The sequence below is a fragment of the Crinia signifera genome, chromosome 2, assembly GCF_055691185.1.
Source record: "Crinia signifera chromosome 2, ASM5569118v1, whole genome shotgun sequence".
NCBI lineage: Eukaryota > Metazoa > Chordata > Amphibia > Anura > Myobatrachidae > Crinia > Crinia signifera.
In genome coordinates this window covers 94154773-94731488 of record NC_139218.1, presented here as the reverse complement: position 1 = coordinate 94731488, position 576716 = coordinate 94154773, and the positions used below count along the sequence as shown (strand labels likewise).

Genomic DNA, 576716 nt, shown 5'->3' with positions numbered 1-576716 from the left:
TCACTCTCTGTCACTATCTCTCTCTATCTCTCTATCTCTCACTATCTATCACTCTATGACACTGCAGCAGCAGCACTGACAGGTATATCTATATATAAAAAAAAACCTGCGCCCCCAAAAAGTTGCTGATCAGTTAATTTATACTGATCAGCACAAAAGGGGGGGCAGCAGTCAGTTATATAAAAAATATATAGCACAATCTGTCACTATCTCTCTATCTCTCTCTCTCTATCTCTCTCTATCTCTCTCTATCTATAGCTCTATCACACTGCAGCAGCACAAAATATAGCACTAGGCCTCTCTATCTCTCTCTATCTCTCTCTATCTCTTTCAGTTATATAAAAAATATATAGCACAATCTGTCACTATCTCTCTCTCTATCTCTCTCTCTCTATCTCTCTCTATCTCTCTCTATCTCTCTATCTATAGCTCTATCACACTGCAGCAGCACAAAATATAGCACTAGGCCTCTCTATCTCTCTCTATCTCTCTCTATCTCTCTCTCTCTAACTCTCTCTCTATCTAAAAAATCGCAGCAGCACAAGATGTCACAGGATGTCACAAGATGTCACAAGCATAAGCAATATCAATGATCAGGTAAGTATTTTGGATGGGTTCTGGTCAGTATAGGCGGCAGCTGGGCACGGTGACCGCACTGCACGCTATTCCAGACCGGAATGGCGTCTGCAGTGCAGTCACCGTTAGTTTAAACCCCCCTCCATGGCTGTGATTGGTCCGTCGGTCCGACGAACCAATCACGGCCTTTGGGGGCGGGAGGGGTGAGGTGGGGTGACACCAGTGTCACCCTTACACCCCGCGGTGATTGGTGCTGTACTTTACAGCACCAATCACCTCCGATCCCGTGTCACCGGCGAACGTTATTCGCCGGTGACACAGAAAACGCTGTGAATGGCTGTTCACAATGAACAGCCAATCACAGCGATCGCCGACGGGGGGGCGGCATCGCTGCCCCCCCTGGGCATGCACAGACATGTCTGCTGTCAGGGACAGCAGACATCGTCCCTCTGTCACTGCGTCTCTAGACGCAGTGACAGTTTTAAGCCATGACGTATATATACGTCAACGGTCGGGAAGTACTTCCCGGCCATGACGTATATATACGTCAAATGTCGTGAAGGGGTTAACCTTATATAAAATTGGATACAACCAACGCCCGTGAGTGCCGCCTGTCTGTTATAGGGGTCATACACTCCTGGGACAGCCGCCTGCATATTACTTTGAGGAAGGCACCGGGGCACCTTGAACTTTCGACGAGAGTGCCGGACAAATCCATCCCCTATATATATATATTTAGTGAGTGCGGGGCCGTTTCGATGTTTAATTCACATCGTCATGCCTGATGACGATGTGAATTAAACATGTGATGTGAATTAAACATCGAAACGTTGCAAGACCTGTTTTCTACCTGTCTGATTATTTCTGAGTGCCGCACCTGACTGCCACTATATATATATATATATATATATATATATATATATATATATAGAGAGAGAGAGAGAGACTGGATGATGCGGCACTCCGCTTGTCTGTGCAGCTGAAAGCAGTAAAGATGCGGTGCCCCCCGTGATTTGGCCCGGAAGGTGTCCGGGGTAGATAGGTTCTTGGTAACGGCGGCACTCAATACAAAAAAAGGGACCAGACAACTGGATCGTGACCCAACGTTTCAAGGCTGGTGCAGCCTCTTTATCAAGGTGCAGTAAGTCTTACTGCACCTTGATAAAGAGGCTGCACCAGCCTTGAAACGTTGGGTCACGATCCAGTTGTCTGGTCCCTTTTTTTGTATTGAGTGCCGCCGTTACCAAGAACCTATATATATATATATATATATATATATATATATATATATATCCTGATGCCAGGATCACACTCTCCACCAATATTAGAAAAACAACCTGATTGGGTGTCAGCTCAGACCAATCCATCCAGAATATAGAGAAATAAATGAGTCCACTTGCCAGACTTGCTTGGAAAATGAAATTTAAGGGATCATTCCACCATACCAAAAGACAATAAAGTGCTCAGTGCATGACAGCAGGCCATGTGCCGACATTTTGGTCTGCCTTCAGACCTTCCTCAAAGTCCCCACTACCTCCTAGTAAAGTACCTAACTATATGCGCTGAGTTTGAGCTTTATAAGCTATCACCATCATTATATATCTGCCTCCAAACAACCTCACCAAACTGGCTGTAATGCACTAAACAAAAGAAACACACGGGCGCCATACCTGTCAGCCTCCATATAACCCAAGGCAATCCCATACTTATATCAGGCCACTTGTGCTCTAGCTGTATACATCTACAGCTGCGCCATCCATTGCACCCTGCATCCCGAAGTGTGTTTTAGCTAGCGGAAGTGATGTCACAGACTCACTTCCGACTTCCGGGTCTGTGTAATGCAAAACCCGGAAGCTTGCATTCCACTCTGTGCTCATCAAATTACTAATGGGATTTAGATCTTCCAGCCTACTTTTAGTGCGTAACTTTCTAAATTTATTTATTTATTTTAAGTTTCTTATATAGCGCAGCAGATTCCGTTGCATTTTAGAAATGTTGACAACACTGAAAGAACAAACTGGATAAAACAGACAGACATAGAGGTTGGAGGTTCCTGCTGCAAGCTTACAATCTATGAGGAAATAGGAGGGAAACACAAGGACTGACACCAGTAATAGCATACAGTAGCAGTCCCACCAAGTTGCAATTCCAGAAGGGAAGCTATATAATACATGAGTGTCTCTGAGGGTTAGGTGGGTGATACTTAAATGTGATGGGCTAGCCTGAATAGGTGAGTTTTCAGGGAATGCTTAAAAGTTTGGAGGCTAGTAGATAGTCTTATTGTGCGTGGAAGGGCATTCCATAGGGTGGGTGCAGCTCTTTGAAAGTCCTGTAACAGTGAGTGGGAGCTAGTGATCCATGCAAAAGAGAGATGCAGATCTTGGGCCTTATTTTGGTTCATTCTTTCTGACAAAATCCTTCTTAGATGGACAAAACCATGTGCACTGCAGGGGGGGCAGATGTAACATGTGCAGAGAGAATTAGATTTGTGAGTAATTTTGTTTCTGTGCAGGAAAAATACTGACTGCTTTATTTTTACACTGCAATATAGATCTCACTTTGAAGTAAAACCCCACCCAAATCTAATTCTCTCTGCACATGTTACATCTGCCCCCCCTGCAGTGCACATGGTTTTGTCCATCTAAGAAGGATTTTGTCAGAAAGAATGAACCAAAATAAGGCCCCTTGTGCAGAGCGGAGAGAGTGAGTTGGGAGATATTTTGTGATAAGTGAAGAGATATAGGTTGGTGTGGTTTGGTTATTTGCTTTTTATGTGAGTAGAAGTATTTTGTATTGACTACGGTAGAGTACGGCAACCAATGGAGGGTCTGGCAGAGCTTGAGGGGTAGGGTAGTTTGTCACGTTGTCAACAGTTAAGGAGATATCAGGATGGTAACTACTCCTGGCTGGAGGTAATAGAATTAATTCAAGTCTTGAAAATGTTAGTTTGAGGTAGCAAGAAGATATTCAAGATGAGATGGCAGAGAGGCATTCCGAGACACGGGCCAAAACCACTGGTTGATAGATAGATTTTAGTGTCATCAACATACAAGTGGTACTGGAATCCAAAAGAGATGATTAGTCTAAATAATTAATTGGTGTTTGAGGCACCCATATATGTATGGTTACTACCCAAAGTATATTATGCCGGATTAACTAGGCTCACATTCAGCACTTACAAAAATAGTGTCACAAAAACAAAAATAATAATAAAGATATAAACTATAATAAGATAAAAAGAGATGCTCAGACCATCCTTTTAAATCATAACTTAAAGGCCATTAGAGAAAAACAGACAAATAATTATTTTCATTTAAGCCCCTGGGGGCCACTGTGTCAAGTTGAAGAATCCATTTAGCCTCCTTTCTCGACAGGATTAATCACCTGTTTCCTTCTTCCAACAATGTGGGAACCAAATCAATAATCCTATAATTTAGTGTGGAGATCTGTTGTTTACATCTCAAAAAATTGTATGCCACTGGATTGTCTGTGAAATTATGTTCATATGCCAACCTAATTGATAACCAATGTTGTTTTATCCTCTCACGAATCGTGCAAATAGTCTTTCCCACGTAAAACAATCCGCATGGACACCTCAAGAAATATATCACATGACATGTCAACTGCTGGCGTATGGATATTTTTCTTCCTGTGTGACGGTGATAGAAGGAGGAGCCACTGATCATCCCTCGACAGGTGGTGCAACTCCGGCATTTGTAGCACCCCGATCTGTGCATGGTTCTGTGAAACTCAACAGGCTGGAACTGGTCTATTTGATTTGTGATTTTTGGTCATTTTAATGGTGCAAATTGAAAATTTGCACCCTATGACATTTGCAATTTTGAATTTTTCTATGACAAAATATCTGGATGTAAGTTTAAATGAGCGATTTTTTTAGACAGGTCAAAACATGCAATTTTACCGAAATTCGCACAATACTATTTGTGCGATTTTCAGAAAACATGTTACAGTTTTTACGTTATTTGCCAAAAAGTCACACATTACCAAAAATCGCACCCTATTACATCTCGCCTATGCTGTTGACATACTAAGTGTTTTCAAGACACTGTGGGATTTATTTACTAAGATGGGAGTTCTACTGAAGATGGAATATTGCTACTGTATTTTAAACCAATCAGATTATATTATCTTCTAGAAGGTGCTAAATAAATAAGAAGTTACTATGGTTACTCATAGTAATATCATTTCTTCAATAGAACTTAGAAAAATAAAAAAAAACTGTCTATCTATGATTTGGACCTGATTGGATGGAGTGTATCATTACACCTGGAATCAATGATAAGCACATGCACCTGCATTCTACACAAAATCAGTGCCTTTATGCCTCATACTGTATCTTATTACATTTAACAGTTATATAGGAATCATACTCATATTTTTTGAAGATCAAAATTGAAATGTGTCCATGTGTGTCAGATTCTATATATAAACTATTTCATACAGTAGCTTTTAATCTTTTAAAGCTTTTTTTACCGCAATTGAATTATTCAATAGGCTTCAGCTGCAAAGTGTATAACTGAATATCATAGTGTACTGCTATATAAAAAAATAAAGTCAAAAACAAAATATACCATGTATATAATTTGCAAATGTTAGCTAACTATGCTTAAGGAGTCGGTTACTCTGGATTTTATGTGAAGTGGCAGCAGGATACTTTGACCGTTTTAATGGGACAATACTAAATTTATCATAATGAGGTGCAGCTTTTCTATGGTAGACATATACACTTAGGCCACGTCAGATATACTGTATATTTAAAAAGAATATGGTATATTTAAGAATGCATTTTGCTATAATACTTTGAAAAAACAGGTAATTATAAGAAAGCAGAAGCGCACAAAGAAATTCACTCGGAAAGACACAATCACTATCTAATGGACAAAACCATATGCACTGCAGGTGGGGCTGATGTAACATGTGCCAAGAGAGTTAGATGTGGGTGTTTTATTGTTTCTGTGCAGGGTAAATACTGGCTGCTGTATTTTTACACCGCAATATAGATATCAGTTTGAAGTACACCCCCCACCCCAAATCTAACTTTCTCTGCTCATGTTACATCAGCCCCACCTGCAGTGCATATGGTTTTGTCTGTGAGTGATTGTGCCTTTCTGAGTGAATCAGAATATCCCCCCCTTTTAGGTAAAAAAATGTTTGTGGACAATCTAGAATTATTTAGACACTCACTGCATCATCATCATCATCAATGTTATAGGAATATTATCCGTCATGCTTGTGTGGCTGTTGGCCTGTGTTTGCCATACAGTAAGTTGGCTGCTACAGTCAATGGTGGTCCTAGCACTAGTCAGTATTAGCAGCAGGATCCTAGTTAGAGATAAGGTTACAAAAAATTATCCAATCTTAATCTAATGGGGCCAATACATCTGCAGGCTGATTTCCTTCTCTAGAGATACCGATCTGCGATCAAAGATGGGGAATTGTCCACTAATTGCATGTGAAATATCCTGATCGCTGATCACCACATTTTTTGGACTGGATTGTAAAATTCAGGATTTTTATTCATCATAATGACCTGTAATGTTTATCTTATATAGGTAATATAATCTTTTACAAAACATTTTTTATTTGAATTTATATAAAAAATGTGAGACGCTGGCAATTTAAATGTATATTTTGCACATCTCTCACAGAGATGTTGGCACTCACATGGGTTAACTGATCCCTGTGCCCAAATTTTTGGGCAGAATAAATACTAATAGTAGATTTAGTGAGTATAAAATAACAATCTTGCAAAAACTCTGCTCTCTTAATACCTCCAGAATGTCGTTTTTCTGTGTAAAAATATACAGTGATTTTACAGTACTACTTCAGTTGTTCCATTATTTGCATTTTTGATCAACTTTGCTCACCCTATGAGGTCTAACAGTGGAGATACCATATTTCGGCCCATCACCGTGATGGCTGATCCTGCTGGGGAAGAATAAATCAACATGGAGCTTAATGCGGTGAAACTGCACAAAAAAAGGAAGGTTATTATAATAAAAAATAGTAATAGAATAGAATTATCCCAATTGCTTATGAATGAACCCACAGTATGCACCCCAGACAATTAAGACAGCCCATGCATCCAGTAAAGGTTTTTCTTTAGAAACTGAAACTTCTTGTCTGTTGCGACAAGCTAATGTAAGTGCAATGTCTGATTTACAATTTACAGAAGGCATCTATTACAAAGATAACAGTTGTTTGGGTTTCTATAGCTTATGAAGAAGGGGTGCAGACAGTGGAGAGTTGTGAGGCTCTTACACTGTCTACAAGTCCTGGCGCTGTTAAAAATGTAAAAATAAAATTTGTAATACATTTAGATTAATCAGTCCACTGCTGCTGCAGGTGTTTAGTGAGTCTGCTGAGAACTCAAAATATAGGCAAAAAGAATATTTGGATAAACACTGCGCGCTGCTAAGTGGATAGTTTAGTTGTGTGAACCTCGATGGATAGAATTAACGCTGGACACACTGTAAATTAAGTATACTTTATATATAAAAAACATGTAGTCAATATCACACAGCAAAATGCAAGTACATACAAAAATAATTAGTAAATATTAAAATATTAGAGCATGCCAAATAGCGTTAATAAGACACTTAGGATTAGTGGTTAGTATGGAAATCTCCATGCAGGTCAGAATAATGGTTAATCAGGGGTTAATTCCAGTCACTGATAAGGCAGTATTTTGTAACTCAGACAGGTAGTTGGGGAAAAGCAGGTGGGTTGTTAATATACATGAAGCCAATTAGCAAGTAGATGGCAAATGCAAAAGTTGTTTTAGGCATACATGTGTCTCCAGCAATAAATGATGATATATCTAACACTTCGCTTTTTATAGTTGTTGTTTGTGAGGATCGGGGAGCCGGGCACATCAACGGCTCTACCCGATGGTGAGGGTGATGAGCATCATGAAATGAGGGTCCCCAAATCAGTCCAGTCTCAGTGGACGGGAAACAAGCTGTGAGTATGTTTTACTGCTGACCTCAAAAGTAAAGTTCCTGCTGAAGGTTAGGCAGCTCCGGGTAAGAGAGCGCAGCAGGACGGCTGTAGTATGAAACCACAGAGATTATCCTCAGGCGGAAGTGACGCAGACGCATTTAGTTTCTATGGCAACTAGAAACTTTTTCATGACTTATGTTTTCTCTCTGTACATGTTACATCTGCCCCGCCTGCAGTACACATGGTTTTGCCCATTTTGAGAACAAATTTGTACTGTGATCAGATCTGAATAAGGGCCTTAGTATGAATGAGGCTTAAGACCTAATGACCATAAAGAATAAAGGATCACAGCTATTAAATCTGTGTGATAAAATGCATACAGAATGCAGGTAGCAAGGTCACAGTACAACAATAGAACTAGGGACAGCTATTAAAACCAAGCAATTTCAGCAAGAAAAAAAAAATAAAAAAGCAGTTTTGTTACCTTTTGATAGCATTTCTGCCAATGTTTTGTCTAGAAATCTCAGGATCAATGAAGCATTTTAAACAAGAATTGTATGTTTGTATAGAATTTTGCTATGTCTCCTTTTCAAATAATTTTTTAGTCTTTTCTGTGCAATATGAACAAAAGAATAGTTACAGTATGTATCTGACCAACTTTCTTCCAACCATCCAACTAACCAAATGTCCTACTTGTAATAAATTATAATGTTTTTATTATGAAATATTACCCATATAGTAACTAGGGATGAGCGCATTCAGATCCCAGAGATCCGAACGCACCCGAACCTACCTGATCTGAGGCGCATCGAGCTGGTCACTTCCATCCCACCATTTTTCCATGCAGAAAACTAGGCCGGACGTCATCTTCCTGCTGTCGGATTCTCGTGCAACCTGGATTCCTTTTAAAGTACTTGTACCCTATCTTCAGTTCACATGTGAAATTCAGACATCATGGATTTTTCCATGCTGTCTTCAGAGGGGAAAGTTGTTGGGGGCTGCAAGGGGGGACAAATTAATGGGAACAAACTAATGGGGGAACTAACAGGGTAACTAAAATGCTGCCTAATTTAATGGGTGCTGCTTAATGGGGACAACTACTGATGGGGAAAATGAAAGGATACAGTACATCTCCTAAGGAAAAACTACTGAGCAGGAAACTTTTAACAGCCAGGGTACAACTACTAAGGTGGAACTACTGTGGTGGAAACTATACTAAGGAGGAACTACTATTGTAAAGCACAATGGAATCTGCTGTGCTATATAAGAAACTGTAAATAAATAAATAAACTACTGAAGTTACAACTACTAAGGGGGCATTACTAAGGGTACTATTATGGGGCACTACTATATGGGATTTTTTACATTTTTTACTGCAAGGCTGCCCAGTATCAGTCCACCTGTGTTGCCCAGTATCCCATATCAGTCCAGGAAGCTGCCCATCGCCTTTTTGTTAATTAAAACATATTAAGGTGGGGTTTTTTAACTGCAAGGGCTGCTAAGTCTGCTGTATTAATCCTGGGGTGCTGCCATTATTTTATTAAATTAATAAAACATTTTTTGTTTTTACTGTAGGAGTGTCACCATGTGTGCCGTATAATTTCATGTGTGCTGTATCAGTCCAGGGGCTCCGCTATCTGTGCTGTATAATTCCATGTATGCTGTATCTGGTCAGGGGTGATACCATCTGTGCAGTATAATTCCTGGGGTGATCCAAGTCTGACATATAATTCCTGGGGTGAGCCAAGCCTGCAGTATAATTCATGTGGTGCTGCCAAGTGTGCTGTATCAGTCCAGGGGTGATGCTAAGTGTGCCATATCAGTCCAGGGGTGATGCTAAGTGTGCTGTATCATCAGGGGGCGTGGCCACGGCAGGACGTGAGTGAGGGCATGCATCCAGGCTCCCCCGAGCACGCCGCTGCCATGAAATAACCTCTCACGGGCAAACAAGCTCCGATGGCCGAGTAAAAAATTAGCCACCCACCTGCAAGCACTGCCGGCTAGCTGCAAGCTGACAACATGCTGACAACACCAGTGGAGAGGCTGTGGAGAGAGCGTCCGGTCCGGACCATGTGAGAGACGGCTTCCGGAGTCGTGACGCAGCACCAGGGGGTCCATCCGGAGTGCGCCTCCAGCAGTGTCTGCCCGAAAAAACAGGCGGTGGGGCCACGACCACGGCAAGGTGCCCGTCCTGAATCCCCCGCGAGCGGTTGGTGAGAGCAGCCGTGTCTGGGGAGCTCCAGAGAGGCCGGAAAGCAAGCCTCCAGGGAAGAAAGCCTTTCTTTGGGCAGTGAGTGAGTCTTGGTCCCCAAAATTTTCCGGCCGGTCCAGTGGGCAGCGAACCGCTCAAACAACTGCTACCCCGCCTGAGCCTGGGTGAGAGACAGGCTGACAGACAGGCTGTGGCCATTTCACAGCGGAGCCACACTACTCCTGAAGAGGCCCAGAGAGCCCTTCTTTGGGCAGTGAGTGAGTCTTGGTCCCCAGAATATCCCGGCCAGTCCAGTGGGCAGCGAACCGCTCAAACAACTGCTACCCTGCCTGAGCCTGGGTGAGAGACAGGCTGACAGACAGACTGTGGCCATTTTGTCCTGAAGAGGCCCGATCCGTGACCAACGCGAGGCATCTGTTGGCCACAGCAAGGTTGAAAAATTGGTGGGTGAGTCCTGCTGGGCAAGGCCTGAGTGACTGATATTCCGTATGCTTTTTTCTTTTTTTTTGGTAAAATCATATGCACACGATAAGGACCCCAAACACAATCTGAGGGGAATTTTTTTGTGACACAAGAGACATTGAATAGCCTTGAACACTGTGCCTGATATGTGCCAAGCTAGCATTACCCAGCTGAAGCTAGGCCTGGGGTACACCTATATGAGAATCTGAGGAAGACTGGTGAAGGTGCACTGGTGTATTAAGCCAGATCCCGGGTGTGAGAAGGGTTCTTGGCTGGTTCACAGAGTATTGAACTTGGAACTGTTGTCTCTGGCCACTAGGTGCTATCTGTAAGTGGCCGGGGTCAAGCCGGGACAAATTAAAAGAAAGGCAATAAGTCGGTGGACTGCCTAAGATTCTCAGGGCCAGTGGGGCAACTCTTTTTTTTACCTCATATAAGAAGGGGTGCCACCGGTCCATATTATGAGTAAAGCAGGCAAGAGCTCAGCTGTGGCAAGATTAGAAAAATATGCCAGGTCTTAAGCAGGCAATAGCTCTCAGCCCAGCACCCCGTCATCTATTCCTACTAAGGAGAATAAAAATCCGCCACCCCCTGAGGTAACGCTGCAGCAAGTTCTCGAGGCAATAAACACCTGTAAACCCGCCTCCTTGAGCAAATTAATAAAGTGCAGTCAGACATCACATTATTAAGGAATGATGCTCAAAAAACCTGTGAGAGGGTAACAGAGACAGAGACCCATATTGCGGCGGTGGAAGATATAATTGGCCCATTACAGCCTCAGGTCAACTCTATGAACGGCCAAATGACTGATATCCGACAAAAAATGTCAGACATGGAAGGGAGGCTCAGGCGGAATAATATTCGTTTCATTGGGTTTGAGGAGCGGGTAGAGGGCATTGCCCCCAAGAAATTTTTGGAGGACTGGCTAATACAAATTTTTGGCATCAAGGCCTTTACAGCACAATTTGCAATAGAGAGAGCCCACCAAATCCCTGGCCGGGCTCCCCCTCCGGGTGGTCCATCCCGCACATTGATAGCAAAGTTTCTTCACTATAAAGACCGGGACAGTGTGTTAAGACTGGCCAGGGACAAGGAGGACTTTGCCTTCAATGGAAGAAGGATCTCTGCCTTCCCGGACCTTCCCCTAGAGGTCCAGAAGGATCGGGCAAAATTTCGGGAAGTAAAAGCACGCCTCAGGGAGTTGGAGATGAAGTATTCTATGCTCTATCCGTCAAAGTTGAGAATTCTGGCGGACGGAGCTACGGAATTTTTCCTCACTCCTGGGGAGGCGGCGAGATGGCTTGATGCCACATATCCTGAAAGAAAACAGCTCTGCAAGTTAAGATGCCTAAAATGGACGGGCATTGGTTCCTGCATTGTTGAACAGTTTCTATGCCTGCCTTTGTGTTTATGCCAAATGTAATTTTGAGAGCTGAATGCCCTAGGTGGCATATATATATACTGAACATACAGGGTTGCTGTCAAGCGGGGGTATGTTACCATCGGGGAGGAAGTGTGTGGTAATTTTTTCTCCTCTTGTGTTATTTTTTTTCTTTATTTCCCCGTTAGATTTTGTGTACAGATTCTGTGCTAGGCGGCGGGGGGGTGCTCGGGGGGGGGGGGGATGGGGGTAGGCCTCTTTGGTGGACATTAGTTAATTGCTCCAGGGAAAAATACTGGTAGTGTTAGTGTAAAAGGGGGGGGGGGGTATATGTGGAAGGGGGGTAGGGTTATAGGTATGTCATGGGATTTGGCTATACAAGGCGGGTGGGGGGGTATTTGTACGTGTATATGTGTATATGTGTTTATGTATTTGTCCAGACAAGTTCACATGAAAAACAAGCTAATAGCTCCCTGTGGTCGATACCTGAGGGGCCCCAACTCCCAGCTAAGATCAATCCACCCATTGAACCTTTCCCAAGGAGTGTGGGATAGGGGTAAAAATTTTCCTGTTTTCATTATGGTACAGCCCAAATGGTCAGGTTTCTAACTTGGAATGTCAGAGATTTAAATTGTAAGGTGAAAAGAGCACTTGTCCTGAAACAATGTAAGAACATGGATGCAGACATTATATGTCTACAAAAGACCCACCTGTCTATTGAACATCTTGGTTCCCTAAAACGGCCCTGGATTGGCCACAGTTTTCATGCTCCTTTCTCCACTTCCTCTCGCGGGGTGGCCATGTTGGTTAAGAAGTCTGTGGTCTTTGAAGTAGGGACTGTAAAAACGGACACTGGGGGAAGGTATATATTTGTGGAATGTGCTATTGATCATGTACAGTTCTGTATACTGACAGTGTATGTCCCGCCCCCGTTCTCATATGATGTGGTGAGAAGGTTGGTGGAATTCGCAGCTGACTATCCGGATAATGTGATAATATGCTTGGGTGACTTTAATAAGGTGCTGCAGCCACGTCTGGATAGATGGATGAGGTCGGAGAAAGAAATCCTTGCTGAAGGTCACAAATTTCTGGATTTTATAGAGGAGATAGGGTGGAAAGACCCCTGGCGAATGCGAAATCCAGACCTCCAGCAGTTTTCCTGCTATTCGTTCTTCTTATAAAGTGTTCTCCAGGATAGATCTTATCCTGGTTTCTGATAGGGCCCTTACTATGGTCAGGGACGTCCAATATAGGGCACGTGGGATATCGGACCATTCACCAGTCACCATGGAGGTAGATCTGGAGATACAGCTGGGGTTTAGATACTGGAAAATGCAGGCATACTGGCTAACTCAAATAGGAGAACCGGAGGAGGTGGGGGGAAGGATAGAGGAGTTCTTTGAGGAGAATGAAGGGTACTCCTCAAACATTGTGGTGTGGGATACCTTTAAGGCCTATCTATGAGGGGTGTTTATTAAAAGGATAGCCTGTCTGAAGCTTTCAAGCCGCGAGAAGGCGAGCGAATTGGAGGCTAAGATGATTAATTTTGAAAATATTTTTCTTTCCAACAAGACAGATATAGCTAGGTCTGCATGGCAGGCTGCCCAAAAAGAGTGGGTAGAGTACCTTCAGGAGGTTACATGCCATCGGCTGACCTCGGGGTCCCAGAGGTGGTATGCCAACTCAGATCGAACTGGGAAATTCCTGGCACACATAATGAAACAGGAAAGCCCGTCCAATATTATTTCAGTAATTAAGTTAGAATCAGGACTAGAGGTGACCAAAACCCCCGAAATAACTGAATGCTTCTCTGCGCACTTTGAGGAGGTTTATAAGTCCAAATTAAGGTGTAGTAATGAAGCCATTGGTGACTATTTAGCGAGTATGAAACTTCCAAAACCCCCCTCTGCTTCATGTGATATTCTGGAGGCTCCTTTGACAATGGAGGAAGTAAGAGTTGCTATCAACTCATCAAGGTCTTCCAGAATATAGAGCTAGAGGAGTGCATTCCTCAGTCAATGACAGAGGCGGCAATAATTATGATCCCTGAGAGTGGTAAAGACCCGACCCATGTAGACTCCTATAGGCCCATATCATTAATAACATCGGACACCAAGATATATGCTAAAATATTGGCAACTAGACTCCAGAGAGTAATAGACCAAATAGTCCACCCCGACCAAACGGGCTTTATGGCAGGAAAGTCGACCATGATTAATCTTTGCAGGGCGTATACATACCTCCAGGGGGTGGGGCTGAGGGGGTTGGATGCAGTGCTCGCGTCATTTGACGCGAGCAAGGCATTCGACGGTCGAATGGCCGTCCTTATGGAGGGTACTACAGGCCTTCGGGTTTGGGGAGAAGTTTATTAAACGGGTTTCAGTGCTTTATCAGAAGCCTAGGGCCAGAGTGACCATCAATGGGTGTCCTCTCCCCCTGGCGTGTGTCTTGAGAACAGCCCTGGGGGAGGTGAATGGGGGTGGGGTTCCCAATAGAAATTTAGTATCGCTCTATGCGGATGATTTAATGGTGGGTCTGGAAGAGCCTGGTGAGCTACCGGGGGGGGGGGGGGGGTTTGAGATGTATACAGGAGTTTGGGGGATATTCTGGCCTTACAATGAACTGGGATAAATCCAACTACATACAGATAGGAAAAGAAGGGGGGCTAGATCAAGGGATCGGGGTGCAACTTAACAAGGTGGATAAATTTAAATACCTGGGTATATGGCTTACTAGGAACTCAGCAGATTTTATTGCTGAGAATTTAACCCCGTTCATTAAAGAACTCAAGTCCAAATGCCGCAGCTGGTCCAGGCTTTTGCTGTCACAAATAGGCCGTGTAAATCTGGTAAAAATGGCAGTATTGCCCAAATTTCTGTATACACTGCAAAATGCCCTGGTGTTTATCGGGGACGAGCACTTTAGGAAAATAAAAAGTGTGGTTTCCACATTCATTTGGAAGGATAAACAGCCCAGAGTTAGAATGGACATCCTCTGCCGGGATAGAGATAAAGGAGGCTTGGCCCTTCCGGATTTTAAAACGTATTACACGGCCGCACAGATGGTTCATCTGTGTGCATGGATTAGGCTCGGAGAGGAATCAGCAGAGCTACGAGACCTTGTGGAGTGTTTGGACCCAAACTACACCCCTCTCCAGAGACTCCTTGCTGGGGGTCTCCGGAGGGACCTACCCTCGATAGTCAGCCAGGCCATCAAAGTATGGGGATGGGCATGTAAATTAACAAAGGCAGTAGGGCTGGATCCAGACACTTCCATTCTCTCCTTGCCTGGTAGGAGGGATTTGAAGGAGCAACAGGGGGGATAATATGGAAACTATTTGGCATTTGTTCAATAGGTCAATGGTGTCAAGACGGGGTGTTAAAATCATTCTCCCAGGTGCAAGCGGAGTATGGGGTACCAAAGGAATCCTTTTTTAGATACCTCCAAACAAGAAGCGCCATGACCCAATCTGGGAAGTTTGCATCTTGGACGGTGGAGGAAGCTCCATGTAAAAAATTTGTCAAACAATTAGTAAGGGGCAAGCGCCTCTCTAAAACGTATCACTATCTATATGCATTCATTCAAGCAGATGAACTTGGGGCTCTCCGGGCTAAATGGACCGAAGATATTCCCCAGCTAGACGAAAATAGGTGGAGGAAGGCCCTGGCAGGTCCCCGGCAAGCGACCAATTTGATGCAGACGCAACAGGTCCAATTCAACATCCTGCACAGGACCTATATAACACCGGTCAAAAAGAAAAAATATGCAGGGGCAGTGTCCGACAGTTGCCCAAAATGTGGAGAGGCGGCGGCCTCATTTGACCACTTGCTGTGGAGCTGCCAGGCAGTCAGTAGATTCTGGGAAGAAATTATTAAAACCCTGGCCCAAATAGGAGCCCCACGAGAAGCCCTAAATAAACCTAATTTAATCTTAGGGATAGGGGAAGATGGGGCAACAAGTCAGGAAATGAATCAACTGGTAAAGAACCTAGCAGCACTTGCAAAGGTCATAATAGCCCGTCGGTGGATGTCCCCCCTTGCCCCGCTTCATGGGGAATGGGTGAATCTAGTCAATCAGACCAGTGAAAATGAGAAATTTGTGTATGCATCCCGGGGAACGATTACTAAGTACCATGGCATATGGGGTTATTGGAATAGGTCAAATAATCATAGAGTTTTAAATAGGGAGAGACTGAATTTCTAGGCACGATAGAACATGTTAGTAGATGTAGACACAGTGACCTCAAAATAGAGAGGCCCTATATTATTTCCCTAGAGAGTAGGGATCTTACTTCACAAAATCTTTAGAGATGATAGCCACAAGTTTTAAGGTAACGGAAATTAGGTTCGGTTAGCAATCACCAACACTAAAAAAAAAAAAAAAAAAATGTAATATATTAATAATAAATGACACGCCTTAAAAGGAGCGAATAATTGGTTGGTTAGCAATCTCTAATATTACAGAAAATGGAGTAAGGGCACTTCGCGTTATCTCTATGAGTATAAAAAAACAAGAAGAGTTCCCTATATGGCCGGGTACGAAAAAGTCTAGAGGGGTGAAGGGAAATTAGACCAGGGGCAATGGAGTAGGGGATCGGTGTAATGGGTGGGGGAGGGGTGGAAGACGCGGTTCGGTATGGGAGGCACCTCGGGCTAGGTAAGGGGTTACAGGAAATGTGAACTTGTCTATGTATATGTTTTTGTTGATGTCCATGTAATTGTATTCTCTACAGCGAAAGCTAGACTGCTAGCCAGTTATATATATTTGTGATTTTTTTCTTTTTTAAGCGCTGTACAATGTTTCATGTTGTCTTTGTGTGAAATTGAAAAAATAAATAAAGACTCAATTAAAAAAAAAAGTGTGCCGCATCAGTCCAGAGGGGAGCCAAGTGTGCCGTACAATTAATGGGGTGCTGCTAAATATACTGTATCAATCTAGGGGTGCTGTAATTTTTTTTAAATTAAATAAAAATGTTTTTCTTTTTACTGCTGGAGTGTGGCAGGGCATGCTGGGCCATGTAGTTCCACAACAGCTGGAGGGCCATGAGTTTGACACCACTGACCTAGACCAAAGAGATTTTATAAATGTGAATGTAATAGTTGCATGACATGTGAACATGTTGAGCACAAAAGTAAACAATTTTCTCTTTCTCAGATAAAACTGTCAATCAATTTATGTGATTTATGTGCTGACATGCAATTGTGGAATACAATATATTGGTTGTACAAGAGCATACTATAGGAAAAATATTTTTAAGGGTGTGAGAACAAATAGCAAACCGAGACATATATTAATTAACATGTCCAAAAGGTAATCTCAAAGTGACGGTTGTAGAACAAATAAAAACAAGTATAAGGGACATTGATGGATATCAACAACTATGCCTTTTGGATTCTTAAATTGGGTAAACTAACACCAAGTGGTCTGAATGATACCATCAAATTGAATAACATATGATAGTCTGGGATCTGGGGGTTGTATCCGACACTCTAGGTCAGGGTGGGCAAACCTGTCCTCAAGATCTACCAACAGTACTTGTTTTTCATGCAACCTGTGGATCTATAATAGGAATGAATGCAGCATGTTTGAAACATGACAGTTAGTAATGACTACAGATGTGTACCAGCTAGGTGATTTGGGTCATGTGACAGTTAGTAATGACTACAGATGTGCACCAGCTAGGTGATTTGGAAAACGTGGACTCTTGGTAGATCTCGAGGACCAATTTGGCACCCATGCTCCGGACAGTAGGGACGGGCATAGGTCAGTTTGCAATCGATGGGAACAATCGGTGTTAACAATAATGAATAGCATCGATGATGACAGATAATCTGCTCTGAAACTATCAATGGATTTGCCCATCAATGGTCACCCTTTCTTTCCTAAATACATTGTTGCATGCCAATCAGAGCCCAGGGGCATGGCTTCGTGACACCGTCTGGGGGGCCTTCCTTAAAAATGGAGAAAAAAAACAGATTCTGTTGCTTCTTAATCATCGATGAGAGGAAACCATGTGGTTCTTCCCCATCAATGATAAAAAATTTCTATATTTGTCATATGTCGATGTCCATCTCTACTGGACAGGGCAACCCACTGAAGAGGAGGCAGAGGTTACTGCATGGAGATGGTATTGTCCAGTGTTCAGGGATTTCATCTTTGCCCAATCCCTTTTTGTTGTCTCAATTTCTCTCAGCAGGGCAGCATATTCTAAACTCCCAGCTGTGATATTGAACAATAGAAGCTAAGCACTGATATTAAAATCCAGATTGTCTTAAGAAAAATAAAGGCATTATACTGGAATCTTTCATTTATTTAGTTAATTGTTATTGCATTTGCTTGCTTCTATCTTTTTTATATATTGGCTCTTTAAACCACACCCATGTTAGATATTTGGCTGAGGAAAGCTTAACAGCCTCGCAATAGTGTGGCTGACTATGGCCATAGCCCTTGCAGTAGCATGTTCAAAGTTTTATCTGTGTCCTCATAGTGGCACGACCGAGTATGACCACTACCTTGCAGTGATGCATTACTAATCTGACCCACATCCTTGCAGTGGCACAACTAACTATGACATGTGTCCTTGCAGTGGCTTGTCTGAGTATCACCCACATCCTTGCAGTGGTGAGTCCCAGTATGACTCGGACTAGTCCACCTGAGTATGACCCACATCCTTGCAGTTGTGCATCTGTGTATGACATGTAACCTTGCAGTGGCAAGTGTGAGTATGATCCATGTCTGAGTATGACCCACATCTTCATAGTGGCACAGCTGACTATGACCTGTGTTCTTGCTGTGGTGTGTCCGAGTATGACCCATGTTCTCACTGTGGTGTGTCTGAGTACAACCCATGTCCTCGCAGTGGCATGGCCAACTACTAACTGGTATGTAGTGCTGAGGGATCTGACCAGCTGAGGGATCTGCTCATCCAACACAGAGGCTTGGCTAACCATTAGGGTGTATAGTCTGGGCCCATGTATAAATATATGCCATGCATTATAATTTACCACACTATGGAGCCTGATACACAGAGGAGGGATGGTTCCCCACTGCAAGAGTGCTACCCACTCGCTCCCCCCTGTTCACTGGTGAGCCAGTCCAACCCTGTATTATTAGATTTATATTTTCACAAGCATTTCTTGTATTCATTTTTTTTTCATTATATACAGTACAATTTTTGAACAAATATGTATACCAACAGGGTTCCCCCTTCATTAGTGTAATTCCAAATGGATTTTTTTTTGCAATATTTTTACAGTTGATCGATTTGTATAATTTAGCCTTACAATCCCTTTATTATTATAACTATGCTCATTAACTGAAGCAGATTTTTTTGCTTAATAAATGAATGCTACTTAAATACATCTGGCAGACTCACTGGGAACACAGTGATTCCTTCTGTTTTCTGGCTATTACATTTACCCCATTGTGTCACTACCAAGAGGCAGCTATGTCTGAACATAATTATGTCACAATTTGCAATCTGGGTTCACAAAGTACCATTTTATTATGTTATTGAGAGCTTGACAACTAGAGAAATAAATAACTCAATTTTATTATTAAGTAAATGACCTTTGGATTTAAAAAGAGTTGAAGAGAGAGTATGATTGAGTATCAGTGTAAAACAATAATCTAGAAAAAATATTTGTAAGTAAAAGAAAGGTAAATAATTGATATTGTAAAAGTGGTTTTAAATGGACCTGGTTGCAAATATGCTATTATATCAAAACAGTGTAACAGTACACTAATAATAACATAAGACCATTGCAAGGTTTCCAGCTGCCCTAGGCAACATTTCATCCACTGCCTTGTTCCTGAAAATATTAATATGCCACACTGTAGTTCCCCCATTTATAATATGCCATATACAGCACTGTCCCAAATTCATAAACTATATACAATATGCCACATAACAGAGCTCCAAAATCATAATGTACCTCATAACACTTCCCCAAATCATAATCTGTCCCCCATATTTATTGTGTTCTACATAGTGTAAATATGCCATACAATGCCCCTATACCTATTTATGTTACACATCTGTGCTCCAATATATGTCAGCACCCATTAATCCCCCCCCACACAAACACTCTTACCCAGCAAGCAATTATTAACCCACACCTGCAAACCCTCCAATATATGTCAGCACCCATTAATCCCCCCCCCACACACACACTTTTACCCAGCCAGCAATTATTATCCCACACCTGCAAACCCTGCCAGCATTCATGACATCCTTACATACAGTACACACAGGGATGCGGACAGGTCAGCCCGGCCCTGGTAAAATGAAGGGGCGTGACCACTGGGAATGGGGATGTGGCCACCGGGGGTGTAGCCAGGCCCTTGTGAAGAAAACATTTTTAGTTTGTTCAGGCAGTCAATGAGGTGCAGGTGGGTGCAGGGGCGGATCCAGGATAAAATGACAGGGGGGGGGGGGGGCACCATGATAAAAACACCATATACAACTTCTACACATTATGCAACAAAATACTAGACCCCATTATACTTGCCCCTTACACATGATGCCAAATGGAATGAGCCAAAATTCACATAATGCCACACGGATTGAGCCAAAATTCAAATAATGCCACATGGATTGTGTCAAAATTCACATCAAGCCACACAGATTGAGCCAAAATTCACATAATGCCACATGGATTGAGCCAAAATTCAAATAGTGCCACATGGATTGTGTCAAAATTCACATAATGCCACACGGATTGAGCCAAAGTTTACATAATAACACACGGATTAAGCCAAAATTCACATAATGCCAAATGGATTGAGCCAAAATAAACATAATGCCATATGGATTGTGTCAAAATTCACATAATGTCACATGGATTGAGCCAAAATTCACATAATGTCACATGGATTGAGCCAAAATTCACATAATGCCACACGGTTCGAGACAAAATTCACATAATGCCACACATATTGAGCAAAAATTCACATAATGCCACATGGATTGTGACAAAATTCACATAATGCCACACGGATTGAGCCAAAATTCACATAATGCCACACGGATTGAGCCATAATTCACATAATGCCACACAGATTAAGCCAAAATTCACAATACGTTTCATAAACAGGAACATTGTCCACCAAAGGCGCGCATTAAACATTTACACCATAATGTCAATTACATGTTAAGTTACACGCCATTATGTCCATTATGTATTATGTCAAACACCATAATGCCTATTAAAAATTATGCTACATAAGTGCTGCTTATCTACATGCTTATTGCCAAGGGTTCCATGCTCATTGCCAGAGGTTCCATGCTCATTGCATGTGGGATTACATGCTCATTGCCAAGGGGAATACATGCTCGCGGTAAATGGGGGGCAGCCACCAGGCAGAAGTGATAGCCACTGACAGTGGCAGAGCCTGGCTGTATTCAGAGCACTGCAGGTCCCGGCTATTTAACTGGCTATATCTTCGGAACCAACTGATCCATTTACATGAGACAAGTATCATATTGAAGAACTTTTGAGTGGGCTTTGAATGATTTTGGTCCAGTGAAACTGGAACGTTTGGTTCCAGAGTAATCTGCCCTCAAAGAACAAGAACAGCCATGAAATTACATTTCAAAAATAAAAAAAATAGTTTACACGTAATATCTCTGGAACCAATTAACCGATACGGACCAGCCTGGTATCATATTGAAGGCCCAGCGATTTGGAATTGAATGAGATCAACCATAAGCTTCTGTGATGCCAGGGGGGAACTAGCAGCTGTCGGAACTGGGTGGGGGTCGAAATTGACGGGTCCCATATTATCCTATGAGGGAAAAAATGTTACAGCTTTGCCAGGCGATATCTCTGGTTCCCGGGGGCTAGAGACACGGGGCTGGGCTCGTTGGAAAGCCCTGGTCCTCAGCAAATGAAACGACAGGGGGGGCACGTGTCTGGGTGCCCCCCCCCCCCTGAATCCGCCACTGGGTGGGTGGGATTGCACACCACACGCAGGAAGATAGAGGACAGGCTGCCACTTCAGAAACCACATTCCCCTGCTCAGCACACAGCACTGAGCAGCTAACTGCCTGACTACCTTCCTCAATAACTGCCTGACTCCCTGTATTGGGGGGGGGGGGCATCTGAGCAGGACCAGGGACCTCCATCACACCGATTCCAGGGAAAAAGACACTCAATAAATCCAACATCACAAGCTCACTCAATAAAACCACAGAAAATCACAGCACACAATATATCCAAGAGACTACAAGAGAAAGAAGGGGCAGCCACCATTGCTGCACACTTGAGTCTACAAAACTGACTGATGAGAATGCAGTGCCAGGGGCTTGGGGAAGACATCTTTTTTATTTTGTTATTATTATAGACTCAGTGGCTGGCACTTGTGGGCAGCTGCCTAAAGCTGCCTAATGGTTGCATCATCCCAGCATAGGTTAATATATAAACATGCAAAGAAGATATTGATAATTATATAGGCAGTGTTGCTAGTCACATGAAGTAATGCATACACACTGAACGACATTGGTTAATAATATCGTTCTTCAATGTCGCAGGGTTGATAACAATGCGCAGGAGTGTGCACTGCTAACAGTATTGAGCATACATACTACACAATTTGGTACTTGTGTAGTTTCCCGGTGGCAGCACTGCAGACAGTATGCAGACTGCTATGGGGAGGCTCAGGGCATCTAGATTTAGTCGGGTATGGGGGTACATAGGGGTGCAGCGTGAAAAACACTATTTACCTGTCGACAATGACACTTGTCGATGTAACAGCTTTCGACCTTGTTTATTCAACTATCCATGCCAGCCCGAAGCGTGGCGAGTGCAGCATGTCCCACAAGTTGGTGCGCTACGCGTCCTCCCGACCTTTTCATACCCCCACTATCCATCGGCGTGAGCCCGAAACATGACAAGCACACGCGGATTACTTCACATGTATTCCGCTGCGCTCGCCACGCTTCAGGCTCGGTGGTTCGCTGCGCTTGCCACACTTTATAAAAACAACTTTACGCCGACGTGGATAGTGGGGGTATGAAAAGGTCTGGAGGACGCGTAACGGGTCCGCTCACTATGCTTCGAGCTGGCACAGATGGTTGAATAAACAAGGTTGACAGCTGTTACGTCGACAAGTGTCATTGTCAACAGGTAAATAGTGTTTTTCATGCTGCACTCCTATGTACCCCCATACCCGACTAGATCTAGACACCCCAAGCCTCCCCATAGCAGTCCGTATACTGTCTAGTGGTTTTCTGGAAATAGGGCAACGCCCAGTGTTTTGTGCGACCAGGTGTGTTGATGCCTGCTTGAGGTGGGTGACATGAAATCAGCACCCCCCTGAATTAGGAGGACGGAGTTTAAATTAAAATGTACCTATAATCTTTAATTTCTTCTTTTGAAGATTTAACAATAGGAGAAGTTGTCCCTAACAGTTCTGAACATTCTGAGCATGTAATAATCTTTGGTGAAATAGGGACATTTTGTTTTAAACCTGGTACTGCATCTTTATCTACATTGACAATTTAAAGGAATATTCTTGCTGCTGGACTAACGTTATTAGGAGCATATTTGATTGATTTGCTGAAGATTTTCCTTGAGGGAGTATTATTTTGTAGCTGTGTCCCTGTATGAACATTAGAAACAACGAGTCCTACAAAAATTGAACAGCTAAAATCTAATTCTAGACACGTTACCTTGTTATTTGGTACAAACATAAACCTTTTTTGCAGGAAAATAAAGTTTCTACAGAGTAACATTTTCAAAAAGACAAATTGATTATATTTCTGAAAACTCGAAAAAAAATTGGACTTCACTACAGTATATCTGTTCTTCAACATTGTTCTGGCTTTTTCTCCCTGTGCACTTGGATTGCAGATGCCTTGTCGAATGATAAGTTAACATGATCTCTTTAAGGGTTGTGTTTAATTTGTATCTAAAAAGTATTCCTCCAGAATTTTTAATATCATTTGTTGCATATTTTTTAGTCAATTGTTAAACATATACTCGACATACAAAGAGGAGCTACAGTACTGTAGAATTTATGACAACTCTTTTCTCTAAAAAAAATTCTGCAGATGCTTTCATTCATTTTATACTATTCATTGTAATAACATGTAAAGTTTCATTAATAATATGAAGAATGTTATTCAACTCACCAAAAATTGTTGTTTCTCATCACAATAGGAAAAGCCTATTAAAAACTGAAAACATTAATTTGTGCTAATGTGCAGTATCAAATAAGCTTGTGTAAAAATGTAATCCTGTGGAGTTAATGTACGTACAAACTAGACTATATATATTACACAATATGCACAATAATGACCATTGCTAACAATATTTTCATGCATATTGTCTAGTGTATTTACACTATAGGGGTAACAATGTACACTCCTTCAGGTCGTTAGCAATATGTTCCATCATCTCTACGTTCAGGATGATGGTTATGGTATAGGGCGTCAACAATGTCTAGGTTGCCAGTCACTAGGTCGACCATTAATGGGTAGACAGTGACTAGGTTAACACCTATAATGGTCGTCATACCACAGGTCAACATTGACAGATGATCAACACAAGCTTAAGGTCGACATGGACATGGTTGATACTCAAACGGTCAACACTGGTTTTTCATGGTTTTTGGTGTCATTGTAGGCATATGAAGACATGGACATTGTATAAGTGTTCCGCTCTCCATGCTTCGGGCACACAATCAGATTCTCACTCTATGCCCACTTTGATATTAAAGTATGAAACAAGGTGGTCTAAACCAAAAAAAGTTAAACTTATGTTGATCTTTTGAGTGTAGACCATGTCCATGTCGAATTTAAGCTTGTGTGGACTTTCTGTCATTGTCAACCTAAGGTATGTAGTGGCCTCTGGGAAGCATATGTGACCTAACATTGCAAGGGTGACCCAGTCAGGACATATAAATATACATGTGATATATGTGCTGGCTGCCTTACCCAGGTAATACTGCCAAATGACAAAGCACTGTCTATCATCTTCTATAAACCTGTCTCTTAGCCAATGTCAGAGAATGGACATATTTTTTTTTTTTTTAAATTCTTTATTTTGGCAAGGAGAGAGAAGTACAGATTCACATAGACATATAGATAGAACACAGTGAGAAGGCACATGTTAAATGAATCTGGCTCGTAGAAAGGCAACAAAACAGGCAAAGATCTCCTTACATTTTTTAACGTTTTACAGAAAAAAAGAACAGTAATTAACCAGAGATAGACATAACAAGGCAAAAAAGAAAAGAAAGGGGGGGTGTGGGAGGGAGGGGGGGGGATGTGTGTAACTCCTGTAGGGAGAGTAGAGTAGCGAGTGTTCTCTTTATAATCATGGACCAGTGGGATAACTGCAAGGCCGAAGGGGGTTTAATTTGGGAGGACAGAATTCCAGCTAGGGAGGGAAGATCCTGGAGATTAAAGGAGCGGGGGGGGGGGGGGTTGGGGTTGTCTGATATCCAGGCTAGCCATGGGCTCCAGATCTTATCGAATTTGTGGGGGCAGTCATGTAGGTAATAAGTAATTTTTTCCATGTGTGCTACAAATCCGACATAGTTAATTAAGGCGGGAAGGGGCGGGGTGTTGGGGGACTTCCAATTCTTAGCTATTAATGATTTTGCTGCAGTCAGAATATGAGAGAAAAGTTTGTTCAAGGACGGATCTAAATTGGGAAAAGGGCGAGATAGAAGGTAAGACCAAGGGTCTAGGGGTAGGCTAATGCCAGACAGGGATACAAATATTCTCGAGACCCTTTCCCAAAAAGGAGTGATCATAGGGCAGTTCCACCATATGTGGAGTAGGGAACCCCGTTGGCCACAGCCCCGCCAACACGCAGGAGTCGAGGAGGGAAACATCTTGGATAGTCTCTCGGGGGTGTAATACCACCTGTAGTACAATTTGTAGGAGGTTTCTTTTAATCTGGTGGAAATGGAGCATCTTGCGATATTGTCTCTTATCTCCGCCCAGCAAGATTCGTCAGGGGGGGGGGGCCAAGGTCTTTTTCCCATTCCTGCTCGTGGCGAGGGGGCGCGACCGACGAGGTATCCACTAAAATAGAGTATGCGGAGGAGATCATGCCTCGTTTCAGTGGACTGTCTATGCATAGTTTCTCAAAAGGGGTGAGGTCTCTGCATGTTTCTTGTTGGGGGAGCGAGAGCAGGAAATGACGGATTTGGAAGAATTCAAAAAGGGGAGGGGATAGAGAGCAGAATTTCTGTTTAATTTCATCAAGGGATGCCCAGGATGTATCGCTTCTAAGGGCATGTACTCTATATATCCCCGCTGATCTCCACTGTCGGAATTGGGCGGGTGAGAGGCCAGGGGGGAAAGCTGGGTTATCCCAGAGAGGCGTGAGGGGGGAGTGGGGGGAGGATAGTTTATATTTCTGGAGGGATTTGATCCATAAGGTGTGATGGAATCTAAGGGGAGGGAGAGAGTTAATCAGGGAGGTTGGTGGGAGCTTATGTAGACCCCATAAAGAGGCCAAAGAGTTGAGCTTTAAGTAGGCCCTTTCCAGATCTAGCCAGGCTAGATTGCCTTGTTGTGCGAAGGAGGAAGCTATTTGGCTTAGGTGGGAGGCTAGGAAATAGAGTTTGACATCTGGGAGTCCCCTTCCTCCCTCCGATCTCGGTCGCCTGAGGACATGGAATGCCAGTCTTGGGGGTTTATCTTTCCAGATAAATTTTCTTATAGAGATTTGAATGTCTTTAAGAACAGAGTCTGGGACTTTGACGGGTAAGGTTTGAAAAAGGTAGAGGAGTTGGGGCATTAAGGTCATTTTTACCGCGATGATCCTACCGAGCCACGAGATGATGAAGGACTTCCATTTAGCTAGGTCAGATTTAAGCTTATGAATTAGTCGAGGGAAATTCTCTGCATATAGGGAATTGTAGTTAGAGGTGATATATACTCCTAGGTATTTAATCTTAGATTCCTGCCATGTGAAATTATAGGAGGAGAGTAGAGCTTGTTTCAGGTTATTAGGGGTATGTAGGAGCATTGCTTCTGATTTGGAGTAGTTAATTTTGTATCCGGAGACATTTCCATATTCCGCTATTATATCAAACAGGGTTGGGAGGGATTGCTGGGGGTTGGTAAGGGTCAAAAGGACGTCGTCTGCGAACAGTGAGATTTTGTAATTATGTGGGCCTATCTGAACACCATGTATGTTAGGAGAAGATCTAATCAGGGCTGCTAGGGGTTCAATAACCATGGCAAATATCAGGGGAGATAGGGGGCAACCTTGCCGGGTTCCGTTGGATAGGGGGAAGGGCGGAGAGATAGTGCCGTTCGTCATGACTCTAGCTATAGGAGAGGTATATAGAGCTGAGACTCCCGTCAGGAACTCATCTGTTAGGCCAAATGCCCTGAGCGTCTGCATAAGAAAAGGCCAGGAGATACGGTCGAAAGCCTTCTCAGCGTCTAGGGCTAGAATAATGGAGGGTGTGTGTCTATTATTAAGAATTTGGATGAGATCTATAGTTCTTCTGGTGTTGTCCCTGGCCTGACGGCCGGGGATGAAGCCAACCTGGTCATAGTGGATCAGGCCAGGGAGAACGCCGTTAAGTCGATTTGCAAGGATTTTAGCATAGAGTTTTATATCTAGGTTGAGTAACGAAATTGGCCTATAGCTGGCACAACTTCGTGGGTCTTTGCCTGGTTTGTGTATCACAATGATCCTGGCTTCAAGCATTGTGCTGGGAAATGAGGAGCCATGTATAACAGAATTGTACACAGATCTGAGATGTGGGAGTAGTATGTGGGCAAATTTTTTATAGTAGGCTGCGGTGAACCCATCTGGGCCGGGGGCTTTGGAAGACTTTAGTCCTTTTATAGCACTAGAAATTTCCTCCTCTGTAATGTCACTATTTAAGTCTGCAGCTGCTTGTGCCGATAATTTTGGGAGGTGGGCGCGGCTGAGAAAGTCGGAGATCTGGGCGTCAGGGGGTGTCTGAGCAGCTGGCTCCTCCTTAAGGTTGTATAGTGAGGCATAGAATTCCTGGAACTCTTTATTTATACCCTCTGGACTAAAAGAGGAACCCCCCGATTTCGTATTAATAGCAAGGATGTTGTTTTGGGTGAGCTTTAAACGGAGTCTAGAGGCTAGCATTTTATCTGCTTTGTCCCCTTTTTCATAAAAGGATTGATTAAGTCTTTTTAGGGTGTTAGCTGTGCGTTCAGAGAGGAGGGTCTCTGTGTCTAGTTTAGCTTTTTGTAAAAGTTCTAAATTAGACTGAGTGGGGGATAGCTTGTGTTGACGTTCTAGTTGCTGTAGTTTTAATGAGAGGGATAGGAAATTCGATTGACGGGTTTTTTTGAGCTTAGAGGCGTAGCTAATTAGATGTCCCCTCAGAACAGCTTTATGGGCCTCCCAGAGCGTAGTAGAGGACGTTTCAGGTAAATTATTGTGGAGGAAGTATTCTGTGAGGTGGGTGCGTATTAATTCAGAAAATTCTAGGGAGTGCAGGAGAGTGTCATTCAGTCTCCAGGAGGTAGGAGGGGGGCGTGGAACGAAAGAGTTTAGTTCTGCTGAGATCGGGCAGTGGTCTGTCCAGACCATGGGGTCTATGTTCGTAGAATTGAGTTGGTAGGACAGTCCTCGGCTAAGTAGGATCATATCAATCCTGGAATAAGAGTTGTGGACATTTGAATAAAACGTGTAATCTCGGGTCAGGGGTTCAAGCAGTCTGTAGGAGTCAAATAGGAGGTGGTTTTTCAGGAGCGAAGTTAGAGCTAAGGAGGCCGGGGATGTAGTTCTACGAGGCAGAGGTGTTGTGGGGGGGGATCTGTCTATTGAGGGGTCTAAAACCTCGTTAAAATCGCCTGCTACTATAAGTTCACCTTTGCTATACCTGGTCAGTAGAGAGTCTAATTTTTTAAAAAAGCTAGATTGGTTTTGGTTAGGGGCATAGACATTGACCAGGGTACAGAGGGTTTGATTAAGTTTACCCACCAATATGAGCCATCTGCCTTCTTTGTCTACATGGGATTCGACCAAGTCGAAGGTAATGTGGGACGCTAATAGTATAGAGACGCCTCTCTTCTTTTGTTTAGAGTCACAGGCATGGAACGTTAGTGGGAAGTGTCTAGATTTTAGTTCTGGGTGGAGGGACTTTTTAAAATGGGTCTCTTGCAAGAAGACTACATCACTTTTAGAATTTTTAATAGTAATGAAAAGTTTAGTGCGTTTTGTGGGGGAATTTAGACCCTTAACATTTAAGGAGAGAATCTTAAGAGTCATGGATTATGTAGGGGGGAAGATTCGCTTGAAGAAGAGGAATCGAATCCAGCCATGCAGAACCGATTTAGGGGGGTCAACACGTGAAGTGTTACAGAGTCGGCCCAATATTGTAGACAGAGTGACAGGACACTAGTAGGGCTTACAATGGGGTACACACATTTATCTTGGGGTGGTGGGGGTGGTTGGAGAGGAGGAGGGGGGAGTTGGAGACCAGAAGGGACTAATACTGGTCCAAGATATCGGTCAGGAAAGGGAAGGACAAATTGTAATAACGACCGATTGCGGGGACAATGCCCGCTAGAGGGGGCATGGCCTGGGTCGTCCATCAGCTAACTGGTGGAACAAGGGCTAGGGGGGTGTCAACCTGGGTCAGGTATTTAAAACAGAAAACGGTAAAGTCTACTAACGCATAGGGGTGTTCTAACACTTTCCTACTACAGGGGGAGCGTTGAGGCTATGCCCTGAGGTAGTGCGGATGAAACATTGTAACTAATTGTATCACATGAAATTCACGGGACAAAGTGGGTAAAGATCAACCAAACAATAAACCAATACTTAGCACAAAAAGAAGAATTAACACTTTACCAGTCCCGGCGAGGGGTTCACCACAAGGGTGAGCAATGTCGTGAAAAACAGATACAAACATGTATTGTTCAAGTCGGGGAGTGCACCGACGAAGTTTTCCTGGAATCTGGTATCTTCGTCCAGTCTCGGTTTAGGGGTCGTCTTGGGGTGGTTAGAGGATCGGATGGAGAAGATGCTTGAAGACGTGGAAGCGGAGTGGACACTGGGGCTGGAAAGGGGCAGTCCAACGTGGATAGGAGTTGTCTGGCTTCTTCCATTGTTTTAGCCGACAGGAGGCGATTTTGATGCCAGACCAGGATACGGAAGGGAAATCCCCATCTGTAGCGAATCCCCTTCTCCCGGAGAGCTGTGGTTATTGGCTTAAAGTCTTTCCTTTTGAGTAGGGTAGCTGGGGCTAGGTCTTGATATATTTGGAGAGAGTGGCCCTGGAACTGGAGGTTCGGGTTTTTCCTAGATTCTCTCAGGATATCTTCTTTAGTGGTAAAGTAATGGCAACGAAGTATGACATCTCTGGGCTGGGAGGATTCCTGAGAGCGAGGCCGCAGAGCTCTGTGTGCCCTATCCAGTAGGAGCTGGTCTTCAGGAGTTGCCGGGGAGATATAGGTGAAGAATTTTTTAAGGTAATCGCTCAGGGAGGTAAGCTCAACCTCTTCAGGGATACCTCTGATGCGCAGATTATTACGTCTGGCTCTATTGTCTTGGTCCTCTTGATGGTCTTTAATATCTTGAACTTCACGTTTTAGTATTTGAAGCTCGTCGACCTGTTCTTGTTGGGCGTCTACTATTTCGTCTACTTTAGTTTCCAGGTGGTCGGTTCTTGAGCCCAGGTCGTTTATATCAGCTTTCATGGAGTTGATTGCCGAACGAACCTCAGATTGGACCGCTTGTACGGATTTTCTGGTCTCCTGGATCTCCCGGAAGAGGGAGTGCAGATCTTTTCTGGTTAAGGGGGAGTGGTCGGACTCTTCTGAATCCGAGGCTTCTAGTAGAGAGGTTGTAGAGCCCGATGCGGGTTTCCCTGAGGTGAAGGCAAATTTTTTAAGGTTTTGGGAGGGATCTGTCCCTGAGGGCTTTTTGTTACTTTTAGGCATCCTGGCTGGGACGAAGATAAGGGGGCGTCGGTGCACTGACACGGGTGATGTAGTTTAACGGGTAGGTGCGTTAGAGGCGCGTGACTGAATGACCCAGGGGGAAGCCCCAGATGTATGCTACATCTTCAGATAGGTTTGATCATATGAGGAGTGAAAATATTTAATGGAGACGCGGGTGAGATACTGCGTAGTGGGAATCCAGACAAGGTGACGTAGGGGGGTCAGACTTATGAAGAGCGGAGGCTAGGAGGTCCCGAAGCGTATCACGGGGGGCTGCGGTGGTTTTTATAAGGTCAAAGCCGTCTGCAGGGGTTCGGCGGAGGCAGTGAAGTGTGCGTGGTCCTGACCGTTGTAACTTTTACCCCATAAGCATATGGGACTTTCCATACAGCAGAGAGCCAGTGGGGGAGTGGTATTATCCACCTTTGTAGAAGGTAGATAGGAATTACCAGAGAAAAGTCATTCGAGTAAGCCAAAGCATTCAGGGAGCAAGCAGAGCAGCTTCTCCCTGCCACATCCAAGATGGCCGCCGCACTGTACAGGCCTTTGGAGGTATGGAGGTGGGGGAGGCAATCAGGGGCCGTTCAGGGCTTTTGGGGCACTCACCCAGGTCTTCTATAGGGCTGGGAGGCTGTGTAGGGAAGAGGCCACTCGCTCAGGAGTCCAGGGGTGCCTCCGTTTTCTCCGTCGCGCGTCGCGCCCGCTCTGGAGCTCGAATCGCGGGTACGCGAATCACGCGAGGCCGCGGCTTCAGTCGCGATGTAGGCCCCAGTCCGCAAATGGCTGTAAACAGCTGTCCCGCCTCCGCTGCCACCCGCTGACCACCGGGGACGTCTTCAGGGGCACCAGGGAGCCTCTCACATCCGCCCTGGATGCCAGATAAGGGGGTAAAAAGGGTTTTTGGTGAGTTTTTCTGCAGGAGCACTGGCAATGTGCTGCTGCTCACTATGGCGTCCAGGCCACGCCCCCCAGAGAATGGACATATTGAAGATTATATACAAGCAAAGTGCTGTCTCCCATGCTTTGGCAGCTGACAGGTGAGTTAAATTTATAGTGGCTGTGCACGTGTATTTTTTATTTTTTTTTCAATTCTTTTTATTGTAAATTTTTCATATTTCTCAAAACAACATATATACGCATTTCAGTGTTTACATTAAACATTATGTTCCATTCTATCAGATTATACATTATTTTCATTGCATGAATGTAAACTTACATATACATATTCATTTGCATACATATATCTCAGAGAGAGCAAGAAAAGAGGTATTGTTTTACTTCTCTATTTATTCTTCTTTCCTTTTTGTATTTCTAGCTCTATGGGTCTTATATATTTATTTTCTTTTTTTTTAATCATATTTTCCTTCCTTCCGGCCTCTGCGCACATTCTGAAGATTCTCTATTTTATTATAATTGGGGGATTAATGTGTTTTCTTTTCTTTACTATATTTATATAGTGTAAATGTAAATCTGTGAATTATATTTTGGGGCCGTGTTTTTCTTTTCTATGTGTATAAGGTGTCTTACTTAATTACCATTGGCACTCTTTGTGTTTTTATTTACCAGTGTTTGTGTACTATACTATTAGGCCCATAGTGTTTGTGTTGTTTTTTTTTTTTTTTTGTGCACGTGTATTACTGGATATACATCACATGTATATGCTGATCAGAACCCCCTGCAATGTGAGGAGAAGAATAGGAAAATATTTATTCTAGAAGTGGGGTGGAGTATTAGGTAGACAGTCAATAGGTTGGTTGACACCAAAAGGTCAACATGTAATAGGGTCAAATAGTTGACAAGACCAAAAGGTCAACAAGAAAAATATCAACATGGGCAAAAGTGTAACCCGTACCCTTGCATGGCTCACTTCATTCACCATGCTTCAGGCCTGGTGTCCCGCTTTGCTTGGCACACTTTACCTTTGTCACAGGAGTGGTTTTTTGGGGGCCCAGATGGAAGTCTTGAGAAATCACCAGATTGGAACTTGAAATTTAGCAGGTCTTGCTTGTGCATAAATGGAGGAAGTGTGAAGAACTAGTAAAGATATTGATGCCACTCAGGACAGGGTTATGGAATCTAATATGTCTGAGGTCTTCACCAGGAACCCCCACAGGTAAGTATGGTTGCAGCACCCTGCCTTGGATCTCTACCTGGACACGACACTGGAATGAATTGTTGTAGGTGGACAAACTGAATAGAAGAAATGCAAGTCCAAATAGCTCTAATGTGAATGAAGAATACAAATTCCAGGATAATAATTAAAATAAATAGTTTAGAGCTGAAGACTGGAAAATATAATTCCAGAGGAGTAACCAACTGAGCAGACTGCAGTTGAAGAGTTAAAAATATAATTTTCAGAGAAAAGTAACCAGACTGAGTGGACTGGAATTAAAGACAGGGGAATATAATTTCCAGAAAAGTAACTGGACTAATCATGCTGGAGTTGAAAACTGGAGAATGTAATTTCTCCAATTTTCAACTATATATATATATATATATATATATATATATATAATTTTTATGTAAAAGTCCGCACTCTAGTAGGTATCCGGTTGATTGGGGGGTGCTCCTACAAATGACTGAACATCAAAAAATATATTGGAGGAAAACGGCCCTCACCACTTTGATAAAATTTCAAACGGTTTTTATTCCATAAAGGTAGGTAAATGCTGACATACCGACGTAACGTTTCGGTCCAAACTGGACCATCATCAGGATATACTGCAGGCAAAACAAATTTCCATCAGACAACCAACCTGGCATCCATCCTCAGAAGAGGATAAACGTGTATCCTCCTAGTGATGCAGGTGTCGGGGTGTCTCCACGCAAAATTAACAATGATGACAATGCCGGCCGCGGCATTGAAACGTTGCTTCTGAAAGCTTTCAGTAAACTTATGAAGCTTACTGTCTGACTGAAGTATCTTTGGAGTGCTGCACTGTAAACTGTCTGATATATATATATATATAAGCGAAATCCAACGAGCGGCACCCGGCGGGTTTGGAATAAAGTAGCACCAACAAAGAAGCCTTTTGCAAGCTTTCAGGAATTTATTTCCCTTCGTCAGGCAGCATGCACAGGAGATAACAAGTATGTACAAAAGCTCACGTTAAATACCTAAACCATGTGCATGTGGGCGTTTCAGCAATCACGGACTGGCCAGTAATTCCGGGGAATTAACCCTACGTCATCAAGTCACGTCCTGCCTCTCGGTAAAAAACAGCGATCATAGACAGAATATTCATATATAAAAAAAACAGAGCAATATTAGCGGAACATTTCAACCATACAATATAGTGCAGCATTCAATCAAATTTCATACAATCATCATATACAGGATTTACAAAAAGATATTCCAATTTAATTGGTCATTTAACCCTTTGGGTTTGACAGTGTTAAGCAGAAAAATCCATTTGGATTCTAACTGCAATAGCAGTTTATTCCTATCTCCTCTTCTGCTACTGGGATGGACATGGTCATTAATAATATGTCTAAAATTTGATAGATTATGGTTAGCAGACAAAAAGTGTCATGCAAATGGTTGGTCAGAAGTTTTTTTTTCCCTCAAAGCTGCACATATCAAATGGCGATGCATAGCCATTCTTTCCTTAAATGTCCTCATGGTCTTGCCAATATAGCAAAGACCACAAGGACATTTGACTATGTAAATAACAAATGAGCTATTGGGCACCATCTGATATTAAACTTTTATACGGATGAAAAAACCATTTAGTAGCAATCATATGACTACATGTTGTACACCCTGTACATTTATAACAACCCGGACTCTTAGTCTGAATTGCCGGATTGCATTGGAGCAAGGGAGTCACATCAGATTTCACTACCCAATCCCTTAAATTTTTACCTCGTTTATAAATAGTCAGTTAGTAATTTTTGTATGTTTCAGGGATTTCAGGTCTCTATCTGTCTGTATCATGGGCCACAAATCTCTAGTACGTTTTTGAATGGTTTTCTGTGCAACATTGTAATGTTGTACCCAGTGTAAAGTATCTTTTTTAGTTTTTGTTACTGAACGCATTAATGCTTGTTGTCTCGATACATTATGAACTTTCGTTCTGGCTGATTTGAGAATATTTTCTGAATAACCCCTCTCAAGGGGTTATTCAGAAAATATTCTTAAATCAGCCAGAACGAAAGTTAATAATGTATCGAGACAACAAGCATTAATGTTAACCATTCAAAAACGTACTAGAGATTTGTGGCCCATGATACAGACAGATAGAGACCTGAAATCCCTGAAACATACAAAAATTATGACTAGTTATAAACAAGGTAAACATTTAAGGGATTGGGTAGCGAAATCTGATGTGACTCCCTTGCTCCAATAAAATCCGGCAATTCAAACTAAGAGTCCGGGTTGTTATAAATGTACAGTGTGTACAAAATGTAGTCATATGATTGCCACTAAACGTTTTTTTCATCCGTATACAGGAAAAAAGTTTAATATCAGACATGTGTTAGGTTGCAATAGCTCATTTGTTATTTACATGGTCAAATGTCCTTGTGGTCTTTGCTATATTGGCAAACCATGAGGACATTTAAGGAAAGAATGGCTATGCATCGTCATTCGATACGTGCGGCTTTGAGGGAAAAAAAACTTCTGACCAACCATTGGCACGACACTTTTTAACCATAATCTAGCAAACTTTAGACATATTATTATTGACCATGTCCCTCCCAGTAACAGAAGAGGAGATAGAAATAAACTGCTATTGCAGTTAGAATCCAAATGGATTTTTCTGCTTGACACTGTCAAACCCAAAGGGTTAAATGACCAATTAAATTGGAATATCTTTTTGTAAATCCTGTATATGATGATTGTATGAAATTTGATTGAATTCTGCACTACAGATGAGCCCACATACATCGTGGCTGCGATCTGTGTAGAGCGCGCCATGTAACTCGCGCTAGGTCCTTGCGTTATAAGTCACGTTATAATTGTAAGGTGCAATACTACTTTCTGTCCACCAGATGTCTCTTTTCCTAAACTGTTAAGCGCATGCCTCAAATAAACAAAGGACCCTTCTGTGATTTTGTCTTTACTCTGTACTGTTTTGGATTTTCTTTGCAGAATTAGCTTTATTATCTACAGTTTACTACTTAATTATTCCCACTGAGCTCATTTTATGCCTGTATCAAAGCACCTCCCCAGCCACGCTACTGCCCATTCACGCTATTGACTCCTGTTATTTAGAGATTTAGTCTTTAATTTGTGTACAAAATCCTCTGCTTTTATTTTTAGAAGCAGCTTTATTATCTTTAACAGTATTCCTGGTTTCGTTGTTATAAAATGGAAAGAAACATTTACTCCAATGTATTACTTGATCCCTACTCCACGGGATCTCATAAATAAGACTTGCACCTCCCCAGCCACGCTACTGCCCATTCACGCTATTGACTCCTGTTATTTAGTGATTTAGTCTTTAATTTGTGTACAAAATCCTCGGCTTTTATTCTCAGAATCAGCTTTATTATCTTTAACCGTATTCCTGGTTTTGTTGTTATAAAATGGAAAGAAACATTTAATCCAATGTATTACTTGCTCCCTGCTCTACAGGATCTCATAAATACAGTATGGCTTCCACATGATCTCCAGTCCCATTATGCTGTATACACTAGGATAAAGGCCCTGGTGTCAGATTATTTCGCAGATGGCTGTGGCCTAGTGGGTATGGTAGGGGACTTAAAATGTGTGAGTCATGGGTTCAATCCATAGGACACACAATACTTTTTTTTTTTTTTTTTTATTTATTATTTTTGTATTTAATAAATCGATTTGATGTGTCACTTCTTCCCTTTATAGGAAAAAAAAATCTCTTTCACAGTATTCAATGCCACAGTATGCTGAGGCGCTATTCACACGGTCATGGCAGCTTAGTACTGTACAATACAGTTTGCAACTCAATGCAGGCTTCTGCACCTCCCCCACAATTACTCATTAGTATTCATTGCCACTGAGCTCATTTTATGCCAGTATCAAAGCACCTCCCCAGCCACGCTACTGCCCATTCACGCTATTGACTCCTGTTATCTAGTGATTTTGTCTTTAATTTGTGTACAAAATCCTCGGCTTTTATTCTCAGAAGCAGCTTTATTATCTGTAACAGTATTCCTGGTTTCGTTGTTATAAAATGGAAAGAAACATTTACTCCAATGTATTACTTGATCCCTACTCCACGGGAGCTCATAAATAATAATTGCACCTCCCTAGCCACGCTACTGCCCATTCACGCTATTGACTCCTGTTATTTAGTGATTTAGTCTTTAATTTGTGTACAAAATCCTCGGCTTTTATTCTCAGAATCAGCTTTATTATCTTTAACCGTATTCCTGGTTTCGTTGTTATAAAATGGAAAGAAACATTTAATCCAATGTATTACTTGCTCCTTGCTCTACATGATCTCATAAATACAGTATGGCTTCCACATGATCTCCAGTCCCATTATGCTGTATACACTAGGATAAAGGCCCTGGTGTCTGATTATTACGCAGATGGCTGTGGCCTAGTGGGTATGGTAGGGGACTTATAATGTGTGAGTCATGGGTTCAATCCATAGGACACACAATACTTTTTTTTTTTTATTTATTATTTTTGTATTTAATAAATCGATTTGATGTGTCACTTCTTCCCTTTATAGGAAAAAAAAAATCTCTTTCACAGTATTCAATGCCACAGTATGCTGAGGCGCTATTCACACGGTCATGGCAGCTTAGAACTGTACAATACAGTTTGCAACTCAATGCAGGCTTCTGCACCTCCCCCACAATTACTCATTAGTATTCATTGCCACTGAGCTCATTTTATGCCTGTATCAAAGCACCTCCCCAGCCATGCTACTGCCCATTCACGCTATTGACTCCTGTTATCTAGTGATTTTGTCTTTAATTTGTGTACAAAATCCTCGGCTTTTATTCTCAGAAGCAGCTTTATTATCTTTAACAGTATTCCTGGTTTCGTTGTTATAAAATGGAAAGAAACATTTACTCCAATGTATTACTTGATCCCTACTCCACGGGATCTCATAAATAAGACTTGCACTTCCCCAGCCATGCTACTGCCCATTCACGCTATTGACTCCTGTTATTTAGTGATTTAGTCTTTAATTTGTGTACAAAATCCTCGGCTTTTATTCTCAGAATCAGCTATTATATTTGTCAGTATTCCGGGTTTCGTTGTTTTAAAATGGAAAGATGCCACCCCATACTACCCCCCCCCCAGTATCCACACCACCCCATAGCGTTGCAAGCACAGCATTGCTCTACTATCCACACCAACCCGAAACATGGCGAGCAGCGTCGGAACACGTCCCCCCGACCTTTTCATATCCTTACTATCCATGTCAGTGTGGAGTTGATTTTATATAATGTGGCAAGCACAGCGAGCCACTGAGCCCGAAGCGTGGCGAGCGGATGCGGAAAACATGTAAAGTAATCCGCGTCTGCTCGACACGCTTCGGGCTCGGTGGCTCGCTGTGCTTGCCACATTATATAAAATCAACTCCACACTGACATGGATAGTGGGGTTATAAAAAGGTCGGGAGGACACGTTCTTGAGCTGCTCACCACGCTTCGGGATGGCGTGGATACTGGTGTGGTTTTAGGAACACATACACAGCATCCATACAACACATCTGAGACAGTAATGTGGACACGTTCAACTGTAAATTTAGTAAGAACTGATTAAGATAATTCATACGGAATAAATATCAACAGCAAAAAGAATGATTAATTATAAGAACGATCACAAAAACATAAATAATTTCATGAAAAATATAATTAAAAAGAAGCAGAAAAAAAGAGAAGCGCTAATTGGCAAGAGGCTCAATGCATACATAATGCACTGGAAAGGCTTGTCTTTAGCCACACTTTTCCTCCACATGAACTCCTCAAGGTAGGAGGTCAAATGCTGCCTTGCAGTGCCACGGTGTGTTGCATGCAGCAGGCATGCAGTGTCTGTGACGGGGCGGCAGCATCTCATGGCCGCACGTCCTCTCCGTCACAACGCCAGACGGCCGGGTTGCCCGGCAACCACAGATGCCTGGGATCCGGCGGCAGGAATAGCGCGTCAGCACGGCGCCTAGCAACCCGGGATGCTGGAGGGCTCAGGCAGCCGGACGCTGCAGCTCCGTTGCCTGGCAACGGTGGACGCCGCCGGGGGCAACGGCGGAAGTGTCCAACTAGGGTGCTGTAATTGGAGGAATCCACCTATCTGGCAGCAGCTGATTCCAATCCGGCTGGGCGGGCTTGGCTGCAGAGTTCCTTTATAAGGAGGCCAGCCCAGCATACCCTCGCCGGTTATAGCACCTGTCAAAGTGGTTTCTCCTGTCTCTCTGCTGTTCCGGCGCCTGGGGAGTTCTGCCTGAAGCTTCCTCTGCTGTGGCCCCTTTCTGGTCCCCGTGAGTACCCCTTTTAGGGGTCAGTCCTGTTATTTTGAATCTGTGACCCATCCTTGGGATTATCTTTATTTTTGTGCAATCCTCTGTGGTTTCTAAGAGGTGCCTTGGGCAATTGCCACGTTTCAGTTACCCTTGTATGGTGTCGTTCCTTCGCCACCTTATTTCGTGTCTTATGTGTGGTGTGCCTTTTTGTGTGGTATAATTTACTGTGTATGCGACTGGGTCTCTGGTGGTTTAGCGACTAGGTCGCTGGTGCTTAGCAGCGTAGCTAGTTTGGCAAGTTGCCTTTTTTTTAAAATATCAGTTAGGTCCCGTAGCTAGATCTCCTCTTGGCCGTACCCTTAGGAGGTCCCGGTTCCTTGTACCATCATAACTCCTGGCTGCACCGGAGCCAGGGTGGGCTTAACTTGCCCTTCCAAACGTGGCGGCTACAGGCGAAGCCTAGCTCCTGCAGGAACCGGTTACCTAGCTTTGGGGGTCAACAGAGGTAGAGTAGGGTCTCGCTGTGGCTGTCCTAAACATCAGTCCCGGCTAAGGGTTAACTCCCGAAACCATAACATTATAACCGGCTGAAAAAACATAGCCAAGGAGGGTGTACTTAGTATTTGGGGATTTAATTCCGTTAGGATTATCTGCCCCTTAGCTCCCTATTTAGGCTTCAGATCATGAATCCTACTCCGCCCAATCCAGCCCAGGCCTTTGCCAATCAGCTACAGAACCTTACCCAGATGGTGCAGGAACTGTCTTTGCGAGTAAAGTCTCAGGAGGAGCTGGCTCAGGGTCCCTCAGTAACTGTTCCCGAGCCTAAGATTAATCTCCCTGACCGATTTTCCGGTAACCGGAAAGATTTCTTTAATTTTAAAGAAAGCTGTAAGCTTTATCTTCACCTCAGGCCTAAGTCATCTGGTTCCGCGCAACAACAGGTGGTATTGAACATCTCGTTACTACAGGGGGATCCACAAACCTGGGCCTTTGGTCTTAAACCCGATTATCCGGCCCTTCGGTCGGTGGATGCCTTTTTTAAGTCCTTAGGGTTACTGTACGATGACCCTAATAGAGAGGCCTCAGCCGAAAGTCATCTGCGGGCCTTAAAGCAAGGAAGGAATCCGGCGGAAGCATACTGCATGGAATTCTGCCGATGGTCCAACGACTGCGGTTGGAACGACCCGGCCTTGCACAGCCAGTTCAGGCAGGGATTGTCGGAAGTGATAGCTTGATTCAATACCCCTCTCCAGACACTCTCGATAAGCTTATGGAGCTTTCCATAAAGATTGACCGTCGTCTCTGTGAGCGGAAGTCAGAGAGAAGCTCCACTCTCCAACTGAACTCTCTCGGTTATATGCCATCCGAAGAAGAGGAAGAGCCCATGCAGATAGGGGCTTTTCGGATTCCTCCAGATGAGAGAGCCCGCATGATGTCGGCTGGGCTTTGTCTCTATTCCGGCAGCAAGGGTCATATGTTGCGTACTTGCCCGAACAAGCCGGGAAACGCACGGACCAAGTGAATTGTGAGGGGGTTCATCTTGGTCTTCAGCTCATTTCCTCTCGTAATGCACTATTGGTACCAGCCTGTCTTAAGGTAGATAAAACCGAAACCTCCGTATCCATCTTTATTGATAGTGGGGCAGCTGGGAACTTTTTGGATGTTTCTTTTGCCTCTAGACTGGGGATTCCCCAGTTAGATCTGGATAGGATGCTCATTATGCGGGGCCTGGATGGCGGTCCTCTTCCCAGTGGAGTAATCACATGCCAGACCCCACCGTTGCAACTTCGTGTGGGAATTTTTCATGAGGAGAGTATCTCCTTTTACTTAACTTCTTGTTCCCTTGTCCCGGTGGTTCTGGGATACCCCTGGCTCAAGAACCACAATCCCCACATCGCAAACTGGAGAGATCATACGTTGGGGTGATCAGTGTTTTGGGTCCTGCGTAAAGTGCCCCATTCGGGCGGTGGCAGTTTCTTTGGAAGGGATTCCCACTAATTATTTAGACTTTGTCAATGTTTTCTCCAAAGGATAGGCAGATGTGTTACCGCCTCACCGTCCGTACGACTGTGCCATTGAACTTCTGCCGGAGGTACAATACCCGAAGGCCAGACTCTACTCTTTGTCTGGTCCCGAGACTCGTTCCATGAACGAATACATTCAAGAGAATATGGCCAAAGGGTTCATCAGACCATCTAAATCTCCTCTGAGCGCGGGGTTCTTTTTTGTCTCTAAAAAAGATGGGTCACTGAGGCCCTGTATTGATTACAGGGCCCTCAATAAGATTACCGTGAAAAACACATATCCCTTACCATTGATCTCAGTTCTGTTTGACCAGCTGCGCTCCGCCAAGATATTTTCCGAAATTGATCTTCGGGGAGCATACAACCTCATACGTATTAGAGCCGGGGACGAGTGGAAGACAGCCTTTAGTACCCAAACAGGGCACTATGAATATCTCGTGATGCCCTTTGGGTTATCCAATGCACCAGCTGTCTTCCAAGATTTTATTAATGATGGGACTTTCTGGGGAGGTTTGCGGTCGTCTACTTAGACGATATTATGATTTATTCCAGTACTCTGGAGGAACATCGCTCCCAGGTTCGACAAGTCCTGCAAAAACTCTACGAAAATCATCTCTTCGCCAAACTGAAAAAATGCGAATTTGAAGTTCCCGAGGTATCCTTTTTAGGGTATATTATTTCTTCAGATGGTTTTTTCGCATGGAACCCAAAAAATTGCAGGCAGTCTTGGAATGGGTACGGCCCTCCAATTTGAAGGCCATTCAGCGGTTTTTGCGGTTCGCAAATTATTACAAACGGTTCATCCGGTCTTTCTCTGATGTAGTCGCTCCCATCGTGGCCCTCACTAAGAAGGGAGCGGATCCTTCCAATTGGTCCCCGCAAGCTAACCAGGCGTTTGCGGCACTAAAAATTGCTTTTGTGGCTCCCATCCTCAGACATCCAGATCCGGAGCAACCTTTTATCATTGAGGTTGACGCCTCGGAGGTAGGAGCGGGTGCTGTGCTATCTCAGAAGGGTTCCAACTCCTCATTTCTCTTCCCATGTGCCTACATGTCCAGAAAATTCTCATCAGCAGAGGCCAACTATGATGTGGGTAATCGGGAAATGCTGGCCATTAAGTGGAGACACTGGTTGGAGGGAGCTAGCCACCAGATACTGGTGATCACCGACCATAAAAACCTGCAATACCTTGAATCGGCTAAGCGTTTAAATGCCCGACAGGCCCGGTGGGCATTATTTTTTACACACTTTACTGTATTTACTTTACTGTATAAAGCCATACTGTATTTATGAGATCCTGTAGAGCAGGGAGCAAGTAATACATTGGATTAAATGTTTCTTTCCATTTTATAACAACGAAACTAGGAATACGGTTAAAGATAATAAAGCTGATTCTGAGAATAAAAGCCAAGGATTTTGTACACAAATTAAAGACTAAATCACTAAATAACAGGAGTCAATAGTGTGAATGGGCAGTAGCGTGGCTGGGGAGGTGCAAGTCTTATTTATGAGATCCCGTGGAGTAGGGATCAAGTAATACATTGGAGTAAATGTTTCTTTCCATTTTATAACAACGAAACCAGGAATACTGTTAAAAATAATAAAGCTGCTTCTGAGAATAAAAGCCGAGGATTTTGTACACAAATTAAAGACAAAATCACTAGATAACAGGAGTCAATAGCGTGAATGGGCAGTAGCGTGGCTGGGGAGGTGCTTTGATACAGGCATAAAATGAGCTCAGTGGCAATGAATACTAATGAGTAATTGTGGGGGAGGTGCAGAAGCCTGCATTGAGTTGCAAACTGTATTGTACAGTTCTAAGCTGCCATGACCGTGTGAATAGCGCCTCAGCATACTGTGGCATTGAATACTGTGAAAGAGATTTTTTTTTTCCTATAAAGGGAAGAAGTGACAAATCAAATAGATTTATTAAATACAAAAATAATAAATACATTAAAAAAAAAGTATTGTGTGTCCTATGGATTGAACCCATGACTCACACATTATATGTCTCCTACCATACCCACTAGGCCACAGCCATCTGCGAAATAATCAGACACCAGGGCCTTTATCCTAGTGTACATAGCATAATGTGACTGGGGACCATGTGGAAGCCATACTGTATTTATGATATCCTGTAGAGCAAGGAGCAAGTAATACATTGGATTAAATGTTTCTTTCCATTTTATAAGAACAAAACCAGGAATACTGTTAAAGATAATAAAGCTGCTTCTGAGAATAAAAGCCAAGGATTCTGTACACAAATTAAAGACTAAATCACTAAATAACAGGAGTCAGGAGTCAATAGCGTAAATGGGCAGTAGCGGGAGGTGCAAGTCATATTTATGAGATCCCGTGGAGTAGGGATCAAGTAATACATTGGATTAAATGTTTCTTTCCATTTTATAACAACAAAACCAGGAATACGGTTAAAGATAATAAAGCTGATTCTGAGAATAAAAGCCAAGGATTTTGTACACAAATTAAAGACTAAATCACTAAATAACAGGAGTCAATAGCGTGAATGGGCAGTAGCGTGGCTGGGGAGGTGCTTTGATACAGGCATAAAATGAGCTCTGTGGGAATCAACACTAATGAGTGATTGTGAGGGCATATTATTAAGTCATGTTAATGAGATAATTTCTGAGTGGTACAGTGGATTTCATGTAGCTTTTCATTTTATAAAAACAAAACTTGGAATGCTTTCTGAGATAACAATGCTGTATCTGTGATATATAGGGTATAGGGTAGGAGCTTGGCTTTGTATTTTGTAGAAGAGATTTTTTTTTTAATGGGAAGAATGCGATTGAACAGCATCTCACTTATCACTGTCTACTGCCAAAGCATAGTATTCAGCACTGTAGTCTTAACGTGGAGCATTTGCCACCCAGTGGTTAAACTGCGTATTACATGGTGTGGGACTTAACGCAGAGATAACGTTATATAGAACTCGCGATGTAGGAGCTTAAAAAGCGCGCTATGAGCAACGATGTATGAGGCCACATCTGTATATTGTATGGTTGAAATGTTCTGCTAATATTGCTCTGTTTTTTTATATATGAATATTCTGTCTATGATCGCTGTTTTTTACACTTTGTGGTGATATGTCCGTATATATTGTAATAATAGCGTGTACGTTTCCTTGGCAACCGAGAGGCAGGACGTGACTTGATGACGTAGGGTTAATTCCCCGGAAGTCACTACTGGCATTTTCATGATTGCTGATTGCCCACATGCACACGGTTTAGGTATTTAAGGTGAGCTTTTGTATGCTGCCTGACAAAGGGAAATAAATTCCCGAAAGCTTGCAAAAGGCTTCTGTGTTGGTGTTACTTTATTCCAAACCCGCTGGGTGCCCCTCGTTGGATTTCGCTTGTATGACTTTGGAGCTGGGCACCGCGGTAGCTGCTAACTGATGTAAAGGAGGGTGCCGGTCGATTGGATTCGTATATATATATATATCCAAATGTTCTGGCACTCTCTGAAATCAGCAGATAACTGCTCCCATTGCCATCCGCAAAGTAGGACTACACGAACCGTGTCTTCTCATACAAGACAGAATTGTCGGCGGCACTCAGGAAAAGAAATACACAACACACAGCCTGGTCTTTGCCAACGTTTCAATGCTGGTGTATTTTCGTCAGGGCTTGTCTTGGTGTTTGGACACAGGAGAGCACAAACCTAAAGGAGCTGATAAGGTCACTTGTTGGATCGAATCCCCTTTTTTGTTTTGATTGGATCTAATTCTTACTTTAATCACAAGGGGACCATTACTCACTTTGGAGTTTACCCCTATGTTTCTACATGTGAAAATCATTTTAAGTGGAAATACATCATCAAATTAAAGTATTGTAGATTACAGCATATCTATTAAAGGTATATATGGAGTCATAAGAAAAATAAGGCACCGATTAAACACGGGTAGCCCTAAAGTACCAACTACAGTAAAAGGACTTAAGGCCCCTATTTGGACCAGTCACAATTGAAATATTGAAATGTCAGTACAGCTTTGTGATAAAAAAAAGATCCTTAAAGATCTACTGTATATAAACACCCCTGATGAAGTCTCATAAAGAGACGAAACGCATTGGGTTTCTATTGTGATCCATAATCGAAAGAAATTCTGATACAAGATTCAATCTCAAGACAAAGTGAAAACAGATCACTCTATACCAAATGCCCAAACTTTGGGCTTTCTAGCTAAAGTGTGCAGAAAGCAAACAAGTATAATCAGGTAATGTTAAACCCAAACATTGTGATAACAACCACGGGCCTTATTTAAGGCAATTGCCTATACCACCGATATTGTTCGGATTTTGGGGTTGATGTATTGGGGTAATAGTTGCACTGCCCATATGGGACTTGTGTGTGGCAAGGGTCTTGTTGTGATCTTTGGGTATAATTACCTTGAATATGGGCAAACATACACTCAAAAAATGAAAACTGCCTCACATGCATGCCCGCTATTTGTGTCATAAATGAATCATGCATCTCTCTTTCAGATGCCAAATATCTGGCAATTCTTGCATCTTCATGAGCATTCAATTCACTATCCGCCTCACGCAGATGATTCACAATAATCAATGTCATTGCTCTGACCGATTTTTCTGTTCTTTTTGGTTTTGGTTTTGTTTTTGGAACGTCATAGACTGTGAAAGGGATAAAAAATGTATTATACAATGAGAATATATAAACATTGCAGAGGTAGAAAACATGTGTTTGTGGCCTTCCACCACCTTCACACTAGCTATACCTCAACATTACCCATTATATTTTCTACCCAGTTTCTCAAACATGTGTTTTTGGCCTTCCACCACCTTCACACTAGCTATACCTCAACATTACCCATTATATTTTCTACCCAGTTTCTCAAACAGTTTAAGGCATTTTAAAGTCATTGCGTGGGATGTAATAGTATTCTAGGCTGCCGTTCAACTACATACATCCCAGCATGTCTTAACATAGTTTTTCTATTAAGTACGGACTACTGCTGCAACTGTGGCAGAGCATGCTAGGATGTGTAGTTCTAAAGGAGCTTGAGGGGCAATCATTTTGACACCACTGCTAGGTGTGTGTTGTGTGTGTGAACATTTAATACTTACTATTAGAGCACAAAATAGTAGGCTTGGGTGCCTGTGACATCTCCACCTGAGAATCCACTACCTCCTCATTTGTGCTGCAGATGGAATCGTCGTTGACGGTTGACTCTTCCAAACTTCCATTCAGATATATGCAGCGGGGATGGTGGTCCACATTGTGAGCTGGGAAGGCTGTGCTGTGTTTCCTCATGGTCCATCTCTACTGACATCTGGCTATTGGCACAGCTGGTTGATGATAGTGCGATGGGATTGGTTAGGGTAGTTTTTCCAAAAACACTGTAGCATAGCTCATAATATGGCCAATCAATATGTCATGTGCCACTTTTCTTGCGATTATGGTTATGTGTTTTTGTAAATTGTTTGCGTAGTGCCTTCAGTTTGTTGACCACATGTTGCATTTTTTGTTATACCTTTTTCTGCCAGCATAAAGGATATGTTCATGTATGCAACAGAATCCTTTACTGTTCCCATCATCTTCCTTCTAATTTCTTCCTCTCCCCAAATATTAAGCAGCTATTATATCTCTGTGTCTATTGGAGGGAAGCTGCTGTGATGCCTGCTTGTGCCCAGAGTTTGAAAGAAGATCCTGGGATGGCACCATGCGCTCAACATCTCCCAGCATGTCTCCCATGGATTACATCATCTTCATGTGCCCCAGAAGAGCCAGCAATGGCCTCTGAGGGTTACCTGGATATAAAAACCCAGGTATTGTCCATTTCCACTGCACTCAGACACATGTCATTCCTGTGTAACTTTTTTTGTAGCTACCTAGTTAAAATTCCCTGGACTCTCCACCCACGTTTTTTTTAAAGGATCCAATTCCACTACCAAAAAGCCCCAGTTGATGCGTGTCTCCACGCATAAACCCTGATAATATTTGCTAGTGGAAAAGGGGTATTAAAGCAGATTAAATATTACCTTTGCCAAGTCAGAATTTACCCTTAGTTTGGTGTATAAATTTGATATACTGTATTTCCAAATACATTGGACAAGCAAATCACAAATGTTCCTACATCAAAGACTCGTAAAAATATGTCTGTGTATGAATTTTTTTTTAAAGAACAACAATGAACAGTATACAAGTGATATAATTGAAATGAAGCTAAGCTTTTGTTTAGCAGCTGTTTGTACTTGTAAACAGTGAGACATTGAAAAGCTTAGCTGCCTGGCATTGTAATGAATAAGCACTAAAGTAACTAGATTATACATGCAGGTGTTCTTTTGAATCTTTTTTTAGAACACTCACAACAAATGTTTTTATATATTGTTTCCTTATTATATGAACAATATTTTAAAAAATCTGTGAAAAAAGTTTTCAAATATAAATTTAAGGGGTGTACATCCAGACACAGGCACAGCCAATTTTGGCTAAGTCGATTTTTGCTAAGCTCATGGCCAAGTTTGTCTAAGCACATGTGTAATTTAACTAAGCCCATGGTTGATTTTGAATAGGCAGATTTGCCAATAAGCCAAATACACAGCTTAGTCAAATAGCCTTGCCTGCACTGTCCAACCTGCCAGGCGACAGCGATGCTGCTTAGCCACATGTCGCTATCGTCAGCAGTGTACACACGGTTCAATTCTGGCTAACTTTCTATGCGATTTTGACTATCTTGTCAAAATCTCCTGGCCAAATCTCACCATGGGCCTAATTCTGGTTTACTTGCAAAAGCAAATGATCTTTCCAATGGACAAAATCATATGCACTGCTGATGAGGCAGAGAGAGTTAGATGTGAGTATTATTTTGTTTCTGTGCAGAGTAAATACTGGCTGCTTATTTTTACACTGCAATATAGATATCAGTCTAAAGGATAAACCCCACCCAAATCTAACTCTCTCTGCACATGTTACATCTGCCCCACCTGGAGTGCACATGGTTTTGTCCATTAGAGAGAGAATTTGCTTTTGCAAGTGAACCAAAATCAGGCCCCATGTGAACATGGCTTAACACTTCTACAAAAATCAACTTTTCCAATTTTGGGATTGTGGTGCGAGTGTGTTCAGTACTCTGAGTATGCCTTTTTTCCCCTAGTGGGGACAGCAGTCCCACATGATGGGTGGACTTTGTGTGTTTCATTGACATGGCATTTTAAGACTCGTTTATATAGAATTGGCCTGTTCATATGTTATTTGAAGTGAATTTGTATTTAGTAAAGGAGCTCCACTGATTAGCTGGCTTTTTTGTCTCTCCCATTCTTTTTTATTTATTTAATAAAGTTGAACAGTTTCACAACATTGCAAAGAAAAGGGTGATCTAAATAATTGCGCAAAGGGTGTCTGGCAAGGACCAAAAGAGCATCAGTGGTCTTTCCTTGACCTCTAAATTTGCAATATGCATAACAAAAAATGGCAACTGGGTCAAAGGCGCCCCCTACTATTCACATATACAATAATATAAACACTTGCGAATATGTCCATTATAATAAAAGAGTCAAAATCTTTCCTCCTTCTACTTCCAACCTCTCATCAGACTCCTTCAAAGTGATCCTCGTGATTTTCCAGTGAGGAATAACATGGTGAAGTACATTTTAATGAACGCAAAACTTAAAAAACAATTAGATCTACAAATCCACAAACAGTAATGAAAGAACACAATCCTAAATCAGCATACAGAAGGTAGCACTCTGAGTCGATATAAATGAGTAAAAAACTTGTGGATTTATTAAGTGGGCAACATTTCAGGCTGTGCCACTTTCTCAAGCCAAAACTTGTTTGACCAACTGCACTAAGAAGTGGGTGAAAGAAAAATAGTGTTTTAATGCAAAGACATAGTTGCAATGGTGACAGCTGTCACCATTGCAACTATGTCTTTTGCATTAAAACATGATTTTTCTTTCACCAACTGCTGAGTGCTGGCTCCAATTCCTTTTCCTGAAGGGGTAAGTGCTTTTATATATATATATATATATATATATATATATATATATATATATATATATATTAGGGCGGAGTGAAAAAACTGAAATTGAGAAATTCAAAATCGGCTAGTGTGGGAAAGTTGTGACTTGACCTGAATAAGAAACGTGCAAAAGCTTTTTGATCTGAGTCAACATCTTCTGTTCTGGCAAGAGGCCTAAAGTTTCACTTTTTTGGTGAAAATAACGAAACCTATGAAGATGCTCCAATCTAGTTATAATTATGTCAGGATGTCTTAGAGTGGTTCATTAATGTACTTTAGCATAGTAAAAAACAGTACGAGCTTGTCCTAGTGCAAAGTGAATGACTGGCGGGAGAAAAAATCCCTAATAATTGACCCATTTTCATGGTCACAATTGTGAATATTGTGTGTTTTCTCCGGAACGTGTTTATAATAGAAGACGCACAAATACTCTAAATGGAATTTCAGTGACACTGTGTGAAATATAACACTGCATAATGGCCCTTAATCAGACCTGATTGCAGTACAAATTTGTTTTCAAAATGGGCAAAACAAATGCTGCATTGCAGGTGGGGCAGATGTAACGTGTGGAGAGAGTTAAATTTGGGTGGGGTGTGTTGAAACTGAAATCTAAATTGTAGTGTAAAAATAATGCAGCAGGTATTTACCCTGCACAGAAACAAAATAACTCAACACAAATCTAAAGGTGGCCATACATCTACAGATCGATTGTCAGATCTGGCTGGTTGGAACAAATACCTGGTAATATCTGAATGACAGTTTTTGGCAGTTTTCCAGCATTTCAAAGCAAAGTATCAGCATTTCAAAGCATCCATTACCAGTATTTTGTTCCAAACTGACAGATCGGACAATAAATCTGTAGATGTATGGCCACATTAGCTGCATTACAGCATATAATTATGCCAAAGATAAGCCAATATATTAACAGCCCTGGAGAACTGCAGATATCCAACTTCAATGCAGCAGTCCACATCCGACCTGTTAATTACAATTTCCAGTCATATTTCTCAGGTTCTCTCTGACACTAGCGGCTTGTCTCTATCATGCCCAGAACCAGAGATATCAGCCTTCAAGCAGCCGGTCCCTGCTCCAGCTCCAAACGTCTGGTGTAGTTTTATATTTTTGTCAATGGATTGCTCTGGCTCCTGATCTCTGATACCCAAGTTCCCAGCACCTCCTGAAAGTTGGGACTCTAGGTTTTTATACTAGGTTAAGAATTTTTTTTCCAGATAATGGCGATATCTGCAGTCAAACAAGCTGCCCTTCCACCGGTAAATGACGAATATTAAGCCCACTCCATTATCCAACCGTCCCCTGTGTATAAAACACCCCCTACCTCCCTGGAAGTCATTTACAAGGGACCCTTCATACAGCTCAGTGCCCCTTTCCACACGTTAGTGTTCACCCTCCCACCACCTGTGCAGTAAAGGAGTAATTAGCAGAAGTTACTGCTCCAGGTCCTACATGTTGAATGGAAGATAGAGCACCCCCTGCCACCCGTGGGACATCAAAGCTGCTGCTGATACCACCCCCCACCCCTAGGAGGGGAGAATTGGTAAGGGCCCCAGTGCATTGCTTTGCCCAGGTGCCCACACTGCTGTTAAGACGGCCCTGCTGCCTAGAAATGAACACAGTGATTGGCATATATGTACTGCTGGACACCACTCATAGAATGATTAACCTGTTATTTTTTGAATCAATGTTCTTGTTTTTTTCCCCCTAAACATTAGATGTATTTGTTTATTTATTTATTTATTTATTTATTTACAGTTTCTTATATAGCTCAGCAGATTCCGTTGCGCTTTACAATAGTAGACAGTGATAAAACAATCTGGGTAATGACAGACAGACTTGGGGGTTAGAGGGCCCTGCTGCAAGCTTACAATTTATTACATCATAATACACTTCAACATATTTAACAGTTAATATATTGGCTTATCTCTGGCATAATTATATGCTGTAATGCAGCCCAATCATGTTCCCAGTATAGGGGATGCAACACTGTTTTTCTGTCAATAAACAGAAGTGATATGTAAAATGATACATTAGACAGTTTACACTGTTACTTGTAATACTTATTGTAACAGTTACTGTTTTTCAATAACAGACTGCAACAGTTATTTCTTATTTATATACACAGGATTGTCTATCATTGTATATGCACTGCAAAGAGAACAGCATAAATCCAATTTCATGTAGTTCAGTGACACTGTGTGAAATATAACACTGCATAGTGGCCCTTAATCAGACCTGATCCCAGTACAAATTTGTTCTCAAAATGGGCAAAACAAATGCTGTATTGCAGGTGGGGCATCTGATTAAGGGCTATTATGCAGTGTTATATTTCACACAGTGTCACCGAAATTCCATTTAGAGTATTTGTGCTTCTACTATTATAAACACGTTCAGGAGAAAACACACAATATTCACATTTGTGACCATGAAAATGGGTCAATTATTAGGGATTTTTTCTCCCACCAAAGTCATTCACTTTGCACTAGGACAATCTCGTACTCTCTTTTACTATGCTAAAGTATATTAATGAACCACTCTAAGACATCCTGACATAATTTTAACTAGATCGAAGCATCTTCATAGTTTTCGTCATTTTCACCAAAAAAGTGAAACTTCAGGCCTCTTGCCAGAACAGAAGATGTTGACTCAGATCAAAAAGCTTTTGCACGTTTCTTATTCAAGTTAAGTCACAACTTTTCCACACTAGCCGATTTTGAATTTCTCAATTTCAGTTTTTTCACTCCGCCCTAATATATATATATATATATATATATATATATATATATATATATATATATATATATATATACATACATACTGTACGCTATATATATACCCACAATAGTGTTTTAAGGTGCCCTATAGTATTGGATGGTGATTCCTATCTCTCCTTAATTCATAAATCCATAAACAATAAAATTATTTTTACTTTAAACATAAAACATTTATTAAAACATAATTTAAAACAGGTTTTCTGTGTCAAAATTCTTGTCAACGATGTACTTTTCTCAAGATTATGGATGAAACATGTACCCGACGTGTTTCGACTGGTTATGAGACTTCATCAGGGGTGTAAATGTTTTATACAAATCTACAAAAAGTATAACACAATGGTAAGTATTCACAAACGGATAGACAGTTTCATATATAAACATATTCATACAATGGCTTCAGTTGACATAGATGGGGAACAAACAAATAAACTACATTATTAACCAATAATTTTCATAAAATCTTGAGGATGGTCAACCTTTTTACCTTCTTTTAAGATAGTATAGGTGCAAAATTTGTACTTTACCTTTAATAAACTTTACAAGGGTTCAACTAGTGATATTGAGTAGGCCTTCTTAGTTAGCACTAGGGTTGAATGGATAATCCGTTCTGTACTGGGTCATCCACCTATTTGGATGAAACCCTATAATTATATATAATATATATCATCTATCCAAATAGAGTTGCCTTCGTCTACTCTAAAATAGCAGCCAAAAAATATCTGGAATCTGTAAAAAAAAAAACTTCCTTATGACATGGTTTTTCAGGAAATATCAGTACTAAGTTAAATTTAAAAGTATATATTGTCCTTTAGATCTCTGAGTCTTCCATGGCTGAATAGTAAATGGACAGTCTACCAAAATAACTTTATTTCAACAATTTATTTCAGCATTTCTAAATTTGCATGTAATTAAAAAATTCCAAACAAATTCTCTTTTGAAACCAATTAATACAGGAGAAAAAGGCTTTCCTGAGGCTAAATGCTTCTGTTATATTATTTATTTGTCCCATATCATAGCAACATTTGTTTCATTAAAAAGCATTCCTGAGTAGGGCCGCAAACAAATGAGGATAGAGAGATAAAGTACCAATTAACTCCTATCTGTTAGTTTCAAATACAGCCTGTAAAATGACAGGGGCACTAAAATATATGATCAATTGAATGACAAAACAAGTATAAATTATATGTGAGAAATGCATTTGATATGGATTGATTTAGATATTTATTTAAATCATATTTGCTAAATGTGAGCTGTCTGGGTTCACTTTAAGTCCAAATATGTGTACAATAAGTGAATAATCATTATGAACATATTGACTGCACACCTGGCTTTTAAAACAAAAAGTCCTCATGGAATTACAATTTATTCCTCCTAAGAAACTCTTCAGTCAACATCAGAGACATGAGTAAGAACCTAAGGATAATTCCCAAGCTGTGATAGCTCTATTACTTTCAGCAACTTGATTGATCTGCATTACATATTTCCTTTGCTATGACCTGGTGTTTTTAAAATTCTATTCTCAAACATTAGACAAAACAGTACCTTGGAGTGATCCCATTGTTGATATAAAAGAGTTTAATTAACTGCATTAGACTATGTGGTATACATGCTAACATGTGGTTGTAACCTACAGTACATTATGCGTGAAGAACTACCCGGGAACTAAAAACCCGGTTTATGGAGCACCATTGGAATATCACAAACAAAATCCTGACACATAGTGTATCAAAACATTATTTAGAAACCCATAATAGCAACCCGAGTTGTCTGCAGATCATAGGGATAGAACATTTACCAATAACTGAAGGAGGAGACAATTACTGTACAAGAGATTGTGCATCCAACATATTTTCTGGATGTTCAAATCGACTGTCTCTATCCAAAAGGTTTGTATGAAACCATAGAACTTAACATTGCTCTGTAAAAAATATGTTTTTTTCCCTATGGTCTCATACTTCTACTACGATTAACTTGATTGCCCATCCAAAAGAGAGGTTTTTTTTTTTTTGCTGGAATATATATCCGTTGCAATATTAAAATGAGCAAAGGTAAAATGAAATAAAGTTAAATAGTCAATATATATACACATACGGATTTACTAAAGTCTAAATGTATACTTAATAAACCTGACCTGATTGAGATGGTTGCCTATTGCTTGTATGGAAGCTATCTGCACTACTATAGGTTTATCAAATTACATTCAGTCCAGTGATGCCATTTATGTAATTATTTATTTATTTACTCATTTATTTTGACTAACTGAATATATTGAGAGTTGATGGATAGATACAATGCTGGAATATATATATATATATATATATATATATATATATAATGATCCAAATAAAGCACGTCACTCCGGGTCTTGTATAAACAAAGCGTGGTTAACTGGTGCCTACGGCGTTTTGGGCCAAGCCCGTCTTCAGGACATACTCAGTACTGAGAATGTCCTAAAGACGGGCTTGGCCCGAAACGCCGTAGGCACCAGTAAACCACGCTTTGTTTATACAAGACCCGGAGTGATGTGCTTTATTTGGATTATTGTATGTGGTCAGGGATAACCCTGACAACCGGACGAGCACCCGGGCAAGCTCCTGACAGTTCTTTGTCGGGCAGTGCCGGATCACGTGAAAAGATATATATATATATATATATATATATATATATATATATATAAGGAGCTGTAGTCCGGCACACACAAGGAACGCAACAGCGCTACGAATATCTGTACTTTACTGGGTGCCCTCACTAGGTACGCAATGTTCACCCCTTATGCCTGATGAAAATGTCCAAATAAAGGACATTGAAACGTTGCCATAAAGATTTTAGTACAGCATCGTTCTTCTCGCCGAGAGTGCCGCACCCCCAACCTGCCGTATATATATACACACACTTCCACAATAAAAGTAATGTGCGTATCGTAATTAAGTGATTTTTGTGCTCATTAAATCAATCTTTAGATTAGTGATCTCGTGGAATACCAGTCTGCTACCCGGACTGCAAGTTGGACACCCTCCAGGTGTCTCCCCACGAGTATCAAGTGTTTAATCAAATCACAAGTGCTGTGTGGTTACATAAGAAAGAAAACTCCAATTAAAATAAAACAATTGGGAGTTTATTAAAGTGCATATAGTGAATAAAATAAAACAGGCTTACATGAATAAAGTGTTGGGTATAAACAGGCTGCTCTCTACGCGTTTCGTCTCTTACACCCTATAGGTATGGGTTGGACTTCATCATGATGAAATTTGATGAAATATCGAGGTTCTAGGATCAGTAAAAACAGTAGATGTTAACAAAAACTGACAATTTACATTTATTGCACTTCAAGCTGCCATTAGTCAAAGTCAACCAATTCTAATTTTTAAGAGGAATCAGATCGGACTTAGCAACTAAATCTTTGACGTTGCTACTTTTCTTATAACAAAGCATCTGTCTATTCTGGCAAAATGTCCCATAACATCATCAGCTTGTAGTATATGCCAATGCTGGAGTACAAGTTCAGATTCTATGGAATTTTAATGTTCATTTTTTGTTGCTACTTATCGAGATTGTTTTAACAAAAAAATGATTTCCTTTTTCAGAATACATTTTTCTGTATACTGTATGCATGCAAATTGTTTTTCTTATGTCTACCTTATATTACTATTTTGTTTATATTTATATATATATGATGATCAGATTTTAAATAACGTTTTTAATATATAATCCACAGTGTGTAGCTAATTATGCATATATGCAGTAAATAGTGGCCATATTGGCCATGGTATAAATGTAGAGAACCAGCAGATGGGAAGATACCTTTGAAAAAGCTGGTTATACTCCAGAGAAACGCATCAAGCTGTGGCACCCCAATCTTGGGATATTGGATTACAATTTACCAATCCTTTACATGGATACTTGAACCAGGATTGAAATTGGGCAAACAGAGGAATACTCCAGAGGACATTCATCCAGCTGGCACCACTCCACAGGCTAACATTCCAGCATCAATGATTCAGGACTCCCACTAATTGTGAGTGGTATACCAGGACTGTCCAAATTTAAGTATACCTTAGTGCTATTTACAAAATCTACAAGGTCCCTTATATGAACAGGATTCCATGTGATTTAATGGGTGACCACTTCCCAAAAAGCCACACCATTGGTTCTAAGTGTTACTTTTAACTTTTCATTATCAATTTATTTTAACCATTTTTATATGATGTATTAATAAATGTAATTAACTTCCTTTTACACACTGTGGTATTATTTGTTGTATTTCCTAAAAGAGCGTAGTTTATTCTGTCACGGGATCTTTTTTCTCCTATTCTCTGCATTACCTGGTCTCGAAGCTTACACCTCCATGCTGACAAATTGCAATTGTAAGCAAACCAGTGATTGTAGGAACAGTGGATGACATTTTATAGGATGAGAGATTCAGAGAGTGAGAGATTTTGTAAGTAATCTCAATTTTTTTTTAAAGTGGCAATCATTTACACTTCAAAATCAAACTGAAATGAGCCACAAAATCAGGAGCCGCAAAATTCGTTGAGAACCGCCTTGTCTCAATTATTGAAACAGCTAGCGCTGGCACATTTCCTGTTTGTTTAATCATTTATTTTGGGTCTGACAACCCAGTGCCAGCCGCTATTGATAGCGCACCACTCCACCCCCATTGTTATATCTACACCGGAGGAGACCCATAAGTAGAATTTCCTTCAACAGGTCACCTATGGATTTTGGCAGACCCCTGGACCCCGACGCCGGACTCCTGGACCCCAGAGCCAGACCCCTGGACCCTGGAACCGAACCCATGGACCCTGGAGTCCGGTCCCAGGGACCTACCTACGGGCTCAACATAGGTGAGTATCAGTATGAGAGGGCTTTGAATGTATTAAAGTTTTATTTTTCATGTGTCAGTGTGTGTGTGTGGTTTCGGCTGTGAGGTGGGACCCCACGCCATTTTTTTATTTATTTATTTTCTTTTATTTTTTACACATTGCAGCCTGCACGGATCTGATTGATCCATGCAGACTGGCTATACGAATTTGTATTAGTGACCGTATATACGGGCGCTAATAGGAATGGATACGCCATCAGAGGTTTACAAAGCAGTCATATTTGACTGCTTTGTAAATTGCCCTCTGGAACATGATTTTGCATACGGCTGAAACAGCTGTATGCAGTTGTATTCATTTGTATTAAGAATACGAATACAAAATATTGTATTCGTATTCTTAGTAAATTTCCCCCTATGGGTCGGAATCAAGTTAAGTGAAGTGCTGGTATGCCACTGTCTGTGATAAAGTTATATTTTAAAACTAATCTCAGGATTATTTCTTCATCAATCATGTTATTGTACTATTGAACCAGGGAATGTTATTGTTTTATAATTTTCTGCTGCTCCAATAGAGGTGAATCTAATCAAAGGAAATAACAATCTACCGATTACCTATTACCACTTATATTGAGAATGTTACTGATTAATTTAAAACTCTTGATAAGAGTTTTTTATTATTATTATTATTATTATTATTATTATTATTATTATTAGTAGTATTATTATTATTATCATTATCATTATTATTTTGGTATCATTTCTTTCAAATGTAATTTTGAATCTGACACCTACTATATATTCTGAGGTCACTCTTAAAAGGTTAATGAAACTGTAATGACATTTAAACTAAAGTAAGCATTCTGATTGCAGCATGGAAATGATTAAGGCACTAAAACCTTCCTTATATCTGATTGTCTCATGTTAGTTTCTTGATTTTGTTTATTATCACAATTTGATTGCTGTGTGACTTTTTTCTTTAGGTGAATACACATATCTGATAGAGTTCATTTACAAAGTGCAATGCTATTTAAAATTCAAACTGTAAATTCTATACATATTTGATGCATACATGCCAAACTTAAATAGCACATTGCTAAACCAACAACTAGGCTTTGCTTAAATACACACCTGTTATCTACAGTAGAAGGCCACTTTTGTACAGAATATGGTGGGATTCTCTAAACTAAATATGCGGTAAAAAACCCATTATCTGGGTGTTTACCGCATTTTGATATGCAGCAAAACCCCCACAGTGGCAATACCCCACAGAAGCCTATGGGCTTCTTAAGGCACCCATGCTGCCCCGAATGGACCCCTGCTGCCTCACGCGGACCCCCCCCCCCTCACCTGTGTCCGGGCAGCACAGCGCTGTGCTGCCTGGACCTGTGACCTCCTCCTCCCTGCACTGAAAATCCTCTTCCTTGTGCAGGGAGGAGAGCCCATCCACAGAAACAGCACCAGCGTCTCCCGGGTAAGGGATGGAGGGGGGAGCCCCCGGGACCCACTGTATCACCGCAAAGGACAGAGCTGTCCTTTGCCATAATTATCGCATATGGTAGAGCATATTCGTTAATTATGTCAGCGGTACCAGGGCCGGCAACAGAAATCTTGGGGCCCTGTACACTGATATCTCTGGGGTCCCTGACTCCCCCCCGACGACCCCCCACCCCCCCTCCACCCCGACCGACCCCCCCCATGTAATCCCAAACTGACACAAACCTCTTCTGCACAACTTCTTCTTCCCCAAGTTCCAACTGTGTAGTTGAGTCAGTGGAATGAATCTCCGCAGCGCAGGACCACAGCAGGCACTAGGCACAGCAGGCAGCAGGAGGCAGGCCAGCAGCAGACTCCAAAACCAACCTCAATATGCGGAACACAGGTTGCACATGTGCAGTAACATCCTTACTGTGCGCAGTGCATTCAGAAGACAGCCGACTCAGGCTCAGCCTCTGAGCGCTGAGCGGCTGTCTGTGACCTGGACGGCAGACCTCATCTGTCAATCAGCGCCCGGCACGCTGCGGCAGCCCGGCCCCGCAGCCGACAGGATGAGACTTGGGGACGGACGGCGCTGCGCGCTGCTATCTAGATGCTGACACGGCGGACACTGTACAGTAAGTGTCAATCAGGGGCAGCCGACAGAGAGACCCGGCGCAGCGGCGCGCACAGCGGCACAAGTATAAAGTATTAAGCTGAGCCAAACAGGGGTGACACACAGATGGGCTCCGGCCAGGCTCTGGGGCCCTTCAGATCGCCGGGGCCCATCACACATGTCCCCCTTGACCCTCCCTGTCGCCGGCCCTGAGCGGTACCCGGTGATGTGCGGCGGACGCAGGGCGCGGATGTTAGAGCATCCCGCCCTTAGTGCCTAATTCAGACTTGATCGCAAAGCACGATTTCTCTAAAATTGACAAAACCATATTGCAGTGTAGGTGGAGCAAATGTAACAAGTGCAGAAAGATGTAACTACCAGCCTTGTGGTTTATTATTGTCTAAGATTAGCTTTTCAGATTGTTATTGTGTATGATTCTGTACGCTCCTGTTTTCACAATTTTTAACACTGCTTTATTTCTCAACTTTACTGTAAATCCATATAACTAGGGGTGTGCACTGGGCATTTTTTGTGTTTTGTTTTCTGGTTTTGGATCTCCTGTCATGTTTTGGATCTGGATTGGTTTTGATTTTTTTATATATATATTTTTTTTAAATAAAAAAATTTAAAACTATAAAAACAGCTAAAATCATAGCATGTGGGTGTTTTTTTGTTTCTACGCTATTTTTATCCTCAATAACATTAATTTCCACTAATTTCCATTCTATTCTGTACACCACATACCTCACAATTTTATTTTTAGGCCAATTGATTGAACCGAGGTAGCTGGATAACTATGCAAAGCAGCACAAACACCTGGCATATCTAGCAGTGGCACTGCAATGACAGACAGGATAGCAGTTTTAAAAACTAGGCCCCAAAGAGCACATAATGTAAAAAAAGAGATGCAAGATGGAGTTTTCCTTGGGCCTGCCCTTATGTTGTATAGTAAACAGGACAGGCACATTGTCTTTAACAAACCAATCATTTCAGCGACAGGGTCTGCCACACAACTGTGACTGAAATGATTAGTTGTTTGTGCCCTCACAAAAAATAAACAATTAATATCTCCCTGTACAAACTGGCTCTACAGAGGCAAGTTGTCATCCAAATCCTCAAATTCCTCACCTCCTTCAGTATGTACATCCTCATCCTCACATATTATCAATTCGTCCCCGCTGGACTCCACAATTGCAGATCACTCTGTAGTCTCTAAACGCAGTTGCTGTTCTTCGCTGAATAATTGATCATTCATTTTGATGAACATCATCTTCTCCACATTTTGTTGAAGCAAACTCCCACGCCGCTTACTGACCAGGTTCCTGGCTGCACTAAACTCTTTCAGAGTACACACTGGAGGGGGAACAACTCAGGTAAAATAGAGCCAGTTTGTACAGAGGCTTCCAAATTGCCTCTCTTTCCTGCCAGTACAGATACCCTGCATGCCCTGTATCACCGTCAGTGGGTCAGTTAGGAAATCTGAGTTTTTTCTTCACAGCCACCATTGTGGGAGAAAATGAAAGAGCAGCTGTTGCCATTTCCCATACTGCTTAAGACAACAATCTCCTAACCAGCAGGTATGTTTCCAGACTTGTGTCTACTGGAAACAGACACACAACATAGACTTTAAAGCAAGGACCAAGCACGGTGGCCAAAGTGTAGTGGTCTGATTTTAACAGAACACCCTTGAATCCTGGCTTCATCCCCCAAGACCTACATATTTAACGGAAACACAACTTTTTTGCTCCTCCTTCACTTTCTCAAGATGCTTCTGCAACCTGATGAAGGGAATGACCTGACTCAAGCTGATAGTGTCTTAACTGACTTCACGTGTGCCAAGTTCAAATGGTTGGAGAACCTTGCACAAAATGGAAATCATTCTCCATTGCACTTGAGTCAGGCGCATCTCCCCTCCTTTGCCTGCCTGTATAGGCTTGAATGGGCTTTTGCTGCTCCTCCATTCTCAGGCAACCCGAGGCCCTAATGTTTTACACATTGTGATCCAGATGGAGCAGCTCTCTTTATTGTGGGTCCTGGCAATTCTATCGCCAATTGCCAGGACTCGCCATCAGACGGAAGGTTCAGTTCTGTCTGATCCCAGTGCCACCTCCTGTCACTTCCCCACCGCTCCCCCGTCAGTGCTCGCAGCCCCCCACACCCCCTAACCCTGTCCATCTCCCTGAAGCGGAGACGGGCAGGGATCACACTCCCCGCCGCCAAGTGATGGGATGCGCGTGCATGTGAGACGCTTGCACATCCCCATCGGATTGAGCACCTCTCCACTGGCTCTGGCAAGATCTGGTGCTCAATGAGAGGTGCTCCATCTGTAAATTAAATTCACTCCTGGCACAGGAGTCACAGGAGTCATACACTGGACTGTACTGATATAGCACTGTGCCATTTGAGCACTGAGTAGAGCAGGTCAAATCACCTCGCTAAGCCTCACCCCCTTACCCACTCAGCACATCACAGACACTAATGGGCTATATAGAGTAAGTATATCCTCTCTCTACCGCTCTCCATAACCGGAGAGAAATGGCCTTATATAGGATATGGGTCACGTGAGAATCCAACAGCGGGATGATGAGGTTTTGCCTCATTCCGGCTTCTGAGATTAGGCAGGAAGACCTGAATGTACTAGGATCTGTGCTCAGATCGCAGAGTCCAGGAGGGTTTGGATGACAAAAATCCAAACGCACTTATCCCTACATTTTACAGACACATACAACTATTTACTTTCCTGCACAGACCCCCCCCCCCCCACCACCACCACCATCGGAGTAGCGCCAAATTCACCCCCTTTTGATCAGACTTAAATTAGGCCTCAAGTGGGATCGTGATCACTTGTCTTTTCTCAGAAGCAGGTCAAAGAAAGAGAAACTGTAGAGTAGTAAATAGATTTCTTTTTTTCACAGGGCCTCTTAACTTCCCATTATACCTCATGTAGTTTGTACAGGTATACTCTTGCTTTCCTGTCTCTCTCGATATTAACAGTACAATACCAATACCTAGGTAGCAATTTTTCAAACTGCCAATGGCACTGATTGATTTTGCATCAGGTATGTTTGTTAAACTTGTCCATGTGGAAAACAGACTAAATCAGAAATGTTGTATGCCATAGGGGCATATCCAATTGGATACAAGATTAAGGACCAGATTCAATTGAATACAAGATTTAGGACCAATAAGTGATCAAATGGAGAGTAATAAACAATCAGCCAATCAGCTCCTAAGTGACATGTTACAGGCTGGGTTTGAAAAATGACAGATAGGGGCTGATTGGCCGGCTGTTTATCACTCTCCACTTAATTAGTTTTTGAAGCTTGATACATCTAGCCCTTTAGTAGTAGAATTTAGCAAGCATATCACTCCTAAATTCTGATTACTTTGGCTATGCAACCCCCTGATATTCTATCCAACCAATTGAAAACATTTGTGTATTTTAAGAACCCACTGGAAATGTAAAAAATGGAGGAAATCAGCCTGTACCCTCAAAAGTTCAATTCAACATTAATTAACCCTTTGATTGCCAATATTGCTGTGAGAAATGCTTAAATATCCGCTAAAAATGCCAGCATTGCTCACAGCGACTGTTCTTTTTCTGGGTGCTATATTTAACTAAACTTCAAGTAATTGACTTTCCTGTATATGTATTTATTATACAAACAAATACAGTCTCCGTGAGCAATGCTGGCAATTTTTAGCAGATGTTTTGAGGATCTCTCACAACAATGTTTGCACTCAAAGGGTTAACATATTATCTATTACTATCTCAAAGATTTGTGCTTTTAAATGTTATTATATGACCTATACGCACTTCTGGTTATGCATTCCATCCTAAAGAGTTCCATGAAGATAGAACACATAACTGGAGGTACAAATACACACTTCTGGTCATCGTGGACAGAGACGCATAGCATTTTTTGTTGACATTGTGGAGGTGTGGGTAACTACCTCAGCTTTTTATCGCTTTCTTTCCACTATTTATTTTTAGGTGTCTCAAGATAGTAATCAGAGAAATCTTCGGTTTCAACTTTATACAGATCATTAGGACACTGTGTATTATGTATTTTTGCCTAATCTGTGACTTTGTGACTAAATTGTTCACCAATAGAGACTGTGCACATTTTCTATCCACATCACTATATTATGGAGGTGGTCCTATTGGGATTGTTTATTGTACTGCACACAGTGCTATTTTTCAGCAGGAACTAGCAGGAACTCAGTTCCTGAACCTCTCATTAAATATGACATCATCAGTCACTGAAAATGTACTTTTCATAAGATAAGTTATAGTTTAAAGTCACCTCTGAGTGCCTTTGTTTCTAAATAAAATATATACATCTCTCTCTCTTTCTATTACGTATATATATATATATATATATATATAATTTTTTTTATTATTATTATTTTTTCTATTTAATTGATCCAATCCCAGACCTGGAGTTCCTGGACCTATTTTTCCAGAAACATAGTACTGACTGTACATATATGGTTCCTAAAGTTAATTTGCTTGTAATTATTGAATATGTAATATTACATGGTAGTTCACCATTTATACAGTCAACACTACAGAAAAGAAAAGCAAATTGATCTTATTTTAGTACAATTTCAAGTTTTAAAGGAAGCTTGAAATTAAGCAAACATAAAACCTTATTTTTTTTTATTTTGAAATATATATACAGTATATTAAATCTGTTCTATGATACCTGGGCCATAAATTATATAAATTATATAGAGCTAACTATGAATATTTATGCATTCAGAATAGCATATATTCCCCTGACCTTATTCAAATAGGCTGCAGAGGTAGACAAATCACTGAAGAAAAAATACATTATATCAAAAGTTATCTGTTCTTGAATGCAAATGATCATTTAAATGAGCCAATTTAAATACTCTTTAAAACATTCTAGTACTATGTAATGTTAAATATAGATATGACCATTTTATTCACCTTTGCAGACTTAAAAAAATGCTAAAGTAGCAATTTTTAAGAAAATTTTAAGGCCAGAATATACATTTTTTGAACATATCACATAATTTAAAGATTTACTTAAACATAATTAGCAATTTCCTATCTACAGTACAGGCAGAATAAGTCTAATGGTGTGTACACACGCTTCGATTTACTATAGATTCGATGTTTGATTCCATTTTCCATTAGATTTGGCATTAGATCGTTCCCTTCAATTTGGAATTAGATCTGTACTTTTGCATTTGATTCGGTATTGATTTCACAGTGTAGATTGTATTTGATATAGTCTTGCCTGCACCATTTATTTTTCTCTTCGATTTAGACCAGAGCGTGCATCACATCGAATGCGGATCGAACGTGCCTATAAATTCATTTATGATCCATTTGAAACTATTATAAAAATAACAAATCTGACATTTTCTGGATTGAAGCTTAACCCTTTGAGTGCCAATTAAAATTGTCAAAATAGGTGTGAAAATTGCCAAGCAGACATTTGTATTCATCATAATGACCTGGAATGTTTACTTTAGATAGGAAATTATAAACTTTTTTTTTACACAACATTTTGTATTTGAATTTAGCAAATGTGAGTGATGCTGGCATTTTTAGCGGATATTTTGCACATCTCTCATAGAGATGTTGGCACTCAGAGGGTTAAGTTAAAATAGTGTTTAAAAATATGAGTACTTGTGGGGGAAAAAAATCCAGGAACACTCATGTTGTTTGTAATTAAAAGTAAGTGTTTAGAAAATCAGAGGGTAGTGCTAAAAGCATAAGATTTGTGAGTTTCAAAATATGCACTATTAAGGAATTAAATGTATTTAATTTCATATGTAAAGTAACTCTATTTCTGAATATGTACTTAATTCAGAAAGGTGCAGGTAAATTTGATTAACTATTTTCATTGCTACTTTACTACTGTACTGTATTGGGTAAACCAACAAATATATACAGAACTGAAGAATACATGATTTTAACTAGTTTTGTCAAATATTAATTCTAGATTTTAGCAGAGAAACAACTACATGCAAGGCCTTTTACTTTTACATTTAAAGACCATGGTAAAAGATTCAAGATAAGCTTCATTTAAATATGTGCTCTCTCCTATTTTATGTAACGTTGTGTACTAATTTTCAAAGCTCACATATTTTATGCTAGTTATACACTATTCAATTATCTGACCGGCACACATTTATCTGGCTGATTAGGCAAATAATTAATCAATGTCCAGTATGAGTGAGTCAAATCTGAATATATCACTCGATTGGTCATATTGAAATATTCAGTATGTTTGTTGCAATATTTTGAAATTGCTCATCAGCTGCACTGCCATGGATGACCTATGGACTTATGGACATTTCCGATGTTCCTTTAAGGGTGAGGAATGGGAAAATGTCTCTTCCACAAATAAAGTATGCAGATGTATATTTCGCAGCATATGATATCTGCTGGATGCCAGCCTATCAGATGAAATAGTGTATTCCCAGCAATAGTCAATCTATGCAATTTTTATTAAAAAGATATTTATTGGGTTTTTGTTTTTGTATTTTTTTTGCATACATACATACATACAGTACATAAAAAAGATACATGTACGGTATACATACAGTACATGCATATAAACATATTTCTTATTTAGATATGTTTCTTTCTACTCTACTTATTTTCTATCTTCACTTAAACTAACCAAACAAAACAAGTTACTCTACTCTACTAGAGACTTTTTTTAGAGGTGCACACAGTGTATATACAATAGTTTACTAAGCACTTGTCATCATCGGTGGCAGAAACCAAAACAAATGAGAAGTGTGGTTGCAATAGCTGGGTCAGTAAAAACAATAAAACCCCAGTTTGTTTACATACTTGCATTAGAATATTTTTTCCCAGTTATATTATACTACAGTACATAGATATTCATTGACTGTGTATTATTACAGACAATACATTATGCAATGGCATAGAAGCCCGATCCTTACAAATTGTATTTTCCATGCATGTGATCAAGGAAGACTATGCACACAGTAAGTGTAACTAAAAATAAAATGCTGTGTTTCTTGAATATAACTATTTGTCTTACTATTGTTTCCTTTTCCCTGGATCTTCTGGGACTTTAAGAGTAATTTATGAACACAGTGAAAATGGCTTCATGTGGCATTTCTGAAGCTATGGATATGGGTAATGGCACATTCCTGTAATGTGTACCTCTGTGCAGTGCACCAAGATGTTTTCCTCAGATGGTATCTCTGAGGGCAGGATGTGGGTGACGTGGATGTTTCTGTGCAGGGTTTTTCATACTACTACACAAGTATTTGATTTCCAATATATGCATTTGGTCCTTGTATGGCTCGCCTCCTACAGTGTAACCTTCGTAGTGCGCCCACCATGGCTGCCTCATCTGGTGCACTTGTGGATGGGATGAAAAAATACATGGACCTGAGTATTAACGGAAATCACTAATTTTGGCTAATTTTTTTTAGGGGTAATCTATTCCACCCAGGGTAATCCTATGCAGAGCACCTAAAATGGCTGCCGCACCTGGTACCTTGCCAGGGTGGAGTACACAACCCATGGAAGTTATTATCCAAAATGCTGCACCAATCCTGCATTATGCTTACTGTGTGCTCATGGGTTTATTTTGTCTGTGACTTGTCCGTTACTGTATTACCTACATCCTCTGTATTATGTGCATTGTGTTTAATGTCTGTAAAGCGCCTTGAGTGTTGAAGAAAGTGCGCTATATAAATTAAACTTACTTACTAAAAACTTTTCAGTAGGTAATTGTGCAGATTTAAGCTTAGCTACACCATCAATAATATACAGTATTTCAAGTCCAACACACCATCTACTTACTGTTGTCCAATAGAGCTGAAATTGCTATTTTGTTTGGATGATATATCCATTGTCATTTTCATTTGCCTTCTTCAATACAATTAACAACATAAAATGCATTTATATTGGATTACTTACTACTTTTCTATGTATTTATCATTGACTTTGATAATAGTGCATTATTATAATTTACTTTTTATTCTAGTTTACTATATCATGAAATGTCTGTGGTTGATGACTTTGAACATGTCCACAACAGTGGAATTAATATTGAGTAAATGTATAATAATATCTCATGTGATTACATAATCAGTAAAAATGATAGAAGAATAATAGCAAGTGCTTTAATGCATAATCTTATCTGAGCCTGGACTGATCACATACTTTTTTTTTAATATCATATCTTTTAAATGTCTTTTGAAATCATGAATTTTAAAACGTAGACACCCTATTACAATCATTTAAAGTTTGCAGACCACTTATGGGAAATAATAGAGTAGTGATTTCTGTAGACTTGTTTGCATAAAAAGGCACAAGTGACTCTAATCCTGGCAGCATATCATTATTCATTTCTGCATCAAGAAACTCTATTACACTTTTTATCATACAAACTGCTTTTGCTTTGTCATACTGATTTCCAGAATCCTTGACACTCACATTGCTTCCATGATCATGAGGCTGATTGGCATTTGGAACTGATGTGCATAATACTAGCGCATCAATGCAATTCAGTATTTCAGTCTAAAAAATTGCTGGTGTTAAAAAGATCACTTTATTAGATGACACAGAATACATGTAAACATATTACAAGTTGAAAAGTAAGTAACCAATTAACCCGTGTATCAAGATTGCCATTAAAATATGGACCAATAGCAATCCAAATTGCCCATGATTCATGTTGATGAAGAAAGGATGAAACTTTCAGAATGCAAATTGCCCATTTTTATATTTCTTGACTCATTTATTTTTCACACAGTAGACAGTAAACACACAAAGGAAACAATTTTTTTTATTTTTTTATTATTAAATCTGCAGAACTACCCCCTCTAAGAAATAATTATAGGGTAGCAATGACCAGTGGTAGTTTATTTTTGGGGACCAGTGTTTTGAGAATAGGGACACAGATTTGGTGGACCTGGAAATCCATCTGTATTCAAGAAAGTTATGATGATAAAAAGAAAAGCCTTACTTACATTACCACAATAAACAGGAATAAAAAGAGATTTATCGACTAAATAAAGAGACAATGTTGTTCATTCCTCCCTGCAAGCACTACAAACATAACTAGCATCTTGGGATTTCTTATTTACTGGTCAAGCATCTGTAAATAGATTGAAGAAATAACTGAAACCATCAAAAACAATTGTAAACAATATCTGCTAAATCAACCAAATAACACATATACTGCTGCAAATCTATTTCTACAAATTCCTTCTGATAAAGTAGTTTTACGTTTCTGTAATCCAGTAAGTGCATCTACACATGCTGTAAGAACATTTATACACTCTCATCACTCTCTTTCTCTCTCTCTCTCTCTCTCTCTCTCTTTCTCTCTCTCTCTCTCTCTCTCTCTCTCTCTCTCTCTCAGGGCCTTATTCTAGCTCACTCTTTCTGACAAAATCCTTCTTAGATGGACAAAACCATTTGCACTGCAGGTGGGGCAGATGTAACATGTGCAGAGAGAATTAGATTTGGGTGAGTTATTTTGTTTCTGTGCAGGGTAAATACTGGCTGCTTTATTTTTACACTGCAATATAGATCTCACCTTGAAGTAAAACCCCACCCAAATCTAATTCTCTCGGCAAAAGTAACATCTGCCCCACCTGCAGTGCACATGGTTTTGTCCATCTAAGAAGGATTTTGTCAGAAAGAGTGAACTAGAATAAGGCCCTCAGTATGGCACACTCTGGACACTTTTTCAGAAGAAATAAGCAGACACAGCAATAGTCTAATCAACATTTAATTTCTTATTCAGAAATATCGTCAGTATAACAATAAATATATCACAAATCTTAGTAGTAGTAGTACGTTTATTTATAAGGCGCCACAAAGTGTCCGCAGCACCGTACATAGCAAACAAAAAAAACAAATTTCAAGGTAACGTACAGGGTGTGTTGATAAAATACAGCATAAATAGGGTATAGCTGGTAGAACTAAAATCAGCATTATTTCTGAAGTAGGTGTCGAAATTGTCGAGGAGATTGAAGATGAAGTAGAGGAAGGGAAGAACAGGGCAGGAGCACTGGTGAGGTAAAGAGGTAGGGAGAGTACGTGAGGAAGGAGGGCCCTACTCATAAGAGTTAACAGACTAAAAGGAGGTGGGTGGACAAACGAAAAACAATAGGATAAGTAGGAATGGGTGGAGTGGTAGGGTAGGCAGGATAGGAGGATCTTACCTTATATCCCAAACAAAACCAATGACAAGTGTGGAGCAGCACCCCGGACCGTGCACCACTCCAACCAGAGGGTAACGTCAGCACCACCGACCCACGCTGTCAATGCTAGACACGTTGCCAAGGAAACCGCGCCATGCAATGATGACAGTGTCTAGCGGTGCTATCCCTGATCCACCCCAACTCCGGCATGTTGCCACGGAGACCGGGATACACAATCTTGAAAAATGAACACAATACCCCATAAAACTGTGAACATATAAACAATATATATATGGGATGCAGTTAAAATCCCGGCTGTCGGGATCCCGGCATTCAGAATCCCGACGCCGGAATCCCGACCGCCGAAATCCCGACAATTTCTCCCTCCGTGGGTGTCCACGACACCCCTGGAGGGAGAATAAATTAGTGTGCCGAGTGTAGCGAGGCACCGGGCCCGCTGCGTGGCGAGCGCAGTGAACCTGCAAGGGGGGGCGATCCACGTCCCCCCCTTGTCGGGATTTCGGCGGTCGGGATTCCGGCGTCGGGATTTTGAATGCTGGGATCCCGACCGCCGGGATTTCATACTGAATCCATATATATATAGATAGATAGAGAGAGTGAGAGGGAGTATGAGAGAGAGAGAGTACACATTTTTAAACCAGTGAGGGCACTCACCACTGTAGTCAGCAAAAAAACTTTATTAAATCAAAGCAGGTATAGCCTTGGAAGGCCGATTTCAAGACAAGCAACAAGTATACAACAATCAAATGTTCAAGCAGGGAGAATACTGCTGCCACCATGTAAAATGTATATATACCCTTACCAATCATCTGCAATTACCAATTAATCAATCAGTAGGACCAGGTGAATTCTAATCTCCAACACAAAAACAAAGGGTGATCGATCGCACTGGAAATGGGTCAATGGGTTGAGGTTACCTTTCTATCAGTATGAAAGGAAATCATTCAATATAATTTCAAGGTGTGCTACCGCCAGAAACTAAAAGAGCAAATATAAGGAAACAACAGCTTGCCTTTTTGCAGTGCACAATGATGGAACAAAGAGAAAAATAAACTAAAATATAACTTTTAATAGGGATATCTAAAATTACTGCAAAGGTGTAAAACCAAACATATAACACAAGAAACAATTCTAAAAAGGAAATGAATTTCCTAACGTGGCGGGGGTGAACACGTGTGGTCTTTTAATGATCAGTATTTTAAAGAATGTGGGGTGTGCATTGTATTGTGGAGGTGGTGAATGTTTGATAACACTTCACAGATTGGGAACCTTGTCCCTAAATTCACCTCAAACTTAAAAATAAATGTATTGTAGAGAGACTAGATGCGGGCAGCATCCTGTCTGCCACCTGTCTCCCTGTGATACAATGTAATACAGTAGACGTATTGAGGGAAATTTACTAAGATGTGAGATCGTATTTTTTACATGGGATGTTGCTATGGGCAACCAATCAGAAACTACTTCTTTTTTTTTTTAGCACCTTGTAGAAGATAATAGATAGCATCCGATTGGTTGCCCATAGCAACTTCCCATGTGAAATACAACTCACATCTTAGTAAATTTCCCCCATTATGTCTAATATACTGTCTGAGGTTCAGAAGGACAACGTCCTACGTTCATTGTAGATATTTACCTAGTATCTTAAGCTTCATGCTGCAACCCATAACAGCGTGTGCCGTTACCAAGTAATGACCATCAGAATGCTGCAGTTCACAGTAACAGGGAGCGCACCGCTGGTACTATATACACTATATACATGTATTATCTGATTATTATGTGTATATTTCTCAGTGTGTAATTGGGATACAAAATGTTTTTTTTTTCCTAACCAGAATACCCCTCCCTTTTGGCACCCGAGTGACATCAAAATCTGATTGAGCAGCTTGCCAACAAATGTGTTGTGTAGTTGAGAGAGGCATAGATGGGTCAGCATTAGGAGGGATTGCTGACTCCAGAGTGCCATTGGAGAAGCTAGGGGTATCTACAGGTAAGCTGGCTCTCAGATGTTGTACGTCATTATCATGTGGCCTTACACTGGGCTATTAGATCCAGACATATTTGTTATTGTTTATGGGATTGGTTTGGGGGTGTGGTGCCCCCTGTGTTGGTATGGCTGGGTTGCTTGAGGTCAGCACACCCTAATACTTTATTAACACTTATTTTTCCTATCACATTGTATATATTTTGTATTTTAATCACACCTTTCACCTCCTAACATAGCACTTATGTACGTTTTTATTAACTCTCACTCATTTTCATGTGTGCTGCCCTGGAGTGATCAGCCTGTGCCGGTACGTTGGGGGCCTACACCCCAGAACAATACCCAGTATTAGGGATCTCCAATGACACAAAGATGCCTTGATGTATGGCCTGGGGGCTTAGCCCTATATCTGCAGATATATGCAACCAAGATCTCTGTATTATCTGATTATTACAGATGGGGCTCAGGACATCTTTGCAGGGTTGGCGTTTCTAACGCCAGCCCCGCCATCCTGCCATTCCCACCTGGGGGCGCGCACACAGGAGACGCTCGCTCACCCCTGGCAACAGAGCCTGCCTCTGGTCCCTGCCACCTCCCCCGCCGTTGCCGCAGGTACCCCTCGCCGCCCCGAGCGACCCCCTAACCCTGTCCATCTCCCTGAAGCAGAGGCAGGCAGGGACACGCAGCATCCCTGCCGAGAGACTGGGATGCACGTGTGTTTGAGACGCATGCGCGTCCCAGTTCAGTGTAGCCCCTGTCCGCCGGCGCTCACCAGCGGGGAGGGTCTGGCGAGCCCCGGCCAAGGATGGCAGGGGCTACATCTGTATGTGTATATTTCTCACTCAGTGTGCAATTGGGATACAAAATGTTTTTTCCTAACCAGAATTATACCTCCCTTTTGGCACCTGAGTGACATCACAATCTGATTGAGCAGCTTAACAAAAAATTGACAAAAGCTACTTGCGCTCAAAATATTGCAGCTGGGAAAACCAAAAAAGTGGGATACCAGACCCAAATATATACACCATGAACCAAAGAAATATAGATCTCCACAGCGCTATCTCCGGATTTTCTCAAATTCCCTTATTTCAAATCTCCAAGTAAGGGAGGGGGAGGAATTCTCCAACCGTGTAAAGAGAAATAAGATGACACAATATTCTGAATTAACACAAGCTGGAAATCCTGCTGTGATATCACACTACTAATCCCAGATTGACTCACCTAGTCAAACTAGGAGACGTTCCCGTAGCAGTTTCTTTACAGGTTACCAATTGTAAAACATATACACAAAAACTCACTAGGGGACAAGACCCTATTTTCATCAAAAGGTATCTCTTTATTGTTCCATCTTCCAAAAAACGACCATGTGTAGTTTTCTCATTCCGGGTGGGAAAGGAGCATCCAGTGTGTTGGAAGGGTGGAGGTCCTGGTTTTAAAGAATAAATTGACTTTGTTGGATTAACTACACATGGTCGTTTTTTGGAAGATGGAACAATAAAAAGATACCTTTTGATTAAAATAGGGTCTTGTCCCCTGGTGAGTTTTCGTGTATATGTTTTACAATTGGTGACCTGTAAAGAAACTGCTACGGGAACGTCTCCTAGATTGACTAGGTGAGTCAATCTGGGATTCGTAGTGTGATATCACAGCAGGATTTCCAGCTTGTGTTAATTCAGAATACTGTGTCATCTTATTTCTCTTTACACGGTTGGAGAATTCCTCCCCCTCGCTTACTTGGAGATTTGAAATAAGGGAATTTGAGAAAATCCGGAGATAGCGCTGTGGAGATCCATATTTCTTTGGTTCATGATTGAGCAGCTTGCCAACAAATGTGTTGTTTACTATATACACATTCAATTTAAGCTAAACAAAGTATACACATTAACCCAGTGTTCCCCCCGCTCACGTTTCACAAATAATTTAGATTCCGCCCCCCCATCCCTTTTTTCATTCTTTCCAAGTCCCCCGATGTCCTCCGCGGCCTTCAAGATCTTCAGCATTCCCAGAAGTGCATTGTGCGGGTGTGCAGGTGACATCACTGGTGCACCTGCAAACTCATGCAATGCACCACTGGGAAGGCTAAAGAAGCTCCGGAAGGCAGCCGTGGACACCGGAGGACACCGTGGACGCCGGGGACCATCAAGGGGACCAGGTAAGTGTGTAAAATATATATATATATTCCAAAAAAAATTCCTTATCCGAAATGCTTGTCCTGAGCATTTCAGATAAGGGATACTCAAACTGTATTATTATTATCCTTTGTTTATATGGTGCCATAAGGGTTCCGCAGCGCCCAATTACAGAGTATACATAATCAAAACAGCTACTTACAGTTGACAATACAGGACAAGTACAGGGTAAATGATTATAGGAACTTCAGCCGACTACTGCAACATAAGTATCCAGCAAACAGCATGCTTTGGTGCAGTCAAAGACTACTGAAGTAAGAAAATATAAGCACAAACCTCACAACTGTCACGATTACAGCGGGACAGTCCCGATTTTCGGGTCCTGTCCCGCTGTCCCACCCGCGGCAGGCATTGTCCCGCTGCGGGGGGTGGCAGTTGGGAGACCCCCCAATCTAATAGAATAGACGCTGTGCGCATGCGCACAGCATCTATTCTCGTATAAAAATGAGGTTGTGGCTAATTAGCATAAGCCACACCCTCATTTGCATACACCCCGCCCCCTTTTCGCAGGGCGAGTGTCCCTATTTCCCCAACACAGAAGTTGGGAGGTATGTAAGCACATGAGGTAAGAGGTCCCTGCTTGTGACAGCTTACATTCTCCATTAGAGAATAAGTCCTTTAATAGAGTAACAATGTGTAATTATAGTCTGGAACCTGACCCCTACACAAGGAGGTGCCCAAGATCACTTCTAATTGCTCACAGAAATTGTTGTGATTTACTTAATACAATTAAGATTTTTAGAGTTGAAGAGAACATTTCACAGTGATTGGTTCTTCTTTATTTAACTCAGTAAAAGTTAAACTATTACATCAACAATGGAGAGTTACTGTTAGGTCTGAGTTAAAATGATGTATTTTAAGGAAATGCACATACAGATGTGTCCACGTACATCTTGGTTTTACTGCACCGTGTATGGCGCAATATGGCACACCTTGGACTCTGCAAAGGTCACGCTTTGTGATTTTTCTAAAAAATTGCTTCTCTAATCTATTACTTTATACAAGTTCTACTGCGTCAGAAATTTTTTAGACTCTATCTACTTGCTACACTTGCAAAAACAGCTAAGCCGTGTTTTACATGTTGTGACAAATTGAGAAAAAAAGCCAAGATGTATGTGGACACATCTGTATTGAATGTCATAGCATGGTGTACAAAAATAATAAATTAAAAATTCTACTTTTTTCCCTGATTTTTTTACTCTACTTTGAAATCTAAATCCTGCTGTCTTTGAGTTCTGAGTTTGATATGTTTTAGAGTCATGAAAGAAATAAGGATTTAGATGTTTGCAAATGGATAAGGCAAAACATAACATTTACATTGGAAATGAAGGCCAAAAGGATATTGATTTTCCTATTCTCTGGATGTTTAAGAATGCCTCAGCTTTTAAGTCTAGTTGCCTCAATTAGCAAAGGATAATGAGTAGTATTTGTCCTTTTGGGAAACTATACTGAAAATGCTTAATCAATTTACAAAATTAATTAGGTGCACCACCTAGATAGATTTGCTTTATATTTTTATTAATTTTACTGACATTATTCATGAATGGGATTTTTTTAGGCTAACTATTAATAAACAATGCAAAAATTTCTGTTTCTACATATACGAATCCTAATAACTGTTTTAGATGTAGTGTACAGATGGGTGGGCATCACAAACGTTTAAAGAGACACTACTTTTACCCTTGACACTATGGGGGCATTCAATCTGGGGGTCATGGCTGTCGAGCTTGCTCAAACAAGAACAAGCAGGCAGAATTCAATTTCCCACCTGCCAGGGAGCGAGAAGGGGCCATGGCCGTGAGCTTGCCAATTCCTGGCCATTCTCGGCAGAACCAGGCCGACTGCTTGTGAAGTCGGGCTCATTCTGCGAGATCCCCTGCACAATGCTGTCGAGGAAGACAGCAATGAATAGGGCCCGGCGGCTATCTCCCCCGACAGGAAATGCTCGCCGGTGATTGAATATCCCCCTATAAATTATCACTTAGAATTTCCAATATATAAAACAGTCAAATATATAAATGTTCACAATAATTATTATTTCACAATGATTAGTATGAAGTATATACCCTAGGATTACATTATTGTAATTTCAAAATCTCCCCATTGGAAGTCTTCTTATATAATTCTAAATGTATTATAGATTTTTTCCTTTACTTATATATTCACAATTATTCATGAATAAAAGTGTTATCAAATGCTTGCTGTAAGTGATGGGATGTAAAACATGCAATATACAATGCATGAAATCTCACGCTCATAATTTGATATTTCTAGCAGAATTTTGAACAGGAGTTTTGGAAGAGACCTCAATTAACACATCATGTTTGCCCAGAAATACACCACTTCCCTTCTTTACAACTGTATGATGCATTTCTTGCCTCAGCACAAAGCCTAATATTGGAAGACAAATGTGATACAAACTGTTTACCAGATTTTCCTACCATATAGCTATTAGCAGTAAAGCAAATGTTGTCTCTAAGTATGTGTTGCTTAAACCATTTTGGTCATGCCCTCTTGCTTGTACTGTATGGTAACCATAAGCAGGACTGCCATCAGAAATTGTGGGGCCCAAAATAGGCAGGGCCCCCTTTCCCCTTCTTGAATCCCCGGCTTCCCCAATGAGACCTCTGGTGCCAGCAGCACTGGTGGCACTACTCAACTTTTACATTGCTTCAAGGGAAATGTAAACTATGTTTATGACAAAGTATACTTTATAGACTCAAGTCCTGGGCCCCCTTTCTGTCTGGGCCTGGGACTTGAGTCCCTGAAGACCCCCCTGATGGCTGCCCTGACCATAAGCCAGCAGCTACTTACAACTGTCTTTACACTACAGTACTCATATATTTCTGTGTCCATAGATAGGCCAATGTTTATATTGTGCACAGAAATAGGGACCTTCATTTGCATCTGATCGACACTTTTCATTTGCATGGAAAAAATATGGTTAGTAAAGTATAAACATTTCAAATAACAAATTCTTATTATGCTTCTAATGTTTGCCATTTGCATTTTATTTTATCTCCCCCGACAGCTGACTTATTGATGGACATCTCTGATGAAACCAACTAGAACAAACAGAGAAACACTACAAGATTTTTGTTTTCAGTATCAACATGTGATTGCTTTTGTGTTAAGAGGAGAACCAGGTCCACTACACAGTCTGTCTCACAGTATGGATTACTACACATCACACAATCTTCTAGAAGATGATAGCAAAACGCCAGGGTTTCTCAATACACTTCATCTTCACTCTTAGATGTGGAAGAAAGCTATATACTTACTTAGTATTTGAACTATAGTAAATATTTATTCATAAAAACAATTCAGCCAACTTGACTGGCTTACATTCATGCATCTTTGCCCTTGAACTAGAGTACAATTGCATTGGCTATTAACCCATATGCTTATACCTGCAAAACTCATACATGGATTTGGGCTATCATGTTAATGATTTAGTTTCTACATTTGTGCTATATTTGAGCTATTAATCTTTTGTTTGAACTTGCAGAAACACTGTTAGGTAATAATAACGTCTACATGGTCAGAAATTGAGGTGTTCATGTATAGTATAATTCAGTTATTCAAGTTTGGATTTATTTGTAGGTTTTGTTTTCATATTTTATAATACTTTGCTAATAACCCATATATTTATGCTTGTAAACCCTTGATGGTTTTGGGCGGTTATGCTAATGTTTGAATTTACATACCATAGATAAATATGAGCTGCTAATTATTTACTTGAGCCTGTATGAACATTGTTGGATTTCAGCATGCATTATATGTCCACTTTGATGGACTGATATATATTAATTTAATTAAAATTATTAAGTACAGATGTGTGGATCTGATATTGGATTTTGGGAATGATTCATAGGTGGATGCTATTCACATAGTCGGAACTTTGTGTGCCGTAGCTGTGCACAAGTACGCAAATGCCTCAAGGAAAACAAACAAGAAAGAGCAATCCCCTTGAGTGCATGAACTAAAAACTGCAATCAATCTATAAACATGAGTGATCAACTCATATGAATGTACAAAATTTGAAACACATAGAGCATGCTTGTGCTGTGAGCAGTTCCACATAAAATAAAGGTTCCTATAATAAAAACCATCTGTCACCCAAATTTCTTTCTCAGACATGAAATTATCCATCTTGAAAAAAAGCAAAATTAAAAAAATAGGTTGTATTGCTGTTATATACTTGTTAAAACCATTCACGTACTGATAGAAAATGTCCTCATAGCATAGCATACAATACACGGGGAATGGACAAAACCTATATAAGCCATGTACAGTTTCAGAAAACAGCGTGAGAATCAGAAAGTGAGAGACTGTGGGAGAGTTTTCCCATTTTCCCATTTTTTTAAGCGCCAATCAATTATATCACAAAATGAACCTGTTTTTCAGAGTAAATGATTGTCGCTGTAAAAAAAATGGGGAATTTCTCCCAAAAGTTCAACCCTAAGGACAAATGTGTGAAAGTGAGTCATTATGAGTCAACGGAAAATTAGGACACCTGTTGAGTTACCCAGGACAATTGTATCCACACTAGAGACATAGCAGACTCCCCAAATCCCATACACACATTGTAAATAAACTGGGGGGGGGGGGGGGGGTAAAGATAAATACAATGGCAGGTGCAGCCAGATTCTAGTTGAGGATTATCTGCATTGGAGAGAGAAAATCAGTAGACAATCAGTTATAATTAGTCAATCTTTCTGTGTTTCTTTAATCAGTTCTGCTTAGTATTGATAAATCAAGTATTTGGAGAGATCCAGCTATAATTGCTCAGAAATATTGGCATCAAAAAGCAGTATTCTGTTGCATTAACTATAAATATATTAATATTCTAATTTAAAGGCTGCAGCCTGTAGGCTGAATTAGGGATGCGCACCAGCCATTTTTTGGGTTTGGGTCTGGATCTTCTTCAGGTTTTGGGTCTGGATGTGTTTTGCCAAAACCACCCTTCCGGGTTTTGGCTCTGGATATTTTCTCCTACACTATTATTAACCTCAATAACCTTAATTCCCAATCATTTCCAGTCTATCCAGAACACCTCACACCTCATAATATTGTTTTTAGGTCAAAAGGTTGCACAGAGGTGGCTGGATGACTATGCTAAGCGACACAAGTGGGTGGCACAAACACTGGACTGATACAGTACACTTTGCATCACCCCTGGACTGATACAGCACACTTAGTAGCACCCCAGGACTGACATGGCACACTTAGCGGGATGCGGTCAATATGTCAACGGTCGGAATCCCGACGGTTGAAATACCAACACCGGAATAAAATATTGTGCAGAGTGTAGCAAGGCACCGGGCCCACTGCGTGGCAAACGATTCACGGCCCCCCTTGTCGGCATTGCGGCAGTCGGGATTCTGGCATTGGTAATTCAACCGCCGGGATTCCAACCACCAGCATATCATACCGGACCCCACTAAGCATCACCCCTGGACTGATACAGCACACATGGAATTATACGGCACACACGGTGACACGTGCAGTAAAAAGAAAAAAAGTTTTTTACTCTTTTAATAGAAAAATTGCAGCATCCCTGTATTGATACAGCAGACTTAGAAACACCCCATAAATTATACAGCAGACTTGGTTCACCCCAAGAATTATATGGCACAGATGTGGCACCCCTGACTTTATACAGCACACATGGTGGCACACATGGAATTATACGGCACAGATGGTGGGATCCCTGGACTGATACTGCACACATGGAATTATACGGCACACATGGTGACACTTGTGCAGTAAAAAGAAAACCTTTTTTTTTATTCTTTTAATAAAAAATTGCAGCATCCCTGGATTTATACAGCAGACTTAGAAGCACCCCATGAATTACGGCACACTTGGATCACCCCTGGACTGATACTGCACCCCTGGACTGATATGGCATGCTGGACAGCCCTTGCAGTAAAAAAAAAAACACTTTTTTTTTAATTAAAGAAAGGGAGGCAGCTCCCCTGGACTAATACAGGACACTGGGCAACACAGCTGGACTTATACGGCACACGGGGTGGCACAGCTGGACTGATATGGGACACTGGGCAGCACAGCTGGACTGATATCAGACAGTCCTGCAGTAAAAATAAAAAACATTTTTATTTCAGAGAGCCCCTTAGTTGTCCCCCACAGCAGTCCCATATAGCAGTCCCTCTTAGTAGTTCCCCCATACTAGTACCCTTAGTAATGCCCCCTTAGTAGTTGTACCTTCATAAGTTCCCCTTAGTATAGTTTCCTCACAGTAGTTAATCCTTAGTAGTTGTACCCTGGCCAGTAATAGCTTCCAGCTCAGTAGTTCCCCTTAGTAGTTGTACAATTCCTCCACCAGTAGTTATCCCTTATAACTTGTACCCTGGTCTCTACTATTTTCCAGCTAAGTAGTTCCTCCTTAGAAGATGTACCCTTTCATTTTCCCTGTCAGTAGTTGTTCCCATTAAGCAGCCCCCATTAAGTTAGGCAGCCTATTAGTTGCCCCCCAATAGTTTGTCCCCCATTTGTTTCTTCCTGCAGCCCCATAGCTTTCCCCTCTGCAGACAGCACAGACACATCCATGCTCTCTGATCTTCACATGCAAACTGAAAATGGTGCCAGAAGCCAGGACTTATATCAGAATCAGCTTTATTATGCAGGTATACTCTCGTATACTAGGATTTTGATTTGGATTGCTGTGCAACAGCTGGTTAGGTAACAGTGAAATAGAGACAGTAGAGATATACATAACACATACATGTATACGCTAGATGTATGCTGGGGATTATAGACACAGGGAACATGTATACGCTGTGCTGCACAGTGCCTAGGCAGCCATCAGCGGCTCCGCTGGGCATTGCAGCAGCCAGGTAGGTAACAGATAAGCAGAGACAGTACAATTATCATACAGGGAACTCATACCAGCTGAGCTGCACAGCACCAGGCAGCCTCCAGTGGCGCCATGTGGTACCTTGACAGCCAGGTAGGAAACAATATAAGCAGAGACATTACAGTTATCACACAGGGAAAACTTACCCGCTGAGCAGCTCAGCGTCAAGGCAGCCATCAGTTGTACCAGTGGTCACTGCAACAGCCAGGAAGGTAACCCTAAAGTAGGGACAGTACAGTTATCACACATGGAACACATACCTGCTGAGCTGCACAGTGCCTAGGCAGCCATCAGTGGCATCATTGGTCATTGCAACAGCCAGGTAGATAACAAATATGCAGAAACAGTACAGTTATATGTTGTTGAGCAGTGTACGAAACAGGGGAGACACAGGGTTACATATGGCTGAGTGGCACAGTTCCTAGGCAGCCACATTGCGGCACCATCTTGGTCATGCTGGAGCTGCAGCTAAGGGGGGGCCAGCATACAGGGAAAGGGGGGGTCAGACGACGCTGTGAGGCAGGGGGCCAGGAGTTGGAGCTTGGGCTCTTCCTGGGCTGAGGTCCACTGTTGCTGCCCCGGTTCGGCCTCATTTTTGGCTCAGAAAAATGGCAGGATGGAAGCAAACAGCTCAGATGCCCCTAGGATCAGGTAAGTTCGGGTGCATTTGGATCTATAGAATCCAAATACGTTTATCCCTAGGCTAAATTGAGATTAATGGGAGTCTACAACATTACTCTCTAACAGTGAGCGAGCAGTTACAACAGAAAATATTACTTCAATCTACTGAACTGGGGAGTCCCAAGAGTCAATTGGGGGGGTATTCAATCTGTGCCGATGTTTCCTATGGCCTAATGCTTGACCAACCGGCGTCTAGTGCAAACATTATGAGTGCATCACCAACCATCCAACCACCTCAACACACACAATGCACAATGCACGGCACCATTTGAACTTCCACCATCAGAAACCAGGCCATGGACACAGGGAGCAGTTTTCACAGAAACCATATACAGAAAAAAAGAAAAAACAAATGACATTAATATAACAAGATAGATTAAAATAGCAACAAAGTTTCATTATGAACATAATCAAAAGGATGATAATAAAATACAGAACAATTAAGGGAGCGAGGGTTCTCACTATTTATATTAAAAGTATAATCATAAACTGTATCACAAAAAACATTGCAAACCAAGTTGCTCATTTAGCCCTCTTGGAGCAATTGTATTCAGTGAAAAAATCCATCTGGATTCAACTTTCAGGAGTATTTTCCCCATATTACTACCTCTCAAAGGCGCAGGCACATGGTCAATTTTCTTAGACTTTATACTGTGCCCCATTACAACACAGTGCCTGGTCAGGGGTTGGTCATTTGGTCACAGTGCCATTCTTCAGTCTGTCCTAATGATTGGAATTACAAACATATGAACATAACATATAGATACAGATAGCTACCTAGACAGCAAACTAACAAGGTCTTTCATTATTAACAGAGAGTGTTTCAGGGATCCTAACAAGTACCCTAAGGAAGAAAATATGCTAAACTAGCTCATGTCCCATGCCTCAAATACCAGATGCCCTCCTAAGTGCACATATGTTGCTTTTCTGTATTTAGCACTCCATCTTGCCAAAGTATTACAGTAAATATTCTTCTATTATTGTTGTCCCTGCAAAGAATACTACTAGGAACCACCACCTCCAATTATCTGCTTGCTTTTTAACTATTCCCTAAGAAGACATACTGTAAGCTAATATTATACTGTCCATCGCCAGACTCAGATGTCCCCAAAGCTTGATTAAATGTAGTCATACATGAGGTTATTTTTCTTTCACCCCTTCTTCACACAGTGACTTCACCTTTATGCTTATTTTAGATGTCAACCCTACCTGGATTTGTGACCTTTTAGAAATATTGGGACATTCTATTAATTTGCTTATTCTGTCATGCAATGTTGATAGACCCATCACAGGCTCTCTGCTTTAGTCTTATCTCAGTGGTTGGCTTATTGCGAGGTTTCCATAAAAGTACACTCTATGTACATTTTGTTTTGCAAATTGAGTGGAGATTTAATTTATTGTATTTACCAATATTTGCTGCAATAGTTAAACATTTAACTATTTAATTGTTAAATAGTTAACATTTTTCTAAATCCAATCTGAATCATCTGTGTATACTATAAAAAGACCATGCAAAAATATCACACAAATGCACAGTATTTTACTACTACTACAACTACTACTCCTAAAATTATTATTAATAATAATAATAATACTAATAATAATAAATATATAAATGATCTAGGCCCTTGTGTAAAGACACCATTGCAACAACTGCTGTATAAAGACAAATACATTTATTTTTTGCTTTTTGCTAAAAGGTATTCATAGTATGAGAAAAGGATACTCTAGGTTTTAGAATATCCATATGCGAACTACAGACAGTTTCTACCATAGTTATTTGATGTAGGATATGTGTTTTGTATATATTCAGTGTGAAGGGCTATAAATACCACACTATTGAAAATATGAACAAAAACAGAAACATTTCAACATACTTCCCAGAGATATTATGACAGCCTTTATATCGATTGTTTGAGTCATTTCTGTCACTACTGACTCTGAGCAAATACTTTACCCACAGGACATTCAGCATAGCAGACAAAAATTTGCTGAGACAGAATCATACCCATAGGAAAAAAATCATCAGTGAAGTACTGTTTTTTACTTGAACGTGTAAAGTTATATAGAGAATACTTTACGGATCAAGTTATTTTTTATATTATGATTATTATTATTATTATTATTATTATTATTATTATTATTATTATTATTATTATTATATTATTATTATTCTTTCAGATGTATCAGTTGTAATTTATTGTTTTATTTAATGTGTACAATTTGTATGTCTTACTTTTTGAGAGTTCAATAAAAAAATCTGAACAGTAAATTGTCAAATATTTGAATTTTCAACCTTCTTCTGCACACTAAATGAAGCAATACATGTACACTGGCCTAAGTCATAATGATAACATCAAACACACAGGTTCAACAATACAGTAAAAGCCTTGTGGCATTTTAATGCATATGACTAATACAAGTAGTGACTGCAGTAATGAGTTAATGTTATGGGCAGCAACGTAGCAAATAAATACACAGATCTCTTCCTGGAATAAAAGTTACATTTTCCTCTATGTTATTACCCCTCGGTGTACTCACATCAAAATGCATTATTTGAATTAATTCAGATAAGTAGCTTCCATCGAAAGAAGAACATCAATAGTTTCAATTCGGACCAATTTGTTAACTTAGAATGAAGAGTACTAACAAACTGTCAAATAAAAGGCTATTATACAGTATGAACATATGATCAACGTCTGTGTAAGTGGTATAAAATATATTATTGGTTTGAAGATTGCCACTAGCTCATGAATGTTATATCAGTGTTATTTTTTATTTCCTAAGAAGTAATACAATTATGTAAAAGAAAAAACTACATAAAAAAATTGATAATTGAATTACATGTTCCTGTATGATACAATTTCTTTTAACTCTGCGCTACTGTTTGTCATTTTGACAGCATCATTAATTGTGACAGTAAATGTGTGGTATATACAATATAATGTTAATGTAAATTTCTTCATGTTGGGAAAATCTCCGGTTAGGCGAACACTTTAGGGATATACAAAATAAATAGATGGTTGAAAATAGAAATAACACAAGCATGACTGAGAATTTTCAGTCATTACCCATGCAGTATGGATTATTTTAGTTTCATGATCATAAGGCATTTGTCAGAGATAGAAAAAGGAGTTCACATACAATCATATTGAAAATATGGTGGTTAGATAATTGGACGCGAGTTTAGATGTTTATGAATAAGCACAGACATTTAGAGAATTCAAAATCAAAATAAAGTGCAGAGATAGATAATCCAGTGACATTATATATAGCTGTTTAAATTAGGGATGTGCACCGGACACTTTTCGGGTTTCAGGTTTTGGGTTCTGATTACCTTGAGGTTTTGGGATCTAATGGGTTTTGGCAAAACACCTCCTAAGTGTTTTGTGTTTGGATTTTTTGAGTTTTGGGTTCTGATTTTTTTGGTAAAAAAGCATAAAAACTGCTAAAATCTCAGAATTTGGGTTTTTTCTTGCTCCTACGCTATATTAACCTCATTAACATTAATTTTCACTCATTTCCAGTCTATTCTGAACACCTCACAATATTGTTTTTAGGGCAAAAGGTTGCACCGAGGTAGCTGGATGACTATGCTAAGCCACACAAGTGTGCGGCACAAACACGTGGCACATGTAAGAGTGGCACTGCAGCGGTAGATACAGCAGTACTAGGCACCAGACAGGTAGATAAGGCAGTACTAGGCACAAGACAGGTAGATACGTCAGCAATACTAATATGTGCACCAGCAGAATTTATAATAATTATTTTCATGATTAGGTACTGCTTGGCACTCAGTGGCACACGTCAGTGCACCAGCAGCATGGAATTATTTTTTACAGCCCCACGCAGCACAAGTATTATTTTTTTATTAAATTATATATAGTATGTAGCAGCCTAGTATGTAGTTGTACTACTAGGTAGGTACACTTATGCAGTAACACTGCCAGTGGCAAAAGTGGACTGAGTAAATAATACAGACAACCTCTATCCACAGTATTCAGTGCAGGCAGCACCAGTGGACTACATATAATTAAATTAATTAAGTATTAATAATAATATAGTAGCCTAGTAGGTAGAGAAACTAATCTACTAGGTAGGTAGGTAGGCAGTAGCACTGCCAGTGGTCACCACAAAAGGTAGTTACACACCACCAGTAGCTTTATGCAGTGCACCATCAGAATTTATAATAATTAATTTTATTATATTAGGTACTGCTTGGCAGTGGCACTCAGTGGCACACTTCAGTGCACTAGCAGCATGGAATTATTTTTTACAGTCACACGAAGCACAGGTATTATTTTTTAATTAAATTATATATAGCAGCCTAGTATGTACTAGGTAGGTACACTTAGGCAGTATCACTGCCAGTGGCAACAGTGGACTGAGTAACTAAATAATACTGGCAGATTCAGTGAAGGCAGCACCAGTGGACTATATATATAATATAATTAATTATTAATATAATATATAATATTACAGCAAAGCACCAGAGGTAGGCCCCAGCACAGAGGAGACAGTAGTACTACAAGTACACAGTTAGACTGTCCTCCTTGCTAGGAAGAGCCCACCCTAAGCAGAGAGAACAGAGTACACAGCAGCACTGAGGGAGACAGCTCCAGCGAATAAAATAATTACAGCACAGCACACCAGAGGTAGACCGCACAGAGGAGACAGTAGTACTACAAATACACAGTTAGACTACACAGCAGCACTAAGAGACAGCCCCAGCGAATAAAAAATATTGCATTCAAGGTCAAGCTCAAGGTCAAGTTTAAGCCCCAGCAGCAGCACCAACACACCCTCTCCCAACCCACTACTAGACTGGAGTGAAGATGGTGGGTGCAGCAGCCGCTATTTTAAGCCTCGTGAAATCCGGCGCCAGGAGATGACGCTCTGACCACGCGGACAGACTCGAGTCAGGCGGGAATCTCCGAGCGCTGCTCGGAACCGGGCTCGGAATGATGACATCCGTGGGGGCTCGGATCTCTGTAATCTGAGTCTGCACATCTCTAGTTTAAATAAACATCCTCTACATTAGTATCATATTATTGGTTTTAACTTTGTGATAATGCTTATCTTAGATTTTATATTTATTTGAAATTTATTCTATTTTGAGGAAAAGCTATTTTGATGGAAAACAAAACCATATAAACATATAAACAAAACACAGGGTTTCTATACAATTTTATTAACTCAGCTGTGTCATACTGTATGCTGTCAGAGTCGAAAAATATTGTAAGCACACATAAACTCATATAGCACATAATTTATACATAGTCTCCACGCACATTGGCAATGATTTGCTGACACTCAGTTAAAATACAATATCAGATTGCTTACACGGCCATTGTGAACATACAGTGTAGTGTTCTTTAGGATTTTATTTGTTTGCAATGTGAATACCTTATGTATGCCTACCTGTAAGCACGAACAATAGAGAGTTGTGTGTTGAGTCAATAGATCCTGGACTGTTATTGCTACACTATAGGTCAGAACAAATAAGAACACAATATAACATAAAAAATCCCAAGGATAGGAAAATGCCTGATTGTGTACTCAAACAACACAAGCCAGAATATTGTTTGCTTAAACCGTTAAATGATTTAAGCAAGACCACCAAAAGGTGACATTCAATATTATACAGACCAGGCATTGATATGCAGTATGATTTAATAGTGAAACTGTAGGAGGATGGGATTGCATAAGACACCAAGTGTGGGTTAAAGAAGAAGGGCAACTAAAATGGTGCAATGTTTGAGCTGAATAATGATCCCCAGTGTACTGGATATGTCCCACCCCTGGACCAATGGAAGAAGAGCATACATTCCCTATTGTACTACCTTTTGAACTATTGTAAAAAAAGAGCACAATCCTGGCCCAGGTTTCAGTCACCTTTCTCGGAGGTCATCTTGCTAGATGACTGATGCCTGTATTCAGGACGCTTACGTAAACGTATGCAGAGGCAGAACTCTGGGAGGCAATGGAGTCATCAATAAAGATCAAAAAAATTAAATTACTTGATGTGATGCTCTTCAGGAAATGTAATCTTTAAAAAAAAATATTGATCAATTCAAATTTACTTACTAGCACTACCTTTATAACAGTTATTTAATCACTATTTTCTCTTCTTCCAAACTTCCTTAAAAACTAGTTTTATTTATCTAAACTGCTTGTATAATAACCCAGAAGTTGGGAGAGCTGGGTGTTCTAGTAATTAGATAATAAAACATCATTTGTACAATTAAAACAAATTTTAAGACAAATCTCAATGTGTTTTTAGCAAATATTTAATAAATCTTTAAATATATTATTTAAAAAAAATACTTTGACATCTTGTGCACCACATCAAGCAACTTACGGTACTATTTGTTTTTAGTTAAATTTATATAAAAATAGTAAGACTGAGAGCAGCCCACCTCCAGCAGAAGTTTGAAAACCTGCTGGTCTGGATATTCCATTCATTCCAGCTGCTGATGAAGACGTGAGAACATATTGAAACGCATTTCGCTATTTTATCCTGTTCCAGCTACTCCATCATTGATACCTAACCAGATATAGCATCTTGTCCGGACTAGTTATACCACCATTTTGGATCCAATATCCTCAGCCTATTTTGCAGCCAACAAAAAAGCTAGGTATTCATATACCATAAGGACTGCCTTCCCTATATACCATCTGAGTCAATCCAGGATCCTACTGGGCAATTTTCCAGGATTTATTCAGAACATCTACACCAGTCTAAGGAGATTACAATATTCAAAATTCCAAGTCTGGTAACTATACAATCTTTGGTACCACGGAAACATTGTTTATTCTTCCAATGGAGTCAACATATTAAGCTGGAACACTTTTTACTGATTGATTTTTATTCATTCCCTCCTTTTACACATATACATTGTGTCTACTACTAATTTAGTTTGTACTAGAGAATTCTCTACATCTATAATTATTGTGTACTGTAGATTGTCGCAAAACTCTCTAGATATTTTAAAAGCATTAAAAAAATGTGAAAGCTCCCAACATTCTCATCTGTGGTCTATCACTTCCATTTCTTCAGAAATTGTATAATTTTACTGTGGTTCTGAAGTCCTGGATTTTTGAAAACACAAATGTTTTTCTGGTACTTGTGTACTATCACGGCGCCCATCGCATCGCAGACCATAAGGCATGCAATGGTATGCGATGCGATGCGATTGGCACCCGATGGTATACAATTTAAAATTGTATACCATTGTATATGGCATACAATGCCATACAATGTGATGCGATGCGACGTTAAATTGTATAAGCACCCTAATGGGGGCTTACAATGTTAAATGCACCCCCACTATGAACGTGAACCCGAAGCGTGGCGAGCGAAGCGAGCCCGCGAGGGGTGGCGGTACGCATCCTCCGACCTTTTCATACCCCCACTATCCACGTCGGCATGGAGTTGACTTTATATAGTGTGGCGAGCGCAGCAAGCCACCGAGCCCGAAGCATGGCGAGCGCAGTGAGCCCCGCGAGGGGCCGCGCATCACTTCACAGGTATTACGCGTCCCCTCGCCACACTTCGGGCTCGGTGGCTCGCTGCGCTCGCCACACTATATAAAATCAACTCCACGCCAACGTGGATAGTGGGGGTATGAAAGGGTCAGAGGACGCATACCGCCGCCCCTCGCGGGCTCACTGCGCTCGCCACGCTTCGGGTTCACGTTCATAGTGGGGGTGGCGTGGGGGTGCATTTAACATTGTAAGCCCCCATTAGGGTGCTTATACAATTTTAAATTGCATCACATCGCAGTGCATCGGGTGTATGCGATGCGATGCGATTAAAAGTTGTGCGACCAAATATCTAGTCACAATTACCGTTTTTCTCTTTATAATCAGCTTGGTGTTTTAGTCAACATTCTACTTCCAAAGGGGTCTTTTGAAATGTTTTAATGGCAAAATGTATAAAAAAATATATATACTGATGTTTCTGGAACCTGTCTAGTATTTGGTTAATTTAAGACAATATCCAACTGACCAAAACATTTTACACAGTTTCAGAGAAAATATTGGTAGAAAATTTCACTGGAAAAATAGATTTCTTTTCAACTTAAGATTGTATATGGAGATACATTATATCCTAAAACATCATCTCAGTGACATAAAACAGGCCCTCTTATCATGCAAGATCACATGAGAATCTTCTAACGTAGGTATCTTTTTGATTTTGGTGTGGATAGGGAAATTTGTAGGAAATATTAAATTTGCAAGACGAAAGGATTCCGGCAATTAAGATGTACAGTATTCACTGCTTTAAATGAAATCATTATTGTCCACCTAATCATCTAAAAGGTATCAGAAATATCAATGACTTATTTATTATATTAATTTGTGTATTAATTCCAAGGGCAATATGCTGTAGTTAAATTAACATCTCAATCATAAACTATATAATATTTCCCAAATTATTAATTCAAAAATCAACTCAAAAGCAACAAGCTGGCAGGGTGTGCAAGCTTTGGAAGAAAAGCTACATAAATAAAAATATTATTGCTGCCTTTAAACAGCATGATCAAGATGGTGCCACTGATGGCTGCCTAGGAGATGTGCAGATCAGCCAAATATGTTCCGTGTGTGATAACTGTACTGTCGCTGCTTGTATTGTAACCTATCCTGCTGTTGCAGCGACCAATGGCGCCACTGATGGCTGCCTATGCCCTGTGCAGCTTGGCAGGCATGTGTTCCCCACAGCCTAGTCCCTGCATTTTCTGGTGTGAGGGGGAGAGAAGACCACCCCTTCTCCTGCCCCCCCCCCCCCCTTTAACCAACCTGGATATATCTTCGGAACCAACTGACCCATTTACATGACACCAGTATCATATTGAACTTTTGAGTGGGCTTCGAATGATTTCGGTCCTGTGAAACTGGGCTATTTGGTTCCAGAGAAACCTGCCCTTAAACAACATGAACAGCCATGAAATTACATTTCAGAAATGAAAAAAATCAGTTTACCGGCAATATCTCTGAAAACAATTAACCCATATGAACCAGCCTGGTATAAGATTGAAGGCCCAGTGATTTGGGTTTGACTGAGATCAACCTCAAGCTTCTGTGATGCCAGAGGGGGAACTGGCAGCCATTGAAACTGGGTGGGGGACGGAATTAGCGGGTCCCATGTTATCCTATTGGGAAAATATTCCAAATTTGCCCGGCAGTATCTCTGGTTCCCGAGGAGCTAGCGAGTGGGCCTGGAGCTGCAGCTCCATCAGGCCCATTGTTAATCTGGCCCTGGTAGTATATCAGATTATATGCCCCTGTGGGCTGTCATACATTGTCAAAACTGAATGCCCATTCAAGGAGTATCAGCTCACAGGTTGGCCATTAGAAATGCTATTTCCAAGGGCCATAGCAACCAACCGGTCGCACAACACTTTTGTAACCACCTGCAACCACTGGCATCTTTGATATATCGTATGATCGATCACTTACCCCCGTCTAAATCGATCCAACTGGAAACCAAGTGGATTTTTCACTTGGGAACATTGGCTCCCCGTGGTCTAAATGAGCACCTTGGATTGGGGACTTTTCTATAATATACTCTATATTATGAACATAAAGGCCAAATATGTAGGATTGCGCTTTGATGTCAGCATATTGTTGGTAAATATATAATTATAATTATACGTAGAATATTATATATACTATTAGGCGGATCATTCATCATGTATATGTGTGCTTTTCCGTTATTGACTATTGCTACTTGCTCCCCCAGTGTTTATGCTTGTATCTATGGTGACGGGTGCAATACGATCTCTTCTTGGGAGGTAATTTTTCTGCATCTGCAGTCTGGGCACTTGCTGGCTGGATCTCAGAGAACACACACACTCAGGAGCTAAATAGGGAATATTTTCAAATATAACGATATGCAACGGGAATTTATACACTGAAAAGGTGGTTGAATGAATTAATGTGTCTATTGGAACTTTGAATATCTATATGTACTGAGACGGCTATATATACCCTATTGAGTCTCCAATACACAGGTGCGACAGTACCTAAAGACATTTGTATCTTTTTATAATAAAATAAGGTATTTACCACTGTAGAGGACTTAGTCCAGTCTTTTCTTCAACCAGTAGAACAACAACAAAATGCCTAAATGGGCGTTTAATGTTTAGAAGAAAAAACCCCTGATGAAGTCTCCAAGAGAGACGAAACGCGTTGGGTTCTGTCTTAAAGCTCTGTAAAAATAAAAATAAAATTAATTCCACAAGAAACAAGAAGCTTCGAGTGTATATTGTTTTTATATTCATTTATTCATTTTACATATGGATCATTGTTTAAGATACCACAAGGTATAGGGCGCTGAAGACACTATTGTTGGTGTTTATATATATATATATATATATATATATATACTGCAGCTTCAGCCTGGCACTCAGTAGGTGGTCCAGAAACAGGCAGAGGCACTCGGTGGACTTTAAGAAATAGCTCTTATAATATAAGGTAAAAAACCGACGTTTCGGGGTACTTAGACCCCTTTTTTCAAGGTGTACAAAAACTTGAATAAGAGCCGGCACTCCACTCACTCACCTGACGACTTAGGGTCTCGAAATGTAGTGTTCATTAAAATAAGTTTTTTTCACCAAACAAGTCCTTGGAGTGGCGTGTTGGGAGCTGCCGGCCGCAAGGTGTGTGATAGCTCCATACTGCAGTATATATATATATATATATATATATATATAAATAAAATTATAATATAATAATATATATATATATATATATATATATATATATATATATATATGATATAAATAGAGATTTTAGTGACTTCAAAAGACAGAAATTGACTGACTGCAGACATATTACAGAGATAAATGGAAAATCATTGGAGAGGTAGAATCATAGTGCAGATTTGTGATAGGGGAAGAGAAGATGGCAATGATGATGGCAAAAGAGAGAGTAAAGATGATAGAGCTGCTCTAGCCGATAAGACAAAGCTGTTTGTTTACTAATATTTTCACTACTGGTCTAGGCTCTAAGGCCTAGTGTGTGTTGTAAACTTAAAATTTAAACCCCACTCTTTAATAAAAAAAAAAAAATCTGTTTGTAAAAGATTCATAGGTAAACCTGCACAAATGCTAGATATATGTGCAGCACTTTACACTAGAGATGTGCAGGCTCAGTTTCCAGAAAACTGAGCCCCAATTAACTCCAGGGATACGCGGGAATCTGAGAAAGTGCTTGGCCCAAATTACCAATTGAGGCAAAAGTCATCATCCCAGGATCATATCTTGGATTCTGGATTCTAGTGGCTGGTGTTTTGGATTCTAAATATGTCCTTTCTGCTGTGATTTGGCATCATTTCATACAGAACTGCTAGAAGGAGACTGCAGCTACTAGACTGACTGTTAAATCTAACAGTCCTTTACTTGTAAGTGCAGCATAAGCCATCAGTATTGTTGCACAGCAAAGACATCCTGTTGCTCTCTGCTGATGCTGAAGCTTTAAAGCAAGGAGTTACGGTTTGACATGTCCCTAGTTAACAAATGGCTGAGCTAGAAGGATGTACGTACTTAGAAAAACATTATTTTTTATTATTTAAATTGCACACACCTGTTGTGCCATGTACTTGAATTGGAGCCAGAGCGCGCATGTACATAGCTTAAATTCACTTCAGTGGGATCATGCTCTGATAAAAACACTTGTAGCAAGATTTTTGCGGTTAAATAAGATCCTAGAAGAGAAGATATTGTCAGAGATAGTAACTTTGGTCACACAATGGTTTATCATTGCCTGTTTGAAGTGTACATGCTAAATTCATTATTATTCAGGTTTTCCAGCTTACTTATTGTCCCTTTTAAAATGTAACTAATTGAAATCTCTGTGCTGTTAACCATTCTTGGATCCCACTGAATTCAACATTATATCTATGGGAAAGGGGTTTGTATTGCATTCAGACTAGACTGAATCATTGCAGACATATTGAAAAGTTTAAGGGCAGTGTAAGGTATATTTAGGTTAGAACAAGGTTAAGTCATATGCTGTAGAATAATATATGCAGAAATCACAAAATAGAGATTATAATAATGCTGTTAGAAAGTCGTTCTTATTAAAATTTATTTCTAAAGAACAATATATATTGAATTATAAAAAATGTATATATAATTGAGACTTAAACAAACGTATGACCTCCACACAATTGCATCAGTAATCTTATAAAGGCTTATGTATTTGTAATACACCTTAAGGATACAATACTTACATTTTAGTTTTAATATAACATTTTAGTTCTAATACAAAATATAACAAAACTACCGTAGTTCCCAGCCAAACAAAATGATGGAACAACATAAAAGTTAATGTCAGCACTGACAGCTGTTGTTCTATTGCTTGCAAACTTGTGCCCACCATCATGCAAAAAAATAGCAGTCAAAATCAGTGTAAAGGTGGCCAAACACCTTCAGATCTATTGTCAGATCTGGCTGGTTGGAACAAAAATCGGTACTTATATGTTAGTTGGGTGCCCACGATAGTTAGTATGCTCATACCCCACTATCCATGTTGGCATGGAGTTGATTTTATATAGTGTGGAGAGCGCAGCGAGCCACTGAGCCCGAAGAGTGGTGAGCGTACGCGGAAAACTAAGCAAATAGCTTAGTGGGCACCCAACTAACATATAAGTACACACAAATCTGGTAATTTCTGAATGACAGCTTTTCAGTTTTCCAGCATTTCCAAGCAAATGGTCAACTGTCATCTGCTCTCATCCATAACCAGGTTTTAGTTCCAACCAGCCAGATCTGACTATAAATCTGTAGGTATATGGCCAGCTTTAGTCTTTTATTATATAGCATGCTAAAATAAAGGCAAAATAAAATGAACAATTATAGAAAATATTGTAAACGAATGAGTCCAGAGTTTCCCAAACTCCATCATTACGGTCCAGGTTTTAAGATTATGTATACTTGAGCACAGATGATTTAGGGCCCGAATCAGACCTAATTGCTCATCTGCAAATTTGAAAGAAAACCCACCATTTGCAAATTTGCTAGTGCACAGGTTCTTAAACTTGGTCCTCACAAAATTGAAATATTTAGCTCCTCCTGTGGATCTTTTAAAATGTGTCAGTGAGTAATGAGTGTACCTTTCAGGTGACCTGGAAAACATGAACTGCGTGGGGTCCTGAGGACCGAGTTTGAGTTTCACTGTGCTAGTGAATAGCAAAATTATTGTTATCCGGTATCCTGTTGCACATTCATATGCAATTTACAAACCATCAAATGATTTTTCCACTCTTTGCAAATGTGATTAAGGGCCAGATGTATCAAGCTTCAAAAGTGATAAAATGGAGAGTGATAAACAGCCAGCCAATCAGCTCCAACCTGTTATTTTTCAAACCCAGCCTTTAACATGGCAGATAGGAGCTGATTGTCTGGCTATTTATCACTCTCCATTTTATCACTTTTGACGCTTGATACATCTGGCCCTAAGTCTGATCCTTACACAACTCTACGACTCAGACAGGCTGATCGAGGCTGGTCGCACACCCTCACACTGTCACACACCCTCCCTTAAATTGTCTAAGCACGCCTGCATTTTTCAGACACTCCCAGGAATGGCAGATTTCCACCCCTTAATGCCATCTTCATTTCAGTCAAATTATGAGGTAATTGTGATTATGTCCTTTCACTTTTTAGGCTATTTTAGTTCGTGCATGTATGCTACAATCCGTAAAATGCACAGTCAGTTGATAATCGAATAGATTGGAGAATCAGTTCCCTTAATTAGTATCATTAGTCAGTTTGATAAAACCACCTGGACTTAAACATGGATATACTTAAAACCTGGACTGTAATGGCAGAGTGTGAGAAACTAGGCAGGTCTCAATTAGATTGACCAAACCATACAATTTGATATTAGGCGCTGATCTATTATTCAGTACTGCTGCTGGGCCATAAGGGGGATTACCAAACCCCTTTGTGGAACAATAATGCAAAAAAGAAAAAGAGTGGACAAGCGCTGTACTGAATATATCGATATAAATTTATTAAAATATAAAAAAAGTATTATATAATCATCATTTCAAATATAACAAATGGCCATTTTCAGACAAACAAGACTTACACACATATAGGACAAACACACCCCTTGGCGGTGAACTGGTTAGGTAATTTCATGCAGTTAGATTTTTCCGTTATCCGATATATCGGTTAGTTGGGTTAGTTCTTATATAGTAACACAGTCCCCACTATATGTGCACATTGGTTAGTGGTATAATAAACTTGTAATCCAGGAAGGAATAATGGCTTACTCTCACTTGTGGGTTCTCCGACCATATAATTTTTCCGGGGGGGACATTGGCAAGCCAGAACACGCAAATCCACTTGAACCTCTCGGATAAGACCGGAAAAATTATATGGTCGGAGAACCCACAAGTGAGAGTAAGCCATTATTCCTTCCTGGATTACAAGTTTATTATACCACTAACCAATGTGCACATATAGTGGGGACTGTGTTACTATATAAGAACTAACCCAACTAACCGATATATCGGATAACGGAAAAATCTAACTGCATGAAATTACCTAACCAGTTCACCGCCAAGGGGTGTGTTTGTCCTATATGTGTGTAAGTCTTGTTTGTCTGAAAATGGCCATTTGTTATATTTGAAATGATGATTATATAATACTTTTTTTATATTTTAATAAATTTATATCGATATATTCAGTACAGCGCTTGTCCACTCTTTTTCTTTTTTGCTCAATTAGATTGAACTGATCACTGACACTTGCAAGCAGTTCCCATACATGTTTAAACTCACTTTTTATTTAAGCCTTTCACTGTATAATATGAGGCGTCAATCAGAGGAAAGCTACTGATATATTTATAATATGTGTGTAAAACTTTACAGAATTGTAACCAGAAGGTCTACATAAATAAATTATTCAAGATGCTATCTTGCTAATTGAAGGAAACTGCACCTTTTGATATAAATACCATCCTGTTCTTCTAATAATCTTTATTTACAGTATGTTGCTAACCTAGATTTAATAGTTAGAAATGAAATTTATTTACCATATTGAATTGACTGGGTGACATACATTCTACCTGATTTCTTTAGAGCAGTTTACCCATTCTGGTCTGTAACCTTATTTCTTTTCCTTGGGGCTTACATGCCTCATTCCAAAGCAAATGCTCTGGCAAGGAATTATTTATAGACAGTCATATCTTTAATATGATATATTGAGTTTCTGACAAGACATTTCATTGCCCTTAGGATTTATGCATGGGTCAGGTAGCAAATAAATAACAGACATGATCAGGAATCAGGAAGCCGGAAAACACTAGACCAAGTGCAAGTAATAAAACACCCTGTAACGTTCCATGCGCTTGGACATATGATTGTGTGTAATGTCTACCTATTGCACTAGACCAGTGGTAGCCAACCCTAGCCCTCGAGAGCTACTAACAGTGCACATTTTCAGACAACCAAGCTGCTGCACAGCTGCACTCATTAATAACTGACACATTTTAAAAGATACACAGATGGAGCTAATTAGCTCACTTGTGATTCTGTGAGGAGACCTGCAAAACATGCACTGTTGGTAGCTCTCGAGGACTAGGGTTGGCTACCCCAGCACCAGAGCATAATCATGGTGGCCTATCCCATGAATCAGACTTTCCCTATTTCTGACATTACATTTTAGGGTTTTGGGATATATCTACCTGAGTACAAATGTTTGAATCAAATTGACTAAGGTACTTATTAAGTCACCTGTGTGCAAGCATGTTTATCCTTAAAAGCCGGGCTGTAATGGTGGAATTTGAGAAATTGCTAATAACCAGTGAAACACCACACAGGTGTACCAGGCTACAAGATTATGGCACATAAAGGGACACAGTCAAAGCACAATATAATAATCAATAATGGATTGATTGTCTCCATGTCAAGCAGATTAAGAGAAACCTAATTTAAAACAGTAATAAAGTGAATGAAAAGATTAGACCCTTAGGACTAAATTTACTAAAATGGGAGTTCTATTGAGGATGGTTGGACCTATGATTAAGCCTTAAGCGAACCATATGTATGGATTAGGCGGGCACGGTTCGCATGGCTAGTATGACCGCCCCGACCTTTCAGAATTGGCTGCTGTGTGTGTGTGCGCGCATCAGGCAGGGATAGTGTGGTAGCTATGACTAGCGGAAATCCAGGGTTGATGATAGGGAATTGAATCCCATTAATGGATATACCTCTGAACAAAATATTTCCTGCATACCAGGATCACTTATTTTATCAATAGACCTGAGAGCCTGCTCTAAACAATCCTATTAGTGGCAGTACATACTGTATAATGGATAATTACCATTCAATTGACCTGATGGGATGAATAGTGGAATGGTATCAGCACAGGCTGTTTTGTGATATAGAAACATATAATTTGACGGCCCATCTAGTCTGCCCCCTTTTTTTAAACATGTTACCTCAAACCATATTTGATCCTTATTTTTTTGTAAGGATATCAATTTGCCTATCCCAAGCATGTTTAAATTATACTACTGTATTTGCGTCTACTACCTCTGATGGAAGGCTATTCCACTTATCTACTACTCTTTCTGTGAAGTAATTCTTCCTCAAATGTCCCCTGAATCTTCCTCCCTCTAGTTTCAGTGCATGTCCTCTTGTTCTGCGGCTCCTCTTCCTGTGAAGAATGTCTCCCACCTGTACCTTGTTCAAGCCCTTGATATATTTGAAAGTTTCTATCATATCCCCCCTTTCCCTTCTCTGTTCCAAAATATACATATTAAGATCTTTTAATCTTTACTGGTACATTTTGTGATGTAGGCCATGCACCATTTTAGTTGCCTTTCTTTCTACAGTCTCTATTGTATTTATATCCTGGAGATATGGCCTCCAGAACTGAACACAGTACTCTAGGTGAGGTCGTACCAATGACCTATACAGTGGCATTATTACTTCTATCTTTCTACTGCTGATACCTTTCCCTATGCAACCAAGCATCTGACTTGCCTTCTTCATTGCTTTGTTATATTGCCTACCTGCCTTTAAGTCCCCTGAAATAGTGACACCTAGATCCCTCTCTTCCTCAGTAGTTTCCATTATAGTGCCATCTCCTATATATTTAGCCAGATCTGTCAATCATTGTGTATATAATGCTGGGTGAAGTTACAAACTCCGCCCCCCTCCCAGTGTTACACACACACAGAACCCCTCCACACAGATCAGGCCAGCCCTTCCACCCAGAGCCTATCCTAGGGCCGGCTCAGATTGACAGTGGATGTCTGGACACCTCCAGTCCTCACCACCACACAAAAACACCAGTGGCGGCAGCAGCAGATTGTCTCTAATTGGTCCGATCCTGTGCCCTTTCTCTAGCAAGCTCCCTCACTGTGTACTGCTTGCTGAATGATGATATTTAAGGGCCGTGGCCACAGGATCTGTGAATAGGCCACGCCCCTAACTTGCCGGGTCCCGGCCATAAGTGTGCTGTCCTACCTTTTGCCTTTTCTGCTTCTGGCTGACTCCTGCAGCCACTCGACCTGGAGGTAAACTGCATACCCTCCAGCGTGTGGCGCCTCCCTCCCAAGTTCTTATACACACACACACACACACACACCATGTCACTTTCAGACAATACGCAGTGTGTATTGCCAGAAAGTGACATGGTGTTGTGTGTGTAGGAACTGGGGGAGGTACCTTCACGCTGTGTGTGGTACCTTCCTGTGTAGACTGTTATATAGGGTTACCCTTGTTTGATTCTCCTCTGCCTCTCTAGCAGTAGTCCGGTGCAGGAGGGGGTAGGTACATACATGCACTTTGCATACCTCGCAACTTCTGTAGATTGAAAACAGGGGCCGAAAAGGGAGAATGGCCTATGCTTATTAGGGCGCAGTGTATGCTAATCAGGTCACTGCTGGCCCCGGGTGGGATGCGGGACCGGACAAAAAAATGGGATGGTCCCACAAAAAATGGGACATTTGTTTGTCTCCCCTCCCCAGGGCACTGATGGTTTATTTTCTCTTTGGGGATATTTTACTTTAGCAGCCTCATCTTCCATAATATAGGCTGCTGTGAACACTTGGCTGCCTGCTACCCTCATGTCCACCCCACATGTACCCGCAGGCTGCTACAGTATCAGTCAACCATTTCCCACAACTCTGACATGAAACCCCACCCCACTACACGAGCAACAACAGACACAAGGACATATTTACTCTACCACCAACACATACAGATGGGGCCAGCCTCCCTCTTGCTGGTGAATCGCCAGATTGGCTCGGCTGGCGTTCCGCCAGCGATGAGGTGCTCCATCTGACTGAGACGCTTGTGCGTCTCACACGCACACGCGTCTCAGTTTCCGGGCGGCGGGGCGACGGGAACCCTGTCCGTCTCCGCTTCAGGGAGACAGACAGGGTTAGGTGGGAGAGCGGGGAGGCGGTGGGGACCCTGGGTGACTGCTGGCAAGCCGGTGGGAACCCGGGGGAAGCGCAGTCGGAAGTGGACGCACGTGCATCTCGTGCGTGAGTGTCCCCTTTCACAGAACAGATGGCGGCTGGCAGGGGATGGCGGCTGGCGATTCTTCCGCCATCGCCTGCAAGAACGAGGCCCACTCCATCTGTACCAGGTAACATGCCATACCACCATACGACCAACCACTAACCTCTCCATCATGCAGTAAAGACACACACCTCGCCCTACCCAACCCACACCACTATGGATTACAGCACCCACAAATACCCTTCCTAACCCACTGTACCCTTTCATTGGCTCCTTCAACAGTCCCAACACCCCCAACCCAACTACAGCACACCCACCTCCCCCACCCACATGGGTACCTGCATCTAACCAAACTACACCACCCACACGACCCAACCCCACAACTGCAACTCCACCACAAACAGTATCCCCAAACCCACCACTCACACACCCACACCACTTTAAAAAAACAGATTGCCAATTTAAAGTTACAATGGCACAGCACAGGCAGGCTATCAGGGCAGCAGTACTTAAAGGAACTAGTGAGCAGCCTGTGGCATGTCATTATGCGGCCATGGGTCACTCACCAACTGCCATTTAACACAAAATTATAGATCATATCCCTCCTTTGACTTGAGGTGGTAATAGATCCAAATTGCTTCTCCAGAGGGAAGCAAAATGGATCTATACCCTTGATAAAATGAGTCCGAAGGGTCTCAATGAAACCTTATGGCTTAATTGTTTTCTGTGAGATTATCATCTAGATGTGAACATGTCCTGCTTCATTGGTCAGTTTATTTATGTGATATCATATCTATTAATAATCTTGATGCTTACATGTTTTTGACAGCATGCCCAGAAAATTAACAGATTTTTTACCAGTTTTCTGGAATGCTGCCAGTAGCCCCCCCCCCCCAAAGAAAATAATAATAAATATAATGCTGCAGCTTACAATAAAAACTATATCACAGTGCTATATCTGCAAATAGAGATTCAAAAACATTGGAGATTTACATAAACATCACATCTACATCAAATTACTGGGTGAAGCAATTCTTAGTGATAATTTGTGCAGTGTGAAAGGGTCAACCCGGGTTTTAAATCTTTACTCTTTACTAGGGCCAGCAACCTGGAATTTAAGACCCAGGTTGACCCATTCACACTGAAGAAATACCTGTGTAATTAAGCAAATTACAGGGTTGACATTTTGAAACCGGTAATTTCATGCCCAGTGTGAAAGGAGGACAAACTGCACCCGGCAAAATGACCTGGCATTCAAAATGCTGGTTAATTGCTGGGTCACATTTTATAAAAATATTATAAATAAGCCCTTTTGTAATTATTGGATTTCTATATTCTACAAAAGTTGATGCTAGAGAAAATGTTTAATCACTCAAAAGCATTGCTTTGTTCTGATTTATTTTTTTAATATTTAACTAATATACAGTTTAGTTTTCAAGTGCTGTGATTATGTTGCATTATTATAAGCAATTTAACATACAGTACTATATGGCATAAAAGTTGAATATTTTCATTTACTTATTTCTTTATTTTTGCAATTATTATTATACCTTAGAGTTATATTTTTATTGAAATTAATTTATAATTATGAAGGCGGTACATTAATCTTTGCCTACACATATAAAATGATAATCATTTTGGAACATTCATAACATGTCTCTAGGCTTTCTAAATGCAGCATTTCCTGGTATTATTCTCGACTTGATATTTTTTCATTAAATATTAATTTCCTTTCTGCTACTAAGATTTTAATTTTCTTATTTATCCTTCTTCCTGCATCCTATTAACATTTCCAATCTTCTAATTACTTTATCTGGTTTTTAGTAATTTTGTCTTATTAGCACTTCAAAAATCAGGCTGATAGTCCTTAATATATTGGCAAATTGCTTGAGTACTTAATTTGCTAATAAAATCTCTTTCACAGTAAGAAATCTTTGGCCTTTGAAATCGCTAATGAAGATTATATTGAGAAAAAAAACTATGCCAATATACTTACGAATAATCTTTATATGGCGTTTTAAAGTTTGTTCTGGGTATTTATAAAAAAAGTATCTTATTTGTAAAAAAGTGGTTTTTTTTTTTGTACAGTCGATATGAATTTAATAAAGAGGGATTCCCTTAAGAACAAACCTCTTTATCTAATTCTCCATCAATTGGTACCGCAGCTATCCATCAACATTTAAAGCTGACACATGAAAATGGTTTATATAAGTTGCAGAATCAATAGAAAAGTGCTGCAGTCTGTTATTTAATTCTTCTGGCAAGTATCTTGAGAAACTGTAACATAACAAGTTGTTTAGATACAATTATTGTATTTTTATAAGCAAGATTTAAAGAAAAAGAAAAATGCATTCAAATAAAGGAAATATTAAGAATAAACTGCGTTCCAAGACATTTAATTTTTTGCATCCAAAATCACAAAATATATTTGCAAATCCATCTGCACAATGGAACTTGGCAAGGACTAAATCCATGGTTGCTGCACTTCATACAAAAATCCAGACTGAGTCTTCACACAAATGCACAAGTCTCCCAAATGTAATTAATCAACCGTCTATTGGTGCATTCTAGTCACATTGCGACTAAGACACATTTTCAGCCAAAAAAGGCACCTGGTGCTAGCAGAGTTGCACATCAAGTTTAACCCCCAGTCATGCCAAACAACCCTTCCAGTTTAACCTGGCAGTAGGAAGGGTTGTTTGGCATGACTGCAGCAATAGCATATGAGGACACATTTATATATCAAACAATAGAATGGTGAAAGTCCTGAGTAAACAGTTTGAGTCTTTACAAACCATTAAACACTGGTTGGATAAGCATTCCTATATTTAAGTCATACTTTAATGACACTTTTTGTTTTTTTCTTGGCATGGTAACCTGGATATAAATAAATGTATCACCATTATAGACATATACTTCCCTGTTCAGTGGGTTGGATTCTTGCCTGGTTGCCTCATTCGCTCAGACCATCCTCAGTATTTGTACTGTACTTCCCACTGTTAATTTTACCCTTAGGGTGTGAAACAGACTGAATATACACTTTTTCTGCTCCGCTCTTCTCTGACTCCCCTCTAGAGCTACTCTCATTATCACTTGTTCAATTTCTATTACATGTTTCTGTATATCAGTATTGCTGTTACCAATTCCAAACATATCACAATGAAATTTTACCAAGTTCAATTTTTTAAATTTCAGGACAATTTAATCTGTTTTAAGGTGCCCATACATGGTGCGACAGGGCAGTGTGATGAGATGTGCACTCCTGTGCACATCCCATTGCAGAGCACATACAGTCTGTGCAGCCCATGCATTTAGTACTAGATTGCATCATATCTAGTGCAAAAAGCATGGTGCTATAACACATTGTATGCTTTTTGTACTAGATGCCATGCAGTCTAGTACATAAAGCGCAGAGTTCATTGCACCATGTATGGGCACCTTAAGAACTTTAATTTACAGTATATTACATCCCTACTAAAGAGTTAATTTAGTCCTAAATCAATGACTCTATATTGAGAACACTTACCATATATACTCGAGTATAAGCCTACTTTTTCAGAACATTTTTATGCTAAAAAAGACCCCCTCGGCTTATACTCGAGTGAGGGTCCCACTTGAGTCAATACGTTTTTCCAGTTTTTTGTTGTATAATTAGGTGCCTCGGCTTATATTCGGGTCGACTTATACTCGAGTATATACGGTATGTCCTTTGAAATTGTTTGTGATTATAACACTAACAGGTAAGGGTCATGTTGTTGCCATACCACTCTTTATCTCTTTTTGAATACCACGCCTTTCTCACTTCTAACTTGGACCAAGTGGTTCCTTGTGAATTGGCCTGGGAGCAAGATGTGGGCACCTACCTAAATTAACACATAGTAAAATCCATCAATGGATTGCCAACTTGTTTCTTAGTATTGGCTTCAGAAAATACATACAAGCTGTACACCTGCTGTGGAACTTGCCAGCCTCTAAGTCTTGTATCCTCAGATGTCCAAACTCTTTACTAGAAGTGTGGCCACAAAGGTCCCTTTTTTCATATCTAGTGTGAGAGTGTGGCATTTGAACCATATTGGAAATATGTATTATCTGTTACTATAGGAGTTACTTTAATTCACCTTCCTCTCATTTAATGTATCATCCTTTAATATAATGCCCTATTCATTCTTATAAATCAGTGGAGAATCTTATTGGTCACAGCTACAGCTGAACTGTAGGAGCACTTTGAATGGCAAAGGCACTCTATGTGATATTTAAGCCTTTACAACCAACACTGCTCGTAACAATTTTTTGTAAATATCTGTTAAAACCTCAAAGCGTTATGAATGATTAAGCGTATTACATCTGCTTATTTGCCTTATCGCACTGTCACTCCTTGCTTCAGCAATTGTGTTGCTTCTTCTATACAGCAAAAGACTGCAACTATTATTTTTTACTAATACTGAGCACTGACTGAACCTGCATTAACTCTATGTGACCACTTTGCACTTTTATAAAAGACTGCTACCTAACTAACCTGGTTAAACAAGATGGCATCTCCTACTTACCAGTTACAATTGTTATCAGAAGATCTAATCCCCATATTCCTTAACCCACATTTACATTTTTTCATTTTTCTCAGTACCGGCAGATATATATTGAATTCCTTTATGAAATTGTTGAATGTTTTTTATCTTTATTTTTATATGCTGCTGATACGTTAAACATATGTATGTTCTTGTTATTTATTACATTTATGGGTAATTGTTTTCTAGAACGGTGCCCAGATTTCCTACGTACGCTAACGTAGGGAAATTGCATGGGCCATTTAGCGGCATGCGATGCGATGTTTTAATGTAATTTTTTCAATGCTCTGTGTGCCCCACTGTATTACCTATACAATGATATCATTGTATGTCCTAGAAAGAGTTTTTATGCACCCCCCCCCACACTATTCATGCCACCCCGCAGCGTGGCGAGCCCAGCGAGCCCCGCCCTCCGGCCCTTTAATACCCCACTATCCATGTCGGCGTGGATTTGACTCTATATATTGTGGCAAGCGCAGCAAGCCACCGAGCCCAAAGTGTGGCGAGCAAAGCGAGTCCCGTGAGTGGATGCAGATTACTTTACATGTATTCCGCGTCCGCTTGCCACGCTTCGGGCTTGGTGGCTCGCTGCGCTCGCAAAACTATATAAAATCAACTCCACACTGACGTGGATAGTGGGGGCATGATAAAGTCAGAGGACACGTTCCGCTGCGCTCGCCATGCTTTGGGGTGGCGTGGATAGTGGGGGGGGGGGTGCATAAATCCTATTTTTAGGACATACAATCATATTATTGTATACCTAATGTAATGGCATCGCACACCCTATAAAATCGCATGCGATCGCATGTGATTTTGCAGCAGGTGCGATGTGATGCGATACCCTGGGGCACACAGAGCAATAAATTACATTAAAAAATGCGATGAGATTTTACTACGCAGAATAGCCCACTAAGCAAATAGCTTAGTGGGCGCCATTCTTGGAAACAAGTACCGATTTATGTCTATTAATGAATTTCTGATTGGTTACCCCTAGCGCTGTCCTTACTTTATTTTGTTTGTCTTTTTCTGAGAGTGAGTGATCTCATTTTTGGATAGCAGCTGGAGTAATACTAATTACCTTTAGCACTCGATCTGTCTCCCTTTTTTGGACACAAAGGTATCTATTTTCATATCTAGTGTGAGAGTGTGACCTTTGAACCATATTGGAAATATGTATTATCTGTTATTATAGGAGTTACTTTAATTCACCTTCCTCTCATTTAATTTAGCATCCGTTAAAATAATGCCATATTTAATCTTATAAATCATTGGAGAACCTTATTGGGCACATTTACACAATTGTAATGCTACTAAGACTCAACTGGGTTAGGACTGAAATGATTAGAAAACTTTCTTAATTAAATTTGACATACAGTATTACATGAACAGGTCAAATATTTTCCCAAAGTTTGTGACGATTGGTGTCCCCACCACAGTACTCTGCTACCTGGTTCTCCATAACTCTTATTTCTCAGACCCTTTGATGCTTTGTTTAACATACTGTAGCAAAGACTGGTCTATCCTGGCTACAATGTTGTCATCACACTCTTCCCATGTTTTCATTTATTTCTTTTGTAGCACTTTATATATTATATATCCCCCTCAATGTGTGATTTAGCATTTCATGGTTAAAATAATGGGGGATAATGTATGATAGAACTGTTGTTTTGTAAAATGTTAAATGATTGTACCTGAAACTGATATTTTTCACTTTCTACTACAGTGTAAGATTGGAACAATGATTGCATCTATCGCTCATAAGAAACAATACATTTAAAAAAAAATCTTCTCAGCTCCTTGAAGGTTGACTCAAAGTCCAGTTGGCACAGTAGCATATCATACACAGTAGAATTAGCAACAGTAAAGATACCCCATGCTTCATTTCTAGGTGCAGCCTAGGACAACAAAGTTGGCTTTGTAGCGAGGAAGACTTACAATGTTTTTAGATTCTTGAGGAAGACCCACTTGTTTTAAAAAAAATGTTGTGTATTCTAAGTTGTGTCTAATTGTCATTCATGGCTGCGTAGTAGTTTTCAATGGCTGATTTCCACTCTTCCCAGTTAATGTTTGACTTTACTTCTTAAATGTGTCTTGCACATTTTACAGTATAATTGTGGCAAATGTGACTTACAGTATTTGCCATAAATAGCTTGCCTGTAGATGATGCGGACACTGCATACATACAGACATACTATTAGTAGGATCACATGGTGAATACTCTAGTGTGAATGAGAGGCATCTTGCTGTGAACAGTCTTAATCACTGCTAATTCCTGTGACCTGTTTATGGGTAAGATCATTGCTGACATATATGTATGTCACATAGTCCTGGATGGATAGCGGATGCTAAGTTATACTTAAAATCATCAACAGAGGAGCATGCACACTCCAAGTGAGACATGGCCACCTGCATTCATAGCTGCGCACTGAGAAGGGAAGACAGTCAGCCACAGCAGCTGCTCCCAGAAGAATATATTACAGTGGGTGACCGCCATACCAGCTTGCTTGGAAACCCACTGCCATCCTAGAAAACTAGCATCACCAGAACCAATAAGTGAAATCCAGGCTTGAGCACAGAAGATCTATGCTTATACCTGTACTAACCATTATAATAAAAGTAGCAAAAAAGATAATTTTGTCACACTGGTTATCTTCTTCATCACCATCTATAATGGAAGTTCAGAGTAAATTGTTGCAATTATTACATTATGATAGGAAAATAGCTTCCACTCAGTCAGAAAAAGGGGTAATCTCATTCTATAGACCTCCACCCTGATGTTCAGAACCATATTTTTTGAAATATTTCAGCCCTCCGAATGGTTCCTTACGAAACAATTGCTATCGGAAGCATTGATGGCTTCTACTACAAGCTGACCCATTGTTGTGTGTAGAAATATTCTTAACTAATTTGCTATTTATCTGGGCCTCACTGGTCATCATCTTTTCTATCCCCCTCCCTCCCTTCCCTCTCTTTTTCTTCCCCTACATGTTTGTCTCTGTGTTTGTCTCTGTCTTTATGTTTATATGTTTCCCTCTTTGGATGCCAACTGGCTTAATTAATAATATTTTATAAGATGATATGTTTTACAAGTCTGCTTTGTAGCCTCTATATATACTACAATGTACTAATGACTATGATTGTACAGTTGACATGTTGTTAATTTGACGGGTATGTTTCCCCTTAGATTTCAGTGTTTAGAACTGGCGCTTTATTGTCTACTTATATTAGTCTATATTACATGAAAACCCAATAAAAAGAATAAAAAAAATATAAAATTACAAATGAAATAATTTTATAAAACAAGGTGCAATAATCCAAATAAGAAGAAACCACTAATGGGTTGAGAGACTAAAAGCAATGAGCCTTTGGACCACGGGACACAGCTCTAGATGAGGAAAGAAGGGTGAAAATTATACAGAGAAGCCTGCTTCAGGACCAGCCCGGGACACTCCCCGAATCACGCTTACTCTTGCCAGTTCCTTCTCTGCTGGTAACAGTCACCTTTGTTGCTTTTAGTTCCTTGGCCCAATAGTGGATCCTTCTTACTTGGATTATTGCACCTTGTTTTATGAAATTATTTCATTTGTGATTTTTGTTATATTTTACTGTGTTATTCTATGTAATAAAACCTGTTTTACTTTATGCGAATCCTCCATCTATTTTCCATTCTTCATTTACCTGCTTCACTATATGCAAATCCTTAATTTATTTTCTGGGTACACCTATGGAATAAGCGAAGCTTCATCTGCACAGTGAATATAAAGTTACCTTAAAAGACATCTGATACGCAAGCGCTGGTTAAGTGTATACCTATTTCCTTTTTGTTTATATGCTTTCTTGGAGAAGGGAAAAGGACCTTCACAGGTCACCAATTAGCAGCTGCATGCACATGATTTGACATTCCACCTTCTGTATTTGAAATTATTAGTCTGTGTTAAATGCCATTCCTTTTTTGGGAAGACATCTACAGTGTATTTCTGTTTCCATATTTTTACAATTAACAAATCTCAACACTTTTATTTTTAGGCCTATTTCTACACAATTTTTGTAATCCGCTATTGTTACAGAATTCTTATGTTTTGGCTTTAGGAAAAATCCTTGCAATGTCTTTTGAAAGTGTCATGAAGTAGCCATTTCTGCTCATTGACTACACATCCATCAATCCACACAAAACTGGACACACTAGTTCCAGTGGTGCTCTCAGTGCTAACTTTGGTAAGGATAACTTGTTTACTTATGCTTTGTGTAACTTTAAACTGGTCTTTCTAGGGTTTTTACAGCCAAAAACGTTACCATCTGTCTAATAGTTTATGTACATTTTTGTATCATAGGTGGCCCAGACACAACACTCCTCAGTGTCTAGAATGTACAAGTCTTGGCAGTGCAGTTATCGTCTCTATAGGACAGGCATGTCCAACCTGTGGCCCTCCAGCTGTTGTGAAACTACACATCCCAGCATGCCTTGCAATTGTTTTAGCATTCCCTAATAGCAATACTATGGCAAGGCATGCTGGGATGTGTTGTTTCACAACATCTGGAGGGCCACAGGTATTCTGAGGGTATCTAAATCTGGCACAAATAGTTCATTTTAATGTCTGTAACAATTTAATTATCCTTGATCCTGAAGCACACAGTATTTGTTGTGACTATGTATCCACTTCCCTTTGAGACTTACAGGATCACATGATTTGGTGACGTAACCATTTCAAACATTTCAAACATTTAAGCTGAAGTGCCTTGTATCTCCTGAGTGCATGTACCAGAAATCTTTGTGGTGATTGCTGCATACATTCAGGGGGTGATTCTGGATGGTTCCAAATCAAACTCCTTCTTTAATGGACAAAACCATGTGCACTGCAAGTGGGGCTGATGTAACGTGCAGAGAGAGTTACATTTGGGTGGGGTGTGTACAAAATGAAATCTAAATTGCAGTGTAAGAATAAGAAATAAAATCACTCACCCAAATCTATCTGCACATGTTACATCAGCCCCACCTGCAGTGCACATGGCTTTGTCCATTAAAGAATGAGTTTGATTTTGCAAACTAACCAGAATAGCCCCCTCAGTGCTGACTCATTATTTCTATCTATCACACTTGCATGATGGAGAACCATATGTTTCACTTGCTCTGCATTCAGAGACCTTATATTATATTGTGTGACGCTTGAAGCATTTGTATTTGTATTTTGGGGGTTTTATGGACTTTGATAAAAATAATTCTTGGCTCAACAGGAATTCACTCTCAAAACTGCAGCAGCTTTACCTATACAATCCCCATTGATAGTTTGCCAGCACGGGACTCCAAAGCTACAAATTAAATATATGCAGGTTAAGATTTACCTGGATTTGCTTGGATCTCAAAACCGCATCTTATTTGCTATCCTGCTGACTTGCTTTGGATAGCCAATAAGAATGATCTGGATAAATCAAATCTTGCACTGATTTGGCATTAAGAACCAAGTAAATCTGAACCTGCATATCTCTTGTATAACACAAAGTTAAAACAGTAAATACAATACAGCAGATTCTGTAGAACAGTGATGGCACAGGAGAATTCTCCCACATACAGTATACATAGAGTGATGGTGACACAGTGATAAGTGCTGGATGGGATGTAGTGTAAATCCCGGCGGTCGGGATCCCGGCGTTCAGAATCCCGACGCTGGAATCCCAATCGCCGAAATCCCAACACTTTCTCCCTCCGGGGGTGTCCATGACACCCCCGGAGGGAGAATAAATTAGTGTGCCGAGCACAGCGAGGCACCGGGCCCGCTGCGTGGCGAGCGCAGTGAGCCCGCAAGGGGGTGGGGGCGATCCACGCCCCCCCTTGTCGGGATTTTGGCGATCGGGATTCCAGCGTCGGGATTCTGAATGCCGGGATCCCGACCGCCGGGATTTAATACTGAATCCGTGCTGGATCTCACCTGTATTGGAAGCAGTCTCTCTGGGCATATCCATCCTCTATGGAGGACAAATCTGAAGACACACAAAGCCACTTACCGCCCTAGCAGTGTGGGCAATGGTGGCAGTGGAATCAGTCACACCCCCTGCAGCAGCTCTTTCCAATGTCCCTGCCTTGGTGACACCAGCAATCCCAGAAGGCAGGGACTTCTGCTGCTCCAACAATTCTATGGGTAGATCTTACAAGATCTTGCTGCGTTCCCCCCTCAGGTTCCAGCGCCCCAAGCTGCAGTCTTATCAGCCTATTGGTTAATCAGGCCCTGATGTTGACACATTACAGTGTCAACATGCATATTTACATTATGAATGTGAATAATATGACTCAAATATGACTACATACAGTATGTACCAGCATTGCTGCTCATGTCCAAAAAATGCTGCAAAAATAGAAATAGTAGAAGGAGGGGGAGACAGTTATTTTGTTTAAGCCTAACCTTAAAAACCTTACCATGTGTCTGCATGATGCTAAAGTATGAGCAGGATCTGCTGTAATAGGCAAAAACACTTAATAATACTTTTAAAGCACCCACACAAAGAATCTTATATGACTGATAAGTGGTATTCATGAGTCATCAGAGGAATTTTGTTGGATAGAAAAATGTGAATTAACTCCATGACTCACAAATTCTAAAACCAGAATTTATTCTAAGTGGATTTTTGGAGATTCAAAAAACAGTTATTTTGTTGAAGCCTAACCTTAAAAACCTTACCATGTGTCTGCATGATGCTAAAGTATGAGCATGATCTGCTGTAATAGGCAAAAACTATAAAAGAAAACCGACTAAACAAATGATATCAATAAAAAAATGACTAAACTTGCCAAGCAACATAAAAAAATACATCAATAAACACAAAATGTCTGTAACAAATTTGAAAAACACTTAATAATACTTTTAAAGCACCCACACAAAGATTCTTATATGACTGATAAGTGGTATTCATGAGTCATCAAAGGAATTTTGTTGGATAGAAAAATGTGAATTAACTCCATGACTCACAAATTCTAAAACCAGATTTATTCTAAGTGGATTTTTGGAGATTCAAAAATGTCTCAAAGTGATTGCAATAGTGTGGCAATGATCTGCTCTTTTTCTTTCAAATAAAATACTGCTAAAAATAATAAAATAAACTACTGTATAATTACTCCTATAATTACCATTCTTTTAATTTTAGGTTCAGCTTAGCAGTTGTGCTTCGAAGAGATGTAAATAAAAAGTATAAACAGATAACTAGAAGAATACATGAAGAGATATAGAGATTTTGTGCCTATAATAACAGATTTAACACACCACAGAATCTTACCACATTTTAGGGCATGCAGCCACTAGCAGAAGAATAATTCAATGGTCAATCACCATTGAATGATTTCATCTGCCTTTGGAAATTAAAGTCAGTCTAAACTGACTTTTATTTCTTTGACAGACTGCCAAAAATGGGGCCTAGATTCCCAGGGGAACGCCCATAAAATACTGAGTGGTCCCCTGCTCTGGACATAATTAGCTCCACCTGTGGATCTTTTAAACTGTGTTTGAATAATGATTGCACCTGCTGGGTGACCTGGAAAATGTGCACTGTTGGGGGTACTTGAGGACCAGGGTTGGGAACCACAGACATAGGGAATCCAGAAACTAAAGCTATAGATGTAGCCAGGTTAAGCTTATCCCTGATGTGTATTCATGGCTATATGCATCTCGGGAGCCAGTAGCTGCATCCAGCTGTGACTATTCGTACCTGAGATCGCGTAGTGCAAAGTTTATCATTGGTGTGCACCCCAAGAGAACAATTGCAGGTGGGAGTAGCCAAATCTCAGGTGATCATGGCTAAATCTGTATATGTGAAACAAGAAGTTATACGTCTTGCTTTGGCCGAAACTACATGAGATTTAGGAGCTTAAAAATCAAGTAATAAACACTTAGTACATTTCCCCTAAATATCAGCTACTTGCAATAGTTAATGACTTGTGCTAGAGGAACTACGTTCCCCCCAGCATACTGTATTTAATTGTTTGTGGCATTCTGAGGGTCATTGCAAGAGTTGGTGTTCATTGATCAGAAAAGACCTTTATTCCAAGGCCAAATTAATTGGTTTTACAAAAACTCTCAGTCCAGTTATCAATAAATCATTTTGTAAAAGACATCCCTTTTCTAACACAGACAACATACTGTAAGTTACAATCAAATAAAGAGAATTAGTTATGATTTATTATAACAAGGCATTCTATTTTGATGATTTGAAAGCTATTTCTTAACAACTCACAGATAATAGAAAATAATGTGAGAATGTGTCTGTTACATTACAAGATAGTATATTCTAATATTCATTTTAATTTAGACTCACCATAATAATGCATTTATGAAAGGCGGTTCTGTGGTCTGTTTGTTGGAAATGTTTTTATTATAATAGTCAGAAAAGAATAACCTCATATCCAAATAAGAGGGTCGTTTAATGGAAGTTAAAATATTGCCCATAGCAACCAATCAAAATCTACTTATTATCCATTTAGAAACCTCTAGAAATTATTAGATAGAGTCTGATTGGTTGGCAATAGCAACAACCCATCTTTAATAGAACCCATCTTAGTTATTAAACCCCTAAATCTCTCTGCACATTTTACATCTGCCCCACCTGCAGTGCACATGGTTTTGACCAGTACTTTTTCTCACTTCTGAGAAAAATAAATATGTCAGACTACAATTATGAATCCAGCATCTGCCTGCATTATGCCCAATGTTGACTTACAATGGTTTCCACCAACCCTTTCTTCTAGTGCCTAATGTACAATGCACCCAGCAGACCCTCAATTATGGGCTTTATCAGCCAATGCCCTTCTGAGCCAATGCTCATTTCTGTTCTGCTGCTATTAATCAAACTTCTCTATATAATCCACTACTAAGCCTGTACGAAGCAAAAGCTTTGAAAGCTAGTCTGAGAGAGAATTGATACAATATATTTATAGGAATATTAGAAGTCACTTTCATGTTTTATATGGTAGCCTCTAATTTTGTTTTTATGTCTGACTATACCAACATAACATTCAAGGTAAAATAGACTTTATTCAGGTTCATTCGCTTGCCCGCGTGCATTCGCGCGGGCCCAATGTTTTGTTTTTGTACATGTGCATGTGCTGGGTATTAGCAAATGAGAACACCCAGCATTTCATGATGTCAGCTGCCTGCCCACTTCCCTCAGAATGTGCACGAAGATCTAAGGTTGTTCTGAGCAACCTGAGGGGTAGATTCATTATAGCTGCGCCTATCGCTCCGCTATAACAGTTCCTGCTTCGCCTCATTAGCGAGGCGAAGCAGGAGGGGACACCGACAAGATCTATTAAGATCTTGCCACCGGAGTGGGGGAGCGCTAACTCCCCCCTCCGGCGATGTCCCTCCTGGAGACAGCGCATCAGTTAATACTGATGCACCTGGAAAAATGTGGGGTGATATTTCACACCTCAGCGCTACCCTTGATGGGACACCAAAGTGACGAAAAAATATACGGATATAATTGGAAGAAATGAAAAAAATGAAAATAAATAAAAAATAATAAATAAATACTTCCCCTTTTCTGAGTTCAAGTATGCTTCTTATTTTTGATAGGACGATTCTGTCTTGTATACTCCAAATATATTTGGAGTATACAAGACAGAATCAACCTATCAAAAATAAGAAGCATACTTGAACTCAGAAAAGGGGAAGTATTTATTTATTATTTTTTATTTATTTTAATTTTTTTCATTTCTTCCAATTATATCCGTATATTTTTTCGTCACTTTGGTGTCCCATCAAGGGTAGCGCTGAGGTGTGATATATCACCCCACATTTTTCCAAGTTCACATTTTGGGCCTCAAGGTTGGACCCTATCGATATATCACTGGCTGCAACTTTTAGGAGCGCCTGAGATAGAAACCCCGAACCACAAAAATACTGATGCACCGTCTCCTTCCCCCCCGGCCGGCTCACTGCGCATGTGCAGGATCTTGCTAGTCTCGCGAGATCCCAGCGCAGCTTAACTCCAGCAGCAGGGACAGCGCTGTCCCTGCTGTAGGTATAGGGCATCTCCGCCTGAAGCTGGCGAAGTCGACAGCTGAAGGCGGCGGAACGGTCAGCGATGCTGACCGTTCATAAATCTGGCAGGAGGCAGGGGCGCAGTGCAAAATATCGCCCCTGCGCTATGCCTCCGGCCACACACCGCCGGCGTTAGAGTAAATGCTCGGCGGGTATGATAGATCAGGGGAAGCGCTATCCCCTGCTATAACGCACGGGGATAGCGCAGATTCCCCTGATCGCCATATAATAAATCTACCGCTTAGATCTGCGAGCATATTCCACTTGATTCGATGGTCAGCGACCATCGAATGATGTGGGTGTTCCCCCACAGACTGCGAATGGATGTTTATATAAAACATCCATTCGCAGCCAGTGCAAATGTACACGCTTTCCGAATGGTGGGCCATTCGCAAGGCGGGATCTGGTTGACTCGCAAGGAGGCAAATTTGCATCCGAGCGAATCAACCAGAATAACCCCCAATATTAATTCTAGACAGTATTTTTTTGTATACAAATCATGCCTGAAGCATAGAAAATGCTTCAATACTGCCTAAACCTTTGTGTGTCAAGTGTATTTGTCAATATAGGTGTGAAAATTGGCAAACAAACAATTTTATTCACTATAATGACCTATATTGTTTACCTTAAATAGGAAAAAATAATCTTCTTTTACACAACATTTTTTATTTGAATTTATATAACAAGTGTGAGTGGCCCTGGTATTTTTAGCAGGTATTTTAACATCTCTCAAGCCCCTTTCACATTGCAGTTTTAACACGGCATATTGCCGATTTTTAACTGCTTTAAAACTGGTACAGCTGCAATATGAAAGCTCCACAATCAATTTACCATTTACAAAATACCGGTATTTTGAAACGTGTTAAAAGCAGGATCCTACACGTTTCTGAGCCATTTTCCCTGCAGTCTGAACATCTCAGAAACGGTATTTGCTACAAATGCTAACCACACATGATCCCCGCCCACAAGCAGGAAAAAAAACATTTAAAATTACATTGTATGGCTTTCTATGGGTGAAACGGGTTGAATCTGGAGGTACAAAAATGGTATTGAAACTGCAATATACCATTACAACATGCAATATGAAAGGGGTTTAACTGGCTTTTGACCCGTTTTAAGACGTTTACAAAAACGGGTTAAAAGCAGGTTTTTGCAATGTGAAACCACCTTCAGAAGATTTCAGCACTCAAAGGGTTTAAACTATTTATTTTCTTTTGCTTTTTAATTTAAAATGATCATTTGTTTATCAATTTGGTCAAACTATTATATACTTTGGGAAGCTACATAATTTATGCATTGCCTTATCACGCCACCTCATTGTCTTCTTCATTACACATTTAAATAAACATTATCTATTTCACTAGGTATTTTGACTGCTGTTTTTCTCTAAAAATAATTAAGGTGATTGGTAAAGTGTTTAAAAGCAGAGGAAAATAGGCCCCCTGCCCCCACAGTGAGTCATTTCAACAATAAAATCTTCAAGGCTATGGGTGGATGTGAACATTGCAATTTCTTAGGAAATGTATAGTCATGGTTGCTGGCTAAATGGCTTAATCAAATACAGCGTTTTTATCTTAATTTGCTACATAGCTATTCAACTATTTAGTGCCAGAAGGCAGACTGAATTGACAGCATTTTAAAACAGACTTGTTTTTCCGTTTACGGATTAGTTCAGTTTATCTATTTGTGCCTTATGTTCTAAAGTTACCGTATGTGACCATTACCATTTACAGTAAGTACGGGAAAACCAATGATTAAGGAAAAAAATGTCAATCCTTGTGCATTTGTATTACATTAAGGTCATCAAGTAAGCAAAAAGCTTGTTTCTTAATGATGCTACAGTATAGTTGTGAATTGTAAAAGCCTGAAGGAAAACAAAGCTTTTGATGAATAGTAAGACAAGAAGTTAACAGCAAAGTATGTGGAAAATAGTTGATCACTTAAAAATGCTTTTAAATCATATGGCCACTATACATCCACATGCTGCCATGCCAATCAGGTACTCAAATCCCATGACAGTATGCGTCTTGCTCTGTACTCGATTCAGTCCTGCTTGCGGGGGTGCAAGTGTACGGAGCCCAACGAGCAGGTAAACGCTGCCCATTGCCCAGCCGAGCTTACTCCACCCCCGTCCCTGTGCACAACTGAAAATGCATTTGCAGCCATGCACACAGGGGGAAAATCACTCACCGGGAAATGATTTCCCCCCTGTTCACAGGTGCCGAGTAAGTCTAGATGTATTTAATGCTGTTAGGAGAAGGAAGCCATTGATGATGCCAGCGGCACTCCCTCCCAACGGTTGGTTATACCGGCACTTTCTGGGGCATTCCCAGAAAACATTGGGTTACCGCTCTAAAACACCTGCAGGGTGTCAATCACCCCATGAGCAGCCAACAAAGGCTACCTTTCATACAGATGGCTTACGTATGCACACAGCGTACTGTGAATGTCTGCGGTCATCCGATAATTGCTCGTGCTGCGAATTCTTATCAAAGTGAACCAGTCTGAATCGGGCCCAATTTGTAATTTGCTGCTAATAAGTGGACTTTTCAGCTGCTCTGTATCTAGTATGTGCATGAACCACATATAGCAGCAGCTGCCTAACTGTGAAAGTGAGGGACCCCTGTCCCCCCTCCCCCATTATTCTGGCCCTCACTCTTTGTGATGTGGCTGCATTATTTCACTGTTATAGTACATTTGTAAGTGTAAGCCAGACTGGGAAATTGTATTAACACTAGCTCTACACTACCTGGGCGGGATGTTGTAACATCCGCTGCCCATTATCGCCGAGCATCGCATTATTAATAATGGCATATGCTGTAACATATGCGGTTATTAACACGAGACGGCTCTTGCGATAAGAGCTGTCCCTTGCGATGCGGTGCCGGTGCTGGACTTCCGGGTCTGTGACCCGGGAGTCCATCTGCGCATGCGCAGAGCGCCGGAGCCTGCCGCAGGGCATGCTGTGAGGGATCTGTGATGGGTTTTTTAATGCATTTCTGTGTTAGAGAATTGCCCCCCCCCAACTTTTCAGCTGGGCGTATGTGAACCAGTTCATAAGCGAAAAGCAGATACAGCATGAGATTCTACTGTGTCAGTGAAAGCCCAGCTGGATCCTATGTGGCCATGCTAATAAATGTCAATGTGATACACTACATTCCATATACTGTACATGAGTAAGCTCTGATTGATTTTTAATAAAATGTACAGTGTACTGTATATTGTAAATGTATCCTTAAATATTTAGTAAAGTATTGTTGTTATCTTATTTGTACAGATGGCTCTTATGTGTACAGGTGGCTCTTTTAACCAGAGTGGAGTCTGAATAAGACTATAGTTTTCTCCAGAGAAAGACTTTCTCCAATTTAATAACTGGTTCTATCTCCAACTGTATCAAAAATTTTCTCGGGGTAATGTTGTACTGTGCTGAGCTATGGTGGAAGTTGCTTGAAGCAATGCATAAAGCAACAAATGAGCCAGTAATGATCCTACTGGATTGAAAACTTTCCTACACCTCAGGCTGGCATTATGCAGTGATAGATAAATCTCCTACCAACAACAGAAATAACTGTAGTTTATAGTCTTCGCAGCCAATGTTTTTATTTTGTTCGGAACTTTTAGGTTTATTTTATAATTCTGGGCGCATTTATATTTGAATTCTATTGTTTAAGGATTGCTGGGTTTTATATATTTATACTTTATATAGGATGCCAGTATAAAAACATACACATGATGGCTTGAACTATAGCATTGGAGGATCTGTGACTTTGGAGGATCTGTGACATTGAAGCCTATCTGAACCATTCATCCCAGCACTTCAGTAGTGGCTCATGTCCACAATAAACATATCTGTCAGTAGTACCAAAGGAAGAGGACTCCTGGTTGAAATGGTGAGGGTATTGTCCTGCTTGAACTGCAGAGTCTGGGCAGGGACCGGCAGCAGCGGAACACCAAGCCTTTTTCAATGCCTGCTTGAGTCGGGCGGCTATTATCACAGGACATCCACCACCCGCCCCGTATTTGTCCCAGCATCCGCAAATAAAAGTCAGTTTCCAGTCCACTGACTTTAATTTGTGAAGGTGACCATAAAATTGTGTTATTGTTACACATCCCCTCACATGTTAACTAGGGGAATCATGGTGGGGGGGGGGGCGGTTTGCTTGGACAGTCCGCAGGTGGCATCTCTGGTGCTCGGTAAGCTGTGATCCTCCTGTAACTAAATGCTCATTGCAAGTAAGACACTGTAGCCATGGATTCAGTACTGAATCCCGGTGGTCGGGATCCCGGCGTTCAGAATCCCGACTCCGGAATCCCGACAGCCGAAATGACGTGGACGTGGGACGTGGATCGCCCCCCCCCCCCCCCCCCTTGCGGGCTCGCTGCGCTTGCCACGCAGCGGGCCCGGTGCCTCGCTACGCTCGGCACACTAATTTATTCTCCCTCCAGGGGTGTCGTGGACACCCACGGAGGGAGAATGTGTCAGGATTTCGGCGGTTGGGATTCCGGCGTTGGGATTCTGAACGCCGGGATTTTAACTGCATCCCGTAGCCATTGTAACACTGTACTGCATGGAAGTTGCAAGCTGTGACATGCCCCTGAATCAATGCAACACATCTACATTTGAGTCATTTCTCCAACTACTTTTCAAAGAAACCTTTCCTCAGTGTGACTTAGATGCATGCGCCTTGTAAAAAAAGTGGTCCACTTCATACAAATTGACATTGCGTCTATCTCTGAATAAGGCAGTGTAACTCCTCTAACTATGGGCCTGATTCTAACCTGTCCACCCTCCCCCCACGACGGACTGATGTTGAATTACTTATGCAAAACATCCGTTCGCAAGGCAGAGGGGATATTGGCTAGGGAGCCCGACGGGCAGCGTTATGTTGCTCACTAAGCAATAAAATACTTCTGCTTGCCTGACGGACTAGGGGGTAGATGTACAACCTGGCTCTCCCACACAAAATCCTGTTAAATACTCTTTTCATCCATGGTAGCCCCTGTTCCAGGCACCCAGGATCTGCGCAACATCCCCTGTGCCTCCTGCTGCGGCCGGGTGCGGTCTCCCTCCGTACATGTTGTGCTCTCCATACCTGTGGCCTGGCGATCCCGCTGGTGGGCCTGCCGACGCCACAAACCAGGCACCTGCACTATCCCACTGGATAGAGGTGTGCGCAGCAGCTGTGATGGACCTGCAGTTCATCTTTAGGGGCTGCCATCCTCTGCTCTGTGCTTGGGGCTTTGTCCGGGGTCTTCAGGCTGCTGTCTGATATTCTCGGCTGGGTCCTGTGATAGGGGAGCAGCGCGTGGCCATCTTGGGGCCTCCTAACTGCAGGTCTCTGCTTGGTGAGTGTGGACCAGCAGCCGCAGGGACCTGTCTGCTTATACACCGCGTGACCTTCAGAACGATGGACTGAGGTTAGTCCTCCTTATACCGGAGACCTCTATATATGCCTGACAGTGAGTTATATTTGTTTTGCTGTTGGGGCCTCCTGACTGCACTGCAAGGCTCCTACACAAGATAGACCTACTGCATGCTGAGTTAACCTCTGCTACATCTGCTCCTGTACAGGAAGCTGAAGAGGTTGCAACTGTCACAACTATGAAACGATTATATATCCGGGATACCTACAGGTGTATGTGTCTTCCTATACATATGGAGCTGAGGCAGTTGCAGATGCCACATATAGATAATACAACTATGACACAAATGTTTATTCATCTATGGTCCATTAGGAGGAACCTGATGCTAGTGATGAGCATGCTACACTCCCCTGTCCCAATTCTAATACTCCTTATAATCCTGCCACAGATGCTGCATATGAGACTAGCTACAATATGGGATGGAGGCGCTTTCTGGCGGTGCGCCTCCTGCGGGCTTCCTGCTACCATATTCTCGAAGCGTGTGGCATGCCTTCCACTCCACAACATCACTGTCATTACTGCTGGACACAGGGTTACTCTGAAATCCTGTACACAAGGGACCTATTGCTATATATTCCATATCACTAAGCGGGAGACTGGTGATTTTATATTACATTTTTGGGAGGTTCCGGGCTGGCCGGACTGGAACTACTATGCACCTGTTTCAGGCAGCGGTCCTGTTCACAAAAGTTTTAGGTTAACTGGACAGATGCTATACCTTTTTCAGTGTTGGAAAAGCTTTCATTTCAATCTCTTTATTACACTTTGTTGAATGCCGCTGACCGTTACAGATATATGACTATAACTGTCTGTTACTAAACGTTTTACATATAATAGACCTTTTATTTTGTTGCTTAATACTATTATATCTTGTCTTATATTCACTTTATATTATCTGTCTGCTGATATTACGTTATCCTGTTACTATATATGACTATACAATATACTGTGTACAATAATCCAACTACACATGCTTCTGGCGGGAGAGCCAGCATCAACTTGGTTTAAGGCCATTAGTCTTTTGTCCCCATACAAGGGTGGGGGGTGGGGGGGTATAGATGGATAGTTAGTGAATTGGGGGGGGGGTAAAGTTTAGGGATCCAAGTATACCGCATTGGGGATTGGTCATACAGGGTGGGGGGTTAAGGGATGGTTTACTTCCGAGGGTTCTTATTTTTTATTTTATTTGTTTTTTGTTGTAGACACTTCAGTGGCAATATATTCTTTTGATGTTCCCCTCCGATTTGGTATGTAGTTATTATCACTATAATTTGTAATGAGTGAATTTGTGCATTACTCCTCTATACCATATGCTCCTGTTCCACCACACTAGATTTTTACACTAATGGAACCTTGGGTTATTCCTAATATAGCCCCATACGTGGGAAGTACTATGTATATCCTGTGATTAATGTATGCTGCTTTATCATTCTTTACGATGTACCATGTCACTCGCTTGATACATAGCATATGCTTGTTTATTGATCTGTCTACATATTTGGATATTGGTTCCATTGAAAAACACAATAAAAATTATTGAATTAAAAAAAAAATACATCTGCTTCAACCAGAATCAGGCCCTATACTTTCATACAATATAAAATGTGTACTTCATATACAGTATAATGAATACATATGTAATACTGTATATGTAATATAATATATTATATATATATATTAGGGCGGAGTGAAAAAACTGAAATTGAGAAATTCAAAATCGGCTAGTGTGGAAAAGTTGTGACTTGACTTGAATAAGAAACGTGCAAAAGCATTTTGATCTGAGTCAACATCTTCTGTTCTGGCAAGAGGCCTGAAGTTTCACTTTTTTGGTGAAAATGACGAAAACTATGAAGATGCTCCGATCTAGTTAAAATTATGTCAGGATGTCTTAGAGTGGTTCATTAATATACTTTAGCATAGTAAAAGAGAGTACGAGATTGGGTACTTATGTAGTATCTGGGCTGCCGATTTCTAAATCGGGTCGGATCGGGAGATCGCATCGCATCGCATGCGACCATGCGATTCGATGCGATGCGATGCGATGACCCGATTTTTCCATAGGAATCAATGTTAAAATGGACTGAGTCCATTTTAACATGGAATTCAATGGGAAAAATGGGTCCTTTTCATACCCCTACTATCCAAGTGGGCATGGAGTTGGATATAAACCTGTGGCGAGCGTAGCGAGCCACCGAGCCCGAAGCGTGGCGAGCGAAGCGAGCCCCGCGAGGGGACGAATACCGTCCCCTCGCGGGGCTCGCTTCGCTCGCCACGCTTCGGGCTCGGTGGCTCGCTACGCTCGCCACAGGTTTATATCCAACTCCATGCCCACTTGGATAGTAGGGGTATGAAAAGGACCCATTTTTCCATAGGAATCATTTTAACATTGATTCCTATGGAAAAATCGGGTCATCGCATCCGATATCGGATGCGATGCGATGCGATGCGATGCGATATCGCATCGCATCGCATCTGATTGTATGCCTTAACTTAAGGCATACAATCAAAAAATCGGCAGCCCAGATACTACATAAGTACCCGAGATTGTCCTAGTGCAAAGTGAATGACTTTGGTGGGAGAAAAAATCCCTAATAATTGACCCATTTTCATGGTCACAATTGTGAATATTGTGTGTTTTCTCCTGAACGTGTTTATAATAGAAGAAGCACAAATACTCTAAATGGAATTTCGGTGACACTGTGTGAAATATAACACTTCATAATAGCCCTTAATCAGAGCTGATCCCAGTACAAATTTGTTCTCAAAATGGGCAAAACAAATGCTGCATTGCAGGTGGGGCAGATGTAACGTGCTGAGAGAGTTAAATTTGGGTGGGGTGTGTTGAAACTGAAATCTAAATTACAGTGTAAAAATAATGCAGCCGGTATTTACCTTGCACAGAAACAAAATCACACAAATCTAAAGGTGGCCATACATCTACAGATCGATTGTCAGATTGGGCCGGTTGGAACAAACAGCTGGTAATATCTGAATGACAGTTTTTCAGCATTTCAAAGCAAATGGTCAACTGTCATTTGCTCTCATCTTTTACCAGGATTTTGTTCCAACCAGACAGATCGGACAATAAATCTCTAGCTGTATGGCCACCTTAAATCTCTCTGCACATGTTACATCTGCCCCACTTGCAGTCAAGCATTTTTTTGCCCATTTTGAGAACAAATTTGTACTGCGATCAGGTCTGATTAAGGCCCACTATGCAGTGTTATATTTCACAGTGTCACTGAAATACATGAAATTGGATTTATGCTGCTCTCTTTGCAGTGCATATACAAAGATAGACAATCCTGTGTATATAAATAAGAAATAACTGTTGCAGTCTGTTATTGAAAAACAGTAACTGTTACAATAAGTTTTACAAGTAAGTGTAAACTGTCTAATGTATCATTTTACATATCACTTCTGTTTATTGGCAGAAAAACAGTGTTGCATCCCCTATACTGGGAACATGATTGGGCTGCATTACAGCATATAATATGCCAAAGATAAGCCAATATATTAACTGTTAAATACGTTGAAGTGTATTATGATGTAATAAATTGTCATTACCCAGTTTGTTTTATCACTGTCTACTATTGTAAAGCGCAACGGAATCTGCTGAGCTATATAAGAAACTGTAAATAAATAAATAAACAAATACATCTAATGTTTAGGGGAAAAAAAACAAGAACATTGATTCAAAAAATAACAGGTTAATCATTCTATGAGTGTCCAGCAGTACATATATGCCAATCACTGTGTTCATTTCTAGGTAGCAGGGCCGTCTTAACAGCAGTGTGGGCACCTGGGCAAAGCAATGCACTGGGGCCCTTACCCATTCTCCCCTCCTAGGGGTGGGGGCTGGTATCAGCAGCAGCTTTGATGTCCCACGGGTGGCAGGGGGTGCTCTATCTTCCATTCAACATGTAGGACCTGGAGCAGTAACTTCTGCTAATTACTCCTTTACTGCACAGGTGGTGGGAGGGTGAACACTAACGTGTGGAAGGGGGCACTGAGCTGTATGAAGGGTCCCTTGTAAATGACTTCCAGGGAGGTAGGGGGTGTTTTATACACAGGGGACGGTTGGATAATGGAGTGGGCTTAATATTCGTCATTTTCCGGGGGAAGGGCAGCTTGTTTGACTAAAGATATCGCCATTATCTGGAAATAGATTTCTTAGCCTAGGATAAAAAACTAGAGTCCCAACTTTCAGGAGGTGCTGGGAACTTGGGTATCAGAGATCAGGAGCCAGAGCAATCCATTGACAAAAATATAAAACTACACCAGACGTTTGGAGCTGGAGCAGGGACCGGCTGCTTGAAGGCTGATATCTCTGGTTCTGGGCATGATAGAGACAAGCCGCTAGTGTCAGAGAGAACCTGAGAAATATGACTGGAAATTGTAATTAACAGGTCGGATGTGGACTGCTGCTTTGAAGTTGGATATCTGCAGTTCCCCAGGGCCGATTTTCAAAACTCTGGTATCCCTGGAAAAAGGGGATCCTCAGCTATCAACATAGAGCCCTTATACGCCTGGGGCCCCTAGGCAAGCGCCCATTAAGCCCATACAAAAAGACGGCCCTGCTAGGCAGGATTGATCAGTAATACTTATTACAGCATAATGCACTTTATTGTATTTAACTGTTAATATATTGGCTTATCTTTGGCATAATTATATGCTGTAATGCAGCTGCAGGTGGGGCAGATGTAACATGTGCAGAGGGCATTAATGTGGCCATACATCTACAGATTTATTGTCCGATCTGTCTGTTTGGAACAAAATACTGGTAATGGATGAGAGCACTTTGCTTTGAAATGCTGGAAAACTGCCAAAAACTGTCATTCAGATATTACCAGGTATTTTTTCCAACCAGCCAGATCTGACAATTGATCTGTAGATGTATGGCCACCTTTAGATTTGTGTTGAGTTATTTTGTTTCTGTGCAGGGTAAATACCTGCTGCATTATTTTTACACTGCAATTTAGATTTCAGTTTCAACACACCCCACCCAAATTTAACTCTCTCAGCACGTTACATCTGCCCCACCTGCAATGCAGCATTTGTTTTGCCCATTTTGAGAACAAATTTGTACTTTGATCAGGTCTGATTAAGGGCTATTATGCAGTGTTATATTTCACACAGTGTCACTGAAATTCCATTTAGAGTATTTGTGCTTCTTCTATTATAAACACGTTCAGGAGAAAACACACAATATTCACAATTGTGACCATGAAAATGGGTCAATTATTAGGGATTTTTTCTCCCGCCAGTCAGTCACTTTGCACTAGGACAATATCGTACTCTCTTTTACTATGCTTAAGTATATTAATGAACCACTCTAAGACATCCTGACATAATTATAACTAGATTGGAGCATCTTTATAGGTTTCGTTATTTTCACCTAAAAAGTGAAACTTTAGGCCTCTTGCCAGAACAGAAGATGTTGACTCAGATCAAAAAGCTTTTGCACGTTTCTTATTCAGGTCAAGTCACAACTTTCCCACACTAGCCGATTTTGAATTTCTCAATTTCAGTTTTTTCACTCCGCCCTAATATATATATACAATTATTATTATTATCATTATTATTATTATTATTATTATTATTATTACTATTATGATTATTATGATTATTATTATTACTAAAATATATTTTTGCAACATTTGTAAAGAGTAAACTAACTACTTTATAACTCACACATACATCATAGATTATCATAATCAACTACCACTTCAATATCATGGGGTAAATTTACTACGAATCGTGTTTGTCTAAGATTGATCACATGCTGAGATCCGCTAGGTTATATGAGAGTTTTTCAAGATCAAGCATTCATATTTACCATGAATCAATTTATTTCAGTAGTCTACACAATTGTGTTTGGTCATTTGCAAGTTCAATTGTACTGGTTAAAAAGCAGTAAACCTTCCTGTGAAGCTCCATGTTGTGCAGACACGTGCACCGATCAGGATTCGGCATGAAAAGCCGGCGGTCGGGATCCCGTCGTTCAAAATCTCGACGCTGGAATCCCGAACGCCGAAATCAAGACAAGGGGGGATGTGGATCGCCCCCCCTTGCGGGCTCGCTGTGCTCGCCATGCAGCGGGCCTGGTGCCTCGCTACGCTCGGCACACTAATTTATTCTCCCTCCGAGGGTGTCGTGGACACCCACGGGGGGAGAAAGTGTCGGGATTTTGGCGTTCGGGATTCCGGCGTCGGGATTTTGAACGCCGGGATCCCGACCGCCGGGATTTAAACTGCATCCCCACCGATCAGTATTATTTTAGCAGTGCTTCTGTGTGTTACACTGAAAGAGGGGGTTAAATTGGAAAAAATTCCACACTTCTAAAGTCTCACATGGGGTTTTCTGCATATCAAAACTGATTGGATAAGAGTCAATAATCTCTCAGCAAATCAGTGGTTGGCATCTATGGCATTACCTATCACCCCCCCTCCCACACACACACACATCTGGTGATGTGATCTGGTGATGGTCAATGTAATTACAATATGGGTGTGGGTCAGCACTGGCAAATTTGAAAATTTCTCGTTGACAATTACATGCATACATATATTGTACCAACGTATTTACCGCACAAAACTAGAAATGGTCGGTGGTGTCTGGTTGGTGGTGCACCCAAAGAGAGTTCCGCAACAAAACTGAAAGAGTATTTTGTCACGAGGGTGACGAAGGGAGAACAAAAAAATTTTGGGGGGCACACTTGTATAATGAAATAAATTGGATGTATTGAAATTAAACTTTTATTTGGTAACTATGCTAAAATATCAGTACGCGTAACAACACATAATTCCATCATACATAATAAACATAATAAGTACAATATCGTAGTCAAAAATTAATTCTCTGTTAGCGAAAATGATTAAAGTGAGTACACTATGTGAGATAATCAAATGAAATCCTTCAATAAATTAAGTGGTTTGGTAAATTTACAGACCAACAAAAAAAAATTCACAAAAGTGTACTTGACGCATGACACTAAATCCCCTACATCGATAGTTAATGCGGTATGGTCCCAGTTGATTGCTCCCTTGGCCAAGTGATTTCTGCTATCCGGTGTATTACAGCTCCGGGTATTCCCCATCGGTCACCCCTACGAGTACTTGCCCTGCCAATCACTGCTTAGCTTCTGAGTTCGGAATGAGAATCAGGTGTACCAGTGATGTATGGCAGTAATTGTACCATTGGATGAGAGCGCACCTTGGTCGTGAGAAGGCTTATATGTGCTTCTGCTTTTTTATGCAAAATAGCACCTACTCCTATGTTGCCATTGGCATTGCAGAGAGATTGGGGGTACTGCAACAAATGAGAGAGCAGCGTAGATAGAGTAGATATAAAGATGGGTGTCGTAAAACCCCCCTTCTACTATTCACCATCTGTCATTGGACATCGAATGGTGATTGAGAGTGATAAGGGTGTCACAGGAATGTCATCAGAAAAAGATAAAAAAGAATAAATTTAAGATGAGGAATGTACCCAAGTCTCCAAACCGGAGTAGTGTAACTGGTCTCAGTACTGATGCCACTGAGTGCCAGATTGCACCAAAGGGAAAATATTTTTCAAATAAAGATGCATGAGATCCAATTGAAACATGCATATATGTGAATACCTATTTGAAATACCTGTGTGGGTATAAGAGTAGTACTATGATAAATCAATATCCTGCCCAATTGACAAGTGTAGAACATAAAGTTTATAAATGCTGCCACATTCACAATTGTAGTTACAATGTATCAAAACAAGTACAGGCACGGAGTATGGTAAATGAAAAAAAATCACAAATGTAGCACAAATGTATCCTTTCTTATTGCATACAAAAAAACAGGTCTAGGCTATATCCAGGGCTATTTTTCAGTAGGCTCCAGCAGGAACTGAGGCCCTTATTCTAGTTCACTCTTTATGACAAAATATTTCTTACATGGACAAAACCATTTTCACTGCAGGTGAGGCAGGTGTTACTTGTGCAGAGATAATTAGATTTGGGTGGGGTTTTACACCTGCCTCACCTGCATTGCACATGGTTTTGTCCATCTAGGAAATATTTTGTCAGAAAGAGTGAACTAGAATAAGGGCCTCAGTTCCTGCTGGAGCCTACTGAAAAATAGCCCTGGCTATATCCATAGGTGATCGAAAAGCTGGTTGCTCGGCGGCAAAGCTATTTTCATAAAATGCTAAACTATTTCAATAAACAGCTGGTTGCCTGATGGCAGCACTACTAATATCAACACAGATGTCAGAGTGATATACTGTACAGCAAATGATACAAGAAGGATTAATCTAGTGAAGATATCACATTTTGGGCTGCACACGCGGGGAATGAATGAGGCAGCTGCTGGATGAACAACCGCTAACATGTAAGTAGCAGCAACACAGGCAGCCGGGGAGGCTTTCACTGTTGCCGGCGCCCGCTCTGTGAGATGTCTAAGCTGACCGTTATTGGCGGATCGTGGCTGCTGTACACACTCACTGGTACAGCGGGAGACCGGGTGAAGCACCCTCCACTCGGCGTATATGCTGCAGATACCTGGGGCATCTACTGACACGTGTTTCACATAATGGCTTGTTCACAGTGACACACACACATATATATATATATATATATATAGAAAGAAAAAAGATTTTTATGTAGTAAAGTGCAAAAAATAAGGGACACATCATGGAGGGTATGGGTCAATACATGGATACAGTCCAGTTACAATGTTACCACAATCCAGAAAAAAAGCATGATGGTCCACTTTCAAGCCACTGATGCCCGACGGCCGTTTCGGTGTGGGCACCGTCGTCAGGAGCATAAATGGCTATCAGTTTGGACGCATATAAATAGCATGGTCAATCAATCAAAATCGAACACACCTGTGTATAACCAGCGCACAAAGCACCTGTGCATGTCCATTCCGTCAGCCATGTACAAAGTGAGCAGAGTCCGTGACCGGAAGTGACGTCACACGGGTGCGGATTGAAAGTCCTTCCCCGTGTTCGTTTCCTCGGAAACAAGACGCAGATACCGGAGAGAACCTCAAGCCTGGATCTACGGCGTCAGACAGGGTACAACCCCAGAGCTGGCGTCCGTTACCATGGCAAGGTCTTTCTGTAACGCATATCTCAAAACCTCTACTTGATGTCAGCGATCCTGACAAAATGCCTGGGCACGCTGACAAAGGAGGGAGTATGCTGGCAAATAGCTATTCCGGGCAAAGTTACACTATAAAGTACAGAATAGTGGCAAGTGATGCTAGTGTATTAGTGTGCGCTGGTTAGGTGCGCAAATCACAAAACATAACAGCCATATATTATATGCGGCATACATATGATCGCAAAGACTGGCAGCCATGAATAAATATCAAAAAAAGGAAAATAGATAGACAAAAAAGAAAAGAAGAAAACATGTGAAAAAAGCACAAACATCATATATTTAGAGAAAACAATTGAGGGAATATTCCTCATTAAGTCCATCAGGGGATATACAGCCAAGTTGGCGTATCCAGAAGCTTTCTCTTCTTAGTAGTAAATTCCCACGGTCGCCCCCTCTTCTCAACGGGGGTACATGATCCACGGGCATAAAATGGAAATCCTTCATGGTATGTTTAGAAAGATGGAAATGCTTTGCAACAGGTGGAGTCGTAGCATCGATGGTGGTTGTAGCTTTTTTCAAAGAGGATCGATGCATCGCAATACGTTCCTTCAGAGTCCTTATCGTTTTGCCGATGTATACCAGATTGCATGTGCAAATAATTGCATACACCACAAAGCGACTATCACAGGTGAGATGATAACAAATGGGGTATGGGGTTGAAGTTCTAGGATCAACAAAAACATCAGAGGTTAGTAAAAATTGGCAGTTGACACATTTGCCACATTTAAAGCTCCCATTTTTGGGTACAAGCCATTTGGTCATTTTCACAGGTGCCAGATCAGATTTGGCAATCAGGTCTTTCACATTTCTACTTTTCTTGTAGCAAAACATTGGATAATTCACACAATATTGCCCTATTACAGAGTCTGCCTGTAGAATGTGCCAATGATTTATAACTACATCACGTATTCTTTTAGAAGCTATAGAATACGTGCTAATGAAGGTTAACCTGTCTGGTTGGTCCAATCTGGTCTTAGAAGAAAGAGCCTGTTCTTGCGAGATCTCCTCACAATGACCAATGGCTTCACTAATCTCATCCCTAGAATATAATATTTATTCATGGCTGCCAGTCTTTGCGATCATATGTATGCCGCATATAATATATGGCTGTTATGTTTTGTGATTTGCGCACCTAACCAGCGCACACTAATACACTAGCATCACTTGCCACTATTCTGTACTTTATAGTGTAACTTTGCCCGGAATGGCTATTTGCCAGCATACTCCCTCCTTTGTCAGCGTGCCCAGGCATTTTGTCAGGATCGCTGACATCAAGTAGAGGTTTTGAGATATGCGTTACAGAGAGACCTTGCCATGGTAACGGACGCCAGCTCTGGGGTTGTACCCTGTCTGACGCCGTAGATCCAGGCTTGAGGTTCTCTCCGGTATCTGCGTCTTGTTTCCGAGGAAACGAACACGGGGAAGGACTTTCAATCCGCACCCGTGTGACGTCACTTCCGGTCACGGACGCTGCTCACTTTGTACATGGCTGACGGAATGGACATGCAAAGGTGCTTTGTGCGCTGGTTATACACAGGTGTGTTAGATTTTGATTGATTGACCATGCTATTTATATGCGTCCAAACTGATAGCCATTTATGCTCCTGACGACGGTGACCACACCGAAACGGCCGTCGGGCATCAGTGGCTTGAAAGTGGACCATCATGCTTTTTTTCTGGATTGTGGTAACATTGTAACTGGACTGTATCCATGTATTGACCCATACCCTCCATGATGTGTCCCTTATTTTTTGCACTTTACTACATAAAAATCTTTTTTCCTTGTTGGAATGGATGTGCTGGCTTCCTCGTTTTTCTAACTTATTTTTATGTGGCCCCTGCACTCTAAATGCTGCTTCACTAAAGTGTGCGAATTGCTTGGACTCTATATATATATATATATATATATATATATATATATATATATATATATATATGAATAGGGGTACCCACACTTTTGTAATTTAGTAATTCTGCATGTTGGTTTGATGGTCTATTGATTTCTATTTGCATGTTATGCTTTTTTATTTCTATTCCTATCAATCTTTTGCACCTGTGTTTGGCTTCAGAGAATGATAACTTGACCAAATTCGAAGGGGTAAATATACTAAAGCTTCTAAAAATGAAAAGAGGTGATGTTGCCTACCCATAGCAACCAATCAGATGTTGTCTAGGATTTATCTATTTTTAGGATGCAATTAAAAAAAATGAAAGGCAGATTCTGACTGGCTGTTATGGGCAACATCACCACTTTGCATTTTTTAAACTCTGATATTGTTAATATAGTTCACACGGAACAATATTGTTGCCCATATCCTTCAACGACATCACCGTGTGACAGATTAACATGCAGCCAAAATCGACCTGCATGTTTTGATGATGCGGGCGTGTGTGTTTTGAAAGGGGGTGTGTTAACGATGTGCAGAAGTGTGCATCATTAATGATATGGAGCATATACACAAACCATTTGTTTTAAAGCTATGACTCAGAAAGGCTCTGAGTAATTTATATATATTTTTAAATTGGGTAGTGTGTATGGGGATCTAATACGTTTTCCCACAGGTTTATTTAATATAGAACTTGATCTGGCAATCATATACTTGAAAGTGGTAAGAAGAAATATTTGGTTTTAATTTAATCAGCGCTCAGAGGAGGGTTCAGATAAAACAATTTCCTTTGTGTTAAAGTGTGCATATGATGGTAGAAACAGAACAACAAATATAAGGTTTAAAGTCAGTTATCAATAATGAAAAACTTACATTTTGAGGAAAACAATTGAGTTCAAGGACACCTTGGATTCTGATGATTAAAATAGCATATAAAGAAGTCCAACATTTCCAGGAATATGAGAAAGTAATCAGTGCAATCAACAAGGCCTACTTGAATACAGAATAATAAATATTATATGATAATACTATTTCTTTTAAAGGTGACCTTGTATCTCAGCAGAGGGATTAATCAGCCATCCACACCTGAAATTGGCACTATTGTCTCTGACAGTAAGCACTTGAAGACATCTTAAGAGAACAGCAAGTCACTAATTTCACATGTAAGAATCTATTTGTATGTAATGATCAGTTAAATAAGATCAGTGAAGCTGATTCTGGGGTCGGGTGCTCAACCTAGATCATTTTGATTTCTAGAATCATATTATACCAAAAGCACATTTGACAGTAATTTTGTAATTTGCTATAAGGACAGAACGTGACACACAAAATATACTCTAGCCCAGGCATGTCCAAACTATGGCCCTCCAGCTGTTGTGAAATTACAAGTCCCATCATGCCTTGCTACAGTTTTGCTACTAGGGAAAGCTCAAACTATTGCAAGGCATGCTGGGATGTGTAGTTTCACAACAGCTGGAGGGCCATAGTTTGGACATGCCTGCTCAAGCCATTAAAAACCTTATCTTAATAGGAAGTTTTTTTCTGTGTTATATTCATTATAGATGCTGCATTAAATACATTAGAAATATTTTATAATATTTATATTATTTTAAAATTATTCTAGGCAAAAATGAACCATAAGGCCATGGGATCTATCGAGTAACTATGAGTAATAGTGTCGACATATATTAGGTGGACTACGGAAGGGCTAGGGCTTAGGCCGACGCCTGAATTAGGTTGATATTGCTAGTGTTAACAGGGTCAAAAGGTTGACACAAGCATTAGGTCGACAATGGAAAGATCAAAAGGTTGACATGCAGTTTTCACGTTTTTTTGTCCTGATTGTCAATATAGTCAACATGGACACAGTCTAAGTATACCACATCTTCTGGCATAGTCAGCTACATGCTTCAGTCACATGCTCGCCATGCTTCAGTCACAGTGCCTCGATGTGCTCGGCACACTACTGAATTCTCCCTCCACACCATAGTGGATGGTAGGGTATGAAATACCGTCTGTCGGCTCAAGTCAGCTAAAAATAAAGTGAAAACTGATGTCGACATTTTGACTGTCGATCTTCCCATTGTGGACCGAATGCTTGTGTGAACCTCCCAACCTTTTCCATGTTGACCTAATTGAGATGTCAGCCTAAGCACTGTTGACCTTCAGTGGTCGAACTATGTATGTCGAGCTTCATAGGGTCGACCTATTGACTGTATCCTATCTATTCACTGTCCCTTCATTTCTATGTTAATTTTCACCTACTTGCTTGTGCAGCAAAAGCAATCTTTACATAGACAACGCCATCACCACCACAAACAACCCCTCAACCTTCTGCTGTGTACTCGCTCTCACCCTCTCACCTCTGGTTTGCTCTTATTTGCCAGATGGTGGTATGTGCTACTTGTATAACCGCTGCGCTGCGCATGCGTGGGATGTGTGATGTCCAGAGATGGTCACTGATGAAAGGGAACCTCTGCCGGCGGTGCCGCAGGGGTAATCAGCTGGTCGCAGGAGCAAGCTCCTGCGACCAGCGATTAGAACGGGGCTAGAAACGGGCGATTTATTGCAGAGGCTCACTCCCATCACTGGCAATATGGTCGCCAGTGACCATATTTCCAGCGATTCAGCCCCTATCACCCCCGTGTGTACACAGCTGAAGTCAGCAGCAGATGAAAACTCACTAACTTCCAAAAAGCTGACCTTGAGCAACATATTTATATGCAGGGATATTTTAGCAATATATTTATTTAAAAAATGGGAAACTGAATACCACAATTTTATATACAGCGCTATATGCAAAGCATCTAATAGATCTTTAGCTGATAACCTGGGATATTGCTGAGGCAGGCAGCATGACCTGGGTATTGGCTGGTTTTAATGGCTTGACACCTGTTACAATTCCGAGATCACAACTTGGGATATTCTGTATATGACCTATGTAGGCTTCAATGTGAATGTTGTGATGGGTAATTCAACTAAAATAATCTGGTTGGGGGCACTTGCAGCAGATGCTATCTTCATGCTGCAGACCAGACAGCTTGGAAGGCACAGGTTCAGTGTGAAATTGGTCAATATGGTAACAACCTGGTTTTAAGGTGCAGTGTGCAGTGCAAGGTCAGTGTGAAAGGGCTATGGAGAGCTGTGACATGGATTGATGCCATGTTTAGCAGGATTTTTGTGTGAAAGGAGTATAAGTAATATTTGATGAAAGATAAAAAATAATGCTTAACCCACCTGATTTAGCATTTATTGATGCTGTTTTAAATTAATAAGTCAAAGCCAGACAAATCTCTAAATACTGGGGAAAGGCTGCCCCTTTGTTTTGAATTATATATAAGGAGGTTTACTTAAAGTTAGTTAAGGAAAAGTGCACATTGTTTTGTTAATATTATATGCACACAATAAAAATATAGAAGTGTACAATATCAGAATTTTATGACTACATTTATATTTTTTATGTTAAAAATAGCTTTTCAGTTAATTTTACTAGTACTACCTTAAGTACTGTACACTTAAGTGTACTTGTGGATGGGATGAGAAATACATGGACCTGAGTCTACACTGAAATCACCCATTTTGTGTAATTCCTTTTAGGGGTAATCTATTCCACCCAGGGTAATCCTACGGAGTGCACCTAAAAAGGCTGCCTCACCTGGTACCTTACTTATTCGGGAAAGGGGAGATTGGGAAATTGGAGTATAACCGCACTGGTATGTATGTAGAAAAAGCAGTTGTTGGAAGCCGTGAAAAACTGACTTAGACCTTGGGCAGCAAGGTATGTGTATCCCAGTAAATTGTAGGTTGGTCAGCCTGTTTAGTGTCAAGTTTGGGACAGTCAGTGGTGCACCCCGGAGTTAGAAGAGCAAATGTATTTTACTTGCCAAGGGAGGAAAAAGAGAAAAATAAAACTCTGGGTGGGGGCACCCTTATTCACAGTTTTAAAATACACAAAACTTTAGTGGGTATATTTTAAAATAAATGTTTCTTACTAATATTTGTACTGACACTTTGAGTTTAAGCGCTGCAAAAATATATTTCAAAATCGGAGGCAATTTTTGCCACTTGAAAAAGAGGAGAGAAAGACAGTTTTTTTCACTTGTGTAGTGTGATCCTCATTTCTCCTATGATTTCACCATGATATTGGTATATAGGAATATTTAGGATTTAAATCATTGGATCATTTTTTGTGAAAAACCTGTGATCTCACTGTAGGCAGATTATTGCACTAAACAGAAAAAAACTTTCTTTGCTGTAATTTGCATATGAGCTCCCCAGGGGGCAGTGTAGTGACACAGTATTGCGTATACCTGGTATTGGTCAAATAATAATTGCGCAAGGGTGACCAGGTGATAGATAAAGAAAAATACACTGGACTAAGCCAGTGGTTACCTTAAGGACCTATCAGTCTGTGACAGTTACTGATATGAAGTCCGCCGCTGTCTCCTATGGTGCTGCCTCCTGTCTGAGCTCCTGCCTGGCTGGTCACGTGTGTACACCACGTGGTCCGGCAACCCTGACGTACGTTTCGCTGTTGCGCTTGTTCACAGGGGGTGTGACTCACACCCCCCCCTGTGAACAAGCGCGACAGCGAAACGTACGTCAGGGTTGCCGGACCACGTGGTGTACACACATGACCGGCCAGGCAGGAGCTTAAGTGGTTACCTTAAGGACCTATCAGTCTGTGACAGTTACTGATATGAAGTCCGCCACTGTGTCTCATATGCTGCTGCCTCCTGTCTGAGCTCCTGCCTGGCCGGTCACGTGTGTACACCACGTGGTCCGGCAACCCTGAGGTACATTTTGCTGTCGCCCTTGTTCACAGGGGGGTGTAAACAAGGACGACAGCGAAACGTACATCAGGGTTGCCGGACCACGTGGTGTACACACGTGACCAGCCAGGCAGGAACTCAGACAGGAGGCAGCACCGTAGGAGACACAGCAGCGAAATTCATATCAGTAACTGTCACAGACTGATAGGTCATTAAGGTAACCACTGGCTTAGTCCAGTGGATTTTTCTTTATCTATCACCCGGTCACCCTTGCACAATTATTATTTTACCAATACCAGGTATACGCAATACTGTGTCACCACACTGCCCCCTGGGGAGCTCATATGCAAATTACAGCAAAGAAAGTTTTCTTCTGTTTAGTGCAATAATCTGCCTACAGTGAGATCACAGGTTTTTCACAAAAATGATCCAATGATTTAAATCCTAAATATTCCTATATACCAATATCATGGTGAAATCATAGGAGAAATGAGGATCACACTACGCAAGTAAAAAAACCTGTCTTTCTCCACTCTATTTCAAGTAGCAAAAATTGACTCAGATTTTGAAATATATTTTTGCAGCACTTAAACTCAAAGTGTCAGTACAAATATTAGTAAGAAACATTTATTTTAAAATATACCCACTAAAGTTTTGTGTATTTTAAAACTGTGAATAAGGGTGCCCCCACCCAGAGTTTTATTTTTCTCTTTTTCCTCCCTTGGCAAGTAAAATACATTTGCTCTTCTAACTCCGGGGTGCACCACTGACTGTCCCAAACTTGACACTAAACAGGCTGACCAACCTACAATTTACTGGGATACACATACCTTGCTGCCCAAGGTCTAAGTCAGTTTTTCACGGCTTCCAACAACTGCTTTTTCTACATACATACCAGTGCGGTTATACTCCAATTTCCCAATCTCCCCTTTCCCGAATAAGTAAGGTACCAGGTGAGGCAGCCTTTTTAGGTGCACTCCGTAGGATTACCCTGGGTGGAATAGATTACCCCTAGAAGAAATTACACAAAATGGCAAGTAAAATTCACCTGGTACCTTGTAAAGGTGGAGTACACAACCCATGGAAGTTATTATCCAAAATGTGACAATAGAAGGAAAGAAAAATAATGTCTTTGGTTGGTGCACCTAAGAATTGCGTACAATAAAATGTAACTTTTATTAAAGTCTTTATATTAAAAGGTTGAAAAATATGATGACACACAAACATACATATATACACAAGACTAGTGAATATAAAAAGGATGTTAATCCTCACTCAGTATGCCCCCAATACACAATTTCCCTGGTAAATTGAAAAATTTAATGTAAAGGGGGAAATTTACTAAAGGAAATTTGTAAAAAATAGGTGTATTTGTATCCAGAAATTAGCACATCAATACGAATACGAATTGCCGTATTTTCGGGATAGTAAATGTCAAAAATAAGTGTATTTCTGGATACAAATACACCTATTTTTTTTACAAATTTCCTTTAGTAAATTTCCCCCAACTTGTCAATTCATAGGTGTGTATGCAAAATCTCTTAAAACCCAATTTGCGGTTATTACTTCACATACTGTGAATAGGATTTGTGGCTGATTAAAACTTCACTGGCAAAATAGTTACCCTTATTAATAATAAATCTGCTATGAGGTAGGGTTTTAAACTGTAATATAACCTATTAAATATTTATAGGGATCGGGGAGGCTGGGTGGTTAGTCCAGATACGCAGAGTTAACCTATGGTGCTGGGTGTGGATAGTGGTTCCGTCACCCGCCCAATGGTTTAACCACTGCTGCTGCTCCGGACTACAGTATCCCTGCCGCCAGAGAACGTCTGAGGTGTGTGCCCGTGCACAGCCTCAGGGATACAAGCTGCTTTTTGCTGAAGTGGGGTGACAGACGTCAGACACTGCACTTCTCAGCAGAGGGTTCCGTGTACAGCGGAGACCCGTGAATCATAAATCAAAAATATATTGGTATATGGGGGGGGGGTATCAGGGGACACTGGTGTGTAAATTTGAATGGTGATTCCTAGTCGTATACTGTTGCTGGTGTATTCATTCGTATTTGTAAATACAAATACGAATGTCCCTTCAATACGAATATGATTAATAGTATTTTTGGCATAGCAAATACAAGTACGCCCAAAAAATCGTATTTTACTATGAAAATACTATTTTTTTTAAAGAGTTTAGCTTAGTAAATTCCCCCACAGTGTGGGTTGAATACAGTGTTGCTTGAATACAGTGCAGGTGGGATAAAGTGCAGGTTGGATACAGTGTGAGTCACATACAGTGTGTGTCTCATTGTAGGTCAGATATAGTGCATGCTGGATACAGTGTTGCTCAGATACAGTGCAGGTTGGATACAATGCAGGTCAGATAGTGTGCATGTCAGATACAGTGTGGGTTGGATACATCAATAGCGCACTTACTGTGACATGTCAAATGCCACTTGGGATGTCAGCTCAGCAGTAGCATCTGGGTGGACACAGCAGGAGTAAGGATATGTGTAGACAAGAAAACAGCAGCAGCAAGGAGCCAGCAGATTCAAAGCCCCATTGGAAAACAATGGGTCAACCGCTAACTGACTAAGAACAGTCAATCAGCAGTGAGCCCATTAATTTCAAAGACACGTTGAAATTTGGTGCATGAATTCTAAACCCACAATATCCGACTGTGGAAAGGTGATGTTTTGCCTCACTCATCTCTAATAAAAACTGTGTTTTACAAACATTACATTTCTAATAATTTCTAACCCTTTGAGTGCTAACATCACTGTGAGATATGTACATACTGTATTTGCTAAAAATGCCAGCATTGCTCACATTTGTTATGTAAAAAAAAATGTTGTGTAAAAATAGATTATATTTCCTATATTATGTAAATATTGCAGTTTATTATAAAGAATAAAAATGTTAGCTTGCCAATTTTTACACCTATTTTAACTAATTAATTTGACACTCAATGGGTTAAAAAATATTAGTATTCACCATTAATAAGGTAAGGGAAATGTAAAGTGTTTGGATACATTTTTGGCACAATCAAAATTCTCATCCTGGACAAACTAAATTATGACATTGAGATTAAATGATTTTAACAATTCCTTAAATCAATCTTGTCAGATAATGGCCCATGGGGCAATGCATTCCAAAATGGAATGCTTCTGTCTTATTTTGCTTCCAGGTAATTGTTTGGATGCACAATTTGAGAACAGAACACAAATTACGGAATACATTATAGAGGGGGGATATATAGAATAAAGGTCACACAGTGGGGAGAATATAGAGCAAGAGGATCACACAGGGGGATATATGAAGTATAAGAATTGTACAGAGAGGGAGACCCGTCATTGGGGAGATTGGGATTACCTTAGCCAAGTCCTGGAAAATGCTGTGGTGGATGCATCTTGGCATGGGGTGGTGTTTTTCCAGGTCCTCCATCGTCCAGTATCTTTCCCATACCTCCTGCTCCCTCCTCCACACAACAAGAGCAGGATTCAGTATTGAATCCCGGCGGTCGGGATCCCAGCGTTCAGAATCCCGGCGGTCGGGATCCCGGTGTTCAGAATCCCGACGCCGGAATCCCGACAGCCGAAATGCCGACAAGGGTGGGACGTGGATCGCCCCCCCCCCCTTGCGGACTCGCTGCGCTCGCCACGCAGCGGGCCCGGTGCCTTGCTACGCTCGGCACACTAATTTATTCTCCCTCCAGGGGTGTCGTGGACACCCACGGAGGGAGAATGTGTCGGCATTTCGGCGGACGGGATTCCGGCGTCGGGATTCTAAATGCTGGGATCCCAACCGCCAGGATTCTAACTGCATCCCCAAGAGCAAGACCCCCAGTAAAGCACTTCATCCTGTTAGCAACTGCTTGGATGCAACAGGTAGCAGAGAGACATAGCTTTCTGCAGCAAAACATGGAGATCCAATGCCAAAATCTAGTGTCTTTTGCCTCCAATTTTGATCCAAGCCCTGCAGGAAGATTTGCTCCTAACGCCTAAATTCATGTACTGTATGTTCTTTTTGTGAAAACTGAACCAATCATCTCTAGTGTATTACTTTTTATTTGAGGTGAACATCACAGAGGAAACAATAAAACCTTATATTAATCACCCTTAATTAATATTATTAATTATCTTAATATTTCCAGTGAACAATGAACAAGGACTGAAAGTATATTGACCCCAATTTGGATGGAGTGGTATACATTTTGTTTAGCTTTGATGGTTGTTGCTTAATTACACGTGATCAGGGCCAGCACGCTGGAAAGATGGTTATTTAGAGCAATTGGCTAAAGAGGGTGCTGGCAGTCGTATAACTGCCATGGGTGCCTTTTCACTGCTTGGTAATAACTCCCATGAGACTGTACTGGAAGGTCAAAGGAGCATGTGCTTAGCTCTGATTGAAGGAGCATGCTCCTTTGACCCATGGATATCAGCAGCAGCCTCACAGTAGTGACTCACTTTGAGGCTATGGCTACTCTGTGGGCTGCTACCTTAGCTTCCTGCTATGAGTACACTGTGGCACTATGTGAGGTCACTAGAATTTAGAATGATGTACATATGTTTTTGCACTGTGTGTGGAGTGGGGGGGTGCAGCCCTGTGGCATACTGTGTGGGCATTAGAATGTGTCAGAATGTGTGAGGTCAGCAGTATGGAATAATATATGGGCATTGCAGTGTGGAACAATGTGTTGTGGCTATAGCATGGCATAATTTGTAGGGACTGCAGTGTCATATAATGTTTGGGCACTACAGTGTGGCATAATGTGATAATTCATAGCCATCAGTTACTCTTTTTTTAATTGCAATAGAAAAAATTTGAATAAAAAAGTTATTTTAAGAAAAAACATCCCATTCATTTAGAAGGAAACTTATATAACTTCTTCTACCTTGGCATAATGTGTAATTGGTAATGTGTGTAACAGGCACTACTTTGTGGTGTATTGTGAAAAAAGAACACTTATGTGAGGTGAGATGTGCATTATGGACACTACTGTATTTTGTACTGCGAATAATGAACACCACTGTGTAATGGGAATAATGAAAACTTCTGTGCAGTGTAATGGGAATAATGGACTCTACTGTGCAATGTTATATGAATAACAGACACTAGTATGAGTGAATTGGTACTACAGTATTCTGTGGCCGTGACTTGTAACTGTAAAGCCACACCCTATATAATCCATTAAGGGGTGTCTTTATATATTAACTTATCAAAAAAATGATCTCAGGCAGGCCCTGGATATGAGTATTGTGGTTCTCAATATGTATAGTATAATTATTTTAGCTTGGAACAGCATCGGTCATCAGTGGCGTAGCTACGTTTTGGGCGCCCCCCCACCATTAGGGGGGACGCCCAAACCCACCCCCCGCCGCCGCCCCGTCAAGCACCCCCCACTGCCCCGCCGCCCCGCCACCCATGCTAACCCCCTCCCCCTCCCAATCCCCCGCAGTCTTACCTATCGCGCTGGTCCCGGCGGCTCCGATCTTCTGCTGAGGACCACCACAAAATGGCCACTCCCATACAGCAGACAGTTTCAGAGAACTGTGTGCTATATGGGGGTGGCCATTTTGTGGTGGTCCTCATCAGAAGAACGGAGCCGCTGGGACCAGCGAGATACGTAAGTCTGCGGGGGATTGGGGGGGGGGGGGTGTGTAACTATAGCACCGCAGCCCCCGGCGCCTCCACGGCGCGGTGGCGGGGGCTGCGGTGCTATAGTTACGCCGCTGTCGGTCATCTAATACCTGTTACTGGTAAGGAAGGGCAACTTTCCTGTATCAGTATAAACAATGAGACTCCATGCTGCCTCCATGTGCACTTTAATAAAGCAGTACTTTGCTCAGTGAACTTTAAGCAATGTTCTAAACAGCTCAATTTAAATATATCACAGTGGCATAACTCGCCAAAGGAAATGGAGACTTTTGCCACCAGGCATCATCCATCAAGGGGGCACAGAGAGCAGGCACTAGCAAGAAACCCTGGCCACCGTAGCAAGAAACCCCCGATCGCCGTCCTTTTCCCTCGCCATTCTGAAAGGATCTCCTGCGGCTGAAACTCACTGTGGATCTCTATAACGAATCCGATACGCAATGCTGCCCTCCCTACTGCACACTGCAGTGCACACTGACAGCTTATGTCATTCATTTGCCTGCTGCAGAGCTAGTCTGAAAAGCAGAGCGATGGGTCAGCTGTCCAATGATATGTGAAACTGCAGCCTGAGGCACATTTATTGGCAGGCTACCTTGAGGAAGGAGGCATGATTCCTGAAGCATTGCTCCCTCTCTATGTACTGTATCACAGCAGCCACTTACAGCTACAGAGTACAAGTAAGACTGGCTGACTTTTTTAGGTTTAGCATTAACTATATACAGGTATAGCTTCCAATCCCCATGCGAATGGGAAAAACAAACGGCACTCAGAGACGGTCCAATATAACAAACGTGTATTGAGGAATAAATGTAACGTTTCGGGGTATCAGCCCCGTCCTCAGACAATTCCTACAGCAAAAGTGTGCCCCCATTACCCCACATACATACCTGACCTCGCCGGCTCCCCGGGTCCAGTCGCGCCGTCACCCCATTCCCGGAAGTCGCCACTGACTACATCCTGTCCAGGATGCTGCTAGCGTTGCCAGGCATGTGTTCCACCTGACAGGAAGCATACAGATGGTAATTCACTAGAGAACAGGGGAGACTGATCATGGAGCCACAGGGAGCTCCAGCAGCCAGACAATGTAGCATCCCCACTGTCCCAGCAAAGTGAATCACCTATTAAGTCAGCTAGCAAAGATATACTGGCGATGAACCAGTCCACACTATAAGACATCTTACATATGTCTGCACATACAGACCGTCATCGCCGTATTTCACCACCGCAGCCGCTGTCAGGGGTCACCTAATGCAGACAAATGGAGATAAAATACACATCAATTATCAACAAGCAATATATACATAAACATATAAAAGAGCACCAAACATGAATATATACAGTGATGAGATGCATCTATGCACAAAACAGGGTCAAATATACATATAAAGTATCACATTATATTATATCCTATCTACAGATGGGGCAGGCTTCTTCTTTGCTGGCGGATCGCCAGAACGTCACTGCTGGCGATCCGCCAGCAGCCTGGCTCACCATCTGACTGAGACGCGCGTGCGTCTCACGCGCACCTCAATCTCCGTCGGCGGGGTGACGAGAACCCTGTCCGTCTCCGCTTCAGGGAGACGGACAGGGTTAGGGGGGTGCTGGCAGGCGGCGGGGACCCCGGGCCACCGCCGACAAGCCGGCGGTGACCCGGGGAAAGCGCTGGAAGCGCCGTCGGAAGACGCTCGCTATAGAGATGGCGCTGGCGGGGGATGGCAGCTGGCGTCGCCATCGCCATCCCCTGCAAAGATGGGACCTGCCCCATCTGTACATCAAGCTATTCCAATTTAGTTTTTCATTAAGGTCTCCAGGCCATATAGTGCCAAGACGGAAAATCCATCTAGACTCAAGGAGTAGGAGATTTTTGGCCCTATTACCCCCACGCATGGACTTCGGTATGTGGTCAATCATATAGTATTTCAATGAACTAAGGGATTGACCCTTAGTTTTAAAATGACGGGCCACCGGCTGATCCACCTCTCTGCCACCCAAAGACAGATTGATGGCAGATCGGTGCAGGCCCATTCTTTCACGAAATGACCTGGTGGTCTGCCCAATATAATATAGGCCACACGGGCAAACTATAATGTAGATAACATGGGTAGACCTACAGTTTAAGACATGCCTAATGTCAAATTGTTTATCCAAGTGGGGATGTTTAAAAGTACGACAGGTCAGCATATAAGTACACGTGGTGCATGAGAAACAACTATAGCACCCATGAGGCTTAAAGGTGACATTACTGGGCCTTACTACACCCCTACAAGTAATGTCACGTTGCATTAATCTATCCTTTAAGTTTGAGCCTCTCTTAAAGGCAGCCAATGGTCTTAAGGGTCGCAAGCCAGGTAAATCCCGGTCTGTCTTAATAATGGGCCACAGAGCGTTTGTGGCATGTCGTATCACTGGGCTAGCAGTGGAAAAAGTGCTAGTCCAGGGTAGTATGGTAGCTACTTCCCTATTTTTGGCAGTGAAGAGTTGGGCTCTAGGTAAACTAAGCACATGTTGTTTCTGTGTATTAAGAGTTTGGAGGTCATACCCCCTTACTTTAAATTTGTCAATCAGCTGATCTAAACATGACTCCAAACCTTCTCGGTTGCTTATAATCCGAGTAATCCGCATCATTTGCGACATGGGGAGTCCCCGTTTCAAGGCTGGTGCGTGATGGCTGGATGCCATCAAGAAAGTATTTCTTTCGATATCTTTGAAATAAACATCTGTACAGATCTTACCAGAATTAATCATGATTGACACATCCAAAAAATGTGACACCTCTGCACTCCATGAGGCAGTATACCTGATGATAGACTCAGTAGAATTAACATGACCAATCAGTTCTTGGAGCCTTTCGACACCACCCGTCCACAGAATAAAAATGTCATCTATGTAACTGGTGTATGTCAAACGGTACCGACTGGTTTTAGTACTCCCAAAAAACATTTTTTCCTCCTCGGCGAACATAAAAATATTTGCGAACGAGGGGGCCACGGCAGACCCCATGGCACTCCCCGTGTAACTCTCTGCACAAGTAACATCTGCCCCCCTGCAGTGCACATGGTTTTGTCCATCTAAGAAGGATTTTGTCAGAAAGAGTGAACTAGAATAAGGCCCTCTGTGACCAGATACTTAATTATGAAGGCTTTTATCGATTTAATAAAAGCGGTGATTTCCTACCTTTCATTGAGACCATTGGGTAATTGAGTATTTAATGTAAGTATCCAGTATGTTTCTCCTCTGAGGAGGGTGCTATCTCTATCTCCGCCTATTTTTCCAACTGATACAATTTAATACCAAAAACCTTCATCCCGTAGTGTCGCAATTATGCAGGGCTTTGAAGTGTCTAGGCACACTATGATTTGCAACCCTGTGCCTAATATTTTGCATATGCTCCAATATGCGGGTTTTTAATGTATGTTTAGTCTTCCTGACATATTTTGAGCCACAGGGACAAATTAATAGATAAACGACATATATTGAGACATAGTTAATAAATTGTTTAATACTATACAGTGTGGATTTGGTCTTACAATAGTGGGATCATGGCATAAAAAAATCAGATAATACTAGAAAAATAGAAAGCTCTACCCATTTTGAGACAGCCAATAATAGTGGAGAAAGAGGGACCAGCTCCAATAGATATCGTAATTCAAATAATAGAAATCGCAATCCAGAAAATAACTGGAGACAGGTACATATGTAGCCTGCTACATCTTTGCAGGGGCTGGTGATTCTATCGCCAGCCCCCGCCAGTGGCCGGCTACCGCCAGGGGCAGGCGTGCCCAAGACGCTTGCGCGCCCCGTGGCAATGGAGCCTGTCGCCAGTCCCCTCCGCCTCTGCCAATTCCCCTCGCAGCCCCGACCCCCCGAACTGGGCAGCATCTCCCTGATGAGAAAAAAAATGAGAACCCCATATTAGTATCAGAAAATAGGGGAATTTTCAACCTCTCTAAAAAAATCTACCGAAATTACGGTTTTAAAAAAGTGTCTTTCCTTTGCCCTGTCAGCAGGTCCCTCCAAATTCGATCTGTACATAGATTTGAATCTCTTTATTAGAAAACTTACCTTAAAACTTAACTTTTTGAGAAAATCGGATGCCCCAATAAAAAACTGGGAAACTAGTCAAGACACTCAGTCAAAAAAAATCAAAGCACTATCCGATTGAGTCCAAAGGGCCATACATAGACTTATTTGCAGAAATGGCAAAAAAGGATATTGATAATCTTAATATTAAACAAAAAGATTATAAGAGAAATCTCACTAAAAAAGAAGCAGAGGCTCTAAAAACGTATCCACAGATACTGAGATCGTAATTAAAAATACAGACAGGGGGGGGTTGTTATAATGGACTGTAGTTATTATGTGGAGGAAGCAAACAAGCTTTAAGGAGACACTAAATCGTATCGGAAATGAAATACCGATCCCATTATTTAGAAGTATTGCTCAAAAGAGGATTAGATTCTAAAGTACTCACCCTAGATGAGTTTAAATATAAGCATAATACCTCGCCAAACCTGGCAACCTTTTATCATCTCCCGAAAATACATAAGGGGCTCGAGAAGCCCCCTGGTCAACCGATTGTTGCAGGGATTTGCTCATTAACCTCTAGGGTTTCAGAGTTTGTAGACTCAATAGTAAAAAATATATGTCCCTAATTTGAAATCCCATGTTAGGGACTCAACACATATGTTGCAAATGTTAAAAAACTTTGAATGGACAGATGGCATAAAATAGGCTACCATCGATGTCCAATCTCTATATACTGCAATTCCACATGAAGGTGGAATAGCAGCAGTTAGGTCTGTTTTATCATGCAACCCTGAGATTTCTAATTTGACTAAGGAATTTATATGTGATTGTTTAGAGTTTGTACTTACTCATAACTATTTTGAGTTTTTAAGAGATTAGTTTTTACAAGTATGGGGAACGGTGATGGGCATGATTTGTGCCCCAAGCCTCGCCAATCTATATATGGGAGAGTGGGAAACCTTACTTTTGGAGAGCCAGTGGAGTTCTAAAATATATTTTTTGGGGCAATTTATTGATGATATTATATTGATTTGGAGAGGTGATGAGGTTGAATTTATCATTTTATGGAAGATTTGAATGATAATTCTTTTTTTTATTTCAAATTTACATCAAATTTCCAAAGTAAAAATGCAGAATTTCTTGACTTAGTTTTCAGTGTGGAGAACTACCCGATAGTATCATATATCGAGACTCAAACATGTTTAAAGAGTGTCGACAGCAATAGTTACTTGGAGTATGAAAAATTTAATTTCATACCCTGGAAAGACAACATCCCGTTCTCTTAATTCCTGCCTCTATGCAGGAATTGTACAAATCTGGAGTTGTTTGATACACAGGCACATACCTACGTCCAGAGATTTAGAGAACGTGGATATCTGACACAAATTGTTCAGTCTACTTTAAATAGAGAAAAAAATTTAGATTGTGGCATCTAAATTTCTTTCTTTGAAAAAGCCCCCGAGTTGGGCGAAACACGTCAGAATTGGACCCAGGGAACTCTTTGGAAGTGCCGATACAGCCTGAGTACTTTGTTACAATTGTGGACACATCCATCCAGGCCTCGATATTCACGACCACTTCCCACTTCAATACGCTGACTTCAAGCCGCAGCATTCAGCGTCTGTCCATAGCAAGCAGCAGCGGGTGTGAGAGACCCGTCGGCCGGCACCAACACGCTGCTCTCCCCCTCTCTCCTCCCAGCGGGACACTCCACGCCAACTACCAGCGGGATATTCCAACGCCGTTATCACCATCGGAACACTAAGGGTGAGATCCATGTGCCAAATGCACACAAATATACACAACCCTGTAAGAAAGTGACTTTTCCTTTGGCGAGGGCTGAATCCCTTATAATCTAACTGCCTATGGGCATTTGACTATCCTTCACAAATAGCGGGCTAAAGTCGGCTCCTCTGATAATATATAAAATACTCATTAGAGGATTATACAAATACGTATTGGAAGCTACGTGGCCTTCCACAATTATTTCAAAGGCCAAAGTGTGTGCTTTTTATTGTGTTTTTAATTATATATACATTTTTTACATATTTTTCATTGTGTGTATATATATATTTTTTCAAATATGTTATTATACACAAATTGATACAAATGTACTAGTACTTATATTGCTATAGGTGGCCGCCTATTATAATATTATTGTTGTATTATATTTAATAAATTGCAAAAAAAAAATTTACTTTGGAAATATAAACAGTCTCCATTGTTTCTGATTATTTGAACTCATCCATGGCATAAGAGAGATTACCATTATTACAAAAAATTAGCGCAGTCTCCCATTCCTTTTGGAATTAAGTATCTATTGAAATAAGATCCAATCTTGGGACCACATCTTAGTGATGTACCGGATTGTTTATACTAAAGCAAAAACTAGAAGTTCTTGTGTATCTAGAAGTCAGTTGGAACCTAAATTGTCAATGCCGAATACATCCTCTTTTCTTAGTTTAAAAGGCTGCTTTGCATGTGGCAGATGCAAAGTCTGCCCATTTATACAAAAAACTTCCTCTATTGTAGGACAAAGTCCACACTCACATAATATTAAACAATGTATTAACTGTGTCTCAATATATGCCATTTATCTATTAATTTGTCCCTGTGGATCCAAATATGTCGGGAAGACTAACCCTACATTAAAGACCCGCATTTTGGAGCATATGCGAAATATTAGGCACGGGTTACAAATCATAGTGTGCCTAGACACTTCAAAGCCCTGCATAATTGCGACCCTACGGGAATGAAGGTTATTGGTGTTGAAATTGTACCAGTTGGAAAAAGTGTTGGAGATAGAGATTGCGCCCTCCTCCGATGAGAAACATACTGGATACTTACTTTAAATACTCAATTACCCAACGGTCTCAATGAAGGGTACAAAATCACCCCTTTTATTAATCGATAAAAGCCTTTATAATTAAGTATCTTGTCACCAAGTGTGGTTACCAAATATTCTTTATATATCTATTTTGAGATTTGTTATAATTTCTGTGTATAAATAGGTATGCTCTGATAATGCTTGTCCTTTTAACCTCTGAATTTTGATATATATATATATATATATATATATATATATATATATATACAGGATACAAATAAGCGGCACTCGGAGACTCAAATACAGGTGAAGAGGTGGAAGTTTTATTCCATGTGCCCAAAGGGCACATGGAATAAAACTTCCACCTCTTCACCTGTATTTGAGTCTCAGGGTGCCGCTTATTTGTATCCTGTATATCTTCAGAGGACCTACTCCCTCTAGTCTGAGGGCACCGGAGCAAGGATTCCCAGGCTTACTTCTGCTAAGACCAGAGTGCCGGTCATATTGGATTGTGTATATATATATATCAAATATCGACTTGGTTAACATTTATATGTGTTGAATATTTACTACATGCCTTTAGCTAAATGTTAATTTATAGCGGAAGGTACTATATGTTTTGTTTTTTTAATATCATTTAATGTGGTGTGCTACTAAAAAGGGATATAGTTATGGTTTTTGTGAAATGTAGCTATAAAGTCATATGTAATCAGTTGCCATCTTTTATTATGAGTTATGTAATTTAATGTGTGTTTCCGTATCTGATGCGGCTAATAGATGTATTGTTTCCCTTATTGCCCTTTATGCCGACTTGAAGACAGTCGCTGATTATAGTGAAAGCAGCTCATTTGCCATTCAGTTCATTCTGATGTGGCTAATAGACGTACTGTTTCCCTCATTGCCCCATATGTTGACTTGAAATCAGTCATCGGCAATAGTGAAAGCAGCTCATTCGCTGTTCACTAGGATATATTCCAAGCAGCTAGTCATCACAGGTTACATCCTCTGACGAAGTTGTAGATGAAATGCGTTAGAGTGGATCCTGGCGATGCTAGCTGTTATGGTGCCCAGCTCCCCTCACTGGCGTCTGTTCCTGATGGTATCCGACACGCTGCTTGTGGCGGGGGATCATTATTCTGACCAGTGCCCCGAACGGTGGTAGGATTGTGCTTGGGAATACATATTGTATCTTGTGGTAATCAGCCCACAGCTGTTTTTCACTGGGTACGAGTCTGACCTGGCCCTACCTATTTGGTTTATTCTGCAATAAATGTGTGGTTTTACACTATGGAGCGCTCCTCTGTTCTTGTATTTTAACATATATATATATATATTATAAGGGCACGGTAGTGCCCTTATATTAAGGCTGAATCCAACGAACGGATTTTTCCCATAGGGAACTTTTCGGATGGGGGCATGGTGTTTGAGGGACTGCACCTCAAAAGTGACTGGGCGTACTGAGCTGAAATTTGGCATGTATGTGTAGAATCGTCAACCGGTGCTGCTTGCCAAATTTCAGGTCGAAATATAAAAAAATGACCAATTGGGAGCGATCTAAACTTCCAACTGCCAGTTTTTTCCTGACACTCGCGAAATGACACTTTGTCACCCATGTTAGTCTATGAGGGGTTTTTTGGGAAGGCATAACTCAGGGTAGAGGAACAATTGAGACTTGGGGTTTGTTTTATTAGGTAGATATTGTCCCAGTGGAGTGCCTTTTGGTGTTGAGGATTTTCAGATAGGTACAGTTTTTTTATAATTTAGTGAAACGTCCCCCATTATAAAGATAGGAGAGCTCAACTTGTTGCGCAGCCGCAGAAGCCATCAGCTGGGGGAGTACGCAGAGTGCCTTCACTTGGGTGTACCAAGATGGCCGACTCCTGCTCACGAACAGAAATTCTTTTGTGTAAGTGGAATTTGCGGTGTTTATGTTATACATGGGAGTGTGGGTGGGTGTAAGGATGGGTGCTGGGTGATCTTTAGCCCTGACATGGCTGTAATTATATAGTTTGGTAAGGTCCGTGCCGTGCCAGATATGGCTGTAAGCTGAGGGAGTGACGTCATTAATTTATTCACTGCACTGCCGGGAAATTCAAAACTGCTGGATGCTCCAGGCACATTACACTTGGGGCCGCATTTATCAAGGGGGAGAAAAACTTTGTGATAAACAGGCAGTACCGTGACATGACAATATCATCCCACTGCAGCGCTGAACAAGAACCAGGCAGGAGGACCCAAGAGGCAGCTGATCCCCTCTCCCACTGCCGCTCAGCACTCCCGACAGGAGGCAGCCCCCACTGCGGCGCCTATCCACTGACACCCCCCCCCCGCCCCCGCAGCAGGTCCCGGCAGCCTGCCTCCGTCCCCACTGCGGCGCTGATCCACTGACCCCCCGCAGCAGGTCCTGGCAGCCTGTGTCCGTCCCCACTGCGGCGCTGATCTGCAGACCCCCCCCCCCCCCCCGCAGCAGGTCCCGGCAGCCTGTCTCCGTCCCCACTGCGGCGCTGAGGAAGAACCAGGACCCCCCTGCAGCAGGTCCCGGCAGCCTGGTACCTATCCCACTGCGGCGCAGATCCACTGACCCCCGCAGCAGGTCCTGGCAGCCTGGTCCCAGTCAATCACTGCGGCACTGAGGAAGAACCAGGACCCCCGGAGGCAGCTGGTTTATGTCCCCCACAGCAGAAGCAGTCACCCGGCTGCCCATTGAAGAACCGGGACCCTGGAGGCAGCTGGTCTCTGTCCCCCAGCTGCTTCCACCGATCACCAGGAGCCTGACAGGAGCAGCTACAAAGCAGGAGCCATAAGATCCTCTGCTCCCTCTGTACAGGTTAATAATGACACTGCATATATGTTTTTATTTATATATATATATATATATGTATGTATGTATGGATGTATGTTTGTGTATGTATAGGTATATGTAATATGTATGTCTAGGTATATGTAATATGTATGTATAGGTATATGTATGTATAGGTATATGTAGGTATATGTATGTATAGGTATATGTATGTATAGGTATATGTATGTATAGGTATATGTTATATGTATGTATAGGTGTATATATATATATATATATATATATATATATATATACATACATACATACAGATGGAGCGCCTCTCTTCTTTGGCCCGGGATTGTCAGCATGTCTCCGCTGGTGAGCACCGGCCAGGTCCATGCCCGTCTCCACTTCAGGAAGATGGGCAAGGACAGGGGGGACGGCGGGGTGTATATATATATATATATATATATATATATATATACACACATCTATACAGCTATATATATGTATCTGCATATTTATCTATATGTCTATATTTATGCATATTTATTTATATTTTTTAGATGTATATTTATATATGTGTTATATATTAGGTATATCTATCTATATGTATAAATGTAGTGGTCGCAGTGCTGCTGCTAACAATGCTTCTTTCCTCAATCGCTGTGCAGGGTGCTCCCGGGTCTCTTCCTAACGCCAACGTGCACCCAGGTGGGTTGTGCCTGGGTCCCTTCCCTGCCTTGACGTGCCTGCGTTTGGTGTCCCTTCCTGCCGCTGTTGGACTCGCTGGAGCCAGCCAGGTAAATAGGATTTTAATTAATGCTCAGTATGTTGAACTTCAATGCTCCTATTTTTTTCACAAGTCCACCCCACCCTGCATCACCCAACTTCACTAAAGTCCACCCCACCCTGCATCACCCACTTTCACTAAAGTCCTCCCCACCCTGCATCACCCAACTTCACTAAAGTCCTCCCCGCCCTGCATCCCTCCTCCCTCCCTGCATCCTTCCTCCCTCCCTGCATCCTCCGCCACCCTGCGTCCCCCCTCCCTGCATCCTACGCCACTCTGTATTCCCCCTCCCTGCATCCTCCACCACCCCGCATCCTACACCATCCTGCGTCCATCTTCTCTGCATCCTACGCCACTCTGTATTCCCCCTCCCTGCATCCTCCACCACCCCCCATCCTACACCACCCTGCGTCCCCTCTCCCTGCATGCATCCTACGCCACTCTGCATCCCCCCCCTGCATCCTCAACCATCCTACATCCCTCATCCTACACCACCCTGCGTCCACCCTCCCTGCATCCTACGCCACTCTGTATTCCCCCTCCCTGCATCCTCCACCACCCCGCATCCTACACCACCCTGCGTCCCCCCTCTCTGCATCCTACGCCACTCTGTATTCCCCCTCCCTGCATCCTACGCCACTCAGCATCCTACGCCACTCTGCGTCCCCCCTCCCTGCATCCTACGCCACTCTGCATCCCCCCTCCCTGCATCCTCCACCACCCCGAATCCTACAACACCCTGTGTCCCCCCTCCCTGCATCCTACGCCACTCTGTATTCCCCCACCCTGCATCCTCTGCCATCCCTCATCCTACACCACCCTGCGTCCCCCCTCCCTGCATCCTACGCCACTCTGTATTCCCCCTCCCTGCATCCTCCACCACCCCGCATCCTACACCACCCTGCGTCCATCCTCTCTGGATCCTACGCCACTTGGTATTCCCCCTCCCTGCATCCTCCACCACCCCGCATCCTACACCACCCTGCGTCCCCCCTCCCTGCATCCCACGCCACTCTGTATTCCCCCTCCCTGCATCCTCCACCACCCCTCATCCTACACCACCCTGCGTCCCCCCTCCCTGCATCCTACGCCACTCTGTATTCCCCTTCCCTGCATCCTCCACCACCCCGCATCCTACACCACCCTGCGTCCCCCCTCTCTGCATCCTACGCCACTCTTTATTCCACCTCCCTGCATCCTTACGCCACCCAGCATCCTATGCCACTCTGCGTCCCCCCTCCCTGCATCCTACGCCACTCTGCATCCCCCCTCCCTGCATCCTCCATCACCCCGCATCCTACACCACCCTGCATCCCCCCTCTCTGCATCCTACGCCACTCTGTATTCCCCCTCCCTGCATCCTCTGCAATCCGTTATCCTACACCACCCTGCGTCCACCCTCCCTGCATCCTACACCACCCTGCGTCCCCCCTCTCTGCATCCTACGCCACTCTGTATTCCCCCTCCCTGCATCCTATGCCATCCCTCATCCTACACCACCCTGCGTCCCCCCTCCCTGCATCCTACGCCACTCTGTATTCCCCCTCCCTGCATCCTCCACCACCCCGCATCCTACACCACCCTGCGTCCATCGTCTCTGAATCCTACGCCACTCGGTATTCCCCCTCCCTGCATCCTCCACCACCCCACATCCTACACCACCCTGCGTCCCCCCTCCCTGCATCCCACGCCACTCTGTATTCCCCCTCCCTGCATCCTACACCACCCTGCGTCCCCCCTCACTGCATCCTACGCCACTCTGTATTCCCCCTCCCTGCATCCTCCACCACCCCGCATCCTACACCACCCTGCGTCCCCCATCTCTGCATCCTACGCCACTCTGTATTCCCCCTCCCTGCATCCTCTGCCATCCCTCATCCTACACCACCCTGCGTCCACCCTCCCTGCATCCTACGCCACTCTGTATTCCCCTTCCCTGCATCCTCCACCACCCCGCATCCTACACCACCCTGCGTCCCCCCTCTCTGCATCCTATGTCAATCTGTATTCCCCCTCCCTGCATCCTACGCCACCCAGCATCCTACGCCACTCTGCGTCCCCCCTCCCTGCATCCTACGCCACTCTGCATCCCCCTCCCTGCATCCTCGACCACCCCGCATCCTACACCACCCTGCGTCCCCCCTCTCTGCATCCTACGCCACACTGTATTCCCCCTCCCTGCATCCTCTGCCATCCCTCATCCTACACCACCCTGCGTCCACCCTCCCTGCATCCTACGCCACTCTGTATTCCCCCTCCCTGCATCCTACGCCACCCAGCATCCTACGCCACTCTGCGTCCCCCCTCCCTGCATCCTACACCACTTTGCAACTCCCCTGCCTGCATCCTCCACCACCCCGCATCCTACACCACCCTGCGCCCCCCCTCCCTGCATCCTACACCACTCTGTATTCCCACTCCCTGCATCCTCCACCACCCCGCATCCTACACCATCCTGCTTTTATCCTCTCTGCATCCTACACCACTCTGTATTCCCCCTCCCTGCATCCTACACCACTCCGCATCCTACACCACCCTGCGTCCACCCTCCCTGCATCCTACGCCACTCTGTATTCCCCCTCCCTGCATCCTCCACCACCCGCATCCTACACCACCCTGCGTCCCCCCTCTCTGCATCCTACGCCACTCTGTATCCCCCTCCCTGCATCCTCCACCAGCCCGCATCCTACACCACCCTGCATCCCCCCTCCCTACATCCTACGCCACTCTGCATCCCCCTTCCCTGCATTCTCCACCACCCCGCATCCTACACCACCCTGCATCCCCTCACTGCATCCTACGCCACTCTGTATTCCCCCTCCCTGAATCCTCCACCACCCCGCATCCTACACCACCCTGCGTCCCCCCTCTCTGCATCCTACGCCACTCTGTATTCCCCCTCCCTGCATCCTCTGCCATCCCTCATCCTATGCCACTCCGCATCCCCCTCCCTGCATCCTCCACCACCCCGCATCCTACACCACCCTGCATCCCCTCACTGCATCCTACGCCACTCTGAATTCCCCCTCCCTGAATCCTCCACCACCCCGCATCCTACACCACCCTGCGTCCCCCCTCTCTGCATCCTACGCCACTCTGTATTCCCCCTCCCTGCATCCTCTGCCATCCCTCATCCTATGCCACTCTGCATCCCCCTCCCTGCATCCTCCACCACCCCGCATCCTACACCACCCTGCATCCCCTCACTGCATCCTACGCCACTCTGTATTCCCCCTCCCTGCATCCCCCACCACCCCGCATCCTACACCACCCTGCGTCCCCCATCTCTGCATCCTACGCCACTCTGTATTCCTCCTCCCTGCATCCTCTGCCATCCCTCTTAATACACCACCCTCTCCCTGCATGCATCCTACGCCACTCTGCATCCCCCTCCCTGCATCCTACATCCCTCATCATACACCACCCTGCGTCCACCCTCCCTGCATCCTACACCACTCTGTATCCCCCTCCCGGCATCCTACGCCACCCAGCATCCTACGGCACTCTTCGTCCCCCCTCCCTGCATCCTACGCCACTCTGTATTCCCCCTCCCTGCATCCTCCACCACCCCGCATCCTACACCACCCTGTGTCCATCCTCTCTGCATCCTACGCCACTCGGTATTCCCCCTCCCTGCATCCTCCACCACCCCGCATCCTACACCACCCTGCGTCCCCCCTCCCTGCATCCCACGCCACTCTGTATTCCCCCTCCCTGCATCCTCCACCACCCCGCATCCTACACCACCCTGCGTCCCCCCTCCCTGCATTCTACGCCACTCTGTATTCCCCCTCCCTGCATCCTCCACCACCCCGCATCCAATGCCACTCTGCATCCCCCCTCCTTGCATCCTCCACCACCTCACATTCTACACCTCTCTGCAACCTACGCCACTCTGTATTCCCCCTCCCTGCATCCTCTGCCATCCTTCATCCTACACCACCCTGCGTCCACCCTCCCTGCATCCTACGGCACTCTGTATTCCCCCTCCCTGCATCCTACGGCACTCTTCATCCCCCCTCCCTGCATCCTACGGCACTCTTCATCCCCCCTCCCTGCATCCTACGCCACTCTGCATCCCCCCTCCCTGCATCCTCCACCACCCCGCATCCTACACCACCCTGCGTCCCCCCTCCCTGCATTCTACGCCACTCTGTATTCCCCCTCCCTGCATCCTCCACCACCCCACATCCTACACCACCCTGTGTCCCCCTCCCTGCATCCTACACCACCTAGCATCCTACGTCCCCCTCTCTGCATCCTACGCCACTCTGCATCCCCCCTCCCTGCATCCTCCACCACCCCGCATTCTACACCACCCTGCATCCCCTCACTGCATCTTACGCCACTCTGTATTCCCCCTCCCTGAATCCTGCACCACCCCGCATCCTACACCACCCTGCGTCCCCCCTCCCTGCATTCTACGCCACTCTGTATTCCCCCTCCCTGCATCCTCCACCACCCCGCATCCTATGCCACTCTGCATCCCCCTTCCCTGCATCCTTCACATCCTCCACCACCTCACATCCTACACCTCTCTGCATCCTACGCCACTCTGTACCCTCCCTGCATCCTCCACCACCCCGCATCCTACACCACCCTGCGTCCCCCCTCTCTGCATCCCACGCCACTCTGTATCCCCCTCCCTGCATCCTACGCCACCTAGCATCCTATGGCACTCTTCGTCCCCCCTCCCTGCATCCTACGCCACTCTGCATCCCCCCTCCCTGCATCCTACGCCACTCTGTATTCCCCCTCCCTGCATCCTCCACCACCCTGCATCCTACACCACCCTGCGTCCATCCTCTCTGCATCCTACACCACTCTGTATTCCCCCTCCCTGCATCCTCCACCACCCCGCATCCTACACCACCCTGTGTCCCCCATCTCTGCATCCATGCCACTCTGTATTCCCCCTCCCTGCATCCTCTGCCATCCCTCATCCTACACCACCCTGCGTCCCCTCTCCCTGCATGCATCCTACGCCACTCTGCATCCCCCCTCCCTGCATCCTCCACCACCCCGCATCCTACACCACCCTGCGTCCCCCCTCCCTGCATTCTACGCCACTCTGTATTCCCCCTCCCTGCATCCTCCATTACCCCACATCCTACACCACCCTGTGTCCCCCCTCTCTGCATCCTACGCCACTCTGTATCCCCCTCCCTGCATCCTACACCACCTAGCATCCTACGTCCCCCTCTCTGCATCCTACGCCACTCTGCATCCCCCCTTCCTGCATCCTCCACCACCCCGCATTCTACACCACCCTGCATCCCCTCACTGCATCTTACGCCACTCTGTATTCCCCCTCCCTGAATCCTGCACCACCCCGCATCCTGCACCACCATGCGTCCCCCCTCCCTGCATTCTACGCCACTCTGTATTCCCCCTCCCTGCATCCTCCACCACCCCGCATCCTATGCCACTCTGCATCCCCCTTCCCTGCATCCTTCACATCCTCCACCACCTCACATCCTACACCTCTCTGCATCCTACGCCACTCTGTACCCTCCCTGCATCCTCCACCACCCCGCATCCTACACCACCCTGCGTCCCCCCTCTCTGCATCCCACGCCACTCTGTATCCCCCTCCCTGCATCCTACGCCACCTAGCATCCTATGGCACTCTTCGTCCCCCCTCCCTGCATCCTACGCCACTCTGCATCCCCCCTCCCTGCATCCTACGCCACTCTGTATTCCCCCTCCCTGCATCCTCCACCACCCTGCATCCTACACCACCCTGCGTCCATCCTCTCTGCATCCTACACCACTCTGTATTCCCCCTCCCTGCATCCTCCACCACCCCGCATCCTACACCACCCTGTGTCCCCCATCTCCGCATCCATGCCACTCTGTATTCCCCCTCCCTGCATCCTCTGCCATCCCTCATCCTACACCACCCTGTGTCCCCTCTCCCTGCATGCATCCTACGCCACTCTGCATCCCCCCTCCCTGCATCCTCCACCACCCTGCATCCTACACCACCCTGCATCCCCTCACTGCATCCTACGCCACTCTGTATTCCCCCTCCCTGAATCCTCCACCACATCGCATCCTACACCACCCTGCGTCCCCCCTCCCTGCATTCTACGCCACTCTGTATTCCCCCTCCCTGCATCCTCCACCACCCCGCATCCTATGCCAGTCTGCATCCCCCCTCCCTGCATCCTCCACATCCTCCACCACCTCACATCCTACACCTCTCTGCATCCTACACCACTCTGTATTCCCCCTCCCTGCATCCTCTGCAATCCCTCATCCTACACCACCCTGCGTCCACCCTTCTTGCATCCTACGGCACTCTGTATTCCCCCTCCCTGCATCCTCCACCACCCCGCATCCTATGCCACTCTGCATCCCCCCTCCCTGCATCCTCCACATCCTCCACCACCTCACATCCTACACCTCTCTGCATCCTACGCCACTCTGTATTCCCCCTCCCTGCATCCTCCACCACCCCACATCCTACACCACCCTGTGTCCCCCCTCTCTGCATCCTACGCCACTCTGTATCCCCCTCCCTGCATCCTACACCACCTAGCATCCTACGTCCCCCTCTCTGCATCCTACGCCACTCTGCATCCCCCCTCCCTGCATCCTCCACCACCCCGCATTCTACACCACCCTGCATCCCCTCACTGCATCTTACGCCACTCTGTATTCCCCCTCCCTGAATCCTGCACCACCCCGCATCCTACACCACCCTGCGTCCCCCCTCCCTGCATTCTACGCCACTCTGTATTCCCCCTCCCTGCATCCTCCACCACCCCGCATCCTATGCCACTCTGCATCCCCCTTCCCTGCATCCTTCACATCCTCCACCACCTCACATCCTACACCTCTCTGTACCCTCCCTGCATCCTCCACCACCCCGCATCCTACACCACCCTGCGTCCCCCCTCTCTGCATCCCACGCCACTCTGTATCCCCCTCCCTGCATCCTACGCCACCTAGCATCCTATGGCACTCTTCGTCCCCCCTCCCTGCATCCTACGCCACTCTGCATCCCCACTCCCTGCATCCTACGCCACTCTGTATTCCCCCTCCCTGCATCCTCCACCACCCTGCATCCTACACCACCCTGCGTCCATCCTCTCTGGATCCTACGCCACTTGGTATTCCCCCTCCCTGCATCCTCCACCACCCCGCATCCTACACCACCCTGCGTCCCCCCTCCCTGCATCCCACGCCACTCTGTATTCCCCCTCCCTGCATCCTCCACCACCCCTCATCCTACACCACCCTGCGTCCCCCCTCCCTGCATCCTACGCCACTCTGTATTCCCCCTCCCTGCATCCTCCACCACCCTGCATCCTACACCACCCTGCGTCCATCCTCTCTGCATCCTACACCACTCTGTATTCCCCCTCCCTGCATCCTCCACCACCCCGCATCCTACACCACCCTGTGTCCCCCATCTCCGCATCCATGCCACTCTGTATTCCCCCTCCCTGCATCCTCTGCCATCCCTCATCCTACACCACCCTGTGTCCCCTCTCCCTGCATGCATCCTACGCCACTCTGCATCCCCCCTCCCTGCATCCTCCACCACCCTGCATCCTACACCACCCTGCATCCCCTCACTGCATCCTACGCCACTCTGTGTTCCCCCTCCCTGAATCCTCCACCACATCGCATCCTACACCACCCTGCGTCCCCCCTCCCTGCATTCTACGCCACTCTGTATTCCCCCTCCCTGCATCCTCCACCACCCCGCATCCTATGCCAGTCTGCATCCCCCCTCCCTGCATCCTCCACATCCTCCACCACCTCACATCCTACACCTCTCTGCATCCTACACCACTCTGTATTCCCCCTCCCTGCATCCTCTGCAATCCCTCATCCTACACCACCCTGCGTCCACCCTTCTTGCATCCTACGGCACTCTGTATTCCCCCTCCCTGCATCCTCCACCACCCCGCATCCTATGCCACTCTGCATCCCCCCTCCCTGCATCCTCCACATCCTCCACCACCTCACATCCTACACCTCTCTGCATCCTACGCCACTCTGTATTCCCCCTCCCTGCATCCTCCACCACCCCACATCCTACACCACCCTGTGTCCCCCCTCTCTGCATCCTACGCCACTCTGTATCCCCCTCCCTGCATCCTACACCACCTAGCATCCTACGTCCCCCTCTCTGCATCCTACGCCACTCTGCATCCCCCCTCCCTGCATCCTCCACCACCCCGCATTCTACACCACCCTGCATCCCCTCACTGCATCTTACGCCACTCTGTATTCCCCCTCCCTGAATCCTGCACCACCCCGCATCCTACACCACCCTGCGTCCCCCCTCCCTGCATTCTACGCCACTCTGTATTCCCCCTCCCTGCATCCTCCACCACCCCGCATCCTATGCCACTCTGCATCCCCCTTCCCTGCATCCTTCACATCCTCCACCACCTCACATCCTACACCTCTCTGTACCCTCCCTGCATCCTCCACCACCCCGCATCCTACACCACCCTGCGTCCCCCCTCTCTGCATCCCACGCCACTCTGTATCCCCCTCCCTGCATCCTACGCCACCTAGCATCCTATGGCACTCTTCGTCCCCCCTCCCTGCATCCTACGCCACTCTGCATCCCCCCTCCCTGCATCCTACGCCACTCTGTATTCCCCCTCCCTGCATCCTCCACCACCCTGCATCCTACACCACCCTGCGTCCATCCTCTCTGCATCCTACACCACTCTGTATTCCCCCTCCCTGCATCCTCCACCACCCCGCATCCTACACCACCCTGTGTCCCCATCTCTGCATCCATGCCACTCTGTATTCCCCCTCCCTGCATCCTCTGTCATCCCTCATCCTACACCACCCTGCGTCCCCTCTCCCTGCATGCATCCTACGCCACTCTGCATCCCCCCTCCCTGCATCCTCCACCACCCTGCATCCTACACCACCCTCTATCCCCTCACTGCATCCTACGCCACTCTGTATTCCCCCTCCCTGAATCCTCCACCACCTCGCATCCTACACCACCCTGCGTCCCCCCTCCCTGCATTCTACGCCACTCTGTATTAGGTTAGTAACTACTACACACACACAATCGCCCACAGCCTTACTCTAACTATACACCCCCTCCCCTGCAAGCCTAACTATCTATACACCCCTGTTCCCCCGCAAGCCTAACTATCTATACACCCCCGTTCCCCCGCAAGCCTATCTATCTATACACCCCCGTTCCCCCCGCAAGCCTATCTATACACCCCCGTTCCCCTGCAGCCTAAATATCTATACACCTCCCTCCCCTGCACCCCTGCAAGCCTAACTATCTATACACCCCCTCCACCGCAAGCCTAACTATCTATACACCCCTCCCCCGCAAGCCTAACTATCTATACACCCCCTCCCCCCACTGTATAGCAGGACACCCCAGGCCGCTCCCCCCTGGGTAGCGGGACAACCCAGACCGCTCCCCCCTGGGTAGCGGGACACCCCAGGCTGCTCCCCCCTGGGTAGCGGGACACCCCATGCCGCTCCCCCCTGGGTAGCGGGACACCCCAGGCCGCTCCCCCCCCCGGGTAGCGGACACCCCAGGCCACACACCTTGGAACACTACGCCGCAGCCTATAACCCTAACCATACAAACCCTCCCTTGCAGCCTATTACCCTAACCATACACACCCCGCAGCCTATAACCCTAACCACACAGAAACCCAGCAGCCTATAACCCTAACCATACACCCCGCAGCCTATAACCCTAACCATACACACACCCCGCAGCCTAAAACCCTAACCATACACACACACCCCGCAGCCTATTCCAATAACCATACACACACCTCGCAGCCTATAACCGTAACCATGCTCACCACGCAGCCTATAACCGTAACCATACACACACCCCGCAGCCTATAACCCTAACCATACACACACCCCGCAGCCTATTCCAATAACCATACACACACCCCGCAGCCTATAACCCTAACCATACACACACCCTGCAGCCCATAACCCTAACTATACACGCCGCGCAGCTTATAACCTAACCATACACATACTCCGCAGCCTATAACCGTAACCATGCATACCCCGCAGCCTATGACCCTAACCATACACACACCCTGCAGCCTATAACCCTGCAGCCTATAACCCTAAACATATCCCCCCCCGCAGTCTATAACTCTAACCATACACTTAGCTTATAACCCTAATCATACACACCGCACAGCCTATAACCCTAACCATACAAACACACACCCTGCAGCCTATAAACCTAACCATACACACACACACACACTGCAGCCTATAACCCTAACCATACACACCCTCTGCAGCCTATAACCCTAAACATACTCCTCCCCCCTCCCCGCAGCCTATAACTCTAACCATACACCGCGCAGCCTTTAACCCTAACCATACACACCGCGCAGCCTATAACCCTAACCATACACAAACCTGCAGCCTATAACCCTAACCATAAACACACCCCACAGCCTATAACCCTAAACATACTCCTCCCCCCCACCCCGCAGCCTATAACTCTAACCATACACCGCGCAGCCTATAACCCTAACCATACACACACCCCGCAGCCTATAACCCTAACCATACACACACCCCACAGCCTATTATCCTAACCATACACACACCCTGCAGCCTATAACCCTAACCATACACACACACCGAAGCCTATAACCCTAACCATACACATACACACCCTGCAGCCTATTATCCTAACCATACACACACCCTGCAGCCTATAACCCTAACCATACACACACCCCGCAGCCTATAATCCTAACCATACACATACACCCCGCAGCCTACAACCCTAACTATACACACACTCCCCGCAGCCTATAACCCTAAACATACACACACCCCGCAGCCTATAACCCTAACCATACACACACCGCAGCCTATAACCCTAACCATACACACACCGCAGCCTATAACCCTAACCATACACAAACCCCGCAGCCTATAACCCTAACCATACACACACCCCGCAGCCTATAACCCTAACCATGCACACCCCACAGCCTATAACCCAAACCATACACACACACACCGCAGCCTGTAACCCTAACCATATACACACCCCCGCAGCCTATAACACTAACCATACACACACACCGCAGCCTATAACCCTAACCATATACACCCCGCAGCCTACAACCCTAACCATACACACACCCCGCAGCCTATAACCCTAACCATACACACACCCTGCAGCCTATAACCCTAACCATACACACACCCCGCAGCCTATAACCCTAACCATACACACACACCCCACAGCCTATAACCCTAACCATACACACACCCCACAGCCTATAACCGTAATCACACACACCACAGCCTATAACCCTAACCATACACACACACACACCCCGCAGCCTATAACCCTAACTATACACGCCGCGCAGCTTATATCCCTAACCATACACATATTCCGCAGCCTATAACCGTAACCATACACACCCCACAGCCTATAACCGTAACCATACACACCCCACAGCCTATAACCCTAACCATACATGTACACCCTGCAGCCTATAACCCTAAACATACACCCCCCCCCCCACAGCCTATTACCCTAACCATACACACTCCGCAGCCTATAACCCTAACCATACACACACCCTGCAGCCTATAACCATAACCATGCACACCCCCTGCAGCCTATAACCCTAACCATGCATACCCCGCAGCCTATAACCCTAACCATACACACACCCTGCAGCCTATAACCCTGCAGCCTATAACCCTAAACATATCCCCCCCCCACAGCCTATAACTCTAACCATACACTTAGCTTATAACCCTAACCATACACACCGCACAGCCTATAACCCTAACCATACAAACACACACCCCGCAGCCTATAAACCTAACCACACACACACACACACACACACACTGCAGCTTATAACCCTAACCATACACACCCCTTGCAGCCTATAACCCTAAACATACTCCCCAACCCCTGCAGCCTATAACTCTAACCGGTACTTATGTAGTATCTGGGCTGCCGATTTTTTGATTGTATGCCTTAAGTTAAGGCATACAATCAGATGCGATGCGATGCGATATCGCATCGCATCGCATACGATGCGATGCGATGCGATGACCCGATTTTTCCATAGGATTCAATGTTAAAATGGACTGAGTCCATTTTAACATGGAATTCAATGGGAAAAAGGGGTCCTTTTCATACCCCTACTATCCAAGTGGGCATGGAGTTGGATATAAACCTGTGGCGAGCGTAGCGAGCCACCGAGCCCGAAGCGTGGCGAGCGAAGCGAGCCCCGCGAGGGGACGGTATTCTGTGTCCCCTCGCGGGGCTCGCTACGCTCGCCACGCTTCGGGCTCGGTGGCTCGCTACGCTCGCCACAGGTTTATATCCAACTCCATGCCCACTTGGATAGTAGGGGTATGAAAAGGACCCCTTTTTCCCATTGAATTCCATGTTAAAATGGACTCAGTCCATTTTAACATTGAATCCTATGGAAAAATCGGGTCCATCGCATCGCATCGCATCGCATGCGATCTGGTCGGGTGCGATGCGATGCGATGGACCCGATTTCAAAATCGGCAGCCCAGTTACTACATAAGTACCCTCTAACCATACACACCGCACAGCCTTTAACCCTAACCATACACTCACCCCGCAGCCTTTAACCCTAACCATACACACACCCCGCAGCCTATAACCCTAACCATACACACACCCTGCAGCCTATAACCCTGCAGCCTTTAACCCTAAACATATCCCCCCCCCGCAGCCTATAACTCTAACCATACACTTAGCTTATAACCCTAACCATACACACCGCACAGCCTATAACCCTAACCATACAAACACAAACCCTGCAGCCTATAAGCCTAACCACACACACACACACACTGCAGCTTATAACCCTAACCATACACACCCCCTGCAGCCTATAACCCTAAACATACTCCCCACCCCCTGCAGCCTATAACTCTAACCATACACACCGCACAGCCTATAACCCTAACCATACAAACACAAACCCTGCAGCCTATAAGCCTAACCACACACACACACACACTGCAGCTTATAACCCTAACCATACACACCCCCTGCAGCCTATAACCCTAAACATACTCCCCACCCCCTGCAGCCTATAACTCTAACCATACACACCGCACAGCCTTTAACCCTAACCATACACACACCCCGCAGCCTTTAACCCTAACCATACACACACCCCGCAGCCTATAACCCTAACCATACACACACCCCGCAGCCTATAACCCTAACCATACACACCCCGCAGCCTATAACCCTAACCATACACACACCCCACAGCCTATAACCCTAACCATACACACACCCCGCAGCCTATAACCCTAACCATACACACACACACCCCACAGCCTATAACCCTAACCATACACACACCCCGCAGCCTATAACCCTAACAATACACATACCCCGCAGCCTATAACCCTAACCATACACACACCCCGCAGCCTATAACCCTAACCATACACACACACCCTGCCTATAACCCTAACCATACACACACACCCCGCAGCCTATAACCCTAACCATACACATGCATACACCTCGCAGCCTATAACCCTAACCATACATACCCGCAGCCGATAACTGTAACCATACACCCACCCCACTGCCTATAACCCTAACCATACACACACACCCCGCAGCCTATAACCCTAACCATACACACCCCGCAGCCTATAACCCTAACCATACACACACCCCGCAGCCTATAACCCTAACCATACACAAACATCCTGCAGCCTATAACCCTAACCATACATACACCCCGCAGCCTATAACCCTAACCACACACACCCTGCAGCCTATAACCCTAACCATACACACACCCCGCAGCCTATAACCCTAACCATACATACACCCCGCAGCCTATAACCCTAACCACACACACCCTGCAGCCTATAACCCTAACCATACACATACACCCCGCAGCCTATAACCCTAACCATACACACCCGCAGCCTATAACTGTAACCATACACCCACCCAACTGCCTATAACCCTAACCATACACACACACCCCGCAGCCTATAACCCTAACCATACACACCCCGCAGCCTATAACCCTAACCATACACACACCCCGCAGCCTATAACCCTAACCATACACACACATCCTGCAGCCTATAACCCTAACCATACATACACCCCGCAGCCTATAACCCTAACCACACACCCTGCAGCCTATAACCCTAACCAAACACACCCCGCAGCCTATAACTGTAACCATACACCCACCCCACTGCCTATAACCCTAACCATACACACACCCCGCAGCCTATAACCTTAACCACACAGAAACCCCGCAGCCTATAACCCTAACCATACACACACCCTGCAGCCTATAACACTAACCATACACACACATCCTGCAGCCTATAACCCTAACCATACATACACCCCGCAGCCTATAACCCTAACCACACACACCCCGCAGCCTATAACCGTAACCATACACCCACCCCACTGCCTATAACCCTAACCATACATACACCCCGCAGCCTATAACCCTAACTATACACCCACCCCACTGCCTATAACGCTAACCATACACACACACCCAGCAGCCAATAACCCTAACCATACACACCCGCAGCCTATAACCCTAACCATACACACACCCCGCAGCCTATAACCCTAACCATACACACCCCCTGCAGCCTATAACCCTAACCATACACACACCTCGCAGCCTATAACCCTAACCATACACACACCCCGCAGCCTATAACCCTAACCATACACACACACCCAGCAGCCAATAACCCTAACCATACACACACACCCAGCAGCCTATAACCCTAACCATACACACACCCCGCAGCCTATGACCCTAACCATACACCCACTCCACTGCCTATAACCCTAACCATACACACACACCCAGCAGCCAATAACCCTAACCACACACACACACCCCGCTGCCTATAACCCTAACCATACACACCCCACAGCCTATGACCCTAACCATACACCCCCCCTGCAGCCTATTATCCTAACCATACGCAGCCTATAACCCCTTCAGTGACCCCATGTGTACGCTGTCCCCCCTCCCTTCAGTGACCCCATGTGTACACTGTCCCCCCCCCCATCCCTTCAGTGACCTCATGTGTACACTGTCCCCCCCCCCATCCCTTCAGTGACCTCATGTGTACACTGTCCCCCTCTCACTGGCCCATTGTGTCTCACTGGCCCTTGCGGCTTTCTCCCCCCTCACCTCCTGCCCGTACCTCTCACCCGGCCGACCAGTGACCGGCAGCTTTCATCTGCTCTGGGGCTTCTCACCCGCCGAACTCCCCTCCCCATCCTGCATAAACACAAACTTGGTCCCTCGCTACAGCTTCCTCCCTACTACTGCCTGCTCTGTCAGACCTCATCTAAACCCCCCTCCTACTCCCGCACCCTCGGCGATGCACAAGTGCTGATTCCTCAGCCGGCGGGCACCTGCTGTGGGCTCTGATCATGACCCAGCTGTTTTCCGCCGACTCCATCATCATCCTGCCTGAGCATCAAGTGAGGTCTGCTGCTGCTGCCGCTACATTCATTTCTATTAATTCATTGAGCACCTTAAGTTACATTGTTTTACCATTAATTACATGTGATTTATGTATATTTTTGTATATATTATGTGTTTATAAAATATTTTTGATATTTCAATTGAACTGAGACTTGTGTTATTATTGAAAAGGGGGACCTATATTACATTTAGTTTTTAACTTTAATCAAAGGTATAATTGCTAATGCTGTGACAGCTTTCCAATTGTTGTCTTTTATTTCTTACAAGCTGGTTTGCTTGTTGTCATATGCGGCTTTCTTTGGCTATTAACTGTTTTATTCAATATAGCACCAGAGGTATGGTGTGATTCACTACCTCCCTTTTTTTAGACTAAAATAGGTCACATTTCTCTTAGCAGAATTTGATCATAACCAAAAAACAAATGTGATCATTGCACAAAACCAAAATAGCTCCGGGAGGGCTGCTGCGCATGCACAGTCGTGTGTAGCTCCTCCCATGGTCCTTTGCAGGTAGGACTATGGGAGGAGGCCCATGTGCAGCAGCCCTCTGCAGGGAGCCTGGTCACCCCATTGACACTCCCCTTAAATCTGGCGATCCAGTCTGGAGACCGCACCACTGCCATGCCAGAAGAAGGAGGCCTGGCTCTGTGTTCCTGCTCAGCATCTGCGGACATCGGGGAAGAGGGGAGCGGCTGCCTGGAACTCGCTGCTGGAGGGGAAACCATCAAGTCAGACAGAAGGAGCAGATTGGTCGCCATCCCCGGGAGGAACCCTCAACCTGGTAAAGTTCCATAACCTGGTAGGGTCAGCGTGTCATGTATAGGTAGGTATCATTGACTCTGGCACCTGTATCCTAACCCTGTGCACACACACATATATGTAGCCTAACCCTATCAATACATACATTCTCACACACCCGCAGCTGACCTGGTAGGGTCAGCGTGTCATGTATATCTAGGGATAGGCATTATTGACTCTGTGTGTGTGTGTGTGTGTGTGTGCAGGGTTATAACACAGTAGCCAAACACACCCACCCATAGTCTATCATATATGCACACACACATGTAGCCTAACCCTGTCCATACACATACCCTAACCCTATCCATACACACTCACACGTAGCCTAACACTATCCATACACATAGTCTAACACCATCCACACACACATGTAGCCTACCCTATCTACACACACGCCCATCCGCACACTCCATACATACACACACACACCTGCAGCCTAACCCTATCCATACACACACATAGCCTAACCTTATCCATTCATACACCCATAGCCTAACCCTGTACATACACACACACACTCGCAGCCTAACCCTATCCATACATTTGTAATTTGATCTCTGCCCCAAGCAAGGGGCGTGGTCTCATTAAAATGGGCATGGCCTCACCAGAGAAGACTACCTTACACCCCAGTTTTTGGCCCTGCATCAACAGAACTTTGCCACCACAGGAAGAACATTTTTTCACCATATGAAGCCCCATACAGTAATGTCCCCTGCACCATATGCCCCACACTGCAATGCCCGTGATACATTATGCCCTACAGTATAGCTTCTACACCCTGGGTGTCATGCTCATTGCCAGGGGTTTCATGAGATGGGTGTCTTCATTGCCAGGGCTTTCATGCTCTGGGATGGGTGTCATACTCATTGCCCGGGGTTTGTAATGCTTGTAGCCAGTGGTAATGCTCATTGCCAAGGGTGTGTATTTTTAAACATTTTTAAAAATCCAATGTTGATTCTTACAGTGAAAATTTCTGAATTAAAAAAAATAAATTGAAAAAAAGCTATGAAATTCCAAAGACAAAAAACCTTACGGTTTCACATGTCCCATTAAGGCTTCTTACACATGATCTGGCATTTCTGAAACCTGTTTTAACTCTTCCACTCAAATGCCAAAAAGCAATGAAATTCCGATCATTAAGGCTGACGCCTTAATGGACGTGTTCCTTGTGCAATACAGATATGGTACGCCATCACAGCCTGTGGGTAAGTGCAGATTCAGCACTCTCACAGAGTGAGATTGCTGTCACTCACACAATGGTGGAGCTGCTAATTCACAGATTTGTGTGCTCATTGGAATACACACATGCAGTCTATGCAACTGAAGGTCTGAGCAGTTATGTGAGCACTCATCGGGTACTTATTCATCCGAATAAGTACCCGCAATCATCTAACACTGTCTATCCCACTGAGTTATTAGAACTATACCACTGGGGTCCAACATCTCACACTCACTACCTACTATCCATTTCATTTAGTATTCACATGCAGATACCACAAACATCTTGCATAATTGCAAAAACTATAATACTCCAACTACTATGTATCTACACTTTCTTCTCCTACAGTATATGCCTCCATGTAGCACTGTCTTCCCCAATCCTTACTGCTGTGTGTTCTCCTATCTATGCTAGTCTGTAATCCCTCATCCACGCCAATGTGTATTGACCACCTGTGCTGCCCTGTCTTTCCACATCAATGCCACTCTGTTTCCTTCTATCTGCGCCACTGGCTTCCCCTCTATTAGTGATACTGTGTCCCCCTCCATCCAGGCTGCTCTGTCCCCTCATCCATGCCACAGTTTCCTTCCATCTGTACTGCTGTCTCCTCTCTCCATCTGTGCTCCTGTTTTCCCTTCATCATCTTTGCTCTGCCACCCATCCACACTCCTCTGTCTACCCACCATCCCGGCTATGGTCTTTTTTCCTATCTGGGCCACCTTTAATTGTTCCACTGTTTCCCACCTAATCGCATCACTCTGTCTTATCTCCCCCAATCTGTGCCACTGTTTTCCACCCATCTGCTTTGTTATTCCCCCATCAGTGCTGCTTAGCCTTCCCATTATCTACGAATTTCTATTCCTCCCCATCCACATGACACTGTCTCCTCCCCCAATCAACACCACTTTTACCCCATCCGCTCAGCTCTCTTTTGCTCAGACCTTCAGTTGCATAGACTGCATGTGTGTATTCCAATGAGCACACAAATCTGTGAATTAGCAGCTCCACCATTGTGTGAGTGACAGCAATCTCACTCTGTGAGAGTGCTGAATCTGCACTTACCCACAGGCTGTGATGGCGTACCATATCTGTATTGCACAAGGAACACGTCCATTAAGGCGTCAGCCTTAATGATCGGAATTTCATTGCTTTTTGGCATTTGAGTGGAAGAGTTAAAACAGGTTTCAGAAATGCCAGATCATGTGTAAGAAGCCTTAATGGGACATGTGAAACCGTAAGGTTTTTTGTCTTTGGAATATATATATGTGTGTGTGTGTGTGTGTTTGTGTGTGTATATATATATATATATATATATATATATATACATACATACATAATATATATATATATTTTAATTAGATGGCATATATGATAACAACAAATGCTGTGTGTGCATTTGGGGAGGGGGGCACCACTATCTATAAAGCCTCTGATCGCCTCATATGAACTTACGTCACTGATATATCATATTACAAGAGCAGTCCCAACATCCACCATGGTCATGATTGGTATAAGCCATAAATATAGCTAAACCAATTAGTATATTAAGAGAACACTGAAGAGTTTATTTAATTGAAAGAGAAGGTAAGTCTTGGACTGAAATGTGATAAAACATTTAAACATGTCTTACAGTATATGATGAGCTAACAATTAAAGTACATGGTTGCAAAACCAAACTATTTTGAAGTATAGTAGTGATCATGTGTGCTACCTACATATATGTACTTCTCTTTTTTGGGTGGAGTCTAATTTTTCGTTTGTAATGCTTCATAGTCATTTCATTCCTTCAAGACCAAGCCCATGACTACAACAAGCTGCACAATTTGTTCATTGAAGTCATCAATAACATTTTAACAATAATTAACTAAAATTATGCAGCTATCTATCCAGATTCCAGGAATCCTACATTTATGTATTCTGAGAATATGGTCTAATAACAAAGGTACATATTTTAGATTTTAGTTTAATTATTTATATCACAACACAATGTATTAGCAAAGTCTCTGGCATGCTAGAACAATATAAAGTCCCCTAACATTAGTTAGGCGGTAAATGATAAAGCGAAGGTGATTCTTAGGTAATATTTTTAGGATTTCTGGTCGTTTGTATTAATATTACCTAAGAATCACCTTCGCTTTATCATTTACCGCCTGGAAGAATTTTGTCTCATTTTATAATTGGTATGTGAACGATCAATTTTGTTCCAAATATGCTTTGAACACACCTTATTTGTCCTCGTTCTCCACACCCTGCTCTCCTTACTCTCCTTTTTTAAATTCATTCTTTATATTATAAAAAAAGATTTATTCTATTGTTCTTATGAAATGTTCATTGTACTTATATGTATGCATTATGATTCACAGCGTGATCATCTTGTTCAACTGTCGCATCGTGCCCCTGATGAAGTCATGCAAATGACGAAACGCGTTGGTATTATGGGCGTATTGAAACACTTGTTGTGATTGTACATCATTTGTCTAAAAAGATATAATTTATATTGTGATTCACTGTAATTGTATCAAACCTTTATTGTACACTGCTATGCCCTTAGGGCAGTTTTATATTAAATTGTTTTACCATACTTGAAAGATTCTGTTCAATCAGGAAACCCCCCTTTTTTTCATATATATATATATATATATATATATATATATATATATATATATATATATATATATTTTTTTTTTTTTTTCAGACATCGGTGTCCAATGTATCAGGCCATCAATCATTAAAACATTATCATGGCTTTGTTGTTTTTTGTATAAATGTGGCTGTCCATTGTACACAGGGAAGGATAGAGCTTTACCTGGTGGCCGTTAGTCTCTGCAGCCACAGTGTGGGGTGTGTTGCTGAGTTGACTGAGCAGGCGGGTGGCTGACATCCGCCCCATGCACCGGTGTCATCAGCAAATCACCATGGTAATGCCCATGAAGTGCTGGGTGTGACCATGGGCGCGATGATGGCAAGCCCTCCCACGCAGCAGTTTATGTTTATGTGCAGTCGTGAAACATTGTTCACCTTTGCGAATTTGCAACAGTAGGTGAAAACTTGAATGACGTTCTATGTTGCATGAAATGCTATTATCAAAACATTTACTTTTGTACATACTGTAACATGAGCAGTTGAAGAAACATAACCTATTATTCACACATTTATTTTTATAATAATAATAATAATAATAATAATAAACATCATCATCATTTAAATTGAGCAAAAAAACACATTTATATTTTCAGATTATGCTGGGTGAATATTATGTTGTGTATTAACCCTTTGATTTCCAAGTGAATTTGTCATAATCGATGTGAAAATTGCCAAGAAAACATTTTTATTCATCATAAAGACCTGTAATGTTTATCGGTACTTGTGTACAATCACGGCTCCCACGATGTCGCATAGTAAAAAATCGCATCGCATGCGATCGCATCGCATGCAATCACATCACATGCGATTTTTAACAGAACTGCATCCAAATGCATTGAAATTAGTATCAAACATGTTCAATGGCCCCCAAATGTCATTTTTCAGGCTGTACCACCCCCACTATCAACGCGAACCCGAAGCGCGGCGAGCGCAGCGAGCCCGCGAGGGGCGGCGGTACGCGTCCTACGACCTTTTCATACCCCCATGCATTTCTGTTAAAAATCGCAAGCGATTTTTAAAAATGCTTAAAAACAGCAAAAATTGCATCCCAACGCATGCCACTACATATGGCATGCGATGGGAGCCCTGAAAGTACACAAGTACCTGTTTATCTTATAAAGCAAACATAATATTTTTAAATACATTTTTTATTTTAATTTATATAACAAATGTGAGCGACGCTGGTATTTTTAGCAGATATTTTTGCGCATCTTTCACAAAGATGTTGGTACTCAAAGGGTAAATTTTCAACACTTTTATGGAGCTAATCTGATCCAATGACTAAAATAAATAAAAATAAATAAGTAATTGTTATATATCTACATAAAAATACAATAACAAGGAGAAATTGTAAAAAAAAATTGTAGACAGTTATTTTTTTTATTCATTTTAGCTAGTTGCCCTCTATATATTCACAGAAATAGAGATGACCAGGAATTCAGTTCATCCAAGATATAATTTTACTTAATTTATTTCTTAAAATGACAAATTGATTGTGTTATGTAGGCAATGCATCCTGGATATTTTTACAAATGAGTAACTAAAAATACATGAATTGTGGAAATATAATTTAGCACACTGCTTTATTCTTGTAGTTGTTCTTTAAGTAATGTATAGTACAGTATTTTGCAAAAAGACTAAAAATAAGGGAAAATTTACATTTGCATATAACATAATTTATAGTCTAGGAACACAGTTTGGCCAAAGATTGTTTAATTAATTCTGGATGGTGGTATGGTTAAGGAAGGATTGGGAATATGTATGACCCATTTTCCCAGAATTCACATGCAATATTTTTTTTCACAAATGAGATTAATATTTCATGGATATATTTGACACTTATATCTGTAAATGTGCTAGGGGATACAATATAGATAACATACTAAAAAAAGAATGAAATAAACACCCAACTAATAAATAATTGCTTACTGGTTCATATTTGTTTTTGAAGAAAATTATTTTTTTTGTATTATTATTATTATTATAATTATTATTATTATTATTATTCATTTGTAAGGTTCTGCAGTGCTGTGCCATGCCAGCCAGTAAGGTAAAGAGAGATTAAATAAAACAAGAATATACTGTAAAAGTTAAACAAAAATAAATGCTGAAATGCTAAGGTGAAAACAAAGATTACAGAGAGATTTGTTCAGGAGAGAACTTACAATATATTGTGAAATGGTCAAAACTTAGATAATAGAAGTACAGTTAAGCCAGAATAACACTGTGCAATGAGCAATATCACTCATTTTAGCCCTTATGAACAACAGTGTGTATGCCTCCACCGATGGCCAATGTACATTCCCGCAGGTCGATAATGACCCCCACTTTTGAATATACAGACAAGAAAGGGTCCTCACTTCACTTCATTGTCGCTCGTCACCCACCAGCATTGCAAGTGTGTATGCAACTGCTGATGTCGGCACCTTTTTGAATAGTGCGTATAGACCTAAAGTGTGGTTTAGTGTGGAGATTGTGACAACAGACAGGATTTCTGAAGGCAAGTAGTTTAAGTGGGAGTTGGTAACATTCAGGGGAGTTGTAAAGTTTAAAAAAAATTGGCTTCATTAACCCATTTAACATTCATTTAAAATAAATATGTTCTCCCATACTGCTTTCTTTTTGGACATTCCCATTCATGTGTATAAAAAATAAAGCAAATACATTTATTTTTCTTTGTCAGCTTCTACCTCAAATAAATCAAAATGGGACATGCCCTTACATACAGTATAAGATGAAAAAAATAACTTTCTTTTTAAGAGCTTTTTTAGAGCATGCATGTATCCAGATGAAGTTAAAGGGAGATCTTCAATATTCCGCCGCTATTCCCGATGGGGGAAATAGCAGCAGGCCCACTTTTCGCCGATCGGCAGGCCTGATTTGCTGTTGGACAAAACATAAACAGCCCCTCGATTACGGCTGTCGGGAGGGACTGACAGCCGTGATCCAGGATTAAATACCACCTTAGAATAGTTTTAAGATATAGAACAATGTCTTTGTCATTATTGTTTAGGAAAAAACAATATACTAAAAATATTTTAACAATGCTACAAATCTGCTCATGATAGAGATATTATGCAATATTGCTCTCCCATCTGATTTTTTTAAAACAATACAAGTATAGTAGTTTTCCATTTTACAACCATGGATAACTTACACTTTATTATCAGGGTCAAAATACTGTCGTTGATTTATGAAGATATCAGTGCATGATGCTTAATTAACTTTAAAAATTAAAGAAGGAAAAGAAAACAATTTTTCCAATAAAATGTTCAGAATTTATTTGAAAATCATTTGGTGGTCTTTCTTTTTAGTTTTCTGTCATGTGCATTACTTATGTGACAGGTACATAATTATTATAAAAGAAAATAAAAAAATATGTTTGTTGACCCACATTGTATATGACAAACATTAGATGCTGGGCATGGTGACAAAAGTGTCTCCTCTATTTTAAGAACACATCACATTACATTGGTAATATCATTGCTTTGTTGCTGTTTTTTTTAGATTTTTTTTATTTTACTACATAATACTTTATCTATGCTGCTGATGAATACAGCAACCAACAGGATGTTCTTTATCTTTTTGTTGTTGTTGTTGTTGCTTTTTTGGCTGGGCACTGTGAGGAAACAGCAATTTCAAACATTCTCAAATGCATTTTATAAGTAGTTTTCATCAAAATGGAGCATTTGCCAATCCTTCAGATATTCATGAAACAAGAGAAAAAATGTAAAACATTGCTGAAAGGAAAAGAAAAGCTTGTAAGTTAAAATTGCACATGCATTTGTGTAACCTCAAAGGGGAGTTTTGTAGTTAACATATCCAAAAATTCATCTTCAAGTGAACTTGCAATATTTCCTACAAATGAATCAGATATAAAATCTCAAAACTCTGTCTTGAGGAAAAGTTATTAGAAGAAAACTCTTTTTCTTGTTCTGGAGGCAACAGAGATGGTTCTTGACTAATGTATATACACATAGGTCACAACTAAAAGCACAATCTTTCTAAAAGTCCTTTTTCAAACTTAAAACAACAATAAAAGATATTTTTTTTAACTCACGGCTATTTACAATTTATACAAATTTGTTTCTTTAAATACAGTTCAGAATGGCATATACCTTCATAGTCAGAATGATACATTTTATTCTGCATAGTCAGTCCTCTGTCTTAAATAGATTTTCCATTGTGAGTTATAGCTTAATAAAAAGCTCAATATACTAACGCATCTGACCAAGGGCCCATTGTTTTTATGGCACATAGCGTATTTAGAAAACAAAAACAAAGCAGTAACAACATTATTTTTCTGTTCCACAGCAGCTTTCCTCATCATGTATGATAGAGAAAACATCCATTTTCTTCTAGGAGATTGTTCAGAATATTAAGTTTGTCTAAATTCTTCTAGCAAGGATAAATTCATAAGCTTTATCATAACAGCAATTTACACAATTCATGTCTTGGATTGATCAATATGAATATTTGACAATTCCTCAAGACTGGAATAAGTAAGAAAATAATTCCTTCTTTCCTAATTCTTCACAAGTTTTCTGTTTGTTTTTGTTTTCTCCAAGAGGATGAAAAACATGACAAAGCTATACTCGAGTGGTGGAATGCCCATGGGGTAAATTAGTACTATTTTGGCCTCCACTAAAAGTATTAAAGGTATGCAGTGGTTGCATCCCTGTTAGTGTGTTTGGAATCATCGTAATGGTATTGGGAGTCATAAGTGGAATATCGTCAGGTGATCTCCTCAGTGTAAGGGTATAGTCCGGTGGACAGGTAAGTCGTAGAGTATCATGTGCCTGAAGAGCTTCACACTCATGATCATGTTCCAACTGTTTCATCTGCAAGGACATTATTTCTTCATTTTGAATATGAGCAATATCATTTGTTGTATTCCTTTGAGGACTAGGTCGTCTGTGAGTTTCATGGCGTCTTTTATCTTTTTTGTAATACAATGCAGCAAAGGCTAAAATATTCAGAAACAAAAGAGATGCTCCAACAGCAATTGTAACACTAAGTTCCGTGGAGTAATCTCTTTTATCTTCTGCAATTATGGTAGTTTCACCCAAAACAGTCTTTTGTGTATCTTTAGGGTTATTTGCTGGTGTCAAAGCTGGACGTTTTGTAGTAGCCCTTGATTTTCCAGGACGTCTTGTCACAAATGGGAATGATGTCATATCTGGAGGAGGTACCTTTGTCGTTGTAGATACATATTGAAATATTTCATTCAGGTTATGTAAATGAGGGACTAATTCTAACCAAAAAGCCACCTTTGTTGCTCTGTAGTGATCTCTTACTCTTGGCTTTAGACCAATATGTAAATATAGTTGGTCTTTTGGATCATATTTGGACCAGGCAACTTCTTCAAACCGATTCGGTTTAGTATGGATGAACTTTGTATCCTGTGGAACTGGCTTGTTCGGGTCCCTATAAAGATAAAATGTGCAATTAGAAAATTAATTATATTCAAATATAATTTTTTTTTCTATTTCAATGTCTAAAAGTACAAAAGCGAATTTTGGATAACGCATTATTCCGTATTTTGGAATAGTTTTATATTTCAATGATGTATATTGAGGTATCTTGCATTTATTTTGTACAAACACATAAAAGACATGAAATACACACAAATATATTTTATTTGTGCATGAAACAAGGTTGTAAAACATGAACCAATCTCAGATCCTGAATTTAAATGCCAAGCAATCATTTTCTTGCACATATTTAGTGCCAGTTATATGTCCTCAGTAGTGCTGAAATGTATGGTTTTTGGAATAATTTGGATAACGGATAAGGGATACTACACCACCACCACCACCACCTTGGAGTCTATAAATAACATACAGATAATATTTAATATCAAGAAGCATGGCAGCTGCCACTTATGGCATTGTGTGTAAAAATTGAGGCAACTAACGACCTCTATTCACAACATCTAGCAGATTTACATTTGCACTTTATAAAATAATCTGCACATACTGTAAATATTGATTTTCACTACTATGTTTCCAAACACAAGCATAACAAAGAACCATAAATTAAGAAAAAGCACTAGATCAAACTTGCATTTAAAAGGAATATCCACACACTGATTTACAATGTTTGCATGTATCATTTGGAGAGTAATAAAATAATGATGTATTACATTTTATTCAATTTACATGATTTTGATTCTCTCAATATTGTAATAAGCAAACATAGGGCCTGATTCTGGTTGGCTTGCAAAGCAGCATTCGCTGCTTTGCGAGCCTTGTAATGCTGCCCGCCAGGTGAGTGATTTCCCAACCCACCGCTACAAACTGATTGTTCCCGCAGCACTGCGAATGGATGTTTTGCATCCATTCGCAGGCTTACGTGCAGGCCCCAACTCATTCAATGGTCACCAAAGAATGATTTCCATAGTGCTTGCTAATCTCAAAAATCAGTGTGGGGTGACTAAGATAGGCCCTTATTCTGATCTGGGCGGTACGGCCCGCGTGCGGCCGTACCGCCGATGTTTTCGCTCTGCACATGCGCAGAGGTCACTCTGCGCATGTGCAGGGGAAATCGCCGCACAAAAATTTTATACGCCGCAAAGGGGGCGTATAGGGGCGTGAGGGGCTTAATAGCCTCATTTACCTATGAATACGCCCAGCGTTTCATGGCCGTTCCCATGCAAACGCGGGGCGTATGCATGGTAATGAGGCTATGACGCCAGTGATGGGGGCGGAAAGCTGACATCGCCGGATGTCAGCTCTCCGCCCCCATACAAGCTTTCACACGGACGATTGTCCGTGTGGTCTAAGCTTGCGGGAGCTGCTGGAGCGTGCGGCCCTGCCTTCGATGGTCGCCGACCATCGAATGCAGGGGGCAGCTCCCACCATGGTGGAGGCGTACGCCCCACCATTTTCATGCGGATCGCCAGCCGTCCGCGTACGGACGGCCGTGGCGATCCGTATTGTAGGCGGGGATTGGTTTGTGCGGCCGGAGCAACGTATGCGGCTCCGGCCGCACAGACCAGAATAAGGGCCATAGTGACTATCGTCTACCTGCCCCGAGAACAGGGCGGGCAACTGATGACCGGTGATGTCAGCCCCAGCCCTCGGATGGCAAATGGCTGCCCCCATTCACAAGGGAATGCCCAGCATTTCTTGAGCACACCCAGTGTTTCCGTTGGTATGCCCAGGAATGCAAACGCCCCCTTCATGCTTCCTACAGAGACTATGCCTCAGAGACTATGCAAGTCTCTGAAGGTGCCCGAATAGAAGCCCTGCACATGCGCAGAGCTTCACCATTGTTAATCAGAATAACCCCCATAGTTTTAATATATACCAAGGTTTTAATATATTGTATATTTTTTTTGTGAAGCCTTTCCTAATGAGGTACTATATAGTTACAATTAATATGAATTTTTTTAGTGACACTAAAATGAAACATGAGAGTCAATGGTTCAATAACTATACACCATAGTACTTATAATAAAGTACCATGGTTAAAGATACACAAACCATCCAACAAGATCCATTTTGTGTTGCGCTATAAAAAGAAAAAAAACTGCCATTTTATCCTCAAAGTGGGAAAACATTCAGGAAATCAGATTCAATTTCTCTCCCAGTCACCCAATTAATGACTTTATATAATTACATATATTGTTGCTTAAAAGAAAAATCCAATCAATTTTGCAGTATATTAAGTAAATAAAGTAGCCAGTAGCATATTTAATGTTTAGAGACTGTGTATAGTATCTTTGAATAGCAGTTCATTAGAGGAGTTTAACTTTATGTATTCTCAAATCACCATATACTGAATGTGATCCATTATTTGAGTGCTTGTCACCCTCAACCCTTATTCTGAGCAAAAATGTTCAGCCTACAAATCCCAGCATCAAAGCACCTCTGTCTTGATACATGTGTATAGTTAAGTGTGCAATCCAAGATTACTTTCTAATTATATACTTAGTATTGTGTATATAGTACACCTGACTCCTTTAACTTGGGGTAGCCCGTCTGATCTGAATGGTTTTAACAAGTTTTGGTCTGAACTGAAGGCAGACAATACAATTGTACAATTTGCCAGTTTAAATGAAGAATTTGGGTCTCGGCTCCCTTGAGTTGGTGTAGCTAAGTTGCCTTGGGGTGCCACAAGATTTGCCTTGGGGTGGCCCAAGATTACACTTATTTAGCACTATTTATTTTCTACTAATATTACACTTTCTCGCATCTTTCACTTATATAACACTTTTTAACCCTTTGCTTTATTTCTTTCATATTAACTCCCTTAAACTAACTCTTTAGTGTTTCACTAGTGTATTGCCCAGTGGTGACTGGCTTGTATCTGCTTTTTGGGGTCCCCTGCCCTGAATCGAACTTAGTACTAGGGAACCAACAGAGAGATGAGGTCACTCACCTAGATGCTGATTGGTGGGCTACAATGTATTGGCCTATGAAAATACCAAGAACCATGACTATTGCTCAATATGAGATAGCAGAGTTTAATATTGTCAAGTGTGCATCAGCTCTGTATTGGGTTTCTTTGTAGAACTACAATTCATATCATTATAGCACCTCTTGATACATGTGTATAATTAGGGTGTGCATTCCAAGATTTCTTCCCCCCATATAATCAATATATAGTACTAAGAAGCCAGTAGAATTATTTAATCATAATTAGATCCCATTGGATAATTTGCCTCTCATGTAGCATTTTCCTCTCTCAAGTGTAGACAACTCCTAAAACATTACAACACGGACGGTGTAATGGTTAGTATAACTGCCTCACAGAGCTGAGGTTATGGGTTCGACACCCACTCTAACTGTGTGGAGTTTGTATATTCTCCCCATGTTTGCGTGGGTTTACTCCGGGTACTCCGGTTTCCTCCCACATCCAAAAATATACTGATAGGTCAATTGGCTTCCAACATAAATGAGCCCTAGAATGTCTGTGTGTGCGTGTACATGTGGTGGGAATATAGATTGTAAGCTCCATTGGGGCAGGGACTGATGTGAATGTCCAACTATACTCTGAAAAGTGCTGCAGAATATGTATGTGCTATATAAGGAATTATTAATAAAGAGATAATTCTATCCTCTACACATTTTTAATCTTGTAATAAACACATTAGCATTAAGTTTACAACCTTTGCCCCATCCCAATACACAAACCCACCTAGAAAAACAAAATGCACTGCAGATGGGGCATATATAAAATGGCAGAGAGATTTCAATTTGAGAGGGAAAGGCACACACTTACATCTAAATTGCAGTGCAAATATAAAGCTGGTTAGTGTTTCAGGGCTACAGATGTGCTCTCATACATCTAGCTTCAATATGCCATGCACTGCAAGATGCCTGGCAGCTCTGCTAGGCATCTTTTTTGCTGAAAACACTCCTGCTGATTAAAATATGTAGCATGCCTATATTCTTTGTGTGACTGCAGCTGTATATGAAATTCTGCATTACTGTGTTTTTCAGGAAAATACTTTAGCATAGCATTTAAGTAGATGCAGCCGCAGTCACACACAGGACAAAGGCATGCTGCATAGCATTTTAATCCCCACTGTACAGTCCACACATATCCACTACTTTTTCAGATTTTCCATCCTCCTGACCCATGGCCTGCTGGGTCACCGTATCTTACAGCACACCAGGAACCTTGCATTGTGGTGGAATTAAAGAATACAGTACAGTATCTATCCTTATGTATCAATGCCTATTTCCCTATAGATTGTAAGCTTGAGAGCAGGGCCCTCCTACTTTTTGATTGTCTGTAAATACCCTGTTTGTTGTATCACTGCCTCCTTTTGTAAAGCGCAACAGAATATGCTGCGCTATATAAGAAACTTAATAAATAATAAATAAACAGACGCTGTTGTGCATCATAATTACATAGGGACGTGTTAAGACACATTTTGACAGATAAAGTTACATAAAAAGATGCTCGGCGCTACAGTCACAGGGGTAAATTTACCAAGATGCGAGTTCTATTGAAGATTATACATGTTATAGATATGCCACTGGCTACACACAATAGCCCCCTCCTGCATACAAAAACAATGAATACAGCAGATTCAGCCTCATTGTTTGTATAGTATCATAATATACTTAATTGATATACAATAATTCATGATGTGTACTTTCTGTCAGTGCCCTATAGTACAGTATATCCCACCAAGTCAAAAGAAAATATTAATAACATTTTAGTAATTTTGAACAAAAAATATTTACAGAAACGTATTGCATTTATTGCATCTGCCGGTCTAACGTGCCATTCCATTTATAGTTATTTATTGATTAATTACATAAACTAGTGGTTTTAAAATCATAGGGGTAACCAAGGTAACCAATGAGGTAAGCGCTCATATTAAATGAATGACGTAAATGATGACCCTAAGGTGAAATGTTTACTGCATTAAACAGTGCACCAAGACCATCAGTTAAGGATTGATCTATGAGACCCTGAACACAGTTTCAATCATTTTAGCTGAAAATAGCTAGGCATCATTTATTTCATTGTAATGAATAAAGAACTAAAACAAGTGAAGACCGTTCATTTTTAAAGCACATTCTTACAAAAGTATTTTTATTATTGATTCTAAGCATAGTTTTTTAAGATCATCACTAACTGCAGAATTAGACGCCTTGCCGAACATCACAGAAAAGTTTTGGCCAATAACACCATTTTGCTTGGACCATGGGTCACTCAGCCAATTGATTGTGCTGCAGTTGCGCTGAACTCTAGAACACTATCATATACTGTATGTATGAGGTGTGATGCCTCCTCCTGCATTACCATATTTGAGTTATACAGTAGCTGCTGCTTCTTCCTTGTAAGTATCAGTGATAGCTCTTCTAGCCACATCTAAATCGGACCCAATATTACCTATCATACAAACATACTCTTACGAAATGGCTGGGAGGCTCCAAAAAATCAGTTGAGGCTTCCTGCCACCCAGAAGACTGGGCAAGTCTCACAGATCTGGCCTCCACTGCCAATATGCCTATTTTCTGAGTAAGGTGGGTGTACTGTACCTGGTGGATAATTCCATGATTTGTACTGAATCACATCATTGTAGCTACTTTACAATGCTGGTAATATCGGCATTGTATAGTGGAGCTGTAGCCATGATTATGCAATCATGTAGCAATACCCCTGCATAGCCTTCTTAGCCACACCATGCCCTGCACCACCCCCTATTTCAAGCTATGTTCATTGCACCAACCCCCTCCAAGCTGACCTGGCTGCAACTTCTTGTAGCGGGCAGCTACAAAGTCAGCAACCATGGGCAGTATGATCAATTTTGGCACCAAGAAAAAAAGGGAAGTGCTAAGTATGGTAGGGCATTCAATGAGTGCTGATCTTTTGCCAAGTTTCTGTTTTTTAGGGTGAATAGGGCTTTGTCTTGATTATTTGAAGTTGTGACAAAAAACGGGATCAGCAAATTAGCCACCAATCCATGTTTTTTGCTACAATGTCAGCAAAATTGCTGTAGTTTTCCACCATTTTTAAAGCATTTTTTGCCAATGCTTTTTGCTCCAAAGACATTGATGAAAAATGCCTTCAATGGTGGCATAAATAGCTGCAATTAAATATCTGGGGTAAGATTAGTTCAGTTTTTTCACCTATGTCTTTCAGCTAAAAAAAAACAATAAGCTCATTACATACACTTCGTTTTATACTGTATATGACGCTAGATAAGACACTGCATGTTTGACTAAAATCAGATAAGTAATTGTACTGTATTTTGTACATATGGCATCTGTTTAGCACTGCTTAATACAGTTAGAAGTGATATTATAGTTGGCATCAGGTAAGGCAGACATAGTTATACTGTACTAGATGTATGGCTTACCAGTTGTAGAAATGTGCCAGTATGCAGCGTTATGGCATGCCGGAATTACATTGCCACAGTAATCCAGGGTACAAAATCCTTATGAGCTCCCAACTCAGGGGCCCAGCATTTCCCATGGGCTGGGTCTCCATTGAGTCATGGTATGCGTCCAACATGAAGCTTCAAATGATTAAGTGAAGCAGTGCTGTGGCCCCTGCGACTGTTAAGCCCCTTTCACCTCCTAATGCCTTGCCTGACCTCCACTGCCTACTTCTGCTCGTCTGACAACCACAGCACCCTTATGCCCACCTGACAGTTGCTGCCCACCTGACCTCCGCTACCCCCCATGATTGACTGACCACTGCTGCCCCCTCATGCCCACCTGACTGATGCTGCTTCCTCATGCCTGACTGACTGCCACCTCATGCCAACATCACTGCCTGCTCATGCCCGTCTGACTTCCGCTGCCTTCTTATGTCCATTATCACTGGGGAACAACCAAGTTAATCTGCAGACCTGTTCCTCATGGTGAGTGGGGACCCATGGAGGGAGAACACAGGGACTGTAGCCCTGATCATGAAGATACAGTAGTTTGTAACTCCTACCCTCGGCTGCCAGTCCTCCTGGGGTTTCACAGGAGGGAAGCATATGGAAGCTAGCATCATGATGATGACTGCTGCCTATTTCCAGACCCAGCTATCTCCCTAGTCCAGTAGGGGCTTAACTATATGAATACTGGTGGACTCTACATTGCATATTCCTGTTATTTTCACCATCTCTTTTCATCACCCTCTCTCCCTGTCACTATTTGCCTCTCCATTTTATCTCCAACACCCACTGCTTGTCACCCTGTCATCCTCTTTCTGTTACCCTATTTCTTTCACCCACTGTTCACCACCATCTCTCTCTCTCCTCATCACCATCACCTCAATCCATCACTCTCTGTCTCGCTGATACCTTGTCCTTGTCACCCACTGCTTCTCACCCTCTCCCTGTCATCCACTGCATCACACTTTGCCTCTCTCTTTTACTTACTGCTTATCATACACTCTTTCTCTTTGTTATTTTCTCTGCCTTTTTAACCTATCTCTCTCCAGTACTCTCTGCCTTTCCATGTTATGCTGCAAGTGAGGATATTTGGATAGAAAAATTCTAAAAAATGGTTTCCTCCATGGAGGAGACAAAAAAATACAATATGGATGAACAAATACAGATGGAGCGCCCCTCAGTGTTGCAGGTCCTGGCGATTCTATCACCAACTGCCAGGACCCGCCATGAGATGGATGGGGGCATGCACATGAGATGCTCACTTGCACCATTCCATCTGAGCCCACCGTCACCCTCCGCCAGCTCCCCACCACCCCTCTAACCCTGCCCATCTCTGTGCAGTGGAGATAGAGCAGGTATTCCGCTCCCCACTGCTGAGTGACGAGGATGCATGTATGTATGACACACGTTAGATGGAGCGCAAGACATAAAAAAGCATTAAGTTTGGCATAATTCAGAACAGAAACATTATGTTTGCAGACACTGTATATGTGTTTGTGTGAGTTAGCTGGAGCTGCCATGAGGATATTTATGTAACATACAGTACATTACTGAGGTGGATGAGGTAAAGCTAGTGTATCATATAATTTATATGAAAGCGTGTTATAATAACATCCACCCCACATCTCAAAGTTTGACCATTTAAAAAAATGCCCACTGTAGCTCCACCCACATTAACCAAAATTCCACCTTCAGAGACAGGCCATGCCTATGTTATCAGTCTCGGACCCCACAGTCTCTGTTGGCAGCTCTGGCTATCACTGTCACTTTGCTTGTGGGTTCAAACTCAGCGAGTGTACAGCACATGCATGGCCATTGGAAGGATCTTTTTTTGTAGAATCCATTTTAAATAAAAAAATATGTAAGAGTGACCCAAAGGCTACTGTTGGCTTACATCCTTTAATTTGTTTCTGGAGCCAAGATCTAAAATGCTTTAGTCCCTACCCCAGTGGAGTCCCTACCCCAGTGGAGCTTACAATCTTTATTACCTACCACATGTACACACACATTAATTTTTGTGGGAGCCAATTAACCTACCAGTATATTTTTGGATTGTGGGAGGAAAGGGTACCCGGAGGAAACCAGAGTACCCAGAGGATACCCATGCAAGCACAGGGAGAATATACAAACACTGCACCGTTAGCTCCATGGTGGGAATCAAACCCATGACCTCAGCGCTGTGAGGCAGTAATGCTAATCATTACGTATATTATTCAGTCACAGCAGCTATCATGCCAAAATAAATTTGTCTCCTCTCTGGACAGGACACTGGAAGATTCACTACCGCCTGGCAGCTTGTGGCACCACTGAGCAGAGCCCCCATTTGGGCTGTACCACCATTTAGGCAGCACCTCTGGCAAGTGCTATCCTGGCCAAAATATTAAATGTAATCAATGCGGTACATTTAACATTGCAATCTGTAATATAAAAACAGCTTTTATGAAGTTCATTATAATAATTAACATATAAAAAAAAACAGTTTTTTTTTTAAATTCGAGAACAATTTCAATAATTTCTACCTATTTACTCAGTATTTTACTTTTACTGTTTGTTATTTGTCTTGATATAGAAGGATACATGGGTAATCAAATTGCATTTCCTCTTTTACCATTATGATTCAAAGCTTCACTAAAATCTTTTCATAATGCTGCAGTCTGTACACTGCACTGCAGACGAGCTGCAGTTTGGAATGCTTAATCCTGCCATTAAAACCTTCACCGAAAATATTTACAGTTCCCCAGTGTAACATCGAGTGTGTCTTCATTTTTAATTCAATGCAAAAAAATCCAAGGTTAAAGGAAAACACTATGCGGGAAGAAATGCTAAAATATGCTGTGGAAAAATTATGCAGTATGAAGGTTAGTGCGCAAGTACAGCTTATATTAATGTTCTTGGTATTCTTCCATAAAATATCAGCATAAAAGGTCCCTTTATATGTTTATTGATCCTGTATATTTTTTTATATTAAGCATATTTGTCCCGAATAGCCTACAGCTGTAATTTTGCTAATACCTAATCAATAAATGCAAATAAACTGATTCACACCGTACAGTAAAAGCAGAATAATTACGAAAAGCAAATCTAAAAAAATATTAGATGGGAAGGGGAAAAAGAATTGTAAGCATTTTTCTTTGACGGTGATCTATCACATAAAGCACTCATGTTTCCCTACATGCAATTTTCATATAGGTATAATTATACTTGCCAGATTCACCTCTGGCTTTGTTGAAGTAAGACCTAGCCAATCTTTTGCCATCAATTACGGACTATTTTGAACTGCGGCAGTGTCACAATAATGGGAGGCAAGTTAAAGGCACTGGTCTGTCTCTGTCAGAAAATTTGACAGTACCTGTTGGAGGGTGAAATAAATTATATTTACGTGCTGAGAAGCTTTCATTCACTTCTTCAACACCTGAACAACTTTCTCCATGTGGGCATAGAATTTCTATTTATAACGCAAGCTACAAACTGTTGGTTTGTACCATTTAATCTTGAAATACAGCGTTAAGGGGAACCAAACCATACAAACAGAACACTCACATCTGTCACTAAACTAATAAAAATGTATTTTCCTGTTAAGAATGCAACCCATCATTTGATGGTTATGATATAGCAGATCGACGGTGTCTATATCAACAATGTTATGGTCGAACACATCTAGTTAGACGCCTAAAGATAGTCGATCACATCTAGATCGACGGTAATGAAAGTTAGACGCAATTGATAGGTTGAAAGGAGTGCGATCAATAGTCACATGGTCAACATGAGGTTTTTTTTACCTTTTCTGGGGGCTATGTCAACATAGGCCAATGTGGACGCTGTGTCCCCTCCAGTGTCCCCTCGGATGACAAGTGCCCTTCAAGCACGGTGCCTGGCTACGCTCAGCAGACTATTATAATCTATCTTTATGTCCACTTGGATAGTAAAGTATGAAGCAAGTTGACCTACACCAAAACACATACAAAAACTCACTGCCCAGATAAACAAACTGTATCCAGGCTCCTGCTGCTGTGCGGCGCAGACATCCCCATCACCCTGGCGGCACAGAGTGAACCATATGTGTGACCGGCAATCCCTCGCCAGGGTATCTCACATTGCCCTGCTGGACAGAATCACAGCATGGCAGTGGAATTGCAACGCTAACACCGGATACAGGAGTGAGAGCACTTGCTGCCCACCTCTTGTCAGTCTGGACACAATGAGACAGACACGGTCATCTGTCTGTGTGCACTCCAACACTATGCAGACGACAGCCCCCCCCTACCAACAGTGCCTACACGGGTGTGAGTATCCACCGCCGAGTATCTGCCAACTGGCCACCCATTGCCGGCATCACAAATACTGTGAAAGTGACACATGCCTGCTGGCGGAAAAACCCATACTAGGATACTGCCTCAACTGCCCTTCTCCTACCACTAAAAAGCTGGATGCTTTATCAAATATAAAAAAGTCATATTAAAAAAAGCAAGAAAGAATATGAAGAATGAATAAAAAATGAAAAAAAAAAATATTTTTCAGGTGTGCAGTCTTTTTAGCTGTATATATTTCCAAAGACATTAAACAGATATACTGTAGGTTCTCCAAACTCTTAGAAAAGTTTGACCATACTCACAATATCCTGCTTTTATTGTCTAGACCAGTGATGGCTAACCTTGACACTCCAGCTGTTGTTGAACTACACATCCCAGCTTGTCCTGCTACTGTTTTACTATTTGACCATGCTGAAACTGATGCAGGACATGCTGGGATGTGTAGTTCAACAACAGCTGGAGTGTCAAGGTTAGTCATCACTGCTCTAGACAATAAAAGCAGGATATTGTGAGTATGGTCAAACTTTTCTAAGAGTTTGGAGAACCTATATCTGTTTAATATCTGTGGAAATATATACAGCTAAAAAGACTGCACACCTGAAAAATATTTTTTATTCATTTTTGGTGCCATATCTTGCTTCCCTGATCCACTTTGTGTAGTGGGTGGACCCCATTTTGGGCCCCCAGGATCTACACGGGGTAAGGATTTGGGATCTTAGTGGCCGTGAGCAACCTCACATTGGTTTCATCCATATCAGTTCACTTTGATCTGAATGCATACCGGACCCATGTCCATGGTGTGCCCAACATTATTTATTATTATTAACAGTTTCTTATATAGCGCACACATATTTCACAGCACTTTACAGAGACATACACATCTCTGCGGTTGGCTCCCGGATCTCACCACATTATTTTTTTCTTTAACCCCATGTCCTCTACTCTCTCTGTTATACAACCTTGCCATATCTTGCTTCCCTGACCTATTTTTTATAGTGGCTGGACCCCTTTTTGGTCTACCGGGACTGTAACAGGGTTAGAATTGGATGTCTTAGTTGCTGTGAACCTAATCTGGACCCAATGAAGCCATTTTGCATTTGTTTAGTGTCCGAATGTACAGTACACCGGACAAACAGACCAATAGACAAATAACAGACGACTAATATGTTAGAAATATGTACAGTATAATGTGTAATTGAAGTGCACAGACTGAAACCAGATTTCTAAAGGTGTAGGTGTAGACAGTGGGACACACTGGGGGTTTTCCCTGTAGCCCTATGGACCTGCCCAACCCTGCCCATGTCAGTTACAAAATATATACTAGTCACTTTTGTTTTGTAGGCAGATACAGTACATTATTTGTGGTTATAGAAGTTTGTAGTTCTTTAGCTGAAAACATAAAGACTATAGCTAAGTCCTATGTGTTATATATAGAAGATAATAGAGTATATTTCCCATCTTGCTCTTGCAACATCTGCCCACTGATATACATAAATGACGAAAGTACAGTAGTGTCTTCAAGTGCTATAGATTGCAGACAGAGATTGTTTGATGGCAGATAAAGGTCAGCTTGTACGTCTATGTCTCTCTGCCTTTTTTCTCTTCAAACAATGGCTTATGTTCAGGACGGACCTGTGTTTGTTGTTTGTTCAACTGCATTTGATGTAAGTGCAAGGCATCTATTAACTCTTTAAAAAATATATTTTCTAACATTACTCAGGAAAGTCTTTTTGCCATTTTAAGAGTGTGCACTTTTGTTTTAATCATGTCTCCATCTCTTTTTCTCTGTAAGAAGTACAAATTACAGTACAGTATGCTAAATTAATCTTTCATGGTGAGCATTATGCTTATAAAGATTTATTTCTGCAGTGAATTCTTTTCATCTCTTTTTATTTTTGAAATGTTTCACACGTTTGATAATTAATAATAGCTAAGTTTAGCTTAAATCTTCTGCTAACCATGCTACCTTCCGGGATCTATTATTTGCATATGCGACACACTTTCTGAATACTTCATGGGTGATGCGACAGACAATCAAGAGACTTCTGTGAGAGGGGCCTTGGCATTAGAAAGTGTTATAGACTACCACTAGAAAACTAAGGAGAGCTTACAATGCAGGGTGCCACAACCTAATGAGAGTCTCACCTGTGCAATGTATGTGCACTGTATAAGCTTATGGCCCTTATTCAGATCTGATCGCAGTACAAATTTGTTCTCAAAATGGGCAAAACCATTTGTACTTCAGGTGGGGCAGATGTAACATGTATGGACAGAGTTAGATTTGTGTTGAGTTATTTTGTTTCTGTAATTTAGATTTCAGTTTCAACACACCCCACTCAAATTTAACTCTCTGTGCACATGTTACATCTGCCCCACCTGCAGTGCACATGGTGTTGCCTATTTTGAGGACAAATTTCTACTGCAATCAGATCTGAAAAAGGGCTTATGTGTAGGATGAGTAAAGGTTACAATCTTTACTGATTTATTTATTTGCACAATCTTTGGTTCTCCCATACTCTCAGGAGAGGTGACCATTTTTATGGATTGTTCCTACTTCCACAGTGTAGCAGACATTCCAGGAGGAGTATTGATGGTGTTTGATGCACAAAGCCATGAACCATATGGTTGGGTCCACCTTAATACTCTCCATGTTTCTTATGCTTGGATCTCTATGGATACTCGTGGACATTATTCAAATGTTACATTAATTGTGTTACTTATTACATCATAATCTGTGAGTTGAATAGTAATACATTAGAGATAATTAGCTTTTCTAAAGGCACCCCGAGTGGAAGGAAGGTAACAATGGTTTTATAGTTATGTGTATTACTGTGGTACATAATGTAATTGTGTCTGTATTTATAGTCTTGTACCATGGTAAAAACCTTGCTCCTACAGTATGTGGAGGTTTTCTTCCATTCATCAGCAGCCTAATGCTGTGTGCAAAGGGCTCCAGTAAAGTGGCGACAACTCAAGTGCACAAGCATTTGACCCAGCGACTCTAGCTTTGTGGGAAACAATTGCTGCTTGTAGCTAATGTCATCTCAAGATTCCCTAGAGTTAAAAAGCCCATAGAAGGACTGACAATTGCAGTAAACTCAAAAATAGTAGACCTGAAAGAGAAATCAGTGAAAACAGATATATACAGCACCCCTACCCTTTTTGTACCCTATTGCATGAGAATGGCATGATTTTTTCATGCCAATTTTGCTACTTTCTTAGTTCACATATAATGTAGGTCCTGATCTGGAGTCACACACAATGCTGATGTTCACAGAATTAAGTGGCTATTTGCTTATGCATGTGCATGAAGTGTATGTGCCTAAATGCATTGTTGCCTGGTATCAGAAATATCTTAGAAAAATGCTGGGTATTGGTTATTATTGGTCATAAGGTGGATAAATATGGAGATAGCCTGTCTTATGGGTGTGTTTAGCATGTTGCTGAAGTGGTTTGCGTACATAGACTGTCAATTGGAGGTCATACCCAGAAGCCATTTGCTCATGTCACAGTTGAGTGAGGTTCAGCCACAAGCACACCTTTGTCCTACTCTCAATCACATACCATGTGTACTGTACTTGCTGTAAGATCGGTTTTGTCACACAGGAGTCAGTATAATGTCACAAATAAACCATAATATTGCATTTTATAAGTTATTTATATGGGACTTGTCATTTGCTGTTTTCCACAGACCAGTGGCATAACTCCCAGAGACATTGGAGGCACTGGCCGCCAGGCTCCAGCTGTCATAAGGACATCAAGAAAGAAAGACTAAGGGGGCTACTGAACTAGATATTTTACCTAGTTTATCAAAGTTTGTAAAAACCCTGCTGTGGCTTGGAGGCGCTAGGTAAGTTTGGGCGCCATGGGGTCTGCGGAAGCTATTGTCAATATGGCCACTGCTGCCGGCCGCTGGGACCAGCAGAGCTTCCTGCTGTCTGCAGTCTCAGCAAGGGCGTAACTACCATAGGTGCAAGGGGTGCAGCTGCTATGGGGCCCAGAGCTGAAGGAGGCCCATCTTCGCTGTCTAAGTATATGTTTTACACACATTTATCACCATCAGTTGCTAAATAGGGGGCCCTTACAAACTTCTGCTATGGGGCCCACGATTATCTAGGTACGCCTCTGAGTCTCAGCACTCCTCTGACTCCTGTTAGAATGTCACTTGCACTTTTATCTCTCTCTGAGCTCCATTTATTATTATTTGAAGCCAGCGTGCAAAAAAGGGTCAATTATTGCAACAATTTGCAAAACAAAAATTCTTTATTCTCCAAGATAGATAATTGGCGAGTCACTGGGATGTCAACACATTTGCAAGCCAAATCAATAGAGGGGCACAACCTACTATTTTGCCTCTGGGCAATTTCGCAAAACTATAACTCCCTTCTCTAACATTCAGGGGGCCGTCCAGCAGAGGCCAAGGCTGCCCAATATGCCAAGTCACTCCCCGCTATGTGATTGCAAAATATTTGCAATCACATCACAGAAATGCAAGTGCCTTCCAGAAATTCAAAGTGCTCAAATAAGTAGGGTAGCCCCCTGCCTGAGCAACCTAACTGCACAGGAAAACACTATGGCACCATGTGTTGGCTCACAGCAGCTGCATGTGATTTCATGCAGCCACCGCGAACACCCAAGCAAATGGTCCAGACATGTCTCCCACCTTACACTGCCCTCCCAACACTGCTCAGTGTATGCTTGGTGCTATTGGGTACAAGATTGCTATTTCACCCTCCCTGGTGCTCAGACTCAACCACTGTGTTTGGCAGGGTACCCCAGTGACACCCACAGAACTGCTCCCACCTCCCTGTACTCACTGAATATTGAATACAGAGTTTAATGCCTTCCACACCTCCACTCCTCGCTCAAGACAGGGTTGCTGCTGTTGCTGCTGACATCAAGCAGGAAAGCTTCTGAGTAATGAGAGGAGCTCAGGACTAGGGAACATGGTAGACGGTGGCTGGTGCTGCAAGCAAATGTTTTTGAGTACTTACCCATGTGTTTTAGGTGCAGGTTCCTCTACATGTAATGTACATTACTTATCTAGTAACTGTAAGCTCCTTGTCCTCTGCACCAGTGGACATTATGGAACTTGTAGATCCATGTGGGGGTGGGGACTATTGAAAAACTTTGCTTTCTACTGGAGAATGGATTAAATATAGCGGCCCTTTTATTATGGATTGCATATTCAAGATTAGGCAAACAAGAGAAAAAAGGGGGGGATGACTAGCACTAACACTCATTCAATTTTATCACAATTAGGTTGACCAACATATTCCTAATAACTGGACCATTTGGTCCTATCCATGCTTCTCGTTGGTGGTGCTCCCATGAGTCATAGGTAGTTACACTATTACACAGAAAGAAAAAGGATGACTCTTTTTCTGGGGCACAACTTACAATGATCTATTATGATCTTTCTATTCTACATGAAAAAAACCCTTACTTTTATCACAACAAAGTCACTACTACATGAAAGGAGTATTACAAGAATTACATTGTTTTTTATACGATTTTTAAATGCATATAGGTGAGGGGGTGGGAACACCAAATAAAGAATAAAAATAATACAAAAAAAGTCCGTGCAAAAATTAATGCAAAAATCGAACCAAAAATTGAAAAAAGGATAATTGAAAAAATGATTAAGTGTTACAGCCTTGGTTTAAGATGATCTCAATATTGGGATAATATCCCATGAGGCATTTAATATAACCAGGCTGTGGTTTTATATGAAGTGACAAATAGTGCTAAAATAGAGAAAAATATATAATAACAAGAAAAAGTTATTATGACAAATAATATATAGTAAGACTTTTTACTCTTACTATATATTATTTGTCATAATAACTTTTTCTTGTTATTATATATTTTTCTCTATTTTAGCACTATGGCCCTTATTCTGGTTGGTGCGGCCAGAGCCGCACACGGGGCTCCGGCCGCACAAACCAATCCCCGCCCACCCTACGGATCGCCACGGCCGTCCGTACACGGACGGCTGGCGATCCGCATAAAAATGGTGGAGGCTACGCCTCCACCATGGTGGGAGCTGCCCCCTGCATTCGATGGTCGTCGACCATCGAAGGCAGGTCCGCACGCCGCGGCAGCTCCCGCAAGCTGAGACCACACGGACAATCGTCCGTGTGGTAGCTTGTATGGGGGCTGAAAGCTGACATCCGGCGACGTCAGCTTTCCGCCCCCATGAGTTGCGTCATGGCCTCATTACCATGCATACGCCCCGCGTTTGCATGGGAACGCCCATGAAACGCGGGGCGTACACATAGGGAAATGAGGGCATGATGCCTCTCACGCCCCTATACGCCCCCTTTGCGGCGGACGAAATACGTCTGCGGCGAAGGGGGCTGCACATGCGCAGATTCACCTCTGCGCATGTGCAGAGTAAAAACATCGGCGGTACGGCCGCACGCGGGCCGTACCGTCCGAATTAGAATAAGGGCCCATGTGTCACTTCATATAAAACCACAGCCTGGTTATATTAAATGCCTCATGGGATATTATCCCAATATTGAGATCATCTTAAACCAAGGCTGTAACACTTAATCATTTTTTCAATTATCCTTTTTTCAATTTTTGGTTCGATTTTTGCATTAATTTTTGCACGGACTTTTTTTGTATTATTTTTATTCTTTATTTGGTGTTCCCACCCCCTCACCTATATGCATTTAAAAATCGTATAAAAAACAATGTAATTCTTGTAATACTCCTTTCATGTAGTAGTGACTTTGTTGTGATAAAAGTAAGGTTTTTTTTCATGTAGAATAGAAAGATCATAATAGATCATTGTAAGTTGTGCCCCAGAAAAAGAGTCATCCTTTTTCTTTCTGTGTAATATTCAAGATTAGGCCCAGGATCGCAGTGCTATGTATTCACTAGTACAGGCAAAGACAGTTGTTTAGAGTGGTGCTTAACATGTGTCATCTATTGGTGGGTGTCGCTTCTGATTGGTTTTTGAATCTGATTGGTTCAATATCCTTTATCTTAACTGCTGAAAGACACTGGAAAGCAACACCTTATAAATACACAGATCCAAGCATCGATCAAATAAAGGACATCAAACTGACAATAGAAACAGAGCAGCATGATTGGCAGCACACAACACCCAAGCAGCACTAAGATCCAAGTACCAATCAAAAGCAAAAAACCCTCAACCCAAGTTGGTGTTTTAACTTCACACATGCCAATAACCACTGTACACTTCTCAGAAGAAGGTCCAAACATTACCGAAAATTCTGGAAAAAGAACAGTACCAGCACATGTAGCACCTCAGCAACCACCATTAAGAGAGGGTATGGGAGCCTAACAATGGGGAAAGAGTAGGTGTATTCCTGCAGCAAAGTTAGTGCCAAGGGGAAGATTTACCCCTTTACACAGAAGATGCTCGTGTGCCCCATTCTGTCGGAGGCTATAGCAACTCTCCGCCCAACTATGCCCCTCCCCCTGCTCAGCCCCAGCTGTTCCAGCCTGCCCTCGCTGCCTGGCTGTCTTCCTGAAGCGGAGATGGGCAGGGAAGTGGCTCCCCACCGCCTTGCTGATGGGGACGTGCGAGTGAGTGAGATGCTTGCTCGTCCCTGCCAGATGGAGCTGTCGCCCACCAGCCTGCACCAGCACATGAGATCTGGTGATCGGGCAGGCTGGCAGACCGTGTATGGGCTCTTCTTTTTAACTACCTATTCCCATTGTGTTTATACGCATAACATGTATTAGTTTTGTCTGCATATCATCCTGCAGTTATAGTATAATTCAGCGTGTACCAACAATAGCTACAATGTTATCTCTCTGCAAATAGTAATTGACACTGTATATTTAATGTATGCATGCTAGATTTCATGTGTATTAACTATACCTATAGTAAGTACTGAAATACAGTAAAAATAAACAGCTGTTATCACTGACATTGGACCCAATTCAGACCTGAATGCACAGCTGCAAATTGCACAGTGACTGATTGTGGATACACTGCGCAAGTGTATGCTTCCCAGTACACACGCGAAAGGTTATGCTGAAATCCTGATTCCATTTATATTCTAATGCTATTTGCAAGGTGATTGACAGGAAGAAGGCATTCAGCACACCCACTGAATGGCCAGTTTAGGGTGTGGAAACTGGCCATTCAGTGGGTGTGCTAAAGAAGATGCTAGGTGTTCCAGGAAAAACACAGGAAGTGTCAGGGACAGTGCAGGTGTGCCTAAGCGTTTTATGGGAGGGTTTGTGACATCAGCAACAGGCAGGGCCGGCAACAGAGAACTCGGGGCCCCATATAATGATAACTCTGCTGCCCCTCCTCCCTATTCTGTAACATAACTTGAAAGCACCCTGTCCCTGTGGGGGCTCTCAACACTCTCGCTGGCCCTCTTACAGCATTCACTTTCCCCTTCAATGTCCACCAGTTGTCACCCCACTCTATTCCAAAGGCTAGAAAAATGCCTGTTGGCAAATGCGAACTTCAGCATGCAATACTAACAAGATGCAGGCCAAGCAGGCACACGTCCCTGTACACATACTCATCTCCTGAAGAGATAATCATATGCTGCCATTTCCAACTACCCTCCTTCTACAGTTCTGCCATATGGCCCTGCTATGCTGCAGCTCCTGCATCAAGGAGCTGTGCCTCACTGCCCAGTGCAGGCCCTGGACACAGCCATAGCCGCATACATACATTGCACACAATAGAATACTGGCCTTTGAAAAATCAAATCATGGAGGGGCGGGGCTTAATGGCAGGCTGCGTCAATGTTTTTATTTTATATGAAAAAGATACATTTATCTTGGTCTGTCGGCAGGGTTCTGAGAGCTCAGGTGGTGGAGCTTTGTGGCGGCTGCTCAGATTGTGTTAGGGCAGAGCTGCCGTGCAGGGAGCATGCTCTCTACCTGTATATTCCTGCCTGTCATGTGCAATGTGGAAAGGGAGCTGAGCACAAGGCTGAGGAGGGGAGTGAGCAGCCAGGCAGATCATCGGGCCCGGGACAGCTGTCCCCTTTGACTCCCCCTGTCCCTGGGCCTGGCAACAGGCTGTATATGCCTGTATTCATCACAGCCACTGAGAAAGTCTTTGGTTACGATGAGACTGCAATGACTTGTGCCATGTGTAAGAATCATTTGATGGTGAGCCTGTTATCATGACTTTTGGACATTTTCACATGGCTGCAAATGTACAGTATGTGTAGCTGTACACATCCATTCTCACAGCGATCACATCAGTTTGTGAATTTGCGGCCATGTGATCCCATTAAGCAATAAACATTCATCATTATCAGTATGTCCTTACATGTAGAGACACAAATCAACTATGAGAGAAGTGCAGTGTATCTTTTGTATTTACTATTGCATACAGGGTACTGGATGAACCCTGTGCAGTTGCAGTTAGCTCCTATATTCCTATAACTTCACTGAGTGCGCAAAAAACTTGTACATATTACATCAAAATATATTACAGTACATATGTTGTATGATATAGATACACATACATCAATATATTCGGTACTTGTGTATTATAGCGGCGCCCCCGATGTACATCGCGCAATGTTTTTATCGCATGTCATGCACCCGATGGCATGCGATGCAATGCGATGCGATTTTGGCCCCCTATGCGATGAAACATTGTATAAGCACCCTAATGGGTGCTTACAATGTTAAATGCACCCCCATGCCACCCCCCCCCCCACTATAAACGTCAACCCGAAGCGTGGCGAGCGCAGCGAGCCCACGTGGGGCGTCGGTATGCGTCCTCCTTTTCATACCCCCACTATCCACGTCGGCGTGGAGTTGAGAATAGAAAGTGTGGCGAGCGCAGCGAGCCCGAAGCGTGGCGAGCGCAGCGAGCCCCGTGAGGGGACGCGGATACCTGTGAAGCCCGCGAGGGGACACCGATACCTGTGAAGGTATCCGCATCCCCTCGTGGGGCGCGCTGCGCTCGCCACGCTTCGGGCTCGATGGCTCGCTGCGCTCGCCACACTTTCTATTCTCAACTCCAAGCCGGCGTGGATAGTGGGGGTATGAAAAGGTCGGAGGACGCGTACCTCCGCCCCTCGCTGGCTCGCGGCGCTCGCCACGCTTCGGGTTCACATTTATAGTGGGGGGGTGGCGTGGGGGTGCATTTAACATTGTAAGCACCCATTAGGGTGCTTATACAATTTTTAATCGCATCGCATTGTATGGCATAGTCTGCCATACACAATGTCATATAATTTTAAAATTGTATGACATTGTACAATATCGCGCAATATCGCGTCGCATCGCATACCATCGCATGCCTTATGGTATGCGATGCGATGGGCGCCGCTATAATACACAAGTACCATATATTCTATCAAACATATATCATCATGTCACATCACCATTATCATAATATATGTATGATCCTGCATATACCGTAGCTGAAAAATTATGCCAGGATTCATAATGATAATTCTAGATCATCTAATGTGCTACATCGCCATCTAGTGTTGAGTTCCACTACTGTTCACTAGAAACAAAGTGCTTCATTTTCTAGTCGTTTTATAGTTAGAAGACATTCAAGAGGGAAAAAATAATGGAAGTGTATATTAGTAGTGTTATAGTGTGTTAATTGTATATAATTATTAAATTACAATTTTTTGCAAGTTTTAATATCGCATCAAATCGCACAAGTAAAATGTGTGATTTTGTAAGCAAACTCGCATATTTAATGGACACGATTTTTTTTAGACAAAGTCAGAATTCGCATGCGATTTAGTGTGAATTTTAGTAAGAAAAAAGTGTGCTTTTTAGTAATTCTTTAGACATTTGCATGGGGAGAGAGTCACCACTGGAGCCTGGAATGGTATGTACACCGGTGTAATATGTTTACTGTTCTATGTGTGTGGATTTTTATTTGAACATTCTTTTTACAGGTGAACTACCAAGGGGGCCCATTAATGCCCTGCATCCTGGGGCTTGTGGTTTGCCAAGTCCCAGCATTCAGGGGAGGCCTGCTGGGACTTGTAGTTTGACTGTAAAAAGCAACGTTTTTAATTTCATTTTACACATATCAGCCGGTTTCCTCTGCCTAGGGACACCATCGGGCTTCAGCCCTGGACAGATGAAGCCTGGGAGGGGGGGACCCCTTTATTGAGGGGGTCACCACTCCCCCAGATACCCTGTCTAGGGTTTACTAGCCATGGTGCGCATGGTACGGCAGGGGGACCTTACGTAAAAAGTGTCCCCGGCTGTGGCATTACACCGCAGGCTGTTTGAGACCGGTGCTGGTTCCAATATACAGGTGACCCACAGGTTTTTTTTTTAAAATATGGGGGACCCCTACACTTTTAGTCCCCTGTATTTTTGGAACCAGGTCCAGCTCAATGAGCCTGGGCTGGTTATGCTCTGGACACCACGTCATTTTTTTTTTTTTTTACTTTTACACATTTTTTAAGACAGAACCATGCACAGATCTCAATGATCTGTGCATGGTTCTGTCAAATTCGCCAGTCAGAACCTGGCCTATTTTTTTATGGCAATTTTTGGTAATGTTTATCCAATACTTGCACCCTATTAAATTTGCGAGTTGTATACCTTATAAAGGGAAAACATCTGGATGCGAATTGAAGTGTGAGAAAAAAATCGACAGGTCAAAATGTGCGATTTTTGCAGCATTTTTTTTTTGCATTCTATTAAATTTGCAATTTTCGGAAAACGTGCAAATTTAGCTGTTACTTGCGAAAAAAGAGTGTACAAATCGCACTCTATTAAATCTCGCCCATGGTTTGCGTAGTGCTGTATATGGTAACTATTGTAACCATTTTTCCTAGTTCTGTGCTGCATCACAGAAAATCAATAAATAGCTGTAACATGAAAAGAAAACATCAGCAAACAGCTTTTCCTCCCATGTCATATCTCACACCTCATGAGTCATAAGCCCGATTATCTCAACACTGATGTGCCAAAACTATTTTTAAACTGTTTTTCCTTTTTACAAATAAATTGAATACTTATTTGATACTTTGCCATAATTTTCCTGTATTTCATAACCATTTTCATCTAGGTTTAAGGATAATATGTCTCCTTGACATTTTAAACCTTGGAATTACTATTTTAAACTCTATTTGCTGTGACATTTTGTACAATGCAGTATAACAAAACTGTAAAATGTGTCCGTTTAATAGAACATTTTACTAAGCATCTATTTTACAGACTAAACTAAAGCACAAAACAAAGCAAAAAAGACAAAGGGCGAAATGTAATAGGGTGCGATTTTTTTCGTAAGAAAAAAATCGCACCAAATCGCACCTTTAAAAATCGAGTTTTTTGCCGCGAATTCGCATATGTAATGAGATGCGAATTTGCGGCAAAAAAGTGCGATATGGTGCGATTTCGGGCGATTTTTAAGTCCTGAAAATGTGCGATTTTCAGTCATGAAAATCGGCACATTTTCAGTACTGTGCGGTGTGTTGAAAAAAAAAAAAAAAGAAAAAAAACGGCGTGCGGTCCCCCTCCTAAGCATAACCAGCCCCGGGCTCAAAAAGCCGGTGCTGGTATCATAAAATCAGAGGGACAAACAAATAGGGGTTCCCTTGATTTAATGAAACCAGCACCAGGCTCAAGGTCCAGCGCTGGTTCCCAAAATACGGGGGACAAAATGACTAGGGGTCCCCCGTATTTTAAGAACCAGTACCAGACCCAACCAGCCAGCAGGGTAATGCCACAGCCGGGGGACACTTATTATATAAGGTCCCGCGGCCAAAGCATTATCCCCGTGGCTGGTCAGCATGGGCAGGGGTCCTGGTGAAGTGAGGACCCCCCCAATGAAGGGGTCCCCCCCCTCCAGGACTTACCAGCCCATGCTGAAAGTCCGGGGCTGTCCCCGATGCCCCTGGGCGGTGGGCATCGGGCTGATGAAAAGTGTAAAAAAAAGAATAAAAACTTTTGTCTTATACTGTAACTATGAGTCCCAGCAAGCCTACCCCGCATGCTGGGACTTGGAGAACCACAAGTTCCAGCATGCGGGGCATTAAAGGGCCCGCTGGCACTTGTAGTTCCACATTACAAAAAATAGTTAAATAAAACACACTGACACCCTGAAAAATAAAAGTTTAATACATCCACAGCCCACACATACTGATACTTACCTACCTTGAGCCCGTAGGTCGGTCCCTGGATCCTGGGTTAGGGGTCCGGGGCTCCAGAGCTAAAGAGTGCGGTTCCGGGGCCTTGGTCCTGGTTCCGGGGCTTGATCCGGGGTCCGGGGCTCCAGGGCTGAAGAGTCCAGTTCCGGGGCCTTGGTCCTGGTTCCGGGGCTGGTCCGGGGTCCTGGGCTCCAGGGCTGAAGAGTCCGGTTCCGGGGCCTTGGTCCTGGTTCCGGGGCTGGTCCGGGGTCCTGGGCTCCAGGGCTGATGTCTCCGGGGTCCAGGATCTGAAGTAATCCAAAAGGGGTACCTAAGGAATTAAATCCTACTCACCTGGTCCCCGGCAACGACCCCGGCATCTTCTCCGGCAGACGCGCTGCTCTCGGCTGGTACCCGCTCACGGACTGGAGAGGCGCAGAGATGTTTCATCTTCCGCGCCTTTCCTCCGGATGATTCTATTGGCCGCCTAGCGGCCAATCAGGAGCCGACTTTCCGACCAAGGCCCCGGAACCGGACTCTTCAGCCCTGGACCAGCCCCGGAACCAGGACCAAGGCCCCGGAATCGGACACTTCAGCACAGGAGCCTCGGACCCCGGACCCAGGATCCAGGGACCGACCTACGGGCTCAAGGTAGTATCAGTATGTGTGAGCTGTGGATGTATTAAACTTTTATTTTTCAGGGTGTCAGTGTGTTTTATTTAACTATTTTTTGTACTGTGGAACTACAAGTACCAGCGGGCCCTTTAATGCCCCGCATGCTGGGACTTTTGGTTCTCCAAGTCCCAGCATGCGGGGTAGGCTTACTGGGACTGATAGTTCTACAGTATAAGACAATAGTTTTTTTTTTTTTTTACACTTTTCATCAGCCCGATGCCCACCACCCAGGGGCATCGGGAACAGCCCCGGACTTTCAGCATGGGCTGGTAAGTCCTGGAGGGGGGGACCCCTTCATTGGGGGGGTCCCCACTTCCCCAGGACCCCTGCCCTTGCTGACCAGCCACGGGGATAATGCTTTGGCCGCGGGACCTTATATAATAAGTGTCTCCCGGCTGTGGCATTACCCTGCTGGCTGGTTGGGTCTGGTGCTGGTTCTTAAAATACGGGGGACCCCTAGTCATTTTGTCCCCTGTATTTTGGGAATCAGCGCTGGACCTTGAGCCTGGTGCTGGTTTCATTAAATCAAGGAAACCCCTATTTGTTTGTCCCTCTGATTTTATGATACCAGCACCGGCTTTTTGAGCCCGGGGCTGGTTATGCTTAGGAGGGGGGACCGCACGCCGTTTTTTTTCTTTTTTTTTGTTTTAACTATTTTTTTTACAACAGAACCATGCACAGATCTCAATGATCTGTGCATGTTTCTGATAAAATCGCCAGGCAGAACCTGGTCTATTTTTTTTGCGATTTTTAGTAACCTTTACTAAAAATCGCAACCCATTAAATATGCGAGTTCTATACTTTTTAATGGGAAAACATCTAGATGCGATTTTTAGTCTAACTAAAAATCGCACCTTTAAAAAATGCGATTTTGTCCGCAAATCGCACCCTATAAAATATGCGATTTTTGGGAAATGCCCAAAAACGGCATATTTTGCGGAAAAAACGCAAAAAAAAAAATTGCCTTCCATTACATTTCGCCAAAAGTTTCTTGAATTAAAAGCTAAATAGAAATTGTTTTAGACTTTTTTCTAGTAAATCTTCAGTATTGGAAGACACATATTACAAAATTGATTTAAGTTAAACAAATAATGCATACTGGCTTAGGGGCTTATTCAGAACTGCTTGCTAAGGTCTTAATTTAGCCCCGTCCCCAATGGTCTAATGCATAAACGCAATGATATAGGAGCTAATACATGTTCAAACTCCCTCAGTGAATGCCTCCGGCGAGATTATCACTCGCTGGGGCATTTACACATTGATTGACAGGCAGGGGGCATTCCTGGGGTGGTTTCATGGGCGTATCCAACAGTGGGCATGCCCATAGAAATGCTGGGTGGACCCCAGGGACTACAGGCGTTCCCTTGCCTGCTCAGGGCGGGCAAATGTCATCAGTGCCCACCACCAATTGGGACAACAACATGCAGCAGAAAAGTAAGTCCTGGGCTACTTTTCTGCTGCAAACAGAGGAGAAGTCATTCAATGGTGAGCAACCATCAAACAAATTCTCCGCTGTGTGGGCGCTTGCGAGCGGATGTGTAAGCATACACATCTACTCGCAGCGTAAAAGGGGATTAAACCGCCGGGGTGGGCGTGCATTCACCGGAGCAGCATTAACCAACTTGCTAGGCTCCAAATATATGCAGCATAGTGAGCAGGTCTGAATCAGGCCCTTAGTTTCATAAAGATCCGCTTTTTCTGGGTGCATCAGGACTCACACTCTGTACTGCTAGGGACCCCAATATTCCAATATCGATCCCCATGGTACAGTGCTTCTTGTGTTAAATGCGGAAGGTTGGGGGTGGGGAGAGACAGCACAGGTGCTATGTGGATGACATCATTAGCACTTTGCAAGCAGCCACATTCCGGCATCTCTACAGCTTCTCTGGCACTTGCTGCATGGCATCAGCATGCTATAAGTATTGGTGTGGATGGGAAATGCTGAAACAGGGTGCTCAGTCACTCTACCTCATCAGTTATGCCTCACACAAGATGATCTGCACACATTTGGTATCTTATTCAGATCTGTTTGGAAGGCAGTAGGCGTTCGCATGGGGGGAGATGTTTGGGTATGTGCATGCGCCTACTGCGAATAAACTCTTTGCTGGGTGCATGCACCCAACCTTGCAAGAGGATTGTGAGGCAGCGGGCCGGGGGATTCGCCCATGGGAACACCCAGTGTTTCATGGGCATTCCCAAGAAAACACTGAGCGTTCCCATGGAAACCACCCGGTGATGTGGGTGCCATGGGCCGGTAGCTGTCCTCACCGGATGTCAGCTGCCCGCCCACTTTCTTCAGAGTGCACATGCACATCTAAAGTAGCTCTGGGCAACCTTAGATGTCCGTGTGCCTTCTACATCATTTGATGGTTGGCGACCATCGAATGATGTTGGTGTTCCCCCGCAGGCTGCGATTGGATGTTTGTGTCAAACATCCATTTGCAGCCAGTGCATGCAAACACACGCTGTGAATGGGTGGGTGGCTGCCAGGCCACCATTCCTAAGGCGGGGTTCGGTGTAGTCTCAAGGCTGCAAATTCGCAGCCTTGCAAGTCAACTAGAATAACCCCCTTGATGTAAAACATTTTTAAAATGAATGTCAAAAAGAAAAAGGGTTGTTTAATTCATTTAAAAGGGTATTTTGGAACAAGTAGTAAATTGTTCAGTCATGCAAAAGTACTTCAAAGTGAAAGATAACAATGTTGCGAATTTTATAATGCTTAATAGATTTAAATGAAGCTTACAAATGAAAATAACATGGTATGCACTGCAATCACATAATGCTGTTATTGATGTCAGAATCAAAATGTGATCTGTTTGTGCGCGACAAGCTTAAATGCCATTGTTTGCTTGATGATAATAAGGAAAACAGTGGTGCTAAGGAAAATCTTTGTAAGGTTATGAGCAGTACAAGATCCGGGCCTGGCTGTAAGAGTTGCATCAGCTTACACAAATTATATCAATTGATGCTCTTTTTGAGGATTCATTGCTTTGCCAATTTAATTTTTTTTTTTTAGTACATCATTGACTCTTTTAAAGATTTATTTATTAAGTGCATGCTGTGTTCAAATGAAGCCTGTCTCTCTGGGATAACTGATACAATTGACTGACACATGTACAGCGGAGAATTCACTTGATCATGCCGAATGCAGTGCTTTTGTTAATAGAACTTTAAAGGTTCAGCTGCAAAAAGTGATAAAGTAGAGAGTGATAAACAACCAGCCAATCAGACAGGAGCTGGTTTTAAGCAGTTTATTACTCTCTACTTTATTACTTTTTAAAGCTTAGCACATCTGGCACAACATTTAATTAAGAAGCAGAGCATGACGCTGTAAGTTATGACATGTACATAATTGGCATGAGGGTGAAAATGACCCTGCTCCGAGTATGATCAAAATAAAAATTAATTTGAAGATAGATAGATAGATAGATAGATAGATAGATAGATAGATAGATAGATAGATAGAAATACAGATGGATCAGTAATGTGTAACTGTAATGTGATCAGCTACAATTGTGCCCTCATACATTATTGCCATAGTGTTCTCTGCATGCCAAATCCTGTGCTACTCTTTTTGCTCTGAGGGTCTCTTCTGCACATATTTAATACAAATTCCTAAAAGGTTCAAGTTATAGAGTAGGTGGTGTTTTGTTGCATCTGTGTTGCAAATAACAAATTTTGGGGCAAAGAGTTCACTCGCACCAGATGTTTCATGCTACATGGCGTTTTAAGGCCGGTGTAAGCGAAAAATCTGTAGGAGCTTTGTGCACTATGTCAAAACACAGCAAGATAGTTTAGCAAGAGGGACAAAATACCCTGAAAGTATAGAACACTATACTGCAATAAATCCCACTTTAGTTAAAGGTTACTCTGCTCACAATGTGAAAGTGTCAGCTAGCTTGCTGCTGCACCTTTTATTTATTAGTTTGTGTATAATGCAACTAAATTTACAATATTACAGAATATTTGTAATATTAACAAAAACGCAAACAATTTTATTAAAACTGTTATTGAAACTATTCGATTTGTCGATTTGAACATTTGGAAAATCAGGTCTGCTCTTAATGCCTCTATACCATCAGTAGGCTATAAAAGACTGAGCTGGTGACAATATAGTATATCAAGGAAACTAGAAGTAGTGGGTCTCCTGTTAAAATGTCATACAGTCTAGTCTGTTACACATGAGGCCAAATTACAGGGCAGTAGTGATTATTCTCAGTTTTCGAGGACACCAAACAGTTCACATTTCCCAGACATCAGTTAATCTTGGAAATTATGTCTGTTTTTAACGAATACACCTTTAGGGTTACCTACTACAAGATTTAAGCATTGTGATGAGTGACTTATGCACCTCCGAAAACTATTTTGGGTGGTAAATATTTAAATTTAGCATTTTTATACAGCACTACTGGCCCATGCATAAATACGATATGTGTGGGTATGCCACCATATACAGGGCCAGATTCTCTAAGCTTCAAAAGTGATAAAATGGAGAGTGATAAACTGCCAGCCAATCAGCTCCTTCCTGTCATGTCACAGACTTTGTTTGAAAAATCTCAGAAAGGAGCTGATTGGCTGGCTGTTTATCACTCTCCATTTTATCACTTTTGAAGTTTAGAGAATCTGGCCCATAAGCTTGGCACTCTGGTCGAAGAGGGCAACGACCGGGGTGCAGACCCATAAATGATTACACATTCCCAAATTCAAAAGAACAGATTAGGCGGCACTCCATGAGAATAAGAATATATTTGTGAATAAAAGGAATGGCTCCATCATTCAATGTTAACACTGCATTTAAAGGTGCATAAACACTGAGGGATTTGCGGCATTGCTGATATTATACTGTATATAATATTAGCGGTGCTGCCAGGAGAATAATATCGCGTATACACACTGAATAACATTATTAATACTATTGTTTATGCAGTCTATGATGATATTTCAAAGGGTGATGTATTCATAGATAACAGTGCAACAACGGTGAGCTGTGTCATTATCGACCCGCAGAAGTGTGCGTCATTCATCATTCATACCATACACACAGGGCAGATACATATATATATATATATATATACATATATATATATATATTATGGATAGTCAGTTCAAAATAGTTTTCTTTATTAGCAACGTTTCAATATCCAATCAATATTTTCATCAGGTATAATACAACACAACTTCCACACACCTTATATACCCAGTGAAATAGGAGTATGCACAGCGGGTCCTGTGGGCGTGTGACGCTGACGGCGGATGCCGCTAGCGTGATTGCCGCAGACGGACCCGCTGTGCATACTCCTATTTCACTGGGTATATAAGGTGTGGGGAAGTTGTGTTGTATTATACCTGATGAAAATAACGATTGGATATTGAAACGTTGCTAATAAAGAAAACTATTTTGAACTGATTATCGTCTTTGGGGTGCTGCACGTCATTATCTTCTACATTACCCTGCTGGTGCAGGCACCCAAGCAACTACACGTGAGGAGGTTGTGCCGGGCTCTCCGCTTCTATATATATATATATATATATATATATATATATACTTAGTGGCGGTTTTTACCTATATGCTGCTCCCCAGGGTAAAATCTGCCACTGTGCCCATAATAAGTGAAGCCAGATGCCATCTGTGAGACTTATCTATTTCCACTGATATTGTTTGTAAATAATTAATGTAAAGAAAAATATGAAATAATTCTTAAAGGAAAAAATGGTTATTTATGAATAAAGAAACAGAATGGACCCATAAGCTCTTTTGACTCAGTTTCATTTATTGTACTGTCTATTACCTCTTTTAGATCACAAAATGCGATCTCTCTGGCCCCTTCAGCTAGCTGGCAATATTGCTAGGTAAGGGGATGAGGTTTTTGGATTCCTTACAAGGTATTTCTGGGTCGCTGATGTCATGCGGGATGGGGCTCGGTGGTGGAGCATCATCAGGCGTGAGGGAGGAGGCAGCGCTTGGAGCTAATGCTGCTCCATCAGTGTGAACAGGGACCAAGTTGCTCAACCCAGTTCACACTGCACAGCAAACCGGCAACAAACCAATAAGAACCCTGCTTATTTATCAGTTCTTAATGTCGTGTTGTTGTCGGATTGCGGGACCCATTAAGCCCTTTCAGATTGCACCTATTGCCAGGTAAAACCAGCAACAAACTGGCACGAATCTGGTAATTAGGTGCGATCTAAAAGTGGTATATTATGCTCGTCCTAAAAATTTTAACACCACAGTTTGTAGATTTCATGGCTATTCACCTCAAAGCAGGCTATGTGAGAGCCGGATCCCCGCTGTTTGCTATATATATATATATATATATATATTTTTTATGTATGTATATATATATATATATATATATATATATATATATATATATATATATATATAGTCCCTGAGTTACAATGCTCAAAAATAGATAATCAGAATTACACTACATGCACAAACCTGAATTTGCAGAGCTACAGTACAGTTGGTTGGTGCTTTTAAGCAATTCAGTGTATGTATACAGTACAATAAGCTGAGAACTATTTGCATGATGCAGTCTGTTGTATCTTAAAATAACACTGACCTACTTGTCTTTGAAAAAATCACATGATTAACTGTATAACAAAAAAAAAGATATAAAAATCACATACCCAGTTTTGGCGAAGTTAGTCCAATATGTCATAACCACTGCACTGAGCATGACATCATTCTTCGAGAAATTGCAGTTAAAGAGTTCCGTGGGTCCAATCATGGGAATGCCAAAAACATAGGGAACCTCATCACCATGAGCAGAATCGGCCCAGGATGGTTTCATTTCACTTTGGCAATGGTGATAAAATGCATAGAAATATGTTGGAGAACCATATCGAGCATGTAAATCAGCAGTTGCAACAGCAGGCGCCACCCACTGGTGATCTGTAAAAAGTGCTACCAATGTCTTCCTTCGTGTTTCAGGATTTTCTTTATCAGCCCAGTCTGTATACATGAACTTAATTGTTTCTCGAAGTGTATCTTTTCCCTCTGGATATCCATACAAATTGTCTACAAAGTTGGACACTGAAAAGTCAAAGTCACTTGGAGAGACACCATCCTCATTATCTACAATATTATCGACAAATTTTAATCCTTCCCCTTGATTAACTCCAAGCATAATATCATAGTTAAGGAACTCCCCTTGTTCCATGAGTATTTGAGGGTCATCTGGAATGACATCACCATCAATGACTGGTCCAAAGGCAATGTGGTATGTGGCTGGTGTGATGGACTGTTGAATTAGTTCTTTGTAGTTCTTCTCCCGAAGACATTCAACCAATTCAATAGTATCCAGCATGTCGCAGCCCACTTTATCTGCCAATATCCTAGTATACTTGGCAGGCTGGTAGTTCACTGCCCAGCTGGAGAGCGCTGTTCCACTTTGTATGATTGCTTTTTGGAACAAACCTGCAGGTGCAAAATTTATAAATGCAAATCAAAAACTTCAAAATCATAAAACAATGCAGCTTTTACTAAGCAGATAATACAGGCATTATGTCTATATTTGCTAAATTGTAGTTATTAGCAAAATAATAGCACAAAAAGCATAGTTTCTTAGCTAGCACAGTTTGTTTACTCGTATTTCAAGCATAGCATCTACCCAAAACGTCAGATTTTTAAAAACCCTTTCTTGCTTTTAAAGATGCTTTTACAATTGCTAGTTATGCTTTTAACTTTTAAAACTGTCGATTACTTTACGAAATAAAATATCTAAAAAAGACATTTATGAGCAATCAAACCCACTTGTCTATTTAATTAACACATGCAGAGCTTTTACACTAGAAAGATCAGAAGGGCAAAATACAGATTGATATAATTTTCAGCAACAATGTATTTAAATGCTAATATGAAAACACAAGCTAAAATTCCAAACATATAATTAGTTCCTTTTGTTGTAGATGCATGTCCCATGACTTACAGTACTTGAGAATATTCTTCTGAGCAGACTTTATGGTAGGTTTTTATTTCTTATTTTTAATCACACATTGAGCCCGATACATACTTGATCACAGTTAAGGCACCGCTCCGCTAGAGTGAGATCTCGCCTTGCGAATGAAGGTGCTTGCTGTCCGAATAGATGTGTATGGCTTTACAAATGCTGGTTTGAACAACTAGTGGTCTCTCTAGACGTTGGGGGTTATTTTGGTTCACTCCTTCTGGCAAATTCCTTCTTAGATGGACAAAATCATGTGCACTGCAGGTGGGGTATATGTTACTTGTGCAGAGAGACTTTATTTGGGTGGGGTTTTTTCTTCAAAGTGAGATCTATTTTGCAGTGCAAAAATAAAGCAGTCAGTATTTTCCCTGCACAGAAACAAAATAACTCACCCAAATCAAATTCTCTCTGCACATTTTCCATCGGCACCACTGCAGTACACATGGTTTTGTCCATCTAAGAAATAATTTGCCAGAAGGAGTGAACCAAAAGAACCCCCTTTATCTGGCTCCAGTTATAACATATTTGACTTGTTAACATTTACAGTATGTGGCATACAGACAAGGTTTAGGCAGACAAGGTATAACCATGTAATATCATAAATATGATACGTCTTTCCATTATTTTGAATTCAATGGAGTATATGTACCGCACTCACCTGGGATTATGTGCTTGGGCGCTGCTTAGCCACAGGGGTGTCCCAACCCCCTGTGTGGTCAAGACTGTAAGAAAACAATGGGTGGGCTATAGCGCTGCCCCTATGTATGTGTCTACCTAGTGTGAAATGATGACGGTAGTGCAGTGTATTAGTACAATGATGTTTATTGCATAATTGCAAAACATAAAGGTAAAAGGTAAAATGCTGTGCTGTAACAATGTTAATGGTGACACACTCAGTGTACTAGGGGCCCCTTGGGGAATTAGGGGATCAACGGACCCCTTTATACCATAAGCCTGGTTGGCTTATGTCCCTTAGCAGCTGTGTGTGTTTTAAACTGAGGACACAGGACACAGAGAACCATTACAGTAACATCAGTTGGCGAACATTATCTGGCCAAGTCTCCTCCGTGAGGAGTAGAGTGCACAGGCACTACAGTTCGTGACCCCGGGCTTCAGCGCTGGTCTCGCAAGACCTGACACCCGGAAGTCACGACCAAGTCAGTGTGAGTGGAGCCACACCGCAAGAAGGAGCGCGGAGAGGACGCTGTGGCTGCAGTCGTCCACAACAGAGGCACTGACCAGAGCAGTGGGGACAGCACACATTACAACAGCCTCCCAGACCAAACGGGATGAGCACCCGCATCCTAGTCAGGACTGACTAAGTGCGGAGGTGAGCCGGACCCACATCCACTACATCGAAGCATCAAGAAGGGTAAGAAGCAGTTCAGCAGGACGCCGCTCACTGCTTAAACCTCCACGTGACTTATACACGTATCTGACAGTAGAAGGAGACTCTCAACAACCACATCACCTGTGTTCCCACACAGTGTAGGTGAACTCCCACTGGACAGTTTAAAACACACTTAGCTGCTAAGGGACATAAGCCAACCAGGCTTATGGTATAAAGGGGTCCGTTGATCCCCTAATTTCCCAAGGGGCCCCTAGTACACTGAGTGTGTCACCATTAACCCCTTCCTGACAGAGCCAGTTTTTGCCTTCCTGACAGAGCCCTTTTTTTCAAATCTGACATGTATCACTTAAGTGGGGATAACTTTTTTTTGCTTTTACTTATCCCAGTGATTTTGAGATTGTTTTTTCGTGACACATTGTACTTCAAATTAGTGGTAAATTTGGGTCGATACAGTCTGTGTTTTTTTGTGAAAAATACCAAAATGTCGTAAAAAAATGGAAAATTTAGCAATTTGCAAAATGTTAAATTTTCTGCTTGTGAGACAAATAATCATACCACTCAAAAGAGTTAATAACTAACATAGACCATATGTCTACTTTATGTTTCCATCATTATTTCAACTTCCTTTTAATTTTTTTGGACACTAGGAGGCTTACAATATGAATAGCAAATTCTCAAATTTTCAAGAAAATTTCAAACACTGATTTTTTTAGGGACCAGTTCAGTTCTGATGTGACTTTGAGGGACTTGTATGTGAGACACCCCCATAAATGATACCATTTCAAAAACTGCACCCCTCACAGTATTCAAAACAGCATTTTGGAAGTTTGTTAACCCTTTAGGTGTTTCACAGGAATTAAAACAAAGTGTAGGTGAAATTTCAAAATTTCATTTTTTTTGCAGATTTGCAATTTTAATACATTTTTCTAAGGAACACAGTACATTTTACTAGAGAAATGTGACTAAAAATTGATTCCCCCAATTCTTTTGTTTTCATAAATATCCTATATGTGGCCCTAGTGTGCACGTTGACCAAACCACAGGCTTCATAATAGAAGGAGCACCTACTTGATTTTGGAGCCTCCTTTTTATGAGATTATTTTTTAGGCACCATGTAGGTTTCTAGGCACCATAAGATGCTAAAATTTAGGAACCCCCCCACAAGTGACCCCATTTTGCAAACTACACCCCTCAGGGAATTCATCTAGGGGTATAGTGTACATTTCAAACCCCCAGGGGTTTCACCAATTGTGGTACAACTGGGCAGTGAAAATGAAAAATTAAATTTTTTACACAAAAATGCAGTTCTGGCTCAAAATTTTTCATTTTCAGAAGGTATGAAGGAGAAAAAGCACCCCAAAATCTGTGCCCCAATTTCTCCCGAGTACGGCAATGCCTCACATGTGACCAAAAAATACCATTTGGGTGCATGGCAGGACTCAGAAGGGAAGGAGTGATTTTTGGATTTTGCAGCTCAGATTCTGGTGGAATTTTGGTGGGTGCTATGTCGCATTAGCAAGACCCCCCAAGCACCAATACAGTGGAACCCCCCCACAAGTGACCCCATTTTGCAAACTACACCCCTCAGGGAATTCATCTAGGGGTATAGTGTACATTTCAAAGCCCCAGGGGTTTCACCAATTTTGATACAACTGGGCAGTGAAAATGAAAAATTACATTTTTTTACACAAAAATGCAGTTCTGGCTCAAAATTTTTCATTTTCAGAAGGTATGAAGGAGAAAAAGCACCCCAAAATCTGTGCCCCAATTTCTCCCGAGTACGGCAATGCCTCACATGTGACCAAAAAATACCAGTTGGGTGCATGGCAGGACTCAGAAGGGAAGGAGTGATTTTTGGATTTTGCAGCTCAGATTCTGGTGGAATTTTGGTGGGTGCTATGTCGCATTAGCAAGACCCCCCAAGCACCAATACAGTTAAACCCCCCCACAAGTGACCCCATTTTGCAAACAACACCCCTCAGGGAATTCATCTAGGGGTATAGTGTACATTTCAAACCCCAGGGGTTTCACCAATTGTGGTACAACTGGGCAGTGAAAATGAAAAATTAAATTTTTTACACAAAAATGCAGTTCTGGCTCAAAATTTTTCATTTTCAGAAGGTATGAAGGAGAAAAAGCACCCCAAAATCTGTGCCCCAATTTCTCCCGAGTACGGCAATGCCTCACATGTGACCAAAAAATACCAGTTGGGTGCATGGCAGGACTCAGAAGGGAAGGAGTGATTTTTGGATTTTGCAGCTCAGATTCTGGTGGAATTTTGGTGGGTGCTATGTCGCATTAGCAAGACCCCCCAAGCACCAATACAGTGGAACCCCCCCACAAGTGACCCCATTTTGCAAACTACACCCCTCAGGGAATTCATCTAGGGGTATAGTGTACATTTCAAAGCCCCAGGGGTTTCACCAATTTTGATACAACTGGGCAGTGAAAATGAAAAATTACATTTTTTTACACAAAAATGCAGTTCTGGCTCAAAATTTTTCATTTTCAGAAGGTATGAAGGAGAAAAAGCACCCCAAAATCTGTGCCCCAATTTCTCCCGAGTACGGCAATGCCTCACATGTGACCAAAAAATACCATTTGGGTGCATGGCAGGACTCAGAAGGGAAGGAGTGATTTTTGGATTTTGCAGCTCAGATTCTGGTGGAATTTTGGTGGGTGCTATGTCGCATTAGCAAGACCCCCCAAGCACCAATACAGTGGAACCCCCCCACAAGTGACCCCATTTTGCAAACTACACCCCTCAGGGATTTCATCTAGGGGTATAGTGTACATTTCAAACCCCCAGGGGTTTCACCAATTTTGATACAACTGGGCAGTGAAAATGAAAAATTACATTTTTTTACACAAAAATGCAGTTCTGGCTCAAAATTTTTCATTTTCAGAAGGTATGAAGGAGAAAAAGCACCCCAAAATCTGTGCCCCAATTTCTCCCGAGTACGGCAATGCCTCACATGTGACCAAAAAATACCATTTGGGTGCATGGCAGGACTCAGAAGGGAAGGAGTGATTTTTGGATTTTGCAGCTCAGATTCTGGTGGAATTTTGGTGGGTGCTATGTCGCATTAGCAAGACCCCCCAAGCACCAATACAGTGGAACCCCCCCACAAGTGACCCCATTTTGCAAACTACACCCCTCAGGGATTTCATCTAGGGGTATAGTGTACATTTCAAAGCCCCAGGGGTTTCACCAATTTTGATACAACTGGGCAGTGAAAATGAAAAATTACATTTTTTTACACAAAAATGCAGTTCTGGCTCAAACTTTTTCATTTTCAGAAGGTATGAAGGAGAAAAAGCACCCCAAAATCTGTGCCCCAATTTCTCCCGAGTACGGCAATGCCTCACATGTGACCAGAAAATACCATTTGGGTGCATGGCAGGACTCAGAAGGGAAGGAGTGATTTTTGGATTTTGCAGCTCAGATTCTGGTGGAATTTTGGTGGGTGCTATGTCGCATTAGCAAGACCCCCCAAGCACCAATACAGTGGAACCCCCCCACAAGTGACCCCATTTTGCAAACTACACCCCTCAGGGATTTCATCTAGGGGTATAGTGTACATTTCAAACCCCCAGGGGTTTCACCAATTTTGATACAACTGGGCAGTGAAAATGAAAAATTACATTTTTTTACACAAAAATGCAGTTCTGGCTCAAAATTTTTCATTTTCAGAAGGTATGAAGGAGAAAAAGCACCCCAAAATCTGTGCCCCAATTTCTCCCGAGTACGGCAATGCCTCACATGTGACCAAAAAATACCATTTGGGTGCATGGCAGGACTCAGAAGGGAAGGAGTGATTTTTGGATTTTGCAGCTCAGATTCTGGTGGAATTTTGGTGGGTGCTATGTCGCATTAGCAAGACCCCCCAAGCACCAATACAGTGGAACCCCCCCACAAGTGACCCCATTTTGCAAACTACACCCCTCAGGGATTTCATCTAGGGGTATAGTGTACATTTCAAACCCCCAGGGGTTTCACCAATTTTGATACAACTGGGCAGTGAAAATGAAAAATTACATTTTTTTACACAAAAATGCAGTTCTGGCTCAAAATTTTTCATTTTCAGAAGGTATGAAGGAGAAAAAGCACCCCAAAATCTGTGCCCCAATTTCTCCCGAGTACGGCAATGCCTCACATGTGACCAAAAAATACCATTTGGGTGCATGGCAGGACTCAGAAGGGAAGGACTGATTTTTGGATTTTGCAGCTCAGATTCTGGTGGAATTTTGGTGGGTGCTATGTCGCATTAGCAAGACCCCCCAAGCACCAATACAGTGGAACCCCCCCACAAGTGACCCCATTTTGCAAACTACACCCCTCAGGGAATTCATCTAGGGGTATAGTGTACATTTCAAACCCCCAGGGGTTTCACCAATTTTGATACAACTGGGCAGTGAAAATGAAAAATTACATTTTTTTACACAAAAATGCAGTTCTGGCTCAAACTTTTTCATTTTCAGAAGGTATGAAGGAGAAAAAGCACCCCAAAATCTGTGCCCCAATTTCTCCCGAGTACGGCAATGCCTCACATGTGACCAAAAAATACCATTTGGGTGCATGGCTGGACTCAGAAGGGAAGGAGTGATTTTTGGATTTTGCAGCTCAGATTCTGGTGGAATTTTGGTGGGTGCTATGTCGCATTAGCAAGACCCCCCAAGCACCAATACAGTGGAACCCCCCCACAAGTGACCCCATTTTGCAAACTACACCCCTCAGGGAATTCATCTAGGGGTATAGTGTACATTTCAAACCCCCAGGGGTTTCACCAATTTTGATACAACTGGGCAGTGAAAATGAAAAATTACATTTTTTTACACAAAAATGCAGTTCTGGCTCAAAATTTTTCATTTTCAGAAGGTATGAAGGAGAAAAAGCACCCCAAAATCTGTGCCCCAATTTCTCCCGAGTACGGCAATGCCTCATGTGTGACCAAAAAGTGGCAGGACTCAGAAGGGAAGGAGTGATATTTGGATTTTGCAGCACAAATTCTGGTGGAATGTTGGTGGGTGCTATGTCGCATTAGCAAGACCCCCAAAGCACCAATACAGTGGAACCACCCCACAAGTGACCCCATTTTGCAAACTACACCCCTTAGGGAATTCATCTAGGGGTATAGTGTACATTTCAAACCCCCAGGGGTTTCACCAATTTTGATACAACTGGGCAGTGAAAATTAAAAATTACATTTTTTTACACAAAAATGCAGTTCTGGCTCAAAATTTATCATTTTCAGAAGGTATGAAGGAGAAAAAGCACCCCAAAATCTGTGCCCCAATTTCTCCCGAGTACGGCAATGCCTCATGTCTGACCAAAAAGTGGCAGGACTCAGAAGGGAAGGAGTGATATTTGGATTTTGCAGCACAAATTCTGGTGGAATGTTGGTGGGTGCTATGTCGCATTAGCAAGACCCCCAAAGCACCAATACAGTGGAACATCCCCACAAGTGACCCCATTTTGCAAACTACACCCCTCAGGGAATTCATCTAGGGGTATAGTGTACATTTCAAACCCCCAGGGGTTTCACCAATTTTGATACAACTGGGCAGTGAAAATGAAAAATTAAATTTTTTTACACAAAAATGCAGTTCTGGCTCAACATTTTTCATTTTCAGAAGGTATGAAGGAGAAAAAGCACCCCAAAATCTGTGCCCCAATTTCTCCCGAGTACGGCAATGCCTCACATGTGACCGAAAAATACCAGTTGGGTGCATGGCAGGACTCAGAAGGGAAGGAGTGATTTTTGGATTTTGCGGCTCAGATTCTGGTGGAATGAATGGTGGGTGCTATGTGGCATTAGCAAGACCCCCGAAGCACGGTGAAATTATGAACCTAATAATCCATAGATGTGTGGTATATTTTAAAACACTCCTTTATACATAGGCCGGGTTTGTCGGGGCAAGTGTCACACTGGAAAATAGTTTGCTTTCTTATTCCCTTTTTATAGCAAACTTTGCACCTTTTTTGTGTCCTGCCCTTTTTTCCAGTGGAGGGGATTTCATCAGGAAAATGCTGCCCTGGTACAATACGGGGGCCAGTACTAGAAGTACTGGGGCCCTCTGCCTGCTGGTTCCCAAATATTAGGCCCTTTATGACTTCCTCTTGAAAGTGCATAAATGTCCCCCTCTGGCCGGTAGAACGGAATAGCACGTAAGCGTTATACAGTGCCATCTGGATGATATACACGGCCAGCTTCTTGTACCAGATTTTTGTTTTCCGCAGGGCACTGTACGGCTTCAGTACCTGATCTGAAAGATCCACTCCCCCCATGTACCTATTGTAATCCAGGATACAATTAGGTTTTGAGGTGTGGGTACTGGTACCTCGTACAGGGACGGAGGTGGTACTGTCTCCGTGAATTGTTGTCAGTATAAGGACATCCCTCTTGTCCTTATATTTGACCAACAACATATTTTCGGTGCATATTCCCCTGCTTTCACCCCTTCTCATTACTTGGGCAATGTGCGTTTTTGGGAGGCCTCTTTGGTTCTTGCGCACAGTACCGCAAGCTGCTGTACCTCTTGAACCAAGGGCCTTAAACAGGGGGATGCTAGTGTAAAAGTTATCCACATAGAGGTGATAACCTTTATCCAGGAAGGGGTGCACTAAATCCCAGACAATTTTTCCACTAACACCTACGAGGGAGGGGGGGCATTCTGGCGGTTCAATTCTTGAATCCTTCCCTTCATATACCCTAAACCTGTGGGTGTACCCTGAGGTGCTTTCACACAGCTTATACATTTTTATGCCATACCTTGCCCTCTTACTGGGAAGGTACTGGCGGGATTTAACCCTTCCTTTAAAATGTATAAGGGACTCGTCAATACAAATAAATTTTTCAGGGATGTACATCTCTGCAAATTTGGCACTGAAATGATCAATGACCGGCCTGACTTTGAATAGCCGGTCAAAGGTGGGATCATCTCTGGGTGGGCACTGTGCATTATCGTTGTAATGCAAAAATTTAAGGATCGTCTCAAATCGAGCCCGGGGCATGGCCATACGGTAAAATGGGGTGCTGTACAGAACATCTGTACTCCAATATTGCCTAATTTCTGGCTTTTTTACTATGCCCATATGAAACACCAGACCCCAAAACGTCATCATCTCTACTGCATCTACAGGGGTCCACCTAGCAAATGATGACGTGGGGTTTTGAGCAATAAACTGCTGGGCATATAAATTAGTTTGGTCCACCATTAAATTTATAAAATCATCAGAGAAAAATAATTTGAAAAAGTCAATTTCTCTGAGACCTGTGGAATCAAATTGGATTCCTGGCATGGCCAAAAACTCAGGAACCTGGGGCTCAAAATTGTCTGGTGGTGGGGTCCATACGAGATCAATTATTGGGGGGGGGGGTCTCAGCTGCTCTACGGGGGCGTCTTTGAGGGGGTCCCTCATCACCAGAGGAGGAAGAGGAGCTTAAGACAAATCCTTCAAATTCCCCGCTTGCATCACTGGCTGTGTCAGAGTCAGAGGCAAGCATGGCATATGCCTCCTCCGCTGAATACATTCTTCTGGATGACTGGGATGACATTTGGAATGACATTTGGGATGACATTTGGGATGCCATTTTTATTTTTGTGTTACTGGTAGTGAAATGTTTCAACACGTGTATAGTGTAGGGGGGGGTATAAACTTTATTTCAACCCGGGGGGTATGTAGTGTGTAGTGTGTATGTAGTGCAGAAAAAAAAAATACTTTATACAGGAATTTGATCCCAATAAAAAAAAAAAAATTGAAGGGGTTAAAAAAAAAAAAAAATTTGAAGGGGTTAAAAAAAAAAAAAAAAAAGGTCCTGCGCCAAAAATTGAGCACAGATGTTGGTCAGTAACGTCCGTCACTGAACAGCGCTCAAAGGCAACAGGAATTTGATCAAAAAAAAAAAAATAGATCAACCCTGTGCCGAAAAAGCTGATCAGTGATGTACGTCACTGATCAGCGCACAGTGGCCACAGGACACCCACAAAATCACAGTGTGTGTAAAAAAAAAATTAAAAAAAGACCCCACAGCACCCTCAAAAAAAAAAAAGGTGATCAGTGATGCGACACTGATTACCAGTGAGGGGCAGCAGGTGCACAACCTTTGGTGCAACTGACAGTGCAACTGGCAGCAACTGACAGGTATATATAAAAAAAAAAACCCTGCGCCCCCAAAAAGTTGCTGATCAGCACAGATATACTGATCAGCACAAAAGGGGGGGTAGCAGACACAAAATATACACTCTCTATCACTCTCTGTCACTATCTCTCTCTATCTCTCACTATCTCTCACTATCTCTCACTATCTATCACTATCTATCACTATCTATCACTATCTATCACTCTAGGACACTGCAGCAGCAGCACTGACAGTTATATGTATAAAAAAAAACCTGCACCCCCAAAAAGGGGGGGTAGCAGACACAAAATATACACTCTCTATCACTCTCTGTCACTATCTCTCTCTATCTCTCTATCTCTCACTATCTATCACTATCTATCACTCTATGACACTGCAGCAGCAGCACTGACAGTTATATATATAAAAAAAAAACTGCACCCCCAAAAAGGGGGGGTAGCAGACACAAATCTCTCTATCTCTCTATCTCTCACTATCTCTCACTATCTCTCACTATCTATCACTCTATGACACTGCAGCAGCAGCACTGACAGTTATTTATATATAAAAAAAACCTGCACCCCCAAAAAGGGGGGGTAGCAGACACAAAATATAGCTCTCTCTGTCACTATCTCTCTATCTCTCTCTCTATCTCTCTATCTCTCTATCACACTGCAGCAGCAGCAGGAAGTCTCAAGAAGTCAGATCCAGGAAGCGTCCAGCACGCTACAAGCAGTGATCAGGTGATCAGGTAAGGTATTTGCAAGGATCAGGTAAGTATTAGCAAGGATCAGGTCAGTATCACGGCAGATAGGCACGGTGACCGCTCTGCACGCTATTCCAGACCGGAATGGCGTCTGCAGCGCAGTCACCGTTAGTTTAAATGTCGCGCCTTGGCTGTGATTGGCTGTCGGTCCGACGGACCAATCACAGCCTTGGGGGCAGGTGGGGTGAGGGTGGGGTGAGGTGTCATCGTCACCGATGACCCCCTCATGCCCCCTGACGCCCGGCGGTGATTGACACCTGTGTTACCGAGCGTCTGATTCGCTGGTAACACAGGAAAACGCTGTGAATGGCTCTTCACACTGAACAGCCAATCACAGCGATCGCCGACGGGGGGGCGGCATCGCAGCCCCCCCTGGGCATGCAGGGACATGTCTGCTGTCAGGGACAGCAGACATCGTCCCTCTGTCACTGCGTCTCTAGACGCAGTGACAGTTTAAAGTCATGACGTATATTTATGCCATGTGTCGGGAAGTACATCCCGGCCATGACGTAAATGTACGTCAAATGTCGGGAAGGGGTTAACATTGTTACAGCACAGCATTTTACCTTTTACCTTTATGTTTTGCAATTATGCAATAAACATCATTGTACTAATACACTGCACTACCGTCATCATTTCACACTAGGTAGACACATACATTGGGGCAGCGCTATAGCCCACCCATTGTTTTCTTTCCATTATTTTGGTTACTTGAGTGTCCTATGAAATTGGTAACTGAACCACAGGATACATTTAAAAGCCCTATTCATGACTGTTACTCCATTAAAATACCCATCTGATGTCCTATGTAACTGCTTTGTGCACACTACAAAAATAAATTGTCCACATGATACTTTTGAGTTATGTGAACACAAGGATACATATACAGCATCAGCACACAGTTATAAAAACCATCGTATGTTAAGCTTATGAATCCAAAACAATAAAATCACAATAGTTGAATTTATATTATGTTCATTTTCAAAAAGTTAAATGTGTCATTAATTCAGCAGTCCTGTTTCAGAGATGCACGCACACCGCATGCATGCTACTGGGCAGTCCTTGCACACAGGCACAGGCATCTGCACAAGAAGAATGTTAAAACTAACATTTGCATATTATTGCTCCTAGACTCCACCAACAGTATATATAGTGTATATATAAAATGAAAAAGTCACCATTCAATGCAATAGATGGTAACTTTTTAATTGTATATACACAACTCAAGGTGTTTTTTTGGGGTACCCCTGTAGTGCCCCTAGGATTGCTATTTTATACACTTTTTTCCTAGTGTCTTTTGGATGTGGCAATTTTGCTTTAACAGATTTGTGCTCACAGATTCTGAATTGTTCTCTATTTTTGAACCATAATAGTGATTTAGTTTGTTATGCTTAGTAGTGCCCTAAGTTATTTTGTGAACTATAGTAGTGTTCTTTTTGACACAAAGTCTTATTATAAGGCTGTCAGTGCACAGTAGGCAACACAGTACCCAAATCACATTATGACATGTGTCTCCAGTACATATTGGCCCTTATTCTGGTTGATTCACAAGGCTGCAAATTCACAGCCTTGTGAGTCCACCAGATGCAGCCCTGCAAATGCCGGTGTCTTAGGTCTGCGGGCACCCTATGTGGAAAAGCAGGTGGGCAGCTGACATCCGCAGACTTTAGCTATCCGCCCCCCCCCCCCCCCCCCCACAGCTGTATCATTGCCAAATTGCCATGGGAATTCCCAGTGTTTTCATGGGAATGCCCATTAAATGTTTGGTGTTCCCATGGGTGCGACCGCTTGCTGCTGCCCCATGCGCCTGCCCCCCGCCCGCAGTGCTGTGTGCAAGTGACCGGTGAATAATCAATTCACTGTGGCTGCTCGCACCAAGCAGATGCACATGCACATAACAGTTTATGCGCAGTTATTGCGTGAACACACAGGGGAGTGAATGGACCAGAATAAGTTTGTAAAGGACCAAAGTATTTACCATTGGTCAGTGTTGGACTGGGCCTACTGAAGGAATGCAGCAGTAGGGGTCACTTGAGCATCCTGATAATAACAGCAATACCCTTTCGAAAATAAAACCAATCATGTGCAGTATTACTGTAGGTAACATATATATGTATATATATATATATATATATATGTATGCATTTGCCTGATGGCGATGTAAAATATACATCGAAACATTGCAGTTACCTGTTGTATCGTGCATTCACTACCCGAGTGCTGCTCCCTCCCGTGGATGCTATATATATATATATATATATATATATATATATATATATATATATACTGTATATAAACAAGCACTTACCCCCCACGTATATATATATATAATACTTGTATGGTCCCCGGAACTCCTGATGCCCCCACCTTGGGGGTTTCCTGCCCCGTTGCCTTCCCGGAGAAGGTGGTGCCTCCTTGCAGATATACTCAAAGTAACGGGCGGCACTCAGAGACTTTCAAAAAAAGTGTAGCAGTGAAGCTTTTAATCTACGTTTCGGAGCTCGTGGCTCCTTCGTTGGTTATCCTGACGAAGGAGCCACGAGCTCCGAAATGTAGATTAAAAGCTTCACTGCTACACGTTTTTTGAAAGTCTCCGAGTGCCGCCCGTTACTTTGAGTGTATATATATATATATATATATATATATATATATAGAATAAAGAAAATGATGGGGCACTCACCGGATTTTGCTTGCAGAAGCAATTTTTAATCACATACCGATAACAACACCATTGTGTGACAGTGGGTACAGGTCAACGTTTCGGTCCTTCCTTGGACCTTCTTCAAGACCCCCTTTGCTGCCTCCTCTGCATGCAGAGGAGGCAGCAAAGGGGGTCTTGAAGAAGGTCCAAGGAAGGACCGAAACGTTGACCTGTACCCACTGTCACACAATGGTGTTGTTATCGGTATGTGATTAAAAATTGCTTCTGCAAGCAAAATCCGGTGAGTGCCTCATCATCTTCTTTATTCTGAATATTCTGAATATTGAAGATACCTGGATCTCTGGGACTCTTTTTGGGTCGGCACCCTGGTTGTTGTTCCATATTTGGAGAGTGCTGTCCATACGGATTGGATTATATATATATATATATATATATATATGCAATGCAAATATATAGGTGCGCTGACACTAATAAAGTCCGTTCCCTTCAAGGAACTATAAAGTTCTTTTGAAAATCCACACCAATCCGAATGTAATGGGGGCAGCTCCCCTCCAAGTGACCCAATTCCCACGGGACCTTCAATGTACACACCACCTAAACCAGATAGAGGGGGCGCTTCATGGTGTATTAACGTTTATTAAAAAACGTGGAAATCACTTTAAAATTTTCTCCCACGGAGAAGAGAATACCCGTACCGAATATTTCTTGCGGTGTGGGCTAAAATACCACAAGGTTTTGTCACATAATCCACTGGCTCAACAGCATGCTCAAAAGTGTGCAGTGTACAACTCACGATACCGGAGGGGAAACACCAGCAGGCACGATCGTTCCACAACACACCGGCGCCTCAGCGTCTTAGCAGCGGGCTAGAGTCCAGCAGGTACAAGGATGCATCACACAGACCACGCCCCTATGCGTTTCGTCAATGGACTTCGTCAGTGGGGTGGTCTGTGTGACGCCGCATCATCTATTTATACCAGTATACAGGTGTAAGTCATTAGAGCTTCCCTGTTTCTCATGTATGGGGCGTTAACACCTGCAGTTATTCCGTAGCCAAGAGCGGCTTTAGCAGTGATCACCAGCGGTAATTGATTGACGGACACATGTTGTAAAAATATTTGGACATTTTTAAACAAACAATTTAAAATCGCAATGATATTCTTTAGATTAAATGGAATAGGAGTGAGTGTTTTAAAGTGCTAATTCACCTAAAATTAGTCTAAAATTAGTTTTGTATTTATTAGTACCCTCCCGTCTCCGCCAGAAATAGATTGCGGCAGACTGTATGATAAACAATTTATATATTATTATCAAAGGGGTTATAAGAGAATTTATTAGGACAATTGACATGATATTTATATAAATAAACGTACGAGCACAGATTCCTTGCTACCACACAGGGATATACGTATATATTAGATTTTCTTAAAGGGACTTCACCTATATCAACGTCTCCCATATTATGAGAAACTGGGATTCTCTTTACATGTAAAACATACAATGACAGTAAATACATTACCGCGGACAGAACTCTTACTTGCGATTAGTATTAAATACACAGAGATACATATAAGAAATAATAATTATTCTGATATATTTTGTAGGTATTTTAACCTCTTAACAAACATAACTAGTGTGGCTCTCACCAACATATCATTAGATGTAATTAAATCTCTTCATAAACCTAACAGTTGCAGCCAATATTATATTTGGCAGCATGTCATCAGCGATAGTGGGCTGAGCGAACATCATTTATAAGATATTTAGCCACTACAACTCAAACAGGTTAAGCGGAGCTTTTCATATATGAATTAATTACAAATATTACAATTTTAGCAACATTCCACCCATAGTGGTTAATCGAGCAACAGTAGTTACAGGGTAACGGACTACAAACATTTCCAATGACACAAACATTTCCAACGACACACTAAGGCAAATCGATGGTGGGGGGTTCATCGATGGTATTCACAAAGATCTTTAGATGTTAATTCTTACTGGATAAAGGGTGTTATCTCATAGTTCTCATTGAGACCTCGGGGCATAACTGTATTGAGAGTTATTGTCCAGTAGGTTTCCCTCCTAGACAACCTATTTTCTCTGTCCCCTCCCCTTTTTATCAATTTGGATGTGTTCGATCGCCTTAAACTTCAAAAGAGAGGCATCTCCATTATGGCACTGGGCAAAGTGCCGCGGGATGCTATGATTCTGGACTTTGTTTTTTATATTCCGTGTGTGCTCCAGTATTCGGATTTATAAAGTTCTTTTGTTTTTTCCAATATACTGGAGCCCATACGGACATTCCAACATATATACAACAAACGAAGCATTGCAATTAATCAAGCTATATATATATATATATATATATATTAGGACGGAGTGAAAAAGTTGAAATTGAGATATTCAAAATCGGCTAGTGTGGAAATGTTGTGACTTGAACTGAATAAGAAACTTGCAAAAGCATTTTGAACTTCTTTTCATGGTCACAATTATGAATATGTGTTTTCTCCTGAACGTGTTTTTTTATTTATTTTTTGAGAGGATGCTCTGTAATTGAAGCGACCAAGAAAAAAAACTTAAGGGCAAAAAATCAGGGTAAATCCCTTTTGTTTGTCTTTAATAGAATAATGCACACCTGTGTCTTCTAATGTCCAACAAACTCTTTAGTGAATGCTACAGTAAACAATGCATTAAACTCTTTTCTTTAGGTGAAGTATTTTAAACACTTTTGTTTATTGTCTTTACTTGTGGCAGTTTATTTTAAACATGAACAGTTTTGCATCCCCTATGCTGGGAACATGATTGGGCTCCGTTACAGCCTATAATTATGCAAAAGATTAGGCAATATATTATCAGTTAAATACATTAAAGTACATTATGCTGTAATAAACAAATAAATCTAATGTTTAGAAAAATAAAATCAAGAACTTTGATTAAAAAATAACAGGTTTCAAAGATGTTGTACATATAGTATTGTCTTCTTGTTGTTTTTTTATGTTGTGTTTTTAGTTCAGTTTTATACAAACCACTTTGTTTGATGTCCAATATTATTAGACTGTTAAATTGGGTCAGTAAGCACATAAAAAGGAAAGAAAGTATTGCTGATCAATCCTGCCTAGTAATTAACACAGTGATTGGCATATACTGTATGTACTGCTGGACACCAATGATAGAATGAATAACTCTCAATAGCATATCCAGTAGAACATGGGGTCAATCCAATTATTGCTGAAAGGTGTGAGTTGCCATTTGTGTGCCGTTTAAACACTGAAAACGGCACTCAAATTAAGTCTATCTCGCACCCTTCGCAGGGCCAAATTCACTTAAAAGTGCTCGCACCTCTATGTAGGTGCAAGCACTTTTAAGCGAATTCAGCCCACCATAAATTGCACCCGTGATGATTCACACTTGCGAATCATCCGCACGTAATAGGATTGAACCCTTTGTTATTATTTTCAATACACACAATATATCTGATTTTAGAATTATTGATTTAAAAAATGTTTACATTTTTGCATAGCATATGAGTGTGGTATGACTTGTCAACAGTGACCATGCTGACATTCAGTATGTCCACATTGATAGGTCGACATGATGAACTGTCAACAAACCATCCCTGGTTGAATAGTGGTCTCTTACCATTTCTCATATGCAGTTCCAGCATCTCAGTAGACCTGTAATACTATTGCTGTCACACCTGGGCTCTGAGCCAATGTGACGAAGGCCTCAGGTGTAGGCTCGGACCCATGAATGAATCGGGGAGGTTTGATTGTACCTTGTACATAAATTGTACCGTAGTGCACCCAGAGGCAGGATGAGCAGGAAGCAGGCAGGTATAAAAGTACAATCAGTTTTATTGAAACAGATGATAACAAGGAAGATTGTACTTGGCAACTGGCAGGGAGTAACGTAAGCAGCCGCCGGAAGGGGACACACGTGCGTCCCCTTACTACGGAGCTCCCCTCCGGTCCCCACCGCTTCACCGCTGGTGACCGCCGCCCGATCCCACCACCCCGCCCCCCCCCTAACCCCACCGCCAGGAAACTGGGACAAGCTTCCCAGTCAGATGGAGTGCCGGTTTACCAGCGGGGGCGTTCTGGCGAGCCCCAGCGCTGGCTGAGTAGCACTCCATCCCCAGAGCGCGTGTGGTGCCCGCTAAAATCCCCCCCGGAGCGTGTGTAGTGTCCACTGAAATCCCCCCCAGAGGGGAGAGGGGGAGCGGAGGTGGGGGGGGCAGTGGGGGGGGGATTGCCTGGGGCGCAGACAGGGTTTGCACTGGCCCACCTCCCCGCCCCCCCCCCTTAACCCCACCGCCAGGAAACTGGGACAAGCTTCCCAGTCAGATGGAGTGCCGGCTTACCAGCGGCGGCTTTCTGGTGAGCCCCAGCACTGGCTGAGAAGCACTCCAACCCCAGAGTGCGTGTGCTGCCCGCTAAAATCCCCCCCCCCCGAGCGTGTGTAGTGTCCGCTGAAATCCCCCCCAGAGGGAGAGGGGGAGCGGAGGTGTGTGTGGGGGGGGGGGCGGGCAGCGGGGGGGGGGATTGCCTGGGGCGCAGACAGGGTTTGCACCGGCCCTGTTTGTTCATACCATACACCCTGGGCGATATACTGTATCACTCTGAAGGGCCAAAATGATTGATATTGTTTAAAAAATCGCCCCACGTGTACGCACCGTAACATTTTAGGACATGGTAAAATACACAGAAAATATTTAAATACTAATCACAAATACTCATCTTACAGTATATATTTTTAACCTCCTTCTACAGTGCACATGTTTGTACGAATCCCGCCTTAAAAAAAAAAATAGAAACTGCAGTAGATTTGTTTTTTGTTTAAAAAGCAATTTTCCATTTCTGTCAAATAATACATTAATAGAAAAAAAAAAAACATGTTTTGTCTTTGTAAGCAATGCAAAATATGAAAATGTAAATGATTATGTAAAGAATTACAATTGTAAATTGCCATGACAACAAGGAATGCTTGCATGTTTTGTAGCACTATCATTTTATCACAGCTCTGTACTAGAAAATCTTTTGTATTAAACCAAATTGTCATGTGTGCCTGCTGTGAATCAGGCAGTTGGAAAATCAATCACATTGCACCTGCAACTATGCTGGGTGAGTTATCCTTATCAGACACAGGCAGCTGACTACATAACTAAGATATTTTAGGTTTGGATTTGAAGTTTCTAGGATTGACAAGATAGTTAAAAAATATAAATCACTACAAACACCTCCTCAGAATACCAACATAGCATAAATATTTATAATTAACTATTCAGTGATACATATTCACTGTTCACTGTTTATATATATATATATATATATATATATATATATATATATATATATATATATATATATATATATATATATATGGTACTTATGTAGTATCTGGGCTGCCGATTTTGTGATTGTATGCCTTACCTTAAGGCATACAATCAGATGCGATGCGATGCGATTCGATGCGATTTTGCATAGGATTCAATGTTAAGAAGGTCCTGTTCATTTCCCCACTATCCAAGTGGGCATAGAGTTGATTTTATATAGCGTGGCGAGCGCAGCGAGCCACCGAGCCCGAAGCGTGGCGAGCGAAGCGAGCCCCGCGAGGGGACGCATATTTCTTAAAAAGTATTCTGTGTCCCCTCGCGGGGCTCGCTACGCTCGCCACGCTTCGGGCTCGGTGGCTCGCTACGCTCGCCACAGGTTTATATCCAACTCCATGCCCACTTGGATAGTGGGGAAAGGAAAAGGACCCCTTTTTCCCATTGAATTCTATGTTAAAATGGACTCAGACCATTTTAACATTGAATCCTATGGAAAAATCTTGACCATCGCATCGCATACGATTTGGTCGCATGCGATGCGATCCAATCCGATCCGATTTCTAAATCGGACGCCCAGATACTACATAAGTACCATATATATATATACATATATATATATATATATATATATATATATATACATACATATACATATACACACACACCTCCCAACCAAGGGCTCAGACAGGCCAGGTAAAATGGAAAGGGCATGGCCACTGGGCGGGTGGCCATCTTTGACCTTTCTTCCTTTGGCATACCTCCCAACATGACCCTCTCCAGGAGGGACACAATGCTCTGCTCCTGCTCTTCCCTCTTAATTTATAATTGTCATCACCTGTGTCAAAGCACCTTTCTTAGCAATTTACCCATTCAACACAGATGAGGGTAATCTTACATTAAGAGGTAAGTCCAGGAACAGAGCATTGTGTCCCTCCTGGAGAGGGTCATGTTGGGAGGTATGCCTTTGGTAAAAAAAAAAAAACAACACAAAGCTTCCAATACTTCTTAAATCACTATCCATTCACACAATGAAAAGGAGGGAGAAAATTGTATACTGTATGTAGAGCATCTCAGGAGAATTTCTCAGCTACTGATTGGCTACTAGGCGGCCAATAGAATCATTCGGAGGAGAGGCACTGAAGATGAACTTCAGCGTTCTTGCCGAGAGGGTACTAGGACACTTGCGCTTTTTTTTGTTTTCTGAAGACCCAGAATACATCAGGAAAGAAGAGGACCAAATCTTCGCTGGAGGAGACTTGTAAGCATAATTTGCGTCCACAGGTCCCCTATGAATTTCTACGGACACCGGACCAGGATGCCGACACCGGACCAGGACACCGACACCGGACCAGGACACTGGACCTGTACCGAGGGCTACATACGGGCTCAAGATAGGCAAGTATCAGTATGTATGGGCTATGTACTGTATGTATTAAAGTTTTATTTTTCTTATGTGTCAGTGTGATTTTATTTAACTATTAGTTTTGCTGTGAAACTAAGAGTCCCAGCAAGCCCATTAATGGGCTGCATGCTGTACACTTGTGGTTATCCAAGTCCCAGTATGCGATCCAGGCTTGCTGGGACTCATAGTTCCTCAGCAAAACCCAATGGTATATTCTATTTTTTACACTGTAATCAGCCTGGTACCCACAGCCCAGGGGTACCGGGGACAGCACCAAGCTTCAGCCTGGGCAGGTAAGTTCTGGAATGGGGGGACCCCTTCGTTGGGGGTCCCCACTCCCCCAGGACCCCTGCCCAGGCTGAATGGTCAGTAGGGTTAATGTTTTGGCTGTGGGATCTTATTTAATAAGTGTCCCCCGGCTGTGACATTTCCCTGCTGGCTGGTTGGGCCTGGGGCTGGTTCTTAAAATACAGGGGACCCCTAGTAATTTTTTCCCCGTATTTTGGGATCCAGCCCAGGCCCTGGAGCATGGGGCTGGTTTTAAAAATTGAGCAAAGCTCCTATTTGGCCGGTATTCTGATTTTTTATTACCAGCCCCGGCTCTTTCAGCCTGGTGCTGGTTACGGGTGCGTGGGGGGGGAACCCCAGGTTGGTTTCTTTTTTTCTTTTTCTTTTTAACCCTGAAGCCTGCACGGATCTGACTGATCCGTGCAGGCTAAAGCCAAATACGACAGGAAAATGAAGTGTATTTTCCTGGCATATCTGGCCGGCAATTAGCGGCCGGTTTACGCTAATTAGCGGCGGTATTTTCAATATAGACGCTTAGTAAATTAGGAATCACCATTCTTTTGAATGGTGATTCGTATTCGTATTTTCCGATGGTAAATACATAGGTGTTTGTAAATACAAATACGAATGTGCCATAAATACGAATATGAATATTTGTATTTTTGGCATAGTAAATGCCAAAAATACGAATACACCAAAAAAAACACGTATTTTACTATGGAAATACGATTTTTTTTTTATGAATTCATCTTAGTAAAATTCCCCCTATTGGTTGAGTTCATTTCTTAAAGTCCAAAAATATGCCTTGGGTTTCAGACTATATGATAGCAAGTCATATTATTAGTCATGACCCAGACCTACGAGTCTTTAAAGATAATAGGACTATGGCTGCTGTCAGACCTGGCAGCAATCTATGAGACAGATATTACTGGATGTGGAATGCCAGCATTGACAAATGTATATACAAAATAAAGTAGGATGTTACAAGTTCTGTGGCCAGTGGTGTAGCTAGGTGCCACGACGCCCGGAGCAAGGGCATGTTTCGCACCCCCCCCCCCCCCAATTTGTAGTAGGTGAGGCTCCTGCGCAGTGAAAAGTGGGCACAGCCCAACATTATACCAAACACCGTAATGCCCATTGCACATTTGACCAAACTTTGTAATACCAATTACTCATAGCCACATGCCGTAATGCAAATTACAAATAAGGCCACACATGATGTCCATTGCATACTATATAACAAACCTTAATGCCCATTACATACTATATAACACACTCTTATGCCCATGACATACTACATAACAGTGGGCACAAAGTAACACATAGCAAAGGTGGGCATAGGGGAGCACATGGCACAGAAGAGCGCAGAGTAACATATAGCTCAGGCAGGCACAGTATAACACAGGGGCACAAAGTTACACAGGGGCACAAGGGCACAGAGTCACACTGGGCATTACGGGGGGCGGGAGCTCATTCCCCACTAACTCTGCTGCTGCTGGTGGCATTACCCGGGCACAGAGGGAGGAGGGAGAGGACGAGCACAGTACCTGCTGCTGCTGGTGGCTGGCTGCTGGGTGACACTGGGAGGCAGGCGGCTCAGCTGTGACTGTGGCGCCAAGTGGGGCACATACACTGCAGCCAGGTAGCCCCTCATCCAGATCCAGGCTCCCCCCATGGATCGCTGACAGGGCTTGCACCGGCCCTGAATGAACCGTCCGCTCCCTGCTGTGTCCGGGAGACTTGTTGCTATTTTCAACTCACGTCTCCCGCTGGACTGCAGCCAATAGGCGGTCGCGGTCCAGCAGCCACCAGTTGATTGGCTGCTGGACCACAAGCGCAAGTGCAGCGGGAGACGTGGATTGAAAATAGAAGCACGTCTCCCGGACATATCGGGGAGCCAGGAACGGGAGGGGTAACGGGAGGGGGAGCGGGTGGGGGAGCAGCCAGAGGAGCAGGCGAGCTGGCAGTGCCGGCACGGCTTCGGTGCCATGTTATCATCCGGCGCCCAGAGCTGGTACGCCACCGGCTCTGCCCTCACTACGCCTCTGTCTGTGGCAACGCTATATGTAGCTGCATGGTAGCTTGTAAATCCTTTAAGCATCCACATGTGGATAAGGTGTATGATATAGGAAACACATTTACGTGTTCATCGTCATCATTGTAGTTTGATAGTGTTCCCCTGCAGGCTTCTAGTTAGCTTCAGTGTGGTTTAGACAACTAGAAAGTTCTCTGAAATTATGGCAGCCCATAGGGCTTTATGTTTGATATTGCGTAAAGCCATCCTTAAAGCATCAACGTTTCAAGGATTTACGTCTTATCATGAGGATGGCTGACTCACATAAGTGCTAGTGCAAGGAAAAATTAACCAGCAACTTGCACAAGCAGTTCCTTATGCACTAGCACTTATGTGATCCAACCATCCCGATGAAAAGGCGTAAAGCCTTGAAACATTGATGCTTTATTGATGGCTGTATAATTATAAAAACATTTTAATATAACTACTTAAAGAAGTCTGTGGAGTGCTGCCAACTTTCTTTACCTGGTCCTGTTTGTGAATCAGATTAAAGGTTTGAAGTAATATGAAATTGGACGGAGGGCACCCCGGCATTTGCGTACCAAGCCATCTGCAATATGTTTGGTTCCTATGGTAATCTATGGGCAACATCATCACTTTTTATGTTTAGAAATAAAAAATCTAGGTATCATTTGGGTCATTGGAAAAATGTAGTGCACATGAATATACCGATATCATTTATATTATTTGATAGTCAACAAAGAATGTGCATGTATAAATAAACTGGAATAAATTCTAGGTATGTTGTATTACTGTATGTATCATTATTTCATATTATAACAGTAACTAGTATTGTAAAATTTTAAACATAGCACAAAATGTTTATCCATATGTGCTGAGATAAATACAGGCCTTGGTCTTATAAATACAGGCCTCGGTCAGTATTTGAAGGAAAAAAAACCTTTTATGACAAATATACAGTACTTTACAAATGTCAGATTAAAAATAAAAAATAATCAATCAAATGACAGTATTTTTAAGATATTTTATGATTACTATTAAATTTAAACATACGTTTTAAAGTTTAGCCAAAACAAAATGTTCATAGTAGCCATATCATAATGAGTAAAATAACATACTTAACTATAGCATTTTAAATAATGAGCATCCAAATTATATAACCTACATGGAATAGGAGACCGTTGCAATTTCAAGCAAAGCTTTTTAACTAATTATTTCCTTTGGATATTATAATAAGACCTTTTTCCTTTCAATAATGCTTTTCTAACAGAAACAAATATACAAAAACAAGTTTAGATTAATGTTTTTATTGATAAATGATGGTTTAGTAAATTGCTGAACATATTTTATGTAGAAAATTTAAGAAGAGGAAGAAAAACTCTTTTTAAATCCAAAACAAACTATTAGAGTGCTGTCCAGACTCCTAAGATCCACTAAGCCTAAAACACAGGATGTATAAAAGAGCTATTTATAACATTCATTATTTAATACATCATTACATAGCGACAAAGCAATTGCATGGCAGCTGATTATTAATGAACTGCGCATGTGTATGAGCCTACATGCCCATGCATGATGCCTGCTAGCAAATGAAACCTGCTACTTTTTACCTTGCTTGCCGTTTGCAAGGTGACTGACAGGAAGTATGCATCTTGGGATGGTAACCGTCCGTTTACTGGGAGGGCTAAGACAAACTCTAGGCATACCAAATAAAAAAATGCTGGGAGTATCAGGGAAAGCACAGACATGCAGAAGCATTTTAGGGGAGAGTTTGTGACATCAGCTCCAGGCCGCATAAGCCTGAGTTCAACACAGCCACTGAGTAAGTCCAGGGCTTACAATGAATGGTGACCAGTGCAAAAATAATTCAATGGGGAGTGGCTTGCGACGGGATTTGGACATTTTTGCTTAGCCATACACATCTATTTGCAAAGCATAAACATTAATTCGCAAGGTGGGATTTCACTATAGCGGGCCACTATTTTATTCTCCCACCACGCCCTAGTGAAAAACCCCATGTCCACCTTCCCCATTTCAACCTAATGCTTGTGTCAACCTAATGACCCTGCCGCCCTTCCTGCATGTCGACCTTAATGCATGTCGACCTAAATGCATGTCAACCTAACTTGCTGCCAACCAAAAGTGTGGATACCATTTCATAGGGCTACCTGTGTTCCTTGTTTAAAAAAAATATGCAACCTCTTTTTCTGTACTGGTGTCTTTCCTTCGTTGTTCATACACACAGTTATTACTCCGGTTCTGGAAAAAAAATTCTGATCCAAGCTCTCTCTCAAACTACCGTCCCATTTCTCAACTTCCATGCACCTCCAAACTACTTGAAAGACTTGTCTACACTCGCCTCACATGCTTTTTTAACTCTCACAACTTACTGGACCCGCTTCAGTCAGGCTTTCGCGCCCAACAGAGACTGACTAAAGTTGTGAATGATCTGGTCACTGCTAAGTTTAAAGGCCACTATTCACTACTAATTCTTCTAGATCTCTCTGCTGCTTTTGACATGGTTTACCACACACTTCTCATACAAACACTACAATCCCTAGGTCTTAAAGAAACAGCCCTATCTTGGTTCTCAGCCTACCTATCTAACCGCTCCTTTAGTGTTCATTTCTTTGATTCTACCTCCTCTTCGATACCTCTTTCAGTTGGAGTACCTCAGGGTTCAGATTTAGGTCATCTGCTTTTCTCAATATATACCTCATCTCTTGGCAAACTAATCAGCACCTTTGGATTGCAGCATCATCTGTATGCGGATGATACTCAGTTCTACCTATCCTCCCCGGACCTTTCCCCATCTGTATTGAGCCGTGTCTCTGAATGCCTTTCTGCTGTTTCATCCTGGATGTCATCTCGCCACCTCAAACTTAATATCGCAAAAACAGAATTAATTATATTTTTGCTAATAAATAGTAGTTACCAATCTGATATCTCTATTGCTGTTGAGAAGATGACAATCACTCCTACATCTCAAGCTCGCTGCCTAGGTGTTATCCTTGACTCTGAACTTTTCTTTGTACCCCACATTCAATCTGTCTCAAAGTCATGCCACATGCATCTAAAAAAACATATTTAAAATTCGCCCTTACCTTACACAAGACACTGCAAAAACTCTTATCCATGCTCTCATTATCTCACGCATTGATTATTGCAATAGTCTCCTTATTGGCCTTCCCCAATACAGACCCTCACCACTAAAGTCCATCATGAATGAAGCTGCAAGGCTCCCAAGATCAACGTCTCTTATCCACACTCATTACTCGCTCCCATTCCCGACTGCAGGACTTTCTTCGGGCTGCACCCACTCTGTGGAATGCCCTCCCAAGCACAATAAGACTCTCATCCACTCTCCAAACCTATAAGCATTCCCTAAAAACTCATCTCTTCAGGCAAGCTAAAGAATAAAGTATCTATCCTTATGTATCAATACCTATTTCTTTATAGATTGTAAGCTTGCAAGCAGGGCCCTCCTACCTTTTGACTGTCTGTAAATACCCTGTTTGTTGAATCACTGTCTCCTTTGTAAAGCGCAACGGAATATGGTGCGCTATATAAGAAACTGTTAATAAATAAATATTGTTTGTTGGATAAAAATATACTTAGTATTAGTACAGTATGTTAGGGAATTTCTCACTACATACTTGCATCTGCTCTCATTTAAATTCAAAGTTACACCTTTATGGGTATGTAATTTGCAGGATTTCAAGGGATATTTCTACATGAACACATTTTAAGTAAATTTTGTATTTGTGAAAATGTATCTTCATTGTTCATCTCTCTGGTTATTTGTAGATGCAATAAGAATGCATATATCTGAGAATATACAGTGCAACGTCTCAAAAGAGGCACTATTTAAATGGGCGTATGTTCAACCACACAGTCTCTGAATGAAAAATATTCAAAATATGGGGCCATATAGAGCAACTCTATTGTGAATAATCCTGTCATGTTTGATGCTGTTGAGCCTGTATCATGTTGTATTGTTGATCCTGGTTCTCATGAGTAAAGAAATTAATTAGGGATGGCCATAAGTGTGGTTGCCATCAATGGTTGTCATCAATAGTAATAATGCAAGTTGCCATCAATGGTAACTAACTATGCACTGGATGACCATTGGTGGTTCCACCAGCTTAAGGCCCTCTCTTTTTTATCCTACTGTCCCATGGGCCAATCAGAATTGGGGTGTGGTGCATTGCAGATTTAAGAGAGGAGCAATGCTCCATGTCCCCACACTTTCTGGAAGAAAAATGGTTATGTCAAGTCATCATTGGCAGGAAATCTTCTGGTTCTCCCCTAACAATGGCAAATATATTCTCCATTGATCATAAACTATCAATGATTATGAATAATCTATGGGGGGTGTAGCCTATCAGAAGGGGGGTGGTCTGTACCATGCGATGCAATGTGATTTTTCTCTGTACGATGCACATCGTGGGAGCCGTGAAAGTACACAAGTACCGTTACAAATTGTTTCAACAGTAATAGTAGCTTCCACACTCGGGATAAGGAGACAAATACATTTTTTTTCATACCTGGTTTCACTGATTTTTCTACATTTTGGAATAATTAGGAGAATTTGACCCTAAAAAGGAGTCTGTAATGAGTACCACTACAATAATGCACTGACTTTCTCTATAGAGAGTAAGTACAGATTAACAGAGTACAAGTCACTCAACATGTGTTACCTTGACATTCAAGCATTAATAAAAGATACAATTTTATTGTATATAGAATTTAAGTATTTTTGTCCATTGTTATATACCTGTTTTCTATATCTTAAAACCCTCTGTTCATCTGTGCATCCAGTGCCAAATAGTACATTTCAACCCCAACCACAATGTCTCCTATCTTTTAAATATTCTGGCCTTAGTGTTACAGACTATACAGTAACCCCCTTCTTGACAGACAGCTAGGGGCAGCTATGTCTGATAGAGTGAAGGGTGCAATCTCTATGTATGCAATGGAGCAATTGTCAAATGCACCTTTACAAGATATTGTACCAATATGAAGAGCAGTGTATGTATGGAAAGTAGCGGTGACAGTTCCCAAACCTACAGCTGTTGATATTGACAGCTGCAGGTGTTGTTTTCCATACTCAGAAAACAGGAATACCGCTGTACCTGGCTGTGGTGGGTTCCGTCTCTGAGCTGCACAATCTCGCTTGTGAGATCTCGTGCATGCCCAGTAAGCTTGCAGGGGGAGGTTCACAGTGCATCAGCATTAGGCTAATGTGCTGTGATGAGCCTGGCAAAGATAGCTGGAGGGGGGAGTTCTCACTTCACCACTTCAGCATCCACACATCTCAGCACTGCTGCTATCTGCTTTGCCTTGGTAAAGAGGCAAAACAGGAAACATTATCCTCACATTATACATGTTGCTATAGCACATGTACCCCTATATATTGGGAAGCAACAGGGGAGTGGTGACACAAGCGCAGGGGTGTCAGGGCTGTTTGAAGGCCCTGTCACATCTGTCAACAGTGAGTCCATATACAGTTCAAATTAACCAAGCATCTTACAAAGATGGCCATGCTGTGTGACCACAGGGTTACTTAGAAGGTTAAGTATCAACCAATGTGCATATGATGTCTACATATTCATGTACAATGGATACACAGCTACAAAGGCATTTGTGATTTTCTGTATGTTAGCAGCCATAAGAACATATTTGTTTTATTCCTGAAAAGAAAAAATACTATATAAATTCATTGTCAACACTAGAGGTAGTATTGCCTAATGCAACCTGAGGAACATATTGGGGGAAATTTACTAAGATGTGTATTCTACTTCACATGTGATGTTGCTATGGGCAACCAATCAGATCCTGTCTACTATCTTCTAGAGGGTCTTAAATAAATAAGAAGTAGATTCTGATTGGTTGCCCTTAGCAACATCACATGTGAAGTAGAATACACATCTTAGTAAATTTCCCCCATTATCTCTTACTTATTTACAATTATTTACAGTAAATTAAAACAAAATAGCAGCATACTGTACATTGGCATTTTTTAGGTTTTTCCTGCTTTTTTGTTTAGATAAATTCACTTAAATATGGTCCCCACCCCTAACTGCTGCAAACATTTCTTGATAAAAAGCTGCAGCTAAGAAGGTCTATGAGTATTTACAATGATACGGCATGGATTAAAAAAATAATTCTAAATGACTTTTATCAATAAATAATTTCATAATACTACTATATGGAGACTAACATGTTAAAGTATCTCAATCATAAGAATATGGGCGCTTATATAAAAGGAAAATTTGTACTCCCCCGTATATGTCACTGTCCCTTGGTGTCCTCCGTCTTCTCTCTCGATGGCAATGTTATGAAAAGACAAGAGGGAAGATAGAGAGCACGTCTCCTCGTGTGATATAGTTACAGTAGGTGTGTATATTCAAAATAAATTATTTCGTTTACACGATTCTGGAGTATTTGCGTGATATTTTATATGTATAGCGGGGTATGCCCCCTTTTCCATACACTCACAATATTAATCAATCAAACAGGCTTATCACCCCACTCTGGAGTATTGTGGAATCCTCGAATGAATAAGATATGATGGGGTGGACCACCCCTAAACCAATTACTCACGTGGAGCTATACGATCAAAGGCATGTCAGGCAAATCTTTATCCTCCCGTCCTGTCTCCAATTCCAAACGCTCCTAATTATGGATACGCAAAAAGGCAGGCGGATACTGTGCTTAATAAAAACAGATATCCTTTATTGATACAAAAGATGAAGTAAAAAAAGAACAATTTGCTGGGACCTCATTCATGGAATGTGTCAGTTCAGAATGCTGAGATGGTTTCCTGAGACTCTATTTGGGGCCCCTTCTAGAGTCAAAGTTATAGTGCAGCCTCTGCTGGCATTCCAGTCCTGTGGTCTCCCAGTCAAATTTGAAGAGAGAGCTCCCACCAACGCGTTTCGATCTCTTTGGATCTTTTTCAAGGTGTAATTTTCTCTCTCAACTGACCAGATTATATAGGGTGTCCTAATGATCCTATCCTTAACAGGTGTGATGCGTTAATTCCCGCATATACCTGTATGTTGTATAAAGCGCTTTCTTCTGGTGTGTTTCTATGTAAGGTTATTCACAATTCATGTTCCCAGCCGCCGGGAGTGTTGGCTGCCGGCTCGTGACATCATTTCCGGTTGGTTCTTATGTCTAAAGATGTCCCCTCAAAACTGAGCCTCTCAGCTCCGTTCCGGATTGCGGCCGCGACGTCACTTCCGGTCGTACGTCTCTGCCGCGACTTCCGGATTTGTCCTGTTCTTTCTGATTGAATTCTTTCTGCCGGATGTTGTGATGTGCACCTGTCTGCTTGTCGGAAGGTGAATGGTACATGGTGTTCGTATAAATGTCTTCCCCGCAATCCTTAATGAAAAGATCCTGGAAAAAGATTTTTTCTTTTTTATAGCAGCGCATATTTCAGCAGCAAATTCATTAAAGGAATATGGATGGGGAATGTGGGACATAACGTTGTTTACTTAAAAATAGATTATATAAGAACAATATATGGAAATAATATCTAAAGACTTAAAATGGAAGCATAGGTTTCAGGACAAGAAGGGAAGGGAACATAATTTATGGTGAAGTTCATTAAAAGATGTGAGCATTATTTTAAAATTATGGGCATAAATATAAAAGACACAACCATTATTACGATGAAGTGTAAACAAAGGGGGGGTATATAAAAAGAGGGGGGAGGATAATATTTTTATAAAAACCATTTATTTATAAAAACCATTTCAGCTCAAAGTCTTGATTAATGCCCATTGGGGCTAATGTTTTATAATCATAGATGAATTTCATTTCCGCCTGAGCTAAAAGTTTTTTTATGTTTTTATTTCTCTCCGTGGTTTTAATTAATTTTATTCCCCAAAATCCTTTTATATCCTTCACTTGGCACTGATGGTATTTTTTAAAATGTGCAGATAGAGAATGCGTTTCTACTCCTTTTCTGATGTTTCTCAAGTGCTCGCCAATTCGAGTCTTGAGAGGCCTCGATGTCCGTCCAACATAAAATTTTTTACAAGAGCATTCTATGGCATATATGATATTGGCAGTATTGCATGTAATAAATTCCTTGATTTTTACATTTTTATCGTTTATGGAAATGGATTCGATTTTTGTAAGTTGGGGATTTTTTATGTTTCTACATCCCAGGCATAGGCCACACCGGTAGAAACCGGTGGACCTATTGTAGCTCTGTCGAGATGTTTCTGCCGGACACAGGCTTTTTACTAATCTACTTTTAACATTGTCGGATCTTCTGTAGATATGGACTGGTTTTTCTGGTAATAGTTTACCCAGCACTGGGTCCTGTTTTAAAATGGGCCAGTTCTTTTTGAACGCCTTCTCTATTTCCTGATGTTGTGCATTGAACTTCGTTATGAATGCCCATTTAACTCTATCGTTATTGGTATTGTTAGTTTTTTTATGAGGTTCCAATAGAGCCTTTCTTTCTGTAGTTCTTGCTTTTTCTAAACCGGCCTCTATATTTTTCTGTTTGTATCCACACGATTCGAATGCTTTCTTCATTTTCTCTGACTGTTCTTCGAACGTATTCTCTTCCGTACAGTTTCTTCGGATTCTTTTAAACTGACCCCCTGGGATTCCATTCAGCCAGTTGCTGTGATGGCAGCTGTCAGCTTGTAGATATGCCATTGAGTCAGTAGGTTTCTGAAAAGTTTTCGTGCAGATATTTCCATCTTTAATGTAGATGGTTAGATCTAAAAAATTAATGGTGGTCCGGTCTATATTAAAAGTTAATTTAATATTAAAAGGATTCATGGGTTATTGGGAGGATCAATACGTCTGGACCAATAACCCATATGGGGCAAACCTGGTGTCCTGGTTCCGTTATATAGATGATATTCTTTTTATTTGGAGTGGAGATATGGAGAGTCTTAAATCATTTTGTGAGTTTTTAAATCAGAATCCTTTTAATATTAAATTAACTTTTAATATAGACCGGACCACCATTAATTTTTTAGATCTAACCATCTACATTAAAGATGGAAATATCTGCACGAAAACTTTTCAGAAACCTACTGACTCAATGGCATATCTACAAGCTGACAGCTGCCATCACAGCAACTGGCTGAATGGAATCCCAGGGGGTCAGTTTAAAAGAATCCGAAGAAACTGTACGGAAGAGAATACGTTCGAAGAACAGTCAGAGAAAATGAAGAAAGCATTCGAATCGTGTGGATACAAACAGAAAAATATAGAGGCCGGTTTAGAAAAAGCAAGAACTACAGAAAGAAAGGCTCTATTGGAACCTCATAAAAAAACTAACAATACCAATAACGATAGAGTTAAATGGGCATTCATAACGAAGTTCAATGCACAACATCAGGAAATAGAGAAGGCGTTCAAAAAGAACTGGCCCATTTTAAAACAGGACCCAGTGCTGGGTAAACTATTACCAGAAAAACCAGTCCATATCTACAGAAGATCCGACAATGTTAAAAGTAGATTAGTAAAAAGCCTGTGTCCGGCAGAAACATCTCGACAGAGCTACAATAGGTCCACCGGTTTCTACCGGTGTGGCCTATGCCTGGGATGTAGAAACATAAAAAATCCCCAACTTACAAAAATCGAATCCATTTCCATAAACGATAAAAATGTAAAAATCAAGGAATTTATTACATGCAATACTGCCAATATCATATATGCCATAGAATGCTCTTGTAAAAAATTTTATGTTGGACGGACATCGAGGCCTCTCAAGACTCGAATTGGCGAGCACTTGAGAAACATCAGAAAAGGAGTAGAAACGCATTCTCTATCTGCACATTTTAAAAAATACCATCAGTGCCAAGTGAAGGATATAAAAGGATTTTGGGGAATAAAATTAATTAAAACCACGGAGAGAAATAAAAACATAAAAAAACTTTTAGCTCAGGCGGAAATGAAATTCATCTATGATTATAAAACATTAGCCCCAATGGGCATTAATCAAGACTTTGAGCTGAAATGGTTTTTATAAATAAATGGTTTTTATAAAAATATTATCCTCCCCCCTCTTTTTATATACCCCCCCTTTGTTTACACTTCATCGTAATAATGGTTGTGTCTTTTATATTTATGCCCATAATTTTAAAATAATGCTCACATCTTTTAATGAACTTCACCATAAATTATGTTCCCTTCCCTTCTTGTCCTGAAACCTATGCTTCCATTTTAAGTCTTTAGATATTATTTCCATATATTGTTCTTATATAATCTATTTTTAAGTAAACAACGTTATGTCCCACATTCCCCATCCATATTCCTTTAATGAATTTGCTGCTGAAATATGCGCTGCTATAAAAAAGAAAAAATCTTTTTCCAGGATCTTTTCATTAAGGATTGCGGGGAAGACATTTATACGAACACCATGTACCATTCACCTTCCGACAAGCAGACAGGTGCACATCACAACATCCGGCAGAAAGAATTCAATCAGAAAGAACAGGACAAATCCGGAAGTCGCGGCAGAGACGTACGACCGGAAGTGACGTCGCGGCCGCAATCCGGAACGGAGCTGAGAGGCTCAGTTTTGAGGGGACATCTTTAGACATAAGAACCAACCGGAAATGATGTCACGAGCCGGCAGCCAACACTCCCGGCGGCTGGGAACATGAATTGTGAATAACCTTACATAGAAACACACCAGAAGAAAGCGCTTTATACAACATACAGGTATATGCGGGAATTAACGCATCACACCTGTTAAGGATAGGATCATTAGGACACCCTATATAATCTGGTCAGTTGAGAGAGAAAATTACACCTTGAAAAAGATCCAAAGAGATCGAAACGCGTTGGTGGGAGCTCTCTCTTCAAATTTGACTGGGAGACCACAGGACTGGAATGCCAGCAGAGGCTGCACTATAACTTTGACTCTAGAAGGGGCCCCAAATAGAGTCTCAGGAAACCATCTCAGCATTCTGAACTGACACATTCCATGAATGAGGTCCCAGCAAATTGTTCTTTTTTTACTTCATCTTTTGTATCAATAAAGGATATCTGTTTTTATTAAGCACAGTATCCGCCTGCCTTTTTGCGTATCCATAATTAGGAGCGTTTGGAATTGGAGACAGGACGGGAGGATAAAGATTTGCCTGACATGCCTTTGATCGTATAGCTCCACGTGAGTAATTGGTTTAGGGGTGGTCCACCCCATCATATCTTATTCATTCGAGGATTCCACAATACTCCAGAGTGGGGTGATAAGCCTGTTTGATTGATTAATATTGTGAGTGTATGGAAAAGGGGGCATACCCCGCTATACATATAAAATATCACGCAAATACTCCAGAATCGTGTAAACGAAATAATTTATTTTGAATATACACACCTACTGTAACTATATCACACGAGGAGACGTGCTCTCTATCTTCCCTCTTGTCTTTTCATAACATTGCCATCGAGAGAGAAGACGGAGGACACCAAGGGACAGTGACATATACGGGGGAGTACAAATTTTCCTTTTATATAAGCGCCCATATTCTTATGATTGAGATATTTTCTTTTTGTCCATGACCACATAGGGATACTAGGTGGTACCCTCATCTCAATTTGAATACAGGCTGCTTCATTTGCGCAGACAGTCAATACCCACACTTTTATCTGATAACATGTTAAAGTGTTTTATTACATTATAGTATATGTGTTGGTTGCTTTTACCACAAGGGAAAGAAGGTTATTGATTTTTTGTGGATGCATTTATCAAAATACTTTCGGTGTAGAGTCTTTGTTGCTAACCACACATTTTATTGTTATTAAAACCTTTCTAAATTTGAATGGCAGCATAATAACATAACACCATTACCTTCAGAATAGTGGGATAAGGTTAATAGGCTTACACAGGATGCTCCAGCCCCAGATCCAAAAATAGTTACTCGCTTTGGATCCCCTCCAAAAGCACCAATATTTTCTTCAATCCATCGTAAAGCTTGTATTTGGTCAAGCAATCCATAGTTTCCTTTTGCTGCTTGATCCCCTGTACTCAGAAAACCTATAAATAAGACAATGAAATAATTATTATTTATAATATTAATAGATTGATTTATTGTATATCATATAAAGGTAAAACAAAAATATGTCTTATTAGGCGTATGGCTCTTATTACTAGTATGGCTTGATAATACCAATATCATTTCAATATTTTAGCTTTTAACTTTTACTGAAATAAAAAAAAAGTGTATATTTGATTCAAATAAATACATCAAACCACAGTTAGATTTAGCATTAAGTAAAAATACCATCTCAGAAAAGTAAACATAATATATTAACCCTTTGAGGTCCAATGTTGCTGTGAGAGATCCTCACAATATTCATAAAAAATGCCAGCATCACTCACAGCGACTGTTCTTTTTTTGGGGGGTGTAATATTTAATTAAACTTCAATAAATTGACTTGGCTGTATTTATTTATTTATATGAATTTAATTATTTGAAAAGAACAGTTGCTGGGAGCAGCGCTGGCATTTGTATCGTATGTTTTGATGATCTCTCGCAGAAAAGTTGGCTCTCAAAGGGTTAAAAAGTCTTTCGCTTTATGACACACTCATTTCAACTATTCAACTAATTCCAACTTTCTTTCTTAGCACCTAGTATTTCTTTAAGAATACAATTTTCAATACACTCTCCTTGGCTTTTAATACTATTCTCATCAAGGGGAAGTTTTGTCTAAGCTTGGAGACAGATAATGTGGAGAGAAAAAAAGTATGAGGATGGTTCAATAAGTAAGGTTACAAAACCACTACCATGTGTCCTGTTCTTTATTTCATTGTCATTCCCTGTCAGGCCAGAGAAGGTAGACCACTGCACCTGTTCACGGCTGTAAGACTGTCATACTGTCTACACCTGTTCACTACTGTAAGATGGCAGGGCTGGTCAATATATGATGAAACTTTGAGGTGTATATCAGATTTCTATGACTACAAGGGCACATCGGCATCTTAAATTCTTCACCAAAATGTTAAGGTGTATGATGATAAAGTCATATCTTGGGACCAGGTTTGGTGCACGACTGTGGTGGACACAGTTGGCCCGCCACATTGCTGCCTATCTTGAATGTATGTCCTGCAGTGACATGCAATTATTACTGTATCAGATGTCTGCATCTAAAGAGCACATCAGCAGCTGAAATGTGTCACCAACTTTTTGAAGTTTATGGTGATAACATCAGGTCATGGCAGGACAGACATTTAAGATAAGCCGCTGATGTGTTCTTTAGACACTAAGAACCTTAGTGTAGTGCTATGTTTCTGCCAGACCGTCATATTGCAACTTATGTTGGGACAGTTATACTGATATGAGGCATAGTTTAATGGCAATGATGGGGAAACAGTTTCAGTATATTTAATGAAATAGAGAACATTACACACATGAGAGGCCAGATACCTTACCTGTTGACCCCCTCGTACTAACTAATATACTTCGGCCATTTTACATGCTATGCATGAAAAATGACAGGAGCTAATTGGCCGGTACTTCACTCTCCACTAAAAAAGTGGCCACATTCTAAGATATGTGGCTCCTGTCATTGACTAACACAATGCCAATCCAGTGATTAGTAGCTGGAGCCACGTATTAAAATAGCCAGATACCCAGAGGGTTTGAATGGCCTCATTTTTTTCTTTAAAAGATAAAAATGCTAATGATCAAACATAGACACACTGCCACTGATGCAGAATTTGTAGGAAACTTAGCATACATTATTCCAAAAATAAGTGCATACAAACAGAATATTTTCAGCACATACAGCATGCAGAAACATTCTGCTACCATAGTTTACATCAATCACCATTAGCATGTATTTGCACCTTGATTATAGCAATCCACAAATCTATGCATGCTAAAAAAAATGTATTAGAATCCAACTATGTATATAGCTATATATAGCTATACATCATAGGTGCATACACACAGTAAGATTCTGACTAGGTATGGTTTTATTTATTCCATTTTCCTTGAACTACCCATATCTCAGAACCATACAATCTTGGCTATATTTATTTACTATATAAAATATAGTACAATAAATGTCCAATGGTTGCCAATGTGAATAATGTCCTTTTCCCAATATCCAGAGTATGAAGCAGAAGTCTAATCCAGTAGTTTTTTATTAGAAAGTCTTAAATATTAACTGGCACAAGCCATAAATAAATAAATATAAATATATATATATATATATATATATATATATATATATACAAAAAAAAAAATATATATATATATAATGAATTCATGTGTTCCATATGCATTCCTACTCATAACACAGCAGTTTGTTGTGTGCTTTAAGATAATACATAGGTCTGACACCATATTAGATGTGCTGCAATAACACTTTGACAAGGTTACATTTTTATTAGTTCCAAATGACAAACTGCTGCTAAGAGAACACAATCTTCTAAGTTTGTCCACAGCTTTGTATAAAGAGCCTACATCTATCATAAGCACTACTCTATACTTGGCACAATTAGGTGAAAACAATTTTTGATATGCTTCTAAGTACCAAGGTCAAGTACAATACAAAGTAGTGCTTCACATACTATAAGATTTGGCATGGATATAAGGAAATCTTGGACTTAGAGGACAGAAGTTAATAATAAAGTGACAGGGAACAGAGCAAGGGTAATCATATTTAGCTGACTGCAGCAGGAGAGGTGAAATTGCTTGTAATAGCCATAGATGAAACTGTAAGGTGGCCCGAGGGTGCATCAGCCCACACCACTCACCTGTTGGATCTGGGAACTGCTGGGGATGGGGGAGAGAGCAGCAACTCAGGGGTGCAGAGTCTCTGTCAACATACAGAGACCCTGAGCCCCTTAATAGATGGCCACCACCTATTTGGAGACACACACATGCTCTCTCTCTTATACATACATACATATATATATATATATATATTTAATTGATCCACCCCGGACCTGGAGTTTTTACAGAAAATAGTACTGCTCCTACACCTCTAGTATCTGACAGGTGAGCACAGGGCACCTGGAAGTGTGGGGTCTGGGAGCACTGTCTGGGCTGTTCCTCTCCAAGCCTGCAATGCAGTCCCTTGGTGGACTCTCAAGACTGTGAATTTCGCAGCCTTGAGCTGTGAATTTGCGGTAGACTTCCAACTGTGTCCATGTTGACTGTGACGACATTCGGGTCAAAAAAACAGCGACCTTTCGACCGAAAGTCATGTTGACTTTTTCACCTGTCTACATTCTATATGTCGGTATTTTGACCTTATCGGGAATTTAAATGTCGGTATTTTGACCTTGTCGGGATTTTGAACATGTCGGGATTTTAAATTTCGGTATTTTGACCTTGTCGGTATTTTGACCTTGTCAGGATTTTGACCTTCGGTCAATAGCTGTCGGTATCTTGACCGTCGGGATTTTGACCGTCGGTATTTCATACCGAATGCGTCAAGATACATAGGATTTGGCTGAAGACCAGTACTGTATGTGGTAAAGTATGTGGTAAACCAACATTTGTTTATTGGCAGTCAGGACTCCCATACAGCCCATGCGTTGGGATTTAAGCAGTATGATCTCAGCATTCTGCAAGCAAATTTATTGTGTAAGAGGTATATTATAGCATCTGAGTTTATAACTGCGAAAGTTCAGATTTTATGTTGAATTTGCAATATATTTAAGGTTTAATTTCTTTATTAAATAAACACTTTATGCGCCTTAACCAGACTTGAACACTTATGTCAGAATTGGCCGCCACTTAGACAGAAAGAGTAACCTCTCCTTGCAAAATTGCAAGAGAACGGTGACTGTAGGGTTACCACCTAGTCCCTTTAATTCCGGACACATGTTAATTACACAGGTTCTGTGGCAGTTTAAAATCAGTTGAAGTGGAGTCTTGAAGTCAGCCAGCCACAGAACCTGTATAATTAATATGTGTCCGGAATTAAAGGGACTAGGTGGTAACCCTAGGTGACTGCCTTGCTAATCAGTATCCACTCACAAATCCATACGCAATTCCCAAACCAGCAAAAGGGTTTTACTGTCTGTGCAAATATGAGCAGGTCTGAGGCTTCCACTAAACTGCGAATGAGCCCAGCTGGAAGTGGTCATTGCTGACATCACAGACCCTCCTGAAAAATGCCTGGGCATGCCAGCATTGTTTTCACCACACCCAGAAATTTGTCAGGTGTTAACCCCTTAATGCTGCCTTCCTCTAGGTCAAACTGCGAGAGGATTACATTTACAACCATATGCATGTTATATCCCTAACTCCCCAAGATGCAAGTTGTATCATTCGATAATCACTCGAATTCTGAATTCAATCATTAGTGGTCAAGTCAAAATTAGACCCTCAAGCCCAAGGTATAGTCACAGAGAGATGCACATTATAGTATGCATTTCCCTTTGGTTCACACTGTGGTAAATTTCATAAAACTTCTAAAAATGAAAAGTGGTAATACCAACCAATCAGATTCTATCATTTCTTTATTGCATCCTAGAAAATGATAGACATAATCCAATTGGTTGCTATAGGCAACATCATCTCTTTTAATTTTTAGACGCTTTAATAAATTTTCCCCACTTTGTTTAAACCTTATATTTTTTTGCAGCAGTTCATTCTTTTTATTATTCAAAATAATATGATATCTAAAAGATCAAGCACATAATACTCTCTATGTAGGTAATACAAAGATATGCTGTACTGGGTATTAGGAGTAACTGTACTGTACAAGCAACTACACTGCAAGTGTTAAATATAATTTTAAAGCAATGTAAAAGGTACGAAAATACATTTTTCCTTCTACTTGCTAAACTGTAGATTTCACACATTGTCATATCTTACTGCTTAGCTCTGCTCATTGTTACTTACCACAGAGACAGTTTACTAAATAAGTCACTAGAAAATGTGCCGAAAGCAGCAGTGAGCAATGAGCAGAACCCCTGAAGTATTTATTGGTGGACACCAAGGAAATGTGATGAACAGTTATTGCTATGGATACATTGCAGCAGTGAGCCTCTTACTAATAGGAAACCGGGGTAATGCTGTTTGTAAAAATGGAAACGTTCGGCAGTTGTTTCCTCTGAAACTTTATTTCTCCTTTTCTTGTAATTTTATAAAGTTTTAACAAGTTGACATTATTGACACTAGACACTGTATTTAAGGTTAATATATTTTAAAATCAAAGTACAGTACATGTCGTACATTAAAACTTCCACCAAATTAATGAAAGGAGCAGTACAATCTTTATGTGGAATTTGCTATTAAAGACATTCTGTACTATCATATTTGCTGAAACAGTCTGTACCTAATTAATTATGCACTTTCTTACATTCCAAAGTAAGGCAATAGTACATCATGTAAATTATGGCCCTTATTAAATCACAAACATAACCTGCTGCCTAAAAAGTGAGTACTATAACCTTTAAAACAGAAGTATGATTAATACTGTAAGCACAGCCGGTAGTTGCAATTTTTTTCATGAAAATATTTTTTTCTTTTAAATTAAATGTATTCATTAAGGGTGTATGTGTTTTAACTGGACATGTTTTACTGCAACTTGTCTAACTAGTGTATACAGCACGGGTGTCCAAACCAATCCTCGAGGTCTACCAACAGTTCATGTTTTCCAGACCACTTGGTTGGTACAAAGGTGTAGTCTTTGCTAAAGGCCTCCCATCCACTAGTGGGAGGTATCACATGTCAGGATCCTTCTGGTGGACTATAGTTCCACATTCAAAACAGTTATTCCATTGTCATTGGTATCAAACTTATTTGATCTGGGCTGATTTACCTGCAAGTGGATTTTAAATTTCCTAACTGACAGACCACAGGTGGTTAGAATGGGGAATGCTGTATCTGAGGAGATAACCATTAAAACCGGAGTGCCCCAGGGATTTGTCCTCAGTCGCCTATTATACTGGCTGTTTACCCACGACTGTGCATTGTCCTCTGATTCTGTTAAGATCATGAAATTTGCGGACGATATAGCAGTTGTGGGGTTGATCAGTGATGATGATGAGACCCACTATAGAAAAGAAATAGCAAGGCTGGTAGCCTGGAGTGAAGGAAATAATCTAGTGTTTAACAAAGGGAAAACTAAAGAACTAGTGACTAACTTCAGAAGAAAGCAATCTGCGCCCAAGAGACCAGTGGGGAAAGACCTAGAAATAGTGGAGTCAGTAAAGTTCCTAGGCATTCAGGTGTCTGCAAGCCTGACATGGTCTGGCAATGTACTGACACAAATAAAAAAATCCCAACAGCGTCTCTTCTTTTTGAGGCGGTTAAAGCCTGCTGGTGTGAGCAGGGCCACCATGACAAATATTTACAGATGTTCGATTGAAAGCATCCTGACCTTCGGTATTATCGTTTGGTTTGGCAATTGCACTACTAGGGAACGTTCTAGTTTAGAACGTATTGTAAAATCTACAGGTAAAATCATTGGAGTGCAGCTGCCAAACCATTCTGGATTTTTATAGTTCCATAATCTTAAATAGAACTAAAAATATTTTAGTAGATTCCAGCCACCCCTTTCACAGTACATTTGAGGAATTAGCATTACATAAAAGGTTCCAAACTCTAAGGGCACTTACAAGTCATTTGCCCAATAGTTTCCTACCATCAGCAGTATGTATGTTGAATACCTAAATGTCGTCTGGTTGTGTATTAAATTGTTTCTGTATGTTATATGTGGATATTGCTTTTATTGTATTGTTATTTTTTGTACGTTACAATTTCATCAGCAGAGAGAGTTCTCTTTCTGCTGATGACAATAAACTTGAATAAACAATAGTCCACCAACTCACATGGCAGCTCCCAGGCAACTGGATCACTTTTAAAACATTATGCAGTCGTTCTGCAAACTATGAATTATATGCGATCCTTTTGCGATCCTATCGCTGCGGGCTGCGATTAATATGCATGGAAGCCTGTCTGATCTGTGATTGCGATGTGAGGGGCACTGGAACACACTTTGCATCACCACTGCAGGAAAATTACCTGCAATATGACAAGTTTCATGCCATCCGTCGCAACAATGAGTTGGAATCGCATGAAAAGTGCCTATATTGCACTATTGGGTGGGGGCCTTAACTCATTTTCAAACATGTGGTGCATTCATTCCTAACTGACACACACTACAGATCTACAGGAGGTTTGGAAAACATGAACTGTTATTAGATCTCTTTGGGCACCCCAGGTAAACAGTATGACCCTTGCTCGCCTACGCATTCGTACAGGGGAGTGATGTTGTGCAACCTCTTTGCGCTAGATTTTATTATTCGCTGGCCCGTTCACACGTAGCAGTGTGGGCGGGGGGTGGGAGGCGGTGGCCATGGGAAACGCCCATAAGAATGCCCAGCGTTTTTTGGACGTTCCCATGAAAATGCAAGGCGTTCTCATTTAAATTGTGCTGTGATGCGGGATGTCAGTTGCCCGCCCTGTTTCCATATCAGGGCACCACAAACCTAAGTCACCAGAGAGTGACTTAGATTTGCGAACAAATTTGCAGCTTTGCGAGACAAGCAGAATTACCTTCTGTGTGTAGGAAATGAAGGATTAGAAAAGTACGTACTGAACCTGAACTACGGTATGTTGTGAGAGTGATCATGGGAGAGTGATTAGGGATAGAAACAAATGCACCTACTGGTTAAAAATAGTTTACCTAGAAAAAGTAATGTATAGTGTGAGGAGGGAAGGGATTTTAAAATATACTGTATGTTTTTTTACTTTTTAAGAATGAAGTAGGCTGAAATGCTTCAAGGAGGTCTATAAGGCAATTGGGGGCATACATACTGAATGCCCTTTTGAAATGATGCAGTGCTCACTGGTTGGGGCATGGTGACATCATATTTGTAGGGCTACTGCTACTTGGGCTCTCAGACAGACAAAGCCTTGTACTCATTCCTGCCCCCTCTCAGAACCCCTGGTTGTCAGGAGGGCAGGTTTCTAAAATATAATGTATACATAAAGTTGACCAGTATATGTTTGCATCAGGCTAGAGTTTTCAATACTTTATTTTTTAAATTTTTAAAAATATGTATACACTGCAATTCTGACAACAGGAAAAAATTGCACCTACTGTAACTAAATCAGCAAAACCATCGTAAAAGCAGTGCAGGTACTGTAGTACTGAAGTACTGGTAGTTGGCTTGTATGTGCAATTATCTACAATACAGTGTGTATAGTAGTGCCGGATGTCAAAATAATGACGCCGGCATCTCAACTAGAGGCCAGAAGACAGGAATACCGTCTGTGAGAATGATTCCAACATAGGAATACTGACTGCCAGAATACCAAACATAAGTATGTGGGATGGGTTAGCATTAGGACAGGAGAGGGAGGTGATAAATTTATGCAGTAGCGGGGGACTTAGTGTTAGACTTCAGGGAAAGAGGTTAGGGTTAGGAACTTAAAAGGTAGGGGTTATGGTTAGGCTTAAGAGTTGGGGATTTACGTTAGGCAGTGGGGTAGGAGGGTTAGGGTTAGGCACTAATTTTAGGAATGGTAGAGTTAGGTTGCAGGGGGTGAGAGGGTGTAAAGATATTTTATTAGGAAGGACTAGGGGTGGGCATGGGGAAGGGAAGTATATTTGCCGGTCCTCTGTCAGGATTCTGGTGTCCGTATTCTGACAGTTGGCATCCCTTCTGCCGGTCATCGGTTTGTATCTAATTTTAAACACAGAAATGACAAAACATATTTTTATTCTGAAAATCAAGAGCTTTTTCATGTATTCTGATGCATCCAGTTCTTTGTTGACCATTGAAGTCTTTGTTTTTTTTTATTCACTTTGGCAAAGTGTATATTGTAATTGTAATAAAGAATGCTAATTGGTACTCATGCCTAGAGCTGATGCTTGTAGGTTGCTTGCTGTCCATGCAAGAACAACACAATTGATGTAGAGAATTGGAAAGGACAATAGCATCTGGTATATGATTATGATGATCATTATGATAACATACTGTATAATGATATAGATAATGCTAATGTAAATGAAAACTAAAGTAAAATGTGTACACAATAGGAATATCACAGTTTGCTTATCTGAATAACAGGTTGAATATGACTTAATATTTGATTTCCTGAGTTCTACAAAGGTGGGCTACAATAATTCCATTAATGTGGCCACCTTTAGAACAATATACCGAGACGCATTAGTGTCCATGCTGCTCCAGTATAGTACCTGTGTAGACGCTCAAGCGCCCATGCAAATTTAGATGCCCGGAAAGCCTTATTGGTAAACCCGAATTTTTTATGTGTGTTATGTGTGTTAAAACTAAAATACTGTACTAGCCAAAGGCCAGCACCTTTCAACAAAACCAATGAGACGTACAATACAGTACAGTATAATTTAATGTAATGATTCTGTACGTAATTCAATGTAATTTTATTTATTAGTGTGTACACTATCTACAGAACAGTACAGCTTGCTGGACACAGCACAATAGTAGTAAAGTACTTTACTGTAGTCCCCTGCCGTAATAACAACTCATACACAAAAGCGTCTCATTACTGGAACGTCTGCGCAACTCAGTCGCAAGAGCGTCTCATTCCTACAGCGTCAGAGACGCTCCTGCGTGTCAAACAAATGCAGCGCCTCTCCGCCCGCACAGCATGATCCACTCTCCTCCAAAGATACGGGATCATGGTCGTGCCGGTGGTGTGAGAGAGGCGCTGACTAGGCTTGCCAGGGACAATAAATTATTTAATGTAGTTCCTGCGCTTCATGCACATGCTGCATCACAAATTTTACGCATGCGCAATGAGGTTTTCAAAAGTGACATCTGGTGGATGATCACTGGTATTGCACTCATCCGGAGACACCACGGCAAATCGCCAAGCATTTAAAATGTATTGCGATGGCGGGCGCCATGGCCAGCTGGCGGTACATTCGCCATAGGTAGAAAGGATAATACCCGCTCCATCTGTATCTATGCACTGTATAGTAAAAAAAATGTATTGAATACCAATGGCATTAGACAATACAGTGTATAATATACAAAGTGCATCTTATTAAAAAAATGAAAATAAATATATAAGTGCCTTTAATCCTGTTGGAGGAAGAGCGCTATACAGTATAAATAAAAATATTATTATTACCTATAATGAGAGGAAGATTGGCAATATGCCTTTTTAGACTTTTCAGAACTGTCTCATGTACCATTTTTGGGGGGTGGAAGGGTTCTGCTTACCATGTGATTTTTGGTGGGAGTGGGGCTGACAAGGAAATCAGTGTGTGCAGGTGAGTTGTCTTTCAGGCGGCCCATGTAATGTACTGTAATTAATACATCCAATTGCACAGGTTTGGCAGCCTACTGCTGGATAAATGGCGACTGTCTTCTCTCTGGTGGACTCTCCCTACACAGTGTTTAGGAATTGCTTCATCCACAGAAGCCAAATATTTAGGATTAACATACTGCAAAGAAGATCAAATTGTAAAACAGGTCAGCAAGCCGAGAGAGCATAAGATTGTATGGTAATGTTATTAACAAGTAGGCTAGGAAAACAGATCTTTTTATAATGAGTGCGAAATGACAAATGATCATAATGCAATTATTTAAGACAAAGGGGCTCTTCTGATTAAACGTAAGGAGATCATCATGTGGTTAATAAATAATGAATAAAATTAATTAATAATTGATAATGTGAGAGATAATAAGTAATGGGGATAAGGAAGTTAATTATAAAGCAGTTAATTACAATGAATGTGGTGGTTACAATGATGCTGAAGCAGTAGTGTTTGTTGATTGGTTAATTAAGAACATGGGATCATACTCTTTGATGGTATAACATGTTTTATGATATACAGTGATCAATATAATGTTTCTGTATTGTAAGTCAAACATTATTATGTTCTCTTCATTATTTGCCTTGTCATTAGGCATCTCTCTTGTACTGCAGTCCTTTAGATGCTGTTTTTCATGGTATGCTGTGTGATGCTCCCTGATTTGTATGTTGGTCACTGAGCTGTGGTCTGAATTGCATCATGAACCACTGGGATGCTTTAGGAATTAGATTGTGGTCACGGCAATTCTTTATGTTTTGAGTGGTGGTCACTGATTTGAATCTTGGTGAAAATTTTTAAAGGATAAAAATGCTTTCAAATTGACCATAAAAATGATAAAAATAGTTATATCTGTTAGGTACCACAATCTTAAATGGCTTCTCTTCCGCGGTAGATATATACCCTCTATCTATTTCATTACTAATTTTATACTTCAATCAATCTGCTGAACAAATGCACATTGCTATTTAATTTTCCACCAGCACCAATAATCTGTCATTTACTCAGAATAATTCCTCTATGTGGGGACTATGCAGCGGACGTTCTGAGTTTTACAGAATCAACCCTTATGTGTGCAGCAAGTTTTGGCGCAAGCACAGTGAACAAAAAATCTCCTCCATGTCAAACATTGACATTGCATGCACCTGTAATTTAATCCCAAAATGATTATATTCGCTGATTGCTCCACCTGGCACCATTTATTTTTGCATGGCTAAAAACAATTCCTCCATTAAAGTGCTAATGCCCTTATGTGTAAGCTGGGTTTGCTACTGTCATCATCCTCATTACTGTGCCCTTGCAACTACCATATAGTGGGTGTAAATGACATGACACCCCTTATATATTTTGACTTTATTTTCAGTCCTATAAAGTATAGGTATGAAGTTCCATTAGCAACACCCCATTGCAGTCCAGTTAAGTGTTTAAGTGTTGACACAAATTAAGGGGGTCATTCTGGTCTGTTCGGTCTCCGGCGTGCCAATGGATTCGGTTTGGTTGACTTGCTGCTTAGGGAGTTAACCAAAATCATGTCCAGAAAATGTCTCATAACCTGTGCATGCATTCTACTGCAGTAGTTGGAGCATGTGAACAAAACCTACAAGATACAATCTGTAAAAAGCAGTACTTTCACCTGTGCATCATCTCCAAGAATGTCTAAGCCAAAGTAATGGTGTGTGTCATCAACGCCCCTATCTAATGAGACCCTGTTGTTACAGACTTTATGAGTATACAAGCTTTCCTTTTAAATCATTCCATGATCCAAGTCTACTTGTCAAACTCTGATGTTCTTATTGCTATTATTTTCAGATTGTTGCTATCTAAAGAGTGATGTTCTTTAACTCTGTACGCAGAAAGTGCAGTTATTTTGTACAGAATTGTCTTTCATTAGAAATGTGTCAATGTCAAACGACTAAATAAATGTGATGTGCTGTACAAAAAAGTTACAATGAAATTTGAGCAAATCTAGAGTACCATGCAATGCAATAATGGCAGGTTAGTATATACCAGATATATGCAGATAGTTTATTGTATAAACATAGTAGTGCTAGACAATTTACTGTTAAAAAATTTACATGGAACAAATGCAAAATGTACATTGCATATGTTGTTTCATTGTAACTGATGTTAGCAACCTATTTTTACACATTAACAGTTTTGTCATTCAGTTACACATGGGATTGCACATGGGTTAGTGGCATCTTTTCTTAGAGTACCAAACTCAGGTCCTCAAGATGGAGGGTTGGCCCTATAAAAGCAGATCTGGACAGTGACAGAATTTGTGTGTTGTGAGTTCAGGTGCAAAAAATGTAACCACCCCAATCCCAAGTTCGTAATATGCAATATGGCACTGGGTGACAGGGAGAGGCAAGTGCAGAATTGGGCCCCTTAGTCCTCAGGGTCTCCGGTGCACTACACCTGCCACACCAATGCTAATTCCGTCCCTGTATCTGGGCATTCCAAAGAAACTGAAAGCCAGTAACATATTCAATTATGATATTTAATACATCTATTTTTTATACAGATAAGGTACAGTAATAATTATATGAAATACTTTTACACCAAATGGGTGTGGTATAATGGCCTGACAGTCGGGATTCCAACAGTCAGTATACTGACATAGGAATCCAAACTACCAGTACTCCAACAGGAGGGGAGCGCATCAAGGCCCCCTGTGCTCTCAGTGGCTTGCTACACTGCCACAGGTTTTATTCTCCCTCTGTGGGAGTTGAGGGGGTACAATCATTTACACTGAAAAGCCAGGTTGACTTTTCCATGTAATTGAGTGCCAAAATCAGTTCCGAAACTTATGCCATATGTGGCGCTGATGTTTTTCTCTGCAAAATAGTTGTGCTCTTAAAGATGTTTTTTTCTTTCATCAGAAAATGCCATCATGATGTTGTAGGGTCCTTGCTATTAAGCCATAGGAAGCATCCCTCTATTAAATGGTACATATTATTCACACAACTAAAAATTGCAAGAAGCTGCAAAAGTAGATTGCTAATATACACTCCACCTCTGGAGCTTGTGGTACACCTGCGTGCGGTATCTAATTTCTAGAAAATTTTACTTTGGTTTCTAGAATAGAATGCATCACATCACAAAATTACACATTTTGCATGTGTTTAAAAATAGTACAGTTTGACTCTCCCTTAGCCATATATCCAAAAACCAAAATATTCTAAACACTGTGGCGTCACCAGCACACCTGCACAATGCATCATTGGGACTGGGGATGGTGCTGAAGAGGATTCCAATGGCAGTCGCGAATTCCAGGGGACACCATGGACATTGGGGGATCATCAGGACACTGCCAGAGGACCAGGTAAGTATGAAAAAATAATATTCAGAAATCCACAAGAATTCCATATCCAAAATGCTTGTGGTTCCGAGCATTTCGGATAAGGGATACTCAACCTGTACTCCATTATGTGCATGGTATTATAGGTCGACAGTGAACTCAAAAGGTTGACACAAACAAAATTTTGACAACATATGGAAAGGTTATTATGATTTTTTTTACTTTTTTTTGGTGTTGATTTGTAGATTTCATCACATGGACCCCAAATGAGTGTCCTGCATTCCTTCACATGACTCAATTTGCTTAGCATACTTTGAGCAAGGTGCCTCACTTTTCCCATGCCCAATTGGAGTCCATGTGGAGGATTAATATGAAAAAGTTCCTAAAAGGAAGATTTTTTAAGAAAACTCATGACGAACATCTTACATGTTGACCAATGCAATGTTGACCATTTAACCAGGTCGAACTTTTGAACATGTCAACCATATGTGTCTTTATTGGCTGTCAACCTAGTGACTTACGATCTATAATGTGGATAACCTCCATTACAGATCATTGTATATTTATGCATATGTTATGTCAGTATTTTAACTTTTAAACTCAACAGTTCACTGCTTAATGAGACAGCTTAGAAATAGTTAAATCTCAGCTGCCTTTATTGAGCTGAGCTGTAGTGTCCACTATTGGCCAGAATACATCATGTGAGCAGCCTTCACCTGAAATAAAAATCCCAACAAGAGTTGGGAGCAGCAATCTTGAAAAAGGATATGTGATATATCCGATTCGCGTCGATCAGCAAGCTGCTCTGGGAGAACAACAAGAATGGACTGTACACGACGTTTGTCATAAGAACTGCTCTCTATGTGTCTGCAGTAGATGAGCTTCCCCACGTCCCTCTTAGCTATACCGAAGTACCAAAGTTGTGTCCTTGTGAATACCCTGCCAACTCCAGCAGGGTATAAAGAATCAAAAATGTGCACGTGGGGCAGAAACATTATGTAAGTTTTCACTTCATTAAATTGTGTTGTCTATGGTGTTTTGAACACACGGTCATCATAACCTGCAAAGATACCTTTACATGCACTCAAGCATGGAATAGAATGTAAGTGTCACCTATTTACTTAATGCTAAGCTGGAGCATGTCACTTTGTAATCAGTGCTGATCTTGAAGTTCAAAGATACCTTTTGATGCACTCATGCATGAAACGTAATGTAAGTATAAATCAATCAGCCTGACATCAAAGGATCCGTTTTGGAGGACTTAGCCTCTCAAGCACACTTCATTAAAATGTGTATTATAGCATTGGGGCCCTCATTACACTGCATTTTTTGAATTAACTACTGAAGTTCTGGATGAACTTCTAAGGGGGATTCCAGCTGCATGGGGAACAGAGCACGTATTGCAGTAAACCAATAAGTATATCTCATCCATTACATATGTGACCTCAGTCAGCTAAAGTTTTTGTGCTATACGATGCAAGACATGAGGCACAAAATATATGTAGCATTCATCTGTTTTTACAACTTTTCCTGAACTTTGCATCTTTTCTCTGCTGCATACCAAGTCACTTATAGTGTACCACTCACATGATATTAATTCTATTGCCACAAAAGGTAATGGTCTAGAGCAGGCTTTCCTAACCTTGGTCCTTAAGTCACAGTAACAGTGCAGTTTTAGTGATATCCAGGCTCCAGCACACATGGTTTAATCAAAATTACAGAGGCACTGATTAAGTCAGCTGTGCTCGAGCCTGGATATTCATAACATCTATACTGTTAGAGTGCCATTAGGACTGAGGTTGGGAATGTCTGGTCTAGCGTTCAAGCTTAACAATACTTGGCATGAGGCATAGTGAGGGTCATTTATATCACAATTCTGTATTGCCTTCAACTTTTCACTTTTTCCCCAGATACACACAGATATACATGACATGCCAGAATATTTTAAGAAAACATTTTTGGTTTGACACTTGAGCCAAAATGAACTAAGATGGGAGTTCTACTAAGATGGAGTAATCTACTTCTTATTTATTTAGCATCATCTAGAAGATAATAGATAGTATCTGATTGGTTTCCCATTAGAACATCCCATGTGAAATAGAACTGCCATCTTAGTAAATCTCCCCCTTGGTTCAGCTAAGCTTGTGGCACAAAGGTGTAGATTGAAACATCTGTACAACTATGTTTTTCTGAATAATTTGGAAAATGAATATTTGGATCAGAGTTACTCAACCTGCAATAGGTCTTTGTCATTGCATTACCATGCTGAAATGGCAGTGAAGAACCTAACCCTGGACTCTTAGGAGTATACCTTCTTGTTTTTACATACATATTGCAGTGTTTAAAAATGTTAGGGAGCATGATTATTCCTAGGAAAGATGCTCTCCAAATAGTTAAAAATCATTTTAATAAAAAAAATATTATACAATAGATGGTGTCTGTACTTCGAAAAGGAACACCTGCTCTCCACTCACCTCTTCCAATTATAAATATCAAATCATTTGTAAATTCACCCATGTTGACATTTTCATTAAGACATCCCAAGCACATCTAACTTGAGATACACTTACAGAAAACTAGATATGTGACATCCCCAGAGTTCCTAGTCAGTCTCATATAAATAACCCCAAGAATACTTGTTATGCAAATGTACGGGTTTTGTGTTTCAAAATGTTTAATGGAAGCATTTAATATATTATCCGAAGAAAACTAATGTTAAATGATCTGGGTTTGAAAGACCAATACTATAAAGTGTTCCCATTTTATTTGAAGTGTTCCAGTCTTTCCTCAATAAAAATGTATGTGAATGTTGAACTGGTTCTGTTAGTGTACTTTAATTGTCTTGAGTTTTTCATTAAAAATTTGGAATGGAAAACCTACAGTGTTTGAAGTGTCCTATCAACAGAGAGCAGTGTAATTGTGAAGAACAGTATTTTAGTGGCAAAAACTCATTCACCATCATGAAAATTTACATTATGTGTAACTCAGGGGGTTATTTTGGTTCACTCTTTCTGACAAATTCCTTCTTAGATGGACAAAACCATGTGAACTGCAGGTGGGGCAGATGTTACTTGTGTAGATATAATTAGATTTGGGTGGGGTTTTACTTCAAAGTGAGATCTATATTGCAGTGTAAAAATAAAGCAGTCCATATTTTCCCTGCACAGAAACAAAATAACTCAACCAAATCAAATTCTCTCTGCACCTTTTATATCTGCCCCCCTGCAGTACACATGGTTTTGTCCATCTAAGAAGGAATTTGTCAGAAAGAGTGAACCAAAATAACCCCCTCAGAAACAGGCCATTAGTGAGGAATTTACTAAATAAAAATAGATTATTTCAAACCCATCTCGGTATGACAACTATTATAAAAGATGAATCAGGACACCATCAATGTCAATTTCTTGTTATTAAAACTTGTGCTTATGATAGTCCCTTAAGATTTAGTAGCATTTTTTCTCAATATCAAGAGCATCTCAGATCTCTATTCTCCAAGCAATTTATTTTACTCCATAGAGATCACAAAAACACTCAATGCAATTAAAATCTGTATGCATCCTGTGTTGAAGTGTTTCAAGTCACCATGGGCACGTGTAATTTACCAATTGCTGTTTTGTGCCATCCTGGTGCTTTCTCAAGGCTGACAACCTAGTTTCATATCTTAGAGGATAGTTCTATTATGGCAAAATAATTCTGCTAAATAATTTAATGCGTAAATGTAATATGATATAAAATGTCATAGGAAATCTACAGATGTTAAAAGCGTAAATAAATGAAACATTTTGATAGAATTATTACACATTGGGCCTCATTTAGAAAGCTAGAAGGTGCAATGTTGCTTTTTGGGAGATCATTTTAAATGTAGGACAATTTTACAGTTTCCAGAGGGTAGCTTTAAAGTCATCCTAGTTTAACTCTATAACTTTGCTTGCTAAATTCGAAAACAGCCCAAACTGTCCTGCATGCAAATACTGTTTCCTGTTCTTGAAAACACAGTTTTTCCAGGACAAATTTGCATATTTAGCTGTTTCTATAACACTTATTGATGCCCACTATGTACTAAATATTGTAATCAAACGATGACTAAATAGCTTACTATTTGACAGTGATTGGATAACCTAACACATTATAGTAATGTATTTATACATTACTATTATTTGAAAATAATAAATGTGAAATCATATCATGTATAATAAAATGGTTAATTATGGCAATAAAATTCATTGCATCTTATCAATTGTTCTATTTTGAATTTATGAAAGAAAGGCAAAAAGATCTATAAAAAAGGTCCCAATGCAACAAGGCTATACAACACTTCTGAACCATTTAATAATGTGAACATTTTTTGCTTTCTTGTTGACCTTTTTCATCATATACATCATGATAGGAAGAGCTCTGAGATATAAACCCACAGTGGATCAAAATCTTTTCAACTTGTTTGTCTACATTACAGAACAAAATAAAGGATACTACCTGCTACTCATCATGCTTCCACAATGGACTTCATGACATGCACATTAAAATTTTTCATGACCTCTCTCTAGAGTCCCCCCAATATTTCTAGAACCAACAGCAAGCTCCACTAGCCAAGGAGGTAATGTCATAGCCAGAGGACACACTTTATGGTCCTATTGCCAAAGCATTCAGCCACCCTGATTAGTCATCCCAGGCTAGTGATTCTTGGTTATTCCACTCCAGGGTCCCCCATGCCTGGGCTGAAGACCAGAGCTATCCCTCACACCCATGAGTGGTGGATGAGGGGTTGATAGCTCAAGTAATAATGTCCTTTACAGTGGGACTACAGTTCCAACAAGCCTACCCCACATGATAGTATTTAGTACCAGTATGTGGGCATTAAAGGCCCCCTGGTACCTATATTCCCCTTTAAAGGAAATATTCAAATTAAACACACAATACTGGCTTTTGAAATATTTTATTTAATCTGCTTCTTCACCAGGTTGTCCAATACCTCCCACAAGGCTTCCTCAGCCTATTTTTCTTCTTCACCCAGTGCTCAGTTGCCTTTAAGCTCTTTTGCATAGCCTCAACTTCCCCTGGGGCTTCTGTGGCATCTTCTTCCTCTTTGCCTGGTGGGTGGCAGCCTTTCCGCTCTTTTATGTGTCAGTTGCCTCATCTGAGACTTCACCAGCATATTCTTTCTTCGGAAGCACTGTCTTGTTTCTCTGCCGCCACTAGACTTTGTTCCATCCTTGAGCTGAAAGATCACCGCCTACCAGGTGGACACCAGGGAAGACTTACAAAAGAGCATAAATGATGCTACCCACCGAGTAGAGAGGGTGAAGGCAAAGGGTTCGGGGGAGGGAGCAGCCATGCTCTCTCGGAGTGCAGGACAGGGATGTGGTGGGGGCAGCAGCAGCAGCATGTAAGCCACATATGTAAATAAACTTTGCTGATGTTTGAGTTTAGTAAATTACCAAGTTGAAGTCTTGAAGAAAATGTAATCTTGAATAGACTCAAATGATCATGAAAATAGTAAATTTACCTCTAAATGTGTTTTGTGCTAGCAATTTTTCCACTAAATACAGTACAATCTCCGTAATTTGGTTGCCCTCTATCTATTAATCATCAAAGCCAATTAATTTGCCATGTTGTGTCTGCAGCAGCCTTCAAAATGGCAGCATCATGGAAACAACTGTCTCTAGATACTATTCATTCTCTTAAATGTAAATCTTGATATACCTAGCAAATTTATGTTGCATAACCTTATTAATTTTATTCAGATCTCTTTTGAAAACCTTGGCAATTCAGTATTATTATAACTACATCCAAATTCCATTCCTCTGATTAAAGGACAATGTACTCCTAGAAGATTTTCTTGCCACTTTTTGCCTCCTTTACGCCATATTGGATATTCCAATTCCCCTCTTACATCTTTTCTGCTGGCATTCTGCCAAACAGCTTTCTCCCTTTCTCAAGTTACAGTATAAAAGACATTTACTACCTTGGGCTTGAATTAAGGGGGTTATTCTGACTGATTCACTCCCCTGTGCATTTGCACAGGGGACCAATGTATTGCGTCTGTGCATGCGCAGGTGCATTTCTGTTCATATGCAGATGCAGTATGCAAGCAGCGATGGTGGACTACATGTTTGCCATTCCTCTCACACCTAGCAATGCAGGCGTGGGGTGGCAGCAGAGGGAATAGCCCATGGGCATGCTCAGCATTTCATGGGCGTTCCCATGAAAATGCGGGGCGTTTCTAAGCAAATCGCCCGGTGACATGGGTGCGGGGGGGCGCACATCGCCTAGGCAGCCATCAGCGGCACCACTGGTCATTGCAACAGCGAGGTGGGTAACAATATAAGCAGAAACTGTACAGTTATCACACAGGGAACATATACCCGCTGAGCTGTACAGCGCCTAGTCAGCCATCAGAGGCACCACTGGCCATTGCAACAGCCAGGTAGGTAACTGCAAAGCAGAGATAGTACAGTTATGCAGTGTACAAGACAGGGGACACATGGGGGGTACATATGGCTGAGTGGCACAGTTCCTAGGCAGCCATATTGCAGTGCCATTTTGATCATGCTCCTTACAGGCAGCAGTAGAGGGCTCCAAAGGCCATCTCCTCAACAGCACTCCACAGGAGTCAGCCAGCATGGATGGATCCTGAGGCAGTCCTGCTGTGGGGCTATAGATGGGCAGCAGGACAGGGGTTCTGATCAGAGCCACGACTGGAGGGAGAGCCAGTGTGTGTGAAGGGGGAAGGAGAGAGTCAGTTAGGCTGGGTGGGGAGGTGGAGAGTCAGTGAGGCCTAGGGCCAGAGTTGGGCCCTCTCTGGGTCAAGGTCAACTGCCGCTGCCCCCCGATACTGAAGACATACCTCCTCCTTGGGGCTTCACCAAGGGGGGTTTCACCCTGGGCTCATCCACCACTATAATTTCAGCCAGGGCCCACAGGGCAGGAGTCCCTCTGCTGTGTGCGCTGAGCATCTGAGTGTAGCAGTTGCAGCCTCCCATCCAGCTGGGGGTCCTACTGGCTGGGATGGTGCCGCCATGCCTGGGGGTCATGCTGGGGGCCGTTTTGCCACCTGAGACACTCGGCACTCCTGCACTCTGTGTCTCCATCTCCCCCTCCATCCTCTCCCTCCTCCCATCCGTGAGGCTACCCTTCTCCTTCACTGGGGGCCCAGGGATGGAAGCTCCATTGGATGGGAGCTCGCTTGCATGCAGCCATTCCCGGCCCCCACTGGATGCTGAATTTCCTGGGTTATGTGCCCAAAGCTATTCAAGCTTTTTTACTGTGACTAATGCCCAGGGTTCAATTGTGGTAACTGCATCTAAAGTTCAGGATGCAATGCTATTAACACACGAGTTAATGCGGATTTCTGGTAACACCATCAAGAATTGGTGAGCAGAAATCCAGGCTTACTGCAAGAGCAATTGAATAGCTCTGATCACTGAACCTGAGGGCTAATGTACATTCCTAGGATACTAATTATACCACCATCTGTGTTTGTTATTATGCTTTTTTCAGTACTTGTGTAGTTTCATGGCGCCACTAGATCGCATGCGATATCACATGCGATATCGCATGCTATATTGCAAGTGATTTACTAACCAGTTCATTACCCCACTATCCACTAGGGCGTGGAGTTGATTTTATACAGTGTGACGAGCGCAGGGAGCCACCGAGTCCGAAGCGTGGCGAGCGGATACGGAATGTATTCCACGGAATTGCATGCAAATGGCATGCGATATCGTGAGTCGCTGTGAAACAACACAAGTAGCGTAATACGTGTCTGCTCGCCACGCTTCAGGTTCAGTGGCTCGCTACGCTCGCCACACTATATAAAATCAACTCCACGGCCTAGTGGATAGTGGGGTAATGAACTGGATAGTAAATTGCATGCGATATCCATTGGCGCCGTGAAACTACACAAGTACCCTTTTTTCTTTTCATATAATGAAACTAGCTACAGTATAGTAAGATTCAGCATTTGGCATTTAGGAAGTAGATCAGTAAAAATAGAGTTGCATAGCATAGCTGGCTCATCAAGGTATCAAAAATGGCATTTGCAGTTAAGGATTTATAAACAATTTATAAAAAAAAAAAATATGCAAGATAAAGGAGAATAGGCTAGCTATTTTAATTCAGGTCCAACACTATAGCTGTTTAGTTTTCATACAAAACAGCAGAAAAGAAAATGGAAAAAGATAGCCGTAACATATTTACTGATTTAACCAGACAAGTGTAATGAGCCTCAGGAATCCAATTAAAATGTAATCATTTAGTACTTGTTATGCAATCCACAATACACTACATTTCTTTAGGTGTTCATTTATAATTAGCTATTGATTTCTAATCACACTAGCCTATAACAACATGGTAAGAGTATCTTTTAGCAGAAAAATGTAATGTCTGGATCAATATAACTAAATATATAGCATATTTGTTTAGTTAAATATAGTTCAGTTTTAATGAAGATATGCTGAAGTTCTTAATATTTTAATTTATGATTGGAATCATCTGAGCTGAAATTCCTTGAATTAAATTGGGAGACACAGGGGTTTTACTATTCGCACAGGACCCTCATCTATTGGAGGTTGTTATAGGGCGGACCCCCACTTAATACATGAACTGTTCTGTATAAAGTGTTATAGGAGGTGTGCTACCACTGGACATCAAAAATAGGAAGGCACAGTAAAGAGAAAAAAGTATGTCCTTATGTGGTGCACCTATAGAGACTTACACAAATAAAATATAACTTTTAATAATGTTTTAAGAAAGCGAAATATAAAAACACACACACAACATGAACGCAGGGTGTTTTAATATAACGGCGGCTCTCTGTTTCCACACACAGTATTGTTTATCTATAATTCAATAACAGGAGTAAGTAGCCAACACTAGTATTATTATAATCAAATATGTATTAATAGTGTTAAGTGGCTAAGATCCTTGTGTAAAGGTGCACATAGTATAGTTAATACGCACAATTCAATGTCGGCAGTATTGACACAGTTTCAAATGTCTTTAATAGATAGCTCCTCAAGTGATCAGAGACCTGTCTGAATCACTACTATTCACCTAATAGTGGAGATTCCTAGTCAGGTTAATATTGGGGTTAACTCATATAATAAAGTTGACCCTCCAAGGAACAAATGTCGACAGGTGATTTTCATCTATCATAAATGTAGGTTATACATGTAAAGGTGAGTAACAACTCACAGGATACATATTCTGTCTTAATTGTTTAAATGGCTTGAATTGCCAGGTATCTGAGACACAATTAGGGTACCCAAGTATAAGCCTACTTAGATAAGTTCCGGGGGAGTCCGCTAGTGAATATATACACGAGTGTTAATAAATCACCAAATGTTCCCATACTTAATTTCATTCACACTCTATCTCCTCATGTGTATAGGCTGGAATTGCTATGAGGAGGTGGTTGTGGCCACTTTATAGGTATGAATAGTTCCTTAGTGGGAATCAGTGGTGAGTATTTGCAATGAAACACCTATACCGTGTAATATTGTGGTATAGTAATTCTGGTATTGGCATGCAGATGTCAGAAATATACTGTTGGTGAATTCCCATCGTGTTGTTTAATGGTCAGTAACAAATCTTATTAGGAAAATTCACCATAAATTGGGCTGCTGCAGTATTGCTGCTAAATATTCAAAATAGTCACTGATTGGAAATGGCTATCCGACACCTGCGGACCAGTGTCGGATCTCGTATTTATCAGCAGAGGGAGTATATAAGTGTCACCCTCAGTCCGGCATAGTGGTATACAGGTATAATTCTGCACACAGGTAGATAGTGCAGGTAGTAGGTCTAGACACTGCTCCGCTGTCTGCTGCTATCTAATGGTTAATTAAAGCAACTGCTATAGCCCAATAAACGGAGGTGAGGGAATCCTCACACTATCTATGAGTACATTGCTACAAGGATTATCCTGTAAGGGTAAAAAACAATTCAAAATACATCCTAGTATGCATGTGGTACAGAGAGCGTCACCGGAACTATTCATACCTATAAAGTGGCCACAACCACCTCCTCATAGCAATTCCAGCCTATACACATGAGGAGATAGAGTGTGAATGAAATTAAGTATGGGAACATTTGGTGATTTATTAACACTCGTGTATATATTCACTAGCGGACTCCCCCGGAACTTATCTAAGTAGGCTTATACTTGGGTACCCCCATTGTGTCTCAGATACCTGGCAATTCAAGCCATTTAAACAATTAAGACAGAATATGTATCCTGTGAGTTGTTACTCACCTTTACATGTATAACCTACATTTATGATAGATGAAAATCACCTGTCGACATTTGTTCCTTGGAGGGTCAACTTTATTATATGAGTTAACCCCAATATTAACCTGACTAGGAATCTCCACTATTAGGTGAATAGTAGTGATTCAGACAGGTCTCTGATCACTTGAGGAGCTATCTATTAAAGACATTTGAAACTGTGTCAATACTGCCGACATTGAATTGTGCGTATTAACTATACTATGTGCACCTTTACACAAGGATCTTAGCCACTTAACACTATTAATACATATTTGATTATAATAATACTAGTGTTGGCTACTTACTCTTGTTATTGAATTATAGATAAACAATACTGTGTGTGGAAACAGAGAGCCGCCGTTATTTTAAAACACCCTGCGTTCATGTTGTGTGTGTGTTTTTATATTTCGCTTTCTTAAAACATTATTAAAAGTTATATTTTATTTGTGTAAGTCTCTATAGGTGCACCACATAAGGACATACTTTTTTCTCTTTACTGTGCATTGAATTAAATAGTTCAACATAGGTGACATCAATCATATATTAAGAAGGAAGTCCCGATAGAGAACAATTTGCCCTTGATGCCATGGGTCAAGTTGGGAGGTATGCACAATCTCATATATCCCCCTTAAACAAATGCCCTTGTCTTAAATAATCATTTGACTTATGAATTTATTTTATGGATGCTTTTTGACAGTTGTGATGCCTTGAAAATGGATTTGTTAAAAATTGGAATACAGGTTAGCTCATCTACAGTGGGCATGCAACTTCTTTTAGTTGGACAGAAGGCTAGAAGGCCAGTGAAAAAAACAGCTGCTCACAAAACCTATGAAAGAAAAGTGTTACAAATGGGCTCAGGAATATAAAAACTGAACCAAGGAAGACTGGCAGAACGTTATCTTCAGTGGTGAAAGCCATTTCTTTGTACAGGGATAGAGGAGTCAACATGTTTGAAGGTCAACTTAAGATCAGTGATCATCACATTGATCAGTGTGGGAAAATCAGAAAATAAAATGTTTTGGGGATGCTTCAGCTACTATGGTGTTGGGAGCTTGAAGCCAGTTGATGGTATGATGTGCTCAGCTCAGTACATTGATATTCTTCAAAGCAAAGGGGTTCTAGAGCTGGAAAAATCATTCCAAGATGGATCAGGCATCTTCCAACAGGAACTCACCCTATGCCACACATCCAAAGTTGTCAAGAATTTCATGGCTGGGAAGAATATAAAGGTACTAGACTGGCCTGGGAACTCACCAGACATGAATTTCATTGAAAATCTGTGATCTGTTTGCAAGGGTCACCTTAGAGAAAATGTCTATATGACTGGCTGATTGAAGAAATGATTTGTGTGGTATCATGACCCTAAAACCACCACTGACTTTTCCAATTTGGTGGTTTCTATGCCAAACCATGTAAAAATGCTTTTGCAAAACAAAGAGGGTGACATTCTATGGGATGAGATAAATGCATGGTTTTTTTATCGCACCACTTCGCCCTTTTTCAAATCGAAAGATTGGGCCGTTTTTCGCATATTTAATGAGATGCGAAAAACGGGCCAAATAGTGCAAATAGGTGCGAGGTGGTGCGATGTCTTTAGTCCTGAAAATGTGCGATTTTCATGTCTGAAAATCGCACGTTTGCAGGAAAGCGCAAATTAAAAAAAAACAACGAGCGCGGGGTCCCCCACCAGAGCATAACCAGCCCCGGGCTCATTGAGCCGGTGCTGGTGACATAAAATCAGGGTCCCCGACAAATAGGGGTCCCCTTGATTTAATGAAACCAGCACCAGGCTCAAGGTCCGGCGCTGGTTCCCAAAATACGGGGGACAAAATGACTAGGCGTCCCCCGTATTTTAAGAACCAGCACCGGACCCAACCAGCCAGCAGGGTAATGCCACAGCCGGGGGACACTTATTATATAAGGTCCCGCGGCCAAAGCATTATCCCCGTGGCTGGTCAGCATGGGCAGGGGTCCTGGGGAAGTGGGGACCCCCCCAGTGAAGGGGTCCCCCCCCTCCAGGACTTACCAGCCCATGCTGAAAGTCCGGGGCTGTCCCCGATGCCCCTGGGCGGTGGGCATCGGGCTGATGGATTGTGTAAAAAAAGAAGAAAAACTATTGTTTTCTACTGGCGAACTATGAGTCCCAGCAAGCCTACCGTGCATGCTGGGACTTGGAGAACCACAAGTCCCAGCATGCGGGGCATAAAAGGGCCCGCTGGCACTTGTAGTTCAACAGTACAAAAAATAGTAAAATAAAAAACACTGACACCCTGAAAAATAAAAGTTTAATACACATATAACACACACACTGATACTTACCTACCTTGAGCCCGTAGGTCGGTCCCTGGATCCTGGGTCCGGGCTCCGGGGCTCCAGGGCAGAAGAGTCCGGTTCCGGGGCCTTGGTCCTGGTTCTGGGGCTGGTCCGGGGTCCAGGATCTGATGAAGTCCACACGGGTACCTGAGGAAGGAAATCCTACTCACCTGGTCCCCGGCGATGACATCGGCATCCTCTCCGGCAGACGCGCTGCTCCCGGCTGCTGTGGTACCCGCTCTCGGACTGGAGAGGCGCAGAGATTTTCATCTTCCGCACCTTTCCTCCGGATGATTCTATTGGCTGCCTAGCGGCCAATCAGGAGCCGACTTTCTCAGCTCCTGATTGGCCGCTAGGCGGCCAATGGAATCATTCTGAGAAGAGGCGCGGAAGATGAAACATCTCTGCGCCTCTTCAGTCCGAGAGCGGGTACCAGCCGGGAGCAGCGCGTCTGCCGGAGAGGATGCCGAGGTCGTCGCCGGGGACCAGGTGAGTAGGATTTCCTACCTCAGGTACCCCTGTGGACTTCATCGGATCCTGGACCCCGGACCAGCCCCGGAACCCCAGGACCAGCCCTGGAACCAGGACCAAGGCCCCGGAACCGGACTCTTCTGCCCTGGAGCCCCGGAACCCCAGGACCAGCCCCGGAACCAGGACCAAGGCCCCGGAACCGGACTCTTCTGCCCTGGAGCCCCGGAGCCCGGACCCAGGATCCAGGGACCGACCTACGGGCTCAAGGTAGGTAAGTATCAGTGTGTGTGTTATGTGTGTTTCAAACTTTTATTTTTCAGGGTGTCAGTGTGTTTTATTTAACTATTTTTTGTACTGTAGAACTACAAGTGCCAGCGGGCCCTTTAATGCCCCGCATGCTGGGACTTGTGGTTCTCCAAGTCCCAGCATGCGGGGTAGGCTTGCTGGGACTCATAGTTCGTCAGTAGAAAACAATAGTTTATCTTCTTTTTTTTACACAATCCATCAGCCCGATGCCCACTGCCCAGGGGCATCGGGGACAGCCCCAGACTTTCAGCATGGGCTGGTAAGTCCTGGAGGGGGGGGGACCCCTTCATTGGGGGGGTCCCCACTTCCCCAGGACCCCTGCCCATGCTGACCAGCCACGGGGATAATGCTTTGGCCGCGGGACCTTATATAATAAGTGTCCCCCGGCTGTGGCATTTCCCTGCTGTCTGGTTGGGTCCGGTGCTGGTTCTTAAAATACGGGGGCCCCTAGGCATTTTGTCCCCCGTATTTTGGGAACCAGCGCCGGACCTTGAGCCTGGTGCTGGTTTCATTAAATCAAGGGGACCCCTATTTGTCGGGGACCCTGATTTTATGTCACCAGCACCGGCTCAATGAGCCCGGGGCTGGTTATGCTCTGGCGGGGGACCCCGCGCTCGTTTTTTTTTTATTTTAACTGTTTTTTTTTTTTTTCACCAGAAACCTGCACAGAACATTGCGATCTGTGCAGAGTTCTGGCTAATTCGCCCATCAGAACCAGTTCTGATTTTTGGGCGAATTATAGTCACACTTTATACAAATCGCATAGCATTAAATATGCGATTTGTATACTTTTCCATGTGAAAACATCTGGATGCGATGTGCTGCGAAAAGCAGCCATCGCATTTCCATTGTGTCCAACTTGTTGGCAAAAATCACATTTTTTTCACATTTTCGGAGCTCATTAAATATGCGAAAATGGAAAAAAATGCGGTTTCGGCCGTTTTTGCGAAAAAATTCGCAAAAGTCTATTTATCTCACCCCATAGAATGTCATACAAACTACTAAAATGTTGTTTGAAACAAAATTCAGGTGAAAATCAAAAGAATGTCATTTCCATTGCTTGTTTCAATTAATTTGCACAAGGATGTAATTTGTCCCCCATAATTAATACATTATAGTTTTGCACCTGATTAAATTCATATCGATCACTTAGCTTAATAGGTCACTCTTGCATTTTCAAATATGTCATGTCAAAATGGATGTCCCATCCATTTTTATAAAAATCATGTTTCTCTCTATATTTCCCTTAAAATATTGTTTTTTCAAATAACTTTCAACATAACAATGATCACATTTACAGTACCCCCAATAATATGAGAGTAATCAATCTTATTCCTTTGATCAATGGCACATATAGGCATAGAGCAAATATGTTGCTTTTACTGTTTCAGTATGCTAAATATAAGTCCGCTATGACACAATAATTCTCTATACAAGTGTCTCACAGGGAGAGGTTCTAAAGCTCTAGATCGCTCAAGTTAATTTAGTCATTAATTTATTGATTCATTAATTTATTCATGCATTTATTCATAATCTTCAAAGCACTCTACCAATATGCAGCTACAGATACTTCTCCAGGACTTCCCATTCTTGCATGGATCCACTTCTGTGGAAAATACTCTATTATACTGTACTCTAACATATATTACTATTTCAAAGATGCTATCTTTGACTCTGCCAAAACCAACAAATTCCTTTAATCTTTCCAGCATCACAGTTTCATCTCAATTGGTGATATAACAAAGACAAACTGATCACAACACATATTAGAGCAGTGAGAGTGTTTATGTGATATCCATGTAGAGGTTAAGTGGAGATGATTCTTGCAACTGAATAAAGAAATGTATTTACCAATAGAAGTTTTGTAGACTGACAAAAAGAATCAAGACCAGTACATACTGTGCCAGAAGGACAGACATTAAAGGAGTGAGCAGATAGGCATACATTTATTCAAGAGCAATCCATATTAATAAAGTGTACAATATGCAGGAGAAGTACTGTAGTGATCAACATTGTCAAAATCAGGATCCACAAGAAAGATTATGGAAAATCCATCAAAATAAACTATAAAGACAAATTTTGATCATTTTTTTGACTGCAGTGTCAGTAAAATGTTGGTTGTACAGAGTTAAAAGGGATGTACAAGGATGGTTTGCATTAACATTATAGATTACAAATAGAATGCTAGCTGGAATGGGGACCCAAGTCAAGATACTGTGTGTTGTATTTGATATGAGTAAGATGGACACATGTTGAAAGGAAGATAATATATTTAAGCAACTATAGAAAAAAACAATGATAAACCAAGTCAAGCTTAAACATACATAGGTAGTACAAACTGAAAAGAGTACTTACCATCTCTTGTTGGTTGAATAAACAATGAACTCTTCCTCACTCACATACAATCACCACTAATGTTAAGTCTCACATAACTTACTGTAGCGTGTGGATGTCTAATGTGGGCTTTCACTCCAAAAGATCTAGACGGTACTTATGTAGTATCTGGGCGTCCGATTTAGAAATCGGATCGCATCGCAAGCGACCAAATCGTATGCGATGCGATGGTCAAGATTTTTCCATAGGATTCAATGTTAAAATGGTCTGAGTCCATTTTAACATAGAATTCAATGGGAAAAAGGGGTCCTTTTCCTTTCCCCACTATCCAAGTGGGCATGGAGTTGGATATAAACCTGTGGCGAGCGTAGCGAACCACCGAGCCCGAAGCGTGGCGAGCGTAGCGAGCCCCGCGAGGGGACACAGAATACTTTTTAAGAAATATGCGTCCCCTCGCGGGGCTCGCTTCGCTCGCCACGCTTCGGGCTCGGTGGCTCGCTGCGCTCGCCACGCTATATAAAATCAACTCTATGCCCACTTGGATAGTGGGGAAATGAACAGGACCTTCTTAACATTGAATCCTATGCAAAATCGCATCGAATCGCATCGCATCGCATCTGATTGTATGCCTTAAGGTAAGGCATACAATCACAAAATCGGACGCCCAGATACTACATAAGTACCATCTAGACTAATGCACATAAGTATGATATGTGGTCATATACTATAGTACAGTATATACTATCCTGAAACTGCTCAAGTTTAATCAAGAAAAAAAGTCTACAGGCAGATAGCTTGAATTATTAAAACTGAACTTTACACTACTGTATACTGTCTTATGAAATAGAGGTATAGGTCCAATAGTGAGCAGGAATTAATTTCTTTGAGCATACTCTACTATTGAGAATAGCATTTTGTTTGTACTGAGGGGATTTTTTTCAGATTTATCAATGTACAGTGTTGTCCAAATTCATACACTTGACTATATATATTGAAGCTAAGAGGAAAATTTACATAGTTTTACTTAGAAGCTACCTGTGCCCATCAATGATTGCTTCATAGATTAATACCCTAGTGCAATTTAAAATGTGTGCAGCAGATATTTGCTTTCTTTCTAAGCTGATAAAGATACTGAAAAAATAAAACCAAAATTTGATCCATATATTTAGATAGGTTCATTTCTATATACTACTCTTGCAATAAAAAAAAATATGTTGTTACTGGTTAATTTCATTATTATGTTATCATGTATAGATAGATTGAAAAGATTACTGTATATTCAAAACAGGGTCTAAAGAGTATGTTTTACAATAGACATGTTGCCGTCACTGAAAAAAATTATCATAATACTCTATGATTTATAATTGTACATTCTGGCACTATACAGTAATTGACCACACTTATATTATTTATATTATTTTCTTTTCTTAAAGATTTTAATTGGTGTACACTTGAAAATCTTTGTGTGAAATATGATGCTCTTTCAGAGTTTTTCTAGGTCTTTGAAATGGCATGATAATTTGAATAATAATGCACTTCATCTCTATTCTACTGTAGTATGTAAAATTCAATGTGTAATCCTTTTTTGTGAAACAAAAAAAGCAACACAAGCAACTCATGAATGTAATACATAAACAGCATTTTCTAATTTACCAGAATTTGGTCTCACTCTCTCCCTCACACCCCAACATTACCTATGAACCCCCACCATCAAAGGGAGGTGGTTCCTAGAGCTGATGGGCTGGGGAAAGGTTGTCCTAAAAGCTTCAAACCTGCATCCTCTCTTTTACCACCAGTTCAGAGAGACTAACATTAGCGATATAGGTGAAATAGAGGGAGATAGAAAGGGGATGGTGCAGAGACAAGGAGATGGGAGGTAAGAAGTACAGAGATGAGTAACAAGTGCAAATTAGGGGGCATATATGTCTGGAAAGGATAGGGGTGAAGGGAACAAAATGATAGACAAGTAGAAGACAAGGATATGAGAGTAAGAAGTACAGAGATAGGGGGTTGAGGGGGACAATGATGATAAACAGCATGACGAATGTCAAAGGGGATAAAAACTGAAAGACAGGGAGATTTTGACATAGAGATGGGGGAAAAGAAGTTAAGGATGTGGTGGACAAACAGGAGTAAAAGGAGCAAAAGACATTTGTAACACCATACACTAGCACAATAACTAGTGATCTGCTGTATGACAATATTTACAGTATATTGTAAACACAACAAGCTGAATATTGGATCTTTGTTCACTGATCATTATGATTATCATTTACAGTATTTGGACTTAAATATGAGAGCTAAAGATGTACAGTATTATTAGGATACAAATAGTGAAATAGACAGGTCGTGGAATCAAACACATTGAACTATGCTCCTTTACATTCAGTTCATTATTTATATAAAATTTATAGAAAAATCATCTTTTTACACATTAATTTAATTATTTTGATGATCGAGAATAAAACTCCTGGCAGTCGCAAATGCTAGCTGTGTAGTTCTTTGCTTAGACCAATGGCCTCTGCCTCATATAGAACTACACCTTTGAACATACAGGAGCTGATAAATAGAGATATACACATGTTTACATTCTGTAAAACATTGTAATAATGTCTAACACGGTATAATGGTACAAGAAGGAAAAGATAGACTAAGCCAACTATAGTAATGGAAACAAATACAGACTAGCACAATGACATATATATACGGTACATATTCCAAAGCCATATAAATGGGAAGTTCCCAGGGGTAGGTGCTAATACAGACTGATGATGATGAAGATGTTGGTCTTGATCACTACAAAACCACTAATTGTGTGCAAATATTGTACATGCCATGGAGTTGTTGCGTTATGTTTTTAACATGAATTATGCAAGCAACACAACTGACTTAAAACAAGGGATGTATTGTAAGTGTTTGTGACACTATGCCTGATGTAAATGGGCACATATACTACTCTATTGGACTAGAATGCATGCTATCTTAGAGTTTCATAGTGGTGACAGCACAGTAATGATGTCAACATTGTTGAAATGTCAACATTGAATTGTTGGCACCTGTACAGGAAGACACCAATGGTACTGCTGGACCTACACAGACCTGGTAAGTCACAAATAGACCACCATGGATGTTTTGTCTATAATGAAATCACATCAACATTGTATCACTGTTAACACAGTGAATGTTGACATTGTTAATGTCGACATGTGGTGAAAATGTAATACATGCTTATGCCTCAGCTTGTGTGTAAATATAATATTTTCACATCCACCATTTTCATAATAAATTATGCTTGATGTATGTTCTGCTCAGCATCGGGGACATAGTCAATTTAAACAATTTCTCTTAAACAGCTATGCTTTAACTTATGGTTTAGCTCAATGTGTGAGTTGTGTTTTTATTTTGCTTACCTTTCAAAAACAACATATATCAGTTGACTTATGTCGTGATACAATGAGAGGAAAATTGGTGAAAACAGGATCCTGAACTTAATGCCTTTAACCATGGGTCTTTAATCTGTGGCCATCCAGATGTTGTGGAACTACATGTCCCAGCATGCCCTGACAGTTTTGGCAAGCTCTTATAGGAAAAAAATGTGGCAATGCATGTTGGAACATGTAATTTCACAACATCTGGAGGGCCACAGTTTGAAGACCCATGCCTTTAACGGTCTCCTCTGTGTTTATCCTATTCATAATGATGAAGGCTGGTACAGAGGCAAAATGCATTAATTGCATGGTAGAGGGTCACTGACTCTGTCTATAGAGGTGTTTGCTGGCTGACACCTTGGTTCTATTCCACCAAATATCCATAATTGCCAAAGAGTAATATTTCAGCCTTCCATGATTAGCTATCCAGTGATATTGTGGGGCAGATTAAAATGCTCAATAGTGTATTTCCCCACTACAAGCTTCCTGTTATTATAAGGAATTGCATAATTGTCATATGTCTAAATATGTTGTATATTTTTAGGTATACTGTTATTAGGTATTTTTTTTTTATAATTTCCTTATGAATTTCAATTAATACATTTTTGCTTTTTAAGCAATCAATATTTATTTGGAATCTACAAGAATGCGCTAGGAGTTTCTTCTTTCTAAATATCAATATTTGCAATACATGGTACAGTAGGTGGATCCCTGTTTCCTCATTACGTAGCTACTTGATGACTAGTGAGTAGTGCAGCCTTCACCATCCCTTTCTATTCCCCAGTTTCCTTATCTAGTTTTTCTTGATTAAAACTGTAAACTCTTTAGTTAGAGGAAGTAAAAAGCTCAACCTGCATGACCAACTAATAATGTGGAAGAAATTAGGTACTGAGGTCATTTAGGTATGAGTTAAAAAGTTAAAAAGTCAACAACTTTCTCCTTACGTGTTTGTTTGTAAGGCTATCTTAAGGAAAGCTCTGAAAGATTAATGGGAGACATAATTGATTATGGGTACTTGTTTAGTTTCACGGCGGCAGATAAATCGCATGCGATGCGATTTGATGCAATTTTGTACCTGTTCAGAACCCCACTATCCACTAGGCATGGAGTTGATTTTATACAGTGTGGTGAGCGTAGCGAGCCCCGCAAGGGGAGCGTATTACTTTACACGTATTCCACGTCCCCTTGCGGGGCTCGCTGCACTCGGCACGAAATACATGTAAAGTAAACAGGCTACGCTCGCCATGCTTCAGGCTCGCCACACTATATAAAATCATCTCCATGCATAGTGGATAGTAAGGTTATGAACAGGTACAAAATTGCATCCGATCGCATCGCATCGCATGCAATATATCTGCTGCTGTGAAACTAAACAAGTACCTGATTATGTATCAAAAAAGAATCTTGATTCCACTTGGCAAATCCATACCCTATCTTCAGTAATAATTAAACCGTATTTTAACAAGTATTTCCTTTACGGTTTCATAAAATGTATCCTTGTTATGTTTTTTTTATTTTATTCCTTTTATTAAAATGTTCCCTTCCTTGGATCTTGCATTTTCTGTGTACTGTACAGTATGTTTGACCTATATCTTGCCCATTCTATTTTTTGCATTCAGATTAATTTCTTGGTTTTATTGTATTTATAGCGTTTGAAAGTACTATATTTTGGCATTACTCTGCATTTATTCACAATTTATGCTGTATTTTTGAACTGTACAGTACTGTGGATTTGCGGCATCATGTAAATAGACAATACAAACAATATAAATGTGTAAGTCTCAAAAAGACACATTATTTCACTATTTACAGAGAATTTCCATTTTTTGTCAGGGTAAATTTGCTAAAAGCCTAATTTGTTTTTAAAGTAATATATTGAAAAGGCATTTAACAACTTTAAAATCTTAGCATTTTGTAGTTTAGAATCTCATACAATGTGATTATATGGATGTATTGGTACTCTCTCAGTTATAAAAAATTGCATTTACAGTAATTAGTGCTTTGTGCTGTAAAAATAAAATATGTATTATATGTTGAGATCATTAAAGGTTCATTATCGTACAATGGGATTTTACTTGGTTTAGATCCCTAGAATTCTGGAAGAACTGATACATAACAGGTTTTCTTATATTATTAATCTGGCAAATGTAAAAACTACAATTCAATCTAACATTCATTGCCATTCTCTGGATCCTTTTTAATTTAACATCCTTCTTGCATTACCAGAGTATAGACACATCATCCACATTTAACAACTGCTTTAACATGTTTACAGTTTTTACCATTTAAAAAAAATAAAAAAACCAGCTGCTGATGGCACAATTTGTTCCTTACAATGCCCTCATTTCAGTAGCAAATGCTAGCAAAGAGATTGTTCTAGATTAGTTTTGTCTGTCACGAGTCCCTTGTGAGTGAAATGAGTGGATTTGAATGATGAGCTTCAGTGTTCTCAGTTTTGAACAGGTTTTTCAAAAGTGATCCAAATCAATTCTCTTGCACATTCAGACATGACATATCATGTATTATTGTTTTTTTTTTTTGTGTGTTCATTTTCATTTTCTTTTACTTTTAGAATGATTTTTAATATGAATGAGAAATTATATTTGCCTTTATTATATTATTGTTACATCCAGTAGAAAAGAAATTAGCCTCTTACATACTTTTGGTGCATAAATCAATTAGTCTTGTTTTCATGTAAAAAAATTAAGCATGAAAATTGCACTGTTAATCAATTGTGAAACCATGCATTCCCCAACTCTTACTCTATGTTGGCTCTTTATTTTCTTGATTGCAAACTAACCCCTTTCGAAATATTGTAGGTAGATAGTTGTTAATACAGGAAGTAATCCACAGAAAGAGAAGCTATCGTATTAAGGAAAATTTGCTTAAATAACAATATTAAAAATCATAAAAATAAGAAGTTTTCATGAAAACCATTTCATGTCTCAATGAAAAACATCTAGTGAGTTCAGCATTTACATGGGCAACAAGAATACTATACACTGTGCAATTCATAAAACTACCCATTAATACTTTACCTGTTCTACTAAATAAACATGAGTGCTATACTCAACCTATTGCTGCATAGTGGACCTTATATCACTTATATCAAGGAAGAGAATTACTGTACTGTATCTGTATTGACCATGAGAAGAAGAAAAAGGTGTAATCTTTATATTCAAACTTTGCTGATACATACATTTTCCAGTGGTATGCCCATAAATCTTCACAGGAGTGGGCTCTCCCGTTAAATTTTCAGGCATGCTACTGATGGACTGGAGTGTACCAGTGGTGGCTCCAGCAGTGCATCACTGGTGCATCACCATTTGGAAGCTCCAGCAAACCCCCCACCCCCTTGATGCTCCTATCCCCACCTGGTTCTCAGATCCTTACCCCCCACCCCGCACAGCTGGTCCCTGCCACCAGTCTTTGCCATCCGTTCCTGATCATACCTGTCACCACTCGGGAAAGTTTGGGGGCACTCGGGAGTGCTCAGATGTTTGTCTGTAGCAGCCACAGGAGAGCAGCTGCCCCTTCTGTGGCGAGTATTTGTGGGGCATGACAAACCTGCCCTGGTAGGTTTGTCCTGCCCCTGGAAAATCCACCACTCAAGTGGTTAAAATTAAGTACTATGTGCTGTCTAAATGCAATCCTGTGTTGCACAATGTATTCCTCAACTGTAATTATATAAATAATTACTCGGTTCTTTTTAATCTGTTTGATGTACATACATGAAATAAAACTAACCATAAAGGTCGGTATCCAATTATCTGTGCTAAAACAGGCTGAATTTTGAGTGATGGTCATTTCTGGGTATCCAATTATAGTCCCTTTTTATCGGGTGAAAAACAAACCATTTTGATGTTATATTGTGGCTCTGGGGGTGGTTATTGGGGATAATGCTTGGCATGCTTTAGGAATGCAAAGCATAATCCCCGGTTATCGCAAAGTGCCAGCTATCATGGTTAATTGGTTAGCCCCTGGTGAAACTATTAGCCATGGTAAATTATTGCGAATGCCACAAAGTATTTAGTATTTTATTGTGCAACTTAAATGACAACATAGAGTGGTGTCCCAAAAATACTGCATATCTTTTCTTAACATTAGTTTCTAATTGATAAAGTTACTTACAGTATACCCACTTGTATAAGTCACCATTGGTCCTTTTGGTGACAGTTTAAGGGGGAACCCCTTGGTCTATATGGATTTCGGATCAGCTTGTGATGCAACCACTAGTTAATTTGCCTCTTTGACGGGAGATGCATCCAACAGTGCAACTTGTGAGAATCGCCCCTGGGGTATTGATATTGTCAGAAACTTGCACCTTGTCTAGGGAGGAGATGCTGCTGGTATTATTTCTGAACCATTGGTCCTCTTCCAGACAATTCTCAAGGCTGATATTACTGGAGCTTACTTGTTGTTCTATGTTCTTTACAATCCTGTAAACACTCCTGTAGCAGGAGGTGGGGGGTATTGATACTGGCAGTGACAGTGACAATGCATTTCAATCTTTAGGTTGCCTTTTTCTAGGAATAATTAATACCTGCTTTGGTGCTTGGGCATCTATATTCTAAGGATTGCCTGCCAGTCTAGTCATCTCTTAAATTGGGTTGGGTTCAGAATAATGACATGAAAATGTTGACATGGCCTTGTCACTGTTGCTGCTGTGGCTTCCAGTGGCTAAATCCTTGCTTCACTAATATTGACATTCTAGCATGCCGACATTGCTCATGCTGACATACTAAGAATTTTAACATATTGCCTTTTAGTATTTTATCTAAGTTGACATCACAACTGTCGATATTGTTGTAGTGAAATTATGAATGTCAACATTTTTATTGTCGACCTTTGAGTATACCTCCTTGAAAGCATGAAGTTGAAAACTTATATTTTGATTTAACATTAATAGTTTCACTCAAATAAGAATGGGAGTTGTTTTAATTAAATACAGCTTAAATAAAACTAAACTTTACTATAACTAAAAGTTTACATTTCTATTCTTTGATAGAATTTCAACTCTACTGAATTAAAACATGGACAATAGAAGTACTTGTACTTCAGACACCGCTTAGAATTGCATAAGCATGGGGAGATGGCTGTCAGAGCAGTCCTGCCAATTTAAGCAGTTTATTTTGTTTGATGAAACAAAACTGCATTCTCTATGACAAATTGTCACTTTTAATACATAGCACACAAAGAAAAATAAGTGGATGGCACTTTGTCTTTTCTCATTACATAAGCTAAAAATAAAATACTGTTTATTTAATTGTGTCATTGCTAAGATAAACGATTGCATTGAATTTGTGGTTTAAAGAAAAATAAACCTTAAATGTGCTAAAGCCCATAGGAGGACCAAATGCACTTATATATACAGTGAAATATTAGAATTCAATTAATTTTTCTTAAATACTTAAATACTTTCTAAACTTATACAGGTTGAGTATCCCTTATCCGAAATGCTCGGGACCACGAGCATTCCGGATAAGGGAAAATTCTTTTTTGAATAATTTTTTTTTGCCATACTTACCTGCCCCTGGTGGGTCCCCGATGGTCCCTCGGTGTCCATGGAGTCCTCCGGCGTCCACGGCAGGCCACCAGCACCATCTCCGGTGTCTCCAGCGGTCCCAGGAGTGCTTTGCGCAAGTTCCCAGGCGCGCCGGTAACGTCACCGGCGTGCGTGCGCACTCGCGCAAAGCACTCCTGGGACCGCTGGAGACGCCGGAGAGGATGCTGAAGGCCTGCCGTGGACGCCGGAGGACTTGGTAAGTATTAAAAGAGGGTTAGGGGGGGGGGAAACAAAAAAAAATTGAATTATTCCAAAAAACCACGTTTTTTGGAATAATTCGGATACGGGATGCCCGGATACGGGATACCCGACCTGTATAATAATCCATACTATTTTAAATATTGTATACTATAAATAAATGCTTAATATATTTAGAGTAAAGAGCTTATGACATCAGAAAAAAACAGATATACTGTAGCATTTTCAAAAGTAAATCATTCGTATGATTAAGTGTGTGTGTTCAGTAATACAGTATACTACCAAGAGTTATGGAGAGCCAGGTAGCAGAGTACTGTGGTGGGGACAACAATCATCACAAACTTTTGTGAAAATATTAGACTTGTTGTGACTGCAACAAAATGGTGGGACTTCTGTTCACAGGGAGAACCTACCAGGTGGAAGGAGATCTTGCTCAGACTGTACTGACCTTGTTTATGCTTATAAAGGCAAATACTGCACAGACCCAATATCTTGTACTGCAGATGCTAGTATTATATTTGTGTACTATCCACCATATCAGTGACCCTGCTAGCACACCCCACATACACATTTTGTTCCAGGAAGTGAATGCTTCCATTGCCTCCAGGACTTATGCTACACCACCTGAAGCAACCCTGAAAATCTTCAAACTTTATTAAGAGGTAGGGGTCTTAAAAAAAAGCCACCCATTTACTGAATACAGCGGGGGGACAGGGTGACAGTGATGTGACTCTTACTGAATCACACCATTGTAGTCAACCCCTGCTGCAGAATGTTGGTAATCTCTGATATACAGATAATGGTTATTTTTATGGGTCAATGGCCCTGTCAAGTAAAGCAAGTGAGACATTACACAGTGGGCTTCAGTTCCCACTTGCATTGTAAAAAAAGAACAGGTCAGTTTCAAAGAAAAAATCATGAAAAAATCATTTTTTGACCTTTGAAATGTCGGTATTTGGACCATGTAGGCATTTTGACCATGACAGCATAAATAATGTCAGCATTTTGATCGTGTCAGTATTTTGCCTGGCAGTAATTGGTTGTCGGTATTTTGACCATCGGTAAAGTAACTGCATCCCAAACAGTGTGTTTGTAGAAATTTCTGCATTGCACAACATTTATCAATATTTGATGTTCTTCTGTATTGCATTTTTCATTTGTATATGAACAATCAATTTGCATTCTTGCTTGCAACACTTGCACATGTCTTGAAATAATGTTAAGATTTTCTTTACACCAAATGTATACATGTATAAAGCACTGTACCTAAGAAATGTTGAATTTTGTGACCTTCTCATTAAATGCCTGCTTCTCACAAAGCTTCACTGCAAGTTGTCTTGGCTACTCACTTTAACCTGATCACTGCCTGCGTAATAACCAAGTGGAATAAAGCATAGTGATCTTGAAGTGTCAAAAGACTACAGTTCAACAGATACTACAAAGAACTGGAATTATAAAAGGTTGTAAAGTTAACTTGTAAGGTAAAAATTAATCTGGACTTGTTATGGGAAGTGCTATATACAGTAGCCATCTAAAGTGTGCAGTGAATCTTATTTAACCTCTTATAGTTTTCTATGGGCATCATTTGCATATACTGTACATATTTACTGTAAGTTGAATTTGCACTATCAAATTGCTGTTATTTCAATCATGTAACAAGTATGACCTATCAGTTATTAGCTTACATTTTCACCTGTATATGATCAAAATCTGGGCATTGTTAATCTTTTTTTTTTACTGTAATTGAACTCCTAGACAAAGATGCTGAATACATTTAACCCTTTCCAGTCCATTTTTTTTTGCAAGACAAGTGAACTAAAAAAAGGGGCGTATTAAGCCCTGAAACGTTGGTCTATCACCTTATTTCAATGCATTATTTTGAAAAGGCTCTGAGTGCCTCCTTTCTCCTACAAACATATATATATATATATATATATATATATATATATATATAACCCAATAGTGTTATTCAGCGCCCATATACAATTTGACAATATAATAAATTCAGTCTTTCCGCTTTGTAAAATTATCAACCATTACTTCTTTTTAAATATAAAACATTTATTTTAAAACATATAAAAAGTAGATACTCTTGGAATAGAAGTATTCTCTTGGGATTAGGATCATTCCAAGTACCCGACACGTTTCGTCTCTTTATGAGACTTCATCAGGGGTTTGATACTTATAGTATGAATCTATAAAAGTAGAACATGATTGTAAGTACATACATTAGGAAAGACATCGATATAAATTTATAATCATCTTTTTACAGCTTGACACAGATGGGGAACAGAAGGGATTCTGAACATATGGATGAAGGGAGAAATGATTAAGAGTCTGTCACATTTGACTACTATTAAATTAATGTAATATTCAAGAATGCCAATAAAAATTATCAAGAATGATAAATATATATATATATATATATATATATAAATATATTGGCATATATATATATATATATATATATATATATATATATATAAATTCACAAAAGCCTGGTGTGCCCCCCTGGAAGGCCCATCATTTTGGCCCGTAATACAACATTGTGGCCAAATATTTGGACCATTTCCTGCAGCCGGTTATTTTAAGCGAGGAAACTTTCCTCAAAGACTCTACAGATTTACTGATCAAATTACAGAAATTTGAGCACCTGCCGAACCCCTGCATTCTGGATTCCATCGATGCGGTCTCGTTGTACACGAATATCCCTCATGACAGAGGATTGAATGCCATTGCACAACTTTTGGATGGAAAAACTACCAAGGTCCAGATATCTCATTTTTCATACAACTTCTTGAGAAAACCCTGGTCAACAATTACTTCCTCTTCAATGAAGAGTTTTTTATACAGCTCCTTGGCTGTGCTATGGGGTCCAATGTGGCCCCTAGCTTCGCCAATGGATATATGTTTGCCATGGAGAAACGTATGTTCCTCAACAACCCGAATTTCTCAGGACGGTTGCTATTTTTTACAAGATACATTGATGACATTATGGGGTGGAACCAAAGAAGAATTCTGTGCTCAAATGCAAGAAATTAACACTCTTGATCAGGGGTGGGCAACTATTTTGGCTGGGGGGCCATTTAACAAAACCAGAAAATATTCGAGGGCCGCTCACATAATATCTTGTAAATACAATTCAAATCATAGATTTGCGCGCCAAATATCCTAATGGGCCCGCTCTGCCCAGATTCAGGGAGCCTGGGAAGGGACGCGGTATAAACTATTTCCTAATTACAACTGGGGTCATTAAAGTGCAGTTATACGTTTGCTCATTGTTGCAAAGTACCATTTTCAGGTACCTACGAGCATGGATTCTGTGGTATGGGAGGTATGTTGGCATCAGACTATCATTGATTGACAGTCTGACGCTGTTTGTGGTGGGTGGTGACATGCTATGTTTGTAAAATCTGGGGGGATCTCATCTTCATTGTAAAACAGAGATTACCTGGCTTCTGAAATGGATGGTTTGCACTGCATTATGGGTGTTGCAAGAAGCCCAATGGTGGGTACTTTGATGTGATGCTTACATAGAGAAACTTTAATGATGCTGCCGCCACCGCCGCCATTGATACCTGTCTGTGCCTGCCGCGCACAGAATATCTTGGAGCCTCGGAGGAGACGTGGTGACGCTCTGTTACAGCTGCCACCGCCGTTAATGCCAGCCGTCTGTGCCTGCCGCGCACAGCATTTCTGGGAGCATGGAAGGGGTCGCGGCTGCACCAACCAATGGCGGGGAGGCGGCTGCCGCATCATCACTTCCCCTCCCACACTCCCAGTAATGCTGTGCTCGGCATGCACAGACGGACATTAACAGCGGCGGCATTAACTAAATAAACAATATTCAAACATATGGTATGTCAATGACAAGCGGCTAAAGTTGGGCCGCTTGTCATACTAATATATGTCAGAGCGGCGGGCCAGACCTAAGTGGCTCGCGGGCCGCATCCGGCCCGCGGGCCGCCTGTTGCCCACCACTGCTCTTGATGATACCATCCGCTTTACCTTTGAATGTGATGTATCTTCCATCAATTATCTTGATGTTAAGATTACACGCATTGGCGACCATTTGGAAACGGATCTCTTTTGCAAGCCAACTGACAGGAATACCATGCTTCATGCGAACAGTCAACATCCTCTAGCCCTCAAAAAAGGACTCCCGTTTTCACAGTTCCTGTGGCAGGATCACAAGTGATGAACAACAAGCACTTGCACAAATGCATATCATGGAGTCAAAATTCCTAGAAAGAGGCTATTGCCCACTTGAATTAAAATCTGCCATAGATAAAGCCATGAGACACCCAAGCGAACAGTGCCTAAAGAATCAGCGAAAAAAGACACGGGCCATACTACCCCTAGTAACCACCTTCTCTCCAGGTAGCAAAATTATCATGGACACTTCAAAACAACTGTGGTCGATTATTAAGACAGACAAAACTCTCCCTGGTCTTCAAGCTTTTGATCTACTGAACTGTCACAGACGTGGCCGAAACATCAAGGACCGATTGGTCAAGAATGATATTGCCTTACCCAAATCTCCACAGACAGATACTTTCCTGAGACGAAAACAGGGGTATACAAGTGCTTGAATTGTAGGACCTGCTGATATATGGAGATGGTGGACTATATACTTCATCCCCATTTGGGACAAAAAATCGAAATCAAGCATGTGCTAACTTGTAGTAGCAAATTCATTATTTATGCTATTCGTTGCCTCTATAGTTTAGTTTACATAGGCAAAACCATTTGCACCTTTAAAGAACGGGTCACACAACATCGTTCAGCAATCAGGTTGGCCCTGGAGGGTAAAGAGAGTGACCAACCTGTTGCCCGGTGTTTCAGGGAGGCTCATCACACACTGACTTCCTTGAGATACAAGACATTTGACCATGTGCCTGCGTCAGTGAGAGGTGGAGACCGACACAAAAAAATTCTTCAGCTGGAGGCCAGATGGATACACCGGTTTAATACGGTGGCTCCCGTTGGCCTCAATGAACATCTGTCATTCAGCAGCTTTTTATAAGTGTCGGCTTCCTCCTCACACTCCTGCCCAGTGGTTGTCTTTGGCTAGAATCTTTTCCCAATTTCTCAAGAGGAGTTTTTTACTGAAGGGATTCTTTCCAAAAGATTTTTTCTAAAACATTTTCTAAATATTCTCCTCTATATATTTTTTCCCAGTCTTCTGCCCAAGCTTTTTGTACATGCGTGTGCATGAAATCTCTCTGTGGTGGCCGCCGCTAGAGATACACATAATAAGTGAAAACATATATGATCTTGGACACTTTCAATAATCTGCTTCTACAAAGTGTAAATCTTGTTTGCTTCTTTTCCATGTCCCTTTTCAACTAAGTAACTGAATTTTACATTTGTTTTTTGTTATGGTGTTTAAACAACATGCATCTTTTTCCTGCCCGCATCCTTCAGATTTCCTTTGCCGTGTAACACAGTCTAATCTGTGTAATCGATGCATCCGGCGTCACAGCCGGTTCCCTTAACAACCAGCCGCTACCCTGTCAGCCGCTGCATACTATGCAGCCGGCGTCTGGTTTCTAAGCAACCAGTGACACGGTACGCACGCACAGGCGCGCTCTGATGACGCGCCCGGACGCTACATCGAGTGACGTCACTCGGGGACCCGGAGGCCGCGGGAGGAGGAGAGAGCCATGTCTTCAGTGTTTGTCTGTATAAATTGTGTTTTTGTGGACTATGTTTTTAATCCTGACCAAAATTGCCTGAGGGTGATTTAAACGTTGATCCCTGATACCAGTCTCTTGTAGTTATTCCATGAAATCCGTGGGAGTGCTGCCTCAAACCCCGGGTGTTTTACTGTTTTGTGTTCCTACATTTGGACTGCATTTCCAGAGGCGGGCACCCAGGTATTTAAACTTATTTATTATTATTATTATTATTATTATTATTATTATTATTATTATTTAAACAATAAATGTCATTTGAATTTACCTACTGTGTGCCTCCGTTATTGGACTTTCTAAATATATATATATATAATTGCAGCAGGATCCGGCTCTCCATATAAGTAAATCAGCGCCGGGTGCCCATATAGCATAACAGACAGCAGGACAAGGAAGATATAGCACTCCAGGCGACTTGATGAAGGAAATACTCACAGACCAGTTAAGGTTCACAACGTTTAAATGCCCGTTTATTAGTGGCATTTTCGTCAGGTACAGACCTTAACTGGTCTGTGAGTATTTCCTTCATCAAGTCGCCTGGAGTGCTATATCTTCCTTGTCCTGCTATATATATATATATATATATATATATATATATATATATATATATATATAGATAGATAGATAGATAGATAGATAGATAGATAATAGTTAGGTACTTGTGTATTATCATGGCACCCACATTTTCCATCGTAGGGCATTGTACAACCAAAAAATCGCGTCGCATCGCATGCGATGTGATGCGACGCGATTGGACCCGATTTTTAATCGTACAGGCACCCAGATGCCTGATTCCTATGTTAAATGCCCCCCCCCGGACCCGATTTTTGATTGTACACCCACCCTGATGGGTAATAACCATGTTAAATGCCCCCCCATTGTTAATGCCACCCCACTATCAACACCAACCCGAAGTGTGGTGAGCCAGCAAGCCCGCGAAGGGCGGTGGTACGCGTCCTCCGGCCTTTTCATACCCCCACTATCCACGTCAGCGTGGAGACGATTTTACATAGTGTGGCGAGCGCAGCGAGCCACCGAGCCCAAAGCATGGCGAGCGCACGCAGATGACTTCACATATATTCCACGGGGCTCGCCACGTTTTGGGCTAGGTGGCTCGCTGTGCTCGCCACACTATATAAAATCAACTCCACGCCGACGTGGATAGTGGGGGTATGAAAAGGTCGGAATTTAACATGGGAATAAGCCCAAATCGGGCATGATTGCGTCACATCGCATGCCATTATAATGGCATGCGATGCGACACAATATTCAAATTGTATACTGAAGGGAAAGGCTCAAATCGGGTCCCTTCGCATGGCATCGCATCGCATGCCATCTCATACCTTACTTAGTGGCATGCAATGCGATGGGAGCCGTGATAATACACAAGTACAGTACCAATAATTATTATTATTCTTTTTTTTTATTTTCATATGTAAAGCCCAAAAGGTACCAGTGCATATAATACAGTGATCACAATGTCCCCAATTAATTTATATGTCCAACACAAATATCTAATGACACGCTTAATAATAAATTAACAAACGCAAGCCAGAACTGAATATAGACAATATGGCGGCCATTTGAACCGCACTTCCGGCGAGCGTGGAGCGCAAACTGGAAGTAAGTGGCTCACAGCACGGAACTGAGCAGCACACTTCAGCAGTGTCTCCGGCAGCGGTTCAAAAGATTGCTAGGAGCAATCGGAACACCGCTGGGTGGTCCTCTACCCCCAGAAGCTCCACTGAGCCTATTACTTAAAATTCTTTTCGCCCAAAAACCCATATTAATCTTTTTAATTAAGCCGAAAATGGACCGGGCATAATGGGTAAGCCCCTAGGATCATGGGTAATTATCTTATTTATTTTATTCCAACATTTGCAGACCTTTCCTCCTATAAAATAATATATGGGCACAAACTATTAAATAGCGTATCTGCCCTCACCCCATATTAAATAATTCAAACCTATATTGAAGACAATTTCATTTAATATAAAATGGACCTATAGCAAAGTAGGAGGAAATTATGTCATCCTCTGATTCCCTATATAAACCGACCAGGTTCTGGTTTCTCAGTATGCTGCCCTTCTCTGTTAGAGATAGATGTCCCATTGAGAGGTAAATTAAAATACTGGACTGGTTACCTATTGGACCATGTGTTATCACTATGTATCTTTACTCTTATGGTATACACATTTTACTATAGTAATACCTGACTGTTATATTTATAGAAACCTTTCTCGTTATTACCTGGAAAATAACTTTTTTTCATCATGATTGCTGGTTTGTGTAATAGAAATATTTCTAGATGTTTTTACTAGATTTATTAATTGGCATTGAAATATGCTTATTAATTATGACTAATTAATCCTATAGGTTTACACAGGTTTTTGACAATACAGGAAGGAAGTTTAGTTTTTAAATACCTATAGGTATATCCTTTTTAATTTATTCATTTTAAGAATAAAACCATTATCCTTCCAAAATAAGATTACTAAATCCTTATACAACTATGGTTATATTGTAGGTTTGCTCATTTATTGGTGTATATTTACACATTGCATAAAGTACCAAGTCTCTATACATATATATATATATTAAAAAGTAGTCGGATTGATTTGATTGGATCACTCAGTATCACACTATTTTGTAGATATGAGAAATCTCTAAGAAGGAAGAGATATCTCTCCCCTAAGAATTATTGGGAGATACGCATCTCCCTTGTAAGGTATACGCACCTCAGAATTTTTCCTCTTTTCCACAAGGTTTTTTCTTTCTTTAGTAAACCTTTCACTACCATCTTCTTTTATCATATTTTCTTTTTCTTTTGTATTCGGTCATCTTTTCATTTTCATATTTCAATGGGTCCGTAGTGAAGCTCTTTTTATTGTATTTATTATTGTATAATAAAGTATTTGTATTTTTAGATCTTTTACATTGTTCCCCTGGCGAAGTCAATGTAGACGAAACACGTTAGTACATTTGTACATTGTTTTGCCTGTGACAACAAGAACTACTAAATAAACAAGTTATTGGATTAATTATCCCTGTTTGCTTCACTGAACAGCGGATCACCATATGTATGGACATTACCTATAAATTATAGGCCCCACACCAAAATTGGGTTTCGTATTGTCTGTTTGGTCCCTGGACCCTCAGGGGAAACTGTGGTGAGGCAGCCAATGTTTCATTTGACCTAATAGTTTCTGTAAGTGCGTGGTGGATTATTGGGTAATATATATATATGCCTGCTGTGTATTTTGTTTGAGTGCCACCGCCCCCACATCTGCTTCTATTTCTGGCTGCCAGCACGGCCAGCTCAGAGGGCACCACCTATTCACTTACTCCCTAGGGGGGACCCCAACATTGTGGCGTGCCGTCCCAGGTTGCTTTATTTATATATATATATATATATATATATGAGAGAAAAGAGATACCCAGCACACAAAGTCCCAAAGTATTTCAGTTCATTAGGCAAAGGTCCAAAAGTCCCCGTTATATGTGCAGCTCCACTAGGGGATCCAACCACGGTTCCCAATGAAGTATGCTTGCAAAAAAAAGAAAGAATGAAACGCACCAGTCAGCAACAGATATATGTACAATTTTACTGAATATAAGCTGACATACATGGGGTATAAGAATAAAAGCTTGCCATGTGGACCAGGCGGTACAGCAGAACCAGGCACAGATGGTAACTGCACAGCAGTGATCAATTGCAGACGGAGCGCCGGACAGACAGTAACCAGCCAGAACTTCCACAGGATCAGCACGGATAAAGCCAGGACGTCACCACGTCGGGATACCTTCTTTTTTTGCATATATATATATATATATATATATATTTCTGTTAGCCTTCCCTGCAGGACAGAGGTTCTATTGAAATACCCTTTATTGCTGTTACCATTCCTGGATGCACAGACATTCATCTTTTTCATTGGTATTGGTAAATAGCCCAATAGGAAAAGGCGTGACAGACACGTCCAAACAACTATGTTTTTATATATATATATATATATATATATATATATATATATATGTCACTAGCGCATAAATTACCAGAAGTTTATTACTGTGAACTAAGTGGAAGTTAGGATTAAGGAAAATTACATTTCCCTAAAGAAAAGGGAGCCTTTAATTCCACCAAAAAGTCTCAGAAATCCATTTATTTTGAAAGATTTATATATTGTTCCCCTGATGAAGTCTGTCTAGATTAAACCCGTTGGGTCATTTCTTTATTGCTTTTTTGCCTGTGACAACTCGTTGAAGGACCAAATAAAAAAATATTGGATGCATTTCTCTCTTTGCTTCACTGACATTTGGATCACCGTATATGGACATTATTTATAAGTTATAGTACAATTGTGTATTAAACTGTGGTTCATTTGTTCTCTTGCTCTAAGAGTTATACCCGCCTATTTGTCCTGACAGCGGTGGCTTGACCCCCAAAACGTAGACAGGCTTCTCACTATGGATTAAACCTGGTCCATTGTATTCACCTGCATCAGTCTCCAAGTGCCTTTGCACACACACTGTCTATATATGTCTATATATATATATATATATATATATATATATATATATATATATATAGATATAGAGATATATATATATATAGTCATCTGGTCAACATTTCAATGTTTCTAGACTCATACAGCCTTTTCATCAGATGTACTAAAGTGCAAGTGTGCTTTGTGCAAGTGCCTTTTTTTCACTTGCACTCAGCACACTTACATTTTAGTCTGTCCTGATGAAAAGGCTGTATGAACCTTGAAACGTTGACCAGATGGTTATGTATTTTATGTAATTGTTCTTTTCAATCAAAAGTCTGGTGAGTGCCACTTACTTTATTTAACCCCTGCAGGAATGACAAAATTGGATATATAACATCCTGTACCTTGAAGATTATACTGTTTCTGAAGGCAAAGGGTGGTCACATCAAATATTGACTTGATTTAGATTTATCTCCTGTTCATTAGCTTTGCATTTTGTTCATTGATACAAATAAACTATTAACATTTATATATTTAAAAACATTCTAACATGCAGCTTCTTCTTTTATTGTTATCTTTCCACATATCAGAGTGTGCATATTATGTAGAAATCATGCTGTGTGGCCTTCTGATTTTATCTCTCTATTGCTAAAATGTTGTTAACACCATAGATCAATGAATACATTGAAACTACACCCCAGAGTATTTTTGTTTAATATTTGATGTAGCTTTGTATGTTTAGCCTACCACAATACCAAAAGAGTGCTTTATCATTTATACTGTGCAGTGTGTTTACATCCCTGTGGGAGTATTAAATTGCAGGCCCAGCAAGTATTCCATTCCAAGCACAGCACGCTATCCAAATCCAAATTGGCCCTCATAAGGTTTCCTCCTTTTCTTCTTTTCTAAATGTGAAATGAGCCTGCTCATTAAAGAGTATTCTAATCAATGCTCTTCGTCATGCGCAGTACAATTACAGGAATAAATCACACTGTGATAAATTACTTAACAATCAGTCTTTCCTTTGCTTTTCATCAATGTCATTAGTTTCGATTAAGGAACACAATGATAAGGATAGAAACTGATCATTTGCCCCACTCACTTACTTAACCTCTATTTATTTGCTGAATACTCCACTTTCTTCCATCAATTGCTGTTGTGGAGCTCACAAAATGTTTTATTTTCCTACATTGACATTTAAATATTAGAATTTTAAAGTAGTATTTCTTTTACTCGTATATTCAGTTGTACAAATATATGCTGTAGATTATAGATTACTATAATCTCTAGATTATGATTATCTGAAATGCATTCTTAATATACAATCCATAGACAGTATAGTAAAGTTGCAATTGGGCAACTGGATTCATTTGTATACATAACTGCAACTATTAAATGTAAACACAGGTCAACACCTATTATGTACGTGTCTGGGTTATGCCATGCATAAATTGCATAAATTTTTCCTTTTTTTAACCATTTGTTTAGTTTTATTAAGGGGTTTAGGGTATAGGGTTTATTTACTAAGATGAGAGTTATATTTCAGATGGGATGTTGTTATGGGCAACCATTTAGAATCTACTTCTTATTTTTTAGCATCTTCTAGATCAGGGACCAGCAACTGGCGGACCGCAGTCCATCTCCGGACTGCAAAGGATAGAAAAGCGGACTGTCTAAACTCCTGAAACTAGCAGTGCGGGGCTGCTAATTTTCAGGAGTTTAGATGGTCTGCTTTTCTATCCGCCTGCATCGGTCCCAGGGATGTCCAGGATGCTGCAGGGTGTGGAGCAGCTCCAGTCTACTGACTGGAGGTGAATCGTGTGACGGAGCACAGCAGTGTATGCATGCTCCGCTGCCATGGTGAGGCAGGGAAGGAGGACTCTCTTCCAGGTGCTGGGTTTGGCGACTACCTGCCGGTGTGTCTGGTGAGTTCAGGTGCGACCTGATTGTTACGGGGGTGGGGTCTTATAAATGTGGTTGTGTTCACTTGTATGTCCTTGAAAACGCAGTAGGAGATGAAGTGCTTTTTATGCAACAAACAAGTCTGGTGAGTGCCGCCTGTATTACAGCACAGTATATTGGAGCTCCAATAAAAAAATACAATGACATTTTAACACAATGCTCAATACAATTGGGGTATCCACTCTCTTTCTCACTCTCTCTCTCAAGTGTGACTATTCCTGAAGAAGTATGCGAGTGATCTAAAATATGTTAAAATGTAAATCAAGCTGCAGACTTAAGGTGTCCATTCCCTGGATCACAGGATCATGCAATTTGGGTCTTAAATTGCCAGGATTTCAAACCCGGAATTGGAGTTTCCAATCCTGCGATTTTAGGATTAGACTGCACATGTCTAATGCTGGGCAGCATCTAAATACCCACTCAGATGCTGCCCGGCTGCTTCCATCTCCGGCTGTGCATCTCTGCGCAGAGTGATCAGTCAGAGGTCAGATTGTGCAGCCAGGCAGCCATTCCACTGCACCCCCGCACCGCTGCTCTGCTGCTCATGGCTGCACCACTGAGTAACTGTCTTGTTTGGGGGTGGGGACATTTTATTATTAGGGTGACCAATTGTTTTTGTATTATACAGCTAACTAAGCAAAATGCATAAGCATTACAGTGTAAAGTAACTTAAATCACAGTTGCTGTAGTTTCAGTATGTGTGTAAATGGGGGTGTTTTTACTGTTTATGATGCAGGAATTATAATCAATGTTACACTTTCAACAAGGTAGGGGCATCCACAACCCATACCCTTGTATACATGTATATCTGCAAATTTTCTCAGGTCATTTTTTACTCTTCTTTTATATGTATTCCCAAACCACTTGTTGGAAGCATCTACATACCCATTACCTGCATAAGCAAGCACACTTCTTATGACAGCATGTTTATTAATTCCACTCTCTATACTGGCCCCTTATTCATATATGGTTCCAAACCGTGCATATACTTCTGTGCTGAGGTGAGAGACTTTAATGCCTCACCAAATTAATTTCATACCACAAATTAGTGATGGAAATTAAATTATGAAACTTTGGGTTCATCAATGTTTAGGTTCCAATGTTCAATGCTTTTACCAATAATGGTGAGATCTAATGATTCATCACCATTGATGATTTTCTTTTGATGCTATAAAATAATGTAATATGTTCCCTCAACACACTGGGAAAACACAGAGTGTATAATATTGACCCAGCATAGAGTGTAACCTGAGAGTGTGAAGATGCCTTATCATACCGCTGGAGACCATGGGGGAAATTTACTAAAGGAAATTTGTAAAAAAAATAGGTGTATTTGTATCCAGAAATACACTTATTTTTGACATTTACTATCCTGAAAATACGTCAATTCGTAGTTGTATTGATGTGCTATCAATACGAATACGAATTGCCGTATTTTCAGGATAGTAAATGTCAAAAATAAGTGTATTTCTGGATACAAATACACCTATTTTTTACAAATTTCCTTTAGTAAATGTCCCCCCATGTGTCTGAGGAAGAACGTGGGTGGAGCATACAGTTCATAACACAGACAGTTCTGGCCTCTCTCTCTTTGGCAGACATCTCTCTTACTGACTGAGGAGTGGGGCTTCATTACACTAATTGCCCATTCCCCAAACTGCAAATGTTCAGGTCATTTTTCTAAGAAGATTAGAACTCTGAGAGTAACATGACTCAATTCTAGTACAACTTTTGTGCATATGAGAAACAAAATATACAAATTAAAATATATATAAAAAATGGTGTGTGTGTGTGTGTGTGTGTTTGTGTGTGTGTGTGTGTGTGTGTGTGTGTGGAGTTTGTTTGCAGCTTTAAACTGTTAATGTTTATCACTTTCACCCACTTGTTTAAATAATCCACCTGGAATAATCTTTACATATTTGAATCAGAAGGATTGATGCAGTAACAATGAATCTATTACCCCGAATCCTATTTCTCTTTTAATTATTTATACAGAGATACCTGTACCTTTAAAAAACTTCATTAACATATTTATATTTTCAAATGGGCCTTAAGGTGGCCTAGGAGGACATTTAATAGAGTTTAGCTTAAGTTTTCTTCAATGCACTTGATGTGTGCTTTGAAAATCATTACTTACTTAAATCCAGAACTAACATCAATGTCTATGAATCAAAACCACTCAATCTAACACCATAATTAATTTTCTTTTTTACAAAGGACAAGTTTGCAGATTGATTAATGTATTAAACATTGCCTGGTAGGTATGCATCCCGTAGTCCGTAGGTTGTAATTACAATGCAAAGTCAATTGCAATTTAGAGACGGATCCTGATTGACTTTCCTGCTATTAACTAAATGGGATCATCTGAGTTTATTTCTTTTCATTTCATGTGCACCTAATAAATACTGTACCTTAGCTTCTGAATATCAAAAATTCTTTGCTGTATATTTATCAATACAAACACAAGCTTATTTTGACTGACAGCTCAAAGCAACTAAGAGACATAAATAGTCAACACTAAACCATTTACAATTTTCTCATAAGAAAGAGAAAAAGTTTTAAAAATCAATAAATAGAGAAAGAAACTCTAATAGAGAAATCTTTTTCATTTTCTACTTATTACTACTAAAAGATCCACAAATGATACAAGGAGCTCCTAGAAAGTGCAAAGCAGCGGTCCAAGTACATGTCATCACAGCCCAATGAGGTCCCGGTGTGTACACACTGGTTCTTATTCTGATTGACTCGCAAGGATGCAAATTTCACAGGTTTTCGAGCCCATCAGAAGAAGCCCGTTGCACGCAGTGCCCCCCCCCCCACCCTCATATGAATGATCACCCCCTCAGGGCTGTGAATGGATGACCATTTATTGATTTTCTCCAGTGCTTGTAGTTCAGAGACAGTGCTTGCAGTCAGAGTGACTCTAAACTGCGGGACCCTGTGCAAGGACATGGCAGGCAGCTGACATCTGCTCCACCACATGCCTGTAACAGCCTCATTAGCCTGAGAGTGCCCAGCATTCTCATGGGAATGCCCATGAAATTGCTGGGCATTCCCATATGCTAATGGGCATGCCCTGGGCCCCCCACCCTTCTCTGCCCCCCACTTGCCATGTAGGGTGCATGCACCCGGCAAACTGAATGTTTGCCATTGGTGCATGCACCCTGCATCTGCACATGAGCAGAAACTCATCTGCGCATGTGTAGACGCACAACAATGGTCCTCCATGCGAATGCACGGAGGACCGAACGGATCTGAAAAAGGTGCACTGTGCGATTCAGGCTAATAGCTGAATTTATCTATCCACTTTCGACTATTTGATTTTGGCTAATTGCACTTTAGATATACTTTAGATTTAGAGTATCTTTCTATTTGGCCCTAGGCCAAATACATTCTTCAGTGAGGATGGTCAAGATAGACCTGCCTGAACAGTCTATTTTTCCAAGTGATACTAAGTAAACAGGGATGCACATCGACATCTCATCGGCATTGAATGTGGCTGAATACTGTGTGATTGTGACTAACTTTCTATTCAATTTTGAATATATAGTCAAAAAAGATAGCCAAAATCGCACTGTGTGTACACAGCTTAAGCCTCATTTATCTTTCTGGACACATCGAGGAGATGCTAAACTTAAAAGTTACTAATTAAGTAAAAGCTGATACTTTCATTTGTTCTAAAAAAACATGTCTCAAAGGGATTGGACAGACATGTTATTATCCTACTTAAGCTGGCCATACATCAGAAAGATCGATCTTAAGATCGATTGCGCTCATGATTGTGTACAATTTCCCTTGAAATACCCGGCAGTCCTTGGACACACAATCTCCTCACAATCGATCATACAATCAATCATACAATCCATCATACAATCGATCATACAATCCATCATACAATCCTTCTGCTGCTTGATTGGAGCTACAGAGAAAGCAGATATATATATACTAGGTGATTCATCGCGCCCTACGGGCGCTCTTCACACCGTCGTAAGGGGCTGCGCCCCCTTAATTTGTGAACGTTTGTATATGAGAAATATGGTTAGAATTGTATGAAAGATGCCCTGTATTGCAACTTAGGTGTCCGCGAATCGCGGGAGGGGGGGTCGCGGAGTGTGCCGCGAATTGCAGGAGGGGGGGTCGCGGGGGGTGCCGCGAATTGCAGGAGGGGGGGTTGTGGGGGGGTGGATGCTGCGAATCGCGGGAGGGGAGGGATTGCAGAGAATCGCGGGAGGGGGGTTACGGGGGCGGGGGTTGCGGCGAATCATGGTAGGGGGGGTCGCGGGGGGTGTGCCGTGAATCACGGGAGGGGGGGTCACGGGGTGGGGTGCCGAGAATCGCGGGGGGGTGTGTGTGCCGTGAATCGCGGGAGTGGGGGTTCCGGGGGGGTGTGACGCGAATCGCCACAAGAAAAAATCAACACAGAAAGGTGAACACATGTAAATGTTGACAAAGTGTGGCACTTCATTGGTGTCCATGTCGACACATGAGAATGAATATGAAAACATTCAAAAAATGAAAAAAAAAAACTTCAAAAACTCATGTCAACCTTTTTCATTGTCGACCATAGCCATGTCAGTGTTTTCCATGTGCAATTTAATTCTGGAGCTGCCGCGAATCGCGGGGGGGGGGTGCCGCGAATTGCGGGAGGGGGGGTCGCGGGGGTGGGTGCCGCGAATCGCGGGAGGGGGGGGTTACGGGGCGGGGGTTGCGGCGAATCATGGGAGGGGGGATCGCGGGGGTGTGCCGTGAATCACGGGAGGGGGGGGTCACGGGGTGGGGTGCCGAGAATCGCGGGGGAGGTGTGTGTGTGTGTGCCGTGAATCGCGGGAGTGGGGGTTGTGGGGGGGGTGGGGGGGGGTGTGACGCAAATCGCCACAAGAAAAAATCAACACAGAAAGGTCAACACATGTAAATGTTGACATAAGTGTGGCACTTCATTGGTTTCCATGTCAACACATGAGAATGAATATGAAAATATTCAAAAAATGAAAAAAAAAAACTTCAAAAACTCATGTCAACCTTTTTCATTGTCGACCATAGCCATGTCAGTGTTTTCCATGCGCAATTTAATTCTGGAGCTGCCGCGAATCACGGGGGGGTGCCACGAATTGCGGGAGGGGGGGTCGCGGGGGTGGGTGCCGTGAATCGCGGGAGGGCGGGGTTCACAGGGGTTCCGGTGGGGGATTGCCGCGAATTGCGGGAGGTGTGTGGTCACGGGGGTTGCCGCGAATCGCGGGAGGGGGGGTTGCGGGGGGGTGTGACGCGAATCGCCACAAGAAAAAATCAACACAGAAAGGTCAACACATGTAAATGTTGACATAAGTGTGCCACTTCATTGGTGTCCATGTCGACACATGACAATGAATATGAAAAAATTAAAAAAATTAAAAATAAATCTTCAAAAACTCATGTCAACCTTTTTCATTGTCGACCATAGCCATGTCAGTGATTTGCATGTGCCATTTAATCCTGGGGCTGCTGCGAATTGCGGGGGGGGGGGGGGGTGCCGCGAATCGCGGGAGGGGGGTCGCAGGGGGGGTGCGCCCCCAAATTGCGGGAGGGGTCGTGGGGGGTTTCTTTTTGCAGCGAATCGCGGGAGGGGGGGTCGCGGGGGGTGTTTTTGCTGCGAACCGCGGTAGGGGGGGTCGCGGGGAAGCTGGTGTTTTTGCCGCGAATCGCGGGAGGGGGGGGGGGCGCGGGGGGGAGGTTTTGCCGCAAATCGCGGGAGGGGGGCGCTCACCTGGTGGCTGTGGAGTAGCAGTGCTGGGCAACATGGGAAGGCAGTGGGTGTCTGGCACTGTCTGTGGGCTCACTGGGCTGGTTCTCTGTCACATACCTCCCAACATGACCCTCTCCAGGAGGGACACAATGCTCTGTTTCTAGACTTCCCCTTAATGTATGATTGCCATCACCTGTTTTAAACAGGTTAATTTCTCAGAAAGGTGTTCAGCACAGATGAAGGCAATCACACATTAAGAGGAAAGTCCAGGAACAGAGCGTTATAGACACAGACACCCACATTGAGTGACAGATGTAGCCAAATATATAAGAGATATATATATATATATGTATATATACATATATATATATATATATATATATATATATATATATATATATATATATATATATATATATACATATATTACAGGAATTACATTATCATGGTTTGTCAATTTTTACAAACATCTAGGAGCCAGGACAAAAGTTTAAGAGCCAGACAAAGTAAATCTCCCAAAACTATTAAAGTGACTGAAAACTTGTACAAGGTGTACTTTTATTAAAAATGGCCTTAGATATGTGTGGACCTTCCACACCATTTGACAGTCAGTGACCATCGACTAATGTGGGTGTTCCATTTGTTCATGTTAAACATCCATTTGCAGCCTCTGCGACCATATGCAGCGTGCAATGGGGGTGGGCCGACCAGTATTCGGCTGCTGGTGGACTTGCAAGGCTGCTAATCTGCCGCCTAGCGAATAGACCAGAATAACCCCCATAAGTATTAAAACATATATATTAGGCTGTGTGTTGTTTTTATGATCGCTTGCTATCCAAGCTTCCACCTCTCTGGAGAAAATATAACTTGAGAAGGATAAAGAGATATTAACCAATTCCAAAGTCAATATGTATTTGTGTAGAATTCAGTAGAGACCCTTTATTTTTCTACACACTTGTGGCTTGGAATGCTCTTTTCTCTGCCACAATGTTGCAAGTAAACTGTTATGCTGGGTACACACCAGGACGACTAGGGCCCGATCCGCACAATCTAGATCCAATTCCGATCAATTGGATGTAGATTGTGTGCTGATTGGGCCCTTTTCTGACCTGGTGTGGACCGATAACGATCCGATGCGCGGTCCCGCGGGTCGGTCGGTCGTTATTGAGATCCTACCTGCTGCATGTAGGATCTCAATGACGACCATACAGCCGGGTGCGGGTCGCCATCGGATCGGACCCGCTCACGGTGCACATCGTGAGCGGGTCGTGCCCCCCCCCGCGTCATCGTGAGCGGGTCGGACGAGACACTGACGACCCGCTCACGATGTGCATCGTGAGCGGGTCGTCCTGGTGTGTACCCCGCACAACATTTGTTTTAGAATTTTTGCTGAAAAAGACAGATTTGTAGCTTCACAAGTTAAAAGGCTCCTTAACAAATTGTATCACTTTATTTGTCACAGTTTAATATGAGCCCTTCATATGGTCTGCAGATGTATATATAGTAATAATAATAATGATATTTATATAGCACTTTTCTCCCAATAGGGCTCAAAGTGCTTTAAATTTGTTGTTTAAATGCAAACTTTCACATTTATGAGAGTAGGTGACCAAATTATATTATCACCTAAAACCACAATTAGTGTTTGTTCGTAGGGTACTTGTGTATTATCTGGGTGGGCAATATTACAAATTGCATGCCTTAACTTAAGGCAGGGGTCTTCAACGAGTGGCCCACCGAGTTGTTTTAGGTGGCCCGCAAGTGAATTGCGTTTTTTTTATTAAATGCCGTGCTGATTAAAAAAAAAAAATCCTTCGGCGTGCTGTCCCCTTAAAATCCTTCCGCGCTCTGTCCTCTTAGCAGTGGGACGTGGCGGAGGTGAATGTGCTGGCTGGGGCGGGAGGGACTGTGCGCGGACATGCGCACGGTTAGTAGTCTATATTGACTTCAACAGAAGCTCTTTATTAGCATATACATTTGGTTTAGGATGACAGTAATTTCCTAAACGTATAAATAAATTTGTGTAATAAATAAACATTGATGGCATAGTGCCCCCCCTCACTCCAAACAAGTAAACATTGGTGGCATAGTGTCCCCCCTCCCCCAACCAAAAAAACATTGGTGGCCAGTGGCAAAGAAAAATATAAAAAACATAAAAAAATAAAGGTGCGGGTCTCTCCCACAAGCATGACCAGCCCCGGGCTCTACGAGTGATCCTGGTTCCCAAAATACAGAGGACAAAGTGAGTAGGGGTCCCCCGTATTTTGGGGACCAGCACCAGGCTCCACTAGCAGGGGGTGTAATTCCATAGCCAGGGGACACACTTGATATGGTCCCGTGGCCAAAGCATTACCCACCCTAACTAGTCAGCCCAGGCCGGGTGTTTTTGGGGAGGTGGGGATCCCCCCAAATAAAGGGTTCCCCCCTCTCCATGGCACCCCAGGCCTGGGCTGAAGCCCAGGGCTATTCCCTGCACCCCTGGGCGGTGGGTACAGGGTTGATAGCTTGTTTAAACAGTAATATTGTCCTTTACAGTAGGACTACAGGTCCCAGCAAGCCTGCCCCACATGCTGGTACTTGGGAGAACCACAGGTACCAGCATATGGGGCATTAAAGGCCCACCAGTACCTATAACCCCCCTGTAAAGGAAATATTAAAATGAAAACAAACACAGGTTTTTAAATATTTTATTTAACTGCATCTTGTCTTCACCCTGGGAAGCTCCTGCCACCCCAGGGCTTCTGCAGAGTCTTCACCTGGGGCAGCGGCCTTTAAAGCTCTTTTGCAAGGCCGCTGCTTCCCAGGGCTTCAGCCTCTTCATCTCTGTTCTTCACCTGGGGAAGCGACCTTTAAAGCTCTTTTGCAAGGCCGCTGCGTCCCAGGGCTTCAGCCTCTTCATCTCTGTTCTTCACCTGGGGCAGCGGCCTTTTAAGCTCTTTTGCAAGGCCGCTGCGTCCCAGGGCTTCAGCCTCTTCATCTCTGTTCTTCACCTGGGGAAGCGACCTTTAAAGCTCTTTTGCAAGGCCGCTGCGTCCCAGGGCTTCAGCCTCTTCATCTCTGTTCTTCACCTGGGGCAGCGGCCTTTTAAGCTCTTTTGCAAGGCCGCTGCGTCCCAGGGCTTCAGCCTCTTCATCTCTGTTCTTCACCTGGGGCAGCGGCCTTTAAAGCTCTTTTGCAAGGCCGCTGCTTCCCAGGGCTTCAGCCTCTTCATCTCTGTTCTTCACCTGGGGCAGCGGCCTTTTAAGCTCTTTTGCAAGGCCGCTGCTTCCCAGGGCTTCAGCCTCTTCATCTCTGTTCTTCACCTGGGGCAGCGGCCTTTTAAGCTCTTTTGCAAGGCCGCTGCTTCCCAGGGCTTCAGCCTCTTCATCTCTGTTCTTCAACTGGGGGCTGCCACCTCCCAGGCTTGTTCTTCTGGAGCTCTTCTCTGCTCCTCCTCCACCGTAGGACTGGCTGCTCCCTGTCTGGAGCTGGGTAATATAGCCAGCTCTAGGGGGCAGGGCAATGACACGGCAAGCCGTGATTGGCTGGCCGCAGCCATTTTGAATTTTTGAATTTTCTTTCTCAGCGCCGCTGCCACCACCGCACCAATGAATGAGGGGGACCCGGACCACCACCCATGGGGACCAGGACCGCCTCCGATGCCACCACCTGGGTGAGTTTATTGGGGTTGAGGGTGGTTCAGAAGTAGGGGGGGGAAGGGTGGTATCGGAAATGCAGCAAGTGGGGGGGGGGTCGGAAGTGCCGCGTGGGGGGGGGGTCGGAAGTGCCGCGAGTGGGGGAGGGGGTCGGAAGTGCCGCGAGTGGGGGGTCGGAAGTGCCGCGAATGGGGGAGGGGGGGTCGGAAGTGCCGCGAGTGGGGGAGGGGCTGGGGTTCCACTAAGTGCCTGCAGGACACCCCGGGAGAACACAGGCGGGGAGATGATGAAGGCACCATGCGATGCCTGCGCTGATGACAGGGGACCCGGTGCAGCCTGCTCCACAGCATCAGGACCCGCTGCCTGCAGGACACCCTGGGAGAACACAGGCGGGGAGATGATGACAGGGCACCCTGCGATGCCGGCGCTGATGACAGGAGACCCAGGGACCTGGTGCAGCCTGCTCCACAGCTTCAGGACCCGCTGCCTGCAGGACACCCCGGGAGAACACAGGCGGGGAGATGATGACAGGGGACCCAGGGACCCGGTGCAGCCTGCTCCACAGCATCAGGACCCGCTGCCTGCAGGACACCCCGGGAGAACACAGACGGGGAGGTAGCGGCAGCCGGAGCTAACATGTTGGTAGCAAGTAAGGAACACAGGCGGCCGGGGAGAGTGGACACAGAGGGGGACCATCCGCACTTAAAAACAATGCAGACTCCACAACTCCGCTCTGAAGACCGCCACTGCCACACAACATCCATCACTGGAAATTGTACCGGAGACACATTCTCCACAAGGGGAAGGCGCCACCACTTCACTGACCTATTTCTGGTTCCGCAAGTGACCCAGGTAAGTAGTGCCAACTTCCTTGACCCATCGTACGACCGATTGCATGTCCTTATAAAAGCACATACAATCAGGTCACAATCCCAACTGATCGGACGTGCAGCAGGTCCGATCAGTTGATCAATCCCCCAACCTGCGGGAGCGCGCATTGCACGATTGTGTGCACACGATGTGCACACAATCTGCATGCAATTGATCATACGACCAGTCGAGATTGTATGATTGCATACAATCTCGTTCTGATGTATGGCCACCTTTAGGCAGTTTCCTAAAGAAAAAAAGAGAGTCAATAAGCTGCACATATCACCTGGACTCATGAACTGAGGAATTATCTAGTGAAGACTTTTCCTGACATAAAATACAGACCTCTATAAATAAATAAATATGGTAAAAAAGAAGAAACCATCAAGTGATCTTTGTTGATATTAACCAGCTCAAAAGTGAAAATATTACCTGGTTATGTTAGAACAAGTCTGTATGTCTACTGGGGATGATTCGATGCAGTTTCCTATCCATAGACAAAATGTTCGGAATGCTGTTCAATGAATACTGATTTGTCTAGAGTCTATGGCTGAGATTTAATAGGATGAGAGATTCAGAAAGTGAGAGATTTGGTAAGAAATCTCCAGGTTTTTTAAAGCGGCAATCATTTACACTTCAAAATCACACTGGTTTTGCAGTGTAAATGGTTGCCACTAAAAAAAAATGTTGATTTCTCACCAAATCTCTCACTTTCTGAATCTCTCATCCTATTAAATCTCACCCTATATGTGTGAACAAAAGAAGCTTAAAAAGCTACTAGAAAGACAGTGGACAATACCTTATACCTGGACTTCTACAGTATTATATAAGTAATAGTGCAGTTAGATGCAATCAAACCCATTTGTAGAAATAGCTAGTTGTTTGGAGTTCCCATGGGTGATTACCCCTGACTGCCGCCCCTTGCCTACTGCCCGCAACATCTGTTCACCATGGACACATGCACCCGGCGAATGCAAATGCACATAAATGCGCATACACATTTAGAAAACATTGAGCATGCATGCGAATTCGCATGGGAGCGAACAGACCTGAATTAGGTCCACAGTCTATATGGAGTAAAAAGACCTTGTTAAATACATTATTTAGGACTAGATTCCCAGATGCCAGATAGTATTTTGCAGTATGTATCACTCCCTTGGGACATTAAAGTTAATAAACCAACCAGACACTTCATTCTGCTAGTCAAATCGCATTCTATAGTTCTATAAGTGTCATCATATTGTACTTTAGCAATTTAGTCAAAGTTTGATTAGACTTCTAGTTCTCACAATGTTTTGGTGGGGTCCATACTTAAAGACCCACTGATTTTGTTAGAACTGTACCCACCTTGATTTTGAGCATTATTGCTGGTAGCAAGTTTGAAGTGGGTTACATTTTTAATAATGTTCTTTAAAAATTAAATCTTCAATCATCATATTAAAGTGAAGGATTATGAGGTTGATTCAATTGCTGCTGTGCAATTTTGAAGATTGCTGCAATCTGATAGTCACTGCCCAGACAGAGTGAAATCCCACCCTTGAATATCATTCCAGCTGCAAACCCATTTGCAGCTCACTCACCATTAAATTATTTTTCCAGTCTTTGCAGGTGTGAGTAACTCAGACCCTTCCACAACTCTTTGACAGAGACAAACTGATTAAAGATGGAGCTGACATTACACACACTTCCTGAAAACACCAGAAACTCACAGAAAAAGGCCAGTTAACACCCCCAAATGACAGCTTCTTGTCAATCAAGTTGCAAGGGTATTGCAAAAAAATAATAAAAATAATTGTTAATTGTTTTAGCTGTTTGGCCTCGCACATGCATCTACGATCCGTATGCAAACACAGTAGTTCGATAATCTATAGGCTTGTAAATTTGCACAATAGTGATCAGGTCTGAATAACCCCCTATGATACCTCTATAGTACATGATGCATTTAAAGTAGCTCTGTCTAGTATACAAAATGCTTTTTTTTTTTTCAGATACAATTTACATCTACATTTTTAACATGAATTGCATCAAGATCTAAAGCCCCGTACACACGGGGTAGATATATTGCTCAGCAATATATTGCTAGCAATATTTTGCTCAGTGTCTCCTTTTCATCAGCTACCAGAGATGGTCGCTGATGAAAGGGAACCTCTGCCGGCGGTGCCGCAGAGGTAATCAGCTGGTTGCAGGAGCAAGCTCCTGTGACCAGTGATTAGAGCAGGGCTGAAAACGGGAGCGCGCACCCAGCGATTTATCGCTGGGGCAGACTCCCATCACTGGCAATATGGTCGCCAGCGACCATATTTCCAGCGATTTCAGCCCCTATTGCCCCCGTGTGTACACAGCTTAAGCTTTATAAATGTCATTGGTCATTGGCTTTGATGTACTTATTATTGTGGCATGTTTTGCCATGATCATTTCTGTTCTCTACATGTTTCTTATTATTCCTCTTCTTTGTATTCTATGCTGTGCACTAGTTTCAATCTGTGCTTCTTTTGTTTATGTTTATACAATGTCACTTATAGCAGTTGCTATGGTAATCTGCAAAATGCCCTACAGTACTGTTGGGTATGATGCCAAAATGACTCATTTTGCCAACTTGTTCTTGTTGATAATTGGAAGAGCTTGTTATGTTACATTTTACCCTTGATAAAAATTCATATTGCTTTTACAAAATTTAAAATGTGATTGTGGGTATCCAGATCATGCACAGACAATGTCTAGATCGACAGACATAAGGTCAACATGAAAAGGTTGGCATTCACAATGTCAACATTGACAAAATGCTGACACAAAAAAAGTCAACATGGGAAATGTCAAAATGGGTTTTCAGGTTTTTTTTTCTAATTTTGTGGACTTTGTTCTGAAGCATGGCAAGTGAAGCAAGTCATTCCAGGAGAGCACAGTACACTAATTTGATGTGCACAAGCTTTTCATGTGCCGACCTTCTCTCTGTCAACATTTTGCTTGTGTCATACTTTTGTAAATTTTTACCTTATGCATATGGACCTTCTGCATTCAAATTCAGGATTATCAACCTAGACATCATCTGTGATCTATACCATACCCATCATGGTGTCATGGGTTGAAATCAACAAAAGCTCTCATTCCAATGTCTTTACGTACTTAAGAAAGATAGTTTTCATATCACGCCTAAGTACTTTATTACACCTTAAATGTATGTTTATACACTTTGAGCACATGGTTACCAAATTATTGAAAATATTGAATTATGTAATAATTCATATTAGTAGTCCTTTCCACATTTAATCTTACATTGTAAATTCCATATCACATACACACACTTGGGTCCATTTATGTCAGAACCCAATTAAAGTACCAGCATATTTTTAAAGTGTGTGGGGTATTTTTAATAACATGGGATTTCTATTGAAGATGGGATGTCGCTGATAGCTATGGGCAACATCCTATCTTCAATATAAATCCAATCTTAGTACAGTAAATTTCACGGCGGCATTTCATTACTGGACGTGTATTCCGAGTCCGCTCGCCACGCTTCAGGCTAGGTGGCTCACTGCACTCAAAACACTTTATAAAATCGACTCCACGTTGACATGGATAGTGGGGGTATGAACAGGTTGGGAGGATGTGGACTGTGGCCCCTCTTGGAGCTCGCTATGCTCGCCATGCTTTGGGCAGACATGGATAGTGGGGGTGTTTCTCGAACATGTTCACACCTGTCATGTCAGGCAAGTTAAAATGGTCAATGGTTCCCACACAATGTAATAAGCGCTGACTACGTAAACTCCGGCTAGCCGCGAACAGACGGGAACACTACGTTGATACTGACAGGGACGCTGACTACACTGGCTGCTGGAATACTACACTGATTCTGACAGGGACGCTACGCTGACTATGTAACTGTCGCCGTGAAACTACACAAGTACCGCAAAATTTACCCCTGTGTGTTTGACAGCGATGGAGATCTTCATTGAGTATAAGCATTTCTTGTACAAATACATTAGTGGGAAAAGCTAAGTCAACATTTCTAAGTATATTCCCTCAGAAGAAAAATACCCAAAATGGCCATAAATTAAAAAAAAAACAATAATTTGTAGTCATTTATGTTTAGAGAATAAGAGCTATTTACTTACCTAGGACACCTAGTCTGTAGTTAACTGTAATAACAATGACATTTCCATGACTTGCAAGTATACTTCCATCAATCATGTTTCCGGTACCCTCCATGTAAGACCCTCCATGAATATATACCATGACTGGTTTCTTATTGTTTGGATCATGGATGTCTAAAATAAAATAACATGGTAATATTAATTTGATAGTAATCTATGGGTACTCTTTACCTAGAACGGCGCCCGCGATCAGAATCGCGGGCGTCGGGGGTAAAAAATCGCGGTAATCGCGGGCATCGCGGGTAAATCGCGGGTACATCAAAATCGGGTACCCGCGATTACCGCGATTTTCCCATAGGGAACAATGTTAAAAAGCCTGATTGACCGCGATTTTACTGTAAAATGCCTCAATGCCCGCGATTTTCCCATAGGAATCAATGTTAAATGGGCTACAGAGCCCAAATAGCCCCAATTAACCCTTAAATGTCCCCCCAATTTTTGTACGCCACCCCACGATCCACGCCAACCCGAAGCGTGGCGAGCGCAGCGAGCCCGCGAGGGGCGGCGGTACGCGTCCTCCGACCTTTTCATGCCCTACTATCCACGTCGGCGTGGAGTTGAGAATAGAATAGTGTGGCGAGCGCAGCGAGCCACCGAGCCCGAAGCGTGGCGAGCGCAGCGAGCCCCGCGAGGGGACGCGGATACCTTCACAGGTAAACGCGTCCCTTCGCGGGCTTCACAGGTGTCCGCGTCGCCACGGACACCTGTGAAGTCCGCGAGGGGACGCGTATAACTGTGAAGGTATCCGCGTCCCCTCGCGGGGCTCGCTGCGCTCGCCACGCTTCGGGCTCGGTGGCTCGCTGCGCTCGCCACACTATTCTATTCTCAACTCCACGCCGACATGGATAGTAGGGCATGAAAAGGTCGGAGGACGCGTACCGCCGCCCCTCGCGGGCTCGCTGCGCTCGCCACGCTTCGGGTTGGCGTGGATCGTGGGGTGGCGTAAAAAAATTGGGGTGACATTTAAGGGTTAATTGAGCCTATTTGGGCTCTGTAGCCCATTTAACATTGATTCCTATGGTAAAATCGCGGGCATTGAGGCATTGAATGCAAAATCGCGATCAATCTGACTTTTTAACATTGTTCCCTATGGGAAAATCGCGGTGATCGCGGGCATCGCGTCGCGGCCGTTTATGTGATGCCCGCGATGTCGCGATCACCGCGATGGGCGCCGTTCTAGGTAAAGAGTACCAATCTATGTACTATGAAACAGTGAATATACAGGGTTTTTATATATGTATATATTTATTACAAACATATTTATTACAAACATGTATGATTATTACTGTATTTATTATGTATCATAACACAATAGAAAATATAATCCACAAATAAAAGAATAACATTTTAAAATAAAAAAATTGGTGAGATTTATATGCTTAAAATAAAGGATGAATAAGTCCAGAACAAAAATTAAGATTGCTTTGCTTACATACCGTATTTTAAATTATACTCTGTAAAAAATAGATTAAGCCACTTTTGTGTAGAGTATAGCAGTTGTAGAATATGTAACACATTACACATAAGACTTTAGCACTGGTCAAGAAATGAACAAAAAAAATCATAATACAAATACCAAATAAAAATGGTTATGCTAGTAACATTTTAAATATGCAGCTCATTCATCTTATTCTAGGTATACATAATGAATGTTTATAAAACCTTGCAGAATAATTATAACCATACATTTTATCGGAGTTACACAAAAATTGATACGTTCAAAACTCTTCCAATCAGCACAACATTTTCAAGGCAGTACATTGTAGCAAAATTTTATTGTAAAGAAGGTTTAAATTAAGTACAGTGCAAAGCATTTTGAGATTTACATAATTTTGAAAGCTTTTCAAGTACGGGAAATCCTCTGCCATTATAAAAACATTTGAGTTACCAAGTTGGTTTTGAGAATAATATGGCTTCTTTATTTAAACTGCATAATAACTGTTTAGAAGAAATATAAATAAGTTAACCATGTTTATTTCTATAAACAAGTAATGAACAAAAATCATAGAGTAATGATTAGTGTAATAATACTGGATGATCTACAATGCAGTATATTTAAAAAGTTTCACAACATTGCTGACCAGTTAATGTCATAATTCATAAATACAGGTTGGTTACAAGTGCAGACAGTACAGTAAAGTTATTTAAATACTTAGGGTGAAATCTGCACAAACATTAAAAACAAATTTAAAAAGTAGATTTTTTTAGGACAATCTGTTTAAACCAAAATAATTGCTATATGTTCTATTGTGGCTATAGTATAGCACTTGGTTGGTTAAGTATTATGTATAAGTTATCAATTGTTCAAATGACAAACTCAGAAGTAAAAAAATATTTCTGCCCCTCAGCTTAGTTTTTTCTTCTGCATCTAATCTATTTGAGGAAATTAAGTACAATAAAAACATGTAGGAAAAAATATGTATGCATCACATATCTACATAGCAAATATTGCCTTATCATTTTGTGCAAAGCAAAAAGGGGTGTCTTTCCATTAGAGCTCCCAATACCTTGTTTATTATTTATTTATTTACAGTTTCTTATATAGCGTAGCAGATTCCGTTGTACTTTACAATATTAGACAGTGATATAAAAACTGGGTAACAGACAGACTTGGAGGTAGGAGGGCCATGTTTTTCCATGTTATTTATAATACCTACAGTACATTTTTTGCTAAGTTACAAGACAGTGGAATTTAATGACAGTATTTTCCGGAAACAGGCTCCACTTATGCTTTTCAATTATTATGCAAGATACTGTAGTATCAGTTTTAGCAATACGTGACCCCCGCTCCAAAAATAAGTGTTTTAACATTATTTTAGTATCACCTAAATTTGCTATTGGGCAATCAGAGAATTCGTTCAAATTACAGAAAAAATTGTAGAGCACGCTGTGATAATAAAGCTATCTTAAGATATTATTATCTATGCTTCTCTCTTGTTCCCCAACTTCTGAAAAGCTAGGAAGAGCTATGTTGGCCAATATGATCAACCATGTGAGTGATAGACACAAAAATTCCCATCCAATTACACTCACCTGCAGCCAGGACCGATGATCTGTGATCCTGTGAAGGCAGCTGGGGCTCCTAGTAAGTGATTCCCATAGCCACCAATACGGTTAACTATATATTGCATACATACTGATCGATATATTTCACAATATCTGTCATCTTAATATGCAGTCGCTGAGGATATTGACAGTTAACAAGGGGGGGTCCTTATTGATCTGCAGCCACACGCACACATTGTTAATGATATTGAATGCACACACTGGACAATATGTACATATCCTTAATGATACTGTATATTGCCCCAAGTAAGCTTAAGTGCAGGTATGGGGGGGGGGGGGGGGAGTCAGGTGGTGGGAATTCAGCACCAACAGTGGTGCATGTGCAGACACATGCTATGGGTATTTTCCATTTATTTGTTTATTAACAGTTATTTATATAACACGCAAATATTCCATGGGGCTTTACAGAGAATATTTGAACATTCACATTAACACCCATTAATTCTAGACTTAATTTTTTGGAAACCAATTAACTTACCAGTATATTTTTGGATTGTGCGAGGAATCCAGAGTACCCCAAGAAAAACCACGCAAGCATGGGGAGAATATACAAACTCTGCACAGTTAGGGCCATGGTGGGAATCAAACCCATGACCTCAGCTCCGTGAGTTAGTAATGCTAACCATTACACCATCTGTCCTGCCATGATGAATACCCTGAGCAGTAAGGTGAGCTGATTTGCAGGCAAGCTATTTCCCTACATGTTATAATAGATACACTCCTGCAATGTATTCAATTATCACATTGTGAATTTGGGCAAACGTATCGCAACCCATTCACAGTTCAGATGCTGATTGTAATAAATATGCCAGTGAGACTGTTTAAAGCAGGCCTGTCCAACGTTGGCCCTCCAGATGTTTTGAAACTACACATCCCAGCATGCTTTGCAATAGTTTTAGCATTCTCTAATAGCAAAACTGTGGCAAAGCATCCTGGGATGTGTAGTTTCAAAACATCTGGAGGGCCAACGTTGGACATGCCTGGTTTAAAGTAACCAAATAGTTTTATATTCATGCAAATAATTTTATTTTTAAAGTTCAATTTAACTTACAGTTTTTACAAAAAGTATCTTGAGGAAGAAATTCAAGCAAAGCTGTATAGAAAATCTTTAAAATGTAGTTTATTTTATATCAAATTAACAAAATCAATGACACAATTGCAAAGAATAAAGGGAGTTAAAAATATTTAAACCTAAATATTTTACAATATATGCAGATTAAGCTAAATATACCAGGGTTGTACATTTGTCTTTACAATACCATGGAAATCCTTTAAAGGGTAATTTCACCCTTAAATACTTTTATTAGAGATAAAATAATACAGATGAATGTATTTTGCATATAAACCTCTATTACATGTTCAAATTTCTTGCTCAAGAAACTGAATAAAAGCTTGTATATAATATGACACATTTACTTTTTCCCAGAGTTCTAGCAAATGCAGTCTATCTATAATTGGCCTTTGCTACTGTGTCATCTACAGTAGAAACCATCAGAGATTTGAACGGAGTTGCTGAGTGAAAAGCTATATGCACTAATCAGTTCAAACCTGCTGATATCAAGTTTGTGATGTGCTTGCAGGGGCAAGTCATAAAAAAGATTACATATGACTAGAGACAGGATTATATGCATTTGCATATTTGCATATGCATTTGCATATTTTGCCCATTCTCACTGGTTATTGCTTATTTTACCTAAAATCTAGTGATGGTGCATATTTTAGGCCCCGCTCCCTTTCCACCCGCGAGTCACAGCACTGCTTTGCCCTGCTGCTGCTGGCCAGGTAGTGGTAGAGTGTGCAGGCTGGGGCAATATGTGCGCAGTGTGGGGAACCTTGGATGTACGCTATGTCTGACACTGCTCTAGGCTGCCAATCCATGTTGATAAAAGTCAGTCGGGCGGATGCCATTATGAAGCTCCTGAACTTTTGCCTTCCCCTGGCCTGGGACTTTACACCAAGAGACAGACTTCTGCAGCAGAGGAGGCGGGCAGAAGGGTTGTGACATCACGCGGCGTGGAGAAAATGCCGTGTCACAGTGAGTATGCGGCGCAGGGAAGAAGCCTTCCACTGCACCGCCCTCACACGCTATGCTGACATTTGATCCATCGGCACTGGAGATGAGGGTCCGTGTAGTTGATGCAAGAAGAGCCTAGGATGGTGCAGTATGCTGTAGCAGCCAGGAAGAAAAAAAATCCTGTGTACAGCACTAGACATCTGCAGATGCTGTGGGCCTATTTTTGAGGTTTATTTGCAACTAATTTTATGCTGATTTTTTAATAAATAAGTTAAAAATTACTTTTTTTTATTATTTAATGTAGCATATTTTAACACTTTTCATGCATATTTTAAGTATTTTTCAGGCATATTTGCATGCATATTTCAAGCTTTTTATGTTGCATATAAACCTGTCTCTACATATGACTATCCCTCTGAACAGGGAGATGCAGTAAAGAAATAAACCCTGCAGGTATAGGTATTGAGGATACTGAACACACTGTGACATAGCTGATAATTAAAAGCTTTGCACAGATAACAACATTTTAAACCCTTAGTTGGTTAGGGTATCTGGAACTCATCCACTACATAACTTCCTAAATTGCCATTGGTGAGTTCCACTCAATACACCATCAAAGGACGCCTGACATATCTGTGTGATTATAAATCTGTATGTAAAGCACAAAATGGCTTTGAGGGAAGGAAGGATTTTCCACTGCATCATAGTACATATGTACAAATAGAATACGTACAGGAGACCGGCGGCAGCACCATCCCAATGATCAGAATCCAAACAGGGTTTAGGATGGTATACATACATTCTCCCTCTACCCCTAACCCTGTTTACTAGATTCCTAACCTTAACTCCCCCCCACCCCACAGCCTAACCCTACACCATCCCCCTAGTGCCTAAACTTAACACCCTGCAGCCTCAGAATAAGAGACCCTGGGATACTCACTATTAAGATGCCAGCTGTCAGGATTCCAAATTCTGTGAGAATCCAGTGTTGCGATTTTGACTGCCAGGATACCGAATGCAGGCATGCTAAACTCAGCCTGTACAGATTCAGACTCAGTCATACACAGATTTACAAATGCTGCAAATCAAATGAATCAGTGCAGTCCCATGAGGTGGTCAGTGGCACTGCATTGTGTCTTAAGCTGGCGATACAGTAAAACGACCTACATACGATACAGATTGTATGCAGATCTTATGACTGATTGATCGTACTGTATGTGCTGAAAACACATATGATCTGCTTACAACCACAACTCATACCGACTGATCATATGTGAAGTACAAAAAATCATAGGAGCGACCTCACAACCTGCAGGACCGTGCATCACCCTGTCATCATACCGAATAACCTCTCGATGTGCACATGATGTGCACACAATCAATTGCACAAATTATTTAAATCATGAATTCAGGCCTAGACACAATCAGATGTATGGCCAACTTTGGTCACAAACTCTGATTAAATATATGCAAAAAATATGTTTGTTCAAAGCAGAGTCTCAAGGATCCTGGCTTTCCGAGAAGGGCTGTTTGGCGCACCTGTGGCAAGAGTGCATGAGGATCTGTATAATGCAGCAATATGGTTGCAGGTGCACATGAACACCAGTGTCACTTCATGTGTGTGGATGATATATCTGTTAAACTATTTTAGATTATGCAGGTATAGGTGGAGCCTAGTTAAAAGTCTCTATCTACCTGTTCCTGATACCAAAATATTTGGTGTATACAAAAAGGCACTGTTGTGATAAAGAGGCGCAATATTTTTGGAAAAGTGGTGGGAAATGACAACAAGGTCTCTATAAAGGCAAGCAAAATTGGTCCATTTAATTTGCATGTAATAGGAGTGCTTGAGGTGGAGGGGCATGGCATAGTGCCATTACTGTACCTCCATGTTCAGCACTCTGTGGGAGTGCCTTGCACTTCCTAAATAACTGGGCAGCCCCCAACTCCCTCCCTACACTGAATACATGCCATGCTCTGCAGAGCAGTGCAGCAGTGATCACTGGCAACCCCAACCTTCCCCCCCCCCCCCCACATCCTGCTAACTGAAGACAATCCTGCTGTTAGGAGGGACTGTCCTGCTGTAATCGAGACAGTTGTGAAGTAAGTTACAGTTGTAGTGGGTAAAAATGCAGGTGTGTCGTGGCCATTTTTAGGGCATATATGTGCCTTCAGCTACAGTCGAATATGTATATAAACAGCATCTCTACAGCTGCAGCCAGTCCCCATAATTCAAAGGAGATTTTACTAGGCAGCAGCTTTACTTGTGTAACCTAGAAAAATGCAGGTGCATACAAAACATGACTTAGGTCCTCATTCCTCCATATCCACTATAGAAACCCTCCTCTCACATTATAGCAGTCCCAAGTGTAAAATTCTTAGTGCACCCATTATTGGGGCATTCAATAAGACTTTGCCACTGTTGTGGTATAATACATAGGGGTGATGTTTAAGTATTTAAAAGAGTACCGATTTGTACTAGTGCATAAGTTGCCGATAGCAACCAATCTGGTTTGAGGCAGCAAAGCAAGTACTTTCTATAAGGTTATAGGTAGTATTTCATTTCTGTTTCATAACATTTCTGTTTTAACGTAACACAACACAAAACAATCTAACATACTTTTAAGCCTAAATGCACAGAAAGCATTTAACACTCAATGGTAGATCGGCTTTTCTGTTTAACATATGGAGTCAAGAAGGTACTGTATAAGAAACATATGCAACCTCATGGAAAAATCTTGGGGCAAACCATTGACATGTGCATGGGAGCCGGGAAAAATATGGAGCTATTATTTCATATAATCTGACATTTTTGCAGGCTCAACACTACACTAATACTGTTGTACAACAGCTAACTAGTATAGACTTAACAACATATTACTGTATATACTATATACTATATATAACACCTTATACCACCTACTACAACAGCCAGTACCACCCCAAAAAGACACATCATCTCACTACAACTTTTTACACACTCCACTTGACTACTCAAAATTAATACTGGAATTGTGAGATGGAAAGGGCATTTACCCCATTTAACTTTGGATATGTTAATGCGGGTATTAGAGGAGTCTGTAAGAACAATGCCCGCAATAACATACACAGAAATGTTTTATAACATATTTCATGGGACTTACCTATCCCCAAAAGATGATTTAATATGGGTCTGTCAGAGGAACATAAACGTCTAAAATGAAAACACAATGGCAGATTTGTTCCACTGCATATGAAAATTCTCTTGCATTAAAACATTTTGGATAAAAGTTTGGCTGCATACCATCCGACATCTAGCAAGCCCATTCCCAATGAATGCAGAATGGGCAATTTTTGGAATACTGACAAAAGAAATAAAAATACAGAAATGCTCGAAAAATTATTAGTTTCAATATCGGCGGCTGAGAGTAAAAGCATAATGCATATGTGATTAAACAAACCTGATCCTACAATGGTATTATTTAATGAGAAATTACTCTATATTACTCCAGAAAGAAAAAAAGAGTAAAACAGTTGTTTGAAACTTGGGAAAGATTTATTGAAATTCAGTCCACCACAACCATGGTGCAACTTAGAAAATCTTTCCAGGTAACACAGCGGTAGGAAACCAGGATAATGCAACAAAACAACCTGTTAAATATTTTAGATTGAATCATAGATATAGAAAAGCCCTGTCTCTTTGTGTGTAGTCTTTTTCCTGTGGAGATGGTTTAGAGTTTACTACTGGATATTATAATAATTGATTATGTGAATATTAAACTGATTTTGAGAATATATTGTTATAATGGCAAAAAAAAAATGTGGAACGCCTTTAACTATATGACTATGGGGGATATTCAATTTCGGGTCATGACTGTCGGGCTGGCACGACAGCCATGACCCTGTCCGATTCTCAGTCTGCTCGACCGAGATTATGCAAGCAGGATTCAATGTCCCGCCTTCCGCAGGTAGAAAAGGGGGCATGGCCATAAGAAGCGGCTGGCAATCGGCAAGCTGTGGCCGGGAGCTTGTGGCCGGGAGCTTGTCAATTCCAGACCGTTCTGGGGCATTCAATAAGACTTTGCCACTGTTGTGGTATAATACATAGGGGTGATGTTTAAGTATTTAAAAGAGTACCGATTTGTACTAGTGCATAAATTGCCGATAGCAACCAATCTGGTTTGAGGCAGCAAAGCAAGTACTTTCTATAAGGTTATAGGTAGTATTTCATTTCTGTTTCATAACATTTCTGTTTTAACGTAACACAACACAAAACAATCTAATATACTTTTAAGCCTGAATGCACAGAAAGCATTTAACACTCAATGGTAGATCGGCTTTTCCGTTTACCATATAGAGTCAAGAAGGTACTGTATAAGAAACATATGCAACCTCATGGAAAAATCTTGGGGCAAACTATTGACGTGCATGGGAGCCGGGAAAAATATGGAGCTATTATTTCATATAATCTGACATTTTTGCAGGCTCAACACTACACTAATACCGTTGTACAACAGCTAACTAGTATAGACTTAACAACATATTACTGTATATACTATATACTATATATAACACCTTATACCACCTACTACAACAGCCAGTACCACCCCAAAAAGACACATCATCTCACTACAACTTTTTACACACTCCACTTGACTACTCAAAATTAATACTGGAATTGTGAGATGGAAAGGGCATTTACCCCATTTAACTTTGGATATGTTAATGCGGGTATTAGAGGAGTCTGTAAGAACAATGCCCGCAATAACATACACAGAAATGTTTTATAATTTCATGGGACTAACCTATCCCCAAAAGATGATTTAATATGGGTCTGTCAGAGGAACATAAATGTCTAAAATGAAAACACAATGGCAGATTTGTTCCACTGCATATGAAAATTCTCTTGCATTAAAACATTTTGGATAAAAGTTTGGCTACATACCATCCGACATCTAGCAAGCCCATTCCCAATGAATGCAGAATGGGCAATTTTTGGAATACTGACAAAATAAATAAAAATACAGAAATGCCTGGAAAATAATTAGTTTCAATATCGGCGGCTGAGAGTAAAAGCATAATGCATATGTGGATAAACAAACCTGATCCTACAATGGTATTATTTAATGAGAAATTACTCTATATTACTCCAGAAAGAAAAAAGAGTAAAACAGTTGTTTGAAACTTGGGAAAGATTTATTGAAATTCAGCCCACCACAACCATGGTGCAACTTAGAAAATCTTTCCAGGTAACACAGCGGTAGGAAACCAGGATAATGCAACAAAACAACCTGTTAAATATTTTAGATTGAATCATAGATATAGAAAAGCCCTGTCTCTATGTGTGTAGTCTTTTTCCTGTGGAGATGGTTTAGAGTTTACTACTGGATATTATAATAATTGATTATGTGAATATTAAACTGATTTTGAGAATATATTGTTATAATGGCAACATAAAAAATTGTGGAACGCCTTTAACTATATGACTATGGGGGATATTCAATTTCGGGTCATGACTGTCGGGCTGGCACGACAGCCATGACCCTGTCCGATTCTCAGTCTGCTCGACCGAGATTATGCAAGCAGGATTCAATGTCCCGCCTGCCGCAGGTAGAAAAGGGGGCATGGCCATAAGAAGCGGCTGGGAATCGGCAAGCTGTGGCCGGGAGCTTGTCAATTCCCGACCGTTCTCGGCAGAATGAGCCTGACTGCTTATAAAGTTGGGCTCATTGTGCTAAGATCCCCTGTTCAATGCTGTTGAGGAAGACAGCATTGAATAGGGCCCCGCAGCCATCTCCCTCTTTGGGAAAGGCTGTGGGAGATTGAAGATTCCCCTAAATAATGTCAAAGAGAACCTTTGTAATTTTAATGTACAGTGTACAAAAAGAAATAAAAGTATGTCAAAACTTAACCAATGCTTCAACAAATTAAACAAATTTTAAAAACATTTCTGTTTCAACAAAACACAAGGGAGTTTCTTCTATAGTTTAGTGGCAATTCTTTGCTGAGCACTGTATGCACAAACTACAGTACTGTTCCTATGAAAATGCCACAATTTTGCTTCACAAAAGTATGCTCCTTAGTAAAAAACTAAATTTAAATCTAAAGCTGAAGATCCAGCGCCAGAGATGGGAGCCCAGAGCCCTGTAATGTCGGGAGAGGGTGGCCTGCGCTGCTGGAGGCACATATCATGCTGCTTTAACTGCCAGGCCCCTCCTTGTCCTCTCCCACCCCCTTTCATTCTCTATCAACCTTGTTGTCCTCTACCCCCTCACCCTCTCACCCTGTATCCTCTCCTGCTACTTTAATACTCTAAATACCCTTGTCCTCCCCCCTCCCCTTCTTGTCCTTTACCCCCCCATTCTCTCCCTGACACCTTACCTCACTCCCTGTGACTACGCCTTTCTCTCCTTGGCATCCTCTCTCATTCCCTCTTTCTCTCGCAGGCACCCTGTTTCACTCCCTGTCTCTCTCACTGGAATCCTCTCTCATACCTTGTCTCTTCCTTTTCTCTCCCTGGGAACCTCTCTCAGTTCATGTCTTTTCTGTCACTCCCTGGAAACTTCTGTCACTTCCTGTCTCTTCCTGCCTCTCTGTGGCATCCTCTCTCACTCCCTGTCTCTTCCTGTCTCTCCCTGGCACCCTATCTCCTTGTCACTTCCTGTCTCTCCCTGGCACTCTCTCTCACTCCCTGTCTCTCCCTGAGAACCTCTCTGTCTATGTCTCTCAACCTTTCTCTGTCTGACACTCACTCTTCCTCTTCTCTCTCCCCTCCATCATTCGCTCACACTCCTGCTCACACCATTTCTTCTCTCTCGCTCCTCCCACTTTCTCTCTCTGGCACTCTCTTTCTCTCATTCCAACTTTTCGCATGAAGCCACTTCTCTAACTCTGACCATCCCTATCTCTCTTTCTCTTTCTCTAACACCCTCTTTGGGGTCGATTCAATTCAGAATACAGAGAATAGCACCATGAGAGAGCTCCCTAAATCTATTCAAGTCAATGTAATATAAAGTCCTAACTAGTACATTTCTGCTTGCACCCCAAAGCTATCTCAGCAATGCTGTTTTGTGCTCTAGTGTGGTGTAAACAGCATTGTGTCAGGGCACATTAGTCAAAGATTGGCAGTGCTTTCGACTAAACACCTGTGAGTACCGGCATTCTCCGAAAAACAGCTTGCTGAATTGAATAGCCATGGGACCTCCATCCTGGCACTATTTATAGTGTGCTGAATTAACTTGACCCCTTTGTCTCTCCTTCTGTCCCCCGAAGAGAGATTGTAGTGGCAATAGTGAGGAAGGGGTTGACTTTCAAAATGTTGCTATGGGGCCCACACGCCCCTGGTAACTATGGGGCCCACACACCCCTGGTAACTATAGTTATGCAGATGGAGCTCGGCATAAAGCACATCTGCACAGTGACTACAAACAGCTGCATCCTCTTGTTAATTTCATGGATGAAACCGCAGGGTGGTCTGGGTGTGCACCAGAACACACAGAGTGTGTGTTACACAAAGGTATGGATAGAAAGGTAGATTGGAACAGTAAACAGAACTTCCACTTCCAATAGACACAGGGAGCAGCTGAATGCATTGATGGACCCTGTGTGTGACAGCTACTGGATAGCTTAAAGGTAACTGCTTATTGGAACATGTGGGTGGATCATGTGAATGGAAATGGTCCAATTCATACAGCACATGCCACATCCATTCACTACACTGGACCCATATTGACATACATTTTGTACAGTTTATTACAACCCCCAGTCACACACACATACACTATACATCCTCCTTGACACACACAACATGCCAGTCATTCTAATCACATTTACTAAACATTCACATTCTGATGTGACTGCAAATTTGAAAGCTTTACTGGGCAACTACAATGCATCCAGTGGCTGCTGCACCTTCCATTCACCTGCGGTTACCATACCAAAGGAGGATGGGACATCTGGCATGTAATGGTTGCCAACAGTGGTGTATTTATAATGGGTGCAGTATGTGCAGAGCACAGAGACCCATGAGTCCCAGGGCGGCACACACTGCATCCATTTTTTAATACTTACCCCTCTGCAGATGAAGGCAAAAGAATTGCTGGAAAAAGAGTGAATGGAAACAGGGGTTGAGACTCTACTCATGCCCTCTGCCATAAACCCATGATCCTATCCCCCAAAGTTATGCTTTTGTTCCATGAAGCCATGCCCCTCTAATGAGTGAGTACACTGTTTAAAGCATTATATAAAAAGTAATGTCAGGTCTTGAGTAGTAGGCGTCCACACCTATAGGCCATCCATACAGAGACACACCACAGTGAATAGAGGGCTAGAGCTATCTGGTTAGATTTTTTTTTCTACTGCACCTTGCAGTTGTATTTTTTCTTTACAGCAAGCTATTGAGATTAAAATGATATATTTTTATGGGGTTTTTTTTCTATTCAAAACTCTCCTCAATCAACCGATTTGTAAAATCTGTCTGCACACTTATTTTATCTTTTGGAGTAAATACACATGGTTTGATAAAATGCATTTGCAAAATCTCTAGTATTTAACCAACTTGCTGGCAAATATATTTAACAAAATTCTAAATTTTATTAGGCATTGCCATTTTTAAGAACTGATCTGTTTACTGCTATACCCAACCTATAAATACAGAGGGCAAAATGTGTGTGACATCCTCTTTTTAGGATACTGATTAGTTACCCTAATGAGATCTGCACCCTGTAGGGCTGGTAATCCTTCTTCACTGCAGAACATTTTCCAGTAGAGTGGGATAGGTAGCATAGTATTCACTGCGGAACTTCAACTTTCCTCTACATAGTTTTATATTTGGAGCTCCGGAATGCAAGGCATTCTGGGATGCACAAAAGGCAAGTAATAATAATGGTGGTCACAGACAACTAGCATCAAAGACTGTGACCACAGACATTTGAGCAGTAAAGCTGCATACACACTGGATGATAAATTAGGCATTTGACTGAATAGTTGATACTGTATGTCATTAGTGATTTGGTTGGTAAGTACACTCTGTAAGAAAGTTAAAAAAATAATATATACATATATATATATATATATATATATATATATATATCTGCCTTGCAGCACAACCAATGCCCAATATATCTGCAGATATATCTGTACATCTAGCTGCGTGTAAGGAAGGTCCACTTACCAACCTTACACTTGCTGAAGGGACTGATGTTACAGGTGAATTTGCAAATTCTAAGGTATGTCATAAAGGGCGAAAATGTATCAAGCTTAAAAAAAGTGATACAATGGAGAGTCATAAACAACCAACCAATCACCCCAACTGTCATGTCACAGGCTGAGTTTGAAAAAGTACAGGTAGGAGCTGATTGGCTAGTAGTTTATCATTGTTAAAGCTTGATATATCTGGCCCAAAATTTAATTATGCAAATTATTATTTACAAGTTTTAAATTCCATTTCCAGTGTGATCTTTGAAAGTTATTTTCTCTGAAAAATGTAAATTCTAAAAGTGTAGACTGTCATATGCCAGTTTGAAAAGTACAGTACTTAAACTTGCTATGTAAAGAAAAAAGCTAACATTAGGGATAACAGATCCTTATACTGCAAATTATTAGTTAATCATCTATAAATTCTACAGTATAATACAACTCAGCCTCTAATATTCTCTTATTCTCATAGTTTATAAAATGTGTATATAATCATGTATTTTATCTGTAGTACATTAAAGCAAAAAAAGAACTCATGCATTACATACATAATGTAATATGCACAGTTTTATCTCATGTTGCACATTTTATGCGATGGAAACATTTTATCCATACAAGTGAAGAAGAAATTTGGTCCTTAATAAAGAAGAAGAAAAAGAAGTAAAAGAAAAATAGAAAAAAATATGTCAAAAAAATCCCAAAATGGAAAAAGAGTATTCATGCATCATAATGAGCTTGAATAAAAAAAAAAAAAATACCTTCATCTTCACCTCGGTCATTATTGGCTATATCATCAGCTTGTTTCTTTGTGTTCGCTCCTGGAGGTTACAGTAAGAAGAATAAAAGGGAAAAAAGATAATTCAAACACAGTCGGTTTGCAAAAAAAAAAGAAAAAATTAAAAGGCAAAATGGTTTTATAAAAAAAAAATGCTTTGTTATACAAAAATGAAAGGTGTTACATTGTATATAAAACATTTTAAAGATGACACTGATGTGAAAATATATTTCAATTGCAATGAGAAGAAAGTGATATGATACAAGCTTCATTTTATCAGCTTAATTCAAATGTCCAATATTAAAAAAGAAAAATTTCAACAAATGTTAAGATTACTGAAAAAAAGTAAAAAATTATTTAAATAAATGAAAGGTAAATGTCCACAACTTTGATGATTCACATCACAGTTTTAAAGTGGCCATGAAAGAGTTAGACACTTTAGCCATCTATTCAATGATTGTTTTTTAACATTAAAACATTGTAATAAAAGGAGAATAGCATATTATACATAGAGAGATGTGCACGGACCACCGTGTTTTTGTTTTTGCAAAATGCCCTCTGCGTTTTGTTTATGTCAAAACCACCCTCACATTTTATGGTTTTGGTTTGTTTGATCTGGGTTTAAAAAAATATATATATATATATATATATATATATATATATATATATATATATCTCAACAACAACAAAAATCAGTCATTTTCCAGTTCATTGGACCACCTCACAGCTACAATATTGTTCAACATAGGCCAAAGGCTAGTTAAGCAAAACAAAATAGCAGGAGCACAAACAAAAAGCAGTCAGTAGTGTATCTATAAAAATGTATAAAAACTGTATCTATAAATACTACACCCCCCCCCCACAACAAAAAGTTGTTCCCACCTTACCTCCTCATTGCAGTGGATCCTTTCACTCTATAGGTATCCTTTCCAATAGGTATTAGGTATTATTTCCAATAGGTATTAGCTTGACTCTATTCAGCTGCTATCTGCTATGCCTCCATCCACTGTCGCCACAGGGGACCTATCCACGCCTGACAGTAATGAAAATGTCCCTTCCAAAATGGCCACTGCCTCATTGAAGACAGGTTTTATGAATGCTGGAGGATTCAGCAGAAACTTTGGGAAGGACATTTTCAATGCTGGCAGGCACAACGGAACCCCACTTGAAGCGGCTGGCGGAAACAGAAAGGAGGAAGGAGCAGCTTTCTGGCACCATCATTGTTAGCAATAGCCCTGAGCAAATCCCCAGTGTCCACAAGCTATCCAGCACCTCCAAGTCCTTGCAGGGTCTGCAGGAGCTATTGCTATGCCACTGAAAGAAGTTACTTTAAGAATATAGGACATCTATGAAAATTGAACCACATAGAGCAGTTAAGTACCTAACTTAATTTAAAGAATGTTTAAAGGAGCCCCAGGGACGTAGATTATGTAGATTCAGGCAGGTAAAGCCCTTATTCTGGATACTAAAAAATACATATACAGTATATAGTTTATCAAACCATGCACTTCAGCGACCTGCAACTTTTGTTGCTAAAATGCTTGGTTTGTTTTGGCACTCACAAAACAATGTTTAGGAAGGACTACCTCTGATCAACAGGAAGAAGGTGCATAGATGGTTAGTGCCCCTACCTCTTAAAATTTTAGCCTCGCAAATGCAACATATGCCTTTTCAAACTTTGTCAATATGTTGGTCAAAATAATTCCACAGACAAGAGGTAGCTTTTTTGGTATTCTTTTTATAGTGGACAAGAATTGCTGCTACTGGTGGCTTATTTATTAATTTCTGATTTATGTATTATTTTTACTTTAGCATCCTCAATTTCTGTTACTATAATTACTTGTTCTGCTCATCCTCACATTTGCAAAGGGTGCACAAATCATGTAAGGAGGCTACTCTACAGGTAAAGTGTCAGAACTGTCAGACTTGCATATAACTAACACCACTAGACTCTGCTCAGGAAGTTCTGTACATACTGTTTTTTTATTCAGCTTTAGGGTTCTTTTTGGGGCACTGATTTTTGTGTCTTGAAGGTGACACCTCTACCAGACACCTCTATTAGTGAGATGGTGATGCATCGTGATCATCATATGCGGTTACAGAAGAAGAAGAAGCTTTACTGTGTTAGTTCAGCAATAGGCATGGCTATCACAATATCACTAAAAGGACAAGTTATTACAAAAAAAGCCCCATATCCTGAGCCTTTGACTTGCCTCTCCATGGGGTGCATGGTATATTAGTACAATTTTCAGCAATACATTTTCTTTTAAGAGGTGATGGTTTCTGTAGCTCTGTAAAATGTGTAGATTTCAGGTACTTTTTCTTAAAGTTTGTGTCACCTGGACAAACTTTACTACATCTCAATGTAAGACATTACTAGCAGCAGCCTCACCACTAGCACTGGTTTACTGCTTCTGCTCTTTTATCAAGTAATCCATATAGACTCACAGCACTAATATTGGCACACTAATTATGTTATTTTTTAACGCTGTGATTGAACAACACAGAACAGTTGTATTTTTATTCTTTACATGGTTCTTGCAATGAACATGCAAGTTTAACTTTTATTTTTTGCATGGTGCCTGAACACATAAAATATTTTTAGTGCCTCATAGACCTTGGTCCCTCACACTCTCCCTCTGCTTACATAGTTACATAGTTACATAGTAGGTAAGGCTGAAAAAAGACTTGCGTCCATCTAGTTCAACCTGGTATAGATATCCATTGCTGATTTTGTAGGTTCTGGTATTTTACAGACAAATTATATTTCTTATTTGTACCCATGGATGTTTTTCTCCAGTAAATGTTTGTCCAACTCTGCCTTGAACGCATTTAATGAGCCAGCCGTTACCACCTCTCTGGGAAGAGAATTCCAGAGTTTGACTGTTCTGACCATAAAGAAATTCTTTCTACTAGCTGAATGAAATCTTTTTTCTTCTAATCTATACTCATGCCCTCGTGTCCTAGATTCCTTTCTAGTAAAAAAGAGGGTGTGTGACATTTCCTTATATTGGCCCTTGATATACTTGTACATGTTGAGCATGTCCCCCCTTAAACGTCTCTTTTCTAATGTAAATAGTCCCAAATTGCTTAATCTCTCCCCGTAGCTTAAATTCTGCATTCCCCTAATAAGCTTTGTTGCTCGCCTTTGGACTTTTTGTAATTCTATGATGTCCTTTTTATAGTGTGGGGCCCAGAACTGCACTCCGTACTCACCAATGCTTTATACAGTGGCATAATTATCCTTGAGTCTCTAGTTTCCATTCCCCTCTTAATACATGCCAGAATTTTGTTGGCCTTTTTTGTAGCTACATTACAATGGGCACTACATCCCAGTTTGCTGTCTATTTGGACTCTTAGATCCTTTTCAAGTATGGAGTTACCCAGTTCCTCTCTGCTAAGGTTGTAACTTGCACACTGGTTGTGTCTCCCAAGGTGCATAACCTTACATTTATCTACATTGAACCTCATCTTCCATTTTTTTGCCCACTCATCTAGAATTGCAAGATCATTTTGAAGCATGGTGACATCTTATGATGATTTGATGACTTTGCTAAGTTTTGTATCGTCCGCAAAGATGGATACATTGCTGAGTAATCCTATCCCAATATCGTTAATAAAAATGTTAAACAAAATGGGCCCCAAAACCGTACTCTGGGGCACTCCACTTAGTACCGGTATCATATCTGATACGGCACCATTCACAACCACTCTTTGTTCTCTATAACATAGCCAATTCCCTACCCATCTGCAGATATTTTCACCCAATCCTAGGTTCTCCATTTTATCAATCAATCTCTTGTGTGGGACATTATCAAATGCTTTAGCGAAATCTAGGAAAATCACATCTACAACATTTCCATCATCTAGGTTTTTGCTAACCTCTTCATAGAACCCTAGTAGATTAGTTTGGCATGAACAATTTTTCACAAACCCATGTTGGTTAGTACTGAGTAGACGGTGATGATCTAAATATTCCTGGATACCATCCCTTAAAAATCCACAATTACCCACAATTGATGTTAAACTAACGGGTCTGTAATTAGCGGGATCTTCCTTTTTTTCTTTTTTGAATATTGGCACTACCTCTGCTATTCTCCAATCTTTTGGTACTATACCTAACGATAGTGACTTGCTAAAGATATAATGTAGAGGGGTAGCTAGTTCACCCCTTAATTCCATTAATACCCTCGGATGAATCCCATCTGGCCCTGGTGATTTATTTGTTTTGAGTTTGCTTAGCCTCAGTATTATTTCCTTCGGCGTAAAATCCACAATGAAATCTGGCTTATTTGTCCCGTTTGTGGTAAATGTTTGTTCCACAGTCTGCTCTCCCTTAGTAAATACTGATGAGAAGAACTCAGTTACCAGTTTTGCTTTTCCCTTGTCCTCAGTAACACTTTTTCCACTAGTATCAGTTAGTGGGCCCATGTTTTCCTTAATTAAACGTTTACTATTTATGTATTTAAAAAACTTCTTTGGGTTGGATTTGCTTTCAGTGGCTATGCACTCTTCATATAATATTTTATCTGCTTTGATTACCCCTTTACAAGTTTTGTTTGATTCTTTGTATTTTGCGAACGCCTCCTCATTCAAGTTATTTTTATAGAATTTAAAGGCTCTGGTTTTATTGTTGATAGCTGACCTTACTTCTTTGTCCAACCATGGTGGCTTTTTTTTTGTTGAATTTACCTTTAGTTACTTTAGGAATGTATTCAATAGTTAGTGAATCAAGCACCTTTTTTAGAGTATCCCACATTTCCTCTGCATTTTTTCCCTCCATAACCGTTTCCCACCCAATTCCTGTTAGGGCTTCCCTGAATTCAAAGTTTGCTTTTCTGAAGTTTAGTATTTTTGCAGATCCTTTTTGATGTAATTTACTGAGGGTTGATTTCCAGTGAAACCATATTGTGATCACTGTTCCCTAATTGTTCAATTACTTTTGTGTTTGAAACTAAGTCTGTGTTATTTGTTAATACTAAGTCCAAGAGTGCCTCATCACAATTTGAAGTTTCTACTGGTCTTTAAGTAAGCTTAAGAACCCATTGCTTCTTGCTGATTTACCTGTTTCGTTTTCCCAATCAATGTCGGGTAAATTAAAATCCCCCATAATTAATACCTGACCCTGATTTGATGCTTGTTTGATTTGGTTTAAAAGAAGAGACTCTTCCCTTTCGTTAATATTTGGTGGTCTATAGCATACCCCTATTATAAATTTGTTGTTTGGTTTTTTATTATTGTCAGTTATCTCTGCCCACACTGTCTCCGAGTTGTCTTCTTCCAGGTCTGTGCTCATATTTTTCTCACATGATGTTAAGTTATTATTTACATATAGGCACCCACCCCTGCCCCTCTATTTTCCCTGTCTTTCCTGTAGAGTGTATATCCCTCCATGTTTAATGCCCAGTCATGCGACTCATTACACCATGTTTCTGTAATACCAATGATGTCGTAGTCGTCCCTACTGATCACCGATTCTAGCTCCCTGATTTTACTCACTAAGCTTCTTGCATTAGCCAGTAAGCATTTTAATTTATGTTTATTTTTAGATATGGCTCTAATATTGTGATTAGTTTCACCCCAGGACCCATTTGAATTCTTTACTAGCTTCCTCTTTCCCCTCTCCCCTTCAATAGACTCTCTACAGGCCTCCCCACCATGCACACTGCCTTATGGTTCTGGGAATTCTTCCTCTGTCCTTCCCTCCTTCCCGTATACTAAGATAATCTGTACCTAAGAACTGTAATGGGGTAACGTGACTGTTACAACATAACATTTTATTACATGACATTCCTGATGCACCCTGAGAGTTACCCCCGATTATACCCTTGTTATGTCCCAGGACTCTGTCTATGTCTCCGTCCCCCCCCCCCATTTCCTCCCCCCATATGATTCCTGATCCCAGTCCGGCTTCTCTCCCTGATGGTCCCATAATGTCTTGCTGCCCCCACCCCCCCCGTCGCCTAGTTTATTTACATCTGATGTGTTCAAGTGCATGCATCCACCTCCCTTTGAGTTGAAAGGGCTCCAGCTGTGATGTGGATGTGCATGGCATGCTGTGATACATACTCATCATAATCACACTACAGTAAAGCTAGAACACATCTATAATCATAGTCATCATTGTCAATAAGCAAGTAGGCTATTATGCCTAATCTGGGCAGTCTAGGTCCTGTACAAATGTTTTTTGGGTAAATAAAACATTAAAAGATTGACATAATTTCACTCGTTCAGCGTTTTTAAATGTTTTCACATATGATGTTCTCCACACTGACATAATTCAGAAGGAGCCTTCAGTGTCTTAAATGTAAAGTTACTGGCTGCTGTCCCATTATAGATGATTGAGTGGCACTTGCCTATTAAGTTACAGCCAAGCATCATGATCATATAACAAATATAATGATGCCACCTTTTCTTCCTACCTGCCTAGGTAATAAGCATTGGTGTGATGATTCAATACAATGGGGCCATTTCGATAGCACCAAGGAGACTTCTTTATCGCTTAAAATAATTTGATTACCTACGGTGCAAAATATTTGTGTTAAATTATACAGTGGTGGGATTCAGCCAGTTTGCCTCAGTTCTGCAGAACTGATACCTAATGTACTATCAGTTCTGTAGAACCATTTGCTAATGAGCACCTTCTGCTCCTTGTGATTTAGATCACCTCCAGCTGCACACAGGTAAAAGCATGAGAGCCAGGTGGAGAGATGTTTGCTGCCCAGATGTATACACAAAGCAGGGCCGCAGCTATTTTGAACTCTAGCTCCAGACCGCAAGCCAGTAAGAGCTTGCAGTCTAGCAGACAATCAAGAGTGGCAGTAGTGCATAGCGACCGACTTGCTTTACCTTGTGTGTGGCTGGCAGCTGTCTAAATTACAAGGAGTGGCAGCATCTCAGCCCCCCTTGACAACAAGCAATTCACTCCTCTTTGGCAACCAGCATATATTCCTCTTCGCAACAAACATGAAGCCACCTGGCATCAAGCAACCCCCCCCCCCTCAGCAATGAGCATGTTGGTAAGTGGCACTTATGTGTCAAATATGTAATGAGAATCATGGTGTGTGGCATATTGTGTAACGGGCATCACAATATGTAGCACGATGATTAAGGTGAGTGGCCTTATGTGTAATTGGCATTATGGTGTGTGGCTTTATCTGTAATGGGCATTAGCATTATGGTTTAATATAATATGTATAGGCATTACAGCTTGCAGAGTACTGTGTAACAGGCATTACGGCATGTGGAATACTGTGTAACAGGCATTACGGCATGTGGAATACTGTGTAACAGGCATTACGGCATGCAGAATAATTTGTAATGGGCATTAGAGCATGTGGAATAAGAATAATATGTAACATCATCCAGTTTTGTGTACCACTTTTATTGTTCTTAATGAGTATTTAATGCATAAATTAAACTACCTATCGGTTTATCATTTGGTACACTTAAAATGGTCATCAGGACATAGAACCTATTGTTAATTTATTTAAATCCCACCGCTAGATATATATATATATATATATATATATATATATCAATATTATCCACCATGAAACATAGCAGGGGGGGGGGGGGGTGGTGTTGAAAATGAAGAGTATAATTCAGGTGAGTCTGTATTTCAGTAATCAATCTTGGTGTTATTCTGCAAAAATCCATAGATCTATATATAGCTCTGAGTTCAAAACTCTTGGATCAGCACTTTATACTATAGTTCAATTGTGCTTGAGAGTCAGCTGTTACAGACACATAATTTGTCAAACGATGCAAGTTAGGAGTAATTTGCATATCTCTATCCACAACACCATTAACAGGCTTTAGATCTTATATCTTCTGTATAAATACCTTCTTTCACAGACTCATACTATAACAATAATGTATGCATATAATGAATTCAAGGCATGCAATTAATAGAGTAAAAATATAAATTATAATATCTTGCATTCTGTTAATTTTACATGCATCATCTAAATATGTACATGATTATAATGTCCTTCTGAATGTATAGGTTTCTAGTAAATCACATCTAGCAACAACAAATTGATGATTACACTTTTGTTTCCTATTAACATCCTCTTATTGAATCTACTCTTAGGGGGTATTCAATCCCGGGTCCCGACTGTCTGTGCGTCCCGACAGCCGTGACCCTGGCCCATTTTCTTTTTGCATGACCGTATATTGGCAGGCGGGATTCAATGTCCCACCTGCCAATTTGCAAAAAGGGGCGGAGCTGAGGACTGTTGAGATACATCCATGATCACGACAATCACGGACGTTCTCGGCAAAACGGGCTTGAAGCTTTTAAAGTCGAAGGCAGTTCTGTCGATCTTCCTCTTCAATGCTGTCAGGAAAGACAGCATTTGCTATTTCCCCCGTCAGAAATAGTGGCAGGGATTGAATATCCCCCTTAGTCACACTAGTATTTTTGGTTCAAATAAAACTAGTCAAAGATTAATAAAAAAAAACAATATTCTGTAGAAAAAACACTCAAAACATACAGTACTTTATAATAACTATTATCTTGTTTAGTAGCTGTAAATTAATAAATAAATCACAAGTATAAAATTAAAGTCATAATTTACTTTCTGTAGAGCAGGTGAATTGAAAATATGTCCCTCCAGGTATTCTGGAACTACACCTTCCAGCATGATCTACCACAGTTGTAGCATAATGTAATGGTAAAATTGTAGCAAGGCATGCTGGGATGTTGGGTGCAACTGCTGTAGAGTATACTACATTTGTCATATAATGTCTATCTATCTATCTATCTATCTATCTATCTTGTCTGTGAGTTTAGCGTGCTAGTGTCTGAGTGTGGCTGGATGATCACATTTGTCTAGGAAAGAAGGGATGCATCCGACTCAGTGGGGTGAAGCCATGAGTTCGACACTGTTTAATCAGTATATTATTTATTTATTAACATTTACTTATATAGTCCATACATATTACACAGCGCTTTACAGAGAATATTGAACATTCACATCAGTCCCTGCCCCAGTGGAGCTTACAATCTATTAAGTGTTATACTGTATATCACCAAATTTGTGTTGTTAAATAGGGTTTGCATCCAAGCAATACATTGTAAGATTTTTTTTTCACAATAAAAAAAAAATATTAACTGTAAAATATACCCAGAAGTTATGTAGGCCGAAATAACAGATTTGTGTTGTGAACCTAGAGAAGCTGTTTTGGATTTAAATTGTACAAATACACTGGACAATCAACAGTGGAAGTAAAAAATTTGAGCTTGATTTGGATAGGCATCTAGTTTCATGACTAACAGTTTCATAGGAAAAATAAACAGATGTGATGTATGTCCATACCAACCAATCAGATTCTGTCTTTCGTTTTTCTCGGATGCAATAGAGAAATGATTGACAGAATCTGATTGGTTACTATGAGCAACATCACCTTTTTTTTCGTTTTTAGAAGCTTTAGTAAGCCAGATAAGCCAACATTATTTCACTTAACTAACTCCTTTGATATCATTCTAACCTGAAACTGTGTGTGAATCATTGAGTTTATTAATGATAAATGGGCAGATGGATTATGCCTTGGAGAGGGAAAAAGTGAAATAAACTACCAATCAATGCCTAACTGTTATTTTGTGAAACACAACCTGTAACACGGCAGTTTTCTTTCTCCACTTTACCACTATCCAAAGCTTAGTACATCTCCCAAGGTTGCTTTCCTAGGTCATGAAAGAACTACTCAAACATGTATTGTGCTAACTTACACTCATAAATGTTTAATTGCTACAAATTTGTATATATTTAAATGTATGCAGCAGATGAACAATACTTTATACCTAGCCCTCAAAGGAGTAAAGTTGGTCATAAAATAAAAATTCCCATGCACATGGGGTTATATTTACTAAAGGCCAATTTAGATTACTTTTATATATTTTAAAACAAACTGAAAAATTCTAAATCAATGTAGTGTATCAGTGGCTAAAACACACATTTTCTAACTTTTAAAACTCAATATCAAGAAACATCTGTCAGTAGGGGCCGACGCTTCCATTAGGCAGCTGTCTGAGTGCAGGGACTTGAGGGTCGGTCCGTTGTCTCTGGCTGGTAGAAAAATGAAGAAGACAGATGGCTGCCATACACAACCATTAGAAAGGTCACTGTTACAAAGTATCATATGGCTCGGTCACCTGTCACCTTTCCTAGACCCCATCAATCCACTAGCCCCTGCTTATTCCATCATCCATCTGCTAGCCTTCCACCTGTAAGTTGCCTGCCACCCTTCCACCATCCATCCCTTAGCCTCCCTCCTACAAGCCACCCACTGCCCACCTGCCCCCCCTTCTACTATCTGTCCGCTAGCCTCCCGCTAGTGGCCACTTGCTGCAGGTATCTGATGTTGGAAGGGAGTGGGGTGGGTGGCTAGAGCCAAACACATCTGTGTAACTGTGATCTGTCGAATGGGTAAGCTAGCCCTGTGTCCGGCAGGAACCTCTTGTTCTATAGCAGCCATTGACTTGTACGGTGGCACTCCAGATAAAGGTTTCAGTGCTTTAGTGCACTTTTATTAGGCTGTATCATGTATGATATATATACACACAGATCTGGGGGTTGTCCTAAATTAGCCCCCATATATTTTTCTACTATGGTACAGCTTGCCTGGGGATCCCTGCTTTGTGTAGCATGAGTTTTGCATATATACAATGTGTCCTGATGAAAATGCCATTATATTAAAAAGGCATTGAAATGCTGCATATAACTCTGTGGTATCGTGAGTATTCTTTTAGTGAGGCATTTTGGCGATAAATATACACACATACATAGCAGTAGTCTGACGGAGTGCCAATCAAGAATGCTACATAGGATTAGTGCTCTAAGTACAATACAGAATGTTACAGATAGGAAAAAAAATAGTACATACCAGTCCCCCTTCACTTGGCTACATTGATATTTGTTGGATATTCATTATAAAGGTCCCTGTGAGGACCAAAATGTTGGTAAACTATTTCTACTTGAACCGTTAAATTCTGGATTTAACTTTTAAACTACTGGTGAATGTTGTTTTTTTTCTGTTATAAAAAAGTCACGTCACACGCCGGGTGCCGCTCCGTGAATGGACCTGATGCACTAATCTTACCATGGTATTTAAGGTAAGACCTTACACTGTATTCTTTGTACACCTTGACAAAGGGGTCCTCTGGCCCCGAAACGTTGGATCACTTGCTGCCACTAAAAATACTTTATTCAAGCCCATGGAGTGCCACTGTTTTTTGCCCCATGCCGATCTCTACAAATTCAGCCAGGAGGCAGGCACAGCTAATGCACAGCAAAGTTGAGTTCCAGGCTGAACTACAATCTATATAATTTGAAAAAATCCATTCTCTCATGAGCCAAGGCACGCTGACCACCTATTTTTCTTATTACAAAATATCAAGGGAAGTGCACTTTTTTCATAATCTTCTCACCTACAGTATAATGCACTTGCACTTTTTTGCACAAGCACTTGGCACAGAAACTTTATATATTGACCTACGAACCCATGGAGCAACAAAGCAGCATGACTACTCGACTACCACCCCAACAGGAGGATCAAGCTGGCTGCAGCAGCATATAACTAAGTAAAGGCAGCATACAGTATTTAGCTATACGGACGAGAAGGCCAAACAGGTGTCCTGTTTAAAGACAATCTGTCTGTGTTGGAGGGCCAGCAGAGCCCAGAGGATATATATATAGACAACTCATTAAACTTAAAAGAAGGGAGGTGGACTTTCTCCTACATGGAATATCATTTCTGATTACTATAGAGAGAGGATGATCCCTAGGGGGTTCAGAGTAAAAAACATGCCCACCATTGGGTGCCACAGCCCTGAGTTTTGCTGAAAGTGGACTAGCATCCTTGATAAATGCAGCTTGGACCTAATCTTACTAGTTATCGAAGAGTCCAATAAAGACATGAATAAGAACCGAAGAGGCAATATAGAGCTTTGAACATGAACATCTATCATCACTCACAGAGGATACAACACAAGATTGGGTCACCAAATTGCAGAGCCAATGCAACAGTTATCACAAAGATCTCATTAAGTTTAAAAAAACAAGTTTAGCATTGTCAAAGAGGACTGTGACCAGAACCGCGTATATCGCTGGCTGACTGGGGGTGATGAATGCCAAAAACCATACATGAAAAGTCATGGTTGGCATAAAAGAAGAGCACGCAGGGTTCCAATGGTATCATCAAATAGTGATACCGATACAGACAATATTGACTCAGAAACAGCTACAATCACCACTGACATCCCTCTAGGGGGAACCAAAAAACCACCAAGAAATGGCAAAACAAAAGGTCGGCCACCCGCAGGGGAGGCCAGAACCAGAGGCTATCTAAAAAGAAATCCCCAACAGGATCCTTAATCTACAACCTCTCACAAACACAGTTTACAGACATGGAGAAAAGAGGGATTAACCTTTGTATCGACCTACAGTACATTGATTCTCTCAAAAGCTCCAATTAGGAGAAAATTTTAAAGGAAACATGGATACTAGACAACAAATCGCGCACCAAGATTGTGTTAATAAACAGACACATTCACAATTTGACCCCACATCCCACAATGTATCCATTAAATCATTTACTCACCGCATGATCAGTCGGTAGAAAAATATACAAATGCAAAAACAGAAAACCACTACAATTTAACAAAATCTGAGTGGACGGCTTAACAAAATCTCAGTGGATACAGGGACATAATCATAAACTCCACCAACAAAGGTGGAGGGGTGGTGGTCATGGACTTAATACTACCAAAATGAAGCTTTGACACAACTGTCCGATACTAAAGTATAAAAAAAACTACCATCCGACCCCACCCAAATGTATAAGCAGGAATAGGATAGCATATTAAAAGGTGCAGAATGAGAGGGTACGATTTCTAACAAAGAGTACCCATTTTTTACACCGTATCTAAAATACACAAAAATACAATAACTTCACCAGTAAGGCTGATAATTTCGGCACAAGAATCACTATACAAACCAGTGTCTGAATTTCTGGACAATATCCTGCAACCCTTGATTCAGAAACAAGTGAACAATATGAAAGATATAATGAACTTCATAACCAAACTACAGGAAATACAAACTGCACCTGAAAAAACATTGATCTGCGTAATTGACATATGCAATTTATATACAAGCATCCCGCATAGGGAAGGGTTGGAAGCTTTGGAACAATTTCTCAGGAATAAAAATGTTACATATAGACCTCTTCATACAACTATTGGGCCTCATACTTAAAAGGAATTATTTCCTATTTGATCGCAAATTTTACCTACAACTCACAGGTTGCTCTATGCTCTATCCCCTTCATATGCAAATGTGTTTATGTTTAAAGATGAACAAGAATTTTTTTTGAGGACCCCAATATTGGTAGTAACATCTTACACTATACAAGGTTTATTGATGACCTGTTCCTCCTGTGGATGGGGGGTGAGGAGACACTAGTGAACCTAATGGAAAAATTAAACAAAAGGACATCATCAATCAAAATAACTTACCATATTAACAAACCACTTTAAACTATTTAGACGTCCAGGTCTCCATTCAAGAAAGGACACTACAAACAGCAGTGTATACGAAGCCGATAGATAAAAATACATTAGTAAGATCCAACAGCCACGATCCTAGAGCCTTGGTCCGAGGACTTCCCAGATCACAAATGATCAGAGCTGCCAGAATTACCAGCAATATAAATAATCTACCAGCTGAACTGGACAAAATGGCTAAAAAATTTGCCAGTCGAGGATATAACATCAAAGACCTCAACAAACAAAAGGCGGAGGTTCTTAGGATGCCTAGAACACAACTGTTGGCACCTAAAATAAAACAACTCAAGACCGTTATCCCATGTAGCTCACGATATAATACTGCTAGTGCTGTTCTACCAAGAGCATCCACAGCTCTATGTCCAATAATATTGACCGATAAAAACCTGCACTGCTTCAAGGAAGTAAAACCAATGGTATGTTACAGTAGAGGTAAGAACTTAAAGGATCATCTGGTACATACAGATATTTCTGACTTTAATATATAACCAGTTTCCAATTTCCTCACATGCCATCCAGGATGTTACAGATGCCTCAAGTGCACAACCTGTAGTCACAGGATAACAGGTAACACATTCAAAAATTCATTGGGCAACAAAACATTCTCCATCAGACATACACTTAATTATTTAACATCACATATAGTGAATATAATAATGTGCCCATGCCAATTGAAGTACATAGGCAAAACAACCAGATCAATGCGTGAAAGAATGGCATTACATCGCTCATCCATAAAAAAAGCTATCGAGGGTAAGAGCTCTGAACAGCCTGTTGCACAGCATTTTGCCGAAAAGGACCATAAATTGGGTGATCTAAGACATATAGCCATTGACCACATCCCGGAATCAATCAGACAGGGATGGAATGTTGCTAAAATGTGGAGCCAAATGGATATTCACCCTGAACACATGTAAACCACATGGACTTAATGACAGACTATCTTACAGCATCTTCCTGAGGACTGAAATTCCACCATACAAACCTGTATTCTGAATTATGAGGACTCTGAAACCATTTGACCTCCCTGGTTGCATGTGCCTCTCGATGGCAGCCATGAGGGTGCTGGCATCATGCCTCTTAACTGCCGTCAAAAAGCACTCTCCGGTCTCCCTGGAGATGCCCCGAAGATCCACTGCTGGGACAGCATGCAGGTTTGCTCTTATGTTTGACGAACAGGCTTTCGTCGACTTCAACAATGGTGCCTGGGCCACCAATTTGCCAGTGAGGCTGCGACAGGAGGTCGACGGTGCAGGCCTCCTGCATTAAGTTACTGTACTGGACAGTGGTTGCCTGGGAGATGGAGAGATTTTGCTGACAAAAGCAGATGCTGGACAGCTTCTCTGCCCAACAGAAGACAAAGCGGATGAGGGTGACAAAGGTCAGATGGCACCCTCTGAACCACTGCACAGCCCTGTGACTGACCTTTTTGCCACAGCTGTGGATATCGCAGCGCCACATCCTCTCCCTGACATTGAGCCTCATAGGGTGCCCATTGGGGCAGGTCTGGGTGTCAGGCAGGAATTTGGGGCCCTGAAGAAATGCCACCGCCTCCTCCTCAGTCTGGGGCAGGTTGAAGAGTGTCAGCTTCTCGGCAGCCATGACTGAAATACGTCTGCCTGTCATAGAATCTAACAGCTGACTGCTTACGCTAACTGCGTACTGCTCAATCTACCAGCTGACTGACTTTGCAGCGAGAACAAGACGCTGTTTCTGACAGGGTTGCTACTTCTGACTACGATGACTATGCTAGAACTAGACGCTGTTTCTGACAGGGATGCTAGTTCTGACTACGATGACTACGCTCATCATGGGAATACTACGCAGATTTTGACAGGGATGCTTACGCTGACTACGTACTGCCTATGCTACGCTGGTCGGGGGAAGGGGGGGTTGGGGGCAGTATGAAGACAGTTTGTCTAGGGCGCGGAGAAACCTTGCATTGGCTCTCCTGTCAGCATATATGTTTTTATATCCCATGAACCACAATATTGATTTAGACTGATTTGGATCAATTTTTTTAATCAATCTAAATATTCCTAAATCGACCTTTAGTAATTATGCCCCATGGTCTTAAAATAAAAAAAGAAATAACATGTTGTTGCTCCTTTCCAAAACTAAATTTTAAAAAAATAAACATGCTTTCCAGTTACCTATAGTTTTCTCGGTTCAATTTAATAGTTGAGGATATTTTGCAATTGAAAAATGTACTGATGCAAATTCCTTTGAAAACAATGCAGTCATCCACAACTAATTGAAATAGAAGTGTTATCTCATATCCCCTTCTGTGTGTCTGCTTTACATATTAAACAGGTATTAAAGTTGTTGATTTTATTTTCTGGAAACTTTGTAAGATGTTGGTATGAACATTGGTGAAAACACATCCAACTGTTAAAATATTATTTTTTTAAATTAACAATCAGGATATTGTAAAAAAAAAAACAGTCTATTCCAGGATTACACCTGTGTTCAGTGCTCCTTGAAAATATATTATATATTCAGAAGTTCCTGATTTTTATTCTGAGTTGCTATTTATGCCAGTCTAAGTTAAATCATTTAACTAAAATGTATGCCAAGTTAAAATATTTTGCACTCCAAATAAACAAAGCTCTTAAGCCACCCTGTACCAAATGCTGTATGCAAATATTACAGAAATGAAGCCAACTTCCATGATTAAAGGGTAGACATGTTAACAACATTAAGTTGAGGGTGACTAAGTGGATTTTTGTCTATACTCTAGAAAGAACAACATGTTTTGCTATAAGCTACAAATGGGACCATATTCAACCATCAAATTATGAGACTAGGTACACATTTACATATAATTGCCTTTGTTAAATAAGGTACAGTAAACATAAACTGACAATGTTGTTTACTATTTGCAGTGACAAATATGTTATTAAGTAGCTCAGTGATATTTCCAATTTCTAAGAAGATGAGTGGAGGAGTTGCCAATATCAACTTATCAGATCCTAACTATTATTTACTTACTGTAGGTAAATTAAGAGCTAGAATCGAATTGGGTGCACTAGGCATTTCTTTTATTTGTCATCTTGAAAAGGTCTGATATATCTTCCCCTTAAGATTATTACACAGAAGGAGACCTGGACATGTGACGTCACAAATCGGTAAACATCAGAAAAGTATGTTCACCGTGAGGTCTACAGTACCTACATCTCTAATTCAGGCCCAAAGTGAAAATCAATTTGACATACAGATTTCCAACATCTAAACTCATTTTAAAATGCTCTAATTATATATATATATATATATATATATATATATATATATTCAATTGTCTATCTTTTTTTATTTCAGACATACCAATGATTGTGTCAAAATCTCAAATTGCCGCAACCCAACCATCAATTCCACTCAGTCCCTTCCAGATGGAAAAATGTAATTCAAATCTGAATGTTCAACTGAATATATTCAAGGACAGCAATGTTTTCATTCCATCAAACTGCATTAAAGACAGGTATGTGAAGGGCAGCATCATGGTACATAAATTCTGCTTGTCATCAAGAAGACAGCTAGGATAAGAAAAAGTAAGACATGACAGGCAGGTAAACTGTATTGAGTTATTCCCTTGCACATAGATTGTAGAATTTCAGTAAGGACATACTGTAGCATAGATTTATTTAATATATGGGGCACAGAGCAGGATTGTAGGAAAGCAAAGACATTCATTTATATTGGTAGATTATGCTATACGCATAAAAAATTTCATCATGGAGAAGTCATTTCAAAAAGACTAGATATGCACAAATCTCGTATAGCTCTATCTGCCAATGTTCTGAGACTCATGGGCAGTATAATTCACCAACTGATTTTAGTGTTCTAGTCATAGTTTAAGAATAATGAAGAAAACAAAATTAGTTTTTCTCAGTTTGCTGGGATTTTTATAATTAATTTAAATAATTTATTCAAATCAATATTTCAAAAAACTTTTAAAAGTTTTCCAATTTTTGCTTATAAGCAATGTCCTGTGAGCAAACATCCATAATGCTGTGTACCAGAAATCGACAAATTCTACATGCTGAATTGTTTCCGTTATTTGTAATCAAGTCAAATGGAACTAGTAGTAAATACTTTAGAGAATGCAAGAAAAAAAACACAATTCTTCTACAAAACCAAGCACTCAATAAATTGACTGTGTGAACACTGAATGTGAAGATTATTTCCAAGCTAAGCTTTAATGGGTATATTTCCAAAGTCTCTCAATGGGTTTGACCTCAAAATTTAAAGAGTCACTAATATTCCTGTAGGTATAAAATGCATGGGACCTAATTCAAAAGCGGTCCCAATGGTGATACTCACATGTGAACAGAGATGTCCACCTGTCATGAATCGGGGTGTTAGAAACACTTTTATGCCTCTCAAGTGTCTCTCCACGCTTGCTCTGCCCCATACACCCAGGGGGGTAAATCCATATACACATTTTGCTGACAATGTCTGGTCAGCGCGTCAACATTGGATAATGTAGTGCTTACTACCATACTGTAGCACTCTCTCCTGACTCTGCTATTTCCTCCTCAACCCATGACACTCAGCAATATCCTATGCCAATTACTGTAGGCCACAGCGATGCTGCATACAAACCAAATATCCCTCCATTCGATGGTAGGGATCTTGGATTCAGTAACATAATCACTTTCAGCTAATCACAGACTTCCTGTTACTGACATCATAAATTACTAATACAAGAAAGGGGGATTGTCACTGTGCACAAGCAATCAAAAACAATTGCAATTGACCAGAAATTTTAAGAGACAGAGGGTATATCCTGGTTGCTATGGAAACCCTATCCATGCTATATATATATATATATATATATATATATATATATATATATATATATATATATATATATATATATATATATCATAACTTATATAACATATCTGGTGGTGCTCCCATAGAGTTTAGGTTAAATATGAAAAAAATAGAGGAAAAGAAACTCTTTTTGGCTGGGGCACTGCTTTCTAAATCAATAATGGATTTAGAATACTTTATTCAAATCTGATAAAAATCACATACATCACATATAACATAGAAAGACATACAGGGTTAGATTATTGTACTACCATTTCACACGCTCTACTGAAATGTGCAGTGCATATATCTGGTAAGATAACCGTACTGGCGAAGAAATGTTAATTTTAATTTAAACAATGTGGGTAACGAATTTCTACCACTTTAGTAAGTTGAGATGTCCCTGCAGTCTGATTTGCTGGGAGTTAGATATAGACACTATATAAATTGTGTAACAAAAGGGTGTTTAGAGAGCTTTAACTGAGATTGCATATTTAAATATAGACTTTATATAGACTTTCACGCCTTCAGCTCCTGCTAATTCCTACTCCTACTGGTTCCATTCTGGCCATAGACTTTACTCTGGCAAACCCAAGCCCAAAGGCTCTTACAATTATGTATTGTTTCATATTTGCAAGTCTCAAGATTATACTACAGTAATTAACACTGTTTAAATTACTGTTTAATAAATACAAACTTAATTTTATTTCTGTTTCCTCCATCTTTGGTCACGCCTTCGGGTCCTGGACTCTGCACTCACACCTGAGGGTATCCACACATGTGGAGCTGCATATTAAAATACACACCAACTAATTCCTCAGGTGTGATACCACCAAAGTATTCACAACATGATCAGCAACTGCACACTCCATCACACCTGCAAAACAGGTGCAATAATTGCTGACTTCCAGAGTGCCTTCTTGTTCACACTATGCGCGAGCTGCAACACTGTTGCCCTGTTTTATGCTTAGAAAAATGCCAACATACCCCCTAAAAGGGTCACAATGCAACTTAATTTTTGCAGATACTCCCCATAACCTCTCTGTGATGGACTCTTCCTTTCAATCAATGTATGATTCTTCACTGTGAGCAGAATCACAAAAGTACCTTGGCCCATACGTACTGCAGCCTCAAGGTATATGCAATCTGTTCAACCTGAATCAGATCTATTATTGCCACTCCATAACAAATCATGCACTCTTGTTTGCCCATCAGTTTGCATGAAAACCTTTGGCTGTGTCAGCCATCATATTAATGTTCTTGACACAAGAAGTGTAAATGATATTGTAATTAAAAAATGTACATTTGTCCACTGCAAATAAATTCACCCTTGCAGGGCACTTGGGAGTGACTATGTCCTGAATTACAAGGATCGTGTATATCAATGATTTACAACTGAATATTTTAGAAAATTATAATGTACTCATTAAATATTATTAGATCATTAGATTATTAGGCTTTTGTTTATTCTATGGATCCTTGTTTTAGAAAATTATGTTGGTAAAATATCTTTTTTTAGTATTTTGCTTCTCCCATACTGTATATTGATAGTGCTTTGCTGATACATCCTGATTATATGTCACACATGAAATCTGGCAACATATATCATGGGGTGGAAAGGCCAAGTCACATATTTATTTCCTATTTTACCATGCACTTAGTTTACCAAATTGGATACATTTGTCACAGATACCATGTCAGCTGTCAGCGTCGCTGATGGATGTCTGCAAGTAGAGAGGCCAGCAGTGGTCATGTGTTGGCCAGATGTACATGCATGTGCACAGAACCAACAAAAATTATGGAGAAATATACATTTTCTATATTTTCACATTGCTACATTCAAAAAACAGACACTTTGCATGAAAAGTAAGCTGATTCCCCCTTTTTGTAGTGATAATATGAATTTCTCATGGAGTTTAATTTGAACTTTTCTGTATTTTTTTACACATTATTTTGACATCACATATAGAAGTCTTAACATGCTCAAAAAGTTGTCCCCTAATTAATGATTCAATTCTGTGGCAAGTGAAATGAACTAGCTATGAGAAAGAATTCCATAATGCTGCCACATGACAATGTTACTGGCATATCAGCCAATGCTCTCTCTATGGGCCTTATTCAAAATTGATTTCAGAGAAAATTTGTTCTCAAATGAGCTATGAGCATTGCAGGTGGGGCAAATGTAACATGTGCAGAGAGAATAATATTTGTGTGAGGTTTGTTCAAACTGAAATCTAAACTGCAGTGCAAAAAATAAAGCCAGTATTTACTCTGCACCAGGGCTAAAAGTGGTCATGCAGATGTGGGGGAACTAATTTCTCTATGCTACCTAATTACCCCACTCCCATTCCCCTCATTAGGCAGAGACAAGGCTAGGGGTATGGTTTTTGGCATCTCCCTGCAAACTAGAATGCTTTTCTGTGAGAATTACTGTGCAGGGCCAATGTGGAGGTTAAAATGTTCCACCTCACAATTAGAGGTGGTGGAACTCAGTTCCACCCCATTCCCCCTCACTTTAACCCCTGCTCTGCACAGAAACAAATTAACTCACCCAAATCTAACTCTCTCTGCACAATTTACATTTTCCCCACCTGCAGTGCACATGGATTATTTTTGCCAGGTCTATCTTTCTTTTTGTAATCAAACAATAAAGAACATATGATACATACTTTAGATTATTATTCCCAGATATATACATTTTAACAGACTTTCCTTCTTGTAAACCTGAAGTACTTAAAATGAAAGTGAATGAAAAACATTGGTCCCATATTTATTTAGATTTGCCTGGAAGATCAGAAGCTGTAAGACAAAACTACCTGGAGAAGGCATAGTTGCTCAGGCTGTGAGCCAATCACATGACATTTGTCTCTAATCCTGGAACTGTTGCTGATATTCTATCCAATCAACCTAAACATTATAATAGAATCAAGGGTGAAGGTAGATTGCAATATTAGCTACAGACTGTTGGTAGTGCACCATGAATGCAAGTTCACCTTCTATAAGAACATTGATAAAGTTCAAGGATGTTAGAAATAAGGCCCTTTCTTATACTAAACTATACACTTGTGTTTCATTGCTGGTACTTAAAAAAGAGAACTGATTTATTTTATCTTTTATCAACTTCATTATTATCATTCTACCTTCTCCAACCCACCAATCTATTCTTGCAGGACTAATTAGTGATCATAGCGATATGACTCTCTAAAACAATGAGAACATGAGAGCAGGAACCTACCTTCAGTATGTGTGGAGCAATATAAAGAGATGTCATCTCAATTTAAAACAATATCCTTATAAATCCACATTAATGTATCTTAATATATGACAAGAGAAAATTGTGAAATATGATTCCAGCTTGGAGCTGATTGGCAAGTTGTTGATCATCCCTAATTTATTACTTTTTAAAGCTTGATACATCTGGGCCTACATGTGAAACTGTATCTTAATATGCACATTTCGTGTATAGTAATTACATATATTTACTTGTAATTGATGATTTTTTTGATTTTTTATATTAAGCAATATCATTCAGTTATATGTAGTGAATGGCTTCCATGAATATATTTTAGACACTCTATAAATGGTTATTCTCTGTACAATTGTCCATTATTTATGTGCCTTCTTGCTATTATTCACAATGTGATCTGGATTACATTTTTTGTGAATATTTAATGTGTCTTTAGGTAAAATAACACATGCAATCAAATTGTATTTCATTTACACAAAATATATATACTTTTTGGGTACTTGTGTATTTTGGCGGCGCCCCCGATGTCCGTCGTACGATGAACGTATCGCATCGCATGCCATGTACCCGATGCGATGCAACGCGATTTTTGACCCCATATACGATCAAAAATCGTAAAGGCACCCTAAAGGGTGCTTTTGAGCACCCTAATGGGTGCTTACAATGTTAAATGCACCCCCACCCCACCCCACTATAAACGTGAACCCGAAGCGTGGCGAGCGCAGCGAGCCCGCGTCCTACGACCTTTTCATACCCCCACTATCCACGTCGGCGTGGAGTTGAGAATAGAATAGTGTGGCGAGCGCAGCGAGCCACCGAGCCCGAAGCGTGGCGAGCGGACGCGGATACCTTCACAGGTAAACGCGTTCCTTCGTGGGCTTCACAGGTATCCGCGTCCCCTCGCGGGGCTCGCTGCGCTCCCCACGCTTCGGGCTCGGGGGCTCGCTGCGCTCGCCACACTATTCTATTCTCAACTCCATGCCGACGTGGATAGTGGGGGTATGAAAAGGTCGTAGGATGCGTACCGCCGCCCCTCGCGGGCTCGCTGCGCTCGCCATGCTTCGGGTTCACGTTTATAGTGGGGGGGTGGCGTGGGGGTGCATTTAACATTGTAAGCACCCATTAGGGTGCTTAACATTGTATAAGCACCCATTAGGGTGCTTATACAATGTTTAATCGCATTGCATCGTATGGCATTGTATGCCATGTACAATGGCATACAATTTCAAAATTGTATGCCATCGTGCACTGTCGTACGATATCGCGTTGCATCGCATACCATCGTATGCATTATGGTATGCGATGCGATGGGCGCCGCCAAAATACACAAGTACCACTTTTTGTGCTAATAAAGGTTTGATACCTGCAAGCTGAACAAATCTTATGTATGACATTGGCTGGAAACTTCATCTGAATGCATTAATGTCTTCTCTATCAAGCAGCTGAATCTTACTGTACATGAAAGTTAGTAACCAGTCTACGGTTGCTTTGGAGGCCGCTGCTCAATGGTTGGCGGTCCGCGATTGGTGGTTGATAGACATTTGCTGCCTGATTCCAAAAGCAACCCCTTCTTTTGAATGGTAGCTGGTTTGCCAGCCAGGGTTTGTTGGCAGCAAGTGCACTACACTACAGCTAGGATCTGATGCTCCCAGCTATAACACCATCCCAGTGCAGAGAAAACATAAGTGGTGTAGTGACGGAGTGAGATGTAGAGTATTAGAGGATGGGCGGGCAGCTGACATCAGGCTATGTCAGCTGTCCGCCCCCCACACGTGTGTCATGGCCGTATTACCATATGTACGCCCAGTGTTTTCATGGGCATAGGCACAGATTCTGTGGGTGCTCAAGGGCCCGAGCACCCACAGGAATTAATGAGCACCCACGTGCCTGTAACTCCAGTGTCCCAATGCCAGGCCACTGTATTTGCTTGTTGAGCCTTTCAACAGGCTTGAGCACCCACCAGCAAAAAAAAAATCGGCACCTCTGCATGGGAACGCCCATGAAACGAGGGGCGTACATATATGGTAATGAGCCAAAACACCCATGCCCCTCTCCACCCCCTGCTCAGATGGGTCCGACCGATCATTTTCTGCACGGAATTCACACCGTGTTCGGACGTGCGAGGCGTTCACAAATGCGCAGAAACACCTCTTCACATGCGCAAACACCAAACATTGGCTGTCCGAACGCACACGCAGCAGTCCGACTCAATCAGAATAAGGCCCACAGTAATGTGTAATCAGAGGATTATTAGGTTGGTGCAATGGCAATTACAACAAATTAGTACAGTAGAGTACATTATAAATCATTCTAATACTTCAAGCCTACACCAAACCAGTATAAAGATAATGTGTTGGTACCTGCTCCGTTATGGTGAACAAAGGAGGGGAGCAAGAAGCAAAACTGTACTTTCAAATTTTCTATGGCTTTGGACAGCAGCCATGTCAATTGTACTGCATCTGCAATTTCAGTGTAATAAACAGGTAGTGTCATCAATCATAAAACAGGTTAATCACTGTACAATGTGATATGATATCAGTTCTGATTGAATTGACATTGCATTATAAGAGGGAACTGAGATAGCAACTAAATTAATGTTTACACACTTTGTCCAGACCTAAAATACATATGTATCATATTAAACAATGGTTTCAAGATTGACAGCTTCTAAAAACAATATTAAAATATAACTTTAATCGGAAATGAGGAGGCTTGTCTTGCATTATTTGCAGCAGATATGATGCTATACATTTCCTACCCAATTTCATTGATCCCTGAGCTATTGAGACTTATTGATTCATTTGGAGCTGGATCAGGCTATCGCATTAACTTAACGCAGTCTGCTATTCTACACTTTCCACACATTGATGCTGTGACCAAAGCATACCTATCCACCCTCCTTTTTCACAGAGACTTGGCTCACACAATCAGACACCGCTTCCCCTGCAGCACTATCACATGGTGATTTCCACTTCACACACACCTCCAGGCCTGGTAACAGTAAAGGAGGTAGGGTAGGTATACAGTCCCAGTTGTGCAAATACACAGTCCTACCAATGGTTCCTTCACTCATATTTACATAATTTGAAGTATACTCTATCAGGGTTTTCACCCCTTTCTCTCTGCGTGTTGCAGCTATCACCCACCTGGGCTTCCCAAACATCAATTTCTGGAAGATTTCTCTGCCTGGCTCCCACAATTCTTATCTTCTGACATCTCCACCATCATCATAGGTGATTTCAATATCGCTATTGACAGTCCACTTTCTCCTCATGCCTCTAAACTCCTCTATCTAACCACCTCTTTTGGCCTCACCCAATGGTCTGACTCCTCTACTCACAAGGAGGGACACTGCCTTGATCTGGTATTCACTAGGCTATGCTCTGTTTTTGAATTCATGAACGCTTCTCCATTCCCTTTCTCGGATCACAGCCTTATCACCTTCTTAACCTCCTCCATTTCACTATAATGCCTAAATCATGCAAGCCTCCTCTAACCCACAGAAATACTAATGCTACCTCTGCAACAACTGCTCTCACCCATTTCTACACTCCCCTGTCCTGAGACAGCTGTAACCCACCTGAAACACACTCTACAAAATGCCCTTGAGGGATCTGCTCCAGCTACTCTTCACAATCCACGTAGGCTTAGATGCCAACCCGTGGCACTTTAAATTAACAAGACACCTGCAAAAACTATCATGTAGATTGGAACGTCAGTGACCTAAATTTCAAAGTCCCCCAAAAATAAAACATTTCTAAAACAGAATTAATTATATTCCCACCAGCCAAGAGTAGTTACCAACCTAATGTATCTATCACTGTTGAGAACACAACAATTAATCCTACTCCACAAGCTCCATGCCTAGGAGTCATCCTCGATTCTGAACTGTCCTTCATTCCTCACATTCAATCTGTCTCTAAATCATGTTACATGCATTTAAAAAGCATATTCAAAATGCGTCCGTACCTTTACTATATAACCTTGACATGTTTGATTTACATCATTTGACTATCTTAAAAATTTATAAAAACAGATGTTTAAAAAAATATATATAGAAAAGTTTAAAACGGCATGAGTAACTAAAGATCTACAGTACTTAAAGATGTGTATAAAATATTATACATTTATTCTATAACAGTAATAATGCATGAATTATAACTTTTAAAACTTTGTAAGCATACTATTATTATTATTATTAATAATAATAATAATAATAATAATAATAATAATAATAATATCATCATCATCTTTTCCAATGTTTAATAGAAGATAGAACCGTTCACTATCATTGCAAACAAATGATGTTGTAAGTGGGGGACAGAGGAAAACTGCAGTTTAGAATTTAACCTTGAGTCTCATAAAAGCAGATGTTTTGTGTGCTAATGTTCTGCCAAGACTTAGCAATATATGTGAAATGAACATCCATCAATATGTTTGTTTCTTTATTTATTCTTCCCTCTGGAGTATTCTCTGTATATGCTGTGAATGTTTCTACATTTTAAACTGTATATGCTAGATCATTTCCAAACACACTTAAACATTCAATTCTTTATGACATACACAAAACACACATACATTATGGTGGTGCTATACCTCTTGAAAGAATGGCTGCCGCTTTCAGTAGCTTTAGGACACCCACTTTTTCAAGCCCTTTAACTCCTTCAGTGGTGGATTTTTTTAGGGAGCACTCCCAACTGTTCGAGTTTTATCTGGGGAGCGCTTCCTAAAAACCCACCACTGTAACTCCCGGGTCTGGGCAGCGCCGCTGAACACTTTATCAGCCGGTGCCCGGCCCTGCCCCTAGCAAACTGGCTGTTATAAGGTCACACCGCACACAGCTGGGGAATGGAAGAAGGGCTAGGCAGCAGGAGCAGGGCAGCTGCTGAAGCTGAGAGCAGCATTGATCTCAGCTCAGTGGCGCTGCCCAGCAGGAGGGAGAGCAGGCATTGGCACTCCTCGGAATTTCTGGGTTTGCCAGTCTGCGCACTGGAGCATAATCTGGAAACTTCTCGGGAGTGCCACTGAAGGGGTTAAGGAGGAATTAACCTTTTATTCATCCTTTGTCTGGAGAAATCGCATGCTATTACCAACTGGATGCTGACTATCCGATAGGACCAAATAATTCCAATCTCACCGTACAATTGGTCACGGATCACTAATTTACCTATGAGGCTATCAGTCTGCTAACTATAAATCTCCAGAGACTACCTCTTAATTACACTTACAAACAGTGAACATCTTAGGGCAAAATCCTTTGATCCCAGTCACAATAGGCTAACAAGCGGCTAACCATTACTACCCCAGTCTTATTTTAGGCTATATTATGTATGTTTATTAATTCATTGTTTTTAATTCATGTTTTATTAATGTAATATGAGTACTGCATTAAAAATGGGAAATATTCATTTGGTTTAGCTCTGCTTTTACATACATATGTATACTGTACATCTCTCAGCTTCCATGCACCTTCAAACTACTTCAGGAACATGCCTACACTCGGCTCACACGCTTTCTTAACTCACACAACTTATTGGACTCACTTTAGTCAGGTTTTCATTCCCAACACTTCACAGAGACAGCACTGACTAAAGTTGTTAGTGATCTGGTCACTTCTAAGTCTAAAGGCCACTACTTACTACTTATTCTCCTAGATATCTCTGCTGCTTTTGACATTGTTGACAATACACTTCTCATACAAAAACTACAATCCCTAGGTCTGAAAGATACAGCCCTTTCTTGGTTCTCATCCTAACTATCTAACAGCTCCTTCTGTGCTCATTTCTCTGATTCCACCTCCTCTTTATTACATTAATCAGTTGGAGTACCTCAGGGTTTAGCCTTAGGTCCTCTGCTTTTCTCAACCTATACCTCATCTCTTGGCAAACTAATGAGTTCTTTTTGATTTTGACTCAATTCTACCTATCTTCCCCGGACCTGTCTGCATCTGAATTGGGCCGTGTCTCTGAATAACTCTCTGCTGTTTCATCTTGGAAGTCATCTCGCCACCTAAAACTGAATATTTAAAAAACAGAATTAATTACATTTCTACCTATAAATATTAATTACCAACCAGATATCTCTATCACTGCTGAGAATATGGTGATCACTCCTACCACTCAAGCTCGGTGCCTAGGTGTCACCCTTGACTCTGAACTTTCCTTTGTTCCCTACATTCAATCTGTCTCAAAATCATGCCACATGCACCTAAAAAACATATTCAAAATTCACTCTTACACAAGACACTGCTAAAACTCGAATCCATTCTCTCATCCTCTCGCGCATTGATTATTGCAATAGTCTCCTTATTGGCCTTCCCCAATGCAGACTTCACCACTACAATCTACTTATTGCAATAGTCTCCTTATTGGCCTCTCCCAATGCAGACTTCACCACTACAATCTACAGTATCATGAGTGCAGCTGCAAGGCTAATCTTCCTAGCCAGACATTCGTTGTCTTCAAAGCTACTCTGTTAGTCACTTCATTGTTTACCTGTATTCTACCATATTCAATAAAAAATACTTTCACTTACTGTACAGACAATGCCATAAAACAAACTACACCAACTTACATCTCCTCCCTTAGCTCAAAATATTTTGCAACCCGACCTCTTCGCTCCTCACAAGATCTTTGTCTCTCATCCACACTAATTTCTCATTCCCATTCCTTATTGCAGGACTTTCTTTGGGCTGCACCCACTCTGTGGAATGCTCTCCCATGCACAATAAGACTCTCTTCCAGTCTCCAAACCTACAAGAAATCCCTGAAAACTCACCTCTTCAGACAGGCTTATCAAATTCCAGAACCGGCCAATTAACCTTCATATACCATTCCTATCCAATCACATCCCCACTGTATAGGCCACACACACACACATTCTCTCTTTTTCACATTTTCCATCCTCCTGACCACTGGCCAAACTGTTGGGTCTGTATCATACAGCACACCAGGAACCTTTGCATTCTGGTGGACTTTATACAATAAAGAATTTATATCCTTTCGTATCAATGCCTATTTCCCTATAGATTGTAAGCTTACAAGCAGGGCCTTCATACCCTTTTTTTGTCTGTAAATAACCAGTATGTTTTATCACTGTCTTCTATTTTAAAGCGCAGCGGAATATGCTGTGCCATATAAGAAACAGTTAATAAATAATAAATAAATAAATAAATATGTGCAGTGACATAAGTTCATTCCATTTGCCTGGAGGCAATAGAAATATTGGTGCCCCCACACATGCAAACACATACATACACACACACACACACACACACACACACACACACACACACACACACATAGCACATTTTATAAATATATGTATGTATTTGTGTATGTATGTTATGTATACTATGTTTAAAATAAAGAGACTGTGGCGTCAATGGAAATACAGCTCACAACTAACGCTCAGTAGTAACCCAGGTTACACCATATTTTGCAAACAAATCATGTATCTGTAAGTGGAAATGACAGAGGAAAACTGCCGTTTAGGATTTAACCTTGAGTCTCATAAAAGCAGATGGTTTGTGTGCTAATGTTCAAGACTGAGCAATATATGTGAAATGAACATTCATTAATATGTTTATTTCTTTATTTGTTCTTCGCTCTGGAGTATTCTCTGTATATGCTGTGCATGTTTCTACATTTTAAATTGTATGTGCTAGATCATTTCCAAACACAGTTAAACAATTCTTTATGACATACACAAAAATACATACAATATGTATGTATACAATGCTTTGATGCATTTTGATAGGTATTTAACGATTCATAAAGTATAAAAACATTTTTAAAATAATCATCATTTACCACAAATAATTACAGACCTATTTGCGCAGCAGAATTAATAATGTGTGAGACTTTATGTGACAATAGCACATATTTCAGAATGACAAAGATGCAGTACGCACTGTACTCAATTATTAAAAGGGAAGCAGCTCAACCTGCACATGCTGCATCCCCAGACCCAATGTTTTCTCCTCCCTCTGTCTCCTCCTGCTTGTCTATCTGCCTTATGTCCCCTCCTGGAGGCCACTCACACCGAATGTGCCTTTAAATTTGACTAATCCTTTGAATGACTTATGTCAAACTAGCAATGAATATGCATCAGCAGCTACCTACTGTATGTGTGACTGCAACATTTATTCAACTGTGCCCTTAAAAAAGTCCAACAGACACTTTTATTGAATGTTTATTTGTGTCTTCGAACCTTTGCTATTTCCTTTTATTTACTAGTGTGCTGTCAATCCTTCCATACATACGGGGGGCTGCCGCTGGTCACAATGCTGGCACCCCCTGCTACTGTTGTCACTGCCACTCCTCCTGGCCCCTTCACATTCCCAGTGCCTGTACTATGATGACAGGTGCCGGGACTGGTGCATGCGCAGTATCGACCTTTACACTGTGCATAGCTTCTATGGGCTGTTTTGGCAACAGCCCATAGAAGGGAATTCACGGTCCTGGCACCTGAACATGCACTGGGACCAGCACATGCACAGAACAGACATAGGGACTGCCTTGGTGACTGGCAGGTCAGACTTCCAATAGGAAGTCACAGCTAGTCATAGTGAAGCCAGAGCAGTCTTACAGGCGGTGTGTTTCCTACCTGGGTCTTTTCCTCTTTTACTACATGTGCTTCTTCCTTCTTCCCCAATTGTGCCTCTGCCTCTTTTACCAACTGTACCATCATCCCATCATTGCCATTGCTTCTGCATCCCACTCTACTTGTGCCTCTACACTCTTTTAACCTGTACATCTGCCCCCTTAATACCTTTGTCTCTGCCTCCATCCCCAGCAACTTTTCTGTCACCTCTTGGCATCACAAGGGGGTGTGGGCAGTACATGGCTGTCACCTGCCTAGGGTTGACACAAAATGCTGGCTCCAGCTCAGTGACAGGTGCATGATGCTGCACTGTAACATTATGTGAAGCATTCAGTTCCTGTAACAGTATCCCTGAGGGTAGTTTCCATTTCTGGGACTGCAAGAGTGAGAAAAACATGGTCATACCATGAGGCCATGCCACATCCAGTGAGTCTACACCCTCCCATTAAGGCCATCCCCCCTTAATGATGATCTTGCATTTTTATAATTTTTATAAAAAAGTTATTGACTAAACAAGTACAACAAACTATTTGTTTGTTTTGTTATAAGATGACAACAAAATTGTTTTTTATTCACTTTCTTGAAATTTCTAAGGAAAAAAAATCACTTTGTAGGGTACACAATAAAAAATTTGTGATATTGATGTTAGTATGTGCGCCGGAGGCTGGTGACTGTGCGCAGGCGGCTGGTGACTGTGCACAGGACCGGAAGTGAGCTAAGACGCAGAGAGTCTGAGCATCTGAGGGACGCCGTGAGAGGAGGAGAGAAGTGGCATCAAGCATGACAGAGCACCGGGCCGCAAGTAGCTGGGAGCAAATAGCTGGGTGCCAGGTCACAAGTGGGGGGGGGGGCAGACGCTGGGTCGCTGGGTCACACGACGTCAGTGTATGAGTGTGAGACTGAGTGCCGGGCCGCATACATCAGGGAGCCGGGTCGCAACGCGCAAGGAGGAAGCGTGCGTGAGGAGGAGAGAAGCAGAGCAAAGAGGGACTGTGTCAGGGGGTGAAGTGTGCAGACTCTGGGCAGGGGTGTGCTGTCACCTGGCAGAGAGTGAGCAGGAAGATAAGGAGGCTGCCGATAACAGCAAGTATCAGATAACTGTAGCAATATTGCTACAGTATTGTATTGCATTGTATTGTATTGTAAGTACAATCTGTTCTCTCTTGTTTTCTTCTCTTACCTTTATTGTATTTATATTATCATGTGTTTCAGCACATAGTTCCCGGATAATATCCACTCAATATAGAATAATATAGCATAATATAAAATAGTATAGTATAATATACAGTACTATAGTATATCACACCCCCTTAAGTAGCTTTAGTACTCACCATAAAATGACCATGAGTGAGGTAGGCAATTTCACTCAGTGCATATCTTGCCAGGTGTATGCGCACTTGGATCAAAAGATCCCGGGTGAATACATCTGTATGAAGTGCGTAGAGATTTCTGATCTAAAGCAGCCCATCGAAACTCTGAGGGACTTTGCCAAATTAGAAGAAAGCTTCCGCCTCATGCTGGAAACTTTGGAGGACCAGGGGTATTAGCAATAGATTAGGTGGGAGAGCCAGCTAGTTTGGTCACAGTCTGAATGGGTAGTAAGGGGAGGAACGGGCAGGCCAGTGCTGACTTAACAAATCCCTGGAGATTCCCCAGACTGGAGGAAACTATTGTGAATGTTACTTCAAAACTGGTGGGGCCTGATGTGACCAGTACCACAAGCATCCAAACAACCGCTGGAGGCTTGTGATCCATGTAGGATAATGTTTGCAGCTGATGTCCTCACTAGATGTGGTGGGGGTGCCAAAACTGGGGCACACTTGTAATCCAAAGCTTGGAAGATGGATGAGGCAGGCTGGTTCGGTCGCAGTTGGCTGAAGCGTTTCTACCTTTGATAAAGTTGTACCTAAGACATCAACCTCATTTAAAACAAATACTTTTAATAAATGTAATTTCCTGGGTGCAACCACTGTTTTTGTGGGCATCCCCATGTGACAGCTCCCTGTCCACTTCCATCCCACCCCTATGTGAACGTCTTGGTGCCTGTGCAAGTCACTGAAGGCATCTGCGCAGCAGCCCTGCACATGTGAATATATGCATGCGCAGAGCCAAGTCATCAGTCCCAGGTGTGAATATGCCGGGGACCGAGCAAACCAGAATAAGGCCGACCGTTCTGTTTCTAGTCATTGCAAATATCCTCCAGATGATCTCACAATATGTAATCCATATTGAAACATATCCTTACATTCATGATTGTATTAGAAATATACAGTTAACAACATATTAATGTACTACAGTGAGCTTTATTCTATAACACAGCCTAAATAGAAGGCACATACATGATTGCAAGTTGCAATCGGTGGCCGATGTCATGAGACTGTAGCTTTGTTTTGCAAGAACATAAAACATTGTGTAGTAGAAAATAAATATCTAGATCGACAATTAGTTTGGTGTGCTTGTAACATACTGTACATGTAAACTGAATATCATTGTAGGTTTGTTTGTAGAATATGTAGTACTGTAAAATGATTTAGCTTACTTAACCTGTTATTAACTTGCATAATATACATAATTCATCAAAGAGCTCTTTAAGGCATAATTAGACATTTCAAGAAAGGACAGACTAAAGTTTTTAATTGGGCTACAGTAAAATGTATTACATGCAAATTAAAGTTGTATATCTCAGTGGGATAGTTTTATTGTGTCTTAATGTGAGAAATCTAGGCAATGTAGTCATCAAAATGAGTAACTCCAAGAAAGATTGCAGCAGTTTATCTGTTTGGTTATGCTGCAGGGATTTTGTATATTTGAAAGGGAAGGTGGGAATTGAATCATATCACATTTTCAATCAGTGCATGTGGTTTCTAGATCTACGGGGAAATTCTACTTCCAGCTTTGTTTTAGCATTATTCTTTTGTATTATTTTTGTAATCTGCAAATATATGTTAGCTATTCTTTTTTGCATCAGTAATAATATACTTATTACTACTATAATTATTATTACTATTATTGTTATATTAGTAGTTGTACCCAAAAACACCATCTGACAAAGGAGGGACACGAGGCATGATATTTCTACGTCACGCCCCCTCACAGTAAATTGCAGTGATTTGCATGCAACATGCTTCAGAGTGTGGGTAATATATATATATATATATATATATATACTGTATATACAGAATAAATCCCCTAGTGGGAGTGCTGTATCCCCTAGGAGATTTATTCTGTATTTATATAGTTCTGTGGGCACATCCTGCATTACACTTTATACGTTACCAGAGCCGGCCTTATCCAATTTGATGCCATTGGCAAGATTTTTGTTGGCGCCCCCACTGCCGTTTCCCAGCACACATGCAAATTGATGTTTAGCATAAACAACCATTTGCAGCCTTGCGTGCGATGGCGATATCATCCGATGGGTGTTCTCATGCTAATGCAGCCGTGACAGACATGTGGGTGGCAGGCAGCCGACATCACTGGTTGTCAGCTGGCCGCCCACTTCCCCCACCGATTGAACACGCAAATGTAAGGTTGCTCAGAGCAACCTTACATATGCATGCACCTTCCATTAATATTAATATTTCCACAATTATAAGCAGCTATGAGGACTATATCAGTTACTGCCCATTAAAAGTACCAGAGAAAGTCCTCAGACCTTTTCTCCTGTTGCACTTTTAATACTTTACTGTTTTAATAAAGCAAGTAAGTCTACTTTCTGAGATTTTCATCCGTAGCCAAGATGCTCTAAGTTGTAAGAAGGTTTAAATAAAAGGCAGACCAGTAAAAGATATAAACTTCAACCATACATTTTAAGCATTATTAATATAAGATCCCAAAATGTTATCCAGCTTCAGTATTTTTCAGTTCATACAGTAGGTTTGTGCCACATTAACCTTACTGGCTCACCATAACCTCTAAGTGACAATGTAATGATTGGCATACTTGCCAAAATCATTTAGTTTGTTTCCTAAAAACAAACTAACTCATTGTATATGCACAGCAAATGGAGTGTATTTTATTGTTGGTCCTGGCCAAATAGCCAGTGTCATATTATATAGCACATAATTATTTAATTATAATAAAACATATGGTGGAAAACAAAAGGACTGGGGGAAATGTATAGAAAAATAACCATGCCAAATACTTATCCTTCATGTAGCATTATGGATTCATGTTGTAAGTCATAAAACACAGAATTAAATTGCATCAGGTCAATTACATATTTGCCACAGGCATGCTTCTTGATGTGGTTCTGCCATTGCTAATTTATCTGTATTGCTCTTCATGTTTAAAAAAGGACTATAACAGAACAGATGATAACAGCCTGAACTAAAATATGATGCTGATATATTTTTCAGTGTACAAAAAAATAGTACTCTGGTTTCCTGGTACATTTAATTATATGTTTCTTTTTTTCCTGTACTATGACCTGAATATTTCAGATTGTTTAATCTAATTAAAACACAGAAATATAGACTCACAATGTTTACAGACATAATTATCTTTGATTTTCTAACTGATTTGTGTCATTTTATAAATTTCGTTAAAGATATTATTATGGCATATTCACTCATACATTTGTTAAAACATATATATATATATATATATATATATATATATATATATCTGTATAAAAAATGAGAAATCATTAGAAAATATTATATGAAGCGCGGTTTTTTAAACATACCAATATGTACATGTACAAAATACATTGAAGTTTTTGGATTCAATTATCTTCTAGTTATTGCGAATACTTTCTGTAACAAACATTTATAACAATCATCTAAATTGGCATAAAAATAATAAATTCTCTATCTTTGTTTACTTTATCTTGATATACTGCTCATTTCGTTGCAACAAAATAATAAGACACAATCCTATAATTTAGAAAGATATGTAAATTATAGGTGGACCATTTTTTCCAGTGGCATGAACATTCTACAATATTTAATATTCTACAGTAAACCATACTCAAAATTGTAATGGCAAATTAGATCACATACAGATGGAGCAGATCTCATTAGAGCTGTTCCTGGCGATATAATTGGAAATTGCCACTGTGCGCCATCCACTACAAGGAGGCATGCGTGGACGAGACGCTCATGTGCAGTGTTCTGATAGAGGCCTCAGCCTCCATCTGCCGGCTCCCCGCTGCTCTTCCGTTTCCCCCGTAGCCCCCCACAGCCCCTACTCTCCCTGTCCGTCTCCCTGAAGTAGAGACAGGCAGGGAATATCCTCCTCGCCACCGTGCTGACAGGACGGACTCGCATGTGAGACGCTCGCGTGTCCCTATCAGATGGAGGGCCTCTCCGCCACCCTACGCCAGCTCAGGGGATCTAGCGATTCCCTGAGCTGGCTGAGAGGCACTCCATCTGTAGTTACTTCTTATTCATTTTATAGACTTTGTTTGCCATTGTTAAGTAATTTTCTGGTTCTAGACATGTGTGTAAATATAGTATATGCTTGTCATTTCAGATTATCATTTAGATGTCTATATAAGAGTTGTATCAATTAAGGTCAGATATAGGAGATGGTTTAAGGGAAAGAGAGCATGGCCTCGCTGACATATCAATGAGGGCATGGCTCAATAGGGGAAGCTACTAAAAACCTCTCACTAGAAGCATCCCAGCTGTCCCCAGAGTCTCTGCTGACCTGCTAGTTCTATTCAGTGACAACGGCCAAGTTCTGCATGTTAGTCACACTATAGCACCTGATCCTGTTACTTTGGAGAAGTTAACATTATGATGTCACCCCCTAAAAGGGTGACACTCAGTAGTGGCCTGAACTTCCCCTTGTGATGCCACTATAACACATCTCCCCAATAGTGTTTTTAGTAGTGTTTACATATGCTCGATCAACAATATGTCAGTTCTTTCAACAAATTACTAGTAATGATGTAGGTGTTTCCCTAGCAAAGAAACGCACTGTGACAGACACTTTTGAAGATTTGCTGTTCTGTGTGTACTGCATGGATGGTTTACTAATACATTTGGGCATAACTTCTATCTGAGAAGACTGTGGTCTTAAAAATGTGGGAGGGGCTTCAGCTGTTCATTATGGAATGGGAAATAACACTTTACAACAGAGCTGCAGAAAAAAATGCCAGGTTAATAATTTTTTATTTTATTTTCATTATTAAAAAAAAAAAAATTTAGTTATGATAAGCCAAAGATTAATTACATTTGCTAATGATTTTCTACTTCATGCAAAATAGACTTTCTTTTCCAGTCTTACTTTATTACTTACAGCATGTAATTAGATATATTTGAATTGTATCCCAAACAAATATTTCAGTCATTTTAATGTGGTTGAGCTTAGAAATAAATTTAATTGGGAAAATATTAAACTTTAAGTTTTTATTGAATACATTTTTGTTATACTTTCTCTTTTTATTTGGAATACAGCACTAAAGAGTAAAATAGGACAGTACGTTAGTTTTTTCTTCTAAAGGAATTAAAAAACAATTGTAACAATTGTAACTCTTTTACAATGTTATTGATACGCTAATTTGCTACCTTGTGATTGAGAAAGAGATGTAATTTAACTTGCTGCCAACAGATGGCAGTGTTTCGGAGACACACAATCAGACACTAGACACTATATATATATATATATATATATATATATATATATATATATATATATATATATATATATAGTACTCCATTTGAAACATATTAAGTAGTGCTAGCTCTAAGCTTATGCAACACAGTGAAAAACACCTTTGAAATTAATCTTTAGCTTGCCGTTAACAAATAAACTTTAAACTAGAAGTAGGTAAGTAAAAGAACTGTAGCTTTGTTGTTTAAAAGCCAAGCTTATCAATAACATTGTATTTTAATATACATATTGTATATGTATTTAAATTAATGAGAATTAGAATAGTGTTCTAAATAAATACAAATAAGAAAAAAAGATACTCTATATGTAAAACATATACGAATATAAACTTTAAGATATATGATCAGTATGACATATTGTTGTATAAGAAGTTTTATAACACATTTTCATGCACAGCCTGCTGTGCTGAATTCACTGGAGTTCTCAAAAATCATTAGAGAAAACTAAATAAAGTAGTTTGGTAACCTTTCTTTGAATATGAATAGGGTGATTTGCACATGAATATTCATCTAAACAAATTTAAATGGTATCACTTGACTTGTTTCACTTAGTAATTTAGTTCATGAAATTATTGACATTAAAATTATCAACCTAATCAACACGTAGGTGATAAGTCTAAGAAGCCATTCTCCATAATTAAATAGTTTCAGTGAAGCTACTGAAGAGAAATAAGATATATTTCAGAAATATGTATACATGTATAAAGACATTTATTTTCATTAGTCGCTTCTATTAACTGCATATTGAATCCAACATTTATAGACTATATACATACATACATACTGAAAGGCAACGTTATAATAGATACTTGCACTGATTAATTATTTTATGGATGCAATTAAATTTAGCATTGATGATAAGGAATATTGAGGACATAATTAACATCTCCAAAGGATTATTGACACTGCAATTATATTTTTAAGCCCCATAGAGCTAAGCGATACATTGTTATTGATTTGAATGATAACAATATCATTACTGATATAGCATACATATTGTCTAGTGTCTACACTCAATTTCATTACTGATGCACTTTCCCATGTATTGTTAACAAAGTCATCCATTGTTTGTAAATGCAGCACAATCTCAAATATATCGGCAACAACTGCATGTATGGAGGGGGACTTGATGTGTCATTTATTTATATAGTCCATGATATCATTCAGTGTATATTTGCCATGGAGTGGGGGGGAGTCATGGATAATATCACTCATGGAGCAATATTGTCTAGTGTGTATGGGACTATAGTCTATTCCCAATACATGTGCATTATTTTCTTGGAAAAACTTCCATCTAAACAGTTTATAGAAAAACAACACAAAACATCCAACTTTTATTATGTAAATGCAAATAGTTTGTAATATAGGAGCAGCAATGCAAAACAGGGGATCACTTAAACATATAATGTGTGCCTAATTCTGAGTTACAAGAAATAATGTCTCAATTCTGGAGTCCGCCAGTGATCAATAGTCCTATGTGAATATCTGCTCATATTCTGAGTCAGATAAATCTACACAAGAGCACCTCTTATGATTAGTAATGGCACTTGCACCAATGCCATACTTAGAGGGGATGATGCAACTAAAAATGAAATGTGCTCTCCATATGAATGGGTTTTAAGTCTGACTACACATACATGAGGCACTTCTTTTATGTGTAAATGCCCCATTACCTCCCAGTTACCATCCTATACTGTCCATTCAGGCACTGGGGAGAAGCATATGAGATAAGCATTACTCCGACTCTTATGTATCAAACACGCACAGTGTACTAAACATCAAACAATACTGCTGTATTTGAACTTTCATACCCCCAAAATCAAGCCAAGAGTGTATATGCAGAACAGTGTAAAAATTAACTTAATTAACCTCTCAAAGCCTTCCTAATTTATTGTAGTATGCTGATTTGAACAGCCACCACAGAACTCATGTAAATAGGCAGTGATGCCCCAAGCTTTTATTTCTAACTAAGTAATTAAAGACCACAACCATCGCCTGGCATCCTTTGGTAGTTATATTACAAGAATATGCACAGTAATACTATTGGCCAGCAACAAACTATATTAATGCTAAGTAATATTCCATTTGTAGTTTCCCACATTTTCAGTAGTTAAAGCAAATTGTATGTGAGTAGGTGTTGACAGGAATAGGTGAACAGAAATGCCTAAGTAGAATAAAATGTGTGGTAAAACCAGTAGATACAGTATATAGAATAAAAAACAAAAAGTGAACAGCGCACTAGTGTTGAGAATCGTTATGACAAATTTATTTATGACAATATAAGATAAATGATAAAAAGCAATTCATAAAAAATACAAATTTTAAAATGGGGTTGAAATATATTGCACAATTGATAGCGGATGGGTGAATGATGTGGGGGTCCCCCTGCAGTTGGAATAAATGCTGGAGAGTCCGTTCCTATAGTCCCCTGGACAGAATAGTAGATGTCATAGTTACCACCCTTGATGGATTTAGGAATGTCCTCGTCCGAGTGTCCACAGGTCGGCCCAAAGTTGGCACAAATTACCGACGGTGGAGAGATGGCAATGTGCTCGGATGCTCCCAAAAGGATGTGAAGTGAACAGTAGAGAACGGTAGATTACGGGGTATTGTTTTTTAGGTGGAGGCACGAGGAGACAGTATCCTTGGGTGGTATTTGTAAATCCAGGGGATGGTTCGGGCTGCAATCCGGAGGTTTGTTGGCAAATATGAGGGGGGAGGAGTACCCCTAGTAGCTTTCTGACGTGTTTCGCCACTCCTGGTGGCTTTATCAAAGGTGGGTTCGCATGCTAGTGAGGGGATTCAAGTGGTGGTGGTGGTAGAATTTCAGCAGGGTGGTGTTACTTGCTCACTAGGCAGGGAATATATGCAGACTAAAGAGCAGGTCTGAATCAGGCCCTTGGAGCTTTGTAATCCTACCCACTACATAATCAGAATGCCCATCCATCTACTGTATGCCAAAGTCTGTATTTGGGGTCCAGTGGATCTCTATTTTCTATACTATGATTATTATTATTATTATATTTTATTTATGAGGCAAAACAAGTGGTTTGCAGCATTGTGCATATAACCAGACATTCCGATACTTGGTCCTCAGGGACCACTAAAAGTCTGGGTGATTTGTAAAATTGCAGAGCCCTGCAATCAGATATTGGCCATCCGCCAATGGCTTGTGAAAATCAGCCAATCAAAGGTCAGCTGCAAATCCATTCGCAACTCACTCCCCAACTAATGATTTTCCAAGTCTGTACGTGACATACTATAACTGTATAATACAAACAAGCTCATCGAGTCTGGAACCGATGCCACACTCCCTCCTAAAAATGTGGCTTCCTGTCAATCCACTTGTTAACGGCAAATAGAATACTCATTGGTCCATACACATACACAATCATTCGATAATCAGTTGCTATGCAAATGCGCACAGCATAAGCATTGGTGTCACTAAAATATGTACTGTTAGTGTGCCTGAGGACCAAGGTTGGGAATGTCTGCTATGCATTCTGATTAAAACAATCTTTTCTCTAGAAACCAGCAACATATTTACTTTGGTTTCTTGAAATGAAATAATTTTGGCATTTTATAACAAAAATCAGTGAAAGCAGCATAATTCTGTATGTAGGTTGGTAGAAAGAATTGCTGAATAAAGCACACAAAAATATAAAGTGCAACACATTTTGTAATTTTCATTTGCTATGCAGAAACACATTATGCTTTCCTTTACTATGCTTAAGGAATAAAAATATTCCACATGGATTCACTTCTATTTCCTTTGCCAGAGGTGATTCGCAAGGGCATAGTGCATTACAGTTAGGCCATTATTTAAGATGTGCAGACATTTCTAATTAATTCTTGGCATGCATATGCCTGTTCCTTAGCTAAATAACTACTTTTCAGAGTTTGATTTTTGTTCCTGTCAAAGAGAGCATAAACGAGGTTATATTATCCAATGAAGTCATAAATTCTAGGCTCATACATGAGATATACATTACCAGAAAGTGCTATAAAGCAGATCAAGGTGATTTTGTGATCTTGAAGCAAAATTGCTGTTCCAAGTTTCTGTCATTTATTACAGCAAAGTTTTGCTCTTGCCGGAGTAAGATTGTAATAATCACTCAGCAATCTATTTGCTTCCTTGTTTTGTATAGCATAGAGATTCAGAACAGAAAGGTCAGGGATTAAGCACAGATTAACATTTGCATTCTCTTCAATCTCCTACTTCCACTGTTGATAAAACACCATAAAAAATGCCCTTGACAGATTTTCTCCTACAAAACCTTTATGTAAGTGGCATTTTAATGTCAAGTATATACTGTAGGACATATAATATTGTATTTACGGAAATTATATACTACAAACACTTACAGCATGAATGCCTTAAATCAGCTATACAAGAAATGCAAGTGATCACCCTTTTTGTTTGGGCAAAATGCACAGATCTTCAAAGTTTACTATAAACACAGTTACATTAAATAAATGTAGCCTAATTCAAGTAATTTACAGATGCTAAACCGCACAAAATCATTATGGACCTGCCATGTAGTTTGATATGTGCACATTTGCCTAGATTTCCACTGATGAAGAAGATTTTGTGCCTGATTTAGAGATTTAAAATATGCTAATGCTGCATTAGACGTTTCAAGACAAAAGACGACCAATGCCAAAATTGCAAATCCAAATAAGCAGCATATTGGTCCCTGCAACCATCAGTCATGGAATTGGTCATATAAGTAAGACTAAGGTTGGTTACATAACAGGATATGGGGCATTCTGCTGATAGTTGAGGCTGAAGTGCACATGGTTTGCCCATTTTGAGAACAGATTTGTCCTGTGATCAGGTCTTAATTAGGCCCATTGTGCTAGTGTGTACCCACCCTAAGGCTACTCAGAATGGCAGTCTTGGCTCCAAGGCCAGTAAATCTATGTCAGAAAGTGCAGAAACGGGCCTCTCCAGGAGTAGATTTTATCAACATAATTTTTACTAAAATAATGTGAAAGGGGTGTTTTCACATTCTTTTCCCATTATTTTAGTAATACTTAAATGTACTATTTCCTTATTCCTTATTCCTTAAAAATCAGCTTCATACCCTTTTTTATTTTTTTTTTATTTAGCAAATCACATTTCCCATACTTTTAATGATAAAGGTGATCTGGCTGAATTTACAAAAACAAAATTGTGCAAAAATTTCAGAGACAGCCCTGCTGTGGTGAACGCTGCTACGGTGCTATCCTCCAGGGCTCCGGCCATGTGAATGTGACTCCTGCACTGTGACCTGACCATCTGCATTTACAGTATCAGGTGACTTGGGGCCTTAGTCTAGTTCACTCTTTCTGACAAAATCCTTCTTAGATGGACAAAAACATGTGCACTGCAGGGGGGGGGGGGGGGCAGATGTAAAATGTGCAGAGAGAATTAGATTTGGGTGAGTTATTTTGTTTCTGTGCAGGGTAAATACGGCCTGCTTTATTTTTACACTGCAATATATATCTCACTTCGAAGTAAAACCCCACCCAAATCGAGTTCACTCTACACAAGTAGCATCTGCCCCACCTGCAGTGCACATGGTTTTGTCCATCTAAGAAGGAAATTGTCAGAAAGAGTGAACTAGAATAACCCCCTTTGTCACAGTGCACTTGGCGGTGACACTATGACCAATGCTGGTGAAGGGCAAAGGAGCACTGATCACAAGCACAGGGTGATGATGGGGTGGGGCAATTGTGATGTAGTGGAGTGTATGTACATGGCGAAACATCTGGAACAAGATGTTTGCAGGTTCCATAGTTCATAGAAGGGGACTTAAGACACAGACACCTCCATTAGTTTGAATTCCTCACTGAGTGATATAGTGATGTATTCATTATAAAATAAGAGTGGCACGATTGATAATAACAGACCTTTTAGGTTAAAGCTCAGAATATAAACCCAAGATTAACATACCTACTGTAAACTGTTTTAAAACCTAATTAAACTTGTTCTGAACTTTAAAATATGTACCCTCGTGAGTTTGCTTTGCTCGCAACACTTCAGGCAAGGTTGCTATTCCCAAAAGATGTCCACATGGATAGCAGCAGTAGCTCTGGTACATGTTCTGGACTTGAGTTGACCTTTTAGGTTACACAAAATAGATTCATCTGGAGCCACATGATGTTCAAGTATTCATAAAATTATGTGAAGATCAAACAACTTTGTTCAAACATGAACTAGACCATCTTTTGTATATGGCAAAAAAAGTATCACTAACTTAAAAAAGACCCCATAAAGCATCACTAAAAATAAAAAAATCCTGTTATTCCCATACTGATGTAGTTTGTACAAAATCCACATATTCTTGGTAGGCTTAAAATCTAAGACCAAATTTATAGTATCCTTCAATTTCTAATTATTTGGATTATCAGCTACAACCAATAATGCAAAGAAAACCCATATTTGTAAAGGATACAATTATGTTACTAATGAAATGACAGTACTCACAGTGACTAAAGTAACTGAAGTTGCTATGCACAAGTACAGTAATGCAGTATTTCATTATAAAGAAAATGCTAGCTAGTGACCAGCACCATGAAAGCTTTATGTATATTGCTGACATTTTGTCAAAGAATATCCACTACAAAGGTCCTGATATCACATTTTTCATGGATGTGTTGTAAACGACACTGAACTGTATTTATGTCTATTTAAATTAACTGTACAATTAACTAGGGTTCTAACGTTACCCCATCTTTTGTAAACACATACAGTATATTTTATATACAGAAACTTCTGTTTTTGGACATAGCATTTATGTTACACCCACTTCCTAGATGATATTTGGTCAGTCACTGCTTCAAAATTTATGGCAACAATGAGAAGAGGTGGTACCCCTAATTCTACCCCTATCTATTCAATATACCACAAGAAATGCATCTGTAGTAATTTCAGTAGGAACTTACACTGTACTAAAAAATTATAGGGAGTTATTTGCACACTGTCCCTTTCTATGTTAATTAGTGTCACATGATCTTACTTTGCCATGTATGAAAGTGCTTTAAGCCTCCAGGCCCAATAGCAAATGCACTCCCTGTACTCACTATAGTTTTTGCCCCTACCTTTATACAGTATAATATCAAGAAGCACAAAGCTAAAGCAACAATGGCATGATTTGAATGACCACAATTGTAATTTTCTACAATGGCTAAGTCAAAGAAATGGATCTCAAAACAATTTAGAATTTGTGACACTATTTGGAAAAATACAGTCCACAAACATCATCAGAACCAAGCTAAAAAAAAAATCTGGAGCAAATCTGTAAGAAAGAAAGGGCAAAAATAACTTGCATACAATATGCAAGGTTGAAAGATAGACAACCAAACATAATCAAAGGTGTTATTGCAGCAAAGTACTACTTTGCAACATTTAAAACATGAGTTAAATATATTTACAAGCAGAAAACCAATAATGAAATAATTTCAAAATGTACTTTATGAGCCTACTGCTTTACAATATTATACTGTTTGGAACAATATATGTACACTACTGGTCAAAAGTTTTAGAACACTTTTACAGAATTTCCCACAAATGTATTATACTTGTGCTTTGGCTTTCATCCTTCATCCTTCTGTCCAGTTCATCCCAAACCAACTTTATGTGTTCATGTCTAGACACTGTGCTGCCCTTTCAATAATTTGAAGCCTTCCGTGTCATACTTTTCCTCATAGCTACTTCTGACACATCATCTAGGGATGCTTTGGGTCATTGTCTTTCTGTAGGATGTAACCGAGACAACCTAGGCATTGCATGGTACTGCAATAACCTGGATAGTTGTGTTTGGTTCAGAGCAGCAATCACTCTCTTAATTTTACCTGCTAGGGAGTCAGCAGAAGTGCCACAGGTCCTCACACTTCCTCTCTTTTTACAGCTGGTGTAACAGGAAGTTGCTTTCCAGCACATTTAAGTAATGTGTTTGAAAGGGCAATGGTTTCATTATCAAAACATTTGGGTGTGTTGCTATGAAGAGTATTGCCATTATAAATAATAAAAACCCATACATTGGGTAACCATACTTTTTCCTATTCAACAACGTACAAATATCCTGTTTGATGAGCCAAACCTTTAACATTTTGATTAAATTGACAACTGGGGTGCTTCATGGCCCAAGCAAGCATATTTTTAATTGCTGCAGAACAGGACAAAGTTTTAACACATTACATGTTCCCTTGTAAACGAATGTTATAACAACATTTAAAAAAAATTGCTAACCAAATCTAATTTTTTAACCTTTATCAGTGTGTTGTTTACCATTGCGCAGTTTCCGTTTAATTGGTTTAACGTCGTTAAAACATGAAAAATTATAATGGTCCAAATTTTTTGAGCAGTGTTTTAAGTGTTTTTTTGCCGAATGTGTTTGGATTGTGGAAAGAAACTACAGCACCGAGAAGAAGGACTGAAGAAGGGGTATTTTCCCCGAAACATGTAGACATTAAACTACACCTGTTATCACCTACTACAAGTCTAAGAGTGCCGCTGCTGTTCCCCAGAGGAGTGTGTGTGTCAAGCTATCAGCTTGTGCAGAAGGCAACTGAGCCAGTTAACCCACGGGGGTCCGAGTGCCGGGTTCACATTTATTGTACATATATATATATATATATATATATATTACATACACACACACGCACACTGTAAGAGGATTATCTAATGTCTAATACCTTACCTTATGCATATTCCTAAAAGTCAATATTAATAAGAACAATTATAGTTTACCAGCAGCATCCCACTTTTCCAGAATTACTTATAGCATTACAGCAAAGAAAACTGACTTTGGTGACACAAAAGTCCGTTTATAAACTAATGAACATAGCACATATATTTGTTATTTTCAAAAGAAGTTGTGTTGGCATTATTTTTTCTTGCACTCATATATATTTATATGTGTAATAGCATTCCTGCAGTATGTGGCCAAGCAAGCAACATAATCACTCAAAAGTCAGACTATTAAAGTACAAATCCAAATAAAGGGAATGTGACATAGTGCAGCTCTCAGTTTTATAGTCTATTCTTTCAAAAATGTTGACTATTTGTAAGATTACTGCAGTTATCCGCATCTTTCAATGATAAATACCATAGTTATTAGTATTCTAGGAATATCTTATTTGTATCTATTACGTAAAATATAGCTTACAGTCATTTAAGACTCATATATTAATCATGGGAAAAAAGAGAAAAATACCTATTAATTTTCCTTTTGTTAAATTAAGTCACATCTCTTTTTCACATGAACACACATTCAGTATGTTTTAATCCCTTTTAATAACACTTATTGTAGTGAATGACAACCATTGCAAATGGATTTTCAATATAGTACACATATGGGAATAATCTCCATTCTTGTTATTGACAACTCTGTGATTGACATGACAGAACTTTCTACCATGCAGAACATTGCGTCTATGCTGTACGTAAATAAGGACTTGCCAGTTTGTGCACTTTGTACGGGTTTTCTATGGCAGTCATAATAAATAACACACAGTTACGTTACAGTTGTGCTTATAAGGTATATTAAAATTACAAAAGTATTTAAAATATAGGAAGTGTTCATATAACAGATGTAAATATATCATATTTAGATTTCATTTATTTACAATCAATATTAAATAATTACATCCATAGCGTAAACAAGAATAAAACAGAAAAAATATTTCTTGAGACTTTTTGATCCTAAAGAAAGAACTGCTAATGTGAATTTAACTCATTGAGTCACATCCAAACCTTTGACATGAAAAGCAAATTTCACAGTCTGTCTCCATGACAACCAAGCTTCTTCTGTCAGAGAACTGTCATGTAACAATAGGTAATGTGTTTAATCAGATTGTATGGACAACAATTGCTAGCCTTTCCTTACCCCTTGCTGTTTTTATTGTTCTTATCTAGAGTTTTGTAAAAGAAAACTGTCACTTTCCTTTTTCAATAATATGATGGGATTTTAGCTTCCCATTTATAGATAATGCCATAGCCAAAACAAGAGTACTGCCGCCAGTTTTACTGCAAAGATAAAATCATGTCACTGTAAAGCATAAAGTTACACAGTTAATTTTCATAACACTAAGATAGTTACCTAAGTTGATGCTTAACAGTTAGGGATGCTTAACAATGTGTAGTTTTTTTTATATCTAAACTGAAAACTAAAAATGTTTCACAAACATACATTTTTGGGGGGTACATTGATTTGTCATTCATAGAAACAAACCATTAATACCCCTTTCAGACAGAAAAGTCTGAAAATCCCGGCAAATACACGGCATTTCAAATGCCGTGTCAATTTGCCGGGAGCAGCCTGACCCCCCTTCACACAGAAGAACAAAATTACCGGGTTGAAAATTTCTACCTGGTAATTTGCTGAATAACACGGGTATTTCTTCTGTGTGAAAGGGTCAACACGGGTCATAAATCCCGTGTCCTCGACCCTGGTCATTTCCCGGGTCGGAGACACGGGATTTACGACACGGGTGTGCCCTTTCACACAGAAAAAGGACCCGTGTATTTAATGAAATTCCCGGGTGGAACTGCTTCACCTGGGTATTTCATTTTCTGTGTGAAAGGGGTATTATTTACATTGATCATACTTGTTTTATACTCTTATTGTCTTGGTTGTATTTATGTTTAACACTTTTATAGGTAATCTTGTTTATTTTTAAACATGTGACTATGGCTAAATATATTAGTTAATATTTATATCTAATAGGTAGAAGACATATTTGTTAGGACAACATTGCGCATACAGTATGATGCCTGCTTTGGAAACAATATGTAGCCTTGACAATCTCTGCCTTGCATTCTTCACTGCAAATTCCATTTTGTGTTTGTTTATGCAGTTCTTAGCTCTATGCTGTTGTTGCTGAGAAAAACAGGACATTTGGTAATGATGGCACATTATAAAAATACAGTACAATATGTAGTGCCATCACTGTTATTAAATACAGGTACTCAGTGGCAGAGTTGTAGTTTATTACCTTAATCACTATTGATGCCACAGTTTTCCTCTATCAAGACTACTTTTTGATATAAATACACAGCCAGAAAATGGACACTCGGATGCTGTTACAAAATCAAAATTGTGGCATAACAATTAAAAAGAAAGATTGTGTACAAATCTAAATATTTGTTGTATTCCAGGTATTATTTAAGGACAAATATTTCAATACTTATTATCTTTCATGTTATTTTTGCAATACTTTAGAATCATCAATTAATCTACTCACCATCAAATGATACATTTTGGACCATCACCAAAAATACCCAAACAATAAAGTGGATATTAAAAACAAAATGACATCCTACTGACAATATAATAAAGTACTAAAACGATCTTCGTTAGTTTGGATTTATATTCCTGTAAAAAGTAAATATATTGATGCCAAATAAGTGAATTTAAGGAACATTACCTAATAATAAGGTAAGGTAAACATTTTAAAAGATAAATTATGTGTGTATGTATGTATTTATGTTTCCAGAAACCTATCTGCAGGCACCCGCCTAGTGCAGCCGTGCCTAGGGGTATGTGATGTTCCTCATCACGATATTATGTTTTTTCCCCTCTCACACAGTTATGTTTTTGTGTTTTAACGGTTTAATGTTTATACATGTTTGTTGTCATTTTTTTCACATGGGCAGACCGCGCAGGGAGTGTTGGGTTTGTGGCGACACTTGATTAAGTCTCCAGCCCCGCTATATACCGTAAATACATGTTGACATTAGGCATCGGGGGCGGTCCCTAATACGGGAGCCGTCTCCTGTGCTCCTATCGTCTCCGTATCATTACAAGTCATTGCCGCCCCCTTAACACGTCAGCGGCACCCGGAAGTAGCGGGTGCCGCGTCTCATGCGTTCCACTGGCCGGAAGCCGCGTCAGCGTGCGTTCCAGGGCCAGGAACGCGAAGCGCGATTTGGCGCTGAATATTGATAAGTTGGTAGGTATAAATAGCGGGCGGTGGGGGTTTGCTTGGTGTGGCCCTGATCCTGGTTGATATTCCCCGCTGACTTGATCTTTGACTTTGGTGACCACCCCATTTGCTGCTGGATTTGACAGACTCCTTGACAAAGGTCACGGTTAGTGACCGAAACGTTGGAGCATACAGCTAGGAAACTGCTTATTGTTATAGCTGTCCTATGCATCTATCTGGAGTTTCTTGCTCCTGATCATTTATTGTGGAGAGTGCTTTTGTCTTACCTAAGGGTGAGACTCTTTTCCTTGTACATATTGGTCACAGGCTGAGAACCTGTGTTCCATGAAGGCACCCCACCCAGTGACTGTTTTGTTGTAAGTGCGAGTGCAGGCTTTGTGGATCTTATATATATATATATATATATATATATATATATATATATATATATATATATATATACTGTAAATACAAAAGCTTGTGGGAGGTAAGCAACATATTTTAATATAGACTTGTAAAATCCTTTAAAAAAATGCTTAGCAAGGACAGGACTCATTTATAGATATTCACAGCATTGCGTAATCATTAACATATTTTATATTCCAAACATATAAGATGGCTAAAGTGATCTTTTCTTTCTGTTCAACTGGTCTGATGCAGAAATAAAACCTTTATTAACCAAATTAAAATATATGAAATAGGTGCCAATGATAAAAAACTGAACAAGTGATGAAATATAACTTCAATTAATGTTATGAAAAAAAATAATTATAATAGTATTCTGAAAGCAAAGAACCATCTAGTTTGATTATTATACACTATAGAACTTTCATTAATTTACAGTAGGTATTGAACCTTATTGTATGAAATATAATATGCTTTGGTAAGATAGATAAAGATAGATAGAAACAGATAGAAATAATGTATAAATAATATTTTACACGGTACTTACCATCCTCAGTTGGCACATAGATGTTTAAGTATAGGCAATCTTCACTTTGATCCTGTACATAGGTCACAATTGTATCTAAATTGGCAGTAAACCATACAGGTAGCATGTCATTTAGCAATGATCTTTCATCCGGAAACTGTGGACACACTGGAGCAAATTGTGTGGCATTCTTGATTCCAGTCCAGGATGAGGGTGGTTCAGGTGGTTGAAATCGTCTCTCTCCAGTTGGTGGTGCAGCATAAGGTACTCCCAAGTATTGCTCTACTGGTCCAAGAATCTCTATGGATAAGGATGTTTTTGTGCCACGTATCTTACCATAGTTCGTGGGTACAATTGGATGCTGTGCTTGGCCATCGACTATTGCAAATCGTACAGCAAATGCTGCTATCCATAATAGCAAGTTTGAATTTACTATGACACAGACAGGGGTGAAGATCAAAGGCAACCATAGTAATCCCTTTGGTCTCGACATTGTTTACATCAACATCAGCAATAGTGAGATCTCCCAGGTTGAGAGGACAACAACAAATGTAACTTCAGCCAGGATAAAACAATGTTTTTAGATGAAAGAGCCACAGAAATTATTGCCTTATTTGCATAATTGCCATCTGTAAAATCCAGATTACTGATATTGTGAAGCCCATTCCATAAGGATGAAATAATTACTATGATGTTATTCCAAATGTTGATGTCAGTTTAAATATCTAATTCAGTCATTGTATAATTATACTGTATCCAGCTACAGCGAGTTCACCTGCAAAACAAAGAGATTCATGTTTTATAAATGAAGAATTGCATTTAAAATAAAGTTTAACACCATATTTTAGACATATCTTCAACAGCATATTGTAAATAATAGTGTACTGTAAATTACATAACAAAACATTTTGTTAACTTTTTTTATATTTGCATTATTTATTTCAATTATCTTATTTCATGAACACACTGAGGATATTCTTTCCTCTAGATTCTTATGACCTTTTAGACACTTTAATTGGTTCTTCTCAACCATTACACCCACCTACCATGCTTTTTGCATCAATTTCAATCTTGTTAATAGGAGATAAAAAATCTTGGCAAATTTCGGTGGTAACAAAACTTAATACTGGTCAGCTAAATAACAGAAAAGGTCTATTCTCCAATTACATCTAGATGTGACTATTGCAACACTTGCATTTCCTACAGGTACTGTATGTACTGTATTTCACAAATTCTGACTTAAGGCTTTAATGAAGTGATTCCCAAACTTTCTTGACCAGGGCACCCTAGAATATCAGCATTTGTTCAAGATAATTCTAATCAAAACGTTTATTTTGAATAAATAATTTTTTTAAATATATTGTGCTTAACTGTCACTCTCAGATCAGTTATGTGTCGGAAAACATAAAGTAGCTGTGTCCATACATTTTATGAATGGCAGCCACCAGCACTAGTTTTTCCCTATTATACCGTGTTCTCATTGCGAGTGAGAAATACATGGCTTTTACCCGGCATTTAAATGCCGGGGATTGCAGGGACAGACACCCATTCTCACTGCAAGGCAAATTTCCGGATGAAGAAGTTCTACCCGTTAATTTGCCTTTTAACACAAGTTTTTATACAGTGAGAAAGGGTCAACCCGTGTCTGCATACCCGATCTCAAACATAGGTAAAAAGAAGGGTTTTACCCGTGTATGAGATCCGGGTATGCGACCCGTTCACACTGCAAAAAAAACCTGTGTTAAAAGGCAAATTTCCGGTTCAACATGCTAGACCCGGGAATTTGCCTGCAGTGAGAACGGGGTTTTACTTTGAGCATAAATAATTTGTTTTGGCTGTGGACCGCCAACACTAGGCGCCTTTGCAAATATCCCGAGGCAACCCAGGGTGTTTAGGCACACAGTTTTAAAACCACTGCTTTAATACACTCAGCTAAAAGTCTCCTTTATATAACTGTTCCTCGTCTTCTCCTCTTTTCCTGAACTTCTCTTCAAACATTGAAAATGTGTATACAATTCTACATGTATATAAGACATTTTTTTTAAAATGTACAGTAGGTTTACTTTAATTTCTGTTTCTTTTTAGAACACAGTCATAAATACAAGGAAACATGGCTCCACTTGACTGTTAACCTTTTTTTTTTCCTTTCCAATATTGACAATAATTTATAGATCAGCTGAAAATGCTATGGCTATATAAATAAGATAAATAATTGATGTCATTATATGGGTATGAATTATTGTAATAACAAAACAAATGTACTATGTGGTAAATCAAAACAAAGAAAAAATGGCATCTTAGGGCAATGTGAATAAATGTGGAAAAAAGGTTGCAGAATGTACAGTATATAGCATCAAAGAGCAAATAGACTTTACAACATTAAATACGTTTATTTCTTAAATAGTTAAACATTTAACTTCATGCATAAAGTGTTGTAATATGCTTTTCACTATTTCACTATTGTATTGAAGTAAGATCAGTATTTAGAATAGACAGAAATTTGGGATTCAAGAAGGATGAAGAAGATTGGTTCTTTCTTATATAGAACATTAATCAAATTGTTTCATAAAACATACTGTGGTATACAGGATTTATTAAAAATGCTTTTTACCTCCAGCTGAATATGTTGATTTGTACACATAAGTTTGCATCTTTTGCCATAAACTTTTTCTTTAATTTCATTTATGATATTAATGTTAGAGTTTTACATGCAAATTTGTTTATTTTGTGCTATCATACAACACAAACTACTTGGCAGATACATGCATATAAAATAGTAAAATCCAAGCAATTAAACATTTCTATACAGCTGATATAAAGGCCTACTGTAGGTAGGGAAAAAAAACAATACTATGTATATATAGTACGCTCAGGGACGTGCAGTCAGGGGAGGCAGGGGAGGCAGAGCCTCACCTGTCATAAATGATTAAAAAGAAAATACAAAGATATTTAAAACACATACAGTATACTGTGTAATAGATATCTTAATTTATGTGGTGGGACACTGTATGGAGTCTGGGAGGCAGCGGGAGCTGTGCATCTTGCTGACAATTGAAACTTGTCAGCAGCGGTGGCAGAGCTTAGGACGGGCAAAAAAAAGTGTCTGAAAAGCCCATTAGAAACCAACGGGGAAGCGGCATTGACACATTTGCCTCAGTGACAGGGCTGTCACTGAGACAGATGTGATTGGACAGCGGATACAGTCTGTCATGCACAGACAGCCTATATTCGGTCAGAGGCGGCCCTATTTGCCTTGATCGGAGCCTGCAGCTGCTGGACCAGCCGGGGGTGACACATCACCAGACACCCCCCTCCCCAAAAGGTATGACCTGCAACGTCGGAGCACCGGCGGCGGTGGTAGTGGGCAGCAGTAACGGGCATCTGTGATGGAAGGCAGCAGCGGGATTCATTCACAGTGCAAGGCAGAACATCACAGTCTCCACACAGAGCAGGGGCCGTGATGGTAGTGCTCCTCGGCCTTTGTGCTAGCAGCTCGGGGGAGCACAGCATGCGTTTGCCGGGTGCATTAAGCTGATCTGCGGTAACTGCAGTCCCTGAAAGGTGATTGCAGGAGACCGAGGAAGGAGAAACAATGCACCAGGAGGAGATCCAGCCTCTGTGAGCCCAGGTATGGATCAGCCTCCTCCTATAGGACTCTGCCGTATTACTCTGCCCAGCATGTATACTGTATAGCTAACTTCAGCCTTGTGTATCTATGCATATTACATCATGGTGTCGGACTAACCCCACTGTGCAATCAGCAGTAGAGTAGTTGCATGACCTTTAGAAGGTGCATAACACCACGCACACATATCATATCATATCATGTTCCTCTGGGTAGTGACACAGAGGATCTTCCAGCACACCAGTCAGACAGTCCTGACAGCACAGAACCAAATGTATAGATATATAATATATTCATAAGTATGCCTTCATAGACTGAGACAATTTCTCCTCATATACAAAATACAGAGCCTCACCAGTGACTGACCTCACCACACGTCACTGAGTACGATACTATATACTAACAAAGCTTACTTTTAAATAATCAATTATTTTACATATTTTCAAATGTAAAAATCTGCCCTCATTTGCCCTTTTTAAAAAAAATTGTATAAAAGAGACCCTCTTTTGACTCTTGCAAGCACCCCCAGCACTCCACATTGGTAGGAAATATTTTTTATTCTTTATTCTTGTTATCGTTAACAGGACTCAAGGTGCTTTACGGACATCAAATCCAATGCATAAAATACTGAAACTGTAAGTAATACAGCAATAGACATACCACAGAGACATAAAAGGAAACCCGTAAGTGCACAGTTAGCAAAATGATAGATTGATGTAGGAATTCTGGATAATAACTTCCATGGGTTATGTATTCCACCCTCATAAGGCACCAGGTGAGGTAACTACAGTATCTTGGGTGCACTGTATAGGATTACCCTGGGTCGCATAGGTTACCCATAGAAGAAATGACACGAAATGGGGTCAGTAGGGATCCAACAAAACTTTCAGGTCATGTATTTTCCATCCCATATACAAGTTTACCAGATAAGGCAGCCATGTTGTACATACTATGAAAGTTACACTGTGGGAGATGAGCTATACAAGGACCCAAATCATATATGGGAAAACTGACCCTTATGTCATATACAGTGTACATAATGATCCTGAGTCTTGTGGTTTTTTAAAGCAGTTATTTTTAAGTAATGTTTGCTTGTCTTCGTTTTTCCTTCAGTTTAACACTGGTATACTGCTGCTATAGGTTTTAAGCTTTATAACTATATGCCCTAGCTTCTTAAAGGACTGGCATCCTATATCTGCATTAATTAAATAAATAAGGCTACAGCAACATGTTTTCATCCTTATTACTACCCCCCCCCCCCCCAAGTAAACCTCCCCTTCAGAAAAAGATGCTAATCAAATTTAACAAGTGTAAAGGTCAGTAACACTTAAGGCCAGATTCTGGTTCACTCGCAAAGCTAAATTCTCTTTCTAATAGACAAAACCATGTGCCCTGCAGGTGGGGCAGATGTAACATGTGCCCAGAGAGTTAGATTTGGGTGAGTTATTTTATTTCTGTGCAAGGCAAATATTGGCTCCTATATTTTTACACTGCAATATAGATACCAATTTGATGTACAAACCCCACCCAAATGTAACTCTTTCTGCACTACATTACATCTGCCCCACCTGCAGTGCACATGGTTTTGTCCATTAGAGAGATAATTTACTTTTGCAAGTGAACCAGAATCAGGCCCTACAGTTTTAGTTCTAAGTTCTTGACATAGCTCAGATATAAAATCTCTATAACATTTTTTAAGTTTTATCTGTGCAATGTTATTACTGATATGCTATAAAAACACACATCGGTGAGCTTAGTTGTTGACCAAATTACCTAATTATATTTAAGTAGAATTAGCTGTGTAGTGTTCTGAATAGCATTACTTTAAAATATTTTAGTAAAAATAGCTGCAATAGTCTGCAGTAGTGTTATAAATAGGTTTACTTAATAATTTATCAGTAGAAATAGTTGTGATAGTCTGTAGTAGTGTTCTGAATATGTTTTCCTAATAATATTTCAGCAGAAATAGCTGCAATAGTCTACAATAGTGTTCTAAAAAGGTTTGCATTATAAAATGTCAGTAGAAATAGCTGAAATAGTCTGCAGAAGTGTTCTGTGTGGAATTTCCCAATTTCCTTTTCCCTTTAAAAAGAATTATAAAGTCTAGGTCTGCCTGCAACGTTGATCCTTATTTATATACACTAGTTTAATCATTCTGCAGAACTTTAATAGAGAACATTTACAGTAAATCATTCACATCAATCCTTGCCCCAGTGGAGCATACAAAATATATCACTGGCTACATGGACACTTGTATACACTAAGGTTGTTTTTCTTTGTAAGATGTGATTTTACCTACAGTACCAGTATGTTCTGTAGGTGCAACTCTCAGAACACAATCCGGAAAAGACGCAATAATTGTTCCCACAGACCCATACAGAGTGATAGACAAAATGTATGCAAAGGATTTTTGCAGTTATTATTAATAATGACAGTAACTGATGACTGAAATGAGTCAGTTTGATTTAAATGAATCAGTTATATCTTGTTTACAAATAACAAGCAATACAAATTTCAATATGCACCATTACTTTATTTGTGAAATATCTGGTTCTGCACAATCAAACTGAAATACTTTTCCTACAGATGCAATTAGCATTATAACCCACCTGCACTCCTATAGTAGTTTACATTTGAGATCATGCATGTGCATGTTGGGGCCCATAATTTGACTGAATGCACAAAATGCTTTTTAGTTAAATAGTACTGTTAAATCAATGTTGTTTATATAATAGCAGCTATGTTAGTTTTGCTAAATAATTTATTGTGTTAACTTAACGCACGGCTTTCTCTTCAAAGCTGATGCGGGGTCTTAAGTTGCCCATACACGTACCAATAACCCGGTACTTTTTGTGCTAAAATAGCATTGCATCCCATGCACAAGGCATGCACAACGATGCTATTTTAGCACAAAAAGTACCGGGTAATCAGTACGTGTATGGGCACCTTTAGGATGTATTTTATCTATTGGAAGGTAGGCACAGCCTACTGAAACATGTCAGTGCTAAAAAATATTGAAACAGACGGTGGCAAATACAAGCCACTTTTTTGTTGAAGTTTAATTCCTCTGATGCTTTCAAGAGCTGCACTTTCAGCACACACCCTATAGCTGTGTACACACGGTGCGATTTGGTCGCTGAGTGATTTTGTCTTAAAATCGCTCAGCATTACTGTATATTGCTCAGTGTCCCATTTTCATCAGCAATCAGCGATATTGGCTGATTTAATATCAATCCCTCTTAATCCAAGAATCAGAATTCAGGATATGTTCAAAACACAATTAAAAAAACAATTATAGTATGTGTAGTAAAAAGATAAAATAATAATCTGGTAGAGTTTAGTATGAAAATGAAAATGAATAATAATCCAATATATCAAAATAGTTACATAAAAACCCAATATCATAAACAATATTCATTTATAACACATTGGAATACAGGAAGAATAATAGGCACATTTTTTTCTGTAAGGCTTTCTACATCTGTGTGTTAAAGGCAATTGTTAAATATAGTATTTACAATTCAATTCAAAAAAGCCTTAGCAACACAGAAAACAGTCAAATATAAAAATACAGTACTATGGACTATTCATTACTGCATCTATTTCCACTTCAAGCTAATCCAAGTATGCTGGATTAGGGGTATGTTATTTAATGCCATTTTATAGTAAGAAGCCATCTTTTTTTTCTCTATCGGATTATAAATCTCATGCCAAGTACAGTACTGATGTTTCTCAGTCAGTGATTCAATTTTAAGAATTAAAGTTCCAGATTACCAGATTGCTCATTGTGTTTCCCTCCAATTTACATGTTGCATCATGTTCGAATGACTTTCTCCAACGTACTGAAGTGTGAAAGATTCTTTGTATTTCCCACAGCTCAACTCAGCAGTTAATTGATTTAACAAATGTCAGCATGGCTAATGCACTATTTATATATATATATATATATATATATATATATATATATATTCTCATAAGAAGGAACAGACAGCGGCACTCCAAGGGTTTTCAACAGCGTGTATTAAAGCTTTAATACACGCTGTTGAAAACCCTTGGAGTGCCGCTGTCTGTTCCTTCTTACGAGACTACCTGTTTGTTCCAGAAGGCACCCAGGTACTGAATCCCAGCTGAGGGAGTGCCAGGCCGTCTACCTCTCTCTCTCTCTCTCTCTATATATATATATATATATATATATATATTCCCAAGTATGGATCACACTCTCCTCCAACTGGATGTCAACTGCCGGGGTGCCAGCTCAGGTGCTTCCAGAAAAATCCAGATACCAGTATAGCTTACAAGGAAAAATGAGGACACTCACCGGGCTTCATATATGGATAAATAACTTTTCTTTTTAATCCATCTTCAGCAGTTCACAAACATAAAGTGCAATGTGCATGACAGTGGGCCATGGGCCAACGTTTCGGTCTTCCCCCAGACCTTTGTCAAGGCCCCCACTATCTCCTCCTAAAGTGCACTTTAGGAGGAGATAGTGGGAGCCTTGACAAAGGTCTGGGGGCAGACCGAAACGTTGGCCCATGGCCCACTGTCATGCACATTGCACTTTATGTTTGTGAACTGCTGAAGATGGATTAAAAAGAAAAGTTATATATTGGCCAATAAACATCATTAACACAAGCGTAAATGGCGTAAATCTCCAAGTCCTATAGATATGCCGTGGAAACTGCCAAACAAACATATTTCCAAACTATCATTTCTGCTCAAGCTTCTAACCCAACACTGTTTTTTTATACATTTAAATCCCTTCTCAACCCTCCCTCACCAAGCCACCAGCCACTATCCATGCACAAGATCTTGCTTCCTACTTCAGGGATAAGATTGACAAGATCAGAGATGGATTGGTATGCTCCAACTCAGTTGGTGATCTGCTAAATTCCATACCTGAGCCCTCTGACGCATTTACTTCATTTAATCCCACGAATGAAGATGACGCACTTTTCTCTTCCTCCCACTCTACTACCTCTCCTCTTGACCCTATACGCTCACAATTAGGTAAATCTCTGTATCCTGTGCTCATCCCAATCTTAACTAAAATCTGTAACCTCTCTATCTCTACTGGTGTCTTTCCATTATTGTTCAAACACACAGTTATTACTCAGATTCTGAAAAAAACTGAATTCTGATCCAAGCTCTCTCAAACTACCGTCCCATTTCTCAACTTCCATGCACCTCCAAATTACTTGAAAGTCTTGCCTACACTCGCCTCACATGCTTTATAACTCGCACAACTTACTGGACCCGCTTCAGTCAGGCTTTCATGCCCAACACTCCACAGAGACAGCACTGACTAAAGTTGTGAATGATCTGGTCACTGCTAAGTCTAAAGGCCACTATTCACTACTAATTCTTCTAGATCCCTCTGCTGCTTTTGACACTGTTGACCACACACTTCTCATACAAACACTACAATCCCTAGGTATTAAAGACACAGCCCTCTCTTGGTTCTCACCCTACCTATCTAACCACTCATTTAGTGTTTGTTTCTCTGATTCTACCTCCTCTTCGCTACCTCTTTCAGTTGGAGTACCTCAGGATTCAATTTTAGGTCCTCTGCTTTTCCCAATCTATACCTCATCTCTTGGGAAACAATCAGCTCCTTTGGATTTCAGTATCATCTGTATGCGGATGATACTCAGCTCTACCTATCCTCCCCAGACCTGTCCCCATCTGTATTAAACCATGTCTCTGAAGGCCTTTCTGCTGTTTCATCCTAGATGTCATCTCGCCACCTCAAACTTAATATCTCAAAAACAGAATTAATTATATTTCCGCCAATAAATAGTAGTTACCAACCTGATATATCTACTGCTGTTGATTAAATGGCAATCGCTCCTACCTCTCAAGCTCGCTGCCTAGGTGTTATCCTTGACTCTGAACTTTCCTTTGTACCCCACATTCAATCTGTCTCAAAATTATGCCAAAATTATGGCATCAAGTCCCGGAGTGACGCTTTTTTCTATGCATATATCCATCTGTTGGCAGCGAGTGAAACTACATTTATTTCTCTCACACATACACAAACACAGAGATGTAGCAGACTAGCTTTCAAAGCATTTGCTTCTAACAGGCTTACTACCGTCTGTTCCCGATAATAAGACCTACTCCGAAAATAAGCCCTACCCTTATTTCTGGACAACGGTCCAAAATAAGCCCTACCCCGAAAATAAGCCCTATGAAAAACCCCATTTTCCCGAGTGCCTGCGCTAAACTACCAGTACAATGCCTCCAGCTCCGCCCCCGCTATCCCTCCCGCCCTTCATGAAATGGATGCTGCTGCAGTAGCAGCACTGATACCGATAAAGGCCCTTATTCTGATCTCGGCGGTACGGCCCGCGTGCGGCCGTACCGCCGATGTTTTCACTCTGCACATGCGCAGAGGTCACTCTGCGCATGTGCAGGCGAAATCGCCGCACAAAAAATGTATACGCCGCAAAGGGGGCGTATAGGGGCGTGAGGGGCTTAATAGCCTCATTACCCTATGCATACGCCCAGCGTTTCATGGGCGTTCCCATGCAAACGCGGGGCGTATGCATGGTAATGAGGCTATGACGCCAGTGATGGGGGCGGAAAGCTGACATCGCCGGATGTCAGCTCTCCGCCCCCATACAAGCTTTCACACGGACGATTGTCCGTGTGGTCTAAGCTTGCGGGAGCTGGTGGAGCGTGCGGCCCTGCCTTCGATGGTCGCCGACCATCGAATGCAGGGGGCAGCTCCCACCATGGTGGAGGCGTACGCCCCACCATTTTCATGCGGATCGCCAGCCGTCCGCGTACGGACGGCCGTGGCGATCCGTATTGTAGGCGGGGATTGGTTTGTGCGGCCGGAGCAACGTATGCGGCTCCGGCCGCACAGATCAGAATAAGGGCCAAAGCCTCCCAGTCATGCATTGTGCATGTTAGGTCACCGTGCACCATCCAAGCGGCATCTGTATGGTACACAGCATGCTCCCGTGAACATCCCATCGCACAGCTCAAAAAGTATGTGCTGCACATACTTTTTGTACTAGATTGCATCTCAATGCATCGCAAAATGGATGTGATGCAATCTAGTCCAAAGTGCATACAATAATTGTACGATGTATGGGCACCTTAACAGTATTTTCAGAATATTTATTTATCTTACAGTAGTTATGTTCTGTACTATTAATAATTTCTGGCAGCGGACTTCACTTGTTTATATAAACCCCAGTGATTTTTATGCATCCTGAGGACACCAGCAGTAAATGTTACCAATATGTTTAGGTTGAATTATAAATACAGTAGGTAAAATACATAAACTATATAAGGATGTCTGCTGATTTTAATAATGACAGTGCAGATCAGGTAACTCAAGTGCACAAATTAATGTCAAAATGATGGATGCTCTACTGCAAGCAGACTGCAGTGAACATTTGTGATCATTTATGTCAGTTACTTCCCTTGGCAAAAATTTTTTTCTCTCAATGCAAAACAGGTTAGGTAGTCTGTTATCTCTATTTTTTATATGATGCTTCTTGTCACATAAAATAATCAGTATACCCATATTGTACATGAATAGATGTTCTGCAGTCAGAATGTCACCAATCACAATGTCAACATTCAATCTTGACATTACTTCAGTGTTGACATTGGTGATGTTGCTATAATGAACACGTTGACATAATGAGTTACCTAAAAATAATAATAATAATAATAATAACAATAATAATATTTTTTTGAATATAGTGTTTTTTCTCCAAACAAGACTCAAGGCACTTTACAGGGGATGCGGTCATTTTGTCTACAGCATGATGGTCGACAGTCATTAGGTTGACTTCATTAGATCAACATGAGAAAAGGTTGACATGGGTCTAGGTCGACATGGTAAAAAGTCGACATGGTTTTAAGTCGAAAGGTCATTGGTTTTTTGACTGTCGACTTTTTGACTGTCGACCTAGACACTGTTGAACTAATGACCTGTCAAACTAATGACCTTTCGACCTAGAACCATGTAAACCTTTTACTATGTCGACCTACACTCATGTAGACCTTTTCCCATGTCGACCTAATGGTGTCGACCTAATGACTGTCGACCATCATGCTGTAGACCAAATGATACCAACCCCTTTATAGACATAAAAAAGAACTTAGTACAGCAATTAAAGGAAATAAAATAACCTACAGATGAAAGCACAGTAAGCGTATTGCCAGGTTGGTGCAGACATTTTGGATATATATCAGAAGGAAGTCCTCAATTACTCCTCAATTACTGATTTAATTAATCAATTCTGAGCTTTTTGAAACATTTGCATTGTGTATTGTAGTGGTAGTGTGATGTTTATATATTTATTTTTATTTTCTAATAAATTAATTATTGTTCAATAAAATATTTTTTTAATCTTACAATCATGTTTTGCTCTCATATATATATATATATATATATATATATATATATATATATATATATATATATATATATATAGTAACACGCATCAGGTGGCACTCGGAGGCTGATTCAGTGAATTCAAACAGTGTTTATTTAAAACGACAAACAGATGTCGTTTTAAATAAACACTGTTTGAATTCACTGAATCAGCCTCTGAGTGCCACCTGATGCGTGTTACTATTGTAAGGATTTCCAATCCTGCTGGAAGGCACCGGAGCACGTGAGTCCGGGGGACAGCAGAGTGCCGGGATGCACATCGTTTGTCATATATATATATATATATATATATATATATATATATATATATATATATATGTATATATATATATAGGAAGGCCTGGCACTACTATTAAAAGTAATCCCTTGATCTTCACAACTACTCAAGTCTCAGAGTGCCGCTTTGTTACATTGTGCTATATATATCTATATATAGATATATCTATATATAGATATATATAGATATATCTATATATATATATAGATATATATATATCTATATATATATATAGATATATATATATGCAGAAGAAAACCAGAAAGCGCACAGGTGAGCTAGTATGAATGTATAAATTTACTAATAATAACAGGCTCACATACATGTAAGTTTGAGAATGCAGATATGCGGTAACATAAAAACCAGCACAGCGAAGTCCACGATCAATGGTTTGCACGGCGGCAGGACATCAGCAGCTGGAAGCGGAGGACCCGGAGACGTCACAGCATGGATGGCTGAGAATCAACGTCAACGTCAACCCAGGAACGCCCCAACGCGTTTCGTCAGCATGTGACTTCGTCAGGAGGCGTGTCTTGCATCAGCATGGATAGGACTTATATACCCAGCGACAGGCATGTTACGTGAACTTTCACTTAATCAATTTAAAGGTATATACCCGCATATATTATTAAAAACAGAAAGAGCAGCAATAATACAACATTGAAAGAATACATAATAAAAATACACATACGGTATACAATAAGATATATAATGAAAAATACATGAAGACAGAAAATATTTTATACATTATTTAATAAAAATATATATATATATATGTTGAGCTGAAGGAAGAATTGACACAGCATTGCACAACACAGACAAAAAAATCAGGACTAAGCATAGACTAAGGGGTATACGCCCAACTACAAAGCCCAGCACATCCAGAAAAAAGAGTCAGTGTCAACAGTGCAAAAAAGGTACTATGTCGATACCTTCATTCATCCCTAAAGGAGACATGGTTTTTAAAGTAAAAATCCAATAAGATTCTCTGCGACTCAGTTTGGATAAAATGTCGCCACCCCTCTCATCAAGGGTAACATGTTCCAAAGCTTTGAACGAAAAGAAATCGAGGTTAGAATCACAACATAAAGCAAAATGACGGGGGACACTATGAAGAATGGATTTGTTACGTATACTTCTAGTATGCTCCAATATTCTAATTTTTAATGGGCGTTTAGTCTTGCCAATGTAGCTTTTGCCACACCGACAAGAAAGACAATAAATTACACATGTAGTTAAACATGTCATTCTACTTTTTATAAACCAAGATTTAGAGTTATCACTGTTGGAAAATTTATAATGGTCCCTGTCAACATATTGACACATCTTGCACTTGTTGCAAGGAAAGAACCCATTACAGGTTTTAAGCCAGCTCTCATTGGCTGTTTCTTTTTTAATACGGCTAGGAGCCAGAATAGATCGCAAGGAGGAGGCTTTTTTAAAAACAATTTGTGGTTTAGGGGGTAATATATCCTGTAGTAGGGGATCCAGTAACAACACGTCCCAATGTTTATGAAGAACATCAGTAATGGCTTTACTGCTAGAATTATATTTGGTGACAAACGGAATAAATTTATCAGATCTAGAGGGACGTTTCTTATATTGAAGGAGCTCATTCCGATCACGTTCACGAGCTTTTTTCTGACAGTTTTCAACAAGCTGAGGGGGATATTTTTTATCAAGGAACCGTTTATTGTAAATGGCTGACTGTTCATCAAATTTAGTGAGATTAGCGCAATTTCTGCGAACAATAACAAATTAGGAGTAAGGGATGTTCTGAATCCACTTACCAAAATGACAGCTTTTAAAATGAACATAGCTATTGCTATCAACCTGTTTTATATGTGTGGAGGTATCAATGATGGTATTTTCAGGGGACCATTCCGAAGTATCCAGCAAAAGATCCAAGAATTCTATTTTGTGGTCATGAAAATTAGAAGTAAAACGAAGGTTATAAGAATTAATATTGATGGCAGAAATAAACTTATTGAAGGAAATCTCATCCCCATCCCATATAATAAGGATATCGTCTATATATCTATGGAGGGAAATAATATTATTTTTATATATAGAATTAATTTCTAGGCTTAACTCCTCCCACTTGCCAAGATAAAGATTGGCTAAGCTAGGAGCGTATGGGGTCCCCATAGCGACCCCACACTGCTGGATGAAGTATTCACCCTGAAACGTAAATACATTGTTATGCATAACCAACTTAATGCATTCGATAAAAAAAATTACTGAAAGCAGGATCCACACAAGTATCTTTATCCAAAAAATAGCGGATCGCATCCAATCCACCCTCATGTGGAATGGAAGTATACAGCGCTTCCACATCAATGGTGCACCATTTGTATGAGGGGCGCCAAACAAAATCCTTTAAAAACAACAGGATTTGTGTAGAGTCTTTTGTATAAGAACCCAAGTTGGTAACATATTTTTGTATAAAAAGATCAATATATTCAGACAATCTACAGGTAGCGTTGTCGATGCCAGCAATGATTGGACGACCCGGAGGTTTGTCCAACCTTTTGTGGATTTTCGGCAAAAAATGGAAAATAGCCAAAGGTGGATATTCATTGACAATGTATTTCGCCTCATTCATGGAAATAAATTTATTAGAGAGTCCCTCATTAATGAGAGTTTTAACCTTCTCCACAATAAGCAAGGTAGGATCTGTTTTAATGCGAGAATATGTGACAGAATCATTAAGAAGCCTGTAAGCTTCATCAAGATAATCTGAACGATTTAAAATAACAATCCCCCCCCCCTTATCTGCCATTCTAATAACTATTTGATGATTATCTTCCAAATCTTTTATGGCTCGTCTCTCACTATTATTCAAATTATCAATGCTATGATTTTTATTAGCACAAATTTTTTCAAAATCTGTTTTAATGAGATTAAAAAATGTATCAACATAATTACCCCTAGATTCAATCGGATAAAAAAACGATTTAGGTTTAAGGTCAGTTTTGTTAACAGGATCAGAGTCACTAGTAGGAATAAATTTATTTTTGGCAAAATGGCGTTTTAATGTAAGTGATCTAATAAATTTATTACTGTCGATGAACAGTTCAAACGGATTAGGTCCATTTTTCGGTGCAAAAGATAAACCTTTCTTTAAAAGGGAAATTTCTTCTTTAGATAATTTATAATCCGACAGATTGAAAATTCCACATTCTTTTAATTGTCTGTGTTGTGCAATGCTGTGTCAATTCTTCCTTCATCTCAACATATATATATATATATATATATATATATATATTTTTATTAAATAATGTATAAAATATTTTCTGTCTTCATGTATTTTTCATTATATATCTTATTGTATACCGTATGTGTATTTTTATTATGTATTTTTATTATGTATTCTTTCAATGTTGTATTATTGCTGCTCTTTCTGTTTTTAATAATATATGCGGGTATATACCTTTAAATTGATTAAGCGAAAGTTCACGTAACATGCCTGTCGCTGGGTATATAAGTCCTATCCATGCTGATGCAAGACACGCCTCCTGACGAAGTCACATGCTGATGAAACGCGTTGGGGCGTTCCTGGGTTGACGTTGACGTTGATTCTCAGCCATCCATGCTGTGACGTCTCCGGGTCCTCCGATTCCAGCTGCTGATGTCCTGCCGCCGTGCAAACCATTGATCGTGGACTCCGCTGTGCTGGTTTTTATGTTACCGCATATCTGCATTCTCAAACTTACATGTATGTGAGCCTGTTATTATTAGTAAATTTATACGTTCATACTAGCTCACCTGTGCGCTTTCTGTTTTTCTTCTGCATGTTCCTACCTCTGGTGTTTGGTGAAACACCTAACGGATCACAGCTGCACTGCATGTCAAATTGATTACGGACAGACCCTTTCCATTCTGGGACTTTTTAGCGCAAGTGTGGATTACCTGTATGTATATATATATATATATATATATATATAGCAGATTCGGGGTCGGCACTCCTTTCAACTGAAGAAACTTTGCCGGTGCCTTCACAGTAAATTGAAAATTAGTATCCAACGTGGGTGCGGCACTCGTAGCAGAAATAAACACTATGAAAACGCCTTAGTGATCACTAAGGCGTTTTCATAGTGTTTATTTCTGCTACGAGTGCCGCACCCACGTTGGATACTATATATATATATAGAGAGAGAGAGAGAGAGAGAGAGAGAGAGGAGATTGTTTGTCACTCTGGGCTAGAAGGTCCACATGCCGGGGTGCCTTCACACGTGAAATTGAAGGCTGGCATGAATGTAGTGCTGTTTTTATTGTGAATTACCCCCATGTAAATATAAAAAAACTAAGGCATAATAAATGATAATGGAGAAAGCTAATGTTGACCATATTTACTCGTAGGGCTTACAGAAGTCTAATATCTCTGCAGGACAGAGGTTTTACTAAGACTGACGAGGTCTGCGATTTTTTAATTATTTTCTGAAGGAATTTTTTTCTATGGTACAGTTCAGATTGGGTATTTAGAGAACACACCTCTTTTACCTTTTAAACCTTTCTATCTCTCTCAGGACATTATATAGTAGTAATCACTCTTCCTTTGATCTTATGAACACAGACTTCTTCTCTAAAGAATAGTATGTCACCATGAGTAGTTTTTCCTCTTTTTTCATTACTGGGATTTTTTGGAGTATTCATACTCCCATTAACATCTTTAAGTCTAAACTTTATGGTTGAATGCTTAGATCCATTATAGGATCAGTTTACATTCTTTTCTCGTCATCTCCTATTTTTCACCTACTTTAGATCTAGTAAAAGGGATCCTGTTTAAATTAAAAGTGACCCTTTGAACATTGTATTGGTCGTGGACCTGTTCACACCGCCGCTCTTCTTCTTTTTCACGTCACCTCGTTTCTTCTCCATGGACCTTTCACATCTCCAACCCCTCCTCCCCACACAATCTTGCCCCTGATTGGTTGATTAAAACACATCCGAGGGACCTAAGAAGCACTAAAGTCATAATAGTACCCTAAAATTTAAATCTAAATGATAATATTACTTGCAGCTAATTTTTTCACCATCCAGATCCATATCACCCCTGATGAAGTCCTAGCACTTATGTTCACCTAAAAGTGGTGAAATATATAGAGCACACTTCTATTCCTTTTTCCTTATTTATATATATATATATATATATATATATATATATATATATATATAAAACCATCCTCAAATAGACTTTACGCACAATCTTCCTCTGTCTTTGTATATATATATATATATATAGAAAAATTGGCCACGCAGATGGACAAATATAAAAAATATCTCCAAGCCTTCAAGAAAAACAAACGGGACAAAGTAAATCAGGACTATGATAAACACCAGGTATATCCCTGGTTGACTGGGGGTGAGCCCCCACGCACAGCTTTTAAAAAACGGTTTGGCAAACGTCATACCAAGCCAGACCTGAATTCCGAGTCCTCCCGTGATGATCAGTCCTCTGCAAGCGATGGAGACCGCAGTACCTCAAACACTGGTCTGCCCCCTTTAGGGGCCCGCCCGAGGTCCACCCCAGATCCCGGTGTAGGAGGTACACGCGGAGGGGGGGCCAGAACAAAAGATTGCGGACAAAAGACCAGGTTCCAGCCACCAAGACTTCCCCGGCACTAATATTCAACTTGTCATCCCGAGTAATTTTGGAAACCGAGGCAACGGGTCTGTCTAAGAGCCTCAATTTCGTGCCAACAACTAGGCCCGATCCTTTCAACATCAAAGTAGAGCAGTTTAAACTGCAAAGACATCTCAAGTTGAGAGAATATTTTCAAGACAAAGATCCAGTACCATCGAACAGCACGTTACCCAAATCAATTAAGAAAGCTTCAAAGTTCGACCCACAGTCGGCCAATCCGGCCATAAAAACTTTTTCCAGAATGATGGAACAAGACACGTCCAAATTGATTAAGGACTTCAAACCCACGTATTCCAATTTCTCCAAGCCTGAGTGGGCAGCCCTCAAAAGTTTAAGTGAGGACGCTTCCATCACCATAAGGGCAGCGGACAAGGGCGGGGGCATTGTTTTATTAGACACGGTTGATTACGTGTCTGAGGTAAACCAACAATTACAAGACACCTCCACTTACTTACCCCTACCTAAAGATCTGACTATCGGTTACAAAATTGAATTAGACGGGATTTTAGAACAGGCTGTGCACAATGGTCTTATAGATAAATCCATCAGGGATAGCCTCACGGTGGGGTGCCCAATCATGCCGGTCCTGTACTCTATCCCGAAAGTCCATAAAAACCCTTTGAAACCCCCGGGGAGACCCATCATCTCTGCCCCAGATAATAGGGGGTCTCTGTACCAGATAATTTCACAGTATTTGGATGTTTATTTACAGCTGTGCGTACAGGGTGACTCTTATTACCTTAAAGACACCAGTACCCTGCTTAAAAAATTAATTGAATTACACAATGTTCCAGCAGAGTGTGTTATGTGTACCATCGACGTCACAAGCCTGTACACGTGCATACCGCACGCTGCAGGCTTGGACGCAGTCAGGGTTTTGATAACCGATAACCCACTGTACACAGGGCCAGAAATTAATTTTTTTCTCAAATTGTTAGAAATGACATTGACCCGTAATTATTTTACATTTACCGGGAAGTTTTTCTTACAGCACCGGGGATGTGCAATGGGGTCCTCAGTGGCCCCATCATTTGCAAACGCCTATATGTTTGTTGTAGAAAGGGCATTGTTCACTGATAACCCCATAACCAGGGGGTCGCTATTATTGTACACACGGTACATTGACGACCTCCTGGTAATTTGGACGGGGGATGTCAGTGTACTACATGGCCTTATTGATGCACACAACTCCACTAGCTCCCCCATCAAGTTTACTTATGTGTCAGACAACTCTTCCATTCACTACCTGGACATTAAAATCCAGATCTCTAATGGGACGATTGAGACACTTTTGTACAGCAAGCCTACCGATAGGAATAACATCTTACTCAACTCCAGCTTCCACCCTGTCCCACTTAAAAAGGGCCTCCCATTTTCCCAGATGCTCCGGGCTCGGAGGATTACAAGCAATCTGGTAGAATTGGAAAAATCCCTCTCAGACATGGTTACCAAATTCAGTGAAAGGGGATATGATATGCCATCCCTGATCGACGCCAAGAATAGAGTCCTGAGACTATCAAGGGAAGAGTCCCTGATCCCACGGCCCTCAGCAAAAAATGTTGATCAAAAAGTAATTTGGTCAACTCATTCCACCCAGAAAGCTCTAACATCGGCAAAATCGCTAAAAAAACATTGGCCAATCGTAGCCACCGACCCCGCTCTGCCGTCACTAAACAACAAGTCCCTGATGCACTCCTACACAAGAGGGAGGAGCCTCAGGGACTATTTGGTAAAAAAATTATGTCACCACACCACTGGAGAAAAATGCCCCATTTTGGGGAAATCCCAAAAAAGGGCTGTGTTAAGTGCATCGGCTGCACAACATGCAGCACATGGTGCCTGGCGAATTTTTCTTCCACCCCTATTCAGGGAAGAAATTCTACATACGGCACCGCCTAGGGTGCAACACCAGATTTGTTATATATCTTATCAGTTGCCCCTGCAGGAAACACTACGTGGGCAAGACAGACAGGCCCTTTAAGGAAAGGGCTGCAGCCCATCGATCTGCCATTAAAGCAGCCATTCAGTCTGGACAGCATGAGCAACCTGTAGCCCGGCATTTTGCCGAGGCAAGACACAATCTTTCCTCATTCAAGTATAGAGTAATTGATCATGTACCCCCCTTGAAAAGAGGGGGTGACAGATCATTGAGGTTACTCCAGCTCGAATGTCGCTGGATTTTCACCTTGGAGACCCTCAGCCCCAGAGGTCTTAATGATCATCTGGGACTGTCATGTTTTCTCTAAGGTACTACCTGTCTAGTGTAATTAAACAAAAGATCCTTCAGATCAATTTGTCTCCAATATTCAGAACTGTGCACTATTTATGATATGAAGCAAACAGTTAATCCATTTAAGATCTGTACGTTGGTATACCTTGTCCATCAGTTACTATGCATTTTAGCATTTAAACCCAAGAGGGTCTATGCCCTCAATAGTGGCTAGCAGGGCATTCCGGGTCCAAGGAACAAAGTACCCGGTTTTAGATGCATAATATATAACAATACCGGTGCAGCCATTGCGTTTTATTTTAAATCTTTTGTCAGTATAATTTGTATCATGTTATCATTGTGGTGATTTTGTATGAAGTTTATTAATGTTTTTTGTCCATTCTCTTTATTTTTCAGACGGTTGCTACCGTGCCGGCATTGTTGCCGCATCACCAAGGCAACCAGATGCACATGCGGTCTCTCCGTGCGTCCCGACGCGGCACCCGGCGCGTGACATCATCATCAGATGCCGTCTCGGGAGGACGCTGCGGGCGGCACGGAGGATCAGGTAGGGTATTTTAGTGTATATGTTTCATTCGTTTGTTGTTCCTGCACCTTGATAAAAGTGCCAGATTGGCACAGAAACGTTGGTAATACCCGTGTGGTCTGCTCTTTATTTCCGAGTGCCGCCAACCCCCCTCTACATATTTGGCACCCAGCCAAGGCATAGCCAGGAGGGCACCGGACCGTTCAGCATCATTTACACATCTAACATTGGATGTTTTTGGAGTGCCTCCTCACGTCCTTCTATATATATATACATATATATATATATATATATATATATATATATATATATATAGTAGTTAGGTGCAGATGCCAATGCATCAGCATAAAGGAGCACACTCCAGGTATCAACAATAGTTCAAAGTAGTGTTTGTCAATACATCACCATTTTATTAGTCGACGTTTCGGACCCAAGGTATGGTCCTTTGTCAAGATGGCTCAAGAGACAACTTCACAGTAGGGCAGCAGGCAGCACAATGAGCTTTGCCCTGGGTGCCTCTTTTAAAGGTCTTTTTTGTTCATGCAAATACAGGTCAACCTAAACTGAAGAAACAAGTATATAGGTATTTTATCTATGTACCACTTGCTATAGGACAGTTGTGTTATACATTCTGATAAAGGTAAAAAGGGAAAAAATTTGCAGCACCCCCAGAGGGTGATGCTAGTAGCGCTTGGCTGAGGGTGTTTCACTAAGCTGCTGCTAAAGATTGGGATAGTCAGTCCATATACAAGGGGTAAGCAAAAAGAAAAGGGGTTTAAGCAGCGCTAATTAGAAATGCTAAATCAATTGGACTGGTTTCACAATAAAACATACATCTTGTGTATAAAAAACTGTATGTTTTATTGTGAAACCAGTCCAATTGATTTAGCATTTTTAATTAGCGCTGCTTAAACCCCTTTTCTTTTTACATTCTGGTAAAGGTGAATACACTGTCAATTCAAATGCATAAGCAGTGTGAGATGTGCATAGGCATAATATCTATTTTTCCTTGCACTGTTTTTAGAGTAATATACTCCCATTTTGCCAACAATTCTGCATCAACTCCAAATTATTAAGCATCTAATGTTAGGATCCCTGTAATAATCGCTAATATTTAATGATATCTAATATTTATCTTAAGTCTTGAAAGTATGAATTTTAAAAGTTCCTAATAATTTAATTGTGGATATAGTTTGTTGAAAAGCAATCCACAGACTACCAGTCCCTAACATACTTGTCTGGCTCCGCCAGCAAGAGAGACAAATGCAGGCTCCAAAAGGTAGTCAGGACTGCAGAAAAGATCATCAGGGTGGACCTTCCCCCTGTTCAGGACCTGTACCTGTCCAGAGCTAAAAAGTGAATAATGAAGATAGAGAAGGACCAGCTACATCCTGGCCATGGCATGTTGAAGCTGCTGCCATCAGGCAGACGATACAGAGCCATTCCTGCCAGGTCTATCAGAAGCCTAAAAGTTTCTTTCCTCAATCGGTCCACCTGCTGAGCACTTGAACACCTGAACATTTGAATTATTAGAGGTACTAATCCACTACTATCTGTATGACTGTACTTGTTTCCCCACATGTTTATTAGTTACCTACTGTACCTGGCTGTTGCATTGCAAACCGAAAACTAATTCCTAGTGTACGTAATAAAGCTGATTCTTATTCTTATACTATAATAGTCAACTCTCTGAATGTCAGGCAGTCTCCCAGATATACTGTATTTCCCTTACTCACTGAATATGTTAGAGGGTATATTTATTAAACCGTAGGTTTTAGAAGTAAATATATTGACCATAGCAACCAATTCAGAGTCTAGCTATTATCTTTTACAAAGCGCTAGAAAATAAGGGTACTTGTTTAGTTTCACAGAAGCACTTCCCAGCAGATCGAATCGGATGCAATTGTATGCAAATCATATGCAAATAATACAATTTGCATACAATTCGATCCACAATGTGACTTAGCATATCCCCACTATCCACATCAGCCTGAAGCATGGCGATCAGATGTTTGGCGCATCCTCAGGACCTGTTCATACCCCACTATCCATGTTGGCGTAAAGTTGATTTTATAAAGTGTGGCGAGCGCACTGAAGCTTGGCGAATGCAACGATCCCCTCGAGGGGACATGTAAAACGACCCCAAATCGTGGCAAGTGGACACATAAAATGACCCGGAAACGCGGCGAGTGCTGCAAACCCTGCGAGGGAACACGGATTACTTAATGTATATTCCGTGTCACCTCGCCACGCTTCAGGCTCTTTTTCCGCATCCCCTCGCCATGCTTTGGGCTCGGTTGCTCACTGCGCTCGCCACTGCGCTCGCCACACTTAATACAATAAACTCCACACCGACGTGGATAGTGTGGGTATGAACAGGTCGGGAGAACGCGTACTGCATCCCCTCGCTGCACTTGCCATGCTTTGGGCTGATGTGGATAGTGGGGGTGTGCAGATCGAATAGTATGCAAATGGCATTCAAATCGTATGCAAATTGTATGCAAATATCACATGCAATTTGCATACAATTTGCATGTGATCTGCTGGGAAGTGCCCCTGTGAAACTAAACAAGTACCAAAATAAGACTATTGTGAATAATTGCTATGGATAACATCACCAATTCTATAACCTTTAATAAATATACCCAGTAATCTTCCTGATTGCTTCTTACCCCAAATATTAGGCTGTAATGTATTTTGAAAAAATAATCTACAAATAGTTAAATTCAAATAGGATGATCAGTGTCATTTCCCTACATTGGTTATAAGGCACTATGGGGTAGATGTATTAAGCCTTTTAAATTAATGATAAAGCAGTGATAAAGTGGAAGGTGATAACGTGCTAGCCAATCAGCTGTGTTTGAAAAGTGACAGTTAAGAGTTTATTGGTTGGTGATAAATTACTGATTTATCACCACTTTATCACTTTGCCAGGATGATACATCTGCCCCAATGTTCCCTATGGTTATATGCAATAACATCCAGGCGATGTATCCATCGCGCCTCGCATTGAAGCAATTTAAGCAATTTAAGTGCACAATGGATACATCGCCTGGATGTTATTGCTCCAAAGGGTCTCAATGAACAGATCTCATTCTCTATCTTTCGTTAAGAATTAAAAATGATTATTGTTGATACTAGTTGTATATTAAGATGCTGTGTTTCCTTCTGCATGTATAGCTGCGGTGCAATGCATTGTGAACATTTTAAACATGTACTTTTTTTGTATGTATTTTTCCTTATACTTTCTATGTATTTATAACACTCTGTTTTTATCATGATAATTAACACTAATTGCTAACGCCTTCATCATGATGTCAGCTCTCTCCAGTGGAAGCCAGTGGGTGTGTCCCCCCACCCCCTTCTGCCCGACTTACCTTGATGTTCACCTATTTAAGTTTGCTGTATGTTTGTATTCACCATCCTGATGAAAATTTTTCTATAAAAATTGAAACGTTGACCACTATTGGTGTGTAAGAGTTTCTTTATTATGCTGGGAGTGCCGCACCGTTCCTACCTACATACCTACCCATTGTGAAGGCACCGGCTCAACATTACTGCATCTTATTGGGAGTGCCGATTCCTGGACGTTTATATATATATATATATATATATATATATATATATATATATATATATATATATATGGTTAGACTATCCAGGCTTTTAATTATATCACAAATGTAAGTATCAAAACAAAGCTTTGTCCTTCAGGGATGTGCGGTTAGGTAAATAGCTGAGGTGTCTCTGGCAAGTACCAGAGTCAGATTTGCACACAATTTATGAGCCATGGGGTACATGCCAGCATTATACACAAGTGCAGCAGTATATACTGCTGGAGATTTGCTGAGTTTTGATAAGAGATGTGCAGAAAAGGTAGCCATGTGAGCCACTGCCTCACCTGCCATATACTTTTTATTCCAGAGTTTTAAAAACCAGCCAATCAGCTCCTAACTGCCATGTAACAGATCATTAGGAACAGTTAGGAACTGATTGGCTAGTCATTTATTACTCTTCTCTTTATCACTTTTGAAGCTTGGTGCATCTGTCCAACATATGGCAAGAATGTATGAATGACATGATACAGAACACATATCATTGTATGCCTAACACAGAGAAATAACGAATGCAGAAAAATAAGCTTGGCCTTTTGTAATACTACCGACCATTAATTATTTGTACTTGTGAAATCTAAGGTAAAACTATAAGAACAACAATCAGGCGCAATGACACTAATTATGCTCCGCTAATTAGTCTCTATACCAATTTGTGTTGGTTTCTATGTAAAGAATATTATGGCTGCTCCCAAAGGCAATTCTGGAGATTGCCACTTGAAAATGGAGATTTAGTTGGGAGTTTAACAATCAGTTAGCTTTATGTATAGGAATATACTATAATATTACTAACTCAAAAGAGAGCGCGACACATCTGAATTGTAATATCAAATACATATAAAAAATTTTTTATTATATAGAAGAGAAGAAAAACAATAAAATTACATAAAAAATCATAAAACACAATATCGCAATAAAATTAAGCCTCAATAGGATGCAATAAAGGCAAAAGCCAATAATAACTTTTGTTAGTATTCTGGTATAACCCAACTCTGGATGATATTTCTGCACAAATATATACTATTTGATATGTAAACAAAGTCAATTGGTATCGGCCCTTTTAACTCCAAAGGGTTAAATTGATTTAGGATGGTTTTTAGTTGAAGCACCTGAAGTGCACATGGTTTTGTCCATCTAAGAAATATTTTGGCGGAAAGAGTGAACTAGAATAAGGGCCACAGTTCCTGCTGGAGCCTACTGAAAAATAGCCCTATATGTGTGTATATATATATATATATATATATATATATATATATATATATAAATGGGGAGAGGTGACGGCGGCACTCGTAAATAAATAGACAAACAGTCAGGTTTGAAGTACCGACGTTTCAAAGCCGGGTGGCTTTTTTATCAAGGTGCTTAGAGAACAATTTGTACAATGAAAAACACTCACCTAAATACTCATGGTTCACCGCCGCGAGTCTGCTGAAAAATAGTCCTGTATATATATATATATATATATATATATATATATATATATATATATATATGTATATATATATGTATATATATATATATATATATATATATATATACATACACATATCACCTGCATGTAATTGAACACAATCAGCAGTCTGAATCACTGTTCCATAGTGACATAGTGGTACTGCTGCTCCTCTTTCTCAATCCTGATTCCCACGGGCTCCAAAAAAACAGAAGGGGCACCTAATAGTGCAGCATCATCTATTTAATTAAATTTTCTATAAAATCATAAGACTTGTATGGCATTCCTACCAACATTATCATCTGTGGTGGACTGGATACCACAACATTTTAAAACATGTACCACACTGGCAAAATCATGTTCCCGGCACCCTGTTCAGAAGCTGTTTCTGGATGTGATCGGAAAACAGCATCTGAACAAAGTGCCAGGAACGGTGCTGCGCGCTGAGCCTGCTGATTGCTGAATATCTGCCAAGGGTTCCGTAAGTGCACTAAGAGGGCTCCTCTCCTCCGCATGATTTTGCCAGTGTGGTAAATGTTTTAAATTCTTGGTACGGATGCCATACAAACCTTATGATTTTTACAATATTTTATTTTATTAAATATATAATCTTGCACTATTAGGCACCCCTTCTGTTATATATATATATACACATACACACACACATATATATATATATATATATATATATTGTGTTGTCTTCCTCTAGTAGACCAAAAGTGATGTCTAAAAACAGTTTCTATCCACAGAAGATTACAGCTGTGCCTTTGCTCAGAGTGTTGACTTACAGATCTATCACTGCAGTTGTACTACTTCTACAGTGACCTTTATACTTACTATAGAGCTAAAATGTTTTACAGTAAAGCTACTAGTTTCCATTTCCTCTGCAGTCCTTTATATCATTTTCAAAGCATTTTCTCTGTTGTACTACATCTTCCCCAAAGGAAGCTTACGTCTCCCTGCCAGGTTATCAGTTCATTATCTTCAGTTTTAGCATTAGTCGTTAGTGTATCAAGTGTAGTTCTAGGTACAAAACAGAACAAAGCTTTATTGCATTAGGGATTCTCAGTTATTTCCATTTTCCCTGTAAAGAAGACATCAAATATAACTCTTTCCAATTTGCAATGGACCAATGTTGTACTCATCTTTTCTGATGTAATAAAAAATATTTATCAGGAGCCTTATAATGGACCTGTGTAGAATGATTACTGTTCAGATTATTTAGAGTGCTCCATCTGTTTTCACAGCATATCCAAAGATGCATGTGGACTTTTATAATTTTAACAGATGGTGCAATGAATCCTTTCCTTTTCACAAGCTCATCTGACTGTAGATCACATGGACACATATTTATCCACAGTGTCTCTCTATCTAGGATGTGCACATGACGAATTGGTTTGTTGAAAACAATAGGCTTAACACTTATTTTGCACCTTCATTATTCAAATTCAAGTACAGTATGGAGTAAGAAGAGGCACATCATTGTGATTTTGACCAGATTTACTGTTTCATTACACAAATCTTCTATAAATTGGGTATGCTTTTTACAGCCTGTATTTGTGATTATATTTCTTATTCTTTTTTTTTCCATCTGCAAAAATCTTAAAACTTGCAGATTTACTTGTGCACACGTCGAATGAGCAGTAAGTTTGGCTCGTTTTAATCAGTAATAAATATTTTTTTTTTAAAGATGTAACACTGCCATCGGAGGATTTTAAAAGTAATGCAACTCTATGTATATTGCTGAAATACAAGATGGTATGCATTGGTATGCATAGTATGCATACATTGCATTATTATAAGTAACATGAACAATACTGTACATATAGTGGGTGCACTAGCCTTTGCATATTAAACCAAATTTGTGCAAGCATTGTGACCATTTGTGGGGCAGATGCAAGTATAGCACCAGTCCTACAGTTGTCATTTCTATTTGCATACTTCCATCGTATTATGCTCATATGGTACCGTTTTAAACATTACAATACTTGATCATTTTTGGCTTTTGTCTATTAACATCTTCTTGTACATTATTGCAAAGTAACCATAGCAACCAAAAAAGTTCCAGAGCTGGGTACCACATTCAAAATTTAAATTAACAGTAGAAATGCTGTGAGTAAGGGGGAAGATATGTTGGATCTGGAACAGGACACAGGTCAGGTGCTCTAAATGATACAAGATTACTTAATCACTGGAACATCCTTTGGCTATAGAATGGATAGCAACATTACTGTAGTCCAATAAACCCTATGTAAAGCTGTAGTTGACAAAGACACTCCAAAGGCATTCCTAACTAATGAGAGTTTTTAACAGGGAACATCATAGACCACCAGTGGCTCCTTGGCAACAGGAATGTCCTTAAGCAACAAAAGTAAGTATACCAAGGTCAAAAATCTATACACACAAGGTTGCAAAGCCATGCACAGAATGACTGACTGCAGTCACAGAGAGACATCACTTGCATTGACTACAGGCAAAGCAAGAATCCAAAGGACTGAATGTATGGCCAGATAATAATGCAAGGTGATTACCAAGTACAGTATGTAATATAACCATCATTGTGTGAACTCTGTCATACTTAGTTATTAGTAGTGGCACCACAAATTGCATGGTGTAATTACCTGTAATTCTGGGAAATTAGATAATACTGTTGTATTACTGCTTTGCCAACCATTGCTTCTGAAGATAAAGTTATAGCAGTACATTGCTACAGTGCATGGTGGCTGTAGAGAGAAAATAGCACAATTTCAGGGGCCATAAGCACATATGTAACACTGACTGGGCATTGAGTGACTATTACCAAAGAGGTTTAGTAAAGAAGGACTGAAGGATGATGAATATTTATGAAGTACTTTCAGATCCATTAAAGAAATTGGCTGTTAATTCAACTCTTCAGTGAAATATTGTCCTGGATCAATGGTAATATATTCCTGTTGAAGGTCTGCCTTTCAGGATGCAGTGATCTGCATTTGAATCCTGGTAGGTCCATGATAATTCCCCCATCATCTATGGTTTTTATCTATTTATTAAAAATGAATTGTGACTATTTTATCCTCATTCTGAGTATCTTGGACTAGATTGCAGCAGAAGTGGAAGAAGAATATTTTTAATCTGGATGATGAATTCAGGAAAAACTCTTATGCTGCTTTCACATTGCAAACCTGCTTTCAACCCCTTTTTGTAAACGTTTCTTAAAACGGGTCTAAAGCCAGTTAAACCTTTTTCACATTTTTTGCACGTTGTAACTGGTATATTTCCATTTTAATACCGTTTTTGTACCATTCACATTCAACCCATTTCACCCTTAGAAAACAGTGCATGTCATTTTAAAAGGACATTTCTGGGACACAGGCTCACATATGACGTTTTTACAGCATAAAAAGGAGGGGTGGGTAAAAAAAGTCAGGTAAAATAAATAAGGTAAAAATAAAGTCAACTCTCTGCACAGTATGCACAGGATATGGTTGAATGGACGACCATAAGATGATCGACAGTCATTAGGTCGACACCGCTGGGTCGACATACAGGAAGGTCGACAGGGGCATAGGTCGTCATGAGTCTAGGTCGACACATCAAAATGTCAACATGGGTTTTTGACAGTTTTTGGAGCCGACATGTGCCGACGCAGTATTTCATGCCCTACCATCCACTAGGGCATGGTGGTAGAAGACAATAGTGTGCAGAGTGCAGTGAGGAACTGTGCCCTAAGCATTGCGAGTGCAGCAAGTGAAGCAAGGGGATGCGATGGGATGCGGTACACTTAAAATTGTGTCTATGTCGACTGTGTCGACATTTAGTTAAACAAACAGTGAAAAACCCAAGGCGACCTTTTGACTGTTGAACTAACCCATGTCGGCCTAATGCATGTGTCGACCTAATGCATTTGTCGAACTAGTCCCTTGTTGACCTAGTCCCGTCGACCTTGATCCATGTCGACCTAGAACCCTGTCAACCTTCCTGTATGTTGACCTAATGACTGTCGACCAAACAATCCGATTCCGTATGCACTGGTGTAAAAAAGTCTCCCCTCTCTGCACAGTATGCACTGAGACTGAACTCCTTTGTTTACTTCCTGCCTGTGCCTAGTGAGATCACAAGGGAGATATCCTATCACCCTCTGTGACCTGCTCATGACTTGTAAATACCATTTCAGAGCCATTCACACTACAAATGGATTGGCTCTGAAAAGAGTAGGACACTGCTTTTAACCCATTTGGAATTACTGGTATTTTAAAACCAGTAATCTCTCTCTGGACCTTTAACATTACAGCTAGAAATTACAATATACCGTGTTTTAGCTGTAATGTGAAAGGGGTGTTAGACTGTGCATCCTTATCAGTAACTGTAGGTGTGTTGCTTGAGAATACTGTAATATAAATACATGTTGGGGGAAATTTACTAAAGGAAATTTGTAAAAAAAAATAGGTGTATTTGTATCCAGAAATACACTTATTTTTGACATTTACTATCCCGAAAATACGGCAATTCGTAGTCGTATTGATGTGCTATCAATACGAATACGAATTGCCGTATTTTCGGGATAGTAAATGTCAAAAATAAGTGTATTTCTGGATACAAATACACCTGTTTTTTTTACAAATTTCCTTTAGTAAATTTCCCCCGTTGTGTTTACTAAAATAAGAAACAATGCATTATTTTAAAAAATTGCTATCATGAAATTTTTTTTTTCTTGCTTTTATTCTATTTTACTTCAGTTGACTACAATGTCCCCAAAGACCATTTCTGGCTAATAAACATGTTTTGCCCAAGGATGTAACATAATTAAAAAGCTTTATAAAAGACATGGGAAATTAGAAGAGAGATCCTGCTTCTGACTGCTTGTTTTGAAACTTAAGAGTCAATGCAAACTATAGAGACTAGTATCATGAGTACCATCTTTGTCCAAGTACACTTACTGTTCTCATAAGCACAACCAAGCGTGATTGTAAGACACAGGTGCATATGTAGCTGCTTGCTCTGTGTTTAATAAATTATTCATTTCATGCTTACAATAATGGAAACTATGTTAAGTTGACACAGAGGATCCTCCAAGAAAAATTGTGCGGCACTAATCTAAAATTCCAGGATGCTAAAAACCCATGCTGCTTCTTGTCTTCATTGTCTGCCACAATCCCCATTAGCTGATCTTTTCTGATGGCTGAACTAGATAAGCTAATATTTCTACTTGTTCTCTACTGCAGCTGAGCTCATTTGTACTTTTTCTTCTAATAAAAAAGTGGCATATAAATGAGACAGGGTCACTGTGACTATTGTCTATTTGAGTCTCTTTATGAAAGTAATGATTGTTATCTTGTGAAGTGGATAACATTGAGCTGATGTAAGGCACTAGATATTCTGTTAAAAACACAAGTTTTCTTTATGATTTTGCATGATCTCCTCTCAAGCACATCTATTGTAATAATATACTCTGCTTTGGAAAAAAATAGAACAAAATAAAATTAAATTGTACAACTTTGGCACTTGATAATTATTTGTATTTTGGAAGGACTAGACTGATACTTATTACAGATGTAGAGCTTCTCAGCCAGCCCAGGAAACTGGGCGATTGATGGCGGAGAGGCGCTGTATCTGACACGCACGCGAGTCCCCTTCACTTGGCGGCAGATGGCAGAAAAACCCTGCCCGTCTCTGCTTCAGGGAGACAGGCAAGGTTAGGGGGGGAGGTGCAGGCAGTGGTGGGGGAGCGGCTGGGAGGCAACGTCAGGCACCGTCAGAAAGCGGCATGCGAGCGGCTCATGTGCAGGCACCCCCTTCTGTGGGCTGGCAAACGGCAGTGGATGGAGATAGAATTACCAGGATCAGCTGCTCCATCTGTACCTATGGTATTTTCTTGATTGCTAGAATATGCTGTAATTTGTCATTGGTCAGAGAAAAGTAAAAGCATCCATTAAGATGAAAAATTATTTCGGACATTGGATAATTAGACTGCAACAGAAAAGAATGTTCGACAGGGATTTAAGGGTCAATTCATATTGAGTCTAGGATATATAAACAACAGCTATTTACTAATTTGGTAGAAAGTTAAGCTAAAAATAAATGATAAAACCTGTCAATTTTAATTATGTTTTTCAAATAAAATATTCAGAACAGAACCCTGAGCATAAATGCAGAATGTAACATCTCCATTTCCTGAAAAATCCTACTTAAAATGCAAAAATGTTATTATAACAGACAAATTAGTTCTTTGGCAAAATTAAGAACAACTTTGTCTAATTAAAAACTGTGGTATTTTTATAATGTAAATTATTTAAAAGCATCTTTTTAAATTATATAATTTTATATAAATCGTTAAGAATCATCTGTCTCTCAAAACATACAGTATGAGGCAAATGCCTTTCGAGAACTGTTTGGTTCAGACAATGCCTGGTAAATTTCTTCTTCAATAATGTCCTTTCTTCTGTCTCCTTTTTTTATATTTCCTTTGAATTGCTTATTTAATGGCCTTCTGTTTCCATTTTACTATAATTTGTCTCATTTTATAATCCCAAAATATATACTGTAAATACAATTTTCCAATTATACATAATGACAATGTAAAATGAATTTTTAGTACACTTGCACTTACAGATTAAACCTATGCAGGAAAACTTTTTGTATTTAATTTTGCATTTCACTTTATATAATTGGATCAGGTGAATGCTGGAAAATGCTTATTATAACTGTAACACAGAACATGACTAATGGGGCCTACACATGTAGCGATTTAGGGGCATTTTCTGAACAATCTCACTAGATTGCTTAGAAAATGCTGCTCCATTGCTCCCAGTAGCGAACGCAGGGGGGTTTCTGAGTACCCAGAAAACCCCCCAGGAAATTGAGGGCCCGAGTCTGAAAGCTGAGGGTCCCCTCTTTCCATGGGTACAAGAATTTTTAAAATCGGCCCAGGGGAACCGGAGATATCTGACTTCAAAGCAGTGGTCCCCATCGAAGCCTGTTAATTGCTCTCCCCAGTCAGATATTTCAGTTTCTGTCTGACTTAGCACCCCCCACCCCTACTGCTGGAGGATCGGTAGGGGCCCCAATACATTGCTATGCCCAGGGGTCTACTACAATGCTGTTATGTATATATATATATATATATATATATATATATATATACGCCAAGGGGGGTAGACCGCACTCACACTTTAAAGTTACAACTTGGGGGTGTTCAACAAAGAGGTTAATATGTGTCACCATATCCCTCAAACATAGTCCAGATTCCCAGAACACTTCCGTGTCAAGGATGTGAACACTCTCCTCTGAAATAACACTTCAAATGTTGATATCCATAGGAAAAGATTTTTAATCCAATAGTTTAACTTGCATCATGCCCCCCAGCATGATGCAAGTTAAACTATTGGATTAAAAATCTTTTCCTATGGATATCAACATTTGAAGTGTTATTTCAGAGGAGAGTGTTCACATCTGGACTATATATATATATTTATATCATTATTTTTATTAATATTAATAATAATATACATTTGGTCTATCTATAATACTTTAACTGACCCGGCATATACTGGGTCACCTAAGTGTCCATCTCCGTGCTTTGCTCCGCCCCTATGGAAACCCCCTTCTGAAAATCCTGCGTTTGCCCCTGGCTCCGTGTGTAGGGGCCATAGCGATAGTGATAATATCCAGCATGCTGGATAATATCTAGCATGCTGGACATTATCAAATGACAATTAAAATCCAGCATGCTGGATAAATCTCTAATCGCCAGTGTCAGGGCCAGTGTTCTCACATTGCTTTGCAGAGCTGTGTGCTGAGTGTTTTGAGCAATATAGAATTGCTCAGAACACTCAGGGCCTTATTCAGATCTGAGCTCAGTACACATTTGTTTGGAAAATGGGCAAATCCATGTGCACTGCAGGTGGGGCAGATGTAACCTGTGCAAAGAGAGTTACATATGAGTGGGGTGTGCTGAAGCTGAAATCTAAATTGCAGTGTAAAAATAATGCAGCCAGTATTTACACTGCACAGAAACAAAATAACTCACACAAATCTAACTCTCTCTATACATGTTACATCTGCCCCACCTGCAGTGCACATGGTTTTGCCCATTTTCCAAACAGATTTGTGTACTTAGCTCAGATCTAAATAAGGCCCTCTGTGTTCTCCTTGTGTATAGGCCCCACATGCTCAGAACACTCTGTGTTCTCCTTGTTTATAGGCCCCACAAACTTTCTTAACAGACAGATATGAATCGGAGGATCAGGTTTCATTTTTTTTTATTCTAGAAAAGTCTGGTATTTCTGCTTTGGTAAAACTGCCATTAGACATGAAGAAAGCATATTCATCAAATTTTCCAAATAGTGACAATCTGAAATAATAATACACTATTTAATATAATGTTCACTTGTGTAATAATGCTGCATATCTAGGGGCATTATAGTATTGAGAACCAAAAGAAGCATGCATTGGCTTTACAATCAACTGGATTTGAAGGTTATAGTCCGTTAACATTTTCATTAATTAATAAACAAAAACTCAAAATACCAAACATATCTACTGTTACTGTATAGCTCGAAAGACTGAAATATAAATCATAAGTATTGTAAGTAAAAATCTTCAGGGGAAAGATAGGATATGTTCTTTGGAAAACAGAGAGCTATGGTGTCTGTAGACATGGAACTTTGAAACCTTTGGTATTTGTATTTGTTTGGCATATGCTACTGCATGTTTTAGACAACTATGCAAAGGTCTAATAGGATGATAATTATATATTAAAGATAATGCACTATTATACCTTTTTTTCCATTTCTTTTCATCCAATTATCCCATAAAGATTTCAGAGGAATAGACCACTAGCAAGACAAACAAAGAGCATACACTAGAAGAATCAACTAAGAGCTCCTTTAAAGATCAGTCTAGTAAGCAGTCTTATAGCAATAGAAATAATCCCTAGTGAGTGTTCTGCTTACTAGACTGTTGTCTAAAGCTGGTTACACAATATAAAATCTAGCATTCATTATTGTCCTGAAGTGGATTGGAATGGCCAGTTTATAATGTTACATTACATAGTGTGTACCCAGTTTAAGACCAACCCATTAATCTTAGCACCTCTTTTTATGTGCAGTGACACTTGCTTTGTCTTGTATACACTAGATTTCTATTCATTTGAAAACTGTACAACATTCTGCACATATTAACTCTTCTGAATTAGCATCATCAGCACTTTTGGCCTTTCAGCAATTGTGATATTCTAGGGTCCAATGAGGTTATAAATGCAAAGATTACAGACACTCCATAACACTAGAAGCAATTAGCAATCTATGGGGAGACCTAAAACTGACAGACAATTCATCCAGTGATTACACTGTACATTTGTATAAAAGAATCCTACTGTATCATGGAAATTAAAGTCAACTTTCGTTAAAGCAAGTCCTCTATGCCCAATATGACAAAAGAGAGTGTGTCCAATTTCTGTAGTAATTATTATTTTACAGCATCACCGCAAATATAAAACAATAAAAGTCTATTCAGATATATTTTTTAAGCTTCTATTCCCTATACAGAATTCTAAATAACCATTAAGTTCAACCAAATGACAACTAAAACATATGGTATTATTTTTGACATGGATTACATGTCTTTCTTGCATGCTCAGGGGCAATGCAAGCTGCACTCCCTGTCACAAAACATGTACCACTCCTTGCCCCACCACTCAGTCCTCATTCGTACGCCGGACCACGCACATGTACCAATCGATGGAGCAAGGTTGCCCACACTTTAAAACTACATTGCTCTATAATGTTTGCCTTATTGTTTCATAGAATCATATCACCAGGAAAGAAGTTGTGGGGCTTCAAATACTAGCGTGCAGAAAGAAAATGGCCGGGTCCCTTGGGAGGGCCACCAAAACAACCGAGGATGTCTGATATGTATTTGCAAAATTTAGTCAAAGCTGACAAGAGCACTCAAGACCCAACCTTGGTCACAATGGATCCCAAAACAGGCCCTTCGATGCTGTTATTAAAGCAACCAGCATTGTCATTGCGCTACTCTCTGCAGACAAACAGTTCACTAAGCTATTTCTAAACAATTCCTTCGGCCATGTGTGTGGTGTCTGTTATCACCTCTGGCACAAGGGTGAACTGCGCAAGTGCACTACCAATCACATTTTCATACTAACTACAGCATTTGGTGAGATGGAGTACAGAGCAAATGCGGAAGATCTGACATGCGGTACGTGTATACAATCATAGCTACAAACGAAATTGCCACCAATGTGCAAGGAGTTTGACTGCAAGTATGCGCCAAAACTTACTCATCTGCCACAGCTCCCCCGGTGGAAGAGCGTAAAATTTGTGTCTTCCGTTTATGCAAATATGGGCTCTCGCTTTGCCCACTCGAAACACCTACTATACTTGGCAATACCTCAATCGATCTCACATTTACATGCAATTTCGACATACCAGCTCATCAATATGTATCCTACTTTACTTATCCAATTGGCCAATTGAACATAGGCTAGCTATTTCTGATAAAAAATCAAGACTATGTGTTTCATTGATTATCCGATACCCTAACAAGATAAACATGTAATATATGTTCGGTAGGTGCCACAAATCTTCCAGCAATCTACCAAGGGCCCCTTGCTAACACTAATTTTTCAAGTATATTTCTAGCAATGGAAATGATTTATGTCATTAATGTGAGACAGACAAAAAAAGGAGCAAAATAATAATTTATGACAAAAAATTTGCAAAACAAGTATTCAAATTAGATTTTTGCTTAAGTTGGCTATTATGTACTTTTCCAAAGACTACTTACGGTAATGAAACAAAATCTACACCTTTAATTGACTTAATTAAATTAATTTAATAGTCACTAAAATCTGATTATACAAAAAAACACATTGATTTAAAATCTTAATTTTGTTATACATAAAGAAGCAAGCCTAATTATATTTTTTGAAATGTGTTATTTTTAAACTTATCATTAAACCTACCATACAAGCTTGTCTAATATTAAAATCATATTGCTACATTTTCAAACAAATGTGCAAATTTACTCCCACCAGGACAAACTAAAGCTGTTTTAAAATGTAGCTAGTTGAGTGTCACTAATTATCTTCATAAGAGGTTCAAAGTAGCTTCTTGCTGTTTTCATTAATAGGTTTACTATAGGGCGTCTATTTCGACAGGAAAAGGTGAAAAGTAATTATTTTTGTAATTACTTTTTTTATATATCTGTGAAATATACAGTATACGTCTCTAATGTAATAGTGTAAAGTAAAAAAAGAACAGATCTGTAAAGATTAATATACAGTATATAGCATATATATATATAAACACTGCCATCTGTTGGCAGCGAATTAAACTACATCTTTTTCTCTCTCACACACATGCACAAACACAGAGGCAATCACCAGGTAGCAGACTAGCTTTTGAAGCATTTGCTTCAAGTGATCTTAATAGTATATATATATATATATATATATATATATATATATATATAGACAGGGTTGGAAGATTGACACAAACATTAGGTCAACAATGGTTAGGTCGACAGACAAAAGGTCGAAATAAGTTTTTTTTATTTTAGTCAACATGTGGCATTGGGTGGTATTTCATGCTCTGTCATCCACTATGGCTTTCCCAAAGGGGATGCGGTACACTTTGAAGGTGTCCATGTCGACATTCAGGCCTAAAAACATGAAAAACTCATGTTGATCTTTTGACTGTCAACTTTACCCACCAAATGCTTGTGTCGATCTTCCAACTCTGTCGAATTTGGCCATGTTCACCTATTTCATATGTTAAGCTGAGGCTTTTGTACACATTACATACAGATTGCTTTTTGAGTACTAAATCCAGTGTTTCTGGTAAAAAAAAATGGTACTTGTTTCCTAGCATGGCGCCCGTCGGGGTTGATCGCATGCCTTAAGTTAAGGAACTTTTGTGTCAATTACCATCTTTAATTGCCGGTAAAAACAAAATCGCGTTGATCGTGTCCATCGCGGCCCATTATAATCAACGCGATTTTCCCATAGAGAACAAAGTTTAATTTAGTTTTAAAGTTAAAATCGCGTTGATCGTGCCAGTCGCATGCCATTATAATGGCATCCGATGCGATCTACGCGATCAACGCGATTTTACATAGGGAACAATGGGAAAAGGGCCAATATGGCCAATTTCTCATTGTATATGCCCCTCATGGGTATTAACTATGGTTAATGCCCCCCCATTGTTAACGCCACCCCACTATTGACACCAACCCAAAGCATGGCGAGCTTCGGGTTGGCGTCAATAGTGGGGTGGCATTAACAATGCAGGGCCATTTCACCCATCAGGGTTTGCTATCAAAAATCGGAGGTTTTGGGGCTTTTTACATTGAAATCAATGTAAAATTGGGTCTCAGGGACCATTTTACAATGATTCCAATGTAAAAATCACGTTGATGTTGGTTGGCATGCAATGCGATCGACGCGATTTTTGCGGCCCCGATCAATACAATTAAAATCGGTGGCGCCGTGCTAGGAAACAAGTACCAAAAAATGTATGAAAAAATACACATCACTATTCACAGTGGAACAATTAAGCATGCTTGCCTAGTTTCTGTGGAAGACATATGATTTTTGGCATACTGAAGTCTACTGTTCCTCCAGAAGAGTGGGCACCTCTGCCATATTCTGCCCACTTCCAGGGCAGAAACAATATATAGTGCAACAACAACTGTAGGCAAAGCCCAGTAAGGACATATTCATACAGATGCAGTACATACTGTAGTTTTGTTAAAAGTGTATCTTTTTCATACAAGCAGAAGAGCACTTTGACTATTATAAACAGTAAATCAAATGCATATGCTCCCTATGCAGAGGCATAAGCATCTCAAGATGTACAAAAGTCTGAATATTGAATTGGTCTCGTCCCTGAGCCCTATGTTCCCCTTCACGTGGCATCCAGCACATACTAAATATCTGGGCATTCTCATCTCCTCCTCCCTACCAACGACAGTAACTCTTAACCATATTCCCCTGTTACAAATGTTAAATAAAGAAATGACACAATGGCTCACACAAAAATTCTTCTGGTTGGGCCGTATAAATATTGTGAAAATTAATATATTTACCCAGATTACTATACCTCTTTCAGACTATACCCCTGAAACTCCCCCTAAAGTTCTTGTCAGACACTCACAGGGCAATTAGTTGATCTGGGGCAGGAGACTCAAATTCAAACATTGTTATTTATTTCGCAGGAGATCCCAGGAAGGCCAGCAATTACCCATAATTTCGACTTTTCACAAGGCTACAGTCCTGCATAGGATCCTGGACTGGTCGAGAGCAGACACATGTCAGAAACAATGGGTTGACTTGGAAAGATGGTCCTCAGGCCTATGCCTTCACACGGTTCCATGGCTCCCCATCATCAGCCGGTCTACTCATTTGACGGTTGTACTCTTGGGATCTCTGCATTACAAACTAAACCTCTCCTCACTGGATTCCCTGCTGCTCCCACTTCTTAACAATTCAAAGTTCCCACCGGGCACTACGGGATGGGTGACCACTGATGGCGAATGGGGGGCCTGACCAGGGTGATACACTTTGTATCAGATTAATAGATTAATTCCTTTAGTGACCTATGTGCAGAAACTAATGTTCCTTCAACAGACTTCAGGTTTTACCTCCAAATACCTGAACAATATTTTCTTCATTCACAGAGGTCATCTGTTACATTGGCAAAAGATCTTACACAAAAGTGCTGTGTTCCCACTCCTCAGAACCCGTCCATATCATATCAGTTATCTACAAGATTATACTTCATAATTATATTACAGACATCCCTTCCTATTGTAAAGCCTGGGACTCTGATCTCATTTCCCGGGGGATACATAAAAAGAAAAAACATTGTGACATTACGGCATGCTGTTCTACGAGGTAGTGGAAACGCAGTCCAATTTGCCCTTGCCCCTCCCTTTCTCCCCAAACTCTATTCCTCCCTCTCCTTTCTATCTCCCTTGTCTTTACAATTTTGCTGTTAATATGACTACAGTTTCAAAGTATAACGTTCTCAATGTTTTGATGGATTAGATATATCGGAGACGTGGTTCTCCATCATGTAAGGACAGAATCCTAAGGAAACTTTGAGTCTGAATATGTGTAAAAATATCCCTTTTAAATGATGGTATATTTAGTTACCTGTACCGCTCTGCACAGTCACTGCTATCATACTCATTGTAGAAGTGATCTAGAAGTAGCAATTTTATAAAGTGAAAGTCAATAATTAACTAGCCAAGTACCTAAGTAATTTTGTGGTAAAGATGATGATTTAATTTTCCCAGCATTGATAGCTGTAAAGTCCGGAACTGCTGTTTGATAGTTCTTCTGGCTCCTGCTGATAGACTCTGTATCCTTGCAATCAGCAGCTGTCAATCCACTAAATCCCCCTTTTCACAGTTTAATTTTTACATATAAATTGTAAAGGGAGTAATTTATGTTACAGATGCTTTTTCAGCAGAGTACTTTGCTGCTCGCATGCAAAAATGCAAGATCCCCTTTATCCTTTTAAATTTCCTGGAATATTTTCCAGTCATTTAATGTATTTAAAATAGTAAAATGGATAAAGATTTTTCAGTACAATTTTTTTTTCAGTGTGGCCATTTGAATATCATTGTTTATGTCCAAATCTAGAAATGTAGTCTTCATGCTGAATTTAGCTGCGTGTATTAGGTTAATATAATATCATGTTATTTAATGAAACATTAACAAGGCACTCAATATAAAAAAAATCCATTTTGGAACTTAAGCCTCATACACACTACGAGATACTTTAAATAATATCGCACCTTTTGGCCCTTCTGGGTAATATCATTTGTAATTGTGCTTAGTGTGTATGCTGAATATCATTAACGATGCACAATCCTACAGGTCATTAACGATGTTGTCTGTATATGCAGCACAGTTTGACTATATTGTCAATGACTACATGTACAGAGAGGGGACCTGATGATGTCAATTAAAACAGCGGGTGTGCAATGTATCGTTCACTGGGAGTTCAAGGGAAAGAGTTGATGATATCACTCATGAAGCAAATACTCGAGTGTGTACCTGGCTTTAGAACTTACCCTAATGTGCAACTGATACTACAGCAATATTTTAGAGATACAGGGTAAATTTTTCTAAAGGTAATTTTGTTTGATCAATTTTTGGTCGATATTGATTTATTTTAGATTGATTAAAATCAATCTTAATAGATGTCAGACTTCCAGGGCTAGAATACACATTTAGTAACATTTAAAATGAATATAAAAATGTATTATTTATTGGTTAGCCCTGGAAAGCCACCATTGATTAAGATCAATTTTAGGCGATCTGCAATGAATCAACCAAAATTTACCTTTCACAAATGTACCCCAAACTTTCAATTAAACAATGTCAACAAATAATAAAAAATAACTAAAAACTATGGTTTTATTTCATCTTCAAATACGATCTGACTGATTTATTTGTTGATACATCATAATCATCAGGTTTGCAACAATATGCTATAGATTTATCATGTAACTATAGTTAAGTCATCCTAATACTGTATAGCAACAGTGACATAATCAGAGCTAATGAACATGAGCATTTATGGAAAATGCCAATAGTAAATAAGTACAGAAATTGTGTATTTCTTGTTCAAACCTAATCCTCAATGGGCTGACTAAATGATTAGTTGCACAAGATACAGAAGAGAAGAATTGTTTTTAATAACTTTAGTTTAATGTTTTTGTATAAAACACTTGCAACATATCATGCCTGCAGATCTTTATATAGCTTTGAAAATTACACTTTATTAAAGGATACAGTCTGTATACCTGTCAGTTAAAAAAATAGGGATGAGGGTTTCAAAATATGCCCTTTGAATACATGTTTTTCCTGTGTTTTTATTTATCTAATACCATGGGGGAAATTTATTAGGATGAGAAATTCAGAAAGTCAGAGATTTGGTAAGAAATCTCCAGGTTTTTTAAGCGGCAATCATTTACACTGCAAAACCAGATTGATTTTGCAGTGTAAATGATTGCCGCTTTAAAAAAAACCCTGGAGATTTCTTACCAAATCTCTAACTTTATGAATCTCTCATCCTATTAAATGCTTTCCAAACTGCACAAATTGCCCAAACATTGCACAACACAATAGTTTAGTACATTTAGTCAAAAAGTGTATTATAAAATGAATTATCATTTGTATAGTTTAAGCTATAGTAGCACCAAATGACTTTATTTAGATACCACTCAAATAGATGAGTATACCAATAGAGGTTAATGGCATAATTTATAATAATTGGAATAGTTTGACTAAGCAGAATAAATTATGCACTCTCAGTTGTCAACTTCTACACTTTTGAAGGCTGAACTGTACTATGTAATGAAATGAAGAAAACATGCAAAAAACATTGTGCTGTTGAAGTACAAATTTGAGTGAACATATAAGCAAATAATTAGGTAATATTATAATATTATATATTTTTATGATTTTCTTTCTAGTATATCTATAACATTTCATGTACCGTACTAACATATTTTCTAAAGGTGGCCATACACTACTGATATGTATCACATCAGTGTACGGCCATATGACCCTCCTTGAGCAACCCGGGACCTTCTCTGGTAGCAGGGTCGCATGCGATACACCATGTGGTCCTTTCACATGCAATATGTCACATGCAACACTGTTCCTGGCTGCCGGAAGGGGGTCGGACAGGCAGCAGATCCGACCTCCGGCTCAGGTCAGAAGTGCACGGGACTGCACATCAGACTTTAGAGGCACTAGAACAACTCGGGTGAAATTGGCCAAAAGTGGGCACCTTTAGGCTGTGGGCACTTTTAGGCTATTTTGGAATTAGTGTATGGGCACTTTTAGGCTATTTTGGAATATGTAAATCCTGTCATTATTCATGTTGCTAGTATTGTGCTTGATGCAAGAAGTTAACCAGACTCCAATTCTTAGGATCATTATTACTTTTTTTAATTTAATACATTACCACATCATTGAATGAGACTACACTGTACATCCTCACAGTGCAAACGTCAGTTCATCAAGCCCATCAAGAACCCTTGCATGGTTGTTACTATCAGTTATATGTTATGATCATTTCTATAACACTCCCACTACTACTCTACTACCACCTCCCTGAATATACCTATTTCCCTATTTGGACATTTTTATCTGCATGTTCTTTCTTGCAATTATAAACTAAATTATTTTCCAAGTATGTTTTACTTCTGGCAAACATGAGCCTTCTGATACCTTTTAGGGTTGTGTGCATACATCTGTGCTTGATTATAGTTAGCTAGTGAAACTAGTAAAGCTGATTGCTGCATGTTATGATATTGAGGTCATATGTGAATATACAGAACAATGAATAGTATTATATACCTTTGACAGGAAGCTTTTAATTATTAGCACAGTTCCAAAAAAGGTCATCTTAAAATAAAATGAAACTAAGATACAGTAGAAATCACTGCCAGGATGCAATTACAAAAATATTCTATTAATTTTACTTAGAGATTAAGGGATTTTATTTAAGGATTACAGCATACCATGAGGCCATTATTTATCTGTATTGTTTTACCCATCTAAATGTATAGTATGGTAACTCCACTATCTTTTTAGATGGTGCCTAGGCCAAGGTGATTACTGTAAATCCAGGGATGAACTAACCTTTTTTAAGTCTGAGTTTATTCCACCTTCCTAATAGAAATGTATCTAAGCAGGATTGTTTATGCTATCTACACTAGCTAGAGGTATCAGCAAAGGTCCAATTTTATACTGTATTTGGGTAGGGCAACTTTAGTTGCAGGACCTGAACATACTAGATAACTTGACTCATGTTGAGTTGCACCAATGGTTGCAAAAGTAGTGGGAGTCTTTTCTTTCATATTACATTTCTTTAATTCTTACTTTCTTTTTTTTTTACACAAAGCTGATGCTTATTTCCATTAGGCTGTATGAAATTTTGAAATAAAGTATGTACTTTTTTTTTTTTACAGATTTTAAAGTCACCACACCTCAACTGCAATTTTAGTTTTTACCCTCCAAACAGCTGGATAGCAAATCCTTTAATTTAGTGGACAAAATTGCTCCAAAAGTTAAACATACAAAACTTTCAAATATGAACACGATACTATAGGTGTATTAGAAAGCATTAAGTGAATTTGGTGCACTAATACATGTTAAATGTGGTTTCTTTCATTTTTTAGAATGAATTACACGTAACTGTGCACTTAAATTGCACTAGGGGCAGCCTGCCATTTACTACTCAGTGCTGATGTCCCCAGGAAGCAGCACAGGCAATATATTAATGCCTGTCAGACATAAAGGCTACTCTGTCAGGTTTGCCAGCACTGGGCTGGCATTATGGTGGCATTGTGCTCTCCCCAGAGCAGGGACAATGATGTCCTTGCTGCTGGTTCCAGATGAGATCTCGTGATAATATCAAGATCTTGTGCATTCCCAGTGAGCCTGCAGGGTGGACAAGATTGATGATGCATGCGCAGTACCGATAAGGAGAGCCATAGACTGTTGAAAAAAATATCTCTCTTTATCGGCAATAGGCAGGATGATACATTAAGGGGAAAAATCAAGCACAATGTATGAATGTTTGAGACCCTGGGGTGGATGTGTGGGTGGAGGGAAGGGGGAGTGCTGTGACTCCTGTATATGGCTATCCCCGTGCTGCAGAAAGGCACTGCAGTCGGAGATTGCACGGACCAGACGTCACCTGCGCATCTTCTGATGGGAAAGAAATAAATAAAAATAAAAATATTTATCTGAATGGGTGGCTCTATTGTCGCAATAATAAATCTATACCAATTAAGGAAATCAAAATATATAATCAATATGTTTTCACATAAGTACATATGAGATAGATTAGTTTGATAATTGTGGAATATATGTATAAAAAAAAACCTTTCTGGAAGTCTACCGATGACTCTATATGAACAGGAGAAAAAAAACTAGACTGAATATGTGGAGCCCAGTGGCGCAAGAGAAAAGAACTTAATCTAATATAGAACAAGTCCAGGGTTCAAGTCTGACCTGAGACACATTAGGGTTATATGTATTTTTTCATCTATAGAAATTTAGTGTTTTATCTGTATGAAGGAGTGAGATATATATAAAGTAATGTAAGGATCTCTCTCTTGATGGTCTTTTGGTTATTATTATGTATTTATATTTTTATCATCATTGTTTATTATTGTCTATATTTTATATATTCATCAGCAGTATTATTATTACTTTATTAAAAAAAAATTTAAGTGATTCAGCTAATATATTTTTATGTATATATATTTTTTTGATATAATATAAATGTGATTGTGATAATGAACTATGGAGCCTAAGGTCATTTGCTTAAGACTGAGGTAAATTTGAGCAGCACCTGTTCAATTATTTCCTGATCAATGCAATGAGAGGATTAACCAGAGGCTGGGTATATGAAGCCACAAAATACAAATGTCAAATACTCTTTGAAAAAGCCCTCAGGGTGAAACGCGTTAGGAGGTACACCCAGCCAACAGCACCCCGGATAACCAGTCCAGAAACCTGCTGCACTCACCTTTTGCCCCGGTATAATCAGGTGAATACACCTATGGCTTGGAAAAAGACTGAAACAACCTGACGTCATCATGCTTTATTGTATTCCTAGAGAACTCTGGTGAGAGAGCAAGCACGTTGTAGCACTATTGAGAGAGGCGCTAGCCGCTGCGTTCTAACATCGTCTCTGGCAGTGAGGGTGAGAGAAGGACCAGCCAAACCATCTACAGGTCCACTCTCCACCCGACTTCCACCAGAGGGACACTCTAGCCCACATCATCAGCCAGACCACTGGCGCACGGAGGCACAGGTGAGAGACGCGTTGACCATGCTCACACAAACATCACGCCTTTTGCTAAATCTATCCAACCGGTGAAACACTATTATAATCAAAAGACTCATCCTGGTGGGGATTGCAACTTGAAGCTATTGTGTTTATGACTGAGCAAATTAAATTGTTCACAATTGTGAGGGCAAATCTAAACCACAATTAAAACTCAGTGGTTTCTGAACACTGCTGTATTTTATGGCTCATTTATATTGATTTCTTTTAGTACTGTATTGTTGTATATTATTTATTTTTTGGGTGGCCACCTAAAGTATTTTTCTAAAATTCTTTATATTACTTACAAATAAATATTATGGTATATAATTGAACGCTACTAAAATTGTCCTTGTGAGTGCATTCATCTGTGGTGCTTAAACTTTTAATTAGCGTTAGCAACTCAATCCCTTTTTGGTTTTGCAAGGTGAAAAGATTGCCCATTTAACCATGTTATTGCAGGAGAAGCAGAATCTGAAAATAACTTAGAAGATTGTTAATATCTCTACCCCATTATCTTACTATTGATCAAATACTCTTGAATAAAAATGTTGTTAAATACTTTTTATTGCAATTTTTCTATATAAAATATAATTAGCAAAATAATAGTATTTTTCAAAAATGATATAGAATCATTACTACATAATCATTTTAAATATTCTTCAAAACAATATATATAGTATGCCAGGAAAATATGTGAGAGAAAGCAGTGTTCAGCCTGACAGTATAAAAACAAATTCCTGACATGCATAAAGATAGAAACAAAATGTGCTACAGTCATAGTAAGAACAAAGCAGCAATTTTTAATATGCCAGCACAGTGAGGGGTGAAAAATGAGTAGCACAGCTACAATAAAGACACAGAGACACAGTGACAGAGTACATGGAGGTTAAGTGACTTTCTTTTACCCAAGGTCTTGCATAACAAGATTTTGTTGCATTCTCTGACGATGAGTACATATCTGTTGAATAGGTCTCACAGTATGTAACTGAGCTGCAGACCTGAACTTTAATTGCGACCATAGTTTTAACAACCAAGTGCAAGCATTTTACATTAGTCTTGTACAAATAGAATATTTTCTTAATAAATATAATTTATTCAGAATGTGAAAAATAAAATCACAACTCTTACAGTTTGAGTTTCGGTTTCCATAAATCTGAAAAGAGAAGATTTAAAATTTCCAATATTTTTATTTCTATAAAATAGTATTATACTTGTACGAATATAATTTTCATTATTATATAAATGCCTTTACTATGTTCTTGTTATTTGTTGTTAAATGTTATAAAAAGGTGGAATACTTAACAAACTTAATAGGAATATATAGTATTAATCAAATTAGATAGACAAGTTCTACTGCTGCTTATCACAAAAAAATATTTCATTTCTACAACATAGCATTAAGGGGCACATTTATTAACATTATTTTTACAGAAATAATGTGAAAAATAAATAAATAAAATAAACCTTTTTTTAAATAAGTGTCAGAGACCATATATCACATATAATGGAAAGAGCTTCCATATAATACAGCAGTTCATTAACAATTGTGCACAATGTAACAGACAGGACAAACAACATGTAACATATAATAAAATCTACTGTTAGCTGGGATTGCCGTTTTTTTGTCAGTCACTCAGTGAGAGCATATATGAGGCTGTATGATTAAAACTATTTAGAGGCAATGAACAGTTTCATATAGTTACCAGTCCTGCATAGACTTGACTCCTTTAACCCCTTCCCGACATTTGACGTACATTTACGTCATGGTCGGGATGTACTTCCCGACACATGACGTAAATGTACGTCATGACTTTTAAGTGTCACCGCGTCTAGAGACGCGGTGACAGAGGGACGATGTCTGCTGTCCCTGACAGCAGACATCTTCCCTCATTGCCCAGGGGGGGCAGCGATGCCCCCCGGTCGGCGATCGTTGCAATTGGCTGTTCAAATGTGAACAGCCAATTGCAGCGTTTACTGTGTTATGTATATAATTTTGACTCTGCTGCCCCCTAGTGTCCAAAAAAAATAAAAGAAAGTTGAAATAATGAATGAAACATAAAGTTTACATATGGTCTATGTTAGTTTTGAACTATTTTGAGTGGTATGATTATTTGTCTCACAAGCAGAAAATTTAACATTTTGCAAATTGCAAAATGTTCAATTTTTTTACAACATTTTGGTATTTTTCACAAAAAAAACCTGTATCGACCAAAATTTACCACTAACTTAAAGTACAATGTGTCACGAGAAAACAATCTCAAAATCACTGGGATAAGTAAAAGCAAAAAAAAGTTATCCCCACTTAAGTGATACATGTCAGATTTGAAAAAAAGGCCTCTGTCAGGAAGGCAAAAACAGGCTGCGTCGGTAAGGGGTTAATTGCTGCGCTTTCAGTGGTGGGATATAACATCAGGTCAGTCTCTCCAAGTTGTTTTACAAGAATTGCACTCCGGAAATAGGCTGTTTGGGGACCTTTTTCTGCTGGACCAGCCAGCTAGATGTTTATTTGTAATCCACGGATATCGCGCTGAAGGATGATGTACAGGACCAGCACAGATGGGGCTCAAAAATGCGTTTCTCCGCCTGCTGTAATCGGCGACTTCCTCAGTCTGGCAAAGAAACGCAGCAGTAGGCGGAGAAACACATTTTTGAGCCCCATCTGTGCTGGTCCTGTACATCATCCTTCAGCGCGATATCCGTGGATTACAAATAAACATCTAGCTGGCTGGTCCAGCAGAAAAAGGTCCCCAAACAGCCTAATTCCGGAGTGCAATTCTGGTAAAACAACTTGGAGAGACTGACCTGATGTTATATCCCACCACTGAAAGCGCAGCAATTAAAGGAGTCAAGTCTATGCAGGACTGGTAACTATATGAAACTGTTCATTGCCTCTAAATAGTTTCAATCATACAGCCTCATATATGCTCTCACTGAGTGACTGACAAAAAAAACGGCAATCCCAGCTAACAGTAGATTTTATTATATGTTACATGTTGTTTGTCCTGTCTGTTACATTGTGCACAATTGTTAATGAACTGTTGTATTATATGGAAGCTCTTTCCATTATATGTGATATGTTAAATAAATGATTTATACTTTGTACTAAAAACTGTATGGACATTCAAATTACTGGGCAGGACTGCGATTCTTAAAGTGCCAGACACCTATGGTCTCTGACACTAACTTTCCATTTCTATTTCCAAATATCAGCACTCCCTAACTAAGAAGCAGAAAATTCTGCACAGTCAAAGTGGGTGCCACATTAATTGGCTGATCGATCCTTGAACCATTTTCATTGTATATATTGAATGTGAAATAATTAATTGAGAATTAAGATCTAGCACGACTAGCGCTACGGAGTGACCCTAGGGTCACTATTTTCGGTACTTGTTTCCTAGAACGGCCACAACGATTTAGATCGTTGTGGTCGTAAGATAAAAAATCGGATCGATCGCATCGCATGCGATTTGGTCGCATACGATGCGACCGATCCGATCGACCGATTTTTCACCCGATTTTTTTTTTTTTTTCACCAGATTTGTTTCAATTGCCCCCCCAAATGTTAATAAGTGTGCTAGACCCCACGATAGACGTGAACCCGAAGCGTGGCGAGCGCAGCGAGCCCGCGAGGGGCGGCGGTGCGCGTCCTCCGACCTTTTCATTCCCCTACTATCCACTAGGGCGTGGAGTGAGAATATAATAGTGTGGCGAGCGCAGCGAGCCACCGAGCCCGAAGCGTGGCGAGCGCAGCGAGCCCCGCGAGGGGACGCGTCTAACTTCACAGGTATACGCGTCCCCTCGCGGGGCTCGCTGCGCTCGCCACGCTTCGGGCTCGGTGGCTCGCTGCGCTCGCCACACTATTATATTCTCACTCCACGCCCTAGTGGATAGTAGGGGAATGAAAAGGTCGGAGGACGCGCACCGCCGCCCCTCGCGGGCTCGCTGCGCTCGCCACGCTTCGGGTTCACGTCTATCGTGGGGTCATGGCGGGCACATAAAAAATGTGAAATGGGTCATATTGGCCCATTTCACCTTTTTTATCATTTTTCCCTATGTGAGATGGACTTATTCAAGTCCATCTCATCTTGTGCCATTATAATGGCACAAGACCGACCGATTTCAATGTTAAAAGATTTTTTAACATTGAAGTCTATGGAAAAATCGGGTCAATCGGTCGGTCGCATCGCGGCCGATTTTAATTGGTCGCGACCGACCGATTGACCCGATTTCTGTCAATCAAAGTGAAAAAATTGTAAAAAATCGGCCACATCGTGAGGATCGTGTCCCTTAATTAAGAGCCACGATCACTCACGATTGTGGCCGTTCTAGGAAACAAGTACCCTATTTTCTTTTTCTTTTTTAAATAAATGTGAAAAATAAAGTTTTATTTAAAAAAAAGGTTTATTTTTGGTTAACTAAAATAAATATAACTGCTTTTGCAGCACACATTTTTGCCGATAATCAGATTACATTTACCATAATTATTATTATTATTATTATTATTATTATTATTATTATTATTATTATAATTTTATTTATAAGGTGCCACAAGTGTTTCGCAGCGCCGTACAAAGGAACAATACAGGGAGACAAAACTTGGCATAACATTGAATAAATAACAAAAATACAGTACAAATAAAGAGCACCACAGTTCAATACACATTACAGCTTAAATGTAAGTAGTGAGGACTCAATCAACATACAACTAGAGGCTTGAGGCCAATGATGGAGAGGAGTATGCAGACGAAGATGGTCACTGAGTGTTGGAGTAAAGGAGAGCTGTGAGTGACATGTGAAGAGAAGTGGGCTTTGACAACAGGAGGGAAGAGGGCCCTACTCGGATGAGCTTACAATCTAGTAGGAAGGGGAGACAGACAGATTAGAAGAGGTGCAAGCGAGGGGGTGGTGGTTAGATAGCAGGATGTAAACAGGCAAGGGGTCGGAGAACCAGCTGGTTTATGCAGTGGAAGGGTACGCTTTGATAATTAGGTGAGTTTTCAGTGCCCGTTTGAAGCTTTGCAAGGTCGGGGAGAGTCTAATGGAGCGAGGGAGTGCGTTCCACTGAAGGGGTGCAGCACGGGCAAAGTCCTGTACTCTAGCATGGGAAGCAGTGATCAGGGTGGAGGAGAGACGACAGTCGTCAGCTGACCGTAGAGGGCGGGAGGGTGTATGAATGGAGATGAGGTTAGAGATATATGGAGCAATGGAATTAGAGATGGCCCTGTATGTGAGTGTGAGGTGTTTGAAGAGGATTCTGTAGGGGAATGGAAGCCAGTGCAGATTTTGTTGAAGGGGAGTAGCAGAATTAGAGCGGCGGGAGAGGAAGATAAGCCTGGCTGCAGCATTAAGGACAGATTGGAGAGGAGCTAGTTGGGATTGAGCGAGGCCGGTGAGAAGAGCATTACAGTAGTCAAGCCGTGAGATGACCAATGAGTGGATGATCAGCTTAGTTGCACTCTGTGAGAGAAAGGGCCTGATGCGAGCAATGTTGCGTAACTGGAACCGGCAAGAATGGGCCGGTTCCCATTATAATTGTAATGGGAACTGTGGTCTGGCCACATTTGCTAAAAAAATTGTGAAAAAACACGGTAGTGAGCCCTGTGATAATAATACTATCTTCAAACAGTGGACCTTATTCAGGTCCATTCGCATGGCTGATGTTTGCAGTTTGCGCATGCGCATTTCTGTGCATGTGAATGCGCTGGGTGCGTGCACCCACAGCAAACAGACTGTTCGCTGGGTGCACGCACCCATCTTAGCATATGGGAACGCTCAGCGTTTCTTGGGCTTTCCCATGAGAATGCTGGGTGTTCCCAAGTTAATGAGGCCATGACGGACATGCGGGCGGCATGCAGCTGTTATCACCGAATGTCAGCTGCCCGGCCACTTCGAGTGTGCACACATATGTTTGGTTGCTCAGAGCAACCTAACATATGCATGCACCTTCCACATCTTTCGATGGCCAGTGACCATCGAAAGATGTGGGATGGTCCCAGTGGCATGCAAATGGAAGTTTATGTAAAACATCCATTCACAGCCATTGGGAATGTATGCAACTTGTGAATGGTGGGCTGATGTACCACCATTCACAAGGCGGGATCTGGTTCGCATCCGAGTGAATGAACCAGAATAACCCCCAGTGTAATCACAGGGCTCACAGTGATATGTCTGCCCGTGCAAAGCTTTTCCCCTCCTGGTGACAGAGAAAGGATGGACAAAGAAGCTGATCATTGTGAAAAGAATAAAAAAAGATACTCACGTATAATCAGGTGATCAGTACTCTGGTGAAGGCTGCTGGTCATTGTGACTCTGCACTGCTGCTGTGACACCCGGTGCAGTAAAATGATGCATCAAAATGGCAGCTCACTTAACAGCACTGGGTCACAGCTGCAACACAGGATCTGAAGACCAGCAGCCCTCCAGGAGTCCTAATCATCATTCCCTGGGTCTGGTGAGTATGAGCAGAGGTGGTGGTGGGGGTCATGGTGTGGAGATGTGTGGTGATAGTCACAATGCCCCCCCATTGTGCCCCCCCATTGTGATACCCAGCAGCAGTGGTAGTTGGGATGGTGGCAGTGCATGCGCAGCTCATAGTCAGGGTATTTTTCATAATAAATTCCCCAATAAGGCTGCATAGTGCTTTCTCAGGGACAGAGATTTCTTGCAAGTTCTGTCCCTGCATGTAATTGAATCATTCATGCAATGTAATCAATTATCGCATTGTGCATTGGGGTGATTTTTCACATCAAAGCAAGAACTGAGATGTGAATTGTGATACATCCAGGGCCGGCTCTACCATTAGGCAGCTTTAGGCAGCTGCCTAGGGCGCCGGGACCTGGGGTCGTGACCCCAGGTTTGCAAATCAAAAAATCAAGGCTGTCTATGAGGATCCTTGTTGTAGTTAATGCAGGTGATGGCTGTGGAACTTCTAAGACATCACTTCCATACTGTCCTTTAAGGCATACTTCACCACTTTTCTGCCCCCTCCTCCTTGTACTCTGTTGTGGGTAGAAAAGTGGAGGGTGTGGAGGGCCGCCAGGGAAAGCAGGGGACTTGCCCATCTTCCTGGGGGTCTGGGAGGACCACACGATTTTTGGGGGCCTTCCCACCTCTCCAGAATGTTATGCAAGTATGCCTGAAGGGGTTGGAAAGTGGGTATCGGTGGCAATATGGACAGAGGGGGGGGGGGGCAGTAAGTTGAAGTTTTGCCTAGGGTTCTGCGAAGCCTTACAACGGCCCTGGATATATCTGCCCATAAAAGTTCATAGCAACATCAGAGTGATACTCAGAGGCATATTACATTTTTTTTCATCATTTGTTATAATGTTAAATGGTGCTCCAACCAATTAGCACCCAACTTTCATGTGCTTGAAAAATTATAGTAAGGAGCTTATTTGTTCCCTTCAGGATAAGTAATGAGTGATATTACTATTATTCTTATCAATTTCAACTGATAAATTGCATTTTTTGTCTTTATGATCTCTGGTATAGCCAGTTTGAAATGGCAATAGCACTATGTGGATTTCAGTAGTACAGGTATAACCAAAAACTATGATCACCCAATATTTCCAGCAATAACTTTCATTTGCAAAGGCAAGAAGCCTATTTTATCATTAGTGATTACAGTATATGTGTTAGCTCCTGATGTCTTTAGCGCTTGTGAAATTGAGAAGCCCTACTCTTAGTGTCAAGAATTTATCAGTTGGCTACCACCACTGTTACTGACAATCTACATGACAGTATATTAATGATCTGTTTGGTTTGGGAGTACATTTCCTTTTACTTTTATACTATCCCCAATGCTACAAACGACAGAGAACTGGAAACAATATTCAGATTATAATCAAGAAACAACTTTTTTATCCATCCTTTGGTATTTTTATTTAACACATTTATTGGTAATAATGACGCTCTAACATTGGGAGAACTATTCTTGCCTCCTAAAACGCTACCACTGCTGTTTTTTTCTCCTCTGTCTTCAAGTGTTTTCTATGTTGTTAAATAAACACAGTTCCTGCAGACACCCACTGCTTCATTTTCTTTGCTGTCACATTTCAGGAGTTCATGACAAGGGAAAAGATGACAAGTGAAGAACACAGAGCAGCTGGTGCCAGTAAAGTTCGAAAAGGGGCAGTTAATCCTCAGCCGTAGCTGTTTACAACAAACATGGAGGCAACTTTTATTGAAGAATGAAGCCCAATTGGATAGAAAGGATAGGGAAATGCTGTTAATGAGTCATTATGTAGTGTAAACATATAACATCTGTATGCTAAAATTCATTCTCATTACCTTTCATATTGATTTTTCATTTGAAAGTGAATCTAAGAATTGTACTGTTCCTATATACATGCAAAGTAGCATTTTTTGCTTTGTATGCAGATTGGGAATTTTATTATTTGTATTCTGTAGGTTTGAACTGTCACACAGCAGTACTGTCTTATGTGTATACATAATGATAAGGAATAATGATCAGTATAAGTCTTTACTATGTACTGTACAAATACTGCATGAACAACTGCACTGTACTGTATTGCCATTTTTGACATGTATGGTGAAAATAATTGTCTTTATTTTATTTTTGTATTTTAATGTAGCCTTCTGTATATCATGACATAAAGTATACTACTGCAATGCGTACAACTTGCTGTAGTGGTACCTAGAGCATTGCTTGTACTTTTATGCCATTCATCACAATATTTTTTTTGTTCTTTCTTTTACAAAAAAAACGTTCTTTTGTGTCATAAGGGGCATTGTAGCTGAAATGTTCTAGGTCAGTTAACTGCCTGAGTTTCAATGCAACATCCAACTGCAATAATTGTCCCCTGTAGAATTACATTTGTCAGCCATAATGCCAAATGCATGCTTGGGTTTAGCCACCAGAATTTTCTGAGCATTCTCTCCTTACCTTGTTCCTAGAAATTCTCACTATTTTCAGACTTCCCAATACTGACTACTGTATGAATGAACACAGTAGAATGGCTAAGCTGCCTAGCTGACAGCTGCTTATTCCTCCATTTAATAGTCTTACAGAGTTCTATATTCCCTATGCTCCCTTGGCTTCCTTTTATGTGCTAAACTGTGATAGCACATTACAGCAAAGTGCACCTTCCCAGTTTAGCACACAGCTGTAAGGACAGCACATTCTTTTTCATATATTCTTTAGTGTATTTATTAAAATGATATTTCTATATTTTACCCTGCAATTTATTTTGCCAATGTTACATTTTTTAAGACAGAAATAAAATCCCCAGTACAAAAGTGAATGCAAGCAAATGATGCAGACAGTATGATCTCATCAGCTGCTTTTGATCTTTTCGGCTCTCTGAATATATTTAAAGGGCAGTGTTTTAGTTAAGAGACAAATGACAGTTAAAATAGGATGGTTGTGATCATATTTATCTCCTGCACCAATATGGTGTTTTCATATATTCAATAAGTAAGACTTGCAAGCTTCTATGATTCAAATGTTTGTGTGTTTTAAGATAAAATAAACCATTTCAGGCTCACGGTTACCCCATGAACCTGAAAATGCTGAGAACATACTGTTGAACAATAGTTTTCACTCATCTACACAGCAAATATGAACAGTGTGAAGATGTGAAACATCTCAGGTCTGTCACTATGTTTAAACTTTAACATGCATCTGTAATCTTTTAATTAAGGCAATATCATACTTGTCAATATTTTTTTTAAGATTCTGGAAGGGATATACAGGGGCAATAATTAGGAATATAACCACATCATTTGAATCCTCAGGGCCACAACTTAGGGATGCTTTACTGCAGGGCTGTTTTTACAGGGGGACGAGCCATGCAACTGCATGGGGCTTGTCCCGTTGTTGCTATTGCTGTCAGAAACAGCCCGGCGCTACCTGCTCAGCAAGTAACGTAAATCAAGGAGCCCCTGAGCTGCATAGGTGCTATCACTAAACCCCAAGGAAACCAAATCCATCATACAATGGAAGACCAAGTTGAGTACCTCCAGTTCTCTGAATCAAAGAGCAACAAGGGCCCTTTGGCCTCTAGTGTCATCTGATAAGGATCTCCCATGTTTCAGATCAAGTCGCCCATGGTCTACTTCACAAGATCAAAAAGTATCAAAGACACCATAGTACATACAGAGATTACTGAATTCTCCTCTATGCCATCCACATCATCAAATCAAAGCAATTATTCACATATTTTAAATAGGACCTGTGTATGGACTGCAACCTGACCCCTAAATTATCTATCTTCATAAAATACTTTTCAAATGAAATTTATTAAATGTGTAAAAATAATATAGTAGTCAAACAAGGTATACAATAAAAAAAATAGATACCATAAAAGTTTATACTGCTCAGGTCCCTGAAGTGTATATAGTTCCAAGGATTTGGCAGATTGAGCATTTTAAGTATCCTCATCAATTTGCCATCTCTAGTATTTCTGAAGGTAATCACTAGACAATTAGAGGATCTAAGGGAATACATTGTTTGAAATAAGGGATTAGCCTCTCTCTATTAGAGATACCACTGAATTTAAAATCACAATGATGGGAAATATTCTCCTGTGGCTCATGTGGGGTGAAGTTCTGAGTACCCAGAGACTCCTCTGATGGACCATATTTTTTTTATTGCCGACCATTTTCCTATTTCCTACAAATGTAGCTCCATAGACTTGTGGCTAGGGTGGCCAATCCCGGGATCGGAATTGGCGGTATCCTGGGATTAGGCTCCAAATTTGCTGGGATTTTGGGATTAGAATGCACATGTCAGGCAGCATCGGAGCACCCTATCAGATACTGCCCGGCTTCTCCTGACTCCAGCTGTGCAGCTTTTTTTTCAGCATAACATAGTCAAAGGTCATGCTGTGCAGGCCGCAAAGCCACTCCACCAGTCTCCCGCACATCCACATCAATCCCGGATGCACCGCTACTCCCACACCACCACCCACAGCTGACTCACTCCGATGAATCTCCTGCCGCACAGTACATCTGTCTAGCACCTGGCCGCACCTGAACATGTGAGTAAATATGTGGGGCAGCTGGGGCATTTTTCTGATTAAGGAAGCTGGGATTAAGCAAAATTCAACCCCAGGATTGAAAAAATGTCCCAGGATTGGATTTCCTACTTGTGGCAATTTGTCAATTCTCATTGGTCCTGATCACTCACTACAAATGCAAAAATCATGACTTTTTGCCATGGAGGGCAGGCCTAATCATGCAATCTGGACATTAACAACCTCCATCGCTGCAGACAACACCTCAGGCTCCTGTGTAAGTGCAAATGTACTGTATGTTTGTGTACAATATTTGTATATGTATGTGTTCTATGTAATAAATACTGCTGCTGTCTATATATGTATATATTGAACCCTGCATCACTAGATGTCATAATGATTTTAGAGGTGCAGAAATGTTCTCTGGTTGCATAAGGGGCACACCTTTTTCAAACAGGTTGATCCTAATCCTGTTGGTTCCAAAATGGGGGAGAGCAAATGTAATGTTGTCTTCTCATCCCTTGGCTTTCTAAAATGTCTGTAGTGTAGTGTTGGAGGAAGTGGGACTTAAGACAGATTTACACCATTTGATGTAAGGATGTTATAAAATCTTGACCCCATACAGCTCTAAGCAACAGCACCGATAAGTGACATGTTTTCTTTAACTTTTCCTTCCTAATTAAATATGTTTCCCTCCTTATTTGATTCACTGTAGTGACAAGGATGAATACCACTTTAAAAGGTAAATTAATTTAATAATTTTAATAAGAAAAAAAGGCATATTTATAAAAATGTTATGGTTATTTTTGAAATTCCTCTCTACACAAAGGAGAAAATTAGTAAAAATGCATAACTGATATGAAAGCCTTAGTATAAATGTAAAAGTTTTACTAAAATCGCAGAAGTCGATACAATTTCAGTAATGCAAAATATTATACATTTTTAAATGTGACATTTGGAATAAAGAACAGTCCAATTTCCCTTTGTGTTCACAAGTTAAAGTATAGTAAAATATAGTTCAGCAACCAGCTTTTTATAATAAATACAAAGAATATATAATTAAGTAGGGGAAAATGCGTAATGTGATTATAGGAAAGAAACACAATTTTCGGGAATGCTACATAACTACAACAGATGAATGTAGAGAAAAGTGCATCAGATAAGTAAAAGTACTGTAGTCAAAGAGTAGCAGATTTTTATTTTTTTTGTAAATTAATCGCTATGACTTAATCTGATATGTGCCAAATTTCCATAAGATTCCATGAAGAATTTAAAAAAAATGTGGCCGCAGCTTTACTACTAGAGATCATACTCAGGGGACCCCTCCTTCTCAAAAACATCCAAAAATAACATAAAAGCAACAATGTATCACTTTTCCAGTATGAATTCTAGTTTTTATCATTGAGAGAGATACAGGAAAGTACATTAGAGTTTAATGCTTCCAATAAGTAGAGAAAAGAATACTGCTATACTGTATTGACAAGTCAAAATGAAAATTACTTAAATGACAGCCAGGTCAAAAAGGGCATATTATGTTTGTAATTTATTAACCAACAGACCCATACATCTACACTGAACAAATTGGCTCTTCTATAATTGAAATGCCGGATTCCAGATGAGCGGATTGATCCAACTGAAATATGCCATCAATTTTATAAACCCATTACTATACTTGACATGTATGCCAAAAACTATTCTTTTTTAATCTCTAGGTAATAAGGTTATAAAATATAAACCATATTTTGGAGATTTTTTATGGCAAGCTTAATTAAAAAGTGAAAATTGAAATATTACGAGTTAATAATTTTATTGTGAGCTTGTAAATATTAAACCTAAATGGATTTTGTAAGTTGCATAGTGATGCTGTCATGAACTATGATTTTTATCCATGTTGTTACATACATATTTTATAGATAATGGAGATGGATTTCAATTATAGGCCCTGGTTTGCAGCGACCAAGAACAACTCCACTTCTTGAATGTTACATCGCTGTGGCAGTGCTACAGTATGCAAGGTGTGTGATGTAGTTATTTCCATGACTTCAATAAGAAATTGAAGGGTCCAGGACTGACAAAATTGGCAGCAAAAAAACCTCCCCCCACGCATCCCACTTCAATGCTATGTGACATTACATTTTGTGACATCATATGAAGGTGGAATGCAACAGCCCCGCACTAACAATTCATCACATGTACCTGTGCACAGGCCTTTTATTGTTAGGGAGTCTGGTAGTGCCTCCAGTAATTAGCGATAGTGGCTAGAGACAGTCTCTCTTTCTGACTCTTTCTGAATCGGTAACCCTGGAACAGAGTGATCCATCTCTACTGGGATTTCCATGACGGATAATTCTGCTCCTGATACTCTTATGGTCTACTTTCTATAGGTGGACTATTGCCATGGTATGGGTTCATTACCCTCATTAAGTTACTTTCTCATAGTAAAACTTTATAATACTTCACTATTGCTGTATTCTTTCCCTTGTTTTTCTATAATAACTCCACAAATCAAGGAAAAAATAAAGACAAATGCCTAATACAGGTCGAGTATCCCGTATCCGAATATCCGTTATCCGAATTATTCAGAAATACGGACATTCCAGAAAGTGAAAAAAATTTTTTTTTTTGCTAAAAACTCACTGGGGACATATGTAACAGCATCACTGGGGACATGATATGTAACTGGCACTATATATGTGCAAGACAATGATTGCTTGGCATTCAAATTCAGTGCTGAGATAGTACACAAATTTTGTTTCACGTTTTGAAACCTTGTTTTTTGAACAAATAAAATATATTTGTGTGTATTTTATGTGGTAATAAAATATATTTGTGTGTATATTATGTGTTTATACAGCATAAATGCAAGATACTTCAAAATACATCATTGAAATATTAAAATATTCCGAAATACGGAATAATCCGTTATCCAAAATTCTCCTGGTCCCGAGCATTTTGGATACGGGATACTCAACCTGTACTAACTTCTGGTGAACCCCTGAAAAATCGTGTTTGATATTTTAGTTAGACATCCCTCTAAGTAAATAAAATGTACTGTATGGAACCTTTTCATATGCTAAATGTCAGAAAGAGTGCTGCACTTCCTAAAAGTGCTAACCTATTAAAAAAAGTTTAGATACCGCTATTATCTAATAATATGTCTGTTAATAAGTTTCATCCAGAAGTGGATTTACCAATAGGTAACCTAGCCCCATGCCTAGGGCCCCATGGATCCCAAGGTGCCCATGGTCAGGCTCCCAAAATAAGACCCTAAAGTGCAGCCACAGATGCAACCAGGTCCTGATAATAAAACGAAGACACAGTCTGCTCTTTTCCAGGGTTTTCACTAAGCAGTTGCCTCCAGGTGCAGGCAGGGGGAGCTGAGATTATTACTGGCTTCCTTAGCATGACAGTAGTGACTACTGGGCAGTTCTAACATTAAAATCAGTAAGGGGGGCTTTTACATAGTGAGTCCCCGCCCTCTGAAGTCACAAATGATGGTCTGCCACAGTGAGTCACTGATTTTTTGGGGAGAGGAGGAGGAGAAAAGTTACTGTGCAAACTGCCAGTATAAGTAATTGATGACTTTGTAGTGTGTGCTGCTGTAATGCAGTGTGTAATGTTAGTGTAATGTCAGTGATAATAATGCAGTGTGTAATTACACAGAATACAAAAAGGAGATACTGTAGCACTATATGAGGGTTGGATCGATTTTACAAAAAAAAAATAGTTGTTTATTATGATATTATTAAAACATGGGTATTTATAAAATTATGTATTTCAAAACAATAATATGGACACCCTCAGAGGATATTAAATAGTCAGAATAGTCAGTCCTTGATAGATAGGGAACTCAGTATTGTGCAATTTCAACAATCAAGATGGGTTTCTCACCGCACTATTGTGCAGATAGGTGGATCAAGTCTGGGTGTGCAAAGACTCAAAAGGCAATGGGTTAGGGAGGGGTTTCCCAAAGTTTATCAGCACCAAGTATGCTAAGAGGCCAAACTGTGCAGATGGTATCCCAGAAGGCAATAAGTGGAAGTATGAGATTCCTGATCGATATGAGTCCAATGCAGATTCAGAGAATATGGTTGTGGAAGATCTGCTGCTAATGCGTTTCGTTGCATAATATACAACTTTTGATTTCCAGTAGACCAATTAGTAAAAATTATTCAAGAATTAGAGCGCAAAAAAGAGAGTATGGGCAGCTAGGGTACCAAACAAAAATTGGTGCTTGTCAGTCACCAATAAATAGCATGTGTAGAGAAAAGATTTGTGAACACCCTTATGCGCTAACTCCTGTTCTACTTATACACATATAAATGAAATGAGAATAAACGACTTTCCAGAATATATATCTCCTCAACTCTCCGGGTAATGATTTTCTATAGTCTGAAAAACAATCTCCATACTCTCCGCAATTGGAGTGTTTTTTGGAGAGATAAAACACAACACAGTGATCAATGTTTTATTCAACTCAATGCACTCACAAATACACGATTAATAAATGGCACTTTTAACATCCCAATGGCAAAAACAGATGTGCTTTTCAATTATACTACTTCTCCATCCAAAACATAGGGTTTCTGCAATATAACTGTTCTCCAAAATATTCACCACCAATAATAATTTGGTTATAGTGGGATGGATTGGAAATCATAAGAAAAGAGCAATTTGGTGCAGTATGTCAAGATCCACAGGGGGTAATTTATTAAAAAAATGCACTCACACAACATGAGCAAATAAAACAGCCTATAATCAAATCCACAAAGGCAGAAACTGCTGGGCCAATCCCACTCCAAAGGTCTCACCCACGATGGAATCAAGGGAGAATATCTGAATCCAGGTGCCGGCTCTGGGATCCAGTCTCTGGGTAGGGGAACAGCCACAATGTCCGTCCAGGGTAAACAGTCCACACACTTAACGTGTTTTGGACGTTTTTTGTCCTTCATCAGAAGTCTCTTTCCAGTAGACCTGTCTGGAAGATTTAACTTGGGCTCCCTCGAGGCAGATGACAAGGAGGGTTGAACCCTTCAAACCTCTTCCTAGGAAACACACAAAGGTATAACTCCTGTAATTGTTGGGACATCCCTTAAATATGATGGACCAAAATCTAGGCTGCATCCTGTGGGGCCTGATCCATGTTATGTAAAAAATTCCAACATTATAGTTTGGGCTGGTTATACTGTTATGATCCAGAGATTGGAGATCACAGCAGGTCTCTGTGCCTGAAATAGCCACATTCCAATAAGGCTTTATACACCTACTGGTACTTTGATGCCACCAGGACTTATGCCATTGGTGCAAGTTTACCCCAAATGACCAGCACCAGTATATCGGTATAGTTAAGTAAATACGAAGAAAGGAGAAATAGAGAAAGAATACTATATTCAAACAATACAGGGTTCTACATAGTGAGGGTTATTCTAATTCATTCAGTTCAAGCATTTGCACGGGGGACCAATATTTTGCATCTGTGCATGTGCAGATGCAGGGTGCGCAAGTATTTGTCGGGTGCACACACCCAAGATTGCAGGCATTGGGCATGTGTGTGTGTGTGTGTGTGTGGGGGGGTTGGGGGGATTTGCCCATGGGATTTCCCAGCGTTTCATGGGCATTCCCATGAAAATGCTGGGCCTTCCCATGGAAATCACTCAGTAATGTGGGTGTCAAGTGTTCATGCAAATCTAAGTGACCTGAGAGTCACTTAGTGCACCCTCCATATCTTCAATGGTCGGTGACCATCAATAGATGTGCATGTTCCCCCATAGAATCCGAATGTATGTTTATGTTAAACATCCATTTGCAGGGATGTAAACAAACGGCAGCAGGGGAATTTGGCAGGCGTCATCTGGGGGACTCAGTCAACCAGAATCAGGGCTAGTGTGTACTGGTGGCAAGATGACAGGACATATGATACCCCTTTCACACCAGAAAATGCAGGGACTTACCCGGGAAAATGGTCCCTGGATCAAGCAGGGACATTCCCAGGTTGGCCTCTTTCACACCACCCTTGTCAATGCATTCTCTGGTTTGAGGGGGTCAGCAGCATCCAGGCAGAATGGGTCCAGGCAGCAAAGTCAGGTCAGTGGGTTTTGGGCAGTGGGGGGTGGGCAGCAGGTGGTGGGCAGCAGGGTTCCAGACTAGTAGCGTTAATTGCTGGGCAGCAGGGTGGGAGCGCTGGATTTGAAAACATATGTTTTCCATCCATCCATCCATCCATTGGCTGGTGTGAAAGGGGTATGAATGAGGCAATGTACTATAGTAATAAAATAGCATGGTGTAAAAGAAGATAAGATACAATAATGACTATCATATCATACAAGATATGTAAATAAGGCAAGAGGTAACAAGCACTAAACTGCCAGAAAAGTACATATATATCTATATATATATATATATCTATATATATATATACTGTATAGATATATATATCTATCTATATCTATATCTATATATATATATCTATATATATATATATATCTATATATATCTATCTATATATATATATCTATATTGATATATATATATATATATATATATATATATATATATATATATATATATATATCCCATCCGTATGGACAGCACTCGCCCAATAGTATCCCTCCACCGGGGTGCCATAAACCAAAGAGAAGTCCCAGCTTACCAAGTCCTTCCAAATCCAAAATTGAAAAAAATGGGGCACTCACCGGATACTTTGCTAGCAAAATATCCGGTGAGTGCCCCATTTTTTTCAATTTATTTTTCAATTTTATATATATATATATATATATATATATATATATATATATATATATATATATATATATATAAATTAAATATACTCTTATAATCTCAAAGACAAAACACTAAAGAAAGCTTGGTAAGAGAAAAGATAAGAACAAATAATGAAAAGCGTACCCCTGATTACAGACAGGTAAATGAACAACAGGATTGGGTCTCTGCAAGGCAAAGAATTCCATCACAGAATTGAAGGCATTCAGGACATGAAGAGATTAACACCATCAAGGTTTCTGTGTTCAGGAAGTACTTTTAAAAGGAGAGCACCCAATCCCTGCAGTGCCTGCCTTATGACTAAATGGTGTGCAGCTGCCTTGCTGCACACTCTGAGGCAAACACCTGCTAAATCAATAACCCAGCAAAGGAGAACACTGACTGATACTAGTGACCCCATTGCTAGGCGATCAGCATCTCTCCAGCACTGCAGCATCTGCACTGTCAGAAGCCGTATGGAAGCCACCATCCGCTGTATCTGAAGGAGACGCATGGCAATTTCTAACAGTTACACCAATGATTCTCTTATAATATAATTAAATAAACTTACTACTGTATATTAGGTCAGGTTTTTTTTTTTTTTAAACAGTCTCCGAACTTGTATCTCTCATGTATCTTGTACCTCTCATGTGTGATAAAAGGATTATCTATTGTTTTGTAATTTTATTGTCATTTATTATACTGTATCTCAGACAATGGGGGGTATTCAACGTGGGATTCTGACTGTCAGCCATATTCTGACAGCTTGACTGCAACTCGATGGTGGAATTACATTTTCTACCTGTCGAGTGTCGAAAAGTTGGTGTGTCAAAGAAAACCGCTGTGGATTGTCAAGAAACAACCTTGAATTTGAAAATCCATGGCCGATTCTGACAAAACAGATCCAACTTGTTTTAAAGTCAGATCTGTTTTGGCAAAATACAAATTCAATGCTGTTAAATACGGCAGCATTGAATAGGCAGCTGGTGCTATCTACCCTGTCAGAAATAGCACCCGACATTGAATACCCCCGATATGTATCAGAAAATAAAATATGCCAATGGATTAAAGAATATCAAAGATACAGAAAAGTATCACAAACACCATTGAGAACTTCAGCAGAAGGTGTTGAATATTCCCTAAAGTATAACATAACAGTGTCACAAATGCTTGTTAACCTCCCTTCTCAGTGTAGAAACTACAATAATGAATTGATATGTGCAATGTCAAACTCGTCTATTTTTATACCATTATTTCATTTTAAATTGGAAGAAGACATTCACTATTCATTTATTGGAATCACCATGACTTTATTTCTCCATAAAAGTTACTGTAGAGATGTCACACTGTATGCCAGACCAACATATGACCAATTATGGTGCTCACTCTTTAGGATATCACCTTCAAGTTGAGGACAAATCTGGTGCTCCAGTTTGGGAGGAGATAATTATAAAAATGGTGACTTATATGGAACAATAAAATGTTGTTGCATTTAGACCAACAGTATAGCCATCTGTAATCAACAATGACATAATAAAATGAAGGTCTTTATAAATGTATGCTAATGGAGCATGGTCCCTTGTTGAATTATTATGTAATGTTTTATAAATGATGGCCCAAAGAAAATTTCAGACAACTTTCTGGATTATTAAACCTGTCTTTTGTCTTCAAAAATGGCAGTATATAAAGACAAGTTTGTTTTAAATGTCAAATTCCTTTTTTAGCATGACCATCTGAGAAACACTTATTGTAGATCAGTATTATGTGACTACTTGTTGTAATTCATATCAGCATGGGGTGTACAAATGGGTAAAACTTGTTTACATAAATGATGCAAACAATCTTTTACCTATATGCTGTATAGTCACTTGTGTGACCTTTTAGCCTTTTACACACACACACACACACACACACACACACACACACACACACACACATATAAATATATATATATATGTATATATGGCCTAGAGAAATTGAATTCCACGTAGTAACAGTTAAAGTATGTTGTAATGTAAAAATAACTGAATTAAGAAGTTTATTATTATGAAAATGTGAACAATTAGCATTGGAATGTGTATTCTTTTTTTCTTTAATTTACATTTTAAATCTAATTTTCTGTAATTAGGATTTCTATTTTGCATAATCCGTGCCGTTTTGAATGACCTTGTTTTTTCCCACTTCCTCTATTATCCTCTTTATTTCTTTATTCTTCTTAGGCTCAATGCTGTTTTATACTGGATTAATTCAACATTCCTGTTTCACTTATCTGTAAGTAAATCTTATCTTATTTTACATAGTTCTTTTCACAATGCTTAACACATTTAATTGTTCCTTTTTTACATCTTTTACTTGTACGTATTTAGATGAAACAATACCCATTATGATGTTAACAAATCAATGTCAGTTTTCGGAAAGAATATACTTAATCACTCGTTATGCATTGGTTATTTGTATATTAACCCCTTCACGACATTTGACGTATATATACGTCATGGCCGGGAAGTACTTCCCGACACATGACGTATATATACGTCATGACTTTAAACTGTCACTGCGTCTCGAGACGCAGTGACAGAGGGACGATGTCTGCTGTCCCTGACAGCAGACATGTCCCTGCATGCCCAGGGGGGGCTGCGATGCCGCCCCCCCGTCGGCGATCGCTGTGATTGGCTGTTCAGTGTGAACAGCCATTCACAGCGTTTTCCTGTGTTACCAGCGAATCAGACGCTTGGTAACACAGGTGTCAATCACCGCCGGGCGTCAGGGGGCATGAGGGGGTCATCGGTGACGATGACACCTCACCCCACCCTCACCCCACCTGCCCCCAAGGCTGTGATTGGTCCGTGGGACCCACGGACCAATCACAGCCAAGGCGCGACATTTAAACTACCGGTGACTGCGCTGCAGACGCCATTCCGGTCTGGAGTAGCGTGCAGAGCGGTCACCGTGCCTATCTGCCGTGATACTGACCTGATCCTTGCTCATACTTACCTGATCCTTGCAAATACCTTACCTGATCACTTGATCACTGCTTGTAGCGTGCTGGACGCTTCCTGGATCTGACTTCCTGAGACTTCCTGCTGCTGCTGCAGTGTGATAGAGAGATAGAGAGAGAGAGATAGAGAGAGATAGAGAGATAGTGACAGAGAGAGCTATATTTTGTGTCTGCTACCCCCCTTTTTGGGGGTGCAGGGTTTTTTTATATATAAATAACTGTCGCTGCTGCTGCAGTGTCATAGTGATAGATAGTGAGAGATAGTGATAGATAGTGATAGATAGTGAGAGATAGAGAGATTTGTGTCTGCTACCCCCCCTTTTTGGGGGTGCAGGTTTTTTTTCTATATATATAACTGTCAGTGCTGCTGCTGCAGTGTCATAGTGATAGATAGTGATAGATAGTGAGAGATAGAGAGATAGAGAGAGATAGTGACAGAGAGTGATAGAGAGTGTATATTTTGAGTCTGCTACCCCCCCTTTTTGGGGGTGCAGGTTTTTTTTTATACATATAACTGTCAGTGCTGCTGCTGCAGTGTGATAGATAGTGATAGATAGTGATAGATAGTGATAGATAGTGAGAGATAGAGAGAGATAGTGACAGAGAGTGTATATTTTGTGTCTGCTACCCCCGCCTTTTGTGCTGATCACTATATCTGAGGTGATCAGCAACTTTTTGGGGGCGCAGAGGTTTTTTTTTTTTTATATATACCTGTCAGTTGCTGCCAGTTGCACCAAAGGTTGTGCACCTGCTGCCCCTCACTGGTAATCAGTGTCGCATCACTGATCACCTTTTTTTTTTTTTTGTGGGTGCTGTGTGGTCTTTTTTTAATTTTTTTTTTACACACACTGTGATTTTGTGGGTGTCCTGTGGCCACTGTGCGCTGATCAGTGACGTACATCACTGATCAGCTTTTTCGGCACAGGGTTGATCTATTTTTTTTTTTTTTTATCAAATTCCTGTTGCCTTTGAGCGCTGTTCAGTGACAGACGTTACTGACCAACATCTGTGCTCAATTTTTGGCGCAGGACCTTTTTTTTTGTTTTTTTAACCCCTTCAATTTTTTTTTTTTTTAACCCCTTCAATTTTTTTTTTTTTAACCCCTTCAATTTTTTTTTTTTTGTATAAAGTATTTTTTTTTTCTGCACTACATACACACAACACACTACATACCCCCCCGGGTTGAAATAAAGTTTGTACCCCCCCCTACACTATACACGTGTTGAAACATTTCACTACCAGTAACACAAAAATAAAAATGTCATCCCAAATGTCATCCCAAATGTCATCCCAGTCATCCAGAAGAATGTATTCAGTGGAGGAGGCATATGCCATGCTTGCTTCTGATTCTGACACAGCCAGTGAGGCAAGCGGGGAATTTGAAGGATTCGTCTTAAGCTCCTCTTCCTCCTCTGGTGATGAGGGACCCCCTCAAAGACGCCCCCGTAGAGCAGCTGAGACCCCCCCCCCCAATAATTGATCTCGTATGGACCCCACCACCAGACAATTTTGAGCCCCAGGTTCCTGAGTTTTTGGCCATGCCAGGAATCCAATTTGATTCCACAGGTCTCAGAGAAATTGACTTTTTCAAATTATTTTTCTCTGATGATTTTATAAATTTAATGGTGGATCAAACTAATTTATATGCCCAGCAGTTTATTGCTCAAAACCCCACGTCATCATTTGCTAGGTGGACCCCTGTAGATGCAGTAGAGATGATGACGTTTTGGGGTCTGGTGTTTCATATGGGCATAGTAAAAAAGCCACAAATTAGGCAATATTGGAGTACAGATGTTCTGTACAGCACCCCATTTTACCGTATGGCCATGACTCGGACTCGTTTTGAGGCAATCCATAAATTTATACATTACACCGATAATGCACAGTGCCCACCCAGAGATGATCCCACCTTTGACAGGCTATTCAAAGTCAGGCCGGTCATTGATCATTTCAGTGCCAAATTTGCAGAGCTGTACATCCCTGATAAATGTATTAGCATCGACGAGTCCCTTATACATTTTAAAGGAAGGGTTAAATTCCGCCAGTACCTTCCCAGTAAGAGGGCAAGGTATGGCATAAAAATGTATAAGCTGTGTGAAAGCACCACAGGGTACACCCACAAGTTTAGGGTATATGAAGGGAAGGATTCAAGAATTGAACCGCCAGAATGCCCCCCCTCCCTCGTAGGTGTTAGTGGCAAAATTGTCTGGGATTTAATGCACCCCTTCCTGGATAAGGGTTATCACCTCTATGTGGATAACTTTTACACCAGCATCCCCCTGTTTAAGGCCCTTGGTTCAAGAGGTACAGCAGCTTGCGGTACTGTGCGCAAGAACCAAAGAGGCCTCCCCAAAACGCACATTGCCCAAGTAATGAGAAGGGGTGAAAGCAGGGGAATATGCACCGAAAATATGTTGTTGGTCAAATATAAGGACAAGAGGGATGTCCTTATACTGACAACAATTCATGGAGACAGTACCACCTCCATCCCTGTACGAGGTACCAGTACCCACACCTCAAAACCAAATTGTATCCTAGATTACAATAAGTACATGGGCGGAGTGGATCTTTCAGATCAGGTACTGAAGCCGTACAGTGCCCTGCGGAAAACAAATATCTGGTACAAGAAGCTGGCTGTGTATATCATCCAGATGGCACTGTATAACGCTTACGTGCTATTCCGTTCTACCGGCCAGAGGGGGACATTTATGCACTTTCAAGAGGAAGTCATAAAGGGCCTAATATTTGGGAACCAGCAGGCAGAGGGCCCCAGTACTTCTAGTACTGGCCCCCGTATTGTACCAGGGCAGCATTTTCCCAACGAAATCCCCTCCACTGCAAGAAAGGGCAGGACACAAAAAAGGTGCAAAGTTTGCTATAAAAAGGGAATAAGAAAGGAAACTATTTTCCACTGTGAAACTTGCCCCGACAAACCCGGCCTATGTATAAAGGAGTGTTTCAAAATATACCACACATCGATGGATTATTAGGTTCATCATTTCACCGTCCATCGGGGGTCTTGCTAATGCCACATAGCACCCACCATTCATTCCACCAGAATCTGAGCTGCAAAATCCAAAAATTACTCCTTCCCTTCTGAGTCCTGCCATGCACCCAACTGGTATTTTTTGTTCTCATGTGAGGCATTGCCGTACTCTGGAGAAATGGGGGCACATATTTTGGGGTGCTTTGTCTCCTTCATTCCTTGTGAAAATGAAAAATTTTGAGCCAGAAGTACATTTTTGTGTAAAAAAATGTAATTTTTCATTTTCACAGCCCAGTTGTACCAAAATTGGTGAAACCCCTGGGGGTTTGAAATGTACACTATACCCCTAGATGAATTCCCTGAGGGGTGTACTTTGCAAAATGGGGTCACTTGTGGGGGGGTTCCACTGTATTGGCAATGCAACATAGCACCCACCATTCATTCCACCAAAATCTGTGCTGCCAAATCCAAAAATCACTCCTTCCCTTCTGAGTCCTGCTATGCGCCCCACTGGTATTTTTTGGTCACATGTGAGGCATTGCCGTACTCGGGAGAAATGGGGGCACAGATTTTGGGGTGCTTTGTCTCCTTCATTCCTTGTGAAAATGAAAAATTTTGAGCCAGAAGTACATTTTTGTGTAAAAAAATGTAATTTTTCATTTTCACAGCCCAGTTGTACCAAAATTGGTGAAACCCCTGGGGGTTTGAAATGTACACTATACCCCTAGATGAATTCCCTGAGGGGTGTAGTTTGCAAAATGGGGTCACTTGTGGGGGGGTTCCACTGTATTGGCAATGCAACATAGCACCCACCATTCATTCCACCAAAATCTGTGCTGCCAAATCCAAAAATCACTCCTTCCCTTCTGAGTCCTGCTATGCGCCCCACTGGTATTTTTTGGTCACATGTGAGGCATTGCCGTACTCGGGAGAAATGGGGGCACAGATTTTGTGGTGCTTTGTCTCCTTCATTCCTTGTGAAAATGAAAAATTTTGAGCCAGAACTGCATTTTTGTGTAAAAAAATGTAATTTTTCATTTTCACTGCCCAGTTGTATCAAAATTGGTGAAACCCCTGGGGGTTTGAAATGTACACTATACCCCTAGATGAATTCCCTGAGGGGTGTACTTTGCAAAATGGGGTGACTTGTGGGGGGGTTCCACTGTATTGGTGCAACATAGCACCCACCATGTATTCCACCAAAATCTGTGCTGCAAAATCCAAAAATCACTCCTTCCCTTCTGAGTCCTGCCATGCGCCCAACTGGTATTTTTTGGTCACATGTGAGGCATTGCCGTACTCGGGAGAAATTGGGGCACAGATTTTGGGGTGCTTTGTCTCCTTCATTCCTTGTGAAAATGAAAAATTTTGAGCCAGAACTGCATTTTTGTGTAAAAAAATGTAATTTTTCATTTTCACTGCCCAGTTGTATCAAAATTGGTGAAACCCCTGGGGGTTTGAAATGTACACTATACCCCTAGATGAATTCCCTGAGGGGTGTACTTTGCAAAATTGGGTGACTTGTGGGGGGGTTCCACTGTATTGGTGCTTTGGGAGTCTTGCTAATGCAACATGGCACCCACTATTCATTCCACCAAAATCTGTGCTGCCAAATCCAAAAATCACTCCTTCCCTTCTGAGTCCTGCCATGCGCCCAACTGGTATTTTTTGGTCACATGTGAGGCATTGCCGTACTCGGGAGAAATTGGGGCACAGATTTTGGGGTGCTTTGTCTCCTTCATTCCTTGTGAAAATGAAAAATTTTGAGCCAGAACTGCATTTTTGTGTAAAAAAATGTAATTTTTCATTTTCACTGCCCAGTTGTATCAAAATTGGTGAAACCCCTGGGGGTTTGAAATGTACACTATACCCCTAGATGAATTCCCTGAGGGGTGTACTTTGCAAAATGGGGTGACTTGTGGGGGGGTTCCACTGTATTGGTGCTTTGGGAGTCTTGATAATGCAACATGGCACCCACCATTCATTCCACCAAAATCTGTGCTGCCAAATCCAAAAATCACTCCTTCCCTTCTGAGTCCTGCCATGCGCCCAACTGGTATTTTTTGGTCACATGTGAGGCATTGCCGTACTCGGGAGAAATTGGGGCACAGATTTTGGGGTGCTTTGTCTCCTTCATTCCTTGTGAAAATGAAAAATTTTGAGCCAGAACTGCATTTTTGTGTAAAAAAATGTAATTTTTCATTTTCACTGCCCAGTTGTATCAAAATTGGTGAAACCCCTGGGGGTTTGAAATGTACACTATACCCCTAGATGAATTCCCTGAGGGGTGTACTTTGCAAAATGGGGTGACTTGTGGGGGGGTTCCACTGTATTGGTGCTTTGGGAGTCTTGCTAATGCAACATGGCACCCACTATTCATTCCACCAAAATCTGTGCTGCCAAATCCAAAAATCACTCCTTCCCTTCTGAGTCCTGCCATGCGCCCAACTGGTATTTTTTGGTCACATGTGAGGCATTGCCGTACTCGGGAGAAATTGGGGCACAGATTTTGGGGTGCTTTTTCTCCTTCATACCTTCTGAAAATGAAAAATTTTGAGCCAGAACTGCATTTTTGTGTAAAAAAATGTAATTTTCCATTTTCACATCCCAGTTGTACCAAAATTGGTGAAACCCCTGGGGGTTTGAAATGTACACTATACCCCTAGATGAATTCCCTGAGGGGTGTAGATTGCAAAATGGGGTGACTTGTGGGGGAGGTTCCTAACTTTTAGCACTTATGGTGCCTAGAAACCTACATGGTGCCTAAAAAAAAATCTCATAAAAAGGAGGCTCCAAAATCAAGTAGGTGCTCCTTCTATTATGAAGCCTGTGGTTTGGTCAACGTGCACACTACGGCCACATATAGGATATTTTTGAAAACAAAAGAATTGGGGGAATCAATTTTTAGTCACATTTCTCTAGTAAAATCTACTGTATTCGTTAGAAAAATGTATTAAAATTGAAACTCTGCAAAAAAAAAGAAATTTTGAAATTTCACCTACACTTTGTTTTAATTCCTGTGAAACACCTAAAGGGTTAACAAACTTCCAAACTGCTGTTTTGAATACTGTGAGGGGTGCAGTTTTTGAAATGGCATCATTTATGGGGGTGTCTCACATACAAGTCCCTCAAAGTCACATCAGAACTGAACTGGTCCCTAAAAAAATCAGTGTTTGAAATTTTCTTGAAAATTTGAGAATTTGCTAGTCATATTTGAAGCCTCCTAGTGTCCAAAAAAATGAAAAGGAAGTTGAAATAATGATTGCTACATAAAGTAGACATATGGTCTTTGTTAGTTATTAACTATTTTGAGTGGTATGATTATTTGTCTCACAAGCAGAAAATGTGACATTTTGCATATTGCTAAATTTTCCATTTTTTCACGATATTTTGGTATTTTTCACAAAAAAACACAGACTGTATCGACCCAAATTTACCACTAACTTGAAGTACAATGTGTCACGAAAAAACAATCTCAAAATCACTGGGATAAGTAAAAGCAAAAAAAAGTTATCCCCACTTAAGTGAGACATGTCAGATTTGAAAAAAAGGGCTCTGTCATGAAGGCACAAACTGGCTCTGTCATGAAGGGGTTAAGACTTTAAAGCAGTCGATAGCATACAATCTAAATTCAAATAACAATAGAGATATTGTTTTTGAGAAAATAAAAATGGTCCTATAGGAAGTCAAAGATTCATTTGAATAAATTATGGCCTATATATATTTTTAGTGAATGACACATGAATCTTGTTTATTCATATTTCTGTTTCTTAGATAAGCTCATTTTCATTTAACGCATGCTTAAACTTTTAAGCATATTTCTACACCGCAGGACCGTAGAATGACCTATTGATGGAAATCTAACATAAGGGTAATTCATTACCTGTCCCTGGAGAATTCACGACACATAACTTACTGAAATAAATTGCTTTTTTCTGTACAGAAAAATCTATACATACATGTATTGATATGTGTAGTCTACATTTCTAAAGAAATAAGAAACTGGCTGGAGTATGTTCAGTCTGAAAAGTGGAAAGGGAAATTGATAAGACAGACACTCCTTGTAACACGTGTATACAATTGAAGTTAAAATGGATATTAACCTTATTTGGATTATATAACATTTTCACATAGATTTTATTCGTACCGAATATTGTTCACACATCAGTGAATTAAAAATTAAAAATAAAAACCAGCTTGGATACAAAATTGCACTTTAATACATTACTGGATATGAAAAAGTTGTAATAAACCATCCAATTTATTTGACATATTTTTGACATATTAATAGGTATGAGATCACTTATCCAGAAACATATCCAGAAGGCTTCAACATATTAAAAAGAAATTAAAAGATACATTTATGTTGCTGAAATACGTTGCTAAACATTTTAATTAGATGGGGAATGCTAAAGGCAGTGTGGAGAAAGAAAGGGAATTGTATTATGTATTTTAGTTAGATGGGGAATGCTTAAGGCAGTGTGGAGAAAAAGAGAGGAATTGTTTTATGTATTTCAGTATATTGTAGGTATAGTGCATTATATTATATGGGACCACACAACATTTTCTGTTGGCTATGTACTTTCATGTAGCTAGACCTCTGTTATTCACCTTCAATGGTATCTGCCTCTCTCAACAGTACTAGGGAGACCATAGAATTAGAGCAATGATCTAGTAATTCTACAATTTAATAGCAGATGTGAATACAAGATCCAAAAGGTTTTAACCCAAAAAAAACCAGCATTTTCATTTAAGAGCTGGGCAGATTGCCAGTGGCCCCATTGCTTCACAATAGTTAATGTAATTGGGAAGAAGGACCCAAAAAATGGAGTATAGTGGGAAAAGGTACTTTGTAGAAGATGTTAATAGGTAAATTAATTACACTGTCACCTCTTTGTTCACAAATTTTAAGTGACCTTCCAGCCTGCTCAACTTTATAAAGTGTAAGTGCCCATTCTATGCACAGACCAGTCCACAGTCCAACTCCTGGTAAATACGTATTTATCCAATTTTATGGAATACGCTTTTAATTAACCTTCTCTATTGTAGTTAATATAAAAGAAATTTTAAAAATGTTTCTACATTTGTTTTTACCATTTGTTGGTACTCTTGCTTTTCATAATTTATGATGTGAGCTTGTAGATATTAGTATTCCTATTGTAGGCCATAGGCCATATAACTGTATCCTATTTGAAAGCACCTTGGGGAAAGTAAATTGTAGTGCCTGGTGACCACTCCCTACTTATGTAATGCCAATGAACTCACTGTTAGAGAAGATTAGTATGCAGGTTAAAGATTACACACCAACACAAGGTATTAAGTATTACCTGTAAATAGCACTACCTCTGTAAAGCAATGATCCGGGGTATTATTCACTGTGCAAAACTTTGACAGTATGATACTTGATCTCTTCATTAGTTTTATCACTATACACACACAGATGTGTTGAGCAACAGGCCTCACTATTGTTATTAATTGTGCTTAGCAAAATCCTCATCATAAACATCATAGTATCACTGCAAGTGTGGGTGCTCACAGTGTCTCCTTTACTAGCAACCACAATAGGGGCCACTACAGCACATCCAAGTGAAAGCAGAGTCTATTGCTTTATCTTCATTCCTTTCCAGAGACCTGCTTTTTCTTGTTGCTTCTGTTCATTGCTGTTGGGCACATAGATGGACAGAAGAAACCAGATTGCGATACCATATCGGCAGTATGTTTCATTTATGTATACATTTTATTGTCTTCCTGTGCCTATACCCTTATGATTTTTCTGGATAATTAAATACCTGACATTATTTAATCACTATAAAATGTGGGCTTTTACAAATAAACATGTTTTATTTTTTCAATTCACTGGGTTAGGAAAAATGATGACACGTTATTTTAAAATATATCTATAAAATGTATAATTTAAACTGTTTATGACAAATAAGAGTGCCCCAAAAGCAGAGTGCTTTACTGTATCCTTTAAACTGTTGTACATTATACCTATACTAAGTTTGGAAGGCAAAATTCATAGCTAAAGTATATACTGTATGTTTGATTTAAACAGCAGCCAATTAAAACCAGTGTTTGACAAAAATGTTTATTAATATTGTATCTATTAAAAACAAACCAAGAATAGACCAATATACCAATAAATAAACCAACAAATGTTGATGCTATGTTTGAATTTTCAAATCAAACAAATGGCAGGGATGAGCTCCAGTCTAAATAAGTCCTAATAATGAATACATATTCCTCCTACAACCTATGTTTCATTTACAGATGGGGTTGGCTTCATCTTTGCAGGGATGGCGTTTCTAACGCAAGCCCCGCCATCACGCCAGCCCCGCCAGGGGGCGCACGCGCATGAGACGCTCGCGCGCCCCCGGGCAACAGATCCTGCCTCTGGTCCCCTCCACCTCCCTCACTCGTCATTACAGGTACCCCTCGCCGCCCCGAGCACCCCCCTGACCCTGCCCATCTCCCTGAAGCGGAAACAGGCAGGGACACGCAGCATCCCCGCCGAGAGACTGGAAGGCACGTGCGTGTGAGACGCATGCGCGTCCCAGTTCAGTGTAGCCCCTGCCGCCAGCGCTCGCCAGGGGCTCCATCTGTAGGTATTTTATTTCCTTACAAGTTTTCCATAAATTAATATTCATATTAAATATATTCTTCTTAATCTTAATTGTAAAATATCTCAACCCTTACCCCAGACACATTAATAGCTCATAAGCCGAAAATAACAACCCATAACAAACCAGATAAAAAATCTAATATGTCTAAAGCCCAAACTCTTTCAGCTGCCAATGTTATTAATTTTGTGTCATTTTTTTTTTGTTGTAAGTGACATTGTGAAGGGTTTGAGAAGTTGTCAGTCATTAGTGGTGGTCTGATGCCCTAAATCAGGGTTAATGAAGTTGTTGGTCTGCTACTTGTGCTACTACTATCTTCCATTGATTGCAATGCTTATGTGGTTTTCCATTTATTAAAAACCGAATGTATGAAACTATTTATTATCAATTGTAAATCCATGGTGATCCATGAAATTCAAGCCATCATTTTAGTTTCTTGTAAATATCAAAATATATGAGGGCAGTACTATACTTTGATACAATGACCCATTATAAAAATTATACATAATACATATATATGTACTATATATCTATTTAATTTTATTAATTGTACACAGGTGCCCATTGAGTTTTTTTTATATTATTATTAATTAATAATATAAAAAGCAGTGCTGTGTTTGCAAACCTTAGATTGCATAATATCATACTATGTCCACTTTGGGCTGCTAATGCTAGGTTAGTTTAGGCTAGAGTTCTAAAGGGGAAATCTTAGGGCATCACTGCATGAGGCCTCCAGCAGGATTATCTATGGAAACTACACAAATATTAAGTCTTGCTGTGTATAAAGATGGGTGGTAATAGCAAATCCATGTCTTCTCTTTTATAAAGGAGACTTGTTTGGCACAAACTTCAGGATTGACAGAGACCTAGATCAGAGGCATGGAGTTTCACTAGGGACACCACCGAGAGGAGGGTTGGGCTTCGCTGTACCCAACAGGCAGGTCGCAGTCCTCTATCCAGGTCCAAAATACAGGGCTGGTATACATGGCAGCTGTTATAGTATTTTGCAATGAGGTATAATAACAATGGCCCTTATTCTGGTTGGTGCGGCCAGAGCCGCACACGGGGCTCCGGCCGCACAAACCAATCCCCGCCCACCCTACGGATCGCCACGGCCGTCCGTACACGGACGGCTGGCGATCCGCATAAAAATGGTGGAGGCGTACGCCTCCACCATGGTGGGAGCTGCCCCCTGCATTCGATGGTCGTCGACCATCGAAGGCAGGTCCGCACGCCCCGGCAGCTCCCGCAAGCTGAGACCACACGGACAATCGTCCGTGTGGTAGCTTGTATGGGGGCTGAAAGCTGACATCCGGCGACGTCAGCTTTCCGCCCCCATGAGTTGCGTCATGCCCTCATTACCATGCATACGCCCCGCGTTTGCATGGGAACGCCCATGAAACGCGGGGCGTACACATAGGGAAATGAGGGCATGAAGCCTCTCACGCCCCTATACGCCCCCTTTGCGGCGGACGAAATACGTCTGCGGCGAAGGGAGCTGCACATGCGCAGATTGACCTCTGCGCATGTGCAGAGTAAAAACATCGGCGGTACGGCCGCACGCGGGCCGTACCGCACGAAACAGAATAAGGGCCAATGAGATGACTGACAATAGACAAGGACGATTAAGAGAGCAGACTCTAGGATGACAGTATTTTAGAAACAAAGGAGAGTAATGTTACATTTTTGGTGTGTCTGGTCCTTTCAATTTAATACAAAGTGGCATATGTGCCTCTATGAGAGATTTAGCCACACACAGAAGTGGAAGAGAGGAGAGTCGCTATAGTATGTGCCAGGGACATCCCAGCATATTAAGCTACCAGAGATTAGTGCTGCCAGACCCGGCAAGCAAGATCTGGATTGCTTTGTCACTGTTCCTTGCATGTTATTTTTAATGGTTGGCCACAACCTTTGTACTTGGGCCTCCAGCACTACATTCCTTGGTGGGCCCTTCATGCTCCAGTCTAACACTGCATGTACTTCCCTCCGTATGCCTCAGTCAAATTATTCCTAGTGACCACATTATGCCTTAATTCAACACTGCCTTCAAAGGTAAAGTGTTGGAATGTAATATTGTATAAGGACTATTTCCATGAATAAGCAGTATTATCTAGCAGGCAGAAGAAAAACAGCATCCTTTGATGATCAGGAGTAAAAAAAAAATATTGAACTAAAGAAATGTATTAAAATTGTGACAGAGAGACTAAGGCTTGAGAGAGTGTCAGGAACCTGTCAATCAAAATGAATGAAAGGTTTTAGTCAAATTTGAAGTGGGAAATCCCTTTAGGCCTGAAATATAAAGAACCTGATGCATGTATTAGGTATGACTGAGTAACCCTTATGTTTTATGAGACAGTTGTAATTACTAGAGAAAACTATTTTGTAGAGTAGGTAGCATTATTGTTTTAATATATTGTTATTTAGTTATAAAGACTTTCAATGTTATATTTCAGCCATTTAATTCCACATGAAAATTCGGAAATGTGTTGTGATTATATATATATATATATATATATATATATATATATAGAAAGAGAGAGAGAGAGAGAGATAGGGGGGATGCGGTTGCACTTAGAAATAACTCACAAAGTGGCAGATATCACCAACAGTTTCAAAGCCTCGTGGCTCCTTTATCAAGGTGTTTTAAAAGAGAACGTTCTCTTTTAAAACACCTTGATAAAGGAGCCACGAGGCTTTGAAACTGTTGGTGACATTTGCCTCGTTGTGAGTTATTTCTGAGTGCCGCTGCATCCCCCAGTCTGTATGCAGACAGTTTAGTGCTGTCATTACAGAGGGCACCAGGATATTTCTGTTCAAGTATCTACCTCAAGCAGTTTGGAGTGCCACTGCAGGACTTTGTATATAGATAGATAGATAGATAGATAGATAGATAGATAGATAGATATAGATATGTATCTATAGATATATTGTAGTCTTATACCAAAGCTGTGTTATAAGATGCCAATTTGTTATGTTGTTGATGTTGGAGAACATGCATTAATAAATGTAGCATTCCAAGACCGGTATATAATAAATGTGACTTGCCAGTGGGCAGAATTATCTTATATTATTTATACTTTTATATTAATTTTACTTATTGCATTAAGTAAACAAATATGTTGTCCAATTTTTGCATCTATTACAGAATTATTTGTACTATAATGAACATAACTAGTACTTAACATTTACAAATCAAAAATATATATGGCCTTTAGATATTGCTGTGTAAAGCATGTAACCATGGCAGCTGTGCACGAATCTCCTCCCAGGGACTGTCTTTTAATGCAGTTCATTACTGCTCTGGTAGCTTTTGTTCCAATCTCTGCAGCATTCAGCTAGAGAAAAGTGATGAACGATTGGAAAAAGCATTACTGAGCTGAACACTGAAACTATACTTTCTGTCTATAAAATGAGACGCTTTCAAAGGAAATCAGTTCCATTAAACTCTGCTCAAGTCTGTACTGATTCCTTAAGAACCACGCAGTTCAATTATTTGGTTGCACAAGGTATACAATGCTAAGTAATAACATATATAATATTCAATGTATTAAATTCACTTTATTGTATATTTTGTTATTGCATCAGTAACTGAATCTAACAATTATATAATTTAATGAATATCAATACACTTTTGTTATTCTAATGTCTGTTTTCATTATTGCTTGATTTAAAAATAGGTACTGAATAGGAATAGAAATCCTGGCTATCTTTAATCAGATTACAGTTCTGCACACAGCAAAAAAAAAAAAAAAAAAAAGAATAATGCTGTCTGGCTTTAGTTTCTTGAATTCACTATAAATCAGGAACATATATATATGTGTGTGTGTGTGTACTTTTTATATTGTTTAGTAAAACATACATTACAGTGCATACATAGTAAAATAATTAAAACAAACAAGCATAAGAAGTACTGGATAATATAGAAATATAAAAACTATTTTATTGGATAATAAACAAATATAAATCCTATTTTAATTCATCTTAAATGTTGTGTGATATAATTATTGCTACTTAACTAACACATAATATATAATTTTTGATGATATAGAGTGGGCATGTTTTTAAGATTTTAGAAAAGTTCTATTTACTGTTTGTATGGTCCTAAAAAGCTGTGATTTAAAACAAATAAAAAAATATATTGTGCAAATCCATTGATTGTAGAAAATAACTAATGATTAAACTAATGATTAAACCTCTGCTAAAGTAGGTTGCAAGTCTTCATTAAAATTTTTCATGTAAACGTATATGTACTGTGTAAAAACATAAATAAATTAAAAGGAGAAAAAAAAAACAGATTGAGCTTATCCAAACCTTAAAACCATGTTTCCACAATGGGGATTATTCTGGTTCACTCCTTCTGGCAAATTCCTTCTTAGATGGACAAAACCATATGCACTGCAGGGGGGCAGATGTAAAATGTACAGAGAGAATTAGATGTGGGTGAGTTATTTTGTTTCTGTGCAGGGTAAATACTGTATTTTTACACTGCAATACAGATCTCACTTTGAAGTGAAACCCCATCCAAATCTAACTCTCTCTGCACAAGTAACATCTACCCCACCTGCAGTGCACATGGTTTTTGTCCATTTGAGAAGGAATTTTCCAGAAGGAGTGAACCAGAATAACCCCTAATGTCCAGTTTATTTGCATTTCATAAATATATCATTGGTAAACCTTCACAGAGGTTACATGTGGGAATAACTAAAGAATAATCCAGGAGAAGATGAATCATTTTTTTATCCCATCTCAAACATGAAGATATTAAAAGATTTAAAACACCACTGCAGATTATTAAAAGTGAAACTATCCACCTTTTACCGTTTTCCAATAAATCAAAGATTGAATGCCTTGGTTATAAACACTTATACATGACATGTACGGTATATATTACATTTTATGTTTTTCATTTAGCCGCAAACTAGGAATGCACAAAACAATAAAACATTGCTACATCTACAAACCACACCACATATTATTACAGTAGCAATTAAGTAACTACAGTAAATATAAAGTGCTAAATTTAAGCAACTCTATATGACGTAGACAATCATTCATAAACTAAAATAAAGGGATGGAATGAAATTACATATGTATGCTTCAAACTGTATGAAATAATACTTGTATGTTAATAATTATAGGCATAAACATTTAGCAACACACCTTTTTTTTACTGCATTCTACAAATTATTTGACACAAAGTTCATCCCAGTCGCCTGGAGGCAAGTTGGAATTTGGTGCCTCCTCCTCTTAAAAAAAATGGTGTGACAATGGTCAGTGTTTCTGTATCAGACTCACAAGATCCAACACTCTACTGCATGAATCGGCATCCCATATCATAGTTCAGTAGCAGCAGCGGGTGCACCATTGCTTGCTGTAACACAAGCTGAGTGGTACCAGGAAGGAGTCACCTTGCTCCATACTAGAGGTGTTTGCAGGGCTCCTGGGACAGAATTGATTAACTCTGCAGCAGCAGCAAGTACACCACAAAGCTCCATTGGAAGACCAGCGGTCACACTTGGATCCCACTGTGAGCTACAAAGGTGCTGCTATATACACTGGTCTCGCTTTAGGGCTTGGAGCTCAGAGGCAGGAGACTCCATTGCCTCTTGGAGTTATGCCCCTGATTTGACATCTGTATATTGTAAACAGTTGGGTACAAATTGGTGACAGATCCTGAAGGTCAGAATCGAAATGGCTCACAGTATTTTTACCCTATCCTTAATTTGGAGAGGAAGTTGGAGTGGCTCCAATATTTAAATTTTGACTGTGCTGTCATTGCATCTCTGGAGCCGCCATTGGCACTAACCCTCAAAAAAACCTACCGCAGCCTTACTCTAAACTCCTGTTCCCACAGCCTTACCTAACCATCCTCTCTTTTAGCCCAACCCTAACCATCCCCTCCTGCAGCCTAACTTTAATGATCCCATCCCACAGCCTAACAGACATATCAAGCAGATGCAGAATTTCCTAAGAAAAACAAAGGTGGTTCTATCATATCTTTATTCCTTCCCAAGTTTTAAATGAGTTTTCTTTTGCAGGTTAATGAAAAATCCTAATCCTTGAGATTGTCTTGAAATCTGGAAAATTAAGCAAATGTGCTTTTGCAAACGATTTCAACAATGTCATCCAAATAGGCCACCTATTACTGACAGTGCAGTTGCCAAACTCCTTGCCAAATTTTAAGAAATCAGATCAGTTACAGATAAACCAAATATGGACAACCAAAAACTGGTACAGATGAAGCAACAACAACTGTTGTACTGGCATAATTTTGAAAGAGCCCAAAACATAGCACCAGAATGTGGTACAGCCAACTTGAGACTTTTGACTATATACACAGTAAGTATACTGTTGAATGGTCTATTTGAGTGATATTGGTTGAAATAATAAGCAACAGCCAGTGTGCTTTGTTCCCCAGATGTCATACAATATCATCATGTTCTGTTTTTGTTAGTGCTATTTTAATTAATAACACTGCCTGTAAAAGAAAACTCAGTTAAAATTTGAGAATGAAAAAAGATATATTGAAACACTTTATAATTTTATAATGGAATTATGCTTCTGCTTGATATGTCACATGACTAGTTTACCCATCAATACATTAAAGCTGCATCCAAGATGGCCAAATTCAAGATGGCCAAATGGTGAAATATGCTAAACAATTTTCCAACACTCCCATAACATATGTTTGGACATGGAACTTATATTTCCTTGCTCATTTCTTTTTTATAATAGACTTTCCACATGTATGGACCCCCTGATATATATATATATATATATATATATATATATATAGCTCACTGGAGGGCTGGAGGAATGATACAGAGACCCTTGAAAGCATGGAGCCAAGTAAATGTGTACACATAATACCCCCTTGTCGCTGTGCCAGCCTGCAGCTGCAGAAGCACATTACCTCATGTGTGCCAGAAGCACAGGTGGGAAGGGCATACTATATAACATTGTCACCGTGGTCACACTACAGTTTGTGGGCAGGGCCAGCAAAATAAATCCTGGGGCCCTGTACACTTATTCCCAGGGTTCACACTCCTCGTTCGGCACTTAGGGGAGCAGAGTCATATATGGAGGAAGTAAACTGTTTATAATATATAGGCACACTGCCAGTGGTTAGCGCATACCTGGGTATACCGGTGTTCCACTTATTTTACCCATGGAGAAATTGGAGAGAAGCCATAGAGATAGGCTGACACACACACACACGCACAAACCTAGACTGGAACCGATGTAAACAGAGACTTGCACCCACACCAAGACAGATGAATGGAGACTCCCTGCAACACTTATCTATAATATATAGAGGCTGACCCAGCAATGCTGTGATTGCTGAGCTTAGCTGCTGTCACTGTGACTTACCACATGCTGCCAGTCAGTTATATTTTCACTCTTCCGCAGTGCCAGCCAAGGTCGGTGTCAGTAGGATGACAGATAGTGGTTGGGCTGATGCGGCTGCCTTATATCCATCTTGCCACTCTTATTCTTAAAAGTCCATGCCACGGTGGCAAGCACAGCCAGTGAAGTGCCGTCGCAGAAAAATAATCTCAACATCATTAATACCATGCGCCAGGGCTGGGACCAAATTATGTAATGGGGTAACCAGAGGGGAGGGGAGTTACATTGAGGGACGTGCCACCTAAAGTGCTGCTGCCCATAGCTTTCACTTTCACTATTATACATGCAGCAGTGACACTGATTCTCACCATGAACCTTGGTGCCTCTCTGAACCTTTGTGCCCAGTACAGGGGAACCTCTTGACTCCCCCTGTTGCCTGGTCTGTATGTTGGGAGGACGTGGTTCACTGAAATCCCATCTACACACAGCACACAGGGGGCAGGGAGAGCAATCACTGACAGGAAGTCGTGTACAGTGCTGCGCTCTCTGTCAATGTGTGTTCCCACTGTGTGTGTCCCTGTCTTGTGCCACAAGCACATTCGAGAGGTGAGCAGCAGAACTGGGGCAAGAAAGCAGCGGGTCACACACTCACAGACATTAAGGTGCATGGCTTCCCTATCAGCGTCTGCTCTTCCTGTATGTGCATTCCATGCAGGCGGCAATCCAGTGAGCCGTGTCCTCCCATACATTTAGGACTGGGGAGAAGGAACGGAATGTTTAAAGTGGTGATGTGCTCTCTTCCCCTCGGGAAGCAGTAGCAGCGGAAGAGACAGACAGCAGGGCAAGCCACAGAGGTCCCGGAAGGCCGTTCCTGATTACGTCATTTTGGAAAAAAGCTTCAGGAACAGCATTCCAGGGTGTTCTGGCCCAAAAATAGCCCTGAATATATACATATTTCTACATTGTCCAAAAGAGTACACATCAGGGCAATAGCTTGTATATAAATAGTATTTATGTGGTGAGGGTGGCAAAACCTCTTTATCTCGCTGCAGGTGTGTACTTATACCATTGTTTATTTGGCACTTAATAAGCAATATCTATTTAAATAAACTAAAACATGCAAAAACAGCCATGCATTATATAAACAATATATTGTAATTTAAATGATTCAATAAAAATATAATTATAGTACATAAAATAGTATATTCAAATATATCATATTGTTTTTTATTTTGCTCCAGACACAGAGTTTGAAATTTGATTTAGATTTGAAGCTGTAATTGTGCTCAGGGCTAATTAAAAACACAGCAGCCTGAAACATAAGCTGCATTGTATACCAAGTATGGGGGATGGTGCAATTTTCCCTTCATTAACATAAGAAACTATGAATTAATGTGTTTTTCCTTTAGCTTTAAAACCCCAGCTAGTACCTAACAATATTTAAAATCTTACCATGAGCTACTATTTTATTTAGAAGTCATATTTTGATTTAAATATAAACCTGGCTGATTAAAAAAACAAAACACATTCTTTCATACATATTTTAAGATAGATCTCTCTCAAGGTGCCCACAGACGCGTCGTTCCCGGCATGCGTTCTGTGCTTAACTGGCACACATAGCATCGCATCGTATGCCTTGTGCATGCGATGCAATGCTATGCGATAAAAAGCTAGTACAAAAAGTATGTGCTGCACATACTTTTTGTACTGTGCGATAAGGTGCCGCGGGAGCGCGCACCCCATCGCATAGCATTGCACCGCCTGGATCGGTGCGTGTGTGGGCACCATTAATCATCAAACATAGATCCTATTATATGCGACAGGTGTGAGGTACCGTTGCTGCAGTTTTTAATTGCCAGTAATGGCACTTGATCTCTTTACGGCCCAAATTCGCACAAAATTGCTCACTGCCCTAAGGGGTACCGAGCATTTTTGTGTATACATTGGACCAGGAAAAAGTATGGAAGCTAAAGATGTCCCTCTTTGCAGAAAGTTTAGAAAAGCACGCACATATAAGCATTTCTGTTCTGCTAAAATGTGTAGAAATGTTTAAAAATGTGTAAAAAAAACTGTATGGGGTCCCCCTCCATAAGCATAATCAGCCCTAGATTTTTTGAGCTGGTCCTGATTCAAAAAATACATGGGAAAAATGTGTATGGTCACCCCGCTCCTGAGAACCACAGCTGAGGGAAATGCTTATATTGATCCCAACTACTGTAGCATTGCCCCCCTCTCTTTAAGTAAGCATTGGCTGGCAATAAAGGGATCCTCCCATCCAGGGCACCGAAGCCCAGGTCAGAAGCCTGGTGCTATTCAAATGACTCTATTGCAGGTGGAACTATTGGTCACATAAAGACTCCCCACATGCTTTCAGAATCCCATGTAGCAGAATGCGGGGCATTACAGGGCCCACTGGTAACTGCAGTCTAACTATTAAATAGATATTAAAATTGTGACAGGACATACACCATAGAAAGTAACATTTTATTAAGCACATACTCACACTCTTATTTACATCCCCCACAGAGATCTTCCTATGTAGATCAGTCCTCTCTATTCCAAAGTAGGCATCCATTGGGTTTAGAAATATTAAAACCTAAATCACTGGACTGGGAATGTGTATGTGTGTCACAATCTCTGCACAACTGAGAGGCACCTGAAACACTACTGTTATTGTAGGAGCCAACAGATATTCAGCTGTTGACACCATAACATTTGCCTGCTGATTGATTGTTTGCAGCCAGGCTGTCAATCACAGCTTCCCTGTTGAAGTTTATGGAGTGGGTCCATATACTCAATGGTGTGACCACTACATTGATTTCTATGTAAACCACAAGGATCACCTGTATTGACCTTGTGGTTCCATCTTTAACCACAATGTCAATATAGGTGACACTTGTGGTTTACATAAGATTTTATGAACAGTAGTGGTTCTCACCATTACAGTGTATGAAGCAGAATTGCTCGGTACACTTCCACGGGTAAGCTCTGATTGAATATATTTTGTAGATTTATTTTTATATTCTGTTTTCTTTAAATTGTTAGCTTATTACAGTGTCATTTCTTTTTATCACGATCCACTGAATGTACAAATCTGTACACTAATTAGGAAACTTATAAATAGAATATAATAATACTATTTCTTAAATTACTTACTAACTGGCCACAGGTTATATGCCGAGCAGATGCATAGACAAAAACATATCTTCTAAACCATTTTTACATGTTTCTTGTATTTTTTAACAAGCAAACCCAAATATCGATGGGTAAAGACCAAAAAGCTGATGAACAGATCAGGCGACAAAGTGATGACTCCTCATGTGTTTCCATAAGAGATTCACCCAAGAGCTTACTGTTGTAATCTACAGCTTGAGTATGTTTTCATAAGAGATTCTAGGAGTGAGCTGGAGATAAAATATCGGCCTACAGATGGAGCTCGTCCCAGCTTTGCAGGGGATGGTGGAAGAATCACCAGCCGCCATCCCCCACCAGCCGCCATCTGATCTGCGAAAGGAGACGTGGTGCACGAGATGTGCTCGCGTCCCCTTCCGATATCGCTTCCCCTGGGTCCCCTCCGGCTTGCCGGCGGTCACCCGGGGTCCCCACCGCCTCCCCGCTCTCCCACCTAACCCTGTCCATCTCCCTGAAGCGGAGACGGACAGAGTTCCCGTCGCCCCGCCGCCAGGAAACTGAGACGCACGTGCGTGTGAGACGCACGCGCGTTTCAGTCAGATGGGGCGGATCGCCAGCGGAGACAATCTGGCGATTCGCCAGCAAGAGGGAGGCTGGCTCCATCTGTATTTGTGATGGCCGGATCTTTCTTTGTATGAAATAGTCATTTTGGTGTGGGAACTGGGTGGAGACAGTGAAATTGCATGGAACTATTCCGTTTTGTGTCAAGGGGGTCATGAAACTGTTGTGGGTATGTAGCTAGAGCTCCATGCTATTCTGAGTCATGCCTATGGATAAAAAAATATTCGGGGGCGTGGCCTAGCGGAGCAAGGAGCAGGACACACTTTGGGAGAGCTCCTGCTAATTCCCACATAAATACCCCTTTTATAGCCCCTGGGACGCGGATTCTGCCCCTACATCAGCCCAGCAGACCCACAGGCACTATCCGGAGCAAGGCTGAGCGCGCTGCAGAGCCGGGGGAAGGAGAAATCCAACCCTGCAGGTTGCGGCCCTCACCTTGCCTGAAGCCGCGGCCTCGAGTAGACGCCGGTGCCCAGCTGCTGAGCTCCACGACGCATCGCGCCGACTAACGGGCTCCGGAGGCGGCGTTTCGCACAGCCCTTGTGGCTGGAGGTAAGGGGGGATGCCCCTACCTCTCCTGGTGCCCCTGGTATCTCTGGGCAGCTTCCCTGGCTGCAATTAGGAGGAGGGAGTCAGACGTCCTCCTCTGACTCCAGCAGCGGCGGCCATCTTTGATTTTAAGCCCGGCTGCAGCTGTGAATGAGAGACTTTAACAGCTCTCCCTGCCTGCATATATTGAGAAACAGGGAGGTGGGCCTCACCCCCACCCCCTAGAATATCTACCCCACATCTGAGGGCTGTGGGTGGCAGAGCAGGGAGCTCTGGGGCTACCATATCAGCCCATACAACAGCCCATACACACACTGCACTGGGGGTGGTTGCTGCACCCCAGCTCATATGTCCTCCCCTGCACAGCATTTAACAGGTGGAACAGCCCTCATACAGAACCCATGAAGGCTCACCCCTCACACTGAGCTACCCTCTCCACCCTGCTCACACCTGGGTTTTTAAGAAGAATTAAACTTGACTAACCCTGCCCGAAGATATGGGTAGCTAAAGCTCTCAGCTCTTAAGCCCTCATACGTTTCTGGACCCCAGCGTCATTTATACAGCGTACCGTTTACCTGCACCATGCCTGCCAAACGCACGAAGATGAGTAAACCTGTCTCTCAGGTACCTGTCCATCACCCAAGGGGACTGGTAGCAACCCAGTGGCATCGACCTCGGCCACTTCTAATACCCCCCCCTCTCCGGCTACCCCGACCCCCCCTTCATCCACAGCTGGGGACCAGCTGGTCCGTACAGAGATTGCAGATGATGCTGCCTTGACAGTTGGCACCTTAAAGCTATTACTCACCCAAATGAAGGATGATGTCACCGCTGAGATTCGCACGTCACTCCAGTCATGTCAGCGTTCCATTGATGACCTGGGCGAACGTACTGACGCTCTTGAAAATAAGATGGGCGAACTTGTAGGATCCCATAATGTCCTGATAGATTCTCATGCAACGTTAGAGGAAGAGGTTAATGCCCTACGGGACAAACTGGCCGATATGGAGGATAGGTCGCGCAGGAATAACCTCAAGATCCGGGGCATACCTGATACCATCTCTAATAGCAGCCTCCATGATTTCGTCCTAGACATCTTCAAGAAACTACTACCTTCAGCTTCGCCTGCTGACCTCCTACTGGACCGGATCCACAGACTGCCCAAGGCTAGAAATGCCCCTGATGGGGTCCCGAAAGACGTCCTTATGAGAGTCCACTTTTTCCACATCAAGGAAGCTCTATTGAAAGCCGCCAGGCCTCAATCAGAGACCGCTGCTGCTCTTAGCCCTTACCAGCTGTTTGGCGATCTATCTAGAGAGACTCTTGCAAAAAGACGTGCCTTGCAACCGATCACATCGGCCTTAAGGAAGGCGAACATCCTCTACCGCTGGGGCTTCCCGACCCGTTTACTTATCCAGCATGAGGGCTCTACTGCTTCTGTCTCCTCAACTGAGGAGGGGATGAAACTACTGTCCAGATGGAGCCTGGCAGACTCGTCCCCAGGTGCTTCCCCTGCCCGTCAACTCCAGCAGGACTGGTCGGCGGCTGAATAGCACCCACTACATTTGAAGCTCAGGTTCTATCCGACATATTAGCACCTCTACAGTTTTTTGCTGCACGAACATTATTGCCGCATCAGTGACTGCATTTGTTAGCAGACAGAGGACACTCAGACCCCATTTGCTATTTTAAGCTGTTTACAAGCGGGAGCTGCTCGAACAGCAATACTGCCTTATTTCCTTTGTGCTGTTGAAGGTTTATGACTACTAGGCTTAACGCCTCTCAATGTTCCTCCGTTAGTAGCCCCTTTTTTTTTGTTTTTCTCTTTTTTCAAGTTTAATAAGCTACTCACAGGTTTAGGTTGCATGAACATTATTGCTGCCTCATTCCCTAAGTCCGTATGTGGACCCATGAAGCTCAGGTACCATTGGCTACATTAAGCTGCCTACATGTTTTTCCATTTTTCATTGCACGACTACTAATGCTGCTTCTCCCTATATATGTTTGCAGGTCACTCTTGATGGGCTAGATATGTCTTGTTTCCCCTTTCCTTTTAGTACTTAGGATCTTCCCCTTCAAATTATTTTCAATATTCTAACTCTCGGCTCGGTAGCGACCTCATGCCTGGGCTATGTAGTCTGAGCTGTACCCTTTCGGGCATATACCTCTTTCTATTATTACCACTATAGTTAGGCTACCTATAAAACCTGCTATCTGGAGTATCTTCCCTAAGACGACCGAGTAGCTCTGGCCCTGCTACATTTATTTTATCTGCCGTTAAGATAAGATAGCACTTATATAACAGTTTGGTTCTATTATGGTGTATTAATGTGTGAAGTTATAGTTACACTCAGGTGGGGCGGGGTGGACAGCCACTACCCCCCCTAACATTCTGGCTGAGGCACCCTTAGTTTGGTTCCTCACTACGGCTCTATTTAGAGTCGCCTCTCTTATTTTCTACCTCCTTTGCCCTCTCTTTCTCTCCTTGTCCTTCCCTTATGTGTCTTACCTTCCCTCCCATTATTACCAGTATGAATATGTATATATTGTTCTATTGTGCGGAGTTCCACACAGCGCCAATTATTCACCTACTTTGTATTTAGAAAATGGTTAATATTCTCTCCATGAATGTGAAAGGGCTCAATTCACCCCAGAAAAGGAAATTGGCACTAACCTCCTTCCATAAGCGGAAAGCCCACATAGTAGCAGTCCAAGAAACGCATTTCAGCAAGTCAGCCCCCCCTAGATTCTATGATAATAGATACCCACATTGTTTTACAGCAAATGGGCCTCTCAAGAAAGCAGGAGTAGCGATATTGATATCTGCTGACTGCCCCTTTGTTGTCGCGGGGCAGCACGCTGACCCTGAAGGGAGATTCCTGATACTAGTGGGGCAGATGGATGGAGTTGACACTACCCTGGTCACCTGTTATGCCCCAAACACCAAACAAGTCCCTTTCTGTAGGAAACTCTTCTCAGTAATACAGAAATACGCTAAGGGAGCCCTCCTGGTTTTAGGTGATTTCAACATAGTCCCAGACTCGGTTATGGATAAGTCTCGCCCCACTAAACAAAGAGTCCCACATCTCCCAGATCTCTCCCGCAAATTCAACCAGATTATTAATGAGTTCGACCTCCACGATGCCTGGCGAGCTAGGCACCCTGGAGTTCGTGACTATACTTTCTTCTCGCATCCTCACCAGACGTACTCAAGGATAGATTTAGCTCTCACCGACAAATGGACCTTAGCTTCCCTACGCAAAGTGGACATTCTGCCTATAACATGGTCAGACCACTCCCCGTTGCTCTTAGTGTGGGATCAGGGGTCTTTTAGAACACCTCCAGGCCCCTGGAGATTAGGGAGTTCAGCCCTATCTCATTTAGAATCAAAGCAGGCCATTCAGGACTCTCTAGCCCTATATATTTCCACTAACAATCCAGAAGACACAGGAGTATTTACCCATTGGTGCGCCTTAAAAGCTGTAGTTAGAGGCTCTGCATTACAGGCGGCGGCCAGACTGAAAAGGGCAAATACTAAAGACCTCATAGCTGCTGAAGAAGAACTCGCTAGATTAGAAGAAGCCCACAAGGCTAATCCCTCTGATAGGACCCTATATAAGACACTAGCTCAGGCTAGGGATAAGGTAAACTCATCTTCCTTTCGGGAAATACAAAAAAATATTGCTAGATTGAATCAGCGATTTTACGTTTTTGGTAATAAAGCAGGTCGCCTCTTGGCGAGGAAATTGAGGGGCAAAAGGGCTAAAGCCAAAGTTAATCTCTTAATCAACTCTAATGGTACTAGAGTAGCTGACCCCTTCCAGATTGCAGACACCTTTGCGGAATATTATTCGAGGTTATATAACCTCAACACAGATCCTCTCACCCCCCAACCCTCAAAAGCGGGCATTGAGGCTTTCCTAAACAGTATCAGCTTACCCGCTTTGGCCCCCGAGGTTTGCCAGTCTTTGTGCACCCCATGGTCGATTTCCGAAGTTGAGATCGCTATCGATAGCCTACCAAACAACAAGGCCCCTGGCCCCGATGGCTTCTCCTCCAACTTCTTTAAATGCTTTAAATCGGAATTAGGCCCGATATTAACAACGCTCTTTAATGAAGCCTCTTCGACTAAAAGCTTCCCAAAAGAAATGCTCGAGGCAAGAATTGTCACTATCCCCAAGCCTGGTAAGCCCCCCACTTCGGTTCAAAATTTCCGACCTATTGCCTTACTGAACACAGACCTGAAACTCTTCGCTAAGTTGATAGCCAACAGACTGGCACCTTTACTCTCCTCACTGGTTGCGGCAGACCAAGTGGGGTTCGTGCCAAGTAGACAGGCCCCGGACAATACACGAAGGGTATTGGGCATTATGGAGGTATGTAACCGTAGTGGGACCCCCTTGCTGCTCCTTTCATTAGACGCTGAGAAAGCGTTCGACAGGCTACACTGGGGGTACCTGCGGGAGGTCCTATCGAAATTCGGTTTCGAAGGCAGAATTTTAGACTCCATTTTTGCCTTATATTCATGTCCTTCCGCAAAGGTGTATGTAAATGGCTGCCTCTCTTCCAGCTTTGCAATTACCAATGGCACTAGACAGGGATGCCCCTTATCCCCACTAATATTTGTTTTGGCTATGGAACCACTTGCTGAAAAAATTAGATCAGTTAGACAAATTGAAGGACCATACATTGGTGAGATGCCGCACAAAATTTGTTTGTTTGCGGATGATGTACTCCTGTGTCTTCTGGAGCCTGAGAACTCACTCCCCGCATTACATGGGGTTTTAGAGGAATATACTTCCGTCTCTTACTATAAACTAAACACCTCTAAGACGGAGGCCCTCCCATTAAACATCCCAATTGAAGAGGTAGTACGTCTCAAAGACCGATACAGATATGCATGGCAATCTAGATCAATTAAATATCTAGGAGTGAATGTAGCAAGAGACGAACACCTATTTGAATGTAACTTTATGCCGCTTATTAAATCTTTTGAAACTTTGATAAAGGAATGGTCCATACACGAAATATCTTGGTTGGGTAGATTGGCAGCCTCTAAAATGATTCTTCTTCCCAAACTAATTTATCTGTTCCGGGCAATACCCAGACGCCCCCCAAGACCCTTAATCTGCAAAATAAACTCTTTATTCTCAAAATACATATGGAAAGGGTCTAAGCCCAGATTGTCCAGGGCGATCATGGCCCTACCAAAGTGTATGGGGGGGCTGGGTTACCCCGACATTGATAAATACCATATGGCCTGCCTGCTTAGCCAGTCCAGAGACTGGTTTGAACCTAAGTTCCCGAAACCATGGGTAGTTCTGGAGCGCTCCCTCTCCCCGATAATCCCAATTACGGATATATTATGGCTCCCTTATCGAGCTATTCCAGGTGGGCATGGACTGGGTACAGCCATTAAGGCAACTCTAGAAGTATGGGGAAGGGCGACCGCAGACAACAAAGACGTTGCCCTGCCGAGTGCAGATTTATCACTTAAATCTATTTCTAGGCTTATTCCGAATCTAAACCTAGACTCATGGGTGGCGGCAGGAATTACCTCTCTTGGCCAGATGGTGCAGGGGGGAACCCTCCATCAATTTTCCTCATTACAGGAGAAATTTGGCCTATCTAAAAATGACTTTTACAAGTACCTCCAAATCCGACACTGGCTCTCTGCTACTCATAAAGACCCCGCTGTAGTTATTCCCATTCCTAAATTATTACTCTCCAAACTGTCACCCCAGGCGCATAAAGGAGGCATCTCTAGGTGTTACGACTACCTGATAACTAACTCTAAGCAGGGCAAACTACCTGCCCAGTCCAAATGGGAACTTGATCTGAATATCACCTTTAGCGAGGAGGTATGGGACTCTATTATATACTCAGGATTTAAGATGTCTAAATGTATACAACATGCTGAAATGTTTTATAAACTTTGCCATAGGACATATTTCACCCCTACGAGACTACACGCTATATGGCCGACTGTATCTAACTTATGCTGGAGAAACTGCGGCTCAGTGGGCTCTATATGTCACATTTTCTGGGACTGTCCAGTTATCCGCCCAATGTGGATGGAGATTTTCACCCTTGTTAGTGAGGTTCTTAGAATAACTGTCCAGCCTGACCCGGTATTAGCATTATTACACCATACTGATCAGTTGAAAGGTGGAGACCTGTACATTCTGAGACATATTTTAATATCAACTAAAGCAGCCATCGGCCAGTTTTGGAAAACCACAGAGATACCTTCAGTCGGCCAGGTTGCTAACAAGGTTCATAATCATTTCCTCTTTGAGACCGCGAATGTTAAATACTCCTCTGAGGCCTCATCGATACACTTTAAGTGGTTCAAATGGTGTGAGTTTAGGGAGTCCCATAACCTCTCTCTATCTAATGAAAGTTCTTGGGGAACTTTGGCCCTTAATTCCCCCCCACACACACCTGACGTATAATGAGATACCCTTTCTACCTACTCTCTGGATGAGCTCTGTGCTTGATCTCCACATATGGAATAATGATCTATAAGATTTCACATGTACCCCCCCCCCCTATGTGTTTGTCCTCCCTCTCCTCTCATTCTCTCTTTCCTTTGCTCTTTTTTAACTTTTAACTTTATATGTTTGTCTCCCTCTTGGTTTGTAATACCCCCAACACTTATTGTTTTATAATATAGGTCTCCATTCTCAGATTGGTAGTTGATAATAGTACCACTTGTTCTGTTGGAAGTGTACAATATGATATCTAAATATACGGTCTGTATTTGTATAATGTTCCTTCCTTGGAGATCTAATAAAAATTTATTATTAAAAAAAAAAAAAAATATTCGATTTCTAGCTCCTAGGAATGGAGAAGTGTGAGTGACAAACTTAATGAAGACAGTTGTTGCTGTGGATGTAAAAACAGTGGGTAATGTGGTTTCCTACTTGATGCTACATAAGTCCTTGTATCAGCTCTACAGAAACTTGCATTAGCATAAGCTAGTACAATCTTACGCATCATCATGCAAACACAGCCACATTACTTGCTCCACATCAAGCCACCTGCCACTTAAAGCAGCCATTCCTGAGCATATGTCAGAAATGTATATACTGTGCCCCCCAAGCAGGAAATCCAATAATAATCTGTATTGGTTTCTATTGGATTCTTAACTTGCATTTCAGTATTTTTCAGATCATGCAAATTGCAACATTAAGTCAATCACATAGCAATGGCCATGTGTTCAGCATTGCTATATTGCTTTAAATGGATACTTATAAAGAAAGGACCAACCTGGAGGTAGTCACTAAGTCTGCCCATCACATTATTAAAGATGTCCCTAAGAGACATCCTTGATGTATAAGTGCACGCAGGTGGCTGGGAAACATGTACGATTCTGCCTCCACACTTCCTGTTATTGGCTGTCAGCTGGGTAATTGGTGGTGAGTAGACTGATGTTTTGCCTAGGTGAGAGTCTGTTGAGAGAGAGTAAGCAGGGAGCATATTGTTATACTCTATATTCTGCAGCATATTCTGGGCCAGTGGCATAACTACTGTAAGGCAGCCCCAGCAGGCGCTTGGGGGAGCAAGCCACAGTGGGGTCTATGTGGGCGCCTGCACCCTCTGGACGAACTGACATGCTGCTGCCTGCCACTGCCCACTGGCTGAGCACCAGAAGCGAGTCAGCCACACCGTGGGTGTGGCAATGGCAGAGACAACAAATCCCCACCACTGATTCAATTGACTGTACACAGAGCCGGCTTAGGCTACTGTGTAAGGGTTGAGTGGGCGGATGGGCATTCTGGGGCGGCCTGGGATGCGTCGGAGCAAAGGGAATCTGCAGTGTCTGCTTGTTTCTCCATTATGCGTGTGACATCATCACCTTATGCTGGGGAAACACGCTGGAGAGGAGTCGGAGGGGGGGGGGGGGGTTGGCACAAACTTTTTGGCAGGGGGGAGAAAAATGTATAGTTATGCCACTGTTCTGGCCCATATTCTGCAGCAATAGTATGTGCATCCCCTGTCTTCCTCGACATGGCCATTCTCCCTCCTCAGTGATATGAGTTCTCTGCAGGAACAGCTTGAGAGGCTGCAACAATTATGTTGCTGTAACATGCAACAGAAGGAAAACATTTTATGGTATATGGCGATATACAGTAGCTTATAGTAATGCTTTAAATGTGTCAATACGTGTCTATTTTTAGGTAGGGTATTAGAAGTAATTTTCATTATGGGCTTCGTTAGCCAGCCCCAGACCACCCTGTGCAGGCCTCTGGGAAAAATAAGGTCATTGCATCATGGGAAGTGGGCATGGCTTCACTCCCCAATAACATTTTTATCACTCCAGGGGTGTACCCAGCATTCCTGGAGATGCTTAGCCCAGCCCCTGTTATTTTGTATGTATTACATTGTGGTCATATAGGTTACATGAGAATACTATCTATGGGAATTATGGGAATGGTGTAGGAGGAAGGTCCTTGATATAATTCTTTGCTCTGGGTGTCAGAAAGCATAGCTTCATTCCTGGTACATCCTCCCACATACCAGGATCAGAAAACGCTGTCATAGGAAGTAGAGGAAGAAAGATGAGAAGATGACAAGTACATGCTATCAGCTAAATCTGCACAATGTAAGAGTACATTTGATCAAGACAGGAGAAGATAAGGGTGAAGAGTCCAAGCTGTTTCAGCTTGTAGTAATGTGCAAATGTGATAATTCATCAGAAGGGCAGGGAAACCATAGTTAATTATGAAGTTTAGAGTTTAGTAATGTATAAACCCTAATGTCTAAAATTCTTCCTATGTCAAGTTGCTAAAGCATTATGTATATTTACAATTATAATGTATATTTACAATTATAATGTATATTTACAATTATAATGTATATTTACAATTATAATGTATATAAGTAATAGGAGGGGGGCACAGTAGCACATGTGTTAGTATTGCTATCTCAAAACACTTAGGTCATGAGTTTGATTTAAACCAGTGTGAAGATTGTATGTTCCAACCATGTTTGCATGGGGTTTCCTCCCATACCCCAGAAATATTGGTAGGTTAATTAGCAGCAGACTAAAAATGACTTCAGTGTGATTTTTCAGGGGATGTAAACTGTATGAACCAGTGGGCTTTTGACTTTCTGTATAGTGTAGGGCAGGCATGTCCAAAGTCAGGCCCAGGGGCCAATTGCAGCCCGTGCTGTCATTTCAAGCGGCCCGCAGCCTCCAGCTGGAAGCGGGCAGATCATCAGATGCAGGAAGCACAGCACAGGACACTAAAGGTGGGCCCTGGCGAGCGCGCCTTTACCTTGCTGTCTGCTGCAGTGAGGAGGTGCCGGCTGCCACAGTCAGATGTGTTTGGCGTCCTGCCCCTCCTGCTGCAATGTATATAACCCTACTCCACGATCACAGTGACAGCAGTGTTTGGGGCGGGGGCAGCAAGGGGGAAGCTTAATCCTGTAACATGCAGAGGGGAGGAGGGCAGCAGCGGGAGCCCAAGCATCTCCTGTCCTTGCAGTGCCTGCTTTGCCTCTCCTTCCTCTGGCTCACACAAGGGGCTAGGAAACATACAGAGAAGGGAGGGGGCAACGTGGGGGACATACAGTGAATGGAGGCAGTGATTGCCATTCAGAGAAGGGGGAGCATGGGCAGGCTGGGGGACATACAGTGAATGAAGGTCATACAGTGAATGGGAGTCATACAGTGAAGGAGGGTCAGGCTTGGGGACATACAATGAATGGAGGCACTGATGGACATTAAGAGAAGGAGGCAGACTGGGGACAGAGTGAATGGGGGACATAGAGTGCAGCAGGGGCAGGCTGGGGGACATACAGTGAATGGGGGCAGGCTGGGGAAAATACAGTGAAGGGGCAGGCTGGGGGAGATAGAGTGAATGGGGGCAGAGTGGTGGACCATTCTGATGTGATTAATGATTCAAAGAATGTCAGGCTGAATGGTCGGCCACCACACATTTACACTTCACCAAATCTGGCCCTCGTCGCAAAAAGTTTGGACACCCCTGGTGTAGGGTATCATTGTGGCACTGTATAAATATGAATACAAATATAAATATTATAAAGAAAGACATTTTTTACCGGTGTTTGGAGAATGTGATGCTGGAATAAAATTAATCTACTGTATCTTTACTTGTTAAAGTACTGTATTATTAAATGTATGGTATAGATATAAATGCCTATTGTCACTTTATCCACTTTTCTTGTATCAAACTATTCCCAGGAGATTTTCTGTATATCATTATTTATCAATTACATTTCTTGTACAGTAACAGTGCAAGAACCAAGGAATAGCCTTTTATGCAACAACTCAATGTATTAGATAGCAAGTTTTGACTGTTTGCCAGATGCTTAACAACGTGAGTATCAATTACCATATGTAGCAATTTAGAAATCATCTATGTACAAATGTTGTGGCTTTAGTCAGAGAACCATTGTAAATATAGGCAGATGGATTTTCTAAACTGTAATTTCATACAGGAAAAAAAGAATAAAATTTGTTGTATGTGGATACTATAGCAATATTCAGCAAACACCTAACAATAATAACAAGCTGAAATATCTAAGAAAGAAAAATGGATAGGTACAATTGTACGGTTAAAGAAAAATGCTAATAAATACAAACGAAAATCAGAACTCTATGTATCAAGTCACATTACTCCATTGGAATTAATATGCAGGATTTAGTCATAATACAGTTGATATGACTTAATCTGCATCTCTTTAATATCATTACTATGCAAGTGTCCCATAACTGTCACATCTCATCTCACCATGCAACCCTACCATCAGAGGCAAGCAGCCTTAATGGGTATGGGATCTACTAAGGGGGTGGGGTCAGTCACAGAGGGTGGGCTCTCTCCTCGTAGAGCCTGAATCTGAGTTGCATGCTGTTGTTGCATCCTTTACCTGTAACTTAATGCTGGTGCCACTACAGTTTCTTACCCTGGTGTACATCCATTCTTCTGAATATGCAAGGACTGAAATATACCCTTTCAGAATCTATGGGATGGGCGATTTTTATCCCTTTTGATGATCGGACAGGTGATATATGTCCCTTGGAATAAATTGGGTGTAGAATAGGTAGTGAATGTACCTGGGGTTGGGGGGGGGGGGGAATAGGGGTTGTATTTTACAGAGATAGGGGAATTAGTGTGGTTATTGTATACATCTGGGCCAGGATAGAATTCTGTATGTTTCATGGGCTAGGATAAAGAGTGGGTACTTTATGTTGGGAGGGGATAGTGTGGGTAGTGTATATCCCCAGGTTGGGGTGTTGAGCATTCAGTGTCTTTCCTTCGGTGGTATAGGGTATATTCTGAAGGGTGGGCTAGGGCTAGCAACACTGAGGCATTTTAACCATTTTCCCAGTAATTTATGTCTGCAGCAGCACTGCTGGAATCTGGGTGGTAAGTATAATTATATGGATGCAGGGTATGCTGTGTGGTCCCCATGGACACAGGGGCCTGTCTGCACTGCACATATTGCTTCCAATATAGATATGTCTATAGGGCTACATGTAACAGGTATGTTCCAGAAGTAAAGGTGGGGGTGGATTACGTTATGTTCCAGGGGGTAGGGCTTATCATCCCAACACAGAGTATTTTGTTATGGAATAAAACCAAGATAAAAAAAAATCATCTTAACTTAATAACAGGAGAAAATAGCAAAGCAAAAATACCAAACAGTAACATAAATAGGGTGTATCAACCTGAAATATAAGTAAGAATTTAAACATCAAGTTCAGGTAAAACAAAACAAAATTGGTCAAATAAAAAATGATCGTAAGGGTAGCAATTTGGAATTCATACTCTCTTACATATTTGTATGTTTGTCCTGTATGCATTTGAACACTGTTGAACTGATTTGGACAAACCTAGAAGATGTGGCTTGGTTGGGTCCAAATTAAGTTCATGGCCACTAAGACCCCCAAGCCCGACCCCATGGGGGTAATGAGAGCCCAAAAAAGAAGGTTGGCCACTACAAATGTGGGTCAGGGACCCAACCACAAAGATGAGTATGCTGGCACACCATGGGCATGGGTCTGTTATACATTTGGACACTGTTAGATCAATTTGCACAAAACCAATACAAAGTTGCTTGATTGGGCCCATATTAGGTTCACAGTCACCTAAACCCCTAATCCCAACCATGTGGAGGTCCCTGGATACCAAAAAGTAGTCCGGCTACTATACAAAGTGATTCAGGAAATCAGGTAGAGGACATGGGGTTTAAGAAAAAAAAGTGGTAAGATCCAGGAGCCAACCACAGAGAGGTGTATCCAAGGCACACTACGGGCATGGGGAGCATGTTCAGGGCCTTCCCCTAGATGATTTTGGATGAGAACTTCATATGACACTAGGAAGCCACATACTGGGTCTGTTGGAAAAGCTGTTCAGATTAAAAATAAAGAAGGATAAAGTTCAAGTAATGTTATTGCACAACCAAACCAGAGCAACGCTGGGTTTCTCAACTAGTATTATGTATTAACACCATTATTGAAGACACCACTATCCCAGAACAGGATGCAGTCAGAATACCCTCGGTCATGATGCTCGTATTTACTGTACAAACAATGGCATCCTGACTAAACACCGTCGGATCTCCAAAAAGATCAAGGTGCAGACACCGACATCCTGATTGGTAAGTAAATGGAGCTGGGTAGCATGCAGACGAGGAAGGGTGGGTTAGGTTTAGGCACTAGTGGAGGATTTAGGTTTAGGCTGTTGGGTAGGGGGTTAGGTGTCAGGGTTAGGTTTAGGCATTAGAGGGGAGGGTTAGGGTCAGAATGCAGGAGAACGGTTATGTTTAGGCTGCAGGAAAGGAGGGTTAGAAGGGCAGGTGGAACATACTGTAAGTATACTTACAATACCACATAAAGAGCATACTTATCTTGCTGTGGGAAATGCCATATATCTCCAGTAGTTGATTGAGTGTACCTATAGATTATAAGATTGCTGGCCCTTTTACCATTTTGACTGTCTGTATCTACCCATTTTGATTTAACCTTATTTCCAATTGTAAAGTGCAACGGAACTTGCTGCGCTGTATAAGAAACTGTTCATAAGATAAATAATAATAAATAATGCAACTTCAACAAAGGTAGTTTTTATTTAAAGAAAAAATAATAATGTCAATAATCAAGAAATTGCTACATTTTAAATATTTTTTGTTAAGAAAATAATAAATGAAAAACATGAAGGAAATTCTTTATTAAGATACAACAGCGTCTATCAGAGAACTAGTACATAAAAAAAAAATCTTTGAACTCAATAGGGTTTTCTGTATCAAGTGCACCAATTAGCTCTACTGCTAGCGTAATGCATACACCCCTATGAGAATTCTAAGAATAAAGGCATGTAATAGAATCTAATGTTTCTGTGTTTTGTACACAGCAGTACTAATGTACTGTAAAGTTTAATACCGCTCTCTTAAAATACATTCAGCAGCTATAATAAGTATACAGGTGATATATCATTTTTTAGAATATATTTTCTTACCTCGTGTAAATTAATACTGATGTTTAAAAAATATCTAGTACAAAATGTTATATAAAAATTGTTTGCTTAAAATGTTATATAAAAGTTTTAACTTAGTCACAAATTTGCCATTTCATTTCATTAATATGCACTATTGATATACTGTATGATTGAAGCACTTTTATCTACACATTTTATGATCTGTAGATAAAAGTGCTTTGTAGATAAAAGATAAAAATGTTATCTGTTTTTCTGATTAGTAATTTATACACTTGGACATTGGATATTCACCTGCTCTTCTTTAAAATACTGATTGAGTTTGATGAGGGTGATAGAAACAGTGATTTTATCTGACAGTATACAATGGTGCATAGAATTGGAATGTTTTTGTTGTTGATTTTGTTTTTGGTATATTTTATCATTTTTATAACTAGTTCCGTGAACAAAAAAAAAATATCTGTGAAATTGTTAAGAAATAAATACTATAGGGGGGCGTGGCCTGACACGCAAGCGGAGAGGACGTGTCTCACCGGAGCTCCCGTCCCCGCCGCTTTCTCCCGGTCCCTGGAGCCGCCGATCAGCCCAGAACACATCTCCCTCGCTCCCATCCAGCCCCCCTGCCCTCCGACTACCCAGGACCCCCAGCCGCGGAGCCGAGAAGTGCTTTTAAGCGCTTCTGCGGGTTGCGGCCTGGTCCGGGTGTTGGAGCCGGGGCCTAGATTTCCGGGAGACGGAGGACGCGGCGCGAGCGGCCGCGAATACCAGACCTCACCCGCAGCTCACAGTGGGTCTGCTGGACCCGGGGACCCCCTGCCTACCTCCCCTCACTGCCACACGCTGACACAGACGCCTAGCTGCCTCTGAGATCTGCAGCAGCAGCGGCGAACGGTGGCCGCCTGTGCCCTCCTCCACTAGAATCTGGACCCACGGACCCCAGCACACTGTAAGTAGCCCCAGGAGGGGTGTATACAGCTCCCCCCCCATATTCTCCCTGGCCATCACAGCTGGGGCCGAGGCCTCCAGGCGACCACCATCCTATCCTATACAGCTAACACCCAAGACTCAGCGCAGCACATACACATCCCCTTGTGCCTCTGCTACTAGCCACCACTTGGGACCCCCCTGCTGGGGATCCTTCACGGCAAGGTCCCTCTGGCACTAGGGGCCCTTTCAGAAAACAAGACCGGACTGTTGTGGCGGCCAGCAGAGACAACACTCCAGCATCAGTTCTCTACCCCCCTGGTGCAGTATACCTTGCCAACGCCCTGTTATTGAGCACACAGTGAGACTAAACTCAGCGAGCTCCCTTCAGCAGCTCTAATGTGACCAATCCGCCCTCATGGCTGCCACTCTTTAACGACCTACACCTAGTTCTATTTATGCTTGGGTGATTTGATGTTCTAACCCCCACGGTGCCGAACCCCTCCTCTATCTAACATTAGCTGTGCCCATAGTACATTATGCCTCCAAAGAAAGTTAAGGAAGCTGCCCCAGTCAAGGTCTCCATGGTCTCCAGGAGAACCTCTCAAATCCCAGTAGCCAATACCAGCCCCCCGAGGTCTGCGCCAGCCCCGTCAGGGACGACAAGCGAGGTGGGCCCCCCTATCGGGATGGTGGGGATTGATGCTGAATCTGACGCGCCTGTGACGGTCAAATCCCTTTGCCAGGTCTTCGCTGCATTCCAGGCGGAGATAGCTAAAGACCTAAAACTTGCAATACGCGAAGTTAAAACGGAGCTGGTGGCGATTGGCGACAGGACGGATCACCTGGAAAGGAAGTTGGAGGAGCTGGTCACATCCCATAATGATCTTATATCCTCATATGACCGCCAGCAGGTAGAGATCACCCAAATCAAAACTAAAATGGCCGATCTTGAAGACAGGTCGAGACGTAACAACGTTAAGATCAGAGGCATCCCAGACTCAGTGGCCAACTCTGAACTCGAGGGATATGTCACCACCCTGTTCCACAAGCTCCTACCCTCCACAGACCCCAAAGATCTACTGATAGATCGCATCCACCGGCTCCCAAGACCCAAATCTGTCTCAGCTGACCTACCCAAAGACACCCTCCTTCGGGTCCACTTCTTTACGATCAAAGAAAAGCTTCTGAAGGCAGCCCGTGAATCCAGGAACACCGATACTTTGGGTGGTCTCCAATTATTCCAGGACTTCTCCCCTGCAACCTTGGCCAGCAGAAGAGCGTTCTCCCCCATCACCACAGCCCTACGTTCCCACGACATCCGGTACCGCTGGGGGTTCCCAGTGAAGTTGATTATATACTATGAAGATGCCACCTTCAACGTCTCTTCCCTTGAAGCAGGGGTTAAACTCCTGTCAGAATGGGACATCCCGATTACGGAACCCCAAGAGATGAAGCGGCCGAGGGCCATGCGCCAGGAATGGTCCGACACCTGAAACCCCGTGGTCCGCCACGTGACCTCTCCACTTCTTGTTTATTGGACCATGCCAACGTGCCCCCTGCATCCCGCCTCACTGGATTGAGGCCAGGGCGATAAGTATCAGTTTATATTGTTTATCATGCAGTGTGGGGCTCTGGGCGCATGGCCCATGGTTCTCGAACATTTTTACTGTTAGTTATGTCTATTAGTTTATATTTGCACACTTCTCAGCCTTCCCATATGGCTGAAATTTGATAGCTTAAGAAGAGAGCTCTGTAGTATTAAGAATGTTTTTCACCCTCTCTAAACTTCTGTACCTCAGAAGGAACTCGGTAATTTGTTATTTGTTATTTGCTAAATGTTATTGCTACCCGATGTTAGCCGGGTCAAACTAAAGAGTGGCGGACCCTGCCTCCTTTCAAGAGCCAGGCCACCACCCCCCAACTTCCTCATACTACTGCATGAATCCTCTTTCACCTTCCCCTGCAGTAGTCATGCGGGTCCCAATTGTTGGACCCTTTTGTTTTTCCTATCCCTTTTTCTTCTTTCCTACCCTCCCTCCCTCACATCTCCCAGTATTCCTCCTTCCTCTTCCCCTCCCCCCCCACCTCTGGACCTCAACTCCCATCTCCCCCTCAATTGCTGGTATCACTATTCCTGTAAAGATATTTCATTGTTCATTATGCATTTCCCTGATCTCCTGTCATGCCTAAGTTTCTGTCGTTGAATGTTAAAGGGCTGAATTCCCCAAATAAGCGCAGGTTAGCCCTCTCCTACTTCCGTACACATAAGGCGGACATAGTAGCTCTACAGGAGACACACTTTACCTCCCTCAATCCTCCCATACTCAGGGACGCGACCTTCCCCACAGCTTACTTTGCTAATGGCCCCTTTAAACGAAACGGTGTCGCAATCCTGTTTAATAAGAATACATCCTTTGTCTACCAATCCCACATAGCTGACAAGAATGGCAGGTATCTGATCCTGTCGGGACTCTTGGAAGACAGACCGACGACCATAGTATCCATATATGCCCCCAATACAAATCAGGTTCCCTTCCTACGCAAACTTTTCTCCCTTATCCAGAGGCCCCCCAGGGGTTCTCTGATCCTACTAGGCGACCTCAATCTAGTCCTGGACCCCTCACTAGACAAATCCCGTCGCCCACCCACTCACCAATTCCCTTCTGCCAACCAATCGACAGCTCTACGCAACCTCCTCATAGAATTCGACCTATATGACACCTGGAGAACAACCTACCCCTCGGGCCGAGAATACACCTTCTATTCCCCAGTACACAACACGTATTCTAGGATCGACTACATTCTATGTGATAAATGGTCTCTGCAACACTCTAGAGACGTGGATATCCTTCCAATCACGTGGTCTGACCATGCCCCCGTGGTCTGGCACTGGAACTTCCACACCTCCAATATACCCTCCAGACCCTGGCGCTTGTTCCCTCATCTCCTCACAAACCCAATAGCCAAAGACACCATTTTAAAAGCGATGGAGTCCTACATGGCTAATAACCTACCATCCGACACCTCCACTATAAACCACTGGTGCGCATTCAAGGCCGTCACCAGGGGTGCAGCCATCCAGGCAGGTGCCAACATGAAGCGTAGGGCCATCTTGTCCCAAAAAACATTGGAGTCTAAATTGTCTACTCTCGAGGAGCAGAACAAGAAGTCCCCTTCTAACTCCCTAAAAAAAGAGCTGGCCTCAGTACGGAGCCAGCTTCAAAAACTACTTCTTGCCCGCACCCAATCTGCCCTAAATAGGCTGCGCCATAAATTTTATCTTTCAAGCAACAGATCAGGTAGGATGCTGGCCCGGAAACTGCGCGCCCAACAAGCCAGGAATAGGATAAAATGTATAATCTCCCCCAGTAAAAAGAAACTCAACAACCCTAAAGATATCGCGAACCAATTCGCAGAATACTACTCCGAACTATATAACTTATCCCGAGACCCCTCCACTCCCCAACCCTCGAGCGATACCATCTCGGCCTTTCTAGAAGGGTTACAGTTTCCCTCTCTCACCCCAGAACAATTAAATTCGCTAAACGCCCCATGGTCAGTAACGGAGATCCAACTGGCCATTAAATCCCTCCCCCGCAACAAGGCCCCAGGACCTGATGGGTTCATCGCTGATTTCTACACCGCTTTTAGCGACCTCCTATCTCCATACTTAACTGACCTATTCAACGAGTTGTCCTCCTCGGGTCACGCTCCCCCAGAACTCCTAGAAGCCCGTATAGTGACCATCCCAAAACCAGGTAAAAATCCGGCCTTCTGCCAAAACTACCGCCCAATTGCCCTATTGAATAGTGATATTAAATTATTTGCTAAACTGTTGGCCATGCGGATTAACCAATTTCTGCCTTTGCTGGTGCACCCGGACCAGACGGGGTTTGTCCTGGGGCGTCAGGCCTCGGACAATACCAGAAGAGTGTTCGACCTGATCGACTCTCTCTCCGCGGACCAAGGCCTCCTCCTACTGTCACTAGATGCTGAAAAGGCATTTGACAGGTTGAACTGGCATTATATGCGGGAGGTACTATTACGCTTTGGTTTCAAGAACCGGATCCTCACTTCGATCCTGTCACTGTACAGCACCCCGTCGGCCCGGGTGTTCAGTAATGGTTTCCTTTCAAATCCATTTATGATCACCAATGGCACTAGGCAGGGCTGCCCGCTCTCCCCCTTAATCTTCGTCCTTTCAATCGAACCACTAGCCATGTCTATCCGCAACGACCCCAACATATCCGGCCTACAGACAGGCCCTATTAGCCATAAACTTAGCCTCTTTGCGGACGACGTGCTCCTTTTCGTACCTAACCCCATTAAGTCCTTGCCGCTAATTCACGCCACACTCGATTCCTATAGCGCAGCTTCTTACTACAAGCTTAATACAACCAAAACTGATGCCCTCCCGATCAACCTCGCAAACGCTCTACCCTACTTGAAGTCTACCTATAAATATAACTGGCAAGCCGACTCAATCAAATACCTCGGGATCCATATACCCCCAAACAGAACCTCTGTCTTTGAAGTCAACCTAGTTCCCCTCCTCGCCTCTCTCACCTCACTCTCCAAGTCTTGGCTTTCATATGAGATATCCTGGCTGGGACGTATGGCGGCATTCAAGATGTCACTCCTCCCTAAACTGATGTACTTGTTCCGTACCATCCCCTATGCTTTCCCCAAGAAGTATTTGAAGATAGCCACTTCCATACTGACTAAATATGTCTGGTCCACTAAGCCTCCAGCGATGGCCCGATCTAAAATGTCGATCCCAAGGGCCTTCGGAGGGCTTGACCTCCCCGAGCTATATCAGTACCAGGCGGCTTGCCTCCTAGCCCCGATCAAACATTACTTTGAATATACGGCACCCAGAGCCTGGGTGAGCATTGAGCGAGCCCACTGCACCCTTATTCCAATAGCTGACCTATTTAAAATACCAAGACACGTTAGGCCTCCCCTCCCAGGCCTGCTCCCATCTACTATAGCCACCCTAAACTCTTGGGACCAACTGCATACCACCCTCCGCACCCAGACGGCCATCTCCACCTCCTTACCCATTACGACAGTAGCAAAACTAATCCCCAACCTCAATCTGAATGCATGGAAGGCCTGTGGAATCAATACCTTGGGGGACGCTATGGGATCCCATGCGTTACTCCCATTCCCCTCCCTGCAAGAAACTTTCTCATTACCAGCCTCAGAAAACTACCATTATATACAGATAGCCCATTGGTGGAAAGCCCACTTCCACAACTACTCCCCACCAGACGCACATTCCCAACTAGCCCTCTCCCGACCCAACCTGACGCACTCCAGGGGAGATATCTCCTTCTGGTATAGCACCCTGATGACCCCCCGTGAATTCACTAAGACATCCGCACATAAAAAGTGGGAGTCTGACCTGGGCATCCAGTTCACCCCACTCCAGTGGCGCCGGATCTTCTTATCTTCCTACTCAATGTCCCGCTGCCTCAACCACACGGAGATGCACGTCAAATTGATAAACCGACTTTACTTGACTCCAGACCGCCTTCACACTTTCTGGCCGTCATGCTCCAACCAGTGCTGGCGCCAATGTGGGAACATAGGCACCATATATCATATTTTCTGGACTTGCCCCAAACTTAGAGCATATTGGGAAGAGGTATTCAGATTAATCTCCACAGTCATCCAAATAACCCTCGCCCCTGACCCAACGATTGCCTTGCTACAGGTGTTCCCCCAGGAAATCCCTCAAGGGAAAACTTATGTTCTCGGACATATTCTCATCGCTGCTCGGGCAAACTTGGCCCAACACTGGAAGCAGGCATCCCCACCCCCTTTCCTTCAGGTTATCCTAAAAACAAACCACCACTTCCATATGGAGACCAGCTTCCTCCCCCAATCACCCAAATCCTCCCCCTCCCACTCCCGTTGGTCCCCCTGGAGCAGATACACAGCCGAGGAGGAGGGGGCCGGGGCCCTGCCCTCCACTTCCTCTCCCCAAGGGCCACAATTTAACCTGAACGAACACCCTGAGTCCCCCACCACACCAGGAGTATAACTCCTACTAGGCCCCTTCTGGAGGTGGCGACCGAGACGGGTGTGCTAGTCTTCCTGAACTAGTGGGGTACTGCATTGCACTAAGATGCTGTGTCCTAGGCTTTGTTTGTTTGTTTTCTCTGTTTTATATGTCAATATGGATCGCTCTGCGTAGCGACTCGTTCGGAGATGTCTATTATGTTGATTCCAACTTAATTGTATTGCATTTGAAGTCCATCCCCCCCCCCATCCCCCCCCCATGCTTCCCCCTTTTTACTTTCTGTACCCCATATAAAAATTTGTACCAATAAAAATCTATTGATGTAAAAAAAAAAGAAATAAATACTATAAGCATCTGATGAATGGGCGTAGCTACTGTTCCCTAGGTGCAGGGAGTGCAGCTGCTATGGGCCCTAGGGCAAAGAGGGGCCACTTCCCTGTCAAAGTTATATGTGATATCAAAAGAAGCTACAGTACGATAGGTGCAGGGAGACCTAACTTATGTTTTTGTCACAGTGGGCCGTATTCTAGTTCATTCTTTCAGACAAAATCCTTTTTAGATGGACAAAACAATGTGTACTGCAGGTGGGACAGATGTTACTTGTGCAGAGAGAATTAGATTTGGGTGGGGTTTTACTTCAAAGTGTGATCTATATTGCAGTGTGAAAATAAAGCAGCCAGTATTTACCCTGCACAGAAACAAAATAACTCACCCAAATCTAATTCTCTCTGCACATTTTACATCTGCCCCACCTGCAGTGCACATGATTTTGTCCATCTAAGAAGGATTTTGTCAGAAATAGTGAACTAGAATAAGGCCCAATGTACTCTTGAGATGGCTGCATAATTGGATATGTACCAGTGGCCAGGAGATGCAAATAACAGCACTTATGCAGAGTTGTAATGCATTATGAGTACTGTATATATGCTCCTTGATCTCTTTATTGTAATGTGGTAAAAACTTAAAATAGGAGAGCAGTATACAAATACTAAAATTGTAATGTGGCACAATATGAGCTAGTGACACAATATGTCATTATGTATATTGGAGGCACTGTGTTGCATAATGTGTACTGGCAACCCTAAAATGTGACATAATGTGAACTACAGTAGGTCACTTATGGATCAAAAAATACACTAGGTCATCATTATGGACAATAAAATCAACAGCTGTGGAGAGTTATCTATCTAGAAGCACTGGGACAAGGGACTATTGAAAATGTTGCTATGGAGTCCACAACGTACTGACTATGCCCCCGATCTGAAGTTACTACATAGTTTTAATTATTTTGTAACTTTTGGAGATTGCTGGTACTGTACCTGTTTTTATGAATATTGGTACTTTTTTTCATGCTAAAAAGCACTGTAAAGAATTGACAAGAAACAGCAGTGTTTAGCTTTTTACTATTATTGTCACATTCCTGTATATTTTTTTCCCAATTAAGCTACTCCACGCTTGATTTTGCCATATAAAAGGGTAATTCCAAAAGTATAGACCATTTGGTTGGGAAAATAAACTAAATGTTTTTTTCTCTTTTTAAACACAGAGTACCAGTCACTCCACATGATGGCGTGGGTTGTTTAGCTATTGTTGGAGTTGCTATCACTGCTGCTTCCATGGTACCGTGCAAGCCACCCTTTGCAGAATCCAGGAAATCTCCATTCTAGATGGAAATCCTTGGCCTCCTCCCTCTCCCAAAATGGCAGTAACCCACCTTTGTTTTCACAAATGGAGGTTGTCACCACCCCCTCCTCACCCACAGACAACGGCAGACTGTCCAGAACTGACAGTCTGATAAATTAATAAATATTTGCAGCATGCACATCCCCAGGAAAATGGACAACATTAATGGACTCAAAGGGAATTATGAATTCATAAGGTGCGCACAATAAATGGCCACCGTTCTACAGGTGAAAGTCACTGAAGCACTCTTCTTGTACCTCCAATAATACAATACTATCGATAGAAGTATGACAATCACTTCGTCAAACTATAGTGATTGTCATTATTCTATTGATAGCACTGAATCATTTTTCATTTAATTAAATGTAAACATTGCTAAGAGAAGTCGCACACCATTACACTGTACTTCTGTAAATAAGTCGGACATTCTAGCACACGACTTTGAGTGATTTTTCAGGGCTGCTAAAACTCTCATTACATCCAAGCCTATGTATTTTTTCACTGTATTTGGAACCAGCACTGTCTTAAAGAGCCCAGGGCTGGTTATTCTTAGGAGAGGCAACTCGTGTTGTCCTTGTGTCCATGGAAAGTCCTGCCAAGTTTGGTCACTGGTCTATTGATTCATAAACGTGTGTTTTGTTGTGATTTTTCTTTGTATTTGAGCATTTTTGTGTGTAGTCAATTTCAGAAATGGGATTCCTGGACAAGATTACCTCATTTGTAATAATTTCATCTTCATAAATGTACCCCTTAGTTTTGGATGGTTTATATTTTTTCTATGCAGGGTAAATACTATTTGCTTTTGTATGTAGCCCACACATAAAGAGGAGGTAAAACATCCTGTTGATTTGTGTGCTGCCAATAACCTACTCCTTAATACAAGCAGAACTAAAGAACTTATAGTTGAGGACACTCAAAGTCAATATGAGCCTATCCAAATTAATGGGGATGGAGGTGGAACGGTGTCTCAAATTTCAAATTTTTGGGCACCCATATTTTGGAGGACCTTTCTTGGTCCACAAATGTCTGTTGTTTTGTAAAGAAGGCTCATCAATGCCTTTTTTCCTGAGGATATTAAGGAGACATCACCTATCTACAGATATTGGCCCTTATTTAGATCTGATTGCAGTACAAATTTGTGCTCAAAATCATGTGCACTGCAGGCGGGGAAGATGTAACATATATAGACAGAGTTAGATTTGTTTCTGTGCAGGGTAAATACTGGGTGCATTATTTTTACACTGCAATTTAGATTTCAGTTTCAACATACCCCACCCAAATGTAACTCTCTCTGCACGTTACATCTGCCCCTCCTGCAGTGAACATGGTTTTGCCCATTTTGAGAGTAAATTTGTACTACGATCAGATCTGAATAAGGGCCATACCCAAGAACTTTTATCGTCGCGCAATAGAGAGCCTACTGACTAACAGTGTAACAGTCTGGTATGGAAGCAGTACTGTTGCAGAGCATATTATGATACAGAGAGTGGTGAAGACTGCTCAGCGTATTATAGGGATTCCCCTTCCAGCCATCGAGGATGTTCATAGGAGGCGCTGTTTGCTCCGCGCTCACAGTATTACAAACAATCCCTCTCATCTGGCACAAGAACTTTTTACACTGTTGCCATCTGGCTTTATGTGTCTTGGGACTAGAACTAGTAGAATGAGGAATATTTTCTTTCTTGTCTGGATGTTGAATTCTACACTTTGTTAATTTTAATAGTTCTTTTTTCATTTTCTTTTTCTTGTTTAATACTACTATATTGTTAAATTATGTGTCTTGTTTGGAAGCAAAACTACATTTTGTTGCCTTGTACTTATGCTTGGGCAATGACAATAAAGTGAATTTAATATAATGTAATCTAATATACATTGGGGAAATGTCTAGATTACTTGATGGCAGGGTTGGGAATCAGGGATTCTAAAATCGAGATTCCCCAATCCCGACTGAAAACAGTAAGGTACAGCAAATCAGGAATTTTTTTTCATGTTTAATTTCCCAAATTCCACGATGGATCGCTGTTTATCGGTGGATCTGGTAGATGGTGAATTTGGGAATCAGGCAATTGGGTCCATAAATGTATAGGAGCCTTTAGATGACTTTTGATCCGGATTTTTTTTTTCACTCCTGTATTGTTATAACTCATACAGCAGTATATCTTAATGAAGGACTCCTTCCCCATATCACTATTTCCTTTATGATCCATGACAAATGAATAACCTAGCTCATTTGGGTTTATTTTTTTCTGAACATTTGCTACCAAATTTAATTTACTAATTTACAGAAGGAAACAGAGCAAACACAGGCAGTATGAAATGTAAGACAGTGTACATGCATTATCACTCACATGAAAAACTGCATTCTTTATGTTACTTTGTAGATGAAGAGCCTTGTAATAGCAACGATTGGATCTCAATAAGCTGTGAGAGCATTAACTCCAACAAGCATTAACTCCAACAAACATTAACTCCAACAAGCATAAATTGCAAAACCTTGTCTGGAAACCACTGGAGCATTAATGGACCGCCCTTCACACAAAATGCTTTTAAGTTATAGACTTTAACACACTGTACAAAACTCTGGAAACATGGTGCACTCACATATGCAGGGCTATAAGCACCCGTGGTCATAAAGGTTGTCATATGGTGCCTATACATGGTGCGATGTACAGGTGTTATGCAATGTGCGGTCCTGCACATATCCCATCACACAGCACAGAAAGTAAGTGCTGCCTGTACTTTTTTAACTACTGTGCATGGCATCTAGTCCAAAATGCATGGTTTGAAGAAACTCAGGGAGCCTGAGGTGTGCTCCCAATACCCAGTGCAGTGACCTAAATCGTGCACAAGGGCATACATATTTATGGACCCTCTCCTGAAGGAGAAGGGCCCCGTTACATGAAAACATGAAATGTGACAAATGTGAGAGAGGGAAAATAAATATATAAATATAGAGACCCTAGTCAGAAGGCCAGGGCGGGGGTCTGAAAAATTGTCCTACCCCAGCCAAAAGGCCCAGGGTGAGGACATGCGGAACTTACTTAAAGGGAGAGTGCATAGTGCAAGTGCCATACTAGTGCATGGTGACGTCCACCACTTCAGGGTTCATGCACTCCCGAGTTTCCCTGGGGGCACAGTGCAAGCTTGGGTTCTTGGCAGCCAGATAGTCAGCGTCTGACCAAGCTTTTTTACATTCCTACCTAGGGCACTTTCCAACCCCTGGCATGGGAATGGGTACTTCACTTGGCTTTTCCATTGACTCCCTTGAGGGTTGAGGCACCCTCGGAAAAGCAATCTACTCAATCCCAGTGTTCCACGCTTCCCAAGGTTAAAGTACTAAGCTGGGCTTTTCGCTGACTCCCCATCAGAGGGAACCTCTGGAATGGGAGAAATCTACTCAGTCCCAGTGTTTCCCCGCTCCTTGGGAATGGATAGTAAATTGAGCCTTTCGCTGTCTTATCCTTCAAGGGCTACAAGCCCCATCAAAGAGAGCCACTTACTGGGCCCAGTGTTTCTCCCCTCCCTCACCAGTGTAATTACAGTAACAACATCTCCCACCATCTGGCAAGGGTGAAGGTACTCAGCCAGACTTTTCCCTGCCCCGAGCATGAGGGGTCCCATACCCTCTGCCCATTGGAGTTCAGCCTCGCATGCATTTTGAACAAGATGCGATGCAATCTAGTTTACAACGCACGGTGCGCATCACACACTGTATGGGCATCTATAGAACTATGAGCAATCAGTGGTGGGTTCAGCTCCTGATAAAGTTAAAGTGGGTGCATCAGGTGTGTCTGAAGTTTTGGAAGTGATATGAGGAGGGTGCTTTTGTAAATCAGGAAGTGCCTCTATGCAACAAAGGGGAATGTCTATTTAACTTGGCGAGTTGATCTGCATAATGCTATTCTCTATGGAAGTGAAGAAAGTATCAAAGTAACATGGTAAGTTTTAATATGTGTCTTTCAAATATGGGGAAATACCTCTGGAGTGGAATGTCAACATAAGGAGATTCCTTAAGCTAGATGAGTTCACAGGGTTTATGCAAAGTTACTGTAAGTGTAGATAAAACAGTAGCTGTTTTCTGTTGAAATGCAAGGGGTGCAAAATAATTTATGTTGGCATGCAGCAAAATAAATATGGTACTTTAGCATATAGCAAATAAATATTGGGTACTGCAGCTTTGTTTTTACTGAAATTTTAAATTGTACAGCTATAGCCTGGCTCAAATTACATGTAATGCATGCGCATGTGCACATGCATCATGGGAGTGACTCAGCCGCAACTAGTCCTACCTGCAATCAGGCAATGTTACTAGTCCTGGGGACCGAGCCGGGTGGCCAAGCAGAGCTGCTCTGAATGGCATTAGGGTGGACTGGACCATTAGATGCTCTGTCCTTCTGGCATTTGCCTGCACTCATACTGTACTTGCCTACTTTCAAAAAAGTATTTCATGGAGATTGTGAAAAAGATGCTCTGCACTCTGTACTGTGGTAGTAAAACTGACTAGCATCTAAATGAAAATAAACCCCAAAACTGTATAGTTTGGTGCATATGTTAGCCATGAGAAACCTTATTTTAAAATGCTTACAGCCACGGGCAGGGTCAAAATTAGGATTTTCATCACCCGCGGCAAAACAGGCATTCGGCTGGGAGGCAGCCGGCGTTTATGGGCTCTTTGTTCAGATTTTAATGAAATAAACCCTCATAGACACAAATACTGTATTTTTATAGATAATAAGAAACCGATTGCAAGTAAATGTTATCTATTTTAGCATAGTAGTATATATATATATATATATATATATATATATATATATATAAATAAACAAAAGATAATATTTTTGACTTCTCATAAATGTTATTTGGAAAAACATTTTTAATAAAAGGTGGGTGGAACTAAATGAAAAAAATTTAAATAGCACTTTTCTTTAGATCTGGCAGAACACTTATTTGGCACAGCAAAATGCAAACACATTAGGAATCGTGCTTTGATTAGCATTTATAATTATAGAGCATGCAGAAATTCCACTGATAACTGATTCATCTTGTGAGCTGCTATTGAAATGCCACAATGCTCAATGTTCTCTATGAGAGAAAGGTCATAGAAAATTTAGAAACTTTATATGGTATCATTTGTTGAGTCGCAGAAATGTGTTACGACTGCATCAACTCATGAAAAGTGTACCTATATTTGGCATCTTATATTGCACCATGGGATATGATTGGTAAAGTCACCACATGGTCCAAAATACTCAGTCCAGACAATTGTCTGTCAGTCAATTCTTCAGTGAATCTTTCAACAATAGCTTAAGAATAACACATTATTATTATTAATTATTATTATTATTATTATTATTATTTATGGAATAGTTAGGATTTCCATTCTTCTTCTTTTTTTTAAATAGCTGTTTTACTGTGTAAGGGGAATACTTAACAAGTGATATTCTAATAATCACTTTTTACCAATCTTAAATGATGCTCCAACCAATTAGCATGCAAGAAAGCTGATTGGTGTGAGCACTATTTAGGATGGGCAATGATTGATGACAAAAATAACAATCTATTGTTAAACTGGACCCTAAATAGTTTGTATTGTTTAATTTCAATGCATTAATATTTTGGTGCATATATAATGTAATAGGGTCTAAGTTTGACAGAGGTGCGGGATAAACTTGGATGTTTCTTAAAAAAGTGACAATCAGGTTGGTATTTCCCTGTAAATGACTCACATCTAGAAAACTAGGGCCATATTACGTACTGTATGTCACTTTGTCTGAATTCTATATCTCCCATTTCAGAAAAAAACCTAAATACTGTAGGTCACAAAGCCAATGTTTCTGATCCACCAAACCCTAAACCTCGTCAAACTATAGATCTACAGATGGAGCCATAATTCAGAGTTGTACACTATGCCAATATTTTCACAACTGAGTGTTTATTGGTAGACTGCGCATCCACTGGGATTGACCTGCACATGTTCTAAGGTTCCTTTGGGATTATGCTCACAGTGTTGATATAATCAGAGTGATTGAAAGGTGTGTCACGGCTGTTTGTCATGTATCAGCTGTGAACATGCAGTCAATGTTACCCACTGTTGCGTGACAAACTCATTTTGCAAATGAATTATGATGGCTCTAGTGGGCTTCTCTTTACACTCCTGGGCGGTAGCTTCACGTACTAATATTATCAGTTCTGTAGCCTAAAAATAGCAACTGCACTCACATTAGCATACAACTCTGAATTAGGCCCTTGGTAAATACCGTTGGTTTGATTTTCCTTAACAATGTTGGCAACAAAATTCTGGACTATTAGGTACAGAGCTGTATTCAGAAATAGTGTGACACAGGGCTGAAAAATAGGCAGAGCTTCTAGCCCTTGGGCAGGCAAATGCATGACATGTAATAGAGGCTCACACATGACATGTACAGTACAAGGGGAGACACAACATGACATGTGCCAGGGTAGATGCATGCATGATATTGCTGAACATACAGAGACTCCAGAATGGATGTTGCAATATATTATCCAACTCCATGATGTTCACGGAGTGCTGGCATTAACGGCACTGCTAGTAGATTGTTACAGGAGTAGGGCTCAGCACTGATTAAGGTGTTCATAGGGTGTCCCAGGTGTCAGGTTGGTGCTGCTCACACCTGTCTCTGATATCCAGACTTCTCTTATACTGCACTAATATTATTAATCTTTGCAAAACCTCAAGGACAGAGGCATTCTTCCCAGAATTATGTAACCCCAGCACGGAGTTCCCGTAGAGCAATGCCCCCAAAGAGATCTACTTGTGGGACTTCCCATCAGACTGCACCCTCATTGCAAACCCAATGCAGTTATTGCTACACAGGGCAAGGAAGTGGGCCCCTTTCTGTGCCCAGGTCCAGTACTCTACTCCCTGCAGACCCCACGATGGCAGACCTGATTAGGTATATGATGAAGTGGGTGTGGTATGTTGGGATTCCGATGGTCAGTATACCGACATTGGAATCCTGACTGCCAGTACTCCAACAGGGGGTCAAAGGCAAAGAAGCCCCTTGGGGCTCGCTGTGTCGCCATGCTGTGGGCACTGTGACTTTTTACACTCACACAGACTCTATTCTCCCTCATGAAGGTCGTGGACCCCTACGAGGAAGAATAGCCCCTGTAAGTCAGGATCCCGACTGTGGGGCATTTACAGTACCTCGGGATTCTAATGTCGGTATACTGACTGTCAGAATCCTGACTGTTGGGAGCTCTTCAGGCACCCTAATGAAGCAACTTTATTAGCCAAAGGTCGCACACAAGATGGAGATTCTCCTATAGTCTATGGCTAATCAGATTATGCCTATTAGCTAATAAAACAATCACTATATATCATGGTCTTGACTACTTTATTACCACTCTTCCTGCTTTACGTGCATGAAGAAAATCGAAAAGTGGCATCTAATAGGATATAATAGTTGTTAAATAAAATACATTAATTGTGGTTTATTTTTATACAAGGGGTCATATTAATAATTAGCACAAAAAATTGTATTCCTTTGCAAATAAGCACATACTGCACATTCCTACTATTTCATAAAACAAGGAAGTATACTGAGTGTTAATGTCTAGCTGCTGAGTCCATTTTGTTTCAGTGCTTTATTTTATATGATAGTTATATAAGACTTGCACTAAAGGGCTAATTCAGAATCACTCGTAGCAATACAAATTCGGCCTCAGCCCCGATAGTCGGGGTTTGCCCATGAGCATTTCTGCACATGTACAAACCCAGACAGTGAATTGCTGCAGTGAGTTACACACTTGTCGGGCCGTTTGCTGCGGGGAGGGTGGGCAGGGGGTGGGCGGGGGCGGACACTGGGCCAAACCAGGTGAAAGTCCAACTTTTTATAGGCATTCCCATAAAAACGCTGGGCGTGCCCCTGGGAACACGGGTGCGTGCCCTGCCTTCATCCTAGTAAATAAAAGTAAGTTCAGACTGACTTTTATTTGAGAGGGAAGGAGAAATCATTCTATGGTCAGCAACCATCGAATGGTGACTCCTGCTAGCGGTTGCATACAAGGGGATGTGTTCTCTTACACATCCCCTTGCATGGTACCGAGGGGATTTGGAGGGGCCGGCATTCTAGGGTTACCACCTAGTCCCTTTAATTCCGGACACATATTAATTACACAGGTTCTGTGGCTGGCTGACTTCAAGACTCCACTTCACCTGATTTTAAACTGCCACAGAACCTGTGTAATTAACATGTGTCCGGAATTAAAGGGACTAGGTGGTAACCCTACGGCATTCGGATAGCTGGTGGGTGGCGTTAAGCCACCCGCTAAGCAGCGAGCGACAGCTGCTTAGTGAGCGGTGTTGAATTAGGCACTAAGACCAAACACAGAGCTACTGTACACTGTCCTATAGAAAACCATAACTGAATGCAATGTACAATGTTAATAACCAGCTAAATGAATAGGAAAACAGAAAAGGTGTTTTTCTCAATTCCATGATGTTCTTGAAACATCACTGGCATGGACTAAGAAAGGACATGTAATTGAATGTCATCAAAATATTATTTTTATATATTTTAAAATGAAAATGACCCAAAAAAGTATAATTGCCTCATTAAATGTGCAACACATGAAAGGAATGGAAAAAGAAAATCTGAATTACAGATACAGATAAAATTGATCAATTATAGAAATGAAATAGCATAATACAAAGATTCTCAATGAAAGCAGGGTAGTATTATATTGAATGATGGGCTCTCTCATAACAATTATAAAGGATCTTGACCATTATAAAATGCTTGGCTATTTTACGTTTCTGTTGTAGAATTCTGACAAATAACTTTGGAACCATATTGCTGTTTTCTATTTTTTGCGGTTTGTTTTTTAATAGCAGGAAATGTCTATGCAATTAGGAAGTTTGTCAAAAAATTGCAGTGACGCCAAAAAGTATCATGCTCAGCACAAGGTTCAACAAAAAGCTCTGAACAAACAAGTGCATTTTAGTGTTCAGAGACGAAGTGCAGCAGCATGCAAAAACAGTCACCACACATGGCACAAAACTGTAATGCACCATCTGCTCATAAATGACCCTGTGTGATGGCTTTGTGATGCAGCTAATTAAACTCAGAATATACCAGGAACCTCCACTGATCTTTAATTAATGAACAATCACATTTTTTTATGCAAACTGGTAAGACAAGCACAACATTTTAGGTTAATTCTCCCTTTATCAGATGCATCAATGCCTAATATTACATGCTACCAGTTAATTTTACATCATCTTGCACTACTAGAGGACCGTTATGTCATGTTGGTGCCTTGAAAGTACCAAAGACTACTTGGCATCAAGCTTTCAGAGAGTAATGATTTTATGTCATTAATAGCAATTGTATTGCAAAAGAGTATCATTTTCCAATTTTATAAAATACTATTTATGGGGTTGTGTACTAAGCCTTGGAGAAAAATAAAGTGGAAGGAGATAACAAACTGGCCAATGATCTCTTACCTGCCATGTTAAAGGCTATGTATGAACAATGACAGGGGCTGGTTGCTTGGTGAATTATCTCTATCCACTTTATCTCCTTACAAGGATTAGAACATAGGGCTCAATTTATCAATGATACATAACTCCTTTAGAACTCATTGTTTGATGAGTAGAAAGTACTGTAGGGCGTATCCCTGTTTATTGAGTGCTAAAGGGGTTATGCCCTACGTTTACCATTCTTCAAACAGCAATGGACACATTGTGCTACTTTTCTGCCTTCAGCAAAGTCTTACAGGCGTTGCTTTGTTGCTGCTGGGAGGAATCATGCAGATATACAGACTGGGTTTTGTGCATGTGCCATAACTCTCAGCATTAGGCTTTGAGATAAAGGGGGGGGGATTCAAGGCATACCGTACCCCAGGCCCATCTTTGTCTGGGACCCCCCAGTAGTGGCACGCTGACATCACTAGGTGTCCCTCTTATGTAGCAGCAGAACCAGGCAGCCAGAATGCGAGCAGAACAGAATGCACTGTAGCTATAGACACAGGCATATCAGCTTCCATGAGCTAGCAATAGAACTTTAAGACCAAAGGGGAGAGAGAGAGAGAGAGAGAGAGAGAGAGAGAGAGAGAGAGAGAGAGAGAGAGAGAGAGAGAGAGAGAGAGAGAGAAAGAGTTGTAATTGGCACTGGGATTCAAACTTTTCCATCTCCCCTTCTGGGTGTCGGCATTATTTTAATATTATTTTACATCTAATTTACACCAATGGCTTAAATTTCTTATCAATTAAATAGTTCAACACAGGTGATGCTGATCATATATTAAGAGTGAAGTCCAGGTAGAGAGCATTTGTACACCTGGAATGGATCATGTTGGGATCTGTTTTAAGTGTGTGTCTGTGTGTGGGGGGATATCACTAGGAATCTCCAAAGACATATTGTAAGTAATGCTGAATACTAGCTGAATTTTTATTTGCATCACAGTGGTAAAGGAAATATCTATTTGGTGTTGTTCTTTGTTGATAAGTGGGGCCTGCTGATGCATTATGCAGTGGGAAGAGTGGAGAAATGGATCAGTGCAGCAGTTGCCCATAGCAACCAATCAGCTTTGGGATTAATCAAATGCATTCTATAAAATGATCTATATACTACTGTATATGCTGATTGGTTGCTATGGGCAACTTCTCTATTAATTCACTTCACTGCTTAATACAACAAACCCTACAATGATTCTAATTGTTGCAGATCTAAAAACAAACACATGCATATTTTAAAGCTAATGTTCAAAGTTGTTTACCTTGCTGAATATATTATGTTTGTTTGCAGCCATAAGAAAATGTACCATTACCTTACTTTATAATTCACTATAATTAATATTGTCCACTCTTGATAGGATGTGATTAATTAGCATTGGATTTTATTTATGCTTTGTTTCTGCAGCATTTATCATTAATATTTTTCTGGTTTCTGATAAAACCACATTTATGATAATATTGAGGATACACATAAATCATATAATGTATGACTAATTGAATGACTCTATTTGTTTATAGTCACTAAATAAAATAAAAATGCACACAAAACATTTAGGACACAAAGTTTGTGATGGTAAAGGTGCACCACCAATAATCCGCCTCCCTTGGTTTTGGCACTGGGCCAGATTATTCAATTGTAGCCTACATATATCCTGCAGTCCATCTATAGCCTAACACCTTCACCACAGCACCTGAACCTTTCACAGCACATCCCTCCCCCCTTTATCGTCGGACTACCCACCGCCACAGAATAACTAAGCCCTTCTGCTGCCTCACTGAGCCCTCATACTGCCCCACTAAACTATACTGCTGCCTTACTGAGCCCATCTGCTGCCTAACTCCCACCTGCATCCTAACTGCCTCATGTGTCTGGATAAAAAGAGGTACCAGTCCATCAGGTACAACAAATTTGGTGGTGTACCTGTAATTATAGGGCAGAAATTGAAAAAATTGCCATACCTAGGCCTCTTAGAGAGCGACAGTATCTAACATTTTATTATGATTGTTACATTATCTAATTTTCCAAACAAAAAAGTTAATACAGTAGTTAAGGGAAACTCACTTGGGGAAATTTACTAAGATGTGAGTTCTTTTTTATATGGGATGTTGGTATGGGCAACCAATCAGATACTATCTATTATCTACTAGAAGGTGCTAAATAAATAAGTTGATTCTGATTGGTTGCCCATAGCAACATTCCATGTGATATAGAACTCACTTCTTCATTAATTTCCCCCAATGTATAAAAGGTTAAATACTGTACAGTGATTTTATGTACAGTATTATATGGTTTTCCTAAAGTCATATTCCATTGTACAGTGCATGAATAACCAACAGGCTGATTAGGCTGCAGCTTAGGGTGACAGGACTAAAGGGGGGGTGTGTACCTTACAGGTGACAGCTGAGGAATAAAATGAAGGCCCATTTTATTCCATGCTTCTTAGCTGATGGAACCATTACCTTATGTACACTGCCATACAGCGCCAGTTAGTCCGCCTAAAGCCAAAGGGACAGATGCACTAAGCTTCAAAAGTGATAAAATGGAGAGTGATAAAAAGCCAGCCAATCAGCTCCTACCTGCCATGTCTCAGACTGTGTTTGAAAAATGTCAGTCAGGAGCTGATTGTCTCGCTGTCTGATTGTCTGGCTGTCTATCACTCTCCATTTTATCACTTTTGAAGCTTAGTGCATCTGATCTAAAGTCTGCTTGCCACACCACAAGCATTAGATCACACTTGTCCGTTGTCTAACCATTCATGGGCATTATGAATGATGAGTCCCTGAGCATCCACACATGTGTATTTAGCAGGATTACAAGGAAAGCCACATGTGTACTAGTGAGTGTGTACACAGTGGACTCCCTACCTTTATAGTTACCTAGGGCAGCCTTCCCCTAGAATATGCCATGAATTGGTGTGGATTTATACCCTGAACCCCCATTTTATTCATTGTGAGGGTCCGGAAGATGTGATCATCCCTAGAGAGTGTTGGCTCAGAACTGGAGCCAGGTTTTGCACCTAATATTACAATGCAGTGCCTGGCTCTTGTCACTCCACAGGGTGACACCCAGGTATAGCTTGCACCCCATAGTGATGCCACTGTGTGTACACTCCTTGCACTATCTTCCAAATGGTCTCACTACATATACAAAAATTGAAACAAATTGACCATTTTGTGAGAATAGAAATTTGAGGCCAGCAGGAAATTATGATGATGCTGGGCATATTTTTATATTGAAGCCAGTGGCTGTAGCCCATTGCTAATCTGGCCCAGGTGATCATGGGACTGATGTTAGACAGAGGTGAGATCAGATGTAGTTCAAAATGGCAAAAAGAAGGAGGCCTCCAAATACCTAACTTCCGGCTATACTCTTGGACCATACATTATAGATATATCTCTGACTGGTGATTGGAATCAGACTCATACTCTGATCCTATATTGGAGAATGCAATATTTGCACCTTACTCTCTAAGGGGTAGATTTATGAAGCAGTGATAAGGGAAGAGAAGTGATACAGTGCCTGGTAACTTATCACTGGCCAATCAGCTCCTATTAACTTAACTAACTAGTAACTAATAACTTAACAGTCAGAAGCTGATTGGCCAGTGATAAAGTACCATGCACTGTATCACTTCTCCTCCCTTTACACTGCTTCATAAATCTACCACTAAGTGCATTGTTACATACCCCCCTTAAACTACTCCCACTGATAGCTATAAATCATGTCATATTCCGTTCCACATATGACACCTTGGTTAATATGAACAAAAAACTCAAAAGAGAATTCTCACACTCACAATACATAACAATATGGGGAAACCCAAACTTCCCTCCATCGCTCACCAACTCTACATTTTCAGAATGGAAATGTAAAGGCCTTTATTTAGCAACCAAACTTTTCGATCCTGGAGGTACGATATTCTCCTTTAAATCTCTGAAGAATACATATCTACCAAACAATTTTTTTTTCATGTAATTACAGGCCAGACACTACATATCCACACACATAACTCAGATATTGAACACAACAAACCCTGACCCCCTCGAGCCTGTCTTTGCTGCAGTTCAAATGAACATATATAAATCGAGAATATTGTATGATGTTATCTTAAGCTACTCTCTAGAAACACCAATGAAATCCTTGGTGGACTCATGGAACAAAGATATTCCTGAAATATTGAATCCGTCCATGCTGTTTCAATCCTTTTCGAAAACCATGAAAGTCTTACAATTAACATATCTCCAAGAAGTTCATTTTAAATCAATACATAGAATATACATTGCCCCAGCTCAAAGAAAATATATGGTGCCAAATGACTCTGGGAATTGCTACAAATGCAAAATGTCAAATGCCAAATATTTCCACTGCTTCTGGTCTTGCCATAAAATACTAAAGTTTGGGCGGAAAGTTCTAGACTATATAAACCACCTATTTTCCTTAAACTTAACACTAGACCCCCTAGCATGCCTATGTCTCAACTTTAAAAACTGAAACATCTCCTTTCAAAGTAGATCCCCCCCCCCCCCACTAATACTAACGGTCTCCAAGAAACTCATACTAATACACTGGACAGTGAAATCCACCCCTACAATTGTAGAATTAACCTCTAAACTACAACAGTTATAGTTCTTCGACAAAAGAACTGCTCTATTTAATCCAGACACTTCCGTTGACAAATTCATAAACAAATGGAGCCCATACATCAATACACTGGACTATACTACGAAAACCCAACTATTTTCCCTACTCAGCCAAGACTCATCTTAACATTGTAATTTAGAACAGGAAAAAAGGGCGATATCATCTATCTCAAGCAAAGATCATCCTCATAGTCTAATTTAACCTACTACTGATATAAGTCCCACCTCTCCTTAGTTATAGCAGTGTTAGCCAGTAGGTTGCCTTTGAATGTGTAAATATAAGATCATCCCTATCAATTTGTGATGTTATTTGATGCAGGCCCATTGGTCTCGTAAGGATATGGTGAAATGTTTGAAGAGATTTGAGTGATTACTCTACATGTTACTAGATAATCACAATAAGTTCACGCAATTATTGTATGACCCCTAATAATCGCTTGTTCATCCATCCTGATATGACTACTTATTGTCCCCAGTTTATAACTATATAGAGAAAATTACCCTAATGTGTCTTCCCGAACTCACTCTTGTCTTGTCTTATTCGTAGATATCTGTATGTCTTAAATACTATATTATTAGAATAATGTATGATAATTGATGAAGTCTATTATACCATGGAAAATATATATCATGGAACAATGTTATTGTTTACAAAAATTAATTGCACAGCTAACCTACATCTATGGATCCCCATGCAAATGTAAACCTATCTTAAATTTGGACAGATATGTATTAGACCTTCATGATTTGTTCTAATCCTTATATGTTTAAAAATTATTTAATAAAAATATTAAAACAAAATGGCAAAAAGTTATATATTCTGCCAAATATAAACCAATGTGTTTTCAAATACCTAAAATAAATATAACCTTGAAATCCTCAGCAAGCTAATTTACCATATATCGACCTTTTTAAAAGAGTTACTTTAGGTCACATCCTACATAGTATGACTATAATGGCTGACTTACTTGGACCGTGCATGGGTAGCATGAATAATCCTGCAAACGATGGCCCAGAATGGCCATTGTAGATTGGCCATATAGATTGTATTTCTCAAAACTCTTTTAATGTATTTATTCGCACCTGTACTATAACTTGCACTGTATTATGTTTGGTACTTGATTTTGTCTTATTTTATCTGTTAAGTGCCTTAAGTCGTATTGGAGAAAATGCTATATACTGTACATTTAAATGATGATGATGATGATGATGATTGTTTTAAATCTTAATTAATTTAGGAGTAATTAATTTCAATAGCCAAGCAATATAGCCACATACTGTGATTCACTTTACCACCTCTCCAAAAATTCTATAAATGTATGTATTTGAACAATAGAGCGTTATTGAATCAAAATATCTCTTAAATATACATTTTTTTTATGAATAATATAGGAAGTTACTTTTGCATTCCATTGAAAACACTAATCTCTGGAACCACCACTTTTTGCTTTAACTGAACTCCCTGTTTACATTGCTTTATATCTTTGAATCCATCTTCTAAAATAAGATATGAATGAGCAGGCAAAAAGGGCATTGTATTTTACTTACTTCTCCCAGAGACTCTTCTTATAAAAAAGGTTGTCTTACTGTGAAGTCAGATGCTAATTAGCTTCAACTTGAAGCCTTTCTCTAGTTCAGTGAAATTTAATTCCCTATAGTTCATAAAGGCAGATCAAAATAGCCTTGTATAATACCTACAGTATATTTCTTACTAGTGAAATGTGTTCTAGTTTTATAAAATGTCAAGTGTCGCAATAAGATATGTACATATATTACAACTGCATTCTGAAAAGTGTTACAAAAATGGTATTGATTAATGCACAAGTTATGAGTATTCTAAGGTCATCTAATTTTTGTCAACAGTATAAAAAAAATACTGCACAGTATATACCCTAATTTAATAGTACTGATTATATTACATGGCTTACTTACTGTAAGGAAACTGTAAGTCAACAGGGCATAATTAATAGGGTCCGAGATGCTGGTAGTACAGGATACTAGCTGACCTTAGACTTGTAGATGTTTGCCAAAGTCGGACCCTATATATATATATATATATATATATATATATATATATATATGTAGGCGATGGCGCGGCACTCGTGGCAACTTGTAATAAACACTCAGACACCTCTTGGTGGAGACTTCAACGTTTCAATCACAGAGATTTTCGTCAGGTACTTCCTGACGAAAATCCCTGTGATTGAAACGTTGAAGTCTCCACCAAGAGGTGTCTGAGTGTTTATTACAAGTTGCCACGAGTGCCGCGCCATCGCCTACATGTGTTTGCTGTGTTCAGCTACGCTGGCACCGGGCCAAGTTTTCTTCTATATGTGAGTGCCGGATCCCCTGGAAATCTATATATATATATATATATATATATATATATATATATATTTTTGTGGGTGCGGCACTCGGCGCTGGATGCAATAAATAAACACCAACAACAGTGGTACGACAACGTTTCAGTTGTATTGTCACAACTTTTTTCAAGTTGTGACTTGAAAAAAGTTGTGACAATACAACTGAAACGTTGTCGTACCACTGTTGTTGGTGTTTATTTATTGCATCCAGCGCCGAGTGCCGCACCCACCAAAAATCTGTACATTCATTATTGTGCAGGCACCGGCCACAGTTACCTGTTTGTATTGGGAGTGCCGGACCTCTGGATACTATATATATATATATATATATATATATATATATATATATATATATATATATATATATATATACACATATATATATATATATATATATATATATATATATATATATATATCCACACAGAGAGACCACACTCTTGTGTGGCAAATATATATATATGCCTTATTAACTTTATTAAGGACACATATCACTAGAAATCCTATATTATAAAAGATTGATGCTGCTCCTCCTTACTTTTATGGGGGAATTCAAGTGTTTTTGCGCACAGCAGCCCCCAGATGGCACAGGACTGAGCAATTCAAGTGTTGCTCCTTTTGGGTGTGGACATCTGGCGGTGCAATTATTACTTTTATGTTGTTCCATTATTTGGACAGGCTAGTAACAAGTAAGTATACTGTACAGTATGTAACTAGAAAGTAATATACTGTACACAGGGCCATATAAACCCACAACCAGGCCCCTAGGCATTCAGGCATTTTGCCCCGCCCCCCCCCCCCCCACCCCTGTGGTACTTAATTATTTCAGACCAATACATGTGTCATTACTTATGCTGTTAGAGAGCCAGCCCTAGCTAATATGATGTCTTAGGCAAGTGTTTGGTTGATGCCCTTTAGCATCAATGCTAGATCTACCTCTGAACAAGCACATCTCTCCCAAAACAGCACTGATCACCCAGGAGCCCAGTTCAAAGCAGCAGTCAGTAATAACCGTCACCCCTCACACACAGAAATCCTTATATGGGTGTCCTTTGCCAGCAAATGTAATGGCACCCCCAACTCTTCATAGGGACAGCTTGCACTAAATGTGCACAGCTCAAAAAAGGGGAGGTGTTCTTCCTGGGAATGAGCACAACGACACAATAGTAGCCCCAATTCAAATTATGCCACACAGTATAAATTTTAACATATTACACAATAGTGTCCCATATTCATGTTACATCAAGCAGTAATGCCGTTAATGCATATTATGCCACACTGTGTTGCTGCATATTCACAATACACAACAATGTATTGCAACTGTATTTCTCCTTATTCACAATGTACCAAAACATGTTGCTTTTTATTAACAGTAAAAAATATCATATTTCTCTTATTACTCATTAAACTACACATAAGTGTTCTTCATACACATTACATCACACAGTAGTCCCCCTTATACACATAATGCCACACAGATGGGATGTCACGGCACGCCAGTGCTACAAATGATTATGGCATTTGTAGTGCCTTTTATACACATAATGCCACACAGTAATTGTGCCCCTTATATATTATGCCATAATATAGCTAACACAGCATAATATAACTAACACATTAGTAGTGTCCTTATACACATAATACCACACAGTCATATCCTTTCCTCATATACCACATATTATTATATCCCAACCTTCTCATCCCCTGCATAACACTCATCCAGGAGTTAGTTATTGCAGGCCTCCATGACCAGTGCCCATTTTTGGAATTGCCCACTGCTATCAAAGCTGCGTGGTCAATTGTATGAGCTGCTGCCTGATTGGAGCTTAGAAGAGAGCTCTGATCATGATAGGCAGACAAAGCTGCTGGCACCATCCACAACTCTCCCACAATTCTCCATTGCCCCTTCAAGTTAGGCTTAGAAAGCTTTCCCCTATGCATTTCAAAAGCCCTAGGCACCATGCTTCCCAACTGTCCCACCGTTAGCGGGACAGTGCAATTTTCTAGCAATGTTCTGAGGTTGCACACATAGGCCACAGTGTGGAAAGGAGGTGCGTTGAGGGAACCACTCACCAGCTACTCTGTTGTGTGAGTTGAGAGTTATAGATATCAGGTGCATACACATTCCATCTATTTATAGTGTAGGGCCAGAGCCTGGGGGCAACCCAGCATCTCAGAACTAGTGGTACCACTAGACACTGTCCATTTCATGTATGCTCCATCTCCTTTTCAGACACATGTGTGCCATTAGAGCATGCAGTTTCCCCCTTCCCATACCTGCCTTATTGGAAAGTACTGTATGCCATACATAGTATTGGTCTTTTGAGATAAATAAAAGTAAAAAATTGGTCCATAGCAACCAATCAGAATTCTAACTGTCATACTACTAGATAAATGACAGTTAGAACCTACAGTTATTAGCTGTCATGGCCAACCCGTGCACTTTATAAGGTCAAAACTTCAAGAGAGATAAAGTGCCATATCCACCTTTTAATTAAAGATTTGATTTAAACAGACAGGAAATAAAACAGACAGAAACATGTCCCTACTGCTCCTCGTACTTGCCTACCCTCGCAGAATTGCCAAGCAGGTCCCGAAAATTGAGTCCTCCAATTGGCTCCATGGAAAGGTGGGCAAGTAGGCAAGTATCCTGCTTCTATATTATTATTATTATTATTATTATTATTATTATTATTATTAGTATTATAATAATACATAAACTTTTTAGATAATTACATTAGATCATTCCACAGTTGAGCGTATAATGAAACTGGTCTAGTTTCTTCAATCACAGCACCCTAGAGTACCAGCTTATTTCTTTTTAGGGCACCCCTAGTATAAACTTTTTTTATACTGTAAATATGAAAAGAAATTGTGCCTACCTGTCATCTTTAGGGTCAGTTATGTAATGGTGCACAGTGGTGCTTCTGATTGTTAATATGCTTTATGATTGGCTGCCACTAGCACTGGGTTTGCCTATCACTTTGACCATAAATAATAAAATTTGGTCTTGGACCACCCACCTGATCAGGACCAGATTAACATTCGGGCGGATGTAGCTGCAGCTTGAGGCCTCCACATAGAAATAGGTCATGGCAGAATGATGACACCAGCTGCCACATGGTTTGCCATAAATATAAAGTATTAAAATTGCATATCTATTTTACACATTTTTGTACTTTTATATATGTAGGGGACACTGGGGCTTATAGTGTGGGGGTTCTACTACATTGGCCTCACCGCATCCTCTTTCCTTAACAGGCCCTTGAACATTTTCAGCTCTAGGCATATTATGCCCTTAAGCCAGCACCCATTTAAGAGCTTTGCTGCACCCCAGGGTGCCCAGGCATACAGTTTGGGAACCACTGATATAGATTATAAACAATAACTAGAGTACCAAGTCTGGGGGGCAAAGCTAGAACACCCAGACAAGGTGCATATAACAGAGAACATTCAATCACAGTACACATAATGCCCTGTTTAGAATAGATATTAGACCAAAGTTAATAGCTTGCAGGTTGCAGGAAAGTGCCCATGTTTTTGTATTTTAGCTGCATGATTTAACATCGCAATTGTTTTAAAGGTAAAAAATAAAGCTGGTTTCAATATTGTTAATAAACTGATGAAATATATACACTTGGTATGGCCTCCAGCTGAAACTACACATCCCAGCATGCCATGCCATAGTTTTAACATTCCCTGTGGCAAAGCACGATGAGACTTGTAGTTTTAGAACAGCTGGAGGGCCATAGGGGGTTATTCTGGTTCACTCCTTCTGGCAAATTCCTTCTCAAATGGACAAAACCATGTGCCCTGCAGGTGGGGTAGATGTTACTTGTGCAGAGAGAGTTAGATTTGGGTGGGGTTTTACTTCAAAGTGAGATCTATATTGCAGTGTAATAATAAAGCAGTCAGTATTTTCTCTGCACAGAAACAAAATAACTCACCCAAATCTAATTCTCTCTGCACATTTTACATCTGCCCCCCTGCAGTGCACATGGGTTTGTCCATCTAAGAAGGAATTTGCCAGAAGGAGTGAACCAGAATAACCCCCATAGTTTGGCCTTGCCTGATCTACACTTTCCACGACTCTTAGGCCTGTAGTCCCCACACTGTGAGACAGTAATGCTGACCACTGTGCTATGGATACAGTGTTACTAGGTTTGCAATGCAAATTAAATTATATTATTTGTTGAAAATGAATACAGTGATCATTTTAAGAGTCTATCATAAATGACAATAAGTCCATAAGAACTGTGTTGAAACGCATTTAGTTATGCTAAGTTCTTATAACCAGGGGCCAAACTTCGAAACTTGTCCACAATGCATATTATGTATATTAATGTTATTTTTATTGTTACACATTCATTTTAGCAAAACATTATTATTAAACACATGACATCAGTATACTATGTATTTACTTGCAAGGTATAATAGTTGGAATCAGATGCATGGTTTACATCATTTATGTCTCAGGCAAAGTAGTAAAGCAAATAGAATGAGAACTATTAAAAGGTGACAAAGCTGAGTACATAACCCTGTCAAATGTGGAGATCGAAATGGCTCAGAGCATAAATGCTTTACAAACATTGCTTGAGTGCACCTGAGCTGAACTGTGACAGAGAAGTACTGCTGTTTGAAATGAGAGCTCCATATTGATCTGTGTAGCTTATTGCCAGTCTAAAACTTAGAGCTAGCCTTTTATTACAAGGCTTCTAATAGGATATTTAGGCTTGTAACCTACAGCAGCCAATCCCATTACGGTAGTATTTTTTTTTCTTTTCCTAAACTTAATTTAAAAAAAAATGACAGAACAATATGTCTCTTTACAGTATGTAGAGCACAATGGCCTTCCTTGTACATCCAGGTGACGGTGTCATTATGAATGACTACAACATGAGTGGCAGATTGTTCTACGTAAAAAGCCAAGGGGGTTATATTGGGAAACTGTCAAACACAGAACTACTCTGTTAAGTATGCAAAATTTACCAGGTCAATTAGTACTGCATTGAACTATAAAAATGTTTCCTAATAAGGTTTGTGTTAAATGTTTTCAATTAAGTACCCTCAATTAAACCCAACTACTCTACAATTCTGCGACACACAGATTATACTCCTGCTGCCTTAAATGAACAAGTGTCAAAACCCTAATTAAATTTAGTGAAAGCAGACACAGATACTAATAATCATTACTGATTTCTTGATGCATACTTTCATCTCATCTTTAAAATGCAAAACTCCCAGTGTGAACAGATATGCAATCAATATACGATAGACATACAGATAATCCATTCATATTATTTGCATCCGTATTCAGTGATCCTGTTGAACAACATACTATATTGGAATCTGTTGGTACTTTAGGGAAACTAATATTATACACAAGTCTACTATGTGCAATTATTCACATTGATGGTGAAGACTAAATACTGTAGGTTTAGATTATTATGTAAAACCTAGTAGTATAAGATTATTAAAATATCTTATATTAGGAAAATAAGAACACAGAATGATGCATTACAAATGTCTATGGCCTGTATATGTATTGAATTAATTAAAGCTTAAATGTATTTATAGCATTAAGCAAAACCAGGTGAAACCAGTTACCATCCACGGAAGGTAGTTATTTGTACATGCAGTCCCCATCAGAGTCTATATTTTATTATACCATTGTTTTACATAAAATCATTGTTGTATTATTTTTATTTTAAATTTTCAATGCCAGATAAAAATGTGGTCTCTTTGTATGACCTTGATGGTGACATATATGTTTAAGCAACACAGTATGACCAACTCAGGCAATAATATCAAACAATTAAAATAAATAACATTTTCAAGGTGAAAAAAAACCCCCATCAAATTTCTATATATGTTAATCCATCCCAAATAAGTGATCATTTCCAAGTGTCTGTGTGAACATATAGGACAAAAGGGTTTCATATATCTGTGGCAATTATTTATTGACTTTCATTTGCATTTCTTGTAAGATTGATGTCCTGAACTTTAAGACTAATGGGAAATCCACTGCAACTGTGTTGGGAATAGCTGTCAATAATTTCATTGCAATAACACAATACCCTACATTCTGAAGACCTGGTTTCTAATTAGCTAAGTCAACACCTAATCATTGAGCAGGTGACTGAGGTGATTGGATGTTCCGTACAAGAGTACTCAAATATATCAAAGTATTTAAGAAATGCATCTGATAAAGAATGTTTACACAGTACTGTAATCCAAAAGAGATTAGTATTTTCCACATTTTTAATTGAACAACCATGATTTTACTGATGACAAATTCTGGTTAGGCACTAAAACTAAACGTGTTTCAGCTTTTCAGTAATATTGTACTCGATTGACTGCACAAGCCTCGAATATATGTGACTGGGAAGGCCGCAACTGAGTAATGGTACCCATGAAACAGGTATTGGACTTAAGATATAGAATAAATGGCTCTCTTTGAGACCTTTAACAGTATATACATCAAACTACATCTTTCAAATAAGTGACCACTACAGAGAATGTTGAAAAAGAAGTGTACACACTACCACCTTGTGGATTAATCTTAAAAGGACAGATGTTGTTCCTTGTAGCTGTAAAAAGCTCCTTTTGGTGTTCTATAATAAAAGGTATGGCCAGAAATAGAGTAACAGCTAAGCATAAACCTCTGTGTGTCCTAAAATCGTTCATGTCCTAGTTGACCTCATGTACATCTATAAAAATAGCAATTAAAAATACTATGCCACATCTAGACTGAGTCATTTTGATTTACTTTTTACTTATAGGAATTCATTGTGGATTAAGTGCAAATGCTCACATGGATTATTGTAATCACTATTTGATCTCAAAATGTTTATGTGACTTAAACCGTAATGAGGGAGAAAGCTAAAGAGAACTTGTTAGGGAACGATACTGTACACAAGATAGCACACATTGACCTCTGCTGAAGATCATTTAATGTCACAATATGTGGCAAATCCTAGCAGAAAAAGATTGAGTAATATCATATTTCACAGTGGGTGGTCGATTAATGTCAATGAAGCCTTTGATTTAGCTACATAGAAACACTGGTCAATTGCCAATTCATGATTCACAAGGTCCATATGCCACCAGATTTCATGACAAGTTGCTGCAATGATCTTGTAGATGCAAACAGACAATCAAAGTGCAATATGGAAGTGGAAATCATCTAATATCCCCCTGTCTCCTATAGACCAGACAAGCAGTATCCTGTCCTTTATTGGTTAATGTTTCACCGTTATAGCTGCAAGTGAACAGGATCAATACAATCATACCCGACTTCAAACAAATACACAGAAAACTGCCTAGGTGTCTCAGAAGATCCCCAGCTAGGAAGATGCAACACTAGGAACAGACATAATAGAGTAGCATTGCACTCAACCTGCAGTATTAAAGCAATGTGCCTGCAGTAGAACCATAGGATAACGCTTCATTTCCCTGTACAGAATGCTTTAGATGGGGTGCATCCTAGTACAGGGATTAAAATCCCTACATTGTTAAAAAAAAAAAAAAAAAAGCACTGCATCACTGTTGCACTTTATCTGTCATTCAAATGGGATTTTTATTTTCCTTCTGTAGTTCTTCCAATTCAAAGATATCCTGCTGGCTAGTCAGTAGCCACTTGCTAGATCCCACTGCATGAAAGGCAGCAGGGGACCTCAAAGTCTCTTCTTCTTCTCCTCAGTGTCATGCAACACAGTATAATATCTGCAAAACCAGATCAGCCATGCAGCTTAAAACAAACTGAGGTGAGGGGGAACTACTATACCCGTCATTCTTGGGGGTGGGGTATCCAATAAGCAGGAGATAATCAAGTTATGAAGGGGAATTGCGTTCACACATTTCACATTGCATACAAGCATTGAAACAGTGGGCGTGCAGAATCCTTTAATGCACCAGTGACTGTGGCTATATTTTGGAGGGATATTTTACAGACTGCGTTATTTTTCTTCTTTTCTTCTTTTTTTTTTACTTTTTTTTTCTATTAGGCGAATCAGACTGTAAAGCACGTCCTGGTCCTATATTCAGAATGGCAAGCAATGTGTTGCAATAGGCAAGGTGCAGTCTAGCAATAAAATAGACAGCACATACACCATGCCTTAGCTTGTGAGTGCAGATTATTTCTAAACATTTCACTTCTTTCCACAAATTAATAAGATCAAAGTATAAAAACAAAAAGCAAAACCGAATCTACAGTACATTTGTTTCACTGGTGATAACAGACTGGCACTGCAACATCCTTTAAGTCAAAGTGTATCAAATGATCAGATACAGTATCTCTGCTGTAACAGGATATGGCAACAATAATCCTTGTTTGCTTTGGTTAACCAACATCTCCAAATGCTTTGAAATGTCTTTTCCTCCTAGATCCCTAACAAGAGTATTGGGATTGCGATTCTCATTGGTATTATTTCATATTACAGTGCAGAATAGGGTTTCATTTGTATGATGAGACTGATCTGCTACTTTGTAAACACCACACACAACCACAGCTCTTTCCATTGAGGCGACTGCAGCAAAATGATCATTACTGCCCAGAACACACATACAGTACTGTATCTGACTAGGACACAGTGTAGAGCACAAGGGAAAAGTATTGACTCGCAGCCATAGGGGAAAAGTAGTCACAAAAAAAGGACTGCAGTATAGCTCTTTCCAAGCACACTTGGCTAAACTAGCATACAAATTGCATTTAAACGTCTGCTAGGCGCCTTACCTTGACAAAGCAGAAAGGATGATCGTGCACACAGTGTCTTCTGCAAAGCAGGCTCCTTACACAGAGAAATGAATAAACATATTTGTTGGAATCCAAGGCAGTCTTGCAGTCCAAAGGAATGTAATAACCAGAGAAAAAAGAAAACGCTGTCTTGATGGCAGGAGAAAAGCTGTAGAGCCGTTCAGCATGAAAATTCATTACCATCAGTGTGAGGATAGAGGAGGGTTTGCAAGTAAAGAGCAGTGATTGCCTATGCAGAGACGGAGAGAGACCGATCTGCAAGAGATTGAGGAGGGAGAGAGGACCAGGCTGTACCAGTCCTTCTCCCACAGCTATTGGTGCAAACTGAATGAAATTTACAAAGCCAGCAACCAATAGATTGCTGCAGTGTGCATCATCACTACATAAACCATATCTCCATCTACACCTAATGCACAGAGCAGCTCATTCTAGTGCACAGAATAATCACCGTGTTTTGTAGGAGGGAACAGAAGAGGTATGGTGTATTATACCAGGGTGTGTGTACATATGTTAGTAAACAGCTAAGTGACACTTAAGATGGTTTGATTTATTTTTATTTTAACAGCCCCCTAAAGTGCCATACATGTTACTGTCAGTTGGTTGACTTTGCACTATTTATGTGTTTGTTTAAATTAGCATTATATAGTATATCGTTTTTTTGTTTTGCTTTTTTTTAGCTGTAGTATGTGCATGAACCATTTATACTGTAACTGTATATACCAAAATATACTTTTACCCATCTTGGCAAAATAATGTTGGCATGTAGAGGAATTATGGGCGAACCAATAGAAATGATGGGCATAGCCCCTGCAATTGTAGGCATATCCAAGCCTGCTTGTCAAGTGACGTCAGTGCCCACCCCAAATTTGGCAGGAAGCGGACAATTGAAAAGTCAGCTCATGCTAACTTTTCTTTGCGAACAGTGGAGAAATCTTTCGATGTTGAGTGACCATCGAATGATTTATTTCCTGTTTGGCTGCATGTGAGTAGAAATACATGCAAACGCATCTGCTCACATGCCAGGGAGTGACATTGGCCAGCTGAGCGGCGCAGGCGTTCAGCAGGGTGGCGGGAGCATATTTACCTGCTTGCTAGGCTGGAAATATGTGCGGCCTAGGGAACATCGGGGAAATTTACAAAGATGGGGGTTTCATTTCACATGGGATGTTGCCATGGGCAACCAATCAGATTATCTCTCTTTCTTCTAAAAGGTGATAAATAGTTAAGAAGTAGATTCTGATTGGTTGCCCATAACAAGATCCCATGTGAAATAGATCTCCCATCTTAGTAAATAACCCCCCCATGTCAATTTCTTTTTAAAGCAGCAATCATTTACACTGCAAAACCAAACTGGTTTTGCAGTGTAAATGATTGCCGCTTTAAAAAACCTGGCAATTTCTTACCAAATCTCTCACTTTCTGAATCTCTCATCCTATAAAATTCCCCCCTATGACTCAAATAGTGATGTGACAATAGGACCTGATACAAAGCACAAGAGACCAACAATAATGGGAGTAAGTGCAATTACACAAAAATAATTATCCTTGCCCAAAGAACTTAATATCTAAATCAGCGATGGGGAACCTTCGGCCCTCCAGCTGTTGTTGAACTATGCATACCATCATGACCTGCTACAGTTTTGGTATTTGGCCATGGTAAAACTGTTTCAGGGCATAACGGGATGTGTCATTTAACAACAGATGAAGTTTCACCATCAGTGATCTAAATAATAATAAGACACATCAGCTGGAATTAATTTAGGTACTTGTTTCCTAGCACGGCCACAATCGCGGGCATCGGGTGTAATTTTTAGTGGTATACGACGCGACCGACGCGATGCCCCCGATTTTCCCATTGAAATGCATTGAAAAAAGTCAAAATCGCGTCGGTCGCGTCGTATGCGGCTAAAAAAGCATTAAATGGTCCAGACGCGATGCCCACGATTTCCCCATAGGAAACAATGTTAAATGGCTCAATGTACCCGCGATGCCCCCGATTTCTCATAGGGAACAATGTTAAATACCTCAATTTCACCAAATCATCATAGGGAACAATGGTAAATGGGCCAGAAAGCCCCAAAACACCCCAGAACAGTGAAATGTCCCCCCAAAAGTACTTTACGCCACCCCACGATCAACGCGAACCCGAAGCGTGGCGAGCGCAGCGAGCCCGTGAGGGGCGGCGGTACGCGTCCTCCGACCTTTTCATACCCCCACTATCCACGTCGGCGTGGAGTTGAGAATAGAATAGTGTGGCGAGCGTGGCGAGCCACCGAGCCCGAAGCGTGGCGAGCGCAGCGAGCCCCGCGAGGGGACGCGGATACCTTCACAGGTAAACGCGTCCCTTCGCAGGCTTCACAGGTATCCGCTGCGCTCGCCACGCTTCGGGCTCGGTGGCTCGCTACGCTCGCCACACTATTCTGTTCTCAACTCCACGCCGACGTGGATAGTGGGGGTATGAAAAGGTCGGAGGATGCGTACCGCCGCCCCTCGCGGGCTCGCTGCGCTCGCCACGCTTCGGGTTCGCGTTGATCGTGGGGTGGCGCAAAATACTTTTGGGGGGACATTTCACTGTTCAGGGGTGTTTTGGGGGGTTTATGGCCCATTTAACATTGTTTCCTATGATGATTTGGGTAAATTGACCCATTTAACATTGTTTCCTATGGGGAAATCGCGGGCATTGCGTCGCGACCATCGCACCCGATTTTTTAATGCTTGCGATGCCCCCGATTTTTCCTCACGATGCCCACGATCATGATCGTTGTGGCCGTGCTAGGAAACAAGTACCTTAATTTACTACCATGTGCACCACCTGTAGACACTGGACTGACAGCTCTATGTAAAGTTCCAAAAAGGGAGTAGTTCAGTGATGGCTAACCTTGACACCCCAGCTGTTGTTGAACGAGACATCCTAGAATGCCCTGCTACAGCTTTACTATTTGGCCATGCTAAAACTGATGCAGGGCATGCTGGTATGTGTAGTTCAACAACAGCTGGAGTGTCAAGGTTAGCCATCACTGGAGTAGTTACATGTGCATCTAGGTGTTGTCCACACTTTGGGCCTTATTCTAGTTCACTCTTTCTGACAAAATCCTTCTTAGATGGACAAAACCATGTGCACTGCAGGGGGGCAGATGGAAAATGTGCAGAGAGAATTAGATTTGGGTGAGTTACTGTATTTTGTTTCTGTGCAGGGTAAATACTGACTGCTTTATTTTTACACTGCAATATAGATCTCACTCTGAAGTAAAACCCCACCCAAATCTAATTCTCCCTGCACAAGTAACATCTGCCCCACCTGCAGTGCACATGGTTTTGTCCATCTAAGAAGGATTTTGTCAGAAAGAGTGAACTAGAATAAGGCCCTTTGTTTGGAAGTTTGTACACATGATACAAGTTTTGTAAACATACAAAATATAAAGTAATGTTTCAGGTAAAACAGGTAAAATGGCACTGGTACTTTTTATATACTCTGTATTACCACTATTTCATGTGTGCCAATATATTGGCATGCAATAAAGCAGATTAACTCGGATTGTTCATTCTTGATTAGCATATTTCTCAGACATTGCCATAATTATAGGCTTGTCTCGCTTAATGACCAGACCTATCTCCATGATTTGGCAATTAGGCAGTCTTATTATGAAAAGCTTTATTGATGAGCTGGCATCCTGTCTGCATCTTTGTTACATCCATGCATTGTCCATGCATGTGACCCAAGCCAAATGTTTTACTGTCATGTAGAATTAATAGCCCAGGATGTCATCAAAATGGATTTTAGGACAATTTATGTATTGTTTTATTATTTGGTATAAACCTATATTATTGGGGGGAGCAATGGCTGTAAAGGACAAGGCATGGATCCAGGCTGTTGTCATAGGAAAAGGACCACAACCACTGTATGCTACTATGTCAAGGGGTCTATTTAACTTTGGACTTGATTTAGAGCCATGATTGCAGCCACCAGTCTCCACCCTGAAATGCCCAGGGATCTGAAACCCCTTCCTAAATATTTGTTATGCTGGTCCCAACTGCAAATGACGTTAGGCACATGTGTGCACAGTATGGGTTTCCAAGAGTTTCCCACAGCAAAAAAGTGGATACATTTGATACTGCTTCCATCTATGAATGTTGTCCGAGAGCGTCCGCAAAAGCACCAATGAGACAATCTCCTCTTGCCAGCACAGTAACCCTGATAAGAGCCCCTCCCAACAAAGAGTAAATAATAAGGTGCCCATACACGCACCGATCCCGGTGTGCGTTCTGGGCTAAAATAGCATCGCATCACATGCCTTGTGCATGCGTTGTGCATGCAATGCGATGCAAAGAAAAGCAAGTACAAAAACTATGTGTAGCACATACTTTTTGTACTGTGCGATGAGATACCACGGGAGCGCGCACCTCAAAGCACAGATCGCACAGCCAGGATCGGTGCGTGTATGGGCACCTTTAGTCCCAGAAACTATGGATATGCCTGCCTTCAGGCTTCAAGCCCTGAAGTGGCAACTTCATGTACAGCAGCACATGTGTGTGTCACAGCAGAATCCTAGTATGACCGCTGCTCTTCCAATAGAGCTCTGCAATGCATCCGCTGCTGCCGCAGAGTTTTTGGTTCTGGCCCATGAGCCCTGCTAACACCTGCAAAAGGGTAATTGATGGTTCCCCCCTGGTACTGCTTGCCTGTGCTGCAGCAAGAGGCAGTACAACTGTTGCTGCTGGAATGTGAGATGGGATCCACCAGTGTATGTTGATTCTGCATGCTGTAGATCGGTGGTGTCATTGCCCTCCAGCTGTTGTGGAACAATATGTCCCAGCATGCCCTGCCACAGATTTTGTATAATGGATTGCTAAAACTGTGGCAGGACATGCTGGGACGTGTAGTTCCACAACAGCTGGAGGGCCATAAGTTTGACACCACTGCTGTAGATGGCTGAATACAATGGGTCTGAATCTGACCCACTGTTTGTTGTAAGCATATCTGGAGCCCTGAAAATTCACTGCAGTCATTTAATAGTGCCCCACCCCCCCATGTCCACTACTACAAGTATTGTTCTATTGGGCCAGTGGTATGTACAGCTTCAGACATGATGTTGGGCCAACCATGGGAACCTGTCTTTTGATGATGCGATGGAGTCACAGGTGTCTGAGCAGCCACCAATCTCCCCATGTCTGAAGCATTCCACCAGGTTGGTGCATCCTAAGGTGAGGTGATGTTGAAGATTGGGGTTGCTGCTATGCTGGTGGGTTGGGTTGCTGCTACGCTGGTGAACTGTGGAGCCTCAGTCATGTCACTCCAAACACTAACAAACCCAGCAAACAGTTTGGTACCTGGATGCTGTGACACAATGTGCTATAGGGGTGAGTATATTGGGATGTAAATACATGGTGTGGGGACAGGATGCAGGGGCGAGGGTACAGGACTGCATGGACACAAAAAATGATTAAATTAGGGTGCAACACATTTGTACATCTGATACACACTTATTGACAGACACCACTGACTGACAGATACCCCTTACTGACTTACACACAATGATACAACATACTGACACATACACACAACACAGATTAACCGACTGATACAGACACCACTTACTGAAATAAGGGAGAAGGAGGACCCTGTGGCAGGTGTGCACTGTGCCTAGGTGCTGTGCAGCTCAGCAGGTAGGTGTTCCCTTTGTGAAAACTGTGCTGTCCCTGTTTAACTTTTACCTGCCTGTGTGCTGAAAAGACCAGTGGTGCGCCGATGGCTTCCTAGGTGCTGTGCAGCTTTGTGGGTATGTGTTCCCTGTGTGATAGCTGTGCTGTCTCTGCCTAACTGTTAACTGCCTGGCTGTAGCAGCGACAAGTGGCACCGCTGATGGCTGCCAAGCGATGGGCTGCTCGGTGGGTACACGTTCCCTGTGGGATAACTATAATATCTCTGCCTGTATTGTTACCTGCCTGGCTGTTGCATCGATCCATGGCGAGACTGATTGCTGCCTAGGTGCAGTGCAGCTCCGTGGGTATGTGTTCCCTGTGTGATAACTGTACTGTCTCTGCTCATATTGTTACCTGCCCGGCTGCTACAACGACCAGTGGCGCATCTTATGGCTGCCTAGGCGCTTTGCTGCCCAGCAAATATATGTTCCCTGCATCTATAATCTAGGGTACATCTAGTGTATACCTGTACGTGTTATGTATTTCTGTACTGTCACTGTTTAATTGTCACCTAACCGGCTGTTGCACAGCTATCCAAATCTAATTCCTAGTATTTCCAAGTATACCTAAGGACAGTGACCCGGGATTTGCAATAAAACTAATTCTGATATATATATAAAGATATATAATTGTAATTACATTTTCACATATGTCCTCAACATCATATCAGTTTTACTAGTTTCACTAGCCAACTATAATTAAACCCAGATGTGAGTAAAAATACAGGGATTGCTTAACAAATTCATTGTCATTTGTTTTCCCAGAATAAGCAGATCAGTCTCCAAGTGTGATCATGGGAATTGTTCATTCTTTCCAGAATGAATGCACACGACCCAAATATCTATCACAAGATAGGAATACTGTATCTTTGCTAATTCACAATACTATGCCAGAAAGAACACGTAGATATAAATGTCCAAAAGGGGCAAGGGGGCAATTCAGACCTGTTCGCTAGGCTGTGTATACTCGCAGCCTAGCAAACAGGTCAGCTGCTGACATCAAGGGATGGGGTTAGCCTCCCGCCCCGAGCAGACAACGCCATGTCTGCATTCCCAGAGGAATGCCCAGTGTTTTTATGGGGACATCCATAAAACGCTAGGCGTTCCCCTGCTGTCGCTTAATGTCCGTCCCTGACAGCTCCCTGTCCGTGCAAATGGCTCTGCAAGTGTGACACTCGTTGAAGGCATTTGCACAGGGGGTCCGCACATGCGCATATCCCAGCATGCACATGCACAGATGCCCACCATTGGAAATTGGGCCGAATTTAATGCAGCAGATAAGGACATTCAGGGTTAAATTTATTGTAATTATCATCTTTATTTTTGTTTATTTCAGATTATATCACGGTATATTACTAAACACAAAACCCGGCAGAGTTTGCACAAATATGAGTGAACACACACACATGTGCGAATCAATAGACCATCAGCCAAACTCAGCAATTTAGTATAATTCCATAGTCAACTCTGCAACACCGGAATTTACAATAATTTGTATCTGCAAACTGTGCTGTGAATTCAGCTCCAAATGCACTCTCTCCTAAGCAAAACCAGTACTGGACTTCAGCGTTGGTTCAAAAAATAAAGGGAAAAATTTGTGTAGGGTTCCCCTACACCCTATTTAAAAAAATACCTTCTATTACATGTTACACACAGCATCACTGCTCGGATCTCACTGATCCGTGCATGCTTCATGTTCGGCAGACAAACTCGAAACACTTCACCATCAGAAAATACAAATCCAGAGAACATTGCAGTTTAGTAAATTACCGGAATATTTAGAACTGATAGCAAGGCACATTAGTTTGCTAATGGACAAAACCATGTGAACAGCAGGTGGGGCAGATATAAAATGTGCTTTGCAATCAGGTATGAATTAAGCCTAGTGTCAGAAGATTTATTATACTGTATGCCAGCTTGTAGCTCCTTAACCTGGGACCAGAACTGCAGTATTACCGGGATTTGGGATTGAAAAATGCTCAATCCTGGGATTCCCGGGATCCCCGGGATTGGCCTCTCTAATAAAAAAATGACCCCGCCCCCCCAAACTGCCCACCCCACACATGTAATTATAAATGCCTACTAAGCCTGCCCCCCACCTCCCGACAATCCTCCTATCCCCCCTGTAGGTGACAGTGCAGTCACTGAAGGCGGTGGTGACAGGCAGTAGCAGGAGTACGTCTGACCATCTCCTGCAGACGGGAGGCTGGGGGCGGCCGGGCTTCCGGGATTCAGCACAGTGTTCTGTGCTGACAGGCATGGCGGAGGCCAGGCTGCACATAGTGACGTGATGTCAGGGGTCACGCTGCACAGTCTGGGAGCCATTATGCCTGTCAGCAAAGAACTGTGGGGCAGATGTATTAAGCCTTAACAATAGATAAATGCAAGGGTGATAAAGGGGGTTATTTTGGTTCACTCTTTCTGACAATTTCCTTCTTAGATGGACAAAACCATGTGCAATGCAGGTGAGGCAGATGTTACTTTTGCAGAGAGAATTAGATTTGGGTGGGGTTTTACTTCAGAGTGAGATCTATATTGCAGTGTCAAAATAAAGCAGTCAGTATTTACCCTGCACAGAAACAAAATAACTCACCCAAATCTAATTCTCTCTGCACATTTTACATCTGCCCCCCTACATTGCACATGATTTTGTTCATCTAAGAAGGATTTTGTCAGAAAGAGTGAAGTAGAATAAGGCTTTGTTGCGAACAGCGGCACCGCAGAGGGTCAGTAGCAGTTAGTCGGGCAGCATCTGAGGCATATACTAAAGTGCTCAGAGCTGCCCAGCTTTAAAAAAAAAGGTTATATTACACGGAGGTACTAATCCCGGAACCCCAGGATTGGAAGCTTCAATCCCGGGATTCAAATCCTGACGATTTTAGGCCAAAATCCTGGGATCTCACCGATCCCGGGATTGGCCTTCCTATCTACATATACAGTAATTGCCTTTTTTCGGTTTTAATAGGGAACTTTACCACTGATAGATATACTAGTATATACTTTGGACTGAGATTCTCATTCCTGAACTGTCTGGCAGTATGCCAGATGGCTGGTAAACCTAGCTAGCTCATGGTGGCCAGGAGTGTGCTTAAGGCTGGTAGAATTGTGCTCCAGGAGGAGTTGAATGGTGGCTGGTGATAAATTCTTCCTGGTCAGGTTTGCTTCTTGAAGACAGACTGGAGAGTGCTCCAGGGGTGGAATAGGGTGAAAAACGAGACTGGGAAATTTCCGGAAACAGCCCTAATGAGGTAAGCTGGGATACTGCCATAAATCCATTCGAAATTATATGTATCCTTGTCCCTGGTTTACATCCATGTGTTTTACAGTGTTAGGACTGAGAAGCCCATTGTTTTCTACAGATGATGCATTAATGCTGTGTATCTCTTCTTACACCACCATTGGTCAAATCACTGTAACCTGCACAAGACCAATGCTAGAAAAATACCAAATGGCATATCCGGGGCACACAAACCTGTTTGTCAAAAGTGCCCAGCCTCCAGCGGATATTGGAAGCTGGTTAGAAAAAGTAGCTGTAGTTCGGTACTTGTGTACTAGCACGGCGCCCACGATAATTAGTTGCCCGATTTTTGATCGCATCGCATCCCATACACCCAATGGCATGCGATGCGATTTTGCCCCATATACGATGTTAAATTGTATAAGCACCCTAATTGGTGCTTACAATGTTAAATGCACCCCCACGCCACCCCCCAAGTATAAACGTGAACCCGAAGCGTGGCGAGCGCAGCAAGCCCGCGAGGGGCGGTGGTACGCGTCCTATGACCTTTTCATACCCCCACTATCCACGTTGGCGTGGAGTTGATTCTATAAAGTGTGGCGAGCGCAGCGAGCCACCGAGCCCGAAGCGTGGTGAGCGGACGCGTATACCTGTGCATTTCTGCGCATCCCCTCGCGGGACTCAATGCGCTCGCCACACTTTATAAAATCAAGTCCGCACCGTCATGGATAGTGGGGGTATGAAAAGGTCATAGGACGCGTACCGCCGCCCCTCGCGGGCTCGCTACACTCGCCACGCTTCGGGTTCATGTTTATACTTGGGGGTGGCGTGGGGGTGCATTTAACATTGTAAGCACCCATTAGGGTGCTTATACAAGTTATAATCACATCCCATCGCATTGTATGGCATTGTATACCATATACAATGCCATACAATTTTTAAATTGTATGACATTGTGGAACATCGTGCTATATCATATGGTCTGCTGCGATGCGATAGTACACGCGTTTTCTACCATTAGGCCAGAGGCAGAACTCTGGAAGGCAATGGAGTCATCTGCCACTGGGCTCCAGGTCCCCTGTGAGTTTGAATCCATGCATTGAAAGCCATTGCTATCGCTTAGATGTCACACTTTCTTTATTTTAAACATAAATTATGTCACAGCCTGTATTAGACCCTATGACCTGTTCCATAAGAAGCAGACACCTTACTGGGGGAGCTTTGTGCTCCTGCACATAAAGCATGATAATTCTAGCTATATAAATTTACTACACCACATAGCTCTGCTTAATGGTTAAGGTTTTGATCTAACAATTATTCATACAAAGAATCTGCAAACTTACTGTGAAGGAGCAAATAACTTTATCAGTAGGGTGTCTGCCTACAGTGAGACAAGTCACAGGTTGGAATAACTACTAAGTAATGTATTTTTTTTAAATAAATTATAATATAAGTAAATATGGTGCAATGTAACAAGAGTATAGACATTTTTAGGAGTGTTATTTTATTATTTAGCAAGCCTTGACAAAGGGATGTTAAACCCCAAAAAGTAGATGCGCCCAGATATTGAAAATACACTTTTGATTTGGCTCGGAGTGCTGCTGTTTTTCTTTGTTATTATCCAATTTTCTGGGATGGAACTGGAATCTTCATTTTACTTTGATATATATATATATATACTGCATATCGAGTCCGGCACTGCCCCTCTCGCTCTTAAGTGATCAACTGGCCCCGGGTGCCCATCAGAGGTGGAAACAGTTCCACTAGTATAACGTACAAAAGGCGATGTCACTCCAGGGCATCAGTAAACGCTTTTGTTTTTTAAAAAGACCTGGAGTGACATCGCCTTTTGTATGTTATATATATATATATATATATATATATATATATATATATAGTAATAGGGTCAGGGGAACAGGTACCATCTGCTGGGGTAGATGGCAATGGGGGTTATTCTTATTCACTCGGAAAGGCTCAATCACTCTCTAATGGACAAAACCATATGCTTTGCAGGTGGGGCTGATGTAACATGTGCAGAGAGAATTAGATTTGGGTGGGGGGGTGTACTTCAAACTGATATCTATATTGCAGTGTAAAAATAAAGCAGCCAGTATTTACCCTGCACAGAAACAATAAAACACCCAAATCTAACTATCTCTGCACATGTTACATCATCCCCACCTGCAGTGCACATGGTTTTGTCCATTAGAGAGTGATTGTGCCTTTCCAAGTGAATCAGAACAACCCCCAATGTGTAGAAGCTTGAGAGGTCACAATCAGTCCAGTATATATTTTGGTGTAACTGGCCTCAACAGGTTTTATTAGTGTATCACTATCACACAAACAGCAACAAAACATCATAATAAATCCTTGCCATCTGGCTCTAACTGTTACACAGGATACTCTCACTAGGGGCCAAAGGCATTAAGCTTCAAAAATGATAAAATGTAGAATGATAATCAACCAACCATTTTTTCAAACACAGTCGGTGACATGGCAGGTAGGAGCTTAATGGCTGCCTATTTATTACATACCCTCCATTAGGTACAAAATGCACTGTTTCTGGACTTCTTTCTTAATTGATAATTGCAGTCACCTGTTTTGAAATAGTTCAGGGATGATAACGGTGTTCCAGCAAAGGTGAAAGCAATCCTAAATTAAGGAAGAAGTCCAGAAGCAGAGCATTTTGTACCTAATAGAATGGCTCATGTTGGAGGGTATGTTATTATTGTCCATTTTATCACCTTTGAAGCTTAGTGCATCTGGCCCTGGAAAACTAATAGCAGTAGCATAACAGTCACAGGTTTGTAGCAGGTTGTCTCTCACACAGGGCCAGATGTATTAAGCCTTGAAAAGTGATAAAATGGAGCGTGATAAACCACCAGTCAATCAGCTCCTATCTGCCATGTCACATGCTGTGTTTGAACAATGTCAGGTTGGAGCTGATTGGTTGGTGGTTTATCACTCTCCATTTTATCACTTTTCAAGGCTTAATACATCTCACCCACATAGACTGCACAGTGTCTCCTTTCCCCAGAGAGAGACACCTCTAAAGCAGCCCGTACACGCTGCTTTGTGGGCGTGCTTTCCGTGCTGTACTAGCACGGATCACATTGCATTGCATTGCATGTGCATCCGTTGTGCATGCAATGCGATGAAACCTAAGTACAAAAAGTATGTGCAAGCACATACTTTTTGTACTTAGGTTTCATCACATTGCATGCACAACGGATGCACATGCAATGCAATGCAATGTGATCCGTGCTAGTACAGCACGCCCACAAAGCAGCGTGTATGGGCTGCTTTACTCCCAGTCTGGCAGGTGTTTCACAAGACTCACAGAAGAAGGCACTGATTCTGTGAAGCTAACAGTCCAAAGACCAGAACTGGGCCTAATGGATGGTGAACCCTTTCTCTTTTCAATCAACCAACCCCAGGTCCCTAATCTGGTTCTTAGAAGAGCCCAATAACTCTCAGCAGAACCAGCAAATCTCCTAAGGGTTTAAAACGGGATGCAGTTATAATCCCGGCAGTCGGAATCCTGGCATTCAAAATCCCGACGCCGGAATCTGGACCGCCGAAATCCCGACACTTTCTCCCTCTGTGGCTGTCCACGACACCCATAGAGGGAGAATAAATTAGTGTGCCGAGCGTAGCAAGGCACTGGTCTGCTGCGTGGCGAGCGTAGCGAGCCCGCAAGGGGTAGCGATCCACGCCCCCCTCCTTGTCGGGATTTTGGCGGTCGGGATTCCGACATCGGGCTTTGGAAGGCCGGGATTCCGACTGCTGGGATTTGGTATCAATCCCTTTGAAATACAGATGTCAGCGATAGGGGGGTGCGGGGGTGGGTTGGGACTATACCTGTCTTCTCTTTGTTAAGGACAATATTTTATTTTACTGGTGTATTCATTTATGTATAACTACACACCTATTGTTTTCACAAGGATTCAAACTATCCCCTCAAGTCTCATGCTTGTTGCTATAGTTCGCTTTTAATGTATTTACAAAGGTCAACTTTTAGTATGTTTTTTCATACACACACACAAAAAAAAAAAAAACAATCAAGACTGGTAATCATAAGTCATTTTGAGTGTTCTGACTAATGTGGTGCCCAAACTTTTGTGCAGATCACATTCACAGTTTTCTTTTAGGGAGATATCTTTTGAGCATCGCTACATGTGTATACAGAGCCAATTTTAATATAAGCACAATACTAAAATAACACAATAATGAAAGTTTGTGCATGCAAATCAGGTTATTATTGCATGCATAACAACCAAACTCTTAAAAATTTTTTTTTCGTTTTAGCAAGATTTTATAGTATGCATATTTATCCTTTTTTAATATATTACATTTAACACATTAATATTTATTGTGCTTTATTAAGAAATACTGTATTTCATCTTTATATTTTGACAGCACATGCCAAATTCAGTAAACTTGCATTTTAACAAGGGGCACAGGCCTTTTAATGTAAGTGTATTTGAATACAAACATTAAAAAAGCACATTACTGGACCCCAAAAAACATATTCATCAGTTTCCTACCTTTTCTTTAACAGCCATTCAACTGAAACAGTCCTGTTAAAAAAGCTTGTTAAAAATGTTTTTATCTTTATCCAACATAGTACAAAGCACAAGCAATAATAAAACAAATTATCCAATAATTGGGGTACACCTATCCCCCCCCCCCCCCCTTTGCTATTATTAAAAACAGCATCTTAAATTGTTCAGATTGAAAACTTCCACAAGAGTGTGCTTGGAAGTATTCTGTTTCCCCTACAACTTTTTATCTTTCCGATTCCTTGAGAACTTTGGGGTCAATGTGCAATTTAATCAGGGTGGTCAAGTAAGATTGCAATAGCCACTACCTGAGTGATTTGATGAAAGTGCGGGGACTACTAATGTAGAAGTCTGAGGACTTGTATATCAAATAATGAAATTCATCACATAAGAAGGAAGCAAGTTTCATTTATCAAGATTGAGCATCAGTGTCCTCACAATAACGATCACTGGTCAGGACAGATTAGTAAAGAGGGCTTTTGGACAAACATCATAGCTTAAAGCTGCTCTCTAACCAAGATGATCTGCAGTTAAGCAACTGCAGTTAAGAGATTTTGTTTAATAAATGCCCTTCATTGTATAAAAGGTGACCCTGACAACCTAATTGTTCTCAAGAAACGAGTAGCTAAAAGCGCTACAGACAGCAAACCTTTATAAGAAGCTCAGTCACCAGACAACCAGACATATTTTCACTAAACAAGTGCCCTGAAAAGGCAATTAAATAGCTATGACTCGAGTGCAAATAGTTAAGAAAATCAGTGATACTGTGTTAAAAATACTTAATAAAACTTGGCATAGTAGTAGCAATGGTACATTGTAGCGACATCTATTTGCAACTGATTTGAAAGGCATTCTAAAATGATCTCTAAAACTATTTGCTGAGCTGGATTTGCAGGAATTAATTACATAAAGATTGTGAAAGATACATATAATTATTTTAGGATAGCTAATGCTCCACAAGTGTGTGTACAGCTGCTGTTCTGTGATAACGTCAACATTGTTTGCAATAGTTAATTCATCACACAGCTTGGATAATATATTTGCTTTGATAGCTATGGAGTATTATGAACCTAAATCACGTTTGACGCCTTATTTTTCAAAGCGCAAGAGAGACAAAGTATAAATACTGTAGATAAGACATTAAGTCAACCCCAACTTCAAGTGATGAGACTTGGGGAACTTCAAAACTGAGGAAGATCAGGCCAGAACTTTTTCTTCACACAATCAATGCCCTTACTTTCCTGGACACAGAGCTTTCCAATGATATAGGTACATTTACTGAGATTGGAGCTCTTTTGAAGATGCGATGTTGCCCATAACAACCAATCAGATTCTACTTCTTATTTATTTAGTACCTTCTAGAAGATAATAAATAGAATATAATTGGTTGCTCTCCCATCTGGGCAACATCCCATCTTCAGTAGAACTACCATCTTAGTAAATGTACTCCAGAGAGTGCATGCATAACAACAATCCATGTGGACAGCACTGAAACTGAAAATGTCAAAGATAACACTAATATTACTGAGAATAAGATGGGATTTTATTTAACATCACAAAGGAGCAGTTATTAAAGTGACGTTATGAGGAAAACCAAGAATACAGCCATTTTTTATCCCTGTATAAACTATTTATCCGGATCATTGGAGAAAGACAACACACATTTCTGATATTGGTTTCAGTCACTCCATTTCTGACCACAGAAAAAGCCCACATGAGGGCTGCTAAATGGCAGATTTATTGAGTAGGCGTTGGCACACACTTATTCACACAATGATGCCACACAGTACATGTCCCTTTTTTCTCCAGCTCTTCGACGATACATACTTTAATTGGAGAATTTGTAAATGTAGGCAAAAATGTATTTAATATTAGGATTTTCCCTACCATACTATCATGATACCTATTGTGGGTGTGATACTGGTGGCATTGGTTATTTTCATTTCTGCCAGTGTGAGAATTATTTGCTTGCCTTTCGTATCTTTTAGTAATCAAATAAACCATGGATAAGCCCTTATTACCCACACATTCCAGTTGGCATATGTGTTTTGTTAAGCATATCTGGCTTTTATCGAAACATGGCTGTTATTGGTGAAGCAGTCTAGAGACATAGCATAGTTAACCCTTGTGATCTGACATTTCTCTCCTTACATTTGCCACAAAGCTCCTTGAGTGTTATCTACAAATGTCTTCTAGCTTTTGTTTCCTCCATTTCCCTACGGGTCCCATTTCAGTCAGTTTTTTTTCCACTCTACAGAAGTTGCTATAATTAATGTCAGTTATGAACTTCCTGCTGCCAAATTCAAAGGTGAATACTCTTCTCGTACTTATTCCCCTCTTCTGATCTTGCCACCTTTTTGCATTTTGATCTTTCCTTCTGAATGTTTTAAGTTTAAAGTGTGTCCTACCACTATAATCATCTTTCCATCAGCCCAGATCCTTTCACCTCCCTCAGTTTCAGTATCCATGTTCAACATTACCCTCTAGTCTATCCTCATATCTACTGTCTTGGAGTTAGCATTGACTTCACCCTTGCTTTCAAGACCTACATTTACTCCCTTTCCCAGTTTTAACGCTTTAAAAATATTTCAAGTAGGGGAAGGTGGGGCTAGTTGTGACAAAGGCAAGTTATTACAATGAATCTAAAACCACACCGATGTTGTGCAGTGGCCCGTGCAACTGGGAACAAGTTTGAATATGTAACCATCAGTGCTCAGCAGCATGGCGCTAATGCAGATTAGCGTAGTAGGTACCTAGACAAACTGGATCATGAGTGTATTTTTTTATTATTGTTATAATTGTGAATTGAATCAATTCAATCTGTGAGCTGCTGTCATGCCCCCAGTCCCTCTGTGTGCTTTGAATACAGTAGATGCTGTGCGCAATTGAGTGACAGAGGGTCTCCCAACTGCCCCCACCGCATAAAACTGCTAACAGATGGAGGTACAATATCTGAAACTACCTATCAGACAGCAACAAATGATGTCATTAATGGAATTTTCTATAAGAAAAGCAGCTGATTTTCATTGACACTACAACAGTATACTGCAGGAAGCGAAAAGAGAAATTGGTGGAAGCTGATGTCACTCACCCTTCCCTAACATGCCTTTTCCATTATAATCCCAGAAAATGGCCGAGTGACACTCATCAATGTTGGCTTCCTGTCAATGAACTTTTGACTGGCCAGCAATTGAAAAAGACTCTGGATTTCATTGCAGGATGGCCTCGCGCATGCGCGCTACAATCCATATGCAGTGATTCAATAATACTACCCTTCTTTCTAAAACATACTATCTGCGATGCAGCTTAGACAACAATATTTAATCTGCCTCTAGACCCCTATGGATAAGCCACATCTTCCAACAGTGAGACAAGAATATAATTATAATGGCGGAAGATTATTACTATATTGTCTTTTATTCAGTAGATAACTTATATTCCTCTTTACATCTTATATTATCTGTCTAGAATAGTACTCATGACTGGGTTCAATCATAATGCAATGGGGATCTTATTCTATCACATATACACTCAACCAAAGCACTTTAATGATTATTTCTTACCCTGTACTAGGGTCTGCTTAAACATTAAAACCTCTATTTCTATGTTGTGCAGTTAACTCACTATGCTTTGTAGCAGATTTCCTCCAGACCATGACCATGTTCCCTTTTCACTCCTTTGCTCCTGGAATGCTAGGAACCATACCTTTAGCATGCAGTATCCTTTCTATGCCCACTGTTGCATGATACCAACTTTCACTGCAGCATCTATAGTGTTGAGTTGGAGAGGCATTGCTATCATGATCTGCTGGAGGCTGTTCTGCAAGACATACCTCCTGTCTGCAAACCCTTGAAGGAACATCGGATCTTTAGATGAATGGACATTTGCCTGCTTCTTCTCCTTGGGTAACCCCTGAAAGCTTGGTATGGGAGTCTGTGGACCACTCTCAATGTCATCAAACTTTAAAGTGCAGACTGATACACACAATGCAGCATTAATATGGCTGTTTGGACACCAGGCACCAGTTGGTAATGATTGCTTTTTGAATATATCTATTGGGACTGCATCATTGGACTTGTTTGCACTGGTTTATTTTCATTCATTTATTCCAAAGTCTGATTGTAGACTTATCATATGTCTGGACACTAAGGACATTAGCTATATCATTTATCACCTCAACCTGCTGCATTGTATCAAATTAAGTGGAGAACAATATATGCATTATCTATCATTGCTATCACTTATTATCCTATAGAAAGATTCTCTTTCAACCATTAAAAAAGGATGGCTTCTGGGTTACTGATGCACACTTTTGCATTACAATTTTAATGTTATATATTATTTTTATATTATGTATTGCTTGCATCTGTTGATTGATGTTTTATTGCTATGATTCAATTTGTTGCTAATTAGCGTGTTTAGAGTTGAATAAAAATTAATATACTCTTTACTCTTTCAGTGCTCCCACTCATTTTTAATTCTAAACAAAACAGTAACTAAAGAAGTAAAACAGAGTACAGGTAATAATTAGCTGCACAATTCTAAGTACACAATACAGCTGAGATGTAGGGAAGCAGAGGATTATTTCTGATTAATACCAGGGGCAGGTTGTCATTGGTAGAGATATATTAACACAATTGAAAAGAGATGTGGGTATAGATGGTAGGTGAGTAGGAGAATTGAAGCTGAAATGCAAGAAGAGTGCTGTGAGAACAGAAGGGAAGAGAGCCCTGCTCCAAGAAGCTTACAGTCTACAGATAGGGGAAGACAGACAAGTGACATCTAGAATGACTACTCTCTATCCTCCAATCCCAAAATAGGCAGTATAGTATCAGACAGGATCTTCAGCACTGGCCCCACCTTGACCTCCCAGCCCCTTATAATTATACTCTACTTTCCTCATTGCAACCCTTACTGGAAGCCTTAAAAATAAGTATTATTTGTGGATGGCCAGTGGCAGTTGATAATAGTGGATGATGATGATGATTGATGATGACAACATAATGATATATTTTCGGCAACAACAGAAACAATCATCCTTTTTTTACATATATTGAATGAGGAGCTATTGCAGATGTACTGTATGGCAGTTTATGTAGTGAATACAGTTGTACATAAAATAAATGGTTTACAACATTTGTGCAGGGTTGGCCAAATCTGTCCTCAAAATCTACCAACAGTTCATGTTTTTTAGGCAACCTGTGGCTCTGTAGTAGGAATGAATGACAATGTGACAGTAATGATTACAGCTGTGCACCAGCTAGGTGATTAGGAAAGTGCAGACCGTTGGCATATATAAAGGACCAGTTTGGCCAGCCCTGCTGTAAGGGCTGCTGTATATTCTGTACCTCAGCGGCGTAACTATATTTTCTGCGCCCCCCTGCCGACAACTGCACAAATGCACAACCACACACCCCCCCCCCCCGCCGTACCCCGGCTCCCCCCCCCCCCCGGTAAGAAAAAATGGAGCGGAGGGGAGCCGGGGTACGGCGGGGGGGGGGTTGTGTTTGTGTGTTTGTATGTATGTGTGACGTGTTTGTGTGTATGTGTTTGTGTGTGTTACCTCTGGCCGGCGTGGCCGCATCCGTCTGCGCCGGGTCTGCTCTCCCGTTTACTGCTGCTAATGAAAAAGTGACACTTGGAAAATGGCTGCCCCCATACTGCAGACGAAAAACTGTCTGCGGTATGGGGGCAGCCATTTTCCAAGTGTCACCTTTTTGTATTAGAAGCTCTGCGGCTGCCGGGACTCGGGAGAGCTGGGACCGGTGCAAATAAAACCACCGGCGGCAGAAGGCAACCAGTGAGTAACTATCGTCCCGCAGCCCCCCTGGCACCCACATACCCTCAGTGCCTTCCCGCCACCGCGGGGGCTGCGGGACGATAGTTACGCCACTGCTGTACCTTATACCAATGGTTTTCAAACTTTATTGAATCACTGCACCCTAGAGTTTTTCCCCTTAGAGTTTCAGCATTTTTTCAAGACACTCCTAATCCAAAAGATTCTTAGTGCTAAATTAAAATAAATATATTTAGAACATTTTGAATAACTGTAAACCTTAGGTTCAGTTATGTGGCAGTGGACATAGTGGTGGTTCTAATTGTCCTCATATTGACTAGTTTGACAACAAAAGGAGATCATGTACAAGGACAATGACACTGAAAAAAGTTTGATGCAAGCAAAAATGTAGACATGAAAAATGTACACACATTAAACGCTCAATATGAGTTTTTCATGTTTTTTTGTGTTAATTTTGAAACCTCAATTTGTAGCTTTCATCACTTTATCACTCCATCACCCTCTCGTAATGCTCACTTTGTTCACAATGCTCAGTCCAGGTGTGTTGCTCTTCTACTGCTACACTCATTACAATTCTCAATCAGAGTCCATGTGAGTTATATAAAAAATTTCAAAACATGAAAAAAATGGCAACAAACTCATGTTGACCTTGTATGTGTTGACCATAGCCATGTTGAGCTTTTGCTTGCAGCGACTATTTGACCATGTTGACCATAGGGTGTTGACTTATTGATTGTTGAAATACACAATGTCTATCGGCCATCCAGATACCTGTCATCCACTGCTTACAGTATATGAGGAGCTTTTGTTTATACAGCAATTTGTGCCTATATATCAAGCATATAACAAAAGACAATATATACTAAACATTTCTTGTACGAAAGCCTACACTATTGAATGAAGCAAAAGCTTCTAGTGTCTAGTTTTCACAATCTATGGCTGTCAAAACTATATTAGATAAGGAAACATAGGTAACACATTTTATCTGACACTCTTCTTCTTATCTGACAGCAAATGTACATCTACCAGACCATCAGAACATCCAGTAGTTCTGACAAAAAAAGATATTTTCTTTTTTTATCTTTTTTTAGTTTTTTTTCCTTTAGTAAACTTTAAACTTTTATTTAAATATTGCTGTATAAAATAATTTTATTCAAAAGATGGATACTAATGCCAACATTTGTGCAGTTGAGTGATTGTGTGCTACTGCACATTTGCAAAAGGTATTAAAACTCCTATAAAACATGTGAATGTAGATACTTTTTTTTTTAATTAGGGAGGCTAATTCTGGGATCCAGGGAATTCCAGGTTTGAGCTTTTTTCAATCTGAATGCTGAGTTTGAAAAAATGCTCCAGGATTGGCATCCCTATATCAGTTCCAATTTGTAGCATTTTTGGTTCAAAAATGGCGCAGATACTCCACAAGTGCAGCCCACAATGCACACAAGACCTTCACCTTAGGTCTTAAGACAGATAAGTGTATATGGGCGCTTAGGAGACATAATTCAGTTCATAAACAATTGTGTATAATTACACACAACATCAGGTTGTTCCACTGCATGTCTGATGTCCAATCAGTTTTAGTACCAAGATATTAACCACTATTCTTAGGGGAAATAGTGTTCCTCAGAAGGATATGGTGGTCCAATGTGGCGTTTTAGAAAATAACCTTCAGTATGTCTTCAAGGTTTAGAAGGAGATTAGCACATTCAGATTGGTGAAGCTGGGACCAACAGCAAACAGCAATCAAATATGGGTTCAGTGTAGAGGAAGTGCACAATTCAACTCCCTATTCGGGAGCAAATTAAACCATTTGCCTGAAACCAAAGTTGATGTTGATGTTTGAAAAGCATTTACTGTCCTTACAGTTGATATTACCTGTACCTTTAATTTAAAAAAAAATGCATAATAAGTGTTGAGAGGAATTGTGTTTATTTCCTTGGCTGTGAAAACTACCTGTGGCTTATCCACATTTGCATATTACACCCTGTAAATATTCTGATCTGTTAACGATTTTTGGAGAATCTTGTTATTACAAAAAATATTCCTCTGCCATATGTAAATAATTCTGCATTACACCTAAAGTGATATCCTGCAATCTCCTGACAATTATATAAGCCTCTAATGTTTAAGGTAAGACCTGATGGCATCCTAAGTAATGGAGTATGTATAAAACACTAATTATAACAATGGATGGATGTTATTGGCAGAAAAAATATGCTGGAGTTTCAAAAGCTGTTGCATGTGTCAGTTGTGAACATAAATGGTGCTGTCTAGAAATACTGGAGGTGCTTCTAAATACAGTGATGCTGAAAATAGACTTTTTAGTGCCTACACCTCCCAGTGATTGTTTAGTGCATGGGTAGAAGACTGAAGCTGGCATTTATTTATTACTGCACTCTTTAAAAGGGCACTAATGGTGAAGCAGCAGCATCCACTCTGAATCTAGCCCCATATATCAGGGCAATTTTTTCTTCATTTACTGTAAAATGTTCAAATATCACTTTTGTTTCTGGTAATAATATGAGTAGCTATCAATTGATACAGTTTAATTTAGAGAATTGTATATTATGATGTGTCCAGGTAATGCAGCACATCAATTGTAATTCATCATGCTGGAAAGCCCAGGACTGGAATTCCTAGAAAAGTGAGCCCAATGCAAAATAGAGTCCTCGCTCCAAAACAAGAACCAGCCCTGTGCTGAAAGCATTAATGTTCTGTGAGCAATGGTAATAGTAATTAGTTATGTAATATTGGGTTTATATAGGTGGACTACAGGTCCAGGAAAGCCTGCTCTGACATGATAACACTTGTCCATTTGGGTTTGTGGGTGTGTGGACCCAAGCATATGCATGCAATGCCTAGATTGAGATGACATTCACAAGCTGGTTGGTGGAATTGCTACTCAAGTAAGTGGATTCACTCCTCTCAGGTAAAAGCCCAACAATGTTGACATCTAATGAATCAATATCTTTACTTCATTCACTGCATTTGTGTGAGCCTCATGCATTTTCCATGTGGCACTTTACTGGGCCTCTTGGATTTAAAGAAATTGTGATATTATTATTTCCTGCAATTATTTAATTGCCAGTTGTTTGAACCTCTATGGCTGTTCTTATCCTAAATTACAGTAGTTTGTAGAATATTGATAGCACATGATTACTTCTGTGGAAACTGTTGTGTTTGAGTGGCCATAAACTGAAGCTGGGCTCTTTTGAATACCCCTATGACCTCCATGATTTCTGTAGCAATATCTCTAGAGGTGTTGGTGCTGCTGTATTGGTCATATTTGAAGACTGTGGTTGTTAAAATTGTTCTTGTGGAGAGACAGACATGAGTGAGTCTAAATAGTATAATAGGTGACCAGTGTTCTATTGCAGATAACAATTAGCGATATCTTTAGATGGATGTCAACCCCCTTTTAAGTTTCCCACGGAGATCCACATCAACAGAGAAGTTATTATACTACACTTGTGAAATCAAATGGAAGTTAACTCATAATGATATTATATTCAGGTGTGCACGTAATGGTTTCTTTACCACGACTTCAGGGTGTAACATGAGCTCAACTTACTTTATGATTCTCTCATGCGTTCTCATCAAGGTATCTTTTCCCATATAATGGCAACCAGATGATAAAAACTTTTTATTCCAGCATAAAAATCCAACACAGATAAGATGGATAAAATGTAAAAGTCCATATCACCTAGAGGGAGATGGAAAGCCAAACGGGTGTATCGGCTTTTAGATGGCTTCGAGCTGATTACCGGTGGGACGTGCTGCAGACACAGACGGATTTGGGAAGCACATCAGCGTCTTTTTAAACTCTTTTGCAGTATCAACCACCTCTCTATTCTCCAGCATCTTCTCTGCAGGTCCAGCATCTGCACTGTCTTTCATTGTACTTTGTCTAACTCTAACCAGTGTGGGAGAACCGGGTTCCAATGGGCCTGGTCACACAGTCAAACAGAGCAAGGGACTTTTTAGATGCTGAGCCAGGGGTTGCCCGTCTCTCTGTCTGTTGTATTCCAATATACTAACTTATTTATTTTTACATCTGCACCTCTGTTTGTGTCTTCTACTTTGGCTTCATTCTCTGACCTCTCATTCTTCATCTTTGCCTGTAAGGCTTGTTCCTCAATTGAAACCTTTCCCTCTTACCCCGATTCCGGCTTGCTTGAACATCTTTCTGCCTCCTATTTTTGTATCATGCCTGCACTCCTACAGATCCTTGCGGCAATTTTTGGTGAAATTTGTGGGGTACATTAGACTCCATTTCTCAACTCTGCCAGTGCTATCCTTGGGCTGAACTTAACCTTTATCAGCTGGATGTTACAACATTAATGCTTTTCATACAGTACTGTATATCTGTAACAATTAAAAGGAGGTAATGATAATCAAACATTCTAAGATCATATTAGTTACAATATTTGTGGATAATCTCCTCTCAGTGACCCTGTCTATTAGCAGTCAACATTTCTTCTGTACACTTGTGAGAACACTGTTGCTACATCGGAATATGAACAGTATAGTAGCATTAAACACCTGTTTTATCTATTTACTTACACATATTACACACATTTACACTGCAAAATGCAGAGGTTTTCTGTACTAATCACTAGTGACACTGTTTATCCCTTTGATAAAAGGACTTTCTCATTGTAGAGTCACAAGTTCTCCACCTGCATTGACTGTCAAATATATTATTAAGAATTACCATGAAAGACTACAAAATAGCCACGGTTGTAAATCAAAACAAAAAAGAAAATAAATAAAAATCAGTGCTTTTAGTCAATTCAGTCAATCACATGAAATTATTGACTGGCTGTGTTGGCAATTTATATGATAATGAAACTGGGAAACCTCTATTATTTCTTTAATGAAATAATGACACAGCTTTTCTTTCAATTAGTCACATCTTTGTGAACAATTTTTCCATCTCCTATGCTGCAAACACTTCGGGCAGTAGGACCCATCATCTGCAGGAAGCTGCAACCTCCATGTGAGAGAAGTTGCGGCTCCAGACACGTTTGAGCGGAAAGGTCGTTCTGGGCAAAACCCTTAAAGGGAGTGCTGTAGCTGGTCTGCAGCGTAGAACTGAAGCTGTCTAACAGCCGAGCAGAGAGCAGGGGCTGCCCGGCTGTCTAAAGAGCGAATCCACAGTGGCTGCATTGAAACAGTGTGACAGCTGGGCAGAAGCAGTGGGCTCCAACAGATCAGGGCAAGAAATCAGCCAGAATTGGATGTGCTTGATGTCCCCGTAAGGTATGATGCATGCTTCCATGCACATCGAACCTGAAGCAAGGTTCGGTCCTTCTTCTGTCCAAATTCTGACTTGGCTATCTTCCCAGTGCTGAGGAGTGGGGTCGCATGTGATACATTGCATGTGAAAGGAGTGCATGCAATGTATTTCATGTGAACCTGCCGTCTGGGCAGTAGTGTATGTGCACCTAAAGATAGATATGGAAAGACAGGGATAGATAGATATTAGACAGGCAGAGATAGATATTAGACAGACAGAGATAGATAGCTACAGGCAGATATAGATAGATACTGTAGATATCACACACATACAGAGATAGAGAGATAAAGACCAGAGAGACATAAAAACAAACTCACTCAGTCAGCTCCTCTATAGGTTCCCGGTCCGTCTCTCTCCACTGATAATGGCAGAACTCCACAGTGGGACCAGATTGGGGCATTTAGTGGCTCCTGGCAGTAATGCTGTCAGCATTAACTCCAGAGCCGTTCTCTGCAGATCAGTATCCTCTTCCTCTGACTCTCACTCTTCTGGCATGCAAGATATCAGTGGTGTGGGTGGGTGCTTCATGTTGCCGGGTGTGTGTCATGCGATGGGACAGGCAGTGGCAGCTGGCTTGAGCAGGTTGTAGAGCAGGGAGAGCACCTCTACTTGCCAGTGCCTCTATTTTTTGCATCCCTTGCTGAGTGGGTTCTGCTGGGCCTGAGCACTATAATATTACTACATGTTACAGTATTAAAGGTGTTCATTTACAGAAGATATGCATGTAGTGCTGGGGATTGTTATGTACCAGAATGTATAGTTGTTGTCTTCCCTCCACATACAAGCTCTTTATTATCAAATCCTGTAATACTGTACACACTTCTTACACATATTAGTTTAACATGTTTCATATAGCAGCATATAAATAGGACCGATTGTGTTTATTGGAAAAATTAGTGCAAATAGGCCCAGAGATCTACTAAATTACAGTGTATGGATTTACTGAGCAAATTTTTGTACATGCCAAGGAATGGAATGGTCTCTAGTGACACCATGAGGACAGCCTATGTGAACACGTTAACGATGGCCTTCAGCTTTGACACCATATTTTACCATAGAACGGAATGTCTTGTTTTAATGGTATTCAGTTTCCAGCAGGTTATATGTTTGTACAGTAGCTGTAGTTAGTTACCAAAGAGTAATAACAAAATAAGAGAGGAGAGGCTAGATAGGCCATGTAATACACACCCAATACAAAGCTGGTACAAAAGCAGTAGGTTAAAATGTAGGACACTAAACCAACAAAAAGATCTAATGGATAATATCACCAAGGAAGCAATAGACCTATAAATGACATCAATTGAGGAAAGGTCTGAAAAATATAAGTGCACATATCTAAGATTAGATTACAAGTTAATTGGTTTTACTTGAGATGGCTGACTACGGCACAGATGGAGCTGGGCTTGTCTTTGCAGGGGATGGCGATGGCAACGCCAGCCGCCATCCCCCGCCACCCGTATCTGCGAAAGGGGACGCGCGCGCACGAGATGCGCGCGTGTCCCCTTCCGACGGCTTCCCCCGGGTCCCCGCCAGCTTGTTGGTGGTCACCCTGGGTCCCCATCGCCTCCCCGCACCCCCCTAACCCTGTCCGTCTCCATGAAGCGGAGATGGACAGGTTCCCGTTGCGCCGCCGCATGGAAACTGAGACGCACGCGCGTCTCAGTCAGATGGAGAGCCGGGCTGCTGGCGGATCGCCAGCGGTGACAGTCTGGCGATTCGCCAGCAAGAGGGAGCCCGGCTCCATCTGTATATAGACTATGCAAAGTTATGTTAATGAATATGTACAGTATATTCCAAAGAAATACCATTGAACTAGTTGTACTTTTCCATATAGAATGTTGCTAATCGAATGGCAGCTAATCCTCAAACAGTCGCTTGCCCCCAAGAACTACAAATATATAACTACCTTAATTGATAAGGGGAACGCCTCATTTTGAGAAATACCTCGCTTTGAAAGAGAAGAACCCATAAATGACTCAAGTGACCATAAAGCATAAATTGTTAATAGAAAATATTACTTGATACATTAAATATATAATATTGTGACCAGTTCTGGAGACCATATCTTCAGAAGGATATAAATACATTGGAGAGTGTACAAAGAAGGGCAACTAAAATGGTGCATGGCCTACATCACAAAACTTACCTGGATAGACTAAAAGATCTTAACATGTATACAGTAGTTTGGAGCAGAGAAGGGAAAGGGGGGACATGATAGAAATCTTCAAATATATCAAGGGTTTTAACATAGTACAGGAGGGAAATTTTCTTCAAAGGAAAAGAAGTAATAGAACATGAGGACATGCACTGAAACTGGAGGGAGGTAGGTTCAGGGGAAATGTTAGAAAGAATTACTTCACAGAAAGGGTAGTGGATAAGTGGAATAGCCTCCCATCAGAGGTGGTAGAGGCTAAGACAGTGGAACAATTTAAACATGCTTGGGATAGGCATATGAATATCCTTACAAAGAAATAAGGATTAAAAAGGGTTGAGATTACCTGAAGGGTAAAAAAAAGGTACAGACTAGATGGGCCAAATGGTTCTTATCTGCTGTCAAAGTCTGTGTTTCTATTTTTCATCCAGATTGGATACAATAAGAACCGCTATATGTGGTGAACCTTGTTGAAGTCCACTATGATCTAATTTTTTTCCAAATCATTCAGGTGATTTATTGTCACTTGAGTACTTTATGGGTTCCCCCTTTCAAAGTGAGGTATACACTCAAATAATAGCAAAGTTTTGAGGGGCTCCCTTCATCAATTAAGTTTCTCTCTCTTTAAGTATATTGTAAATTGTGATACAGAATAGCTTGGTTTTAAGTGTGTAATTGTGTAATTGTGTAATGTAAAGTGCCGTCGTGTCTTTTATAGCTTCAAAAAGTTACACCTGAAATGTACTATCAAAAGGCATGATTATTTTAATGCATAGTACTTTACATAATACTCCTAAGCAGAAGGATCAGTTCTGATAATTCTGATGCAGAAGTCTAGTGCCATAAAATAATTAATCAATGGAAGACCATTCTAAACACTGGGGATTACAATTGAAGGCCCAATCCTGCTAATCTCCTTGAAGAAATGCAATCATTATTCACACTCATTGGTTCTAAAACTTGTCATCATGGTCTTATTTTAAAATACAGTTTGCAACGGTATCTGCAATAATTAAAGAATAATCTATCCCCAGAAGTTAGCAAAGTTTAGAAGAGTCAATTAGGGTTCAACATGATGAACACCTCATGAGTGGGCTAAGATCAGGTACATAGATTCAGTAACAAGTATTTGAATTCAGTCTGCAAAGAAATTGAGAAAAACTTTGTTTTAAAATATAAAAATATATAGGTGCTTATATTGAAATTTCAAAGGTAATATTAATAGTTCAGCCACTATTATCCAGGCCAACTGCAGTCTTTGTTTTAGTAGCCATATTTGGTACTTGTTTCATAGCACGGCGCCCACGATTTTCATCTTATGCCATTGTATTGATTGCATTGCGATGCAATGCGATCCGACCCGATTTTTAATTGTACAGGCACCCTGATGGGTGATTACTATGTTAAAGGCACCCCCATTGTTAACGCCACCCCCACTATCAACGCCAACCCGAAGCGTGGCGAGCGCAGCGGTATGCGTCCTCCGACCTTTTCATACCCCCACTATCCACATCGACTTGGAGTTGATTTTACATATTGTGGTGAGCGCAGCAAGCCACCGAGCCCGAAGCGTGGCGAGTGGCCACGGATTACTTCACATGTATTTCGTGTCCGCTCGCCACGCTTCGGACTCGGTGGCTCGCTGTGCTCGCCACACTATATAAAATCAACTCCATGCCGACGTGGATAGTGGGGGTATGAACTGGTCGGAGGATGCGTACCGACGCCTTTCGCATGCTCGCTGCGCTCACCACGCTTCGGGCTGGCGTTGATAGTGGGGGTGGTGTTAACAATGGGGGTGCATTTAACATAGTAATCATCAATCAGGGTGCCTGTACAATTAAAAATCGGGTCTGATTGCATCCATGCCATTGTAATGGCATGCGATGCGACGCAATATTAAAATTGTACAGTGCGGGTCTTAGGTTTTGAAAATCGGGTCCCATCGCATCCCATTGCATACCTTTAATTAGTGGTATGCGATGGCATACGATGGGCGCCGTGCTAGGAAACAAGTACCCCATATTCTTAGAGAAGTTAATGTGCTCACAAGTTCACAGTTGCCCCAGTCTTTTTCACATTCTGATAAGTAGTATAAATATTAGATTTAAAACAGAAGAGTAGGTTATGGAGAACCAATGTCACAGAGGCATAAATTAGGTAGTAGTACACGTAAAAAAAATAAAGTAACAACAAATGTGGAAAGTACAGATGGAGCGCCTCTCGCTTTTGCTCTGCCAGCGCTAGAATCTGTCCGCTGGCGATTGCCGGCAGAGAGGTGCTCCATCTGACTGAGATGCACGCGCGTCTCAGTTTCCCGTCGGTGGGGGGACGGGAACCCTGTTCGTCTCCGCTTCAGGGAGACGGACAGGGTTAGGGGGGGCGGCAAGGCGGCGGGGACCTGGGGCTACCCTCGGCGAGGTGGCGGGGACCCGGGGGGAGCCCCATTGTAAGGCGACGTGCGCGCGTCTCCTTGCAGCGGCTGGAGTGTCATGGCGGCTGGGGAATCTTCCGCCATCCCCTGCAATACCGAGAGGCACTCCATCTGTATTCTTGGATAGAAATGCAAAATCATACAGTAGAATCAGATGATGGATTAGGGCCATTATTCTGGTTTACTCAGTAAACAGCAAAGCTTGCCGTTTACTGAGTCCCAGAAGACAGGACAGGTGGCTTATGTCATGTGACATCAGCCAACCAGTCCACGGCCCAGCTCCTCCCACCCAGAACCCCATGGGAACTCCCAGCGTTTTCATAGGGACACCATGGGCGACACCCTGGCCCACCGTCCCCACCTACACTGTCATGTGTGAATAGATAGGTGACTATGCAAGTGGATCCCCTGCACTGCAGCATGGAGGATCACTGACAGGATGTGGCCCCCACACACAAGAGACACATCTCAAGCTGAAAGCAGTGGTGCAGGCCGTGGAGCCGGGAGCAACTTTTTAGTGCATCTGTGAGTTACGGCCTGCCCATTCCCACGTACACAGACTTTGTACATAAGGGTGAGTAGTTTAAAAATATATTTGTAAAACATGTGCCTGTATTGCTTTTATAAAGAATAGATAGAAAGATACTGTGCTCTACTGTAGGGGTCTCGGACTCGATGAATCGTTAAACCCTGGCAGTAAAGAATTCATTGAGTCCCAGACCTCTACAGTGGAGCGCATTAACTTTATATCTATTAGAATCCTATTCTAATATATATATATATATATATATATATATATATATATATATATTCCATAGACAAAAAACCTACCGGTTTCACATGTCCCATTAAGGCTTCATACGCATGATCTGGCATTTCAGAAACCTGTTTGTAACTCTTCCACTCAAACGCCAAAAAGCAATGAAATTCCGATCATTAAGGCTGACGCCTTATTGGACGTGTTCCTATACAGATATGGTACACCATCACAGCCTGTGGGTAAGTGCAGATTCAGCACTCTCACAGAGTTAGATTGCTGTCACTCACAAAATGATGGAGCTGCTAATTTACAGATTTGTGTGCTCATTGGAATACACACATGCAGTCTATGCAACTGAAGGTCTGAGCAGATATGTGGCACACAAGAAAGCTATGGCCACTGCACCCCATCCTGGGAAGTGGGTGCTGTTTGCACCCCATTCTTAGGAATGGCGAGTGTGTTGGTACTTCTGTATCTATATATTGGGGTTGGTTTTTAATTAACCTTTGTTACTGTGATCAGAGCTTTCTCATGCACCCTAGATAAGCTCATTTACCTGAAACCTGTGACTGCTACCCCTTTAATACTAAAGGGGCAGCAGTACACATTAAAGAACTTTTTTTGAATTGCTGTCTCGCCTCCAGGGTATGCCGCAGCAAACCACACAGTCTATGTATATATATATATATTTATATATGTCTGTGTATATATATATATATATATATATATATATATAAAGAAGAGATGCGCTCTGTATATTTCTCCACTTTTGTACAATAATAATCATACAGTGGTACATAAAAATTGTATTTGTTCTGTTTTTTTTACAAAGACAAAATTCAATAAAAGCGAAATCGGTCAAGATTCAGTGCAGCACCCACAGGAGTCATATGTATGCTTCTTTCCAATCGTATATATAACAGCACATGTGTGGAATAGTCCCCTGTTTTTAAGCAGTTTTGTGCTATTCCAAGCAATTAACGGCAGAAATTAGGGCTTATTGAAGTCTTACACCTCTGCAGGACAGAGGTTTTATTAAGACTGACGTGGTCAGCAATCTTTTAAATCAACCACTGTTCAAAGAAATCTATTCTTATGGTACTATTCAGATTGGATCCCTATTTACCCCTGATGAAGTCCTAACGGACAAAACGCGTAGGGTTTCTTATCAAAAGAAGTTTGCTCTTTGAAGTCGGATCTATTGATAATCACTCGAATGAAGTGTGTCTGAATGTGGGTCAACCCATTGAATCTTGTACGATTTCGCTTTTATTGAATTTTGTCTTTGTAAAAAAAAACAGAATAAATACTAATTTTATGTACCACTGTATGATTATTAATGTACAAAAGTGGTGAAATATACAGAGCGCACCTCTATCTTCTCTTCTTTCTATCTTTCCCATCTGGTACCTATATTAACAGCTAGGTATGGTAGAAGTGCAGCTCACACACCAGCGCAGAAAAAGGACCACACTCCCCCCACTAAGACCATCACGAGTCAATGAGGGGTCAATTTAACCACCCTGCATGATTAATACTAGGATATAGACCTTACCTTTAAGATGCACTAGTATGCCTAATTTATAGTATTAGTAGAATGCAAATTTGCATGAGCTATATTAAAAATATAGTGGGCAGTTATGTAATTTACAAGGGATAAGACAGATTATAGATATTTCTGGAAAATTGTGGACCTTGGTTAGTAGTGCAATCCAGAAAAAAAAGGTTTTTAGAGAGATTTTTTTTTTAATTGTGGGTACATATTTTTAGTGTGTATTTTACTATTAAGAGGGTGCCAAAACAATTTCTACTCCATAATATTCTTACATACCACGACTGGCAGTCTTTAGGTCTTATGCTATACTTTAGCTACAGTATACTAGATTAGAACAAGCTTCATTTAGAAATATAAAGAACACATCATAGACACACACCAAATTGCACATGTAATATAGACAGTCCTCATGTTTCATCTGTTGCATGAGCAATTTACAGTAGGCCATCAATGGGGCAAAAATTAGCCCTATTTATATTTGTTGTGTTCTTTTTTTTTTTAAAGGTAGATTAAGGATAAAGCCCTCCAATAAGCGCCGCTGATACTACATCCAAAATATAATAACAAAATACAGTTTGATTGACTTCACAATAATTTAAAAAAGAAACTATTTTAAAAACTAGACCCATTTGGAACCATAAAAACTATATTGCACTGTAAATGGTTACCCCGGTGGCTGTAATGAGCAACTGTCTTTCCTATTAGCCTCTGTAGTAAAATCTCTGGAAGCCAGTGAAAACAGGATAAGTTATTCACCATCCACCTTGTGTAGGAGTGAAGCTGATGAAGCTGATGATCTCTGTGCCTCATGCATTGTGGTGCAACTGGTAATAAAATGTCCAGTGCATCTCTAGAGGAAAGACTAGTAACAGAGTCTTGTGCCATTCCTCCACATGCATCGTCTTTGAAGTACAACTTTAAGGCATATATTGCACTGCACCCCATCAGGTCCCCCCCACCAGTTGGAAAACTGCTTGAACCAGCCCTAGAAGATCCACTTGTTACATCTTGGATTTGGAAGTAACTTAAAGTTGTACTTCAATGCCTAAGCATATATGAGGAGTAAAGGCACAATACTCTGTTACTATTCTTTACTTTAGTGGTGCACTAGACATTCTATTGCCAGCTACTGATACAAAAATGGATGAGGCACAGAGACCATCAGCCTCACACCTACACAAGGTGGACAGTAAATATTTATCTTGTTTTCACTGGCTTCCAGAGACTTTATTGATAACTACAGAGGCATAATAGGAACAGATAGTTGTTCGTTACAGCCACTGGGCCAACCATTTACAGTGCAGTAGTGTTTTTATGGTTCCAAATTGGTATTGTTTATTAAAATTATTATTATTTTTTAAATAAAATAATTGTTAAGTCAATTTGTATTTATGATTATATTTCTTATGTAGTTTCAGCGCTGCTAATTTGAGGTATTTTTTGCATTCACTGTACAGGAGAAAGTTTCCTGTTTTATAGCAGCAGCTTTGTGAAACGACTGATGTTAAAGCGCCCCTACTGGCCACCAAGCCCCTTATATTTTCCTTTAATGATAAAAGTAATATATGGGTGGTAGGAGCTTGAATTTTGATCCTAAAAAAATGCAACACAGATAGCAGTTAAACAACTGAAGTATTTATGTCAACAGTACACTGTAAATGTAGAGTTGTAGTTCTTAAGCACCCCATAGACTACAACACTTTTGCAAGATTTCATGTGATTCTGACCATTCAGGCTTATATATATCGCATGTGATCTATCACAGGAATTTTAACTGTCACTCCCAGCTCCCGTAGCCTAATAATCCATCAGATTTTTATATTTTATATACTGTGTATATATATATATATATATATATATATATATATATATATTATATATATATAGTATCTTTGAAGGAGGGCACTCACCATTTTGCAGGTAAAACTTCAATTTTGTATTCAATCCATTCAAAGATTGAACTTAGATCGTCAACATTTCGGTCTGCATTTCAGACCTTCTTCAAGACAAGCAGCAAGACATCATGAGATCATTTCTCCAACAGAGGTCTCTGTTGACAACCTAAGTTCAATGATTGAATAAAAAATTGAAGTTTTACCTGCGAAATGGTGAGTGCCCTCCTCCAAAAAATACTATGTTATGGTCTTGTGCCTTGGAGTGAGCACAACCTGGATGAACCAGTTAATTGTGTGCTGATTCCTTTTGTATGTGTGTGTGTGTGTATATATATATATATATATATATATATATATATATATAGAATGCTTGTGTGAGCTGGCACTCTCTGTGTAGAATTAGCTGCCCAGGTGCCTCCAAAGGTGATGGATACAAGTTGCAACATATATATATATATATATATATATATATATATATATGTATATATATATATATGGTACAATTGTATATTGTATACCATGTGATTTATTGTGGCTTGATCAATCGCATGAGATATATCTTCTGCTAAAATAAGTACAAAACCATATGGAATCACTGCTGGGAAAGTCCAGAGGGAGTTTAAAGGAAATCATATCCAACTTCAGGGTCACACAAATTGTGGTACTGTATGGAGCCCTTTATTCATGCTAACTATTGTAGAAGTATTACAGATGGAGTGTTTCTCAGCCAGCTCAGGGAATCGCCAGATTCTCTGAGCTGGCGCAGGCTAGCAGAGAGATGCTCCATCTGACAGGGACATTTGAGCATCTCATGCAGGAGTGTGTCCCTGTCACAGGGCGGCGGGGAGTAGATTCCCAGCCTGTGTCTGCTTCAGGGAGATGGGCAGGGTTAGTGTAGGGGGTGGGCAGCTACGGAGAGGAGGGTGGAGCATCGGGGAGGCAGTGGAGCATCTCATGCACATGCACCCCCTTCTGGTGGCTGGCAAATGGCAGCAGATGGCGACTCTATCACCAGGAGCAGCACTAATGAGAGCTTCTCCATCTGTAGATAGTAGTGATAGTAGTAGTAGTAGTAGAAGTAGTAGTAGTAGCAGTAGTAGTATGTTTATTTATAAGGCGCCACAAAGTGTCCGCAGTACCGTACATAGCAAACAAAAAACAAATTACAAGGTAACGTACAGGGTGTGTTGATAAAATACAGCATAAATAGGGGTATAGCTGGTAGAACTAAAATCGGCATCAGTTCAGAAGTAGGTGTGGAAATTGTCGAGGAGACTGAAGATGAAGTAGAGGAAGGGAAGAACAGGACAGGAGCACAGGTGAAGTAAAGAGGTAGGGTGAGTACGTGAGGAAGGAGGGCCCTACTCATAAGAGTTAACATACTAAAAGGAGGTGGGTGAACGAACGAAAAACAATAAGATAAGTAGAAATGGATGGGAACGGAGGCAGGATAAGAGGATCAAAAGAGGTTAGGAGGAGGGATAGGCTAGTCGAAAAAAGTGGGTTTTGAGGGAGCGCTTGAAGGAGGTAAGGGAATCAGAAAGCCTGATGGGTGGCGGGAGGTTGTTCCAGTGCAGGGGTGCAGCGCAAGAGAAGTCTTGGACACGGGAGTGGGAGGAGGTGATTAGGTGAGAGGTCAGTCAGCGGTCAGCGATGGAGCGAAGAGGATGGGAGGGAGTGTAGATAATAAGCAAAGAAAGTTCAATCCTTCAGCCCTTTTTGCTAAATCTGTGATGTTTTGACAGGACTTCTTTATACACAATTATTTTCATGTATAAGTGACAGCAAATCAGTTTAAACTCTAGAACAGGATATGGGCCATTAAGTTGACCAATATTAGGTGGACATACATTGGGTCCACAACTAAAGGCTGACATGGCGACACATGAAATAGGTTGACATGCCTAAGGTTGACATGGTTGGAAGGTCAACACAAGGATTAGGTCGACAATGGCTAGGTCGATAGTCAGATTTTTATTGTTATATTTATATGTGGTTTGACATTCAACCATCATGTTTTAGTAAATAATAGAACCAAATAGAACCAAAAATGGTTAGAAGACATTTCTTCATTCATACTGTACATGCAAGCATAAATGTTCTCACAAAACTTTTTTTTATGTACTCTACTTGGGGTTCCCAAAAACAAAAACTGCATAGATTGTCTGTATGATGGCACATTTGTTTAAAAATTGACTTATTGGCACTTAAAGCCCTATATAACCATGGTATTGGCTATTTGAAGGAGCCCAAAGCTGATTTTGAGTCCCTATTTGGTTACTTTGTTTCCAAGATGAAAGCCCATTAATAATACCTAGGGTCTTGAGCTTCTAGCTTTGTGATTTCTATAGTTTGCGTCTCGCTGACTAATAAAGTCTGATGGACTTCCACACAAAAATATCTTCAAACACAAACATTTCCAAATACTGGCAAAAGACTTGCAAATCATTTAATTTAAACCTCACTTTCCTATACATTTTAATGCTTCATGTTTATTTTGTAGGATTTTTTTTTAAATATGTAAATGTTAAGTAATATTATTATTATTATTATTATTATTGTCTAGAAGGTGATATTTGGTTATGAACCCTTCATACCAAAATCAATAAATGAGATACCATTTGAAAGATTAAGTTGTCCACTTCTGATGAATTTTCAATATAGAATTGCACATTGTATTGCTTATTTAAAAATCAAAGTTAAAAATTTACTTTTGCCCCATTGAAATATTCGCACGGGCCACCTAGTTGTTATTATTATTATTATTATTATTATTATTATTATTATTATTATTATTATTATTAATTTATTATTTTCCAATTAGATGAAATTCTAAGTCATCACTTCTTGATATGTTACATTTAAAATTTGTGGAAAATAAAGATAATGTCTAGGTGATGATACTTTCCCTGTAACAAGAATTCTGAAATTATGATTTTTCTATTTTGTTTTAACCAGTATCCCTGCTAGATTTATTTAACAAGGAAAACATTTTGGCTCAGCTGAAAGGGAGTCACTGGTTACACATTGCCAAGAAATGCATGCTTGTGGTATTCAGTCTTTCTTAGGACAAGAAAAGCAAATATGTGTCAGTGTGTTGACAAAGACCTCATGTGTGTGGCAATAAATATAATAAAGTCAATGAATGCATTTTATAAAAGCAACTTAGGAGATGCAGTTAGAAAATGTCTGTGTGAAATATTGGTATTGTGTTTGCTTTTGTACAGTATAATTGTGACATTTTGTAACATGAATCTACTGTACTAATTGGAAAATAGACTTTGGAAGATTTAAATGAGACAAGTTGAGAGGCACAGATAATTGTGACAGTGAAGGCAGTTGCCAACTGCTATTTTAGCCCCTCCTGTCAGTAGAGGAACTTTGACTAATGTGTCTTCCAAGAAGGCCATGCTAAAATCATGTTATGTTGTTGTCTTTCCATGTGTTTAACCCAAAAGAAAATTAACAGGTTGCTACAGAAAATCTGGAATTATGGGGTTTATGTAGCATGGAGAAGTTTTCAAGAGTTAGAAGAGGATGGTACTACTGCTTAGACTCCAGTCTTCCTGTTTGTTTTCCAGGGAGGCTTCATTGCCTATTCCAAGATAACTTTTAGAGGTAAATAAGGGTAATATCAGAAGGAAAAACCTGTCACGGTTGAATAAAAAGTAAGGGGAGTAATAAACAATAATAAAATATATACAAGGCTGACAGGGACGAGGAGGCATTCACTAATTACCCAGAATTTAAAAAAGTTTGTAAAATGAAATTAAAGCAGCTAAAAAGGAAAATGAATAATCATAGAAAGCAAAAACAAAAAACAAAAGCTTTTTAAACACTTGAGTGGTATGCCACAGCGGGCTGTCTCAGAAAATTTCTGGGCATACCACTAATATCTAGGTGTGCACCAGTGGTGCCTGCAGCTGTGCACTGCTGACGCATCACCTGTCAGGGCACCCCTGCACCTCCTCTCCCCCTCCCCTCCTGTTGCTCCCTCCTCACCTCTCTGCTACGGCCATTGTATGCCGGAGCTCCTCTTCAGGGATGTTCGGGGCAGCTCGGGGGGACTCGGGAGCACTCAGGAGTTCAGGCACAAAAGTACTCCAGAGCCACCACGAACATCCCCGAGCCTGCCGCCTGTGGTCATTGCTGTCACTGGGGCAGCGGTAGGGGAGCTCCAGTGTACAAACGCTGGAGCAGACGTGAGGGGAATCCCTATGATCTGTGGTGAGCTTTGCTGAGGAAGGTCAAACCTGCCCTGGTAGGTTTATTCTGCCCCAGCAAAACCCACCACTCAAAGGGTTAATAAATAGCAAAAAATTTATAAAAGAGAACATACAGTAGGCCCCTTAAACAAGGTCACTGGACATAGAATTACTGAGGATAGGAATAATATTGAACAGTTATATACATTTTTCACATCTGTCTTTACCAGGGACGGGCATACATTGGAATCTACAGGCACCACATATAGGCTGAGATTACTAGAACCAAACATTAAATTCATTACAGAGGAGATACACAAGAGGCGTTGTAAAATCAAAACAAATAAATCACGGGTCCAGATGGGATACTAGGGTTTTAATGGAAGGTTAAGGAGGAGTAAGCAAATCCTCTGCATTACATTTGATAAATAATTTTCATCTGTTATATTGCCAAAGGACTGGAGAATAGCAGAAGTACCAATATTCAAAAAAGATTATAGACATGGCCCATAGAATTTTAGACCTGTGACGTCAACATTATTAGTGTGGAAATTATTTGATGGATTTTAAGAGATGGTATCTGTTGGGAGATATATTATTATCTCTCCTTTACCTGATAGACCTCAATGTGATGACTCCTTAGAATTCCGTGAGAGAGAGACCCTGTATAGAAATGATCAGTAATCGGAGACCAAGTATGCAGGGTACAACTCTGGCTTTAATGGGGGGCGTGCAACATATTTATAACAATACATAGAATGTAGGCTCGACAAGCTAATAGGCTGGCATTTAGGTAGGTGGGGAAAGTACAGTGTCTAGGGGGGGGAGTACAAGTTACCATATAGGGACATGGTGTAGCATACAGCAGTTTCGGACAAATCGCATGGTATACAGTTATCTCGAAGTGCATAACACAGAGTTCAAAGGAACAAGTTGGGGAAGTAGCATCACGTGATATGCAGGAAAGGAAACTTACAGAATGTACAAGAGAAACGAAACTCAGAAGTACATTAAGACAAGATGGCTGATTAACCCTTCAATCCCCTCTTAGAATCATAGTCTCTCAGACTATCTGATTCTTATAAACGGCTTGCCTCTTCTGGCGTTGCTGTGTGACATAAGCAGCGTAATCTTCTGGGGAAGGGGTCTTGGCAGACAAATCAGCATACATAACAGGTGTAGCATTGTCTAGGTACTTTGCCCCAATCTTCTTGCACAGGGGGAAAACACAATAAGCAATAATCATAAATAATATCAGTACTACAAGTAGGAAAATGCCTAGCTGAGCTAAGGCATGTTTCCAATTGTTCATCCATCCAAACCAAGCACTCCAGGGGTCGGTGACACCTGAGTTCTTCTTGAGTTCGATGGATAGATCTTCTAACTTTTTAATAGCTAAAGTGATTTTACCGTTGGGACCTGTGTTGTCAGGTATGTACGTACAGCATCCTGCTACTTTATTAATATACACACAAGTTCCTCCTTTTTCAGCAAGAATCATATCTAAGGCCATTCGATTTTGGAATGTCATCTGGGAGGTGGCCTCTAATTGTTCAGCTATACCTTTCAAAGCATCTCGGGTATCATTAACAAATCTCTGCTGATTATAATACATATAATTTATCCATGCTACATTTTTATTGATTGTCACAATGGGTATCAGTGATTCAAAGCCGGCAGCAACTTCGTCTCGTGCTTTGAACTCATCTGGGACCCCTCTTGGGACACCAATAGTATCTATGTATACATGAGGATCAAAACTTTCCTTAGGTGTTTCTCTTTTACTTTTAATAATGTCTAGTGGTTTTGTTGTGGGTGCAGGTGTGGGTATTTCAATGCTGGAGGGTAGAATGTGGATGGGCATAATGACTTTAGCCAGGGCACATTCTCCTTTCCATGTTTTTTCGAGTCTGGTTCTAATTTTCATATCACCACAGATAAAATAAATATCACCAAGGGACTTTTTCATAATGGGTAGGGCAAAGAATCTGCGAGTGGCACAGAATCCTTCAGGAAATACTTTCAAATCAGCTCCATTGGTGATATTTGAGTAATAACAGGTGTAATTACCTGGGTAGATGGTGATAGTGTTACCTGGGTTGGTGTGTTTAGACAAAATGGGGTAATTCCTTTTCCATGACTCACATTCATTATCTAATGTTTTATTATCAGTGTACAAGGTTAAAAAGCATTTATCCTCTTAATCTGGTATATTCAGGGGGACAGTACCTAGATGAGGTCTAGATTTAGCACATACATAACAATCAGTATTATTACTTTTATGGGCATTATATTTCATCCATTCTAACCAAAAATTAACATCTGAGAATCCAGTTTCCATAGCTATAGTATCTTCATAAGTGGGGTTGTTGATAGCTAACATGTCTTTGAACTTAACTATGTGTGGCATAAGAGGCTTACCTGTGTCATCCCTTCCCCTCTGTGCACTGGGGACATAGTTTTTATCATTATACATATCCTTTAGGTAGAAGGTTTGCCGGGGGCTAGGGACTGGGCCTCGGGGGAAGTGGAGTCCAAATACGTACAGGCCGCTGTCTTGGGGGCTGGGGTTTTCTATATTTATCGTAAACTGGCAGGGCTTGAGGGTCTTAGGTTTCCAGTACCCGCGGGGTCGGTCTGCGTTAGAGGAAGTGCAGATAGTGGTACGCTTGGAGATAGTCATTCTATCTATGAGGGTTTTATCGTGCTTATCCTTTCTACTGAGAGCCTCGGTGGGGCGATAGCCCCATCGATCTCCTGTATTCCAGGCTGCTGCTCCCCAGTAATCACAGTCGTGTCCCCAGTAATCACTTGTTACACAGATATAAATAACTTCGGGCCTTAAATTGGATGATGGTACTTGAGCGACTCGCATGTCTTGATCGATTCTTTCTCTCTTTCTAGCTAGTTTTGGGAATTGGAAATAGTCAAGCACAAATGTGGCAACATGGGTATTAGATGAATTATACCATAGGGTTAACAGTTCGTCATCTCGAGTTATATCTACTTCAGCTTTAAGGGGTATATATACTGCAAGACCTAGCAAAGTCACTAGGGCTAAAGTGGGGGGAATCATTTCTCTCAAAGTCCCCCTCGGCTTCAGGAGGTTGTAAGTCTTCGTCCTCGGTGTCTTCAATCGGCAGTTCTTCTCCAGGGTGGAGGTCAGGGTTGTCTACCCTCGTTAGTACCTCGTCCTGTTGGAGGTCAGGGTTGTCTACCCTCGTTAGTACCTCGCTGGTCCGGCCTGTGTCAATCTCTGAATCGGTGTCGACCTCTGTGTCGATAGCAGCTGAAGTTGGGATTTTCTTTACTCTGGATGCGTGGATCCACGTTGGTCCCTCGTCTGTAAGAACAGCCGTTCTTGTGACAGCGACCACTTCTGTCTCTGGTCCGTATGCGAAGTCTCCGGGGTTCTTGTTCCTTGGCAGGATCTTCACAACGACCTTGTCTCCAACCCTGAATGGGTGAGTGGGTATCTGTGGATGAGAAGGATTTTTAAAGATAACATTTTGTTCAATCTCATCTAGTTTCTGTATTAGGGATCTTATGTATTCTTCTCTTATTACTTCTAAGTCCCCCTCCGCTATGACTAATGGTTTCTTCGCCCAGGGCGTGGGGAAGGGTCTGCCCATTAGCACTTCGAAGGGGGAGTAACCTAGAGTCTTTTGTGGCGTCATTCTAATTTCAGCCAGTATGATAGGAAGGACTGTCTTCCATTTGCTGAAGGTGCCGCCTGTTGCTTTTCTCAATTTATCCTTTAAAGTCCTATTCATTCGTTCCACGATACCTGAGCTCTGGGGATGATAGGGAATGTGGAATTTCCATTGGATTTGCAAGGCTTTAACTAGAGCTTCAGTGACTTTTGCAGTAAAGGCTGATCCTTTATCGCTATTAATTTGTAGTGGGCATCCCCATCGCGGAATGATCTCCTGCGTGAGAATGCGGGCAACTGTTTTTGCGTCTTCGGACTTTGTTGGAAATGCTTCTGGCCATCGTGAGAACATATCAACTATGACCAAAGCGTATTCTTGTTTTCCTGTACCTGGTATATGGGTAAAATCTATTTGCAGGTGAGTGAACGGGGTGGTTGGGTATTCGAGATGTTGGTGTCTTGTTCTATCTGGGTTATTTGGGCTGTTTCTAAGACACACAATACATCTGCTAACATATTGGTTTACAAGTTCTTTTGCATTTGTGATGTAAAAATCATTGGTGAGGAGCAGTGTTGTCGTGACTTTACTGTGGTGACCTACTCCGTGGTAGTGTGCTATGAACAGTGAAGCGCTTGTTTGGGGGATGCATGGTTTCCCCTCTTTGCAGATTAATCCAGTCCGTGGATTCTTCTGCAGAATTGGGTATGTCCAATCTGATAAATCAGAGTTAGAGGCAGCCGCCTGTAATTCCGTAAGTAAGTATGTGTCATCTAATGATGGTGGCGAGATTACGGCCAGTGTGAGATTGTATGTGAATGTGGTAGCAGCCTGTTTTGCAGCAGTGTCAGCAAGGGCATTGCCCCGCGAGATATCGTCCTTTCCTCCGGTGTGTGCTTTGCAGTGGAGGATGGCAATGTGTGAAGGCAGTGTGATTGCATGTAGGAGATCAGTGATTAATTGGGCATGTGATATGCCTTTTCCATCAGCGCCTGTGAAGCCTCGGCGCTGCCAAATCATACCATGGTCGTGGACAACGCCATAGGCATATTTGGAGTCTGTGTAAATAGTGACAGGCTTTGCAGTGTATAGGTGGCATGCTCTTGTGAGAGCAATTAGTTCAGCAGCTTGTGCTGATTGTAGAGGAACTGCTTTTGCTTCAAGAACAGTTTGAGGAAGTTTAACTACTGCGTAGCCTGCCTGGTACGTGTTGTCATTTGGTCGACTGCAAGATCCGTCAACAAAAATTATGTCGGCGTCAGGTATGGGCACAGTCGACATGTCACTTCTGGGTGAAGTTTCTGAGTCAATTGTCAGAGAACAGTCATGTGGAGGAGGTGCCTCGTCGTCAGGTCCTTTTAAGCCTAAAAGGGCATTGAGTATGGGCACCGGTCCCTCTGAATTTGTTGCGTACTTGATAATGAGTGATGGGTTACCTAGTAGGAGTACCTCGTAACCACTGAGTCTTTGGGCTGACATATGTTGTGTATGTAAGCCTTTGAGGATGGACAGTACGTTATGTGTAGTATGAAGAACGGTACTGTGTCCTAAAGTGAGTGCGGCAGCCATTTCAACAACCATTGCACAGGCAGCCAGTGCTCGAAGACAAGCAGGCATTCCTTGTACAGTGACCGGCATTACCTTTGAAAAGAATGCGACGGGTCGCATTTTGCCTCCATGATATTGTGTTAGTACCCCCGCCATAGTTTTACAGGTGTCCCTTGCAAACAGGTGAAAAGGTAAAACATAGTTGGGGAGACCAAGCGCGGGGCTTTTAACTAGCATTGCTTTGAGCTTTTCATATGCAGAAAACATTTCATTTGACCATTGTATGACTTTGGGTTTGTCTTTGAGTGTGCATTGTCTCAAGATATTATCGTAATAGGAACAATCAGAAATCCACTGTCTGCAGTAATTTACAATACCCAAGAAAGACAGCATATCCTTCTGGGTAGCTGGGGTGACCAGGCCCAGTACAGACTGTATGCGTTGTGGGCTGATTTTCCTTTCTCCCTCAGAGAGCACAAAACCCAAGTAATTGACATGCTTTTGACACCATTGCATTTTTGTTTTGGACACCTTGTGTCCACATTCACATAACCAGTTTAACAGTGATATACCATCCTCCCGGCTGGCCTCCTCAGTTGGACTACAGAGTAGCAGATCGTCTGCATACTGTAGCAGGACAGAACTATGGGGGGGTGCCATGGAGCCAATGTGGCTTGGAGGACTATGCTATAGACTACAGGTGAGTCAATATAGCCTTGTGGTAAACGACACCAGGTGAGTTGTTTACCTTCAAAAGAAAAAGCAAAGAGTAATTGGGTCTCTGCGTCAATCGGGATACTGAAAAATGCGTTCTTCAGATCCACCACTGTAAAATATACTGCGTCTGCAGGGATGGCTGAAATGAGTGTGTTAATGTCTGGCACTATTGGTGCAATTGGGACTATGAGGTCATTTACCTTCCTCAAGTCCTGTACAAATCTAATACTTCCGTCAGCCTTGGAGACTGGGTTAATGGGTGTTGAGTATGGTGAGACAACATATCTCAGTATGCCTTGTTCTAAGAACTCCTGTATCATTGGTCTAAGACCTTCAATTTTCTCTTGTGAGAGTGAATATTGTTTGATGTATACTTGACTTGAATTTGGTTTGAGTTTGGCTTTGTATGGCGTACAGGGTATGAAGCCTGTGTCATAGGGACCGTTGGCCCAGATTCCTGCGTTGATTTTGTCAATTGAAGTGTTAAGTGAGTCTTGGGACATTAAGAAGTGTGGTGAAGTGACGTGAAGTCCACTTCCCTTGGGTGAAGGTGTGATGGAGATGCGGAATTTATTGAAAAGGTCCCTTCCCAATAAGTTGACAGGGCATTCTGCGATGACCCTGAATTGATGTTCACCTAAATAACGTCCGTTTTCAGATTGTATGGTCAGTTCGTCAGTCAGGTAAGTGTCAGTGGGTATCCCGTTGATTCCCATTGAAGGAGTAGTCTTTTGTAATTCACCATCATAGTGTAAGGAACACAGGACACTGGTTGTAGCACCGCTGTCTACCAAAAAAGGTAATTTTTTCCCATTCACATATAATGTGACAAGGGGTGCATCTTCCCAGTGGGTGGTAAATTGGACAAAAGATGGGATACCCTCCTCCGGGCCCCGTCACAGGGTGGGGTCGGACCAGTCAACTCTAAAGCGTACATGTTCTTGAACGGGTGTGGGGCCACGGGCTGCTCTGGGTGGCCCTTGTGTGAAAGATGGTTGTTGAGACCTGTGTGGGCCTTGTGGAGGTCGGTATGGTTGTTGTGGTCTTTGGGGTGGGAATGGGCATTCCCTAGCCCAGTGTGTATCTTGGCCACAATTGTAACATGTTGTTTGTTTTGCTATTGCGCCAATGTTATTATCTCTGTTGTAAGGAGGGGCCCGATGGTGTTGGTGTGGTGGGCCTTGTGGTGGTCTGAAGGGTTTCCTTTGACCATATTGGGGTGCCCTACTTTGTCTATTTGGTGGGCCCCTGTTGTCTTGTTGATAACTATGACTAGGAATTGTGGCAGGTTTTTTTACTTCAAAACAACCTGCTGCCTCTTTTTCGTATAGGTGCGTGTCAAATTCCTCGACACTGTCAGAGGTCCAAGAAGAGACACTCTGCTTTACTGATGTTGAGATGGAGCTGTGTAAGTTACTGATAAAGGTGGAAATGAGTAAGTGGTGCATGTCGAGGAAGAGGCCAGCTTCCTCGGTCCAACATTTCCTAAATCTCTTCCAGAATTCAGTGACTGTCTCAGTGGGTTTTTGCTTACAAGCCACTGCTACAGGTAGGGAGGATTTCATTTTAAATACTTGGACCATGTATGTTTCTAAGTCAGTCCACATTTTCTTTATCCCCTCTGTGGTATTTAAGGGGTAGTCTGAGGCGTCGATATCTGTGGATTTTACACTAATTGTTTGAACCTTATCCCAGTCCCAAGCGTGGTGATGATCTATAACATTATCGACAATTAATTTGATATCTTCTTGTGTGTAATTTCTGCCATTACATGCCTTTTTTAAATATGCAATGCATCCTGTTGCTGTGACAGTGGGTTTTGGGCAGTGTTTGATTATTCTATTTAGATCCTCTATGTCTATGGGTTTAGTCAGTAATTGATCACCTATTGTCATGAAGGGTGTATGGGTGGTTGCGGTTCCATCATAGATGGCACCAGATTTTGTTGATTTGGGACTGAGTTCATCGATTGTTTTTGATGGATCTATGTTTATTCTTTTTGCCATTAATTGTTGTCTTGTGATCCTGTCTAACATTTGATCCTCATTTTCTTCATGTCCCTCTAAGGGAGGTGTGTCATCGTTTTCGGATGACTTATTGTCTTTTTCATCTTTCTGGTCTATTTTTTCTTTTGGTTTTTTAGGTGGTTTTGTCCCTGTTTCACCAAATGATGGGGCTGTGGGTTTCAAGACATGATGTCCGATAGCCATTAATTCTGTGTCTGTAATGGAGGGGTATAGTGGACTATAGGGAGGAGGTGACAGGTTCTTAAGGGTCTTATTAGTTCTCAATTCTTCTATATTGTGTAATTTTGTTGTGACAGATTTTATCTTTCTTTGTTTCTTTGATAAATTGGTATCATACCAGGAGGGAGCAATGGTCAGCCATTGCTCTCCTCCGGCACGCATATATTTCATGTCCCACTTGGGATCACCTGTATAGTATGGCCAGGCTTCTTTGTCCTCAAGGCAAAGACCTTTGACCATATCCATGAAGAAAGGGTAATTGGATCCATCACGGGGAAAGGGGTTGGGACTTACTGCTTCTGTCCACCCTGCTAAATTGTCTACCCATGGATTAACTAAGAAGTAATCCGTGGATGAATTACGGGCAACATATTCCTTACATGTTTCACTAGGTAATGGGGGTGGATAGACTGTTTTATTCTTACTATTATTTCCACCCATGTCGGGGTATGATTGTGTATCAATAAATCTGACTGTGAATGGGAGCGTGGAAAGTTCTTAATACTCAGACCAGGGGCGCCGTCTCAGTCAGGCAGGTCGGGACCTGTGGCAGCAGACTGTGAGGGTTGGTCTTTATCTGAATATTATATGAACTATATTTCCTCTAAGTACATCCCATTAATATAATTTTTTTTTTTTTTTAAGTACAAAATGTTAGTGAAACAACAGACCGTCTACGTGACGGTGGACAGAGTCTTGTTGTTATGTGAATACTGTATATGAAGCCTCACGTAGCGTTATCCTTAGAGGTAAGGAAGCATCAAGGCCGCTAGTCTGTTGGCATACAGTAAACAATATTTTCCTGATGTTATTGTGCGTGAACTTACCAACCGCACTTACAATGGTTATACAGATATCAATTTTGTGTTCACTTACCAACCACACAAAGGATATTCAATAGAACAGACAGTTTTAAACATACAATAAATGAAGACAGAAAAGAATGGCCATAAGGAGACGAGTGATCAAATTGAGGTCACTAAATCGGACCCCAGGTCCTGTCTATGTGTCCCAGACACAAATGTCAATGTTCAGATCCCAGATCTGTGTGCGCACATTGAAGTGAAGTCCCTGACTTCAGAAGTCCCAGACTTCGTAAAAGTGTTCTTCTGTTCCCGGAACAGAGATACACGGGTTCAAATTCTGACTGTCTGCAATCCCAAAATGACAAAAAGATTAGTTCTCTGTCAGTCTAGGGACAGACCCAGAATCCCGGACTCGCAGCCCCCAGCTGTTGGGAGATATATTATTATCTCTCCTTTACCTGATAGACCTCAATGTGATGACTCCTTAGAATTCCGTGAGAGAGAGACCCTGTATAGAAATGATCAGTAATCGGAGACCAAGTATGCAGGGTACAACTCTGGCTTTAATGGGGGGCGTGCAACATATTTATAACAATACATAGAATGTAGGCTCGACAAGCTAATAGGCTGGCATTTAGGTAGGTGGGGAAAGTACAGTGTCTAGGGGGGGGAGTACAAGTTACCATATAGGGACATGGTGTAGCATACAGCAGTTTCGGACAAATCGCATGGTATACAGTTATCTCGAAGTGCATAACACAGAGTTCAAAGGAACAAGTTGGGGAAGTGATATGCAGGAAAGGAAACTTACAGAATGTACAAGAGAAACGAAACTCAGAAGTACATTAAGACAAGATGGCTGATTAACCCTTCAGTATCCATGATTAGATAGAGATGCATTGCATAGTATAACAAGCAGGAACTAGAACAAGTTTGTAAAGAGGTTGATCAATAAAATGGCGGATTTGGAACTAGAAGCAAAAATTTAGATTTGGGTGGGATTTTGCAATCAACTCTGAATCAGGCAATATTTTGTTTACAAAAAAAAGGTGAATGTTACTAGACTCTAGCTAGATCGTTGTTGTTCAGCATATTGGTAAGTGAGAATGCACAGTTTTGTTTGTCAATGACAATGGAAAGTTCAAGGGAAATTGTCCAACAATATATTTCACTGAACACTTCGTTTAGGGTGTATGGGTGTACGATGAATGTGCAAAGTACAGAACATATGTATTGTGCTCTATGTGCCACAGATCCAATGGAATCTGAATTAGGCCCACTGTGTCCATGCTTCAAACATCTTTAAAATGCAATTAAATGCTATGCACTCACGTAAAAAATGTGATTAAATGGGGGTTTTATAACACACCTGCATCATTAGTAAGCAAAACAGAGAGAGAAATACATCTTCATTTGGTCTCACAAAGAAACATATAATTGACGGCAGATAAGAACCACTTGGCCCATCTAGTCTGCCCCTTAAACATGTTACCTCAAATTTGATCCTTATTTTTTTGTAAGGATATAAATATGCTTATCTCAAACATGTTTAAATTGTTATTCTGTATTTGCCTCTACTACCTCTGATGGGAGGTTATTCCACTTATCCACTACTCTTTCTGTGAAGTAATTTTTCCTCAAATTATGTCCTCATGCTCCTCTTCCTGTGAAGAATGTCTCCCACCTGTACCTTGTTAAAACCCTTGATATATTTGAAAGTTTCTATCATGTCCTCCCTTTCTCTCTTCTCTGCTCTAAAGTATACATATTAAGATCTTTTAGTCTTTCCTGGTACATTTTGTGATGTAGGCCATGCTCCCTTTCAGTAGCCCTTCTTTGTACAGTCTCTAATGTATTTATATCCTTCTGATTATATGGCCTCCAGAACGGAACACAGTATTCCAGATGAGGTCGTACCAATGACCTATACAGTGGCATTATTACTTCTTTCTTTCTACTGCTGATACCTCTCCCTATACAAACAAGCATCAGACTTGACTTCTACATTGCTTTGTTACATTGCATACCTGTCTTTAAGTTCCCTGAAAGATTAACACCTAGATCCCTCTCTTCTTCAGTAGTTTCAATTATATTGCCATTTATACTATATTTAGTCTTTTGAGACTCAAGTACATTATTTTGCATTTTTGGCATTAACCTGTAGTTGCCATGCTTTTGACCATTCCTCTAATCTACCTAGATCACCAATAATTTCTTCCCCCCCTTCCCGTGTGTCTACCCTGTTGCATACCTTTGTGTCATCTGCAAAATGGCACATTTTACCCTCAATTCCATTTGCAATATAACCAATAAAGATATTAAAAAACACTGGTCCAAGTACAGATCTCTGGGGTACTCCACTTGTAATCTTTCTCTCCTTTGACTGTACTCCATATACTACAAATCTCTGTTTTCTGTCCAGCAACAAAGATCTCATCCATTCAACCATCTTAGAATCCAATCCCAAGCTTTCAAGTATATTTAACAGTCTGCGATGTGGGACAGTGTCAAAAGCCTTACTAAAGTCTAGATAAGATACATCTACAGCCCCACCTTGATCTATTACTTTAGTCACCCAGTCAAAAAAGTCAATAAGATTTTTTTGACATGAACTTCCCCCCAGTAAACCCATGCTGTTTCGGATCCTGTAAATTGCTGGTTTTGTTTTGCTCTTTGTTTTAAGAGTGTTTCCATCAATTTCTCTACTACTGATTCAAGGTTCACTGGTCGATAGTTGCTTACCTCTTCCTTGCTTCCACTTTTGTGCATTGGGATTACATGTGCTGTTTTCCAGTCCTCTGGGATTACTCCAGTAGCTAGTGACTGGTTGAATAATTCTGTTATTGGTTTTACCAGCTCCACCTTAAATTCTTTTAGTATCCTTGGATGTATCCCATCTGGCCCCATTGATTTATCCACTTTCAGTTTTGAGAGTTCTGTTTTCTGGCACTTTCTCCTCTGTAAATGTACTTGTTTCTCCCTTATTTTTCTGACTATACTTGCAAGTTAACTGTGGCCCCCTTCCCCTCTCTTTCAGCAGTGAATACTGAGCAGAAATAATTATTAATATATTCTGCTATAATATTGAGCCCCTCAAGAAAACTTCCACTCTTTAGTCTTATTACTCCACTTTTTGTTTTTCTCCTTTCACTTACATAGTTACATAGTAGGTGAGGCTGAATAAAGACTTGCGTCCATCTAGTTCAACCTATGTTTATAATAGATTATCCCTTGTTGTATAGTATGTTCCGATATTTTAAAGACTTATATACCTAAAAAGAAAATTCCCCCCTTTACCCACTGACTGGGCCATTTCCTCCTCATCTGATTACCTTCTCAGCCTCCTTCTGTTTAACAAGATACATCTCTTTGTGTCCTCATTATTCTGCATCTGCTTATATTTCCTAAAGGACAACTTTTTTGCTTTCACAATACTGGCTACTTCTTTCGCAAACCACACTGGCTTCCCTTTTCCTTGTGTTTTTCCACTCGTTTGACACAAGTTCTGTTGCTTTTAGAATTGCACTTTTTACTTTTTCCCACTTCTCCTGCACTCCTTCCAAGTTCCTCCACTCTGCCAAAGAGTTCCTTACATAGTTTCCCATCTCTACAAAATCAGCCTTCCGAAATTTGTGATCTTGGCAATCGCAATTAGCGTAAAACCAAAATTGTGGTTTTGAATTAATTAAAAATGAACAGTCAAAAGTTTACGATCATGTCTTGTAAACTCTGGATTTGTATAGAAAGACAGACACATTTTCCATGATAGCGGCTAATCATTGGTACCATTAGTAAAACCACTGGACAGTAAATCTACTTTTGCAGTGTAGATGAGCTTACTGTACAGTAGAATATTTCAACCTAAACATACCTGCAAGTCAAGTAGAATTTCATCTAGAATTAAAGCCTCAGCATTTATTGCAATTGAGTTAACAACATACAGTAAGAAGCAATTGAGCTAGCTGCTACATTGAGAAAGAATGTGGTTGTGTCATTGCTGACAGCTATGGTTGGTTGTTAAAGACAGCACACAGGCATGGTGAGCTCCTTTCAGCAAATAAAAGGCACAGTTAAGGTGACAGAGCAGAACATCTGTTATGATGTCATGCAGGAGTAAAATAGAACAGCTGATTTCTGGGAGAAAAAAGCATAATCGAGGAAAAGGGTGAATAAAAAAATAACAAAATGACAAAAAAGAATAAGAAATGATAAAACTACAGAATTACAAAAGTGCTGATAAAATACATATTTAACAGAAATAATGAAATAAAAAGGAGATTATAAAAGAGTGCTTTACAAAAATTGCCACTTTAGATGTTATGAAAGAGGTTCACCACAAAGCCTTTTTATTCTATAGATGGAGACCCTCATACAGAGTGAGTTCATCTGCCTAGCAACGCTGAGGGACACTGTGCTTAAACTGACTGTGCCATTAAATGAGTATACTATCCATGACACCATTGTGGATCTCAAAAGATGGGTCATCCTGATCCCTGTTATGTTACGATCACTTGGTCTCCAGCAGAGACTACTATATTGAATGGTATACTCACTCTTACTCTAAAACATTTATACTTTTGAAACGTCTCATCAGGACTAAGTTAAATAGATTTAAACATATTCATGTTTTTTAATATACATTTTTTTATGGTCATGACCTTGTAAAATTGTTATCACTACGGAATGTATCCATTTTATTCTGCTACATATTAAATAATATATAACATTGTGGTTATCTTATGGGATAGTATTGTTATATGTCATCAAATGTATTGTTGAACCATCAGTATATATTCATAGCTTACTTCCTCTTTTCATCTACCCATTTTATTCCTAACCTTCAATTATCTTCCTACTGGTGGACCCATACAGAGGTCCTTTTAAATGGCAGCTGTAGGAAAAAGAATATATAGATTAATATCATTCTGCTGTTGTGTGCCTTTAATATGTGCGGTACTGTAGTACTGCCTCCATAAAGCACCATCTTAATTTTATTTTTATTAAAGAACAGTAGACCCATTCTAATTGTCTTATACAGTTTAAATCAATAAATAATTTCAAGAAAGGTAAACATTTGTTCCATTACACTACAGACCATGTTGTTATAATTATTATTATTATTGTCATTATTATTATTATTATTATTATTATTATTGCAAATTATTATAAAATATCAGTATTTTTTATGATATTATTTAATTTAAGACATGTGTACCTCTAGTTTTAACAATTTATAATTCTAATTCATTAAGGTGGACAACTATATCATTTTTAAATATGTTTTTTAACCTTGTGCATACCAGACAGATGTATTAGGAGAAGACTTGCTAATCCCCAGGTGCTATCCAACTAGAATAATGAAGATTTCCAAAAAACAGTCAGTAGTTTGAGCTAAACAATTGGCAAATTAGCACTTGCTATGAAAATAGCCATTTATCCTGAGACAGCTGGAGATGTTTGCTATGGAAGAGTACACCAAACTATCTTTCGAATACAGAAGTCTCGCTGTCGGCTAAAGAAATTGCTTGTTTTCTATGTTTGCCTATAGAACATTAGGTTAAGGGTCCCATTATTTTTGCTATTTTAATTTGTTTAATTATTTAAAATATTCTGTTCAATTAAAAATCTAATTCTAAGTCTGATTTATATTAAATATGGAATAAACAATGCAGGAAGCCAATTAGTATTGTCACTTTCAAATTATTTCAATAAACAACATGTTCTTCTCTTCTTAATGGAAGGGTACCAACAAGTTTGTCCACAACTTTATATTTAAAACTATTCTTTCATATAGAGAAGTAAAGTCTTTGGCCCATATTCAATGTGGCCGGCGAGGGGGTTAAACGGTGGGGACCACAGAAAACCAGTGATCCTCGCTGTTTAACCCCCTTGCCGGCGGCTCACCCTATTCTATTTTCCGGGGAAATCCTCGCTGTCGCAGGATTCCCCCAAACAGAGAGGCTCCTGGTTAATGCAGGGATCCTGCTGCATTTAGCCGCGATTCTCGCTGCTTCTGCCATCGCATACGCCGATTCCCCCTCACTCCATAAATGGAGTGAGGGGGAATCAGCGTATGTGGGGGGTCAGTTGATTATTGACAGGGTGAGCTGTCTCAGCTCGCCCCGGCATTGAATATACCCCATTGTGTCAACTTGTATAATACAGAACAAATGGTCTAATTCAGCATGGTTTGGTAAACTGAGCAAAATCTGTTGCTATACAATATAAATGCAAGATACCTCATTGAAATATAAAGATATTCCAAATACAGAATAATCCATTATCCAAAATACTTCTGGTCCCGAGCATTTTGGATAAGGGATACCTGTACTAATTATTATCTATTATTATGTTTAAAATCTTCTTCCTGTCTTCTGGTCTTTTATTACAAAGTTGTGCTGACTTGTTCGGGCCATTCCTTGTAAAAATAGCTTACTCACCACACAGTTCTTGCAGTGCTGACATGTTAATGGCATCTTCCTGAAATCTTGTCTACAAAAATATCTGGAGAAGCTTATTTGAATCAGGTTTTTTTTTAAGCAAACTTTTCAGCTTTTAAATACTTGTAAAGCTTATACTCACATACTTATATTAGATGTTAGCTTTTAATTGGAATAATTACATTAGCATTGTGATTTAAAAAAAAAAAGAAGCCACTATGAATATCAACCCTCAATCTTTGTGAAGGTTGTGATGGTTTAATTACATATTGGAAATATACCTAACATAACAGGATATTTCTTTGTACTGACATTTTCACAACAACAACAATGTACAGTATTAGATCATTTATAAATTCTTTTTTATTTTTTTTTCAAATCACTTTTCTGTTTATTGACATTTGCTAGTACGATGATTTTAAAAGGTATATTTTTCAAATAGGGGGTAATTCAATAGGCTTGCTAAGCAGCGTACATGCGACCACGCAGACTATCGAATGATTTCTCTCCCCTTCAGAAATAAAAGTGTCCACCAAAGTGGGGGTGTGGGCTGACATCATGTGATGGCCCAACTGTGTTGCCAGGGGAACTCCAAGTGTTTTCATAGGGATGCCCGTAAAATGCTGGATGTTCTCCTGCTCTGACCCAAAGTCCGCCTCCTGGGGTCTGCACATGCACAAATACATGCATAATCATTGGAATGGAGTTGAATTAGGCCCTGTTTGATTCAACATGAATCACCCCCATAATGTGGTCGGGATGCAGTCATTAGGTTGATAATCATTAGGTCGACCACTATGGTCAACAGTCACTTGGATGACACATGAAATAGGTCAATATGGTCATTAGGTCCACACAAACATTAAGTGGTTTTTCATACTTTACTATTCAAGTATGGCAAGCGAAGCACTTATGGGTGTGGTATAGGGTTTCAACAGACGGGATCCCGACAGTCATTAGCCCGACGTCAGGATCCCGACTGGACTGATACAGAACACTTAGCATCACCCCTGGACTAATACAGCACACTTGACAGAACCCCATGAATTATACAGCAGACTTGGCTCACCCGTGGAATTATACGGCACACATGCGGGCACCTTTGGACTGATACAACACACTTAGCATTAGTGATACAGCACACTTAGCAGAAACCCATTAATTATACAGAAGACTTGGCAGCAACCCATGAATTATATGACACACTTGGCTCACCCCAGGAACTATACGTCACACATGCGGGCACACCTGACCTGATACAGCACACATGGAATTTTATGGCACAGATGGTGGCACCCATGGACTGATATAGCACAGAAGGTGGCAGACATGGAATTATACGGCTGACATAGCAACATTCCTGCAGTAAAAAGAGAAAAACTTTTATTCTTTGAATTAAAAAAAAGAGCAGCACACCTGGAATTATATGGCAGACTTAGCAACACCCCTTGAATTATAAAGCACTCTTGGCTCACCCCTGGACTGATACAGCACATTTGACAGAATTATACAGCACACATGGGGACACCCATGGAATTATACGGCACACATGCGGGCACCCCTGGACTGATATGGGACACTGGGCAGCACAGCTGGACTGATACTGGGCACCCCTGCAGTAAAAAATTTTTTTTTTTTAGAGAGACCCTTATCCCCCACAGCAGGCCCATATAGCAGCCCACTAATAGTGCCACAGAATAGTACATTTAGTAGTTCTACCTTAATAGTTATTCCCTGGCTGCTCAGTAGTTCCCCCTTAGTAGTTGTACCTGGCCGCTCAGTATTTCCCCCATAATAGTTGGATCCTGGCCACTCAGTAGTTCCCCCTTTAGTTTGTCCCCCCTCCAGCAGCCCCTATAGCCCTTTAGTGTGTCACCCCCCCCTTGAGCCTCCATGTGAGTCCTCCCCCTCTGCGGACAGCACGGACACACCCGTGCTGTCTGACTTTCACATGCCAAAGGAAGATGTCGCCGGAGCTGGGACTTATATAGCGATCCGGTCTCGCAAGAATCCAACACTTTGGCTGTTCGCAGTTGCTTGGAGATGTTCGGGCCACTTTGGGGGGCTCAGGATCGCTTGTGTGTTTGGGCACTCAGTTGTTCATCTGTTCGGGCATTCCTGTGTTTGGACACCTGAACACACGATGACTAAGCACATCTGCTTCTCCCCAAGTGGCCATGATCCTACCCGAGTAGCCTATATCCTCCCCAAATGGCGACGGGGAAGATCAGCAACAGGGGGATCAGCAACACGAGAGAGGGTGGTGCACGAGTGGTTCACCGCTGGAGGCACCAATAGCACACCCTTTTTTTACAATGGCATGTCCAGAATTTTCTCAGGAGAGCCAACTCCTGCAGTGCAGCTCAGCCTGAGAAATTTCTGGACATACCACCGAAGGGGTTAAAGGCCTAAAAGGTAATAGAGTGAGAGTTTCAGAAAGTGAGAGATTTTGGGAGAGTTTTCCCATGTTTTTTTAAAGCAGCAATCAATTACATGGCAAAATCAACCTGGTTTTGTAGTGTAATTGATTGCTGCTTTAAAAAAAAGGGGAAAACTCTCCCAAAATCTCTCACTTTCTGAAACTCTCACCTTGGCCCTTATTCTGGTTGGTGCGGATATATCCGCGTGCGTTCGGGCCGCCGATGTTTTGTGTCTGCGCATGTGCAGAGGCGTCTCTGTGCATGTGCGAGCGGGCCAAATCCCGCATGAAATGTGAACACTCCGAACAGGGGGTGGAGAGGGGCGTAAAGGGCTATTTGGGCTCATTACCATATGCATACGCCCCACGTTTCATGGGCGTTCCCATGCAAACGCTGGGCATACGTATGGTAATGCGGCCGTGACGCACGTGTAGGGGGCGGACATATGACATCGCCGGATGTCAGCTGCCCGCCCAGATCCCTGCTTTTGCACGGAAAAATGTCCGTGTGGTCTGAGGTTGCGGGAGCTGGTGGAGCACTCGGTCCTGCATTCGATGGTCTGCGACCATCGAATGATGGGGGAGGTTCCCTTAGATGGAGGAGGCGTATTCCGTGTAAAATACACGTGCTGTCCGTTCGGCCAGCTTCTTACCGCGTACGGACGGAGTTGGCGATTCGTATGGAAGGCGGGGTTCGCATGCACGGTCCTGGCCGCATAATCGGATCCGGCCGCACCGACCAGAATAAGGCCCTTTATTACATTTGGCCCTTTGACTTTACAAAACTTTTTTTTTTTATATATTCTTTATTTTGGTTTTGAATAAAGGTGAAAACATTACAAACATTTGTAGGTACAACAAGTTAGAGAATCGGGACATTGTAATACAAAAGGAGTAGCAGTTACATCTCAATGAATCTACAAAACATCTATTCCGCTTCATGTATCAAAAAAGAAACAGCAAATAATGATTTGTGTCCACAAAGTTCAATCCAACCTATTGCCCCGCATTCAGCTACATATTCTATTCAGTAAGAAAATATTAATCATAACAATTATCGCAACGAAGACAAGACATGGGGATTAAGAGAAAGAGGGAGACGTCAGGGTAAGGGGGGGGAAGGAAGGGGTATGTGAGAATAGCATCCACTAGCTTAAACCCAATACATCTATTTGCTTTGTTTTATCTTTTTTCCCTATATCAGAAGGTACATTTGTACTTAATGCAGTCTCAGAGTACATTGGCTGGCACATGATCTTTATAGGTCATGGATGACTTAAACTCAAGCCAAGGTAACCACGTGGCTACATAATCGGATTGTTTGTCCAGAGCAGAATGGTAGATGTCCTCCATGGTACCATAGAAATCAATCCTCTGGAACCATTCCCATATAGTAGGTGGATCTATGGACCTCCAATGTACTGGAAGCACTGCCCTTGCCGCATTATTAAGATGTTTCAGCAGTGAGCGTTTGTATTTTACAGCGGACATAGTGGTGTGTGAGAGCAACCAGAAATCAGGGCCCTCAGGCGTTTGGAAACCCAATATGACCGAAGAGAGTTGAATCACTGACTTCCAGAAGGTCATGATCTTGGGGCAGTCCCACCATATATGTATCAAAGTTCCCTTCTGCGTGCCACATCTCCAACAGAATGGGGATACTGAGGGGAAGAATTTGTGGATCAAGGGAGGGCATCTATACCACCTGGTCAACAATTTGTATTGCGTCTCCACCACCTCCAGGCTCGTAGAGCATTGGGCCATGTTGTCACAGTGTTTTTCCCAATTTATTCTTATTCCCCGGGAGGAGAGATCTGAGTCCCAAGCCTTGCAAAAGGAAGGGAGATCATTGAAGTGGCTTTTCAACACTATTTTATATATAGTTGAGACAACATGTACGGGCTCAGAGGATTGGGAGCACAATACTTCGAATGGTGTAGGTTCTTTTTTAAGTGTTGTAAGAGCTCTCTTCGAGTGAATGTAGTGCCGTATTTGAAAATAGAACCAGGTGTCTGTCTGAGGCAAGTTTTTATCTGACTTTAATTCTGCAAAGGGCTTAATAGAGCCTCCCGTTAATACATGTATTATTCTCGTTAGTCCCTTGCCTTGCCAGGTGGTGGCAAGGCGTCCTGTATTCCCCGGGGGGAAATCTGGGTTATTGATAAAGGGGAGAAGCAGCGTGTCGCGCGAGGAGAGGGCTAACTTATATCGGAGGGTTCTCCAGATAGCTAATGTCGGTTCAATTGTAGGATGTGAGCAGTGGGGTATCTTTGGCAGCCAGGGGATCGTTTGGAGTCCCAGGCCAGAGGAGCACATCTCCAGATCCACCCACTGTTTTGGGCATGTGTCGGCTCTCGACCAGTCCAGAACTCTATGTAGAACTGAGGCTTGGTGGTAAGCCAGCAGCATGGGAAGTTGCTGGCCTCCCTGGGATTTCTTATAATACAGATAGCAATGTTTAAATCTAGGTCTCTTACCTCCCCATATAAACCGGCTGATTGCCCTTTGTGCCTCCCCAATAAATTGGGATGGCAGTTTTAGTGGGATAGTTTGGAACAAGTAAAGGAACCTAGGTAGAATATTCATTTTAATAATATTTATCCTTCCTAGCCATGAGAATTTCTGAGTGGCCCACTGAGACATTTCTCTGCGGACCGTTTGCAGCAGAGGGACGTGATTAAGAGATACCGTGGTCTGCAAAGAAACCGGGATGGAGACACCTAAGTATTTAATGTGAGTGGGGTGCCAGGTAAAAGGGAATTGTGTGCTCAGCGTCGTCTTGGTACTAATCGGAAGGGAGATACTCAGCGCGGTGGATTTTGCGTAATTAATTTTAAAGTTCGATAGATCCCCAAAACGAGAGAATTCTACCATGAGATTTGGGAGCGATATTACAGGGTTTGTGACTATTGCTAGGAGGTCGTCTGCGAACAACGCTAGCCGGTGGTTTATTGTGCCTACTGTAAGGCCACTGATGTTCGGGTTTCCCCTGATCGCCCTCGCCAGGGCCTCCATGCATATGACATATATCAAAGGGGACAATGGACACCCTTGCCTTGTCCCGTTGGATATAGCCACTGGATCAGAGAGCGTGCCATTGATTCTCACCTGAGCTGAGGGGGATCTGTATAGAGCAAGTATTTTCTGTAGAAATACGCCACCTAGGCCCAAGTGCTCCAGAGCTACCTCCATAAACTTCCAGTCCACTCTGTCAAAGGCTTTTTCAGCGTCTGTGGAGAGGAGCATGGTGGGAACTCCAGTGGACTGTGCATGAGTAATCAGGTCAAACACTCTAATAGTATTGTCTCTCGCTTCCCTCCCACAAACAAAGCCCACTTGATCTGGGTGTACCACTAGTGGTATTAATGAGGACAGGCGATTCGCCAATAATTTCGCATATAGCTTAACATCAACGTTTAATAACGAGATAGGGCGCTTGATGGGAGCGTCGGGTCCTTACCATCTTTTGGTATAACTGTAATGTGAGCGCCTAGTGATTGTGCGGACCACGGGGTTTCAGGAGAAACTGCATTACAGGCCCGCAGAAGAAGGGGCAGGAGTTTGGCTTGGAATGCTTTATAATATGTTGTGGTGAAGCCGTTTGGTCCTGGGCTTTTGCCTGACGGGGTGGCTTTTAAGGCTATTTGTATTTCCGTCTCTGTAAATGGGTCATTTAATGCCGTAGCTAGGTCAGGGGGAAGAGTGGGGAAGTGTATGTCTTTTAGATATGTCCTTATGTCTTGTTCGTGGGTCAATATGTCCCTAGGGGGCTTCTGGGCGGAGAGATTGTAGAGGTTTGAGTAGTAATTATGGAAGATCTCAGCAATTTTGGTGTTGTTGGCATGTAGTGTATCTGTGGTGTCTTTCATTTCCTTTATGTATGTTAGAGATCGTTGAGCGCGCATTGCTCTCGCTAGTTGCTTCCCTGGCTTATTGCCCCATCTATGGAACTTGTGCCTGCACCGGCGAAAAGCTCTGCGGGTACTATCATTCGAAAGGCTGTTCAAGGATAGACGTGCTTCCTGGAGTTCTATGAATATATCGGGAGTTAGTGAGGATTTATGCATCAGTTCTAGTTTCCTGATTTTGGTGAGCAGCGCCTCTTGGCATTCCATTTTTTTCCGTTTAAGGTATGAGCCTATTTGAATGCATTTGCCGCGTATCACACATTTGTGGGCTTCCCATATGGAAACAGGGGAGACATCTCCTGTTGAATTTGTGGCTATATTATCTTCTATTGCCTCATTCAACTGTTTCCTATAATCGTCCTCCCTTAGAAACTGCTCGTTGAATCGCCAGGTCCAATGTCTAGCTGGGGGGTGAAGCTGCGTCAGGGTAAGCGTAATAGGTGCGTGGTCCGAGCCAACTATCTGTCCTATGGAAGCGTCTACAAGTAGATCTAGAGATCTATGGCCCAAGCAGAAGTAATCAATTCGCGAGTATGAGTTGTGGGGGTGAGAGTAGAATGTATAATCTTTGTCTCTGGGGTGGAGTAGTCTCCACGTGTCTATTAATTGGAAGTCATGCAAGAGGGCTGTGAAGCGTTTTAGCTCCCTGTGGGGTGTCTTAATTGAGGAGTTTGTCGTGTCTAGAGAGGGTTCTATCGCCCAGTTGAAGTCTCCTCCTGTTATCAAAACCCCCTCTATCATGTGTTCTACTATTTCAAGTGTTCTTCTAAAGAAGCGTATTTGGCCTTTATTTGGGAGGTATAGGTTGATGAATGTGTAAATTTGATTGGCTATAGTAGCCTTCACCAATAGGCCCCTACCATCTCCTATGGGGGTCTCCGTTATTTCAGAAATAAGAACATTTTTGGAGAATAGTATGGCCACACCCTTAGATTTGGACTCAGAAAAATCATTATAGAAACTCACGGGGAAGTGTCTGGAATATAATTTCGGGGCGGCTCCTTTTTTAAAGTGGGTCTCTTGCAGAAACACTACGTCGGCCCTTTCAGTGTGCATTGAGTGAAGAACTCTTGACCTCTTTTCAGGGATATTGAGACCCTTCACATTCAAGGATACAATCTTCAAGGTGGACATTGTGTTAGGTGCCAAAAGATCATTTTTCTATGGAGCTCTGTCTCACAAGGTGCGGTGGGGGGGAAGGCGGGGAAGACACAAAAGGAGGGGAGGAAGGGGGAAGAACAAAGTAGATTATAAACATAACATTCACTATCGCAGTCAGCGAAGGTCTCTGCATCTTTAGACATGGGAAACCAATGGGGTCCCATGTTCTACAAGTGTACAGCAGAGCAGTGGGGGTTTTGGGGGAACCAGGGCGAACCACCTGATCAGGACGTTTAAACAACCTTAACTTGGATACGGGTTAGGCCAAAGCTGTGAGGGGATAATGGGATCTTTGGTAGAGGTATGCTGGGTGGATTTACTCAGATTAATGCCATGAGGTACTGGATGGTATTGTTAACACATATGGCATTTCCCCGCATTTTAGGTATCATGCAAGTAAACCCCTAGTGTGTTCGTTAGTTAAGTAGTCCTCATATATAAACCATTACCATTTACACATACATAGATCGGCCATTATCATCAAATGTGCTATTAATCAGGGGGTAAACAGATAATAATAATCACGTGTCTGCGACGGGGACGCCAGGTGACAACGGTTGTTGCCGAAGTTGGGTACTATCGCTGGTCGTTGGTCTTCCATTCTGTTCTTTTCCTGCCGCAGACTTCTTGACTCTGTGGACTGTTTGCCACCGTTCTCTCCGGGGCTTAGGTTGGGTAGAAAGTTCTGCAGGGTCGAGCCAATTAGGTAATGCTGGTGTGTTTAGTCCCAATGTTGTGCAGAAGTTTTCTACGTCCTCCGGATCTTGAAGAATGACGGATGTCCCCTTATGATTCACATGAATACTTAGTGGGAAGCCCCAGCGAAACCGAATGTCGTGTTTCCTGAGCTCCTCCGTGATTGGACGCAGTAGACGTCTTTGTTGTAGGGTCGACCAGGAGAGGTCTTGGTATATTTCAATCTTATGTCCGTCGAAGTCAATATTTGGGGACCGTCTGGCAGCTCTGAGAATGTCTTCTTTTTCTTGAAAGTAGTGTAATCTGCAGATGATGTCGCGGGGTTTCTCTGATGGCGCTCCTTTGGGCCTCAAGGCTCGATGTGCTCTGTCAAATATCAGCTGGTAATTCGGGTCGGAGTTAGTGAGTTCGTTAAAAATCTTTGTCAAAACACTTTCAATATTTGAAGGTGCGACATCTTCAGGGATACCCCTGATTCTGAGATTGTTTCTCCTCCCCCTGTTGTCGACGTCATCTAGTCTACGGCCCATCTCCAGTAGCGTCTTAGATTGACGAGAGACCAAGTCGTGAAGGTCTGAGAGCCGGACATCTACATCCTCATTTTGTTCCTCCAGTAGATCCACTCTATTTGCAACATGTTTTATGTCAGATTTGATGACCGCTATGTGCGCTTGCATGGATTCTTGGAGCCTTTTTTCTGTAGAGAGCAGATCTTGCTGTATTTCTTGGCGGGTCGGGATCGCCGCCAGTTTAGCAAGTATAGTGGAAAAATCTGGGGATTCCATTGTGGGTTTAGAACCTGGGAGAGACGGTGTCTGTGGTTCGGCTGAGGGCGCTCTGGGAGAGGAAGCAGAGGGCTCTGTTATCGATGGAGCAGGTTCCGGAGCTGTAGTTCCAAAGAGGGAACAAAAGGCCTCGGTCTGTGACGGTCTCGAAGGGGTCTTTACCAGGGGTTTATTTCGGCGGCGTTTTGTCATGTGGAAGTGATCAGCATATGTTCTGGTGTTCCCCCCTTTAGCCTGGTTTTCAGTGTTTGGTGGTTCTACGCATGGCTCCCCCTCGTGGCCTGGGTATGCCTCACATTCTCATGGACCAACCTTGTCCAGTTAGGTCAGAACCCTGGGGTCGGATTTTCAATGCGTTAGCATCAGGACTCCGCAGCTTATCAGTGCTACCTTGCTTTGCGCTTTCAGGTAGCAAGTGTCACCGTTCAGTGTTTATATATGAAAGTCCCAGTCAAGTAATAATTAGCTTCAGCTTTTGTATGCTGTTATTAGGCAGTGAAATAGAGGGATGTATGCCTTCGCCTCCAGTGCCTCGGAATGGACTTGTAATATAGCCCAGGGAGCTGCAGGATTCAGTTTATTCAGAGAGGGGCCTGATTCAGATCCCCCTCAGGGTGCTGCGGTGTATCTAGAGCCCAGGGCAGGCATATGGTCTGGGACACATCTCACCTAGGGTCCAGAGTTCAGAAGGCTGATTCCCCAGTGGGGTTATATTTAGCCCAGGGGCAGGGAGTGTGCGTCAGGAGCTGCAGCTAATTCACAGTCAGTGTGTACTGGAGGGGGTTCTTTTAGAATGGCTGCTGCTGCTGGGCATAGAGGTGAGGGGAGATCCGGCCGCCCCTATCCGTTCCTGGGGCCACTCAGGACAGCTAACCCCCTTCCTTGTAGCTGAGGGTTCTCTTCTTTAACTTTGTGCAGGGCTCCGTGTGCCGCGCTGTGTGAGGGAGCCAGTTCACTGCGGGCGCCCGAATCCAAGATGGCCGCCGCGTCCGGAGGCAGAGGGATTCTCTGGCTCTATCTGGCTTCTGCCCCTCTCCAGGGCACAGACGGGGTATGCGTGGGGCAGGAGGGGGTTGGTACTCACTGATGGTGGTCTTTTCAGCCCCTTCAGAGCCCGTTTTCCGCGGCGATCGCTGCGTGGAGCCCGACCTCTGGGGACCAGGTTCAAATTTAGTCCGCGGCTTCAGGGAAGGGAAGGCCGCAACTCGCCGGGAGGGATTGCTCCCCTCCCCGCTTCTGTCCTGCTGGTCTCCGCTGTTTATAAGGTTTCAGTTAGCTGTATGGTTGTGCTGTGTGGGTTTTGTCACCACTAATATGGTGCAAACGGGGCACTTTGCTGGTAAAGGGACAGGAGCTTGTGGAGATGCGACCAGCGTCCTTCACAGCCAGGCCACGCCCCCTGACTTTACAAAACTTTTGAGAATTGCATAAGTATAAACTTTTGCCTGTCCGTTTATTTATCATTAACATATTGATTGAACCTGGAAATCCTAAATTATTCTTACAGTATCAAGATTGACTGTATGTAGGGCATATCCTTAAAGAATGTGAACAGACTGCATTAGTCAATCATGATTTGCCAATGCTCATATCAAAGTAAGCTGCATCCACTGTCTGAAATGTTCAAAAAAGCAGTCATTAATATATTGTTGAAAATGTTGTATCCTTATGGTTATGTTTTATTAAAGGCACTACAAGTGGTTCAATGTGCCGAACATAATGTAGCCATACAAGTGCTATTACCTATTTGTAGAGAAGTTTTTTTTTTTTTAAACATGCGATTGTTCTTAACAAAAACATAATGTTTAACTGTTCTGTGCTGTATTAAGGTTGAGATTTGTGTGTCAGCAATGGATAGTTGGTGTAGGAAGAAAGTTGAGCGAATGCTGCTTGGTGCTTCTGAGCTTGTGTCAGCAGAACTACTATATAAGGGCATTATGGACCTTATTTTGGTCCATTCGTGTGTTCATGCAGGGGAGTGATGGTGTGTGACCATTATGCGCATGTGCAGCCACTTGGTGCGAGCTGCTGCCACATTAATTTGATTATTCGCTGGCCACCTGCACACAGCACTGCTGGTGAGGGGCATAGGGTGGCAACGAGCAGTTTTTTATGGGTGTTCCCATGAACATGATGGGCGTTCCCATGAAGATTCGGTAATGACGCATGTGTGAGGGGCAGACAGCTGATGTCAGCGAATGTCAGCTGCCTGCCTGCTTTCCGCACAGGGCGCCCACAGACCTAAGACACCACAGAGGTGTCTTAGGTATATGAGTGATTTTTATGCAAAACATCCATTCACAGCCTGTGGGGGACCACGGTGTGTGAGGGGGCAGCTGTGCTGGTGGCGGGCTGCATTTGGTGGACTCGCAAGGCTGCGAAATTTGCAGCCTTGTGAGTCAACCATAATTAGGTTGAGAGTCAACCAGAGTAATACTATATTCTTCTGCTTTTGAGGGACTGCTGCCAAAAGTGGATGGTAGTACTGTATCTCTTCATTTAATGTTGCTAATTTGTAAATAGAAAAACAAAAGCCCAGCGCTAGATACTTCTGGCGACACTACTTTGTAAATTTACAATATATACTTGCTCATATAATTGGGTATTCCAAATAATGCCGCCGTTTATTTAGGACCACTCAAAGCCCTAATTTAGGAAAAAAACAATAGAGAGATCAAAACTGCGCAAAATAGGAATGCTCTTAAATCAATAGAATTCTATTGATTTAAGAGTATTCCTATTTTGCGCAGTTTGATTTTCTCTACTAATCTGTAAATAAGCTGTCCCACTAAACCTGTATGTGGATCATTTAACCCATAATAGTTTAATTGATCACAATAGAAGAACAGCAGGTGTATACTTTCATTTGCTTGCATGGTCTGAATTTTCAATTATTATTATTATCCCCTTCAGTGCGAAGACAAAGTGGGAGTCATCCTCAGCATTCACATTAAATGCATTGTGGATTTCCTACATTTAAGGGTGTATTTACTGAGACGGGAAACCAATCAGATTCTATTTATTATCCTTTTCAAAGGTGCTAAATAAATAAAAAGTAAATTCTGATTGGTTGACCATAGCAACATCCCATCTGAAATAGAACTCCCATCTTAGTAAATAACCCCTTATCCTCAGCAGGCAATGGGTAAATTTATTGAAAAGGCCTTCTTGCTGGAACATACTGCATGAAATGGGAAATAGGCATGGCTAAACAACACATTTGTGCAGGGGCAGATTGGCCCACCGGGAAACTGGGCCATTTCCATGTGGGCCGACCCAAATCTCATTAAAAGGGGCCGGCCATGCTTCCCCCCCTGGGCTGGCCGGGCCAAGGACAGCGGCCACAGTACTTTGGCCAAATCAAAAATGGCCAAGGGAGGGCTGCTGTGCATGCGTGTGCAGCACCTCCCAGGCTCCCTGCTCCCGTTCCCCTTCTGCCCGGCAGCTAAAGAACAGCAGCAGCAGGTGACCCGCCCGGCCATCCCCCCTCCCCGGGCATACCTCCGCCACCAGCATCCCCTCCTCCCACCTGGGCATATCGCCGCTCCCCCCCCCACCCCACATGTGCATACCGCTGCTTCCGCCACCCTCCCTGCCGTATACCGCCACCCGCCGGTTTCATCACCCAATCCGCACCTGAATTTGTGGGCCCATACTGATTAAGCCCTTTTTCTGCACAGAAAAACTGTAAAACAATGAAAAGTGCTGGTGAATGGGGGAATGTCTAAATCCTCTCTATTCACAATATATACACTTAGAAAAACACTGGATTCTACCAAACTTAAAACAAAAAGCACTGTCAGACATTTTTGCACATGTCAGCAATTATCTGCAGCGTGCCACACTTAGGGCCTTATTCTGGTTGGTGCGGCACGGGATTTTTTATGATCTGCGCATGCGTACATTCGCTAATGCGCAGGCGCGAACACTCCACAACGCTTACGGACGGGTCTCTACGTGCGAAAAAACCTATACGCGAGTGTACGGGCATTGGGGGCGGCATAGGGGCGTGATGAGGGGAGCGGCCGAAATAATGAGGGAAAATGGGCGTAAATATGGGCGTACACGGGGGTGTGCACCAAAAATGAGCGGTGCTACTACCGCACGATCGACTAAAGCACCGTTCATTTCGGACACAAAACAGGCGGCCGCCAACCGCCATCTCAAACCACCCCTACAGATACCGCATGCCAGCGTGCGCCTGGGTTTGCTAATTTACGCTGATTACTACTCAAACCCATACACCTGAATGTAATAAGCAATGCTGCAGTCTATTGAGTACAAACCATGATTATACTACCTGCAAGCCACACACAGCACTCAAACACATTGGAAGCTTATCTTTCTATACTTCTCTACATTTAAAGGTTTGTTTAATTTAAGGTAAAAATCTTTTTAAGACCTGCTTATATATGCTAAGGTATTTGCTAAACAGTTATACACATTCACTACGTGCTTTCATAGACTTTACACAGTAGCACACTCAATCTACACAAGTCGACATGTGTCAACGTGTTCACTCTAATACAAACATAGGTTTTGTATTTATGATACAATAACATAAACCACATCTAACACCTACAAAGGATGTTTCAGCAATGTTTTAAGCCCATGCCCACTATTTTGCACACAATCTTTGTATAGTACCCAAAATACAGAACTGTACCACTATCTGATCTGCTATGAATTGGATTTGACTACACTCTGGATGTAAGATGCCACCAATCACATTATTGCACTCACATCTCTCTAACAAAGGATTCCTACATCTGCTTATGACACTGTAAAATCATATATATTTAAAAACTTATACATGTTTGTTCACAAGCAATTTTCTCATGTTTGGCCGATTCACACATCTTTTTTTAGGGGGGACACATATGCATTCCTACACAAATGTACCTTTTGACCCTTGTTTGTCTGCCTCACCCACTCCATGAGGAAAGCATTGTTCTGGACCTGCTTTTACCTACTACTGTAGGAGCTACCTCACCTGCACACAAACTGCTTTCTCACCTATTAAGTTGCTCTGCACATGTGCTGACACAAACTAATTAGCAGGGAAAAGTTGGATAGGAACATGGGAATGGCCATGGAGAGGGTTACACATGGGAAACTTCGACCACACTTCAACAAATGTTCAAAAATACCCTGGTCAGTAAGTACACATAAATCTAGTATTTGTTTCACACAAGAAATTACACATACAACAATTTTGTTTTAATTGGTAAAATAAATTTATTTGCTGTTCAGCATCACAGCTTAGTAGACACTTTCATGTCATAAATCAAAAAAACAAATAAAATAGACACAAAAATAAAAAAACAGCCAGAACAAGAGGTTGCATATCTCCAAACATGTGTTACCCTGCAAATGCAATGGTGAAAGAAATGGGGACACCAGAATACGTACTGCAACAACCAGGGTGAATACTAAGCAAGATACACACCACCAAAAATGTATCCTGCATTTGTAGAGGTCAAAATAAGAACTTTAATGCCCATGGCACGAAAATGGATAGATGGCCAACTCAGGAAGTGGATGTCCAGTGCAATGTAAACATTTGGGGTCCAACCACAGAGGAAGTGAACCAGGTCTCATTATTTGGGCCCTTTTTTCCCCCTTTTAGATGGGGCCTTGGGGACAGGGGCCTTTGGCTCAGCTGACTTGCGGCGTCTTCCCCTAGTGGACACAGGAGGGTCAGCAGAGGTGGAAGGTTGGGGAGCAGCTTGGGGTGGGCCAGCAAATGGGGGATTGTCCCTTAGGGACCTGGCGGTGGTCAGCAGCTCCGCAAGAATGTCATTCAGGCGGCTGAGGTGTTGGCCAATGCTTTGCATGCCAGCCGCCAGAGTGTCATTCATGCGGTTGAAGGCCTCACACTGCTGCCTGTTTGTGGCCTTCCAATATTCCAAAAATTCCCCAATCTGCTGCTGACGGAGCGCAGCATCCACCCCTTGCTGCTCGATCCTCTCCAGCATCACCATCATGCTCTCATCCCATGTCTCCTGTGGCTGGGGCTGGGGGTGTCTTCTTGGTGGAGGCTGGACCACTTGCTCCACCTGTGGCTCTGCAGAGGAAGATGCTGCCGGTACATCCTGGGTTTCTGCTTCTGCTAGGATAATAATTGAAAACAATGTCACCATCACATACGCACTAAAAATCTCTTTCAAAATACAATGCATTACTGTGACTTACCATCAAAAGCAGCATCAAAGACCTCCGCCGGGAGCTCACTGTCCATATTGGAGATCCCCCTGACCTCGGCCACATCAATGACGTCCAAGGCGTCCTGCTCCAGGGGGGTATACTCCAAAGTATCGGGCATAGGACCTCTCCCGGTGGACATGCTGTGGTTGTACCGGTCAGTCATCTTCCTCTTCAGTGTACTTTTGAAGTCTGTCCACCTACAAGTTTAAAAATACAAATATCACCATGAGATATGTGCACCACTGTGCTAGTGAACATCATGACTACGTGACATTTCCTAGTGTGGGTGATCTTATGTTTTTTAGCCATATGTGTCCCACACACACATTAATGTCTCCATTAGGAGGCATTTCAGTGTCTCATCTCATTCATTAGGCCACTAAATGCACATACATAGATCACTATGCAGAAATGACATCATCCATGGCCAAATTAGGCACCTCCACCTGTTGTGAAACTACACATTCCACCATAGCTTGACAGTGTGGTTATTATGGAGTCATTTAACTATGGGATGGCATACTGGGATGTGTAGTTTCTCACCAGCTACATGTGCACAGTTTGCTCATTCTTGTTTCAGTTGCATCATATGGAACATGTAAAGGTGGCCATACATGTTACAATTGAGATGAGATCAGATTACATGAGATCTAGTACAAAAAGTATGTGCTGCACATTCTTTTTGTACTCATCGCTAAACCGATATGCTATGAGATGCGATATTGTATACAATATTGTATACAATAATTGTAACGTGTATGGGCACCTTTACAACAACTCTTTCCAAAACACACTTTCTCTTGTCCCATCACATACTTCACATACTTCACATGAGCAGAACTGTGCCCATAACCTCACATCACACCAATGGTGCATGTTTCATAT

The 576716-nt window shown here is 41.1% G+C and overlaps 1 protein-coding gene across 2 annotated transcripts; it reads right to left on the bottom strand.

The window, feature by feature from the left end:
- Positions 1–174386: 174386 nt before the first annotated feature.
- Positions 174387–508037, bottom strand: NLGN4X (neuroligin 4 X-linked). Of its 2 annotated transcripts, XM_083172573.1 has the most exons (7): positions 507630–508037; positions 372675–373428; positions 322937–322996; positions 307886–308038; positions 242794–242979; positions 207680–208469; positions 174387–176558 (listed from the first exon to the last, which is right to left on the bottom strand). In XM_083172573.1, exons 2-7 carry the CDS (start codon positions 373144–373146, stop codon positions 175721–175723), a joined length of 2499 nt encoding a protein of 832 aa, XP_083028699.1. In that variant the 5' UTR covers positions 373147–373428; positions 507630–508037; the 3' UTR covers positions 174387–175720. The 2 variants fall into 2 exon arrangements, with proteins under 2 accessions (XP_083028699.1, XP_083028700.1); XM_083172574.1 differs by lacking the exon at positions 322937–322996 and having other exon boundaries at positions 507630–508036.
- Positions 508038–576716: the final 68679 nt, after the last annotated feature.

Coding starts and splice junctions, on each gene's coding strand:
- NLGN4X (XM_083172573.1), bottom strand. CDS start 373,146: ATGTCGAGACCAAAGGGATTACTATGGTTGCCTTTGATCTTCACCCCT. Junction 242,980..307,885: donor CTACAGACTAGGTGTCCTAG/GTAAGTAAATAG, acceptor TCTTATTTATAG/GTTTTCTGAGTACAGGGGAT. Junction 176,559..207,679: donor ACTAACTTCGCCAAAACTGG/GTATGTGATTTT, acceptor TTATCTTTATAG/GGACCCGAACAAGCCAGTTC.